Raw genomic sequence first — 565414 nt, forward strand, 5'->3', positions numbered from 1 at the left:
GTCAAGGTGGGGCATGCCTGTAGTCCCAGCTACTCAGGAGGCTGAGGCAGGAGAATCACTTGAACCTGGGAGGCAGAGGTTGCAGTGAGCTGAGATCTCGCCACTGCACTCCAGCCTGGGTAATAGAGCGAGACTCTGTCTCCAAAAAAAAAAAAAAAAAAAAGAAAAGAAAAATAGGATGGATGGATGAGAAAAGAAACAGCCAGGAGCTCTAGAGACGGGAGGGAAGCAGAGGGCTGGAACCCACAGAGACAGGAAGTCACCAGGGGGAGGGGCCTGAGGCCAGAAGCATAGCGTCCATTTGGGCGCCAGTATCCAGATGCCCTTTGTCTCCCACTAAGTCATCGGAGGTGAAATCACCACCAATCTCAAGAGCCTGGGAGGAATGCCAAGACAGGTCACATGAAGAATGTGGCAGCCCTCCAGGAAAGAGGGTCGCCTAGGGGGACCCAGTGTCTCTGGACAGTTTATTTTACATGGGATGAATCTAAGCATCTCGAGGATACACACGGAGCCAAAGAAGAAAAAACGAGATGGGATTTAACTTCCTGAAAACTCTTTATAATAATGCAGGACAACTGTATATAGCAAACGCCTTCAAAATTTAAACTCTTTAAACATTTAATTCTTCAGCGTTAATACACACAAATGCGATAACGGGTTGGAGGGGGGGCGGGGGCAGGTGGGTTACAGCCTCCACTGGGATCGGGGTTTCAACAGTGTTACTTATAAATTATATTACATCGATTTTATTTACTGATCTAGGCAGCCAGAGGGTGGAAGGATATACAATGTGGAGGACACACATTCATACCGGGGTGAGAAGTGCTGGCGGGAGACACAGCTCTTTAACATGAAAAATGTATAAAGTATTTAGCAAAAGTTACAGAAAACAGATCAAACAAGCAAGTTTATTTTGTTAGAAAATTCCACTCTCATAGGGTTTGCCGATGTGCTCGTGTCTGTGAAGGGGTTGTCTCTGGTCATCTCCTTCGTAAGGGAAGGGAAGGGATGCTAAGTTGGGGCCCCTGTCACCAAGAATGGCTGGCGTCCCTTTGAGTGTCTGTCCCTGGGTCCACACAGCTGCCTGGAACCCATGACTCCTGACAGCCCGTCTAATGCAGGTGATGCTGGAAGGGAGGTATCCCCACTTGACAGATGAGTGCACGGAAGTCCCGACAGGGGACGTGACTTAACTTCAGGTTATAGGACAAAGGAGGCAGCAGAGCAGGGCCAGTCCTGTGTCCTCCCCCTGCATAGCAGGCTTTCCCTCTAGGTCTCCAAGTCACCCCACGCTGAGAGAGCACCCACGTGCCCTGACCTCTTTACATTCCACTGCAATCTCACTAAAGTTTCCCTCAAACACCAAGGAACAGTCCCGAACACCACATGCCATCTCCAAAGGCCATCACCCCAAGCTCACGTCACCCCCGGAGACACCTCCCAGCAAAGCCTCCTGACAGCCATGTCCCAGCATTTAGAACGTGGGGAGAAGCGCACTGGTTTTTGCTGTCTGATTCTCGCTCTAACCTGCTGCAACGGGAATTGCTTCTTCACCTCCAGGAAAGCCTCAAAAGAAATACTCCTGAGAGGAAGACAAGAGTCCTCCCGAGCAAAATTCCACCCAGCAGAGTCCTGGCAGCCTCCTGGGCTCCCTACCTTGAGGCCCCGGCGGCTCAGGCTTCCTGGCCCTAATCTTCACCTGCTCTGGATCCAGAAATGTCTCTGGTTCGCATAGAGAGGTACCCAACTGGTCTCGGGGCTCACCTTTCACTGAGCAGGGAGAATGAAGAAGACATAGCTTAGAGGATTGTTTACCTCGGGGGTCACACTCAGCCCAGTCTGGCCTTAGCTGGATGTGGTCCTGTCCCTGCCACCACGTACCACCATCCAGTGGGCTGCAGGCACAGGCCAGGCTGTGTGACCACCAGCTGAGCAAGGCTCCAGCTGCGACCAAGACTCCATCTTCACACCTGTCCTGGTTCCTGGGGAGTGGACTCCAGAACATACTATCAAAGATTGGTGAAGGAGACCCAAACGGTCGTTACTTGCGCTTTCTTTGGGGGGGTCCTAGGAGAAACTACCTCAATCTTAACAGCTCATAAAACTCTTAATTTTAGCTATTGGAAAAGTGCCAAGGCAACTCTCTCTCACCAGGACTTGAGGCAATTCTATGCACGACTGTGCAGGCGAGAGCCAGAGATGGCATGAACACGTGTACAGGGTACATCATTGGAAACGAGAAGGGGGGGCGGTACATGCAGTTGCCGGTGACCTGAGACACTCATCTAGAACACATACCCTCAGCTTGCAGATGAAGCAACAGATCCAGGAAAGCATCGTGATGAGCCCCAGGGCCAGCCCCAGCCTTCTTGTCCATGCTGCTGCTGCTCGCCTTTCAAAGCCCCCAACGCCCCATACACGCCAAGGACCGTGTGACACTGAAGCCTGGGTCCCAGAAGGGAGCAGATCTACTGGCTGAGATGCAGGCTTTGGGTTGCAGCAGACGTGAGCAGCAATTGAGCACCCATCCATCCCTTCCCCTCCCATCCCATCCCTGGCTTCTTTCTGCACTACCAAAAACCTACCACGAGCCAAAAAGGCGAGTGTGAGCTCTGAGAACAGCTTGTGGGCACAGCTGGCATTTGGAGGAGGAGCCTGGGGAGCTGAAGGAAGCAGCAAGCTGGAAGTGGTCGTGCAAACAAGTTGAAGACCCTGGGCCAAGAACTTCCAGGGCAAACGGCTCAGTGTAAAAATAAAGAAGCAGAGTAGTGCATCCATGCAATGAAATACTTCCTGGCAACGAGAAGGAACAAACCACGCACACATCGTGGATGACTCAAAAGCATTAAGCTGAGGGAAAGATGCCAGACTCAAAAGGCTACATCAGTGTGACTCCATTTATATGACATTCTAGAAAAGGCAAAATTAGAGGATCAGATAATCAATCAGGGTTGCCAGGAAAAGAGGGCAGGAGGAGGGAATTTTTTGGAGTGATAAAAACCGGTTGATCTTGGTGATGGTCACAAGACAATAAATTTGCCAAAATTCACAGAACTGTATATTTCCAAAGGGTGAATTTTACTGGATGTCAATCATACCTCAGTAAACCTGGGAAAAGGTGGTGGCGATGGGCCTTGTAGGGATGGAAGGATTATGGGGATAAGACGATATCCAGGCTGTGTGGGCGGGCAGCCGATCTGTACCCCACTTAACATTAGAAGTGCTCTCTCCTACCTACACAAGGAGTACATCTCTAGCCTTCGGTTTAAACGCTCCTTGTCAGGACTACCTGCAGCTAGAAGTAAAATCACCTAAACAAGCCAAAGTCTCTCACGTCCTTCGAATTTTATGGCTTGTTTTTCCAAAAGGGACTTTGGCTCAGCCCAGATTTTTATGCATCCATCCACTCATCTAGTAATTGATTGGTTTTCACATAGGGTGAGGAAACAAAGCCCTGGTTGGTGACTTCATTGGTACACTGTTTTCGGTGTGCCTGGCTGTTTATCAATCCTGACCAGCGGAGCACTGCCTCCCACCGCAGAAATTCTCCTTGGCCGACAGGGCGCTGAGTGGAGCCAGAAAGGAGGCCCAGGATGGTCCCACTGACAGAATCTCAGGGCCACCGTCTCCACAGTCCAAGTGGCCTATGTGTTGCCACTGATGGAAAGCACTAGAAAGAATTGAGGGTAACAAGTGGCTCTTCCTGGAGGTTCTCATGGCAACCAACTTGGAACACCATTTAGCTTAAGGATTTTTTTTTTTCTTTTTAAATCAGGCTTTCACAAACAGATCTTGTGCATCAGTCTCTTGGGTGAAGGCAGGTAGAAGGGGCTGACTTGTTCTCAGAAATGGAATGGAGGTTCTCAAGAATAGCCCAGACTCACCCACTTTGAATAAACCCAGCTAAGTCCTCACCTAAGCACCAAGACATAAGCAAAAGAAAACAACAACCCAGATAGCGTGCTTGCCACTCCAAAGTGCAGTCTTTTATTTTCTCAGTTGCATCCTAATCTTGATTTCAACCAGAAAGGGGCCCCTGTTCATACGCACAGGGGTCTGGACTGTCGACTCCAGCCCTGCTCTTAATTCACTGGCCATTTCACAGCCTCACTGGGTACCCTTGGGCTTCACTTTCCTATTTGCAAAGAGTTATTTATTTTTAATTTTTTTTGAGATGGAGTCTTGCTTTGTCGCCCAAGCTGGAGTGCAGTGGCATGATCTCGGCTCACTGCAACCTCCACCTACCAGGTTCAAGCAATTCCAATTCTCCTGCCTCAGCCTCCCGAGCAGTTGGGACTACAGGTACGCACCACCACACCTGGGCAATTTTTTGTATTTTTAGCAGAGATGGGATTTCACCGTGTTAGCCAGGATGGTCTCGATCTCCTGACTTCGTGATCCGTCCACCTTAGCCTCCCAAAGTGCTGGGATTACAGGCATGAGCCACCATGCCCAGCCCTTATTTGTAAAGAGTTATTTAAAGCAAACAAAGAAATTTCTGAAATTCGAGTTGGATATGGGCCGTGAGGGTCTGGTGACCAGGTGATTAAAATCTTGTTGCTGTCTACCTTCCATCCAATAGGTAAATGCCTCACGACAGTAGTTTATATTTATAATAAAGAATCCCAGAGGGTTAAGTGTGGAGGGCGCACAATGCTCTTATTATACGCTTCCCCGTCAACATGGAGAATAGAGGAGAGTGGAGGAATGCCCATCTTACAACTACAGCGCCACTTCTCAGCACGCCTGGCTTGTCTTGAGCATTCACTGAACAAACGAATGTAGATTAATCAGCGCAACAGACTTACCTCTGAAAACTTGAATTCTGCAGAGTACCTATATATGAATGCCAAGGTTGCTGACCTGTAAGGCCCCTGAAAACGAGAGATCATGGGCTTCCCTGATGACAGGGCCATATGGTGTCCTCAGATTAGATCGTAGCCCAATGGCTTTAACTTGCTTGATGAATGAATAACAGAGGGAAGAAAGGAAGGAAGTATGTGAAGGGGGTAAAGAGAAGGAGGGGATGAGGGGGAAAGAGTGACCTCCAAAAATGGACTGGCCCAAACTGGGCCAACTTGAGCTACCCTGGAAGACGCAAGAGGGTTCACTCTATCCCAGGGATGAACAGAGGACTCTGGAATCCTCAGATGGAAATGGAAAAGTCAATGAGCCATATTGTACTCAAAATATCTTGTTAATAACAAGGCTATTGGCTTTGAATGTTTGGAAATCATCCACAAAGTAGTTTACTAAGCCACAAAGCAATTACCACTAGCACCCATTTTTCATAAAGAAACCAAGAAATAATATTCTAAAATCGGTAGCTGGTGTCATGACCCAACCCCAGATCTGGACTGAGTGGTTCTCCATCCCATGGACAGATCCTACCAGGAGGTCTTCATGTCGGTGAAGGCCTTTGCGTCGGCCTTTTTGGTTGCCATGCTTCAAGAACAAGAGAAAAGTAACAATGTTTGGTTTACTTTAGTATATTAGGCATTTTTCTAATGCGAACTATAAGAAAGCAATTCTCATTCAATGATAGAGGTGCCAAAAAATTAGAGATTAGTAAGTCATCGGTTTCTAGCACGTTAAGACTGAAAGACCAGTGAGCTGTGCTTCTTGAATTCTGCCCTCACTGCAGATGTGCAGGTCAAACCCAAAGTGGTCAATGGTAAAGAAGGAGAAAGATGGATTTCCAGGGTACGGGTTCCTGACTAGAATCTGCCCCTCGCTCACGCTTCTCCTGGCCCTTGGGGCTGAGTCTTTAGACTGACATGGTGGAGAATGTGTTTGCTGTGGTAGAGAAAGTAATGAGCTGGACCAAACAGCAGCACTGAAAGCTTCCCAAGTCACACTCAGACCAGACTTTTCCAGGGATTGGAAGACGGAGAGAGGGAAAGAAGGTGCTGTCACCAAGTGAGGGTTTGGTGCAGGGCTCTGGAACGTCCAGAAGGAGCTGGAAGCAAAGGTGGCGGGACACTGTCTGAAAGGCAACAACCCAATGTGGCCACAAGAGAGTCTGCTATGCCTGTCCAGTGCCCACCAGTGACAGAAAACCATACAAGGGACAGCAGTCCCAGCCCTGCCATACACAAGAAGACAGAGCCATCTGGGCGATGACAAAGACTTGCCCTAACCCATCTCCCATGTAGGACTGACCCGGCCTCATCAAGAGCCTGTGGTGGGCAGCCTGGGAGAGCGGGGGCCAGGGCAGCCCAAAGGTGCAGAGGGCAAAGTGGTGGACAGGCCCCAGCTTGCTGGCCTCTGAGACGAGCTGGTTTGTTTCCATCCCTGAAGCCTTTGGATGAGCTGGATGAGGTCTTGGTAACTGAGAACTTTGGAAAGCTTCCTCTAATGAGACTGGGAAGGGGTGGCAGGGTGGGGGCAGGGGCCTCCCCGAGGAAGCAGCTGGGGGAAGGATGATTGGCATTTCCAGAGGAGACTTTACAGACGGCGCCTGATCTCATAGGACACATGAGGCAGCGCTCGATTTGGGGCTAATTTGCCGAATGAGGTAGTTCCATCCTGACCTCTCCAGGCATGGTGGGTCTGGGAAGACAGGAGCCAAGCCTTCCTCCTGAAACCCCTGGTGATGAACAGTGGCTGAGAAAGCCAGATGTGGACTCCCAGAATGCAATATGAAAAAAATAAAGAAGGAGGGCTGCAAAGGATTCTGGGTGAGGCTGTGAACTGAATGGCACCTTCTACCCATGATGCTGATCCTTGACACCTGGCTTAGAGACAGAGACCTCCCTCCCCTGATCCTCCAAAGCCCTGGAGACAAGGGAGCCAGCTGGAGGAAGAGTCTTGGGGCTTCCAGGGCACAAGCATGTGACGGTGACCCCTACAAAACTCGGCAGGGACCACAAAGTTCCAGCCTCCGTTTGTTTCAGAGCGGCAAGCACAGCACGGAAATCAGGGGGTCTTTAGCCTCAGAGACAAGGGCAGGGCTGTGGGTCTGTCTTCTGGGCCTGGGAATACAGGGGAGCCCCCAGCTAGGCCGTCCGAGTCACCCTTCTGGAATCACCAGCTCTCTGCCCTCTCCTCAGTGGCCCCAGGAGAAAGGGTGGGGGGCATCCACTCAGCATGGGCCCCACGGTGGGAGCCCAGTCCCCCTCCCCAGCAGGACCCCCCGAAACTGCACAGGCCCATCTAGATCTCCATGTCCACAGGGCGTATGCTGCCCGTCTTGTGCTCTCTGACCCACAGCTCCCTGTCTTTGGCCGGGTCCACTTTTCGAAGCAGTTGATCCACGGGCTCGACTGTCTGCAAGAGACAGAGAATACGCGACATCGTCAGAGACAGCAGCCAAGCCGGGGAGAGCTCCTCTGAGACATGCTGTCCTCACCTTAGTGTCTCTCAGAGCAGCCTCTCTAGAGGGCTCCAGGGCCCCAGGGGAGGCCCATCTGAGGGACAGCACACGAAGAGGGCTGTGAACGGGGAAGCCCAAAACGCATCCGGACCCTGCTTCTCACCCTGCAGACTCCAGGCCTGGATGAGAGGCTGGGAGGGCCTCCAGGCTGTCTTTCTCCCTTTTACCCCACATTCACCACCACAGAACAGGACAAATAAAACTTGAGCTTTAGGTATTTTGAATATTTCTAGAAGTCTCTTTTTTTTTTTTTTGGTTTTGTTTTTTAAGAAATTTACTAATGTCTTCAGCTACTATAACTACTATGAGCTTCTTTCTCGGGGTAACAGCTCAGAGGTGAGTCCACTTCACATGCCAGGGTCGGATTCACACGGACGTCCAGGACAATGCTGACAGGCCTAGCCCACGAGGCCACCCCCAGGCCACAGCACCTGCCCACTGCCCGCCTTTAGGACAGATTCACTTGCAGCAGCCACTTGGCCACGGCCTAGCACCAGGCGGCTCTCCCCCAGGCCCCGTGTCGCCCAGGAGTCCTGCTGGGCTGGAAACTCACGCTTTGGTTGAACATGTCTGTTTCATGCCGCAGCTGCGTGTACTGGCACAGGTGCTGCCGGATCATCTCTACCCTCTCCACCTCCAGCCGCTCTAGCTCCTGCCGAGAAAGTAAAGGCCGGAGAACTCTGAGCACGTCCCTTCCACTTGGGGGTCCTCCCACCAAGACGACAAAGCGCAAGTCACTGGCTGTGGACATCCCGCCCCATCTGACTCTCTGGGGTCTGATGAAGAGCGTGTCCCGTTATCTCGGGTGAAGGTGAAGCTGATGACAGCAGCAGCTGCTGTTTTACTTCCTGAAAAGCCTGCTCTGCCAGGCACCGAGCTGACGGCTTTCCGTGCGTTCCTTAGCTGTCCTCGTTACAATTTTAAGAGATCGTTTCTGTTATGATCCCCATTCTCCAAGCAAGGGAACTAACACCTAGAGAGGCAACAACACGGCTCACCCAAAGCGACATGGAATGATGGGGGAGACAGGATTTAAACCAGAGTCCATCGGGCTGTTACTCATGGCACCGCACCCACGCAGGCCGAGCCCTGGTGCCCTGGTGGGGTGCAGCAAGGGGACACATGTGGGAGCTCCATGCCACACATTCCTGGGACCTTGTCCCGGGGCCTCTGCTGAGCAGCCTCCCTTCCTCTGCCCACACCTAGTGCTGCGGCCGCAGTAGAGACCAGGCCAGGGAGGCAGACGGGGCTGCACGTGGCGCAGCTTTTGTCAAAGGGGAGAGGGGAAGGGGTTTGTCCTCTGGTTTCTAGATGGTTTTGTGTCTTTGGAATCTAGGGGATCAGGCTGTTATTCTGCATCCAACTAGGTCACTGCCCAGGTGATTAACCAGAAAAGGGGGGTAAAGCAGGGGGCTTAATTAGGAGATTAACCAGGAGGAAAACTAGGCCACTGTCCCTGGTGGAGGCCTCTAATCTGCTCTGGTGGGCTGACACCTGGGGAAGGCAGCTGGTGAGTCCTGTGCTGGATCGACAGGGGTGGCTTTAGGCAGTGAGATGATCCGATGAGCACCTGGCATGATGCCTCCTGTCCCATCTGGCCCAAGCACCAGCCACACTTCGCTGTCCACTCAGGCAGGTGCTGATCGATAAGGAGATGCTGCTCCTTTACAAGAAACACTCAGGAAAGCAGCATCGGCCCTACCGCCTGTTGTTCACCCTTGGTCAGAGGCCTCCCCCCACCCCCCGTGTAGCGCCAACCTCACCCATCCATCCACTTTGCAAGGATCTCCTATCAAGGACCTGCATCTCGTGTGTGTGCGTGTGTGTGTGGGGGGGTCCTCTCTTCCTATAGCTTGGCTATTTTTCCTAAAGAGGCCATTGTCCACTTAGTTGAGGAGAATTCTCAGTTGACCCTGACCTCTCAGGGGACAGCCCAAGAAGGATGTAGCCATATCCAACCCAACCCTGCCCACGTCCACACAGCTAGGAAGCGCTGGAGCAGAGATCTGAATCCACATAAGCTGGCTCAGATTGAGGTTTTGACCCCAACACTGAAGTAGGTTTGATGACCATCTCTAGGGTCACTCCACCCCATCACCCCCGTGCCCGCTAACAACCACCAGGGGCTGCTCTGCGTCAGCCTCTACCATCATGTCCACACATCCCTGACCACTTACCAATGTGGTGGTCACCATCTCTTCAAACCACTTGGACTGGGCCTGGTTGTAGAGGTCCACACAGCGCATGAGGTCATCTCCTGGAAAAAAAGACCATAGTCACCATCACGATGCATCCTGTCCCCACCATGACTCTGTGCCCCACTGCCAAGCCTTCTCCTCCCACTAGGGTCACGGTGGCCACTGGAAAGTTGGAAAGGGATGGCAGTAGGAGTAGGAAGAAGAAAGCAGAGCCAGGGAAGGTAGGGGGCAACCCACCCCCATGAGAAACCAGCTCAGGTAGCCCCCTGAAGCCTGACCCCAGATACCAAGGATTCAGGATGGTGGTTCTCACTCGTGTGTGTGTGTGTGTGTGTGTAGGGTATTCCTAGGACCCCCGATCCTATCATGAGCCCAAGAAATGCTTCCCCCCTCTCTAAAGATGGCAGTTTTATTTTACACTGGAGAATCCAGATTGGTTAAAACATGTCACACACAATTTGGTACTAAGAAGAATTAAGGAAGATAAATTTGCAGATCACGTGTGTGTGTGTGTGTGTGCACGCGCGCGCATGAACACACTGCAAGATGTCCTTCTGACGCACTAAAGAACGCATCTGTAGTCCCAGTCTAAAACACGCACCGAAGCAGCACACACCAGCTTCAGGAGAGTGGCTACCTTGGGAAACAGAGAGAGGCCGAGTGGGCAGGAATCAGCGCCTCCCATCGCATTTTATGTCATCGCAGAAAGATCTGAGGCAAAACGTAACTATCCAATATTGATGACTACTCTATTACTTTCTGTTATCACATGTATGTCTGGAACATTTTGTAATTAGAAAGGAAACGCACTGTGGAGTAATTGCAAACATTACTAAGTGTATCAGCACCTTGGAGGCTTGCTACACAAATCACCCTCTGTGGGACAGTGGCACTTGTATCCCCTGGGGTCGGCTAGAAATTCAGAAACCCAGGACAGATCCGAGACCTACTGAATCAGAGACTGCGTGTTTATGAGAAGCTCTGGTAATGCGTGTGCACACGGCAGGCGCAGCAGCACAGCCCTCGTGCACAGCTTTGTCTCAGCGTAGCTTCCTGATCTGCTCAGGGCTCCAACAAGAGGAAGGCATCATGGTCTTCACTCAAGATGGAAAATGCTCATGATGAACCCCAGAGTGAAGTAATTTTCTCTAGTAATTCTAGAAGCAGAATGCTAGAGTGGAACTTGGGAATCTGAGTAGAGTTCAAGTTACTCCTGTAGCATCATCCTTGTGGCTCATAGTACTCTGATAGGAAAGCCAAAGAGAATAGGCAAGGTTATGTCTCCATACCCAAGGCCAAGCTGCGAACCACACCACTAGCTGTGCCGCACGCCAGGGGCAAGTGTGCCTTGAGTAACAGAGCCCACACCGAGGCATTTATTCATTTTGTTCTTGGTCCAAGGCCAGTGACTGGACCCTTGATCCCAAGGGGCACTGACCCAGAGAGAAGAAAGTGGATACCGCACCATAAAATGTATCTTTTTTTTTTTTTTTTTGAGACGGAGTCTGGCTGTGTCACCCAGGCTGGAGTGCAGTGGTGCAATCTCAGCTCACTGCAACCTCCACCTCCTGGGTTCAAGTGATTTGTCTGCCTCAGTCTCCTGAGTAGCTGGTACTATAGGCGTGCACCACCACCCCTGGCTAGTTTCTGTATTTTTAGTAGAGACGGGGTTTTACCATATCGGCTAGGCTAGTCTCGAACTCCTGACCTTGTGATCTGCCCGCCTCGGCCTCCCAAATGCAAATGCATTTCCACCAAGAGCTCCTGCCTGGCCGAGGAGGAGGGTGGCGTGCTGCTCTGTACACTGTGAAACTCCCTGAGCCCTGTGTGTCAATCCTGATTTTGAGAAAATGCTTCAAGAACTTCCACAGCATCGGGAAACAGAGTAGGTGAAGGGGGCTGTGCCTTCTCTCAATGGTAGCCCAAGAGCTTGAAAGTGGACCTTTATGAACAGCATTGGTTAAGACCATGGATTGTGGGACAAGAATGCCTTTGTTGTCACCCCAGTTCAACTACTTAGTAACTGTGTAATCGTAGACAAGTCAGTTAACCTGCCCTTGCCTCCGTGTCTTCATCTGTAAAACGGAGATAACGACTGTACCTTTACCAAGTTGTTACGAGGAATAAATATGTCAACATATGTAAAGCACTTAGAGATGGGCGTAGAGAGCCAAATATTAATATGGGCTATGGTGGTGATGAAGATGAAGATGATGATCATGATCCCTGAGGATCTGACGTCCTTCCTTCTAGAAGCCTTGGAAAAGATCAGGAGGAGGGAGGAAAGGAACAGAAGGAAAGAACAGGTGGCAGTTCCTAAGCAACAGGCTGTTCAGAAAAATGGTGACAAGCAGGGTCTCTGGAATGAGAGGAGACTGAATTTTGGCTTCACCACTCCACCACTGTGGAGCCCATGGAAGATTCTCACTTTCTCTGCCGTCAGTCTTCTCAGTTGTAAAGGGTATAAATATACCTCCCTGCAGGGGGACTGTACTGATCAAAAGAGACAATGCTCTAAAGCATGGAGGCTGGCCACAGCGATCGCTCAGAAGAGGTGGCATTTTTCAGAGTGAGGTCTAAGGACTGTCACTTTCACCACAAAATGATTCCGAACTACAGGAATGAGAGACCGTATTATCTGATGATAATGCAATAAAACTATGTAAAAAAAAAATATATATATATATAGCAAGATTAGAAAACAACAACAAAGCCCTTGCTTGTAAACATGTAAAGATTTTCTTTGAAACAATTCTTGGCTCAGAGATTAAATGAAAACCCAAAGAGCAAAACACATTGAAAACATCAGAAATAAAAACACCACAAATAAGAAACTGTGGAATATGGTTAGACCACCAGTGTAAGGAAAAAGAAATGTCTGGTGGGTTAAATATTTCACTGTTTTCTTTTGTTTTTTTTTGAGATGGAGTCTTGCTCTGTGGCCCAGGCTGGAGTGCAGTGCTGTGATCTCAGCTCACTGCAACCTCTGCCTCCTGGGTTCAAGCGATACTCCTGCCTTGGCCTCCCAAGTTGCTGGAATTACAGGCACACACCACCACACCCAGCTAAGTTTTGTATTTTTAGTAGACACAAGGTTTCACTATGATGGCCAGGCTGGTCTCAAACTCCTGACCTCGTGATCTGCCCACCTGGGACTCCTTAAGTGCTGGTATTACAGGCATGAGCCACTGCGGCCAGCCTTCACTGTTTTAAAAACAAAAACAAAAACACCTGAAACAAAAAAAAAAGTAAGAAAAACCCTTCTAGGTGATTAAAAAGAAAAGATCTAAGTCAGCTCTGAAATCTAGGCTTCTTATGGGAAATATCACTGTACAGAAAAATGGCAAGAAAAAATACACAAACAAACAACAACAACAAAAAAATTACAAAGAACAAAACTAAAAGACAAATGACAATCTAGGAAAAATATCTGCAATTAAAATGACAAACGGGCCATGTGCTGTGGCTCACGCCTGTAATCCCAGCACTTTGGGGGGCCGAGGCAGGTGGATCACGAGGTCAGGAAATCAAGACCATCTTGGCTAACACAGTGAAAACCTGTCTCTAATAAAAATACAAAACAATCAGCCGGGCATGGTGGCGGGCACCTGTAGTCCCAGCTACTCGGGAGGCTGAGGCAGGAGAATGGCGTGAACCCAGGAGGCGGAGCTTGCAGTGAGCCGAGATTGCGCCACTGGGTGAAACTCTGTCTCAAAAAAAAAAAAAAAAAAAAAAGACAAATGGTTCATCTCCCTGATAGATAAAGAATCTATGGTCAATGGGGAAAGGATATAAAGGATATAAGTTAGTCAGTTCACAGAAAGTACAAAATGATTTATATATACATTTTACATACTCAACCGGGGTTATGGAGAAAAGCAAATTAAAAACAAAATATCATTTTCCTCTCTCACTAACAATTTCAAATCTTGGTGACACACAATGTTGATAAGCATTTAGAGAACAGGCATTATTCATAGATGCCGTTGATGGGTGCTCTCTCTGGAAAGCAATTTGGAAATATCCATCAAGATGAATAATACCCTTTGACTCAGCATCTATATTCTCTCTATATGCAGATCTGGTCTTAGGCACACACAAAGATGCAGGTACAAATAACAACAGCTGCACTGGCTGGCAAGCACTCTGAAACAGTCTGAGAGTCCTAAACCTCAATTAAGGGAAGGATGAAATAAATTTGGGCACAACCATACAATTGGACACTGGCCAGCCATTAAAAAGTTTGATATGCATGAATGGAAGGGCAAAAAGATTTATAGAAATGAAAGAGAGGTATTTCCAAGAAGTTCAGAAGACAGACTGTATCATCAAATTTATATAAATTTAAATATTTAAAAATCAAAACACTAGGAAGAGATGGTGATTATTTCTGTGAATAGCATTTGATATTCTTGTCTGCTGCTTAAAATATTTTGCCATGTACCAATACTGTTTTTGCAATATCATTTTTTTTTGAGGTGGAGTCTCTCTCTGTCACCCAGGCCGGCATGCAATGGTGTGATCATAGCTCACTGCAGCCTTAACCTCCCGGGTTCAAGCCATCCTCCACCTTAGCCTCCGGAGTGGCTGAGACTACAGGCATGCACCACCATGCCTAGGTAATGGTTTCAATTTTTTTTTTTTGTACAGATGAGGTATGAGGTACTATGTTGCCCAGGCTGGTCTCGAACTCCTGGGCTCAACTGATCCTCTTGCCTCTGCTTCTCAAATTGCTGGGATTACAGGTACAGGTGTTAGTCACTGCACCTGGCCTACAATTTATCTTTTTAATAACTTAATAATTTAAACAGATCTCTTCCCCTTATGTGCCCCCCTTCTCTCCACCAATAAATATATTGTGCCTTCTATTTATGGATCCAGTAATTTACTATTGTGCACTATAAGATCTGTATAAAAAATGTTATCCTTCTATTACATTATTTTTTTATTTACCTATTTCTATCCTACCTTATGTAAGGTGAATGCTTTCTTCTATAATGAAGGATTGTAACAGGTTCACCAGAAATTGAGGTGAATAGTGTTAGACCAAACTCTAACACTATGGGACACATTCTCATTCCAGAGGTAACATGTGTGTCCTCTCGTGCAGTAAAACGTGGCTTCCTAGTTACTGAGGTTTTCACTGGTTTCTACCAGGCCTTCTCTTCCTCTGTGTATTAGCTAACTTTTACCACTAGGTGGAAGCAGAAACCAATTCATTGGGAGACTCCTTCCAGGAGACTGAAATCTGGTTATTTCTTTAAACAAATTGTCAGCCTCTGTTCCCAGGGCAGGAGCCCATCCCCATAGGTGAACCTTGAGAGCATTGCTTCCTGGGGAGGTGGGCAGCTTGGGTGGGCTGTGCGCTTCTGTGGGCTCTGAACAGGGACAGGGCCCTGAGCTGTCAGCGCGTGAAGGAGTTTGTCCACCTCCTGGTCGGAGATCTGGGGCTTGGGCAAAAAAAAAATAAATAAATAAGTAAAAAAAAATTAAAAAGCCATGATCAGGGAGAGAGTGAGAAGTCCAGCCTCTACCACGTCCCAGAACTAGCCCGGCCTGTCTCCTTCCTCTGATGCCCAAAGTCTCTTCCTTTGAGATCTCTGGGTGTGGGTCAGAGAGGAGAGAAGAGGGCATACCTCCTGGGAAACAAGGGAAGTCATTTCCCCACTGCAGTCTTGCAAAGGAGAGATGCACCCTCCCTGGTCACCCCATCTCCTAGCCCCATGCCCTCTCCTTCTGGGCGCACTGAGCAGGCCGGGAGGGTGCCCGGCACTCACCAGCCTGTGTGGACTTCCTCCGCGCCTTCTTGATGTCCTCCTCTGTCTTGTTGCTCAGCTTGATCTCCAGCTGCTGGGTCTTCATCTCCAGGTCTCTCTGCCGCTCTGTGAGGGCTTTCCGGGCCTGGGATCCAAGGACACAGAGAAGTTGCTTGTAAAGCTTGGAGCCAGTGGGCCTCCTGGGCCACGCAGCCTAGCTTCCCTTTAGAGCCCTTTTATCCCTTGTTTGTGTGGATGATGCCACAGTGGCCCAGAGAGGCCCAGCAGCCAGAGTGGCGCCACCCAGCTAGGTAGAGGCTACACCCTAGCCCTTTTCATCCTTGCCTCTTCCAGTGACATCGGGGCTTAGCCTACATCAATCTCTCAAATCATGTTTGTTTCCCCTGATGGAGCCTGTATACAGACTGGGGACCTAGGCAGTCCTAAAATCACATCCCCTGTGCCTGGAAGGGACCACAAAGGCCACCTGTGTCACCCCCCTGCAGTACTTCATAGGATGTAGCACCAGCCCTCCCGTTCCGGAGCTGGACACGCCTTGACCCTCTCATTCCCCTCACTCTACTGCCTTTCCTCCAGGCCACCACTGGCATCTCTGTGGCCCTTGGGTGGCGGCAGCTGACTGGGTCCAGGGTGTCCCAGTATTTTGAGCCCCCTTCTCCTCTCTAAGGCACCGGGGCTAGGAATCAGTCTCTGGGGCACACTGTCTTCCCTCTAAGGCTGAACAGGAGGCGAGACCACCCAGGACTCTGCATCGTCCCTGAGCAGGAAGGAGAGCAGAAAGCGGATGACTGAGTCAGGAGGACTCTGCTCAGTGAGGCTTAAACATGGGCCCCCACGTGAACCAGCACCAGCATTGCCAGTCTCGAGGTTTAATTGGTCGCCTACAGTCCCTCGACCACCCACTGCTGCTGCAGCCTCTCCTCACACCCCTGACCCTCTGGGTGGTCATTCAAGCATTCCAGCATTTGAGCACCACGGGGAGGCAGCTCCATCTGCCCTTGGATGGGTGGAGTGCTCAGGTATGGGCACGAGGCTTGGACATCCCCCTATTCCCCTACCTGGGGACAAAGACTCCGCCTTGGCATATGGCGCCACTGCTGGCTTCCCAGTCCCCCCCACCTTCCAGGCAGCCCCTGACGCGCCTGCCCCGGCCCAGCGTCCTGGGCTTCTCACCTTCTCCACCGAGGCATAGCGGCTGGCGAGCTGCTTGCGAAGGTCGGCAATGTGGTGGTCGCACTTTTTCATGTCTTTCTTGAAGTTCTCACGGAAGTTCATCAGGGGCTTCTCCACCTCGCTGTGAAGCTGTTGGGAGAGTGGAGAAGCACACTCAGGACCCAGGGTGTCAGCTGTAAGCCAGTGCAGGCAGGAGGGGTGGGAAGGGCGCCCCCATTTCCCCAGGCAGGTGAGGATGAGTCTGGGGCAGCGACCTGGCAGGAAGGTGAGAGACACGCCCTGACACGTGGCTGCCTATCAGGTCTCAGTTTATGCAGGTCACCTTAGCTCAGGAGGCCCCAGCACACGTCTATAGGATAACTGGTTAGCAACTAGCGCCTTCTGATTTCCCCGTCTGTTAACTCCTTTCTTCTGGCTTCTGCAGCTTTTACATTTTAGTTTTAGAATTTTTTACTGCCTATATTTATGGTTTATAATATGCTGTTTTGAAATATGTATACATTGTGGAATGGCTAAATCAAGTTAATAATCAATGGGCCGGGCATGGTGGCTCATGCCTGTAATCCCAGCACTTTGGGAGGTCGAGGCAGGTGGATCACCTGAGGTCAGGAGTTCGAGACCAGCCTGGCCAACATGGTAAAACCCCATCTCTACTAAATATACAAAAAATAAAGTAAAATAAAATAATTATCTGGGCATGGTGGTGGGCACCTGTAATCCCAGCTACTTGGGAGGCTGAGGCAGGAGAATCACTTGAACCTGGGAGGCTGCAGGGAGCCGAGATCGTGCTGTTGCACTCCAGCCTGGGTGACAGAGTAAGACACGGTCTCAAAATAATAATAAAATAATAATAATGACCTCACACACTTATTTTATCCCACAGCTTCCTGCACGGCTTTGTTCTTGTGTCTGTCTCCCTTATTTTCCAAACTGAGAGCCTTCTGGGGACAGAAACCACATCAGCGTCTGTGTCTCCAAGCACTTAGCACAGTGACTGGGGTATGCAGCTCCAGTAGAGAACAGTCGAATGAATGCCATTCAATTAGAGGTCTCAGGTCAGTCCTGTTTATCCAACATCTACTCCACGGCAGGTGCCGAGAATACAAAGATGAGCTAGACAGGCTCCAAACCTCGAGGAACTGATGGTGGGAACTCCTCAAGGCCCGCTGGAAACACAGTGGCAACTCTTCCACACTGCGTTCATGGAGTCATTCTCAGCTTGCTGGGCTGCCTGGGGCACAGGCACACAGGTTCCCACCAAAGGGAACCGCCCTGTATCCCAGGGCCCAGAGAAAAGGGTTTATGCTGCCAGAAGAGCTGGGTGACATCAGGGTTTTAAGCTTTTTTCTTCTCTTTTATTCCTTCCCTCTTTCCCACCCCACCCCCCTTTAAAAAAACTTCTCCTTAAAATTTGTTATTTTTGGTTGTGAGCGTAACATTTATTTCATAAGAAAACAGATCAACGGGACCTGCTGCGGTCAAAGCCAGGTGGCACCCTAGCCCTGTGCATCCCTCCCACCCCACTGCCTGGAATCAGGCAACTCTCTTCAACCTATGCCCACTCCACCACCACCAATCCACCTCCACCTGTCTCAGAGGCGTCTCTAGGGGGCGCAGCTCAACTTCCCTGGACAGATGATATCCCAACGAGGGTTCTGTGACTTCTCTCCTCCCCCTCCTTGCCAGGTTTTTGGCTGTACAATATCCTTTTCTCTGGAGACCGACAGGACGTAGGTGTCCTTATTCTAAGTAACTGACTTACACGGGGCTGGGAGCGCCAAGCGGGCAGGGGCCTCATCTAGCTTGACCACAGCTGTGCCCAGTGTCTGACCTGGGCTGGTGCAGGGTGGGCGCCCCTTCTGTATTTGTAGAGAGAATGACAAACTCTTCAGAGCCCAATCCCCTGGGTGACAAGAAGACAGCTTTGTCGCTGGATGGCCTTCAAAGACTCACAGAGAACTGGCCATCCAAACACCTCTCTCCTCCTCGTGTTAGTTGTAAATATGTCCTACTATTTTTTTGAGCCCCTGGAACCTTCCTTGCATAGGAAAACATCCCCATCTGGTGGCAGTTTGCAGGATGCTACAAACATCTTGAGAGCTTATGAGAATAAATAAACCCCCTTCCCATGTACATAGGTTTGGCATTTGCTGAGTAGGAAGAGCTGTACCACTCCGGGAATCTGGGAGAGTCAGCTCAGCCTGCTGACTCAGAAACTCTGGGGTCTCTAAGGACGTGGAAAGCAAGTGATTTTCAGACTTTAGTATGTCCAGGAATGACCAGGAAGAGTTTTCAACATTAAGGTTTCCTGGACCCCAGCCCCAGGTTCTGTGGTCTGGGGAAAAGCCCATGGACCTGCCAATATACCAAGAAGCTTTTCCCAAATTCAAATGACACTGTGGAAACGCGACGCTGCTATCACAAGTGATTTGATTCCATAGATGAGGATGCCCAGAATCTCCAACTCTCTACAGACATCAAGTTTTTTTTTTTTTTTTTTTGAGACGGAGTGTCGCCCTGTCACCCAGGCTGGAGGGCAATGGCGCAATCTCGGCTCACTGCAAGCTCCGCCTCCCAGATTCAAGCAGTTCTCCTGCCTCAGGCTCCCGAGTAGCTGGGATTACAGGCACCCGCCACCACGCCCGACTAATTTTTTTTTTTTTTTGCATTTTTAGTAGAGATGGGGTTTCGCCGTCGTAGCCAGGGTGGTCTTGCTCTCCTGACCTCGTGATCCGCCCGCCTCGGCCTCCCAAAGTGCTGGGATTACAGGCATGAGCCACTGCGCCCGGCCGATATTAAGTCCTTTTTAAAGACATAATTTTTTTTCCTTTAAAATGGTTAGGCTGGTATCTTTAGTACTCATTCTTAACTCTTAAGCATCTCTGTTGAACCAGGAGTCAGAAGTCCTTCCTGGAAGGATGTCCTTGCAGACAGGCCGGCCTGTCATGGGCCCATCAGTTTTTCTTTCCAACACTCTCGCTCTCTCTGCTTCCTTTTCATCTCACACATCAGAAGAGAATAAGAGAAATTCCAAGTTGGTAGGAATTTCAGACACTGTCTAGTCTGATATTTGTCAGACGGTGTGCGGCCGAGAGTTATGAAATCGATTTAATGGGCCGGGACCAGCTTTTTTGGTGAGAACAGACCAGACTTGAACAGAAAATACATTTTAAGTAGGAGGATAAATACTGTTTTATCAAACATTTGTTTCAGCTGCAGATGTGTGTCAATGTCTTGTGTGCAGATACCGGAGTGGATACCTACAGATGGGTTCCGAACACCCATGTAAAATGCATCATTGCTAAGACACTGTCAAATAAGTGTAAAGAGACTGATGTGGTCTGAATTCTTCATTTTGTATGTGAAGAAATAAAACCCCAGGCAAGTTAAGTGACTTGCCCAAGGTCACAGAGCCTAGTTAGTGACAGTACTGAGATACAACTTATGTCTCCTCACTCCTGTCCCCTAAATCTTCTGATGGAACGCACAGCCTCTACTGCATGAGATTTTCTACCAGCAGAAGGAATTCTGCTATTTTCCCTTCTTCAGTAGGAGCCAGGTGTAACTTCCTTTGTATACAGCACTCTGATTTCTTTAGTAACCTGTTGCTGTTAGCAATGGCTTGAGCTAGTGGACCAGAAAAACCAGAAAAATTGCTGTAACAAAATTGCATTTCTTTTTTTTTTTTTCTTTTTTGAGACGGAGTCTCTCTCTGTCGTCCAGGCTGGAGTGCAGTGGCCGGATCTCAGCTCACTGCAAGCTCCGCCTCCCGGGTTTACGCCATTCTCCTGCCTCAGCCTCCCGAGTAGCTGGGAGTACAGGCGCCCGCCACCTCGCCCGGCTAGTCTTTTGTATGTTTTAGTAGAGACGGGGTTTCACGGGGTTAGCCAGGATGGTCTCGATCTCCTGACCTCGTGATCCGCCCGTCACGGCCTCCCAAAGTGCTGGGATTACAGGCTTGAGCCAGCGCCCCCGGCCTGCATTTCTTAAAGAGCTTTTACCCCTGACACGGAGCATTCGGAGCAAAATTTCAATAAGTCTTTTGGAGCAGACGTTAAAAAGGATTTTCAGCATATGGAGCTATATTATTCATGGCAGTCTAATAAACCCTTGGAGGCACTTTCTTCTCAAGGAATCTCCGTAAAACCACTAGGCTGCTGCGATGATCGCCTGAGGCCACCAACACTGACCGACAGGCTGGAAGCAGCTGAGAGCTTCTTGTAGCAAAGTCTGTTTTGCATGACGGGTCTTCATGAGCTTCCCGTCAGCTGAACGGTGAGGTCCTCCCTGTGTCCTGAACACTAACTTAAAAATGCTCTGAGCATTTGGTTGTCCAGGGCCAGTCTGCACCAGCCCATTGGCAACCCCTGGAAGGGCAGACGTTCAGGAAGACGATGTGTTTTCAATGCCATTGGTCTGCCAAAGAGGGGGTGTTGCTGGAAGAAAAGCTCTGGGGACCAAGTCTCTCATTTGCTCAGTCCTCTCCTTTGCTTGCTCTGTGACTGAGCCCACCTGGCTGTGTGACCATGGGCTGTGATCTCACCCCACCTCTTCTCACTGTGAAATGGGGATGCCATCTCGCACGGTGGTTGACGGCAATGAGTTAAATCCCGCACACAGCCATCCACACCGCTTACGTCACCACTACCCCGTCGGAGAGGGTTTTACCACCTGTTGAGTACTCTAAACAATCAAGAATCAGGGGTCCTGCTGATGGGGAGTAAATGCCACCAAGATTCCCGGGCACCCAGCAGGTGACCTTTCCAAAGCTCACAGCTCTGGCTCCCAGCCCCACCCCATCACAATGGCAGCCCGCCCAGGCATCTTGCCAGTCAATGGAAGTTTCCACCACAGCAGAGAATGGAGCTGCTGGGGGCTCTGACAGGAGAAGGGAGGCCTTGGGGGGAAAGCTACTCATGATCTGCCGCTGAAAAATAACTTGCTGTTTTGGATGCCACGCAGGAAAAAGACCCTTTCATGGAGTTCCCTTCTCTGCCAGGACTTGAGTAGCCATTTTCTTGTGAAGCGCTTGGAGTAGTGAGGTTAGTTAGCGTGCCTTCACTAGCTGGGAATTGTCACTCACATCTGGGTATCAACTCAATCTTGGGGCACACTAAGCCATGGGGAGCTGTAGCAGCTCTGTTTCCTCTTCCCACCCAGCTCCTTAGAAAGTCCTCTCACGTGTCTCAGTCATCTGAGTCACTCATTCTGCCTTCTGCGTGCCGATTACCATCATGGGGTACGTCATATGGGATCCCAAAGCAGGGAATTGCAATTGCAGTGGGAATGGCACGAGGAAAGAGACACGACCAGTGAGTGCTGAACGTGGAAGCCCCAGGAAGCAGCAACCATCTCTGAGGGATGCTACCTTCAAATGATCAAGGATGCGTTTAAAGAAGGGAGACTCAGAGTTTAGGCAGTTTACCCTGCTGTGTCCGACTAGTGATGATGAGAGGGCAGAGGGATGAGAAAGGAGGCCAGGGTCACTGGGATGGTGCACTCTGAGAGGTCCCTTTTTTTTTTTTTTTTTTTTTTTTTTGAGACAGAGTCTCACTTTGTCACCACGCTGGAGTGCAGTGGCATGAACTTGGCTCACTGCAACTTCCGCCTCCAGGGTTCAAGAGATTCTCCTGCCTCAGCCTCCCAAGTAGCTGGGACTACAGGCGTGCGTCACAAAGCCCAGCTGACTTTTGTATTTTTTTTTTTTTAGTAGAGATGGGGTTTCACCACGTTGGCCAGGATGGTCTCAGTCTCTTGACCTTGTGATCCACCCGCCCTGGCCTCCCAAAGTGCTAGGATTACCGGCGTGAGTCACCACACCCGGCCCCTCTTTCTTTAAGAGGCAAGACTGTTAATGGGTAGCCCCACCAGTCACGCACACTTTAGAGTGGATTATTTCACTGAGAGATTTAGTTTATTTTTCATCTAAAAATTAGCTGAGAGTCAGGGAGAAAACCTGGAGACATGTGCCAGGAAGTGGGGAGCGGAGAGTCACTTGGAAACATGAAGAAATCTTGAAAGAAAGGAGACCTGAAAAGACTGGGGGTGGGGCGGAGATAGTCAGAGGGCTCCGTTCACTCATGACTCAATAAGAAAATATTTATTAAGCATCTACTATGTGCAAGGCACCATCCTGAGCCCTGAGGATAGGAATAGGACAGCAATACCCTGCGCTTGAGTCCTGGCGCTAGTATCTTCAGAACTAAATGAAAGAGGGACCCTTACAGCCAGGTGTGGTGGCTCACGCCTGTAATCCCAGCATTCTGGGAGGCCGAGGAGGGTGGATCACGCGAGGTCAGGAGTTCAAGACCAGCCTGGCTAACATGGTAAAACCCCATCTCTACTAAAAATACAAAAAATTAGCCAGGCGTGGTGGTGGGCACCTGTAGTCCTAGCTACTCGGGAGGCTGAGGCAGGAGAACCTAGGAGGCAGAGGTTGCAGTGAGCTGAGATCGTGCCATTGCACTCCAGCCTCGGTGACAGAGTGAGACTGAGGAGAGGAGAGGGGAGGGGAGGGGAGGGGAGGGGGAGAGGAAAAGAGGGAAGGCAGGGAGGGAAGGAGGGAGGGAAGGAAGGGAGGGAGGGATGAGGGAGGGATGAAAGAAGGAAGGAAAGAAGGAAGGAAAGAAGGAAGGAAAGGAGGAAGGAAAGGAGGAAGGAAAGGAGGAAGGAAGGAAGGAAGGAACGAAAGAAGGAAGGGAAAGAGGGAGGGAGGAAGGAAGGAGAGAAGGAAGGGACGGAAGGAAGGAGGGAGGAAGGGAGGAAGGGAGGGAGGAAGGGAGGGAGGAAGGGAGGAAGGAAGGAAGGAAGGGAGGAAGGAAGGGAGGAAGGAAGGGAGGAAGGAAGGAAGGAAGGAAGGAAGGAAGGAAGGAAGGAAGGACTCTTTACTTGTTCTGAAATTTTGCAACCACCACAAATTAAAAAAAAAAGAAATTCTCCCTTTGACATAACCTAGTATTTCCTGACACTAGGAAGAGACAGGACATGCTACACCATCCCTCTGAAAGCCAGGCAAAAAGAAAGCAGGGCTTCATCACTCAGCGGCTGCCCTGAGAAACTGGGGGGTGTGCTAAGGCCTGCTCCCAATGGCTCCCAAGAGCCGAATGTTAAATTTTCAGGAATTCTGTTTGCTGGTTGTTAAACACAGCCATTATCAAAAGGAAATGATATAAACTTATAACTGAATTAATTATATTAAAAACAAAGGCAATAGGCCAGGTATAGTGGCTCATGTCTGTGATTCCAGCATTTTGGGGGTTAGAGGCAGGAAGACTGCTTGAAGCCAGGAGTTCGAGACCAGCCTGGGGAAAACAGTGAGATACCATCTCTACAAAGAAATAAACAATCACCCAGGCGTGGCTGCATGCACCTGTTGTCCCAGCTACTTGGGAGGCTGAGGTGGGAGGATCGTTTTGAGCCCACGAAGCTGAGGTTGCAGTGAGCTATGATCATGTCACTGTACTCCAGCCTGGGCAACAGAGTGAGACCTTGTCTTTTTAAAAATAACAAAAAATAAAAAACCAAGGCAATAAATACCCAGCACTTACCACCTCCTAACTACACTTTACTATTTTCCATGCTCCTGGTGGATATTGATGGTCGTTTGTGCTACTGTATCCGTATAAAAGCACCACTTCATGGTGAGCCACTGGGCATCTCTTCCCAACTCCGTATTCCGTGACTTCATGTGGATACTTTGAAATTTACACCAGGGAAAATGGCAAACAGGGCCAACTGGAGAGACCGTTGTTAACTATTTTTCAGTCCCCCAGTGTGTAAGACCAAAGGAGAGCAGCTGCACGGAGGGGTTACCTTGGCAGAGAACTTGAGGTGAACTTCTGCTTCGTCCGCCAGGCTCTTCTTCACCTGGGCCCACGCCTCGCCCAAGGAACTGCAACAAAAAGACCATGAGACTCAGGTCAGAAGCCAAAGCCCTTCCTGAAGTGGGACGGTGGGGCTCCACCCCAGGTCTCGGGGAGGTATATGACAGCTGAGAATGTGGATGTGGATGAGGCAGAGGCTGGGCAGAAACCAGACACGAGCATCACGTTTCAACTCACAGGGTCGGATGAGCCACCAAGGTCCAAGTGAGCTCACCTTACCTCTGCAAGCTAAGGAAACAGACTGTGGCACATAGCCGAGTGGTGGGGGGATTCCTAGAAATCCAGAGGCTCTCAAGGACCCAGGAAGGTACAGGAAGCAGGTATGGGGACATTCCAAAGCCTCAGTTGCAGTGAGGGCCTTGACCCCTGGGCCGTCACTGTCCCCAGAGCTTTCACATCACCCCTCCCTGGTTTGCCGATGAGGGATGCAAGCATCTGCTAATCAATCAAGGAAGGAAACAGGTTCTATTCCAGGGAGAAGCTCTTTTAGTTTGTTTGTTTGTTCCTTGAGACAGAGTCTTGCCCTGTCACCTAGGTAGGAGTGCAATGGCGCGATCTTGGCTCACTGCAACCTCTGCCTCCTGGGTTCAAACGATTCTCCTGCCTCAGCCTCCCGAGTAGCTGGGATTACAGGAGTGCGCCACCATGTCTGGCTAATTTTTGTATTTTTAGTAGAGACAGGGTTTTGCCATGTTGGCCAGGCTGGTCTTGAACTCCTCAGGTGAGCCTCGGCCTCCCAAAGTGCTGGGATTACAGGCATGAGCCACCGTGCCCAGCCAGAGAAGCTCTTTTCAAACAGAAGGTACCATGCAGCCCTGCTTATGGAAAAAACCCCAGCTGCCTGGCTTCCAGAAGGGGCAAAGATGGACTGTGTGGGTCTAGTGACCTAGATGCAGCCACAGGGCAGAGAAGGCTCCCACTGCCATCCTCGGAAGCAGGGTCTCCTCTAGCACTGCTTCTCTAGCTGTGAGCCCTGATGCGGCCCACAGCTTACTAGAGAAGGGCCAAGTCCTCTTAGCGGCATCACGTCTCCACTCCAAGGAGGGGCTTCATGTAGAAGAAATCGCCTGAAGTCCCTAAGACTTGACAATGCAGGCCCCAGGCTACATTCTCTAGGATTTGGAGCTCTTTAACCCCATGACCCTTCCAAATGATACCCCTGCTTTCTTGCTCCCAGCCTCTCCAACACAGCCAGTAAATCCAGGCTGAATGTTCTGTTGACTTAATATCATCCAAAAGCCACTCCCCCCCAGAGAATTCATTAAAGTCGAGTGGCAAAAGCTGATTAAAAGACAGCATGTGGTGAGGCTTCTGGGTCTAGAGCAGAGCAGCCAGTAGCAAAGAATTGCCCAGCAGAGCACAGCAGATCCCTCTGATGACTGGCCAGGCCTGTGTGTGGGTGGTGCTGGCTCAGGCCGAGGTGGGTGTTTATGGGAAATGACTGCCTGATTTTATCTAGGAGTCCAGCAGCAAAGAAAGGTCCCCTCAGTGATCCTGGCAGGGGAAGCCACCAGAGAAGCGTTGGAGTATGAAACGGGGCAATCCAAGCTGTTGACAATTGTCTCTGCCTGAAGGGCCTGAGCTCCAGGAAGCTGTGCTGGGGTACTCCACACCCTCTGGGTGGCTTGGGTGCCCCACCTGATTCAACAGGTGGGTAGGAGGTCCAGAGGTGGCGGGAGCAGTCCTGGCAGTTACACAGATCAGCGGAGCAGAACACAGAGTTATACAGCTAGGGCCGATTGACTGCAGCAAAGAGGTTAAGGTGTTTCCATAGGGGAAAACAGATGATCTTTTTAACAAATGGTGCAGAGACAACTGTACATCCATAGGAGGAAAAGGAATCTTGGCCCTACCTCACGCCATACACACAAATTATCTCAAGATGCCTCCTAGCTCTAGGGTGAAAGCCAACACTATTCGAAGCATATGGAGGCTGTCCTGGGAGGAGTGGGAATTGGATTAAAGGGAGGTGCGAGGGGTTTGCCCCTGCAGCTGAGCCACCCACAGCAGCCAGCAGGAGGTACGAACAAGAGTCACAGAGTCAAAAAGGCCCTGGGCAGTGCCCAGGCTTTGTATGAGCACATGCGTCTTTCCACAGAGCTGTCAGTCTACTGTCAGCAGAGCACATGGCAGGTAAATGGCCCAGGGACAGCCATGGTGGCCTGAGAATGTCATCTCTGGGCAACTGGGAGGAAAGGAAGAACCATGGTTTTCCACCAACACAACGTTCTCAGCTCTACCTCCAGGCCACACCCTGCTAAGTGGGAGGACATCTCTCCAGACATTCAGATGGGCCCCTCTGAGCCAGTGCATCCTTGGTGAATGCCTCCCTGCTCTCCAATATTCCAGACTCTCTGGAGTCATGTCACCATTTATTAAAATGCTACTTACAAATTCATTCGAAAAGAGATTTTTCATCTAATAAACAGTTAATGAAAAACAAAACAAAATCTGAGATGCATCTCTGTTCCAACATATAGTTTGAGGCACGCCAAGTCAAAATGCATGTTGTTTTCATGATCGCCCACTAGGAAAACCAAAATCCCATTTCCTTTCCACACAGGAGAGAAAAACTAAAGGCAGAACAAACAGCCGAATTCCGCTTATTTACCAATGTGTACATGTCCTGTGAAATCTAATTTGGACAGAAGTTGAATTGCAAAAGCCACTCCAGCCTCCCTGAGAAGCATCTTCCTTGACTGCTCCAAATTTCTAGACTCCTGCTTTGCTTTGAAAGTCTTCAAGGAGATGGGGTTAAATGTCCAAAGCTGTGTGTAAATGTAAATCAGTGTCGTTGCATGCTGTATGTAGGGGGCTCATGTGTTCATGCTCCAGTGCCTGCTACAGGACTGTGTGCATGGGGCTATGTGGGCATGCAGGGTGAGAAGTAATGTGTACATCTATGGAGCAGTGGCCCTGATGCATGTATGTGAGCTTGTGCTGTGTTTGTCTCTGTTTGTCCGTGCATGTGTGTACAGTATGTCAGCGTGGGCCTGACTCACGGAGCTGGACTGCTCGGGTGAGGAGCATATGCTGTGCGTGTTGGCCAGGACACAGTGTCCTTGGCAGCAGCCCAGGCCGGAGAGGTGGAAGCCGGAAGACTCCAGAGCGGCACAGTGGTTGCAGGGCACGGGGATACTTAGGAAAGCCCCTTCCCAGGCAGCAAGAGCTGCTCCTCTATGTGCCGCCTTCCTGCCCCATCTCAGGCCCCGTGCATGGAGCAGGAGGAGGCCAGGAATGAACTAACCTCATTTACATCTGTGGAAGGGACGCTGGTCTTGCTGGGCTGCCCTGTGGTCTGTGGCTGGCGGGGAGGGTGAGAACCATTCCAAGGAGGCTGCCTGGCTGCACAGCCAACCCATGTGGAGGGCTTAATCAAAGCCACATTTGGGCTGGCAAAATCTCAGTCCCCTGAAGGATTTCAAGCCATGAAGGCAGATTTGGACTGGTTGAACATCACGGCTCGCTGACAACCACAGCCGTCCCACAATAGAACGTCTTCCTTCCTCGGGGGTTCACTCCCCCTTGGAGGAGGAATTCAAACACAGACCAGCACCAGAAGGAGGTTGGAAGAGAGAGGACCTCTAGGGACCTTTTCAGCTCTAACCTCCTGAGAGTCTTTGTGTTTTTACTGAGGTCAAATTCATATAACATAAAATTAACCGTTTAAAAGTGAACAATTCAGGTGCATTGAGGACAAGACCGAATCAAATGCCCATTTTGTGAGTGCAACTACCACCTCTATCTAGTTCCAAAACATTTTTGTCATGCTAGTATGGACTAAAGGTTTATGTCCTGCCAAAAGTCTTAGGTTAAAACCCTAACCCACAATGTGGCTGCATTTGGCAATGGGGCCTCTAAGGAAGTAATTAAGGTTAAATGAGGTCATAAGGGTGCAGTCCTGATCTGATAGGATTAGTGTCCTTATAAAAATAGACATTGGCCAGGCGCGGTGGCTCACACTGCAATTCCAGCACTTTGGGAGGCCGAAGCTGGTGCACTGCCTGAGGTCAGGAGTTCTAGACCAGCCTGACCAACATGGTGGAACCCCGTCTCTACTAAAGACACAAAAAATTAGCCAGGTATCGTGGCACATGCCTGTGGTCCCAGCTACTTGGGAGGTGGAGGTTGCAGTGAGCTGATATCAGGCTACTCCAGCCTGGGCAACAGAGCAAGACTCTGTCTCAAAAAAAAAAAAAAAATAGACATCACAGAGCTCTCTCTCTGAGTACATACCAAGGAAAGGCTGCATGAATACACAATAAGAAGGCTGCCATCTGCAACCCAATGGGAGAGTCCTCACCAGGCACCAACCCTGCTGGCACCTTGATCTTGGACTTCCCAGCCTCCAGAGCCATGAGAAAATAAATTCTGTAGTTTCAGCCACTCAGTCTGGGACATCTTGTTGTGGCAGCCCAACCAGATGAACACATACCCCAAAAGGAAACCCGGTAGCCCCTAAGCAGTCACAACCCATTCCCCTCCTCCTTCAGACCCTTGCAAGCAAATGACAATCCACTTTCTGTTTCCATGGGTTTGCCTGTTCTGGACATTTTACATAAATGGAATCATACACTACGAGACCTTTTGTGCCCGGCTCCTGTAACTTAGCAGAATGATTTCGAGGCTCATCCACACACTAGCATGTATTAGTGTTCCATTCCTTTTCATGGGTAAATAATATTCCATCGTCTATCCGTGGATATCCATTGTGCATACACCACCATTTGTTTATCCTCTCATCGCTGGGTGGAACGTGGGTTGTTTTCACCTTTTGGCTGTTACGAATATTGCTGCTCTGTACATGTGTATAGATGTATTAGTTTGAGTGCCTGTACTCAATTCTTTTGGGTATAAACCTAGGAATGGAATTGCTGGGTCATATGGTAATTCTATGCTTAGCTTTTTGAGGAACAATCAGATTGTTTTCCACAGTGGTTGCACCATATTCCATTTCCCCCAGGGGTGCATGAGGGCTGAGACTTTTTTACCCACTAGGAATCCTTCTGTGGCTGGGAGGGTTGGGTTAAGCTTCTCCCAGCCCAGGTCTCACTCAACGGTCACAGCATTAGTGGGAAGGGAGCCTGTGCCTCAAGCCCACAGGAGAGAGCTCCAGACAAAGGGGCCAGGTACAACACCCTCTCATACCTCTCATACCCAGCTTCCTTCCAGCCTGTCCCTAGAGAAAGGGGAGCTCGAGTGGGCATCTAGAAGCTACTGCTCAGCTAGCAGGGGTCAGACCAGAGGGGATTCTGACATACTGCAACATCTGGAACATGGCCCTTGGTCACTAAAGAGAAGACAATGCGGAAGTGTCTTTTTTTTTTTTTTTTTTTTTTGAGACAGAGCCTTGCTCTGTCGCCCAGGTTGGAATGCAGTGGCACGATCTCGGCTCACTGCAAGCTCCACCTCCCCGGTTCACGCCATTCTCCTGCCTCAGCCTCCCAAGTAGCTGGGACTACAGGCACCCGCCACCACACCCGGCTAATTCTTGTATTTTTAGTAGAGAGGGGGTTTCACCATGTGGGCCAGGCTGGTCTCGAACTCCTGACCTTGTGATCCACCCGAATTGCTGGGATAACGGGCGTGAGCCACCGCGCCTGGCCGGAAGTGCCCTTTTGAGTGTGGACACCCATACCTTGAGTCATGGGTGCCCTGCTTGGGCCACGGGCACACACCTTAAGTCATGAGCACCCACCTGAGTCACGAGTGCCCACCTTCAGCCAGGCCTATGGAGAGCTCTCCATCTAAACTGGGGCCATGCCAGTGATCAGTGATGACTGGCTGATCCCCCTTCCTCAGTGACCCCCCATCCTCCCCACTCCCACCTCTCTCCTACCCACTCACCCTTCCTCCTGAGAAGCCAAGGAGTTCTGAGAGAGCTTCGCTAAGTTCTTCGCATAGTCTTCTTCAATCTTTATCCTGCAAAGACAGAAAACCCAACCCACATCAGCTCTCCAGTGCCAGACGGTGGATCTGCCCTGCTGCTCTCACACCTCCGCCGTGGAAAGGAACTCACTAGACCACAAGCTCTGAGACTGCATGGCTCTTGTCTGTCCACCTGACATGCAGTAGGTGCTTAATAAGTACTTGTTGGATAAACGAATGAACAAAACTGTCTGGACCTCCACCTCCTCATCTGCAAAGTAGGATATTTTCTCCTGTCTCCTAGAGCTGTGAAGACGAGAGCTGGCGTTTACATAGTTCCTAGCACAGAACAGGAAACAAGACCCCTGAATGAATAAATGAAGGAAGGAAGGAATGAATGCTTGCAACTCGTGATAGACTACCAGCAATAATACCCAGGGCTGTCCCCTCTCCCTCCCAGCCCCAGAACTCCCAGGTGGCCTCGGGCCCTCAGCAGCAGAACAGAAGATCTCCCTACTGTCTCACACCCCCAGGGCCTCTGATTGTCAAGCCTGCTGGGTGCAAGTATTTCCATGGAAACCTGGCAGTGCCCAGGGCTGCAGGTAGATTCTATTTCCCTGGAGAGGAAAGTAGCGTTGCATGTAGCTTCCGGCAGGCAGGCCTTTGACACATTTGCAAGGCAACTCCCCAGGGGCTGTCCTGTATTATCTGCCACGTCGTGTGAAGCATGTTGTCAGAGGTACTGTTCGCCACCTAAGTGGTCCTCTGGGCCACAGTGGGAGACAGAGCAGCTATGCTTATGCCAACCAGAGCTGGCCAGAGCCCAGGATTCAGAGAGCCCCTGGTCCATCACACAGTGAACAGAAAAGCTCCAGAGGCGCTGGGACCACAGCATTTGCTTCCCAGCCACTCAAGCACCTGGCACCCAAAGAGTACGATGATGGAGAGAGGGCAGTGGACAAAGTCTGGCCGCAGCATTCCGAGTAATAATAATTGCATGACTTGGCATCAGGAGACTCACAATCTCGTTCCTTCTTGCACTGCTTTTCTCTCACCTCCACCTTCAACTGGTCTCTAGGTCCTCCTGAGTCTCATTCCAACTGATCTGCCTCTGTCACTTCCTCTCCATCCCCCTACCTTCAACCCCAGACTGTGGCCAAGAGAGATCTCTAGAAGGGAGATCTATCCATGCCACACTCCCGGCTCCTCAATGCCGACCACATGCACCAGACACACGACGCTCCTGTGTCTCAACTCCAGGACCAAAGCGTGCGTCACCTCCACTTCTGCCCCACTTCCCGAAACCAAGACCCCAGCAAACCAGCCAGCACCTGTCCTCGAGCCAGGGAAGCTCCCCACTCTGAGCCTCAGCTCTCACCTCTCCTGGCACTAAAAGGCCTTCCCAAGATCCCAAGGTGGCTGGTGTATGCGTTTTCTCTAGGAAGCCCAGAATGTCCTGAAATGGCAGTTTCCATTTATTTGCTAACAAGACGTTGTTATGGAAATATAAACCACAAGCGTGTTCAAGCTTTAACTTTTGCAGTCAGTTCCTATTTGCCTGTTTTATACCATTGTCTTCTCAAACCCAAGCCGTGCAACCTGTCCATTTCCCACCAGTTTAATGGGTCATAAAATAAGGATCTGATAATACAAATTGAAAATAGGCCCTCTGTCTACACCCAGACCACCCTGAACACATCCGATCTCATCTGAAAATAGGCCCTCTAAGGGAAAGGGGTGCTTCAAAACGCCAAAGCATTATGACTTGATTATTGCTGTTATAATTAAAAAGGAAAATTTTTGGTTGGGCGCAGTGGCTCACACCTGTTAATCCCAGCACTTTGGGAGGCTGAGGCGGGCGGATCACCTGAGCTCAGGAGTACCGAGACCAGCCTGGCCAACATGGTGAAACCCCGTCCCTACTAAAAAGACAAAACATTAGCTGGGCATGGTGGTGCACACCTGTAATCCCAGCTACTCCAGAGGCTGAGACAGGAGAATTGCTTGAACCTCGGAGATGGAGGTTGCAGTGAGCCAAGATTATGCCACAGTACTCCAGCCTGGGTGACAGAGCAACACTCCGTCTCATAAAGAAAAAATAAATAAATATTTGTAAAAGATATTGCAATTTGCTATAAATATTTCCAACTCCAGATGGAAAGTGTTGTGTGTGTGCACATGCGTGACAGGTGGGTATGTGCAGGTATGTGGGTATGTGAGTGTATGCTGAACAGGACCTCAGAACTTGGAGAGAGAGACAGAGAGAGAGAGAGAGAGAGAGAGAGAGAGAGAGAGAGAGAGAGATAGAGAGAGATAGAGAGAGAGAGAGAGAGAGAGAGAGAGAGAGAGAAGGAACTTCTCTTTCTCTTTGTAGATTTCTCCATTTCCATTGGGCTAAGTTTATCGTTTCTTCATCTGGGTTCCCAAGCTCTTTAGACAAAACACTGTTACAATCCTGAGGCAGGGATGGGGTAGGAGAAGGGCTCTACATCTCCTGCCCTGGAACACAGGTTTTGGCTAACGAGGAATTGAACTGTAACTTTCCCCCCATTGGTTATGGTAAAGGGCAGTGCTTCAAATGACGGCCAGGTACATAAGTAAAGGAGTGAAGAAGTCTGCGGGAGAATACAGTACGGAGTGGTGGAGACTGTGGCAAAATGGGAACACAAACACCACCTCTACAAGAGTAGCTGCTACTCAGCTCCGGCCAATTGTCGCGTGAGGGATGTGGAGGCAATCCTGCCAACGCTTCTGCTCTTTCAAGGTGTGCAAAATATCCAGATTTTAATATGAAATCTACCCATTTTTTTGTGTCGGTTCAAATATTTAAAAACATTGTATCGGCCAAAGCTACACATCTGCTGACCAGATCCGTCCCAGGGGCCATGAGTTTGCCACCTGGTGCTAACCAGCCCAATGCTGAGTGTGCAGTGCTGAGTCCTGTGCTGTCGCCCCCTGGCCACGGGGCCCCCGGGGAACACTGGTGCCAGGCCCCAGGGCTGGGAGGGGCCCAGGCTTCACCTTTCCCGGATGAATTCTGACATTTCCTTCTGCATTTGTTTGCCCTTCAGCTGTTTCTGGAGCAGTAGTTCAAACCCAGCCACAGTGCCGTTGCCTTGGGGGTCCTTCTTATCAGCCTACAAAGGAAGCAGAAGCACAAGAGTTTAGGGCAAGTCTGCGTCTGCAGCCAGGGAGAATGGCGAAAAGAGAGGACAGCTCCCAGATGTGTCTGGCAACCCCAGCCCAGCACAAGACACGGGAGCAGCCGTCTCTGCTGCCCTAACTCGGACGTCTCTCCTGGTGCCCCGTCTCCCAACAGTGCTTTCTGATGCTCAGGCTCTTACAGTTGCTGTATCCCCACATCCAAGCCCCTTAACTCTCCCAACCTGGGAACTGAGAGGAAGAAGGGCAAGTGTCCAAGAGCGCCGGCTGTGATGCCTAACGGCCTACGACTTCCAACCAGGTGGCTGCAAAGCCTGGCTTGGCCCTCGGCGAATCTTGGCATCCTGACTCCCAGCTGGACTATGTGTGAGCTCAGGAGCAGGTGCCCCCAGCCTTAAGCCATCTTGTCTTCTATCAGCTTCTTATACTGGTAGGGCAGTGACACCCTCTAAACACACATTCATAAAAGATCACAGGAGAGAAAAATCAATCATAGGGAGAAAGTGGATCGAAGGGAGGCCGGAGGAGAGCACAGGACAGGCTGCCCTGAAATACCGGCTGGGTGACCTTGGCCAAGTTCTTCACTCACTCCAGGCCTTAGTTTTTTCATCTGCAAAACTGAGGAAGTAACAGCCCTACCTTCAAAGGGTCACTTCAGGGTAAATGACATATGTATACAGCTGAGCACATTGCTGTGCACATATTATGTACCCAATACATGGTATCTGTTATTAGTTACTTTTAAATAGAAGCCCAAACTTGGGGAGGATGGGCAAGTCAACGAAATAAATACTTAGGACCCAATTAATTTTGCAAACATATATTCTTAAAATTTCAAAATTAAATGTTTTATTTTATTTTGTATTACCTGCATTTCTTCAAGCATACCTGAATGTCCCTTTCCTGCCATTCCCCTGCCTGAGATTCACCCACACATCTGCCCGCACGGCCGTGGCACCAGTTCCCAGGGCCATTCCAGGCACTAGCCATCAGCATGCCTGAAAGTGTCCTCCCCCTTACAGCTTTTCCCTATCAGCAACCCAGGGTCAAACACTTTGATAGTTAATGGAGGGTGTTCAGAACAGGTCTTTGATATCCCAGACAGAGAGGTGCATTGGTGAAAACAGTGTCCAGCCACAGGGTGTCCAATCCTAGGCAGTATCCCCACACATCACCCCCTTGAAATAGGAGTGGGTTGCATCTCTCAGATCCCATCCAGATCAGACATTTTAGGAGAGGGGAAAGAAAAGGGGTTGCTGATGCCTGCAGGGAACCCCATTTACCATCACAAGTAGGTGAAGGATGTTATGGACACCTTCCCAGTTCCCCCAGTGTGGGACCTCTCCCTCGGGTGCCATAACTCAAAGCCCTCTGGTCACACTGCTAACATCCCTGATGACAGGGAGATCACCACCCTATGGGGTCACAGTCGGGCTGGTCTTGCAGTTTAAAAGCAATGTCCACTGAAGATCGCTGCGCTTCACCCTACGAATGCTACATCTTGATGACAAAGCAGAAGGAAAATTACCCAAATACTGAGCTCCAATCTGCCTCCCTTCTAGGATGGATGTGCCGAGCTATCCATGCACGCTCGGGAAAACCAGCCAGAAGAAACAGCCTTCAACGACTGTGTCAGGAGACAGAAATTTCTATTCGTGGAAAAGGCCTTGATGGTCAGGGGGATAAGTGGATTGCAGATTAAGTATCAGAGTCCCCAGAGAGCTTGGGTTAAGAAAAGAACTCACAAGTGTCACTCTCCGGATGCTGCTGGCAGCAGGCAGCATCAGACATTCCTGCCAACTTTCCAAGGCTTGAGACCCCACACGATGACCTCCAGGCTCCCAGGATACCCATTTCCGGGGCTCAAAACACTCTCTCCTTGAACCCTCCATTTACTGCACCTCTCTTGAGAGATGATGTTTCCAAACCCAGGTACATCTCTCCCTCCTCTGCCGCCACTACCATCTTTCCTGGTCTCTTCCGGTCACCTGTCAACTTCCCACCCCTGCCTGGACAACGTCTATGAATCAAATCACATCATATTGCTGCTTAAGACCTTCTAACATCCTCCTTCCACAAGCAGAGTAAAACTCACTTATTGGGGCCTAGAAAATCTTGCACACTCTGATGCTTGCTTCCCCTGCCTCTGAGCTCACCTGCCCAGGTCTGTCTGGTGCCAAAGATAAGCCCCTTTATACTGTTTCCTCAACCTAGGCACAGATCTCTACCCTGAATGTAGCACCGCTGGAGCTACAGAAATTGTGCCTTGGTGAGAGGTGGAGGCAACAGGGATCTCTGTGTATCTTCTAAGGTACAAGTGATTTCGTAGAAAGAAAAAAGCACCCTTTTTCTAGTATTCGGTTAGCAAATCTAAAAAGTGTAGATAATCCGGCTGGGCGCAGTGGCTCACACCTGTAATCCCAACACTTTGGGAGGCCAAGGCGGGTGGACTGCCTGAGGCCAGGAGCTTGAGACCAGCATGGCCAACATGGTGAAACCCTGTCTCTACTTAAAAAAAAAAAAAACAACAACAGCTTGGTGTGGTGGCACACACCTGTACCCAGCTACTCAGGATGCTGAGACAGGAGAATCGCTTGAACCCAGGAGATGGAGGCTGCAGTGAGCCAAGATCGCACCACTGCACTCCAGCCTGGGTGAGACAGAGTGAGACTCTGTCTCAAAAAATCCATTCTGCACAGTGGTGAAAACAAGTTTTTACTTAGTTATTGTTCCTTGGGGTCTTTGGACACTTGTTTTTTTGAAGTGTACAATTTAGTGGTTTTTAATATATTCACAGGGTTGTATGACCATCCCTACTAACTGATTCCAGAAAGGGGTGATCTAATTTTGAAAGTCACGATGACTTTCACATGCAAATGGCCCAGGACCATTCCCAGAATGTTCAGAAGTGCAGGACTCTGCATTTCTAAAAATTTATTTATTGTGGAAAAAAAAAATACACCTAGCATGCAACTGACCATTTTAGCCATTTTTAAGAATACAGTTCAGTGGCAGGAAGTACATTCACACGGCTGTGCCACCATCGCCACCATCCACCCACAGAACTTTCTTGAATCTTGCAAAATCAAAACTCTGTGTTCGCTAAGTGATCTGCAAAAGTTTCAGAACTATAGGATTATCCAAGCTGGAGCTCTCTGAAGATCCTGTGCCCCCACCGCCTCACAATTCTGATGAGTACAGTGAGGCCCGAGGAGGTGAAGCCCTTGTCCAACGTCACTCACGTAAGTGACAAGCAGGTCTGGAGCCCACGTTCATTTATTGAGGCGGATTCTAGTCTCCTGCCTTCACTGAGCATTGGAGAAAATGGCCCTCCGCTTACCTACATTCTGGTTGAAGTGTCTGTAATGTGAACAGACTGAGATTCCCTGAGTCTGGGAACAGACTGGGAATTCCCTCAGCAGGATTCCCTGCTGAATCCCTGAGATTTAGAGAATGAGCTGGACTCCAAGAGGATCCCAAGTTCCTGTCTCGGGTGTAAAATTTAACCCCAGCCCTTCAGGCTCCAATGAGAAAGGCCCCTCCACTATGAGATCCAGGTCCCTCCTACCCATCCTAGGGGTCCACTCTCAGTCATCGGGTCATGCTGTGGGGGAAACTGAGGCACTGCTTACCCAGAAGTAGTCGCAGTAGCTCCACTCGGTCGGTTTCAGCAGCTGCTGTTCCGGCATCGTGTCTGGGTGAGGGAACGTCACACAGTTTATCTGTAGGGCACAGAACAAGAAAGAATGACTCTGCTGGAGACTGGAATAGTGAGGAAGGCTTTGCTCCCGGGGGACATGGCACTACAGCAGCCTCCATATTGACAGAACATGCACAGGGATCTTCCCGTGCTCCAGGGGCCAGCACTTCATATGAGGGGCAACAGGCGCTCACCACCAACCCAGACGGGCTGTGAACCAGTACCACCTCTCCAGAGGGCAGTTTACTAGGATCAAAATTGCAAACATCCAGTGCCTTTGACCCAGCAATTGCACAAGAGTCTATCCTACAGATACAGTTGCATGGGGGCGGTGATGTCCATACACGCTTTTTCACGACAGCACTATTTACGGCAGTTAAAGGCCGGAAAACAACTCCAATGTCCATCAGCAGGGGAATGGTTAAACAAAGTATGAGACAGACATCTATGGAAATCAGAAAGGACGCAGTGATAAAGTTCTTAAATTTAATTAGAAAAGTGGCCGGGCGCGGTGGCTCACGCCTGTAATCCCAGCACTTTGGGAGGCCGAGGCGGGCGGATCACCTGAGGTCGAGAGTTTGAAACCAGCCTGACCAACATGGAGAAACCCCATCTCTGCTAAAAATACAAAATTAGCTGGGCATGGTGGTGCATGCCTGTAATCCCAGCTAGTCGGGAGGCTGAGGGAGGAGAACCACTTGGACCCAGGAGGCAGAGGTTGCAGTGAGCCGAGATGGCACCAGTGCTCTCTAGCTTTGCAATGAGCTGAGATCATGCCATTGTATGAGCGAAACTCTCTCTCAAAAAAAAAAAAAATTTTAATAAGAAAAGTGTGCCAGTATATTCGGTTAGGTGAAGGTAAGAAAAAAAAGGCAAGCAAAGAGTATTACAGTTCCTTTTTAAAAAGGAAGAGATATACAGTGGACCCTTGAACAACACAGGTTTGAAGTGCAGGGGTTCACTTATACGTATATTTTCTCTCCTGCCTCTGTGACCCGAGACAAGACCAGTCCCTCCTCTTCCTACTCCTCCTTTGCCCATTGAATGTGAAGATGTTGAGGATGAAGACCTTGAGGATGATCCACTTCCATCTAAAGAACAGTAATTACCTTTTTCTTCTTTATAATTGTCTTAACATTTTATTTTCTCTAGTTTACTGTAAGGATACAGTGTATAATACACATAAATATGCAAAATATGTGTTCATGTCAGTGAGGTTTCCACTCAACAAGAGGCTATTAGGAGTTAAGTTCTGGAGGAGTCCAAAGTTATATGTCAGTTTTGGACTATGGGTGGAGAGGGGGCACCCCTAGCCCCTATGTTGTTCAAGGGTCACCTGTATAATACACATTTGGTTATTTGCGTATCGAATACTTCTGGCAACAGGTAACATCATTTGCTTCCAAGGATAGGAACTGTGTGGGTGAGGGTCAGGGGGAGAGGTTACCTTGCAAATGTTATGTCATGATATGTATCATACAAACAAATACAGCTTCAAAATTATAATCTGGGGGGCCGGGCACGGCGGCTCACACCTGTAATCCCAGCACTTTGGGAGGCCGAGGCAGGCAGATCATGAGGTCAGGAGTTCGAGACCAGCCTGACCAACATGGTGAAACCCCTTCTCTACTAAAAATACAAAAATTAGCCAGGCGTGGTGGTGGGCGCCTGTGATCACAGCTACTCAGGAGGCTGAGGCAGGAAAATTGCTTAAACCCACGAGGTGGAGGTTGCAGTGAGCTGAGACTGCGACACTGCACTCCAGCCTGGGTGACAGAGCGAGACTCTGTCTCAAAAAAAAAAAAAAAAATTATAATCTGTGCTGCCCGTGTAAGGCTGGCCCTAGCTAAGGAGAGTGAAGTACAGAAACTTCTGGGTCGTCTCAGACTTTTCTGCCCAAGCACATCCACAATGCTCCCTGGTTTTTCCCCACTGTGTGGAGGTGGCTTCAGGCCCCAGATTCCCACCTCTCCTAGGACGTGGGCTAATTTGCTTCCTCTGTGGGAGCAAGGCCTGAGCCTTATAAGTCTTTAATCCCTCCTTGCAGCCCAAGCACCTGCTGAAGTGGAAAATGTCACACATTAAAAAATGATCCCGCCCTGAGGTTTTGGGCCCAGGACACAAACTCCAAAGCTGGGCGGGGAGTGCAAGCCAGTGAGGTGCCCAAGTGTCACAGAAACTGCAGCTGGGATAGGAGGGCGGACAGCTTCTACTTTGGGCAGGGGTCGGAGGCTACAGAGATGCGTCCAAGGGGCAGATTCTGCTCAGCTTTTGCCAACTGTTGTCAAGCGTTTCTGAGGAGTGCAGTGCTGACAGATTACGTGATGACTCGAGGGAAGCTGAAAATGGGGATTTCTATGCAAAGTGTCTCCATTTCTAAGTGTTGGCAATTAATTCAAGGTTAAAAACCATAATAATCTAAACAATAAAACCATGTAAGCCCAACAAACTCTTCTGCCAGCCAAGTCGGGCCCATGGACCTCCAGTTGTAACCTCTGGTTTGGGGAGCTCCTGGGTGGTTAGAAGTAAATCTAGCCCACACCCCCTCCCCAGCTGCCAGCGCACAGATCTCAGTCGCAGTCTGGGGAGAAGTCCCCGGCAATAGAAGGAGCCTACTCCTCCCAGATCCTGACACGTGGTTAAGGCAAAGGCTGAGGTCCCCACCAACCTAGAGGGAAACACGACTCAGCAGAAGGATCAGGGGCAGGAATGACATGGAGAATCCTGGAGATGACAGGGCTGCACCAAATTCTGCCAAGGATAATCCCTTCTTCTCTTTCTCCTTTTCTTTTCTTTTATTTATTTATTTTTTTGAGACAGAGTCTAGCTCTGTCACTAGGCTGGAGTGCAGCAGCACGATCTTGGCTCACTGCAACCTCTGCTTCCCTGGCTCAAGTGATTCTCCTGCCTCAGCCTCTCTTGAGTAGCTGGGATTACAGGTGTGCGCCACCACACCTGGCCAGTTTTTGTATTTTCAGTAGAGACAGGATTTCACCACGTTGGCCAGGCTGGTCTCAAACTCCTGACCCCAAGTGATCCGCCCTTCTGGGCCTCCCAAAGTGCTGGGATTACAGGCGTGAGCCACTGTGCTGGGCCTCTTTCTTCTTTACAAAATGTCTAACTTCTAAGAATACAACATTATCCATGTAAGATTCCTGGCCAGGGCATGGTGGCTCACATCTGCAATCCCAACATTTTGGGAGGCCAAGGTGGGCAGATCGCTTGAGCTCAGGAGTTCGAGACCAGCCTGGGCAAAATAGCACGACCTTGTCTCTACAAAAAATAAAAAACAAAACTAGCCAGGCATGGTGGTGCATGCCTGTAGTCTCAGCTACTTGGGAGGCTGAAGCAGGAGGATCTCTTGAGCCTGGGAGGTTGAGGCTGCAGTAAGCTATGATTATATCACTACACTTTAAAGCCTGGGTTAAAAAAAATCCTATCAAAAATATTTAATCTGAATTTAATGATGAGTGGGGAAAATCAAGATAGTTTTTTAAAAGGTACCTTGTGGCAGGGCATGGTGGCTCACGCCTGTAATCCCAGCACTTTGGGAGGCCCAGGTGGGCAGATCACAAGGTCAGAAGTTCGAGACCAGCCTGGACAACACAGTGAAACCCTGTCTCTACTAAAAATAAAAAAATTAGCCGGGCGTGGTGGTGGGCGCATGTAATCCCAGTTACTCAAGAGGCCGAGTCAGGAGGATCATTTGAACCTGGGAGGTGGAGGTTGCAGTGAGCTGAGATCGCGCCATTGCACCCCAGCCTGGGCGACAGGGCGAGACTCTGTCTCAAAAAAAAAAAAAAAAGGCACAGCTTCTTAAACTCTAAAAAATGAGCACTGTGATGAATTAAAAAAAACAAAGGCTAGATGAAAATCGGCTGGGGCTGGAGAGTTTTCTCCCAGGTGTCAGCAGCCTGAGTGAGAGAAGGAAGGGCCAGTTCTTGAGGCCAGCATCAGAAAACTGTCTCCCCAAGCCGTGGTTTCGGGCTGAGTCCCCAAGGTGTGTCCAGAGGCAAGTCTCCTTTCTGGGCCTCCATAACCCACTGCCAAGCAGGCAATCATGAAAACAAGGGACGGATTTCAAAAGCACACAGATTCCTTATTTTGTGTTCCAGTTATTCTCATTTCAACAAATTACGGTCATCACGGTCCGCCTTTATTTTGCTTAATAATGCAGTCCATGAAAATTTCAATCAAATTTAATGATAAATTAACTATGACATTAAAGTAAATTGAGCATTAAGAATGATGGAACAGGCCGGGCGCGGTGGCTCAAGCCTGTAATCCCAGCACTTTGGGAGGCCGAGACGGGTGGATCACGAGGTCAGGAGATCGAGACCATCCTGGCTAACACGGTGAAACCCCGTCTCTACTAAGAAATACAAAAAACTAGCCGGGCGAGGTGGCGGGCGCCTGTAGTCCCAGCTACTCGGGAGGCTGAGGCAGGAGAATGACGTGAACCCGGAAGGCGGAGCTTGCAGTGAGCTGAGATCCGGCCACTGCACTCCAGCCTGGGCTACAGAGCGAGACTCCCTCTCAAAAAAAAAAAAAAAAAAGAATGATGGAACAAGCAGACTTCTGGGTACTCAGAGGCGGGTCTAAATGCCTTCTGGAGTGGCCTGCCCTGCAGGTATCTCTCCCCTTTCCCTTGCCTTCCCTCACCCAAACTGCTCTTGGCCTTGCCTTCTTGTTGGGGAAACATTTTCCTACAAAGAAAGGACTTTCCCATGTCAGGAAGAGGCTTGGCCAAACGCGGGGCAGGCAGGAGGGGAAATGGGTCTTGGCCAGTCTTGTTTCCCAGAATCTTCCTGAGTTGACTTACCCTCGGAGTGAAGATGCCACTGCCCACCCCAGGAGGCCTGTGCAGACAGACCCTGCTAGCCAGAGTGGGAGACGGTACCAAGGACAGCCTCTTCAATGATGCATCCTGGCTGGCTCCAAGCCAATCATCTAAAAGGCCATGGAAGTCCTGAGGAGGGCTGAGACCCGCCTAAGCACCACTCAGTCCCCTTCTTGTCCCAGAGTCGAGGATGAACATGCCTCAGAGTCACCTAGAGGACATAGGATGCTGGGTCCCACCTCCTAGTGGCTGATTCAGGAGCTCCGAATGGGGTCTGAGTTCTCGAGTGATGCTGAAGGTCTGGGGACCACACTTTGAGAACGAGCATTCGCGATCAATTCAGCGGGGATGGGACGGCCCCTGGGGGAGACCTTGTGTCCACCAGAATGGAAGACAAGCCACAGAGATAAACAAACCACAGAGCCCTGCTCTCAAGATCCTACATGGTAAGTGGGCAAAGGACATACACAGACACTTTTTTATTCTTTTTTTTTTTTTGAGACGAAGTTTTGCTTTTGTCGCCCAGGCTGGAGTACAACGGCACGATCTCAGCTCACTGCAAACTCCGCCTCCCGGGTTCAAGCCATTCTCCTGCCTCAGCCTCCCGAGTAGCTGGGATTACAGGTGCCCACCACCATGCCTGGCTAATTTTTGTATTTTTAGTAGAGATGGGGTTTCACCATGTTGGTCAGGCTGGTCTTGAACTCCTGACCTTCAGATGATCCACCCACCTTGGCCTCCCAAAGTGTTGGGATTACAGGCGTGAGTCACTGCGCTCGGCCCAGACACTTTTCAAAAGAAGACATATATGCAGCCAACAAGCATATGCAAAAATGCTCATCACCGCTAATCATTAAAGAAAGGCAAATCGAAACCACAATGAGATACCATGGCATGCCAATCAGAATGGCTATCATTAAAAAGTCAAAAAATAACAGGTGCTGGCGAGACTGCAGAGAAAAGGGAACACTTATACACGGTTGGAGGGAGTGTAAATGAGTTCAACCATGTGGAAAGCAAAGTGGTGATTCCTCAAAGAACTAAAAACAGAACTACCATGTGACCCAGCAATCCCATTACTGGGTATATACCCAAAGGAATAGAAATCTTTCTACATAAAGACACATGCACGCATATGTTCATTGCAGCACTATTCACAATAGCAAAAACATGGAATCATCTTAAATGCCCATCAACGATAGACTGGATAAAGGAAATGTGGTACATGAACAACATGCAATACTATGCAGCCGTAACAAAGAATAAGATCAAGTCCTTTGTAGGGACGTGGATGGAGCCGGAGGCCATAATCCTTAGCAAACTAATGCAGGAACAGAAAACAGGTTGGGGCAGAAGAGTAAAAGCAGTAGAATGTGGGAATTCGTTAAGGACCCATCACCCTGCTGCTTCTGCCACTCCTTCAGGACACCAGTCCTCAGGTAGAGCCCGGAGGTGCCTGCCACTGTCTCCGTCCTCTCTCATTTTGGGATTTCTCCCTCCCAGGAAGCCCACTGGGATTTCTCCAAATCCTCACTCCTGCAGGGGCCAGCCCTGACTCAGACACCCTCTCTCGGGCTTTGCATGTATTCTCATTTTATCTTCCTACCAACTCCACAGGGGAGGAAGAACAGCCTCATCGTATATGGGGAAACCGAGGATCACAGAAGCAAGGTATCCGAATCTAGACCCAGCTGACTGCAGAGTTCAAGCTTTGACCACGAAGCTATGTGATGGGCTATTTGCTCATCCACTTTGCATTCAAACATCCGTCGAAAGGCTGCTCAGTGCCACGCGCTACGTTAGATCTTCCCAGCAATCTGCATGCAATGTATTTGTAATGATATGTCTCGTGATGGTTTATTTCACGTTTCTCCTCCTTGCCAGACAGCCTGCTCTATGAGGGGATGGGAACCATCTTTTCCCTGCTGTTTCCCTCCTCGCTGGTACACTGTTGGGTACACAGTGGCTGCTCAGGAGATGTTCCTTGGTGCAGTGGCCGGAGGCTAGGGATGTAAGGCACCATCTCCGCTCTCAACAGTTCCATCAACAAGTCACCGTAATTCTTCGGGATAAACCTGCCAGTGGAGTAAGCCCGAGGTGCTGAGGTTACTGGAAGGACTGGGGGTCCAGGGGAGGAATCTTAGATTTAGGTAATAATAGTAGGCCCCAGCAGACAGAGGGGTGGGAAGGTGAGAAGGATACTGCAGGAAGGGAAAGGACCCAGGATGAGAGGATATGCCCCACAGGTGGGGACCGTGTTGCTCAGTTTGGCGGAGCTCAGAGTCAGGGAGTAGACAAGACTGGGGTGAGAGGTGGTCTTGCAGGGGTGCCGAGGTCTATCCTGAAAGCAGGACAGCGGGGACCACAGAAGCACCCTGCAGGAGAGTAACGATTCATCAGGCTGCTGCCTGGGGTAAGCACCCCCACTACAGCACAGAGGACAGGCTGGAGGTAGAACGCGACTGCAGTGATGGGGGACGGAGGGTCATGCAGTGACGGGGAAGTCTGCAGTGATGGGGGACGGAGGGTCATGATAGCAGCCAGGAGCAGTGTAGTCAAGCGGGGATTAGAAGCAGCCTGGGATACTCTACAAGTAGCCTTGACACCACCATGAAGTCAATTCAGTGATGCCCATCCAGGGGCAATTTTACCCCCAACCCCAGAAACATGTAGCAATGTGGAGACATTACTGGTTGTCACAGCTGGGTGGGGTCGGGGATGGATGCTATTGGCCTCTGATGGGAGGGGCCAGGGAAGCTGATAAACATCTACAATGCATGGGACAGTCCCCCAACAACAAAGAGCTATCCAACCCAAAATGGTGCTGAGGTTGAGAAACCCTGAGTTCACTGACCTGGGTGGAGAGGAAGCATGTTTCCATCCGTGGGGATGGAAGATGGGAGAACAGTCCCTTCAGAGAGAGGGAGGCAGTGGCAGCAGAGGGGCATGGTGAGAGCTGTGTGTGTGCGCATGTCCCAGAAGCTACCGGAGCCTCAGTGTTTATTTGCAACGGTCTAGTGCAAACTTATGCACAGATGAGGAAACTGAGACACAGAATGTTTACCTCTCTAGTTCACTGTAAGTGGCAGAGCAGGGTCTAGAACCAGCTTCCTAATTCCTGGGCCACCACTTTTAACCTTGCTGTGTCCTTTCTGTGACCTCTAGACCTCCAAATCAGGGTTCCTATGTTCCTGGATCAGAAGGGCTGGGAGGGCCACATAGCTCCATCCTACGGTGCTCCAAAGCCCAGGGAGGGAAGAGAAGGTGGGAGAAGACTTTCCACATATGGATTCCTGTCCTCTCCTGGGTGACATTTTCCAGATGGTTAACACCAGGGTCCAGCTACACCTCTGAAAAGACCTCCCAGGCATAGCAGGAGCCTCACTGCCATCCTAAAGATCTACTTTCTGTTTGTTCAACAAAAGCAAATAATGTGCCAGCCACAGTTCTCAGCGTTTTACGTGTATTAGCTCATTTAATCCTCACAACAGCCCTGCAAGGCAGGTGCTATTATTCTCCCCATTGTACAGATAAGGAAACTGAGGCACAGAGAGGCTAAGTCACCTATGCAGGATCACACAGTTTGTGCATGCAATGGTGGACCAGGGTCTGAACCCAGGCAAGCCGGCTTCAGTCTAGGCTCTCAGCCTCTGTCACACCACCTTTCCAACACACTGAAGTGTAAATGTGCCCGCTCCCCACCCAAGACAGGGGCTCAAAAAGGAAGGACGCTCAAGAGGGAGCCAGGGGGGGAGCACGCTTCCCCATGTGTACTGCGCAGGGCGAGTTCCGGCAGGCGGTCCCACCCTCACTTTCCCGGAGACCAGTGTCCTCAGCAAAGCTGCATCTTTGCTCTTGCACCAACTCTGTTGCTTCCAACCCTCAGGTAAATGGAGGGACACCCTCGTCCGTCCCCTGCGGCTGGGGTCCACTGTGCAGCTGGCGTTCCTTCAGGGCTTCTCCGCACAGGAGCAGCCAGAAGCACAAGGGCTGCCTCCCAGAAGCTCTCTGAGGGGTACGCAATGGGACATGCCAGCTAGAAAACCACCTGGCCGGGGTGTGAGAGCCGCTGAACAAACGTGTGACCCACCCAAGGCGTCCGACATAGGGAGGCCCCAAGGCACGCCCCTCCCCAGAGTCCTGGCCCAGCAGGAGCCTGTGGGGAGCAGAGGCCACACACAGGCTCCTTGCACGGCCTGTTTGACCACCCTGCCTGCCGCAGAGAAGGGAAAATGGTTTGACAACACAGGGCTCAAGTCCAACTGTCTCTGAATTTTCTCCCAGAGGAAAGCGGATCGGGGACGGTATGGGAGAGGAAAAAGCCAGCTCCGGAGCTCTGTGGAACAGAGAAGAGGAGAAGAGATGACCCCAGGGGTTCACCTCCAGCCCCTAGCTCCCACCCCGGGTTCTGTGGCTACGCTGGGAAGCCCTGAAGCTGAGGACCACAGGAGTCCCCACACTCCTCTTCCCAGGTGAGAGTGTGGCCGGGTGGCTCTGTTGCCCTCTTTTCTGAAACCCTCTAGATTCAGATGCGTTCATGCTCCTGCCAAGGGCTGTGAGCTGCCGCGAGCACCCGTCACTCCTAATCAAACAGCACACTCCACCTGCCAGCCCCACACTAGGGACAGTGGAAACAAGACCCAGCAAGGCTGCCAGACCCTGACTGCTGCTGTCAGGAAGCCCACGTGTCTATCCCCCGAAAACTAGCTCGAGGCTATGGGTGGGGAAGAAGGAGCGTCAGAATCCAGCTCCATTCTTGCTCTGGACCCACCACCCTTTGCTGCCCAGGCCTGGAAACTTCTGCTCTGTGGGATCAGACAGCACGGGAAGCGGCTCACCTCATCCCTACATACCACGGACAGGGAAGTTCACGTCCCAGCCTCCTGAGACCTGAACCATCCCCTCCCCGCTGAGTGTCTCCTTCTTGGGAAACCATGAACTCTGGAAGTTGAGAACCCAGAGAAAGAGGCTGAGCATGGGAGAGCAGTGCGTGTGGAAGGGAAAAGGCACCTGTGGGCCAAGGCCAAGGCCAGGTGGTACACTGGGGAGTGTCCTGGGCCGGCAGCCAGGAGACCTGGGTTCAAGCCCTGAGCTCTGCTCCCCACTTGTTTTGTAACCTGTGGTCCCTCCTTTGCTCAGTTTCCTAGGCAAAAAAATTCTCCAAGGCAAGAGTGTTTACTTAAAACCTCTGGGGCACTGGTTCAAATGCAGATTTTCCTGTCTGGCCCCAGAGAAAACAACTTGTATAGCCAGGGTGTCATCTGCATTTTAAACAAAGGTCTTGGAGGTTTCAGAGTACACTTGGCAGACTCCCTCATGAGAAGCAATGACATGGCTCAGCAGGAAGGAACAGGGAAGGCAGGCGTGGGCGAGGTGTGCTGCCCGCTCTGACCACACCTGAAGCTCTGGCTGCAAGACGAAGTCCAGCAGGTGCCCCACCCCGTGGCCCGGGCACCATCACTAAACGCCTTTAAGACAACCCTCCATGACGTAACACTCTGCTTTTCACTTTGCATTTTTGTTTTCCTTTTAGAATTCAAATACGTCTCCCACTCCCACCCCCCACTTTCTCCTCCCCCTCCTTTTTATGTATTTCAGAAGACAGTGGAGAGTTCCTGCTGTGTCCCAGCATTCTGGGGCATTTTGTGACAATTTGAAGATGGGCCACTGTACCCTCTGGAACTGTGCACCCGAGCCTGCCCACACCCCCTCCCCACCAGCTCCATCAACTCCACCAGTAACGCAAAGGCTGCTGCTACCCACGGTCCAAGCAGGCTGAGTCGTTCTGCCCCGCCCTTGGAGACAATGTCCACCAGCACAGGGCATTCCAAAGGAGCTCATGACACAAGGAACCCAAGCCAGCTCCAGAAGGGGCACTGTGGTAAGGGCATAGATTTCAAATCCTGATACTTCCCAGCTGGGTGACCGTGAGCAAGGTGCAGCTCTGTGCCTCAGTCTCCCCATCTGTCAACAGGGTGATATATTGTGTACAGAGCACTTACTATATGCAGGCTCTGTTCTAAGTGCTTTCCATGGATGGACCCATTTAGTCTCTACACCATCCCTAAGGCACAGACCACCCGCCACCCCCCCCCATTTCCCCACTTGATGGTTATTGACTGAGACGGGAAGGAGTCAAGAAACTTGCCCCAGGCTGCTGCCCAGTCATTAATATAACTGACACTCTGGCCTCAGAGTCCATGTTCATCGTCGTTACACTATATTGATTCTACAACTCACACTTCCTATAGCTAATGGACAATTAAATGAGCTGCTTGGATCCCTACTTGCGCATCATAAATGCACACAAAAGTTGCAGCAATTGCCATCGTTAATTGTTTACCTAAACTTCTTCTCCCAAAGCAGGATGTGCAGCCTGGATGAAGCAGGGAAATACACCCACTCATGGTTTTGTCTCTACGGGGGTGGTCGGAATGGCTCAGAGCTGTGTGAGTTGGAGTCTAAGAGAGCAACCCCCCGTTCCCTGCTCTCCTGCATTTGTGCCAAAATAGCAAACCTGGGACCACACTTCTCAGGTCTGTGCCTCTCAGGGGGGCAATGATGTCCAGCCCCACCTGCCCCAAGCACAGGGCTGAGGAGCAGAGGTGGGGTGTGGGGCTCCCCCTCACCTCTGCATGGGGATGGGCGGGCGGGGGGGCTCCCCCTCATATCCACATGGGGGTGGGCATCTCGAAGCGCCCTGGAAGGCAGGCTGGCCACCTAGGCAGAAGCTGCCTGCTCCCGTCAGGAACTCCTAGGAACTCTAAGGGCGCTTTCTCTTGCTTTTAACTTTGACATCTTCCAGAAGTTACCCCGCACAAAAGCAACCCTGTCGCGGCTGTAATTTACACGTCACTTGAATTGCGCTGAGCGCAGTCCACCCCCTTCAACCCACTCCCGCACGCGTACCTTCCCCTCCTGCCCTGAAAAAAATGGCTTCTGCATCATCCCAGCCACCCTCCTTCCACTTGTTCACCAGGAGAGAAGTGAAATGTGAAACTGACAGGAGAAGGGGAGGTGGGAGGGGGACGTGGATGGGGAACTTCAGCAAAATCCGAGCTTTGGAACTTCCCTGTCTCCAGGTTGGGCATCACTTCTGCTTGGCGGTCCACATCGCCATGGCAACAGCCCAGCCAAATGCCCCAGCTCGCAGCCACCCTGAGAGTCCCCTTCTGGAGCCACTTACCGTGATGGTGTTTTCCTTGCTCTGCTTTTTGCTTGGTGATGAGGATCCCAGGTTCTGGGGAGAGAGGCAAGAAATATCATCAAAGCTGTTCTCCATATTGGACATTTTTCCCCCCCATTCAGGTTCCCTGAGGGTGGAGGCGCTGGGGAAGTTCAGGGATGCTCAGTCTGCTGTCAACTCCTAAGTCACCATATTCTGGGCCAGGGCAGGCAGGGGTCTCCCTGACCCCACGCTGTTCCCACACCCAGCTCTCAGGCGAAAGGCAAATTAAGGAAGCCTCCTGCACAGGCTCTGAGAGAACTGCTCCAAACCAGGTCCCCCCTCCTCTTCTCTCAGTCTGTGATTTGGGGAGTTAACCCCTCCTCTGCCCTCTGCTGGTGAACGTTCTGCGTGCCGCTTGCCGCCTGAAGCCCCGGAATCCACTGGGGAGAAGAGAGTTAAGGCCACCACCTCCTGGCACTGAGGACTCAGCACACGACATTTTATTCTGAAACCCCCGGGTCCAAAACATCAAACCTAAACACACACAATGTGCACTGAGGCGCTGCTCGGTCACCTCCCCGACTCCCCGGTTCCCCAACCCCGTGAGCCAGGAGGGATTTCTCAGCCAAGCCGACTTCCAGCTTCCATTCAGTCTTTAGATTGCCTTTTGACGTCTTCCACTGCCAGCAAGAAAACCAGAGTCCCAAGTACCTCTGAGCCTTGAGGTCCTCAGCAGCCTGCCAAAGTCCTGGGATTGGTCTGGCAGAGAAAATTAAGGACTGCCAGTGGAAAATGCCACATGTGTCCTAACAGACTATGACTCTGAAGAGTATTTGATACTGGGTCTCTGTTGTTCTATTAGCAATTACGTTAGGGGTTCAATACCAGAGATCCCCAAGCAGGACCAGGGATGTCTCCCATCCTGAGCCACACAGCGACCTGGGAAGCAGCCTTACCCCTAAGGCACCACAGGCGGTCATCATACATGTGTCCCAGGACTTGTGCACGACCTTACTCTTTTTTTTTTTTTTTTTTAAGATGGAGTCTCACTCCGTCACTCAGGCTGGAGTGCAGTGGCATCATTGTGGCTCGCAGCAACCCATGCCTCGCAGGTTCAAGCAATTATCCTGCCTCAGCCTCCTGAGTAGCTGGGATTACAGGTGCCCGCCAGCACACCCGGCTATTTTTTGTATTTTTAGTAGACACAGGGTTTCAACATGTTGGCCTAGCTGGCCTCGAACTCTTGACCTCAGGCAATCCACCTGCCTCGGCCTCCCAAAGTGCTGGAATTACAGGCATGAGCCACTGCAGCCGGCCTGGCCTTACTCTTCCTTAGTAGAAGATAAGGAAGTGGTTGCCACTTTATAGATAAAGGCCAGAAAAAGTATGGAGGGGCTTCAACAAGAGGGAACCACTGGCTCGGGGTGGGGGGCACCCCACCCCTCGGGCCAGCACGACCCTAGACACCTGGCCGAATGACCATCTGCAGGTGAGGGCCAGCCTTTGCCTCAGAAACCCATCAGCAAATTAGGTAAACCAGGGAGCTTGACTATGCCCCTGCTAAGGTCTCATCCCCTTACTCCGTACAGTCTTACTTGGGTTGCCAATTAAAGTCATCTCAGGATAACTGATATCCTTAGGGTGTCTAGCAAAAATGAACCTTAGAGAGCATTAATTTCACACAGACAAGAAAACGATTACTAGCCTTGAGACCCCGGCCAGAAAATCTGACTTCTTTGAGCCTCAATTTCTCCATCTGTAAAATGGATGGTTATCACTGGTCCTCAAGCTTTGAGGTGCGCCAGAATTAACTGAGGAAAGTGTCCAAAATGGAGTCCCAGCTGCACTCTCAGCTGCTGGGCCTGATCCAGCAGGTCCCAGGTGGCGCCAGCATCTCTGATTTGTAGAATCTGTGGACCTCACTTGGAGACACATGGATCTGATCTACACTGTGGTTTCACTGTGTTTCTCTACTTACGGCAACTCCTCTAGCGACCCCATCAGGCTCCCAGCCAACGTTAACTTTATGGCCAACTACAGCTTCCACAGACATTTTTAGTGCATCATCTCATCCAGCTGGCCCACCCTATACCTTCCCAAGTGATCAGCTCTGCCAATTTTGGCAACTTGATAGAACTGCACAGGGAGAAAGGCAGACAGAGTCTACAGGGCAGGAGGTACCAGTCACCAAGAAGAGACAGGGATCGGAGTCTCTCTCTCCATAGATTCATTCACACACAGACACTAGTCAATCAAATACATGACAGGAAGGGGAAAGGGCAGCCTTTAGGATGGATTCTGCAGTCTACAGGAGTCTGTCTTCCTGTCATGGACACATTACCACCATCACCACCACGTTCCCACTGCAGCCTTCCAGGCAGGGCAGCCAGCATTCTAGCAGCCCTGGCAACAGCCTTCGAGTCTACCTACGGATGCTGACGATGTTGGTGGTAAGGGGGCTAAGAGGGGAGAAGCAATGCAAGAGCTACTGCCTACTGAGTGCTTGCTTATTACGGCAGGCTCCAGGTTAGCCATCTGACATATTTAATCTCATTTCATCCTTACAACCCCAGCGAGTTAAATGGCATCAACTCCATTTTACAGATCATGAAATTGGGGTTTGCAGAAGTAAAACTGTCCAGGGTCACAAGGCTACTAAATAGAGGAGTGAAAATTAGAATCCAAGCCTGCATAACTCTTTCCTCTATCTTCCACCATCTCTCCACTTTGAGACCTGAGACAATATCTTGTTTCCCATGTGTCTTTGCAGGAGGGCAAAAAAGATTTCCATCAACCACAAACATATATTTTGGGACCACTGTGTATAAGTCTCTGTAGAGTAAGGTTCGATGAAGAGGTCGCACCTCGTCCCTATAACTTGGCTAGGATAGGAATACAAGTAATGGCATCGAGGGTGGGTGTTCCACGTGTAGGTGACAGCACCTTCCCTGGTCTCTGCTCTATTAGCAGTGTTTTACTTCAACCACTGTGGGCCAAGGTAGGTCACAGGCAATCTTAGGCTCTGCCTGTGCTGCTGATAACCTGTGCCTACTGCTCCAACTTCATATACGTATCACATGCATTATATATATATGTATACACACACACACACACACACGTGACATACACACTCTCATAATGCTCCACTGAAAGGGCCCAGAAGGAATGATATCTCATCACAGTGACAACACCTACTGGCTAGAAATTGGTTTCCAAATATTATCGGAAGCTCCTTGGTACTAATTCCAAAGGCAAGGTTTTTGGAATATCTTAGTGTACAAAGATGTAAGAAAGTATTCAAAGAATAATGGAGAGATAACAAAAGAACTAAACAACTTAAAAGGGCTCCCACAGGCCAAATGTGGGACGATTTGAGCACAAATATGAATGAATGACTGCAACTCACTAACTCACTCCAAGGGGGAGGGGAGAGAACATTTATTTCAGAAGAACGCCAATAAAAAAATGTACAAGAAATTGATGACCACCATTTGCAAACCCCAGTGTCAAAGAGGATTCAGACCGCAATCCTCATGGACGCTGAAAGCAGCGGATGGAACGATTGTCAGGGCACAGGATATTCACAGGGTCTTAACTGGCACCTCACAGATGACTGACAAATTAGAAAGGGAAAAATGTACCCCTGCGAAGGAGAAATCTGGCAGCCAGCACCTTAACCGAGAGTGCAAACTGAGCCTCATGAGCAGGGTGCTAACCTGGGTGGCTGTGCCTCCAAATGCCTTAAGAACCCCACATGCCCTGTCCAGCATTCTTGCCCAGACTGCAGAACCTGAACCTAAACATAAGAGACCAGTCAGATCAAGAATGCAGGTTCTTCTACAAGACACCTGAGCTGGACTCCTCAAACATAAATTGTCAAGGTGATGAAAAACAAAAGAAAAAAAGGTGTAAGGGATCGAGTGTAGAGGCGACAGACTGAGGCGACGACTTGGATGAAACATTCTATCCATATGACAGAATATTCTTCAGCCATAAAAAAGAATGGAGTGCTGATCCATGCCACGACGTGAATGCACCTTGGAGTTCCAGGTGACAGAGGCCAGACACAAAAGACCACAGACAGTATGATACCATTATAGGAAATGTCCAGAAGAGGCAATTCCATAGAGACAGAAAGATTAGGGGCTGCCTAAGTCTTCAGAGGATTCTGTTTGGGGTGATGAAATGTTCTAAAATTGATCTGATAATGGCTGTACAACTTTGTAAATACAGTAAAAAAACACTGAATTGTACCTTGTAAATGGGTGAATTGTATGGGTAGGTGAATTATAGCTCAATAAAGCAGATTTAGGGGGGGAGAGAGAGAGAGAAACTGAAGAGACACAGCAACCAACATATCTGTGTGTGAACTTGAATGGATCCTGGACTGGGGAGAAAAGCAGCTAAAAAAGGGATTTGGGGACCAGGTGTGGTGATGCATGGCTGTAAGGTGGCACACGCCTGTAATCCTAGTGCTTTGAGAGGTTGAGGTGGGAGGATTGCTTGAGCCCAGGAGTTCTAGGATTCGCGAGTTATAATGGTGTCACTGTACTGCAGCCTGAGGGACAGAACAAGACCCACCCCCTCTCTTTTTTCTTTAAAAAAAAAAAAAAAAAAAAAAAAGCATTTTTTGAGACAATTGAGGAATCTGGAGTGTATATATTAGGTGATATTATTGAACTAATGTTTTCTTAAATATGATAATAGTATTATCATTATGTCTTCTTCCTGGAAGATACATTCTCAAATATTTGCATTTGAAACAGTAAGGCAGAAATGTGCCTTAAAATAATCTAGGGGGTGGAGGGCAAGGGGATTGGGGGAGGGGATGGGAGCACAAATAAAACGAGATTGGCCAAAGGCAGGTAATCGTTGGGCTTAATTAATAGATTTGTGGTACTTTATTATATATTCCCTCTACTTTTGTAAAGGCTTGCAAATGCCTATAATAAGAGTATTTGTTTTAAATTTCCTTTGCCTATGATTCCAGAAAACTCTTCTCCTCCATTTATTTTGTAAAGGCCTGCCCAGGGGTCACGACACCCCACCTGGGCATCTCTGCGTCACCCTGAGGCCTGGCAGGGGGTGATACTACACAGGAAGTGCTCGGTAAACTGGAGTGGGTCATTCACTAGTGATTCGGCAAGCCCCCCACTCCAAATGTCTTCTCAGCCCATTTCCTCCCCCTGCCAATAATCTGGATCCCATCCCTTCAGCAGATGGGATCTCATACAAAACCCCGCAAAGGCTTCCCAGTGCAGTTAGGATAGCCCCTGAGCTCCTCGTGGTAGGCCTGTGCAGACTACCCCAGCCTCACTTCCCACCCTCCCTGCGCCTGCTAATTTAGTAAGCCACAGCTGTACTGGGTCTCCGTGAGTTCTTTGAGAACACGGTTCCTCCTTCCTGCCTCCAGGCATCCATGATGCTATTCCCTCTCCTGGAAAAGCCATTCTTTCTCCACCTCTTTGCCAAGTGAAACCCTTGCTCATCATTCCAGTCTTAGAATAGGTATATTTTCTTAAGGTGTCCATTCCTGACATTGCCTGCACCAGGCTAGGTTCTCACAGCATCCACTTCCTCCAGCCCTTATCACTGCTGAAATTGCACCATTATTTATCTGCTCTTTTTCCCACACCAGCCATAAAACTCCATCAAGGCGGGGATATAGATATCACCTATGTCTCAGTGCCTGACAAAGACCGAAACTGCTCAATAAGAACATGTGTTACTGAATTATTGAGGTAGGTAGGAGGTGGCAGAGATTAAACATCTCACTTCTTTCTCCACTTTGAACTCCATGCTCCAAAGGATCCCTTAAGTTTCCAAGCCCTTCGTCCCATTCTCTCTCCTCTCTCCTGTGTCTAAGCGTCTTTCTGGGAAGTTCGTGAGAAGCCAGAACAACTGAAACGTGGACCACAAAAAGGCCCAGGCACTGGTGGGCAGGAAGAGAAGGGACCGGCTAAGACGTGATTCTGCAAAGGCAGTAAGCCTATTAGCCTTTGCTGTAGAACCGGAAATACCATTTGACCCAGCAATCCTATTACTGAGTATACCCAAAGGAATATAAACCATCTACCATGAAGACACATGCACACATGTTTATTGCTACGCTGTTTACAATAGCAAAGACTTGGGACCAACCCAAATGCCCATCAATGATGGATTGGATAAAGAAAATGTGGCACATATGCACGATGGAATACTATGCAGCCATAAAAAAGAATGAGCTCATGTCCTTTGCAGGGACATGGATGAAGCTGGAGGCCAACAATCTCAGCAAACACAGGAACAGAAAACCAAACACTGCATGTTCTCACTTATAAGTGGGAGCTGAACAATGAGAACACACGGATACTGGTGGGGGAACATCACACACTGGGGCCTATTGGGGCATGGAGGGTAAGGGGAGGGAGAGCATTAGGACAAATACCTACTGCGTGCGGGGCTTAAAACCTAGATGACAGGGTGACAGGTGCAGCAAACCACCATGGCGCATGTATACCTACGTAACAAACCTGCACGTTCTGCACATGTATCCCAGAACTTAAAATAAATAAATAAGACAATTGGCCTTTGATCCTTTGCCTCTGCCCCCCAATCAGGTGGGCTGCATTTATCCAGTACCTGGGCAGACTGCCCCAGGGCTGCAGAATTGAAACCCTCCACTGGGTGGCACCAGATCACCACCACCTGTGCCCATCCATCCAGGTCTCCCAGGGCTGAGTGAAGGAGCGGGGCAGGCACCCTCAGGAACTGTGAGGCACCCGCTATCAGTCCTCCCCATGACACAGCACGGTGGGGACACGCTACTGGTATCCATGGAAAGTCCCTGTCCCCACCCCTCACTCTCCAAACATTCTTTTTTGTTTTTGTTTTGTTTTGTTTTGAGACGGAGTCTCGCTCTGTCGCCCAGGCTGGAGTGCAGTGGCCGGATCTCAGCTCACTGCAAGCTCCGCCTCCCGGGTTTATGCCATTCTCCTGCCTCAGCCTCGCAAGTAGCTGGGACTACAGGCGCCCGCCACCTCGCCTGTCTATTTTGTTGTTGTTGTTGTTTCAGTAGAGACGGGGTTTCACCGTGTTAGCCAGGATGGTCTCGATCTCCTGACCTCGTGATCCGCCCGTCTCGGTCCCCCAAAGTGCTGGGATTACAGGCTTAAGCCACCGTGCCCGGCCTCCACCTCCCCAAACATTCTAATCTTCCTGATCAGCTTGCTCAAGGAGGGGCAGCTAAGAAGGGGGCGGAAAGAGATCACAAACGGGGTTTTGAGATCTGGGGCTTTCCAGTCTAGCTTTCATCATGGTAACCCTGAACATGCCACTTTACCCACCCCACACACCGCATCCCAAGTGTTCCTTTGCTCCTTTATTCATTTACTGATGTTTAAGTGTAGTTATCATGGGTGGTAACTGAGAGCAGGGATGGTGAATCTACTCGTCTGCAGGTTGGAGTGGGGTCTATACCTGAGCACCCTTTGTTGCCAAGTGCTCTCTGTAAACACTGAACCTTCTCAACGTTTTTCTATGTTTAACTCTTGGCACCTTTTTGGATAACCAGTCTGCAGGTTCACAAACCAGGACAAAAAGTAGCAGCTAGCTGGGCACGGTGGCCTGCGCCTGCAGTCCCAGCCACTCCGGAGGCTGAGGCGGGAGGATTGTCTGAGCCCAGCAGTTCCAAGCTGAGGCCACAGTGAGCTATGATTGCCTCTGTGAACAGCCAGTGCATTCCAGCACAGGCAACACAGGGAGACCCTGTTTCCTACTTTTTATTTTTATTATTATTTTAAAAAGTAGTAGCTTTTATATCCAATCGTTACCTTTTCACAGCCTAAAAGAATGACATTCTACCTCCCAATCCTGGGACTGGTGAACAATGCACATTCGCCCTCTCCATGTACTGCATGATTTATTTTTGTTACCTGGAAGATACCTCAGCAACCAAGATTACCGTCCAAAAAGAGTCTGACTCAATCTGCCTGTCTTTAGGCAGCCACTAGCTATCCGGGCCTGAGTCTCTAGAGCTCGCCTCTCCTGAATTCCCCGTACTGGTACCTACTTTGTAGCTTTTTTTTTTTTTTTTTAAATAAAAAATTGTATCTATCTTCTATAAAAGGAAAATGTGTTCATTTTAGGAAATTTGAAACATAGCGAGAAGTGTAAAGAAGATAAAATGGCCCACGATCGCAGACCAAAGTTTCTCAACTTCAGCACGATTCATGTTTCCAAGTTGAGCGATTCTTTGTTGTCGTGCGTGCATTGCGAGATACTGAGCATCATCACTGGTGTCTGCCCACTAGTTGCCAGTAGCACCCGCTCCCCAGGTGTGACAATCCAAATGTCTCCAGACATTGACAAATGTCTCCTGATAGCCACGATCTCAGATGCAGAGCCACCACACATTTTCCAGTTTATTTTTCTTCTAGTCCTTCTTCCTAAGTATAGATTTCCTTCTGCCAAATAAGACTGACTATACATGCAATGTGTGTCCTACTTTTTTTACTCTGTATTATGTTGTGAGTACTTTCCCAAATTATTGCATTTTCTTCAGAAGCATGCTTGCTAATGGTTGTGTGATATCACTGGCTAACTTCCAGCGCCATAATTCCTTTTACCCATCCCCTGTTGCGGGACAGTTAGGCTGGGTCCAGTGTTACGGTGCTGTAAATAATGCTGGAGTGAACAGCCTTGCACATAAATCAGAACCCCTCAAGATACCCCAAGAACAGACACTAGATGAGGAATCCCCGTGTCGATGGCTTATAATGCACACTGTTAAATCAGCTTCTGAGATGCCAGTTATACCATTGCCCATTCTTTAAAATGGATGAGTAACAACTTCATAGTATTTCAGAAGGGATTATGTTTTGTTAGGGAAGAAAGAATGATTTTGAGGGTGGGGAGCTCTTTCTCATATTCTTCCCGATGATGCCGAGGGTAGCATCAGATTTTCTGTCATTGTTGCTGAACCACATCCGAATTCAGGCTGACGTCTTCCGAAAGAGTCTCAAATCAGGAGACAAGTAAGTTTCACTTCAAACAAGTTAACAGAATCTGTGTTGAGAAGGCAAGCTGGGGGCTCAGCAGGAAACATACAAAGCCAGGGTTGATTCATGATGGGCGATGTGAGCAGAGGAGAGAAGGGGACTGACAGGCCAGCTGTGTGCTACTGACTGCTAGTCCCCTGCTCAGGAGTGGTGCTCAGACCTACAGTATCAGCATCACCTCGGGGCTGGCTCAGCCCCCACCCTACCCTAGATCTCCTGGATTAGAATCTGCATTTTAACAAGAGGCCCAGCTCACTCTAAGTCCATAAAAACATAAGAAGTCCTGACCTACACTGAGGTCCAAATTCTTTTCCAGAGTTCACTGAGCTGAATCGAAGCCCAACACTCAGCCTCCTAAGAGAACGACTTAATAATGTTCCCCCAGATTAACACTCTTGTCCATGTTAAAGCTGAGTGTCACATTTCAGCTGATTAGACTAACAGCCAATGGGTCTCCAGATGTTGCCAAATGTCTCATGGTCTCAGATGCAGACAGAATCATCATCAATATTCCGGTTTATTTTTCTTCCAGTCATTTTTCCTTATGTTAAGTATAGATTTCCTTCTTCCAGTGACTGGTACATAGAATCCACTGCACAAGCAGCTACTGTCATCATCAACATCATCAGTATTATCATCATGATCATCATCAATGACCATTATTGTCATCATTTTCATGATCACCCCCAGGGTTCTGGCATTTTAATTCCTGGAAAAGGTTACTGGAGTTTGGAAGCTTCATTGAGAACATCTTCCTGATAATTTATGGGGAGACTAAATAAGGCTAGTTCTCAGTTTTTTAGGCAGAGCTTAATGCAACTAGAAAAGCCATAAGCATTGACATCAAGGTCCAGTCTAACCACTGAGTAATCCTGTGAGCCTGCACAGGTCACAAAACCGGTTGGAGCCTCGGTGACCTCATGCATACCTTGAGCTGTTACTGACGCCTAACTCACGTGTTTGCATAAGCATCAAGTAGGACGGAGACTGAGAAAACAGTTTGGAAATTGTACAACATACTCCCATTTCCTTCCATCTCATAGGTGTCTCTATGCTAGTTGACCAAATGAGATGATCAAATTTTACTAAATTCCATTCTGGGTAATCTGGCCGTGGGAAGGGTAGGGTAGAGAAAATGAAAATTGTCTGGCACATCCATACTCTTAAAGTGATGAGAAACACAGGCTTCAGGTAGCAGGAATCCAGACCAGAGAATGGAACTCTCTGTCCTAATGGTTTCAACCCCATCCCCGTCAGCCCCTCCTCCAAACCACCCTCGACTTCTAGAAAACCAATAAAACACAATCACCCAACCCTCTCCCCATCAGGGAACACTGAAACCACCCAGATACAGCAACCACTTTCTACTTGGGGGCAGAACTGGGCTGCAGCCACCTGGACTCCCATGATGAACTTGTCTGTAATGAAGCCTTCCTGGGTCTGCAGAAGTGGCGAGTTCTATACCTCCCTTAACAGGACCCCTTACCTGGGAATCACCGGTGGATTTTCGGACACTCATGTGGGCAGTCTCTGGAGGGTGCGCTGGGGTCCCTGACGCGTGGTATCCATTCACTGCAGGGACAGAGACACGGCTCAGATGCTGTGTGGGCCACAGACGGGCACCCCCGCCTTTTGTCCACTGCAGCCCCTTTTCCCACCTCCTTCCCTGGCTCTGAGAGGTCTTGTGTGGAGAAGGCTATCCCTTAGGATCTCATCTTATCTGTATCTGCAGAGCTGGAAATGGGCCTATCTCTCCAATCCTCAGCACCCAAGTTACCGAATTCTTAGGGGCCTGAGTTTCTTCTTTAACCCAAGAGCAAAAGGAATGTGCCTAACAGGAGGGGAGGTCACTATGGTCCAGCTGCCATTGCTACAAATACCACATCAGTTGTAGTTACAAATGCCAATCACGGGTCCAATCTCCCTCCGTAAAGTCGGGGCGGGGGTATCTCCACCACCTTCCGACAATTTCCCTCACCTTTCTTAATAACTTCTCCACCCTCAAACTCAGAGCAGCGGAATGTGAGTGTACTGGAAAGAGGACTGGATTGATTGGCCACCGTGAAATTAGGCTCTGTCAATTAATAGTCAGGTGGTCATATGCACTTCATTCTTGAGTCACCGTTCTTCTAGAATTAAAAATACATAACCTGGCTTGGAACAGGGGCTCATGTCTGTAATCCCAGAAGTTTGTGAGGCCACGGCAGGTGGATCATCTGAGGTCAGGAGTTCGAGACCAGCCTGGCACGGTGGCTCATGCCTGAAATCCCAGAGCTTTGGGAGGCCGAGGTGGGCAGATCACCTGAGGTCAGGAGTTTGAGACCAACCTGACCAACATTGGGAAACCCCGTCTCTACTGAAAGCACAAAAAAATTAGCTAGGAGTGGTGGCACACGCCTGTAATCCCAGCTACTCAGGAGGCTGAGGCAGGAGAATCGCTTGAGCCCAGGAGGCGGAGGTTGCAGCGAGCTGAGATGGCGCCATTGTACTCCAGCCTGGGCAACAAGAGCAAAACTCCATCTCAAAACAAACAAACAAACAAAACAAAAACATTATCTGAGATTCTAAAATTCTACCCTTGTAACTTTATGTCTCTTGGGGGACACTCACTTATGCTCCCAACACTTGCACTCCAAGGGATGGGGACGCCCTGATATGTAGTATCTGCCGATTCCTGTGCCAAAGACACACCCAGCATGGATGGTTTCAAGCCCCAATGCCGCCGCACGCACGCTCCTGACATCACGAAGTCACACTGGGACCCACGTGATCTCAATTCCCAGGTGGTACCGCTTTCGTAGGAATATAACTACATAAGCTTAGATGAGCAGCTTCTCCTCTGTGACCCTCAGCTTCTGTACCTGTAAAATGGGGATAATTCTACCTAGTCTCCTGACCTACTGTGTTGATGTGAGAATCCAACAAAGGATAATTGCAAAAGTTATAAGTAGTCATAAAGCACTTCGTTTTAAAAAGGGAAGGATGAAAGGCAGGGTGCGGTAGCTCACGCCTGTAATCCCAGTACTTTGTAAGGTGGAGGCGGGAGGACTGCTTGAGTCCAGGAGTTCCAAACCAGCCTGGGCAACATAGTGAGACCCCATCTCTATTTTTAACAATAGAAAAAATATAAAAAAAAATTTAAAAGGGAGGGATGGCCAGGGGCAGTGGCTCACGCCTGTCATCCCAGCACTTTGGGGGGCAGAGGGAGGATTGCTTGAGCCCAGGAGTTTAAGATTAGCCTGGACAACACAGTGAGACCCCATCTCTACAAAATAATAATTATTTTTTTAATTAGCTGGGTGTGGTGGCTCGTGTCTATAGTTCTAGTAACTTGGGAGGCTGAGGTAGGAGAATAGCTCGAGCCTGGGAGGTGGAAGCTGCAGTGAACTGTGATTGTGCCACTACGCTCCAGCCCACACTTCAGAGTGTGACACCCTGTCTCAAGAAAGTGGGGGAGCAGAGGCATGCAGAAGGGGAAGGTCATTGCTTTCATTCCTGAATTGAGTCCCCAGGAACCACAAGCCTGCCTGACCTCTAGAGACCAGAACAATGCACCATCCCCGTGACCCAGGCTTCAAGTAATTGCCAACACGTATATACAATGCGGGTCAGACTGGAGGAAGATCTATACACTGATGTCCAACTCACGACTCTTCTAGAGAAAACTCTATAGCGTGGCAGGAAGCACAGGAGAATATGGCTGAAAGTTACCACCAACACCTACTCATCTGGAGCGACAAGGGCTGAAGGCAAGCGCCGGGCAATGGGATGACGAAGCCTGTTCCACGGAGAACCCGTCTCCTGCTCAGGAGGTGCCCCATTCTCCAGCACCTGCAGTGAAAACTCCAGGGGCCAAGCGGGGCCACCTGCAGCCGAGTGCCTGTGGGCAGCCGGGCTTCTCCCTGAGCTACAGTGTTTGCCCTCCACTCCAGAATAAGGTGGTTGCACACATCCCAAGGAAATAGAAAGCTGACCCACAGCAGGCCCCTAGTGCAGTGGAAGCTTGGGGAAGCAACAAGAAACAAGAAATCCACCCTGCAGGGCCAGCTACAAGCCTGGGCCACACCCATGCCCCTGGAGCAGCTGGCCAAGTGCAGACACCATCCACCCGCTATGAAGGCAGCTTAAGAGGAGAGGCCAGGATTCCAACAGCAATAGGGAGAATGCTGAAGGGGTGAAGGAGAATCCACTCCAACTGGCATCAAGCTATGCCAGGAAGGACATGAGCCTGATGATAAATACACCCCACAATGAGGGCATGAGAGCCGAGAAATTTTATCAAATAGCATAGAACTGAAATGGATAAAACACAGATGCCAAAAGACCTAAAGACAACCTCAGAACAGTGCTTTCAGTTTAGGACTGATTAACAGACAGAAGCAAGGAGGATAAAGAAGACCCAAATAATTTAATTTAAAGGGCTGATTGAAATAGATGTAGTAAACATCATATCCTACAAACAAAGGCAACATCTTCTGCCAGGAAGCCCTGGAACATTTAAAAACGTGGTCATATTTAAGCCACAAATAAACTGTCAATAAATGGCAAAAGGCAGAAAAAACACAGGCCACATTCTTTGACCAGGAAAGCAATAAAAGTAGATAATAATAATGAAAGAATAAATATACAAGATCCCCATCCCCCCCAACTCCTAAACACTTGGAAATGTAAGAAGCTGCCCTCTTAAATAATGCCAGATCAAAAAGGAATTTAAAACTGTAATTACACAATATTTAGAAAATAATAAAGAAGAATATATCAAAACAAATGGGATAAAGTCTGAATTATACTTGAGAGGAAAATCCACAGCCTTCATTTTTTCATTACCAAACCCAAAGCAACAAAAATAAATGGACTAAACATTCAACTTAAGATTTTAGGGAAAAAGTTTAAAGGCCAATAAAATACACCAAAAGAAAACAGGAGAAAGGAATAGAAAACTGGCAACAGAAATTACTGAGTCAGGAAACAGGAGACCATTAGCAAACCATGACTGGTTCAGTGTGTGTGTATCACAACAATAAAAACAGCAGATAAGCCAGGGTAATTTGAGAGGGAAAGAGAATACAAACGCTCAGAATTAGGGATTAGAAAGAAAACAATGACACAACAAATATAGTAGAAACTTTGTCTTTTTTTTTTGAGACAGAGTCTTGCTTCATTGCCCAGGCTGGAGTGTAATGGCGTGATCTCGGCTTACTGTGACCTCCGCCTCCCAGGTTCAAGTGATTCTCCTGCCTCAGCCTCCCGAGTAGCTGGGATTACAGACGCCTGCCACCATGCCCAGCTAATGTTTGTATTTTTAGTGGAGACGGGGTTTCATTGTGTTGACCAGGCTGGTCTCGAACTCCTGACCTCAAGTGATCCGCCAGCCTCAGCCTCCCAAAGTGCTGGGATTACAGGCGTGAGCCACTGTGCTGTACTTACAGTAGAAACTTTTTAAATGCAAGAACCTATGACTTAGAATTCTATATCTTCAACACCAAACCTCCCATGAGATTCAAATCATCAAAAGGGTTTCAAGAGATGCCAAAAAGAAGTAAAACCTTTGAAAAATGGCCTCCTCCCAAAACGCACTGGACCCAGATGGTTTGATGGGCAAATTCATTCACACACTCAAGAAAGAAATACCCAGGCATAGAAATGTGTGGCAGTCTTCTAGGTCTATTTTACAAAGCCAACATGACCTTGATCTTAAAATCAAACAATACACAAGGGAACCATGTTTAATCTGCTGTCGAAAATGAAATGCACAAGTTTTTACCTGAGTAGGTAATAAATATCTTTGATAACGCTGAGTCCCCATGAACCAAGGTTGTCCCAGCTCCTGAGGAGACCCAGACTCCCTACCTCCCTAGACCCTCCAAATGCATGCTCAGTCCTGCCTCTCCTCTGCCCCAGGGTTTCCCCACACTTGCAGCCACCAGGAACTGTATAAAGGGGAGACGTTTCGCCCCTAATCCAATCCCTTGTTCTCACTTCGGTTCTGGTCTGTCAGCTGATAGCTAATTACTGCTCATGTCAAAACAATTACTAGGAAAGAAAACATAATTTTCCATTCGACCCTTTCTCCCCACGCAGCAGCTCTCCTCCGACACCCTGTCTGGCTGCGTACCACTCTCCCGGGCACATTCAGAACACGTCTCAGTGGAGATCTAGACAGTTACAACCCACAAGATCCCGGCAACCTTCACCCACGGCATTCCTCATTGCCATTCCCTGTCCTCGGGGCTCCCGGCTCACCCAGGGTCAGCCGCAGAACAAATGAGGCCAGAAGTGGGTGCTTCTGGGGCCCCTAGCCTCTCGGGGAGGAAAAATGAAACTGGTCAAGGATCGCTCATAAAGGGAACATAATTCAGTCTGGAGATACAAGGAAAAAAAAAAAAGGCAAATGTCACATTCAGCTGTTTTTAGGATTTTTAAAAAGGGAACTAAAAGCTCTATCTAGTTAGTAACCTTAGCAGCTTCAACTACAAATAGTACACACAGGCACCCACACACTTCATGTGCCTTATGGGCAGTTAAGCAACTTGAGAGGGCTTAGGAGGTGTCTAATGAGAGGAGGGGACAGATATTTGGGTAGAAAAGAAGAGAGGGAGGTCTGGATAGGGAGAAGTAAACAAACACAGAGAAGAAAGGAGAATATGAAATGTTATCAAGAAAGACCAAGCAACAAAGAAGCGCCAGCAGCTTCGCCACCCAGGGCTCACCCCCGCCCGCAGCTCGGCTTCCGTATGTCAGTATCGATCCCTGATGGAAAAAGTCAGAGCCCTACTCTCCAGGTTCCTGTTCCCCCAGGAACCCGAAAGAACGTAAGAAAATCAGCCATGAACACTCTCTTATTAAACCTCCTGTAGGTCTGGCCTAATTTCTCCTGTCTCTGGAATAAATATAGTAATTTCATTCATCAAGGTAAGGAACCTGGTGGCCGGGCGCGGTGGCTCACACCTGTAATCCCAGCACTTTGGGAGGCTGAGGAGGGCGGCTCACTTGAGGTTAGGAGTTCGAGACCAGCCTGACCAACATGGTGAAACCCCATCTCTACTAAAATACAAAAATTAGCCAGGGGTGGTGGCGCATGCCTGTAATCCCAGCTACTTGGGAGGCTGAGGCAGGAGAATTGCTTGAATCTGGGAGGCGGAGGTTGCAGTGAGCCGAGATGGTGGCATTGCACTCCAGCCTGGGCAACAAGTGTGAAACTCTGTCTCCAAAACAAACAAAAAAAACAAAGTTAAGGAACCTGGGAGTGCTGAAGCTCTGATTGTTGAAATCCTCGCTTCCCTCTTTTTCTCTTCCCCTCTCTTCTTCCCTCCCTCCCTTCCCCTCCTCCTTCCCTTTTTCCTTCCTCCCCTCCTTCCACCAGTCCTCCTTTCCTCCTTCTTTCTCACCCCCTCCCTTTTCCTTCCTTCCACCCGTCCTCTTTCCCCATCTATCACATATTAAACATGGTGAAGCCTAATATTTCCCCAGGTGTGTTAAACAGGACAGCAATTCTGCCAGGATGTGTATTGTAAGTGTTATGCGGTGATGGTAATGGGTCAGTGTTACAGTCCAAAGAATTTAGGACAAACACCCCATTATTCCGATTGAGTTTATTTACAGTAGGCCTTTCAGAATATGCTGACATGTGCTTGAAATCTCAAACAAGGCAACAGCATGCAACATGCCTCCACGCACACAGACGCAGAACCCATTTAGGGAAATACAGCAGGGCTACCGTGAAATCCACTTTGGGACACATAGCCATGGCCATAGAATGCAAGGTTTGAAGTGGGGCAGTTCTGTGCTCATCGAGTCTGATGACACAGGGCACAATTACAGCCTCCTTCCTCCCACCACGCCCTGGAAGGCCTCGCAGTTTCCTTGGTCACCACGCTCACCTTCTCAGGAGGATCCACTGTCTGCCCCTGTCCATTTAGGGGAGAAGTTTTATATAAATACATTTCTGTCCTAGAAATTTCTCTCTGGCCACCTGGTCCTGTCTCTCCTGGTTGTCTAAAATGTCAACTGCGTTCCCAAAGACAGAACTGATAAAAGATTGTCCCACACGGTTGTGAACAGTTCTATGGCTGCTTTCCAGGACATCAGAAGTTAAACAGGCCTTTGTAATGTCCCAGGAACCTCAGCCAGCAAGGACACTGGTTCTAGGGGAACATGCACTTCTTCCAACAGAGGGCGTTGCGGCCTTTCCTGGAGTCGGTGGTGAGGTCTGAGTCAGAGCGCTGGGGAAGCTGCTTTGAACCTGAGACTGGCTAATTCTGCAAGAAGCGAGGGTCTTCCTTTGCTCCTGCAGGGGAGAGGAGAGCTGGTCCAGGCTTCCCGATCTGGAGAAGAAGGTGTGGGCGAGGGTGAGGCTCTCGGTTCCAGAGCCCCCTCCCCAGAGAGCCCCTGCTCAGAGGAAGCACAGCTGTCTCCCTAACCATACCCCTGGCCGGCTCCTCAGGCTCAAAAGAAGGTCCTCCTTGCCCTTCAGCCTCGGCAAAGGCACTTGTTCTCTCCCCTTTAATCTGGGTTCCCTGAGGCTACTGGAGGCCTAAGGATGATCTCTCAGTGGGCTGACGCCGCAAGGCTGAGCAAAGCCAGATCCTGAACCCATGTTTCCTGAAACACTCCCGCAACCGCCCGCCAGGACAACCTCAGTAAATAATAGATTTCTTTTATCCTTAAGAAAAACATGTAAGTTCAATGCCCATCCCAGGCCCAGACGCTCAGAAAGGAATTCACTTTCCACACGTGCACTGTTGACACAAAAGCCACAGGTGCCTATTTGAATGTAAACAAATCAAATTTAAATAAAATCTAAATGCAATATGATTTCCAGGACTGGATCCGAGAACAGAAAAAGGATATGAATGGGAGAACTCATGACATCTTAATAAAGTCTAACATTCAGTTACTTGTAACGCACGATGTCAATTTCACGGTTTTGACAGATGTACTGTGGTTATGTAAGATGTCAACCGGGGGAACTAAGTCAAGAAGGCAAGGGAACTTACTGTCTTTATAGCTTTATAGCTTTAAAAACTGTTCCCCAAATTTTAAAAAGTTATTAAAGTACATGAAAAATTCAGCTCCTTGCGCATACCAATCACATTTCAAGTACTCAATAGCCACACGTGGCTAGTGGCTACCATATTGGAAGGCGTAGAGAAAGAATGCTTATACTGTCACAGAGGGTTCTACTGGACAACACTGCCCTGTACCGTCTTCATTCTACCCAGTGACTCATATATGAACACTCCCAGCATCTCCCTTTTCACTCATTTTCTTTCCCTTTGCCTGTTACTGTTCCTCTCTACAAATCAGTATTTCCACACTGCACGTTAAGCCCAACCCAAAGAGGATTTTTAATATTTGCAGCAGTTACTGAATGGCGTCTTAGGTGTTCTGTTTTGGTTTAAACTTTACTTCTTACTCAGGCGGGTCTCACCCAGAGAGCCTGGCATTAAACACCTCTAGCAAAGCTACTGAATAAACACAGCTCCCATAACTCTGGTGATATTAAAGGATGGAATGCAGGCAAAGTCCCCAGCCCAGGGCTGATCCTAAGTAGCACCCAACATTCAAAGACTGGAGTCTAGTTTGTACAGAGGTTGGGGAGGGGGGCTTTGGGGGAGGACTCTGGGCATGTTTCTAGAACTTTCTTCCCAGCTGGCAACCTGGCTGCCTGTGCTTAGCAGCATCCAACAAACCTGCACGAATAAGAATGAACCAGCTCTGTCTGTGGGTGGCACTTCAAACTCTCTCTAGAAGTTTACAAAACTACAACACAAAAGTAAAGCCAGCTGGGTATGGTGGCTCATGCCTGTAACCCCAGCACTTTCGGAGGCTGAGGCTGGAGTATCACTTGAGTCTGGGAGTTTGAAACCAGCCTGGGCAATATAGTGAGACCTTGTCTCTATGAAAAATCCTTTAAAAATTAGCTGGGCAAGGTGGCACATGCCTATAGTCCCAGCTAATCGGGAAGCTGAGGTAGGATGATCACTTGAGCCCAGGAGGTCAAGGCTGCAGTGAGCCAAGATCACACCACTGCACTCCAGCCTGGGCAACAGAGCAAGACCCTACCTCAAACAAACAAAAGAATCCAAAAGCATGCATGGATGGGCGGGGCCTCATGTGATCTCCCTGCAGGCCCTCAAGTTTATGAATGGGGCAAATGAGTCCTGGCAAGGAGAAACATGCTCAAGGCCCCAGTTTAACAAATTGTAATTTCACAAATCTAGGATGCCAGTGATTGAGACTAGCAGTGTCTCATGTCTGTAATCTGGGTAATTTTGGGAGATCACTTGAGCCCAGGAGTTCAAAACCAGTCTGAGCAATATGGCAAAACACTGTCTCTATAAAAAAAATACTAAAATAAGAAAATTAGCTTGGGTGTGGTGGCACATGCCTGTAGTTCCAGCTACTTGGGAGGCTGAAACAGGAGGACTGCTTGAGCCCTGGAGGAGGAGGCTGCAGTGAGCTATGACCATGATACTGTATTCCAGCCTGAGTAACAGAGCAAGACCATGTCTCTAATAAACTAGTATATACTATTGATTGTAAGATCCATCTGACTTCCAAGATATTAATATGTCAGGGGAAAACATATGTCTTAGAATCAATGACACAGGATTCTTTGATGTAGGGAGCTACTGCTGCTTGCTTCAATGGGCCGTGGTCCGGGAACCCTTGAGCAGCGCTGAACTGATGCTCTGGGTCACTCTACAACAGAGCTTCTCCACCTCGGCACTAGTAAACATTTAGGGCTGGGTGATACGTTGCAGTGAAGACTTTGCTGTGCATCGTGGGATGTTCAGCAGCATCCCTGGCCTCTACCCACTAAACGCCTGTAGCACCTCCCCGCAGTGCTGACAGTCAAAAATATCTCCAGACATTGCCGAACGTCCCCTGGTAGGCAAAATCACCCAATAGAGGGAGGAAGGCTTAAGACATATGTGGTATGTTGCAAACAAACAAAGCACTAAAAGCACTTGAGTTAAATAGGTTTCTTCATTTCAGGCCTTCCTGCAGTCTTCAGAATGCTCATGTGCCTGTCCGTCTTTATCCTCCTTCATGGAGCACGGATAGATCTGGGATCCCAAGGATTCCACCTTAGGAGATACTACCTCAGCACCCTGGGGGTGGGGCAGAGGGGGGACGTTGTCGACACACTCGGTCTAGCCTTGGCCATGCTACCCATTCTCGTCTCTATATCTGACCTTCTCCATCCATCTCCCCACCTTTCTCAGCCCCCTTTAGGGACCCAGCACACAGTGCAGTGCTGGATGGAGAGAGGCTCTTGATACGCTTGTAGGGTAAAGAAGGGAGCCTGTTAAACCCAGGCCTCTAAGCCACGGACTGGAGGCACCTCCTGTGAGCCCCCCTTCTGCAGGACAGCCCCCATCAGCAGCAGAGAGGACAAGATGCTCCCTGTGGAGGGGTGCCAGGAGAGCGGGCTTTGGAGAAGTGATCCCATCACTCTAAAGGCAAATCTCGACCAACCCACCAACGGGGCAGGCTGTGAGTCACACCCGCCATCTCTACACGTCCAAGCCTCCCTCTGCCGGCCTCCCTGTCCCGTCCTCCTTCCCGGACCACTCTGGCTGGAAAAGACAGCTGGGTTTCCTTTTTGGTGTCTGGCTGGCCTGGAGCCAGCCAGGAAAGAGGACGCACCTTGCATCATTCACTGGCATTTTGATTGTTAAAAACACACACACACACACAAGAACAACAGTGAAAGAGGCCGGGCGCGGTGGCTCACGCCTGTAATCTCAGCACTTTGGGAGGCCGAGGCGGGCGGATCACGAGGTCAGGAGATCGAGACCATCCTGGCTAACACGGTGAAACCTCGTCTTTACTAAAAATACAAAAAAAAATTAGCCGGGCGCGGTGGCGGGCGCCTGTAGTCCCAGCTACTCAGGAGGCTGAGGCAGGAGAATGGCTCGAACCCGAGAGGCGGAGCTTGCAGTGAGCTGAGATCGCGCCACTGTACTCCAGCCTGGGCGACAGAGCGAGACTCTGTCTCAGAAAAAAAAAACACAGTGAAAGAGAAGACAGTGGGCTCAGAACTGCCTGCTGCCACACGGTAGCTACAGCACGAGCAGGCTCATTTCTGGGGACTTGGTCTGAGACGGCAGCACTCACTGTCTCCCTAGGAGACATGGGAGGGACATGGGGCAGCTATGACTGCCCCATGTCCCTCCCCCACAAGGGGGTTCCTTTCTTATTTTAAAAATTTAAGTAATAATGTAAATATAAAGAAAATGCTTTTGAAAGCCTAAAATAATTTTTGATAGAAAACACCCATGTTCATATCACCTCTCCCACACCTCGGCTGATTTTCTAGAGGTAATATTTTCCCATCATTTCCAGTTTTGAGCTCTTCTGCTGGCAGCTGTCATATGCCTAAGCAATACGCTTTGAATGTGCTCTTTCACGTCTTCAGGTCTCAATGGCAGACAATATCCAAAGACTCCCTGCTCTGAAAGGTGAGGATCTGGCCACTCGCATTGCGTCCCGCCTCCCTCTTCCGATCCAGTATTCCAGAGTCCTGTGATTACCTCTGGTCCTTCCTGTGGTTCCCTGTGCTGCTTCAGGTAAACTATTCAGACCAGGGATTACTTTTTCTTCTGAGAACTTTACGCAGGCCCTCACCTCCCTTCCACAGAAGCTGAGACTGTCACGCTCAAGGCATTAAAGATTAAATTCCCAGCCCCAACCACAACCTTGATTTTCATGCTCTGCTGCCAGATTGACTCCTGAAGTTGAAAACCAACAAGTGTGCTTCACACACCATAGGATGGTGGAGACACAGGCAAATTAGCTCAACGTGGAAGCCAGGCTCTGGGGACTGAAGATACCACAAAAGAAACAGACAAGTCCCTGCCCTCAGGGAGCTTACAGTCTAGCACGGGAGAGTGAAGATCAACGAGGAACAGGATGCTGGGGATGTTAAAACAGCAGGCGGCTGTGATCTAAAGTGACTGGGTGAGGGCTCTAAATTGAGTGGTCAGGGAAGGCTTCTTGGAGGAGGTGACATTTTCAAAAGCCACATGAAAACAGATATTGTTCTCCCTGCTGATGGGTCCCATAACCTGCCTTCCAGAATCTCAGACCTAGGTGTCTCCCAAGAGCCCCCTGGACAAACCTTCCACCTATTATAGGAATGTCCATTTTGGCTTGGCGCGGTGGCTCACACCTTTAATCCCAGCACTTTGAGAGGCCAAAACGGGTGGATCACTTGAGGCCAGGAGCTCAAGACCAAGCCTGGTCAACATGGCGAAACCCCGTCTCTACTAAAAATACACAAATTAGCCGGGCGTGACGGTGCGCACCTGTAATCCCAGCTACTCGGGAGGCTGAGAAACAAGAATCGCTTGAACGCGGGAGGGAGAGGTTGCAGTGAGCCGAGACTGCACCACTGCACTCCAGCCTGGGTGACAGAATGAGACTCTGTCTCAAAATAAAAACAAACAAACAAAAAAGAATGTCCATCTCGACTGCCTGTGCTTGATTACCTTTGCAGATGGGGAACTCACACCCTCACAAGGTCTCCCTCACACTGTTTCAGGTGTTTTTTTGAAAGCTGCCTTGTAAACGTCTGCCTCCTTTTAGCTTGTACTCTGTGATGTCCACAAGAGGCACATAGAGCAGTTCTGTCCACACTTCAGGTCTTCCTGCCCCTGATAGACAGGAAAGAACTTTGATACCTCACCTTCCCCAGCCATCTCCTCCTGCTAAGCGCCTGATGAGGAGTGTGCAGGAGGCCACCAGAGCTGCTGCTGGCACTGCCAGGGAGACTCCAACCTGCTTGGCAGCAGGCCTTATGGACCCCCCACCAGGCCCGACCCCTCCCTGGGTTTGCTACATCAGCCAGGTTTAAGACCCAGGACCCATAATCTCAGCCTCTCCACTGAAGGTGGTGTCAGGGCCCTCCCACTTGCCCCAAAGCAGATATTGGACATTACCTGCTGGAGGCAGAGGGCTCCTGTGAGAGCCAGGGCTGGCTGGAATCCCAGGAGAACTGCTGGGACGTTCCCAGGTGGTCTCTGGTGAAAGAAGAACAAAGAAAATCACTTTGAGAATGCCACAGGGCAGAACCGGAGTTTCACAGAGCAGAAGGAGATGGTCAGAGCTGGAGAAAATAGAGATAGTCAATCGCCCTCCTCCCCAACTCTGGCCAGACAGGACCCTGCTTTCTCCTCCCATATCCATCCATCTCCCTTCCTGCTCCTTGCCGCCCACCACCATCCCATGACCAGAGCTGCTTTTTGCTGGGGTTCCTTCTCGATGAGGCTGGGGCCAGAAGGAGCTGGACTTCCTGTTGAGAGGTCAAGATCCTCTGAAACATCCTCTGCCCCAACCTGCCTCTTCATTCACCCTCACTTTGTCTCGAGGCTCTAGACTCTTCTCCTGGAGCCCTGAAGTTGCCAACTAGGAATTTCTCCCTGAATGTCCACTGTTACCTGAAACTCCAAAGCACAGACAAAAGAACACTGGCTTAAGAGTCTGTAAAGAGACAGGGGCCCTCTGCCACCTGGGGTGACTTCCAAGTTTCTTCCTGATTTCGCAGTTCTACGTCTCATTTGAGCTGTAACTGCTGAATTTGCCTGGTTACCTCTCCCTCTTCCAATGCCCTGCTACAGGCTCTGATCAGAAAGAAAACTGGCGGGGCACGGAGGCTCCCAGCTGTAATCCCAGCACTGTGGGAGGCCTTAGGTGGGCAGATCACTTGAGGTCAGGAGTTCGAGATCAGCCTGGCCAACATGGTGAAATCCTGTCTCCATTAAAAATACAAAAATTAGCCAGGCGTGGTGGTGCGTGCCTGTAGTCCCAGCTACTTGGGAGGCTGAGGCAGGAGAATCTTTGAACCTGGGAGACAGAGGTTGCAGTGAGCTGAGATTGTGCCACTGCACTCCAGCCTGGGAGACAGAGTGAGATGAGAGAGAGAGAGAGAGAGAGAGAGAGAGAGAGAGAGAGAGAGAGAGAGAGAGGAAGGAGGAGGAAGGAGGAGGAGGAGGAAGGAAGAGGAAGGAAGAGGAAGAGGAAGGAGGAGGAGGAGGAGGAGGAGGAGGAGGAGGAGGAGGGAGAGAGAAAGAGAGAAAGAAAAAGAGAGAGAACTAATACTGCAACTACAGTATTGTCCCCCAAACCCCACTTTACCCATTTCACTGCCGTGCAAAGGGCTTCTTATGAAGTTATCTAGTGATTAAAAATAATACTTTCTCACTATATACATTTGATAATGCAAGAAAACACACAAAAATAAATATCACCCATCATCCCACCATTCAGAGGTCATCACCATCAACATTTTGGTATCCGTATGTTGACTGGTTTTCTAAGCATATGTTCCTCTTTAAAATAAGACAAAACCAAACTGTAGATTCTTTTCACGTATCAATTTTTGTGAATATCTTTCCAAAATCTGTCCAGGCGCAGTGGCTCACGCCCATAATCTCAATACTTTGGGAGGCTGAGGTGGGTGAATTGCTTCAGCTCAGGAGTTTGAGACCAGCCTGGGCAACATGGTGAAACCCTATCTCTACCAAAAATACACAAATCAGCCAGGTGTGGTAGCATGTGCCTGTGGTCCCAGCTACTTGGGAGGCTGAGCTGGGAGGATTACTGGAGCCCGGGAAGTCGAGGCTGCAATAAGCCATGATTGTACCATTACACTCCAGCCTGGGTGACAGAGCATGATCCTGTCTCAAAAAATAAAAATAGACTGGCTGCAGCAGCTCATGCCTGTAATCTCAGCACTTTGGAAGGCCAAGGCGGGCAGACCACTTGAGGTCAGGAGTTCGAGACCAGCCTGGCCAACACGGTGAAACCTCATCCCTACTAAAAATACAAAAATTAGCTGGGCGTGATGCACGTGCCTATAATCCCAGCTACTCAGGAGGCTGGGGCACGAGAATCGCTTGGTCCCAGGAGGTAGAGGTTGCAGGGAGCTGAGACTGCACCACCGCACTCCAGCCTGGGCGACAGAGACAGACTCCATCCCCATAATAAATAAATAAAGTAAAAATAAAAATAAATTTAAAAATCTTTCCAAAATCAGTATAACAAAGTGGTTAGGCTCTGTTTAGTGCGGTGATTCTAGAGCCAGATTGCCTGGGTTTGAATCCAGTTCTGCCTCTCACCACCACTATCCTTGGCCAAGCTACTTACTCTCCATGCCTCAGTTTCCTCCTATGTAAAATGATTTCAATAAGGTATCCACCCAAAGGAGATACTGTATTAATACCAAAGGCCCACATACATTCCTCTAGCGCTAAGTCATTTTTAAAGTTAGTCTGACATGAGGCTATAACATGAGTTAAAAATCCTATTACTGAAAATTCAATTGTTTCCAACAATAAAAACCAAACTGGGTTCTTGACTCAACTTCGCTCCTACACGACCGTGCAGCCCTAGGCAGATCACACCATCCCTCTGGTCCTCTGATGCTTCATCCAAAACAAAGAGGTTCAGCTACTTGGTCTCTTAGGCCCCAATATTCCCGCTCTCTAGCTGTGATGGGTGGTCTTAAGGCTCATGGTTTGGGTTTCGTGAACCTGGGCTCCAGGGGCAGGCGTAACAGGGGGTAATATGGTCCCTTCTTGTCTCAAGGGAGAGAAAACAGAACTGAGGGTGATCTGGAAAGCAGAGAAGGTGTGAACATAAACAAGAGAGTAGTAGGGTCTTTTATGAGGAGTGACAGGGACAGAGGCTGCCAGAGGGCTTAGGAGCTTCCCCCAGGGACGCACTGGCTGGCAAGAGCAGGAAGCCTTCGAGAACTTACTTCAAAGACCACTGCCCGCTTAGGGCCCACGTCATCAGCCATTCATAAGCTGAGTGACCTCTGGAATCACCTGAACTCTGTATTTTGTTTTCCTCAACTATCAAATGGGGATGAAAATGGTACCTAAGCAGGGTGGGAAAGAGCATTAATTGGGTTCACCTGTGCAAAGCACTTAGGCTCACATTGGGCACATGGTATGTGCTATCCCAGCATTAAATAAAACAGAGATAAGCCCGGTGGAGCTTAGATGAGCAAAAGCAGCGAAGTGGGCATCCCCAGGAGAGGCAGGCATCCCCAGGACAGGCAGGCATCCCCAGGAGAGGCGGGCATCCCCAGGAGAGGCAGGCATCCCCAGGAGAGGCAGGCATCCCCAGGAGAGGCGGGCATCCTCAGGAGGCAGAGGCACCATCCAGCCTCAGGCTCCTTCCTAGGGAGGCTTCTCTTCTCTCCTGCCCATTGCATCAGGCCTGCCTAGAGGCCGCACCATTGCCTTCACATCCACAGAGTCAAGACTGGGTTCCCCTCTCCACCCTCTCCTCCTGGGTTCCCTGGGTTCCCTGGCAGCCCCTGGACACCCAGGGACAGGGCTCACTCACCATCACCAGCTCCACCCTATGTCCCATCCCTCATATCTAATTGGTTCCCAGGGTCTGGAGATGCCCCTCCATCATGTTCCTCTCCTCCTCTCCATGTCACTCCACAGCGAGTCTGCCTGCCTCTTGAAATCCATCCACTCACAGCTAGTGGACCAGTCACCCTAGAGCCCAGCTTTCACCAGAGGTCACTCAACAGCGAAAATCCCTGGCTGGCTCCTTTCCAACACGGCATACAGAATCAATTCCGAAGTCCACTGCTCTCCTGGCAAAGTGCTCCAGGGTCCCAACCCCAACTGCATCCAGACTGACATCCCACTGGCTTCACTTCAGGCCCAGTTACCTTGCCTCGCTGATCTCTGAATACGCCTTTCCTGTATTGTTCACTCACGCTCACTGCCTCCTGCTCCCCATCCCTGGATATCACAACCTTGTTCACTCATCAAGTCTCAACCAAAATGTCTCCTCCACCATGCAGCCTACCAGGATTGCTCTTCTTCCCTGCAAAGAGTTCTTCCCCAGATTCTCTAGAGTGGGTGCTGTAGTGCACCACCCAAATCTCTCCGGCTGCAGGGGCTCATAGCTGAGTCCCTCTCAAGGCACTGCCCTTAGCCAAAGAGAGCTGCCACGCCCAAGGCTATGCCTAGGGTAGGGGTGCAGGGTGCACATCTTATGACTGGGGTGAGAGGGGATCAAAGGCCCACCAATCCCCTTGTTTCAGATCAAACAATTCTGAAAGCCCCTCCTAGCTCAGAGCTCCCCATGGAGGGGCTGAGGCCTCCTTGGTGGCCGCATTGCAATGCTGCTTCCTTCCTTCCCCAGGGGTTGCTCCTAGGAGCACACACCCTACTGAAACTCCTGCAAATAAATCCACCTCAAGTCTTTTTGAACCTGACCTAAGTCCCCCAACACACGCATTCCATCCAGCTTTTTTGTAGGCAATCAGCACTTTGTCCATCCCTCAGACAGCTCAGATCCTAACCTTAACACCTTATCTCCTTGAGGGCTGAAGCCATGGCCGGTTCGCCCTCTCAAATATGGCACCTGGTCTGAAGGATGCAAGGACAGATGGGCCAACAGAAGGATGGACGTTGTGACAGCACAAGAGAGATTCCGACCTGATGTGCTCTTCAGCTCTCCAGGAATACACAGCAGGAAAAAGGTCCCCCAAAACTTTCCCTTTGTGCCGCTGCCACCACCCCTTCGGTGGCTGACACCATTGACCTTATTTTAAAAGGAAGTCCCACCAGCTGACGCACAGACACTGCCTTTTATCTTCTGGTTGGAGCAGAGGTTCACAATTCATGCACTGACGACTCTTTCCATCCTTGCACCCATTCACCCATCACTGTTTGCCTACTACCTGCGAGCCACCACCAACCACTGTGGACCCAAACTAAGATCTGGACTATTTAGCAGAGAAGCTGCTGGTCCTTGTTCCTCTCCCCGCCCCACATCCTTGAGCCCTCCTGTGAAGGGAACTACCAGCAGCAGCGGCAGCCAGGACGGCAGCCAGGACGGCAGCCAGTAGCTCTGGGAGCTGCAGGAGGAGGCTCTGAAACCCTAGGTGGATGCTGGCCTGCAGTCTGAATGCTGCTGTCCATGTGGGGACCCAATGGGAGGCCCCTTTCCCTGCCCTCACTGGCCTGGTCACTCCCAGACCTTCCAAAAGCTGGAATCTCCGTAAGTATCCTATCCCTCCACTCTAACCTCCAAATAGGCCCCATCAGGGACGATGCAGCTGCCTGAAGGATTCAGTCCAGTCCATTTCCTTGTCTTGGTGAGCTCTGACCAATCTAAAACCCAAAGACACTGTGAGCCTGCGGCAGGGATGGAGCTGAGCCGAGCCAGGCCAGGCCACGCAGACATCTGGAGAGAGCCACTGGGGCTCTGGCTGGGTGACATCACCAGCAGCAGGACAAGTCACCCCAGATGACCATGCCACCCACAGGGAGAAAGTCGTGTCCAGGTCTTTTCCAACACAGGACTCCCTAATCTGCTTACAACATACCAGCCTCCTTGACCAAGTCACGGTAAGACTGAAGCGACAGCTCCAGGCCTCAAAAGACGCTGGATTGAGGCCCTTTTGCATTCTCTGGACGTCCAACCCTGTGGTCTTAGGTCACCCCGGATGACTGCCCGGACTCTACTAACAGAGCCATGGCCACACAGGCCCCCAAGGCTCTAGGAGGAACAGTGCGGTCAGAGTGGAAGAAGTGAGATGTACTCTGGGGAGCCTCTTCCCACCCCACCCAATTCACACAAAACACATTTTTTCCTAGTGATAACTAGAACTCCATTCAGATCTCTTCCGCTGAGACCCAGAAAGCCAAACATATACAAATGAACTGGCCATGGAAGAAACCAGTCTAAGGGAGGTACTATTTTAGCATCAATGCTAAGTGACAAATATGTTCATCTTCTCATCAGCAAATGACAATGTCTACCCCACATAGAATAAAACCTATACAGACAGCTGGGCACAGTGGCACACGCCTGTAGTCCCAGCTACTTGGGAGGCTGATGTAAGAGGATCCAGGAGTTCAAGTCCAGTCTGGACAACACAGCAAGACCCCATCTCTATAAATGAATAAATGAATGAATGAGTGAGTGAACGAATAACTTGTAAAGTTACAGTCTAGTTGAAAGGTTGAAGAGTATGTAAATCTGAGTTTCAGAGCAGAGAGGCTCCTTCTGTAAAACAGTAATAATAACATTTAAAAACAGCGAGCTAGGCAGAAGTTATTAATTTTAAATAGTCACTTCCGGGCTTCATTTCCCCTTGTCAAGGCTGTATCCTGCCTGCATGAGGAATATTGGGCTCCAGTGGCAAAGCCACAAGGAGCCCCTGGACCTAAGTCACTGGTTATGGTGATTGGCCACGGGTCCATCTGCAAGCCTCTGGCCCCCAGTGGCCTCCTGCTGGGGCTCACCCACTTTTCTTGGCTTGTGCTGACTCTCTGCTGCCCCCTGTGGTTATCAGGTAAAATAACCACAGATACCAGAGCAGAAGGAAATGGGCTTTGGGGTCTTGACTTTTGATCTGAGATTCCTGCAGTCTTTTACTCTTTGCCTCTCTTTATACTCACCTTTCTGTGCTACTTGCCGTATCTCCTCCTCCCTCCCACCACCTTTTCTTTCTTCCTTGCCCTGGTTTGGTGGTCTCCCTACCCATGGCTTATCTCCTTGCCCTGTAGTCCTCACAAGGAGGGTCTGCCTGGGCTATGGCTGGGTTTTTCTAGACATACGGCAGCCCTGCCACTCCGTTTCTCAGCCCTTGTCCCTTCCTACCCAGAAGCTGGCTTGCCCCCAGGCCATGTTGCCCTGTCCTCCAAGGGAGCCCCAGTGCCTTGGCTCAGGCAGATGTAGAATTTGCAATCAGCTCACATTCTCCTGGAGGCCCCTGCTTATCTCGCTTGGCCAATACAACAGCAGCAGTTCACAGAGACCTGGTCCCCTCCCTTGCACCAGAGTTTCCTCCATCTCTGGCTTTTCAATGCTTTCTAGTACAGTCATTGCTACAAGACATCTGAAATCCCCTCTTAAAAGTAAATGGCTGAGGCAGGAGAATTGCTTGAAGCCAGGAGACAGAGGTTGCGGTGAGCAGAGAGCGCATCATTGCACTCCAGCCTGGGCGACAGAGCAAGACTCCATCTCAAAAAGAGAGTAAATGATATTTAAATCATAGCCACAGTTTCTCTACAGGAAAGAAACGATTAATCTCTGAAGAACCATTTACGCCTAGTCACGCCAAGTCCCTCCACATCTGGCATCTCCTTCAGTGGTCACAAAACACCTATGAGATAGGTGCTGTCATTTCCTTTTTTTTTTTTTTTTTTTGAGAGGGAGTCTCGCTCTGTTGCCCAGCCTGGAATGCAGTGGCGTGATCTCAGCTCACTGCAAGCTCCGCCTCCTGGGTTCACGCCATTCTCCCGCCTCAGCCTCCCAAAGAGCTGGGACTACAGGCGCCCACCACTATGCCCGGCTAATTTTTTTGTAGTTTTTAGTAGAGATGGGGTTTCACTGTGTTAGCCAGGATGGTCTCGATCTCCTGACCTCGTGACCTGCCGGTCTTGGCCTCCCAAAGTGCTGGGATTACAGGCGTGAGCCACCGCGACCAGCCCATTTCCACTTCTAATGGAAGGAACTGAGGCCTCAGTGAGAAGTGGCATCTCTGAACTTGGTCTGACAACAAAGACCCCCATTTTCTGGCCACACTCACCATGTCTGAGCTCTAGGCTGGGACTCTGGGAGCTGCAGCAAAACAATGTATTTTAATCTATAAACCACCTTTTATTTGAGAACCATCCTCAATATGAATATTATTATTATTCATTCAATACATATTTGAGGGCCTATTCTGTGTCAGGCACTGCACCGGACACGGGGTTATATCGCAGGAAATGTAAGTGGTTAAACTCCTCCTCCTTCAGCTTAGATTCTAGTAGTCATTATGCCATTCAATCTTAAATTAATTTTAGACACATGCACATGTGTATAAAATGTGTATGTGTATAACATTTTCCGTAAGGGAAAACTTAAACATTTTCTAATGGGACTAGGGGAGGGAGTTGTGCCAGGAGACAACAATAAATAAGCAAAACGTATCAGGTTAGCTGTTAGTACACACTAAGGAGAATAAGTCAGGGAAGGGGATAGAAAGTGTTATTAGAAAGAAGCTGTAATTTAAGAATGGCCAGGGAAGGTCTCATCAAAAAAGGAACACAGAATGAAGATCTGAGAGACATGTACTATGTATCTATTGCTACATCACAAATTACCCCCAATTTAACAGCTGGAAACATCAAACGTTCATTATTTCATATTGTTTTAATGGCTTAGCTGGGCAATTCTGCCTCAGGTTCCCCCATGAGGTTGGGATCAGGACGTCAGTGGGCGCTGCCTCACTTGAAGGCTTGACTGGGGCTGGAAGAGCTACTTGTAAGAAGGCTCGCCCTAAGGATGCTGGCAGGAGCCAAAGTTCCTTGCCAGGGGGCTGTGCACAATATGGCTGCTGACTTTGCCCAGAGTGAGCGAGCCAAAGGGAAGCAAGGCAAAGGGCACAATGTCTCATATAACCTAGTCTCAAAAATGACACTCCATCATGATTGTCACAATCTATCAGTCTCATGGACCACCCAGGAGGGAGGGTGGGAAGGGATGACACAAGGGTGTATCAGGAGGTGAGTATGTTGGGGGCCATCTTGGAAGGCTCCTATCACAGAGGGAAGGAGCAAGACACACACATATTTGAGGGAAGAGAATCCCAAATGAAGGGAACATAAAATAAAAACGTTCTGAGGCGGAAGCACGTCTTTCATCACAGAGAGCAGCAAGGAGGCTAGTGTGGCTGAAGAGGAATTGGGGGTAGGGGGAAATAGAAGATAAGGTCAGAGGTAACAGGGGCCAGACTGGATCATCCAGGGCAGTAGTTCTCAAAGTATGGTCCCCAGACCAGCAGCATCAGCATTAGCTGGAACCTGTTGGGTGCCCTCTGGGTGATTCTGGTATACTCTCAGGTCTGAGAATCCCTTATTAAGAGCTCTGACGCTGGCATCTCACAGAGAGGTGTTCAAAAACCCCAGATCTATTCTTTTTAACAATGACCGTGTTATTCAGCCTCAGTTTCCCTGTTGTAAAGTGGGGGATAGCAGTACCGGGGTCCCAGCTTCCTAGTGTTGAGTACAGGACTCAGTGAGGTACATACAGCTCTCAGCACAGTTTCTGACACAGACACTGAAGAACAACAATAAGACAAAACAAAAAACCAAAACCACCTCCATTCCTTCCTTCCTCTTCTTTACTTCCCAACTTCTACCCCAGAAGCTGGCTCCCTGCCTCACCCCTCCTTTTGATGCCTACAAGGAGCACATCTCCCAAAAGAGGGGTGCTAGGAGTGAAGAGGGGCTAGAATGCCACCTTTAGCATTGCTCTGGTGTCGGGCTATCCCTTAGTTACCCAGGGAGACATCACTATGAGTGGTCCCCAACTTCCCACTCACAGCTGCTTACAAAATTCTTAGGGCAACCCTACAATCTCAGTGGGGAGCAGGGGCTCCTGTGCCCATTTCACAGATGATACAGAAACTGTGTTACTGACAGGATGAAGCTGAGGTCCCATCAGTGGGGCCCTTTGACATCTGCCAGAACCAAGCTCTGGTCTGGCTCCAGCCTGCACAGAGGGCCTGTGAAAGAGCAGGGCCAGGAATCCAGGAATCGCCAAGGAATTCGAAGGGTCACAGGGAGTAGGGGGTGCTGCCTGGAGCTGTCCAAGCCTGTCTCTCAATTCCCATTAGGGTCCCTGATCTACCAGCCTCCTTACAGAGTGTAGACCCGTGCAAACACACTGGGAATCCATGAGCATTTAAAAGAAGATCACCGGCCGGGCGCGGTGGCTCAAGCCTGTAATCCCAGCACTTTGGGAGGCCAAGACGGGCAGATCATGAGGTCAGGAGATCAAGACCATCCTGGTTAACACAGTGAAACCCCGTCTCTACTAAAAAATACAAAAAAAACTAGCTGGGCGAGGTGGCGGGCGCCTGTAGTCCCAGCTACACGGGAGGCTGAGGCAGGAGAATGGCGTAAACCCGGGAGGCAGAGCTTGCAGTGAGCTGAGATCCGGCCACTGCACTCCAGCCTGGGCGACAGAGCAAGACTCCGTCTCAAACAAAAAAATAAAAATAAATAAATAAATAAAAGAAGATCACTGACCCAAACTTGGGTTGAAGGGCAAGGAAGGTTGACTGCAATGTTGGAGAAATGTGTCTTGTCACCGAGACAACAGGTGCTGGTAACTTACCACCAGCTCATACATATGATTCCCATCTTATGGTTGAGAAACTGAGAAGAAACCTTATCGAATCCAAAGCCTGGATGTTCCAGATCCAGAACCTAAGCACAGGTGTTCGGCAAAGCTCTGGTCTCATTTCCCAATCCAGTTACTCACCAGAACTACTGGGGCCACTTGTTAGAAATACCGATGCCCAGACGTCACTCCTGGAGCTTCTGGTTGAGTAGCTTGGGAGGAATTCAAATCATCATTTTTACCAAGCGATCTCAGTGACTAACCACATGTGGGGAAAACTAACTAGTATACTCCATAGTAGGAGAGTCATGGAACCCAGCCAAGGATCAGGAGGTACCCGGACCCAGACAACAGCCCCAGGGGGTGGGTTAGACTTAGGATCAGGCAAGACACATGGTAGCAATGTAGAGTAATTTAAGGAACTCCCCAAAACCTTCTAAGAGCCGTGGCTTTGACATGGGTCTTTGCTACTTGAGTTCCCAGGGGTGCTATATGAATTAAGAGATTGTCACAAGTCCATGAGCATGACTGAGTCCTCAGTCTTTCTAGAATAGGTGAAGATGAGGAGAAAGGAGAAGGCACAAAAGCAGTGAGTGCTGCAGTGAGGGAAGCCCGGAGGGAAAAGGTTGCAGGGAAAAGGTTCCAATGCGTGGGCACAGGCAGCAGGAGTGGGGGAGGTGCCTCTAGCAGGGCCTGGCCTCCTTCCCAAAGTCTTATCTTAAGCCCCTGAGGGCCAAGTCCTGAGTTACAGGACAGGAAGGACAAGTTTTAAGCAATCCTGTTCCCAGGTGTTTGGAGCTGACAGGGACAGCAGAGCTGAGGCGGCCAGCTATTCTCACTGTGGCATGGCACCAGAAGAGTCCAGGTGACCTAACAGTGCAGTGCTATGCTCCTTGTCAATTCATTCAGACTTTCTGAGCACTGGGGAGCAGCAGGGGAGGCTCACAGCATCGTCTCTGCCCTAGGGAGCTAACAGGATGGCTGGAAGAATAATCTCGTTCTGCCTCAGCTACATCCCCTGCTTTCATACCTATCCCTCCTACCAGATGTATTCAGATGTTGTGACTGTACTGAACAAATGTGGACCTGTCTCCCGGGTACCACGGACACTCAGCAATTGTTTGATGGATGAATGAGGACACAGCTCAAAGCAACTATTAGAATTACGTTCAGTAACACGGCTAATAGCTGATTTTTCAAGATACACATGTATATGCATGTAGATTAAAAGAAAGATAGAGAGACAGAGGGACAGACCAAGAAGGCGGCCAGGGAGACAGATAAAGCCTCTATTCCCTTCACGCCATACAAACTACCGATCAGTCAGCAGCCCAGTTTAAGAAGAGCAAAGAGCACATACAGGTGATTTACAGACACCTGTATTGCAAATGATCAATAACCAAAAAAAAAAGATGCTCGTTCTCATTCAAAATTGGAGAAATACAAGCTAAGACTGTAAGACACTATGTTTCCACCCATGGGATAAAGCAGCTCCTTTGTGACTGATAACCCCTATTTAACCAGAGTCTGCAAAAACCAGGTGGGAATGCCTCTCTGTGAAAGGCAGTTTGCAGACATCCGTCAAAAGCCCAAATGCACGTGTCTTTTGACCTAACGAGAGTTTTAGGTGTGCAATAATGTAAGTATGAAGGTATTTTGTGGAGCACTTTTCATTAGAGGGAAAAGACTCTTGGGAAGTAACCTAAATGTTCGCCAACAGGGGACAATGATGTATTGACAGGGTGGCGTTCTGCAGAGCTCCTGAAGTGCATGACTGTTGGAGTGAAAGGCTCCAGAACACACTACATGTACAAAAGGTTCTCACTTTAACAGAAGGGTGCAAATAAAATGTCTGTGCTTGTGTATGCAAGGCAAATGTGCCGAAAGAATACACAAGAAGCATTTGATGCTGGTTCACTCTGAAAAATGAAACCAAAGGAAGAAGACGATATATATGTGTGTGTGTGTGTGTGTGTGTGTGTGTGTGTGTGTGTGTGTGTGTGTGTATATAATTTTTTTTTTTTTTGAGACAGAGTCTCACTCTTTCGCCCAGGCTGAAGTACAGTGGCATGATCTTGGCTCACTGCAACCTCTACCTCCCGGGTTCAAGTGATTCTCCTGCCTCAGCCTCCCAAGTAGATGGGATTACAGGCATGCACCACCACACCCGGCTCATTTTAATATTTTTATTAGAGACAGCGTTTCTGCATATTGGCCAGGCTGGTCTCCAACTCCTGATCTCAGGTGACCTGCCCACCTCGGCCTCCCAAAGTGCCGGGATTACAGGCATGAGCCACCACGCCAGGCCAGAAGGCTCTATTTTTTATAGTATATCCTACTTGAATCTATAAGAAATTTTCATGATAGATAAAACTTGGTGTAGGAATAGAGAGAAAGACCAAGGGAAAAAGACCAGAAACAGATCCGGCCAGACTAGTTTAGCATATGGATGGTAAGGAGGTGCTTCTCAAGGCAATGGTGAAAGGCTGAATCAGTCAATGCTGTTTGAACAATGGGCGAACTATTTGAAAAATACTGAGGTAGGTCCCTTTTCTCATTCATTTTCAGAAATTAAATTCCATATGGTTTAATATTTTAAAGTGGGGGGGAATAGTCCATAAGACTGCTAGAAGAAAATATTACCATCTTTTATTGGAAAATATTACCATCTTTTATTGCACCTTTTAAAGTGCAGCCTCAAATGGCAGAAATCACAAAAGGAAAAGGTTGGCGTATTTATCTATTAAGTGGAGTTTTATTTTTTTTTTATTTTTTTGAGACAGAGTCTCGCTCTGTCGCCCAGGCTGGAGTGCAGTGGCCGGATCTCAGCTCACTGCAAGCTCCGCCTCCCGGGTTTACGCCATTCTCCTGCCTCAGCCTCCTGAGTAGCTGGGACTACAGGCGCCCGCCACCTCGCCCGGCTAGTTTTTTGTATTTTTTTAGTAGAGACGGGGTTTCACCATGTTAGCCAGGATGGTCTCGATCTCCTGACCTCGTGATCCGCCCGTCTCGGCCTCCCAAAGTGCTGGGATTACAGGCTTGAGCCACTGCGCCCGGCCTATTAAGTGGAGTTTTAAAAATCACAATCAGAATAATAAAACATAACAAATTACAATCATTTGCTACATCTGATAACATAGGAAAAACTGAACTGTTTCTCCTACTCTCGACCCAACACCACTCAACACTTCTGACATCAGGTAAATGGGGGTTTCCCCCGTCATACTAGCCAGCAAGTATCCAGCAGACACCAGCACAGTATCCTATAATTTAATTTGATTCTGATCCTGTCTACCTGGAGATAGCGTCAGATCCCACGGGCTGAAGCCTCAATCCCACAAGGCTACTCCCTGCTTCAGACACCAATCACAAGCAGCAGGTTGTCACCTACACGCCTGATAGATAGGCTATAAATCAGGGATTCTACAACTCCCTCCACGGGTTCGATTCCTTTGCAAAAGCAGCTCACTGAACTCAGGGAAACACTTTACTAACCTTTACCCACTTATTACACAGGCTATGACAAAGGATACAGATGAAGAGGCAGATGGAAGAGATGCATAGGGCCAGGGATGGGGGAAGGGGCACGGGGCTTCCATGCCCTCTCCAGGTACCACTCCCCAGGCTCCATGTGCTCAGTTAACCAGAAGCTCTCAACACTCTGTTTTTCTAGGTTCTTATGGAGGCTTCAGTATATAGACATGATTGATGCCATCATTGGGAATTGACAATCAGCCTCTTTCCTCTCCCCAGAGGTGTGTAGGGTAGGGGCTGAAGTTCCAACCTTCTAATCATGCCTTGGTCTTTCCTGTGACCAACTCCCATCCTGAAGCTGCCTAGGGGCTCCCAGACACCCATCGTCTCATTAGTAAACAAGAGACAGTCTTAAGATTCTGGAGATTCCAAGGGTTTATGCCAGGGAGCTGGACAGAAGACCAAATATATATTTCACAGTATCCAGCTATACATGTTCAAGACTCTTCTCTAAGAAACTGCCCAAATCCTAGTTTGGATCCACATGCTATGGGTGTGACTACTTGGCTGTTGCTACTGGACCTGCCAAGAGTTGTATGGAACAGGACTTGGGGTGGTCCCCTTCCACCATAAGTGGCCACTTCTGCCAAATGGCTGCTGAAGAAGAAAAGGCAAGACTGCGGAGAGAAAGATGCATTCAGAGAAATAAGAGGCATCGGCCAGCACTGTGGCTCCCGCCCATGATCCTAGCACTTCGGGAGGCCAACATAGATGTCTTGAGCCCAGGAGCTCCAGACCAGCCTGGGCAATATAGTGAGACCCCGTCTCTACTTTATAAAAGAGGAAAAGACAGAAAAGAAAAAGAAAAGAAAAGGAAAAAAGAAAAAGTAGCAGCATAAGACATCACAAGGCCCCACAGTTAGGACAATCAATCTTGGCACCTAATTTTCCCATCCTTACACCTGCGTTTCTGTGAGATGCCCCCATATCCCTCTAATAAATGCCCTTTTTTCATAAGTTAGTATGAGTGGGTTTCTAGTCCTGTAACAAGACGGTCCCCACCCAAGGACATGCATCAGAGCACACTGCCCTGTAAATGGCCAACACCGGCCCAGAGGCCATTAGGCTGACATCTGGAATATTCTTCGGGACCATGTTGAACTGTGGCTTTTTAACAGGCTCCAAGCAGTGCTTCTATAATCTCTCCATGGACAATCATACCACACTACTGCTCGGAAACTTCTCCCACAAAATGGCATTTTTTCACTTATGCATCAACTTTTTGTTGTTGTTTTCTGAGAAACTCAGCCTTTATTAATTTCAATTGCTTGCACTGTAATCCACATATAGAAGACTTTCCAGTAAAAAGTGTGACTTTACGTGTATAAATTATGCTCAAGGCCAGGTACAGTGGCTCATGCCTGTGATCCCAGCACTTTGGGAGGCCGAGGCAGGTGGAACACTTGAGGTCAGGAGTTCGAGACCAGCCTGGCCAACACGGTGAAACCCCGTCTCTACTAAAAATAAAAAAATTAGCTGGGCGTGGTGGTATATGCCTGTAAACCCAGTTACTTGGGAGGCTGAGGCAGGAGAATTACCTAAACTCGGGAGGCGGAGGTTGCAGTGAGCCGAGATCACGCCACTGCACTCCACCCTGAGTGACAGGATAAGACTTTGTCTCAAAAAAAAAAAAAAATTACGCTCAAAATCACTGAGTATTGCTTTTCACAGGACTTGGGGGAAACAGAAAGAGCTAAGGCTATTTTGGGAAATAGAAATCAGCAATAATCTCTCAGGTGCAGCCATAAAACTACTTGTAAACTTGCTGGATTCCCAAGGAAGAGGATGGCCATTTAGCCCCATGGCTCCTTCAGGCACACAGAAAAAGTCCTTATCATGAACCAGCACTGTAAAACATGTATAGAAATTCTGGGCAAAAAAAAAGCTATTCTCAAACATCAAAAAGGGCATTCAGGATAGAAAAGACCACAGAAAATGAAGCAGAACTAGGCAGCATTTTATAGTTGAAGGAAATAAGGAAATAAGATTCCTTGGGAAATTGCAGGAGGTTTAAAAACCTCTCCGCAAAGAGGACCGAAAAGCTCATCTGTGGAGGGGCATGGTAAGATGCTAGGAACAGGGGCAGCCTTAAAGGAGCGCATCTCAAAAGTCAGAGCCCATCAGGATCACTTGGAGGACTGGTTAAAACAGATTGCAGCTGTTAGCCATTGATTAGGACTTGGTCTGTTTCATACTGAGATGGTCAGTTTCAAGCCAGTCCTGTGATGCTGTGTGATATGAGCATCACAGTCCCCTGGAGGGAGCATTAAAATGCAAATTTCTGGGTCTCACCCCTAGAGTTTCTGATTTAGTAGGTCTGGGGTAGGGCCTGAGAAAGTGCATATCTAACAAGTTCCCAGGTGATGCTGATGCTGCTGGTCTGGGGACTGCACTTTGAGAAGCACTGGTCTAGAAGGCGACAAAGAAGGGCAGGGTTTTCTCTGCACCAGCTGCTACCTTTATCCAGGTGTTGGAGGTAGGACCCTTTAAAAGAAAGGCACAAGAATCAAAACAACCCACCAATTACTCTTGAAAGCACCCTCTGCCTGCGCCATTTCCTCCAAACGGGTGGTAATGATGAAAACTACAGGCCGGGCACGGTGGCTCACACCTGTAATCCCAGCACTTTGGGAGGCCAAGATGGGTGGATCACAAGGTCAGGAGATCAAGACCATCCTGGCTAACACGATGAAACCCTGTCTCTGCTAAAAATACAAAAAATTAGCCAGGCGTGGTGGCGGGCACCTGTAGTCCCAGCTACTCGGGAGGTTGAGGCAGGAGAATGGCATGAACCTGGGAGGCGGAGCTTGCAGTGAGCCGAGATCACACCACTGCACTCCAGCCTGGGTGACAGAGCGAGACTCATCTCAAAAAAAAAAAAAAAAAAAAAAAAAAAAAACTACAGAAATGACATCAGGTTGGTCAGAGAGATCTAGGAAAAGAGTGAACGCAACAGGGCAGATTCACCGAGAGTCGTGAAATCAGCCAGGTCCCCAGATACTCAGGTCATCATAAAAGTTACTTGAGATTTTCATCTCTATCTCTAAATTCTGCTAGTGAAGCAAGTTCTGTGTCTGCACACCTTGTAATAAGAATCTACTCTTCATACAAAAGAGTGGAGCCAGCTGGGTGGCACTGCGGCATTCAAAAATCACCTAATCACCGTGTGCCCCTGGCCCTTTCTGTTCTTCCACTTCCCAAGGCTTTGCCTCTGCTCTGTCCTCTCCGTACCTTTCTGCAGTGGCACCCATCTCACCAATCAGCACATATCATTTGTATATACTGGGAGCAAAAAGCAAGTGAAGTCTTGGTCTGAGACAAGGAATCACCATCTCCTTGCCTTCCAGCCTGGCACACTCCTTCTCCAGTGGCAGAGAGCACAGCACATGGGCTGGGTATTATTGGGTGTTCCTTTTATCACATAAAAACAAACAAAAAAAGCCCTGGGCCTTTTCAGGCTCAGGTTCAGGTTCACACAGCCTGGCCCTGGAACAAACCCCTGATGGCCAGAACATAAGAGCACTTGTTTAGCTTAGCAACACCCCAAAAGACAGCTAGAAGATTCAAGCCGAAGAAAGGCAAGGGACATGAATGGAAACAGAAATCTGAGAAAGATCAAGAGAAACAGAGGAGCACGAGGGTTATGCTGGGGAATGGGAAGTAAAAGAAAGCCTTAGCGCTAAGCTCCAGCCCTCTCCTCTATTTCAGAGAAATTATTATTATTATTATTATTTTTTTTTTTTTTGAGAGGAGTCTCGCTCTGTCACCCAGGCTGGAGTACAGTGGCCGGATCTCGGCTCACTGCAAGCTCCGCCTCCCGGGTTTACGCCATTCTCCTGCCTCAGCCTCCCGAGTAGCTGGGACTACAAGCGCCCGCCACCACGCCCGGCTAATTTTTTTGTATTTTTAGTAGAGACGGGGTTTCACCGTGTTAGCCCGGATGGTATTGATCTCCTGACTTCGTGATCCGCCCGTCTCGGCCTCCCAAAGTGCTGGGATTACAGGCTTGAGCCACCGCGCCCGGCCACGAGAAATTATTTTTATCTTACTTATAAAAGTAATACAGGTCCAGGGAAGAAACATTGGAAAATAAATAAAAGTGAAAAGAGGACGTAAAACCCTCCCTAATGCCATGCCTTGGAAAGAAGCACCGTGAACAAGCACCTTCCCTGCAACTTGACGAGGTGGCGTCTCACTGTGGGGAGGCACCCAGCCAGCAGGAATCAGGGAAAAAAAAGGAAGTGGAGGCAGGAGCTGAGCCCTCCTCTGCAGCGGCCATCAGGGTTGTCTCCCGGGGGACATACAGAGCCTGAAAGGTTTTAAAAACTAGCCTAACTCTCTCTTTTAGAGATGGGGGAACTGCAATGTCGGGATCCTGGAAATGCAAGGAAGAGCTTAACATACCAGGAAACAGCAGAGCTGCAGGTAAGACCTTCAGTCAAGGCCTCCCTGGTATGGTTCAGAGCAGCCGGGAGAAGGATCACAAGTATTTGGAAATGAATTGCTTTTTAAGTCCCTCTTTTCTGTAGCTTGTACCCAAAAAACAAAATCACATTTTAAAAACATCCATCTTTCTTGGAACTGGTACCAAGACAGCTCTTCTAAGCAAGAGCCTGTACTCCACATTCACCGACGCCCTGGCAAGGCAATGGGAAAACAAGCCACCCTTTCTGTTGCTCGTGCCACCTGAACCTCATGCCGGGTATTGAAACGTAGGGGACGGATTGCAACATGTTTACAGCATCCTCCAGGACACGATTCCACTGCTCAGGTATCAGTGCTCAAAGATACCACAGTGCGGGGCGGGGGAAGCGTGTCAGTTTCCAGGGGGCTGTAACAAAATACCACATTACTGGGCGGCTTAAAGAACAGAAACGTCTTGTGACAGTTCTGGAGGCCAGAAGTCTGAAATCAAGATACTGGCAGGGTTGACTCCTTCTGAGAATCTGTCCCAGGCCTCTCTCCTAGCTTGTGGTGGCCTTGGGCATTCCTTGGCTTGTAGATGGCTTTCTCCCTGTGCCTTCGCAGCATCTTCCCTCTATGCGTGTCTGTCTCTGAGTCCACATTTCCCCCCTGAGATGAGGACCCCACCATATCGGATATGGGTCCACTATGCTCCAGGAAGAACACTTTGTTTGTTTTTTAATTATACTTTAAGTTCTAGGGTACATGTGCACAACGTGCAGGTTTGTTACATATGTATACATGTGCCATGATGGTGTGCTGTACCCATTAACTCGTCATTTACATTAGGTATATCTCCTAATGCTATCCCTCCCCCCTCCCCCCACCCCATGACAGGCCCCGGTGTGTGATGTTCCCCTCCCTGCGCCCAAGTGATCTCATTGTTCAATTCCCACCTATGAGTGAGAACATGCGGTGTTTGGTTTTCTGTCCTTGTGATAGTTTGCTCAGAATAATGGTTTCCAGCTTCATCCATGTCCCCATAAAAGACATGAACTCATCCTTTTTTATGGCTGCATAGTATTCCATGGTGTATATGTGCCACATTTTCTTAATCCAGTCTATCATTGATGGGCATTTGGGTTGGTTCCAAGTCTTTGCTATTGTGAACGTGCCACAATAACCATACGTGTGCACGTGTCTTTATAGCAGCATGATTTATTATCCTTTGGGTATATACACCCAGTAATGGGAAGGCCGGGTCAAATGGTATTTCTAGGTTTAGATCCTTGAAGCATCACCACACTGGAGGACCACATCTTAACTTGATCATTTCAAAGATCTTACTTCCAAATAAGATCACATTCACAGGCACTGGCGAGTTAGAACTTGGACACCTTTTGTGGGACACAACTCAACCCGTAACACGAAGCAGAAGGCTGGGGCTGGCTGGGGGTGATGGGAGACGGGGATAGAGGTCCAGCGAACACCTGGAAGTTGATCTGGGGATGAGAAAGTCTGGACAAATGAGAAACAGAGGAGCCTGGGGGTTCCATAGCAGAGACTGCAGGTGTCTGGCATGGCCCAGAGGGGCAGTAAAGAAAGCACAGGACAGCCATGCTCCAGCCGCGGCACAAGTCCACACAGGTATTCACCCAAAGCCCATGAGTATAGTAATATTGATTATGAAAACAATGACATTTTCTGTACCAGTTGGAAAACTGCTTTTGCTCCAACCTCCCCACTCCATATGTCACCAGCCACCAAGGCCCCCCACGGGGTCCCCACAATCTGGCCAAGTTTTCAGAGTGGGAGTAGGACCCTATCCCAACATATTACTCCAAGAGTCCACCCCTGTGGCAGACCACGCAATAAATGGCTTGACTTTCGACTGATCTCACAGGAGCCACTTTCTGGGGCTGAGGGTATCTTTGGACACACAGATAGGCGTTAACCACAGCCGGCGAGAGGGCAGGAGCTTCATGCCACAGAAATGTCCAGGGTGCCCGCTACCTGCACAGCACAGCTCAGGATCCGTCCAAGGATGACAAGACCCCAGTGCATCTCAGTGCCCCTTCTGCTCCGCGGGGCACAGTGCTCACAGGCAGCGGGCGGGCAGTAAACACAGCACCCTGCATGACTAACTTCTCACCCTGTTTTCCTCCTCCCACACCTCTTGGATGAGTACTGCCCACTTTGGAATCCAACTCAGAATGAAGTAACAAAAAAGCCATTGCCCCACTCCAAGGTCTTCCTCCAACAATAACAATCTCATAGATGGGACCTCATGCCAGCTTTGCTCAGGGAGGCACCGTCTCAAACAGTCGTTGGTGGTGAGCTCGTATGGGTTGCAACTCAAGGCCTCGTAGGGTGTTTGGAGGTGGAAGGACTCTCAGCACAATATTCAGGCAGGAAAGACAATGGACTCCAACCCAAAGAACGTCTCATTTTAACAATCTCATATCCACTTCAGCAAGCATTCTGTCTTTGCAAACAAGTAGCCATTCGCACTGTGTTCGCCCACACCACCCCTGCAAGAAGGCATCCAAGAGGCTAATTAGATAGAGCCTGGCACACAGAAGGCATTTAGCAAATACTTGTAACTTGATAATCAATTCACATGGTCCTTGCCCACTCACTTATTAGAATATAACCTGCAGATCATTTCCATGTAGACTAGGAGTTTCACTGACTCCCTGGGACCCAACCCTTTAAAAGCTCACTCTGGTTATGTCCATCCAGACTGATCCTCCCTGTAGCCCAAAACTTCCCGCCGCACCGCAGGCTCCCATTCCCACACCCTACCCCACAGTCTCCACTCAAGCCCCAGAATGGCAGAGCTTCCTGCGCTAATGTTGGACACACATAAACGCCCCAGAAAAAAGGCAGAGTAGGATGGGTTTTAAGATCCCTCTTGAAACTGGTGCTTCATACCTGTTAACTAATGAGTCCGCTCGCCCCAGATTTTTTACTCTCTTGCTTGGTTCCCTTTCACAACCTCTCATTTCCAAGTTTATTCATAAAATGTCTTCCTGGGCAGTGGCTCATGCCTGTAATCCTAGCACTTTGGGAGGCCGAGGTTGGACGGATCACAAGGTCAGGAGTTCAAGACCAGCCTGACCAACATGGTGAAACCCTGTCTCTACTAAAAATACAAAAATTAGCTGGGCATGGTGGCGTGTGCCTGTAATCCCAGCTACCTGGGAGGTTGAGGCAGCAGGAGAATCACTTGAACCCAGAAGGCGGTGGCTGTAGTGAGCCGAGACTGAGCCATTGCACTCCAGCCTGGGCAACAGAGCAGGACTCTACCTCAAAAAAAAAAAAAAAAAAAAAAAAAAGAGAGAGAGAGAGATATATCTTATCTACATATATAGATCTATATAGAGATAGATATCTACATATACTATATATAGATAGATATTATCTATATATACTAGATACGGTATATATAGTATACAGATAGATATTATCTCTATATATCGTATATACATTATCTATATATATAGTATATATAGATATCTAGATATATACGATATATAGACAGATATCTATATAGATATATACTATAGATAACATCTATATCTGTATATCTATAGATTATATCTATAGATATAGATAGGTAAGATCTATATATGGATAGTATCTATATAGATGATATCTATATCTATAGATAGTATCTATATAGATAGATGGATTATATCTATATCTATAGACAGATAAATTATATCTGTATCTGTAGATAGATAATATCTATATATAGTATATATAGATATATCTATATAGTATATAATATCTATATATAGATAATATCTATCTATATATAGTATATACAGAGATATTATCTATCTATATATACTATAGATATTTATAGTATATATAGTATAATATCTATCTCTCTATATATACTATATATATTACCTATCTCGATATATATACTATACTAGAGACTCGACAGAAGCTTCCATTCTGTGTACACAGTGCTTAAAAATGTTGTTAGTTTTCAACAATGAAAAATAGAGTTTTGTTCATAAACATCTGGATATCTATTTTCTTTCAGAAACTCATGAGGTGTCGTCCCACCAGCCCCACCTTCCTGCCTGTACACAGCTGGTTGGGGCTGAGAAGGTTACCACTACCTGCCATTTTTAAAAAATATTCAGTTGAGCTGCTTCATGCATGTGTTTTCCGTGTTTAGTTCTATGAGTGTCTGAGTTTGGGTCCGATGAAAAGAGGGCGCCTGGTAATTTTGCAACAAGTATTACAGGTGAGGGTGGCATCAGACACAAACTCAGGAAGAGAAATATATATAGAGAGAGAGATAGATAGATAGATATAGATAACAGATATATCTATATAGATATAGATATAATAATATCTATTATATAGATAGATATATAGAAGGTAGTGGTTTGGAAGGACAGCTCTCCTGGATTCCAGAGGTCCTGACCTTGCCTGCGTGCCACGTCCCTGCCACCCCCAAAACATCATAATGCCATTTCCCTAGGAGTCCAGTAATCACAGACCAGCTCTTTTCAAAAAGAGTTCAAATCAAGCAAAAGTCATTCCTGATGGGTACACAATTCACAGTAGACCTGTACTTCCTTTGGCCTATAATTAATGAGTGTTGGTCGATCTAATGACTGGTAGAGATCCTGCTATGGGATTACTGGCTGGACTCTGCTAAGCCACTGGGCTCTGCCATGTAATGAATGGTAAAGAGGCAAGTGACGACAGGCCAGCACACTTGTCCTAACCCAAGTAGGCAAATTAGGATGCCCCAGTCTAAAGATCTCCGTAGAAGAGAAAAATGGAAGAAGAAGAAATTTTACAGCTCCTCCAAACCTCCTAGGTTCCTCGAAGGCAGGGATGCTTTTCATCTTGTTCGGATGCCAGGGTGCTAAGCAGAATGTACAAATGAAAACAGTACAAGCCCCAAATTCTTTGACTTAGCCTCGGCTAGAAACAAAGTTGAAAGCAGAGTGCATGCATATTTCTTTTAATAGTAAAAATACTGAGATCCAAACAATGTTTGAGCTATTGACCCTAAAGCTTTGAAATTTTAAGACCTGCCATTACATCCTCTTACACAGATAGGAATAAAGGCTGGAAAATATACACAAGTCAGCCATGCTGGCGACACTTAAGAATATAACACCGGCCAGGTGAAGAGCCTTTCTTGGCAACTGTATACTCATTCTAAGTCTTGTCTCCATAAAATTGAGTTATTTGTCTTCAATAGCTCCACCATGAGATTCTACCATTGTTTATGGTTATAGGGCCTTTAACTTTGGGGCTACGATGCATGTTTACCTGTTTAAAGAAACTGTGTTTTCTCATTCAATTTCTGTAAGAGGAAATTGGATTAAAGTTTGTTCTTCAGCTTGATAATATTCGACTATGCCTCCACCATTGTATTATTATAAAGTGTCCTTGCAAGTAAAAAATAGGTGGTGACTGTTAGAAAACTTGGAAAAATATAAAGTAGACACTTTTCTCTTTCCAAATAGATTCTGAAGGTCAGTGGTAGAATCTACGTATTGTTTTGTTTTTTAAACAAACTCAATTTCTGAGGTGTTTCCGACACCCACCAAAGTTTAACAATCAGGCAGGAAGACTCCCTAACCAAGACGTCTAAAAGAATGGTTTTTAGGCCGGGCATGGTAGCTCACACCTGTAATCCCAGCACTTTGAGAGGCTGAGGCTGGTGGATCACCTGAGGTCAGGAGTTTGAAAGCAGCCTGGCCAACATGGTGAAATCCGTCCCTACTAAAAATACAAAATTAGTCGCGTGTGGTGGCTGGCACCTGTAATCCCAGCTACTCGGGAGGCTGAGACAGGAGAAATCCCTTAGAACCCAGGAGGCAGAGGTTGCAGTGAGCTGAGACGGCGCCATTGCACTCCAGCCTAAAAAGGCCGGGCGTGGTGGCTCACGCCTGTAATCCCAACACTTTGGGAGGCCGAGGCGGGCGGATCACGAGGTCAGGAGATCGAGACCATCCTGGCTAACTCGGTGAAACCCCGTCTCTACTAAAAATACAAAAAATTAGCTGGGTGTGGTGGCAGGCACCTGTAGTCTCAGGTACTCGGGACGCTGAGGCAGGAGAATGGTGTGAACACTGGAGGCGGAGCTTGCAATGAGCTGAGATCACACCACTGCACTCCAGTCTGGGTGACAGAGCAAGACTCTGTCTCAGAAAAAAAAAAAAAAAAAACACTTTCTAAAGGATGCCAAGAAAGTCATAAACACCCACCATGCCCACAGATGCCTGTTTGTAATGACACTTTTATTTCAATGTAATTCACATATCATTATATTCACCCTCTAAAAGCATATAATATAATGGTTTTTGGAATAGTCACAGAGTTGTATAACGTGCACCACTACCTAATTTTAGAACATTTTTATTGTCTCAAAAAGAAACCTTGTACCCATCAGTAGTCACTCTCCATTAACTCCAGCCCCAGGCAACCACCAGGGTGATTTTCTGTGGATTTCTCTATTCTAGGCATTTCACATAAACAGAATCATATGGCACATGGCTTTTTGTGTCTAGTTTCTTTGACTTACTGTGATGTTTTCAAGGTTCATCCACGTTGTAGCATGTATCAGCCAGTACCTTCATTCCTTTTTATGGCTGAATAATATTCCATCGTATGGATAAAACCACATTTTGTTTATCTATTCATCAGCTGATGGGCATTTGGATTGCTGCTGGTCATAATAAATAACGCTGCTCTGAACATGCACGCACAGGTTTTTGTGTGGGCATGTGTCTCCAATTTTCTTGGGTATACAGCTAGGAGTGGAATATTCTGGGTCACTGAATATTCTAGAAGATTTCTGGATCCTATTCTACACATTTATTTTTGTTCCACTTCCATATCTGAACCACGTGCTGCTCATCAGTGACTCCACCTAACAGTGAGGAACGCCCTCACACTGTTTTCCAATAAACAGTCTTGCAAAGTAACTCAGCTTCCTAGAATACAGCAAATAACAAAATCTGTCTCTTTTGTCTTTTGACTTGTGTGGGTCTTCAACTTCATACCAGCAGTGTGACTGACTCGAAGCCACTTGGCATTTGCCACAAATGAGAGATGATTGGCCTTCAACACTGGTGAAAAATGAGGGGTGTGTTACGCACGTAAGTTTTATCTAAACGTTACACATTAGAACAGATATCCTAGAAGAGAAAACAAAACCCACACAGAAGCGGATTAATAGGAAGCTTTAAGCTCTCACAGCCTTCCACTAAGAATCCATTAAAGAAAAATAATGGAGCCAAAATTAGTCTTTATATAAATTAGGCTGACTGTCTCTCTCACACACACACACACGCGCACATGCACATGCACACAACCCTAATTTAATCAACCAAATGTGCCACATGCACATCTTTTTAGTCTCACATTTGCTCAACACAGATGGACAGAAGAAAATAGACGGATGTTTTTGGGTATAGAACCTTCTCAGAGTAACTTTTATTAACATGGAATTATCAGGGCCGTTCGTTCTATTTGGGGAGTTCGAAAATGATCCGATTATTTGTAACAAAGAAAAGTTAAACGTGTTCTACTGGAAAACTTATCCAGAAACTCACATTAGTTCCTGGCATAATAAAGTTAAATGGGAATCCAATCATTTAAAGAAAAATTAAAGCAAGAAATCAAGAAAATTACTATTTGGCAAAGGAATCCAAAAGCTCAAATCCTGGTTTAGTCCTCCAAGCTTTGCTCACAAACATAATAACACATTTATAGACATAGATTCTTCATCAAAAGAGCTTAAAAGGCTGGGTGTGATGCTCATGCCTGTAATGCCAACATTTTGGGAGGCCAAGACAGGAGGATTGCTTGAGCCCAGACTTCAAGACCAACCTGGGCAATATAGCAAGACCCCTTCTCCAAAAAAAAACAAAAACAAAAACACTTTTTTTTTTCAGTAGTCTGGCATAGTGGCATATGCCCATGGTCCCAGTTACTTGGAAGGCTAATGTGGGAGGATTACTTGAGTCCGGGAGGTCGATTTTGCCATGGCACTCCAGCCTGGATGACAGAGAGACTCCATCTCAAAAAAAAAAAAGCTTAAAAACAATTTTTAACTCTCCTGGATCTGGGTTCATGCTTTAATAAGATGCATAGATTTCCCTTAAAAATTGTTATTTCCGATTATTTTTCTTTGTCTACTAATCCACAAACTCAGTTATTCTCATTTCAACTTAAGTCACTGTCACCCATGCCCATTCTTCCAAATACTGAGGCAAAAATGAAAAGATTAGAAGACTGGGCGGTCTGGTCACAGCTTGGCTTATAAATAACCAGATCACCTGTATCAAGTCCCTTTACCACGTAGGGACTTCATTTCCGTATGCGTAAAACAAACAGGTTCTATTTCTTAAACCAGATATTGTGAACTTTTTCTGGTAAGGGTCAGAGAGTAAATATTTTCACTTTGTGAGCCACGTGGTCTCTGCTGCAACTACAGATACTCCTCAACTTATGACAGGGATATATACTGAGAAACCCATTGTAACTTGCAAATACTGTATGTCAAAAATGCACGTATTACAGCTAAACTACTGAATACCACAGCTTAACTTCACCTACCTTACACGTGCTCAGAACACTTCCGTTAGCGTACAGTTGGGCAAAATCATTTAATATAAAGCCTATTTTGTAGTATTGTATGTCTCTTGTAATTGACTGAATATTGAACTGAAGTACAGTTTCTAGCGAATGAGTATCACTTTTCGCACCAAGTCAAAAAATCGTTAAGTCCAACCATTTTAAGTTGGAGACAGCCTGTACTCAGTTCTACAATCTCAGTGCAAAACCAGCCATAGACAGTATGTAAACAAAAGGGCATGGCTGTGTTGCAATAAAGAAAGCTTCATTTATAAAAACAGCTGTGAGTTGAATTTGGCCCATGGGCTACAGTGTGCCAACCCCTGCGTTAGAGGATTTAGAAGCTTCCTCCTAGGATGATTATGAAGTCAAATCACTGGCCTCTGCAACCCACTTTTAGGAAAGATCAAGTTCTGAAGGTCTGAGAGTGGAGACAGATGTTCACCGCAGCACTCAGTTCTAGGAGAGTGTCTAGGGACACAGATATTGGACTCTTCATAGTTCCATCAACAGCCACCTTCTATTTTACTTGGTACCTCGCTCATGCTCTGCTGACCACTGCCTTGGGCTTAGATGAAGCATCACTCTGGATGGTGGAATCTGGCTTTCTGAAAGGTTGGTAGGAGTCAGATGGCACAACCCAAATGTGTAGGGAAACCGCTATGCAAGGGGAGGGGCTTGGCCAGTGTAAAATAGGAGACAAGAGGGAGGTGAGCAGATAAAACATCTTTGCTTTCCTGGGGACTACTCCAGCGCATGGTTCCTCTTTGCAGCCCTTCCAGAAGTGAACATATCCACTAAGTGACCTGCTGGGACTCTGCATTTCATTGTCAAACACCAGCCAGCATCACTTGGCATGTTCTTTGGCTTTCCTTCCCTTGCACACCTACCCTCACCACTCTGTACCGATACCTCCTAAATAAGGTGTTAACGCTCAATCCTTGTATCAGGCTCTGCTTTATATTGGGGGAGAAAGGGTTAAGATACCATCTCAAATGGTACTCTTTCTTTAAACAATGAACAACGTAGATAAAACTCCTGGATGTAGAGTATACAAAGATTAATAAATAAGAAGTAAAATCTTGACTAATACATTAAACTAAACTAATCTTGGCCATCTATACTAGCTTCAACTACCCCTAAGGTCCAAATGCTAAAATGTATCCTAAACAATATCTAAAAGGCCAGCATCTCTCCAAAGAGAGGGCCTGAATACCTATACCTATGGCTATATTAAGTGAGGAAGCATGCATGCCTGGCCTTCCAATTACATATATATACACACACACACTCACACATATATATACCTATATATACACATATATACACACACGTATATATACACAACACATATATACACATACACACATATATATACATATATACATTATATACACACATGTATACATATATACACATTATATATACACACATATGTGTGTGTGTGTGTGTGTGTGTGTGTGTGTGTGTGTATATATATATATTTTAAGACGGAGTCTTGCTCTGTTCCCCAGGCTGGAGTGCAGTGGTGCAATCTTAGCTCGCTGCAAGCTCTGCCTCCCGGGTTCACGCCATTCTTCTGCCTCAGCCTCCTGAGTAGCTGGGACTACAGGCGCCCACCACCATGCCCAGCTAATTTTTTTTTGTATTTTAGTAGAGACAGGGTTTCACCGTGTTAACCAGGATGGTCTCGATCTCCTGACCTCGTGATCCACCCACCTCGGTCTCCCCAAGTGCTGGGATTACAGGCGTGAGCCACTGCACCCGGCACCAATTATATTTTTATTTTATTTATTTATTTGAGACAGGGTCTTGCTCTGTCACCCAGGCTGGAAAGCAATGGTGCGATTTCGGTTCATTGCAACCTCTGCGTCCTGGGCTCAAGTGATCCTTCCACTTCAGCCTCACAAATAGCTGGGACTACAGGTGTGCGCCATCACGCCCAGCTAATTTTTGTATTTTTAATAGAGATGGGGTTTCACCATGGTCCCCAGGCTGGTCTCGAGCTCTTGGGCTCAAGTGATCCACCCACCTCAGCCTCCCAAAGTGCTGGATTACAGGTGAGAGCCACCACACCCGGCCAACCTTTCAATTATAAATGGAACAAAAAATGTTGTGCTGTATCTCTCGAAAAAAAATTATTTGTTGTTGTATAAGTAAGAGGTCCCTGCCATGGTCTGAATGTTTGTGTCCCCTCCAAATTCACGTGTTGAAACCTAATTCCCCATGTGACAGTATGAAGAGGCAGCGCTTTTAGGAGGTGACTAAGTCGTGCAGGCTCTACCATCATGGACTTAGTGCCATTAAAAGAGAAACCCAGGACGGGCGCGGTGGCTCACGCCTGTAATCCCAGCATTTTGGGAGGCCAAGACGGGCGGATCATGAGGTCAGGAGATCGAGACCATCTTGGCTAACACGGTAAAACCCCGTCTCTACTAAAAATACAAAAAATTAGCCGGGCGTGGTGGCGGGCGCCTGTAGTCCCAGCCACTCAGGAGGCTGAGGCAGGAGAACGGCGTGAACCAGGGAGGCGGAGCTTGCAGTGAGCCGAGATCGCACCACTGCACTCCAGCCTGGGCGACAGACCAAGACTCCGTCTCAAAAAAAAAAAAAAAGAGAAACCCAGGGGAGTTTGTCTGTCCTTTCCACCACGTGAGAATGCAGCTGTCCTTATGAACCAGAAAGCAGGCCCACGCCCGACACCACATCGGCCAGCACCTTGATCCTGGACTTCCCATCCTCCTGAACTGTGATCAGTAAATTTCCATTGTTTGTAAGTCATCCAGTCTATGGTATTTTGTTACTGCAGCCTGCACAGACTAAGACAGTCTCCTTAGCACTAGCTGAGGTCCCTGGATGGGGTAGGCTATTGATAATAGCTCACTATCCATGCACTAAATACAACCCAAACCATCAGCAATGCAGTCAACTTTTGGTGGGAATGGAGAGCTTCCCTGGACAGTGCAAGACAAGCGATTTCCTGATACCAAAACCCCGGGAGTTCCTGGGGCTGAACTGAAGCCCACTGTGCATAAGGAAATTTCCAGAGAGCCACAAGAAAGACGGGCACTTCCAAAGTCCACGGAGCATGCTCTGATGGCGTTGGCGAGTTTACATGAAAGCAACAGCATTACTGCATTAACCACTGAAACTTCCTGTGAGCCATCTGGCCCAACGCCGTTTACTAGATAATCCGCGCTTTCCCCAGTGATTTAAAACATCACTCTTATCATAAACCTGAACTATATTTCAGTCTGTCTCTGACTTGCCCTGCCTGACAATCTTTTCTCCCTTGCCTTTTATGGCATTACCTTCTCCTGGATTCCTCGGATCTCTGACAATTCCTTCAAAGTCTCCTTGGCTGCTGCCTTAAACACGTGCTGCAAGGCCCTGGGTGATCTTCTACATCTTCATCACTTCACCTCTCTGCTGATGAAACGCAAATCCTGGGCCACGCTGTGTGGCTGGGCAGGTTGGTCACTGATCAACAGTGGCCGGGCCAACGGGGCAAGGAGCGGCAAACTCCATTCTACTCTCTGCATGCCAGGCCGTGTACCCACATGGGTCCCCAAGTTCCCATCTCCAGCTCAGAAGTCCTCTAAGTCACGCTGCAGCTATCTAAACGCCAGCCACCTCTCCCTGAACGCACACCAGGGAACCACACACTCAGCACGAACTCATTTTCTTTCTTCCTAACCTGTTCCTCCTTTGAATACCCTATACTCACTGTACGGTCCCATCACACAAGGCAGAAAATCCAGACAAATCTTCTCTTCCTCTTTGTCTGTCTACCTTTCTTCCAGACACTTCTAGGCAGTCCCAGTCCCTGACCTGCCATATCCTGTCTGACAGATTCCACCTCCTCCTCTCCAGCCACTGCTGTAGAATTGGTGTTTGACCTCATTATTTCTCCTCTCATTTAGTCCGTCAGCTTCCATGCTTACTGGCCTTAAAGCCTTTGCTCTGCCGCACAAGCAACCTTGCCACAATATTCTGATCATGTCACGCCATCGCCTGGAAATTTCCCATGGATTCCCGCTGCCTACAGGATAAAGACCTGACTCCTCAAAATGCCTCAAGGCCCCTGACTCTCTCTCTCACCTCTTTGTTCCTTAACCAATGCCAAACACATCCGCTGTTTCTCTCTCGCTGCCTGGTCTTTACTCATGCCGTAACCTTGGCTTGGAATGCCTGAGTCAAGGCTGCCCCCTCCCGCCCTGCAAAGACTTGGTTGACACTCAGATAAAGTTGACTACTCCCTTCCTCGAGCCCCCACATTTCCGCACAAATAATTGTAACGCTTCTAGGTTTATATGTGTCTCTGGCCCTGTTAGAACTGCAGCTTCTGAGATTAGAGACAGCATCTAATTTGATTTTGGATCCCCAGAGCTTGGCTCAGTGGTTAGCACTGTGACAACCTCATCCACAAAGTCCTAAATGGATGTGAAAATAAGCAGATTAGCCAGCCAGGCGTGGTGGCTCACGCCTGTAATCCTAACACTTTGGGAGGCTGAGGGGGGCAGATCATGAGGTCAGGAAATTGAGACCATCCTGGCCAACATGGTGAAACCCCGTCTCTACTAAAAATACGAAAATTAGCTGGGCGTGGTGGCGCGTGCCTGTAATCCCAGCTACTTGGGAGGCTGAGGCAGGAGAATCGCTTGAACCAGGGAGTTGGAGGTTGCAGTGAGCCGAGATTGCGCCACTGCACTCCAGCCTGGCGACAGAACAAGACTCTCAAAACAAGAAAAGGAGGGGGAAAAAAAGAAAGAAAGAAAGAAAACAAGCAGATTAGCCAAGGCAAGGTAATACAAATGTAAATTAGACTTTCAACCGGTTATAGGTATAAAAATGGGGACAGATCACCTATTATCCCCAGGCACCCTCTGGAAAAGAAGAGATTAGGGATTAAGAGAGAAAGATTAGAAGTGTCTGGAAGAAAGGTAGACAGACAAAGAGGAAGAGAAGAATGGCCTGCTTAGAACCAGGACCATACTTTCTGGGCCCTGGGCCGGCATGTGGATGAAATGCCACCTGGAGAGAGACAGAGCAAATATGCTTAAGCAAGGGGCCAGGCAGAGAGGCAGATGCAGCTGGCCCAGCAGTGAGGAGGCACAAGCTCAGGTGCCTCCAAGAGTCAGGAGGTAAGATAAACATGAGTGGCTATTCTCATAGATGCCTTCCTGCAGAAAGGCAGGCAGATTAAAAAATATTTAAAACATCTCTACAGCCAAATAAAACAAGTCTAAGAAATGATTCCAGAGGAGAATCAGAAAGATAGCTGCTTTCCTTCTCCCTTAGACTATCGAGCAGAATTATTAATATGATGTTCAAGGGCTGCGTGATCCCTACAAACACAGCTGACTCTTTGCCACCAGTAAGACACTCCCCATCCCCTACCCCTTCCATACCCTTCCTATCCTGCAGCTTCCTCCTCCAGGAAGCCTCCCTGATTCCCTAGGGTCTCTCTGTGACATGCTCTTAAAACACCCTGGACTCCTGCTTCACAACCCTTTCCTGATTGAATCAGATAGGTTTTCACTGAAATTCTGTAAGAAGATAAACACTTTGACGACAGACTTTGTTCTTATTAAATCCCCAGTATCCCAAGACTCACTCTGCCTGGTATATATATCTGAGGCTCAAACTATGTGTTGAACGAATGATTCAATCAAACAGATAAACAATGAGTTAAGGCCGCGTGTGGTGGCTTGCACCTATAATCCCAGCACTTTGGGAGGCTGTGGTGGGCGGATCACGAGGTCAGGAGATGGAGACCATTCTGGCTAACACGGTGAAACCCCGTCTCTACTAAAAATACAAAAAAAAAAAAAAAAAAAAAAAAAATAGCCAGGGGTGGTGGCAGGCATCTGTAGTTCCAGACACTTGGGAGGCTGAGGCAGGAGAATGGCGCGAACCCGGGAGGTGGAGCTTGCAGTGAGCCGAGATCATGCCACTGTGCTCCAGCCTGGGTGACAGAGCAAGACTGCTTCAAAAAAAGAGTTAGACAAGTAATGAATAAAAACTGGCATAATATATCTAGAATGTAAGACCAAGGTAGGTGCTGGGATTATTTTTAGCATAAAAGAGAAGGAGAGAGTCGAGCACGATAGCTCATGCCTATAATCTCAGCACTTTGGGAAGCAGAGGCAGAAGTCAGAAGTTTGGGATCAGCCTAGGCAACATACTGAAACGCTGTCTCTACTACAAAAAAAAAACAAAAACAAAACAAAACAAACTGCTTTTAGGCACAGTGGCTCATGCCTGTAATCCCAACATTTTAGAAGGTCAAGGCCAGTAGGTCAGTAGATTATTTGAGGCCAAGAATTCAAGACCAGCCTGGGCAACATGGCAAAACTTCATCTCTACAAAAAGCCAGGGGTGGTGGTACGTGCCTGTAATCCCAGCTACTCAGGAGGCTGCGGTGGGAGGGTCACTTAAGCCCAGGAAGTTGAGGCTGCAGTGAGCCACGACCGTGCCACCGCACTCCAGCCTGGGCAACAGAGTGAGATCCTGTTGCAAATAAATAAAAAACAAAAAAATCAGCCTGGCGTGATGACACATGCCTGTAATCCCAGCTACTGAGGGGGCAGAGATAGGAGGAGTGCTTGAGTCCAGGAGGTTGAGGTCGCAGTGAGCCATGATCGTGCCACTGTACTCTAGCCTGGGCAACAGAGTGCGATTCTGTCTAAATAAATAAATAAAGAGAGCAAAGGCAAATAGGGCAAGTCCTCGTCGAGCCAACAGACAGCCTGAAGCAGGGACCAGCAGCTGTGGCCCAGGGGACTATCTAGTCAAACCAACTATCATATGGCCCAGTGAACTTGCCAACGAAAATCATCTTTTACATTTTTTTTTGTTTTCTTGAGACAGAGTATTGCTCTTGTTGCCCAGGCTGGAGTGCAATGGCGTGATCTTGGCTCACTGCAACCTCTACCTCCCGGGTTCAAACAGTTCCCCTGCCTCAGCCTCTCGGGTGGCTGGGACTACAGGCGAGCACCACCACACCCAGAAAATTTTGATATTTTTAGTAGAGACGGGGTTTCACCATGTTGGCCAGACTGGTCTGGAACTCCTGACCTCAAATGATCCACCCGCCTCGGCCTCCCAAAGTGCTGGGATTACAGGCGTGAGCCACCACACCCGGCCGAAACAATGATATTTTATAACACACACAAGTTATTTGAAATTCCTATTTTGGGATCCATAGATAAAGTTTTATTGGAACACAGCTACACTCATTTGTTTACCTATCATCCAGGGCTGCTTTCACGGTGCGACAGTAGAGCTGAGTGGCTGGGACGGAGACCACATGACCCTCAAAGCCTAACTACTGGCTACGTGGCCCTTTACAGAAAAAGTTCACTGACCCCAGGCCTGGAGTCTCCATGGGATCACTATATCCCAGGACCCGTAAGAAAGCTCTCACCAGTGGCATCTGCTAAATTCTGAGTCCCAGAAAAAAAGCTGCCAGACACTGTCTATTGATATACATGTGACTTAAACATCCATTAATAGAATGCTGGTGAAATTAATAGCATACCCACGCAATGGATTACTACACCGCTGTTTAAAAGAATGAGTTAGACTGAAATGTACGAAGTATGGAAAGATGTCCACATACACTGTCAAAGTAATATAAAGGACAACATAGACAATGTTTTCCAAATTACTTTAAAAGAATAAATGTACATATGTTTAAAAGGTGAGACCAGGGATTATTTTTTATTTCAAATCCTTTTGTACTTACTGAATTTTTTACCCTGAAAAGAAACTATTCTCTAACTTAAAAAAAGATAAAGATGCTGACATTCAGAAAGCCATTTTCCCCCATGCCCCTTTGCAATAGAGTAGGTTAGTTGAGACAATAATGGATCCAAATGATTCATATCCCCTGGCAACCTGACATTCCAAAAATCTGGATCCAATGTTGTCCCAAATAACTGATGATCTCATGGTCCTACGGTCCAAATTCTGTGTTTTGTATACATAGACACACTCTTCTCTGAAACTTCAAGTCTTCGGTAACAGTGCAAAGCTGTTCATGTGTTTGTTTTGAGGAAGTGGAAGATTAGAACGGTCAGAAATAGTCCTACTTCCCTTTTCCTAGAAACTTCATTACCTCTTCCACTAGACCACGCCTCTTGAGCCTGCAGAAGGTCAGGTTGCCAGGGGATACGAATAAACCAACTGCCCTCTTTGTGTCTCTGCTAAACAGTAGCTGGTTCCCCTGTCACTAGGACCCCCCACCCATCCTGGTGCAGGCTGATAATCATCAGCTGTAGTAACGATACCCGCAGGTGGGAAGGGGTGGTCATGTAGTCAGGTGGGCACAGAGGAGTGAGAGGCCAAGGCTGAGCCAGCAGGTGGATTTGGGTAGGAGTTTCGTCTTCTGCCTCGGCACGCATGTCTATGATCCCCACTAAATCTAACTTTGTTGGTTTAAATCCTCTCAGTTCTTTCATGGTAATTTCTTTTTTTTTTTTCCCTTGAGACAGAGTCTCGCTCTGTTGCCCAGGCTGGAGTGCAGTGGTGTGATCTCGGCTCACTGTAAGCTCCGCCTCCTGGGTTCACGCCATTCTCCTGCCTCGGCCTCCAGAGTAGCGGGGACTACAGGCGCCCACCACCACGCCCGGCTAATTTTTTGTATGTTTAGTAGAGACAGGGTTTCACTGTGTGAGCCAGGATGGTCTCGATCTCCTGACCTAGTGATCCGCCCACCTCGGCCTCCCAAAGTGCTGGGATTACAGTCGTGAGCCACCGCGCCTGGCCTCTCATGGTAATTTCTTTGGGGAGTCATGGAGGTCAAGACACAGTTCTGTTTAGCTGGTTTGCCCTGTCCTGCCCTGCCCAAGACCACAGGCTGCAATAGTGCCCTCTATTCGCCTTGTTACAGAACCTGCCACGCGGTGCACTCCCTTTTACAGACCATCTACAGCCAACTTCTGGGGATCCTGGGGTCATTTGAAGTCCCGGGAGGTCTCTAATGATTGGCGGCATTGAGGTGTGGTCCTATTCAACTCAGAAAAGCACGTGGAAACTGTACTATTTGATGGAAGAAATAACCCCTAAGTACCCCCAGCATTTCCCAAACAACATCCGGAGAAACACCAGCCAGTGAGATACTTAAGGAAAAAGATGATGTTGTAGCGAAATTAGGGAAACCTCACATTTGCAATCCCCGTTTTGAAGCTTCAAGATCATTCAAAACCTTCCGAATTCCAAGAGATCATGCAGTGGCTTTGCCTCATTCATTTTATTCAAACCAGCTGTTGACCACAGAACCTTTTGACCACAGAACCTTTAGAGATACCTTTGAGAAAACACAGCCCCAGACGAAGAGGTTGGGTTTAACGCAGATACCCAGGGAGGACGTGAGGGTCCAAGGAGGACTCAAACCATGAAGGGCAGCCTTCTTTCCAAGATACTCCCAGAACTACACCCCCAGATGTGCACCCCTACCACCCAGCACAGTGGGAGGAGTAAGACCCTGCAGACCCTGAGCATAGACTTAAGAAGACAAAGCCCCCAAACAGAGAGGTGAAGAAGGGTGAAAAAACCTGCCCCTCTAGAGAGCCAGAACGCCAGGGGGTCGGTGCAGGATGCTCCCCCAAGCGGCACTCACCATTGGTGGTCGTGTTGACATAGTACCGCCGGCCCTGAGGTGACAGGTAGCTTTGCCAGCCAGGTGGAAGGATGACCGTCTGGCTTTCTTCTCCTGGCGGTGGGGGGACCATTCCAGGCTTCTGTTGGAGGAGAAAGAGAAGATCACACCCATTTGGCATTTTTGTAAGCGTTTTTAAACCAGGAAGGCAGAGGCTGATGAATTCACCCTAGAGTAGCTTGACATTGGGAAGTCTGTGGCCCACAAACCCCTGAGGTCAGAGGCAGCATACACGTGATCTCAGGGGTTGCATGAGCATGAGCGATGAGGAGCACCCGAGCTTTCAGAGACCCTGCACTGGGGACAGCTCCTCTGGGAGCAGAGAGAAAAATGCCATTCAGCTAATGGAGCTGGACTTTCTCCACGGCCCCCTAGAAAATCACTCACAGGGTGCTGGGCTTGCAAAAGGGCCCTCTCACTCCACCAGCTCCCACTGTGAAATCTGAAGTCTGAAATTCCCAGACCACAAAGCACAGCAGCAGACAAGGCCCCAGGCTTGCTTTGCAAGCCTAGCAGAAGTAATTAATGCAAGTCATCCCACAGCGAGATGCAAAACATTCTATAATAATGCTGAGAATCCATGAAGAGCTGGATGGAGCTTCTCTCGCCAAGGGTCCAGATCACTCTGGCAAAAAGAACTAGGACTCGGAGACAGAAAACACGCTGACTTCCCATTGTATGCACTTATGTGAGGTTTAATTCTTTCAACCATGTATAGAGTTACTTTTCGTTAAAAAACATATCAGAGAAAAATGTAACCGACATATAAAGAAACTAGATATCGAGTAGACACATACTAAAAAAAAACAGCCATGGCTGGGCGTAGCGGCTCACGACTGTAATTCCAGCACTTTGGGAGGCCAAGGTGGGCGGATTGTCTAAGCTCAGGAGTTCGCGACCAGCCTGGGCAACATAGTGAAACTCCATCTCTACTAAAAATACAAACAATGAGCCAGGCGTGGCGGGGTGTGCCTGTAGTTCTAGCTGTTCTGGAGGCTGAGGCAGGAGAATTGCTTGAACCTAGCAGGTGGAGGTTGCAGTGAGCAGAGATCGCACCACTGCACTCCAGCCTGGGCGACAGAGCAAGACTCCATCTCAAAACAAAGAAAAATAAAACAAACAGCCATGATCCCTGGGTGCTGGGATTACAGGCAATTATTACATTCTCTTTTCTACCTATCTGTTCCACCTAAATTTTCTCACATACACACTGAAACCAAAGTTGTTAGCTAAAGAACATTTTAAAATTAGGACAGAGTGTCCAAATTAGCTCATAAGATTGCTATGCCTTTTGAAGTTAATTGATTAAAATCAGAATTCTAGCCACATGAAGAGAGTAGCCATGAATTTCTTAGCAAAGCCAGGGGCTATTCACAAACAGTAAAGGTAATCGGTTCCCAAATGTCCTCAGTATCCCTCAGCTGCGCCCATAGTGGTGGTCCCTGGTGACCCCCGCTTAGGGAAACAAGGTAACAGAATGAAAGAGAGCGGCAGAGACACACAGCTCCCAGGCTGCTCTCATGCTTTGTGAAGGCTGCAAAACCACGTGCCGTGGCTTCCCGTGGTGCCCTGCATGTCATCGGAGGGAACGAGTAAATCTGAGCTGCTGGGTGACTTTGAGTAAACACAGCCTCCCTTCTGCGTAGCTGTGGTGTAAGTTTCATAATGAATTTTCACAACTTAATTAAAAGCTTTCCCCTATGCCCCAGACGCTCCGTCTCCTACACCTGCTAACCTGCAGCGCCCATTTGATTCCGTATGGAAGACTGTCTTCTAAGAAAGCAGGAGACAGGGAGGTGGACAGCAGCCAGGCTCAACACGGTGTGGCATCCCACCAGGGTCCCAGGTTGCTGTCTCACCAGCACGTCCAGGAAGCATAAGCCCACATCTGGGCAGGTTTACCTGGGCCTCCACACTGCTGCGGCCTCTCCAGGATTGGAGGATGGCCAAAATACATGCAAGACAAATAGGATTATTATAACAAGGTGCGTGCACGTGTGTGTGTGTGTGTGCGTGTGCACGTGTGCATGTTGAAAGAGAGAAGTATGCCATGCACAGGAGATGCACGCTCTGTCCAACAGGATTGGAAATAAAGTCGGCATGGGCGGGGGGCCAGGGGATTAAAAATGAGAGTTAGGGCCGGGTGCAATGACTCACACTCATAATCGTAGCACTTTGGGAGGCCAAGGTGGAAGAATGGCTTGAGCCCAGGAGTTTGAGACCAGCCTGGGCAACACAGGAAGACTCCATCTGCAAATAATTTTTAAAATCAGCTGGGTGTGTTAGCATATGCCAGTGGTCCCAGCTACTTAGGAGGCTGAGGTGGAAGGATCGCCTGAGCCTAGGAGGTTGTTGCAGTGAGCTGTGATCCCACCACTGCACTCCGGCCTGGGTGACAGAGTGAGACCCTGTCTCAAATCAAAGAACAAAAAAATACAACGACAGGCATGAGGGTTTGATGAAAGAGATTCTAGAACCAGAGGGGCAAGACGCCAGGTGTCCTCTCCTTGAGTGAAATATTCTAGTTTCTCCTTCAATCAAATGTGGGAAAGCCACATGGGTGCTTACCCAAATAACCTGGGAGGAAATGGGAAGGATCAAACACTGACAGGGCCAGAAAAGGGGTGCAGAGACGGGAACCCATAGGCACAGTGAAAAAAGCCCTGAGGCTCAAACAGCCTTCAGTGCCAATCCTGCCTGGACCACTTGACAGCCATGTGACCACAGGCTACTGACTCACCAGGCTATTCTCGAATCTGTGAAACGAAGGGTGATAATATGAGCCCAGTTGCGGAAGACACTGGAGAGGGTAACAATAAACAACCCGGCACCTAGGCATCCTGAGGGATGCGCAATGAATGGGGGTTTCCGCTGGAAGGGCTTCACACAGTCTCTGTCTACGGCGATACCGACCTCCACCCTCGCCTCACCATCCCTCTGTCTGAAATGTCACCATCAACAGTCACTTCTCTGAGGTTTGTGTTTCCAATACTACCCTCCTTGGAAGGCAAACACCTGCTGGGGAGGTTAACAGCTTGAGAACTAGCCAGTGCGTTCTGGTGAGAGGGATGGGCAGTAAGGAGACCACTCCTTACAGGGGCTGGAAAGCCAGTGGACCCAACCCGTGACCCTCAGTGTCCCACCCATGAAAGAGCAATAATGATGCCGTCCCTTCTCTGCAAGACACTGATGACCAAGGAGGTCTCCTCCATTCTGTAAATTCAGGACCTTACAGAGGGTGGGAGGCACCCTGATACTGAGCCATGAAGGGCCATGAGATGCTGAAAGAAGGGAGGAGGAGGGGACTGGGGCCACCAGGCCCATCTCCTAACGTGGCTGATGTGGCGAAGGTGGTCTCCACATCTCCCTCCTGCAGGGCCACACTCTGCCTCCATCTCCCGAGGCAGCCACAGTCCCATCACCTTTCTCTTCTCTTAGAAAGAAGTTCCTCCTGATGGCTGACTTTTAAAAAGTCAGGAGTCAAAAGACAGGGAGACAACCAGGTACAGACCCAAAAACCTAGAAACAAGCAGTCAAACAAAAACTGGTCCATGGATGCTCATAGCAATGTCATTCATAATGGCCAAAAAGTGGAAAAAAACTCAAATCTCCATCCACAGATGGATAGTGTAGTACAGACATACAAAAGAGTATTATTCAGAAATTTTAAAAAATGGAGCCGTGATACATGCTACAACACGGATAAACCTTGAACACATCATGCTAAGTGGAAGAAGCCAGACACAAAAGACCACGTCTTCTTTGATTTCATTCATATGAAATGCCCAGAATGGGCAGAGCCACAGGGACAGAAACAGATCCGTCCTTTCCAGGGGCCTGGGGAGCGGAGGATGGGTACAGGTTTTCCCTTTGGGGTAATGACAATGTTCCGGAACTGGATCGTGGGAAAGGTTGCACAATATCATGAATGCATAACTATCACTGATGATAAATATTTTGTCATGTGTACTGTACCACAATTAAAAAAAAATTTTTTTTTGGCTGGGCACAGTGGCTCACGCCTGTAATCCCAACACTTTGGGAGGCCAAGGCAGGTGGATCACCTGAGGTCAGGAGTTCAAGACCAGCCTGGCCAACCTGGTGAAACCCTGTCTCTACTAAAAATACAAAAATTAGCTGGGCGTGGTGACGGGTGCCTATAATCCCAGCTACTCGGGAGGCTGAGGCAGGAAAATCACTTGAACCCATGAAGCGGAGGTTGCCGTGAGCCGAGATCGTGCCACTGCACTCCAGCCTGGGTGACAGAGTGAGACTGTTTCAAAAATAAAGAAAAAATAAACAAATAAAAAAATTTTTACAAGTGTGTTGAAGGCAGAAGTTAGACCTCCCTACCTTCAAGTCCTCACTTAAGGTCCAGTGGCACCAGCATTATCTCACCCTTCATGGCCACGGAGGGGCAGAAGCAGCCGGCCCCCAGGCATCCAGAGGATACAGTGTGCGTAACCACCCAATAATTAAGGTCTCTCTCAATCTTATTCTTCTAATTAGTTTCCTTCCAAGTTAAATCCTTCCCTTCTCTTCCTTAGTCCTGTGGCTTTTTCCCTTCAATTCTGTCAGCGCTTTCCCGTGGGAACTGAACTAGAAGCAGAGGTGACATGGGCCCAGGGGGTTGGGGACGGACCCCACCTGGAAGGAACAAGATCGGAGGTAGCAGGAGTGGGGGTGGGGGAAATGAAGGAAGTTTTCTCTAACTCGGAAATTCTTTACCCAATACACAGGGTGTCTTTGTGGGAATGATAAAACGCGGCCTCTTCCTCGAGAAGGGACCGTCCCTCGGCCAGAGTGCAAGGCCAGGCTCCAGTCCTTCTCCATCCACCCTCACCCGGGCCTCCCTGTTCAGTAGGCAACCTGTTCAATGATATATATGGAAAGCACATCCTCTAAGAATCTGAGGAAGGCTATGGATCTTCTGTCCCCTAAAATGGGTGCGCACACACACATACACACGCTATTTTATAGGTAACATCAGGAGGTTTCTAGACTACTTCAGAACCCCACTGTAGAAAGTACTCGAGAAATATCTGAGCTCAGATCCATTTGTATCCATCAATAATGGCTTTTTACCAGTCACCAAGTATCTATAATGCATGCCAGACTGGACCGGGTGCTTTAGACAATCAGCTACTCGTCACAACAAGCCTGCCATAGATGGCATTTATCCCTGCTTTAAAACAATGCATCTGAGATGCAGAGGGTTTAATAACTTGCCCAGCGTGGCACAGTTAGTTAAATGGTAAAAGCAAACTGCTTAAAAATATCAGCTGGTCAGATGCACCGACTCATGCCTGTAATCCCAGCGTTTTGGGAGGCTGAGGCAGGAGGATTGCTTGAGGCCAGGAATTCAAGGGCAGCCTGGGCAATGTAGCAAGACTCCATCTCTACACAAAATTAATTAATACAAATAATAGCTTTGTTCTAGAGACTTCTATCCAGTTACCTTAAAGGTGGGCCACATCTCTCCCCAGCTATACCTACTCAGCTCTATTTCCCCACCGAGACCACCCGACACCCCAGCTCCTTCCCAAAGAGGATGACAACTCAAGCCTGATCCTCCTGCTTGTCTCCCAGTCCCCAAGTGAGCATATGATGTGCAAAAATATCACCGCCCGCGTCCAGGCCGTCACGTTCCCTAGCTGCAGGCTGACTTCCTTGTCTCTGTATTTAAAAAAACAACGCAACCCCCAACATTTTCCCCTTAATGGTGGCTACTGATTCCCCCTTTAAAAAAAAAAAAAGCAGGCAAGCAAAGTCACCCAGAGATTACAGAGCTCAAAAACAAATCCCCCTACAGCAGTGTTTCTCAAAGTATGGTCACCGCAGGGCACCCCAGCAGTCACCTGGGATGTGAGTTCAAATGCACACTCTCAGGCCTGACTCAATCTCCAAAGCGGCCTGGGAGGCTGCATTTGTAACAATGATCCTGGGTGAGTCCTGGGCTCTGAAGCCACTCCGTTGCAGCGCTAGAGGCAGCGACTGAGAAAAACATCACTTCTGAAATGAAAACTGAGATCATAGAATTTGTACAAGCATGATTTGTAAAAAGACAGTGTTGGGCTGCACAGTGACTTATTAAAGAAAAAGATTCTGTCCCATTGCCCCAAACCCTTCCAATAAACTATTTAACAGACAGTGGAGGTTGTCTCTGCAGCCTCCAGGCGGTGCAGACCCCGCTACTCCGCTCCCACCATGCTTCAAGCTCAAGTTCAACCTGGGTGCCACCTCCACCTCCGGGACTCTCTCCCCCTCCGGAGGCTTCTGAGAACACCTGACTCTTACCTTCTCCTAAAGCTGCGAGCAAACGCTACTTGCTGGCGTTAATGGGTGGTCGTCAGACACTCGCTTTAGCAGCCGGATCAGACGGTTTTAAGGTCTCCCGCTCTGCGTCTTCTCACACCCCAAACCCAGAAGCAATAGGAGCTCTAAAGAAAAGCATATCCACAGGGCCCCACACCCCCACTCCCCCCACACCCAGATCTATATATAACAGCTCTGAAGTTGTCAGCCTAACGAGCCACTTTCTGGCAGACCCGTTGCTATGGCAATGCTTGCTAATGAGCCCAGTGCCGTGATTGGCACTGCTTGAAGGCTCCTCCACAAAGGACTCTCCAGTAAGTTCTCTCTTCCCCAACCACAGAGGCAGCCGGACACCCAGAAGCAGCCAGGGCATGGCTGGGCACGCCTGGGAGGGTTGAGTCCCGGAGTCGTCCTGGACTCAGTAGCCAGGAGTGGCCTCACTGCCAGCTCTGCACTCCTCAGGGAGTCAACCAATTACTAATGGGGCTGCCAGGGCCCACCAGGATGATCAAGACCCAGCAGGGCTGGAGACTGCCAGTTCACTCCCACGTCACGCCTTCCTGGTGGACACCTGTTTAGGGTAGGCGGACTCCTACACAGAGCTGGGAACAGCTACCCAAGAACGACAATCTCCTCCGACTCTGGGTTAAGACACAAATCAAGCAACAGTGACATCACCAGCCCGAGTCTGTGTCTCTAAGAATACTGGGCGCATTTCCTGTCTCATGGGTGAAAGCATTGCGCTCCCCAACTCCAGCAGCCTTTCTGGCCATACTCAGAAATTTCAGAAACGAGTAGGGGACCCCTGGCACTGTCACTGAGGACTGCAGTCTTTGCCAGTAGTTATACAGGAGACAGGCTGGACCCCGACAGGGTCTTCGTTTTCTTTTAAAGGTCAGAGATTCAGCGACTTGGCCTGGAAGGAGGAGGTTGAAGGAGCTGCCATATCAACAAAGAAATAAACTATAAGATTCGGGAACACGGGGCCATGTCCCTATCTCTTTTTTCATAGCTTTAATCTCAGCACAGTGCCCAGAACAATGAATGAATGAATGAATGAATGAGAGAGAAAGAGAGAAAGAAAGAAAGAGAAAGAGAGAAAGAAAGAAAGAGAGAGAGAGAAAGAAAAAAAGAAAGAAAGAAAAAGGAAGGAAGGAAAGAAAGAGAAAGAAAGAAAGAAAGAAAGAAAGAAAGAAAGAAAGAAAGAGAAAGAAAGAAAGAAAGAAAGAAAGAAAGAGAAAGAAAGAAAGAAAGAAAGAAAGAAAGAAAGAAAGAAAGAAAGAAAGAAAGAAAGAAAGAAAAAGAAAGAAGGAAGGAAGGAAGCTATGATTGTGTCACTGCACTCCAGCCAACAGAGTCAGACACTGTCTCAAATAAACAAATACATTCCTGTTCCTTATACACTATCTGGTCTCAGGTATTTTGTTAAAGCTGCACAAATGGGGAGGGGGGAGACAAGATAATATGTATCGTTTCTTTTATTGCAGAAAAGATTGAGGAAGAACATCCAGAAGCCTCAAGAGAAACACAAACTTTTCATCATGATCTCATATAATATCTACAAGAAACATCTCAGAAAAGTATGCAGCAACTTCAACAAAGGGCAAGAAGATATAATAACATCTATGATATAAGAGCAAAAACTCATAAGAGAACAAAACAAGGCAAGTTGGTTTGAAAAAAAAGAAAAGCCAAAATGATATAAAAAAGGAACAGGAAATGATAAAAATTATAGGGAAGTTTGAAAGGTTGTAACAGAAGGAAAATGCACATTGGTTGCAATAAAACATAGAATTAGTACCGCAAAACAAAGTGAATTGGTTATGTACAAAACAAACAAGAATTGTTTTTTCCCCAGAATGCAAAGGAAATGGGAAAAATGCAAATGTGAGGACAGAACAGCAAACCAAGATATGGATACTGGGTTGTTCCTGAAGAGGAGACCAGCAGAAAAGCTCTAACAGAAAAGAAAGAATAAATAAAGGTTGATGGAGAGGAAAGTTCCCGAGCTGGGCTGCACGGGAGGTCTTACGCTGTTCAAGGCAAAGTGGATTTCAAAAGACCAACAAGCAGACATATCCTAACGACGTATTTACACAGCAAAGATAAGGCTAAAAGTCCTGTAATCATTTACGTGGGAAGACCAGTGCAAGAATAAAAAGAAGGCTGGTCTCAAACTTCTCTATAGCCACATCTCGAAAGATGCCTCCGGTGCATGATAAGAAAAATACGAAGACCTTTATTGGTAGCCGAGCTGTCTTTCACGAGGGAAAGCAACAGAAACACATTCTTCTAGAGACAAGGACTCATGTCCTCCTTAGTAAACGCACATAAGGGATGTGCTCCAACTGCCTGAAAGAACAAGACAAACAGAGGTGAAGAATGAAGAAATCACGGCACAAAAGGATCCAGGCTGTATGCTGAAAGCAGCTTACAGAAACGCATACGTAATTATGAATCTAGTTATACAATCATGTATACATGTTGCTATTCTCGATATATACTGTAAAAAAATGAAATTATAACCTGAGTCTCAAATACAGACACTACTAGAAAAGGGCTGGGTGCGGTGGCTCATGCCTATAATCCTAACATTTTGGGAGTCCAAGGTAGAGGAGTTCACGACCAACCTGGGCAACGCAGCAACTCCATCGCCACAAAAAACTTAAAAATTAGCCAGACGTGGTGGTGCACACCTTTTGTCCCAGCTACTAGGGAAGCTGAGGCAAGAGGATTACTTGAACCCAGGAGTTCGAGGTCACAGTGAGCCACATTTGTACCCTGTTCTCCAGCCTGAGCAGCAGAGACCCTGTCTCAAAAAACAAAACAAAACCCTCCACTTAAAAAAATATGCTAGGCCAGGTGCGGTGGCTCACGCATGTAATCCCAGCACTTTGGGAGGTCGAGGCGGGTGGATTGCTTGAGGTCCGGAGTTTGAGACCAGCCTGGCCAACATGGTGAAACCCCATCTCTACTAAAATATAAAAATTAGCTGGGCGTGGTGGCGTGCGCCTGTAATCCCAGCTACCAGGGAGGCTGGGACAGGAGAATTGCTTGAACCCAGGAGGTGGAGACTGCAGTGCGCTGAGATCATGCCACTGTACTCCAGCTCGGGTGACAGGGCGAGACTCCATCTCAAAATAATAATAATAATAATAATAATAATAATAATATATACTAGAAGAGATCAAGAGGCAGGAGGAACACTGAGATCATGAGAACACCGAGGGAGATGGAAAGAAAACGCTGCCCTTCCTCCCATCCCCATAATGAAGCATCCGTATCCTACTGCCCCTGCTGCCAAATATCAGGTATCAGGTACCTGACCTGCCTGGTTGGCATCCATCCTCTGTCCTTGTTTCTCAAGTCCACTCTTGTCTCTTCCTAGAAACTGACAGGTTCTCAACCAGACGGAACACAACAGAGGGAAGGGGCCTTGGAGACCCAAGCCCCGGTGCTGTGTCTTTCGAGTCTCACGTCTACCAGGTTGTATTGGCCCCGAGGGCAGTCAGCTTCCGTGGGGAATCCTGATTCCTGGAATCTATTCAGGTACATATGTTGGGACCAAAGCACTTTGTGGATTGAAGGAAAAATCAGTAGGAACCCTGGGCTTGCCAAAGACCTCATTTGAAACACCTGTTTGGCTTTGTAAGCCCTCAAAGGGTTCCCAAGGCCAAAACACAGAGAAGAGCATGTGGCTATTTTGGGGCCTGGGCCTGAGCATGACCGTGTCCTGTGGCACTGTGGTTGGACCCATGTGAAAAGGGGGTCAGGTGCATGAGGCACACCTGCAGTTCTTACTAGCAAGAAGCCAAAGAGCCAGGAGGGTCGCCTTCCTTTCTTCCAGTTTTCTACGTGCAAAATTTGTCAGAGGCTTTACCAGAGTCCTCTGCGTGTTGCCTCAAATCCTTCTTATTAGAAATCACCTGGTGAGCAGGGCTACCCCCTTGAATTCATAAAAGCAATTTCTCAAATGAGGCTTTAGTCATTTAGATGCAAATGTCCTCAGGCCTCTTCCAAACCTGGCACTGTCCAGGTGTCCTTGGGCCTCACTACTTGGGGTAGATCAATGAATGGGGTGACAATGGATGTGGCGGCAATCATCTATATCTCGCTGGCTTGAATCCCCCACTTGCTCACATCAGACGCCCACCCCCACCAGCCTCCTTGGACGAATCCAAAAGTGACTTGCTTGGGCTCCCCAACCAGGTTGCAACTCCAGTCCCCATGGAGTGTCCGGCATACTCTTCTTCATCTGCATTAGCTACTTCCCCCCCACCAACATCATCACTATCCTCTGTCTACGAAGTGGCAAGAAGAAGCCTCACACTGTGGTTGTCACTGGCACCCACCCTAAGAGGTGGACTTCAGGGCCGTGGGAGTTTTCTCCCAGCCGTGCCCAGCCGTGGGTCTGAAGGCTGAACCACTTGGGACGCTCCACACCTATCCAGCTCCTGGTAGGTCTGGCAAGAGTCGCAGCCATCTTGCAAGCCCCCAGCACATCCCTGAGGGCCAGTCAGTTTATGGGGTATGCTTGTCAAGACTGAGCGGAGAGAGGACACGGAACAATAGACTCTGTATTTTCTGAGCCTATAAAGAAATGGAGTGATCTGGTTAACCAAGAATTTTGATGAACATAATTACAATGCAGTCCATGCAGCAAGGATACAGGAAGTCAACCCTTCAACCCGCACAGGGAAACTTGCCAGGCTGGAAATATGGAGTCTCTGGGGGACAAGGATTGATGAAAAGATTTGCAAATGATTCTGCAAACCGCAAGGATGAGTTGGATGGCCCCTCCTGGGTCAGAAGCCATGTCACAGCCTTGAAACACCCGAGAATCAAGCGGTCAGCAGAGGGTAGAAAAGAAACGCCTTCTATGTGGGCCTTGCAGAACCCCTGTTCCTGCATGACCCTTCCTCCTCTGACTCTGGAGAATGAGATTTCTATGGCGGTTGCACCTGCTATCCCAGTGTAAGGCAGAAGGGCCAGTTAACAGGGTTCCAGAGGAGACAATGCAAGAAATGAGGAAAACTCGGAATGTGAGCACGTTTCTTGCATCTGAGATGGCTAGTCCTTTTCGTTGGTGGCATCTCCCCAGCGGCACCATACGGCATGATGGGGATCTGAGAGACGCCCACTCTGCAGCATGGTTTGGAAGAATCTCAGCATTAATGAACCAGCGTGACTGTGCCACCAAATATCAGAGTCACTCTTCTGGCCTCTGATAGAGGGGTTTGGAGCAGGTACCTAAAGGCCTTGTGACCGTGTTTTAGAACCACAGGATCTGGGGTGGAGGACCTGGGGCGTCGTCCCACAAGCACTCCTGAAATAGAGAGAACAGCTCCAGAAACAGTAAGGGAAGCAGTAACTGCTTCCCCACCTTGAAGCCTGGAGGGGTTGGGGAACCCCAGGAAAAAAAAAAAACCTGCATTTTGTTCCATTTCAAGGTCTCTGTGGTCCCGATGTTTCAGTACAATTAAAAATGTAATTATTAAATGGCAAGGTAGTCTCCTCCCAGTAGCCGGTTCCAGCTTCCGGCTTCCAAGCCAGAAAACCTGAATGACGGTGCTCACCGGCTTTTGATTCACAGAGACATTTTACTCAAACTCTCCATTTCCTGATAAACTGTTGAGGAATGTTGCTTCTTTCCCCTCCCCCTTCCCGAGCAGAATAAAAATAGTGTGGGCCATTCTGATATCCTACCCCTAACTCAGGATGACAAAAGCATTAGGAGACGCGCACACAGGCCTAGGCACACAAAGGTGCTGTGTTCCCAGACAGCGAGATGTGAGTGTGCAATTATCTCAGCCTCTCCAGGCTCCTGTTTCCTCGTCTGTAAAATAGGGGGATTGCCAGTCGCGAACACTGTGGTCCTATAACCCATGCATGGGATGGTTTTCGTAACACAGCCTAAAACCACAAGGGAAATCTCAAGGCAGTTAAATGTCCAGCTCAGCTTCCAAGAACAGCAGTCACATAAACAAGAGAGATGACAGAGGCCTGACAAGACACAAATCTTCATGAAATATTGCTTTGCTTGCTGCAAGCTTCCCTCCAAACACTTCTGGGCTCTGAAGAGAAAGAGGTCTCCAGCTCTTTTGGTCTAGATACCCTTTTATTTACTCAACCAAATCTGACTTAGAATCAGTGGGAAAGAAACGCTTGTCTGAGACACCAACAAAGCGAAGCGATGTAACAAAAATTGGAAATGAAATGCATGCCCAAATCAGGGTATGCGGCAGTGCGCATTACCTCAGGTCTGTACGGGGAGGCTGAACAGTTGGGATTCTCTTCCCCTTTGCCACAGGTCACTGTTACGGCCAGTGAATGTTGAAAAGTCCCTATTTGTCAAAGGAAGGAGTTGGGATAGACTTCAGTACTTCTCTCTTCGTCCCAAAGATTAACGATCTTGAAATACACCCTAGGTGTTCTATGCTTGTTGATATTTATAATGATATCACTTGTCCTGACCTAGAAAACGCTTTTGAAGGATATTCTGTGGATTAACTCCCTAACACACTCCTTAGGGAGTTCCTGGTACGGTGAGGGTCCCTCTACAGGACCGCTGGTCCACTTCCCTTTGCAGCGGAAAAAGCCTGGGAATAAGAGAGTTTTGCCAAACTTGGTAGGGACCCGAGACAGAGAGAGAGAGAAAGGAATACTACGTAATATCCTCCCTAGCCTTCCTTTAGTATTAAGTTGCAAAGCCCCAAAATGCCTTACATGTCATTGTTTTGGGCACTTTCTAAAGTTGTTAAGACTTCTGAGGAAAACCCCAAAACCAAATTCACCAAGCATCCTATTGCATTCAACATGGATCTAAGTTCAGAAGCAAGGGAGGGAGTCCAAAGCCGCAGCTCGATCAGTAACAGATTCTGTATCTCATGGAAAGCAGCCTGCTCACCAGAAAGAAACTTCAAACACAAGTGACACAGCTGCTGCCCGCAGATGCACCGGGGGCAAAAGCGGGCTTCCTCGGGGAATTAGTGCTGTTGTAAAGGAAGGCGGACTGGAGCTCATTATGATATAAGGGTAGGTGCTTCTGATGGCCTGCCCGCACCTGCGATCCAGCTGGCCGGGCTTTGTGGCCGCTAGTTGCTGGCTGGAGTGGCCCGTGAGCACTAAAAGAAAATGGAAGCAGTTCATTTCCCCACCACGGAGACTCATTCCATGGACTGCAGTGCCTATGGCCTGTGCTCCAAGTGATTCTAATCAAAGACTTCTAACTCCGAGAGATGGTTCCTGATGAGGTCTGAACCCTGAGCACTGGAGGAAATGAAGTCTAATAAGGGCTGGAACTGTTTCCAAGTCTCAGTAAGGGGTGCAATTCTCACCAACCTGATTGGACGAACATTTCCGGAGCTGCTGCCGCTGGCGCATATAAAGCAGGCAAACGGTGACAGCCAACGGCCTTGCTGTGGAGGTGTGAGACCTACCACTGCTCTGTGCCACCGTGCGAGGAACACAGGATGGGAATCGGGGCTGGAGTACCAGCCCCAAAGCTGCAGCAGTCTTGCTGGAAGATCTTGAGCAACCTCTTTCATCTCTGCTGGGAGGCCTCAATTTCTTCATCTTAAAACACGGAAGTTGGACCAGATGGTCTCCAAGGGCTTTCATATATATATAGTTAATAATTCTTTTCTTTTTTTTGGAGACAGTCTCGCTCTGTCACCCAGGCTGGAATGCAGTGATGTGATCTCAGCTCACTGCAACCTAAGCCTCCCCAGGTTCAAGCGATTCTCCTCTCTCAGCCTCTCAAGTAGCTGGGATTATAGGCGCCCATCACCACGCCCGGCTAATTTTTGTGTTTTTAGTAGAGACGGGGTTTCACCATGTTGACCAGGCTGGTCTCAAACTCCTGACCTCAGGCGATCCGCCCGCCTTGGCCTCCCAAAGTGCTGGGATTACAGGCATGAGCCACCGCGCCTGGTCCAATAATTTAAATGTCAGCACTAGTATATATGTTTTAAGGACATGCCCTTTTAATAGGAGAAAAAAAGTCACATTCAAGTGTAGACATGGGCATCATGTCTAGGAGGCATCTGACTGTTCCTGAAACGTGGGCTGTGCCCCAAACACCGAGGATCCCACCTTACCACACCCCGGATTCTGTGCTCCCACCTCTCACCACACTGAGTTCTGTCCTGATGCGTCCACCTCTTCCCTGTCACTCCCCCGAGCCACGTGAGTGGTCTCAGCTCTATTTGCCTAGCAACTGGAATCCTGGGCTTCTGTCTCTGCATCACCCCGGATGCACCAAAGGCAGGTTCCAGTGGAATTTTTCTGGGCCTGTTAGCAGTTAGCACTTCTGGCTGGCTGCTCACATTACACCCCAAACACACAGTCCACTTCAGCTTGGGGGGCAGCCCACCGACAGCCTCTGCACCCCACATGCCCTTTTCCCAAGAGCTTGACTTCGGCTCTTCCCAGCTCATTGCAAGCCCTTCAGTGTTCTCTGCTAATCCCTCCATCCCCATGAAGCACCCAGCCACAATCCACAAACAGGCCTGCCAAAACTCTCAGTGCTCTACCATCAGACCCAAGGCAGCCACACCTTGGTCAGAACTTGAGTGACTGGTCTGGGTTCCTCACAGGAGCAAATCTCCAAGTGTGGTCCCTGCACCAACAGCATGAAGTCCTCTGGGATCTATTAATGCAGAGCCCCAGGCCCTGCCCCAGCACCGGATCTTACATTGTAAAGATCCCCAGGTGGTTTAGATGCATGGTAACCTTTGAGAAGCGCTGCTGCGGACTGTCCTAGGTCAACTAACCCGTTAGAGGACGCTCCTGGATAACAAGCACCATCTCCCTTCCCCGGCACTGTAGGAACAGGAAGCCATGCCAGGATCAGGGATGCTGACTGGCCCAGGGAGGTGGGAGAGCGCATCCTGGAGGGAGACCACGTGCCGACACAGGCTAGCCTTTCCATGCAAACTGGACTTCTCACAGCTGTACAGAACCTCAAGAGAGTGATCACCACTCTCTTGGAGGTCCTGCTTTGCAAAGAAAGAAGATGGATGCGTAACTTGCGGGGGTGGAAAGACTTGTGAAACAAGGCTGTTGGACCGCTAAGTATTGGAAGAGTTTCCATCATCACTGTTGCAGCCTCCACCACCAAACTGGAAAGATGTTTCAGCCAAGCCTGGAAGCACAGTGCATTACTGGGCAGGTACTTCTGCTAGGGAGCCATGACCGCAGGAGCTCCCCCTTCGCTTCATAAAGCTTTATAGTCCTCCAATGGCTTTTGCCTTGTAGTGTCCCAGCTAGAACTGGGCCATGGGGTAAATGCCAGATAGGTGGGCAGAAGCCAAGTTTCTTACTTGGAAAAAGTTACATGAAGGAAGCAAGGTTTGGGCTCCACTAAAATCACGTCGCCACTCTGCTTCTCCATCCCACAGCTCCAACTACAAAACTGCTCCCCAGGTAACCAGGGGAGCCAAGGCTCCCTTTCTCTCCAAGACATCCTTCATAAATCTTTCTCCTCCTTCCATCCGCTTTTCCTGATTTCTCACACAATGACCCATGTCTTTTTTTTTTTTTTCTCCCTGCTCATTCCTTGGATCTGTGAAAGGTGCAACCTAGCACACCGGGTCCCCAGACCACCACAGCTCAGCAGTGAGACCCCACATCTCAGTTTTCAGAGCTGCCTCTTTACCATGGTGAAGTCATTTTAGGAACATGCAGAGAAAAGCAAACTGGAGCATACATCTGCAGGCAAGAAAAATCAATTCTTACCATCAGAGAACAGCTAGTCTTCTCTGGGGGCTGCTATCTCAGAGGAGAGTCTTGGGTTCAGGCTGAAGCCCTCAGACTCAGAGCCAAGACTCTGCCGGCTTCCTCTCCATGAAGCCTCTGCGGGAAATGAAGCTGAGGCAAGTCGCTAGCCCAGGGCCAGTGCTCTGGGCACCCCAGAGGAGGTTCCTGTGGCTTTGCTCATTGCTGTTCTTTCACAAAGAACCCACTACATTGCACAGTTCCTTCCAAATCCGCTCCAGTGCTTGCTGGGAAATCAACAACTCGTTCTGGACTTTCCAGATGCAATGTTTCTGGAGACCTTCTTTTTTTATTTTTTTCTTCACTCCCCCTCTTTTTCCCCTTTCTCAGCTAAAAAACGTTGGCTAAGGTCACAACAAACAATGGCCAAGCTTGTGTCACTGACCAGATGCCTCCCACCCCCAGGCCTGTGGACAAGGGTAGCTTTGTTCACTGTGTTTTAGGCGGGACTTCCTGGGCCTGCCCAAGCCCTGCTGGGGAATGTTTTGGCCAACTTCTTCCCAACCCTAAGTCACGGCTCTGGCCCTGGCCCCGGCCCCAGCTGTGTGAACCCAAGGCCAGATAAAAGCCAACATAAAAAGAACGGAGAATGTTCCTCCAAAGAACCACTGTGTGGAAAGCCGGTGCTTCCAGAGGGGCGAAATGAACGTCTCTTGCCTTCAACTCTGCTCTCGCTACCACCAAACCTGGACAGATAACGAACAAAGACAGGGTCATGCGGTGTCTCCACCGAAACGGGCCCGAGGATCACAAAGTCATTACTTACAAGTAGCGAAAGGATTGGACTCCAAGAGCAATACTGCAGCCACCAACTAAATGAGCGTGGGCAGGGGCTTGGATCCTTGGTGAATATATCGTTATCGTATCATTCCGTTTAGAAAGATTTCTGGAGCAGCTGACGATTTAGCACTCAAACTGCCGCATATTTCTGTGTTTGCTTTCAGACGCAAACCTTTGGGGTTTTAGGAAATGATTCTTTATATAGAACTAAATACGGTTTTCTAGAGAAACCAAAATCCTGAGGACTGAGGGTTCCCTATTAAGCAAATGGATAAACTTATGTATGAAGAGGTTTCAATACCAGCTCCTTGGGTGGGGGGAAGAAAATAAGTACTATCGTCTAAGGATGGAGTCAGACCAGAGCTAAGCTGTTGTTTTATTGCTTACTAGCTGCAAGACCCTGGGCAATGGCTCTGGCTTCAATTTCTCCAAGTGCAAAATGCAGATGATCACAGTATCTTTCTCAAAAGACTGTGTAAGAGATTAAAGGGGGTGGGGTGGGGCATCCATGGAAACATGTTACCTAGTGGATGATGTAAATGCTCAATGAAAGCTAGGATTTTTGCTGTTACTACCACCAGTAGCTGAAAGGGTAGGCACTGCAGTTACCCTGGGTCCAAAAAAAAAAGTCTAGACCGGACAATAAAAAGCAAACAGCTCAATTTAGAAAATGAGCAAAAGACATTCCTCCAAAGAAGATATCAAAATGACCAATAAGCACATGAAAAGACGCTCAACACCACTAATCATCAGGGAAATGCAAATCAAAACTACATTGAGATATCAGCTCACACCCATTAGGACGGCTTCTTCAAAAAACCAGACAAGACCGGGCACAATGGCTCATGCCTGCAATCCCAACACTGCGGGAGGCCAAGGCGGGTGGATCACTTGAGGTCAGGAGTTCGAGACCAACCCAGCCAACATGGTGAAACCCTGTCTCTACTAAAAATACAAAACGTAGCCAGGCGTGGTGGTGCATGCCTGTAGTCCCAGCTACTAGGGAGACTGAGGCAGGAGAATCCCAGGAGGCAGAGGTTGCAGTGAGCTGGGATCATGCCACTGCACTCCAGCCTGGGCAACAGAGCAAGGCTCTGTCTCAAAACAAACAAATAAACAAACATCAACAAAACAGAAAAGAATAAGTACTAGTAAGGATTGAGGACTGTTGGAACCCTTGTGCCCTGCTGGTGGGAATGTAAAATGGTACAGCCTGTATGGAAAATAGTGTGTTAATTCCTCAAAAAATTAACACAGAATTGCCATATGGTCCAGCAATTTCATTAATAGGTATATACCAAAAAGAACTGAAAGCAGGGTACTGAAGGGAGGGTCATGCTGCCTGTTCATGGCAACATTATTCACAAGAGCCAGAAGGTAGAAACAAACCAAGTCGTGGTAAAATAAACACAATGGAATATTATTCAGCCTTAAGAACGGCAGTTTTTTTGTTTTTCTTTTTTTTTTTTTTGAGACAAAGTCTCACTCTGTCAAGCTGGAGTGCAGTGGCGCGATCTCGGCTCACTGCAACCTCCGCCTCCTGGGTTCAAGCGATTCTCCTGCCTCAGCCTCCCAAGTAGCTGGGACTACAGGTGTGCACCACCATGCCCGGCTAATTGGAAGGAAATTTTGACACATGCAACCATGTGGATGAACCTTGAGGACATTATGCTCAGCGCAACAGCTAGACACAAAGGGGCAAATACTATTTGCTTCCACCTGTATGAGGCACCTAGAAAGTCAAATAGATAGTGACAGGTTGCAGAATGGAGGTGACCAGGTGTTGTGGGCAGGGCACGTTGGGAATTACTGTTTAATGGGTCCAGAGTGTCAGTGGTACAAGATGGAAGCGTTCTGGAGATTAATGGTGGTGATGATGGCTGCACGACCATGTGTGTATACTCAAAGTCACTGAACTATACATTTAAAAATGATGGAGATGGTGGATTTCATGTCATGTGTATTTTGCCATGATTTTAAAAAAAACAAAAAAAACAAAAAAACCTGAGACCCACAGAGATAGTTTAGCTCAAAAGACCCTGTGAACCATAAGCCACATCATGAGATATACCACCTCAGGCTCTCCACGTACACCCAGAAGAAAGCCACCCCAGCTTCTTGGCAACAATGAACAGAAAGCCCAACTAGAAGACAAGGCTGGGGCCCGGCGAGGTGGCTCATGCCTGTAATCCCAATACTTTGGGAGGCCGAGGTAGGCGGATCATTTGAGGTCAGGAGTTTGAGACCAGCCTGGCCAACATGGCGAAAACTCATCTCTACTAAAGATGCAAAAAATTAGCTGGGTGTGGTGGCACGCACCTGTAAATCTCAGCTACTCAGGAGGCTGAGGCAGGAGAATCACTTGAACCCGGGAGGCAGAGGTTGTAGTGGGCTGAGATCGTGCCACTGCACTCCTACCTGGACGACAGAGTGAGACCCTGTCTCCAAAAAAAAAAAAAAAACCATGAGGCTGGCCACCTATAGCAGGACTCACTCACCATGGTTCATCTTGTGTTCGATCTTGGGGAGACCGAGGGAACACAGCCAGCATTCTAATGTCAATTGAGGGCTTTTCCATTTAGGGGGCGTGGCACACTTGGGCTCCTGGAGGGGGTAACAAGGTGCCTCTCCCTTGGATATATCAATTCGTTTCTGCGTCTGCATCCCACCTTCCTGGTCCTTTCTCTTCTACTGACAGCAGGGTTCATCTCTTCCTTCTCAAAGTTATCAGTGTGGCTGCTTGAGGGACTCTCCCTCCCTAATTGCTGGGTTTCAATCTGCTGCAGGAGCGACTGTGAGAATCTTGTACTGAGCACTCACTCTGGACCAGGCGCTGTTCTACGCTTCACTTGTTTCCTATCACTTAATCCTTCTAACAAACCAAAAAGGAAAATTCTATGATCGTCCTCATTTAACAGAGGAAAACGGAGGCTCCTGCGAGAGACAGGGCAGGATGGGTCAGAAGAACAACCCACAGGGGCAATATTCTAGGCCATGGGGCCAGCCTGAGCCAAGGTCAGAGAGAAACCATGTGGGTAGAGGCTGTGGGGGAAAAGCAGGTGGATCCATTCATTAGAGTTTAAGAGGCATGGGAGGTGAGAAAAAACAGTAGCGAAGGATGGCGTCAGATCACGGGAGGCTATGAGGACATCAAGAACTAAGAAATTTCAATTCTAGAAAGGAGAAGAAACCACCAGTGGATTCTGAGCCAGGGAGAAGTCACAATCAGGGCTGTGGTTTGTAGAAATCCTCATGATACCAGGGTGTAAGTAGGTCAAATGTGAGGGAGAAACTAGAGGGAGGAAACTGGCTACAGAATCCCCCCCTCCACCTTCTTTCTCTCTTCCACCTCTCACCCATCATAAAAACAAGAGAAAGGCAATGCTCAAGCCTACACTTGCAAAATGATCCCCAACCAGCCATGAAAAGGAGGCGAGAGCATCACAACCAGCGGTGGGGAGTCTCCCACCGGAAGCTGAGTTATTTGCATCTTCTCTCTGCAATGTGGGAGGAGAGGCCAGGTGATGAATCCACACACTTGTTTTTGAGGTCAGGCATGCTACAGAAATAGACAGGACCGAGGTACTTTTCTGTTCTTGGAGATGGGCCCTCACCCATTAGAAGGTAAAAGCAGGCCAGGCACAGTGGCTCACAACACTTCGGGAGGCCGAGGCAGGTGGATGACCTGAGGTCAGGAGTTTGAGACCAGCATGGCCAACATGGTGAAACCCCATCTCTACTAAAAATACAAAAATTAGCCAGGCGTGGTGGTGCACGCCTGTAATCCGAGCTACTAGGGAGGCTGAGACAGAAGAATGAACTCGGGAGGCGGAGGTTGCAGTGAGCCGAGATCGTGCCGTTGCACCCCAGCCTCAGTAACAGAGAAAGACAGTCTCAAAAAAAAAAAAAACAAACAAAAAAAAAACTTCATTTGAACCTAGATGGCCAAGACCTTCACCTTCAGTCCTTTCAGGTTTGCAGAATTAAAATGGCCATGAAAGCTTTCATAGCCTGTGACTCCCCAGTTTTGTAATAGCAAAGAGGGGACAGTTTTGAGGCTGTTAAACATTAACAGCTGTCCCCGACACCACTTTGACATTGCATCACCCAGATGAACAGATACAATCACAGGCAACAATGCATCACTCCAGGAAACACACAGAAATCACTGTCATTGCAAATCCCAGTAGGGCCCCCAGCCAAGGGCAAGGGACCTTTCCGGGCCATTACAAACCAGGAGGCTGATCTGCTGTGACCTGACCTCAGCAGAACACACTAGTCCTGCAGACATTTAATTCTTTAGGATTCCCCAAAGGTAATCTCTCAGAGTATGTAAGACTCACGAATACATTCTAAGGGTTTATGGCTTGGGTCCATCCTAGCATCTCAATCCAAAAGTCACTTTGGTTTTCCTTTATTAACCACCCTTAGTGATTAGCGTTGGCTGTGAAAACCATGCTACTGTTGTCTCCTTCTGGCCTCTGCAAACAGATAGCTTGCTACCTAAGGAGCCACACGTACAAATGGCAGACAGCAGAGAATCCGTGATCCCCAAGCAAAAAGACGGACGATCACGTCCACCAAGCTGAGTTTTCCTGAGTTCAACGGCATCAGATGAAACCAACCCTCTTATTATTTTGTGTTTCAGTCAAGTTGAAAACTGTCAACCAAAATAGGCCTTATTTGCTGTAGGCCCTTGTCCTCCATAGGATGAATTGGGTTGTCTTTAAAATGATAATTAATAGGCTGGGTGCGGTGGTGGCTCATGCCTGTAATCCCAGCACGTTGGGAGGCCAAGGCGGGCGGCTCATGAGGTCAGGAGTTCAAAACCAGCTTGGCCAATATTGTGAAATCCTGTCTCTACTAAAAATACGAAAATTACCTGGGCATGGTGGCATGCACCTGTAGTCCCAGCTACTTGGGAAGCTGAGGCAGTAGAATTTCTTGAACCCGGGAGGCAGAGGTTGCAGTGAGCTGAGATTGTGCTACTGCACTCCAGCCTGGGTGACAGAGTGAGACTCCGTCAGAAAAAAAAGATAATTAATAAGAAAGCACATCTGGGTAGGGTGATGACTCACTTTTTGTAAAGGCTTCACAGTCATGAACAGAAAAATTATTCATCAGCCTAAGCAGTCTCCAGGGTCAAGGGTCTCAGGGACGCCCCCGTCTTCCATACGTGGCCCCCTGTCTGCATGATCAATCAACTAACAGTTACTAACTACCCTTTCCCGAATCCTGTGTGGGATGCAGGCAGATATTGTATGTAGGACCTGACTCCTAAAATTCGGAAGCTAAGTCACAAACATGGGCAAAAAAAAGGACTAGGTAACAAAGGAGTCTGCAATAGTGCCAAATGCTATATGATAAGCTGGCAGACAATAAGAGCTTTCAGAATCCAGAGGAGGGCGAGGTCACTTTTGGCGGGGATGGTCCAGGGAGGCTTCCCAAAAGATAAAGAACTTGCCTCACAGCAGGGATAAAAAACAAGGGCTTGACGGGAGCCCAAGGAACATGATGTACGAAGCAGAATAAGGTTTGATAAAGGACGAGACATAGGGAAATGAGAGACAGTAAAGTTGATTCAGAAGGAAATGACAGAAGTTTGAACCAGTAACCTGAAGAGATGTGGCTATGGTGAGAGCCAGTTTGGGGGTATGCAGTAGAGTCTATTGGCCATAGATCCAAGTTCAAAGTGTTCGGTGGGGAGTAGGGGTGAGTATGGCCCTGGGCACGTGGAGTTGGAGGCAGGGCATGCAGTACAGTCTGCTGGCCATAGATCCAAGTTCAAAGTGTTCGGTGGGGAGTAGGGGTGAGTATGGCCCTGGGCACGTGGAGTTGGAGGCACATGCTCAGAGATGGTGGTGAGATCCTACAGGCTGCCTAGGAGTTCAGAGAGAAAGAAAGGACCTTCCACTGAACCTTGGGGCCTGCTCTTGCCTAAGCAGTGGGAGAAGAAATTCTTCTCCAGCATGCCTCAGGCCCAATCCCTCCCTCTCCTGTGCCTTTCATTAGCGCACGCAACAGCCCCAGGGCCCCTCTCCAAGACTCTCAAAGGCAAGAACCAGGTCTTCATCTTTTTTGCCTCTAACCAGGCTAGTGCCCAACACTCGGGGACTACATGGGAAATAAACCATGTGAGTTCTGAGAATCAGGCACAGAAACCAAATGAGGAGGGGGGATACAAGAAGAACTAAGTACAGCTGACCCTTGAACAACACAGGGCTTTAGAGGTGCTCACCCCGACCTCCCCATGCAGTTGAAAATCTGTACATAACTTTTGACTCCCCCAAAAGTTAACTACTAACAGCCTACTGTTGACTGGAAGCCTCAGTGATAACTCAAACAGTTGATTAACATATATTCTGCATGTTATCCGTATTACAGACTTTATTCCTAAAGTAAGCTAGAGAAAAAAACAACATTAAGAAAATCATAAGGGGCCGGGCACAGTAGCTCACGCCTGTAATCCCAACACCTTGGGAGGCTGAGGTGGGAGGATCACTTAAGCCCAGGAGTTCGAGACCAGCCTGGGCAGTCTCGTGAGTGAGACCCCCATCTCTACAAAAATAAATACAAATTAAAAAATAAAAATAAATTAACCTGGCACGGTGCACGCCTGTAGACCCAGCTACTAGGCAGGCTGAGGCAAGAGTATCCTTGACCCCTGGAAGTTGAGGCTGCAGTGAGCCAAGATTACTCCACTGCACTCCAGCCTGGGCAACAGAGTGAGACTGTCTCTAAATCAATAAATAATAAATAAAACCATAAGAAAGGGAAAATACACCTATAGTACTGTACCGTATTTACTGATCCCGTAAGTTTACATCATCTGTTTACAAGATGAATCCTTTGAAATGGTGGCAACCGCAGCTGCAGACCTCAATCGACGGTACCTGACAAGCAACTGAACTTTTTCTTGTAATGTCAGGACTTTTCTCTGCTTCTGGGGAACGTTTCCAGCATCACTAGTGGCATACTCTATAGGTCCCATGGTGTTATTCGAGGCTTACGGCATTGCACTAACAGTGATGAAAAATACATAGAACAGTGAGGGCTCACATTTTACTGCGATACCCAATTTACTGGAGTGATGAACTGTTCATCCAGGGCTTATCAGCATCACATGACGTTTTAAGCCGATACTCTCAGCACCTGAGCTCACTGCAATAACAACTAGGAGTGGCCACAAAATTACTACAGTATACACTATGGCTAGTTTTATGCAGTTATGATTAATACTACATCTTTGCCTTTGTTTACATTTCGCTTAAATGTGAATGGTGCCATATACAGTCTGAATGTTTGTGTAGGTAAAATTTTTAAAAATTTTAACTTTCTATAGATTTGTATGTATTTTATGGTAGTAAATGATAAACTAGTATCGAATATATTTTAGGCATTCACGGCATGTCTAACATTTTCTTAATTTTTTTGATATTTCTAGACTAGGTAGTCTGTCTTCAATTTTTTTCAGATGGTCACAAATCTCCAAAAATGTTTTCCAATATAATAATTGGAAAGAATCCATGTATAAGTAGATCTGTGCAGTTCAAATCCATTGTCTGAGGGTCAGCTGTAGTTAAAAGTGTCCGGCCAGGCGCGGTGGCTCACGCCTGTAATCCCAGCACTTTGGGAGGTCGAGGTGGGTGGATCACGAGGTCAGGAGATCAAGACCAGCCTGGCTAACACGGTGAAACCCCCGTCTCTACTAAAAATACAAAAAATTAGCCGGGTGTGGTGGTGGGCACCTGTAATCCTAGCTACTTGGGAGGCTGAGACAGGAGAATCACTTGAACCTGGGAGGTTGCAGGGAGCCAAGATCGTGCCACTGCACTCCAGCCTGGGCAACAGAGTGAGACTCTGTCTCAAAAACAAAAAAGTGTCCAAGTGAGATGCCAAAGAAAATGCTCACTGAATACACAGGGTGTGTCTCATTTATCTTGGAAAGAGAAATATGGAAGAGTGATGGGTGTAGACTTGGATCACAGGCACACAAGGAGCTATAAGCATAGGACGCAAAGGGAAGCAAGATCTTTAGGTAAGAGGCCATTAAAGAAGAGAACAAGAAAGAGGACAGGCCACAGACCATGGCTGGCTCCAGACCAAGGGCTGTGCTGGGCAGAGGGCTCCCGTGAGGTGACTGCAGCCAGTTTCTTGTATACATCATGGTAGATGTAGACATCATGGTAGATGGTAGAGCCTTAGGACCCTTATAAAATTTCTATGGGTCCCACCCCATAAAAGATTCCTAGTATCAGCCAGGCGCAGTAGCTCACGCCTGTAATCCCAGCATTTTGGGAGGCCAAGGCAGGTGGATCGCCTGAAGTCAGGCGTTCAAGGCCAGCCTGGCCAATATGGTGAAACCCCGTCTCTACTAAAAATATAAAAATTAGCCGGGTGTGGTGGCATGCACCTGCAATCCCAGCTACTCGGGAGGCTGAGACAGGAGAATCGCTGGAACCCAGGAGACGGAGGTTGCAGTGAGCTGAGATCGCGCCATTGCACTCCAGCCTGGGTGACAGAGTGAGACTCCATCTCAAAAAAAAAAAAAATTCCCAGTATCAAGTGGACATATCAGAAATGGCACCCAGTTGAAAAGGCCTGCAAACAGCCCTCATTCTAAGGGATCCCATAGCTTGGTTTCCCCTTCCTGCAGCCATTCATATCCCACTGTGACACCTCGCTCCATCCATCACTGTGTACCAGCTGCACTATTATTTACTCAGTATTTTTTCCGAAGTGACTTATATCCCACTGAAATGTAGCCTGGCCCTAAGCAATAATATCTGTGAAATCACAGATTTGATTTGGTTTGGGTTTCTTTCTACTACACACTAAAATAAATATAACTTTGAAACTGCCATCTCCACATGATCTAAAATTATCTCACGGATCCTTAGTTGGAAACTCGGCACACTTTGAGAAACACTGTCTCTGGCTACACATCAAGTCACCATGCAGCATCCACAAAGTGCTTCCAGAGATTTTTTTTTTTTTTTTTTTTTTTTTTTTTTTTTTTTTCAGACGGAGTCTCGCTCTGTCGCCCAGGCTGGAGTGCAGTGGCCAGATCTCAGCTCACTGCAAGCTCCGCCTCCCGCGTTTACGCCATTCTCCTGCCTCAGCCTCCCGAGTAGCTGGGACTACAGGCGCCCGCCACCTCGCCGGCTAGGTTTTTGTATTTTTTAGTAGAGACAGGGTTTCACTGTGTTAGCCAGGATGGTCTCGATCTCCTGACCTCGTAATCCGCCCATCTCGGCCTCCCAAAGTGCTGGAATTATAGGCTTGAGCCACCGCGCCTGGCCGATTCTCTCTTTTTTTAATCCAGAAAATCAAACCTGAATTCTCTACTGACCACGTCCCCACAACGACAGAACATGGTACCTGGCGTGTGCCTGAATCTCTGGGAGATTAAGGGCATGGTAAAAGGAGAGGCAGGGGACTTCCCTGTAAGAAGCATCTGACAGCTGTCCCAGGACACTGCCTATCAAACCAGCAATAAGAGGAAAAGAAAAAGAAACAACTCATTCAATCTTAAAAACAAAATTCAAAAATGACAAACAGAGGAAAAAAAAAAAAAACCCAAGAACCATGAGGCCAATGAAGGAAATGCAGAAAATCTTGCAATCTGCTGGGCGCGGTGGCTCACGCCTGTCATCCCAGCACTTTGCGAGGCCAAGGTGGGCAGATCACGAGGGTCAGGAGTTCCAGACCAGCCTGGCCAACATAGTGAAACCTCATCTCTACTAAAAATACAAAAATTAGCCTGGCGCGGTGGCGGGCACCTGTCGTTCCAGCTACTTGGGAGGCTGAGGCAGGAGAATCGCTTGAACCTGGGAGTCGGAGGTTGCTGTGAGCCGAGATCGTGCCACTGCACTCCAGCCTGGGTGACACAGCAAGACGGTCTCAAAAAAAAAAAAAAAAAAAGAAAGAAAGAAAGAAAAGAAAAGAAAAGAAAAGAAAAGAAAGAAAGAAAGAAAGAAAGAAAGAAAGAAAGAAAGAAAGAAAGAAAGAAAGAAAAAATATTGCAAACCAAGATGAGTTGTAAAAGGGATGAAATAAGACTTCACACCTTCACCACTCTCTGCCGGTAATCTGAGCTGCACTTCACGCCTCTGCCACTCCCTGTCTCTAATTTGAGATGCAGGATTTGCACTGACCTGAACACTGAGCAGCCAGCCCTCTCCTCTCAGCACAGATGCCATCTGAGAGGACTGTCCATCATCCATTTACGTACAGCAATTCCCAGAAAACAAGAGAGCAGGAAGTACAGGGTAGAACAAGGGGCGTGGGAGGGATGCTCACAGTTCAGAGAGGTACGGATGCTACAGTCCAAGCCCAGTCAATGCTCTGGCTGCAGGGCATTGAGAAGAGATCCTGGGAACTGTGCGTTTTCATGTTCTCCATCAATTCAGAGTATCACAGAAGCAGGTAGTAACGTGAGAGTTCACCAGGCAAAGGCCAATCAGAAAACAGAAACTGGACTGGGAGATGGGTGCATCATCGAACCCACAGGCAGGTAGCTGTGAGGGGGAGTCAACCTTACCCAAAGCCGACAGTGTGCCAAGGCTGGTGACAGTTGATACTTTCTGTTGGTACATGTCACATTTATGTAGATCCTGCCATGTTCAAGAATGCATAAAGAAAGAGGGGAAATATGCAAAATCAGGGTGAGGAAACACCATCCTGAAAGCACAAAGGAAAAGCACGTCTCAGAAAATCATTCAGAAGAAAAACTGTCAGGAAACTGCCAGAATGTAAGAAACTGTGATTTCTTTGAAAGAGGAACAGCAAATAGTAACAGAAAAAAAAAAAAAAAAGCAGTTCATAAAAAGGATGACAAAGACGACAGTGGATGAGGTGAGGATTACGAAAAATTGCTCATTTAAATCCATGTTTAGTTTTAGTTGTGGATAACTGCAAATACAAACATTTAAATCAGTGACTTGAGGGGCTAACAGGAAAAGTGTCCCCAAATTGCAAAGGACAAAAAGCAAGGAAATCAAGAGTCTACATAACATACATGTTTAAGAAGTATTCCATTATTAAAGACAGAATAGCTTAAAATTAGTAACCAATTGCAATTAAAATTAATAATCTATTAATAATAAAATTAATAATCAACTGCAAAAATAAAAAATCATGCATATAGGCCGGGTGCGGTGGCTCACACCTGTAATCCCAACACTTTGGGAGGCCGAAGTGGGGAGATCACTTGGGGTCAGAAGTTCAAGGCTAGCCTGGTGAACATGTTGAAACCCTGTCTCTATTAAAAATACAAAAATTAGCCAGGCATGGTGGTGCACACCTGTAATACCAGCTACTTGAGAGGCTGAGGCAGGAGAACTGCTTGAACCTGGGAGGCAGAGGTTGCAGTGAGTGGTGATCACGCCATTGCAACCTCACACCACTGCAATTGTGCCTGGGTGACAAAGCAGAACTTCGTCTCAGAAAAAAAAAAAAAAAAATCATCCATATAAACAGGCAAAAAGAGAAAGGGTTACCCAGGAAATCAGATTTTCCTCAGACTTTTCCTCTACCCTACTAATGGCTACAGAGCTCTTTCTACTAGAAGAAAAGCTCCATACAGCAGGGATTTTGTTTTGCTCCTTGCTCTATCATGGTACACATAGGGCCTGGCATCATCCCTTGGAAAGTGCTAAAAGACAAACCCCACTGAGTTTAAAGCTTCACGGGGTACAATCATTGTTATGTCCATTGCTGTGGGTATTCAATAAATATTTGTTGAAGCTAAACTGCAAATATGAATTTATATCCAAAACTTTGTAATTCAAGACATACAAATCCATCAAGTTGTAAGAGTATTTCATATGAAAGAAATAGGAAGGTTCCCTTAGAGGCATGCGAGTGAGGACACCACCCCCTTACCCTCCAGGCTCTGAGAGAGAAAATTAGGAAGATAACACAGCCATGGGGAAGTAATAATACAAATGCAATGCATGTGTAAGCCATTTCTTGCTCAGTATAGACAAACTCCCAGGGCAAAAATCCAGTGAACTGTGTGCTGCCTGGTGGATTTTCCAGCTCACTGGGGGTGAAAATTAGTGCCTGAGTATTTCATTCGCTTCTTTTTCTGCTCCTGTCCATCCCAGAACCAGGATACAAGTTTCTCCTACAAGGCCAGTGCAGATGAAACATTGGGCCATGTGTAAGGAGCACGCATAACTGATGTTCCCTGTCTGTCCAGGCACATGCCAACAATGGGGACTATTCAAGCTTTAGGGACACTGTGCTGGGAGGATCCACAAACAAGAAGTCTTTGTTTTTCGTCTCCACCAAAACAACACTGTGCTATGTAAGACACCACAGTGGCCATTTTCTTTGCCGTGGAACTTCAGTCTTGATTTTCTGCATGTTAAAAACTCATATTGAATGGACCAAGTCTTGTTTTCTTCCTTAAATCGGGTAAGACCAATAAACCACCCAGTGGCAATGCTTTCTGTCATCAAAACCCTCTTTATGTCATCCTCCAAGAGCTGTCCCTGCTTTAGAAATCAAAGTATGCGATATGATCTCAATATGGAAAATAGCAGTCCCTCACCAAAATGAAGTACTAAAGAAAGACACAAACACATTAACAAAGCTTATGTTTGTATTGGGGGATCCTCTGGTTGCTTCAATTCTATTTCTTTCACCAATTTAAAAATTTTACTTTATTTAAAAATATTTAAAAATAATTTTTTGATTTTAAAACGTGTTTTGAAATTACTTTTTTTTTTTTTTGAGACGGAGTCTTGCTCTGTCGCCCAGGCTGGAGTACAATGGCGCGATCTCGGCTCACTGCAAGCTCTGCCTCCCGGGTTCACACCATTCTCCTGCCTCCTGCCTCAGCCTCCCGAGTAGCTGGGACTATAGGCGCCCACCACCGCGCCTGGCTAATTTTTTGTATTTTTAGTACAGACAGGGTTTCACTGTGTTAGCCAGGATGGTCTCCATCTCCTGACCTTGTGATCTGCCCACCTCGGCCTCCCAAAGCTCTGGGATTACAGGCGTGAGCCTCCGCGCCCAGACTGAAATTACTTTCACAATCAGCAAGTCATCATATACAATCCTAAACATAATATATGATCCCAATTATGGAGAAAAATATACACAGCATAAGAAAGAATGCCCCTAATTATTTTCTTATTTCTGTTTTTCTGTATTTTCCATGTTTTCTATAAGGGGCATATTAATTTTTTTTTTTTTTTTTGAGACGGAGTCTCGCTCTGTCACCCAGGCTGGAGTGCAGTGGCGCGATCTCGGCTCACTGCAAGCTCCACCTCCCAAGTTCACGCCATTCTCCTGCCTCAGCCTCCCGAGTAGCCGGGACTACAGGCGCCCGCCACCCCACCCGGCTAGTTTTTTGTATTTTTTAGTAGAGACGGGGTTTCACCGGGTTAGCCAGGATGGTCTCGATCTCCTGACCTTGTGATCCGCCCGTCTCGGCCTCCCAAGAGCATATTAATTTTAATGCCTTTTTAAAATTCTAAGCTTATTTTCTATTATCAGCTAGTACATGAATATCACCTTACTAAAAATATTTAAACAAGTCCAATAAAACCCTCCTTGACATATCCCATCACACCTGACATCCCCTAAAATGACCACTATTTATCAGGTAGGGTTTTAGGGTTTATTGTATTATCTTTCAAATGGCAAGACAGTTGGTGTGGGGGGGGGTTATCTTTAAGAAAACAAAGACAAAATGACTTTCTCAACCAATGCAAGGCTAACACAAAAATTAGAGACGGAAGGCACCTTAGTAATCATCTGATCACATCTCACCATTTTACAGATCGGCAAACGGAGGCCCGGAGACAGAGACTGGACACCGAGTCTCCCCAGTAGCCACACAGAGTCCTCTCCTTGCCCTCGGACTGCCCTAAACCTGGGTGCAGATGTCACCCCCATGACCAGAGGGCTAGCTCATGGTCAGATGGCACAGCAGAACCAATGCCCCATTCAGGACCACTCCCCAGGCCCATCTCCACACTGCTAGGAAAGGTGACCCTCTCCGTCAGGCCCAGCTCTCTTCTGCTCAAGTACAAGCTACTTCCCGTCTGTTAGCAGCCAGGCAGACCTCATGAAAGGAAGGGCCCAAGGAGGAAACATCTGTGTATACAAGAGGGGTGAAGTCATAAGCCCTCTTGACTTTCCCTTTTGGCAAATCCTCTTCTGCCTAATTTTTTTTTCCCCTACATCATTGAGATGTAAAGCTCCATTCAAACAAGGGGGCCTGGAAGACTCCAGCAGCTTCTAGAAACCAAAACTTCCATTCTGCTACAGAGATTCTCAAAAGAAGGTATGTATTGTTGCACGGGGGTGTGGGCGGGGCTAAGAACAGAAGATATATGCCCCGCAAACCACTCAGTTGACCACAGACATCCATGTGTTTTCCCCCTAAACCCAGCTTCTGCCCTTCAGCCAAGCAGAGAGGAAGCTCAAATGCAGGTTCCACAGCCTCTCAGCCACATAACCTTGGCCAAGGCACTTCACCTCTACAAACCTCATCTTTCTTCTTTTCCACATAGGAAAACGCAGATGCCACCACCTACTTCGTAGAATTTTTGCAGGGATTAAATAAGAGAGTAGAAACAATGGTAGGTATATATCAGCTTCATCCCATACTTTCCCATCCCCTTGAGAAAAGCCATCAACTGAGGTCACCAACGCTGAGTCATTCGTGTTGCTGGGACTTTCCCAGCAGCCCGGCTAAACTCTCCAGAATGACACCTTCTAACCGTTCTGACATAGACTGAGCTAATGGAAAAAACGAGAGAAAGAGCACGTGAATGACAGGACTAGACATTCAAAGAACCGTCAGAATGGGTTCTCATCAATGGCTTCGTGGGCCTAGAGCCCTCCGAGTAAATACATTTGGAAAAGATGTGGTTTCTTGGCTCGCATGGACTGTCTGCTAAAGTAACTAAAACCATTTGACAGAGAGAAAGCTGAAGGAGACCCGCCAGTAAAACTCAGAGGGCGGAGAACACATGCCAAGTCCACCAGGGCTACAACCATGGAAAGCTGCTGGGGTAAATGAAAACAAGACCAAGAAACAAACATGGTCCTTGGCCAAGAACTGCAAACAAACCAGTGCAAGACCCTGGCAAACTTCTGAAAATGGTCGCATATGCCTTCATCTGAACACTCTTGCCATGGGCAAGGACACTCCAAGAAAATATTGTACCCCAGATCGATCGCTCAAGCTCCCAGAAATGAGACAGGTTGGATAACAGGCAGGAAAAATGAGCTAAGTTCCCCTTCTTCCCCAGCATTGGATATACGCAAAATCAATTTCACTGCCTTTATCTCACCATTAGATCTTATCTTTTTGTTGTTTTTTAGTAGCTAAAGGACTACTGTGGACCAGTAACTTGATATACAGCAGTTTAGTTGACGCTTATAAAAAGCCTGGTAGGGAAGTCTTTATTTTCATTTTATAATTGGGCTAGCTTGAACCCAGTGGTCTGTCTCCAAAGCTAGTGCTAATTCCATCTCACCCCACACTGTCCCCCGATTCCTCCATCTACAATCATAGAAAGCTGATAGGCTGAATGAAAACGAGCCCTAGAAACAAACATGGTCCCTGACCAAGAACTGCAAAAGGCAGTTCCCAAAACCCTTTCCCATTGTACCTGAGGCTCCTCTGCGGTGTCTAGGAATCCAATATCCCAAGGCAAATCCTCCAGGGTGGAAGTTCCAGTCGAAGCCATGACCTGCCAAGGTCTTGATCAATTGTCAAATTGATAATCAGGGAGAAGGTAACAGCAGATTGCCTGTGGGAAGCCTCATTAACTGGTGGGAGGGTCCCAACAGGAGAAACAGGACTAAGAGGGTGGGTAGGAAACGACCAAGAGAAGCATCTCCACAGCCAAGAGCCCTGACCAGCACCCCTGAGTGAAATGATACCCTAGAAGGATGCCAACTGAGTGTCACACACTGCATAGCTGTGAGCAGTTTTTTCAGCTGGCAGGGCTGGGAGCCCCAGAAGGCAGCCCCTGTGCACTCATGCAGAACAAGTGGCACAGGCTGCCACAGGCTCCGTCCTCACCCTGACGCACTCACACTCAGTCCCCAGAAAGCCCCTCCTGTGTGAGCTGAATTCTGGAAGCCTGGGTTCAACTCTCCAACCCAGAAGGGGAACCACCTTGCTCTGTCTAGTGGGCCAAGCTCCTCATTTTGGGGCTGTCTCCTGGGCAACTGAGCCCCCGCCCATGCCCAGCTTCTCCTCCCCTGTGCATAGCCACACCTCACCCCCACAGAGGCTCTCCTTTGGGTGGCCTGCGATGAGTGGCCTTCATCCCTTACGCATGGGAGCTCCTTGAGAATAACGTCCTACTCAAATCCATCCCCAGGCACAGAAAATGTACACAATAAACACACATTGGCTAGATGGAGTTCTTCCCGGTCTCTGAGTAGGGTTTTCGGCTCACCTAGAAAGCAGCTTTCTTACTTTCCTGGGGTCACCCAGGCACCAAGGCGAGGGAAGAGAGGGAACCCAGAAGGCAGAGACAAAAGCACTGCCCATACATTTATCTATTTTATCCTAGGAGGGGTCTGGGCTACTTAAATGCTCTCAGGAGTCCCCAAACCACAAATGAATAAAACGGACCAAGGGGAAAAGATCATCCATGGCTTTGCGGGCCTAGGGCCCTCCAAGTAAATCCATTTAGAAAAGACGTGGTTTCTTGGCTCATGTGGACTGTCCACTAAAGTAACTAAAGCCATTAGAGAGAAAGCTGAAGGAGGCCAAGTGATCTTCTATGAAAACAGCAGTCTGAGTTACCAGTGCTAGCTCTGAAATGTACATACGTGGCTGCCTCTTGCCTATATGATTTTAAAGAACTGGTATATTTTCACCCAAGGACCCCCAGCGCCTGAACACTTGGTCACCCTGGAGAAGCCCTTGTTTGTAGGGTCACACGCCACCGGCTCCATGGGAAGGGAGCCCAGGAACCATCTCTCTAGAACAGTAGAAGGCACCAGGCCTCTTCATCAACGTGGCATCTGTGGAGCCCACAGATGCAAGTGCTGAATCGTCTAGAAAAAAACAGGACTGAGATTTGCTGAGATCTCAGAATCTGGAAGAACTCCTCCAGCCCTCTCCACAGGTACCGACTCTGCCTGGAGGAGCACGGCAGTGAGATCCTTCTCTTTGGCTAGGGAGCCTCACCTCTCTCCCCCATGGGTCTTAAAAGGAGAGAAGAAAGTGACCATAACAGGTGCTGGCGTCCTATCCACCCCCTGAGCATCGGAGCGATGATTCTCAAGCTTCAGCACGCATCAGAAGGGCTGTTAGGACACGGTCTGCTGGGCCCACCCTGCGAGCTTCTGGATCCGTAGGTGTGGGTGCCCACCCAACTATCTGCATTTCTCACAAGCCCCCAACTGATACAGCTGCTGCACATGTAGGCACTCCACTTTGAGAATCACTGACTTCAAGAGAAAAACAAAGACGGTCTGTTCTAAATCGACCTCTGGACCTAGAAGATTAATCTTCAGGAAACATAAATTCACTTTCGGAAAGAAAGAGACTCTTTTAACTTTTTTTTTTTCCTGAAAAGCATGGTCCTTTTACTTTTCTTCTTTTCATAGACATGGGTGCAGGGAATATTGCCTGCTTTCCCTAACCATAAGAAAAGGCATCCAAATGAAATGAATAATGGCAACTGTTCTGCTCTCAGCCTTAGCGCGGGTAACAGCAGCGATGGGTGCGGACTGCGCAAATTGGAAACCCACTACTTATCATCGGCGTATTGTTGCCAAGCAGGACGGCAGGCTCGGTGTTGCTAGAGCATCTCGTTTTTGCAAGACAAGCTGGAAATCTGGATGTTTAATGTAAAAGCTGCAGATTTTAAGATGTTGGCAACGAACTGAAACATTTTTTAAATCAAACCATGGGCAACCAAAAACAAAACAATAACGCAAGAAAACCCCCATGATTCTGCATTTGATTTTGCATACCGGCTACCAGTGTGCAACCCCTGATTGTAACTGTCGGGGACCTTTATGAGCAGTCATTTGAAGACGGGGTTCCCTGGTTCTAATGAACTGAATACCACCATCTTAGACTAAAGTACCAATCAGCACATCTGCCCCATACCATAGATCCTTTTAGCCAGGACCTCTTACACACTGGTGGGTGCAGCTGGATGCCAGCTTCTGGGGGATCTGGGAACCCCTCCCAAGGGCTTGCGCATGTGTGGCCCGCTCCCACCCACCGGCGAACTGGGCTCCCTAAGCCTGGGCCCAACCTTCTTGGGAAAGGAAGCGCAAGACAAGATTCCCGAGGCAGTAAGGACCCTGGAAATCCTGTCCTCTTCAGTCTCTGGAAAGAGGAACAGCGTATCAGCCGAGAAGGTTTGGAAGTGGAGGCGGCGCGTGAGAAAGCTGGAACAGGTTAAGGAATGAGGCAAGCACCACCAGGAAAAAGCAATCGGGGCGACATCAACACATCAAACAGGTTGACAGAAGAACAGGAATTTGGGAACGGAGGAGGAAGCCAGCCAGGCACAGTGGCCTGGGGGAGGATAGAGGCCCATCCTCAGGTCTGAACGAGAAATGACACAGACATTGTGGTGAGCAGAGAGACGCCCGTGGGTAGCAAGCCCAAGCACTGGAAGCTAGCACCTGGGAACACGGGCCATGGTGGGAAGGAAGGCTGGATCCACGCCTCGTGGGAGGTGGAAGGTATCCAAACCTGCAGAGGTAGGGAGAGTGGGAATGTGTGCTCTGGGGCCGCTGGGAAGACTGAACGGTGATGTGGCCATAGGCGTCCTCACTCTGCCCACAGGAACTGTCCCCTGGCCGACCTCAGACTCTGGCCACCTCCCTGTCCCCAGACCTCCCGCTTCCCAACTGGCTTGTTCGTCCCTGTCTGTACCGCACTGCACATCAGCTTCCCAAAACGACGCTGCATCCTGATCCCCACTGAAAACCAGTCCCTTCCCTTTCCAGGTTGGCCAGGTTTTCCCCCACAAGGAAATCGGCAGCCACCTCCTGGAGACAGTCCAGGCCCATTCAGCCACCGCTGGAGGCCAGCAGTTTTCAAACTTTATTTTCCAAGTCTGATTCACAATAAAAAACACATTTTACTTCACAACTCAATACACAAAAACAAAACAGAAGTTTCATGGAAAAATGCTTGCCCTCGCCACACGTAACGCACGCCGATATTTTTCCGCTCTGGTTTTTTGTGCGGGTTGACACTGATCACTTGCACTATGTGGCTCATGATACATGGTTTGGAAAACACTGCTTTACCTGCTCCCAATCTCCGTTTTTAGAATCTTTTTTTTTTTTTTTTTTTTTACCTCCGTCTCAATCAACAACCCCTATAAAGGATTCCTTCATGACACTTTCTTTGACCCACCAGGTAGAAGTGAATTATCCCCAATTCTGAATCTCCCAGTCCCTGCAGACTGTATATCATTCACAGGCACTTAGATGATAGTCATATAATTTTTCTCTTTTCTAGAACAGGGTCCAATGTCCGGGTGCAGTGGTTGATACCTATAATCCCAGCACTTTGAGAGGCCAGGGCAGGAGGATCACTTGAGTTAAGGAGTTTGAGACCAGTCTGGGCAACACAGCGAGACCCCATTTCTGCAAAAAAATTTAAACATTAGCCAGGCATGGTAGTGCGTGCCTGCAGTCTCAGCTACTTGAGAGGCTGAGGTGGGAAGATTGCTTGAGCCCAGGAGTTCAAAACCAGCTTGGGCAACATAGTGACAAGCCTGTTTCTACAAAAACTTTTAAAATGAGCCAGGCATGATGGTGCACACCTGCAGTCCCAGCTACTCAGGAGGCCGAGGTGGGAGGATCGCTTGAGCCCAGAAATTCAAGGCTGCAGTGAACTATGAGTATGCCACTGCACTTCAGGCTGGGGAACAGAGTGAGACTCTGACTCTGGAAAAAATAAATAAATAAATAAATAAATAATAAAGTAAATAAATAAATAAAAGAACAAGATCTCAGTCTTTGGCTCCAACACTTAAAATATCTGTCAAATGTTTGATGATATAGGGGAAGCCCGAATGACATATTCTGACAGCAATAAAATTGTACTACATTTCACACCATACTAATCAGAGGAGCTGTCTGAAGAAACCCCATCCTCAGACAACTCCTCTGACTGGGCCAGTGTTCTGATACCAGTGCCCCCCTCTCCCAGTCACAGGAGAACAGAGCTGTGGCCCGCTATGGTGGCATGCCTTCTAGTTTGCAATCCACTCTGCTCTTAGATACATCACACCCCTATCACAGTCCTCGATAGATTCACACCGGCCATAACACTGACTCATTGCAATGCCAGGGGAAGATATTTAGCACATCTTGAGGTTAGGTGGGGAAATGGAGCCTCAGAAAAGTTGACAAAATGGTCACACGGGTAGAAAGTGGCTGAATCCACCCAAATCCAAGTTTTATAGATTCAAACTTCCATGCTCTTTCCAGTGGCTGATCCAGATCGAGTTATACAATCCTGTGTTCATTACATGTCCCCGGCTTGCAAAACCAGAAAGGAACATCCGGGTGTGCGGGCCGCGTTGCACCCCCTTTCACTGTTGTGTACACCCACACACTGCCTGGTCCCATGACAGAATGTGCATAAACGTGGCATGTATGAGTAAGTCAGAAGATCGGTGTGGACCTGGTTTCCCGTCCCAATTTCCCAGAGCAGCTGTGTGACGTCTGGCAGAGCGTGTCACCTCTCTGAGCATCTCCCTCATCTAGAACCTGAGGGAGCTGTATCTGCTGGTTCCCAAGGACCTTTTCAGGCTTCTCCTGAGAATTCTACCACGCCACTTGGAGCCATGTGGCCTCTACAAAATCTAGCTCCACTGGGGAATTAAGAAAAGGCAGATTGAGGAGGAGATCCAAAATAGGAAACTGAGGTAAATCCCAGGAAATCAAGAAAAACTCACTTCCCACGGAGTTCATCTCAGATATATCCCCTGCCCAAGTGGCTTTCTCGTCTTTCCAGTTCCTTGGGTCACAGCGTGACCCAGGCTCACTGGAGGCATGAGGAGGACTGATACACGGGGAAACAGAAGAATCCCCCGAATCCCCCCAGAGCAGAGCCAAACCCAAGCCAAGCAAGAGGTCATCCAAGGAGGATTTCTCCTCCTGCAGGAGTGGCAGCTGCCTGGCGCTCAACCTGCTCCAATTAGCTTCGAGCATCTGCATCAAAGATAACTAGCAGCTCCCTGGTTCCAACTCACCTCAGCCTCGTGGTGTGTCCTTATGCAAATCTGACACGCTGGTCATTTTCTGCCACCATCCCCATATCCGCTGCTTCCCCGTGGCATCAGCTAATTCACTGTGCAAAGCAGCATTTATATATAGAAAGTTGCAGCCACGCAGGTTAGCATTAAAATAGAGATTTGACGTTGCCGTGGCAACCAAACAAATGATATTCAAAATGAAAGAGAAGTATTCTGCAATCGGAAAAGCATGTCCACAGCCTTCCAGGGCAGCTGGGCCCCTTCCCCCTGAGGGTGGGTGGGATGCCTCTGGAGAAGTGCCTGGTCCTGATGAACCTCCACCTCCCCATTAGGTCACCCCTCTGCTTTCAGCTGCAGCCATCATCCCCTGCACACGCTCCTTCCAGCCTGGAGTGGACCCGAGACCAAGACACTGAGAGAGTGTGATGATCCAACCAGGTAGAGCAATTTGCAAAAACTCTACTCCTTAGAGCGCCAAGGAGAAGCAACCCGTGGCCCTGGTGCTTTAGTAAGGCAGCTTCTGGAAACAAGGCTGGCCTTCTGCCACTGCCTGCCATAACGAAGAGTCAAGAGGCCACCAGCTAGCCAAGTGACACTGGGCAGACTTCTGTACCTCTCTGAGCTTCCAGCTTAAAATGAGCCGGGAGTGGGAGGAGGAAGCAGACGCATAGGGTCTTAACCTCATGACTCCGGGATATGCAGCTTTTCCCCGCTACCACCACCTTCTTCTTCTACATTCCTCTTGGATATTGCTGAAGCCCCAGGGCCGGACAGAAGCTACTGATTCCCAGGTCTGACACATGGAATAACCCTGTCACTTTCCTTCTATACACCTGGCCACCACCCAGAAAGCCCACAGCCCCCAAGACGAAATGTCTAGATTCCGGTCTTCAAGGAGCTCCTAACAAGGCTAGGGGCCTTGAACAAATCTGGGACCTTTCTGGGGCTCATTTCTATATGTCAAAATCAAGTGTGATCTAGAAAGACTTAAATTAAAAAGACTGCCAATACCAAGTGCCGGCAAGGATGCAGAGCAACTGGAATTCTCGTATGTTGCTCGTGGGAACACAACATGGTACAGTCCTTCTGTAGGGCAGTGTGGCAGTTTCCTGTAACATTAAACACACATTTACCATGTGGCCCAGCAATGCCACATGTAGCCTGTGTTTCTAACCAGGGAAGACTTTGTGCCCCGTGAGGACATTTGGCAAGCCTTGTACACATTTACCGGTTGTCATGATGGTGGTGGGAGAGGCTGAGTGAGTGCATTAGCTCCCTGCAGAGACACCTGTTGTTTCCAAAGAGACACCTAGAACCAAGAGTACCTCTGACCTAAGCTGAGGGCCAGAGAAGGGCCTTGGCTGTGCAAATCCACTGAAGGGTCTGTAAATGGTCTCCCTCCTGACCCAGCCCAAGCTTCTAGGCCAGGACCAAAACCAACTGTGCCAATCTGCTTCCCTCTCCTGGAGCAGTTCCCAAATCAAATGCAAACCTCATGGTTGCCCCACTGAACCCTGGAAGAACACAACTTCCTACTTACCCAGAACAACAACTTCAAAGCCACTTTGCATGGTTGCTGGCTCCGAAGCCACACAGAGATGACGGATTACAAGGAAGAAATCAGAACCATATGGATTTCATATTCAGCAAAATAAACAGAATTACAGCATCGGGGTTGGGCCCAAGAAACCAGGGGGCTGTGTGTTTGGCCCAGAGCCCGGGCTTGGTGGCCCCCAGCATGGGCTGGGCTCTCCCGGCCTCTCCTCCCCACCCATGACTCCCACAGACAGCGCCAGGGGCGTCCAGCCTGCTGTCTGCCCCTCCTTGCCAAGGCCCCAACGAGCAATCCTGCTTCGGCTGACATTTTTTGTGTTTTACGGAGGTTTTTTATATCCTCTTTTATGGCACAGTTGAAGATAGTTCAGCTTCTTTTTAGTTTCATCCAAAGATGCACACAAGCACCGACAGGAATGCTGTGTCGTTAATGACAGTGTGACGGCCCTGGAGCCTCTGGGGGGAAGCTATGGGAGGGGGCAGCTGTGGCACCCACCCCCTTTCAGGCCCCTGATTCATTTCTCCCACAGCGAACTGTGCTGGGCGTTCCCACTCCCAGCCTCCCTCTCAGCCCAGAACAGAGGAACTCTTTCCTCTCCCAGTTTCTAGGGGAACAATATGGCACTCCATGTGTAGCCCGTGTTTCTGAACCAGGTGCACTTTTGCCCCCGGGGGGGCCAATGGGGCAATATTTGATGACATTTACTAGCCAAGGATGCTGCTAAATGCTCGACAATGCACAGGACCACCGCCCACAACAAAACAATCATCCAGCCCAAAATGTCAACAGCAACATGGCCAAAAACCCTGGTATAGACACTGACCAGGCTTCAGTTGGTTCCCAGTGCCCCTGACCAAGGTGCATGTCCACGGAGGGATCAAGCTCAGGACTTTTAGAGATCACAGACAAGTTCTGATCTACATGAAGGAGGAATATTTACCATTCTGGTAATTACTTTAAAGCAAGCTCTAGGCTGGGCACAGCGGTTCATGATTGTAATCCCAGCACTTTGGGGGGCCAAGGCGGGTGGATCACTTGAGGTTAGGAGTTCAAGACCAGCCTGGCCAACATGGCAAAACCTCGTCTCTACTATAAATACACAAAACATTTGACATCCCTGAAGGAAGACAGCCTGCTGGGTGTCACTTGGCTACCTGGTGGCCTCTTGACTCTTCGTGATGGCAGGCAGTGGCGGAAGGCCAGCCTTGTTTCCAGAAATCAAGACGTCAGCTGGACACGGTGATGCACACGTGTAATCTTGGCAACTCAGGAGGCTGAGACATGAGAATCAGTTGAACCCGGGAGGTGGAGGCTGCAGTGAGCCGAGATTGCGTCACTGCACTCCAGCCTGGGAGACAGAGGGAGACTCAGTCTCAAAAATAAATAAAAAATAAAATAAAATAAATTCTACAACTGATTGGGATATCATTTGATCTTCCAATGATTCTCCATTCATATAGAGAAAAGATAAACTTTAAAAACATAAAATGCATCTTGCCTATAGAAACCGCACGAACACAGTGGGCACAGATCATTTAAATCTTTTGATGTGAGTAACTTTAAATAACACAGCTAATTCTGCTTTGCTGGTGGGTTGCTTTTTGGTCTCAGAAATCCCTGAACCAGCAAATCGGGGCTGCTCGCATGCCTATGCTCTCCCTTTCCTTTCTTCTCTCCCCCAGGAGTGCTGAGCCACCGTTGGCTGACGCTAACTCCTAATGACCCAGCAGATCTCAGTTCCCACCGCAAATGCCCTTTCACCCCCCAGGATCCTGTGGGTAGCCGAGCAGTCCTGCACAATGTGGGTGAGGCCTGCAGTACCTGGAGCAGCCCAGGGGAAGGCGGGGACGTCCAGGGAGCTCCATCTACACTGTGCAGACATCAGGGGGCACACAGTAGGATGGACCCCTCCTGGACCCCTCCCCCCAGCAAAGGCAACCCTTGCCTCGCTCTGTGCTCCCATTTACCTGCTGCCTGGGCTTCCCAGAGTGGGCCAAGAAAGGGAAGCAGAGTGGCTCTGTGGTGGTTTCATGGGGTTTCCCCTAGAGGAACAGATAGGCAGAGCTTGCTAATGCCACTTCTTTGTCATTCTTGCAAAAGGAGTCCCTGCTCCCGCCTACCTCCATCAAAATAATAGGCAACAGCATGGTGGCACCCGGCACGTGTGTGTGTGTATGTGTGTGTGTGCGCACGCACATGATACTCACAAAGATGTCCCCATGTCCTACACCACAGGAGGGCCCCTGCCATCCTGCTCTCTCTGCTGAGGAAACTTCTTAATTAACTTCTCTGTTGCAATGATCCACCATTTTCTGCCAAAGCTACCACCTCTGCTCCAAAGCAGGGAAGCAGCAGCTCCAGCAAAGCCCTGACAAATCATCTAGGGTCTACAATTATGCTCATTTCAGAGAATGAATTCAAGGTTCGAACTGTTCGGCAGTTTGCCCCAGGCAAACGGGGGCAAAGTGCATACACCTGCAGCTAGTAACAGCGGGGCCGAGATCAAGGTGTCAGGGTGAGGATCTCATCCAAGGTCACACTGCTAACAAGATATGACACCGAGAGCTAAGCCCTGCACATCTGGCTCTGGAACTCTTAACCCATCACCTCCACTCTAACCTGTTCACCACGGCAGCTTCCGGACCACCATCTAGTATGGTTCCACCGTAGGTCACCGTCCCTGGCCAAATGCTTCCTTCAAGACACTCAGGCCACGGGCTCCCCCTTGCACGGGTAGTGAGGGGGTCAGAGGAAGCGTCTTGTTTTTCATCCAGCCACAGCAGTTCCTTTGTTGCCTCAATGCCCCTAGTGAGTCACCTCCTCCAAAGGCCATTGCCAAAGAGAGCCCCATTTTAGCACGAGCGCTCGTCCCCACTTCCCTTTTCCATTTCCCAACACGGCCCTCACCACCTCGAACATGAGTCACATACATGCCAACAGAAGTTCAAAGATGCTCTGATAATGTGATTTTTAAACACGCGGTCCCAGCGGCGGTGGCTGCTGCAGCTTCTTGGACCTCTCACTCAATCCCCTCCACCTTCTGGAGCCTCCCGGATCGACGTCTTCATTTCCCGGGCTCCACAACACGCAGGGAGTGTGAGTCTGCTTTTCACACGTGGGAGTCTCGTGCCAGAGGCTGGGGCAGAGGGAAAGCGTCACAGCCTGATCTGGCATTTCCAAGCACAGCCTGGGGGTCTGTGACCTGGAAAGCACAGCAGGCTCTCGTAGCACCTGTATGCTGTGTGGACCTGTCCAGCGGCCAGACACACCCCGGCTTCCGAAAGAAGCACCTTGATTTTTCTACTGTGGAAACACCTTTCCCCTTTCTCAGCCCTCCAGGTTTCTGGGGGTAAGTGGCTCCTGCCTGGCCAGTTAGCGCGTGCCCTCTCCCCAACCGCAGTACTAGTTCACGAATGCGCACGTTACCCATCTGGGGCCGGATACCTGGAATTTGGTTTTGGAATTACTGGGGACAGATGTATTACTATTAAAGGATGCAAGCCTGAAGCTGCCGATGGTCACGATGAAACCTTGCAGGAAGTCTCACTGAGAACGGAGTCAATGGAGAAGGAAAGGGGCTGATGAGGAAGAGAAGGAATCAGAGAGAAACATCAAACTGCTGACACTGTTTAAGCCACTTGATCAAACCATGCCTGAAGCTGAACTTCCTGGCACTGTTCCTTTTTTTGTTTGAAGCCAATTTGAGTGAGATTTCTTTTCACTGATCTCGCTCTGTCCACAGGCTAAAGTACAGCAGTGCAATCATAGCTCACTGCAGCCTCGAACTCCCAGGCTCAAGCAATCCTCCTACCTCCGCCTCTCAAGTATCTGGGACTACAGGGGAGTGCCACCACACCTAGTGAATTTATTATTTGTAGAGATGGGGGTCTCACTATGTTTCTGAGGCTGGTCTCAAACTCCTGGGCTCAAGTGATTCCCTGCCTCAGCCTCCCAAAGAGCTGGGATTACAGGCATAAGCCACCACACTTGGCCTGAGTAGGATTTCTGTAACATTTAATAGAAAGAGTCCCGGCTAACAGTTCCTTGGTAAAGGGCAAAGTATACAGATAGCAATCATCAAAGCTAAAGAATATAAAGCAGGGAGAATGTAGAGATTCGGTTCCTTTCTTGAGCCTGCACTTGTGGGTAAGCTTCTCTTCCAAAGATATCTGCATTTCTAAAAACCTTCCTTTAGCCACTGTAACACGTGACCATAAACTTGGTGTCTTAAAGCAACAGAAATGTATTCTCTCACACTTCTGGATGCCAAACATTCAAAAATTAGTATCACTGAGCTGAAATCAAGGTATTGATAGGGCCATATCCCAGAGGGCCAAGGGGAGAATTCAGTCCTTGACTCTTTCAGCTCCTGGTAACCGCTGGCATTCCTCGGCTTGTGGCTGCATCACTCAAATCCCTACCTCCCCAATTATACCCTTTGTCTTCCGTCTATAGTTGAATCTCCTTCAGCTTCTCTCTTATAAAGATGCTTGTAATTGCATTTAGGGCTTACTCAGATAAGCCAGGAAAACCTTCTCAACTCAAGATCCTTCATTTCATTGTACCTGCAAAGACCTCTTTTCTAAATAAAATAACATTCCCAGGTTCTGCGGATGAGGACCTAGACATATCTTGGAGAGCCATTATCAGCTGCCCTCATCAGGCCAAGTCAGACCATGGATCAGAAACGTTGCTGTCAATACCTCTGATGCTTCCCCAGGTCCTCCTGGCTGGGACCTTGGGGCCAATTGTGCCAGTCACGTAGTACTGGAAGAAGAAATAGCCAGAATGTTGGGCTGGACTCAGAGCGGAAGATATGCAAGAGCACAGAGTGCCAGGGAGGTTGAGCAGGATTGGGAGTCCCAAAGGTGGTCTATCCAGAGCTCAGGTTAGGGGGCTGTATGCTTGGGACCAAAATGTAACTTGACCTTGAAATAAGATTAAGGGAATTACAGTATACTCCTCTCTATACTCCTCTCTATACTCCCATTTCCCCAGTGACCAGATTGCTATGGGGTAGGCTAGGAAGGCACCATCTATAGTGGAAGTGGGAGGGAGAGGAAAGGAGGGATTGAGGAAGCACAAGACACTGTGACGAGGAGCCAAGGCCAGGCTAATCTGTTGCCCAGGCTGGAGTGCAATGGCACAATCTCGGCTCACCACAACCTCTGCCTCCTGGGTTCAAGCGAGTCTCCTGCCTCAGCCTCCTCAGTAGCTGGGATTACAGGCACGTGCCATCATGCCTGGCTAATTTTGTATTTTTAGTAGAGATGGGGTTTCTCCATGTTGGTTAGGCTGGTCTTGAACTCCCGACCTCAGGTGATCTACCGGCCTCAGCCTCCCAAACAGCTGGGATTACAGGCATGAGCCACCACGCCCGGCCTGGCCAGGCAATTTTTTTTTTTTTTTTTTTTTTTGCAGAGATGGACTCTCGCTATACTGCCCAGGCCGGTCTTGAACAGCTGGCCTCAGGCCATTCCCTCACCTCAGCCTCCCAAAGCACTGGGAATGCAGGTGTGAGCCACTGTGCCTGGCCTATACTGTCAATTTTGTAAAAACAGTTAACTATTTATTTCAAGGTCTATTAATTAGGAAAAAACATATAACTAGTTCAGAAAGCCTGAGATGTGGCTGTCATTCTGCAGGGCATCATGGCAGCCTTGCTCTGCTTGGACTGGCTCTGGGGGTCACTGAATTTTGGAGTCAGGGGGAGCCTTTCTAGGTCACCAAGTCCTGACAGTGTAGTGGTGAAGAGAGTGGACTTGGGAGCCAGACTGCCTGGGTTCAGATCCATGCTTTGCCAGGACAAGTTGCTTGATCTAGCTGGACTATCTCATATCAGCAATTCCCGCAAAGACAAAAAATAATAATGATGATATAAGTATGAATAAAAATACCAGTAACAAGGATCAAATGAGTTAATCATGTACATAAAGCATTAAAAATTGGCCTCTCCTTGCTGACACTGCAGCCAAGTGATAGCTCCTTCTCCCAGCTCCATGGTTCTGCCATCCTATAAAAAAGGTTCTGATGAAATCTGGGGGAGGGATGGGGTCGGGGGAAGTGGAGTTTCCAGCCCGCCACAGCAGAGTCTCCTCTGTCTTCCATTTTATCCCAACCCCCTTCACTTCTTCATACAGACAAGAGGGTCACTTCTGAGCCTACTTCAGTCCTATTCCCCCGACCCGCTCTGGCTAGGGGGTAATCAGAAAGGAAAGCCAACAGGACCAATGCTGAATCCCTGCCTGGTGATTCACACAGAACAATCAGGCTGACCTTAAGTTAGGGATGTCTGCAAACACCTGTCCTAGTCCTCCTACACCGTGACAGTTCTTTGAAAATACAGCCCGGACACTCTCCATACATGCTACCACCCAGCCCCAGCTCAGGGTGGGCCTGATTGGAGATCATTTACCATCTCCTGCAAGTCTAAACGGAGGCTCAGACTGGGAGAAACAGATCCAGATTCATACATAACTGAATCAGGTCCTTCAGAGGCAAGTTGATATCAACATTCCTTAACCTTGACACTAACCACTGAGGTGTGGTCACTGTTACATTTTGTAAAGAATCGGGGTGCGGCATCTCTGATATTGCAGGTCCAAACCAATGGTCTCTACCTTGGTCATTCTCGAGAAAACCATCTTGGGATTGTGCTCTGTCCTTCAGAGGCTTAACACAAACCACACCTGAGACTTCACCACACATAAAAACTTCCCAATACTTCCTCCCAAACCTTTTAAGCTGCTTTGTACGAAGCACAGTGACATCACACAGCACCTCAAAGAAGGATAGGCACCCCCATATGCGCTTGATAGGCCGGCTCTTCCCAGAAACATCACCAGCTCCTTCAGGGCACTTCCCTAAGTTTGATTCTAGGAGAACTTTTGTGGAACCTTTGCTGGGAAGTCCCTGACCCATTGAGCCAGGATGACCCACTGACCCACATGAGGCCCTGGGTTTCCTTCCCTGACCTGAAGACAGAGGCAGGCTATGCTGGGAGTCCCCAAAACCACCCTCAGCTCTGACGATTCCCTAGAAGGACTCATGGAACTCAGCATATATTTTACTTGTGGTGAAGACTTACGGCCAGACACAGTAGCTCACACCTGTAATCCCAGCACTTTGGGAGGCTGAGGCAGGAGGATCGCTTGAGGCCAGGAGTTGAAGACCAGGCTAGACAACATAGCAAAATCCTGTCTCAAAAAACAAAACAAACAAACAAACAAAAACACACACACACACACACACACACACACACACACACACACACAAAATTAGCCAGGCATGGTAGCACACGCCTACAGTTCCAGCTTCTTGGGAGGCTGAGATGGGAGGATTGCTTGAGCCCAGGAGTTTGAGGCTGCAGTGAGCTAGGATCATACCACTGCACTCCAGCCTGGGTGACAGAGTGAGATCCGGTCTCTATTTTTTTTTAAAAGGGTCTTAATGCAGCAAAAGGATACAAAGCAAAATCAGTGAAGGGACACAGAAACTGGGACAAGGTCCCGAGAAAACCAGGTGCAAGTTCAGGAGTCCTCTCCCAGAGGAGTCACATAGGATGTGCCTAATTCCTCCAGCACTGAGTCCTGATAGCACGTGTAAAATACTGTCTAGCAGGTAAGCTCATTACAGACTCAGTGCCCAGGGTTTTGATTGGGAGCTGGTCATGTAGGCCCCCCCTGCCTAGCATAAACACAAACTGCAGACTCCCTGAAGACATCCAGGTATTCAGCACAAACCATATTACTTACACCAACAGTTTAGAGAAGACCCACCCTTACTATTTAGGGAATAGTGGGAGCCCTTCCTAAACGCAAATTCCCAGACACCAGCCAAGGGCCCATATTGCAAGCAGGCCTTTCTAAGGAGGGCACCCCGGCCTGCTATGTTGACTCTCTCTGCACCGTGCCCATGGAATGTTTAATTGAAGGGATCTCCCCTTCGGTCTTCGAATCCTGCCACTAAATCCTTGACAGGGGACAAGCCTCTCAAACACTAGTGTGGACAGAGCTCATTCCCTCACAAAGCCTCCTCTTCCACGTTGGCCTGTGATCCTTGCTAGCCCAGGAACACCAGCCTCTGAGTTCAGTATTTCATGCCAATAAACACTTCACATAATAACCACCACTACTCTGATGCTGGCTCAGGCCCTGCGCCAAACACATGACAAGCATGAGCTCATTTAATATTAATGTTTTATGATGGAGTCAACTATGCCTTAGAGACGCAAAGCGACTTGCCCAAGGTCACAGTGTTAATGGGTTTGAACTCTGGTCCATTTGACCCCATAGCCGGAGACCCCGAACCCCCCACACCCAGCATCTCCTGGGAGCCGATCTTTCATTGATCACCATGATGATTTTCAGCATACTCTCCTACCACTTTTTCCTCTTATTTGCTAATAATTTTTAAGGTGACTCACTTTACTCTTTTAAAAATCGCACTGAACAGAAAATTTATGTGAGTCTCTGAATGGAAAACTAGTGACATTTGCCAGAAATCTATAATAACCATAAAAATAACCACAACAAAAATCAAGCAATGTTATTCAATCTTTGCTGGATACCGCTACCTGCTGAGGCCTGCCCTCGCCCGGCACCTCCCAAAACTTTCTCCTCAATGTCATCAGAAGCAAGGAGAGAACTGCAAAAGGAATGCCCTTCTCTTGATATGGTTCACTGGTACTGAAAAAGTCTCGTCCATAGACCATCTAAACCCATCTTGGCACAGCACCTTGGGAAATGCTATACTAGACCATAGGCTCTAGATGACCTGCCCTGTTGGGCTCACTCGTCTCAGCAGGGACTCCTGGTTTTCTATGCACCCCACGCCTCCATCCCCAGTCTTGAGGTTTGTTCCACCTCCTTCCTCTCTCATTCATTCTCATTTATTCTCCAACTTTTGTGGCCACTAAGTCCTGAGAATCATCCAGCCACCAGCCCAGGTCAGCTGCCCAGCCTCCCAGCCCAGCTCTCCCTTCATTCTCTCTCTTCATTCTTTTTTTTTTTCCAATTATTTTTTGGAGAGGGAGTCTCGCTCTGTCACCCAGGCTGGAGTGCAGTGGCACGATCTCAGCTCACTGCAACCTGCGCCTCCTGGGTTCAGGCGATTCTCCTGCCTCAGCCTCCAGTGTAGCTGGGACTAAAGGCCTGCGCCACCATGCCTGGCTAATTTTTGTATTGTTAGTAGAGATGGAGTTTCACCATGTTGGCCAGGCTGGTCTTGAACTCCTGACCTCAAGTCATATGCCCGCTTCAGCTTCCCAAAGTGCTGGTATTACAGGTGTGAGTCACCATGCCCAGCCTCCCTTCGTTCTTCTTTCTGTTTTCATGGGCTCTGCTCAGCTTACCAGGCTACTGGCCTGGCCTTGCAGAGAGAAAATGCCAGCAAAGATGCTGTCCCTCCTGCCCTATTCTAAAATCTAGGGTCTAGGGAGAGAGGGGCAGAGGCAGAATGGGGACATCACAACCTAGGGGACAGAGTTTGGGATGGGGGCGAAGGAAGAGCATACAGAGAGCAGAAGTCGGAAATGTGATATTCGGTTGGTGCAAAAGTAATTGCGTTTTTTGCCATTAAAAAATGGACTAAATCACAATTACTTTTGCACCAACCTAACTATTTCTCTAGAAACCAGGGACTCCCACATCCCCATCCCTGTCTGACTCCTACGCAATCCTCTGGCCTAGCATCTGGAACACCCGCTCAGCCCAATTATGAACTCAAAGGAGCCACCTGACTGGGTCAGAGGGTCCCACACAGAAGCCCATTGGTGGGGTGTTCCCAGCCAGCAGGACCCCAAAGAACTCCAGGCAGAGAGATCCAGTGAGGCGACTTAGAGCTCAGGCTCATGAGGCAAACAGAGCTGTGCTCGAGTCCCGACTCCACCATCCCCCTTGGGCAAGTGGCTTTTCCACATCTGAGAAATAGGACCAAAAATATTACAAACCACGCAGGGTTGTTGTGGGAAGATGCGAATCACTCTGGGTCTGTGCCCAGGATACATTATTTCCCCCAGAGCTGGCTGTGGGACTGGGGCTACAAGAACAAGAACAGAAAATGGGTGAGGGCAAAGTACAAGCACAGTCACCCCCGTGTCACGGAGAACAGCCAGACATGAGGTGGTGGGTGCAATCGGAGGCAGAGTCAGACAGCCGAGGGCTCACCTGCAAAGCAGAGGCTGCTTACGGGGCCATTGGATGTGCTTTGCTTGACCTGCAGACCTTTTAAAAAAATGTTTGACTTGGCCGGGCGCGGTGGCTCAAGCCTGTACTCCCAGCACTTTGGGAGGCCGAGACGGGTGGATCACAAGGTCAGGAGATCGAGACCATCCTGGCTGACACAGTGAAACCCCGTCTCTACTAAAAAAATACAAAAAACTAGCCAGGCGAGGTGGCGGGCGACTATAGTCCCAGCTACTCGGGAGGCTGAGGCAGGAGAATGGCATAAACCCGGGAGGTGGAGCTTGCAGTGAGCTGAGATCCGGCCACTGCACTCCAGCCTGGGCGACAGAGCAAGACTCTGTCTCAACCAAAAAAAAAAAAAAAAAAAAAGTTTGACTTATCTTCAAGCATACAAAAACCAGGGAAAGGTCTTGTGAAAAAATAAAAAGGCCAGGCACAGTGGCTCACACCTATAATCCCAGCACTTTAGGAGGCCAAGGCAGGCAGATCACCTGAGGTCAGGAGTTCAAGACCAGCCTTGCCAACATGGTGAAAGCCCTTCTAATAACAATAATTAAAAAAATACAAAAATTAGCTGGGCATGGTGGCACGTGCCTGTAATCCCAGCTACCTGGGAGGCTGAAGCAGGAGAATCGCTGGAACCCAGGAGGCAGGGGCTGCAGTGAGCCAAGATCGCGCCACTGAACTCCAGCTTGGGCAACAGAGTGAGACTCCATTTCAAGGAAAAAAAAAAAGAGAAAAAAATAAAGACTTCAGTTGTCTCTTGAAAACTCAGGTGGGCCATACTGCAGGTGCTATCGACAGAATGAGGAGAAATGCTGCCATGTTTTCCACCATTCTCTATCACAGCGGTCTGCAACCCTGGCTGCCCATGAGAATCACCCGAGAGCTTAGAAATGCCCTAGGAAGCCCCTGTCCCATTAAATCAGGATGCCTAGGGCTGGAGGTGGGGGGCTGATCTGAAGTCATTGGCCCTGAAGAAGCACCTCTACCTGCCTCACTCAGTGCTATTACCTGCCCGGCCCAGACACTACCTGCCCCAATAGCCAGTTCAGGCAAGATTCAGGAATAAGGAAAGACTGGGGCCCCAGAAGACAAACCCAGCACACAGGCCCCTGCTGGCAGCCCCAGCTTTAACTTAGTCCACGCCACAATCTCTTCACTGGAGGGGATGAAGAGCTGGCTTGGCGTCCCCGTTCCCCTCCCCCAGCCTTCGCCCATGGCTGCATTACCTCTATCCACCTTGGGAAGGACAAAGTCCCTGAAGGCCAAGACTATGTATGGAGAAGAGCCAAGGCAGGCATCCCATGCCCCAGGCCTGGGGACAGCCTCGAAGGGCATTCAAGTTCCAGGTTCTCCTGCTGTCTAACAGATGCTTCTGCCTTCAAATATGCTTTCTGTAAAACCCTCGAGCCACACCATCAGCTTAGAAACCCCCGGTTCCATCCCTCTCTGATAGAAGCATCTGTCCACAAGCCTTCCCTGATCCACAGGAGTCAATATAAATGTAAGGTAAAGAACACACCAGACGGCTTGCCAGCGCCGTTTCCGAGATGTGATGGGGAGAGAGGCTGGGGAAGTGCCGGCGCCCGTGGTCTGTCTGGCCCCAGGATTGGTACATTAGTGATTTATCTGCAATTTGGGGTATTACCCACTGGTTTTGTGCCATTTCTCTAAAAACGGGGAACTAATAAAAAAAAAAAAAGAAAGAAAGAAAGTGGCATCATCGCTGCCAGCCCCATTCCATCATTCTAAGTATATGGAGTGAAGTGGTCTATGTCTAATCCAGGGCAGGCGGCACGACGGAAATAGAAAAGGTGGCCTTCCCCGGCCCAGGACCAGAGTGACAGCAAGGCAAAGGCTCACCGGAATGAGGCAAGGAAATGAGATTTTGATTGCATACATAAAGCGTGGCACTGCCAGAGAACAGTGACAAGTGACATGTGAATCGCACAGATGAGGGCTTCCCAGGACTCAACGTGTCCCAACAGGCCGCGTGGCTCAGCCTGAGAAACAAGAAAATGAGGGCAGATGTAATCACTATGCAGGTACCTCAGCAAACGAATTCTACCCCAGAGGCTCTGACACAGCTGGAGACAGGCCTGTTTCAGGATGCACAGTTTAAGGTCAAGGGGCACCCCTCCCCAGCCGGTGCAAGCTTGGATCCTTCCCACTCCCTGGTAACAATCCTGGAAGTCAGAGCACAGGACTTATTCTCCGAGCACAGGATCATTGTGCTGTCCTCAAGCACCTGGGGAGAGTAGGCGACAGTGTACACCTTGCTACTGAACACCTTGCTGTTATATAAGACATGGTCCATAGACCAGCAACACTGAGCTTGTTAGAAACACAGCATCTGCGGCACCCCCCAGACCTCCTACATCAGACTGTAGTTTAACAAGCGCCCCAGGTGAATCGTGCGCACATTAATGTTTGAGCAGCACTAATTTAAAGCTTATGAGCTATTTTACCAGTGCACAAGGGAATTTCAAGGTACTACTAGGTATTGATCAGGCGTGTGACAGCTACACGGGCGCTTGAGGAATTTCGAGACAGTTTCAGACAAGGCATCTCACCCTGACTTTTTTCTCAATTGAATTCAAGGCTGCAGCTACTTCCTCAGTTCTCTAACTCACTTATCAACCAAGGCGATCTCAGATGAAAATGTTTTCCCATAGCCATTGAGCCTGGCAGAGTAACATCTCAGGATGTATTTATCCACCTGTTTACTTATTTATCGGTGCTTCACGCTTACTCAAACATTTATTGGGCACCTACTATATGTCAGGTGCTGAGAATATGCAGATGAATGACCCCAGCCCTGTCCCAGGCAGAGCTTACGTTCTGGAAGAGAGAAAGATGGCAGGCAGCCACGCAGCAGTCTGATGGACATATGCAACGATAACAGGAGAAAGCAGGAGCTGAGAAAGCAGTGGGCGTCCAGAAAGTTCCTGAGATGGGGGTTGCTGCCCAAAGGTCATTGTAAGGACAGGCTTTCTCTCTGCCAGGCTTTTCTCTGCTTTTCTTGCTCCCTCCCATCTTACTTTCTGTTGGATTGATTGCATTTTATTTATTCCCCCTCCCTCTACACACTTTGCATTTATAGAGTCTATTTATACTACTTAGGTGGTTACACTGACATTTTTAACATGTACACTTGACTTCAAGCGGAAAGCTAATCAATAGCTCTTTTCTCCTTCTGAATAATACAAAACCCTGGAAGGGTTTCGCTTCGATCTCCTCCCTCCTACCTTCTCAGTGTTGGGTAGCATGAATCAGACAAAGATGCTATTTTTCCCCCAAGTTCTGGAACTCCCTGGTTATTTGTTCTCTCCTGCCACTGACAATTTTCCAAGAAAATAAAAGTTCCAAATTGACTCAAGAGGAAATAGAAAACCTGAATAGGTCTATAACCTTCAAATGAATTGATTCGGTGATCTAAAATCTACCTTAAAAAATTGTACCTGTCAGTGTGGTTTTACTAAGTTTTCTCAAATCGTTAAGAAAAAAACACTTAATCCAATCTCTTCCAGAAATAGAAAACATTCAGCTCCTTTTTATAACACCCTGATATCAAGTTCAAAGGAAAACAATGGGAGAAGAAAGGAAGTAAAAGCTCCTAACCTCACTTAGAGAATAGGTGTAAAAATTCTAAATAAATGTTAGCAAATCCTGGAAATGCAGAGATACTGAAACATCAGAAAACTCATTAAATTCACCATATGAAAAGAAACTACAAGAAAAAAAAATAAGATAATCTGGATGCAGAAAAAGCACCTGACAAAACTCGACACTCATTTGTGATTAGAACTCACACACAGGACTAGAAGGAATTTTAGTCAGATAAATTATAACTAATGAAAATTAAGGGCTGGGTGCGGTGGTTCTCGTCTGTAATCCCAGCACTTTGGGAGGCCGAGGCAGGCAGAGCACGAGGTAAGGAGTTCGAGACCAGCCTGACCAACATGGTGAAACCCCACCCCTACTAAAAATACAAAAATTAGCCAGGTGTGGGGGCGGGCGCCTGTAATCGTAGCTACTCAGGATGCTGAGGCAGGAGAATCACTTGAACCTGCGAGGCACAGGTGCAGTGAGTGGTGATTGTGCCACTATACTCCAGCCTGGGTGACAGAGCAAGACACTATCTCTACAAAAGGAAAGGAAAGAAAGGAAAGGAAAGGAAAGGAAAGGAAAGGAAAGGAAAGGAAAGGAAAGGAAAGGAAAGGAAAGGAAAGGGAAGGAAGGAAGGAAGGAAGGAAGGAAGGAAGGAAGGAAGGAAGGAAGGAAGGAAGGAAAGAAAGAAAAAGAAAATTTAAATAAACTTCATACTTAATGGAACACTCTGGAAGCTTTTCTGTTAAAGTCAGGAATAAAATAATGCTATTCACTATCATGGTCTCTCTTCTGCACTGAAGATTTTACAACACAGTAAGGCACCAAAAATAAATAAATATAAGGATTAGTGCCGGCTTAGCCTGTAATCCCAGCACTTTGGAAGGCCAAGGCAGGAGGTCCACTTGAGCTGAGAAGTTCAATACACAGCCTGGGCAATATAGCGAGACCCTACCTCTGCAAAAAATTAAGGAAGTAGACGGGCGTGGTGGCACACACTTGTGGTCCCAGCTACTCAGGAGGCTGAAGGAGGCAGATCACTTGGGGCCGGGAGGTTGAGGCTTCAGTGAGTTATGATTGTCCCCCTGCACTCCAGCCTGGGTGACAGAGTAAGACCTTATCTCAGTTTAAAAAAAAAAAAAAAAAAAAAGCTGGGATCCCTGTAATCCCAGCATTTTGAGAGGCTGAGGTGGGCGGATCACTTGAGGCTAGGAGTTTAAGACCCCCCTGACCAACATGGTGAAACCCTGTCTCTACTCCAAATACAAAAATTAACCAGGTGTGATGGCGCATGCCTGTGATCCCAGCTACTTGGGAGGCTAAGGCATAAGAATCACCTGAATCCGGGAGGCAGAGACTGCGGTGAACCAAGAACGCACCACTGTACTCCAGCCTGGGGAAGGGAAGGGGGAGGGGAAAGGGGAAAGAAAGGGGAGGGGAAAGAAAGGGGAGGGGAAAGGGGAAGGGGAGGGGAAAGGGGAAGGGGAGGGGAAAGGGGAAGGGGAGGGGAAGGAGAAAGGAAGAGAAAACGATGGGGAAAGGGAGAGGGAGAGGGAGAGGGGGAAGAGGAAGGGGGGAGGGGAGGGGGAAGAGGGGGAAGGAGAGGGGGTGGGGAAGGGAAGGGGAGGGGGACAGAAATGGAAGGGGGACAGACAGGAAAGGGGAGGGGAAGGGGGAAGGGAAAGAAGAAAAAAGAAAAGGAAAGAGAGAGAGGAGGGGGGGGGAGAGGGAAGGAGGGGGAGTGGGGGGAGAGAGAGGAAGAAAAAAGAAAAGGAAAAAGAATAGAGATTGCAAAGGAAGAAACTGCTGATATCCTCATACATTATAATTGCCTACCCCTCCAATGCAAGAAACTCTACAAACTATCAGAACTAATAAGACAGTTCAAGATCTAGTGATAAAAATTACCAATATTCTACAGTAACTAACTACTGAAGGGGTAAAGGATATGCCATCGCAAAATATGCCAGATTGGTATACCAATGATTTCAAGTTGAAAACATTGTAGAAACTGTAGTTTCAGAACGGACAAGCTGAACTGTCTCTTCCTGCATGAACCAAGTGATAGAGAATCCCATAGGAGAGCTGTCCTCCCAGTACCAGGGCAAGAAAATAGCGCATATCACCAGAGCCTTGGAATCGAGCCTGCAATGGACTTGAATAAACAACATGAACAGAATAGTTCTTATATTTCACCTGTTTTACCCCACCTCTAATACATCCTCTAGTGACTCCACCAGAAAATTGACTGCCTTTGCTATATTTTGTCTTGTTATTTCTGGTCAAGTTTATCACTCTATCTAAAAAGTATAAAGTTATGTTGCTTTGGCCACTTCTTCGGGCATTATTGTCTTGTGAAGATCCCATGTACATATAAAAGCAATAAAATTTATACACTTTTCTCATGTTAATCTGCTTGGTGTCAATTTGGTTTCCAGATCCAGTCAAAGCACCCATTAAGGGCTAACAAGGAGACTGGAGGTGATTTCTGGTTCCCTTACCCTACAGTAAACAACAACAATCAGAAAATGTAATACATACTTATGGTTAAAATGGCTGATTGAAAATGAGCCGTTTATATCCATGCTCTCCTAAAACCCCATCAACAAAGCCACAAAGAACAAATAAGAGTTGACAACAAATGAGACACGTCAACATAATTTTGGACAATGGAAAACAAACGGATAAATGGCAAGGACTTCGCATAGAGCAGAGAACAGAAACCTATGTCTTCACAGGGAGATAATGACAAGAAATCAGTCAGTTTATAACACAGAAGCTCAGAAAGGCCCAGGAAGGCTCTCGGCACAAAGTATCTATGAGGTAAAGACTTAAAAAGGAGGCTGGAGGAGAGCTTACAGATTCCTCCTACTCTCAGCAACTAAGTGACTGCCCTATCCCAATGGCAGAAAACAACAGGTTGACTCTCAAGGCAAACTAGTCCTGAGCTTCTGGACTCAGGGACACCTAGAGGACAGGTGACAAGCCATACTGAAAATAGGGCAATGAGGCAAATGTTTACATACTGCAGATTAAGATCAGACCTATTTCCTTTTTCAGGAAGCTACTGCAGGGTGTGATCCAACAAAACAAAGGAGAAAACCAAGAAAAGGGGAAGACATGAAATCTAAGAAATGACTAAAAAGCAGACAAGAAAGAAATAGGATGATGGTGAAGGAAGATAAAAATGACAACTGTTTATCAGACTTGAAGAGCAACAGACCAGAGCAGAGCAAATAGATGCTTCTACTGAGATGAAAAAACAGACCCCATAGATTATTTCATATGGTGACAGGTGACAGTACATGGGGAAGTTTGTTGTTTTGTGTGTGTGTGTGGGTTTTTTTGTTTTTTTTTTTTTTTTTGAGACAGGGTCTCACTCTGTCACCTAGGCTGGAGTACAGTGGTGCGATCACAGCTCACTGCAGTCTTGATCTCCCAGGCTCGAACAATCCTCCCACCTCAGGCTCCCCAGTAGCTGAAACTGCACCACCATGCCTAGCTAATTTTTGTATTTTTAGTAGAGACGGGGTTTCGCCATGTTGCCCAGGCTGGTCTCAAACTCCTGGGCTCGAGGGATCAACCTGCCTCAGCCACTGAAAGTGGTGGGATTACAGGTGTGAGCCACCTCACCTAACCTGGGGAAGTTTTTAAAGGGCTAGTGAAGAGAGAAGAACTGGTACACGGGACAGAGAAAACTAAGTAAATAAAAACAATCACTTTTGTTTTTATTTATTTGCTTTCTTGTTGTTGTTCCAACAAAGAAGCAGAAGCCAATCAGTAGCTCAGTTATAATTTACAAAGGCATAATAATGTAAACACCAGACCCTGATATCACCATAGTATCACTATTGCGGGAGTTGAGGGAAGAGGTTATGTAGAGAGGAAAGGAGAAAGTAAAGTGTTGGTGGAAAAGTCAGGTCTAATCTTCTGCAATAAGAAGTTCAACAGACAATGTGTAAAATTGGTAGGTAGGGGGATATACAACAGTATAAATATATCATTTAGAGAAAGGGCCAGGTGCAGCAGCTCATGCCTATAATCCCAGTGCTTTGGGAGGCCAAGGTGGGAGGATTGCTCGAGGCCAGGAGTTCAAGACCAGTCTGGGCCACATAGCAAAACCTCTATCTCTACAAAAAAAAATTTTTAAATTAGCCAGGTGTGATGGTGCATGCCTGTAGTCCCAGCAACTTGGGAAGCTGAGATGGGAAGATCGCTTGAGCAAAGAAAGAAGAAAAGAAAGGAAAGTAATCAGATGATGGTGAAGGAAGATCAAGATGACAGCTGTTCAGACTTGAAGAGCAACAGACCAAAGTAGAGGCTGCCGTGAGCTATGATCATACTATTGGACTCCTGGCTGGGTGACGCAACAAACCCCTGTCTCTAAAGTAACAAAAACTCCAAGTAGAGATAGAGCCCCAGTGTGTGGACTCTGAGAAGCATTTGGGGTGGAGTATGGTAGGAGAATGCTCTACTTTTAAAATTCTATTACTTTGATAAAAATACTTATAAACACTGTAAACCAAAAATAACATTCTAAGTCCTTCCAACTATCTGAATGGACATCCTCCTTGGCCATCATACTCTAAAATGTAATCTGAAAGACCGGTTCAGATCATGAAGCGAAATGGGGGCCAGACATGCTTCATTATAACCCTTCAGCATTAACTTCAACACAGACCTTGTGTCTGATAAGAAACATTTACAATCTACTCTCTCTGAAGCCTGCTACCTGGAGGCTTCATCTAAACGATAAAACTTGGGTCTCCTATTGCAACATTCCTTTCTGTTGATAACTCTTTCAATTAATTGCCAATTACAAAAATTTTAGATCTACCTATAATCTGGAAGCCCCAGCTTCAAGCTGTCCCGCCTTTCTGGACCAAACCAATGTACACCTTAAATATATCTGACTGATGTCTCGTATTTCCCTAAAATGTATAAAACCAAGCGGTGCCCCGACTACCTTGGCCACAAGTTCTCAGGATCTCCTGAGGGCTGCGACATGGCCATGGTCACTCATATTTAGCTCAGAATAAAACTCTTCAAACACTCTACAGAGTTTGACTCTTTTCACTGACGACATCAAATTTAAAGGAAAAGAAAAAAAATACACCACGCACAATGGCAACAAAACTGTAAGTGAGCTATGAGTAAATAGAACTAAAGAGTAAAAGACTTGTATGGAGACAATGTAATGTACTGACGTCAGAGGTGTTTGAACCAGAGTGACTCCATCTTGTATAGAGGCTGGGTAAAAGATAAGGCTACTGAGACCTACTGGGTTGCACTCCTAGTAGATCTGGCATTCTGAGTCACAGGATGAGATAGGAGGTGGCCACAAGATACAGGTCATAAAGACCTCCCTGATAGAACAGGCTGTGGTAAAGAAGCCGGCCAAAACCGGCCAAAACCCACCAAAGCCAAGATGGCAACCAAACTGACCTCTGCTCATCCTCACTGCTCATTAGACACTAAATTATAATGTATTAGCATGCTAAGAGACACTCCCACCAGCACCATGACAGTTGACAGATGCCATGGCAATGTCAGGAAGTTACCCTATATGGTCTAAAAAGGGAAGGAGCCCTCAGTTCCAGGAACTGTCCCCTACCCCTGCCACCTTTTCTGGAAAATTCATGAATAATCCACCGCTTATTTGGCATATAATCAAGAACTAACCATAAAAATAGGCAACCAGCAGCCCTCAGAGCTGCTCTGCCTATGAAGTAGCCATTCTTTCACTCCTTTACTTTCTTTCTTCCTTTTTTTGAGACGGAGTCTCGTTCTGTCGCCCAGGCTGGAATGCAGTGGCTTGATCTCAGCTCACTGCAACCTCTACCTCGCAGGTTCAAGCAATTCTTCTGCTTCAGCCTCCTGAGTAGCTGGGATTACAGGCACATGCCACTGAACCCAACTAATTTTTTATTTTTAGTAGAGATGGCATTTCACTATGTTGGCCAGGCTGGTCTCGAACTCCCGACCTCAGGCCATCTGCCTGCCTCAGCCTCCCAAAGTGCTGGGATTACAAGCGTGAGACACCGCGCCCAGCTACTCCTTTACTTTCTTAATAAACTTGCTTTGACTTCACTCCATGAACTGTCCCCAAGTTATTTCTTGCATGAGATCCAAGAACGCTTTCTTGGGGTCTGGTTCGGGACCCCCTTCCAGTAACACTGAGTTACAATAAAGAAGATCTAGATCAATGGGAATATACAACTTGTTTCTAGATAGGAAGCCCAGTATTACCAAGGAGATCTTTCTTCCCAAATTAATCTCAAAACATAGTGACATTTTAATGCAACAGTTGTTCATAGAACTCAAGGAGGTAATCTTAGAATTCACAGGAAATAGTCAAGGGCCAAGAACCTCCAAGACAATTTTGAAGAAGAAAGAAGACTTGTTCCATCAGATAGTAAAACTTCTTGCAAAGTTACAATTAAAATAGTGAACATATAGACAAACAGACCAATGAAACAGAAGAAAGACCCCAGGAACAGAACACACATCTATAAAAACATACGGCAAAGGTGGTCATCAAATCAGTGAGGTGAGAATAGAGGGATTTTTTAAAATAAGTAATAAAAGGATGACAGGCTCCTCAGAAAAAGAGTACAATTGGGCTCTTACCTTATAAAAAACAATAAAAGGAAATTACAAATGGATCAAAGATTTCAGTGTCAAACAAAAATCTTTAAAATTTTCAGAAAAGACCATATATGACCTCACCAGAAGAGTTTGTTTGTTTGTTTTTGTTTTGTTTTTCTTTTGAGACGGAGTCTCACTCTTGTTGCCCAGGCTGGAGTGCAATGGCGTGATCTCAGCTCACTGCAACCTTCACCTCCTGGGTTCAAGCAATTCTCCTGCCTCAGCCTCCTGAATAGCTGGGATTACAGGCACGCACCACCACGCCTGGCTAATTTTTGTATTTTTAGTAGAGACGGGGTGTCACCATGTTGGTCAGGCTGGTCTCGAACTCCTGACCTCGTGATCCACCCGCCTCGGCCTCCCAAAGTGCTGGGACTACAGGTGTGAGCCACTGTGCCCAGCCAAGAGTTCTTAAATGAGGCATAAAAAGCAAAATCCATAAAGTAATCGATTAATAAATTTGACTAGATTGCAACAAAAAAGTTTTGCATGACAAAATACATCATTAGAAAATGAAACGGTAAAGCAATGACTAAAAGACTGCGCAATAGAAAAATGAGCAGAGTATGCACAGGAAACCCACAAGAGAGGAAATTCAAATGGTAAATAAACATTTGAAAACATACACGACCTGACTAGCAATGAAGGAAATGCAAATGCAAGTTAAATCCAAGGTGTGGTATTTCACACCCTCAGATAGCAAAAATAAGAAGTCTGATGTGTTGGCAAGGCAAATGGAAATTCTGATACTCTGTGGGTGGCAGTCTACATTTGCAAAACCTCTCAGAAAAACAATTTGACACTATTTAGGAAAAGTCCAGATGTACTTTCTCAGACCCAGATATTCTCCTTCTAGGTATGCGGACCCAAGAAACACCCAGGCCACTACACGAGGGGACAGGCACAAGGATAAGCATTACACCATTGCTTAGAATGACCTTAAGTGTCCACCAGGGGAGATAAAGGTGGCCCGTGCACATGCTAGAACAGTATGCAGCAGTTAAACTGAACTAGCTCTACCTGCACCAACATGAAAAAAACTCAAACATATTGTGCGAAAAAAGTAAATTACCAAGGTATAAATACCGTATGGCACATCTCATGTAAGTTTCAAAACAAGACACTGCTAAACAGTATTTTGGATATACACACGTTAATAAAGATTTTAAACATACTCATGGGAAACACATACCAACCCCAGAATAGTGGTTACCTCCAGTTAGAAAAGGAAAGAAGGGAAAGGAATTGGAGGAACACACAGGATTTTGAATGCCAAATAATGTGTTATTTCTGACTGACATTTGGCCAACGTTAATACTTGTCAAATCCAGAGATGATAAGCACATGAAAAATGTTCAACATCATCAACCTTCAGGAAAATACAAGATAAAAGCACAATGGGAAACTACATCATACTCCCTAGAATGGCTAAAATAATTTTTTTTTTAATGCTGGCAAGGAGGTAGAACAATAGAAGCTCATACACTGCTGTGAGTGATGAGCACATTGAAGCAGTGACTTCGGAAAACAGTTTTGCCATTTCTTATAAAGTTAAATGCATGCTTACCATATGATCCAGCAATTTCACTCCTACGTACTTATGCCAGAAAAATGAAAACGTGTCCGAAAAACCTATACACAAATGTTCACAGCAGATTTATTCGTAATAGCTAAATCACGGAAGCCACCTAAATGTCCATCAATTGACAAAAGGATAAGCAAATTGCAGTAAATTCAACTAATGGATTTCTAGTTAGCTATAAAAAGGGGTTAGCCATTGGTACAACAGCGAGGATGAATGTCAGACATTATCCTGTGCAAAAGCAGCCCAGATTCAAGAGTACATACTGCATGACATGTTTCTGTGAAACTCTAGAACAAACAAAACTAACCTAGAGGATAGAAATCAGATTCAGAAGTGATCTGGAGAGATGAGTGGGTACAAAGGAGAGAAACTGACTGCAAAGGGGCAAAGGAGAGCTTTCTGGGAAGATGTCTTACATACTGACTAATTCAAGTAGTGGTTGCAAGGGTGTATACATTTGTCAACTCATTGGCCTGTACACATATAATAAATTTCATGAGAAATTGTAGCTCAGTAAAGTTGACTTAAAATATGAATGGCAGATACATTTGTCAACATCTCTGCAATTTTCTGTAGACTTAAATATTTTTTAAAAAATTAAGCAGACTTTAGGCCAGGTGCGATGGCTCTCACTTGTAATCCCAGCACTTTGGGAGGCTGAGGCGGGTGGATCACTTGAGGTCAGGAGTTCAAGACCAGCCTGTCCAACATGGTAAAACTCTGTCTCTACTAAAAAGACAAAAATTAGTTAGGTGTAGTGGTGCACGCCTATAATCCCAGCTACTCGATGATGCAGGATTTTTCTCAGTCCCTTTACCAGTCAGGGACCTCCGGGCTGGCAATGCCAGAGGCCTCGCCCAGGGCATGCTATCTGCCGCGGGAGGTGCCCTGCCCAGTTGGCCTTCCCAGGCGGAGTCTGGCTTGTGCACTGATTCCCAAGTTCTTGTCCCACGCCCAAGAAGAATGAGGATGCACTGAACGTTGAAGTGTGAGGAGGGCGGAGAAGAATTTTATTGAGTGATGAAACAGCTTTAAATAGAGAGGGGACACAGGGGTGGTTCCCCTACCTGAAGGCAGGAAAGTCCCCATGTGGCTGGGTCCAGGGCCTTTTATGGACTCAGAATGGGGAGTGCATGCTGATTGGTTTGTGAGTATGCAAAAAAGGTTAAAGCAAAGACACCATGCAAAAGTGGGCCTGGCAGTATAGAAAACCAATTAGGAAAGGGTAGGTATACGTAAAATAGGTGAAGGGTAGGGATCAATCAGAGGAAAGCGCACCAAACAGGAAGACAAGTTCTCAGTTTGGTACAAGGATTTAAATGGTAGCTTGGCTTTCGGGCTTTAAGCTGTCTTCAGCCTGGAGGTGGGGTTTCACCAGGGACCTGCCCCTACCTACCTAGGCATTGGCTGCCTCCTGCTGCTCTCATAGGGAGGCTGAGGCACGAGAATTGCTTAAACCTGGGTGGTGGAGGTTGCAGTGTGGCAAGATCATGCCACTGCACCCCAGCCTGGGCGACAGAGCGAGACTCCATCTCAAAAAAATAAAAATAAATAAAAACAGATAAAAATATGGGTTATCAATGGCCTATATTAGTGGGGGCAGGAATTTTTAGAGGGAGAATAAAAAACTAACGTGGTTTATAATGTTAATTCATTTCTTCCCAGTGGTAGAGTTGTCTACTTAATAATCATAGTGGTCCTATTAGAAGCCAAAGGGTCCGTGGAGATCAGCTGGTTCTGGCCTCTCTTTTTCAGAAAAGAGGCCCCAAGTGAGATTTGGCCGAGATCACTGCAGCAGACATCTGTTATTCAGCTGCCCAGTATCCTTTCCCTTTATCTTTTTTTTTTTTTTTTTTTTGAGATGAAGTCCCACTCTTGTCCCCCAGGTTGGAGTACGATGGCACGATCTCGGCTCACTGCAACTTCCGCTTCCCAGGTTCAAGTGATTCTCCTGCCTCAGCCTCCCGAGCAGCTGGGATTACAGGCGCCTGCCACCACGCCTGGCTAATATTTGTATTTTTAGTAGAGACGGGGTTTCACCATGTTGGCCAGACTGGTCTTGAACTCCTGACCTCAGGTGATCCACCTGCCTCGGCCTCCCAAAGTGCTGGAATGACAGGCATGAGCCACCGCACTTGGCCCCCTTCCCTATCTCTTAAGAGCAGCCTACTCTTTTTTAAGGGGATTTTCTCTGCCCTACTGGGCACTTTCTCTGTAGGGCTATTAATCCGGGTGCCAGCTCTCCACAACAAATGCCAAGGGGTCCCTAGGGGCTCCTTCACAGGGTGCAGGTGTGTGACCGATGGCCACCTCAGGACACTTTGTGCTGATACTTTAAATCATGGGTAAGAGGAGAAGAAAGGGATGCATGGAGGTTATCCATCCTGACCCACAGACCTGACCATGCTGTTTTTGCTATAAGACTGTTTTTATTGGCCGGGCGCGGTGGCTCAAGCCTGTAATCCCAGCACTTTGGGAGGCCGAGACAGGCGGATCACGAGGTCAGGAGATCGAGACCATCCTGGGTAACACAGTGAAACCCCGTCTCTACTAAAAATACAAAAACTTAGCCGGGCGAGGTGGCAGGCGCCTGCAGTCCCAGCTACTCAGGAGGCTGAGGCAGGAGAATGGCGTGAACCCGGGAGGCGGAGCTTGCAGTGAGCTGAGATCCGGCCACTGCACTCCAGCCTGGGTGACAGAGCGAGACTCCATCTCAAAAAAAAAAAAAAAAGACTGTTTTTATTATTCCTACCTCCTGGCCTCACACTGCTGAGCACCCTGGTTTCTATCTGTTTTCAGGCGCTTTCCCTGGTCTCTACCTATTCTATAACCTTTCAGTATCTTTGCAATAAACTCCACTTTGCTTACCTCAGCCAGAATCAGTTTCTAATATTTATAACCAAAGAACCCTGAGTGACACATCACCCAACCAGCCCAAGGGAGACCAAGCCGACAGCCCAGAGTTCTGGAGTGTGGACATCTGTCCCTGGGAGTGTCAGCCATGAAGCCAACTTCTCAGGATCTTGACTCCCCCACCTCCATCTCCTAGGGCTGCTGGGAGACAGAATGAAAGAGGAACCATCCCAGCCGGGCGCGGTGGCTCACGCCTGTAATCCCAGTACTTTGAGAGGCCAAGGTGGGTGGATCACGAGGTCAGGAGATCGTGACCATCCTGGCTAACACGGTGAAACCCCGTCTCTACTAAAAATACCAAAAAAAAAAAAAAAAAGTAGCCGGGCGTGGTGGCAGGTGCCGATAGTCCCAGCTACTCGGGAGGCTGAGGCAGGAGAATGGCGTGAACCTGGGAGTCAGAGGTTGCAGTGAGATGAGATTGTGCCACTGCACTCCAGCCTGGGGGATGGAGTGAGACTCTGTCTCAAAGAAAAAAAAAAGAAAGAGGAACCATCCCTTACTGAGTGATGTGACAAGCACTTTGACACACTTTAATTTAGTCCTTCCAACAGCCTGGTAACGTAGGGATTATCCCAATTTACCTATGAAGACACTGACGCTGAGCAAGAAAAATGTTTTCCCAAGGTTGCAGAGCTCCTGAGTGACAGAGCCAGAATTTGAGCCAAATCTGTCTATTTGAAAAAGCCTAGCTCTTGTCACCTCATCCTCCTGCCTTGCCTCAAGAAAATAATCAGTCACTGACATTTCAATGAAGTGTCAGAGGCATGACTGGATGTTGGCTGCACCTACAACATATCGAGGGGGGTCAACTGCGTACACTGAGCCGGGGCACCCACCCAGGCCGGGGCACCCACCCAGGCAGGCGCGACCATGAATGGGGGTGCAGAGGGTGGGGGTGAGGAACAGCCTTGGTGCCTGAGGAATAGTGTAGGAAACGTCCTTACCCTGAAGGAGGGGAAGTGAATTCTTTCGGCACTGAGATGAATACGTGTTCGTGTTCCCATGGCAACAAAGCATGCTCACTGTTGTCCATACCTGGAACTGTGTGACTCACATTTTTGGCAGTGCACGAGTCCCGTCCACAGTCATTAGCTAATCAGCCTGGAATGTGTGCATGACAGCACTGATTATATCTGGGGAGATAAGCGGGGTCTATGTGTGTGCCCCTGCAACTCTGAAGGCCACGAGTACGTCTCCTTCATTGTTACCCGGCATTCCCGATCCTTGGCATGGTCCCTGTTACCGAACCATCATAAGGAACCTGGGTTTGTTCTGGGCTTCCTCAATCGGCAGAAAGAATGGTGACAGAGTTTGAGTGAAAGCCAAAGGTAGGGAGGGGAATGAAACATGACATGAAAAGGGAAGAAACTGGAGTTGCACGAGCTGTTAAAATCAACAGGAACTGCTGGGAGGTGCGGAATTCTGATTTCAGACCAAAGCTTGTTCGTTAATACATCTTGAAGGGTGACATGTGGAAGAAATCATCCTGCCAGATCCTGCCGTGTGTCAGGTATCATCTCAGAGTGACTTGGTTCAGTCCTAAGCATTTCCAGGGAGGAGGAAGAGGAATCCTGGAAGAGACATTACTTAGCCACCAGCTCACGAGAACGCATCACAGATAATGACGCTTGAGGGAGCTGAGGTCAGAGCAGAAGAGCCGTGTCATATAAGCCAAAGCAACCCCAGTGTCCTCACAAAAAGAGGGGGCCCAGAGGCTGCAAGGAGCCTACCAGACCAACCTAGAAAGTCTTGAGTGGCTCCCCAGTTATGAAATAATGTCACAAACTTGACAAAGGACCTCTACTGGGCACCAGCAGAGACAGATCGGGTTCTGTGAAAACCCATGGTTCCCACTTAATTCCTTGGAAGGTGGTAAAGCTCTGGTGTGCATGGGGAAAACCCCAATGGGACAATCTGCCAGACCAGGAGACTGAGATCTTAGGGTGAATTCAGCCCAGGCTCGCCGGGACAGCTCCACACGCAAACTCACAATAGCACATGGGTTCAGCCACCCTGACTTCTGCTAAGCAGGTGGCCCTCCCCCTAAAGATGGGATCACTGATGGAGAAGAACTGGCCCAGCATGTTTTCTGAGGCACACTCATGTTCAACACCAACTCAGGAGCCCTCATCATCAAAGGTTTTCCTTAGGTGGGAGTAGGGCACGTGTGTCCCAGGTAGACGATGAGCTTGTAAGCTCCTGGGACAGAAAGGGCCGAGTTTCCTGGGGGTCGCTCCACCTAGCCCACAGAACGCAGCAGCCATGGCAATCAATAAAGGTTCACTGACTTCACTGATGAATGAAGAAAGGAAGGAAGGAGGCAGGAAGAGCCTTTCTGGACGGTTTCCTCAAACAGTTTGCAAGCCTTCCTCATCACAGGGGACTGAAGCAGTGAGTGTCAGGGTCCCCCCGAACACAGCCAGGTCTGTTATCATTGAATTCTGAAAAGACGACCGCAATGGGGTCCTGGGGGGAGACTGAACATTTCTGACCTCTTTATCGTAGAGAAAAGGAAGCAGTGCTGAATTCCAAGGCCCTTCTCACTTCTAAATATCCACAGGTCTCTCAGAATCCTCTATAAAGAAAGTAAGCAAAAATAAGGAAACTCTATTAAGTGGCATATTTGGAAGGAGGGGAGGGAGACCCCAAGAGCAGAGGAGTCAGCAGGGGAGCCTTTGGTGCCCCCATCCTCGCTCCAACCAGGCAAGACCCACTTCACCTCAAATGTGCACTAGGGTGCTGCACAATTTCAGTAAACAGAAGAAGGGCTTGGGCTGCTTTAAAACATATATGGATGCAGCCTGGCCAACATGGCAAAACCCCGTCTCTACTAAAGATACAAAAATTAGCCTGGCGTGGCGGTGCATGCCTGCGATCCCAGCTACTCGGGAGGCTGAGGCAGGAGAGTCAGTTGAACCCGGGAGGCGGAGGTTGCAGTGAGCTGAGATCACACCACTGCACTCCAGCCTGGGCAACAGAGTGAGACTCTATCTCAAAAAATATATATACACATATAAATATACATATAAATATACGTATAAATATATACATATACATATACGTATAAATATATACACATATACATATATGTATAAATATATACGTATAAATATATGTATACACATATACATATAAATATACATATAAATATATATAAACATACATATAAATATATATATGTATAAATATATATACATATATACATATAAATATATGTATAAATATACATATGCATATAAATATACATATATACATATAAATATATAAATATGCATATATATGAATATATGTATAATATATAAATATATGTATAAATATATTTTATATATACATATAAATATATAATATATATATGTGTATATATATGTGTGTATATATGTGTATATATATGTGTGTGTATATAGATAGATAGATATAGATAAGGAGTGAGCACAATTGTGGCTCTGTTAGGGGTACCAATGGGATGGGCCATGGATGACCTTAGGAGGGATGGAGGGGCAGGTACAAGACCCCAGGCAGCTGGCTGCCGACAACCATCATTCTTGACTCTAACACTCCAATGAGACTCTGAGCCTCCAGGCTGAGGCAATGAAGGGTTCAGGAAAATGGGACCCGAACATCCCAACAGGAAGTTCCTTGGCCACTCTGACTGTTGTTAAATCTGTGCAGCTAGGGCAGGAGGGCCAGTTCCATGCAGCACTAATCGCCGAGCATCTTTTTACAAGGCTCAGCCGCGACATCTAAATGGATTCAAGGTAAATCCTCACACGGCCTGGTGTCTTTAACAGGGAAATAAATCATCCCAATTATACAGGGCGAGTGGCCACGCTATCTCTATTCCTGGAGCGGTTGCTTCCCATGCTGGGAGGGAGGGAAAATGCAATGTAGACAAAAAACCCAGCGAAGGGATGTCAAGTTCACAGGGCCCATTTCAGAGCAAGGATAAGGCTAGGAGGAGAGGGAGGGCTCAAGCTGAACCACAGCTTCTCTGAGACAAGCAGGATTTGAAAAGAGAATTAGTCGGCCGGGCATGGTGGCTCGCGCCTGCAATCCCAGCACTTTGAGAGGTTGAGGCGGGCAGATCACCTGAGGTCAAGAGTTCGAGACCAGCCTGACCAATACGGCAAAACCCTGTCTCTACTAAAAATACAAAAAGTGAGCCAGGCATGGTGGCGGGTGCCTGTAATCCCAGCTACTCAGGAGGCTGAGGCAGGAGAATCGCTTTGAACCCGGGAGGCGGAGGCTGCAGTGAGCAGAGATCGTGTCACTGCACTCCAGCCTGTGCCACAGAGCACACTCTGTCAAACAGAAAGAGAGAGGGAAAGAAAGAGAGAAAGAGGCCGAGCGCGGTGGCTCAAGCCTGTAATCCCAGCACTTTGGGAGGCTGAGACGGGCGGATCACGAGGTCAGGAGATCGAGACCATCCTGGCTAACACGGTGAAACCCTGTCTCTACTAAAAATACAAAAAACTAGCCGGCCGAGGTGGCAGGCGCCTGTAGTCCCAGCTACTCGGGAGGCTGAGGCAGGAGAATGGCATGAACCCGGGTGGCGGAGCTTGCAGTGAGCTGAGATCCGGCCACTGCACTCCAGCCTGGGCGACAGAGCAAGACTCCGTCTCAAAAAAAAAAAAAAAAAAAAAAAAAGAAAGAGAGAAAGAAAGAAAGAGAAAAAGAGATAGAGAAAGAAAAGAAAAAAAGAATTAGTGTAAGTTCCCATGTGCTGTCTTCCCCAATCCAGCCACCCAGAGTGCAAAACTAAATGAAGATAAAGTAACAGTAGAAAAAAAAAAGATAAGGTCGGGGTGAACCGGAGACCTCTTCAATCCAATCCTCCAGCACAAGATGCAAGCCCGCAAATCTAGCATGGAGCTTTGCAGCCAGCACCAAAGGAGAAGTGTGCTTGGCTACAAGGTCTGCAGTGTCCTCAAGATAAAATAAACCACCTGCTCCAGGAGGCACAGCCATTCCTGTGCTAACACCAAAAGAAATTCCTCCTACGGGTTCAGAGAGAAAGAACACACTTTAAGAAAAAAGACAGAAAAAAAAGTATTTAAAGACCGTGAGTTTCACAGCGCTGTTTATTTTAACCCCCAGTTTGAACTAAGTCCTTCAGAAGCACTCCGTGGGTATCACGTTCTGGCTGCAGTTCCTACAACCTAGTTGTCAGTGAAGTCCCCTGATCAGAGAAGGAGTAAAAATAAGAAAACCATCACACTGGGGGAGAAAGGTAAGGAGGAGAGGCAGGGCTTAGTGTAAAGAAGTCATTCCTTGTCTGTTATAACAGGAACCTGGCAGTTTCAAAGTTAATAAATCGAGAAACAACATACAATTGTTTTATTTAAAATTCTGGAGGCAACCACCAGGAGAACTAAAACAAACCCTTAGAAGTGTGGCTGGAGGCCGGGCGCAGTGACTCACACCTCTAATCCCAGCACTTTGGAAGGCCGAGGCTGGTGGGTCACTTGAGGCCAGGAGTTCAAGACCAGCCTGGCCAATGTGGTAAAACCCCGTCTCTACTAAAACTACAAAAAATTAGCCAGGCGTGGTGGCGGGCGCCTGTAATCCAGCTACTCGGGAGGCTGAGGCAGGAGAATCGCTTGAACCCGGGAGGCCGAGGCTGCAGTGAGCCGAGATCATGCCACTGCACTACAGCCTGGGCAATAGAGAGAGACTCCGTCTCAAAAAAAAAAAAAAAAAAAAAAAAAAAAACATGGCTGGAAAGGGGAGGAATGAGGTGTGAGGTATGAGTGTGCTGTTTTGCATTCCAAGTCCTTCAGTACAATTTGATTTTGGTTTTAATGATGGGCATTTTATTCCTTTCGCTTAAAATAAAAACTAAGGCTTTTCAGTTTATAGCATGGAAAATGAAGAAAGAACACACACCAGGAGGCAATGTCAGAGTGTGTGTTACAGGAATAACCTTGAGTTTGTCCTGATTTCTACACAAAAGGAGACCTCTCACAAACTTCGGAATTAGTAAGAATAGACCTCTGCAACACACCTCACAGCCGACAGAGACACAAGCATACTACCAACAGAATGGGGAACTGCAAATCTCAGAGACTCTTTAAAATCCTGAACTCGAATCCACTTTCAAACTCCACCATGCTAGCCCTCTCCGCAGCTCACTCTTGGCTTTCAGAGCCTGATAGAGAGGGAAAAATTCAGGTTATGGTGTTGCAAAAAAAAAAAAAAAAAACCAACACCTGCTTTCCCTCAATGCCAATGCATTTCACAAATGACAGCAATTTCATGCCAGGGCATGAAGTCACTGAAGCCAGTGAACATCCTCCAGTTTTTGGATGAGGACACGGGGTGCCCAGATAGGGAGTGACTGGACCGAGGCCTCGAAACGATGGGATGGCAACCTCAGAACATGATTACTCCGAATCCAATCCAGCACTCCTTCCACCACATCAGTGTGTGTTCTGAACACTTCGACATGCTGGAGAATCACTTGAAAAGTGGGGTTCCACTGTCAAATGCGGATCAAACCAAGCCAAGCACGCTTCCTCCCCACAGGACTCTCAGAGGCAATGATAGAACACATCCTAATTCCAAACCTTTTTCTCCACCTCTCTCCTCCACCCCTACCAAGGGCCACACACAGGCCAGCACTCTCGTTCCCCTCAATGCTCTCCCTGCTTTTATTGTGGCCATGTTTTATCTCCCATTCATCCTCTACCCAGCAGCCAGAGTGATCCTTCCAAAAAGACAAATTAAAAATCTAGCACAACAGGAAAATCCACAGAGACAGAAAGCAGATGAGTGGCCGTCAGGGGCTGAGTGGCTGGGGACTGACTGCGGACTGACTGCTTAATGACTATGAGGTCCCCTTTGGGGGTGATGAAAATGTTCGGAATGAGAGAGAAGTAACAGTTGTACAACATTGTGAATGTACTAAACGCCAGTGAACTGTTTACTTTAGAGTGGTGACTTTTTTTGGTTTTGCTTTTTCGTGTGTTTGAGACGGAGTCTCGCTCTGTCCCCAGGCTGGAGCGCGGTGATGTGATCTCGGCTCATTGCAACCTCCGCCTCCCAGGTTCAAGCGATTCTCCTGCCTCAGTCTCCCAAGTAGCTGGGACTACAGCCCACCACAACTCCCGGCTAATTTTTGTATTTTTAGTAGAGATGGGGGTTCACGACGTTGGCCAGGATAGTCTCGATCTCTTGACCTCAAGATCCGCCCACCTCGGCCTCCCAAAGTGCTGGGATTACAGGTGTGAGCCACCACGCCCGGCCGGGGTTTTGTTTTTGAGACAGAGTCTCGCTTTGTCACCCAGGTTGGAGCGCAGTGACGCCATCTCAGCTCACTGCAGCCTCGACCTCCTGGGCTCAAGTGATCCTCCCACTTCAGCCTCCCAAGTAGCAGGGACTGTAGGCACACGCCACCACACCTGGCTAATTTTTGGAATTTTTTTTGTAGAGCGAGGGTTTCACTGTGTTGCCCAGGCTGGTCTCAAACTCCTGGGATCCAGCCATCCACCTTTTGTGTCATGAAATTTTGTCTCAATTAAAAAACAAAAAAAAAAAAACAAAAAAAACCCAAAAAGGCTGCAAAGCTTGCAGAGGGCTTAAAACAAGCATCAAAATCAGGAGCTCCCATGGAATGAGGAGCCAAAAGCTTCCCTCCCACCACCTGCAGTCCTACGAACACTTGTTATGAGGGGAAAAAATCAAATACCTACAACCCCGCTATGAGTATTTCATGAAATTTATTCTTAATACAGTTGACGTTAGACTCTATGTTCAACTGATCCCATTTTTTTCACTGAACACTACTACATGTTTCATCGTGTTATTGAAACCTCTCGTTTTAAATCCTTTGCTGGTTAGCCACTCCCAGTAAATCAGACACAGCTCAGCACCCTCTCAGGAGACGGCCATCAAGCTCCCTTTTTGGCATAAGAGGCAAAGATGTGGCAACTTCCTTAACCCACGGACTAAGTGATGGGCACGTCGAATCAGCTTGCAACAAGTCTTCGCCGGTTATCCCTCTTCCTCAGCACAGACCTATGACAGCTGCCATGAACCTAAGGAATACGACCAATGGTCCATGGGCTACAGATTGCTAATTGCTAACCTGAGGCAAAGACTCCAAGATCAGCAGTTTGCAGGCCCCAGGCACTCAGCAAGCCCTGGCAGGCAGCTGAGCAGCTGTGCCCTGTGTGGTACCCACTTACTTAGCAGAGAGGACACACCTGGTATCTCCCTGAACGCACAGCTGGGTCATTCCTGAAGGATATGAGCTCAGCTGCCAGCTGCCAGGGGCCTCACAATCACAGGATCAACATTAAGAGTTGAAAGAATATAGGTCATAAGGCCAGAGCCCTAGGTCCCTTCCACTGCCTACCTCTGCCCTTAGGCAAGCCATGGGAGCTCTGTGTGTGTGTGTATATATATACATGCACGCACACACACACATATATACACACACGCACACACGCATATATACGCATACATATATATACATACATATATGCACATATATACACACATATACACATACATATACACACATATATACACACACACATATACACATATATACATACACACATACATATATGCACACATACACACATGCATATATACACATATATACACATACATACATATACACACACATACACACATGCATATATACACATACATACACATACACACATATATATGCACATACACATATACACACACACACACACACACATATATATATATATATATATATGTATTTTTTTTTTTTTTTTGAGACAGAATCTTGCTCTGTAGCGCAGGCTGGAGTGCAGTGGGGCAATCTCGGCTCACTGCAACCTCCGCCTCCTGGGTTCAATCTATTCTCCTGCCTCAGACTCCCAAGCAGCTGAGACCACAAGCACATGCCACCACGCCCGACTAATTTTTCATATTTTCAGTAGAGATGGGGTTTCACCATGTTAGCCAGGATAGTCTCGATCTCCTGACCTCATGATCTGCCTGCCTCGGCCTCCCAAAGTGCTGGGATTACAGGCGTGAGCCACCGCGCCCAGCCACTCTCTGGGTCTTTAAAACAGTGATGCTAAAAACCTGCCTCACGTGAGGATTAACAGAATTTAATAAAACAGTAAGGCTTTGTAAGCACCATTCAGGCAGAGCAACAAGATATAGTTTATCATCATGTCTTTTAACAACCTTCTCGCTGCCTTACTCTCCCTTCATTTCCATTTCTGTCATCTGCAATATGATTTCCACCCCTCACCCCTCAACTAGATGGCCTCCAGATCGCCACATGCAATCTTTCCACGCGGCCCTTAACAGCAAGGGCTCTGGAACCAGATGGCCTAGGTTCAAGTCCCAGCTGTATGACTTCCTGTGCCTACGTTTCCTCACGCATTGACAATGATAATAGGACCCTCCTTATAGGGCTCTTATGGACGCTGAATGTGCCAGAAAGTAGAAATTACACCTGGCACAGAGGAAGGTATATTGATATTCCCCAAAATCTATTTTCTAAACTTTTATTAGACAGCATAATATACATTCAAAAATTGCATAAAACATAAATGTGTAGCATAATGAATAATTATAAAGTAAACTCCATGAAACCTCCTGAGTGTCCCTTCCTGATCTGACCATTCTTTTTCTCAGAAGGAACTGCTATCCCAAATTCTCCAGAAATCACTGGGCCCTCGAACTCCTGGGCTCAAGCAGTCCTGACAAAGTGCTGAGATTACAGGCATGAGTCACCACGGCTGGCCTGTGGCAGTAGAATTTATAGACAATAAAATTCATCCTTTGAAGGTCCAGTTTGATGACTCTGACAAATGTGTAAGATTCTCAGATCTTGGCCGCGCCCAGTAAAATGGATAAGTTTCTCAGATCTTGGCTGCGGTGGCTCACGTCTGTAATCCCAGCACTTTGGGAGGCTGAGGCAGGTGGATCATAAGGTCAGAAGTTCAAGATCATCCTGGCCAACATGGTGAAACCCCATCTCTTCTAAAAATACAAAGACTAGCTGGACATGGTGGTGCATGCCTGTAATCCCAGCTACTCAGGAGGCTGAGGCAGGAGAATCACTTGAACCAGGGAGTCGGAGGTTGCAGTGAGCTGAGATCGCACCACTGCACTCCAGCCTGGTGACAGAGCAAAACTCCGTCTCAAAAAAAAAAAAAAAAAAAAAAACTCAGATCTTAACACCTCTGCCCATGTGCTCCATCCCCTACACACAGCATAAACCCCATTAACCCAGTCCTTTCCCTTCCTTTGCAGAATGACGTGTTCTCTGAAGTCCATTGATCCCCCACCTTCCTGTTCCTCCTCAATCCTCAACCTGGCTCTGCCCATTGCGGGTATGTTCCTCGGGGCTCCATCCCCAGTCCTGCTTTCTCCCCCACTGCATTCTCCTGCCAGGTTCATCTGCTCCCTCAGCAGCATCTCTGTAGATCACTCCCAAGTCTGCGCCAGGGCCCCAACTTGTCTGATAAACCACACTTAGTCTGAGAATCACAGGCCACCGACATCTCACATTCAGGATGTGCAAAGCCAAATTCGGTTTGCCCCAATCAGTCTCTGCCACATATATGTATTTCCTATGTTACAGTCCGTAGAAGCCCAACCAAAATCAGATTTTTCCATCTATCAAATTCCCTAGTCAACCACTTCCCAAATCTCTACTCAACTGCCAAGATCTCTCCAAGTTTTTTCTGTGCCTCCAAATGTCTCCCCTCTTCTGTTTGCCAGGGGAGGGTCCCCTTACTCAAAATAACTTCTGATGAACCCTATACACAAAATCCAAGCACAAGTCCTTCAGGGATCTTCAACATTGTGGTGAACTAGTGGGTAACCTGTTACTTTGGCCTGCATACCCCACAGTCAACTTCTTCCAAGCATGGCCCTCCGTTTTCCTGTGGGCAGCCGCACCTCTCCGTTCTCAGGTATGGACAGCACTACCCACCCAACAGATCCAGGCCTAAGGCCATCACCCAGTCAATTCAGAACCAGCACCTGGTTCTGAAAAGCCACTCCATTCCATGGGGCTTCATCTTATAGAAAAGGAGCTGGCTTTTGCCAAAGCAGGGAGGATGCCAGTCTGGAGTTGCCAGTTTTCAACGTGCAGCTCAAGTGGGAAAGCATACATCCTGACATCTTTGGATCCTGTAGCCCTAGAACATATGGATCCAAGAGTGGCATCCAAAACACAGCCTTCTTGGCTTAAGCCATACTGGGCTGGTTTTCTAACCTCTGCAACAGAAAGAGTCCCATCCGAGGCTGCAATTTCCTTCCTTCCCTGTTCATCTCACCATCCCCTCACCCCTCAGCTATGCCCGACATGTTCTAAATCAAAATCACAACAAATACCCCAAAAAACTGTTCAAGCCATCTGCCTTATTGAATTCCCAAGCCTTCCTCTGATGCCTCCGTGCCTCTGGCCACGCCGATCTCTGGTGCTGGGCTGCCTTCCCTCTCTAGTCTCTGGGAATCCTACTCCTCTGTAAGGCCTCCTCACCTTCCTCTCCCTTCTGCGAGCCCCCAGAACATTCTGAATACATTTACTACAGTTCCCTGCATGAACTTGGCTCTTCCAACAAGACTTCAAGCTCCTATGGCAGTGGTCAGGGCCCACTCAAACCATCTCTGCATGAACCCAGGAGGTGACTCAAAAAATACTTGCTCGGCTGAATGGGAAGAAGATGGCAGAGCAGAAGACAGACTCTCCAGATGGGGTTACTCAGTCTCTCGGGGCTCTGCCAGGTGTAGATCTTACACACAGCCACATTCCCAGGGTGATGAGAGGACGCTGGGCACACAGCTCACCTCCAAAAAAGCAGGGCGAGCAGGACACACTGGCCACACAAATCGGGTGAAGCAGATGCAGCAGCTCTTGCAGGGCACATGCGCAAAGCCCTGGCCTCCATGAGCTCCCTTCCAGGCTGCTGAGTTTTTCACATTTTTACAAACTCATGACCTCAGAGGCATAATAACCCACACGGGCTCTGCGTTTCTATGGGAATCTGCAGGCAGGTACAGCAGGTTCACACTAGGCAACCTCTGCCCTTGCTCTGGGTCGGGGAGTGGGTGGTAAAAAAATGTACACTGGGGGCCAGGCACAGTGGCTCACCACTGTAATCCCAGCACTTTGGGAGGCCAAGGCGGGCGGATCATCTGAAGTCAGGAGTTCGAGACCAGCCTGGCCAACATGGCGAAACCCCGTCTCTACTAACAATACAAAAATGAGCCGTGGGTGGTGGTGGGCAACTGTAATCCCAGCTACTTGGAAGGCTGAGCCAGGAGAGTCACTGGAACCCAGGAGGCACAGGTTGCAACGAGCCAAGATCGCGCCACTGCATTCCAGCCTGGGTGACAGAGCAAGACTCCGTCTCTGGGGGGAAAAAAAAGTGTACATTGGGACTCGCCTCCTTGTGCCCAAGAGACCCTGGGGTGCCCCCATTCTTTTCTTCTCCTCAGGGGACTCTGGGGCAGCCAGAGCACATGGAATAAAGAGTGAGCAGGGGCTACAGGTTGCAAGGGGTAGGGACAGCTGTGGGGACCTCCCTCTAGGACTAGCCGGGCCAGGAAAGCAAGAGGTGGCTTCCTCAGCTGATGCCAAAAGACACCTCCAGCCACAACTCTCCACTCGCCCGGTGCTGGCAGGGCTGCCCACTGCCCTCTTCCGTGCTGTCCTGTAGTGGCTGCTTTTGCCCAGATCTCTCCATCCACCACAAAGAACGAACCTAACGTGGATGCAGGGTGATAAGGTGATGAGGTGGTCCAGGCTCCAAGCAAGAAAGAAGCCTTTGTTTGCAAGAGGTGGGTCAGGCCTTCTTGTCCCAGTGGCCGAGATGGCAGAGGAAATGTGTAGAGCGGGATTATATGCCACAATAGGTATGACTGGAGCTACAAGGATTGGCTGAGAGCCATGGGAAGTGGGCACATCCCTCGCCAGGCACTCTCCTTCAGAGTACAGATAAAACACGTGGCCAGGTGTGACCCCAGCACTTTGGGAGGCCAAGGCGAGCAGATCACGAGGTCAGGAGATTGAGACCATCTTGGCTAACACGGTGAAATCCCGTCTCTACTAAAAATACAAAAAATTAGCCGGGTGTGGTGGCGGGCGCCTGTAGTCCCAGCTACTCGGGAGATTGAGGCAGGAGAATATCACGAACCCGGGAGCTTGCAGTGAGCCGAGATTGCACCACTGCACTCCAGCCTGGAAAACAGAGCGAGACTCCATCTCAAAAAAAAAAAAAAAAAAAAAGAATACAGATAAAACAGGTTAGATGAGGGGCAGAGTTGTGGCCACGGGCATGGAGGCGAGAGATGGGTACCGAATATCACCTCTCCATTAGCTAGTAGCAGGACTTTCTCTACCCCTGTCTCCTTATGCTTGTGAAACAAGCCTGCTGGATTTAATGATCTGTCTCAGAGGCTCCTTCCAGTAATAAGCCTGTGAGTCATCAGAAAATGCATAGGGAGGTGGAGACACACCCATCCAAACCCTCCCTCTGCCCACCCCTGTTTACCAAACAGCGCCTGTTCCACCAGCCCACTGCTAAGCTTGGGGTGCATTCCCAGGGAGGTCTCCCCAAAACAGGTTCCACATGGCCCTGTGAGGCTTCTACCACAGACGCCAAAACAGGCAGATCTGCCTGCAGCAGGGTATGTAGCCACAGCAGGCAGGGACTTTGCAAACCTTTCTGGCCGGTGAAAAGTTTAAACACCGTCACGCTGTTAAGTGATCCGAGGGCAGCATCTTTCTACCACCCTGGAGTGGTTCTGGCAGGGCACCCTGCACTGGGGGTGCTGAAAGCGAAGAATGAATTAGATTGCTTCATTTCTCCTCCAATGCACTTTTCTTTGGAGGCGGGGGGGAGGGGAGACATTCAACACAATGGGAAAGATACCCATCTTGGGCAAGGCATAGCCAGATATAACACTGCAAATGTGTGTACATACATAACGCTTTGTTTTGAAAGGGGAGCTGAATCTCTGTGACTTTTGCAAGATTCGTCACCCTGGGTGCAGCACCTAAGTGTCCCAGTCCTTAGGTGCCCTCTGCCCTGGCCTTCTCCCCAAAGCTATACCCTCTCTCCAACCTAATATATTCAAAACCTAAGAGTACAATTAGTTATCTTTCTTCCCAATTCACTTAAGACTTAAGACTGTGTCAATCTCTAAAAGTATGTAACAGGACAGTGGAGGGCCAGAACATTCTTCTCTCCTAATGGGTTCAAGGAATATTCTTAGCTTCTTAGTCCAGTTCCTTAGCACCTACATAGAAGATCAGGAATGGAAAGAGATAACAAAAGAGGAGGTTGAGATCCATCTATTATCCTCCTTGTTAGGAGTTTACAGGCTCAGAAGGAGGAAATGAAAACTTTGGGTTAAAAGAAGACTCAGTGGAATTATTCGGGTTTAAAATATAATTGGAATGAACAATTTACACACAGTTCTTTACATCCTTGACTTTTTGTGGTTGATTTCATTACATTTCTAGCTCAACCTTATCTCCTATTTAGCACAGATGATCAAAAACATGTTGCCGGACACTCAAAGAAATGATCTGTATCTGTTCATCTTGATTTCCTTACCATCCTTCTCCCTTTGTGTGGATTCAAGCACATGGACGCACACAAAGCTCCACACAGAACGCCACTTTCCAGAGGCCTCCTCTCTGCCCCCGTTCCTTCAGGTCTCTGCAGCTTCTCTAACACTAACCATCCCGCTTCCATCTCTGCCTGACAACTAGACGGGATCTCTCAAATCCCATCCAGCTGAGAGCAAGGATTCCATCACTACCAAATCTCACCAGTTACCGCTGTGGGTAGACATTCGTTCGCCTCCCTCAGGTATCAGCTGACTTGGATTTCCTTTGGGCACCACCCTTGCTCGCTTCTCAGCCCAGGTGGTGAGAATGGGGCTGATCCACCTCCCAACCCCCCCATCCAGGCTCCATCTGAAAGTTGTTCGGTGACTTTCCTGGTTTTGTTCCCCTCTTCGGAATTACAAAGTTTTTAGAATCAGAAAGATTCTAAAGTCTTTAGAATCAGGAAGTTTTAGAATCAGAAAGATTCTAAAGTCTTTAGAATCAGGAAGTTTTTAGAATCAGAAAGATTCTAAAGTCTTTAGAATCAGGAAGTTTTTAGAATCAGAAAGTTTCTAATTCCAAAGCGGGGTAAAAGGGTTTTCTGAGAAGATTGCTAAGCTAGAAAACAAAGCTAAAACAGAGGGATGCAAAGCCTAGAGATGGAGATTTCTGATGACACTGCCTTTGCTTCTTTTATTAGTTATTTGTTGGGTGTAAAAAATTCGCCCAAAAATGAGTGACTTCAAACAACAGTCTTTCGGCCGCGTGCAGTGGCTCATGCCTATAATCCCAGCTACTTGGAAGGCTGAGGCAGGAGGATCTCTAGAGCCCAGGAGGTCCAGACCAGTCTGAGCAACACAGCAAGACCCCATCTCAAAAAAAACAAAAACAAAAACAAATATGGTCATTTATGGATTCAGTTTCTGGGAAGCGGGTATTCAGGCACGGTTTTCCCAGACCTGAGCCTTACCCAGGGTCTCCCCCAAGGCTACAGTCAAGATGTCAGCCAGGGCTGTAGTCACCGAAAGTCTCAATCGGAGGAGAAACTGCTCCCAAATTCATTCATGTTGAGGCTGTTGAGGCATTTGTTAGTTCCTTGCCACATGCGTCTCTCCCCAGGACAGCTCACCTCAGAGCCAACCAGCAAGCAGGCAAGAGAAAACAAGCATGGCGGAAGCCATTTCGTTACCTGCTCTGAATGACATTCCATCACGTCTATTGTTAGAAGCAAGTCACTGCGTCCCACCCACACTCACAAGAGTGACCAGGAGGGATTACACAAGAGTGCAGGGATTACACAAGAGTGACCAGGAGGCAGGGAGCACAGAAAGCCATCTTAGAGGCCACCTAACACATCTCTAGAACGGGCTGTACCTACAGCCACATGCCTGTGGTCATTCATTCATGAGGGCCAACAAATCCCTGCACCCCACACATTGTTACTGTCACTCAGCTGGTTTAACTTGGGCTGCCACCACTTAAAATCCGGGGTCCATCAGACTTTACCACAATCCTTGTTATAGTCATGGCTGACTCTTCCAGGCACTCCCTCTCATTGGTTAACGGAAGCATTAGCCCCTGACTTCTATCACTGTTCCCACCATGGGTTTTGGCAAATGGATGCCAGGACCCATCTAAGTTGGCTTCTCAGTTTTTCATGCTCTTTGTGCTTCTGCCTTTGTTCCTGGCCAGGCTACCTGGTACATGGGGCCCTGCCCTCTGACTGCCTTCTTTGAAATTTTCTAAGGGGCCTAGGACCAGCAGAGACCGGCAGAACCATCTAAGCAACTCCCTCCCCATATAGAGCCCGTGCATAAGGTAAACCAGACATCCCAAGGAGCTCTGAACGGTGTGCCTATAGGGTCACTGTTTAGCTCAGAGACTGTGGTATTATATCAATAAATTTTTTTTCAAGGAACAAAACAAACCAGATCTAAGCTGAGTTTTGAAAACTGACTGAAAGAATCTGATGAATCTAGAAGAAAGAGTGCCTGTTAAAAAAATTAAGAAAAAAGAAAATCTTCCCCATTGTTGACCACCGAAATTCAGCCTTCTAATTTAGAGGGGAGCACAAGGTGACCCCTGAATTATGCTATACCAATTCAGCTTAAATTAAGGGTAATTTGTACAAAGAGTCTGGAATTTTCAAGGAGAAGTAATTCCTACTGTCCCAGCCATGAAAATCAGAGTTCCCAGCATAGTAGTCTAATCTCTTAGTCGGGTACCTGACGTGGTATTTCTTTGGTGGGACTATGCAAGATTGAGCAGCACTCTAGGCCTCTGCATGCTGATTTTGAGTGACCCACATTGCTTATATAAACAAGGGCGCACACATTCTAGGGGCAGTCCTGCCTCCACACTACCTTGGCTGCCTACACCAATGGTCATCCCCTGACCTGGTATTTTAAATCCAGACTTCTCAAGCCTGGATGAAGAGCTGAATTACCAGAGGAGATTTTTAAAAGTAGGGTACCCAGGACACACCCTATACCAATTAATTCACAACCTCCATCAAAATCAAAATACCCAGGCCCTGTATTTTGGGTTGGTTTGGTTCCTGGGTTTTTATGTTCCCCAGATAATTCCAACATTGACAAGACCCATTTGAATGGAGAGCCACAAATCTCAAACAGGCACTCAACTCTTGCTTACTCTGCCCTAAATCTAAGTTCAATGGGCAAGGAATGAGGCATATCCTGGACACGTTTTAGGAAACTGTGTCTCTTCCTAAACTTCCTGTTGAAGAAGGGCTGTGGAATCTTGATCCTCAGAGCAGGAGGCAGGGAGGAACCAGCAGCATTCCTGTCGCCTAGAAGCTTGTTAGAAATGCAGAATCTGCATTTTAACAAATCCTGACCGGACGCAGTGGCTCACACCTACAATCCCAGCATTTTGGGAGGCTGAGGTGGGCAGATTGCTTAGAGGCCAGGAGTTCGAGACCGGCCTGGGCAGCACGGCAAACCCCCTCCTCCACAAAAAAATTCGCCAGGCCTGGTGGTGCCCACTTGTGGTCCTAGCTACTCAGGAGGCTGAGGTGGGAGAATCACCTGAGCCCGGGGAGTAGAGGCTGCAGTGAGAGCTGTGACTGTAACACTGCACTCCAGTCTGGGTGATACGGTGAGACCCTGTCTCAAACAAACCAAGCAACCCCCTGGTGGTTGGTTTGCACATTCAGATCTAAGCAGCACAGTTCATACCATCTAGCAACCCTACTCTAGTTGCCCAGTGAGATTGTTTTCCTTTTTCCAAAACAACAATTTCATTTCTCAGATGATGGAAACTGTTTTGAATCACACTTCACTTAGAAAGATGGAATCAATCCGGCCAGGCGCAATGGCTCCCACCTGTAATCCCAGCACTTTGGGAGGCCGAGGCGGGTGGATCACCTGAGGTCAGGAGTTCAAGAAGAGCCTGGCCAACATGGTGAAACTCCGTCTCCAGCAAAAATACAAAAATTAGCTGGGTGTGGTGGCAAACGCCTGTAATCCCGGCTACTAGGGAGGCTGAGGCAGAAGAATTGCTTGAACCCGGGAGGCGGAGGTTGCAGTGAGCCAAGATCGCACCACTGCACTCCAGCCTGGGTGACAGAGCAAGGCTGCATCTCAAAAAAAAAAAAAAAAAGAGCAACCCAATAATAGCTGCTCATCAACCCACAACCCAAATCCATCCTAGCCACATCAGAGCCCACGCTCGCAGCCTTCCCTCCCACAACAGTAACTCCTCCTACCAAAGGCAACCTACCTGCTTTCTACCTATCAGCACAGAACACCTATCTTTAAATTTAAAAAATTAGAGATAAATATATCCTTTGACCCCAGTTCTCCAGTCCTTTATTCATTTCCTTCTCCTAACAGCAAAAACTTTCACCAAAAATGTTGCCTGTAGTCACGGCTTTGAATCTCTTACCTCCAATTCACTCCTTCCCACTCCACTGAGCCTACTCTCCTCAATGTCACCAATGACCTCCATGTTGTCACCAAATCCAAGGGCACTGGTCTCTCTTCTAGAGTCCTTGGCCAGCCAGCAACATTCAGTGTCCCCTGTTTCCAGAAACCATGACTGCCCTGGGCTCCTGTGACATCTCCCAGCCACCTTTCTGGATCATTCTCTGTGTGTTCTTAAATGTCACAGTGCCCAGAGCTCACTCCTGCCCCCCCCCCCTTTTTTTTTTTTTTTTTTTTTTTTGAGAGGGAGTCTCGTTCTGTCGCCCAGGCTGGAGTGCAGTGGCGAGATCTCCACTCACTGCAAGCTCTGCCTCCCAGGTTCACGCCATTCTCCTGCCTCAGCCTCCCGTGTAGCTGGAACTACAGGCGCCCACCACTGAACTGGGCTAATTTTTGTATTTTTAGTAGAGACGGGGTTTCACCGTGTTAGCCAGGATGGTCTCGATCTCCTAACCTCGTGATCCGCCCGTCTCGGCCTCCCAAAGTGCTGGGATTACAGGCGTGAGCCACCGTGCCCAGCCGCCCTTCCTCTTTTCTATCTACTCACTTCCTGTAATGGCCTGACCCTGTTCCATAGCTTCAGACATTCTCTATTCCCAATGACTCTAAATGCATATCTCTAGCCCTGACCTGTCCCAGCTCTCCAGACCCATGGCCACCTGGCTTCCTACCATCCCTATGCTGATGCTCAGGAGGAATCTAAAGAATCTAACAACTCATTTTCTTCACTTCCAAAAACAAAACTAGACCTGCTCTCCACACCCCATTTTAGTAAACGGTACCACCATCCATCCATCCTGCTGCTTACTCCCCAAAATCTAGGATTCTCAAGTCCACACACCTTCCACATCTAGTTCCTCTCACCTATCAGTTCTATCTCTAAAACATCCTGATCCGTCCACATTTTCCTTCTCCACTGCTGCCACGCTGTTCCCTATATTATTACGATGATCTCCTTGTTCCACTTTTCATCCCCTCCAATTCATTCTCACGTTGCAGCCAGAGGGAACTTATAAAACATTCATCAAATTATGTCAACCTTGTAACTAAAATCATCCCAAGGCTTTGCGCTACTCCTAGAAAAAAAAAAAAAAAAAACCAAACCATTTACCCTAATTCATAAAGCAATAAAGCCTGCCTCTGACTACCTCGCCTTACACCGTTTTCTGCTCTTCCCCTCCAGCCACCCTGACCTTCTAGCTCTGTGCTGTCTAATGCAGGAGACCCTGGCCACATACAGCTAAAGTTAAAATTAAATTCATTCAAACTCAAATAGAATGCAAACGTGCCATGCGTATTCCTACCCTGATGCCGCTCGTAAGGCCTCGCCCTCTGCTTGCAGCACCTGCCCTGCTTTTAGGGGGAAGCCCCACCTTCTCTTGCTTTCCAGGTGTGGCTCAGGTGGTGACTCCTCCACAAACACGGGCCCCTCCTCTGATCACCAGCACCTGCCTGCAGCCCAGATTTGACTCTTATTCAAACTCAAATAAAATGCAGTTCCTCAGTCTCCCTAGCCATCCTGCAAGTACTCAGAGGTCCCACGTGACTAGTGGCTACCATGTTAGATGGCACAGGCCTAGAACATCCCCGTCCCTGCAGAAAGTTCTATTGGACTGTGTTGTTCTCGTGTTCCCAGGATGGGGCTGGTCTGATCTTGTGTCACACCTTTGCACTTGCTGTCACCTCTGCCTGGAATGCCGTTCTCCTTCCCCTCCCCATGGCCAGCTGCTTCTTGTCATCCAGACAACAGTGTAAGCGTCACTGCTCCAGAGAGGCCTTCACTAAGCTCCCAATCCAAAGAAGCCACCCACTTCCTCCCAATCACACGAGCCCGTGTAACTCTGCAAAGCATGTACCACTAGCTCACGCCTTTCTCGTTTGTGTCTGTCGGCTTATTCTCCGACTCTACCCCACCTCTCCACCCCAAAGTATACTCGTGAGATCAGGAACCTGGGTAATCTTACTCACCACTGCTTTCCAGTTCCTCATCCTGCACCTGCCCGAAGACTCTGCTCAAAAAGTGTTAGTGGATTGCCAGACCATGTCATGTTCGTATTTCCTCTCGAACCTCTCATAACCATCACCTTTTCATCAATGTCCCTGCCACCACCCAGGCGGGGCCTTTATCCACTCCTCCTGAGCAGTACTATAAACAGAATCCTACCTCTGCCCTCCAGCCAACCCTGCAAACATTAGCAGGTTATTCCTGCTAACATGCCTCTTGTCAGATCAACTCCCTGTTCCTCCACCTTCTGGTCCCAAATGGCCTCCACATCCCCAAATGTGCCAAGCGTATTCCTACCTCGGTGCTGCTGGCAAGGCCTCTCCATCTGCTTGGAGCACCTGCCCTGCTTGTCAGGGGAGGCCACACCTTCTCTTGCCTTCCAGGTGTGGCTCAGGTGGCAGCTCCTCCGCAGACACGGGCCCCTCCTCTGATCTCCAGCACCTGTCTGCAGCCCAGCTGTGGCTCTTACTCAAGAAGTCCCACGTCCCACGTCCCACGTGCAGGCACACAGATCATCCCTGAGACCACGTCTAAAATTCAACAGTCTCAAACTTTGCCGAGGATCAGAATCACCGGGAGGGCTAATGAAGAACACAGAGGTCCAGGCTCACGGAAGCAGGATAGAGTCTGAGTCTCTGCACTTTTCCCACCTTCTTTAGGAGATTTGAGATTTGTATCTTTAGAGCATCAGACCTTCAACATGAACAGCTCAACCTCTTTTCATCCTCCCTCCCACCCACACACCCTTCCTAGCCTCTAAAGATCAATTAACCAATTCCACCGACTCAGAACACCTGGGGAGTGACCGACTAGGCGAATAACCTCCTCTCACACAAGCCTGCTCTTCTTCAATTACTAAAAGGTACCCGCTGTGGTAGGCTTGAAAGCGCTCCGTCCCAAAGTATTAACATCTTAATCACCAGAACCTGTGATTAACATTACCTTATATGGCAAAACAGACTTTGCAGGGCATGACTGAGTTAAGGATTTTGAGGTGGAGAGTTATCCTGGAGTATCTGGGTAGGTTCTAAATGCAATCACAAGGGTCTAAGAGGAAGACAAGGTCAAAGAAGAAAGAGGCTGATATCCCCCCACTGGGCTGTAAGGTGATTCTCCTGCCCAGCCCCCCCACCCCCAACCACTGGACTGTGGTAAGGTGGTTCCTTACACCAAGGTGGAAACAAGCACCAAGGAAGGAGTTCAAGAGGATGAAAAATGGAAGGAACAGATTCTCCTTGTAAGACTTATTGCAGACTTTGGAACCTTAAAACTGAGTAAATGAATGTGTTTTAAGTCACTCCGTTTGTGGCATTCGTTACAGCAGCAATGGGAAACTAACACACTTCCTCTTACATAACACTACAAGGTGAAGTTCTACGTGTCTGTCTTGCTGGGCCTCCATTAACATTTATAGGAATGGCCCCAGGTTCAAGAGGCCAAAGATAAGACACAGAGCCAGCCAATGAGACACAGGGTTTTACTAGTGGGAAACTTACATACAGAGTGGCCCAGTGGTGGCAGGCTGGGAAGGAGAAGTAGCTGATATACAGTCCAGTGGGGGGCTGGGCAGGAGAACCACCTTACACACAGTCCAGTAGGGGGCTGGGCAGAATCACTTTACCACAGTCCAGTGGAGGGCTTGGCAGAAGAACCACACGGCCCAGTGTAGCCAGCTAGGCAGGAGAACTGCAAGCACTTGCCTAAAGCATGCAGTTTATAGAGCATTTTCACTTTGCACCCTCTCCCCAACAACCTCCACCTGGCCACCTTCATTTAGCCCAAAACAAAGGGCCTTGGTCCTCCATATGGCCTGTGTTCCACTGGATGGGCCAAGGGCTCAGATGTTCCTCATAGATAAGGAATGAATCTCTGAGTTGGCCACTCCCTGATTCTTTAGCATGGAAATCCGCACACATATTCCGCTGCATCTACCGTACAGGGTCATTCTCGGGGTATCCTTAACTTATTGCTGTCAAGTGCGTCTACCATGCAGTATGATTTTCTATTTAACGCATGCTCCAGTGAGCATTTTCTTTGAGCATCATATAGGTCCTGAAAAAGTCTCAGATTCTGGAGGATTTGTATTTGTATTTAGCTCAGATATTTAAAAACTGCACTGCAGAGTAACCAGATAGCATGATGCCCATATAAAAACAGACACGTAGACCAATGGAACAGAACAGAGAATCCAGAAATGAATCCAGAAATAAATCCATGTATTTACAGCCGAGTTTCAACAAAAGCACCAAGAATACACATTGAGGAAAGGACAGTCTCTTCAATCAATGGTATTGAGGAAACTGGATATCCATATGCAGAGGAACAAAACTGGACCCCTAGCTCTCACCACATACAAAAATCAACTCAAGATGGATTAAAGACTTAAACATAAGACTCGAAACTATAAAACTACTAGAAAGAACACTTCAGGACATTGGTCTAGGCAAAGATTTTACAGTTAAGACCTCAAAAGCACAGACAACAGAACCAAAAATAGACAAATGGGACCATATTAAACTAAAAAGCTTCTTCAAAGCAAAGGAAACAATCAACAAAGTGAAGAGATAATCTACTGAATGGGAGAGAATATTTGAAAACTATTTATCTGACGAGGGACTAATAGCCAGAATATACAAGGAACTCAACAGTTAAAAAAAAAAAAAAAAAAGCCCATTAAAAGGTAGGTAAAGGGCATAAACAGACATTCTCAAAAGAATAGACATTCTCAAAAGAAGACATACAAATGGCCAACAGGTATGTAAAAAAATATGCAACATCACTAATCACCAGGGAAAGTCAAATCAAAACCACAGTGAGCTATCATCTTACCCCAGTTAGAACGGCTATCATTAAAAAGATAAAAAATAGCCAGGTGCAGTGGCTCACGCCTGTAATCCCAGCACTTTGGGAGGCCGAGACGGGCGGATCACGAGGTCAGGAGATCGAGACCATCCTAGCTAACACAGGGAAACCCTGTCTCTACTAAAAATACAAAAAATTACCCGGGTGCAGTGGCAGGCGCCTGTAATCCCAGCTACACAGGAGGCTGAGGCAGGAGAATGGCGTGAACCCGGGAGGCGGAGCTTGCAGTGAGCCAAGATTGTGCCACTGCACTCCAGCCTGGGCGACAGAGCGAGACTCTGTCTCCAAAAAAAAAAAAAAAAGATAAAAAATAACAGATACTGCCAAGGATGAGGAAAAATGGGATCTCTTGTACACTACTGGTGGGAATGCAAACTGGTACAGCCACTGTGGAAACCAGTACAGAGATTTCTCAAAAAACTAAAATTAGTACTACCATACTGTCCAGTAATCCCACTGCTGGGTATTTATCCAAACAAAAAGAAATCAGGCTATCGAAAGACATCAGGCCAGGCGCAGTGGTTCACGTCTGTAATCCCAGCACTTTAGGAGGCCAAGGCAGATGAATCACCTGAGATCAGGAGTTCAAGACCAACCTGGCCAACATGGCAAAACTCCGTCTCTACTTAAAAATACAAAAATAGGGCCAGGTGCAGTGGCCCACGCCTGTAATCCCAGCGCTTTGGGAGGCAGAGGTGGGTGGATCATGAGGTCAGGAGTTCGAGACTAGCCTGGCCAACATGGTAAAACCCCCTCTATACTAAAAATACAAAAATCAGCTGGGCGTGGTGGCAAGCACTTGTAATCCCAGCTATTCGAGAGGATAAGGCAGGAGAATCAGTTGAACCCGGGAGGCGGAGGTTGCAGTGAGCCGAGATCGCACCATTGCACTCCAGCCTGGGCGACAGAGCAAGACGCCGTTTCGAAAAAAAAAAAGATATCAAAGAGATACCTGTACTCGCATGCTTACTGCAGCATGATCCACAATAGCAAAATTATGGAATCAATCTACGTGTCCATCAATGGACAAGGGAATAAAGAAATGTGGTATATATACACCATGGAATTCTATTCAGCATGAGAAAGAGAGAAATCATGTCATTAGCAGCAACATGAATGGCACTGGAGGTTATTATGTTAAGTGAAGTAAGCCAGGCATAGAAAGACAAAGATCCCATGCTCTCACTGAAATGTGGGAGCTAAAAAAGTTGATCTCATGGAGATGAGAGTAGATAGTTAACTAGAGGCTAGGAGGGGTATGTGGGTAAGAGGGGGGAATGAAGAGAGGTTGGTTAATGGTACAATCATACAGTTAGATAGAAGATATAAGTTCTTTTTTTTTTTTTTTAAGACGGAGTCTCGCTGCGACACCCAGGCTGGAGTGCAATGGCGCCATCTTGGCTCAAGGCAACCTCCACCTCCCGGGTTCAAGCAATTCTCCTGCCTAAGCCTCAGCCCCCCGAGCAGTTGGGACTACAGGTGTGTGTCACCACATCTGGCTGATTTCTGAATTTTTAGTAGAGATGGGGTTTCACCATATTGGCCAGGCTGGTCTTGAACTCTTGACCTCAAGTTATCCACCCGCCTCAGCCTCCCAAAGTGCTGGGATTACAAGCATAAGCCAGTGCGCCTGGCCAGAAGATATAAGTTCTAATGTTGGACAGCAGAGCAGAGGGATTATAGTTAGCAACAATACGTCATATATTTTGGAACAGCTAGAAGAGAGGACTTGAAATGTTCCCAACACACAGCAATGACAGACGCTAAGGTGATGGACATCCCAAATACCCTGACTTATCAATTATTATACATTTTATACATGTAACCAAACATCACATCTACCCCATAGATAGGTAAAACATTATGTGTCGATTAAAAAAGAAAAATAAAACAAGATGCTCTACTTAGACAGGGCTAGTTTGCTTTGGTATCCACAATTCGTACATCAGTGCCTGCTGTGTACATCTATGGATATCAAAAGTCCTTAATGGGGCTGGGAGTGGTGGCTGGCACCTGCAATCCTAGCACTTTGGGAGGCTGAGATGGCAGGATCCTTTGAGGTCAGGAGTTCGAGACCAGCCTGGTCAACATGGTGAAACCCCATCTCTACCACAAATACAGAAATGGCCAGGTACAGTGGCTCACACCTGTAATCCCAGCACTTTGGGATGCCGAGGCGGGCAGATCATGAGGACAGAAGATCGAGACCATCCTGGCCAACACAGTGAAACCCCGTCTCTACTAAAAATACAAAATATTAGCTGGGTGTGGTGGCAGGCACCCATAGTCCCAGCTACTTGGGATGCTGAGGCAGGAGAATGGCGTGAACCTGGGAGGCAGAGCTTGCAGTGAACCAAGACTGTGCCACTGCGCTCCAGCCTGGGTGACAGAGCGAGATTCCGTCTCAAAATACACACACACACACACACACACACACATAGAAATGTATTCGGGAGGCTGAGGCAAGAGAATGGCTTGAACCCAGGAGGCAGAGGTTGCAGTGAGCCGAGATCACGCCACTGCACTCCAGCCTGGCGATAGGACAAGACTCCGTCTCTAAATAAATAAATCTTTAAGGGAAGCCTATATTCCAAGTTGGAATTGTGACCCTCCTTGGTGGGTCTGGCAGCCTAACCCCAATTGTGTTTCCAATACGGGAAATTCAGGAGTTCCAAAATTAGACCAGGTCATGGAGCCTGGATACCCTGATGAAAAACTGCTGCCATGTTTTAACTTGAGGAAACCTAGGCCAGATACACTCTGCTTCTTAGACTCTTATTTTCATGCTAAAAGTGTACAGTTTAGAGCTGTGCTCTCCTGTATGGTCATCAGTGGGCACATACAGCCCCTCAATATAAATGAATCCAAATGAAAGAACCACTTCCGCAGTCACACCAGCCACATGTTAGTGGCTACTGTACTGGGCATCACAAAGGTAGAACACTGCCGTCCTCACAGAGAGTTCTACCGGGCTGTGCTGCCTGAGGGCAGCTCTCCAGGCATTCTTTGCTACAGCTTCACCTCCAGCTCCCTGACTTAGAAAAACCTGGGAGGAGAGAAATGCTGTCACCGCATCGAATTCCACCCTGGATTCATCCTTGAGCAGGTGACCGAAGACACACAGCGAGGGATGCTCTCCAGGGGTATTTGCCCATGTGGGGCTTTTCACTGAAAAGATTCTGTCTTTGGAAAAGTGAGATGCAGAAGACACAGAACACTGGAAGACAAGAGGAAGATTCAGGCAGGAGCAAGGTGGGGCAGATGAAGATGAGAGACAGGAGGGCAGGAGGAAAAGATAATAGGAGTAGCATGTGGAAAATGGAGTCTAGCCGGGTGCGGTGGCTCATGCCTGTAATCTCAGCACTTTCGGAGGCTGAGGTGGGTGGATCACCTGAGGTCAGGAGTTCGAGACCTGCCTGACCAACATGGAGAAACCCCATCTCTACTAAAAATACAAAATGAGCTGGGCATGGTGACACATGCCTGTAATCCCAGCTACTCAGGAAGCTGAAGCAGGAGAATCACTTGAACCTGGGAGACAGAGGTTGTGGTGAGCTGAGATTGTGCCGGTGCACTGGAGTCTGGGCCGCAAGAGTGAAACTATGTCTCAAACACAAAACAAAAACAAGAACAAACAAACAAAAAAAAAAAAAAGAAAGAAAGAAAAGAGAGAGAGAAGGAAGAAAGAAGGGAAGGAAGGAAAGAGAGAGAAAGAGAAAAGAAATGAAACAAAATGAAAAGAAAAGAAAAAAGAAAAGAAAAGAAAAGGGAGTCCAGTAGTGTCATCACAAGTAGAAAATTCAAGTGTTACAAAGGATTCTTTCCTTAAGACCTGTGTGTAAAATAACCTACTGGCCTGTAGAGAGGCTAGACCAAGTCCACTGAATGATCTGCAAGACAGAGGATCCCCTGAGGGTCCACTCCCTATGGCCCAGGGAAGCAGGGAAGGACCCCATCCACTCGCCGCCTGCAGGGGGGCTGCAATTGAGTGGGGGGAGCCATGGGAGAGAAATTCAACAGAAAGCAAAGACCAACTTTTCCATGCAGAAATTTAAAAAATCTGAAAGTGCACGATGCTGGTAAGGCTAAGGGAAAGCAGGCACTCCTACTAGTTACTAGCAGAAATGTAAGCTAGAACAGTCTTGTTAGAGGCAATCTGGGCCTTTCTATCAAAACTACAAACACATATATTCTTTGCTCCAACCTTTCAACCTCAGAAACTTGCCCTTCAGAGACACTCACCCACGTGCGGAATGATGGATATACCAGGCTATCCACAGCAGCAACGGGTAAAGGTAACAGGGAAAGATTAGAAGCAACCTATATGCCCATTGGAGAAATGAGTGGGGCAGGCATTAAACAGGAGGAGGAAGTTCTTTCTATTGACTAAACTCCAACGTATGATTTAACAAAAGCATCAGTAGCAGCAGCAAGGTGCAGAAGTACAGAGGGGACACCTGTGTTCAGAAAAATAACAACTGGGTTAAGGAAAATAAATGGAAACATATTTGGAAATTCCTGGACTACTTCTGGAGGTACCCACAAGAAACTGATCACTTGTTTGCCTCTGCGGAAGGGGACTGAGAGGTTGAGGACAGGAATGGGAGGGAGAGTAACTTTTCACTCTACATTTTTTGTACCTTTCAGATATCAGACCTGAGTATATGTTACCTATTCGATAAGTATAAAATTAACAAAGATATACTTTTGGGTATACATATTGAACAAAAATTTTACACTACACCCCCAAACACACTTCTGTCTCTTTTGTTTCTCAAGATAGGGTCTTGCTATGTTGTCCAGGGCTGGAGTGCAGTGGTGTAATCACAGTTCACTGCAGCCTCAACCTCCCGGGCTCAAGTGATCCTCCCGCCTCAGCCTTCCGAGTAGCCAGGGCTACAGGCACACACCACCATGCCTGGCTAATCTTTTTTTTTTTTTTTCACTATTTTTTGTAGAGTTGGAGGTCTCCCTATGTTGCCCAGGCTGATCTCAAACTCCTGGGCTCAAGAAATCCTCCTGCCTCAACCTCCTAAAGTGCTGAGATTACAGGCATGAGCCACCACGCACTTCTTCATCAATGCTACAGTCTCACAGGGAAGGAAGTCAGTGCCTACCAGGTGAGTGGGCCCAGGTTACCAGGGCACGCAGCCCTGTGCTCCCAAGAGGCAACAGGCCCCTCGTTGCGTGCTGCCCTGCGATCTGGTTCCTCAGAAGAGGAGTTTCCAAATACCTGGTCCTCTGCAAATGTGAGCTGTAAACAAGCCTTGGAAAGGTACTCCCCTTACCTAAATCCCAGCCTCAGGGTCCCGTTTCTGACTGGGGTGCCACCACCAAAGGCAGGGTATACGCAGCCACCACTGAGCGATCCTCTGCCTGCTTCTCACTCCAGGGAAGAAAATCAAAGCAGGTCCCATGGCTGCGTCTGATAATCACTATGGACACCACACACAAGCCAGCATCAGGGCTGCGTCCAATTAGCCACCCCCATAACAACGCCATAGCAACAAAGGTAATATTATTGTTCTAAAGAGAAGAGAAAAACCACACACACACACACACACACACACACACACGCACACACACATTGTGTTGTGTGATAGCTTTGAAAGCCACAGAGATCGCATTTTTCCACACCCTACAACTTGTGCCTCTCACTTCCCGACACACAGCTTCCTCAATGAGAAGTTCACAGGCTTGGGGCAATCTCCTCTTCACACCATTCCAAGATGCGTGCCCTTCACAGGAAACTGGCATGAGAACGATTCTCCGGCAAGCCAGGAGTCAGGGCTGCCTCCTTACTCTGCCTCTGCGTCCGGGGCAGGGAGGCTGGCAGGGCTGGGCCAGCTGCAGACGGACAGGCTGAGGGTCATGCTCGAAGCTGTCCTCTGTCTATCTGTCTGTCCGGCTGCCTCTCTGTGCCAGACCCAAGCTGGCACTGGGGTTTTGGTGGTTGCAGCAATGAGCCACACGCTAATCTCCAGACCTAAATGTGGAAAGCATTAACCCAAATGAAAAGACATAAATCAGGACGGGGGCTTATGGGATGGAGGAAAACAGCTCTTCTCTGAGCGAGAGCCTGGGCTGTTGCACAAGAGCTGAGTGAGTCACCAGCCAGCAGAGGGAAGGACCGGGGACGGAAGGAGGGAGGGGAGCCCCCAGTGGGACTGGCGGGTGCACAGGCGGGGGGAGCGCTGCAAAAACACAGCTGTAGGTTCATAACTAAGCACACTTCATTAGCAGTCTGAAGGAGGGTGGGGGGCAAAGTATCACCTCCTCCCCAACTCAGGAAGTGTTGCAAAACGTGTCCTCCCCAGAGGAGACGGCAGAAAGAAGTGTTCCTAACTGTTCACCCTTTACAGGCTGCAGCTGTGCCCCAGGGAAGCACACCTCAGCACAGAGAAGGCCTCTCTCATCCTTCCTTGCCCCTCCTTGGCAGTGTCCATAGTCTTTGGGGGTTCCCTAGCATGAGGTGCCCATTGTGGGCACACAACTCTTGCCCATACTCATTACCATTTCTTGTCTTTTCTTCCTTTCCTTTTTCCAAACTTCCCATTCTCCATACTACTGTTGTTAACAACAAGACATATCCCTTGGTCTCCTCGACCTCTAGTCCCTGGGGAGAATCTCATACCTTCCCTTAAAACGGTGCCCCACTCACTAACCTCCCCAGCCATGACAGATTCCAAGGCTCCAATATCCACGCAAATTCTAAGTACCTTCTACGAGTGAGGCACGCTGTCCCTGGGGATGGCAGTGGAAAGAAGGAGCTCTCCCAAACAGATCATCCAACCAGGACTTCTGAGACCTGGAAGCTCTAGAAATTCGCTCCGCGCCTTGGTGGGAACCCTCACCTCTCCACGTCATCATCAAAATGAGGTTGGGTTGGCCGGCCATGGTGGCTCATGAGTGTAATCCCAGCACTTTGGGAAGACAAGGGAAGTGAATCATTTGAGGTCAGGAGTTCAAGACCAGCCTGGCCAACATGGCCAAACCCCATCTCTACTAAAAATATAAAAATTAGCTGAGTGCGGTGGCGTGTGCCTGTGGTCCCAGCTACTCAGGAGACTGAGGCAGGAGGACTGCTTGAACCCGGGAGGCGGAGGTTGCAGTGAGCTGAGATTGTGCCACTGCACTCCAGTCTAGGGGACAGAGTGAAACTCTATCTCCAAAAAAAAAAAAAAAGTTGGGTTTAGAAATCAACTGGGTCCCTTAGACTCTGACAATACTCATCTGTAAGAAATGCACGGAACAAAAGGAATGCTCCCCAGAACACCTGGCTGTTGCAGGACTTACCCCAGAGGATGCAAGCTGAAGGAGAGTGCCCTGGGCAGAGTGGGTCTCTGCAACTGGCCGGGCTGCTCACAGCCACCGGGTGTGCAGGAAAGGTGACCAGCAGATAGCACCACCCGCATCCTGCCAGGGAAGTCACTTACAGGAGAGCTCTTGGGGGTAGGGAGTGGGTCTGAAGTGGACTTAGAGGACAGCTGGCAGAAAGGATGGGAAGAGAAGGCATTCCAGACCAAGGAATCATTCATTCATATTCATTCATTCGTTTATTCGACACATGTTTCTTGAACACCTCTTATACACCAGACACAGGTTTCGATACTGGAATACATCAGTTAACAGGACAAAGATCCGTGCCTAAGGGAGCTTACATTCTAGCAGGGGAGATACAAAACCCACAGCAAGCCAGACAGACAGGCCAATGATCCAGTTTTGCTGGAAGGTGATAAATGATGGGGAGGGAAAGAAAAAATAGAGCACAGTAAAGGGGTGGGTCTGCCAGAGTGAGTGAGAGACATAAAGGAGATAAAGGGGTCTATTCATATCCTGAGGCTGCTGTAACAAATTCCCATAAACTAAGGGACTTCAAACAACAAAAATTTATTCTCTTACAGTTCTGGAGGTCAAAAGTCTGAAATGGGTTTCACCGGGCTAACGTCAAGATATCTGCAGGGCTGGCTGGTTCCTCCTGGAGGCTCTAGGAAAGAATCCATTTCTTTGCCTTTCTCAGCTTCTGGAGCCCACCCACATTCCTTGGCTTTCAGCCCCTTCCTCCCATTACTCAGCCTCTTGCTTCCAACATCACATCTCCTAACACTGACTCTGGCCCTCCTGCCTCCCTCTCGTAAGGACCCTTGGCTTACACCGGGCCCACGTGGATAATCCAGGATTATCTCCCCATCTCCGGTCCTCAACTTAATCACACCTGCAAAGTCCCATCTGCCACAGAAGGTAACATATTCACTGGCTCCAGAGATTAGAAGGTAGACATCTTCAGGGGACCATTACTCAGCTCCCACAGAGAGTTGGGCTGCAAAGGCCCTGATGAGGAAGCATGCCTCGAATATTTAAAGAAACACCATGGAGGGTGGAGGACAGATGCAGGAGTGACACAGGAGTGAGACGAGCAGGGAGGAGCAGGTGCTGAGGTCAGGACGGTAATAGAGACCCAATTACGTAGCACATCAGCCGCTGTAGGGCTTCCGCAGCTTCACTCTGCCGACATGGGGCACCGCTGGACTGTGGTAAGCAGAAACATGATACGATCAGACCCTTCCTGTGAAAACAGCAGACTAGAGGCCAGCAGAGCAGCCAGGAGGCACCTGCAACAGCCCAGCAGCATTGTAGTGGCAGCTGTGGCTCAGTCCAAAACTACAGTGGTGGGGTGGTGAGAAGTGATCCTGTGTTTAAAGATCTGTTTTGCAGGAAGGGCCAACCTGCATTGTCAACATGCTGAATGTGGAATGTGAGAAAGGGGAGTCAAGGTTTTTGCCTCCAGCGGCTGGAAGGACAAACGAGCCATTTGCTGAGCTATGAGAAGCCACAGTAGCCCAGACCTGGGCTAGGCAACTGCGTCCTGCACAGCATGAGTGAAGATGTCAAGGACGCAGCTGGATCTGCTTGGGTCTGCACTTTTCCCTGAGGGTAACAGGCAGCACCAGGACCCTGTTGCTCTCCAGGGCGTGGAGACAGCCAAGACCACCCGGGATTACATTTCTAAGTCAGGCACTCGTTGGAAGACAAGATGATAGAGATGGAATAAACAGGGATTTCGCCTGAGCCCTGTTTCTCAGCCAGGCATTTTTTCCACTTCTCACAGCCTGTAAGGTGGGAAGGAAGTCATGGGAGCACAGCTAGATTCTGGAATGCAGCCCAACCGCAGGCTCGAAATCCTCATCTGTGAACAGCTCCACTCACTACCTGGTCAGCCTCTCCGGCCTGTCCTGGGGGCCCTCACTGCCCTGCCAGTCAATTCCAAAAAGCCCTCGTGGGCCGGGCGCAGTGGCTCATGCCTGTGATTCCAACACTTTGGGAGGCCGAGGCTGGCGGATCCCTGGAGGTCCGGAGTTTGAGGCCAGCCTGGCCAACATGGCGAAACCCCTCTACTAAAAATACAAAAAATTAGCTGGGCGTGATGGTGGGCACCTGTAATCCCAACTACCCAGGAGGCTGAGGCAGGTGAATTACTTGAACCCGGGAGGCAGAGGTTACAGTGAGCCGAGATTGCACCATTCCACTCCAGCCTGGGCGACAGAGTGAGACTCTGTCTCCAAAAAAAAAAAAAAAAAAAAAAATCCCTTGTGTATCTCTGAGCTGTCTTAACTTAACAGGGAGGTGGTCCTACCTCAGGGGCCCTGTTAACCATGAGGACCAAGCAGGGCCAGGGCAGGTGACCAGCCTGTGTGGCATCTCCCAGAGGAGGCAAGTGTTCTCCTCCCACTGGACACCAGCACAACGTACACGTGCTCACATGGTGACACGCACTACAAGAGGATTCCCAGGGACAGATGGCACTGCTGAGTGCTTCCCGGGCGCTTTCAGCCATTCATTCATTTGACAAATACTTATGGAGCATATACCACGTGCCAGGCTCTGTTTCTAGGTATTTGGGGCGGGGGGCACATCAGTGAAAAAAGCAGAAGGGAAATACACTTTTGCTTTCCTGGAGTGATGGCTTCAGCATGAGGTAGGAACGGGTTATGGGGAGCAGACGCTAAACACAATAAAAAAGTGAATTCTAAAGAATATCAGAAGGTGATGGGGGGAAGAGAACATGGTAAGGGGAATCAGGAGTTCAGGGTAGACTGGAGCGTGGGTGGCAATTTTACAGAGTTCAAGATGTTACCCTTGCTAAAGATCTTTCTAGCTCTTCTGCTCACTGTATTGATTTATTCCTTCATTAAGTAGTTACTTAGTGCTCACCAAGGGCCTGCCCCAGGCCCTCAGTGCTCTCATGAAGCTGACATTTTATTTAAGGAGACAGAGGTTAAGACAACTAATTATAGAAAGATTATGAAACAGCAGGAGCTCCCCGTCTCAGGGGATTCCCACGACCAAGGCAATCACGACAAAACACGCTTAACAAGCTGGGGGATCCTCCCAAGAGTGTCCTTGATTCTTGTTCAAGGTCCAAGGCCCACTTCTCACCTCCTTCCTCTCCCAACACACCACACCCTGAGTTAGTTAGAACTGCTGTCTTCTCAGCTACGGGAAACCACAGCTCAATGGTTTTTCTAGAAGCTGCCCATTGTCCTCAGACCTTGCCTGGTGCCGCCCCAAAGCACCTGCTGGTGTTAGGCTTCCTCAGCTAACTTGACATTCCATGCTTCAGACCCAGCATATCTTCTCTAGAAGCACCAAGCCCAACAAGTGGGTCCTTCAGGCTGTCTTCTCCTCGTAGTGCTGATCCAAGCACCTGCTGGGCGAGTTTGGTTCCTTTTGCCTGACTATGCTCCCGCCCAGAGCCAGGCAGCCTGGGGACAGAGGAAGAGCAGAAGAGGATGTCACACCCAGGCACACCAGGAGGCCAAACCTGTTTGGCAGCTCAAACCTCTGACCACAAGCTGGCACTCGCTTTCGGAAGTGCTAACCACAGGCAGGACTGCTAATGAGCAGAGCACCAAGGCTCTTCCTGCAGGGAAGAAATGCAAGGCTGGCCTTCATGCATGTCCCCCATGACAATCCCCGGGCTCTGGACCCACCCATCTCTTCCCACTCCACATCCAGCTGGAAGTGCTGGTCCAGGCCCCAGTAGAAGACATAGCTACCAACAGAAGGTGCAGCCCCCAGGCGCCGGGCCAGCCACCGGCCACCTCCCTCCATTCTTGCAGAAACGGTTCCGCTCTCATCTTCCTCCAAAGTTGGGAGGATTTGAGAGCAGCCAGAGTGTTAGCTGTGGAGGATGGGGGGGCCACTGCCTTTCCTCCTGGTTCCTCTACTGAGTCTCCTACAAATGGTTCCACGAGACCAGGACTCAATCCTAAGAGTATGAGTAGAAGATCTGTTCTCAAAAGCACAGTGAAGCAAGGCCAAGGCAGGTGGATCACCTGAGGTCAGGAGATCGAGATCAGCCTGGCCAACATGGTGAAACCCCATCTCTACTAAAAATACCAAAACTAGTCAGGCATGGTGGCAGGTGCCTGTAATCCCAGCTACTCAGGGGGCTGAGGCAGGAGAATCGCTTGAACCCGGGAGGCGGAGGTTGCAGTGAGCCAAGATTGTGCCATCACACTCCAGCCTGGGGGACAAGAGCGAGACTTTGTCTCAAAAAAAAAAAAAAAGCACAGTAAAGATTCTCAGGAGAGCTGCTCAGGAGCCTCCACACTCCAACAGCTTCCCACATGGGCAGCTGGGGGAAAGGAAGGGCACCCACCGAAAGGGCAGGCAGCTAGGGAGAAGGAGGGTAGAGAATAGCAGCTACGGCACCTGTCCCCACCCCTTCTCTCATTCTTTGTCACCATTTCCTTCCTTTACAAGTGCCACATGAAAGCAAAAGGCCCACTGGAACCCCCAACTGGGCATGCAGATGAGTCTCGGATGGGAGTAGTGGCAGAGCTGCAGGAGCTGCAGTCCTCCATCTCGTCTCTACTGGCTGGGGTGCAAATGATTGGAATATATACAGCGGACAGTGGTTAAGAACTTGGGCTGTAGGCCAGGCACAGTGGCTCGTGCCTGTAATCCCAACACTTTGAGAGGCTGAGGCGGGTGGATCACCTGAGGTCGGGAGTGTGAGACCAGCCTGGCCAACATGGTGAAACCCTGTCTCTACTAAAAATACAAAAATTAGCCCGGCGTGGTGGCATGCACCTGTAGTCCCAGTGACTTGGGAGGCTGAGGCATGAGAATCACTTGAAGCCGGGAGGTGGAGATTGCAGTGAGCCGAGATCACGCCATTGCACTCCAGCCTAGGCAATAGAGCAAGACGGTGCCTCGAAAAAAAAAAAAAAAAAAAAGAACTTGGGCTCTGGAGAGAGATGGCCGGGTTCTGCTACTCACTGGCTGGGTGACGCTGGGGAAATTATTAAACTTCTCCGTGCCTCAGTTTCCCCATGTGTAAAACAGACATAAGAATACTACTTACAGGTCTATTGTGAGGACTAAATGAGGAAATGAAGGTCCAGTGCTTAGGCCAGTGTCTGGAAAATCATATTATGTAAATGCTGTCTATTATTATTAAATGCTCCTGAATCAACAGATCTGTTTTTAAATATTCTCTCTACCCATAAAACGATATGCTCACCTGTGGGTTGAGGAAATAAGTAAAAGCATGGAGTATTGAAGATGTAACCTCAGACCACCCAGCACGCTTCCCTGTTCCCCATCAACCTCTCCCTTGGGCTTCCCCAGCCCCATGCCTCCCAACCAAGTCTCAGAAACTCACAAGATTCCTGGGTGCCACCAGCACCCCAGCATCCCACAGTCATCTCAGAAACCACTGAGACCAGTTCTCATTGGGGACTTTGGAAGGCAGTGGGCCTAGGCGACCTGGAGCCTCCAAAAACACGTGCCTGGCCTCCAACAAGGGCACTGAGGCACAATCCAAAGGCCAGCCCTACAACTTCCACACTCAAACAGCACACACCAAGGCCCAGAATGGCATCAGCACCATCACCAAGGAGGTGTAAACAGAGGGAGGACACAACTCAGTCCTCCTCATACAGTGTGACCTGCGTCTCCTGAAAGCACACTTTCATCTGTGCACACCAGTGGTACCCATGCAGGAGATGATGCTTCTAAGGCCCCCATACCGGCCAGCCCCTGTGTTTTCATTCATCCTTCCCTCCCACTGAGGGGCTGCAAACAGAGCTTTGTCTTTAGCCAGTGGCCATGCCAGGATCTTCTAGAAACCCTCATCCTTCCTCTCCCCTCCCAGACACGTGCACGCTGAGATCGAGACCCAGGGAGCCTCCATTCCAGGCTCTCTCCCAAACAGTCAGTTTATATGATGGCCGTATCCAAACACTCAAAAGCACACCCATTTTCTCAGAACAAAGTGAGAACGGCCACCCGGGACCCAACTCAACAACTCCCGAGCAGAATGAGCCTCGCCCTCCCTGGCCCCGTGGCTGACTGCTGATTCGACTGACAACCATACAGAAGGGGGTTGAAACCCTCACCCCCACTTGTGCTGAAAAGCCCCAGCTTTCAATCACAGCTCCTCCATATAGCAAGTCATTTACCTCCACGGAGCCTTGGTTTGTTTACCCATAAACCCAAAACACTACCTCAGACAGTTGTAGAATTAACTGAAATACCTAGAAAAGTACAAGCTGAAGATCTTTTTTTAAGGCTGGCTGGGAGACCCCATGTGTAAACATAAAACAAATAAAATAAAGCTTTTATATATTTTATTTATTTATTTCGAGACAGCATCTCAAAAGCCTCACTTTGTCACCCAGGTTGGAGTGCAGCGGCATGATCATGACTCACTGTAGCCTCAACCTCCTGGGTTCTAAGCAATCCTCCCACCTCAGCCTCCTAAGTAGCTGGGACTACAGGTGCACACCACCACGCCTGGCTAATTTTTTTAGTTTTTTGAGGTGACGCGGTCTCGCCATGTTGCCCAGGCTGGTCTCAAACTCCTGCGTTCAAGCCATCGGCCTGCCTTGGCCGACCCAAAGTGCTGGGATTCCAGGCATGAGCCACTGCATCCGGTCTTCAGGTAAGGCATATGTTCTCCAGGTTGTGGTGGTCCTCATGACTCACTGGAGTCACCCGTCAGACTCTGGAAAGCATTGTTTTTTATCCTATTTAGAGCTGTGGTCCAGAGCATGTTAAAACACAGGTAGCTGGGCTCCAATGCCAGGCTCTGAGACAGCAGGTCTGGGGCAGGACCTGGGAATATACAGCTCCATCCAGCGAGTTCCCAGGAGATGCTGCTTCTGTTGCCGCTGGTCCAGGGACCACACTTCCAGAGCCTCACCCTAGAATGTGAAGGCTGGAAAGTGCATTAGAGGTCACCTAGAATGATTCCAAGAAGAGCCAGAATGCACCTATGCCTCTTGCCTGGTCCAGTCCTGCTGTTGATCTGACTCTCAGCTGTTCCATCTTGAGCCTCAGACACAGGCAGGGCTAAGGGTGAATGCCTCAAAACTCTGATCATCACTCAAACAATCTGTGGCCCCTACTGGTCCTGTTTATTATCTCTCGGTGCCTTTGGGGTCCCCAGGCTGCTGCCTTCAACATCCAGCCACCAGCCCTTACCTAGAGCTTGCTCCCCACACAAGCGTGGGCTCCATTCTGTCCGTCCAGGAACAGACAGCAGTGGCTGGAGGAATCAAGGCAGGGAGGTTGGAGTCTGAGGCCCACAGGTAAGAGGAGGGGCGCAGCAGAGCCCTGAAACAGCTGATTTGAGGACAAGCCTCTCCATCCTGAGCAGAGCCTGGAGACAGTGGGTTTCCTGGAGGGCGCCCCAGACAGACACACACTGTAGCCAGTGTCCAGACCGCACAATGCACAAAAGGCCAGTGGGGCAGGCAGCCAGGGCCCACTCATGCCAGTACCATCTGGGAGCCCTTGCCAGGCCTCGTAGGGCTGGCTGAAGAAGCTGGACTCTGTCCTGGGGCACAGTCGTGCTCTATTCTTATCTCAAGGGGGAATGTGTGACTCTCCTTCCCGTGAATGGGGGCCCCTGAGGAGGTGGAGTGGGAAACAGAGCCGCCACTGTGCCAGGGCAGGCTCCCCGCGCGGCTCCCAGCTCCAACCAGCCCCTCGTGGCGGGGCCTTGCACAAGCCCTCAACAAGAAAAGGCCAGGCTGAAAAGGTGGACATGGAAATGACCGTCTAGAGCCCAGTGCAAACTGCCCCTCCCTCACTCTGCAAGACTTGAGCCTGTGAGGCCTGACCAGAAACTCACACACTCATTCCCGGGAGGGACCCCATGGGACAGGCTCCTACAGGAAAGTGCAGCCTCCACAACACAGTTCCTCACCGCATCCCAAAGGAAGGAGCCCAGACATCCTAGGCACTCCACATGTGCACACACATCCCCACTGGCAGATCGGGGCTCTGGCCTGCCGAGCTCCCACAGCACACCATTTGCAGGTGGCAACAGATCTCATGATTTGCTGGCTCTCTTTTGGCCTGCAAATGCCAGGCTTAGCCAGCGAATGGGGCACTGGGTATTCTCAAGGACTTTAAACTGGTACAACCTTTCTAAAGAGCAGCGTGGGGCAGGGCACGGTGGCTCATGCCTGTAATCACAGCAGTTTGTGGGGGCTGAGGCGGGTGGATCACCTAAGGTCAGGAGTTCAAGACCAGCCTGGCCAACAAGGTGAAACCCTGTCTCTGCTAAAAATACAAAAATTAGCTGGGCGTGGTGGTGCACACCTGTAATCCCAGCTACTCAGGAGGCTGAGGCAGGAGAATCGCTTGAACCCGGGAGGCGGAGGTTGCCGTGAGCCAAGATGGCGCCATTGCACTCCAGCCTAGGTGACAAGAGCAAAACTCCATCGTAAAAAAAAAACAAAAAAAAAACAAAAGAAAACAACAAAAAACACAGATCAAACAATTGTGTGTATAATATGATCACAAAAGGATAAAATGGAGATTGTTCTTTCTTTCCCAGTTGGATGAAAGAGGGGAGTAAAGGGTGATGGGGAGATGAGGAGGGAGGAGGGTGGGGTGGTGTAGGGAATGAGGCCCAGGTATGACGGGGTCAGTTGTGGGTGGGAGCCACTGGCCACTGGGGGAATTAGACTAAGTCTTGTTTAGCCTTCCTCTGGAAGGACCTTAAAGGATGATTAAAACATCCGGAAAATATTTAGCTAGTAAATCTTTTAGAAGCCCCTCCACCCTGTGTTATTTATATAAACACTTCCCTTCCACTCTTCTCTACCCTCACATACAGCCACCCCGATTCATGTAACAGACTTGGAATCAGCAGAGCCAGTGAGACCTGGACAAGGCTGGCTCCACGTGTGTTCTGACCACCACGGGTGCTGCCCATCTGTGCAATACGAAGCCTGGCCCCCCATCGCAGAGCAGCCCTCTGACCTGCCAGGGACCCACAGCAGGGGTCGGGGGTGGTGGCCACACTATTGGGGTTCCCTGGCCACCAAATCTCCACCAGTGATTGTCCCAGGGACTCAAGGAAGGGGAAGGATTAAACGGGGGAATTGCTTCTCAGACAGGAGAAAGTATTTGCTCTCACCCTGTCTGTTCTGCTGGAACTCCCTGGGGTTCTCAGGGGAGAAACCCTTAATGAATGGTGTGAGGGGAAGAGACGTCACATGCACATGAATGTGCGCATGGCAAACGCACACACATTCACACACACACTCTCACACACACACACACTCACACACACACACTCACTCTCACACACTCGCACACACATGCACACACACGCACACATGCTCACTCACACACACACTCTCAGTCACACTCTCACGCAGTCACCCACCACACACACACTCTCATACTCACTCTCACACTCACCCACACACTCACACACACGTGTACATCTCACACTCTCACACCCACACACACTCTCACACGTTTACTCACACACATGCACTCTCACACTCACACGCTCACACACACACTCTCACACGCATGCGCACATACTCTCACACACCCACACACAAACACTCTCTCAAAATCTGCCTCCTGTTCCTGAGAAGTCCCCAGAATTCAGCGAAGCCACTCACTTGTTAACAGCCCTCTTTCGAGGGTTAGGAGTCAATCCCAGCGTGCAGCACGGGGAAGAGCCTATGCTCCGGAACCAAGCCGACTCTGACTCTAGTTCCAATGACAGCACAGCAGACAGCTTTGGCTTCAAACCCCAGCTCTGCCGCTTAAGCTGTGTGACCTTTCTTAACCTCTCTGGGTCTCTGTTTCTTCCCCTAGAGAGTCCTGGTATCCTTGAAGGGAGATTGCACCAGAGGCTGGGAGTGTAGAAACCTGGGTGTGAGTGCAGGCTGTTTACTGGCCGGAAGGTTGGATCCAGCACGCTGGTCGGTGCTGGCCAGCACCTTACATTGTTTGTTGTTGTTGTTAGTTTAAATCAATTGGCAACATTACACAACTGGGAGAGTGTGGATTTCCAGCTGGCCATGTGTTCCCAATGACCGGCTGATGCTCCCTGCATCTTGAGGCCTAAATCAAGATAGTTTAACCTTCCGTGGCTCTGGACACTGGGTTAACAGGAAGCCCTGGGAAGAAGAAAGCAGTGCTTCCATGAGCCCCTCCTCAAGACGCCCGGTTTCCAGGGGCCCCATGTTGCCCTCTCACTTTTGCACAACCTGCTGTGTAAAGATGAACCAAACATGGCCCAGGAGGTGAGTCTGCCAGCTGGGGACGAGCAGGTCCGGCGGCCGGGACTATTGCACACTGGCTCCAGAGCCTGGAGGAGACCTGGGCTCGAGTTCCTGTGGGGAACGCTCCATTTTTCTTTGCCCCAGCACCTCATCAAACAGTCCCACCCAGCACCCCTGAACGTAGTTCAGCTGTGCACTCACAGAGGGACAGACTCAGGGCTGCAGGACACAATTCTCATGCAAGAATTTTAATTTTAAAGATGCTAATCTCAACCAGGAAAACACCAGACCTTGCACAGAAAATCCCCCAATTCCAGGGCTCTGATGGAAAGCAGGGGCAGAAGGCCCCCTCCAAGGTTATGAACCGACCCCAGTATCTGTCCCCCTAAACCCCTGAGACTGGGCAAGCTCCAACCAGCCTAAGTGGACTAGGAGAGGAATCTCTGAGTAAATCGAGTAAATCCTGGAATCCTAAGCATCTCCTTAGAAATGCTGATTAAACACCAGAACCCGTGCAAAGATCTGAGCAAATTCCAGGACCACCACTCGGGCCACATAAGCTCTCAACGGAGCGCACACACACACACTGAGTCAGACCCCTAAACATCTGGGGCTTAGCTAATCCTCCGCTCTCAGACGTTCAGCTTGGGTGGACTCCGAGGAGAGGCAGAGCCGGCGAGGGATTCAGTCCAGTTTCCAGGGAGCCCGGCCAGGCCTGGGAGCCAGCGCTCGGCCCTGCCCCGGCTGGGGCCCCCAAGTCACACACGGAGGCCATGCGTGCATCCTCCCCAGCCCACACCAGCAGTTCCGGGGCGGCTCCAGTGCCCAACCCACACATGCGAGGTGGAGGCCACAGCGCTCCAGGATTCCACTCTGTGGTGGAGACTTCGAGAGGAAACAATTTCCTAATCCCCTTCCTAAATCAAGGCCAAGAAACAACTTGTGGAGAGTCCACAGACGACTGTTCCCTCTGCCTAGCTGTGCCTGCGCTGACCTCCGGCTGCTCCCGGGAGCCATTAGAGGGAGTGGACGGGAGGGATGGATGGGAGACCCACAAACCCACAGCCCGGGCTCCCATACTTGATACAATCAGTTCTGAGTATCAATCCACAGATCACTGAATTCCAAAGCTAGCTGAGGCCAAATGCCTCCCCCTCTTACCCCTTTAACTAGGCCAGAACATAAAACCCTGCATTTCATTATTTATATTTATGCAACAACATGTATTGCCTGTTTTCATTTTCAGTGAAAACTTTAAGTGATTGTTTTTCTTTTTCTTTTTTTTTTTTTTTTTTTTTTTTGATACGGAGTCTCACTCTGTCACCCAGGCTGGAGTGCAGTGGCACGATCTCGGCTCACTGCAAGCTCCACCTCCCAGGTTCACGCCATTCTCCTGCCTCAGCCTCCCAAGTAGCTGGGACTACAGGTGCCCGCTGCCACACCCCGCTAATTTTTTGTATTTTTAGTAGAGACGGGGTTTTACTGTGTTAGCCAGGATGGTCTCGATCTCCTGATCTCGTGATCCGCCCGCCTCGGCCTCCCAAAGTGCTGGGATTACAGGCATGAGCCACTGCACCCGGCCTGCTTTTTCTTTGTTCAAATTCCAAACCAAATGATCTTTTAACCTAAACGATCCTGATTGATTTGGTATCTCCCTATGGGTCAGCAGACAGACATGAGAAGACACTCTCTCACCCTTTGACTTAAATAAATAACACAGGTAAGAGAAGCCTGGAAGATAAAAATGCCAAGAACATTCACTGCAGGAGAGGACCATCTATTCAACGAACTGCTGCGACGAGAGATAAGAACATGCAAAAGAATGAAGCGGGACTCCTTGCTCACACAGTACACAATTAACTCAAAATGGATCAAAACCCTAAATGTAAGAGCTAAAACTAGAAAACTCTTGGCCAGGCACCGTGGCTTATGCCTGTAATCCCAGCAACGATGGGAGGCTGAGGTAGGTGGATCACTTGATCTCAGGAGTTTGAGACCAGCCTGGGCAACACAGGAAGACACTATCTCTACGAAAAGTTTAAAAATTAGCCAGGCATGGTGGCACATGCCTGTGGTCCCAGCTACTTGGGAGGCTGAGGTGGGAGGATTGTTTGAGACCAGGAGGTCAAGGCTGCAGTGAGCTGTGATCACACCACTGCATTACAGCCTGAGTGACAGTGAGACCCCATCTCAAAAACAAAACAAAAAAACTCTTCAAAAAAAATAGGTGTAAATCTTCATGACCTTCTTAGACGAGGTAATGGCTTCATAGATATGACACCAAAAGCACAAGGAATCAAAGGAAGAAATTGGTAAACTGGTCTTCATTGAAATTACTAACTTTTGTGTTTCAAAGGACATCATTAAGAAAGTGAAAAGACAAACCACAGAATGAGAGAAAATTTTTGCAAACCAGGTATCTGATAAGGGACTTTTATCTAGAATATATAAAGAACACGTACAGCCCAATAATTAAAAGACACTTATAATGTAACTCAATTACAAAATGGGCAAAGGCTCTAAGTAGACCTTTCTCTAAAGAAGATACATGAGGCCGGGCGCGGTGGCTCATGCCTGTAATCCCAGCACTTTGGGAGGCCGAGGCAGGTGGATCACGAGGTCAGGAGTTCGAGATCAGCCTGGCCAATATGGTGAAACCCCGTCTCTACTAAAAATACAAAAATTAGCCAGGCGTGGTGGCACACACCTATAATCCCAGCTACTTGGGAGGTTGAGGCAGGAGAATCTCTTGAACCCAGGAGGCAGAGGTTGCAGTGAGCCAAGATTGTGCCGCTGCACTCTAGCCTGGATGACAGAGCGAGATTCAGCCTCAAAAAAAAAAGCCATGAATAGTCAATAAGGCACAAGAAAAGATGGGCAGCCAACACCAGTAGTCTTCAGGGAAATGCAAATTAAAACCACAGTGAGATACCACTTCACACCCACTAGAACAGCTATGATTTAAAAAAAAAAAAAAATAGATAATAACAAATGTTGTCAAGGACATGGAGGAATTGGAGCCCTCATACGATCCTGCTGGTGCAGCAGCTTTGGCAAACAGCCTGGCCGTTCTTCAAAAGGTTAAACATAGTTACCAGGTGACCCAGCAATTCCACTCCTGGATATATATCCAAGAAAATTAAAAACACACGTCCACCCAAAAACATGTACACAAATGTTCATACCAGGATTCCTCCTAAAGAGCCAAAGAGTAGAAACCACCCAAATGATGCCCACCAACTGATGAGCAAACAAAACGTGATCTATCCATACCAATGAACTATTATTCAGAAATAAAAAGAAATGAAGTCCTAATACATGCTACAATGAACTATTATTTAGAAATAAAAAGAAATGAAGTCCTAATACATGCTACAAGGAGAAAGAGCCTCAAAAACATTCTGCTAAGTGAAACAAGCCAGACACAAAAGGCCGCATATTGTATCGTTCTATTTATAAGCGATCCCCAGAATAGGCAAATCTATACAGATGGAAATAGATAAGTGGCTGCCTAAGGAAGGCGTGGTTTGCGGGGAACGGAAAGTGACTGCTAATGGGCATGGCGTTTCTTTTCGAGGTGCTGGAAATGTTCTAAAATTGACGATGGTAATGGTTGCACAACTCCATGAATGCACTAAAACCCACTGATTTATACACTTTACAGGGGTGAATTGAATGGTATGCAAATTATAACTCCATAAAGCTGTTATCAAAGAATAAAAGGTATCTTGCGGAGTTTGCTATTACTTCCACACCCAAGCCAAGGCCACAAGTACATTCTGAAACTCCTCCCTGACCCCTCCAGGTTACCCAGAACTTTTCTTCCTCCCCAGCGTGCCTCTTGCCACAGCTATATCTAGGCCTCGAAGAGCAGCGCTTACTTGGTCTCTGTTTACCTGTGATTACTGAGTTTTACTTTCCCACCTAAACTTTATGTTTCTGAACACAGGGAGGCCTGATAATTACAGTCAACATTGTTTGGGTTAGCAATCAGAACATCAAAGTCGCATGTATTCCTGGGCAGGGTGTGGCGGCTCCTGCCTGTAATCCCAGCACTTAGGGAGGCCAAGGCAGGCGGATCACTTGAGGTCAGGAGTTTGAGACCAGCCTGGCCAACATGGCAAAACCCTGTCTCTACCAAAAATACAAAAATTAGGCGTGTGGCACATGCCTGTAATCCCAGCTACTCGGGAGGTTGAGGCACAAGAATCGCTTGATCTGGGAGGCGGAGGTTGAACTGAGCCAAGATCACACCATTGCACTCCAGCCTGGATGACAGAGCGAGACTCTGTCTCAAAAAAACAAAACAAAACAAAACAAAACAAAGTCTCATGTATTCCTATATTCCTGCATGTATGAATACATGTACTCATGAATATATAACATGCACTCAGTGAATACATGTATTCATGATCTATGAAAACATGTACTCATGAATGTATGAAAACATGTACTCAGTGAATGCATATACTCATGAATGTATGAATACATGTACTCAGTGAATGCATATACTCATGAATGTATGAACACACGCACTCAGTGAATGCATATACTCATGAATGTATGAATACACGCACTCAGTGAATGCATATACTCATGAATGTATGAAAACACGTACTCAGTGAATGCATATACTCATGAATGTATGAAAACACGTACTCAGTGAATGCATATACTCATGAATGTATGAAAACATGTACTCAGTGAATGCATATACTCATGAATGTATGAATACATGTACTCAGTGAATGCATTTACTCATGAATGTATGAATACATGTACTCAGTGAATGCATTTACTCATGAATGTATGAATACATGTACTCAGTGAATGCATATACTCACAAATGTATGAATACATGTACTCAGTGAATGCATATACTCACGAATGTATGAATACATGTACTCAGTGAATGCATATACTCACGAATGTACAAAAACACGTACTCAGTGAATGCATATACTCACGAATGTATGAATACATGTACTCAGTGAATGCATTTACTCATGAATGTATGAATACATGTACTCAGTGAATGCATATACTCATGAATGTATGAAAACACGTACTCAGTGAATGCATATACTCATGAATGTACGAATACACGTACTCAGTGAATGCATTTACTCATGAATGTATGAATACATGTACTCAGTGAATGCATTTACTCATGAATGTATGAATACATGTACTCAGTGAATGCATATACTCACGAATGTATGAATACATGTACTCAGTGAATGCATATATTCATGAATGTATGAAAACATGTACTCATGAATACATGACTAGACGGGCTCAAGAATGAATACATGTGCTTATGAGTGTACTAAAACATGAAATTGCTGTATAAAAACATGCTCATGAATGCATGAAAACATGTACTCATAAATGTATAAAAATGTACTCAATGATTGCATGAAAATGTACTCATGAATGTATGAATACATGTGCTCATGAGTATTAAAACATGAATGTATAAAAATATGTTAATTAATGCATGAAAACATGTACTCATGAACATATGAATACATGTACTGATGAACGTATAAAAACATGTACACAATGAATACATGTACTCATGAAGGTATGAAAATGTACTCAATGATTGCATAAGTACTGCATGAAAATATACTCATGAATGTATGAATACATGTACTCATGAATGTATTCACGAGTATGTATGGATACATGCTCACGTATGCACAATTCTTTCACTTACCCCTTTTGTTTCCTAAACATCTGGTGCCCATAACTAAATACTTCTTATTCAGATTTACCTGATCTTTGCTCAGGGTAATGATAGCTGGTACCTTCTCCCCCTGAAGAATGCCTCTTCCTTTTAAACCTGGTCTAACTTCCTGGTCTTCAACCTCATCCCACCACCCTATGTGCACACCCATCATCTCATTCTTTGTCTACTCGAGCATGACTCCGTCTCCACATGGTATCACATTCAAAGAAACATCAATCAGGCATTCAAAAATTATTTTTGGCCGGGCACGGTGGCTCACGTCCATAATCCCAGAACTTAGGGAGGTCAACGCGGGTGGATCACTTGAGGCCAGGAGATTCAGACCGGCCTGGCCAACATAGTGAAACCCTATCTCTACTAAAAATACAAATTATCCAGGTATGGTGGTGCATGCCTGTAGTCCTAGCTGCCTGGGAGGCTGAGGCACAAGGCCTCAGGAAGTGGAGGGCGCAGTGAGCCAAGATTGTTACCAGTCTGGGCGACAGAGTGAGATCCTGTCTCAATAAAAAATATATATATTTTTAAAGCAATTTAATCTTTAAAGTCTCTTTTATAAAAAGGCTGGGGGAGGGGCTTCATTCATAACATGTAGCAACATTTAAAATTTTATCCCCTTCTTTCAAACTGACTCACAGGCTTAGCAGCTGCACCTCCAACCTCCACTCCAACAGCCCATTCCTTCAGTTCACCAAAAGACTTTAAATTCCTCCCAAGCCCCTCTGACTTGGCCTTTCTCCCCAGCAAGGCATCCTTCTCTGAAAGACACACAGACCAACAGACGGACCAACTCTCTCACATATACCCCTCCCTTCAAAATCAGTCCTGTCTCCTTTTTTCAAATTTTATAATTAGATTATATATTTTTATATATATATATTTTTATTATATATATATTTTTTTCTTTTTTGAGACAGAGTCTCGCTCTGTCGCCCAGGATGGAGTGCAGTGGCACGATCTCAGCTCACTGCAACCTCCACCTCCCGGTTTCAAGTGATTCTCTTATCTCAGCCCCCCAAGTAGCCAGGATTGTAGGCACGTGCCACTACACCCAGCTAGTTTTTGTATTTTTGGTAGAGACAGGGTTTCACCATGTTGGCCAGGCTGGTCTTGAACTCCTGGCCTCAAGTGATCTGCCTGCCTCGGCCTCCCAAAGTGCTGGGATTACAGGTGTGAGTCACTGCGCCTGGCCAGATTTTATTTTAATTAACAAATTAAAATTGTATATATGTATGGTGTACATACACTGTGGAGTGGCTCAACTGAGCTTATTAACCTATGCATTACTCCACATACTTATTTGTGGTGAGAACAGTTAAAATCCACTCTTTCAGCAATTTGTAAAATATAAGACGCTATTATTAACTGCAGTCACCATTTCCTGAACTTAATCCTCCTAAGTAAATTTTGTATTCTTTGCCCAGCATCTTCCCCACCCTCTACCCCTAACCCCACCCCACCCAGCCCCTGGTAATCACCATTCTACTCTCTGCTTCTAAGAGTTCAACTTTTTTAGATACCACATATAAGTGAGATCACACGGTATTTATCTTTCTGTGGCCTGGCTTATTTCACTTTGCATAATGTCCTCCAGGTTGATCCATGTTGTCACAAATGACAGGATTTTCTCTTTCTTTAAGGCAGAATAGTTTGCCATCGTGTATACATACAGGTTGGGCATTCCAAATCCAAAAATCCAAAACCAAAATGCTCCAATGACCATTTCCTTTGAGCACCATGTCGGCACTGATTTGGGATGCTTGACCTGTGCCACATTTTCTCTATCCATTCATTCACTGGTGGATTCCCTCTCCGGGCTATTGTCAACGGGACTCAATGAATACAGGAGCACAGGTGCTTCTTCCATACAGATTTCACTTCCTTTGCATATATACCCAGTAGTGGGATCTCTGGATAGTACGGTAACTCTATTTTTAATTTTTTGTGGAACCTCCATCCTGTTTTCCATAATGGCTGAAATGATTTATACTCCCACCAACACTGTGCAAGGATCCTTTTTGCTCTACAAGGATTGGCCCTTTCTCTTATCCTGAAATTGATCCAGGACAGGTGAGCCCCAAAGTGAGGCCTACCCCATAAGGGTTCTTGGCTTCCCCCAGGAAAGAATTCAAGGGCAATCTATGTGGTAGGATGGAAGAAAACAGCTGTATTGAAACCACAGGGTTATAGCCCTGTGACTGCCCCTGCAGAGCAGGGCTACCCCTGGGCAGACAGTAGTAGCTCAGGGCAGTTTTGCACTCATATTTACATCCTTTTTTTTAAGACAGAGTCTCACTCTGTTGTCAGGTTGGAGTGCAGTGGTGCAATCTCGGCTCACTGCCACCTCCGCCTCCCGGGTTCAAGCGATTCTCCTGCCTCAGCCTCCCAAGTAGCTGGGACTACAGACGCGTGCCACCACACCCGCCTAATTCTTGCTTTTTTTTAGTAGAGACGGGTTTCACCATGTTGGCCAGGATGGTCTCGATCTCTTGACCTCGTGATCTGCCTGTCTCGGCCTCCCAAAGTGCTGGGATTACAGGCGTGAGCCACCGCAGCCTGTACATCTTTTAAAGGGCAGTTTACACAGAAATGTCTAGGAAAAAGGTGGTAACTTTGGGGTCCTCAGTCAGTGCCACGGAGAAAGGCAGTCATCCCCAGGTGTTGCCATGGCAATGGTAAAATGACCTGGCACCGTGGTGGGTGTGTGTTTGGAAAGCTGCTTCTACCCTGCCCCTGTGTTCGCTAGTCCTCAATTTGGCTGGGTGTCCAAGGCCCACCTCCAGAGTCAAGTCCCACCTTTTACTTCAAAACTAGCTTTCCAGCCCCCTGCCATGCTGTCCCCGCTGCCCCATTACTCAGACCGGCTCTCCACCAGAAAGTCCAGGGACTGAGCCAGCCCGAGAGATTGCTCTTCGATTAAGGGGGTGAACAGCTATAAATGTCCCCATCACGCTCTGCTGATTTACATCTGTTTAAGTTCCCAATCTCGTCTTTTAACGTTGTTTTTCATGTGTGGTTTCCTGTCTCCACGTGGTGGGAATAAGCCAGCAGAGACGGCACAATGCCTTTTTCTTTCCTATCCACCCACAGCTCTGCTAACACCTCTGAGCTCCATGTCCCATAAGCTTACGAGACCCACTGCAGACAGCCACAGACCTCCCAACTGGGGGAAGGGGGGTGCCCACCAGCAAAAGGGTGTTTTCAATGCTCAGGCCTGAATGCCTATGCTCTGAGAAGGAAATACATTGTCAGCAGAAGATCAAAAGAGAATTCAACTTAGCAGAAAACAGTAGGGGAAGACTTGAGGCTGTCATATTAGGGAGCGATGAAGACGAGACTTTTCGGAGTTCAGATTTGGGGAGAGAGTTTAAAGAACAAGGACGTGACTTAGCGAGTTGGCCCCACTGAGCAGGGGGGTGGGTTGAGCTCAGAACAGCAGCACCAAGGCCCATCTGAAGGGACCAGATACCCCGAATAAAAACAAATGCCTCCCAAATGTTGTCTCCGTCTTTTACTAATCACAATGTCCCCATGGCGAAGTGTCCTATGACTAATGCAAACTGTAACCGTGTGGCGAGAGGCCAACTTGCTCATCGTCCTTTCCGAACAAGCCTCCCCAGATCCACGGGGAGGCTGGGCAAGTGGGGAGCAGCTTCCTCCAGGTATCAGATCAAACCATGAAATCTGTTTCTAGGTTGGGCCTCGGAACAGAATTTCCCCCTGGGACATCCAAACTCTTTAGTTATTTTTGACATTTAGTCCAGCCAGAGGTTTGGAGAGTTGCTGGGAGTGAGCTTGGGGTTCCTCCCAACTCTGCACAACGGTGCTGTGGAAAAGGCAAGCCAGATTTCCCAGACTGCGGAAGGCAGCATGGCTGATGCGTTTTCTTCTCAGAGGAAAAGCCAAGTAGCTGTCCCGAAGATGAGACCTTCAATGCACTGCAAATCCAGACAGCGCCTCCTGCAAAAAGGGACTCAAATCCTCCACATGACACCATCTCCACTATTACCATCCCACTGAGTGACCCCTCGGGTCTGTCCATCTGCCTCAATTTAAAACCAGCTTCAACCTATTCTGCATGGGGCAGCCAGAGTGATCCTGCAAGACACAAAGACTGACCCTGTCGCCCACAGCTCACGAGCCTCCAACGGCTTCCCTTCATGCTTAGGAAAAAACAGTGGGAGAGGCACAAACTCCTCCATGATCTGATCCTCTTCGACCTCTTAGACCTCAAATCTGGCCAGGCATCGTGACTCGCGCCTGTAAAAATCCCAGCTCTCTGGGAGGCCGAGGCAGGAGGATCACTTGAGTCTAGAAGTTCGAGACCAGCCTGGGAAAGATGGCAAAACCCCATCTCTACAAAAATTTAGTCGGGCATGGTGGCGCACACCTGTAGTCCCAGCTACCCAGGAGGCTGAAGTGGGAGAATCACTTGATTCTGGGAGGTAGAGGTTGCACTGAGCTGAGATCGCACCACTGCACTCCAGCCTGGGCAATAGAGCAAGACCCAGCTTAAAAAAAAAAAAAAAAAAAAAGGCCGGGCGCGGTGGCTCAAGCCTGTAATCCCAGCACTTTGGGAGGCCGAGACGGGCGGATCACGAGGTCAGGAGATCGAGACCATCCTGGCTAACACGGTGAAACCCCGTCTCTATTAAAAAATACAAAAAAAAAAAAACTAGCCGGGCGAGGTGGCGGCGCCTGTAGTCCCAGCTACTCGGGAGGCTGAGGCAGGAGAATGGTGGGAACCCGGGAGGCGGAGCTTGCAGTGAGCTGAGATCCAGCCACTGCACTCCAGCCCGGGCGGCAGAGCGAGACTCCGTCTCAAAAAAAAAAAAAAAAAAAAAAAAAAAAAAAAAAAAAGAGAGAGAGACTGCAAATCCTTTCCCTCTCCTACCTGCTCACCCAACTCGAGCTTCGTGGGCATCACTGCCATTCCTTCAGGTCTTTGCACTTGCTGTTCCCTCTGCCTGGAATCTTCTTCCCCAGTTTTCCATATGGTTATTCCCTCTCTCCATTAAGTTCTCTGCTCCAACGTCACCTCAGAAAGGTCTTTCCTGACTGCCCCATTTAAATCTCTACAACCTACCTCCCTCTCTATGCCCCTCACCCTCACGGCCCCCCGCCCACTTTATCTTCATAGTATGTATCGCTTAGATGACATGTATATGCGCGTTTGTTTCTTGGAATGTAAGCTGCACTATGCAGGGAATTTGTCTACTTCGTAACTGCTGTACTCCCTGTGTCTGGAACAATTCCTGGCACAGAAGTTTCCTTTTTTTTTTTTTTTTCCTGAGACAGAGTTTCACTCTTGTTGCCTAGGCTGGAGTACAATGGTAGGATCTTGGCTCACTGCAGCTTCCGCCTCTTGGGTTCAAGCAATTCGCCTGTCTCAGCCTCCTAAGTAGCTGGGATTACAGGTATGTGCCACCACACCCAGCTAATTTTTTTGTATTTTTAGTAGAGATGGGTTTTGCCATGTTGGCCAGGCTGGTCTCGAACTCCTGGCCTCAGGTCATCTGCCCAATTTGGCCTCCCAAAGTGCTGGGATTACAGGCGTGAGCCCCGCGCCCAACCACATTGAAGTTTCTTAATAAATATTCGTTGGAAGAAAGGAGGGAGGAAAAGAGTTTTTGGTTGACCAAGGTACAGTAAATAAGATCAGGTCCCTTCATTTTATACTTTTTTCAAGTTTGTCTGTTTGTTTGTTTGTTTGTTTGTTTGTTTGTTTGAGACAGAGTCTCACTTCTGTCGCCCAGGCTGGAGTGCAGTGGCGCGATTTCAGCTCAAGCTCCACCTCTCGGGTTCACGCCATTCTCCTGCCTCAGCCTCCCGAGTAGCTGGGACTACAGGCGTGCGCCACACCGCCTGGCTAATTTTTTTCTGGTATTTTTAGTACAGATGGGGTTTCACCGTGTTAGCCAGGATGGTCTCGATCTCCTGACCTCGTGATCCGCCCGCCTCGGCCTCCCAAAGTGCTGGGATTACTGGCGTGAGCCACCGCGTACGGCCAAGGTTCTTTTACAGATGTGATGATGGTGCTTAAATAAATGTAAAGGAAGGACTTATTAATTCATGATTATCCTTCCGACTCCCTAGTAAGGAAGGGAGGACATGCATAACTATCGCCGTTTTACAGAAAAGGAAATATGAATGTGGGCTATTTGTTAAAGGGAATAATAAAACATACTGGCTTATCCGGTCAAATTTGAAATTAAAAAACTAGAGGCTGGACGCAGTGGCTCACGCCTGTAATCTCAGCACCTTGGGAGGCCGAGGCAAGTGGATCACGAGGTCAGGAGTTTGAGAACAGCCTGACCAACATTGTGAAACCCCGTCTATACTAAAAAGTACAAAAAAAATTAGCCGGGCATGGTGGCATGCGCCTGTAATCCCAGCTACTCAGGAGGCTGAGGCAGGAGAATCACTTGAACCCAGGAGGTGGAGATTGCAGTGAGCCGAGATCGTGCCACTGCACTCCAGTGTGGGCAACACAGAGAGACTCTGTCTCAAAAAAAAAAAAACCAAACCTAGAACTAGAATCGAGGTTTCCAGGCACTCTACTCTATCCTATGCTCTTTCCATCTAGTGACCATGGATTTCAATATTCTCTCCTGCTAGAAAGTCTATTCATATTGTTAATCATATTAATATTTCAAAAATGAAAAAAAATATGATCATCTTGAGAGATGCTGACAAGACATCATTTGATAAAATCCCACATCCATTTGTGCCTTTAAAAATACCTCTTCTTGGCCGGGCGTGGTGGCTCGCACCTGTAATCCTAGCACTTTGGGAGGCCGAGGCGGGCGGATCACCAGAGTTCGGGAGTTCGAGTCCAGCCTGACCAACATGGAGAAACCCTATCTTTACTAAAAATACAAAATTGGCCGTGTGTGGTGGCGCATGCCTATAATCCCAGCTACTAGGGAGGCTGAGGCAGGAGAATCGCTTGAACCTCAGAGGCGGAGGTTGCGGTGAGCCAAGATCGTGCCATTGCACTCCAGCCCGGGCAACAAGAGTGAAACTCCGTCTCAAAAAAAAAAAAAACACCTCTTTCTGGTATTAGCGCCAGCCTAGTTTTATATTCTCCAGGAAGACACTGAAAAACAGACATAAAAAGGACATTAAAATGCTAAATAGAAAATATAAATGCTATCTAAAACCAACAGCCAGTATCGGAGTTACGAGGAAACTCCAGAGGAATTTCCACTAAACACAGGAACACAGCTATTTATTAGCAACATTCTGGAACGATGTATCATCTATAACCAATTTTAAAACATAACTAAATTTCCTTCACAATAACAAGAAGAAATTATCAACATCCTAAGAATGAACCTAACACAAGGAATATACAAGCCCTATGTGATGAAACCATTTGTCCAGGGGACAGAGTCAAACTTAATTATGTAGAGATATTATGTTCCTGGTTAGTATCAAGAACTGTGAAAGGTCTGAGATTTCTTACCCCAGGAGCAAAGTGAGATACTCAACATTCTTAATTCCATTTAATCTAATTAATAAATCTGCAAAGAGGGCATTTATATTATCATTCCCCACTAATGAAGAGGCACAGATCAGATAATTTCCCACAGCAAAGAAGTCAGGATTACAATTTAAATAGTTCTGACGCCCAAGCCTGCTGTCTTCCTACCAGCTCACTCAATCTTCCAGCAATGTGATGGCTTTCTACTGTGTCAGCATGGCTAGGCTGAACTTCAGTTCCCAGAATTCCTTTCCTTACACATTCTGCTTAGGGTAGACCACAGGAAGATTTCTGGGAGATGTGGTGGGGGAAAGGGAAGAAGCAGAGACTATGTAACTCACACCCACTGTTGCTGATCTGCTGACTTGCCTCACTGGCATGAAGCAGTGGCTAGGCCCACAACTGCTCCACCCTCTCCTGGAGCTTTTGTCAAATTACCCAACTCCTGAGCCAGGATACATTGGTTAGCTCCATGACAAAGGGCCCCAGATTCTGCAGGATACCCACACTATCAAAATCAAAGACAATTTTATTCCATCCTTGTGGGGTTCCAGCTCATGCCCACAGGTTCTAGCCTGCTCATGATCTTCTCAACTTCACCTTTCCTGTAGATTTCAAGCTCCAGCATCAGACATGGAAAACGACAGCCCAACAGAAACTACTTAGCCAGCCCCACAACGGCATAAGACTAACATTCTGTAAAAACTCTCTCTTAAAATGCAGGGGCTGGACATGGTGGCTCACACCTGCAATCTCAGCACTTTAGGAGGCCAAGGCAGGAGGACTGTGTGTGCCTAGGAGTACAAGAGCAGCTTGTGCAACATAGGGAAACCCTGTCTCTATAAATAGTTTAAAAATTCGCCAGGCATGGTGGTGCATGCCTGTGGATTCAGCTACCTGGGAGGCTGTGGTGGGAAGATCATTTGAGTCCAGGAGGTCGAGGCTGCAGTGAGCCATGATTGCCACTGCACTCCAGCCTGGGTGACAGGGCGAGACCCTGTCTCAAAAATAAGTCAATATATAAAAATGTGTATCTCTGCATTTGTGTGTGTGTACCTGTGTGTCTACGTCTATGTCTTTATGTGTATACATGTGTGTCTGCGGCTATGTGTGCATATGTCTACATCGCTAGTGTTATGTGTCTACGTCTGCACGTGTGTCTGTGTACATGAATATGCCTACATCTATGTCTATGTGTGTTTCTCCTACTCATTCTGCTTCTCCATGAGAACCCTGACACAGCTAATTGCTCTTCACCGTGAGTCCACAGGACACATGGTCATGGAGTGGCAGTGTCCCTAGAGAAGCTGGAGATGGAATGCTAAAGGCTGGGGTAGTGGAAACAGCGGAGACTCAGTCTGCTACTCTGTCCCTCTATGCTAACAGATTAAAACAAAAAGAGTCACTTCTACGTGCATAACATTGCAGACACAAATATTAAAGAGGAAGGGTCCTGCACTGGCCACTGTGCCTCAATGGCTCCCCGAAAGCAGAGAGTGGAGACACAGAGGGGTCTCTGCCAATACTGCCAGCTGCTAGGCTGGCCCCACCCTGGTCTGCACCCAGCTCTGCCCCTCTGACAGCCACAGAAAGGTTGCTTCTAGGGACCCAGGGAAGTGGCTCCAGGACCCTGCCCCTGACTCACTTCTGGAATTTCCTGCCTCAGGGAGCTGCTCACAGACCACATCAAGGGGACATTAAAGTCACTGCTTGGGGGCCGGGCGCGGTGACTCACACCTGTAATCCCAGCACTTTGGGAGGCCGAGGCGGGCAGATGACGAGGTCAGGAGATCGAGACCATCCTGGCTAACACGGTAAAACCCGTCTCTATTAAAAATACAAAAAAATTAGCCGGGTGTGGTGACGGGCACCTGTAGTCCCAGCTACTTGGGAGGCTGAGGCAGGAGAATGGCGTGAACCCGGGAGATGGAGCTTGCAGTGAGCCAAGACCGCGTCACTGCACTCCAGCCTGCGCGACAGAGCGAGACTCTGTCAAAAAAAAAAAAAAAAAAAAAAAAAAAAAAAAGCCACTGCTTGAATGAGTGCCTGGGCACCCCTGAATAGACACCCAGATTCCCAGGGTAGACAGATCCAAGCCCCACTAAGATCAGGAGCTCTGAGTTACTCCCTCCATAGAGCCCAGCTCCAAAGAGGGAGGAGAGGCCGTTACCTAAAACGTGCAAGCCCAACAAGGCAGCATCAAGGCCAAAGCCCTGGAATCACAGACTCCAGGTCACATTCCAGCTCTGCTAGACACTAACATAAACGGCCTCAGGCAAGTTCTGGTACCTCTCTATGCCTTGAATTCCCCACCTTTAAAATGTGTATGATAGATACCGTGTAACACAACACTGTAGAGAGGGTTAAACTTTTATATTTCCTTTTAAAATAAAGTATAATAAATGTTATTTTTGTTAAGATTAACACTTTTCAGAATAACTGTCAACCTCATGCTGATGAGTCAGCAGGTCCCGCCTAAAAAGCTGAGGATGGCGTATATTAAAAAGTTACATAGTAGGCCGGGTGCAATGGCTCACGCCTGTAATCCCAGCACTTTGGGAGGCCAAGGCGGGCAGATCATGAGCTCAGGAGTTCGAGACCAGCCTGGCCAACATGGTGAAACCTGTCTCCACTAAAAAATACAAAAAGTAGCCAGGTGTAGTGGTGGTGGCTGTAATCCCAGCTACTGGGGAGGCTGAGGCAGAAGAATCGCTTGAACCCAGGAGGCGGAGGTTGCAGTGAGCCAAGATCACGCCACTGCACTCCAGTCTGGGGGACAGAGCAAGATTCCCTGTGGGCAGTGGCAGTGGGACGGGAGTAGGGGGCTGGGCGGGGGTGATGGGGGGCCACAGTGGGAGTGGGGCAGGGAAGTCACAAGGTAGTTACAAAGATTACCAGAACTAAAACATTCCAGCCTGGGTGACAAAGCAACACTCCCTCTGAGAAGGAATTAAAAAAAAAAAAAGTTTCATAGTAGTTACAAAGATGACTACCAGAACTAAAAGCAGATTGTAACTCTTTCAAATTATTGGAAGAAATGCAACACACAAAGTCAATGAAACTGATCATATGGTAAATAACATATAATTAAAGGTTTTGTTTGTTTGCTTTTGAGACAGAGTCTCGCTCTGTTGACCAGGCTGGAGTGCAGTGGCAAGATCTTGGCTCACCGCAACCTCTGCCTCCCAGGTTCAAGCAATTCTCTGGCCTCAGCCTCCCAAGTAGCTGGGCTACAGGAGCGCACCACCACTACCAGCTCATTTTCGTATTTTTAGTGGAGATGGGGTTTCACCATGTTGGCCAGGACCTCAGGTGATCCGACTGCCTTGGCCTCCCAAAGTCCTGGGATTACAGGCATGAGCCACCATGCCTGGCCTATTTAAGGTTTAAAAACAGAAAACATAATGTAAAATGACAGAACTAAAACCAATCATAATTCTTATAGAAAAAGATTCTGAGGTATCCCCAATGTATTTCATATTTAGATAATTTTTTAATTGGTTGCAACCTTGATCCACCCAAACAGTTCTATATGAAGGTGCAGGCTGAACTCACAGGGGTTCAGACATCAATAACAGGGAGTGTTTAATGAACTTGAACTGTGTCCCCCCAATCAAAAAAAAAAAAATCTGGCCTGTAATCCCAGCACTTTGAGAGGCCAAAGTGGCTGGATAACCTGAGGTCAGGAGTTCGAGACCAGCCTGACCAACATGGCAAAACCCTGTCTCTACTAAAAATACAAAAAAAAAAAAAAAATTAGCCAGGCATGATAGTGGGTGCCTGTAATCCCAGCTACCTAGGAAGCTGAGGCGGGAGAATCGCTTGAACCCAGGAGGCGGAGGTTTCAGTAAGCTGAGATTGCGCCACTGCATTCCAGCCTGGGCAACAGAGACAGACTCTGTCTCAGGAAAGAAAAAAAAAAAATCTGTAAGTTGAAGTCTTAACCCCTAGTAACTCTGGATGTGACTATAATTGGAGATAGGTGGCCGGGTGTGGTGGTTCACACCTGTAATCCCAGCACTTTGGGAGGCAGAGGCAGGTGGATCATCTGAGGTCAGGAGTTCAAGACCAGCCTGGCCAACATGGTGAAACCCCATCTCTACTAAAAATACAAAAATTTAGCTGGGTATGGTGGCGTGCCCCCTGTAATCCCAGCTACTCGGGAGGCTGAGGCAGGAGAATCGGCTGAACCCGGGAGGCAGAGGTTGCAGTGAGCCGCGATCATGCCATTGTACTCCAGCCTGGGCAACAAGAGCAAAATTCTGTCTCAAAAAAAAAAAAAAATTGGATATAAACGTTAAAATGGGGTCATGAGAGTGGACCTAATCCAGCATGCCTGGTGTCCTTGTAAGAAGAGGAAATTAGGATACAGGCTACACACAGGTACAGAGGGAGGACCACGTGAGGACACATGGAGGAAAAAAGCCAAGGAGAGCGACCTCAGAGGAAACCATCCTGTTTACACTTATGATCTTGGACTTGTGGTCTCTAGAATTGCAAGAAAATAGATTTCTGTTGTTTAAGCCCCACAATCCATGGTACTTTGTTAAGGTGGCCCTAGCAAACTCACACATGTCTGTTGGGTTGCATGGGCAAGGAGGGTGTCACAGTTAGTGCCAAGCAGGTGAGCATGCTGCAAAATGGATTTAAGGTAGACCCGTCCCCACCCCCTCCCCACCTAGCCCAGAACCTCAGAGCTATTGGCAGGAAGAGCTGAGAACAGTCAGAGCTCTGCCAGGCAGTGGGCTCCACGCTCCAGCAGCTTGGAATAGGGGACAGGGGACTCAGAGTGGCAGGAAAGCAAGGCCTGCTGGCAAGATGTGACTGCAGGAGACTCCAGTAGCTCAAGGACTGCAGGATACAGAGGAGGCTGGTAACTGGTTCCCCCTTGGGGTTCTGTTCAAAGCTGGGGACTTTGCAGCTATGCCCACCTGCAGGCTTCACTTTCCCTAAAACAGAGCCAGGTGTATGTTCTGACCCTGGCTGCCAAAAGATGCCCAGGAGGACAGGTGAGTCTCTGCTTCTCATGGGCAGTGTCGGGCCAGTGATATTATCCCAAAGTGAGGCATTTTTGGGGCCTTTGAATTCTACCAAAGTTGTAAGATCAACCCAAAATGAGTGGCCAATCTCAGCAGATCCCCAATATCAGGTAAGAAAGGATCTGGTAAATTACTATGCAAATCCTTTTCTGTGGATGTTATATTTATTTATTTATTTTATTTTTTCTTTTGAGACAGAGATGCTCTGTCGTCCAGGCTGGAGTACAGTGGTGCAATCACGGCTCGCTGCAGCCTTGACCTCCAGGGCTCAAGCAATGCTCCCACCTCAGCCCCCTAAGTAGCTGGGACCACAAGCATCCACCAGCATGCCCAGATAATTTTGTAAAACATTTTATCCAGAGATAGGGTCTTGCTGTGTTGCCCAGGCTGGTCTTGAACTCCTGGGCTCAAGCAATCCTCCCGTCTCGGCCTCCCACAGCACTGGGATTACAGGCATGAGCCACTGCGCCTGGCCAGTTGTTACATTTCTAAGAAAATGTCTATTATGTCTTTAAGCTAGATAAGAACTGCATGGCAGGTACAACAGGCCAGATCAATAGTTCCTGCCCGTCTCTGACTAGAACCTTCTAGAAACCAAACCATAATCCGAGACAGGCAACTGGATGAGGAAGGAGGGACCAATACATGACAGAAGGAGTCAGTAGGTTCCAAACGGTGGCTGGGCCATGGTGCAGGGAAGGCTGCCGCCCCCCAGGCAGAGAGGAGACACTGGCAGACAGGCTGGCTCAGCTCAGGGCTGCAGACGCCCTGGTGTCTGGGGCTGACAGCCAGCAGCACCGGGGCAGGTACTGCTAAGGGAAAGAACCACAGAGACGCTTGCATTCAATGCTCAAGTGCACATCAAAAGGAAAGAAAACGCTCTCTGTATATCAGAGAAGCACCGGGGAAAGTACACAGCAAGAACAATGGAACTTCGGGATTCCTCTGGAGCCAAGTCATGCCTGGGTGAATCAAAAGAAAAGGTGACTGGGGGAAGCTCAGGCAGTGTGTAAGACCAGAAGAGCTCCCCAGGCTCACTGTCAGAAAAGTCAGCTCGAGGAAGGAGGCGGTACAGGCTTGGATGAAACCTTACGAGGCCATAGAACCAGGCCCTGGTGGCCTGTCCTGGGCGTCACTGAGGATAAACAGCATTCAGGGCCCCCAGGACCAAGTTCTGAGTTCCTGCAGTGGCAGCAGCCCAATCCGTGCTCCAATCCTGGCATGGGTTCGGGGGGCATTGGCAGTTCTGCTATTTCTGCCAGGGATACAACCACACCTGTTGCTGAATGGACAGTATAGCTGGGCCAGGAAGGGGAGGTGGGTTTTAGTGGTCAGGACGGATGGCCCAGGAGTCAACGGAGGGAGGGGGTCTCTGGGAAGGGGGAAACAGCAATATATTCTAAGAGACCCCCGCCAGAAATAAGGGACACCTCCCAGCTCTCAAAGGGCAGTCGCCCTAGAGTTCAATGAAGTGGAATGGCTCATTATTTTGTTTTTGTAGGAGCAAGAACAACCATCTCAACAATGAGAACTTGCCCCTGTCGTCCCAAAGCCAAGATTTTCCGGGGAGTTGTTCCAGAGGGCGAGGCCCAGGCCCTCTGAACCAGCAGACCCTTGTCGTGGATCAGGTCCTGCTCTGATGGACCTTGGGAGAACGGGGGCTACAGAGGACAGATCCAGAAACGGCATCCACACACATGCAAGGAAGGCAGAGGAGGCATCTGGTACCCCCCAAACTCAGGGGTAAAACTGCCCACATCGAGCACCAAGGTACCCTGAACTTCCACAGAACCAAGTTAGATCATCCCAGAACTTTGAGGCATCTGGGCCCAAAACTAGTATTAAATGAAAGGCATGGATAAGAAATGGAATGTTTTCACCTTTTATAGTCCAGTGTGCCCAAACAGCCCATCAAACCCACCTGCTTCCAGGGACAACCCTAGAGAAGATGTCTCAGAGACAGCCCTGGAGAGCAAGTCCTGGCCAAGTTTTCCCAATTATGACTGCATTTCACATCCTTCTTTACAAAGCAAAGCTCCCTGAAGAGTCAGGGAGTGAATCCTCTGGAGCCTCGCCACTCACTGTGAACCACAGACCAGCGGCACCAGAATCACCTGGGAACTTGCCAGAAGTACGGCTGCTCAAGCCTCACTCCAAACCTACTGAACCAGCAGCTCTGGGAGGAGGCCCAGCAATCGGGGTTTAAACACCCTCTCCAGGAGACTGGTGCTCACTCAGCTTGGATGCTTACAAAACTGACCACCTCAGTATGAAACGGGCTAAACCATGCTCAAGGGTCAACAGCTTAAAGATCTCTGTCTTCCTATAGTTACACAATAAAAATTCCTTCATTGAGGACCTACTCTCTCTGAATCTGTGCTCCTGTGGGCATTCGAAGTTGAGATTTAACTATTAAGTCAAGAAGTACAGTAAGCAAGAAAGAAGCCAAAAGCTATCTTCAAATGCTTAGTCACCTGGTTTGCTGTTTTTTTAAAATACGTTAATTACAAAATACTGATCCATACCTACTCAGTTAGCTTTTAAGCACCGTAAAGTACTTTGTTCATCATACTTGCACATATTCCACTGTGTGTCTGGTTTGTGGCTTTTGAATAAACAAATAGGTGTTTTCACACGTCCAGGCAAAGCCGGCAGTGGGGCTTGCATAGGGGCAGAGGGTGGCATGTATGTGTCTGTGTGTTTAATCACAGCAAAATATAATACACAATTGCCTCTCTGAAATTTACAAAAACTCTCAGACAACCTCAATTAAGCTGATTTCTAAAACACGCAGACAAAAGGAAAACATCCCCAAAGTTTCTGTGAATGGTTTTCGAGCCCACAGCTGAGCCTCTCCACCAGTCTGGAATTTACTAGCTACTTAAAATAACAGGAATATCCTAATATTGCCTCTTACAGCTCAAAAGTAAGGCTTTTAGATCAGCCAAGGGGGCTAAGAAACCTCACATGCATGAACACAGAAAATACACTTGTAAAAATATACTGGGCAAGAGGGCTTGTACACACGTGTTGGGATCAGGGGTACATACAGCATTCCTCTCTCTTATGCCAAAGATCCAACTACGAGGTTTATCAAAGCTTCCCAAAGCCAAGTTCAAACTCTATTAATGTGACTCTCGGGGGGAAAAAATCAGAGTACCTTTATCTAGATTTTAAAACTGTGTGAACACTGCCAGGAACTCATAATAAAAAGAGTATAGAACACCAAGTCAAAAGGTCTGAATGCCAAGTCTGTCTTTTACTAACTGCCACTTGCTAACCTGGCTGCAAATCACAAATTCTGAGCCTCCCATGTCCCCAGCTGAAAAATCGAGACGATGGAAATAGTAACTGCTCGTTGGAGCTCATGGAGCTGCTGTGAGAGCTGATCCTATATCTCATGTGAGAGCACCTGAAAAATCATAAAGCACACATAAACATTAATTATTGGCCAGCACAGGCATTTTTGATTTAGGAGCTTGAGAAAGAGGGAGTCAAAAAAAAAAAAAAACACAACACAGTTTTTTTGCATTTTTAAGTTTCTTGGTTGTGTTCTGGTGTTGGAGGTTATTTTCGTGGGGTGAAAAGCTGCCTCATTGGTTTGGGTTAACCTAGACCCTTCTCTGCCTGCATCCCTTGGATAACCGTTTACTGCTGGTTAAAAATCCTCTCTCAGTTGAGAGCCAGACGCGGTGGCTCAAGCCTGCAATCCCAGCACTTTCGGAGGCTGAGGCAGGTGGATCATGAGGTCAGGAGATTGAGACTAGCGTGGCCAATACGGTGAAACCCCATCTCTACTAAAATTACAAAAAAAAAAAAAAAATTAGCCAGGTGTGGTGGTGTGTGCCTGTAGTCCCAACTACTCTGGAGGCTGAGACAGGAGAATTACTCGAACGTGGGAGGCAGAGGTTGCAGTGAGCCAAGATTGCACCACTGCACTCCAGCCTGGGCAACAGAGCGAGACTCAAAAAAAAAAAAAGGGCTGGGCTTGGTGGCTCATGCCTGTAATCCCAGAGTTCTGGGAGGCCAAGGCGGGCAGATCATGAGGTCAGGAGATTGAGACCATCCTGGCTAATACGGTGAAACCCCCATCTCTACTAAAAATACAAAACTTAGCCAGGCGTAGGCCCAGCTACTCGGGAGGCTGAAGCAGGAGAACAGTACGAACCCGGGAGGCAGAGCTTGCAGTGAGCCGAGATCGCACCACTGCACTCCAGCCTGGGTGACAGAGCGAGACTCTGTCTCAAAAAAAAATAAAAAATAAAAAAAAATGAATCCTCTCTTGAAGAGAACAGTATCAGGTCATCTGGATGGTGAATAAATGATGGAGAACCCTGGCCCATATGATCCAATAAACCATCTGCCTGTTCCAGAAGGTTGCTGCAAGGCATGTCAGCCTAAACAGAAGAGGATCCATTTTTGTTCATATTTACTTATTTATTTTATTTTATTTTATTTTATTTTTGAAACAGAGTCTTACTCTGTCACCAGGCTGGAGTGCAGTGGTGTGATCTCAGCTCACTTTAACCTTCGTCTCCTGGGTTCAAGCGATTCTGCTGCCTGAGCCTCCCAAGTAGCTGAAATTACAGGTGCCCACCACCATGCCCAACTAATTTTTGTATTTTTAGTAGAGACAGGGTTTTGCCACATTGGCCAGGCTGGTATCAAACTCCTGACCTCAGCTGATCCGCCCGCCTCGGCCTCCCAAAGTGCTGGGATTACAGATGTGAGCCTCCGCACCGGCCCCATTTTGAAATACGTAACATATCTCACCTTATAGAATTTTAGGATACTGCAGCCGAAGAACACAAAAACCAACTTATATTTTTGCGACTTTCCATCAGTTCCGTTTGAGGAATAGAGGTGGAAGAGAGGTAGAAACAGTTTGGCAGTTCCTAAAAAAGTTAAGCACAGAGTCCCCATATGATCCAGTAATTCTACTCCTAGGTAGAGATCCAAGAGAACTGAAAACATGTCCCACAAAAAAAATGTCCCACAAAAAAAAACATGTCCCACAAAAAAAAAAAACTTGTACATCAATGTTTGTCACAGCATTATTCACAATAACTAGAAAGTATAACCAATTCACATGTCCATCCACTGATGGACAGATAAAATGTGGCATGTCTGGATAATGGAATATTATACAGCCATGAAAAGGAATGAAGTGCTGATGCATGTTAATACAGATAAACCTCGAAAATATTACACTAAGTGAAATAAGCCAGACACAAAAGGCCAGATATTGTGTAATATTATTCTATTTCTATGAAATGCCTAGAATAGGCAAATCCACAGAGACAGAAATCGATTAGCGGTTGTTCGGGGTAAGGGGAGGGGTGAATGGGGAGTGACAGCTAACAGGGAAGGGGTTTCTTTCTAAGGTGATGGAAGGTGTTCTGCAGTTAGTGAATATACTAGAATACTACACAGTGAATATACAATAAACCACTGACCTGTATACTGCAGAGGGCTGAGTTTTATGTTATGTGAATAGTATCTCAATAAAGAAAAATATATTAACTATTTTTTAAAGACCTAGAAATAGTGGTTAACCAACTAATCAGGAATTAAAAGGGCAGCATACTAGGCAATGACTAATTCACCAGCTCCCAAGAGGAAGTGTGGTTGTGACATTTACGTTGATTTCATCTGACCTCCAACCTCAAACCCCAGGCACTCTCTTGCACACTTCAACTTTCCGTTTTCCTTTCTCCCTTCCACCCATTCCCCTTTGACTCTTTCCTTTTCTTCCTCTCCTTTTCTTCTCTTTCTTTCTTTCTCTCTCTTAACTGGTTAAGTACACACACACACAAGTGTAAATGGATACAGTGAAGGTAGTGGGCCTTTGAAATGTAACTTTTCTCCTTGCCTACAGTAGTTGTTGAATGAACACCTATAAGAGGCAGCAAACTGGAGTCATCTGGACTCGGTAATGAGGCTGTTACATTTCTTTTTTTTTTTTTTTTTTTTTTGAGACAGGGTCTCAGTCTTTTGCCCAAACTGGAGTGCAGTGGCACGATCTCGGCTCACTGCAACCTCTGCTTCCCAGGCTCAAGCAATTCTCCTGCCTCAGACTCCCGAGTAGCTGGGATTACAGGCACACATCACTACCACCCAGCTAATTTTTGTGTTTTTAGTAGAGACGGGGTTTCACCATGTTGGCCAGGCTGGTCTCAAACTCCTGACCTTAAATGATCCACCCAACCTCGGCCTCCCAAACTGCTGGAATTACAGGCATAAGCCATCATGCCTGACCAAGGTTGTTAAATTTCATTCAATCCAGGTATCATCATGGTGTGACCATGAGTGAGCAAGTCATTTTACTTCTGTGCCTCAGTTTCCCCACCTGTAAAATGGGGACAACAGTAGAACCTAACGCATGAAGTTGTTGTTAGGATTAAAAAGAATAGAACAATGCTTGACACCCAGCGAGGGCTCTATAAAAAAGCAGAAGCTTGTGAACTGAGGCTGGTTCTGAGGTTCCCTGGACCTGACTTAAAAGCATATTTCCAGATGTGAGACTTCTTCTTTTTTTAAGTTTGGTATTTTTTTTTTTTTAGAGATGGGGTCTTACTATGTTGCCCAAGCTGATGTCAAACTCCTGGGCTCAAGTGGTTCTCCTGCCTCAGCCCTGCTAGTAGCTGGGGCTATAGGCACAGGTCAACGTACCAAGTTGAAGAGTTTTTGTTTGTTTGCTTTTTTGCTTTTTTTTTTTTAAATACTTGTCACTGATGAAGCTCAGATGAAGGCTCTTTTAAGTATTGTTTTCTAACAAAACTGTCACATGTTCATTTTTCTTGGTGATATTTTATCTTGTTATTAACTATTATTCTACATCATTTAATGGCAGCATTTAATGTGATTATAAGAAGAATCTATCATCTATCTACCCACCTACCTACCATCTATTTATTTACAGATAGGGTCTCACTCTGTCATCCAGGCTGGAGTGCAAGGGCATGATCATGACTCACTGCAGCCTTGACATCCTTGGCTCAGGTGAGTCTCCCACCGAAGCCTCCTAAATAGGTAGGACTACAGGTATACACCACCATGCCCAGCTACTTTTTTAAAATTTTTTACAGAGAAAGCATTTCCCTAATGTCGCCCAAGCTGGTCTCGAACTCCTGGCTTCAAGCACTCCTCCTGCCTCGGCCTCCCAAAGTGCTAGGATTACAAGCACGAGCTACCATAACCCAACCTAAATAAAGTTTTCCAGTTTTGACTTTTACTTCTGACACCCTTTCTCTTTCCCTTTGTTAATGGAAGAAGAGAATCACTGCTGCGTTCCAAAATGGAAGGAAAAGAGAGCCAGGACTTTCAGTTGCCAGTGGCAGAAATCCAATCCACAAGTTTAAACCAATAGAAAGGAGGATTTATCAGCATGTATCACTGGAGTTCAGTGATGCCCGGTTCCAGGGACTCACACAATGTCAACAGGACATCTTCTCTCATGCCCGTAGGTGAACTCTGCCCCAACTAGGGAGCCACTGGTAACTTCCTCCCAGCTTAGCAACCTATCTTGGTTGACAAGCCCCACCAAAGTCACATGGCAGGGTGACAGTAGGGGAAGTTCCCCAAAAAGATGGGAGATAGAACATTATGATAGGCAGATCAAAACAGAAGCTGTAGCAATCCACTTTAGACAGCAATCGACCCGCCAAGAGAATCTTACTGAGAAACGATTATGTGCTGAGCACCACCGAAGGCATGCAGGTGGAACACAGAAGGATTAATCACAATACTTGGACTTTGTAAAGCACCACTTCCCAGTGGAGAATGGACGGCACATGCATTAGCTCTTAACCCTTACAGTTCCCAGTACTGAGCTTAATTTCACATATGACAAAAGGAGACCCACCTAGACTCAGTGACCCATTTAAGGTCACACAGCCAAGATGTGACTCCAAATAGACATTCCCCCAGTCCAGTGCCTCGTGCATTGCTGCAGTGTGCAAGTGGCCATATTAAACACGACAGTGGAGAGCAAGATGGCAGACGAGGAGACCCGGCCTTCACAGCCTCTCTGTCTTAACATAAATGCTCCAATCTGTCAATTCAGGTGGCATGGGCAGGTGCCACTTAGGTGCCTCCTCCCAAGGAAGACAAGGCCCTGAGAGCTGAAGTTCAGCAAGAGTTTCCAGAGGAGGACTTTGCAGGATGCAGGGAGATGGTGAGGAGGGCCAGACAGGTCACGCCAGGGTAGGTGCGTGGCCATTTCTTACACTTCTTCAGAAATCAGTGAGAAACCTGGCCCGGCATGATGGCTCACACCTGTAATCCAAGCCCTTTGGAGGCCAAGACATGTGGATCACCTGAGGTCAGGAGTTCGAGACAAGCCTGACCAACATGGTAAAACCCCATCCCTGCTAAAAATACAAAAAAAAAAAAAAAAATTAGCTGGGCGTAGTGGCTGGCACCTGTAATCCCAGCTACTCAGGATGCTGAGGCAGAAGAATTGCTTGAACCCAGGAGGAGGCGTTTGCAGTGAGCCAACATCATGCCATTACACTCCAGCCTGGGCAACAGAGCAAAATTCCATCTAAAAAAAAAAAAAAAAAACACTGGGCATGGTGGCTCACACCTATAATCCCAGCACTTTGGGAGGCCGAGGCGGGCGGATCACAAAGTCAGGAATTCGAGACTAGCCTGGCCAATATAGTGAAACCATGTCTCTACTAAAAATACAAAAATTAGCCGGGTGTGGTGGCGGGTGCCTGTAATCCCTGCTTGGGAGGCTGAGGCAGGAGACCTGCTTGTACCCAGGAGGCAGAGGTTGCAGTGAGCCGAGATCGTGCCATTGCACTCCAGCCTGGGTGACAGAGTGAGACTCTGACTCAAAAAATAAAAGGAAATCAATGAGAAACCTGAATCCTCACTGGCTGGAACAGAAGGAACCCAAAAGAAATGAGTAGAAGAACAAAATAATAATGTTTTTTAAATTATCATCATTCTTTTAAATTATTTACATGTACTAAATCATTCATTTACTTTTCCTGTTTTATGAACTAAGTCCCACTATCATGCCCATTTTACAGATGAGGAAACTGATGCACCAAAAGGTTTGAGCAGGTCAGAGTGACTGAGCAGGCCAGGCGAATAGGTGGTTCATGCCTATAACCCCAGTATTTTGGGAGGCCAAGATGGGAGGATCACTTGAGGCCTGGAGTCCAAGACCAGCCTGGGCAACACAGAGAGACCCATTTCTACAAAAACAGCAATTTTAAAATGTAATTTAGCTGGGTGTGGTGGTACGCACCTGTAGTCTCACCTACTTGGAAGGCCAAGGCAGGAGGACTGCTTGAGCTCAGGAGTTTGAGGTTATAAACACAATAATAATGTAATCTAGGTCTATAATTCCACATAATTTCATCATGGGACATGGTAGAGAAAAGATAAAAAGGAAAATAAAAATATGCTGAGACTCTTGCCTTTTTGGCAAATAGAATATAAATGCTGGTTAACTGTAGTCTTTGGTTAAAATATATATTAAAATATACATATTAAAAATTCACACAGGCCAGGCTGGGTCTGATGGCTCATGCTTGTAATCCAGACAGTTTGGGAGGCTGAGGCAGGAGAATCGCATGAGCTCAGGAGTTTAAGACCAGCCTGGGCAGCAAAGAGAGTCCCTGTCTCTACAAAAAATAAAATTTAAAAATTAGCCAGGCATAGTAGCACACATCTGAGGTCTCAGCTACTCAGGAGGCCGAGGTGGGACGATCACTTCAACCCAAGAGGTCGAGACTGCAGTTCGCAGTGATCACACCACTGCACTCCAGCTTCGACGACAGGGCAAGGCCCTGACTCAAGGAAAAAAAAAAAAATTCACAGGCCAGGTATAGTGGCCGATGCTTGCAATCCCATCACTTTGGGAGGCTGAGGCCAGAGCATCACTTGAGGCCAGGAGTTCGAGACCAGCCTGGGCAGTATAATGAGCCCGCCGCCCACCCCATCTCTATTTTTCAAAAAGAAAGAAAGAAAAACAGAGTGACTGAGCAGAGATTCAAAACTCAGTCCAAATCTACGGGTTTCCTTGTGCTCTTAACTACTGTATCATGCTGTCTATGGGTGATGCTCCCCAGCCAGCTAGAAACACCTTCATTATAGATGAAAAGTGGTGCTCATTGCACTGTGTTCAGGAAAAGTGTGCCCTGGAGAAACGCTTCATAAAGGTAGAGCCACCATCACCCCAATCCCCAACCCAGGCTACACACACACACACACACACACACACAGAGAGAACCCATGTCCACCATCTGCATGGGAACCTCCGCCCCTAAGTCCTACTAAACCAATAACTCTTTAAGACAAGAAATATTAAAGTAAAAATGATCCCTCTCCCTCCACCTCCCTTCTCCCAAGACTCTTCCTTCTGATAGCCATGTTTTCAGGCTCTCCCCCAGCTCTGCCCTGTTCAGAAACCAAAGGTCCTAATAAACGTATTTGTAATAATGTGTGAATGACTGGTGAGCTTCAAATAACTGTCTCTGCGGCAAAGGGCCAGCCTCCAAATGGAAGCTAGTTCAAGCCAGTTTCCTTGGCTCATTTCCCACTGCTATGTCAGGGATCAATGTAGACCACGGCCTCCCTCCCATTTTCCCTTCCCTGGTGGTACCATTCTTCTGGTCCTCCCACTCCCATCCCAAAACTGGTCCACTCGTAGTCCTCTCCTGTTCAGAGGCAGCCTTCATGACAGTGTCAGAGACCCTAAGGGTTAAATATACAGTAATGGTTTAAAGTTGTACCTGTATTTACTCATTTGATCCTTGAAATAACCCTAAGGGACACGTATTATAATGGTCCCATTTCCAGATGAGAAATCTGAGATACAGAGAGGTTATGTCATCTGTCCAGGGACTCACAGCTAGTAAATAGCACAGCTGGAATTGACACGCCACACCCTCTGAACCGCTATGCCACGCAGGCACGGATGAGCAACGCATCACCAACAGTCAAGTTCGAAGGGAATACATTCTCCTCCAACCACGCAACTGACTTCCTTACCTGTTCCATGCCCCAGCCTAGAGACGAGGTTCTTTAACTCCGACCTAGCTTCTGTCCTGACTCTGAGTTGACTTTTCCTTCTTGCTCCACGCATCCCTAGCTCCGCCATGATGTCCCTCTCTTTCCATTACTTTCTTGGTCCTTGCTAATATTTCCTTAGTAAGCAGATTTCTCCAAACCTCCACCCTGGGGAGCCCATTCTGGCGTTCCACCTCCTAAACTCAACATTCCTGCGAAGTGTGTATGTTGTCCTAGCCCTCCATGCCACAGCCATGGGTGCCCCTCGCCTGTTTCTTGACTCAAGCCAAGCAGGAGGAGGATCTTTTTGACCAAGGTCCCCCACCCCATGTCTGCATTTGATTTCAGATCAGTTCCTAGGCCAAAGTTCTCTTCCAAACTCGTCAAGAGAATTTTTAAATATATTCTCCCAGAGCAAATGAGTTTGTGTTTTAACCTGGGACAAAGGTCTAGAAACATCTCTGGGCTGCTTACTCTCCACTTGCCTGTCGGGATCTAGCTTTGGCCCTTCTCCTGCGGCTCCTGCACCACAAGGCTGACCCACAGGGACTCCGAGGACCCTCGCACCCTCTGGCTACAGTGAAGACAATTTGGCCAGTGAAAGTCATAGGCAGGAGATGAAGATTCAAGACGAAAGCGAGGTTGGGGTATTGTCACCAGCTCCCTCCCAGTAGGCTGCAGGTTGCGGCTGGGAGTAGCAGTGGCTTCTTTAGAGCAGTGGGCCCCTCCTGCTGCAGGCCTCCCTCCCTTTTCCCCTCTCTGGGCATGCTTCCCCATCCCCTACCCCGCCCAAGCCTCTGTAAACAGTCCCTCCTTCAAATTTCCTACTGCCTTCCCAATCAAGATCCCCCTCCAGGCACCCTCGATAGTGGAATTCAGACACAGCCACTGAGGACAAGCTCTCTGCAAGTCCTGGACATCAAAGTATTTTGGTGACCACTTCCTCCTAACCAGGCCTTGGTCAGTGGCTCCTTCACAAAATGACATGTGAGAAGAAACAGAAAGCCAAATGAGGATGTGGGTGGCCCTGCTCCTCCCCTGACACAGACCCATGCATCACGACAAGGCCACACATACCCAGTCACAGGATTCGACAGACGGGACCCCTGGGAGAAGGCAGAAACCCCCACGACTTACAAACCCGCGGCAAACCCAGAGTCCCCAGCCTGGGAAGGGGCTGGGGACAGGGCCTGACACCCTGAAGTGCAAGGCCTGCCAACCTTGGAGCTGACAAGGGGAATAATTTTTTTAAAGATCCATTACTGTCAACTGCCCCCGGGAACATCCTTCTTTGCACCAACTCCTCTGCCTTTCAATATGAAGGCAAGTCTGACGCCTACGTGGGGAACTCAAAGTCACACTTCCTCTGGCAGCCGTTGGTCAAACTGCTTTATAAATCTGCTAATGATTTTGTGTTATCCCGCTAGACTGACACTCGTCGGAAAAAAAAAAAAAAGTTACATAACTGGAAATGATTAGAAGATAAGGCGTCAAGCAGCCTGCTTGGAAATTTCACTACTCTGCCCAATTTTGGGATGAGTTTTAACAAATCAGCATTTCCTGGCTCCTGACACTGGGAAACCTTGTAGATGTGAGAATCTGCTTTCAGTTAATAGTAGACACCTTGGAACCAGATTTGTCACAGGAATATACCCTCGATCCTCCCGTCAGTCAACTGGACTCTTCACCCTCCCCGCAAAAAATTCAAAAGCCACCCTTAGACATATCACAGGAGAGGAAACCCAAAGCATATCGAAAGTACTTGTAGGCTGGGCATAGTGGTGTGCACCTCTAGTCCCAGCTACTCTAGGAGGCTGGGATAGGAGGATTGCTTGAGCTCAGGAGATTGAGGCTCCAGTGAGCTATGATCGTACCACTGCACTCCAGCCTGGGCAACAGAACAAAATCCTATTTTTGTCGTTGTTGTTGTTTTAAAAAAAAAAACAAAAAAAAAACAAGACCAGGTGCAGGGGCTCACATCTGGAATCCCAACACTTTGGGAGGCCAAGGTAGGAGAGTCACTTGAGGCCAGGATTTCAAGACCAGCCTGGATAACACAGCAAGACCCCACCTCTATAAAAATAAAAAATTTTTAAAAAGTACACCACACTGTATGTAAATTATACCTCAAAAATAATATGATAGTTAATGCTCTGTATACTGAAGTCCTTAGAATGAAGTATACTGCTCTTCTCAACTTACTTTGAAATGTTTCCAAAAAAAATACAATTGATGGAAGGATAGAAGGTTAGATATGCAATAAAGCAAGTAAAATAAAATGTTAATGGCGGAATCTGATGATGGGTATATACGTGTGCACTGTAATTCTTGCAGCTCTTCAAATTTTTCATAATAAAATGCTGAAAAATGGCTAATTAAAAAGGTAAAGAGGCCAAGCACAGTGGGGCACACCTGTAATCTCAGCACTTTGGGAGGCCAAGGTGGGAGGATCACTGGAGCTGAGGAGTTCAGGATCAGCCTGGGCAACACTGTGAAACCTTATCTCTTCTAAAAAATACAAAAAAAAAAAAAACTCAGTTGGGCATGGCAGCATGTACCTGTAGTCCCAGCTACTCGGGAGGCTGAGGTGAGAGGATTATCATCTGAGCCCAGGAAGTGGAGGCTGCAGTGAGCCGAAATCACAGCAGTGCACTCCAGCCTGGACAACAGAGTGAGACATTGTCTCAAAAAAAGAAAAAAAAAAAAAAAAGAGTAAAGATAACACACACGCACAATGTGAGACCCCTACACGTTCACCCAGATGACTAAAATCTTTAAAACCAACAATGGCACATACAGACAAGGATGTAGAAACATGAGAAGTCACAGACAGTGCCAGTAGGAGTGGAAAACTATTTGGTAGTATTTCCCAAGAGTAAACATAGGATATACGTATTCTAGGACCCAGCAATCTTACCCCTAGGTGAATACCCAACAGAAACGAGAGCTTTTGTCCACCAAAAATATGTACGAGAATGTTCAAGGTAGCACTGTTCGTAATGGTATGAAACAACCCAAAGGTCCAAGAGTAGGACAAATAATTGATGGTACCTTTATTCATAGGGTGACACACTACGCAGCAATGAGAATGAACTACTGCCACCCACATTACAGGTGAATCTCACAAACAAGGCGCTAAGTGAAAGAAGCCAGATGCGCCACCCCCAACTTCCATCACCAAAAAAGAATAACTTCTCTATGCTCAGTTTATGTACCAAGCAAAAAACCAAGCAAAATTATTACACGGTCTAGAAGTCAAGATTGTGGTCACGTTTGGAAGAGAGTACTGACCTGGAGAGATTCCTTAGGTCCTGGGTAAGGTTCTGCGTTCTGATGTTCATTACATGAGTGCTCCCAGTTTAAGAAAACGCATCCAACTGTACATGTGAAGAGTGACCATTTTTTTCTTTTCTTTTCTTTTCTTTTTTTGAGACAGGATCTTACTCTGTCGCCCAGACTGAAGTGCAGTGGCACGATCTTGGCTACTGAAACCTCTGCCTCCCGGGCTCAAGTGATCCTCCCACCTCAGTCTCCCGAGTAGCTGGGACTACAGGTGCATGCCACCACACCTAGCTAATTTTCTTGTAGAGACGGGGTTTCCCCATATTGCCCAGACTGGTCTTGAACTCCTGAGCTCAAGCAATCCAACCACCTCAGCCTCCTGAGAAGCTGGTACTACAGGTGCGTGCCACCACACCTAGCTAATTTTTTGTAGAGACAGGGTTTCCCTCTATTGCCCAGGCTGGTTTAGAACTCCTGAGCTCAAGCAATCCACCCACCTCGGCCTCCCAAGGTGTTGGGATTATAGGCATGAGCCACCCTGCCTGGCCAGGTATGACCGTTTTTCTGTATGTGGGTTATACTTCAACTTAAAAAATTTACATTAAAAATTGTTATTTAAAAAAAAGGCGGATCTTCAAGCAATTTGTAGAGATCTAGGGGGTATTTTTAATTGTTTATCTTTGATTTTATCCCTATTTCTACTGTCCATTTAAAACACAGATATTAAGTAAAACAGTTACAGAATCATATAGAGCTAAAAGCGACTTCGATCACCTAGTTTAATTCCTCTGTTTTACAGACGTTGAGAGCTGGGACTGTGAAAGTTTAAGAGACTTGCCCGGGTTACCTAGCCAGGGAGAATAAAGGCACCTAGAGCCAGTGAATCCCAGCTCTCTGTCTAGCGGTCTCTCCACAGCCTACCAAACCTCTACAATCTCACCATGACTGCCTGGGCTCACCCTCGCCACCTGGCAGATCACATCACAGGTGCACAACATGACATTTTCCTCTAACTATAATATAGAAAGTTCAGGAAGTATGTGCTTCGCTTGTCGTTTGTTTAATTTTAGGGATGAGTCTCACCAGGTTGCCTAGGCTGAATAGTAATGGCTTCACACAGGCACAGTCTTCACACACTAAAACCTCAAACTCCTGGCCTCAAGCAATCCTCCTACCTCAGCCTCCCAAGTAGCAGGAACTGCCGGCGTGAGCCACCACACCTGGTCATCATATGGCTGTTTTTGACAGGATACAGTAGGTTGGAAGCCATAGAAATGGAAACCATACACACACACACACACACACACACACACACACACGATGAAGGCATGGTAGTATTTATTGGCTCATATAACTTGGAAGTTCAAGAGTGTTTGGTCTTCAGTTGCAGACGGATCCGAGCGCTTGAACAAGGGTTGCGGCTCTGTTTGGTTTGTTTGGGTTTTTTGTTTGTTTTTTGCTAGCTTCATTCTCAGGTGTTTCCCAAGTATTACCAAAGACAGTATGGCAGCTCCGAGTTTGTAATGTTCCCAGCTTTAACAACCCCAGGGGAAGAAAGCATTTCTTTCCCAAACTATACAGTAAAAGGTCCTAGGGAGGGAGGAATCTCATGAACCCAGCTTGGGTGACATGTCCATTCGTGGTTCACTGTAGTGAGGGGGATTTAGGAGAGGCCTGGTTCTAACCAAACTCAAACCAGCTCCAACCAACAGTTCATTCATTTTCCGTGAACCCACTGCATCTATGGTTCCCCAAAGAAAAAAACGAAGTGTTGTTACTAGAAGAAGGAGAATCAGAGAAAACAGACCACAAATATCGACTAGAGTAGGTGCCATCTTGTCCTCTGACTCGAGCAGTTATAACAGGATTTTACCATGTCAACGGGAAAGGAAGGTCGCAGACTTTGAACCTGAGCTTCCTGCAGACTCACATTCCCACACATTTCAGCTGACTGCTCAACAGTTAATCTTGACAGATCTCAGTTGTTCCACTCAGTCATTAACTATGACGTTTAAATCAAATATGCCCTCCAGCCCAAGCCAAAAACACACAATGACGGATGATGAAGCCAAATGCAAATGTCCATTTGCCAATCTGCCTTACAAAAATGCCTTCCAAGCATGCTGGCTGAACCCTTCCGAAGGCTCCCACTCCGAAGGTGTTAATATCTCCGAGGCACATGCTGCGTCCCTCTGAGATAAACTGAAAGCAGTGACTTGGCTTGGGATCGTCCCTGCTCTGACAGCCCGGCCTGAAGAAGCAGGCGCTGCCCAGTTGAAGAGTCACACAGTCTGTGCTGAGAGGTTGGGCGGGCTTATTTCGGGGGGGAAAACATCACACTGAATCCCCTCTCTCTCTAGGAGGGAGCTGTATATTTTATGAATGGTGCGAACCACTCCTGGCTGCTACTTCCTGAATTTATTTAAAGAACTTAACGTATGCTTCGAGTTTCCTGGGGTCGCCCTCCTATTCATTTCTGACAGGCGCTCTGGGGAAGCTTGTATCTTTTGATTATTTTAAAGAATGAAAAAAAAAGTATCAAGGGATTGCCGAGGTCCCAGTTTGCTCCAGGAGTCACTTTTTAAAAGTTTGATCTTTTCATGTCACTGACTATTTAACATGTTAAGCTTCCAGAGATGTATTAAGTGAGAAAAAACAGCCACATCTGATCAGTCCATATTTTTCTATGAATCAATACCTTGTAAAAGAACAGCAGAAATTATTTGCCTATTAAAAATGTTCAAATGCTACGCTAAATAAGCCCATCACACAAGGGCAAATATATGATTCCAATTATATGAGGTTCCTAGTGTAGTCAAATTCACAGAGACGAAAGGCGAATGGAGTTACCAGGGGCTGGAGGGGAGAGGGAATGGGGAGTGACTGTTTACTGGGTTCAGAGTTGCAGTTTTGCAAAATGAAAAAGGTTCTGGGGACTAAATCATGGTGAAGGCTGCATAAGAAGTGAGGTACTTAATACTGAACTATAGACTTCCAATGGTTAAGATGGTAAATTTTGTTATATGTGATTTATCATAGTTTAAATGTAAAAAGGACAACAACAACAAAATATTTTAGAAACAGGCCAGACACGATGGTTCACGCCTATAATCTCAGCACTTCGAGGGGCCGAAGCAGGAAGATCACTTGAGGCCTGGAGTAAGAGACCAGCAAGGACAACATCGTGAAATCCCGTCTCCACAAAGAAAAATAATTTTTTTTCTTTGTAGAGATGCAGTCTTACTCTGTCACCCAGGCTGGAGTGCAGTGGCATGATCTCGGCTCACTGCAACCTCCGCCTGCCGGGTTCAAGCGATTCACCTGCTTCAGCCTCCCGAGTAGCCAGGATTACAGGCATGCGCCAACATGCCAATTTTTGTATTTTTCAGTAGAGAAGGGGTGGTGGGGGGGGCCGTTTCACCATATTGGCCAGGCTGGTTTTGGAACTCCTGACCTCGAGGATCCGCTTGCCTTGGCCTCCCAAAGTGTTGGGATTATAGGCATGAGCCACCAGGCTGGGCCAAAAAAATTTTAATTAATCACGAGGTCAGGAGATCGAGAGACGATCCCGGCTAACACGGTGAAACCCCGTCTCTACTAAAAAATACAAAAAAATAGCCGGGCGAGGTGGCGGGCGCCTGTAGTCCCAGCTACTCGGGAGGCTGAGGCAGGAGAATGGCGTGAACCCGGGAGGCGGAGCTTGCAGTGAGCTGAGATCCGGCCACTGCACTCCAGCCTGGGCGACAGAGCGAGACTCCGTCTCAAAAAAAAAAAAAAAAAAAAAAAAAAAAAAAAAAAGAAGAAGAAAAGAAAAGGAAACATAGATTAGAATAAGATTTAAAGAAATCAAAATATCTAGCTACAAAATGCTTTAGAGAGAAATACACAGATTAAAGTTGAAAGAAATAAAAAGGTATCTAACATATTTTTAATTAGTACCTCCTGAATATCGTCTGTCCTTTATCATGCCTGCATCTTACCTCAGTTCTTCCACCTGGGTTGGGGGATAGGGTCATACTTTGAGTGCTGACAAGCCCTTGGTTCCAATCCATCCTTGGCATTCCCATTCTCCAGGCAAGCCCCTGAGACTCTCCCCATGAGGCAGCGGCTGTACCCTAAGGGTTAGAGCTCATATTGAGTTACAGAGACCTGGGACACCTCTTTCTAGCTGGGTGCCCTTAGGTAGGGTACTCTAGTCCTCACCTGTCAAACGAACAAATTCAAAGCACTTTGCTCGTGGAGTGAGGATTACATTAGAGAATGCAGATAACGTGCTCACTTAGCACACTGTCTGGTGCAACGAAACCACTTGGGACATGACAGGCGTCATTAACAATCCCCCAGCCTCCTACGAGGCTCCAGCTCAGATTTCTCAGTTTCTCACCTTTGACTGCCCCTTGCAGTCACCTGGGGAGCTTCACCTGATCTGACGCCATCAGTCTGGGTGTGGCCTGGGCATCCCTGCCCAGTTAATTTTGCACTGTGCAGCCAGGATTAGAAATATGGCCATGGGCCAGGTGCGGTGGCTCACGCCTGTAATCCCAGCACTTTGGGAGGCCGAGGTGGGCAGATCACGAGGTCAAGAGATCGAGACCATCCTGGCCAACATGGTGAAACCCTGTTTCTACTAAAAATACAAAAATTAGCCAGGCATGCTGGCACGCATCTGTAGTCCCTGCCTCAGGAGGCTGAGGCAGGAGAATCACTTGAACCCGGAAGGCAGAGGCTGCAGTGAGCCGAGATCGCGCCATTGTACACCAGCCTGGTGACAGAGTGAGACTCTGTCTCCAAAAAAAAAAGAAAAAGAAATACGGCCATGACTGGACTTTCTCTTCAGAGAAAATTGTCCTAGAAAAGGTTTAACTGGCCAGGTGTGGTGGTATGAACCTGTAGTCCAAGCTACTAGGGAGGCTGAGGCAGGAGGACTGCTTGAGCCTAGGTGTTCAAGGTGGCAGTGAGCCACGATCATACTTGTGAATAGCCACTGCACTCCAGTTTGGGCAACATAGCAAAATCTTGTCTCTCTTTAAAAATGAAAGAAAAAAAAAATGAAAAGAAAAGAAAAAGAGGCCAGACTTAATGGCTCACACCTATAATCTCAGCACTTTGGGAGACTGAGGCAGGAGGATTGCTTGAATCCAGGAGTTCGAGACAAGCCTGAGCAACATAGTGAGATCCTGTCTCTAAAAATAATAATAAAAAAAGAAAAAAGAAGAAAGAAAGGCAGGGCGCAGTGGCTCACACCTGTAATCCCAACACTGTGGGAGGCCAAGGCAGGTGGATCACCTGAGGTCAGGAGTTCGAGACCAGCCTGGCTAACATGTGAAACCTCGTCTCTACTAAAAATACAAAAAATTAGCCGGGTGTGGTGGTGGGCACCTGTAATCCCAGCTACTTGGGAGGCTGAAAGAGGACAACTGCTTGAACCCAGGAGGCCGAGGTTGCAGTGAGCCGAGATCGCACCACTGCACTCCAGTTTGGGCAACAAAAGCGAAACTCTGTCTCAAAAAAACAAAAAATAAAAAATAAAAGGCCCGGCGCAGTGACTCACGCCCCAGCACTTTGGGAGGCCGAAGCAGGTGGATCACGAGGTCAAGAGATCGAGACCATCGTGGCTAACATGGTGAAACTCCGTCTCTACTAAAAAACACACAAAATTTTTTTTTTTTTTGAGACGGAGTCTCGCTCTGTCGCCCAGGCTGGAGTGCAGTGGCATGATCTCCGCTCGCTGCAAGCTCCGCCTCCCAGGTTCATGCCATTCTCCTGCCTCAGCCCCCCGAGTAGCTGGGACTACAGGTGCCTGCCACTGCGCCTGGCTAATTTTTTGTTTTTTTAGTAGAGATGGCGTTTCACCATGGTCTCGATCTCCTGACCTGGCGATCCTCCCGCCTCGGCCTCCCAAAGCACTGGGATTACAGGTGTGAGCCACCACACCTGGCCAAAAGTTTAACTCTTCATGCCCTAGAGATGTACCATGATTTCATCTTGCTGCTTCTCAAACAGAAAAGGAGCCCAGCACACGTGCTACCATGGGAGCTTTTGTTTCGACTTAACTAAAGAGTTCTTGTGGCACTAGGTTGGTGCCCTCATCGATCTCCACCTCCTCTTCTTTCACTTAGCAATGCCTTTTAGGCGTCCATTTCTACAGACTGCTCATTAGGCAGGCAAGCTTCGTCCAGTGGTTGAAAAACACTGGCTTTTGCCAAGACTGGCTTTAAAACCTGAAGCCTTTCTTTTCCCTCTGGACATTTTAAAATAAAACTGCACCCCCAAAGTAAATGTAAGCAGAGGATCCACTGCTTGCATTTTTACACCATACTTACTCCTCCTATCTAGAGGCTCCCCTACTCCAGTCTCCCATCCTGCAGCTGCCACAGGGCATGAGACTTGAGGCTCCCCTGGAGGAAAGCCAGTGGCTCTCAGGATCTGGAAATGGGACACTTGAATGCACTGATTCAGACATCCTGTCACCTTGCCCCATCCAAAGGTAACACCCAGAGGGTCCTACCCAGGCCTCAGGATGCCTCCCTATTACACAGGAAGGTCATTCTGCCCTTGGCCGGCCTTGCAGAGGTCTCACAGCAAAAGGCACCAGGAACCCAGGACTCCTGGCTTTCTTTTTTTTTTTTCTTTTGTTAGAGACAGGGTCTCACTCTATCACCCAGGCTGAAGGGCATTGGGGCAATCCTAGCTCACTGCAGCCTCAAGCTCCTGAGCTTCAAGAGATCCTCCTGCCTCAGCCTCCCAAGTAGCTGGGACTACAGGCACACATAACCATGCCCAGCTAATTTTTAAAATTTTAATAGAGACGGGGGTCTCACTATGTTGCCCAAGCTGGTCTTGAACTCCTGGACTAAGCAATCCTACCACTTCAGCCTCCCAAAGTGCTGAGATTGCAGGTGTGAGTCACCACACCAGGGCCTTCACCAGCTCCTTTACGGGGGTGGGGGTCCAACGGATCTCCTTCAACTCACTTCCAAGGAGAACTCCAATTTGACAAACAGGCATCAGAGTTTGCACATACCAAGTTAGGAAAACATCCTTCACTTTCTCCAGTTTTCTTACTTTTGCTTTTTAGTGAAATATGTATTGATGCCTCCCTTTCATAATGTATTACATTCCTCTGACCACAGAAAGCCCAAACAAGAAACTAAACAATCATTAACCTCCCAATGAATCTTCCTCCAGACTTTCTTTTATATGCACACACACATTTTGTCGTTGTTGGTTTTACAGATTTGGAATTTTGTCGCACATGGTATTTTGTAGCCTTTACTTAATATATTAGGAACTAATTTTTTAAGTAAAGATTTTGTCTATTCTGCTTAGTCAGTGAAAATACAAGATGATAAAAACAATTTCAAGCACTCTCGTGTTTGCAAAATAAGGAACTCATAACTGAATAAAAAAGACCAGCATGTTGATAAAGCCAGGACCCAGGTTTCTATGAGCTAGGCCTTGGGACAGCCCCCGCAGGCACATTCGATCAAAGACTTCAGAGACCCCAACAGTCTCTCATTTGTCCTCTCACGAGCTGATGGGTGGAGACCCTGCTCCAGGACTTCACTTTGCCACTACCTGCTGTGTGGCCTTCTAGTTATTTCTAACTTGACTAAACCAATCTACTATTTCCACTTGTCTATTTCTTTTTTTTTTTTTTTTTTTTTTTTGAGACAGTTTCACTCTTGTTGCCCAGGCTGGAGTGCAATGGTGCGATCTTAGCTCACTGCAACCTCCACCTCCTGGGTTCAAGCAATCCTCCTGCCTCAGCCTCCCGAGTAGCTGGCATTACAGGCGTGTGCCGCCATGCCCAGTTAATTTTGTATTTTTAGTAGAGACAGGGTTTCTCCATGTTGGTCAGGCTGTTCTCAAACTCCTGACCTCAGGCGATCCGTCCACCTCCCAGAGTGCTGGAATTACGGGTGTGAGCCACTGCGCCCAGCCTCTGCTTGTCTATTTCTAACTTGTTTAAAGTTATATCTGTAAACTTCAGTTTTCTCATAGCTAGAGTAGGGCATGAAAAAAAATATAAACCTCATGTGGGTGTCAAAAAGATTAAGGAGACAATGGGCTAGGCTGTGAGGGTCGGTTACTGAGCCTGGGGTGAGGTGGTGGCTCGGCTCATATCCCCTTCCTAAGATTTCAACCTGTTTAGAGGGCATTGGCCCTATAACCAAGCATATCATCTTCTTCTGACACCTTCGAGAAGAGTCCTCAAACACAGGTACTTGTGCAAAAATTGCAAAGGTCTTTTTTTTTTTTTTTTCTGTGTCTTTTTTTAGAGATGGGGTCTCAATATGTTTTGTTTTGAGACAAGGTCTTGCTCTGTCACCCAGGCTGGAGTGCAGTGGCACAATGACAGCCCCCAGGAGCCTACACCTTCTGGGCTCAGGTGATCCTCCCACCTTGGCCTCCCGAATAGCTGGGACTATAGGTATGCACCACCACACCTGGCTGACATCTGTATGTTTTGCAGAGATGGGATTTTGCCATGTTGCCCAGGCTGGTCTTGAACTCCTGGGCTGGAGTCACCTGCCCACCTCAGCCTCCCAGACTGCTGGGATTACAGGTGTGAGTCTCTGCACCTGGCCTCTCACTATGTCATGTTGCCCAGGTTAATGGACTCTAACTCCTGTGCTCAAGGTACTCCCACCTCTCAGCTTCCAACCAGCTGGGATTACAGGCTCAATTCTTTGCCATGGTACTTTTAATAGCAAAGAGAAAAAAATAGAAGCACTTTAAATATCCATCAACTAAGGAACAGAAAATAAAGTATGCTACATCCATACTATAGAATACCACACAGTTTTTATAAATAACCACTGATATATACATGCTAACAACAAAGAAAAAAATCTTCAAGATATATTATCAAACGAGAAAAAAAGAAGTTAAGAAATAATAGCTTGGTTTTCATTATTTAAAAGAACTAGGCCGGGCGCAGTGGCTCACACCTGTAATCCCAGCACTTCGGGAGGCCCAGGCGGGCAGATCACAAGGTCAGGAGATCGAGACCATCCTGGCTAACACGGTGAAACCCCGTCTCTACTAAAAATACAAAAAATTAGCCGGGCGCGGTGGCGGGCACCTGTAGTCCCAGCTACTCGGGAGGCTGAGGCAGGAGAATGGCGTGAACCCAGGAGGTGAAGCTTGCAGTGAGCGGAGAATGCGTCACTGCACTCCAGCCTAGGTGACAGAGCGAGACTCCGTCTCAAAATAAAAATAAAAATAAAAATAAATAAAAGAACTAAAACCACAAATCATCCGAGTACCTTTCCACAGGGGCCTAGGGAAGCAGTTCAAGGGGGCTTTAGAAAAATTCTGGGTTTTTCAACCTTTTTTTCATTATCGCCCTCTCTAAGGAGCCTTTTAAGATATTTCCTTCCTAATCACTCCCCTACTACCATGAAATTTTAATACCACAGTCAGGCTGTATGTCTGTTTACATACTGTGGACCATTGGAGAGCCACAAACCACTGTAGGCCCTAGGATGTTGTTACCACCTCAGAACTCATTTCTTCCTCCTTTGGGGTGATATCGCCCCTACTGAGGGTGTATGGTGTAATTTATATATTAATTGTGTGGTTAAAAAATTAATAATTAGGCCGGATGTGGTGGCTCATGCCTGTAATCCCAGCACATTGGGAGGCCGAGGCAGGCGGATCACAAGGTCAGGAGTTTGAGACCAGCCTGGCCAACATGGTGAAACCGCATCTCTACTAAAAATACAAAATTAGCCCGGCGTGGTGGCGTGCACCTGTAATCCCAGCTACTCAGGAGGCTGAGGCAGGAGAATCACTTGAACCCAGCAGGCAGAGCTTGCAGTGAACCAAGATCGCACCACTGCACTCCAGCCTGGGCAACAGAGCAAGACTCCGTCTCAAAAATAATAATAATAATAATAATAATAATAATAATAATTAGGCCAGGTGCGGTGGCTCACACCTGTAATCTCAGCACTTTGGGAGGCAGATCACGAGGTCAGGAGTTTGAGACCAGCCTGGCCAACATGGTGAAACCCTGTCTCTACTAAAAATACAAAATTAGCCAGGCATGGTGGCATGCACCTGTAATCCCAGCTACTCTGAGGCAGGAGAATTGCTTGAACCTAAGAGGCGGAAGTTGCAGTGAGCCAAGATCGTGTCATTGCACTCCAGCCCGGGCAACAAGAGCAAGACTCCAACTCAAAAAAAAAAAAAAAATTAATAATTAATAATTTTAAAAATTCACATTTACACTCAGCACAATGTAAAACCTTGTAGACGGTACCTCCTGCCTTAAAACTTCTTGTGGGCTAAGCCTGCTACTGAAGTCTGGGTGGGGTTACGGACACGCAAACACAGCCATGCTACAGTTTATGCTGTTCGTAATGAAACAGATGCTAACAACACCAGGAAGTGTGCGTCATCCCTGAGGCTGCGACCATATCTCAGATATCATTTAGGGTGTGCTGACGGTCCCTGAGGGTTTTCCATTCCTTGAGAGCTGCAGATAAGGTCAATGTCCCAGTGACTCCATGGCTGCCTTCACTGAACCCAGGGAGGAACTGTCTGGTTTCGTGGCTTTCTGCCCATCCTTTGGTTGCTCCTTCTCCTCTACAGTTGGCTTTCTCTGCCCAGTCCTCTTACTTTGGGGTGCCTCCAGGCCCCATCCACAGACCTCTTCTCTATCCACCCCACTCCTTAGGTGATCTCATCCAGTACGACTATCTACGCCGTAACGACTTCAAATTCATACCTACCTTGAACTAAACAGTCCTCTTTCCAAATGCCTACTCACTATCATTACTTGAACATATACAGGAATCTCAAACTTAACTCTTGATTTCCTCCCCAAACCTGCTGCTTCCGGTCCTCACCTTCGCATTTCAAACCAGCTCCTTCCTCCCACTTGCTTATGCCAAAAGCCTTGAAACTCGCTTTGAGCTCTCTCCCAAACCTTATACACGCAACCCATCACCAAATCCCATTGGTCTCCTTTTCAAAATACGTTCAAAATCCAACGGTGACAGCCATGTCACAGCCAGCGTCAGTTCTTGCTTGTATTACTGCAATAACCACCTTACTCGTCTCCCTCCTTCTACCTTCTGCTCCCCCCACCATCCCCCTCATGATTCATTCCTAACAAAGCAGCAAAGTGATCCTTGTAAATATCCAGCCAGCTCAAGTCACTCCTCTGCTCAACAGCTCCCCTGGCATTCAGGGTAAATGTCAGGTCCTCGTGAGGATCTTAAAAGCCCTCATGCCCTGGCCCCACCTACCCCCCAGTCTGGTCACCTCTCTGTCCCCATCTCCAACACTCCCCACACCACATACGCTCACTCTGCCCCAGCCACACTGACTTCCTTGCTGTTCCCTGACCACTCCAGGAATGCTCTGGCCTCAGGACCTTTGCACATGCCGTTCTGTTTTCTGGCTGGAATGCTCTTCTCCCAGCAATCCGTGTGCTTACTCCATCGTGTCTTCCAGGGCTTTGCACAGATGTCCTCTCCTAATGAGACCTTCTCTGCCCATCGCATTTAAAATGATACATTTTCTAGATCACCATGCAGTCTGCTTAGTTTTGCTTGCTGTCTGTCACCCCTAACTAAAATGTAAACTCTATAAAGTCAGGATGTCTGTGGGTTTACTACTACTACATCTCCTACTTTCCAGGTTGTGCCCTGCACACGGCTGGCACTGAATAAGCGTTTGTTCAGTGAATGAGACCCTTATCTTGTCAATCTGCTCAAAGGTTCCAATGAGGAAGAAAGTGACCTTTTAAACTTACATCTTTTGCCCAGCAGCTCTGTCACCTCGGAGGAGGTCTCTGAGCTTAGAAGTATCCCTCTGCCACACACAAATACCACCACAGATCCCCGAACAACTCAAAGGCCAGCTGGCACTTTCTGTGGCTGAGCCAGCAAACTACTGGGATCAATTGTTTTCTAAGCTCAGCAATTTGCCTAAGGCCCAGCCAAGGGCAAAAGTCCTCCTAACTCCCAGGCGCCATTTCTCTCTCTGAGCCACAAAGAACCCAGGATCTTCCCGGCCGGGCGCGGTGGCTCAAGCCTGTAATCCCAGCACTTTGGGAGGCCGAGACGGGCGGATCACGAGGTCAGGAGATCGAGACCATCCTGGCTAACACGGTGAAACCCTGTCTCTACTAAAAAATACAAAAAACTAGCCGGGCGAGGTGGCGGGCGCCTGTAGTCCCAGCTACTCGGGAGGCTGAGGCAGGAGAATGGCGTAAACCCGGGAGGCGGAGCTTGCAGTGAGCTGAGATCCGGCCACTGCACTCCAGCCCAGGCGACAGAGCAAGACTCCGTCTCAAAAAAAAAAAAAAAAAAAAAAAAAAAAAAAGAATCCAGGATCCATCAAGCTCTGAGTTCCATTCACGGAAAATCCTAAAACTTCCTTCATCCCTTAAGTCAGAATCTTTTTCCTCTTTTGGTTTGGAAGAAACCCAGAGGTGTTAAAACTGAACATCTTGACCGAATTTCCTCCGGGCAAGCTTTCCCCAGGCTCGCTTACTCCAACACACCAGGCCCTCCTGCCAGACCCAGTCCGAGCCAGACTTCTCAGTAACTTGGTCCAAGCAGGGCTCTGACAGCGAACCCACAACCCCATTCACAGCTGGCTCCCTGCCTGTCACCAAGAATAGCTCCTTAAATCAGGTCTGCTGGTAACAAATGAGGAACACATCAATTTAGCAGGAAATCGGCTTTCCTTGAAGCGCCTCTGAAGTTTGTTGAGACAAAAGGAATCTACAGCGCTTGAGTAACAGGAAAGGCCACCTGCAACTTTTACAGAACTTCTTTTGCACTTGAAAATTCTAAGACGCTAGGGGGAAAAAAATCTCAAAAATGAACAAGATCCAATTGCGTAAGGATTCATTTCCCATCTCTCTAAATAATCACAGCCACGTGCTTCTTATCTGCCATAAAAACCAGGCAGTCCTTGTAAGGGACAGGTGAAGTAGCCAAGAGTGTTGGTCCTAAGCAGCGCTGAAACCTCTGGTTGGTTGCGTGTCCTGAACAAGTTCCTTGACCCCTCTGAGCCTTACCTTTATCTGAGAAATGGAATCCACCTCGCCAGGTTGTTGATAAGATTAAATGAGAAATCCTACATGAAAGCCCTCTGTAACCACTACAGGACTAAACAAGTGAAGTTTCAACACATATAGCCAATGCCACTTATGCTCGGAACTCTCTGAGGGGCACCAGGAGCAAGCACAAAAGTAAAAGACGTCATCACTTTTATCTTCAAGAAGCTTCAGATTCAGCTGGGAAAACAGCACACACAGGACAGCGGATGATTTAGCATTCGCAAAAGCAACATACTAAGAAAAGCGTACACCTCCATCTGCTGCTTTCCCCTAAATGTCCCTTGGGTCTGCTTGTTTGGATTCTAATATCTGCGTAACTACCCATCAACCGGGCTACTTCCTGGACTGCAAAAGGCCTCAAAGCTGTCTGTAAACGAAGTCTCTAGATCTAAGCCAGACAGGATGGCCCGCCACAGTAGCCCTCATTTCACTCCTCCGGTCCAGTCCTGGCTGACTTCAACCCATCACCCAGCAGCCAGTGCAGCTAACCTCCTTCCTCTGCCCCATGTCCTGCCCTGCCCAAGGATTCCCCAGGGGGCAGCCAATCATCCTGTTCACCTCCAGCACAGCACTGTGCCTAACACTCTGTGTTGCTCTCAACTTTGCCCCCAGGCCAGCTGAAAGCAGAGGAAAGAAGAAAGGAAAATGGAATTCAAATGCCACAATTAGCAAAAGGAGAAATGAGGAAGCAGAGTAAGAGAGAGAGAGAAAAAAAAGAAACAGAAAGGGAGACAAAGAAAAAATGAGGAACATACAGAACTATCACTTGACATCTGACTTTATAGCTTAGGAAGGGCTTAACCTCACATTCTACGACTTGGGCCTCTTACAACATTCTGCAGGGCTGAGTAAGCAAGGCAGGAAATTTTACACCCGTTTAGGAAACGAGCAAACTAAGGCTTGACAGACTTTAACGAAGCACTTTGTAGCCAGAGCCAGTCACTGTCTACCTTTTTATTTCTCAAGTGCCTTTTCCATTACCAGTAACCCATGTGGTCTCAACAAAAGACTAAAGATTCAGCATCTGGAGGCAGAACTGAAGACCAGAAAAAGAAGTGGATGGTGTTATTCACAATAGTCAAAACATGGGAAAGACCCAAGTGTCCATCAACTGATGGATGGATAAACAAACATGGTATATCCATACAATGGAGTATTATTCAGTCATGAAAAGGAATGAAGTACTGATACACGTTACTATACGAATGAACCTTGAAGACATCATGTCAACGGAAAGAAACCAAACACGAACTCCACCCATTCTGATTCCATTTCTATGAAACACTTAGAATAGGCAGATGAACAGAGCGAGAAAACAGATTAGTGGTTGCCTGATGCTGGAGGTGGGTGGAAGGAGAATGGGGAGTGGTTGCTTAATGAGTATGGGTTACTTTCGGGGATGATGAAACTCTTCTGGAACTGGATAATAGTGGTGGTTGTATAACACTGTGAGTGTACTAAACGCCACTGAACGTTAAAATGGTGAATTTTATGTTATGTGAATTTTAACACAACTTTTTTAAAAAATAGAAGGTGAAGCAGGAAGGAGGGAGTGAAAAAAATGAAGAGAAGGAAGAATGATTCCTAGGTAAGTCAGGAGTTTCCCGAAATCAGGGACCCAAGGAGCTCTGAGATATAAAAACATACCCTCTCTCAGCCGGGCGCTGTGGCTCACGCCTGTAATCCCAGCACTCTGGGAGGCCGAGACGGGCGGATCACGAGGTCAGAAGATCGAGACCATCCTGGCTAACATGGTAAAATCCCATCTCAACTAAAAATACAAAAAATTAGCTGGGCGTGGTGGCAGGCACCTGTAGTCCCAGCTACTCGTGAGGCTGAGGCAGGAGAATGGCGTGAATCCAGGAGGCGGAGCTTGCAGTGAGCCGAGATCACGCCACTGCACTCCAGCCTGGGCGACAGAGCGAGACTCCGTCTCAAAAAAAAAAAAGACCCTCTCTCGTCCTACGCTGAGGAGGTAACAAGATGCTGGGTTTGCCCTTCATGGGGGTGAGGGTGGCTGCAGACCCAAAGAAAGAACCAGCAGCAGCAGCCTGGAAAGGGAACAGAGCCATGAGCACAGGGAGACGGTGGAGGGATGAAGGTGGCGTCTTCACAGGAAAACCAGCTGATCGCTCCCTGGAAAATCCTCGGTGTGTACTTATCTGTCCTTTACACTGGCTGAACTGTTCATTCCCAGATATGAATAAGTGAATAACATGAGTAAGTGCCCAACCCTGGGCCAGGCACTGTCATAGGCGTTCGGGACACTGTAATGATGGAATCCTGGCCTCATTAAGTGAACCCTCTGGAGGGTCACAACGTTCAAACTCATAGGCTGCTAGGACTTAGTTTAATATCGTCTGTGGCTCAATCCACCCAGTGTAAACAAAAGCTAATAAAGGAACCTTTCTTCTCTGATTTTTAACACATGTTAATCACATTTGGGGACTGAGTAGAGATTAGAGGGTTATAGGGGATGCAGTCTGTAGAACCAATAGTAAGTCACCTTGCAGGGTGAGCACTAAACAGACCCGGATGCAGAAAACAAGCTATTTTCATTAAAAATTCTGGCCAGGCATGGTGGCTCACACCTGTAATCCCAGTACTTTTGGAGGCTGAGGCAGGCAGATCATAAGGTCAGGAGATCGAGACCATCCTGGCTAACACGGTGAAACCCCGTCTCTACTAAAAATACAAAAAATTAGTTGGGCTTGATGGCGGGAGCCTGTAGTCCCAGCTACTCGGGAGGCTGAGGCAGGAGAATGGCATGAACCTGGGAGGTGGCGCTTGCAGTGAGCCGAGATTGAGCCACTGCACTCCAGCCTGGACGACAGAGCGAGACTCAATCTCAAAAAAACAAAATTCTGGATTGAGGCCCAGAGTGAGGAATTTGACTTCAGGCCCTTGGTTCAGACAGAATTCTTCCAAAAGACACGTGCCAGTGCCTCCACGGGCTTTGACCTGATACAGCTCTGCCCTCATGCAGCTCACATGCCTTTCTCTGAGACAGGGTCTCACTCTGGCACTCACCCAGGCTGGAGTCCAGTGGCATAATCACAGCTCACTGCAGCCTCGGCCTCCCGGACTCAAGCGATCCTCCCACATTTAAAGACTCCCAAGTAGCTGGGACCACAGGTGCATGCCACCACGCCTGGCTAATTTTTTATTTTTTGTAGAGATGAGGGTCTCACTATGTTGCCCAGGCTGGTTCGAAATCCTGGGCTCAAGTGATGCTCCTGCCTTGGCCTCTCAAAGCATTGGGATTATGGGCATGAGCCACCATGCCTGGCCTGGCATTCACGTTCTAATGAAGGAGACATGTAATAAGGTAAAGAAGTGAACTATATGGTCCTTTAGCTAGGAATACATGTTAGGAAGAAAAATGGGACGTGCAAACTGTCCCTAGAGGTCCCTATGTTTTTTCAAGGTTTTGATCCCATGCAGAACTATGTAAATAAGTTGCCTACCCAAACCCAGGTTAAGGGGCCTGTGTGAGTTTGCTGGGGCTGCCACAAAAGAGAATCATAGACTGGGTGGTTTAAACCACTGAAATGTATTTCCTCACAGTTCTAGAAGCTGGGAATCCAAGCTCAAGGGTTGCTTGGAAGGCTTCTCCCCACTGGCTTACAAACAGTCATCTTCTCCCTATGTCTTCACACGGTTTTCCCTCCGTATGTATCTGTATGTATCTGGTTTTCCCTCTGTATGTATCTGTATGTATCTGCGTCCTCATTTCCCTTTCTTACAAGGACACCAGTCATACAAGATGAGGGCCCACCCTAATGACCGCATTTTAGTTCGTTCGTTCGTTAGTTATTTTCCTTGACCTACAACAGCATGGTCAAAAATTCTTTTATTCCTTTTCTTTGTACTTGGTAGAGCCAAGGTCTCACGATGTTGCCCAGGCTTGTCTTGAATCCTGGCCTTAAGTGATCCTCCTGTCTTGGCCTCCCAAAGGGTTAGGATTACAGGCATGAGCTACTACAGCTGGCCATGCATTTTAACTTACCTCTTTAAAGACCCCTTCTCCATATGCAGTCACATTCTGAGGTACTAGGGGTTGGGACTTCAAATACGAATAGGGAGTGGGTCCCAACTCAGCCTATGGTATCCCTGAGCACTCCCATAGCCCCAACTGCCCCCTGCGGGCCCTCACTGTGCTGGGCACATCCCCGTGATCACTCAGTCTGGTTTCCCACGGACAATGAGCCCTCTCCTCCTAGGGACCCCTGAGTCCTGTCCACTCTATCTCATTCTCGGCTATATCCCAGGGTCGAGAACATACCTGGAGTCTTAGAGGGGCTCAACTGAAGGCAGGGAAGGATGAAGGAGGCAACAGAGCTCTTACTGCAAACGATTAAAGCTTGTCTGGGTCGAGAATTCCAAAAGCTTTCCTAATCGGATAGCAGAGGACAGAGGAGAAGGTCTTAGGAGGAGGCCTCAGAAGCAACTTCAAAGAGGCCAGAGGAGGCTGGGCGCAGTGGCTCACGTCTGGAATCCCAGCACTTTGGGAGGCCAAGGCGGGTGGATCATGAGATCAGGTGATCAAGACCATTCTGGCTAACACAGTGAAACCCCGTCTCTACTGAAAAATACAAAAACATTAGCCGGGCGTGGTGGTGGGCACCTGTAGTCCCAGTTACTCGGGAGGCCAAGGCAGGAGAATGGCGTGAACCCAGGAGGCGGAGCTTGCAGTGAGCCGAGATCGCGCCACCGCACCCCAGCCTGGGCGACAGAGCGAGACTCCATCTCAAAAAAAAACAAAAAAAAGGGGCCAGAGGAGAAAGGACGACCACAGCAGAGAGGTGAGGGGTTAGACCAAGCCACCTAGTTGAGTCTGGACAGCTGGGTACAAGGGCTGGGGAGAGACTCCCCCACTCTTCTCCCTGCACAGTGTCCCTTAGCAGCGCTTGCATTCATCATCAGCTCGCCGGTAAACTTCAAATCCCTTACACAGCCACCACCACCTACAAAATCCTTCCAGTCACCCGGAATGGGTAGCACAAAGTTCATGTAAGATGAACTTACACGAGTAAGGTGGTGACACCTCTTTGGACAGATGAAGAAACTGAAGGTCAGAGATCTTACATGAACTTTGCAAGGCCAAAGAGCCAATAACTCTGTGGAAGAGGTGTTGGAAGGTCCTGTAGTTAAAACCCAGGACCCAGGTACACCCAGCTGTCCCTGCCGCAGCACTACTGAGAAGGAGATGAGGAGAGAGGACCACTCCAAGCATCCCAGCCACCTTTCACTTTCCAATCCTGGGAGTCCTGACCTGGGGCTCAATGGCCTTGTTCTCCAGGACCCAGTGACCTTCCCTTAATGCTTAGCATTCCCAGATGACCTGGCTATACTACTTCCAACCTTGGCCATCTGTGACTCCAAGCTGGTTAAGCCGTGAACCAAAATCAGACAAGATGTCCCCAGTTCTTAAGGCAAGTTCTCCCTTTATCCTCTTTGATTCACCCATCCAGTTATCAAATACTTACTGAGCCAGACTTCAGAGACGCCAAGCACCATGCCAGACCAGAGCAGTCACAAAGGTTTAGGAAGTGGCTTTCCTGGCCCTGCACAGCTCAGAGTGTAACGGGGGAAACAATCAAATAAAGAAGGCATCGCAGTCCCACGTGGTTGGTGCCATCCCAGCAGGAGGTCTCCGTGTAAGCCAGCAGAAGAAAGGACTCTGCCTGGAGGACAGCAAAGGCCACACAGAGGAAGGGGTCCGTGGGCTGGATCTTGATGAAGGTCATCATTCCCTAGACACGGATGAGAAGGGCCTCCAGACAGAAGCTGCAGCCAAGCAAAGGCACAGAGGTGTCACGGTGCTTCCCGCTCCCCAGGACAGGGAAAGTAAAGAGGCTAGAGAGGGAGGGAGGCCAGGTGCAGTTTGTATAGGGTCCATAATTGTGCAAGGCCCAGATGAGGAATGTCCTGACACTTCAAGCAATGGGGAGCCAGTGGAGATTAGATGTGGAGAGGATGCTGTTTCCCCGGCTCAGTGGAAACACAAGAGATATTTACTAAGGACCAGGTTAATGGAGACTGTGTCTGCTGCTATGGAGGTGTTACCTTCTCACTGCTGCCCTCCAGCCTTCTCAGATGGAGTATAGCCTCTAAGCATGACTGCTGCTCTTCTCCCCAGACCACAAGCCATAGAAAGCCAAGTACAGGTGACTGCATGATTATCAATCATGTAGCTGCCTGTCTGTACCGTAACCCTTTCCAACTTGGCTGCATCTCACATCAGTCCTCATTTGCAAGAGACTTACAGCTGTAGCTGAATATATATATAGTCTTGATGATTTGCAGTGAAGCATAATTTACACCTTCTACTTCTTCTCAGAGAAATCATTTCCCCAAGACTAATAATAAAGCAGACCAGCCACCCACAGTAACAAAGCACCCCGACCACCCCAGCACGCCATTCAGAAACAAACCAGAACACCGGCCGCATTAGGTCAGCCCTGGCGCCATTAGGCACCTCCGAGAGTGAAACTGACAGGCAGGGAAGGAATGTCGGCATTTAGCATCACTTAACACTGGGTTTTCAAACTGGGTCTCACAGAACCAGAGGGATTCCTAGAGGGAGTGATCCAGAGCCTGAGTCACAGTCCCCTGGGAGTGTATGTAGCAGAATGAGCAGCTGCTTTATCCAGGCCCCTGAAGCAAGCACCAGGGCTGGGAGATGGGGGATTCCAGGCAAGCCTAGCTCCCCTGCCTCCCAGTCAGCGATGCCAAGAAGTATCGCTGGCTTCTCGGACCAGGACGAAGAGCTTAGGCCACAGATGGTTCTGTGGTGCCCGTGGAGTGCTTGGCAATGCCTTAGCAGGTCCATTACCAACATCTCCCAGACTGGCCGCCCCCACCCCCACACTCTCTGAATGACTCCACACAGAGGACTCTGCATACATGAGGAAGGAGCCTGGCTTCATGTCCACTCTGGCTATTTTCTCCCAGGTGAGGCAAAACAAGCCCATCTGAAATTCTAAACCCTATCAGGATCTGACAGCCACGCCCACCACAGGGCTCCGGAAAACCATACACGGAGCCTGTCTCATGCCTCTCCTGTGAACACCACTAAACCCCAGCTCACCGTCTCTCCTAGCACACATTCTAATCAGCATGCATTAGTAGTCTGGCTAGAGGGACAGGCAAATCTTTGAAAGAGCTTCACCACCAACTCCCCTCCCTCCCCCACCACCTTTTTTTTTTCTTTTTTTTTTTTTTTTTGCTGACAAGCAAACATTGCCTCCTCTTTTCAAAGCAAGGAGTCGTCAGAAACAGGAAGATCTCTGCCCTCTTCCCTGTGTAGGCTGTCATGGCAGGACAGCGGAGGGCTTTTCTTTGTTCGCTGTTTAAAAGAGGGAATTAGAGAAAAAAGGTGAGCAGAGAGAGTGCCCTGCAACCACTACCTTGGAGGATCCAATTATACAACCAGGACAGACAGGTGCTGGGGCACAGACAGAGCTCAAAAACTGTAGTTGGCTGGCTGAAAGAGGGAACCGACGTCCCCTCTGTCATGTCACAAGAAACATCAACTTGAAAACATCTAGCCAGGCGCGGTGGCTCATGCCTGTAATCCCAGCACTTTGGGAGGCCGAGGCGGGAGGATCACCTGAGGTTAGGAGTTCAAGACCAGCCTGACCAACATGGAGAAACTCGGTCTCTACTAAAAATACAAAATTAGCCGGGCGTAGTGGTGCATGCCTGCAATCCCAACTACTCGGGAGGCTGAGGCTGGAGAGTCGCTTGAACCCGGGAGGCGAATGTTGCAGTGAGCCGAGATCGCGCCATTGCACTCCAGCCTGGGCAGCACGAGCGAAACTCCGTCTCAAAAAAAAAAAAAAAAAAAATTCATAGGTCCTATGACACCAAATGAAAGGAGAGTATTTTTCCCTTACGCCAAGCAGGGAGATATTTCAGGAGATCCCGGATGCAATCTGTTGCAGAAAACTCTGTGTTTCCATACTGGTTTATCTGTCACCTTATCTAAGATAAGATTCCCTTCCCCTTGGGTCCCCTTAACCTCTTAAGATTCTTGGTCACATTTTCTCACAGGCAGGGAGGATCTGGATAGGAGGAGACTGAGACCACGAAAAGGAATTTTTGGTTTTAAGTTTGTGATCCACATACACTATAACAAACTCAAAGATCCACAGAAGGGCTGTGACTTCCTTGGGCAAAGATGTCTTCAATGACGGTGCTAAAACCAGACAAACAGGGACTTGGAAGAACCAACATTGAAACTGACTTAAGGTGACAGTGGCCAGGGGTCAGAAAGACAAGGTCCCCACCCAAAATAGTGACCAAGAGGTTCGGAAGGACACTCCAAGACAGCAGGATTCTTTTATTAATAAAGAAGGCAGGCCGGGCGCGGTGGCTCAAGCCTGTGATCCCAGCACTTTGGGAGGCCGAGACGGGTGGATCACGAGGTCAGAAGATCGAGACCATCCTGGCTAACACAGTGAAGCCCCGTCTCTACTAAAAAAATACAAAAAAACTAGCCGGGCGAGGTGGCGGGCGCCTGTAGTCCCAGCTACTCGGGAGGCTGAGGCAGGAGAATGGCGTAAACCCGGGAGGCGGAACTTGCAGTGAGCCGAGATCGCGCCACTGCACTCCAGCCTGGGCGACAGAGCCAGACTCCATCTCGAAAAAAATAAATAAATAAAGGCAAATAGTAATGACCAGCATTCTGAGCAATGGATGCAAAATATGTAACATGGCAGTGGCCATCAGCAAATACTGAGCACTGATGTCAAGCTCTCAGTGGAGCATTGACGTTAAGGAAAACAATTGTAACTTTCACAACAATCCTCTGATGTAGGCCTTATTATTCCCACTTAAAGATACGGAAACTAACGGCTGGGCGTGGGGGCTCATGGCTGTAATCCCAGCACTCTGGCAGGCCAAGGTGGGCGGATCACCTGAGGTCAGGAGTTCGAGACCAGCCTGGCCAACATGAGGAAACCCCGTCTCTATTAAAAATACAAAAATTAGCCGGGCATGGTAGTGGGTGCCTGTAATCCCAGCTACTTGAGAGGCTGAGGCAGGAGAATCACTTGAACCTGGGAGGCGGAGGTTGCAGTGAGCTGAGACCACACCAGCCTCGGGGGACAGAGCAAAACTCCATCTCAGAAAAAAAAAAAAAAAAAAGCTATGGAAATTGAGGTAGAAGTTAAGGTAAATAGTATACCCAAAGTCTCATACAGCCAGCATGCAAACCCAGGTCTGACCAGCTCCAAACACCACGCTCATCACTATTGCACCAAACTGCCTGCCAAGATGCCCAGAAATCGAGAACACCCCCGTCCTAGGAGTTGCCCAGTAATCAGATAAATCCCAAAGGAGGCCGTCAACGCCTGTTTTTGTCTCCAGCAGGAAATAATAATGGTCTGCTGCTCTATAGATACAACGACTTCATGGAATCTGAATTATTTGCCCTGCAGCAGGGATGTTCTATTTGAGTCACACACAGTCTGTTCCCCAATCAATCTTGTTACCTACTGTATCCATGTGTAAGATGCCTGGAGGTGATTTTTATTGCTTTGTTTGTATGTATGTATGTATTTATTTATTTATTTTTTTTTTTTGGAGACGGAGTCTCGCTCTGTCGCCCAGGCTGCAGTGCAGTGGCCGGATCTCAGCTCACTGCAAGCTCCGCCTCCTGGGTTTATGCCATTCTCCTGCCTCAGCCTCCCGAGTAGCTGGGACTACAGGCGCCCGCCACCACGCCCGGCTAATTTTTTGTATTTTTAGTAGAGACGAGGTTTCACCGTGTTAGCCAGGATGGTCTCGATCTCCTGACCTCGTGATCCGCCCGTCTCGGCCTCCCAAAGTGCTGGGATCACAGGCTTGAGCCACTGCGCCTGGCTGTTTTGTATTTATTTTATTGTAACTCCTTATTGTTACTTTATTCCCCATGTGAAGCCAAGTAACCACCACGGGCAGCAAACTCAGAATCTTGTATTCATCGGTGCCAAAGTCAAAATGAGTGAACTACAACCCTTTGTTTTCTTATCAAGTGACTATGCCTGGTTGTACCACGAAGCTAAAGGCTTAAAGATCAGAGACCCAATCCTTGACCTCAAGGAATCCACAATATAGTGAGGGGCAACAAAAATTCCAACCTAGTAGTGTTAAGGGGTCTAGAATAAGAATGGGGGTGGCGGGGCGGGGAGTGGCAGGGCACAGTGGCTCACATCTGTAATCCCAGCACTTTGGGAGGCTGAGATGGGCGGATCACGAGGTCAGGAGTTCAAGACCATCCTGGCTAACACAGTGAAACCCCCGTCTCTACTAAAATACAAAAAATTAGCCAGGCGTGATGGCGCGTGCCTGTAATCCCAGCTACTGGAGAGGCTGAGGCTGGGGAATCGCTTGAACCCAGGAGGCGGAGATTGCAGTGAGCCAAGATCGCGCCACTGCAGTCCAGTCTGGGTGACACAGGAGACTCCAACTCAAAAAAAAAAAAAAAAAAGAAGAAGAATAGAACAGAATAGAATAGAATAGAATAGAATAGAATAGAATAGAATAGAAGGGGGATATATCTCAGTAGAGCTGTCAAACAGAAAGAAAAGGGAGTAAGGGTAAAAAAGAGGATGGCGGAGGAGGGTGACTTTGAGGAACAGGAACAGCATGCACAGGGCACAGAAGCACAGGAAAGCATAGCTGCACCCAAGAATCAGGTAGTTCCATGTGGTTCTGATAACATTATGCACGTGAATAAACAGCTAAAATGCAGCTCGGGAGGTAGGCAGGGGTTGGGTCACGAAGGGCTTGTAAACAAGGCTAAGGCATGTTATACTGTAAAGGCAACGAAGAACCCATGAAAAATTTTAAACAGCAGGGTTCCGTGATCAAACTGGCTACAAAAATCACTGCACCATCACTTTGGAGGATATGAGATAGGAATTTGGCAGGACTTGTTTTACAAGACACAGGTCACAAAGACCCCACTGATCAAATAGGATCCAGTAAAGGAGCCGGCCAAAATCCACCAAAGATGGCAGCCAGAGCTACCGCTGGTCGTCCTCATTACAGGGTAATTATAACACACTGGCATGCTAAATGACACTCCCACCAGCGCCAGGACAGCTTACAAATGCCACGGCAATGTCCGGAAGTTACCCTATATGGTCTGAAAGGGTAAGCAACCCTCAGTTCCCAGAACTCCCTATCCCTTTCCCAGAAATCTTATGAATACTCTCCTTCTCGTTTAGCATATAATCAAGAAATAACAATAAAAATAGTCAGTCAAGCAGCCCATGCTTTACCTATGTGGTAGCCATCCTTTTATTCCCTTACTTTTGGTGTGTGTGATGGAGTTTCACTTTTGTCACCCAGGCTTGAGTGCAATGGCACGATCTTGACTCACTGCAACCTCCACCTCCCAGGTTCAAGCGATTCTCCTGCCTCAGCCTCCCGAGTAGCTGGGATTACAGGCGCCTGCCACCACGCCCGGCTAATTTTTGTGTATTTAGTAGAGATGGGGTTTCACCATGTTGGCCAGGCTGATCTCGAACTCCTGACCTCAGGTGATCCGCCTGCCTTGGCCTCCCAAACTGCTGGGATTACAGGCGTGAGCCACCACACCCAGCCTTATTTCCTTACTTTTTAATAAACTTGCTTTTACTTTACTCTGTCCGCTAACTCTTCAATTATTTCCTGTGTGAAGCCAAGAACCCACGTGGCCTCCCAGGCTCAGCCCCAATTTTGGGGTTCACCCTGTGACAGACGGACATCACTAGGGGATAAAACGGACAGCCACTCCTGTTAGGGCGCACAGCAGAAATCCAGACTAACTCTCTGACAGCAAGGACCTGAGACTTCCACCTAGGCGCTGCAGGAGGCACCGGCTTTGTGGCACCACCACCATCTGCAGTGTAGAGCCCGACAACACCGGCCCAGGATTAGATTCTGAGCTCCACAGCAACAGTTTAAAAAGAGATTTTCCATCCAGCCCCTTGAAACAAACCTCTCCTTTGCCCCAGGAACAGGAAAAAAGACAGAAACGAATACTTGAGTCCTTCAGTTGCCTCTTGAGTTTCACCTCTCCCAATAAATAGCCTTTTCCTCATTACAAAAAGAGTCTCTTCCGGGAGTGCCCAGGCAGCCAGAGGCCCATCAAACCCAGGTAAGAAGCAATTAAGACTAATTAGCCCAGCCTGAGCAGCAGCAACCATTATCTAGCAGTTTCAAATAAACTAGCAATGGCCAGACGCCGCAGCTTCCCTTGCTTTTTCACTTGTAGGACCTGTGCCCTGAAAACCCCCGGGGAAAATGCTACACCATCTTGTATGCAGCTCACCAAGTGTTAGCCCAATACCAGCCACATCCCATGGGAACTTGTTGGAGATGCAGAATCTGAGGTCCCCCAGACCTACTGAATCCAGATCTGCATTTCGTAAGACTCACAAGTGATCTGTGCCTCAACCACAATGCTGCACCAGTCTTGCAGTATGACCTCAGAGGGGCCTTTGGAAAACGATCGTCCTACGTCCCCAACACCATCCGTTCTGTGTGCCCCCGGTGAAACTCCAGTTAACAGGCCGCTGTCGGCATCCAACTCTGATCACCAGAGCATACAGGGAGGTAACCTCCACTTACAGAGGGTATGTGTACGAGGTGCCAAAGCTCTTCTACCAGGTTCTCCTGATACTCAGAGGAGCCCTGGAAGACTCAGAAAGATTCCGCAAGTTGCCTGGGCTCTCACACGGGTAGCAGGGACTGAGCTGGGATTTGTACCCAGACCTGCCACCCTCTTGCCAAGCACTCTGCTGCCCCCGCCTCCCAGGGGTTTCTGCCCGACCCTTGAACGTTGTTGTCTAAGCTGTCCATACCGGAAGTCGCTGCAGGGCTCACATTCCAGTTCACAAACCAAACCACACAAAACAACCAGTGATCCCCTTGGAACTGATAAACTGTCTCAAGATGTGGAGACCATGTCCCCATGGCATATGTTTTTCCTAACACTGTTGGCATCTGGCAGGACCATCCCAGGCTGCCTCTCTGTTGTCCTGGTTCATACTGCAGTCCAGACCCTGCCCCCTCGCCTTTCCACCGGCTGAATCCTGCACTTCCTCCTTAGCCAGGCTTCTGGCACTGGCCCCAGGAAAGCCTCCCTGAGGCCCACCTCCACCTCGTGATGAAGGAAACCCCTCTGGTCAAATAGGAACACCAGCCACCGTATCTCTGTCCTCCGATTAAATATACTCACAGAGGTCTAATTCCGAAACCTTTCTTTCCATGACCCTGCGTAGCCTCATATAATCCACTTTAAAAAAGAAAGAATGAAAGTAAACTAAATCCAATCTAATTCCAGGATTTAACATGTCTTGCAGACAAACGCAGGAACCCCTAAGGGCATTCAAACGCCTTGCTACTCAAATTGTGGCCGGCACATTGGAGGCAGTGGCATCACCTGGGAGCTGGCGGGAAATGCAGAATGCCAGTGTGGTGTAATATGAAATAGATTTGGTCCTTGTCCTCAGGTCCTGCCACATGGCTCCTCAAACCCTTGGAATTTCCTGATACGAATGTCTTTTGCTATTCAAAATGAGCCCATCTGATCACACTTCAGTTGACGCTAATACGGTGACTTAGGGTAGGGGCCCTCAGATAGCCCAGGTTGGGGCTGGTCACCAGGAACCACAAGTTATTAGAGGATTAGAGGGTTGGGATTTCTGAGCCCCACCTGCTGACCTCCAGGAAAAGGGGGGCCCTGGGAGGCTGGAGATCAAGCTCTATAAAAACTCTTTTTTTTTTTTTTTGAGATGGAGTCTCGCTATATCTCACCCAGGCTGGAGTGCAGTGGTGTGATCTCTGCTCACTGCAACCTCCAAGCGATTCTCCTGTCTCAGCCTCCCGAGTAGCTGAAAGTACAGGCGCATGCCACCACACCTGGCTCATTTTTGTATGTTTAGTAGAGACGGGGTTTTACCACGTTGGCCAGGCTGGTCTCGAACTCCTGACCTCAGGTAATCTACCTGCCTCGGCCTCCCAAAGTACTGGGATTACAGGCGTGAGCCACCGTGCCCAGCCTATAAAAACAAGATCTGATGAGCTTCTGGGATGCTGAACACATGGAGGTGCTAGGAGAGTCCAGAGAGGGCATGGAAGCTACACACACCTACCCCCATATGCCCTGGCATTAAACAGGCAGCCCCCAGCATTCAACTATGATCACCGAGCATGCAGAAATATGAACTCCACTTACGGAACGTGTACAAGGTGCCAAGCTCTTCTCCCAGGTTCTCCTGACCCTCAGAGCAGTCCTGGGAAACTGAGAAAAATTCTTCAACTTGCAGAAGGTACCCCCTTCCTCTGGCTGTTCATCTGTGTCCTTTATAATAAACCAGTAAACGTGTTTCCCCAAGTTCTGTGAGCCATCCTAGGAAACCGATCAAACCCAAGCAGGGGGCAGTGGGAACCCCAATTTATAGCCCGTCAATCAGAAATATAAGTGACACTACTTGACATATGAAGTGGGGGCAGTCTTGTGGGACTGCACTCTTAGCCTGTAGGATTTGACTCCAACGCCAGGCAGACAATGTTACAACCCAATAGAAATATAAGAGGCCCAGCTGGTGTCCACTGAAGAACTGCCTGGTGTGTGGGAAAACACTCGCCACCCCCAATCTAGTCACAGAAGTGTCTGGTGCTGTGTGAGTGTGGAGTATGAGCAGAGTTTGGTCTTTAATTCCAGATTCAGGTTTCCACCTCAGACCTACTAAATCAGAGTCTGCGTTTTAACAAGAGCCTCGAGTGATATGCACACCCATCCGTGTTAGAGAAGCACAGATCTCACACCATGCATAGTGATATTCTACAGCTAGGCTCTGATGTCCCTACACCAGAAGCCAGGCCCCATGTATTCAAAGCCTTTATTTATTTATTTATTTATTTATTTATTTATTTATTTATTTATTGAGTCTCACTCTGTTGCCTAGGCTGGAGTGCAGAGGTGTGATCTCAGCAGCTCACTGCAACCTCTGCCTCCCGAGTTCAAGGAATTCTTCTCCCTCAGCCTCCTGAGTAGCTGGGATTACAGGCACATGCGACCAAGCCAGGCTAATTTTTTTTTGTATTTTTAGTAGGGACAGGGTTTCACCACATTGGCCAGGCTGGTCTCGAACTCTTGACCTCAGGTAATCCACCCACCTTAGCCTCCCAAACTGCTGGGATTATAGGCATGAGCCACCGTGCCCGGCCCAAGGCCTTCTTTATAATATGAAAGTATTAGACTAGGCTGGCCACAGTGGCTTATGTCTATAATCCCAACACTTTGAGAGGCCAAGGTAGGAGGACAGCTTGAGCCCAGGAGTTTGAGGCCAGCCTGGGCAACATAGCAAGACTCTGTCTCTCCAAAAAAAAATAACTGAGCTAGGCATGGTGGTGTGCCTCTGTGGTCCCAGCTACTCAGGAGGCTGAGGTAGAAGGATGGCTTGAGCCTGGGGGGGTGGAGATGATCCCACTGCACTCCAGCCTGGGGGAAGAGAGCAAGACACTATCTCAAACAAAACGAAAAACAAAGAATATATTAGACCAAACTCCAGATAAGATTTTGTTTCGTGCACGTCCTTGATTACCAGCTCCCACTTAACACGGCTGTATTGTCACTCCACGCACAACGAATGTTTGTAGCTATTTATCAATAAAACACTTGCTAAATGAGAGCAGCAGACTTAAACTAAATAACTCAAAGTTAAGCTTTCTTATTTCTATTCCTGATTATATAAAAAATTGTAAAAAATGGCTCAGTGACACTCTTCCATGATCCACTGTTAAAATAAGGGTCTTCTCTTATGATTGAATTAGGACGAGGACTCATTTCTGTGGAATTTTTCAAATAGCATCTCTAAAGAATTTTTACAACTTAATTAGTTTTTTGTTGACTAACCCTAGAGTCCTCTGTGCATTTGACAAGCAAATGAGGAGGGAGGAGGAATTGAGGCATCTGAGAAAAAATGAAGAATCTTAAATGTCTGGATGGTTTCAATAGAAAACGTTAGTGTGAACCTGAAGTCTCCTTAAAGAGGTCACCTGCCCAAGTCACCTTGGAGGGGACAGCACATTCCCAAGGGCTCCCTGTTGAAGAACCACCAATCTCAGCTCCAGGCTTTAACTGCATCTGCTGAGCCCTGAAGAAAGCACGCTTGGCCGGGCATGGTGGCTCACATCTATAATCCCAGCACTTTGGGAGGCCGAGGCAGGTGGATCACAAGGTCAGGAGATCAAGGCCATCCTGGCTAACACGGTGAAACCCCGTCTCTACTAAAAATACAAAAAATTAGCCAAGCGTGGTGGCACACACCTGTAGTCCCAGCTACTCGGAAGGCTGAGGCAGGAGAATGGCATGAACCCGGGAGGCGGGGCTTGCAGTGAACCGAGATGGCGCCACTGCACTCCAGCCTGGGCGACAGAGCCAGATTCTGTCTCAAAAAGAAAAAAAAAGAAGCACACTTACAGTAATTCCTCAAATAGAAAAATGTATTTCTGTTGAACCCAAGGTTGTGACAGATGTACTAACCACACACAAACACACACAAAACACAGGGAATCTGGGATTCGAAAGTGACCACATTTTGCCAAGCATAGTGGCTCATGCCTGTCATCCCAGCACTTTGGGAGGCCAAGGCGGGTGGATCACAAGGTCAAGAGATCGAGACCACCTTGACCAACATGGTGAAACCCTGTCTCTACTAAAAATACAAAAATTAGCCGGTCGTGGTGGCATGTGCCTGTAGTCCCAGCTACTCAGGAGGCTGAGGCAGGAGAATCGCTTGAACCCGGGAGGCAGATGTTGCAGTGAGCTCAGGTTGTGCCACTGCACTCCAGCCTGGCAACAGAGCGAGACTCCATCTAAAAAAAGAAAGAAGGAAGGAAGGGAGGGATTGAGGGAGGGAGGCAGGCAGGGAAGAAAGAGAGAGAGGAAGGAAGGAAGGAAGGAAGGGAGGGAGGGAGGGAGGGAGGGAGGGAGAGAGGGAAGGAAGGAATAAATGACCACATTTGTTCAAAAAATATAGACCAAGTATCTACTAGTGTGCCCAGCAGTGTACAAGATGCTAGGATAACTTGTGGGAGGGAGGAGGCCAATTTGAAAGAGTAGCCATGGCTCTCAGGAGCTAAGAGCAACTGCTGAAGTGTGCACTGTGGACTCTTCGCAGAATCTCTTAGAAGCTTGTCAGACATGCAGGACCGCAGGCCCCATCCCAGGCCTCCTGAGTCGGAATTTGTATCCAACAAGATCCAGGGAATTCGTTTTAAGAAACCACTTTGGGCCAGGCACGGTGGCTCATGCCTATAATCTCAGCACTTTGGGAGGCCAAGGCAGGTGGATCACTTGAGGTCAGGGGTTCGAGACCAGCCCGGCCAACATGGTGAAACCCCATCTCTACTAAAAATACAAAATTAGCTGGGTGTGGTGGCGTTCCTGTAATCCCAGCTACTCAGGAGGCTGAGGCAGAAGAATCACTTGAACCCAGGGGGCAGAGATTACAGTGAGCCAGGACTGTGCCACTGCACTCCAGCCTGAGTGACAGAGCAGGATCCCCCCTCCCCCGCCCCCAAAAAAGCAAAAAAACAGAAACCACTTTGCTCTAGCAGCACTGAATTCAGTTTGAGAGGCACTGCTCTAAGTGTGATGATAAAATGCTCAAACTGAAACAGACAGGAACTGGGGTGTCCCCATGAGTGGTCACCCATGTGGAGGTCAACAGGGCCATCTACATAGATTCAGCTTGCTCCTTTTCTCCTTCCAAGCACATGGCAGGATTGTATTTTCTCACTGTCTTAAAGTTAGGTGTGGCTGTGCTTTAGACAATAAAATACCAGCAGAAGTGTCATGTGTCATTCCCAGGCAAAAGCTTTAAGAACCATGCGCTGTTTAACACAGTCCCCGAGGATTTCAGATACTGGTTGCTCCATCATCCTGGGTCCTAGAGGTCTTGCGGCTTCAAACCAACTCACAATAGACTTACAACATGAGCCCAAAAAACCCCATATTGCTTTACCACTGAGATTGTTATGGTGGCATATCGCAACCCATCCTGACCCACACAGCGCACAAACCCACAATGCTACCTTTTTCAGAATATTTCTGTTACTCCTCATCCACTGTTCAAATTCATCATTACTTTAAGATAAGACCTCTTGGGCCAGGCGCGGTGGCTCAAGCCTGTAATCCCAGCACTTTGGGAGGCCGAGACGGGCGGATCACAGATCCCGATCTCGATCAGGAGATCGAGACCATCCTGGCTAACACGGTGAAACCCCGTCTCTATTAAGACATACAAAAAACTAGCCGGGCGAGGTGGCGGGCGCCTGTAGTCCCAGCTACTCGGGAGGCTGAGGCCGGAGAATGGCGTAAACCCAGGAGGCGGAGCTTGCAGTGAGCTGAGATCCGGCCACTGCACTCCAGCCTGGGTGACAGAGCGAGACTCCGTCTCAAAAAAAAAAAAAAAAAAAAAGATAAGACCTCTTTTTTAGCCCTGAACAGCATTACTTAACTCAGTTACTCTCTTTGCTCATCAAACTTCACTCCAGAGTCATCTGATGTTTTCCTTTCCACAGATTTCCTCATGTGTTTACGCTTTTATCTTTTTGTACTGTACGCTTTTTGGTAAGCTGTCTTAAATCCTATTTGCCACAAGGTGACAGACAGACAGTCACATGAACAGACACACCAGACTTGGCTTTGAATGAATTTTGGCTGTTTCCAAAAAAAAATCAAATCCACACCTCAAAAGACAAAGATTTGCTGTTACTGAGGATATTTATAAGAATGTGGCCCCGGGCCAGCATGTACTCCTTCTACCTGCTCTTCCCACAAAAGGATACTTACAAAATGTTCGGGACACACCGTTCCTACTTCTGAAAAGCAATTCATTTCTGGACACACCATCTCTTTTTGCCTCACTGTGAGGAGAAATGTGAACTATGCTAGCTCCACAAAGACCTTGAGCATCGTTAACCAACATTTTTATTTTTAAAATTCAGTTTCATCTCAGCACTTTGGGAGGCCGAGGCAGGTGGATCAGGAGTTTGAGACCTGCCTGGCCAACATGGTGAAACCCCGTCTCCACTAAAAATACAAAAATTATCTGGGCATGGTGGTGGGCACCTGTAATCCCAGCTGTTCGGGAGGCTGAGACAGGGGAATCACTTGAACCCAGGAGGCGGAGGCTGCAGTGAGCCAAGATCGCACCACTGCACTCCAGAATGGGCGACAGAGCGAGACTCTGTCTCAAAAAAAATAATAAAATAAAATAAATCATTTCAATATAGTTATTGAACCCCTCCCGCACGTTCTGACCTTGTGCTAAGCACAGGTAAACCTGATTTTAACTAGTTCCTTCTGGTGTACATTGAGGTTGTCGTTCATCTTGTGCTATCAGAGGCTGTGATACAATACAGGCTGATGTTTACAGATTGCCTGATATATCAGATGCTCCCTGAGTCGAAATTTCTAGAAGTGGAATTGCTGGGACAGAGAACATGTACTCATTAACGTTTTGGAGGTATAGTGCCAAATGCCCCTTCAGGAAGCTCACGACCATTTCCTTAAACCCTGCCAATACCTTTTTTTTTTTTTTTTTACATGTTTCTGTCTTTAAGCTATTTTTTAATTAAATTTGCAATTATTTGATCACTGGCGAGACTAAATAGTTGAGGACTTTTTATATGGCTTTTTGTGTGTGTGCATTCGTTTGTTTTAAGAGACGGGGTCTCGCTCCTTGGCTCAGGCTAGAATGCAGTGGTGCAATCTCAGCTCACTGCAGCTTTGACCTCCTGGGCTTAAGCGATCCTCCCACCTCAGCCTCCTAAGTAGCTGGAACTACAGGCATGCATCACCACACCCAGCTAATTTTTTTGTATTTGTAGAGATAAAATTTGGGTTTCTCCATGTTGCTGGTCTTGAACTCCTGGGCTCAAGCAATTCGCCCGCCTTAACCTCCCAAAGTGCTGGGATTACAGGCATGAGCCACCATGCCCAGCCTGTATATGTTTTATTATGAAGTGTCTATCCAAGTTCTTTGCCCATTCTTATACTGATATATTCCTCTTTGTTTTGGGTTTGTTTTTTTTTTATTTATAAAAGCACTTTCTACATTAAGGAACTTTTTCCAAATTTGTCTTCGCCTTTTACCTCCTTTTTTTCGGGAAGAGATCTCTAGCGGCGAATAAAGGATGGACAGATGGGGAAAATACAAAAGGGAAAAAGTGCATCACAAGTGACCTGCACGAAGTGAGACCCCCTAAGGCTCCCCTACTCCCTCCAATCAACACACCAGGAAGACCTGCTGACATTACCTGCAAAATACATTCCAAATCCACCCACCTCTCACCATCTCCACTTCCAGCACCCGGCTCTGAGCTTCCCAACTGGTCTCCTTGCTTCCCCTCCCTGCTCACTTCAAATCCATTCTCCACCCTACAATCTAGAAGAGCTTTCCAGAACGCATCTGAACGTGCCACCCACTTTAATCAAACCAAAGGCTTTTCCACTGCATTTAGAAAATGACCCAACTTCCCAGGTTCTATCTCCTTCCCTGGCACACCCCCCACGCCCTCTCCCCCTACTTGCCACTCTCTAGCCATTCTGGAATATTCTGGCTCTCCCAGGTATAGCAAACATACTCCTCTCCTCAGGGTTATGTGCATCTGCAGTCCCCCTCAACCTCAAATTATTTTCCCCCAAATAGTCACAAGGTTGGCTGGGCACAGTGGCTCACGCCTATAATCCCAGCACTTTGGGAGGCCAAGGTGGGTGGATCACTTGAGGTCAGGAGTTGGAGACAAGCCTGGCCAACATGGCGAAACCCTATCTCTACTAAAAATACAAAAATTAGCCGGCTGTGGTGGCGTGGGCCTATAGTCTCAACTACTTGGGAGGATGAGGCATGAAAATCATTTGATCGCAGGAGGTGGAGGCTGCAGTGAGCCCAAACCACACCACTGCACTCCTGCCTGGGCAACAGAGCAAGACTCTGTCTTCCCCCACTCAAAAAAAAAAAAAAAGTTGAAAACAAACCAAAAGAAGAATGATACTTCACAGCCCATGAAAATTATAACAAATTCAAATTTCAGTCCATAAATAAAGTTTTATTGCAACACAGGCATGCCCACTGGCTTTCAGATTATCTCTGGCTGCTTTTGCACTACAGCAGCAGAGCGGATTAGCTGTGACAGAGACCATATGGGGTGCTCTCACCGCTTCTCACTGCCTCTGGCGCACTACAGATCACACCGAGGCAGCCGTAACTCAATTTTGCCTCATGGTCCATGAAGCCTAAAATGTTTCCTGGCCTTTTACGGAAAAGATTTGCCAATGCAAGTTAAGAAGGAGAAGGCTTTAAGAAATGTTTCTAAGGGAGAAGGGACAAGGCTTGCTAACCTATTGAAAAGGAGAGGAAAGGTAAGGGGAGGGGTATCAGGGGACTTGGTGGACAGATGGTGGTGACATTCACTAAAGTTTAAAGCAGGGGTGTCCAATCTTTTGGCTTCCCAGGGCCACACTGGAAGAAGAAAAATTGTATTGGACTTCACATAAAATACACCAACGCTAACTATAGCTAATGAGCTAAAAAATATGTATCTCTCACACACACACAAAAAAAACCTCATGTTTTAAGAAAGTTTACAAACTTAAGTCCAGACATGGTGGCTCACGCCTGTAATCTCAGCACTTTGGGAGGCTGAGGCAGGTGGATCACCTGAGGTGGGGAGTTCAAGACCAGCCTGACCAACATGGAGAAATCTCATCTCTACTAAAAATACAAAATTAGCCGGGGCGTGGTGGTGCATGCCTGTAATCCCAGCTACCCAGGAGGCTGAGGTAGGAGGATTGCTTGAACCCCGGAGGCAGAGGTTGCAGTGAGCCGAGATCATGCCATTGTACTCCAGCCTGGGCAACGAGAGCGAAACTCTGCCTCAAAAACAAAATAGAAAGTTTACAAATTTGTGTTGGGCTGCATTCAAAGGCCATCTTGGGCCACATGTTCCACAAGCTTGGTTTAGAGGTTGGGAATAGAAGGCAGTGAAGAGGCTGGGCAGGGTGGCTTGTGCCTGTAATCTTAGCACTTTGGGAGGCCAAGGCGGGAGGATCACTTGAGCCCAAGAGTTTGAGACCAGTCTGAGAAACACGGTGAAACCCTGTCTCTACAAAAAATACAAAAATCAGCCAGGCGTGGTGGCAGGTGCCTATAGTCCAAGCTACTTGGAGGATCGTTTGAGTCCAGAAGGTCATGGCAGCAGTGAGCCATGATCACACCGCTGTACTTCAGCCTGGGCAACGGCGCAAGACCCTGTCTCAAAAAAAAAAAGAAGAAGAAGGCAGTAAAGAGAGAATAGAGGGCCGGACACAGTGGCTCACACCTGTAATCCCAGCACTTTGGGAGGCTGAGGCAGGCAAATGAGGAAGTTAGGAGTTCAAGACCAGCCTGACCAACCTGGTGTAACCCTGTCTCTACTAAAAATACAAAAATTAGCCAGGCATGGTGGTGTAAACCTGTAATCCCAGCTTCTTGGGAGGCTGAGGCAGGAAAATCACTTGAACCCAGGAGGCAGAGGTTGCAGTGAGCCAAGATCACGCCATTACACTCCAGCCTGGGCAACAGAGCAAGACTCCATCTCAAAAAAAAGAAAGAAAGAAAGAAAGAAGAGAAAGGAGAGAGATGATGAGTTTAATTTTGACATGTGAAATTTGAGTACCTAGCGGTTGAATCTGAATACCAGCTCCGAGCTCAAGAAGAGGAGTGGGCGGAGAACTAGGAAGTTAAACTAAAAACAAATTCTTAGAGATGGTGGAGAAGACAGTAAACGTGAAGAAAGGAGGTAGGTGGGTCCTCTTAAGAGTCCTCAAAAACTTCTCACAGTTCACCTACTTACTGCAACTAAACTTTCACAATGTCACAACGTGTTCTGGTCAGCGAAGGAAAAGTCAGACAGATCTGCCAGCCACCACTTCTTCTTCTCGCCATAGGCATAAACACCACCCCAGAAGCCTCGCCATTGCAGGGAGAGAGACAAATATACTAATTTGGCATTTAAGTACAGAGGAATTCATCCTGACATTTTGTTAGAAAGTCTATCATGTGTCACCTTGCTGCTGTGAGTAGTAAGACAGCACACCACAAAAACAATGTCCCCTGGACTGGCCTGATAATAGTCAAAATACCTTACGTGAACACAAGGCTTCCTGGTTTACAAAAAACATTTTCTTTCACTAGCAAAGTGGGGATCCATATCCATGTTCACAGATGAGGTCTACCACACCATCAGAAAAAAGCTGGGCTTAGGCAGGCAGAGAAGAGTACATGAAGGTCAGCCCCTCATTCATGTTTCTAGGTGGTAATAGACATCAGGGATCCACAGAGTGGTGAACAGATGTCAGAGATTCCTGCCGACTTGTTGCTAAGGGAACTTTTGTGAAAATGCCCTGAATCCACTCAATCCATAAGCCTTGTTCATTGCTTTAAAGTCCGGTGGGGTAGACACTGACCAGTCCAGCACACAAGTGTGACAAAGGGGGTGGCTCCTTCTGAGCTGAGGCTCACAGAGTGGTGGGCCAAAGGTCATTTTCTAACACCAGGAGCTACAAATACTGGCCACAGGCCCCATACCAAGGAGAATGATTTAGTGAAGATGTCAGAAAGCACGTTGGTCTTTTCAGTCACAATTACCCACTCCCCCGAGTCACAAGCCCTAATTACACCTTTTGTGAACAGAGTTGATGACTGTCTGAAAAATACTAGCATGAGGGACAAGGTCACACTCATTTTGGGTGATTTTCATGTTGCAGACAGAAAGGAAAAGGCTCTGTATTAAAATCAATTTGTGTAATATAGCAAACATCTATTAGATGTCAGGGAGCTCAGATCCACTACGTCTATGAATCACCAGCACTGAACAGCCTTGGCCTAAAAAAAGCTGGACTGGTATGTCAATGGCTTAGTGGACAGGCCCAGAGCCAAGCAAATCTGATTTCAAATTCCAGCTGCATCATTTATTGTGTGGCCTTTATAAAGAAACCTCTAGAGTCAAAAGAAAAAAAAAAAAAAACCCTCCAAGGATTGCGATAGAGGTAGAACTGCCAAGTGGCTGCATTTTACCTCCCTCTTGGGGTTCTCTCTCTCATCAATCTGGCCTGGCACCACCTCCCCACTAATGGATCATCTGTCCCATGTGTGTTCTACCTAGCCTTCTGAGGGAGCTAGTCTGCAATACGGCCCTTGATGAACCACGCCTCCCTCGTAACCACACCCCTGTACCCGCCTCCCTTCCAAATTGACTCTGGACGGATCCTGTGACTGCTTTCACAATAAAATGTGGCTGAAACAATATGCCAGTTCTGGGCCTAGGCCTTAAGAGGGCCTGGTAATGTATGCCTTTGCATCCTTAGAAGCCACCTACCACATAACAACCACCACCCTGCTGAAGAGAAAGGCCGTGTGGAAAGGCCATGGCGAATGAAACACCACGTGGAGAGACGCGCCACATGGAAGAACATCAAGGCACCAGACAGATGAGTGAAGATGACATTTTGGAGGCTGCAGCCTAGTTGAGCCTCCAGGACTCTGTCCCAGCCACTATCTGATTGCAGCTGCATGAGGGACACTGAGACAGACCAGCAGAAGAACCACCCAGCTGATCCCCGTCAATCTACAAAACCGTGACAGTTAATAATAAATCGTTGCTTGGAAACACTAAATCTTGGAGTGGCTTGCTACATGGCAACAGATAAAACATCATTCCTTAATTATCCATAGCACAGCGCACTCTCTCCCACAGACACTCCTTATTAACTCCTGCAGTGCAATGGCATGAACCCAAAATGGTAGAGTGAAGGAAATCAAGTTTAAGGGTGACCCTCAGCAGTCATTCCAGTTTTGCTAGCAAACAGTGTCATATTCTGTTAGTACCCCAGAGGTCCAGATTATCCAGCCAGATCCTGTATTCTAAGAATACCACCTAGTTCAAAGAAAGCTCTATTTTGTTTGTATTCCAATCCCATTGTCCCCCAGAATTATTTCCCAAAAGCTCTGGGAAGTTTTGTAGATGCCTTACAGCATCCTCCAGGTCCCTAATTTCTTCTCTCCATTCACACAAGAATTCCTGGACCCTGTTAGACCCTCCAACCACTGACCTGTCCAGCCACTGGGCTTGTCGTGGTACCATGTCTTTCTCTCCAAATCTTCCCCAGGATGGAGATCTAGGCTTCTCTATCCACCTTCCCCAGGAGCTATTTCTCAGCCTCGATGTACCCCAGAAAGCTGGTGGAAATATTCCCACATGTGGGGTTCCCAAGTCTATGGAGGCAATCTCATGCCTAGCTTGGAGCTGGCAGAACATGCTCCCACAGCTCCTATCTCTGGTCTCAGGTCTCTTCCTCTACCACATCTCTCAAATGATGTTAAAAAGACTTCTCGGTTGGGCGCGGTAGTTCATGCCTGTAATCCCAGCACTTTGGGAGGCCGAGGCAGGCAGATCACAAGGTCAGGAGATCGAGACCATCCTGGCTAATACAGTGAAACCTCGTCTCCACTCAAAATACAAAAAAATTAGCTGGGTGTGGTGGTGGGCGCCTATAGTCCTAGCTATTCGGGAGGCTGAGGCAGGAGAATGGCATGAACCTGGGAGGCAGAGCTTGCAGTGAGCCGAGATCATGCCACTGCACTCCAGCCTGGGCAACAGTGCAAGACTCCGTCTCAAAAAAAAAAAAAAAAAAAAAAAGACTTCTCAATTCCTCTTCCTCATCATAGCAGAGGAAACCCTCATGAAAGATTTTTCGAGTTGATTTTATCTAATAATTAGTTGTGGGCCTTGGCTGTAAGGCCTATTCCTTTTCTGAAGGTAGGTGTTTCCCTCTGCCCATCCTTTGAAGAGCTGCACCACCCCCTGAATAGGAAGGACCCTTGTGACCAGACTCCTTGGGCCTACCAGAGACTTCTACACTTCCCTGTCTGTGCTGAGGTTTTCCTGGAAGCTGCTCTCTAGAAGCCAAGTATGTGCTATACCATTTCCTTGGAGTCTTGACCAAAGAGATTGCCCCTAAAACCAAGACCTCCTCCAAGCTGGCCTCTTCCCATGGACTAGCTGGCCGCCGGGTCAGATCTGGTGACCCTCTTAGAGTTAGTTCCCAACTGCCCTTCCCCGTGTATGCTTCCTGCAAAGGCTGGGTCTCTCAGTTCCCCTTGCTTCATCTGAACAAGGAAGATCTCCTTGGGAAGTATCCAGTGTGCACACAGTTTTCAGTGCCTCACTCCCCTCTGCCAAGATGGGGTTTCCTGGTATCACTCTTTCCATCAGGGTGAAAGTTCCACTGTAGTAGGGAGCACATTAGAGATACCATGCTCAGCTGTGTACCCACAATCTCATCCCTCGCCCAGGAGGCTAGTACAGTCCATCTGTCTGTACTTGTTTCTCCAACAGCTGCCCTGGCCTTCTGAACTGCATGCTCCCAAGCAAGCTCAGTGACAGCACCACATTGGCTGACATCTCATGAGGTTCGCCACCTCTAGTATCTATGGGCCCCCTGTCTAGTCTCATGAGTCCAGATGCTGGCCAGTCTACCCACCAGCCCGGGCAACTCTGCATTCTCTGAGTCTGCCCTTGAGGACTCACCCCATCCCAATGGACTCTGCTTGCATATCCTCTATCTCTACCTAGCCTTCAGCCTTGAGGTCCAGCCACTGGGCTTGTCCTGGTACCATGTCTTTCTGCTCCTGTAGGAGGTTCCCAGATGCCACAATCCCCGCTATTGAAACTGCATCTGCTTTGGCCCTGAGAAGAGTCCTATCCAGTACTTAGTCCACAAGACTCAGGCCCACTGTGGGAAGACCCGCAGCTGGCTCTGAGTAAAGTCACACTTTGGGGTTAGCAGGGAAGATCCTCCAAGTTGCTCCTGGTTGCAGCTGTCCTCATTTTAGCCCTAGAGGTTCAGCCTCCCCTTCACGGTGCTGTCACCAACATGCTGACCTCAAGGGCTGTGCTTGTCCCTCTTTCCCACGGATCCAGACCCTTCTCTCACATGCTGTTTAGCATAGTCAAGCCCAGGCTATCACATTTAAAAAAAGGCACAGGCGCAGGGGGTTATACTCAGCCATCTGAGCTGCTAACAAAACATGTGAGCATTATTCATTGGGGAGCTGACTTCACCTCTCTCATATTCAGCTTGCTTGTCTATAAAATGGGGGAAGTACCTCACCCCACCCTTCACAGAGTTGTCAGGGAACTGGTGATAATGTGCACGTAGCGTGCTGAGCAGGTGCGCTGAAGTATTGCTCACGCAGATGGATGCTTTTGTTGCAAGTTACCAGTCCGGAATGGTCTGAGAGGCCCTGCGGCACCGGAGATCTCCTACCTTTGTATATGGCAGAGGATGGGACAGATACACCCAAGACTGTCCCGGCTGTTAATTCTGCCAGTCCCCTGGGCCTGGTCCATTGTCCTTTTCCCGGAAGAAAAAGCAGCACTGTGCTCTTACTAACACCTACCTAGCCTCACCCCTACACAAAACACAGCTGGCTCAGTCCAGCCAGGGATGCTCCTCACTGGACAGACATCCATCAGTCAAATTTCCACATCAGAATTTCCTGGAAAAGGGGGGCCACCCAAAGAACTCCCAAAATATGCATCTCTCCCAGGGCTTCAAGCTAGACACAAGGAGGCCCCTTGCTTCTCATGTAAGAAGCAGTATGTTTGCTTTCTTTTATATCTGAATCTCAGGAAAGGGACTGGAAAAGCCAGAACAGGGCACACCTGAGCCTCTCCTACAAGCAGGTGATCTCTGGATTCTCCAGATACAGAACCAAGAGGGTTCCTGCAACATAGTCTGCTGACAGCCCATGAAAGCTCATTCTAGCAGCCCCTAAACTTTGCTCAAATGCTACTGATCCCTTTAGAAGAGATTTTGTTGTTCTCCTCTGGACCTGAAAGCAACCTACTGTACTTTTATAAGGCCAGGCTCTTGCTGACAATGTTGCCACAGGGTTCATCCTCAGGCGGACTCACCCTGTAACCATTTCACTTCTTTCTTTCTTTTTCCCCCGATGAATTGCACTGAGCATTTTCAGTCAAAATTTGCTACTTTGTTCTCTGTGAAGTAGGTCAAGAGTTAAATTATAAATAAATTCAGCCTCCATGATTTATTCGGGCAGTGTTTTACCAGAATGTTTAGGAATACTGACACAATTAAGGGTAACTGTTAATTTAGTCTTTACAAGAATCCTGGCGGGGGGGCAGGCGGACTTCTAGTAAAAGGGATGTCCTGGAAGGTCACCCCACACACACACAAAGGACTTTAGAAACTTCGGGTCTCGCTCAGGCTGTGACTGTGAGCTCAGTGATTAGAGGACAGCCTGTCACATAGACAATAAACAGCCAGCCTAAACAGCCAGCGCCTTGCCTCAGCAGGTCCTGTGGAGCCCTGGGGCCAGGCCAGAACCCCAGGAGCAAGCCTGAGTTCCTGAGCCTTACCCTGGGGAAGCAGGACCAGGGGAGCGGGCAGTGGCGGGGGACTACAGCACCCCGGGATCAAGCCTGCTGAGGGGGCTCGGGCTGGTGGCCAGCAGGCTCGGCTGACCAGCAAGTGGGTGGCCCCGAGGCGTCCAGGCAGCCTGACCCAAGGCAGCACGACCGTCCACGGGTCGCCAGGCTCTAGACTCCGGGGTGGGGACGCGGGGCTGAGGGACCGAGTCGGTGCCACTTTCTCGGACCCCTGATCCTCCATGCATCTTCTCAAGACCGCCAGACCTTCACTGGCCCCTGCCACTGCCGGGAACGCGCCCGCCTGCTCCTGAACTCACACAGGCAACAAGTTCTCGCTTCCTCAGAGCCGCCACGGTGTGCTCCAGAGGCCCGGCGCAAGAGGGAAGCTCCCCGCGAGCCCGCGTTGCCCACGCCCCGAGGGGCGCCCGCTGCCATCGCTGCCTCCCCGGAGCGTGGAGCTACAGGTCGCTCCGGCAAGGGATGCCCCCGGGGGCGCCCCTCCGACCGGGACGCTGCGGCACCCCCGGAACCGGCAACAGGTACGCGAGCGCACCGAGGACCGCAGCCCGGCTCATCCAGACCCGGCCCTCGCCCCTTACCTCCAGCAACTGCACGTAGCTCGCCGGGAACCAGCCACGGAGCCCGTCCTCCTTCTCGCCTTCCCACCAGCCGCCGTCCGGGACCTGCAGCAGCGTGATCAGCTCGCCCGCGGCGAAGCGCAGCCCCTGGCCGTGCCGCTCCCCAGAGAAGGGGTACAGGGTCCGGCAGCGAGCGCCGGACATGGCCTTGGCGCCCGGGTTCACAGAGCAGCCTGCATCCCCGCCGAGCCCCACGGGCTGGGCAGCGGCTCCGCGGGGTCCCAGGCGCCCGGCGCTCCGGGCTCCCGCGCTCTGGGCGCGCGCCGTCTCTGGGGTGCGCGGGGGTCCCCGGGCAGGCGGGGGACGCGCGCTCCGCGCAGGGAAGCGGAGACTCGTTGGCTTCGCAGAGCGAGCGGCGACGCCCCCGGGCCGGGCAGCTCGCGGATCCCAGCTCTGGGCTGGGGGGCGGGGCTCAGGGGGAGGAGACCCAGGCTCCGCGGGCTCCGGAGACAACTTCCCGGGAACGCGGAACGCGGGCTGCAGCCGCCAGGGCCGGCCAGGGCCGGAGCCGCCCCGGCGCGCGGAAATGCGCAGCTCCCCTGGGAGGTGGGACCCGGAGCATCCCCCGCGGCAGGACTCCGCGGCGCGGGAGGGAGCGGCTGGCGGCCGTGGAGAGGGGCTGGCGGCCGGGTGGCCTTGCGGGGTCTAGCTGGCGGGCGAGGGGGCGGGCCGGGGCGGGACCAGGGCGGCCACGCCCGCGGAGGGCTGCGCGCTCCCTCGCAGAGGGGCCTGTCACTGGGGAGAGGGGTTCCCACTCGCGCCCCCACCGCCGGGGACCGCGGGAATGGAAACGCCCCAGTTCTGTGCCTGCTTTGTAGGCCTGGCGGCCGGTGACGTACGGGCGGCTTCTTCGAGGTGTCTGCGAGGGATCGTTTGTGGTTGTCATTGTAGTGGTTGAACCTGGGGTTGAACTTGACTCACAGGAAACTGAACAATGGGTGAAAGACAGGTTTGAAGCCTGGCGCCTGAGCCCAGCAGGCTGGTGGCAGCGTGGCACGCTGGAGGGACGGAATGGGGAGGAGACGGGGTCGGAGTTGATAGAATTGGAAACAGTCAATGGGGATAAATGGAGGAAAGGCGAACGGTGAGAGGAACAGCACCAGTGCTTTTACTTACAGAGGGAAGGCCGGCCCAGGGTACCAGCCCTCCCGAAATCGAGATGGGCCGGCTAAACAGTCTACACTCATGTAGTCAGTCAACAAACATTAGCAAGAGGCTGCCATGTTCCATGCGATGTGCCAGGTACTACAAAGATCATTTGGGCCAGTCCCTGCTCTCCAGGGACCAGGGAACCTGAGGGCTGCAGAATGTTGACCTTGAACTGACCGTACAGAAGTAAGTAAAAGAAAGCTCGGTTTCTTTGATAGTCTACTCCATTAAAAAAATATACATTTTTTAGCCTGTAAATAGCTGGACTCGGCCGGGCGCGGTGGCTCACGCCTGTAATCCCAGCAGTTTGGGAGGCTGAGGCGAATGGCTCACTTGAGGTCAGGAGTTCGAGACCAGCCTGGCCAACGTGGTGAAACCCCATCTCCACTAAAAATACAAAAATTAGCTGGGCGTGGTAGTGGGCGCCTGTATTGCCAGCTACTCAGGAGGCTGAGGCAGGAAAATGGTTTGAACCCGGGAAGCAGAAGTTGCAGCGGGCAGAGATCGTGCTACTGCACTCCAGCCTGGGCAACAAGAGCGAAACTGTCTCAAAAAAAAAAAAAAGCTCGACCCTTTAATATGCCTGTATACCTCTGTCTACTCCTTACCCTCTCCCCCAGTCACCTTCTGTGGCTCCCTATTGCCTTTTAAATTTAGTACAAACTTCTCCACCTGTACATTTCAGGCCCTCCACAACACCTCCTCTAGCCTCACCTCTTACTATGCCTGCCTAGATATCCATTACAAAACCAGTCAGGCCGGGCTCCAAGAGCCTGAAGATCTTGCACACCTGTCTATGCTTTGAATCAGACCCTGGCACAGAGCCTTTCACCTAGTTCAGTGGTTCTCAATCCTGGCTGCACATTAAAGTCATTATGCAACTTTTTAACAATACTCATGCCCAGGCTTTAAGAGTCACTATTGAGCCCTAGTCTGCAGCTAAGCCACCTCACCTGAGCAGCCTCCATCTGGTCTTTGGCCATAGGCAAAGTGACACATGTAGAATATTTGTAATAATCCATCAGTTGCAAAGTCATGAACATTTGCTTGGCCAGAAATATAAAGAGACAAACTCTTGACCACAGTCACCACTAAGAATCCCTTAAAGCAGAGCTGTATAACTTCATATCAAAAACGGTCATTAAAAATGGCTGGCCCAATGAAGTTTTAAAAGAGATACAATTCCTTGTATCAGGAAAATATGTGACTTCCAGCAGGCTGTTCTCAGGCTACATTCCTGATAATGGGACCTGAATCAAGGTAGGACAACTGATTTCCAGCCAACTTGCAACCCCAGTTCTCTGCGTGCCTGTGAGAAACTGTGATCCAGTTTGGACTTGAGAAATCTCAGCCTACACAGCATGCCATATACTTGAGTTCTATGTGACCCACCTCAGACATTCCTACAGCAACCAAAAATGATAATAGCTGTTAATTTCTCCACTTAGTTCATTTCATTCCTATAATCCTACAAGCTGATGAAGAAACTGGGCTCAAAAACCTGCTCACCATCATACAGCTGGTCAACAGCAGAACCAGCTTTGAACTCAATTCTAGCTTATTGTACAGAGTGTTGCTTTCTGTAGTCCACCCTGCCACTCAGAAAACAGGTATCCTAATGACTCACCCACAAATAGCATCTTAAGAAAAAGTTCTCTAGGCTGGGCACGGCCTATGAGAGCTTATGCCTGTAATCCCAACACTTTGGGAGGCCGAGGCGGGCGGATCACAAGGTCAGGAGATTGAGACCAGCCTGGCCAACATGGTGAAACCCCATCTCTACTAAAAATACAAAAATTAGATGGGCGTGGTGCCACATGCCTGTAGTCCCAGCTACTCGGGAGACTGAGGCAGGAGAGTCGCTTGAACCTGGGAGGTGGAGGTTGCAGTGAGCCGAGATCACACCACTGTACTCCAGCCTGGCAACAGAGCAAGACTCCATCTCGAAAAGAAAAGAAAAGAAGAGAAAAGGCTCTCTGGTGATACCCAATGTCAGTCTTCATAGAAATAAGACTAGAATAGCAGTTAGTGGAACTCCTGTTCCTGATCTCTTATCAAGCAAGTAACCTCCAAATCCTCAAGTCTTCCGATACCTTTGGGTTTATTTCCCCATCTGAAATTAGAGATCGAATCCAATAACTGGAATATGGGAATTTAAATGGTTAAATGTAGTGGTTAAATATGTTGGCTCTGGACTGCCTTTATTCAAACCCCATTTCTGCCACTTTCTAGCTGTGTGCCATTGGGTGATTTACTTACATCTCTGAGCCTCATTTTCCTCATCACTAAAAGAAGACAACAGTACTATTAATATCATAGAGTTATTAAGAAGATTAAGTGAGGAAACATGTAAACTGTTTAGAGCACTGCCTGGCACATGAAATACCCGTATGTTAGCAATTGTTTTTATCTATCCAGTTCGAGGGTCCTGGTGACTTATTACATAACACTTCTTTTTTAACTAAGATTTCTAGAGCAACAATAGAGGTAGGAACTCTTACATCTTTGGGATGCCACAAATTTTGTAGAAACACACCTGGGCTTTCTGTTTTCTCCCAGGAGCTTGAAGGAAAGATAAATTCCTCCCTTATCAATTTTCCCTCCTGCCTTCTCCCTCTCTGATCTTCTATTACTACCTTGAAATTGTATTTAAATCTTTAATTATTTTTGCTTTTTTTTTTTTTTTAATTGAGACAAGATCTGGCTGTGTTGCCCAGGCTGGAGTGCAATGGTGTGATCTTGGCTCACTGCATTCTCCGCCTCCCATCACGCCATCCTCCCACCTCAGGCTCCGGAGAAGCTAGCTGGGACTACAGGTACATACCACCATGCCTGGCTAATTTATTTTTGCTTTTTTTTTTTTATTTTTATTTTTTTTGAGATGGAGTCTCCCTCTGTAGCCCAGGCTGGAGTGCAGTGGTGCGATCTCGGCTCACTGCAAGTTCTGCCTCCCGGGTTCATGCCATTCTCCTGCCTCAGCCTCCCAAGTAGCTGGGACTGCAGGCGCCCACCACCATGCCCAGCTAATTTTTTGTATTTTTAGTAGAGATGGGGATTCACTGTGTTAGCCAAGTTGGTCTCAATCTCCTGACCTTGTGATCCGCCCGCCTCAGCCTCCCAAAGTGCTGGGATTACAGGTATGAGCCACCACTTCTGGCCTATTTTTGCTTTTTAAAAAATAATAATAATAATTAAGTCTTATTTTACTGGTTAGACTGTTAGTAACTCAGGGGAGGGATAGCATCTTTGTTTTAAATTTCCATCTATCTTTTTTTTTTTAAGACGGAGTTTCACTCTTGTCACCCAGGCTGGAGTGCAAGGGTGCTCACTGCAGCCTCCATCTCCCAGGTTCAAGTGATTCTCCTGCCTCATCCTCCCAAGTAGCTGGGATTACAGGCATGTGTCACCACGCCTGGCTAATTTTGTATGATTAGTAGAGATGGGGTTTCACCACGTTGGCCAGGCTGGTCTCGAACTCCTAACCTCAGGTGATCTGTCCACCTCTGCCTACCAAAGTGCTGGGATTACAGGCATGAGCCACCGTGCCTAGCCTGTCTATCCTTCTTAAAGCCTAACATTGACTCATACAAAAAGCAGGCATTCAGAACCTCTTGATCTCCTTTTGCATAGATTGTTTGTACCCTGTTCATATTTAGATTTTCCACTTGCTAAGTTGTATAAACCTATGTCAGAGCTTTCTCTAGACACTGTGCATTTGATAGTTACGTGGTGGCTGATGTTTCATTTCTACCCAAGACCTTATACACCTTTCCATCAGCCTATGGATGGCAGAGAAATGGAAAGGTTTCCATTTCTTTACGACGTTAAACATAGCCAGGCGTGATGGCTCACACCTGTAATCCCAATGCTTGGAGAGGCTGAGGCTGTGGGACCCCTTGAGGCCAAGAGTTCAAAATCAGCCCAGACAACATAGTAAGACCCCTGTCTCTACAAAAAAATAAAATAAAATAAAAAATAATTTAGCCACAGGACGTGGTGACACGTCCCTGTGGTCCCAGCTACTCAGGAGGCTGAGGTGGGAGGATCACTTGAGCCTAGGAGATCAAGGCTGCAGTGAACCGTGACCACACAACTGCACTCCAGCCTGGGCAGCAGTGCAAGCCCATGTCTAAAAAAAAGAAAAAGGAAGAAAAACCAAGTTAGACATAAATTTACCAAATCACCCAGCAATTTCTTCCAAGGCCTCTAGAGAATGAAAACGTATGTCCACACAAAACTTGTAGTGAATGTTCACAGCAGTATTATTCACAGATGTCAAACAGTGGAAATAATCTAAATGTCCATCAGCTGATGAATAGATAGACAAGATGTAGTATGCCAATACAGTGGAATATTTACTCAGCCTTGAGAAGGAGGTACTGATTCACGCTACTAGTGAGACCCCTGGCATAAAAAATTTGCCAGGCATGGGGGCATGTGCTTGTAGTCCTAGCTACTCGGGAGGCTGAGAAAAAAAGATCATTTGAGCATAGGAAAGCTATGATTGTGCCACTGCACTCCAACCTGAGTGTCACAGCAAGACCCTATCTCTAAAAAAAAAAAAAAAAAAAAAAAAAGTTTTTAAAATAAAACAATTCCTATAGATCAATAAAGAAAACATAGACAACCCAATAGAAAAATGGGCAAACAACTTGAACAGGCATTTCACAAAAGACGATATCCAAATGACCAATAACATATTAAAAGATGCACAACATCATTAATCATCAAGAAAAGCATGATTTGCTTTTCTTTGATTTTGGTTAAATCATAAGAAGGTATCAATATACGCTCAGCAAGCAATGAAGATAAACACAGAACAGAAAATACTATGTATTGGAGAGGCTGTGGTACACCTAGAGCTGTCATACACCACTGGTGAATACCTGTTGGAAAATTGGCAGCATTTAGTATAGTTGAATTGAGCATTCTCTATAATTCATCTCATCCCCTTCTAGGAATATAACCAACTAAGATATGTTGATATGTCCAACAGAAGATGTACAACAATGTTCATGGCAGCACTATTTATAACGGCCCCAAACTGGAAACAACCCAATATCCATCAAACTAGAATTGATAAATTGTGACATACTTATACAATGGAAAACTCTACACTTAGAATAAACAGGCGTGGTGCAATGGCCCACCTCTGTAATCCCAGAACACTGGGAGACTGAGGTTTGCAGGGGGGGAATCTCTTGATGCCAGGAGCTTGAGACCAGCCTGGTCAACACATCTTTACTAAAAATAAAATAAAATAATTCAGCCAGACATGATGGCATGTACCTGTAGTTCCAGCTACTCAGGAGGCTGAGCTGGGAGGATTGCTTGAGCCCAGGAGTTTGAGACCAGCCTGGCTGACATATAGTGAAACCCTGTCTCTACTAAAAAAATATGGAAATTACCTGGGCATGGTGGCAGGCACTTGTAATCCCAGCTACTTGGGAAGCTGAGGCAGGAGAATCACTTGAACCTGGGAGGTAGAGGTTGCAGTGAGCTGAGATCATGCCACTGCACTCCAGTCTGGGTGACAGAGCAAGACTTCATCTCTCTCTCATAAATAAATAAATAAATAAATAAATAAATAAATAAATAAATAATGGTATTGTAATCTCAAAGAATTTGTAGTCTAAATTCTACAGAGATGCTTTCCAAACTTTTTTGACTGTGCACCCCAATCAGTAAAACTCCCGGAGATACCTACTTCTATTATCTATGAATTAAATAGATGAACCACTAAACTAATAAGCATGTTATAATAAAATTAAAATTTAAAAAGGTAATATTGAAGTAGATGTAATATTCAAATAACAGTTCTAATATTGTCTTCCTGCACCATAATGGAAGTTTTGTGTACTTCTCAGTGATCTTGAGAATCAGCTTCAAGAAGATACTGGGAAGGGAAAGAAAGTTAATGTACTGAAAATAAGCGTTTTGGAATCATGACTTCGGAGAAATAAGTGGGTCCAGTTCTCCCCTTGGAGTCCGGAAGAAACCTGGCGTTGGGCCTCCATGGAAGAGGAAGTGTGAAGAGTTCTATCCATCCCTTCCTTGATTTTCTCATCCAGAATCTCAGCCAGAGTTCCAGCCAAAGATTCTGAAACTTCAATGTGTATAAGGATCACTGGAGAAACATGTGAGAAAGGATGCCTATTTTTAGGCCACCCTCCCAGATATTCTGACTTAGTGGGTCTGGAATGGGACCCAGGAATCCGTGTTTTCAACAAAAACCCCAGAGTACTGTGGGTTTTCAGACCATATTTCAAAGGTTGTTGGGCCAAGTGCAGTGGCTCACACCTGTAATCCCAGCACTTTGGGAGGCCAAGGCCGGCAGATCACTTGAACCCTGGAGTGTGAGCCCAGCCTAGGAAACACGGTGAACCTTATCTCTACAAAAATACAAAAATTAGGAGCTGCAGTTATAGCAGAGGACTCCAGCCTGGATGACAAAGCAAGATCCTATCTCAAAGGAAAAGGAGGGGGTGTTATTTTCAGATATTATTCATACCCTAAGAGTGTATTTGTTTATTTATCTATTGAGATGGAGTCTCGCTGTGTCACCAGGCTGGAGTGCAGTGGCGCGATCTCGGCTCACTGCAACCTCCACCTCCCTGGGTTCAAGCAATTCTCCTGCCTCAGCCTCCCAAGTAGCTGGGACTACAGGCACCCGCCACCATGCCCAGCTAATTTTTGTATTTTTAGTAGGGATGGGGATTCACCATGTTGCCCAGGATGGTCTTGATCTCTTGACCTCTTGATCCACCCACCTCAGCCTCCCAAAGTGCTGGGATTACAGGCGTGAGCCACCACTCCTGGCCTAGACTGTCTTCATTTATAAGAAGGGTTTACATTGGCATCTTGTTTGGCCAAGCCCACCAATGTTTAAAAATGGGGGAAGGAGGCTGGGTGTGGTGGCTCAAAGCAGTAATCCCAGCACTTTGGGAGGCTGAGGCAGATGGATCACTTGAGGCCAGGAGTTCAAGCCCAGCCTGGCTAACATGGCAAAAACCCTTCTCTACTAAAAAGCACAAACAGTAGCCAGCTGTGGTGCCACACGCCTGTAATTCTAGCTACTTGGGTGGCTGAGATACGAGAATCGCTTGAACCTGGGAAGCAGAGCTTGCAATGGGCTGAGACTGCACCACTACACTCCAGCCTGGGTGACAGAGACTCTGTCACAAAAAAAAAAAAGTAAACAAAAGGAAGAGAAGGGAAGAGGAAGTAAAGATAGAGGCAGACAGAAAACAGTAATAGATCAAAGAGGAAAGAAAAAATTGTGGGGAACAGGAGACAGAGAATACAGAATAAGAAAAGAAGAGCAGGATAGAAAAGAGAGGGGAAAGGGGCGAAAGAGGGGAAGGGGGTGGGAGAGTGGAGAGGAGAGAGAAACCAAAGCCCAACCTTCTCCCAGGTCTTTCAAGATCTCCACCCACTCCCTCACAAACACAGCTTCCCTGGTGTAAGCTAAAGGTTTCATTTGCAGAAGCAGCATGAAGCAAGAGAAAAGGAGAAGGGAAGAAATAAGTTGTGTGACCAGAAATAACACAAACTGAAGTCGGCTTTTTCTCTGCTATTGCTTGGTGGGTGTGGAAAGGAGTTCCAGCCCCATCCCCGCTCTTCCCTAACAGCAGCCCAGAAATATGGAAATGAGATTGCCCTTTGGGAGTAAATAGCAGTAACACATCCACCGAGGAGCCGCCTGAGCAGAGATATGCAAAGCCACATAAAGAGACAGAAAGGCAGAAAGTCTCCAGGGCCAGGACCCAACTCCGATGTGACGCCGCTATTAACATATCTGAAGCTTGGAAAAATCCACCCAAAGAAGGCTGGGCTGTCTAAGAGAAGCTTAGAAAAGAAGTTTATGAAAATTGCTCTCCCTCCCTGGCTCTCTGTTATCCCTCCTTGTGGCTCCTTTGCCCAGGGCCACACGGTCCCTTCATTCTTGAAACACACACACACACACACACACACACACGCAGGCACGCACTCACGCAGAACTACCCTTGATTACACACTCAGCCTGCTTCTCTTGCCCCGAAGACAAGCCAGATCCTAATTTCCCCAGCGTTGTGGCAGAAACTGGGGTCTTCATTTGTAGGTGGTGTCCCTCTATTGTGTAAAAATGGTTCTCCAGTGTTCATTAAAAGTCGCTGAGGTTGCTGGGCATGGTAACTCACGCCTGTAATCCCAGCACTTTGGGAGGCCGAGGCGGGCGGATCACTAGGTCAGGAGATCGAGACCATCCTGGCTAACACAGTGAAACCCCGTTTGTACTAAAAATACAAAAAAATTAGCCAGGAGTGATGGCAGGCGCCTGTAGTCCCAGCTACTCGGGAGGCTGAGGCAGGTGAATGGCGTGAACCCGGGAGGCGGAGCTTGCAGTGAGCAGAGATCGCGTCACTGCACTCCCGCTTGGGTGACAGAGCAAGACTCCGTCAAAAAAAAAACAAAACAAAAAAAAACACCTGGCTTAGGTTGACATAAATCCCTGGAGAATCTTGAGCTTCAGGAAAAAAAAAAAAACGCACAGGAATGACCTGGCCACGGGTTCTTAGCTTTTTTGTGGACAAAGGGGCTGGTCAAGAAAGACTGTTAGGAACAGCGCAATTCTTTCTCAGAACAAATCCCCAGCACGAGTCTTCATTCTTTTGAAGACTAAAAATAAATTCGGAATTAATCACAACAGAAAAGGAACAGTCTCTTCAATGACTATAATTAGTTCTCCGTTTATTAATGAAGACTCCAATGATGAGGCTCATCCGAGTCCCAACTGTTTTGCTTGGTAATTACACACCTAAGACAAGGGGTTTCACCTCTGTAAACCTCAATTTCCTCATCTGCAGGACAGGGATGGTGGGACCTGTTTCATTAGGCCGTGGAAAAGATTGCAGAAAGCCGTCTGGGGGATGTGGTTGGCCGAGAGTCCGGCTGTGGGAAATGTACAGCGTGCCTTCTGCAGAGAACTGGCTTCAGACCAGAAGAAACTTCGCTTGATATATTGAGAAGCCAGCGTGCTCTGTGGAAACTTCCAGGCCTGGTATCACAGGGAGTAGAGAGGTAGAGGGAATGCTTATTTACACTGTAGACTAATAAAAATTCCTTCCAGAGCCTTTGGGTACAACCTGGGTGAGGTAATAGAATGCACGTTTACATACCTGTGGACTTCCCCAGCAGGATCTCCCTGTCGGACAAAGGAGGATTTCCCAAGCCCTTCCCACGGTCACCTGAAGGTCAGAGGCTGAGAAGCAGGAACGAGTTCATGGGGGATCTGTGGGGCAGCCTGGACACTGGGCAGAAAGGGCTTCCTGAGAACCATCTTGGAAATGAAAGGGCACATGGCTGGAGCCTCTCTGGGCACTCAGAGTTAAAATAGTAACACAGAGAAGCCCGGAATTCCCAGAGGCCAATATCCGGATGCTTTAAGAATCTGGAATTCGGCTAGGTGTGGTGGCTCACACCTGTCATCCCAGGACTTTGGGAGGCTGACGCAGGCGGATCGCCTGAGGTCAGGAGTTCAAGACCAGCCTGGCTGACATGGTGAAATCCCGTTTCTACTAAAAATACAAAAATTAGCCAGGCGTGATGGCATGCGCTTATAATCTCAGCTACTCAGGAGGTTGAGGCAGGAGAATCACTTGAACCCAGGAGGTGGAGGCTGCAGTGAGCCAAGATCACACCATTGCATTCTAGCCTGGGCAACAGAGGGAGACTCCGTCCAGAAAAAAAAAAATCCTGAATTCAGTGACGACTGAGCAAAAGGAATTTTGAACAAGGTGAAAAGTATGTACCATGTTGTTCATTGTTGAAGGGAGCAGTAGGGAAATGGGGGTTCATGAGACTATCTTCTCTACTTGTTTATAGATTTGAAATTTTTCATAATAAAAAAAGGAAGGCCAAGTGTGATGGCTCATGCCTATAATCCCAGCACTTTGGGAGGCTGAGGCAGGAGGATTGCTTGAGTTCAGCAGTTCAAGACCAGCTTAGGCAACCTAGTGAGACCACATCTCTCTATAAAAAATTAAAAATTACCCGGGCATGAGAGTCTGTGTCTGTAGTGCCAGCTACTCAGGAGGCTCAGGCAGGAGGACAGCTTGAGCTCAGGGGTTTGAGGTTGCAGTGAGCCAAGATTTTGCTACTGCACTCCAGCCTGGGTGATAGAGAAAAAAAAAAAAAAAGGAAATTTATGCACCTTAGCTTACCCCATATACCTACTCCTCTGAAAGACCATCAGAATCTCATTTAGAACTATTCACTCACAGTTTTCAAACAATTCTAACAAACAGATTTTTTTAATCTAGTGTTTTTCAGATAATAATGTTACCAGAAAGGGGTCTCAATCCAGACCCCAAGAGAAGGTTCTTGGACCTCATGCAAGAAAGAATTCATGATTAGCCCATAGAGTAAAGTGAAAGTAAATTTATTTAAAAAGGAATAAAGAAGGCCGGGCGCGGTGGCTCAAGCCTGTAATCCCAGCACTTTGGGAGGCCGAGACAGGCGGATCACGAGGTCAGGAGATCGAGACCATCCTGGCTAACACAGTGAAACCCCATCTCTACTAAAAAATACAAAAAAAAAAAAAATAGCCGGGCGAGGTGGCGGGCGCCTGTAGTCCCAGCTACTGGGGAGGCTGAGCCAGGAGAATGGCGTAAACCCTGGAGGCCGAGCTTGCAGTGAGCGGAGATCCGGCCACTGCACTCCAGCCTGGGCGACAGAGCGAGACTCCGTCTCGAAAAAATAAAATAAAATAAAAAAATAAAAAGGAATAAAGAATGACTACTCCATAGGCAGAGGAGCGGCTTGGGCTGCTTGACTAAGGATACTTAGAGTTATTACCGGATTATATGCTAAACAAAGGGTGGATTATTCATGAGTTTTCTGGGAAAGGGGTGGGCAATTGCCATCACTGAGGGTTCCTCCCCTTTTTAGACCATATAGAGTAACTTCCTGATGTTGCCATGGCATTTGTAAACTATCATGGCACTGGTGGGAGTTTCCCGTAGCATGCTAATGCGTTATAATTAGTGTATAATGAGCAGGGAGGACCACCAGAGGTCACTTTCATGGCTACCTTGGTTTTGGTGGGTTTGGGCCAGCTCCTTTACCACAGCCTATTTTATCGGCAAGGTCTTTATGACCTGTATCTTGTGGCGACCTCCCATCTCATCCCATGACTTAGAGTGCCTAACGTCCTTGGCGGGGTGCGGTGGCTCACACCTGTAATCCCAGCACTTTGGGAGGCTGAGACGGGTGGATCACCAGGTCAGGATATCGAGACCATCCCGGCTAACGCAGTGAAACCCCATCTCTACGAGAAACACAAAAAATTAGCTGGGCGTGGTGGCGGGCACCTGTAGTCCCAGCTACTCAGGAGGCTGAGGCAGGAGAATGGCATGAACCCGGGAGGCAGAGGTTGCAGTGAGCCGAGATCACGCCGCTACACTCCAGCCTGGGCAACAGAGCAAGACTCCGTCTCAAAAAAAAAAAAAAAAAGAATGCCTAACGTCCTTCGAATGCAACCCAGTAGGTCTTAGCCTTAGTCTTATTTTACGCAGCCCCTATTCAAGATGGAGTTGCTCTGGTTCAAATGCCTCTGACAATAATGTATGGAAGAAGATATCTTGACAGCAAGAAGGAGCACCAGCTAACAGACTGACACTGGCAATGAGGGGTGGGGATAGGGATCAGAGAGAATCATTTTAAAAGACTCAAGAAAACAAAACTATCTTAGCCATAACTATTTAGCAACCATCAAGAGCCACTTAAGATGTTGGTAATCAATATTCATTAAAAGATGGAGGCCGGGCACGGTGGCTCACGCCTGTAATCCCAGCACTTTGGGAGGCCGAGATGGGCGGATCACGAGGTCAGGAGATCGAGACAATCCTGGCTAACACTGTGAAACCCCATCTCTACTAAAATACAAAAAAAAAAAAAAAATTAGCCAGGAGTGGTGGTGGGCGCCTGTAGTCCCAGCTACTCAGGAGGGTGAGGCAGGAGAATGGCGTGAGCTTGCAGTGAGCCGAGATCGCGCCACTGCACTCCAGCCTGGGCGACAGAGCGAGACTCCCTCTCAAAACAAAAACAAAAACAAAACAAAAAGAGCACTACTCCTCAAATATAAACATTATTCAAATATAAAGTACTATAAGAATGACAATGACCCTGTATCATTCCATTTTAAAAGTCAAGGCAGTGGGTAATACTTTCTTGAATAATCTTCATCCATAGGGGTTAAAGGATTTCAAGTTATTTCAACTGTTTGTGAGTGTCAAAAGACACAACCACAACAAATGTAGCTTAAAGATCTTAATTGATTTTTATTTGTGATTTAGAATTAAGCATCACTTCCTTCTATAAAACAGAATGAGTGTTCCCATGAGCTGAGCAGAGGAGGTTGGTTTTATATTCAGAAAAGAGCTAGGGAAAACAGAAACAAAATGTGGACTGCTATTTCAAAGTTAAAAGGCTGGGCATGGTGGCTCACCACCTGTAATCCCAGCACTTTGGGAGGCCGAGGAATGTGGATCACTTGAGGCCAGGAATTCCAGACCAGCCTGGCCAACATAGTGAAATCCCATCTCTATGAAAAAATACAAAAATTAGCTGGACATGGTGGCACATGCCTATAATCCTAGCTACTCAGGAAGCTGAGGCAGGAGACTCACTTGAACCTGGGAGGTGGAGGTTGCAGTGAGCTGAGATCTTGCCACTTCACTCTAGCCTGGGCAACAAAGGAAGACTCCATCTAAAAAATAAATAAATAATAAAGTTAAAGGTTAGGCCAGATGCAGTGGCTCATACCTGTAACCCCTAGCACTTTAGAAGGCCTAGACTGGAGGATCACTTGAAGCGTGGAGTTCCAGACCAGCATGGGCAACATAGTGAGACCCCATCTCTACAAATTTTGTTTTTTTTAATTAGCTGGGTGTCGTGGTTCACGCCTGTGGTCCCAGCTGCTTAGGAGACTAAGGCAGGAGGATTGCTTGAGCCCAGGAGTGCGAGGTTGCAGTGAGCCCTGAAGGTACCACTGCATTGCAACCTGGGCAACAGAGTGAGGCCCTGCCTCCAAAATAAATAAATAAATAAATAAATAAATAAATAAATAAATAAAGGTTAAAGCCGAGGGCTCTTGCTTATCATGACAGCTAAAACTGGCCTGTTTGGGGATTATCGCTCTCTCTCCTGTTTTCTCAAAAGGTCAGATAAACAACTTAGCTTCTGTTTGGTGGCGTGGAAGTTTAACATGAGTGACTCCATTTTGATTTGGCCTGTCCGGCCTGGTACAGGAGCCAGTGCCAACCAATGGCTTCCTATAAATGTGTACATATCAGGTGCTTCCTACTGGCCTCCTCACTGCAGCCACCCCAGAAATCTCAGCAAATATTCTTTAAGGCACTCACTAAAAGAATAACCCTGGCCAGGCATGGTGGCTCAGGCCTGTAATCCCAGCACTTTGAGAGGCCAAGGCGGGTGGATCACCTGAGGTCGAGAATTCAAGACCACCCTAACCAACATGGAGAAACCCCATCTCTACTAAAAATACAGAATTAGCCAGGCGTGGCGGCGCACACCTGTGATCCCAGCTACCTGGGACAGGCGGAAGCAGGAGAATCACTTGTACCCAGGAGGTGGAGGTTGCAGTGAGTCAAGATCGCACCATTGCACTCCAACCTGGGCAACAAGAGTGAAACTCCGTCTCAAAAAAAAAAAAAAAAAAGAATAACCCTGACTTGTGAGCAACCATTTGCCCTGGACAGAACTTCAGGAATTAGGGGTAAACTGGGGACAGAAATAATTCTGAAGAAAAGCTGCTACTGGAGAAATTATTGCTAGTGATGGCTGGTCATGTATTACAAACATAAGTAAAAGGAACAGTTTTGATTCTTGGGCAAATTCATTTGTGTAGAACAACTCATTTCCTAACTAAAATGAAATGAGATGGCTGTTAATACTGGTCACCTGGGGGAAGAGGCTGAGCGTGGAGGGGGCGGGTGAGAGGAGAATTAACTTTTCCTTCTAAATCCTGGCGTTGTTTCATTAGCTACAATGAGCTCATATTAGTTTTGCAATCTAAAAAAGATTAAAAGGGAAATGAAGTATTCATAATACGTAAAGAAATAATGAACATAGGTTTTTGTACCTGTGGCCCTTCACCAGGTTAGTTAGGAGATCAAGACACTTTAGCCGATGGTGAGTTCCAACATCCACCTCCACTCTCTTTGTGGGATCTGAACCTACTGACCTCCTGGTATTCCTGTGGGGTGACTTGTAACCTTAAACTCTGACCCTTGGCTTTAGTGAAAATATTACAGAAGCGACTGTCCTACAGGAACAACTGTGTCCTAGTGAGTTGGTATTAGATTTAACCATGCAAAAATATCAATGCTAGATCATTTTTGGTCTATATGCATAGTTTAATTAATAGTTCCCTCCCTCCCTCCCTCCCTCCCTTCCTCCCTTCCTTCCTTCCTTCCTTGACAGAGTCTTGCTCTTTCCCCCAGGCTGGATTGAAGTGGCGTGATCTCAGCTCACTGCAACCTCCAACCCCCGGGTTCCAGCGATTCATCTGCTTCAGCCTCCCAAGTAGCTGGAATTACGGGTACCCACCACCATGCCTGGCTATTTTTTGTATTTTTAGTAGAGACGGGGTTTCGCCACATTGGACAGGCTGGTCTGGAACTCCTGACCTCAGGTGATCCACCCGCCTTGGCCTCCCAAAGTGCTAGGATTATAGGCATTAGCCACCGTGCCCGGCCTAACTTAATAGTTTCAATGCAACATCCTCATCCACAGTGAACCCCAATGGATAAAGTGAGGCCTCTGGAAGCCTCCAATTCACCCAGTCCCCGCCACATTCCTTACTGACACCCACTCTACAAAGCTTTGCCTTATGTTATGCTGGATGAGTGACATGCACTGCCAGCAGCTCCCCAGAATTACCGAAAGCTTGTGAAAAGGTAGATACCTGGGACCAACTCAGGAGATTTTGAAATGAGGTCTGGGTGTCTGCCATCTTAAGTTTCCCAGGTGATTTTTATGCACGGGTTCGGCCCAGAACCTTAGCATAATGCAATGATTCCCACACTTTGCTGCATGTTAGAATCACCTGGCGATTTCAGAATGGCTGGGAGTGAGAGCCAGGCATTCATATTTTTATTTTTTAATTTTTATTTTTTTGAGACAGAGTCTCACTCTGTTGTCCAGGCTGAAGTGCAGTTACACGATCTCGGCTCGCTGCAGCCTTAGCCTCCCTGCTTCAATCAGTTCTCGTGCCTCAGCTTCCCAGGTAGCTGAGACCACAGGCGCCCACCATCACACCAGGCTAATTTTGGTGTTTTTAGTAGAGATGGGTTTTTGCCATGTTGGCCAGGCTGGTCTGGAATTCCTGACTTCAAGTGACCCACCCGCCTCGGCCTCCCAAAGTGCTGGGATTACAGGTGTGAGTCACCGTGCCGGCTGCACCCACATTTTTAAAAGATCCCCCAATTATGTCAGTGTGCGGCCAAGTTTGGGAACCACCGTCATGGTGCATGAGAGTTTGTCGACCTTCATTTCCAGAGGCAGGGTCACCTGAAGCCCAGAACTGAGCACGTCATCAGGGAGTAGGAATAGCACAGGAGAGCAAAGATCTGCCCACGTGGATGACTCTGGTTAGGCCCTGGGACAAGCTGACCCTGTTCTCTAGGGCTGGACTTGCTGGCTTGGCCCACCTGGCTGCCTGCCTCCAGGGATGGAACACCTGCTGGGTCTCGCTGCCCCAGCCCCCACTGTGTCCTGGGTAGCCCCGCCTTCTGGTCCCCACTGCGTGAGGGATACGGGCTTGGGAGCTGCTTCCCCTGCCTGGGAGTGCAGCCCAGGACCCACCAGGGAGCATGTTGCCATGACAATGGTGGCAGCCTGCTCCCCAGCCCCCTTCTGCCACCGTAAAAGCCCCGTGGAAAATCGGAACTCACAGGGCTCTTCTGACTGCCTAGACTTCTCCACAGCAAAGGCATATGGGAGTTTTCTCCCCTCTGCGCCATTTGCAAAGCTGGAGCAAACCAGGGAACAACAGCCTCAAAACAAAAACACAATTTTCCCACTTTATTGAGATACCTAAAGAAATCTATTTTCTTTTCTTTTTCCTGTTTGTTTTTGAGATGGAGTCTCACCCTGTCACTCAGGCTGGAGTGCAGTGGTGCAATCTCGGCCCACTGCAACCTCCGTAGCCCCTCTCCTCCCCCTCCCCCAGGTTCAAGCAATTCTCCTGCCTCAGCCTCCTAAGTAGCTGGGATTACCAGAGTGTGCCACCATGCCTGGCTAATTTTTTATATTTTTAGTAGAGATAATGTTGGCCAGGCTGATCTCAAACTCCTGATCTTAGGCCATCCGCCCGCCTTGGCCTTCCAAAGTGCTGGGATTACAGGCGTGAGCCACCGCTCTCACTGCCTATTTTCTTATCGCAAGGATTATCCACTGCAATTGTTGTCATGATGTTTGTCAAGAGAAAAATGGGGAATGTATGAAGGAGAAAGAGCTGTTTCTCTTCAGGTGGAGAAGAGGCAGGAGCAGGGATAAAGGAGAGGAAGCACAGCAGAGGCATCAAAGGGCGATTTCTAGAAAAGTGCCATTGAGTAAAGAGGATGAGACTGAGGGCTGCCTGGAGCAGGGCTGGGTAGACTAATAAAGAAATCAAGGAGGACCCCTGGCAGAGAATTTGGCCAGGAGGAGGAAATAGGTCTGGGAAAGAGAAGACTGATATAGAATACTCTAGTTGTCTATTGCAGATTATTTCAAAATATGGTGGCTTAAAACAACAATAAATAGTGCTTTATTTAAGAACATTGATCCTACTCTTGTTTATATTGATTTTAATTAGTTAATTACATTTTAGAGGTAGGGTCTCACTATGTTGCCCAGGCTGGTCTCGAACTCCTGAACTCAAATGATCTTCCCACCTCAGCTTCCCCAGTAGCTGGGACTATAGGCACACACCACTAGGCCTGGCTACGTTTCTTATCTTATGCATTCTGTGGTTCTGTTGAGTCAGCAGCAGCTGAGCTGGGTACTCCTGCCCTTAAGGTCTCTTGTGAGGTTCCAGTCAACAGCCAGTCAGGGCAGCAATCATCTGAAGGCTTGACAGGGGCTGTTTCCAAGATGGCACACACACAGCTGGTGAACTAACTAGTCATGGCTGTTGGCAGGCGGTCTCAGTTCCTCAGCATGTATAGCATTCCACAGAGCTACTTGGGTGTCCTTATGACATGGCAGCTGGCTTCCCTCAGACAGAGTGATCCCAGAGCCAGAAAGACAGAGCTGCAATATATTTTATGACTCACTCTCAGAAGTTACACATCTTCTTTCTTTCTTTTTTTGAGACAAAGTTTTGCTCTTGTTGCCCAGGCTAGAGTGCAATGGCGAGATCTTGGCTCACTACAACTTCCACCTCCTGGGTTCAGGTGATCCTCCTGCCTCAGCCTCCTAAGCAGCTGGGACTACAGGCACGTGCCACCACACCTGGCTATTTTTTTTTGTATTTTTAGTAGAGACGGGGTTTCACTATGTTAACCAGGATGGTCTCGATCTCCTGACCTCATGGTCGTCTCACCTCGGCCTCCCAAAGTGCTGGGATTACAGGCGTGAGCCCCCACGCCCAACCTACACATCCTATTTCTACAACATCTTATTGGATCCACATGCCAGCTCTACATAGGGCTGGGAGGGAATACATAAGGGTATGAATACCAGAAAGTGAGTATCATGAGGGCCATTTTGGAGGCTGGCTACTTAAAGGAGAAAATTGTTTCTCGGTCACTGCCAAGTATAGTTATGCAGGTTATTCCCTGTACAAGGAAACCCAGCAGATGGAGCAAGAAGGGGACTTCAATCCAGGCTGAACTTGATGTCTGGCCATGCCCCAGCCAAAGCAGGTAGATACATGCTTTTTTTTTTTTTTTTTTTTTTTTTTGAGACGGAGTGCAGTGGCGCGATCTCTGCTCACTGCAACCTCTGCCTCCCGGGTTCAAGCGATTCTCCTGCCTCAGCCTCCCGAGTAGCTGGTACCACAGGCGTGTGCCATCACGCCCAACTAATTTTTGTATTTTTAGTAGAGGCGGGGTTTCACCACGTTGGCCAGGCTGGTCTCGATCTCTTGACCTTGTGATTAGCCCGCCTCGGCCTCCCAAAGTGCTGGGATTACAGGCGTGAGCCACCTTTTCATAATGTGCCTCTCTAGAAGAGGTACATGCCCTGTTCTTACAAAGATGCAGTTTGTGCCTCAGCCCCACTTTTTCAGGATATTTTCAAATGCATGTAACAGAAAACCCAACTTTATAAAAAGAAAATATAATAATGTATTGATTCATTTAATTGAGGGGTGCAGGGGGATAGTGCTTCAGGTATGGCTGAATCTACAGTCTCAAACAGTGTTGTGACCTCTCTTTATCTCACCTCTGGTTTCCTCTGATTTGCTGTAACTACGTGTCAACTTCACTCTCCTAAAGTTCTCTTATTACCAGGGCACCCAGCTGCTGTAGTCCTACTGAGTCTCAGGTTCAGCCCAGATATGAAAATTCTTCCTTGAGGCATTTGGAATAAAAAGTTCTCAGCTCGAGATTCTCTTTGACTCCTCCCTTGCCCATTCACTGTGGCCAAGGACGTGAAATATGCTGATTGGTTTAGTCTATGATGGACAGACACCCCTAGAAAATAGGGCTGGCTCAATTCTAACCCAACAATTTTGAAGATTTCTTCTAAAGGAATGTGTTGGATACTAGTGATCAAAAAGAAAGAAAGGAAGAAAGAGAGGTAGGAAGGAAGGAAGGAAGGAAGGAAGGAATGAAGGAAGGAAGGAAGGAAGGAAGGGAGGAAGGAGAGAAAGAAAGAAAGAGAAAGAAAGGAAGGAAGGAGAGAAAGAAAGAAAGGAAGGAAGGAAGGAGAGAAAGAAAGAAAGAAAAGAAAGACAAAGAAAGAAAGAAAGAAAAGAAAGGAAGAAAAAGGAAGGAAGAAAAAAGAAAGAACAGAAAAGAAAGAAGGAAGGAAGGAAAGAAGGAAGGAAAGAAGGAAGGAAGGAAGGAAGGAAGGAAGGGAGGAAGGAGAGAAAGAAAGAAAGAGAAAGAAAGGAAGGAAGGAGAGAAAGAAAGAAAGGAAGGAAGGAGAGAAAGAAAGAAAGAAAAGAAAGACAAAGAAAGAAAGAGAAAGAAAGAAAAGAAAGGAAGAAAAAGGAAGGAAGGAAGAAAAAAGAAAGAACAGAAAAGAAAGAAGGAAGGAAGGAAAGAAGGAAGGAAAGAAGGAAGGAAGGAAGGAAGGAAGGGAAAGAAACAAAGAGCAATGATCCTGGAAGGGCAAAAATCTCAGTGGTTCACCACAGCCCCAAATCAGCATTCAACTGACACTGCAGGGAGAAGGTTCCTCCTTGCTGTGCTTTGACTGTCCCCTCCAAAACACATGTAGACATTTAATTGCCAGTGTAATGGTATTGGGAGGTTGGACCTTTAATAGGTGATTAGGGCAGAGCCCTCATGAATGAATTAATCCTATCAGGCCAGTGGGTTGGGAGTGGGTTCCTAACAAAAGGATGAAGTTTGGCTTCCTTTTCTCTGTGTGTCTTGCGCATGCTTGCATGCCCTTCCGTCATGTTATGATGCAGCATGAAGGCACTCACCAGGTGCCAGTGCCATGCTCTTGGACTTACCAGCCTCCAGAATCATGAGCCAAATAAACTTCTATTGTTTATAAATTGTAGAGTCTGCGGCATTTTCTTACGGCAGCAGGAAACAAACTAAGACAGTGCTAGAATCTTCGGGTGGATGCTGACCATCAGAAGATGGGCCAGAGCAGTGCCTAAGTACAGAGGGAAAGAAGAACATTTGTGACTATTGCCTTAGGTGTAATAAGAGGCCTCAGCTTGCCCCAGGCTTGGTGGGTGAAGCCCCATATCATAGGCTTGTGATCCAAGCTGTCAACCTTTTAGAATTAAAAAGTAGAATTTTGTTTTCAAATTACTTTTCACAACAGTAGAAGTAATATATAAATTAAAGGAGAGGATCGAATCATTTATCATTCATTCATTTTTTTTTAAAGAGACAGAGTCTCACTCTTTCATCCAGACTGGAGTACAGTGGTACAATCATAGCTCACTGCAACCTCAAACTCCTGGCTCAAGTGATCCTCCTGCCTCAGTTTCCCAAGTAGCTAGGACTAAGGCAGGCACCACCACACCTGGCTAATTGTTTTATTTTATTCTTTTAGATACAAGGTATATGTTGCCCAGGCTGGTCTTGAACTCCTGGGCTCAGACGATCCTCCTGCCTTGGCCTCCCAAAGTGCTGGGATTACAGGTGTGGGCCACCAGAACTGGGCATCATTTATCAGTTTTCAGATATGTCTGGAGCACTTCCCACATCCCACAATGTCTCACGATGAAACAATGTTTTTTTAAAAAATTGGGAAATGGCCAGGTCATGGTGGCTCATGCCTGTAATCTAGGACTTTAGGAGGCTGAGGCAGGCGGATCACCTGAGGTTGGGAGTTTGAGACCAGCCTGGCCAACATGGCGAAACTCCGTCTCCACTAAACATTCAAAAATTAGCCAGACATGGTGGCAGGTGCCTGTAATCCCAGATACTCAGGAGGCTGAGGCAGGAGAATTGCGTGAACCTGGGAGATGGAGGTTTCGGTGAGCCAAGATCATGACACTGCCCTCTAGCCTGGGTGACAGAGCAAGACTCCATCTCAATAAATAAATAAATGAATAAATAAATAAATAAAATGGGGAAATGTAAGTGCAAATCCAGGACTGGCTCCTTTTAGATTTAACTCTCACTAACCATTGCTTATCAATATCTACTCCCAGTTTTAAGCAGTACTAGTCTGACTCTTTTTCGAGTCAAAGATCTCCCTGGTTGTGCCTATTTTGGCAGTTCCAATTCTTGGGATGAAAGCTGCTTTGCCCATTCCTCTGCTTGAGTCATGGGAAAGTATTTTACAATCAGCATATTTTTCTCCAGTTGAGGGGCAAGGGGCCTTTCAATTCTACTACCTCACCATTCTTCAGCATTAAAAATCTTTGCACCGCCCAGGCACGATGGCTGGCGCCTGTAATCCCTGAACTTTGGGAGGCTGGGGCAGGTGGATCACCTGAGGTTGGCAGTTTGAGACCAGCCTGACCAACATGGAGAAACCCCCATCTCTACTAAAAATACAAAATTAGCCGGGCGTGGTGGCACATGCCTGTAATCCCAGCTACTCGGGAGGCTGAGGCAGGATAATCGCTTGAACCCGGGAGGCGGAGGTTGCAGTGAGCCGAGACTGCGCCATTGCACTCCAGCCTGGGTAACAAGAATGAAACTGTCTCAAAAACAAACAGACAAACAAACAGAAAACTAATTAAAAATCTTTGCCTCCCCCTTCCACAGTAATTCCTGCTTTGCCTATGTAGTTTTGTGTCCTGAGGCGGAAAAGAGAGAGAAAAACACTGGGCACCCACAATTCCAGTTCAGACCGGGAAGAGAAGACTCCTATGAGCTAGCGTCTGCCACCAGACCCAGCTCCCTGCTAGCACATTCAATGGCTCCCTTCTTCCCCTTGAAGGGTCCTTATCTGTATGGTATTGATGCAAAAGTAATCGCGGTTTTTGCCATTTCAAAGTAATAGTAACTCTATCAAGAAGAATTTAAGATTCTGCTCATTTCTGCATTTTAAAATCTGGCTCTGTGAAATTTTGCAGGAGAAATGGGTTCTATTTTTAAAGGGGCTGATTCTTTCTTTCTTCTGATCATTTTCAAGTGAAATTGGAATGAAATAGAGCAGTTTTGAAAGCTCAGCTGCATGACAGATTCTTCCTGAGCGGTGTGGAGCTGGGTTAATGTTTCACAGAAAGTTGATCACTTCTATTGGTGGTCTGATGGTTCACTCAATAATTGTAGAGAACACAGAGATGTGTATTTAACATGAGTTACATTGAGCCAGGCAAGGTGGCTCATGCCTGTAATCCCAGCACTTTGGGAGGCCAAGGCAGGTGGATCACCTGAGGCCTGAAGTTCAAGACCAGCCTGACCACCATGGAGAAACCCCGTCACTACTGAAAATACAAAATTAGCTGGGCATCGTGGCGCATGCCTGTAATCCCAGCTACTCCGGAGGCCGAGGCAGGAGAATCGCTTGAACCCAGGAGGTAGAAGTTGCAGTGAGCCGAGATCGTGTCATTGCACTCCAGCCTGGAGAACAAGAGAGAAATTCCGTTTCAAAATAATAAAATAAAAATACATAAATAAAAGAGTTACACTGAATATTTATTTTATGTATATCAAACTTGTATGGTTCATGAATGTTATTGCTAGGACAAAGTGAAAATAGATAGCTATGTTAGCTCAGACTTGATTGAAAGAAACATGTCAGTAAACAAAAATGCTATTGGTATACAGATACGGCAGAAATCATGAAGATGGCTTTGTTTGTTTCCTGTGGTTCTGTAATAAATTACTACAAACTTGGTGACTTAAAATAACACATATTTATTTTCTTACAGTTCTGGAGGCCAGAACTTTAAAATCGGTTTCACTGGGCTGGAATTAAGGTGCTAACAGATCTATGTTCCTTCTGAAGGCTCTAGGGGAGGACCCCCTCCCTTGCCTCTTCCGGCTTCTCTGGAGGCTGCCCACATTCTGTGGCTTGTGGCCCCATCACTCGAATCTTGCCCTCCATGGTCACATCACCTCCCCTCCTTCTGTGTGTATACAAATGTCTCTCTGCTTCCCTGTTTTTTTGTGCTTCTTTTGTGTGTGTGTGTGTGTGTGTGTGTGTGTGTGTGTGTTTCTGAGACAGAGTCTTACTCTGTCACCCAAGCTGGAGTGCAATGGCACAATCTTGGCTCACTGCAACCTTCCCCTCCTGGCTTCAAGCGATTCTTGTGCCTCAGCCACTTGAGTAGCTGAGATTACTACGTGTAGTTTTAGTAGAGACAGGGTTTCGCCATGTTGGCTAGGCTGGTCTCGAACTCTTGACCTCAAGTGATCTGCCTGCCTCAGCCTCCCAAAGTGCTGAGATTACAGGTGTGAGCTGCCAAAACCAGCCTGCTTCCCTGTTATAAGGATACCTGTGATGGCATTTAGGACCACCTGCATAATCTGGGATAATCCCCCATCTCAAGATACTTAATGCAATCACATCTCCTAAGTCTCTTTTTCTTGTTTATTCTTTTGCCAAACGAGGTAACACATTCTCAGGCTCCAGGCATTGGGACATGGGCATCTTTTAGGAGGGCACCATTCAGCCTACCACAGTGGCAGAGGAAGTTTGGAAAGCACAGAGCAGGTGAAGAAATAAGACTGTGTTGCCAGAATGCATATCCCAAAGGTCTCTAGCAATCGTCAGAGAAAAGAATCTGCTCTCTGCTTCTGCCTCCAGCTCACTGAAGACATGGGAGGAGTGGGGTGTGCAGAGAAAAGTTCCATGCAGGCCGGGGTACAGTGGCTTACACCTGTAATTCCAGCACTTTGGGAGGCCAAGGCAGGCGGATCATGAAGTCAAGAGATTGAGAGCAGCCTGGCCAACATGGTGAAACCTCGTCTCTACTAAAAATACAAAAATTAGCTGGGCGTGGTAGCGCATGCCTGTAGTCCCAGCTACTTGGGAGGCTGAGGCCAGAGGAATCGCTTGAACCCAGGAGGTGGAGGTTGCAGTGAGCTGAGATCGCACCACTGCACTGCAGCCTGGGTGACCGAGCAAGAGTTCGTCTCAAAAAAAGAAAAAGAAAGAAAAGGATCTTGCACTCCAGACAGGCTCCTGTTGTCCAGGAATAATAAACACGAAAACATTTGCAGGAGTGACCTTGGATGCATTCACCGTAACCTTCGATTCTTGGACATCTTTTGATTCACTGGTGCATACACTGGTGATACACAGCCACCTTCGAAAACACGAATTTTAAATTGCCCCAGGTTCAAAGGAACATTGTTTTACTCCATACGGATCACTACCTCAAGGCCCCATTTCAGAGTCACACTGTATTTATTGAAATTGCTTTTGAAATGTTAATCACCGAATGTTAATAAACAAAGTAATTATTCTTGATTTTCTTTAAGGCCTCCATTTATTAAAGGGAACTGACGCTATTCATGATTTCATGAGGAAACATGAGATCTGTAAGTAGGTTAATGTGCTTTTCTCATGAAATTAACGAAGGCATTTTCTTATTGCATAATCAGTAAATTAGAAACGGGATTATCGCATTTCAGGGAAAGGTGCTATAATAACTTCTCACTGGATCTGATTAGTGCATTCACAGCGAGTGCTTTCTCTTAGAAGACTTTCTGCAGGGAGGGGCTTATCAACTGAACTCATGTAATTCAGCGAGTTGCGTTAAAGTGTGCAAATGAAGTGAGTGGGAGAGAGGAACTAAATCTCATATCGCCATCAGCTTTGATGAGACCCGGGCTTGCTCCCCACCCCCTCATGTACCAGCCACCCTCTGCACATCTGCACAGGCCTGTTGTTGCTCTGACTTCATGGCACCAGTAAGTGATGTCTCTTTTGGCCAAGCAGACAAGAGGAGACCAAAGGAACCAGAGAACTCCGGGAGACAGGGACGCCAGGCTGCAGCTGGTGAGGAGAGGAAGCCGGGGGGGCAGCTCGCTCTTTCTCAGAGCAATGTCTGGAGAACCTTCGCAGGGAAGCTGGTTCAAAGTGTCCCAAAGGTGTGGCCTGACAACCTTTCTTTAACATGCTCCTCCTGGGCCTGCTCTGATCCACCACAAAGGAGCCCATCATTTTTGCTCCTGGCTTCTGCTTCTACTGATCTTTGATTCATATCCCAGCATAGGGTCTTTTTGCTAAAGGGGGTCCTTTTAAATAAAAGATGCATTGTTAGAGAAGCTAGGAGGGTTTCATTTCTGTAATGGGGTCTTTAGTCAAACACAGAGCAGACCTTCTCAAGGAGAGGGGACAAAGATATTAGTGGTCAGGCCCCACAGGCTGGAGAAAGACAGAGAGAGACAAAGATTCTAATCCAAGTGGATGAGAGCCAGGAGAGGAAGGAAACCTTGCTGGTTTTATTCACAAGAGTTTTCACTAGTGACCAATAGTTAGAAGCAATAAAGAAGGTGTCAAGTCCGAAGGGACATCAAATTCAGTGACTTCAAAGTTCTCTTCTAGTACCACAGGTGACCCTGTGCTTTTATGGCTCATTAGGCATTCTTTCCTGGGCTGAGTTGTGGAGTAGACAGAACACAGGTTCCTGCATCACACAGCCCTGGGTTCAAATGAAATCCCATCACTCACAGCTGTGTGGCCTTGGGTTTGTCATTTCTCCAAGTCTGTTGTCCTTGCCTACAAAAACAGAGATACCACCTCCCTCCTGAGAGCATTAGTAACTATGAAAGAGATTCTTTTTGTTTGTTTGTTTGAGAAGGAGTCTCGCTCTGTTGCCTAGGCTGGAGTGCAGTGGCATGATCTCAGCCCATTGCAACCTCTGCCTCCTAGGTTCCAGCAATTCTCCTGCCTCAGCCTCTCGGGTAGCTGGGACTACAGGCACGCACCACCACGCCTGGCTAATTTTTGTCTTTTCAGTAAAGATGGGGTTTCAACATGTTGGCCAGGTTGACCTCAGGGGATCTGCCCACTTCTGCCTCCCAAAGTAGTAGGATTACAGGCATGAGCCAGGGTGCCCACCCCCAAGACCCTCTATTCTTGATAAGCTGCCTGTCCTCCAATGTTGGTTCAGGAAATAGATATTCAGTCCTCCCCAGTGCGTGCACTGAAGCTTCTGGTCATAACCACAGCTTGGGCCTTCCTGCTCCCTTCCTCCCCTCCCGGCCTGTTCCTGCTAGGCTATTGCAGGTAGACGATGCTCAAGTGCATCTGGATACCAAGGGTCTGAGAGGCAGGAATCCAACTAGAGGAGCCAGAACAATTCCAATACAGGGAGCACCCAAGAGAAATCCCAAGGGAATTCCAAAGAGACGTTGCCACGTGGGCCTGAGAGTCTTGGGCCACTTTGCTCGTGCGCCTCGCCTTGGCCCTGCAGAGGGGCTGAGTTCCCGGATCTTGGCTCCTGGAGGATGGAGAGTTGCCCAGGTATGATCAGAGGGGGAGGAAGCCTTGAGCTCCCCCTAGTGGCCGTGGCCGAGCATGTAAACCAGAGGCCCAGGAGGTCAGCCACGGACCCCACCTCCCCGCACCACTCCACGCAAGGCTCTCAGGGCTTCATCAGAATTGGAGTCCACTTTCCAAATCTGGCACCACTCCTTTCCACAAAAGCAGAGGCCACAAATTAGAGATTTCTTGCCTCTAATTCATTTGGCCAGCTCCATGTTAAAGAAAAACTTTACTTGCCAATACGTAAGCGTCAGATTTGACATAAAAATCCAGACATGTGATTTCTCTTGCAAAATCAGAAGCTCTGGCAGATGAAGCCTCGCTGGCTTGCCCACTGCTCACCTCTTGCTGCGCGGCCAGCCCGGTTCCTAACAAGCCATGGACTGCTATGGGTCTGGGGCCCAGGGTTGAGGACCCCTGCAGTAGAGGGCAGGGGCAGAGGTGGGGAAGCCATTAAGAGGCTGCTGTTCTGATGCAAGTGAGAGATTAGGGTGCGCTGGACCAGGGTGGTGTTAGTAGTCATGATTAGAAGTGGTTGGTACTGGCCGGGCACAGTGGCTCATGCCTGTAATCCCAGCACTTTGGGAGGCCGAAGCGGGTGGATCACCTGAGGTTGGGAGTTCGAGACCAGCCTGACCAACATGGAGGAACCCCATCTCTACTAAAAATACAAAATTAGCCGGGCGTGGTGGCGCATGCCTGTAATCCCAGCTACTTGGGAGGCTGACGCAGGAGAATCGCTTGAACCCGGGAGGCAGAGGTTGTGGTGAGCCAAGATCATGCCTTCGCACTCCAGCCTAGGTAATAAGAACAAAACTCCATCTAAAAAATGATTAGTACCACAGAATTGAACCCCCTCTCGTATATAAAAAGCATCTTCTCGCTCCCATTTTTCCTCATTTCTGCTCTAACTGAGGGTCCCTGGTTGCAGCCCCATCAGGCTGTAGCCTGAGCCGTTTTTTCTGGAACTGATGGGTGTCCTTCAACTTTACCTTGCTCCACCCAGTTCTTCATGGTTAGCGTGTGGTTCTGTAATTTCATGGTGTCACTCACCAGCACCCGGAAGAATTCCAGTCTGTATCCAAAACATTTAGAAGACACAAGCAAATGCTAGAAGAACTCATCATCTTGTTAAAAGGACTTCTCTCATTCAATCCTGCTAGTGAGCCAGGCGCTTGAAGGTCTCTAGGATTTTCTACGTGCTATTATCTTTTCTTGGAATACTTCTTCCCTCCACCTGGGTAACTCTGGTCTTAGCTTAGACATGGCTCTCTCCATAGATCCTTTCTTGACCCAGAAGTTTTTGCTGAGGGCTGCCACCCCTAGTCAGGAGGCAGTTCCAAATTCATCTTCACGCAGGTCTGGGACTAGGGTGCAAGCCTTCAGGAGCCAGTTACTCTCAGGGCTGTGCAAGCGTGGGGGCCACCTGGGAGTGTCTCCTTACACTCTACACCCTAGGAGCCTCCTGCACTTTACCCTAGTCCTGGCCCTGGCTATGATCCAAGACAGGCAGGAACATCAAGCTCAGGGGTTTTGTGCCCCCAGATGCTCTGCCACTGTGGTGCTGAGTTAGATTGTACCTTGAGAGGCACTGGCGTGCCATTTGGAAGAGAGAAGAGCAGAAGAAGCCATCATTATCCAGCAACACTGAACTTGCTTGGCAGCAACATTCATCATTCCCAAGTCACTTTCTTGAGCTCACCCACTTCACTGGTGTCACCAGCTGCTGAGAATGTCATGAGACCCTTTCTCGGGAGGCCCATACTCTGTCATTTCTTGAAGCAGCCCTCCTGACTGCCATTTCCCCAGCCTCTATTTCCCTCTAATAAACTTTTTGGTTCCCTAAGTACTTGGAGTGGCACTTGCTTTCCAGGCTGAGCCGTGACAGACACATTTCCCCAGTTCCCCATGAGAAAGAGTAGCCTTCCCTTGAGTCACGATTTCAGCATCTTCACCAGTGTAGGACATCTGCCTGGCAGCTAGCCCTGTGCACTCTGGCTGCTGATGCCCAGGCCTTCCTGGCCTTCCTTTGGTGCCCCTGCCTGGCATATAACTCATAACTCTGAATCTCCATCCTTAAGTGGGTTCCTCAGGAACGCTGTCTCTGGCTCTGCCCAGCCCTCTCTGTGACCAGCTCCACGCCCTTCTAGGCACTTAACTTAGAACTTCATTATTTATTGATTGATTTTTTTGAGATGGAATTTCCATCTCTTTTGAGATGAAGTCTTGCTCTGTCGCCAGGCTGGATTGCAGTGGCATGATCTCGGCTCATTGCAACCTCCTCCTCCCAGGTTCAAGCCATTCTCCTTCCTCAGCCTCCCAAGTAGCTGGGATTACAGGAGTGCGCCACCACAACTGGCTATTTTTTTTTTTTTTTTGAAACAGAGTCTCGCTCTGTTGCCCAGGTTGGAGCATAGTGGCGCTATCTCGGCTCACTGCAAGCTCTGCCTCCCGGGTTCACGCCGTTCTCCTGCTTCAGCCTCCTGAGTAGCTGGGACTACAGGTGCCCACCACCACACCCAGCTAATTTTTTATATTTTTTAGTAGAGACAGGGTTTTACTGTGTTAGCCAGGATGGTCTCGATCTCCTGACCTTGTGATCCGCCTACCTCGGCCTCCCCAAGTGCTGGGATTACAGGCGTGGGCCACTGTGCCCGGCCAGAACCTCATGGTTTTCTTCCTTCCTATAGTTTACTCCTGATATGGTTTGGCTGTCTCTCCACCCAAATCTCACCTTGAATTGCAGTAATCCCCAAGTGCCAAGGGAGGGCCAGGTGGAGATCACTGAATCATGGGGCAGTTTCCCCCACACTTTTCTCGTGGTAGTGAATAAGTCTCATGAGATCTGATTTTTTTTTTTTTTTTTGAGACGGAGTCTCACTCTGTTGCCCAGGCTGGAGTGCAGTGGCATGATCTCGGCTCATTGCAAGCTCCGCCTCCCGGGTTCACACCATTCTCCCACCTCACCCTCCCAAGTAGCTGGGACTACAGGCGCCCATCAGCATGCCTGGCTAATTTTTTGTATTTTTAGTAGAGACAGGGTTTCACCATGTTAGCCAGGATGGTCTCGATCTCCTGACCTCGTGATCTGCCCTCCTCGGCCTCCCAAGATCTGATGGTTTTATAAATGGGAGCTCCCCTGCACTTGTTCTCTTTTGCCTGCTGCTTTGTAAGACCTGCCTTTGCTCCTCCTTTGCCTTCTGCCATGATTGAGGTCTCCTCAGCCATGTGGAACTGTGAGTCCGTTAAACCTCTTTCCTTTATAAAGTACCCAGTTTCGGGCATGTCTTTATTAGCAGCATAACAACAGACTAATACAGTCCCAATGTATAATATTTCTTTGATTATTCAATAATCAGTGGCACATCTCTTTCAGTAGGTGATAGCATCCATGAAGACAGGCAGAATTGTCCACTGTAGTGTCCCCTGTATCTGATTCAGTACCTGGCACTAGTGTGTGCTCAATAAGCAATTTGTAAAATGAATCAATAAATAGTTTGTTGCATTGAATTGCATCAGGTTGTCAGCACTCATGGAGCGCTTCTGGTAATGGTAGCTCAACGATAGGCATATGGGAAAGGTATAAAAAAAAAAGAATATCAATAAACAGATAGGAAAGGTTAAGCCTTGTGAAGGCACATATTCCAATATGGCCACCAAGGGCTCTCCCTTCCCAGGAGCACTTGTTACAATGTAACCTTGACATTCCTCCCATCAGGAAGTGAAGTCTATGTCCCTTTTCTTTGAAATTAAGTGAGCTTTTGCTCCTGTTTTGACGAATCAAGTATAGCAGAAAGGTCATAGCAGACAATGCCACTGTCCCCTTACTTTGGAATACTTCCTTCTGAAGTTTCAGCCATGGAGGCACTCTGGCTGCCTCTGGGTCCGCCATGCTGTGAGGAAGCTCAAACTCCCCTACATAGAGAAGCCCTGAACCTACTTGAAGAAAGATACCCTGCCAGCCTTCAGCTGCTTCAACCACTGTCTGGTTGCAATTACATGAGACCACTGACCAGAACTGTCCAGATGAGACTGTTCCAAATTCCTGACCCACAAAAACAATGACAGATAGTAAAATGACTTTTGTTGCACTAAGTCACTGAATTTGGGGGTGATTTGTTACACAGCAAGAAATAACTAGAATTGATTTGAATTCAAAGAATGTATAATCTAGTTGGAGGCCGGGCATGATGGCTCATGCCTGTAATCCCAGTGCTTTGAGAGGTCAAGGTGGGAGGATCACTTAAGTCCAGAGTTCAAGACCATCCTGGTCAATATAGAGAGACCCTGTGTCTATTTTTGGGAAAAAAAAAATTAAGTTGGAAAGTCAAGAAGTGAGTGAATTTAACCAAGTTTATTGGATGGTGCCAGCAGTCTCTGGATGGCAAGGGTCCAAATTGTACGGTCCTATCTATGCAAATACCATAAATACACTCACCCATCCATCCCCATCTTCCCTCTCCCATTCATCTCTCTCCGTGCTCCCTTACCTCTGCCCCTAATCTTGCCTTGGTCCTTCAAATTCTTGGTTCCCATCATATGTCTGCAATTCATTGCAGGGCTGACACTTTCTCAAGCTCTCAACCTGATGGAGCCTTAAATTAACAAGCTACCTGGTCTTCCCAGCTTCACTTTGGATATACTGCAGAGTGGAGTCAAGGATGTTTAGATCACAAATCCCTGGTTCTGGCTCCTGGATCTTGGCAACAGTCATCACATAAATTTTCTAACAAGAGACACATCCGCATAATTAAACCAAAGATATCACAGACGCAGACACATGCAAAGAGGGCAGGGCTGGGAGAAGGGAACCATTCATCAAAACCTCATCATAAATTCAAGTTGAAGGATTGAAAAGAAACAAAGCATGGATACTTCCCAAACCCAGCAGCTGGACCTCTCACTGAAATCCTGAAATCACTGCAGCCCAACTCAACATCTGGGAGAGAATAAAAAATAATAAAGACTTAAAAAGAACAGACGCAGGGCAATTACCAGTTGAAGTGCGGATGGGGAATATAAATTCTCTGAGCGCCTAAAGACAGAAATATACATTGGCACATGGGTCTTAGGGCTGTGAATTTCATCCAGCTGTAGCCACCATTCTTTCTCACTATGACTAATATTTCGTTAGCAAATGCACTTTCTAAGCAATGAACATAATTATGTTCAGGTTGACATGACCTAAATTAGAGTGGCTGAATTTTTATTTATTTGACATCAGCAGTGAAGTAAAATGTCCAAAAGGATTTTTGATGCTGAATCAAAGTACCAAAGAATGTTGGGAAGAACATTTTATTTACAATCAGAAGATCTGGGTAGAAGTCCTATCTAGTCCATGTATACATTGTGTGAGACTGGGCAATATTGAATCTCCTAAACGTGAACAGAAATTTGAAATGGAGATAAAACCTACCTCACAGAGTTTTAATGAGGATTAAATTAGGTAATATATCTTCAAAACTCCTGCCACATTGCTTTCGGCTTCTTCACCTGTGAAATTGGAACAACACTTGCAATAAGAGGGTTAGGTTGTAAGGATTCCTTAGCTGATGATACTAATTAAGATACTCTTGGTCGTAACAGACAGTGGGATTTATAGTTGCTTTAAAATGTAATATATTGGCTGAGCACTGTGGCTCATACCTGTAATACCAGCACTTTGGAAGGCCAAGGTGGGCGGATCACGCAAGGTCAGGGGTTGGAGACCAGTCTGGCCAACATGGTGAAACCCAGTCCCTAACACACACACACACACACACACGCACACAAATTAGCTGGGGCACAGTGTCACATGCCTGTAGTCTCAGTTACTCGGGAGGCTGAGCAAGAGAATCTCTTGAACCCAGGAGGCGGAGGTTGCAGTGAGCTGAAACGGCACCAGCGCACTCCAGCCTGGGCAACAGAGCAAGACTGTCTCAAAATAATAATAAAATAAAATAAAATAAAATATATTGAGTTGTTCTAGCTAATGAGAAAGCAGAAGGTAAGTGACTCCAGAGTAGCATCAATGATATCAGTGATGAGTAATATCAAGGCATTGAGTCTAAGTCTCTGCAACCCATGTGACTCCTCCCTCATGGTGACAAGATGGCTGCATCAGCTCCAAGCATCAGGTCGTCACACCAGAGTACCCAAAGCATGAAAGGAGAAGGTTTTTTTTTCCCCATATATCTCTCTTATCAAGGAGGAGACATTGCTCAGACACCCCCCACACATTTTCTGTTACATCTCATTGGCCAGAACTGAACCATGGCTATCTTTTCCTGGGAAGGAACCTGGGGAAATAAACACCCAATGTTTCCAAAAGCTAGCATGGAGTGCCACCTCTAGCAGCAGGGGAAAAGGGGGAGAAAAATGACACTGGGGTGGGAAACACACTGGGTCTGCCCCTGTAATGGATGTGGAGTGTCTACCATGATGGGCCCCACAGTCAATGGAGTAACATTCATTGAGTACTCGCTGTGTGCCAGCCATGGTTTCTAGTCCTTTAGAGGGATCACCTCATTTCATCCTCTCAACAATCCTTGAGAAAGTACTATAATTAGCCTTGTTTTGTTTTGTTTTGTTTTGTTTTTGAGACTGAGTTTCGCTCTTGTTGCGCAGGCTGGAGTGCAGTGGTGTGATCTCGGCTCACTGCAAACTCCATCTCCCAGATTCAAGTGATTCTCCTGCCTCAGCCTCCCGAGTAGCTGGGATTGCAGGCATGCGCCACCATGCCCGGCTAATTTTGTATTTTCAGTAGAGACGGGGTTTCTCCTTCTTGCTCAGGCTGGTCTCAAACTTCCGAACTCAGGTGATCTGCCTGCCTCGGCCTCCCAAAGTATTAGGATTACAGGTGTGAGCCACCGCACCTGGCCAGCCTTGTTTTATAGAAAAGGAAATTGAGGCACAGGCAATTTAATCTACTTTAGCTCAAGGCTATGCAACTAGTGAGTTGGCACAGAGATATTCACATCTGAGTCAGAGCAGGTTGAGTCTTCAAACTAGGTCAAAGGTGGATGCCTATCTCACTTCTCGGGTCTTGTTTGTTCTGATTCTCACCTCGAATTCAGGTGGATTTGAGTTTCTACCTGTGTATCTTAGTGATGAGTATGTTTGTGAAACATTTCCATAAAGTCATGGGATCTCCTAAACTGTTCCAGAATTTATTTACACGTTCAAATTGTGGTGGTGGTTGTGGAGTGGAGGTACCAGGCTCAGGCTTACCTGGACCACCAGGTCAGTGACCTGGGCCCCTATCAGGACTGATTTGTGCCCGTCACTTTCCATGGGGTCTGAGAGATTTTCTCCAGAGAGGCGGGTGGTAAGCTGTGGTCACAACCAGGGTTTATCTATGCCTTGTTAACTGGGCAGGGAGGCTACTGGAAGGAAGTCCCCCCAGTATGAACCACAGGGCCCTTGGGAGAGAATACGAGCCTTGCACAAGGAGCTGGGCTCAGCTACAGGGCCTGAAGGTTTTGGGTGTAGCTTGTTGGCTCTTACTTGGCCCTGTCCCTGAGGAACAGAAGCACTTTGACTGTGACCTCAGGGCCAAGGGAGTAAAGCAGTGAGGAGAGAAGGACCTTTCTAAACCTCTCTGGAGAACAAAAGCAACCCCAGCATTTCGGGGCAGAGCAGAGCAAACCTGGGGCGATGCCTGGACCAGAGCAGCTGCTGGTGCCCATTGGAGTCTCCCAGAGCTTGGGGAGAAATAGTGCAAGGTGCACAATCAGGTGTGGACAGAGGTCTGTTCTTGACCTCCTACTGTGTGCCAGGCACTGGCTGGCATGGTCCGTGTCCTCAACAGATTTCCTGACAAGGGAAAGGAGCTTAGAAACAGCGTGTTGAGCTCTGTCATGGGGGAAGTGCAGGGTACGAAGAGTGCCTCCAGGAGGGCCAGGCACCTAATTGGGCTTGGGGAAGATTCTGGAAGTGTCTTATTAGTGCATGCCTAATCTTTCATACGAGTTTTCTACAATGCTTCTGCTGTCTCATTTTTCCCTGCTGCGTGCCAACCTCCACGGGGCAGCCAGATTTGTCATCCTGAAGCACAGTTTTCTCAACCTGATTTTTTCCATGATTACTCCCCGCACAATACACATCAGTGAATTTTTTTTTTTGGCTGGAGTTTCGCTTTGTGGCCCAGGCTGGAGTACAGTGGCACAATCTCAGCTCACTGCAATCTCTGCCTCCTACGTTCAAGCGATTTTCCTGTCTCAGCCTCCTGAGTAGCTGGGACTACAGGCGCCCGCCACCATGCCCAGCTAATTTTTTTTTTTTTTTTTTTTTTGTATTTTTAGTAGAGATGGGGTTTCACCATGTTGGTCAGGCTGGTCTCGAACTCCTGACCTCAAGCGATCCATCTGCCTCAGCCTCCCAAAGTGCTGGGATTACAGGCTTGAGCCACCGCACTTGGCCACATCAGTGAAATTTTAATACCACAGAGATACCGTATGCCTGTTTGCTTATTGTACATACATCTGTGCTTGATACACAAAAAGTACAATTTTTTACTCCCCAAGAACAAATTTCTGCCCCTTCGGTGGCACTATTTCCCCCCACTGAGACTGTAGTTTTCTAAAAGAATAAGCCCAGTTTTCCCAAACTGGCAATTTAATTGCTCTTAGCTGTTGTCTTAGTCCATTCCTGCTGCTATAACATAATACCTCAGATTGGGTTAATTTATAAAATAATATAAATTTGTTTCTCAGAGTTCTGGAGGCTGGGAAGTCTAGGGTCAAGGTGCCAGCAGGCGTTGCTTTGGGCCAGGCATGGTGGCTCACTCCTGTAATCCCAGTACTTTGGGAGGCTGAGGCAGGCGGATTGCCTGAGGTCGGGAGTTCAAGACCCGCCTGGCCAACATAGTGAAACCCCGTCCTTACTAAAAACACAAAAATTAGCTGAGTGTGGTGGCACATGCTTGTAATCCCAGCTATCAGGAGGCTGAGGCAAGAGAATCGCTTGAGTCTGGAGGCAGAGGTTGCAGTGAGCTGAGATCGTGCCATTCCACTCCAGCCTGGGTGACAAGAGAAAAACTCCATCTCAAAAAAAAAAAAAAAAAAAGGTATCAGCCAATTTGGTGTCTGGTGAAGGCTTGCTCTTTGCTTCCAAAACTGTGCCTTGCTGTATCTTACTTAGCAGGAGGGCAAAAGGGGGACAATTAGGATCCCTCAAGCCCTTTTACAATAACACTAAATCACTTCCCATAGGCCTCTTAGTACCAGCACCTTGTGGGTTAAGTTCCAACATATGAAGTTTAGAGAGACACAAATATTCGAACTATAGTAGCTATGGTCTTTGTGTAAAGCCATTCAATCATTTCTGAGGCATGTTTAGTTGATCCATTTAATCTGGTGGCTCCGGTAGTGTGACAGTGACATGGCTAGCTGGAAAGTTACGGCATGGATGAAGGGTACCCCTAATGGAAGCCCTGTAAGTCAATGGTTGGATCAGTTCTCTATCATTTCATAACAATTACCCTGAAGCTTGGTAGCACACACACATCATCTCTTTTCTGTGGGTGAAGAACCTTCGTGTGGTTTAGTTGGGTGCTTATGCTCAGGGTGTCTCACAGGTTGCAATTGAGGTGTCCGTCAGTTCAACTGGGGAGGGTCTGCTTTCAAAGTCACCCTGTGGTGGTTGGCAGAGCTCAGTTCCTCATAGGTGAGTGGACTAAGGACCTCAGTTCATTGCTGACTGTTGTCTTAAGGCTGTCCTTGGTCCCTCCTTCACATATGAGCCTTCCCATGGGGCAGCTGGCAACATGGCGACTTGCGTCATCAGTGTGAGTGAGAGCGGGGAGAGGGGAGAATGGAGAGAAAGAGAGATAGGGATGGCGAGAGTAGCAGAGAGGGAGAAGGAGAGAGGGAATTTGACCAAGACAGAAGTCACAGTCTTTAGAAGCAAGGCACTCCGGAGAGGGGATTGTACAAGGTGTGAATAGCAAGAGGCAGGATCATCACTGAGAGCCTTTCAGAAGTTGCCTACCATGGTGGTCAAGCCAAAGTCAGGAAACACACAAGTCACATGGTGGTCAAGCCAAAGTCAGGAAACACACAAGTCACATGGTGGTCAAGCCAAAGTCAGGAAACACACAAGTCACAAAAGCCATTGGTGGTCTAGATTGGGTGGATGATCAATAATTGGGCAAGCAGCCAGGACCTGCCCTTAAGGCAAATCCATGCGGCAGGCAGGTGGAATGGAATCAGGGGTCAGCAGGAGTCCGAATTCCAAGCAAGGCATTGAGTCAAGTCAAGAAGGACACCAAGGACTCTGGGAGCCATCACTGGTCAAGCAGCCCAGGCAACAGCGATGAGTTAGAGTGGTAGGAAGATTCTTCTTTTTTTTTGAGATGGAGTCTCACTCTGTCGTCCAGGCTGGAGTGCAGTGGCGCGATCTCGGCTCACTGCAAGCTCCACCTCCCAGGTTCATGCCATTCTCCTGCCTCAGCCTCCCGAGTCATTGGGACTACAGGCGCCTGCCACCATGCCTGGCTAATTTTTTTTTTTTTTTTTTGTATTTTTAGTAGAGACAGGGTTTCGCCGTGTTAGCCAGGATGGTCTGGATCTCCTGACCTCATGATCCGTCCGCCTCGGCCTCCCAAAGTGCTAGGATTACAGGCATGAGCCACCGCGCCCAGCGGAAGATTCTAAAGCTAGGTAATGGCTTTGTCAGCCAGGAAGCCTCTTACACACCAATTCCATTATAAAAACTGCCCCCAGTCCCTGGTAGGTCTAGGGCCTGGAGGTAGGAGCAGTGATCTTCTTCAGGAAGCTGTGAGAATTGAGCATCCTAGAGACAGAGCTCAGAGCAAATGGGGAAGCAGCACAAGGAAGATTCTAGAAACAGACAGGTGGGCTTTGAATGCCAGACCAGCTACTTGCTACTTGTGTGGTGTTAGGTGAGTAAATTGACCTCAAACATGAGTTTTCTTTTCTCTAAATAATCCTCAATTCATAGTAAGGCTGACAAAGATGAAATAGGATACTAAAATCTTAGTATAGTGTCTGCTACAGAGCAAGCATTCAATAAATGTTTATTATTGCCATAATTCTTATTATATAAAGGTAATATATTTAGGGGAAAAACAATGCATTCTTTAAAATCAAAATAACACCACCAACAAGAGCCTAATATTCTTTGATTGAGAGGATGCCAATTCAAAATTTAACCCAATTTCATATTTACTAATAAAGGGTGGCAGGCAGTATGGGAATTACAATTGTTAAAGGGCTATTTCATGTCAGGCATTGCTCTAGTTGCCTTGCAAAGCTAACTTCATGCCATTCTTTCAACCAACATGCAAAAGTGGAGTTGGTATTCCCATGTTATAGATGAAGCAACAGAGACTCACAAAAGTTGAATGAGTTGCTGAAGATCACGCAGTTAATAGGAGATAGAACCGGACATTTGACACAGGCTAGTTGGATTCCAAAGCCCAAGGCCATCAATCCTATTTTATGTTAACATGGTTGGGTGGAGATGTTAACCAGAACCTACACAGCTTGCTCATGACATAGGGAGGAGCTGAAGAGTGAGTCCAGGTTGCAGAGAATGTGACAAGAGGAGCCAAGGAATCAGTCAACTCCCAAGGGCAAAAGAATGATGTTTTCATTCATTACCATTCAGGAAAGAAAGCATATTTCTCCTTAGGAAATCAGAGTCAGCATCCAAGATAGTAGAGAACCAGCACAATAATAGTTTGACCTTATTAACAGGAATCAGTTCTTTAATATTTGAGTTTCCCCTGGGAAGAAATAATCTCTCCTCCAGGGCGTTCTCACCCATGAACAGATCTAATTTTACATCTAGTATACAGAAGGCTTCTAGGCTTCTAAAGAGGTTTTCACCATGGACAGACAATTCTCTAACACTATTTTTGAGATACCACAGCTGAATCAAAACACTGTGGATGTACGTATACTAAAGATCACTGCCAATTGTAGCTATACCAGTCAAGTTTCGTAGTTGCAGAAAAGTTTGAGCAGAAAGGGATTTACAGCCGGGTGCGGTGGTTCACACCTGTAATTCCAGCCCTTTGGGAGGCTGAAGCGGGTGGATCACCTGAGGTCAGGAGTTCAAGACCAGCCTGGCCAACATGGTGAAACACCGTCTCTACTAAAAATACAGAAATTAACTGGGCTTGGTGGTGCACACCTGTAATCCCAGCTATTCCAGAGGCTAAAGCAGGAGAATCACTTGAACATGGGATGCAGAGGTTGCAGTGAACTGAGATTGTGCCACTGCACTCCAGCCTAGGTGACAGAGTGAGACTCCAACTCAAAAAAAAAGGGGGGGGGGATTTACTACCAGGTATTGTATTATTTTCCATATTTCTAGGAAGACTGGAGAACCAAACTTGCATCCAAGCCAGCTAACCATGTTGCAGCACTTTTCTGATTTTAAATTCTGTATTAGAAGAGGTTTGGGACTGGGTGCAGTGGCTCACTCCTATAATCCCAGCAATTTGGGAGGCCAAGAAGGGTGAATTACTTAAGCTCAGGAGTTCGAGACCAGCTGACGCAACGTGATGAAACCTCGTCTCTATAAAAAATAGAAACATTAGCTGGGCATGGTGATGTACGGCTTTAGTCCCAGGTACTTGGGAGGCGAGGTGGGAGGATCGCTTGATTCCAGGAGGTAGAAGTTGCAGTGAGCCAAGATCATGCATGGGTGACAGAGTAAGACCTTGTCAAAAAAAAAAAAAAAAAAAAAGTGCCTGGAATTTGCTTCGAATATGGAAATGGAGAGTAGGGGTACAGACGAAAATAAATGGACACAAGTGAATAATTACTGAAGCTAAAACAGGTACATGAGGTTTCATTTCGCTAGTCTTTTGTTAAAATAAATTTATTGAGATATAACTTAAGGAGTGTGGCATACATTTAGTGATACACTGAAAGCCCAGACTTTGCCACTATGCAGTATATCCGTGTAACAAAATTGCTCCTGTATTTCTTAAAATTTTACAAATAAGATTTTAAAAGGGGAAAAAGAAAAAAAAAAGATTTATCGAGATATGATGCATATGCTATAAAATTTACTCATTTTAAACTGTACAATTCAATGGTTTTTAGTATATTTACAGAATTGAGTAACCATCACCACAATCTAAATTTGGAACATTTTTATCACCCCCCCAAAAGAAACCCCACGCCCATTAGCAGTCATTCCCAATTCCTTCTCTTCCCAGCCAAGGGAAACCTGTAATCTACTTTCTATCCCTATAAATTTGCTTATTTGGGATATTTCACACAAATGGAAACATACAATATGTGGTCTTTCATGACTGGCTTCTCTCACTTAACACGTTTTCTAGGTCCATCCATGTTGTAGCATATATTAGTAGGTTATTCTTTTTGACTGTTGTATGATACATACATTCAGTTGTATGTATGTCACATTTTGTTTAGCCACTAATTAGCTGGCAGGCATTTGGATTGTTTCCACTTTTTGGCTATTGTGAATAATGGTGCTAGGAACATTCATGTGCAAATGTTTGTATGGACACTTGTGTTTATTTTTCTTGAGTATTCCTAGGAGTGGAATTGCTGGGTCATATGGTAACTTTATGTTTTGCATTTGCAGGAACTACCGGGTTGGTTTCCAAAATGGCTGCACCATTTTGTACATTTCTACCAGTAACGTATGAAGGTTCCAGTTTCCCCACATTGTTACCAACAACTGTTATACTGTTATTAAATTTTTATTTTTTATGTGGTAAAAGATGTACTACTTTAACATGTACTACTTTAGCCTTTTTTTTTTTTTTTAAGACAGAGTCTTACTCTGTCACCCAGGCTGGAGTGCAGTGGTGCAATCTCAGCTCACTGCAACCGTCACCTCCGGGGTTCAAGCAATTCTCCTGCCTCAGCCTCCCGAGTAGCTGGGATTACAGGTGCACACCACCATGCCCAGCTAATTTTTGTATTTTTAGTAGAGACGGGGTTTCACCATGTTGGCCAGGCTGGTCTTGAGCTCCTAACCTCAAGTGACCTGCCCACCTCAGCTTCCTGCACCCTGTCTATTTTAGCCATTTTAAGTGTGCAACTCAGTGGCATTAAGTACATTCACAATATTGGTTGTACAACAATCACTACTCTCCATTTCTAGTACGTTTTCATTGATCCAAAAAGAAACGCTGTACCCTTTACATAATAACTCCTCATTCTCCTTTCTCCCCAGTCCCTCTCCTTTCTGTCTCTATGAATTTGCCTACTCTAGGTACCGCAGATATGTGTAATCATATAATCTGTGTCCTCTTGTGTCTAGCTTCTTTCACTTAGCGTAATGTTTTCAAGGTTCACCCATATCGCAGCATGTATCAAGATTTCATTCTTTTTCATGATTGAATAATATTCCACGTTACCTATATAACACATTTTACTCATTCATCTGCTGATATACACAAGTTGTTTTCCCCTTTTGGTTATTGTGAATACCGGTGCAAAATATCTGTTTGAGTTCCTGCTTTCAATTCTTTTGGGTATATACCCAGAAGTGGGATTGCTGGATCATATGGTAGTTCTATGTTTAACTTTCTGAGGAGACGTCAAACTGTTTTCCACAGCAGCTGCACCGTTTTACATTCCCATGAGCAATGCACAGGAGTTTCAATTTCTCCACATCCTTGCCAATACTTGTTATTTTTGATTCTAGCCATCCTAGTGGGTGTGAAGTGGTGTCTTATTGTGGTTTTGAGTTGCATTTCCCTGATGGCTAATGATGCTGAGTATCTTTTCACGTGCTTATTAGCCATTTGTGTACCTTCTTCAGAAGAATGTCTATTCAAATCCTTTGCACATTTGAAAGTGATTTTTAAAAAATCTTCTAATTTGAGTTGTAATACTTCTTTGTCGATTCTGAATGCAAGTCTCATGTCAGGTATATAATTTGCATATGTTGTCTTTTCACTTTCTTGATGGTATTGTTTGAAGCACAAACGTTTTTAATCTTGATGAAGGCCAGTTTATTTTATCCTGTATTGCTTATGCTTTTGGTGTCTTATCTAAGAAATCATTGCTTACACTGATGTTGTGAAAATATACTATTATGTTTTCTTAAGAATTTTATGGTTTTAGCATGTACAAAAAGGTCTATGATCTATTTTCAGTTAATTGTTGTGTATAATGCAAAGGTCCCAACTAATTCTTTTCCAAGTAGATATTAATCCCTCTACATTTGTGTATGGTGAGGCTTTCCCATAATAAAACCTTAACTTAAGAAAAGGCAGGTCGGGCATGGTGGTTCACACCTATAATCCCAGCACTTTGGGAGGCCAAGGCAGGCAGATCACCTGAGGTCAGGAGTTCGAGACCAGCTTGGCCAACATGGTGAAAAACTCTGCCTCTATTAAAAATACAAAAATTAGCTGGGTGTGGTGGTAGGTACCTGTAGTCCCAGCTACTCGGGAGGCTGAGTCAGGAGAATCGCTTGAACCTGGGGAGGCGGAGGTTGCAGTGAGCAGAGATGGCACCACTGTACTCCAGCCTGGGTGACAGAGCAAGATTCCGTCTCAAAAAAAACAAAAACAAAAACAAAAAGAAAGAAAGAAAAGAAAAGCGATGACAAAAAGGTTATATACTCGGTAGGAACGGCTTTTCATTGTTAATGACTTCTACCTACAAAAAGAGTGTCTTTAGCACTCTTATGTTTGGTTTTTAAACTTATTTACTTTAAGTAAAAGAAGTTCAGAGGTAGGCAGAGCTGATAGGGCCATTCTATTCTATCTATGATTGTTGTTGACCCAGGACCCTACTATTTGTTTGTTTCAAAATTGCTACACGTGGCATCTATCCTCAAGGTTACCATGGTCACGATGTAGCTGCTGGAGCACCAGCAACACCTTTGCAGTCTAAGCAGGAAGAAGAAAAGTTAAAAAAAAAAAAGGCCGGGCGCGGTGGCTCAAGCCTGTAATCCCAGCACTTTGGGAGGCCGAGACGGGCGGATCACGAGGTCAGGAGATCGAGACCATCCTGGCTAACACGGTGAAACCCCGTCTCTACTAAAAAAAATACAAAAAACTAGCCGGGCGAGGTGGCGGGCGCCTGTAGTCCCAGCTACTCGGGAGGCTGAGGCAGGAGAATGGCGTAAACCCAGGAGGCGGAGCTTGCAGTGAGCTGAGATCCGGCCACTGCACTCCAGCCTGGGAGACAGAGCGAGACTCCGTCTCAAAAAAAAAAAAAAAAAAAGCCAGGGGCTGGGGAGCGGGGAGAGGGAGAGTTATCCTTTGAACAATTTTTCCCCAAATTTAATGTAAAGACTTGAGTTTATAACCCATTGGCTATTCCCATAGTAGGGAGGCCGGATACATTAACATATTCATCAGCACAAGGGTCCTAACATTAAATTAAATGAGGATGTGTGGTGGATATCAAGTAGCCAAGGCAGCTGGCTGTGGTGTGGGGTGCCACCTGGCCACCCACGACCGATTTTTAGTCCTCTTAGTGGCAAATAGGATTGTGGGATTAGATGAGCCAAGTATTGCTAGAGCTTCCAAGTTTTAGAGGCTTGAATTCTACATTTAATATAAACTCTCCGGATTTTTCAATGCTGGTAACCAATCCAAAAAAACAAAAGTTTAACCTTATCTGGGCCAAACACAGTACATCTGTGGGCCGTGTTCCACCTCTGTGCTGCCTGCTGGCATCCTCGGTTTCCGGGTGAACATTAGAGCTCTTGAGACATCTGAAGGGCCCAGGAGTGGTACTATGATTCCCCTGTGTGGCTCCGAGCCAGTGGGTAGAAGTCACGAGGAAGTAGATTTTGGCTCAACTTTAGGAAGAACTCCATTCGCAGAGCTGTCAAAAACAGAAGGAGCTGCCTGGGGAGGTAGGAAGCTCTCTGTCACTGGAGGTGTTTGAGCGGATGCCAGAGAAGCACTTGGCAATGATTTCTGAGGTCTTCCCAACCCCAAGAGTCTCTGAGGCTATAAGAAAATTACTGTGATGACTACTGCTGCTTCGATGACTCACTGAAAGGAGGACCCTGTAGGAGGCAAGAGGAGGATGAGACGCCACACATCTGGATTGCTAAGGAGCTAGCAACCCACCAGCTGCAGTGTCCTACCCTGCAAAGGGCAAGGAAGGGGGAAATGGGAAATGCCTTCACCGTGGGGATGACCTCTATTCGATGTAGCCTGTAGGGTAGCAAAGGTTCCTTCCCAAATATTTACAAGCACGATTTGATTCATCTCCATGCATTGCATAGGGATACACAACAGATATGTGGCTTTTCTTATGCAGGATGATTCAGGTTACTAAGCTCCACTCCTTTATTTACTCCTACTTGCAGGTCTGGCTTCCTGGTATGCGACTTGTGCAGGTGTAGAGGGCCCTGCACTCAGAAGGACCTGATGCTTGGTTTAATGCTCTGCTGTTACCATCTTAACATTCTTGTTTTTGAACAAGAGGTCTAAAATTTTCATTTTTCCCTGGCCCCTGCAACTATGCAGTGGGTACTCCACACTCTTACTCAAAATGTACTCAACGTAGAAAATGCTAAGCATTGGGGGCCGGGCCCACTCTGTCACCTGAGCTGGAGTGCAGTGGTGTGATCTCAGCTCACTGCAATCTCTGTCTCCCAGGCTTAAGCAATCCTCCCACCTCAGCCTCCTGAGTAGCTGGGACCACGGTGGCATGCCGGCACACCCAGCTAATTTTTATCTGTTTTGTAGACATGGGGTTTCACTATGTTGTCTAGGCTACTCTTGAACTCCAAGGCTCAAGCCATCCGCCTGCCTCAGCCTCCCAAAGTGCTGGGATTACAGGCGTGAGAAAATTTATATCTTTCAAACCACTGCATTATGGAATCTTTCTGTTAGCCTACTTGACCAAATACCATAAGTAAATAGGAATTAATTATGTGAAAAAAAGGGAGAGAAGATAGACTCCAAAGTGCTCAGTCCAGGGAGAATGTGGCATATTCAGGGAACTGGGAATGGTTCAAGACGCTTGACACTCTGGTTGTGGGAGGGAGAGTGGTGACTTAGTCAGCTCAGGCTGCCATAACAAAACACATAGACTGGGGGACTTAAACAACAGACATTTATTTCTATCTCTCTCTCTCTCTTTTTTTTTTTTTTTTTGAGACAGAGTCTTGCTCTGTTGCCCAGGCTGGAGTGCAATGGTGTGATCTAGGCTCACTGCAACCTCCGCCTCCCAGGTTCAAGTGATACTCCTGCCTCAGCCTCCCAAGTAGCTGGGACCACAGGCACCTGCCACCACACCCAGTCAATCTTTGTATTTTTAGTAGAGACAGGGTTTCACCATGTTGGCCAGGCTGGTCTCAAACTCCTGACCTCAGGTGATCCACCCACCTCGGCCTCCCAAAGTGCTGGGATTAGAGGTGTGAGCCACCGTGCCCAGCCCAGACATTTATTTGTCACAGTTCTGGAAGTCCAAGATCAAGGTGCAGACAGATTTTGTTCCCGATGAGAGCCTTCTTCCTGGCTTGCAGATGGCTGCCTTCCTGCTGTGTTCTCACATGATGGAGAGAGGGATGGAGGGGGAAGGGTGGGAGAGGAGGGGAGGGAGGGGTCTGCTGTCTCTTCTTCTTTTTATGAGCGCACTAATCTCATCTTAAGGATCCCCACCCCCACCCCAAATACCATTACATTATGATTCAGGACTTCGAACACATGAATTTTGGGAGGACACAGACATTCAGTCCATAGCATGTGGGCCATGTCACCAAGAACCTTGCATGTCAGGCGTGGGGCCTGGATATCATCCACTGGACTGTGGGAAGTCAAGTCGGGCACTGACATTCTTTTTGTTTTGCCAGCTTGGGTTGCAACCTGTGCTAAGGTTTGCTATGGTTTATATATTTGTCTCCTCCAAACCTCATGTTGAAATTTGATCCCTATGTTGGAGATGGGGCCTAATGGGAAGCCCCATTGGATCATGCAGGTTTGGTGCCATTCTTGAGGTAATGAGGTCTCGGTCTCATGAGACTGGACTTGGGGAGGGGGGTATGTTATGAAGCCAGGATGCCCTTCAGGTTTACTTTCTCTTCTGACGTGTCTGCTTCCGCTTTGACCTTCTCTGCCACGTTTGACTCAGCACAGAAGCCCTCACCAGATGCCGACACCATGTTCCTTGTACAACCTGCAGAAGTAGAAGCTAAATAAACCTACTTCTTTAGAGATTATTCAGCTTTGGGTATTCCCTACACAAAATGGACTAAGACAAGCTGCAGATTTTAAAATGTATGAAATGTTTCATAAGACTGGCTAATAATACAATGAGCGCTCACGCACCCACCACCCAGCTTGAAAAACACGTTGCAGATAAAGTCTCCAGCGTTTTCTTCCTGATCCCATCTTCAGCTGAGTTTGTTTTTTTTTTTTTTTTTTTGAGACAAAGTCTCATTCTGTCACTAGGCCAGAGTACAGTGGCGCGAGCTCAGCTCACTGCAACTTCTGCCTCTCGGGTTCAAGCGATTCTCCTGCTTCAGCCTCCCAAGTAGCTGGGACTACAGGTGCCTGCCACCACGCCCAGCTAATTTTTGCATTTTTAATAGAGATGGGGGTTTCACCATGTTGGCCAGGATGATTTCGATCTCCTGACCTCGTGATCCGCCCACCTCGGCCTCTCAAAGTGCTGGGATTAGGGGCGTGAGTCACTGCGCCCGGTCACTTCAGCTGAGTTTTTAACTTTATTTTGTTGTGTTCTGTTCTGTTCTGTTTGTTTGTTTGTTTGTTTGTTTGTTTTGAGATGGAGCGTCGCTCTGTTGCTCTGTCACCCAGGCTGGAGTGCAGTGACGCAATCTTGGCTCACTGCAACCTCTGACTCCTGGGTTCAAATGATTCTCCTGCCTCAGCCTCCCAAGTAGCTGGGACTACAGGTGCCCGCCACCATGCCCAGCTAATTTTTTGTATTTTTAGTAGAGACAGGGTTTTGCCAAGTTGGCCAGGCTGGTCTCGAATTCCTGACCTCAGGTGATCCACCTGCCTTGGTCTCTCAAAGTGCTGGGGTTACTGGCGTGAGCCACCACGCCCAGCGTGTTTGTTTGTTTCTTAAGGGCACTTGGAAAGGGCAAAGTGGAAACAGGACATACATCATTGAACCTCTCGTATGTCCTCAGCATTTTGCCAGGTACTGTGATGTATACATATGGAAGAAACAGCCACAACCGGGTAGAAAACAACAATAACAACAACAACAACAACAACAAAAACCCAACCTTTGTGCTTTCCCAGAATGCATTGACTCCTTCCTGTGACCAGCTGGGGTGTGCTCAGAGGGGCACCATATTTCTAGATGTGAGGTAATAGAATATTTGCCCTGAGTCTCTAGCCATTACCCACTTCTGCTGACTCACGTGCGGATAAATGGCACAGTCCAAAGAAAGCTGAAATATGTGTCTGGAAGTTTTAAAGTTCTGAGAAGGACACTGAAGGATTTGGGGTTGTTCCATCTTTTCATCTGGCTGATGGCTGGGACTTTGGAGAGAAGAGAAAAGATGTTGGGAGTGAGCAGCTGGTGAGCAAAAGATGTTGATGGTGTTGGTGAGGATTTCATTTCCTGGGCCAGAGCCCAAGAGACTAGAGTACAAGGCTACTGGCAAAACACAGAGAGTGCCACAAAGTCAGGGAAGAATGTGCTGGGCAGATTACCCAATGACATCAAAGGACACTTAAAAGATTTCTATGGGCTACATAATAGACAGCTGTTGTTTTTGTCTGCTCAGCATTCCTTTGCCATCTTCTTTTAATAACCTCTTTATTTCCGAAGGGAACCCAGGCATTTTCGTAGTCTATGCAGCCGAAGAGGGCCAACTCATCCTTTGTCTCCATGGGTGGATATGCAGCTCAGCAAGAGTCTATCAAAATCTCAATGATTGGTTCAGAGGTGGACACATGACTCAGCCTGGACCAATGAGAGTTTTCTCTGGCACTTTGCTCACGCGATTAGGAATGAGATATGCTTTCTTAGAGTTGTTATGATCATATTTAGTGTGAGACTGAGCTTGAATGAGACTGAGAATGAAGTGAATACAGCAGAAAGTTGAGTCTAATGATGGAGAGAGAAAAATTCCTGAAAACATTAGGGCACTTGGATTTAGCCATGTCTGAAGCTAACCCTACCTCTTGGACTTTTTAGTTACGTGAATCTATATCCTTTAATCCTCTCTCCCCCATCAACCTGGTATAATGTAATTTCTGTTTGGTTACTGTCATGTACACTGATAGTTGAGAAAATGTAAAAGTCTTTGTGATTAGAAAGAAACAGGATGAGCCAGGCGTGGTGGCTTACGCCTGTAATCTCAGCACTTTGAGAGGCTGAGGTGGATGGATCACTTGAGGTCAGGAGTTTGAGACTAGCCTGGCCAACATGGTGAAACCCTGTCTCTACTAAAAATACAAAAAATTAGCTGGGTGTGGTGGTGAGCACCTTTAGGTCCCAGCTAGTTAGGAGGCTGAGGCAGGAGAATTGCTTGAACCGGGGAGGCAAAGGTTGCAGGGAGTTGAGGTCATGCCACTGCACTCCAGCCTGGGCAACAAGAGCAAAACTCTGTGAAGGAAAGAAAGAAAAAGGAAGGAAGGGAGGAAGGGAGGGAGGGAGGGAGGGAGGGAGGGAGGGAGGGAGGAAGGAAGGAAGGAAGGAAGGAAGGAAGGAAGGAAGGGAGGGAGGGAGGGAGGAAGAAGAAAGGGGATTATAGAGACAGTGCCCAGTTATTCTTGGGCAAAAATAGTGGCAACAGGAACAGAATTTTATTTATGGTTTTACATGTCCATCTCCCAGTGCAAAGGGTGTGGGGGAAATGGATAAGATAAGATGTTCATATTACTGAAAGAAGAAGAAAACTATAATGTCACTAGCATCACTGCTACTTAGGAGGGGAATCATAACTGGAAAGTGACAATGTAAGGATACATTTTATTTGAAAGATACAAGTCTAATAGAAAGGGAATATTGTATAGCATTATCCGTGAGGAAGGTACTAAGTGGTCTGCCTGTCAGTATGGAGAACTTTGGGGTCAGGAATAGCAAGGACAACCACAGAAACAAGACTTCCCCCAACACGGGGCCAGAGGAAGCCTGGAGAAGATGCTTTCCTAACACACATCCCCAAGCCACGCAAGAGTTTCATTAGGAATTCCAGTTATGCAGACATAAGCTGGAATTCTTGTTTTGCTAAAGTTTAGGACATCTGATAAATTATTATCTTACTTTGCTAACAGTTTCTCAGAACACGGAAGTAGCAATAGAGTAAGCTGTTCTGTTTTCCTTTCTTTTAAAAATCATATTTTTCCCTTGAATATAAAAGAAAGACATTCTTCTGGTGGAAAATTGAATAATGTAGTGGTGACACTCATACATCTATTCCTCAAAGATAAGCGATTTGATTTGTACTGTGTGCCAGATGTTGGCTAAGTATTTAATAAATAGGCTCATTTAATCTCCACAGCATTAAGACGTGCATTCTTGTATGATCCTTAGTTTGTGGATAAGAAGACTGAGGTTTAGTAAAGCTAAAAAAAAATTCTCCGAGATCATAGAGCCAAGTCGGTGTTAGAGCCAGGATTTGAACTAAGCCATCTGGGCTCTTAACCACTATACTACATTCTGTATTTGTGCTTCCACTTATATAAATTCCTCGTTATAGTGTATATTTATAATTTTGTAGCCTGTTTTTCCCTTTTACTTGATTTTATAATGTAGGCATTTTCCCATTTTGTCAAAGACTCTTAAATTTTAAAAATTAAAATATTTATACCTATGTAAAGTAGACTACTCTAAGGGATGCCCATGGACCTGTCACACAGCTTCAATTACCAAGCAGTCTTATTTCCTCTATCCACTCCCCCTTCTTTTATCTAAGGCAAATTGCAGACGTTGTATCATTTTATCTGTACACATTTCAATATGAAATTGTAGTTATTCCTTAATATTCCCAGATATCCAATCTGTGCTAGAATTTTCCAGATGTAAACATTATTGTACACGTTATTCTAAATTTGGTTCTGAAGATACTTACGGAAGAATTGGGGGGTGATGTGGAAGGGTTAGAAGCTTTGAGCCAAAGTGACCCTGTCACTTTGGAGTTTGCAATAGCAAAGAAACAGAAAACGATGCCCTGCACAATGAGGAAACCAGATTTCCAAAAGTTCAGTAGAAAGAAAGATAAACAATTCCGCCTAGTACTGCATTGTTCAATGTGGTGACACTAGTCATATGTGGCTATTTACATCACAACTAATGAAAATTAAATAAAATCTAAAATTCAGTCCCTAAATAGCCACATGTGGCTAGTGGCTATCATGTTAGATAGTGGAGATGTAAGATACTTTATTTTATTTCATTCTGTCTTTTTTTGTGTTATGGAGACAGTCTCATTCTGTTGTCCAGGCTGGAGTGCAGTGGCGTGATCATGGTTCAATGCAGCCTCGACCTCCTGGGGCTCAAGCAATCCTCCCACCTCAGCCTCCTGAGTATATGGGACTATAGGCATGCACCACCACGCCAGGCTAATTTTGTTTATTTTTTATAGAGATGAGATCTCACTATGTTGCCCAGGCTGGCCCCAAACTCCTAGACTCAAGCAATTCTCCTGCTTCTTCCTCCCAAAGTGCTAGGATTACAGGCATGAGCCGCCATGCCTGGCTGATATAAGACATTTTCATCATCACAGAAAGTTCCATTGAACGTAGCTGGTCTAGACTTTAAGAAGGAATAGTATTTGCGGGAGGTAGGAGATTCTTAATTGAAAAATGTCTGCATTTGTGATTGTCAAAGGGCTGGAGGACTGCAGCTGCGTGCACACAGGCCTCTGATCAGCTTAGCATTCAAGAGGAGGTAGAGCACACAGCTCAAGTCTCATTGCTTATTTATTTATTTAACTGCTTTAATTGAACAGGCCCCACTTAGCCATGTGCCAACAAGAAGTTGGCTTTATTTTTGTAACTCACTTCCCTTTTGCTAAAAAATCCCTTTTCACACTCAGCAGCGGAAAAACTGAAGTTAGCCCAGTCTTATAAATATCAGCCCCGTGCAGTCATTTCCAGTTTAAAATAGTTTCATTTCGAGTAAACATTTCACACCGTTCAGGTATTTTTATCCTCCATCACGGTCTGGTTCAGAACCCCACTCCAAGCTTGGGCATCGGAGGACAGCTTTGCCCTTTGCTGTCTCTTCTCTTCCTCCTTACAGCCCCTCAATAGCTGCTTCAAGAGTCCCCCAGTGGGAAGTGGGGAAGGGAGAACTCTCGTTTCTCGGCCAGGCCGTGTTTCTCTATCTGACTGGGTCCTCGGTGTTATTTGGTTGCTTGGTTGGCTCTACCTAGGTGATGTCCCAAGTGGGATTCTGCCGTGATGTCATGCTCAGTGTAAGTGGTGGCCCAGGTGATGTGTCTCTGTCCAACGTCCTAAGCCCAGTGGACCTTCAAAGGCTAGTGGCCACGTTTTCAGAGCCGCGGCCACTCTTAACTCCCACCAAGCGATTCCCTTCCTTGCTCAACTGAGGTAACTATCCTGAGCTACCCAACTTTACCTAGTTCCTGGTGGGAACTTCATAGGCCCCCTTCTATGATGTTCCAGAGGATGGGGTATGATACTCATTGTGCCCAGATGTGCCACCTCACAACTGCTCACACAAGCTTCATGCTGGGCTCCGTTGTGAGGTGCCAACTATTAATATGCAATTAAAGAAAATGAGGGAGTATGTGCTCCGCGTTTCAGACTCTCTTCTACCTCGTAGGCACTTCCCTTGGAGTTCCCCAGTTTTTGGGGGGTTTTTTTGTTTTGTTTTTTGAGACGGAGTCTCCCTGTCCCCCAGGCTGAAGTGCAGTGGCGGGATCTCGGCTCACTGCAAGTTCCGCCTCCCAGGTTCAAGCCATTCTCCTCTCTCAGCCTCCCCAGTAGCTGGGACTACAGGCGCCTGCCACCGCGCCGGGCTACTTTTGTTGTATTTTTAGTTGAGACGGGGTTTCACCATGGTCTCTATCTCCTGACCTCGTGATCCGCCCGCCTCGGGCTCCCAAAGTGCTGGGATTACAGGCGTGAGCCACAGCGCCCAGCCTGGAGTTCCCCAATTTTGAGTGACAGGTCAAGGGTCCCCATAGCACATGACTGAAGATATAATTACTTCAGAAGGAATTTTGTTCCCTCTCAAAGATGAGCCCTCGTCCCTTCTTGTCCTCTCTTCTTTATCCTTATCTCTCCCTGGTGCTAAAAGCAACTAACCCAGTTTAGATGTGTATTTTGGTATCTATTTTTGACAGGCCAAATTACTCCAAGACTTAGCCACTTGGAACAACTTTTATTATCTCTCACCGATTCTGAGGATCTGGAATCTGGGTGTGGCCAACCTGAGTGGTTCTGGCTCAGGTCTCTTATGTGGTCACAGCCAGGATCTCAGCCGGGACTGCATTATCTGAAGGCTTGACTGAGGCTGGAGAATTCACTTCCAAGATGGCTCATTCACATGGCAGTTGGTGGGAGGCTCCCTTCCTTGCCACATGGACCTCTCCCTAGGGCTGCCTACAACAGGGTAGCTGGCTTCCCCTAGAGTGACTGATCTCAGAGGGAGAAGATGATAAAAGTGGAAGGCAGAGTGGGTTTAGAGTGGGGTTGACTGTATTTTTTAACCTAATTCTGGAGAGAAGCTTCTACTTTTTACAGCTTTTTGGTTTGGGCTTCCTTCTAACATTTCCTTTTAGTCTTGAATTTTCACCAAATAATTTCCTCCTGATTTAATTTTTTTTTTCTCTTCTGGGAATTTGAAATCTCAGTACTTACTATTATATCAATTTTTCCAAAGAGTTGAAATCACTTTAATGCCAGAACATGGTAAATTTGCAGCCATTTCAAGCGGCTGGTGGTCTTTTTTATAACATCATTAATGGGTACTATTAAATATTCTGAAAGGTGAATGTAAAATATAAAAGGTATAGGGTTTTTAAAAAAAAAAACAACAACAATAAACTTTCAAAGAGAAAACAAAACAAACAAACAAACAAAACACAAAAAATCCTAGTCTCATAAGTGACATGCCATCACTTCTGCCATGCTGTGCTGGTCTCACCGACCATCTGGATGCAACATGGAAGGGTTTGCACAGGGGGATGGATAACAGGAGCTGGGGATCCTTGAGGGCCAGTGGAGGCTGGTTACCACAAGGAGGTTCATAGATTGTGGCAATCTAACCTGGGAGTAGAGATCCCTTTTAGCTTCGTTGTTTAGAATTTAGCCAAGCTGTTTTCAGTGAGCATGAGATTTTCCAGGGAAGACCCAGAAAGGGTCTCAGCCTTTGCTCTTGCATTTATAGAATTACATTTTCTTTTTGCTATCACACAAGTCGTATGTATGAATTGTAGAAAAGGAAAACAATAGAGAAAAGTAAAAAAGCAAAAGGAAGTAATCTTCTGTTTGGTCCACCATTCAAAAGTAAGCTCTGACAACATTTTGGTGTATATTTTTACCGAATTCTCTAAGTTCATTCATGCATTTAGCACTTATTTATTTTTATTTTTATAGAAATGGAGTCTTGTTATGTTGCCCAGGCTGGACTCAAACTCTCGGGCTCAAGTGATCCTCCCAACTCAGCCTCCTGAGTTGCTGGGACTATAAGCATGTTCCACCACACCCGGCATTAACAACTATTTATTGAGCATCTATTATGTGTCAGTAATGCTACTTCCAATAACTCACTTAAGGAAATATTCAAGGCCATGGGCAAACATCTATAACCACTTTATCCCAATGCATTGACTCAATAACCTTGGTGTCGTTTTACCTTTGTTTGTAGTTCAGCCTGAAAACTATTTTTCCTTACGGTTCCTAGCTCACAAAATTCTCATCTACATCTAAGATTATATAAATTAATTTTAAGAAGTAGGAATTTAAAATGTTTTTTTCTTTGCATTACAATCAGAAAATGTATAATTTTGGCTGTTCTATAGCTACACTTTTCTTTCATCATGTTTTTTTCCATTTGTTCCTTTTCTTTGAATATTAGAAGAATTTTTCAAATAGGTAGCTAATGCATGAATCTTTATCTTAGTTTTTATTTATTTATTTTTTGAGACAAAGTCTTGCTCTGTCACCTAGGCTGGAGTGCAGTGGTGCAATCTTGGCTCACTGAAGCTTCTGCCTCCTGGGTTCCAGTGATTCTCCCGCCTCAGCCCCCTGGGTAGCTGGGATTACAGGAGCACGCCACCACGCCCGGCTAATTTTTGTATGTTTTAGTAGAGTCGGGGTTTCACCGTGTTGGCCAGGCTGGTCTCGAACTCTTGACCTCAGGTGATCCGCTTGCCTCGGCCTCCCAAAGTGTTGGGATCACAGGCGTGAGCCACCGTGCCCAGCTGAATTTTTATCTTTAAAAAACTTTGCCAGGTGCAGTAGCTCATGTCTGTAGTCTCAGCACTTTGAAAGGCCAAGGTGGGCAGATTGCTTGAGCTCAGGAGTTCAAGACCCGCCTGGGCAACATGGTGAAATCTTGTCTACACACACACAACACACACACACAACACACACACACACACACACACACACACACACACACACACACACACTAGCTGAGTATGGTGTTCCATGCCTGTAGTCCCAGCTATTAGGGAGGCTGAGGTGGGAGGATCTCTTGAGCCCAGGGAGTTGAGGCTACAGTGAGCCATGATAGTGCCACTGCACTCCAGCCTGGGTAACAGAGTGCGAACCTGTCTCAAAAAAAATTTTTTTTAAATCCTTTCCTCAAGGTTTAATTAAATAATTAAACAAAATAATATTTATAACATATGTATAAGGAATAAGCTACCATTATCAGCTTAAAAAATCAAACAGTTCTAGCATCTTAGAAGCCTTCTCTTCCTTTCTGGTGATTACTATCCTGAGTTTTGTGCTCATCATCCCCTTGCATTTCTTGATATATATGAACAAACATATGACCTGTGTATCCTTATACAATACCTTGTTTGTTTGTTTGTTTGATTATTGAGATGGAGTCTTTCTGTGCACCCAGGCTGGAGTGCAGTGATGCGGTCTCAGATCACTACAACCTCCACCTACCGGGTTCAGGTGATTCTCCTGCCTCAGCTCCCAAGTAGCTGGGATTACAGATGCCCGCCACCACGCCCAGCTAATTTTTGTATTTTTAGTAGAGACAGATTTTCACCGTGTTGGCCAGGCTGGTCCCAAACTCCTGACCTCAGGTGATTCACCCACCTCGGCCTCCCAAAGTGCTGGGATTACAGGTGTGAGCCACCGCGCCTGGCCTTCTCTTTTGGATATATGCACAGCAGTGGGATTGCTGGATCATACGGTAGTTCCATTTTTAGCTTTTTGAGAAACCTCCATACTGTTTTCCATAATAGCTGTACTAATTTACATTCCCACCAAAAGTGCATAAACATTCCCTTTTCTCTATCTCCTCATCGGCATTTGTTATTTTTTGTCTTTTTGATAATAGCCATCCTAACTGGAGCGATATGGGATCTTATTGTGGTTTTTTGACTTGCATTTCCCTGATGATTAGTGATGTTTAGTTATGCAAAGTTTCCCCTTCTGTAAATAACATCAACTTGTATATGCTGTCCCGTGAACTGCCCCCCACCCCAGTTATGTTTGTGAGAGTCATCCTTATTGATATGCGTGGGTACAGTTAATTCCTTTTTTTTTTTTTTTTTTCCAGCCTGGACAACAGGCTGGACTCAGATTACAGGCGTGCACCACCACGCCCAGCTAATTTTTAGTAGAGATGGGGTTTCTCCACATTGGTCAGGCTGGTCTTGAACTTCCGACCTCAGGTGATCCACCCGCCTCGGCCTGTAATCCCAGCTACTCAGGAGGCTGAGGCAGAAGAATTGCTTGAACCTGGGAGGTGGAGGTTTCAGTGAGCCGAGATCGCGCCGTTGTACTCCAGCCTGGGCAACAAGAGCGAAACTCTGTCTCAAAAAAACCAAAAACCAAAACAAACAAAAACCATCAAACACTGGGTGAAGGATATGAACAGACATTTCTCAAAAGAAGACATTTATGCGGCCAAGAAACATATGCAACAAAGCTCATCATCACTGATCATTAGAGAAATACAAATCAAAACCACAATGAGATGCCATCTCACGTCAGTTAGAATGGTGTTCATTAAAAAGTCAGGAAACAACAGATGCTGGAGAGGATGTGGAGAAATAGGAACACTTTTACACTGTTGGTGGGAGTGTAAATTAGTTCAACCATTGTGGAAGACAGTGAGGTAATTCCTCAAGGATCTAGAACCAGAAATACCATTTGACCCAGCAATCCCATTACTGGGCATATACACAAAGGATTACAAATCATTCTACTATAAAGAAACATGCACACATATATACACATGCACACGTACTATAAAGACACATGCACACATATGTTTACTGCAGTACTGTTCGCAATAGCAAAGACTTGGAACCAACCTGAATGCCCATCAATGATAGACTGGATAAAGAAAATGTGGCACATATACACCATGGAATACTATGCAGCCATAAAAAAGGATGAGCTCATGTCCTTTTCAGGGACATGGATGAAGCTGGAAACCATCATTCTCAGCGAACTAATACAAGAACAGAAAACTAACCACTGTGTGTTCTCACTCATAAGTGAGAGTTGAACAATGGGAACATATGGACACAGGGAGGGGAGCATCACACACCGGGGCCTATTGAAGGATGGGGAGCTAGGGAGGGATAGCATTAGGAGAAATACCTAATGTAGATGATGGCTTGATGGGTGCAGCAAACCACCATAGCGCTTGTATACCTATGTAACAAACCTGCATGCTCTGCACGTGTATTCCAGAACTTAAAGTATAATAATAAAAAAAAAAAGAAGAAGAAGAAAGCTAGGGAATCTGGCTGTGTGCAGTGGCTCATGCCTGTAACCCCAGCACTTTGGGAGGCCGAGGCGAGACGGGCAGATCACCTGGGGTCAGGAGTTCAAAACCAGTCTGGTCAACAGGGTGAAACCCTGTCTCTACAAAAATACAAAAATTAGCCAGGCACGATGGCTGGTTCCTGTAATCTCAGCTACTCGGGAGGCTGAGGTAGGAGAATCGCTTGAACTCGGGAGGCGGAGGTTGCAGTGAACTGAGATCATGCCATTGCACTCCAGCCTGGGAGACAGAGTAAGACTGTCTCAGGGGAAATAACAAAAACAAAAACAAAACAAAACAAAACAAACAAAAAGCAATCAGCATGGGATGCTCACATTCAACAATATTTGGACCCACTGCCCTAGGGTGTCTGCCTGGGAGTGGAATTGCATGGTCATAGGATATGTGCATTTTCAGTTGTAGTGGATATTGTCAAATTGTTTCCCATAACAAATGTGCAAGAGTTCCACCCTCCCAGCTAACACAGTGAAACCCCGTCTCTACTAAAAATACAAAAAAATTAGCCAGGCATGGTGACGGGCACCTGTAGTCCCAGCTACTCAGGAGGCTGAGGCAGGCGTGAACCCAGGAGGTGGAGCTTGCAGTGAGCTGAGATCGTGCCACTGCACTCCAGCCTGGGCGACAGCTCCATCTCAAAAAAAGAAGAAAAGTTCCAGCTGTCTCAGGTCCTCACCAATATAAGGTATTGTCTGATTGTATTTTTTTTTTTTTTTTTTTGGCAGCATCAACTCTACCCTTTATGAGGGAATTACGAATTTTAATCTGCTTTTGTTTTTAGTTTCCTTATAATCCTTCTTTATTACCCTTTTAATGCCACTTTCATTTATCTAAGCCTGCTGCCTTTTCATCTGAGTTTGTTTTCTCCTAATGATTTTTTGTTTCAGAAAGGCCATGTCTTTCTGTGCCCTAGGCAGAAAAGTTTCCTAACATGTTCCCATTGATCTGACAATGGATGGTTTCCAGTGGTTTGTTCTTCCTCTGTGTCCCAATCATGTATTTTTTTCTTTCTGTATTTTTTTTATAGATCTCTTGATGGTTTTGTTCTCTTAATTCACTCATGCGCAAAATACGATCTGATGTTTGTCAACAGGTAGAAGGCGAATTGCCTGTGAATAGTCCCGTGCCTTCTTAGTCCACAGCTGAAGTGAAGTTTGACAAGCACGGATCGAGGTCTACTTCCTTCATTAAAACAGGCTCTCCTTTCCTTTTCGATCCACCCTCTGCGGTGGACCCGCCACCAAAATGCAGATTTTCGTGATAACCCTTACAGGGAAGACCATCACCCTCGAGGGTGAACCCTCGGACACAATAGAAAATGTATAGGCCAAGATCCAGGTTAAGGAAGGAATTCCTCCTGGTCGGCAGAGACCGATCTTTGCTGGCAAGCAACTGGAAGATGGACGTACTTTGACTACAATATTCAAAAAGAGTCTACTCTTCATTTTGTATTGAGACTTCGTGGTGCTGCTAAGAAAAGGAAGAAGTCTTACCCCACTCCTAAGAAGAATAAGCACAACAGAAAGAAGGTTAAGCTGGCTGTCCTGAAATATTAAAAGGTGGATGAGAACAGAAAAATTAGTCGCCTTGGCCGGGCGCTGTGGCTGAAGCCTATAATCCCAGCACTTTGGGAGGCCGAGACGGGCGGATCACGAGGTCAGGAGATCAAGACCATCCTGGCTAACACGGTGAAACCCCGTCTCTACTAAAAAATACAAAAAACTAGCCGGGCGAGGTGGTGGGCGCCTGTAGTCCCAGCTACTCCGGAGGCTGAGGCAGGAGAATGGCGTGAACCCGGGAGGCGGAGCTTGCAGTGAGCTGAGATCCGGCCACTGCACTCCAGCCTGGGCGACACAGCGAGACTCCGTCTCAAAAAAAAAAAAAAATTAGTCGCCTTTGTCGAGGGTGCCCTTCTGATGAATGTGGTGTTGGAGCGTTTACGGCAAGCCACTTTGACAGACATTATTGTGGCAAATGTTGTCTGACTTACTGCTTCAACAAACCAGAGGACAAGTCACTGTATGAGTTAATAAAAGACATGAACTGAAAAAACAAAACACAGGCTCACCTGGGATTCTATCGCTCCATGATGCAGCATCTTCTTGCAGCCACAGGTTAAGATCAGAGGTTTTTGGGGGAAAGGTCAGATTCAACTGATTCAGCACCAGGTCTGCCTGCGTTAATAGTGGGGGTGGGAGCAAGTTAAAGAACCAGTGGTCTTTTCTGAAAAATAGAGATGATAATAGGGCCCCAGGATTAACTGCACAGAAAGGGCTTAGCGTAACATCTGGCAGATGGCAAACATTTAATAAGTGGTAGCTGTCACCATTATTATTTTATTATTAGTATATTATTAACATATCGTATGTTTGTATGTATATTATTGGCACATAGTATTATGACCGTTCACCCCACTGCATTGTAAGCTACAATGAAAGTAGGGGTTTTTCTCTATTTTGTTCATTTCTTTATCCTCAGCAATTAGAACAGTGCATGACACATGGTAGACATTCAAGAAATATTTGTTGAATGAAGAAAGTTTTGAGAATTTGGAGAGGTTATAGTAGGAATTGCTAACCAATTCAAAATGTGCCATTTTTGAATCAGAAGTTGGCAGTGTTATTTACAATAGTGACCCATTTGAATCAACCCACATGTCAAATGTCAGAGATTAGCTGAATAAATTACAGTACTTCATAAGCCGGAAGCTATGTCCCCATTGCAAACCATCTTGTGGAATACATTTTGACAGAGGAAAATATTTACTTACATAGTTGGAATTTTAAAAAGGAGGAGTCATAAAACAATATGTATAGTATCATCTCAAATATATAAAAAATGTATGTATATGTATTAAAAAACATGAAAGTAGTATAACTCTTCATAACAATTGTCTCTGGTGGTGGGATTAAAAGCGATTTTAAATTTGCTTCTTTGAGTTTTCTTTTCTTTTCCGAATATGTTTGCAGTAAGCATATATTATTCTTGAAATAAGAAAAAATAACATATATATTTTAACAGACATGTACCAAAGATGAATTAAGTGGCATAAATCCCAGGGATGCAAAACAACCATGCAAATCTAGAAAAGTCGGGAAGACTCAAGGATGGTTTAGGTTTCGAGGGAAGTTTTAAAAGACAGCAAACTGGATCCTGATTCAGCCAGCATTCTTAGTTGCAGGCAACAGAAATGAACCGGCTGATTTCAGCAGCAAGGGAATCTATTTAGAGACTACAGGGGTAGCTCACAGAATTGCCAGGAGGGCTGGAGGACCCGTGTCAGCAGCTACCCAGCCAGAAACAATGCCCCAAATCCCACCACACGGGGGCGGAGCAAGATGGCCGAATAGGAACAGCTCCAGTCTCCAACTCCCAGCGCGAGCGACACAGAAGATCAGTGATTTCTGCATTTTCAACTGAGGTACTGGGTCCAAATCCCACCACACAACTGACCCAGCTTCCACCACTGACTCTGGGTACAGCAGCAACTCTGCTGTCCTGGGAGCCTGGTCTTGCCGCTGCCACAATCGTCACCAAAGATCTTACTCTACTCTAAGGGTATTCCTCCACTCAACAGCCTCAGCATCACGTGGAAGCGTCTTAGACATGCGCATTCTCACGCCCCTTCCCTGACCTGCTGAATCAGACTCTGGGGTGGAACCCAGGAACCTGCACTGCAACAAGACTTAAAGACGACTGCAATGGGCACCCACGCTGGAAAAGCACGGCTCCATAATCGCTCATGATTCTTTGCATCATCAGTTATCACTTTGCATCATTCACAGCCCAAGAGGACGCTGGATACGGTGGCTCAAGCCTGTAATCCCAGCACTTTGGGAAGCCAAGGACGGGGGTGGATCACTTGAGGTCAGGAGTTCAAGACCAGCCTGCCCAACATGGTGAAACCCTGTCTCTACTAAAAATACAAAAATTAGCCAGGCTTTATGGTGGGCGCCTGTAATCCCACTAGTAATCCTCCCTAGGGAGGCTGTAATCCTACTAGTAATCCTTCTAGGGAGGCTGAGGCAGAAGAATTGCTTGAACCCAGGAGTTGGAGATTGCAGTGAGCCGAGATCACGCCCCTGCACTCCAGCCTGGGTGACAGAGCGAGATTCCATCTCAAAAAACAAGCAAACCAAAAAAGACAACAACAATAACAAACAAACAAACAACGCAGTCCAAGAGGAATGTGTCTTGATTGACAGATCCTAAGTCATGTGTCTTACCGTCTTGCTGCAAGAGAGACTGGGAAAGAGTATCAGCAATGAAAAGCTTCCAGAGTGAGAGGCAGACGCTGCTTTGTACTGAGACTATGGGGATGAGGGATTCTCAAGACGTAGAGATCGAGCTGAGATGCTGATCTACGAAAAGGAATGACTAGTGGGTCGTAGGAATGACAATTCCAGGGTGTGGAGCAATTAAAGAGACAAGGGTTTTGGCCAAATCAATTCAACAACTGTTTCCAGGCTGATTAAAGAATGTAAACTACAAAGATAACTTTTAAAACTTTTAAGGGAAAACATAGAAGACTACCTTTTTTGTTTTGAGACGGAGTTTCGCTCCTATTGCCCAGGCTGGAGTGCGATGGCGCAATCTCGGCTCACTGCAACCTCTGCCTCCCAGGTTCAAGCGATTCTCCTGCAATCAGGCTCCCAAGTAGCTGGGATTATAGACACCTGCTACCACGGCCAGCTTTTTTTTTTTTTTTTTTTTTTTTTTTTGTATTTTTAGTAGAGACGGGGTTTCACCATGTTGGGCAGGCTGGTCTTGAACTCCTGACCTCAGGTGAGCCGCTCACCTCAGCCTCCCAAAGTGCTGGGATTACAGGTATGAGCCACCACGCCTGGCCTAGAAGACTATCTTTTTTACACTAAGGTAGTGAAGGATTTCAGAAATCAGCTTCAAAGAGCATAAACTATAAAGGAAAAAAGCTGCTAATTTTGATTATATTAAATATTAAATCTTTATTATGTTAAAAAACACCATAAATAAAGTAAAAAGACAAGCCAAAGTTTAGAGAATATACTTGTGTCCCTTATAGCTAACAAAAGATTAGTGTCTAGAATATTTTTTAAAATTCTATAAATTAATAATAATAACAACCCAATACAAAAAGTCTGAAGATGTTGTTTTAGTTTTTTGTTGCTGCATAAAAAATTACTCCAAAACTTAAGTGTCTCTTTTTTTTTTTTTTGGAGACAGGGTCTTGTTCCGTTGCCCAGGCTGGAGTGAAGTGGCACGATCAAGGCTCACTGCAGCCTTGACCTCCTGGGCTCAAGCCATCCTCCTACCACAGACTTCCGAGCAGCTGGGACCACAGGTGCATGCCACCACGCCTGGTCAATTTAAAAAGAATGTTTATTTTTTAGAGATGGGATCTCACTATTTTGGCCAGGCTAGTCTTAAACTCCTGGGCTCAAGTGATCCATCCGCCTTGGCCTCCCAAAGTGCTGCGATTATAGGCATGAACCACCGTGCCCAGCCAAAGCACAACATCTTTAAACAACTATTTGTTATTTCACAGTGGGTTAGGAATTTGGCAGTACCTTATCTGGGGAGCTCTATGGTCTCTCAAGAGGTTGTTACCCAAGATGTCACTGGGGCTGTGAGTCACCTGTGTTTGCATTATTCACTGTATTACATTTATTTTAAAATCAATTATTGCTATAGCATAAGGGCAGCTGGGTTGGCAAGATCTCATGTGAAAATTCTAGGAGTCTTAGCCTTTTATAACCTGTTGATGGGAGTTTAAATCGGTTTCTGGAGGGTAATTTGGTATAAATATAATCACAAGCTTCATAAGAAAACACATCTTTTGACCTAGCAAGCCCATCTCTCAGTTATTAAGAAGTCATCAGACAAGTATATGTAGAAATATGTATAGAATGTTTATCCAAGCATTGTTTATAGTAGCAAAAATGACATAAAGTATGCAAAACCCATAAATAACCCAAATGTCTACCCAGGGGGTGCGAAATATAAAACATGCATTGGAATATTATAATTCCAGTAGAAAAGACGGAATTATTAAGCATAGAATATATATATATAGAATACAGAATATTGTGTAGCATATATATGCAATATAATAAGCATAGAAAATAGTCTGGAAGATTTCAAAATAATATGTTCATAGTAAATATCATTGGAGGTTGGAGGTTGGTAAGAGTTTTCTATTTGTCTTTTGTTTATTTAGATTTTCTAATTTTCTTTTCTTTTCTTTTCTTTATTTTTTGAGACGGAGTCTCACTCTGTCGCCCAGGCTGGAGTGCACTGGCACAATCTTGGCTCACTGCAACCTCCGCCTCCTGGGTTCAAGAGATTCTCTTGCCTCAGCCTCCTGAGTAGCTGGGATTACAGGTGTGCACCACCATACCTGGCTAATTTTTGTATTTTTAGTAGAGACGGGGTTTCACAATGTTGGTCAGGCTGGCCTTGAACTCCTGATCTCAGGTGATCCACCTGCCTCAGCCTCCCAAAGTGCTGGGATTATGGGTGTGAGCCACTGCGCTGGTCCCTAGATTTTCTAATTTTCTGCAAAGATTATGTGTTGCTTATATGATGAAGCAGCAATGGGTTTTAAAAAATGAGTTTTAGTTGATAATACATTTAATCTAATCCAGCAATGTATAATGTTGATGCTAAAAAGTGATCATTTATGACGTTAGGAGACTGCAAGAAGTAATGATCCCATTACACTCTTCATATGCTCCTAATGGGAATCACATTTTAAGGGTCCAGAGGAGGGACCCCAGAATGTTGTTGGATTTGAAAACTATGTTCTACAAGTAACTGTTGAGAAATCATGATTATTTATGTTTTTAAAAAGAGATAATTAAGGAAAAGTACTTTGTCTTCAAACGTCCAAATGTTTGTCTTATGAAGACTATTGACAAAGCACTGCTCTAGCAGACGGTCCCAGAATAAACTGCTGAAAATCTCATGGAGGAAGAATTCGTTTTGATATAAGGAAGAACTTTCTAACAACCAGGCACTGTTACGATTGCCATTATGAGTTAAATCTGTTAGGGTTCTTTGGTTGCAAACAATAGAAATAGACTCCAGTTAACATATTCAGGAAAAAAATTGTTCAAGGATAATTTGAATTATCCTATAATTTGGGGCAGCTCATAGAGGGGACTTGGGTTTGGAAAATGACGGAAGCAAAAGACGTCTAGGATTCCAGATAGAAGGAACAAGTAAATGGGATTTTGCTGTTGGCAAAAATTAGCCCTGCTTCTCCTCAAAAGGTTTTGACATAACGGCACGCAACATCCAAAGTTAACGGAGGAAGAGCCTGATGAATGAACCTGGCTTGGCTGAGGGAAGGCAGCACTACTTCACTGACAGTCCCTTTAAGATTTTTTTTTTTTTTGGAGACGGAGTCTTGCTCTGTTGCCCAGGCTGGAGTGCAGTGGTGCGATCTCTGCTCACCACAACCTCCGCCTCCCAGATTCAAGCTATTCTCCCACCTCAGCCTCCTGAGTAGCTGGGATTACAGGCACCTGCCACCATGCCTGGCTAATTTTTTGTATTTTTAGTAGAGACAGGGTTTCACCATAGTGGCCAGGCTGGTCTCAAACTCCTGACCTCAGGTGATTCACCCACTTCGGCCTCCCAGAGTGCTGGGATTACAGGTGTGAGCTACTGCGCCTGGCTCTTTTTTGTTTTCTTTTTTGAAACGGAGTCTCCCTCTGTGGCCCAGGCTGGAGTGCAGTGGTGTGATCTCAGCTCACCGCAACCTCCGCCTCCCAGGTTCAAGCTATTCTCCCGCCTCAGCCTGCCGAGCAGCTGGGATTACAGGCACCTGCCACCATGCCTGGCTAATTTTTTGTATTTTTAGTAGGGACGGGGTTTCACCATGGTGGCCAGGCTGGTCTGGAACTCCTGACCTCGTGATCCGCCTGCCTCGGCCTCCCAAAGTGCTGGGATTACAGGCTTGAGCCATCGTGCCCAGCCCTTTTTTATTTTTTTGAAACAGAGTCTCGCTCTGTCGCCCAGGCTGGAGTGCAGTGGTGCCATTTCAGCTCACTGCAACCTCCACCTCCCAGGTTCAAGCAATTCTCCCGCCTCAGCCTCCCGAGTAGCTGGAATTCCAGGCGCGTGCCACCATGCCTGGCTAATTTTTTATATTTTTAGTAGAGACGGGGTTTCACTCTGTTAGCCAGGATGGTCTAGATCTCCTGACCTCGTGATCCACCCACCTCAGCCTCCCAAAGTGCTGGGATTACAGGCGTGAGCCCCCGCGCCCGGCCCCTTTAAGATCTTACGTAGTGGGGAAGAGATCATTTCAGAGAGAGAGCAAAAGTGAATGAGAGAGCTGCTTCTGTAACAGTGGAGAATGAATTCTGGAGCCAGAAACAACACGTGCAAACATATCACCACTTCATTCTGCCGGGGGGACCGTTTGCTTCATCACTGAGGGACGTCAGCAGGGGCTGAATGGTCAAGGACTGATAACTCCTTGCCTAGGCTGCTGTGGCAAGATCCCCATGTTGGATTGGTGGGGATTGCGGGGAAGGAGGTGTGGACTAAATGAGTTCTGTGGTTCCTCACTAACAGTCAGCCCAATATTCCATCTCTGAGTCATACTTAGTGTGTTTTGTGAAAACCAGTGGCAGTTTTCACCCAAGATTAAAGGTGCGTCCCCTGGAACTCCCCAGCGTCATCTTTGACACCTAATATGGTTCCAGTACCCATGAATTACACAAACCTGTCATGAACTCATCTGTATTTTTATACTCTACCTCTTCTGGGTAATTAGGTCCATCAGTTTGTAAATCCTAGAGACCATCATCATGCAAATGAGTCATTCTATTTCTTAGTCTCCCCTCCTCCCCCCAGTTCTGCTTCTTAACCATTCACAGATGTCCGCTGGTTGTTGTTGCTTTGGGACTTCGTGATCAAGTTTATGTTTGCCCTCGAAACTTTAAATATTTTAAAACATCATCTTGCTGCTCACTCTCTCCAGCTCAGGTTTATTAGGCTGTGGAATGATCTTTCATGGGAAACAGTGAACAAATGATTATGGAATGGAGTGTTTTCTTCGCAAAGGAGAGGTTTCCTTTCCCCTGATTATTGCACCACGTAGTCAGAACAAAACTTGGGTGCAAGGAAACAACCACAGAATAAGGAGCCAAGAGGGAAAAAGAACGAACATTAATATCCCACCATGTTCTAGGCATTATGCTGGGCACTGGTGTCGTCAGGACTCCTAGTCATAAACACAGAAAATGACTGAAGCTGATTAAAGCAGAAAAAATCCTCACCCGTTTGAAGGCTATTGGGGTAGTTCATAGATTTCTCAGAAAGATTTGATAACCAGCTGGACAAACCAACAAAATGGTTCTCTACAGTCAGAGAACAGCAAAAATCACTCCACAGAACTGGTTCAGTAAAAGAAAAAAAGATAGCACTAGAAGTCAAACCGTGCACTCAGTCCAGACCCCTCAGGCCTGGACACTGGATATTGAGGCTGGCACCACTGCCACTCTGGCAGTGAAATTCCACATTACTGTCACTGCTGACACCACCCCGTTCCTCTTTCCTTGCTCCATTTCCCCTGTCTATGCTCATTCAAGGCCGAGGAGCATGTACATATGATTGACTGAGTCTAGGTGACCTGGCCATGCCTCAGCTTCAAGGGAGGCTGGGAGAGGAATAGCCAGGATTTTCCACTCCTCTGGGAGAGGGCTCTGTCTCCCTCACTTGGACAGCCAAAAAAACCACCAAAATTCCATGTTAGCACTTGCCACATTTCCCTAATTCAGCAACCCCATGAGTAGGTATTTCCCCCATTTGACAGATGAGTAAATTAAGGTTTGGTGGGCTGAGTAGTTGGATTAGATCATACAGTGAGTAAGTGACTGAACGATGGCTAAAACTGGTCTCCTTCCTTATTGTTTCATGATGTCTTGTCTATGCCAGGTTCTATGTTCACATCTTAACATAAGAACCTATGAGCTAAGCATTATTATACTCATTTCACAAATGGGGAAATGAGAATTTACCCCAGGTTCTCAGCTCATAAGGCATGGAAAACAGGTGGCATGACATGAGTCAGCCCTTTAACCACTGCACTATATTGTCTCTTCGGGAAAGAGGGATGTTGGGAGAATCTTCTTTAGCAGTCTTTGTCTGAAAGGCCTTGGGGGGCAGGCCAAGTATTTTAGTATGTTCTCACGCTGCTAATGAAGACATACTTAAGACTGGGTAATTTATAAAGGAAAGAGGTTTGATTAACTCACAATTCCACATGGCTGGGGAGGCCTCATAATCATGGCGGAAGGCAAGGAGGAGCAAAGTCACATCTTACACGGTGGCAGGCAAGAGAGAGCTTGTGCAGGGGAACTCCCACTTATAAAACCATCAGATCTTGTGAGACGTATTCACTACCATGAGAACAGTATGGGGGAAACTGACCCCATGATTCAATTATCCCCTGCTGGGTCCCTCCCACAACACATGGGAATTATGGGAGCTAAAATTCCAGATGAGAAGTGGGTAGGGACACAGCCAAACCATCTCATCAAGTGACCACCCAGACACCTACCTCAGGCAACAGAACACTAATCACTTTGACACCCAAGGTTGGAAGCTTTGAGCATTCTCAACTCCTGGCTTTTCCGCATCACATAAGTTGCAAGCTGTTTTTCCCTCTTTGTGCCCACAGCTACATCTCCGGTCTGGGTTTTATTACTTTATGCCAGTGATCTGCACTATCTTCTCAGTTGATCTCCCTGTCTCCTGTCTTCTCCTTGAGCATAGCCTTGGCAAATGCCTTTGTCTTGTCCCAGGGCTGTGTGACCTAATGAGACATGGTGGCGATGGGAGAGTGGTATCTGCTGGGGGGATGCATCAGAATTTAGTGGTGCCTGGATGTGTTACTGGAATGACTATTTTACAACCATCCAAGAATAAAGCCAATAGTAAGTGTTATGAAAGGAACATGGGTATTAGAGGGGTTGATTATGCTGTGCCTGCAGCCTGCCTACCCATCAACTTCCAGTTAGGTGAGACAATACGCGTTCTTATGGTTTGTAACTGAGTTTCTACTGTTTGCAGCAGAGAGCATTGCCACTGGTAGTCATTTAGCTGAAATACAAATCCAATCATTTTCCTCCTCTGTGGTTTTGTATTGTCTTTGGAATCAAGCTCACATTCCTTAATGTGGTTCACAAAACTCCCGATGGGCTCATGGTTTACTGGTCAGGCCTGGTTCTCAGTCTCTGCTGTCTACCCTTTTCCCCAACAAACTTTAGGTCATCATCAGACAATCTGGCTTCCTTTTCCCCATACACACCTGCATATCGATGTTCTTTCTTTCCTAGAACATTCTTTTCCTCCTTCTCCATCTACTATACTTCTATTTGTCTTTCAAGTTTAGCTCAACTGACAATCCTTCCACACATTTTTTCCTAATCCCTCCAGGCAGAATTAAGGAATCTCTTAAGCGTTTCTGAGCCCTTTGTGTCTGTGTTATGGTGGGTGTCTGTGTTATGGTGCTTTCTGCAGCCTCATATACAATCACAGGCCACTTACGTTTCTGCCTCTTGGCTAAAACATGAGCCCCTTAAAGACAATGACTATGTTCCATCCACCTTCTAGCTCTAGTGCCTGTGCCTTGTACAGGACAAAATGATCCTGTAAGTACTAATGAAATGTTCATGAATTCATTCAGATTGTAGGTTACTTAGCATGTGGTTGTTAACTGTTATTTATTTTTATTACAAATAAACAGTATTACTGTCAGTAATAATGTCTTTAGGATTTTGCAGTTCATGAGTTTTTTAATATACGCTATCTCAATTAACACAATGCTTATTTTAAAATATTAATTAATTAATTTACTTTGAGACAGGGTCCTGCTCTGTTGCCCATTCTGGAGTGCAGTGGCACCATCACGGCTCACTGCAACCTCTGCCTCCCAGGCTCAAGTGATCCTCCCACCTCAGCCTCCCAAGTAGTTGGGACTACAAGTGCGTGCCACCAAGCCTGGCTAATTTTTTAATTTTTGTACAGATGAGGTCTTACTATATTGCCCAGGCTGGTCTCGAAGTCCTAGGCTCAAGCCATTTGCCCACTTTGGCCTCCTAAAGTACTGGAATTACATGCATGAGCCGTTGTACCCAGCCCCACAATATTTCTATAACACCAACATTGTCCCCACTTCTCAGATGAGGAAACTATGCACCCAGTTAATGTATATATATTTGTTGGATGCCTATAATTTGCATAATACTGGGCAAGAAGCCAGCTGTGAAGGAAGGTTGCAAAGAAGTAAAAACCAGAGTCTCCCTTCTCGCAGTGTTTACAATTTACTTGCGGAGATAAGAAATAATGCAGAATATTTCCATTAAAAGAGACAAGAGCATTGCAATATAACAGTGAAGAGATGTTGAAGACAGCAATTTACTACATAATAAAAGAACACAGGCTGGGTAGGGTGGCTCACGCCTGTAACTCCAGCACTTTGGGAGGCTGAGGCGGGCGGATCACGAGGTCAGGAGATCTAGACTATCCTGGCTAACACAGTGAAACCCTGTCTCTACTAAAAATACAAAAAATTAGCCGGGCGTGGTGGCGGGTGCCTGTAGTCCCAGCTACTCAGAAGGCTGAGGCAGGAGAATGGCATGAACCTGGGAGGCGGAGCTCGCAGTGAGCCGAGATCTCGCCACTGCACTCCAGCCTGGGCAACAGAGTGAGACTCCGTCTCAATAAATAAATAAATAAGTAAAAATAAAAATAAAAGAACACAAAACATAAGTACCACAAGAATTAAGATGGAACACAATGGTCTCACAGTGGAGGTCCAAGAAGGGTCTTCCAAAAGAGAGCTCAACTTGGATTTTAAGGATTAGTGGGATTTCACAAAATGTGGGCAAGGCATTCCATGTGAAAAGTGAAGCCTTAACAGGGTGCAACTGCTTCTCTGCTAAGCAAGGAAGAAGATAGGATAGTGAACGCCCCAAGGAAATGAATGGATTTATTTGTGGCATGGATTGATGGATAGATAGATGGATAAATGGACGGATAAGTAGATGGATGGATAGATGGGTGGAAAGATAGGTGGATAGGAGGATGAGTAGATGGGTGGATGGATGAACAGAGGAGTAAATTCACAGCATGCAGGGAATGGAGCTCATTTTCCCAAAATTGTCTCCAAACACAGCAGCATGATGATGAATTGTATTCTCTTTACGGAACAACTTGGTTTAACTTGTCCAGATGAAAGAAAGTCATTGTAGAAATTCATAAACACTTGTCGAATTAAGACCTTTGAATGTGGTCAGAGCTACAGAGAGAGGCCAGGGCTTAGGATGCAATCAGGTCAGTGTGGCCTTTCGACATTATGTGTGGGTGTGTTTTCTCACAAACACATGTGAAGAGACACACACAAAACTTCGTTTGAGGTTTTCATTTTCCTTTTTACTGTGTGATGCCAAACTTCTGTTTTGACTGGTTTGTCACTTTCCAACTTTTCATGTGTGGGAGCTCAAAGCCCCATGAGTTGGCATGAATGAGACACTTTGACTCATAATGATGGTGGAGGCAAGTGTTTATGTGACTGGGATAAAAGATGTTATTCAGCTGGTCAGGGAAAAGATCACACTTGATGGGAAAGTGAATTTTATTCCTCAGTCCCATTCTTATATCTCATGAAATTGTATCCTGAGTCAACGGTCTTATGTGATCAAGACGAGATGTGAGATGTGAGTTGGTCTTCCTCTAGCTCTTTTTTTTTTTTTTTTTTGAGATGGAATCTTGCTCTGTTGCCCTGCTGGAGTGTAGTGGCACAATCTCAGCTCACTACAACCTCCACCTCCCAGGTTCAAACAATTCTCCCGCCTCAGCCTCCCTAGTAGCTAGGATTATAGGTGCCCACCACCACACCCAGCTAATTTTTTTTTTTTTTTTTTGAGACAGAGTTTCGCTCTGTCGCCCAGGTTAGAGTGCAGTGGCACGATCTCGGCTCACTGCAAGCTCCGCCTCCCAGGTTCACGTCATTCTCCTGCCTCAGCCTCCCGAGTAGCTGGGACTACAGGCGCCCACTACCACGCCCGGCTAATTTTTTGTATTTTTAGTAGAGACGGGGTTTCGCCGTGTTAGCCAGGACGGTCTCAATCTCCTGACCTCGTGATTCGCCTGCCTCGGCCTCCCGAAGTGCTGGGATTACAGGCATGAGCCACCGCGCCCGGCTTCTCGCTTTTAATTTTTAGCAACTAATGAGCCAAATTAGCATAATACCTCTGCCTTACTCCGCAATATAACCCATCATCCGTGTTCTCTGACTTTCTGGCTGTGTTGCAGAGCCTGCAGCCATGCATCTGAACATAGAAGCTTTTCCTACAGTTGGGAGTTTCCAGCCTAGACTTTTTCCCAAGACTGGCCTAGTTCTGGTCCAACTCACAATGTTTGGACTCAGGCTAAAATGTGCCAATTTTTAAAAGCTTTTTAAAAATTTCCCAGCCTAAGATGGCTTGCGCAATCTTCAGCCTGATGTCTTGTGGTTCTCTGTGAGGGCTTTTCTGGCAGACACTGTCGGTTGCCTACATGACCCATTTCTGACCCCCTTCTTTCTCTTGCTACCTCTACTTGTGGAAGGACGAAATTCAAGTACAGAATTTCCCAATCTCCCTTGGGCTAGATGTGATCATGTGACTTGACTCAGGCCAATGGAAGAGGAGGAAGTCTACTTGGGGCTTCTGGGAACATGTTTTTTCCTTACATAGGAGATAAGTTGAGATGTTACCTTTTCCTCCTTTTTCCCATGCAGAGGTGATGTCTAGAGGTATAGCAGTCACCCTGTGGCCATGATGCTGCAAGCATGTGGAAGAAAAACCAAAACACTAAGAATGAAAGAGTAGAAAGGTTAAAAGATGCAAGCTGGGCCAGGCATGACGGCTGATACCTGTAATCCCAGTACTTTGGGAGACTGAGGCAGAGGATTGCTTGAGTTCAGGAGTCGAGGTGAGACTGGATGACATGGTGAGCCCCTGTCTCTACAACAAAATTAAAAAAAAAAATTAGCCAGGTATGGTGGCATGTGCCTTTAGTCTGACCTACTCAGGAGGCTGAGGCAGGAGGATTGCCTGAGCCCAGGGGCTCAAGGCTATAGTGAACTACTCCAGCCTGGGCAACACAGCAGGACCCTGTCTGAAAGAAAGGAAGGAAGGAAGGAAGGAAGGAAGGAAGGAAGGAAGGAAGGAAGGAAGGAAGAAAGAAAGAAAAAAAAAAAAAAAAGAGGCCGGACGCAGTGGCTCACTCCTGTAATCCCAGCACTTTGGGAGGCCGAGGCAGGCAGATCACCTGAGGTCAGGAGTTCGAGACAAGCCTGACCAACATGGAGAAACCCCGTCTCTACTAAAAATACAAAATTACCTGGGCATGGTGGCACATGCCTATAATCCCAATTACTTGGGAGGCTGAGGCAGGAGAATCACTTGAACCCGGGAGGCAGAGGTTGCTGTGAGCTGAGATGGCACCATTGCACTCCAGCCTGGGCAACGAGAGTGAAACTGTCTCAAGAAGAAAAAAAAAAAAAAGCCAAGATGACATAGTTGGGCTGCTCAGGCAAACAGAGACCACTTTCAACAAATGTCCACATCATTTAAACCTTTGTTGTTGAGTTCTCTGATACTTGCAACTGAACACATCCTAACTGGTGTGGTCTGCCAGTGTTTGGCTGAAGGATGCCGTGGGGAACAAGGTAAGAATGTGGATCTGACTTTGGATAGAACCAAGTATGGGAAACCAGAAATGGGGGAATGGGTTGATGAAAGGATTCATTTTGCCATATTCCTACTTGAGTTTTCCTTTTTATTTTTTTGAGACAGGCTTTCACTCCTGTCGCCCATGCTGGAGTGCAGTGGCGCAATCTCGGCTCACTGCAACCTCTGCCTCCTGGGCTCAAGCAATTCTTCTGTCTCAGCCTCTCCCAAGTGGCTGGGATTACAGGCACATGCCACTGTGCCCAACTAATTTTTGTATTTTTTGTAGAAGTGGGGTTTCGCCGTGTTGCTCAGGTTTGTCTCGAACTCCTGGGCTCAAGTGATCTGCTCACCTTGGCCTTCCAAAGTGCTGGGATTACAGGTGGGAGCCACCACGCCTGACCAAGTTTTCTTAATTTCTTCTACCTTCCATATGACTCTTGGTTTAAGTTTTTGTTTGTTTATTTGTTTGTTTTTGGAGACGAGGTTTGGCTTTGTTGCCCAGGCTGGAGTAGAGTGGCATGATCACAGCTCACTGCAGCCTTGAACTCCTGGGTTCAAGGGATCCTCCCTCCTCAGCCTCTTGGATAGCTGGGACTATATAGGTGTGCACCACCACACATGGCTAATGTTTTTTTTTTTTTTTTTTTTGTAGAGACAGGGTCTCTCTATATTGCCCACGCTGGTCTTGAACTCCTGACCTCAAGTAATCCTCCTGCCTCCACCTCCCAAAGTGCTAGGATTACAGATGTGAGCCACCCCACCCGGCCTTGGCTTAAGTTTTAATGCATTAACTCTCTTTATAGGAAATTCAAGATATTATTGTGGCAAAGATCCCACATATGCCTTTATTAGTAGCGAGTTAAAAATGATTCACCCTGGCTGGGCGCAGTGACTCACGCCTGTAATCCCAGCGCTTTGGGAGGCCGAGGCAGGTGGATCACGAGGTCAGGAGATCGAGACCATCCTGGCTAACACAGTGAAACCCCGTCTCTAGTAAAAATACAAAAAATTAGCCGGGCGTGGTGGTGGGCGCCTGTAGTCCCAGCTACTCCGGAGGCTGAGGCAGGAGAATGGCGTGAACCCAGGAGGTGGAGTTTGCAGTGAGCCGAGATCGCGCCACTACACTCCAGCCTGGGCGACAGAGCAAGACTCCGTCTCAAAAAAAAAAAAAAAAAAAAAAGGTTCACCCCTAGAATCAAGCTCCATAAAGGCATGGATTTTATGCTGTTTTGTTCAGTTATTTAGCCCCAAATTCCAGAATAGTGCCTAGCACATAGACGTTCATTAAATATTTGTTGAATAAGTGAATTATTGAGACTTTGTCTCAAGAGTCTCTTACTTTGAAAGGCAGAAAGTTTGGCAAATGAAAATCTATGAAGCTTATAATCTGGTCATATTGCTTTGATTGTGGACTGTACTCCACTCTGCCTAAAATCCTTTTTAATAATAGTCTTAAGTTATGTCATATCAATACATACCTTAAAAATAGTTGAGAAATCACCAGTTTCAGAGAGCAGGTTTAGAAAAAATGACTGTTCCCTTGTGAAATTCCAGCCATGCTTCTGAAAAGAGGAAGTTCTATTGGGCCTTGAGATTAGTCCGGGAAAGGGAGAGTCTAATTTCGGGATATTTTGAGGACAGAGTCCTGAATAGCCCATGTGGATGGCTTCCTCTGTTTTATTTTAATCATACACTCAGTGTAATGTGCTTAGTCTTCACCAGTCTGGTCTGAAAGTACCTTTCCAGCCTTCCTCAACCTCCCTCTCTGCACTTCAGTGACGTGCCCGAAACTCCCTTTCCCACTTCTCATCTGACCATCTCCGAGTCCGCCCTCAATCCCCAGCTTGGCCTTTCCCAGCTCCTGCAGGTGGGGATCATTGCTCTAATCCTAGAGCACCTACAGTCTCTCATTCCTGCCTCTCTGTAGCAGCTTGTTGGGCTGCCTCACCTGCTGAAATTACATCTTTCCCATCTCTCCCCTCTAGTACACACTGGATTTGCGGTGAATAATGGCGACCATAGATCACATGTAGAGAAAACTCACTTCATGCCAGACACAGTTCCAGGTGCTTTATATGTATTAATTCATTTACTCTTCCCAAGAACCCCGAGGTAGATACTACTGAGAACCCCATTTTACAGAAGAAGATTTAACACATTCTGCAAATATTTATCGAGTCGCTACTGTATGCTTGGCACTGTCTCAGATACTAGGGATGTAATTTTTTGTCGTCTTTTTTTGTTTGTTTGTTTGTTTTGTGAGATAGAGTCCCGTCTGTCGCCCAGGTTGGAGTGCAGTGGCACAATCTCCACCTCTGGGGTTCAAGTGATTCTTGTGCCTCAGCCTCCCGAGTGGCTGGGATTACAGGTGCCCACCACCATGCCTGGCTAATTTTTAGTAGAGACGGGGTTTCGCCATGTTGGTCAGGCTAGTCTTGAACTCCTGACCTCAGGTGATGCTGGGATTACAGCTGTGAGCCATCGCGCCCGGCCTAGGGATGTAATGTTGAACAAGACTAGAAGGAGGGTAAAGTCAACGAAGTAAACAGATTGATGAATCGATGTTTATAGAAATTGGGCAGATCTGATGCATCAGAAAGGAACTTTTTAGGTGTGAGGAGTGAGAATGGACCCTCCCACAGGGTGCTACTATTAAAATAACCACAGATAAGGGAGGTTGAAGATGAAAGATTCATACCAGGAAACTTCACAAAACCCACTGGGCAGAGATCAATGTTAACCATGAAAGGAAGGACAAAAGCAGGAAGAGTCGAACTGAAAGAGCGACAGGGGTTGGAGAAGCACAAGTCCAAGGTGCAGGGAGAGAAAAGGGAGCTTCAAGAAAAGCCTTACAACACGGCCATGGCAGAAAGAGGAGCTGATGGTAATGAAAGGGATTCTTACAAGTGCCTGGAAACAGGCTGGCGCTGATCCTACAGGCTGAGGCTTAAAAAGGCTTTGTTCTTCTGTCGGATAAGGAAAGCCATTGTGGTCCCCAGGAAATAAGGAGTTTTGGGGTGCGTGCATATGTGTGAGACTGAGTGGGGAGGGGGGATTCCTTGCCCGAAATGCAGAATGATTGTCAGTGTCCACTCTGTTCCTTGCACCTGCCTGAGTGGAGGAGCTGGAACTTCTCCCACAGGGACCTGCGTGAGAAAGCCAGGCCTGGGGGTGGGGATCACAGGAGATGGGCTTGGCCCTGCCTCACGGTACATGACCACCTGTGAGCCAGCCTAACACGGGATCTGCAGCTGGGCACGGAGCCCCTGCTTTGGGGCCCCAGAGCCAGCCTGGTGCAGGTGTGGATGTGACAGGGAGGAAGAAAGGGGACTGACTGCAGCACCCAAAACCTGCCCCAAGAGTCTCTGAGTAGGAGAACCAGTGGCCTCTGGACCACAGCTGCCCCGATGGCTCCTAAGGCCGTGTGGATCCTAAGGTCTGACCCAGGTAGCCTCTGGAGAGGGACCAGGGACCCTTTGGGAGGGCTGCTTAGAACACCAGCCCGGGTTTTTCTGCCTTCCTTGCCATCCCTGCTACTAGCGAGGCAGTACAGTGAGGTGCTCCGGAACCCCATCCCCAGGGGGAGAGTCTGGCTCTTCCCTTTCCACAGTGTGGCTTTGGATAAATTTTGACCCCCGTTTCTGCATCTACAAAATGGGCACAATAGTATCTCCCTTACAGGATTGGAGGGGAGTGAAAAGCTTAGGAAGGTGTGGAGAGCACAGTAAGCACTCAATAAACATAAATAGTGGTAGTTATTAGTATTATTTGTGCCTCTGGGGATTGTTTGGTACGGGAAGGGCACACGCTCTTTGGAATATACGGTTTCCCCTTATCCCTTAGTTTCAGGGACGACCACAAGTTTTTGGTACAGGAAGTCCAGGAGCAAACCTTGAAGTCTCAGGCCTCTTAGTTGCCACTTCCTTCCTCTTTTGTCCTTGGTGGCGGTAAATAACCCTGGGAGGAGGGTTATTTAATAATAACTGCCAGGAGTCATGCCTGGAAACAGACAAGCCCACTTTGACAGGGCTCTGCAGAAATTAGAAGAGCTGAATGACATTAGTTTGGGTGATCTGGGCGTCTGCTGCCCACCTCCTCCCAGTTTGCACTTTATTACGGGCAGCCATGGCAGTAGTTAGCTGAACCCCTGACCCCATGACACTCTCGCTGCCTTCTAGATTCTGCTCTGCCAGGGCGGCCTCCCCACTCCTCACTTATTGTCTGCTCATTGCTCCGTTGGGCTCTCCAGGGAGGCAGGGGTGGGGAGATGATTTGCATAACATCTGAAAATAGAATTTTGGCAGCTTTTGTCAGATGCCAGGAGTCTTGGGAAGGGCACGGCTGCTAAAGAGGAAAAAACAAAAGGAAGTATTTTGGGAATTCCCAGTTTGTTCTTGGCACCAGACAGGAATTCTAGTTCACTAAGAAGATTTTGCTCTGCATCCCCAACCCCTTCAGCCCATCCTTCACCTTTCTCTGAACACATTCCTGAACTTTGTGAATGCCTGGGGCTATTTTGAGTCTGAAGCAAGCCCTTATGGGTCCTGGTGGTTCCTTTGGGTTGACCTCAGGAGAGAGAGAACGTTTATAGAGTAGGTGAACTTAGAGTGTGTCTACATCCTCCATGGAGTATGGTGACAGCGGCCAAAGCCCTCTAGGGACCAGGGCATGAGGGATTCCACTGAACCTTGGCCTGGACATTGTTTCTCACCTGTATTTTTTGGCCTTGACCTTTTTTTTTTTTTTTTTGAAACAGGATCTCACTCTGTCACCCAGGCTGGAGTGCAGTGGCAGGATCACAGCTCACAACAGCTTTGACTTCCCAAGTTCAAGTCAGCCTCTTGAGTAGTTGGGACTACAGGTGCGCACCACCATGCCTGGATAATGTTTTATTTTTTGTAGAGATGGGGGTCTCGCTGTGTTGCGCAGGCTGGTCTCAAACTCCTGGATGCTAGTGATCCTCCTGCCTCAGTCTCCCAAAGTACTTGGATTACGGCACCTAGCTGGCCTTGACTTCTGCTACCTAAGGTTATGCTGGGGGAGCCTGAGGGAATGCTGTTTCTGTGGCTTTGTAGACTTCTTCATTTATACATTTGTTCATTCATTCATTCACTCATTTATTTATTTTACCATAAAACAATCACATGAAAAACGTTTTGTGTGTGTGTGTTTGTTTGTGTGCACAATTGCTTATGGGGAAGGTGTTTACAGCTTTCATCGGGTTGACAAAGGTTTCTCTGATCCCAAAGAGTAAAACAAGACAAAACAAAAACAAACAAACCAAACAAACCCCGTCTGTATGGAAGGGTAAGAAGATTGAATTAGCATTTGTTGAGGCCGTTCTGTGCCAGGTGCTATACTAAATTTTTTGTGTGTGTTTTTTTGTTTGTTTGGGTGTTTGTTTTGGAGGGAGTGTAACTTTTTAAAATGAAATAATAAAAAAAAAATCACTGTAGGAAATTTGGAAAAATAATGAGAATAATATAGAAAAAATTAAAAATTAATCTGTAGTCCAGCCACACAAAGAGCTCTTTAGCCATTGTGAATCTGTTATCTTCAAACCATCTTCCTATAAAACTGGACACTTCACACTTCTACAACTCCCTGACACGGTTCTTTTTTTTTTTTTTTTTTTTTTTTTTTTGAGACGGAGTCTCCCTCCGTCGCCCAGGCTGGAGTGCAGTGGAGCAATCTCGGCTCACTGCAAGCTCCGCCTCCCGGGTTCACGCCATTCTTCCGCCTCAGCCTCCCGAGTAGCTGGGACTACAGGCGCCCACAACCGCGCCCGGCTAATTTTTTGTATTTTTAGTAGAGACGGGGTTTCACCGTGTTAGCCAGGATGGTCTCGATCTCCTGACCTCGTGATCCGCCCGCCTCAGCCTCCCAAAGTGCTGGGATTACAGGCAAGAGCCACCGCGCCAGGCCCCTGACATGGTTCTTATTCCTAAACCGTAGAAGACTGAGGCTGAAGCCACGTCCCTCGTACCCGGAGGCGTGCAGCCTTAGCTTTCAAGGATAGCTTTTAGGGGGTGAGGAATACACTTAGCTACCAGAGTAAGACAAGTTCAAGGATTGAGGAATACAGGACTGAGGTTCACAAAGGAGCAGGAGGGAGTCTTGAAGGGACCCCTGCAGAAAGGTAATAATTCGGCAGGTCTTGAAGAACCTGCCCAAGTTGTTTAACGGTTACAGAGTTTCAGTTTTACACGATGAAAAGAGTTCTGGAGCTGGATGGTGGGTTATTTCAAATAATGAAAGTTCTGGAAATGGAGTTGGTAGATGGGAAAGAGGGAATTACTGAGATACGGCTTGGGTACGGGGGGCACCGATGGGGCAGGAACAGGCACTGCATCTCATAGAAGCTTGATCCCACCTCAAAACTGACACGATTCTGCCACCGTGGAATAGCTGTTAATGCATTTTGGAATTTTTCTCACCACTGTAATTCCCATCATATATTTATTGCTGCCGCTTCTGGAGATATCTACTTTACATGGTATAAAATTGACTTTGGAATTTGCTCAGGAAGAAATTTGGCTTGTACTTGCTGTGTGTGTGTGTTTTTTTTTTTTTTTAAGTTATGTGGTTGTTTTTAGCCCCACTTACAGCTATCTTTACCACTCTAAATAATACAGTTACCCTCTGCTGCCTATGTTTTCCAACTTTAGATGGCATCAATGAACTTTCCCTTATGGAGGATGAGAAGATCAATGCTGTAACTCATCCTTCACCTCTCTTCCGCCCCCTCCACCCTAACTCCTGACATCTGTCCACGGGATGCTCAGTTTTAGCCTGTCAGAGTTTATAATATTTATATTCTGTTCTGTAACTGAAACCGGGATTTTTTAAAAATTGCGATAAAAAATACATAACATAAAATGTGCTGAATTTGCTGTCTTAACCTTTTTTTTTTTTTTTTAGATGGGGTCTTGTTCTGTTGCCCAGGCTGGAGTGCAATGGTGGGATCTCGGCTCACTGCAACCTCCACCTCCCAGGTTCAAGTGATTCTCCTGCCTCAACCTCCTAAGTAGCTGGGATTTCAAGCACCTGCTACCATGCCCAGCTAATTTTTGTAGTTTTAGTTGAGGCAGGGTTTCACCATGTTGGCCAGGCTGGTCTCGAACTCCTGACCTCAAGTGACCACCCGCTTCGGCCTCCTAAAGTTCTGGGATAACAGGCATGAGCCACCATGCCCGTCCATCTTAACGTTTTTTTAAATGTACAGTTCAGTGTTAAGTTTTCACATTGTTGTACAGTCATCACCACAATCCAGCTCTAGAACTCTTGTAAAACAGAAATCCTGTAACCATTAAACAATTCAGGCCAGGTTCAATGACTCATGCCTGTAATCCAAGCACTTTGGGAGGCTGAGATGGGAGAATGGAGTGCAATAGTGGGATCATAGCTTACTGTAATCTCGACCTCCCGAGCTCAAATGATCCTCCCATCTCCGCCTCCTGAGTAGCTTGGACCACAGGCATGCACCTCCATGCCTGGCTAACTTCTGAGCCCAGAAGTTCAAGACCAGCCTGGGCGACATTGGAAGACCCCCCCCTCCCGCCCCATCTCAAAAAAATTAGCCAGGTATAGTGGTGCATGCCTGTAGTCCCTGCTACTCAGGAGGCTAAGGTAGGAGGATCACTTGACCCGAGAGGTCGAAACTGTAGTGAGCTATGATTGCATCACTGTACTCCAGCGTGGATGACAAAGCAAGACCATGTTTCAAGAAAACAAACAAAAAATACAAACCCCCCCACAACACTCCATTTCACTCTCCAAGTTCCTGGCAACCACTATTCTTTTTGTCAGTATGATTTTGATTACTCTAAGTACCTTATATAAGTGGAATCATACAGTTTTGCATCTCTGTGTGACAGGTTTATTTCACTTAGCATAATGCCCTCAAGGTTCATCCATGTTGTAGCATATTGCTGAATTTCGTTTCTTTTTAGGCTGAAGAATATTTTGTTGTATAGATATACCATATTTTGCTTATGCATTTATTCCTCAATAGACATTGAATTGCTTTCACCTCTTGGCTATTGTGGAAAATGCTGCTATGAGTGTGATTGTACATCTATCTCTTTGAGACTCTGCATTCAATCCTTTTGTGCATATACCCAGAAGCAGAATTGCTGGATCATGGCAATTCTATTTTTAAGTTTTTGAGGAATCGTTATACTGCTTTCCGTAGAAACTACATTGTTTTACGTTCTCACCAACAGTGCACAAAGGTTCCAGTTTTCCCACATCCTTGCCAACTCTTGTTAGTTTCTGATTTTTTTTTTTAATAGTTGCCATCTGATGAGTGTAAGCTGATATCTCGTTGTAGTTTTGATTTGCGTTTTCCTAATGATGAGGGATGTTGGCATCTTTTCATTATTAGGGAATTGCAAATCAAAACTACTGTGCTTGTTGGCCATTTGTATATCTTCTTTGGTGAAATGTCTACTCAAGTCCTTTGCCCATTTAAAAATCAGGTTATTTGTTTTATTGTTAATGAGTTGTAGGAGTTCTTTATATATTCTGGATGTTAACCCCTTACCAATGAAGTGTTTTGCAAACATTTTCTCCCATTATGTAGGTTGCCTTTTCACTCTGTTGATTGTGTTGTGAGATGTACAAAAGTTTTTTATTTTTATGTAGTCCAGTTTATCTATTTTTACTTTTATTGGCTGGGTTTTTGGTACCATATCCAAGAAATTACTGCCAAATTCAATATCATAAATCTTGTTCCCTATGTGTTCTAAGAGTTTTATTATTTGGGGCCTTTGATCTATTGAGTTAATTTTGTATATGGTGTATGGCAAAGATGCAATTTCATTCTTTTGCATGTGAATATCCAGTTTTCTCAACACTATTTGTTGAAAAAACCACCCTTTCCCTATTAAATGATCTGGTGCTGTATTAGTCCATTTTCACACTGCTATAAAGAATACCTGAGATCAGAGAGTTTATAAAGAAAAGAAGTTTAATCAACTCACAGTTACACATGGCTGGGGAGGCCTCAAAAAATTTTCAATCATGGTGGAAGGGGAGGCACATCTTACATGGTGGCAGGCAAGAGACAGTGTGTATGTGAAGGAGGAACTGCCAAACACTTACAAAACTCGCTCATTACTCACTACCACGAGAACAGCATGGGGGAAACCACCCCCATGATCCAGTTACCTCCCACCAGATCCCTCCGTTGACATGTGGGGATTATGGGGATTACAATTCGAGATGAGATTTGAATGGGGACACAGAACCAAACCATATCAGTACCCTTATTGAAAATTATTGACGTTTCTGTGAGGCTTTATTTCTGGGCTCTCTATTCTAGTCCATTAGTCCATATGTCTGTCTTTATACTAATACCATACTATTTCGATTACTGTAGCTTTGTAGTAAGTTTTGAAATCAGGAAGTATGAGACTTCCAACTCTGTTCTTTTCAAAATTGTTTCAGCTATTTGATGTCCCTCAAGATTCCATATGAATGAAATTAAGTTTTCTGTCCCTGTCTATAGATTGACTCTAAAAAGTGAAAACCAACAAATGACATTAACTATTTTTCATTGTTGAGCCCAGCAGTGTAATCAGACCTGTAGAGAGGTATACTTGTTTGTTAGGATGGTCCTAATGAAGTACCACAAACTGAGTGGCTTAATCAAGAGAAATAAATTATTTCACAGTTCTGCAGGCCAGAAGCCCAAGATCAAGATGCTGACAGGGTCATCCCTCTCTAGGGCAGGGACTAGGGGAGGATCAGTTCCAGACCTCTCTCCTAGCTTCTGGCTTTTGGCAGCATAAATCCAATCTTCACATGGCATTCTCCCTATGAGCATATCTGTGTCCAAATTTCCCCTTTTTATTAGGACACTAGTCCTATTGGATTAGGGCCCACCCAAAGACCCTAATTAACTTAATGTTAACTTAATTACCTTTGTGAAGAACCTCTCTCTAAATAAGGTCATGTTTTGAGGTCCTGGGGATGAGGACTCCAATGTATCCTTTTTGGGGGACACAATTCAACCCATAACAAAAGGAAATGTAATCCTATCTCACTAACTCTGTTCCATTTGATGGAAAATTCCCAAGTGTCAAAGTCAAATGGATACCCTTTCTTTACACTCCATCAAAATCATGTCATATTTTAGTTTGCTTCATACTTGAATAGAAATGTTCTGGTTCAGATTTTAGTTTCTAATTACATTTCTTTTTCTTTTACATAAATAAATAAATAAAAAAACTATTAAGTCTCACCTTACCAATAAGTTCATCTGTGTTCTAAATTATATCAGTATGACTAAATGCAGGACCCTGACAATCTAGGTTCAAATTCCAGGTCTGTCAATAGCTCTTTGGGCATGTCACTTAAACTCTATACTTCAGTTTTCCCATATTGTTAGTGGAGTAAGAATGGTATCTAACTCTTCGGAATGTTGTGAGGAATGGAATGAGCATAGAAGAAGATTTAGAGCAGTACCTGGCACGGAGCAAGCACTCTCAACAAATATTCACTATTTACTGTGGCATACTATTTGTTGAAATAAAGCTGCTTTCTCTTAAAAGAGATGTTCTTCTCAGTGCCCCATGAGTCTTTTTGTAGAGCCAACATTTCTGCCTGCCTTGTTCTTCTTTAAGAGTGTCTTAGCTGTTTTTTGTTTGTTTGTTTGTTTGTTTTGTTTTGTTTTGAGATAGAGTTTCACTCTGTTGTCCAGGTTGGAGTGCAGTGGTGCGATCTTGGCTCACTGCAACCTCAGCCTCCCTGGTTAAAGCAGTTCTCCTGCCTCGGCAAGTAGCTGGGATTACAGGCATCCACCACCGTGCCCGGCTAATTTTTTGTATTTTTAGTAGAGATGGGGTTTCGCCATGTTGCCCAGGGTGGTCTTGAACTCCTGGGCTCAAGCATTACACTGGCCTCAGCCTCCTAAATTGCTGGGATTACAGGCATGAGCCACTGCACCTAGCCAATAGTGCCTTAGCTATTCTTGATCTTTTACTTTTCCTTATAAAATCTGGAATTATCTTTTAAGCTCTGTCAATGAAAAAGAAAGACAGAGACAGACAGAGAAAGGAAGAGATAGAGAGAGACAGAGTGAGAGATGCAAACAGAGAGGAAGAGGGAAAGGAAGGAAGAAAGAAAACTCTGTAGAGACTTGACTTTTTATTTAGATTGCACTGAATCAATAAATCAATTTGAGGGGAATTGATACCTTTCTCATAGAGGTCTTATACATGCTTTGTTTGACTTACTGCTAAGAACCTGATTCTTTTTATTTAATTAGAAACAGCGTAGTTTTAAAAAATAATTTTCAACCTTTGAAATGATTTCATGCTTGTATATACAAGTACATAGTGAGAGCTCTCTTTTTTTTCGGTTCCAAGAGCCATTTCAGTATACCTCATTGCATTTAGTGTATTTTGATTTTTGAAAACAGCTACCTTGCTAAACCCTCTTATTAATTCTAATATTTTATATATTGATTCTTTGGAAATTTCTTTGTATACAATCAACAAATAATAATTTTGTTTTTTCCTTGAGTCTTCTAATCGATGAATGTGGTATACCTTTAGGTCTTTGAATCAAATAGTTCCGTGTAGGAAAAAAACCTCTTGCATGGCGAAAGGCATCTTAAAGATAAACTCCAATGATGACCAATGTTTAATTCCTGCATACCAAGGTGGTCTGCAGCCAGGTCTTAAAACAATACCTGTAGCACAGATAACCCATCATAAAGATGGTCACCTAACCTCTCCAGTGGTCATGAGTTGCAGTAAGAAAGTCTGAGATGTGACTAGTTGCACCTGTTTTACCATAAAAGTTTGCTATAGAAAAGATATTTTCTGAAGGGTGGGTATGGGTATCCACTATGTCCTGGCCACCAGAGACGTCACTTCTGTTCATAAATCCCCATTAAATATTTCTTCCTGAGAAACTGGATTTGCCAGCCTCTTTCTTTGGCTTCTCAGCTCCCTTGGCCTTTGGGTGTAGGTTTGTATAGACCTGCTCGCCTCAGAACACTCTTTTTTTTTTTTTGAGACGGAGTCTCGCTCTGTCGCCCAGGCTAGAGTGCAGTGGCCGGATCTCAGCTCACTGCAAGCTCCGCCTCCCGGGTTCACGCCATTCTCCTGCCTCAGCCTCCCGAGTAGCTGGGACTACAGGTGCCCACCACCTCGCACGGCTAGCTTTTGGTATTTTTTAGTAGAGATGGGGTTTCACTATGTTAGCCAGGATGGTCTCGATCTCCTGACCTTGTGATTCGCCCGTCTCGGCCTCCCAAAGTGCTGGGATTACAGGCTTGAGCCACTGCACCTGGCCAGAACACTCTTAAGGAGAGTGTTTTATGATTTTTCTCATAGAGGTCTTATACATGCTTTGTCTGACTTACTGCTAAGAACCTGATTCTTTTTATTTAATTAGAAACAGCATAGTTTTAAAAAATAATTTTCAACCTTTGAAATGGTTTGATGCTTGTATATACAAGTACAATTTGCTTCTGTATTTTAAGTCAAAAAAATTTTATAGCCAGGCGTGGTAGCTCATATCTGTAATCTCAGCACTTTGGGAGGCCAAGGTAGGAGGATCATCTGAGGCCAGGAGTTTGAGATCAGCCTGGGCAACATAGTGAGAGCCCTGTCTCTACAAAAAAGAAAAAGAAAAAAGAAAACAAAACTAACTAGCCAGGCTTGGTGGTGTGTGCCTGTAGTCCCACCTACTTTGGTGGCTGAGGTGGGAGGATTGCTTGAGCCGGGGAGGTCGAAGCAGCTGTGGGCTGTGGTCGTGCCACTGCACTCCAGCCTGGGTGACAGAGCAAGATCCTGTCTCCAAAAAAAGAAAATTTTAAACCAACAAAAATTATGAACAAACATTTTACTTGGGAATAATTTTAGATTTTTGGAAAAGTTGCAAAGATGGTACAGGGAGTTCCTGTATACCCTGAACACAGCCTTCCCTAATGCTAACATCTTATGTAATCATGGTACGTTTGTCAAATGTTTGCACGGTACGTACGTTGCACGGTACATTTGCAAAGAGATCAACATTAGTACATTACTAACAGGTAAACTCCAGGCTGTATTTGGATTTCACCAGCTTTTCCACTAGTCTTTTTTTTTCTGTTCCAAGAGCCAATTCAGTATACCTCATTGCATTTAGTGTATTTTGATTTTTGAAAACAGCTACCTTGCTAAACCCTCTTATTAATTCTAATATTTTATATATTGATTCTTTGGAAATTTCTTTGTATACAATCAACAAATAATAATTTTGTTTTTTCCTTCCCAATCCTTGTATTTTAAATTTCTTTTTATGGCTCTATTATATTAGGTAGGACTTCTAGTACCTTGATGAATAGAAATAATGATAGTTGGCATTCATATCTTATTCTTGATCTCAAAGGAAACGCTTTCAACATTTCCTTAATCTGATGTTTTTGTAAAACTTTTGTAGAGACTCTTTATCACATCATGGAAGTCCCCTTTAATTCCCAGTTTAAGAGGAAGCATTTCAAAAAATCATCAATGGCTATGAATTTTATCAAATATATGTTTTCTGCATCTATTGAAATGATCATATGAATTTTCTGCTTTTATCTGCTTATGTACTGTATTAAATAGATTCTGTAATTTTAAATTAAATTTAAAAGACTGGAATAAATCCAACTTTATATCAGGTTATATTATCTTTCTTATATATTGCTGAATTCAGTTTGCTAATATGTTTTTTAGGATTTGTTGCATCAATGTTCATATGTGAAATTGACCTATAATTTTTGTTTTGAAATCAAGATAATACTGGCCTCATAAAATAAGCTGGGGCAATTACTTTCTTGTCCCCATTCCTCCTCTGGAAAAGTTTGAGTAAAACCAGAATTATTTATTCCTTAACCAGAATTATTTCTTCCTTAAACGTTTCACTCGTATCAGTGTTTACAGACAAGAAATATAGCAATCCTGGCCAGGCGTTGTGGCTCACGCCTGTAATCCCAGCATTTTGGGAGGCCGAGGAGGGCAGATCACCTGAGGTTGGGAGTTCGAGATCAGCCTGACCAACGTGGAGAAACCCCGTCTCTACTAAAAATACAAAATTAGCCAGATGTGGCGGTGCATGCCTGTAATCCCAGCTACTCAGCAGGCTGAGGCAGGAGAATTGCTTGAACCTGGGAGGCGGAGGTTTTGGTGAACTGAGATCGTGCCATTGCACTCCAGCCTGGGCAACAAGAGTAAAACTCTGTCTCAAAAATAAATTAATTAATTAATTCAATTAAATCTAAAAAAGGAAATATAGCAATCCTGACATGAGTGTTTCACAACCATCCTCACTGCACTGTTTTCTTCCAGAGCCTCAAAGCATCTCCTCATGTATTACACTAGTCATTTACAGTAATAAGTAAAACACAGATACAGCTTCCCTGCTCTGGGCTCTGTAATCCTGGAAGCAATGGGAATACCACAGATCATTTACACCAGTCTTCCCTTAAGCCTGGTGGATAACTAGTTTTTGTAAGTTTGCAGGATATGCGATGGGGGGATGACCCCATGTGCTTGCTTTTTCCGGGGAGGGAGAAGACAGGGGATTATAGAAAGTGAAGGTATAGGGTCCCTAGAACCAGTGCAGCAGCTAAATTCACGTTCCCTCCAAAGCTGTTAGTGGACGTATTGGCTGGGAGCAGAATCAGCATAGGAGTGTGGGTGTGATAACGGGTTCTCCTTGTTCTCCAGTTCTAGGAGTCTCCCTCCATCCCTCTCTTCTCCCTACTGGCTCAGACATGCTCAACCCATTCAGTGATGGGGAGAACAGGATGTGACACTTCCCCTGGCATTCTAGGGGAGCTGTCCAGGGCACATTCCAGGAAAGGAAGTGGGAGGTTTCCTTTTCCCTTTTCCTCCACTGAACCCTGGGCATGTTTGCTTCACCGGGGGCGGGTTGAGGCTGTGCCAAGAGAGGAGTAGAAGGAGATAACTCCTGGCTACAATAGACTTCTTCAAGGTTTAGCTAAAAGGTTCCCCAAAGTTTGGTCTCTGGACCCCTTTACACTCTTAAAAATTATTGAAGACCCAAAGAATTTTCGTTTATTTGGGTCCTCTCTGTTGAAATTTACCACGCTAGACACTAAAACTGAGAAATTACAAACAATACTAACTCATTAAGATAGCAATACTTAATGCATTACCTTAATATAATCTATTTTTATGAAAATGACTATTTCCCCCCCAAAAATAGTGAGTTGAAAGTAGTACTGTCTTACATTTTTGCAAATCTTTAAAATTTCTGGCTTACTAGAAGTTAGCTGATTCTCAAGTCTGCTTCTATATTGAATCTTTAAGCCTTTTTTATGGCTGAGTAGTATTCCATAGTATATCTGTACCACATTTTCTTTATCCAGTCCACCATAGATGGGCACATAGGTTGATTCCATGTCTTTGCTATTGTGAACAGGGCTGCAATGTACATACAAATGCACGTGTCTTTTTGGTAGAACGATTTATTTTCCTTTGGGTGTATACCTAGCAATGAGATTGCTGGGCTGAATGGTAGTTCTAAGTTCTTTGATAAATCTCCAAACTGCTCTGTATTTTTAGTGAGACAAGGTTTTGCCATGTTGGCCAGGCTTGTTTCGAACTCCTGACCTTTTTAAATTGCTGACTCAAGTAAACCTCCCACCTCAGCCTCTAGGTGTGAGCCACCGTGCCCTGCCTTGCTGGAGTCTTTAGGGTTTTCTAGGTATAGTATCATATTGTCAGCTAAGGGAGATAATTCGACTCTTCCTTTTCCTATGTAGATGCCTTTTATTTTTTTCTCTTGCCTGATTGCTCTGGCTAGGACTTCTAACCATATTGAATAGGAGTAGTGAGACTGGGCATCCTTGCCTTATCCTTGTTCTTAAGGAAAATGCTTCCAGCTTTTGCCCGTTGAGTATGACGTGGGTTTGTCATAGAAAGCTCTTATTATTTTGAGGTATGTTCCTTTGGTGCCTAGTTTTTTGAGAGTTCTTATTATAAAGGGATGTTGGATTTTATCAAAATCTTTTCCTGCATCTGTTGAGATAATCATATGATTTTCATTTTTAACTCCATTTATATGATGAATCACATTCATTGATTTGTGTATGTTGGACCAATCTTGCATCTCAGGAATAAAGCCTACTTGATTGTGGTGAATTAACTTTTTGATGTGCTGCTGGATTCAGTCTGCTAATACTTTGTTGAGAATTTTCGTATCTATGTTCATCAGGGATATTGGCCTGTAAGAGTCTTTTCTCGTTGTGTCTTTGCCAGATTTTGATATCAGGGTGATGCTGGCTTCATAGATGAGTTAGGTAGGAGTCCCTCCTCCTCAAATTTTTGGAATAGTTTCAGTAGAATTAGTACCAGCTCTTCTTTGTAAGTATGGTAGAATTCAGCTGTGAATCCATCTGGTCCAGGGCTTTTTTTATTGGTAGGTTTTTAAATTGCTGATTCAATTTCAGAACTTGATATTAGTCTGTTCAGAGTTTCAATTTCTTCCTAATTCAATCTTGGGAGGTTGTATGTTTCTAGGAATTTATCCATTTCCTCTAGATTTTCTGGTTTATAGCATAGAGGTGTTCGTTACAGTCTCAGGATTTTATTTTTTTATTTCAATAGTTCTTGGGGGAAAAACAGGATATTTTTTATTTCAATAGTTTTTGGGGAACAGATTTTTTTTGTTACATGGATAAGTTCTTTACTGGTAATTTCTGAGATTTTGGTGCACCTGTCACCTGAGCAGTGCATACTGTACCCAATGTATAGTCTTTAATCTGTCACCACCCTCCCCCTTTCCCCCTAAGTCCCCAAAGTTCATTTTATCATTCTTATGCCTTTGTATCCTCTGAGGATCTTTTGTATTTCTGTGGGATCGGTTGTAATGTCATTTTTGTCATTTCTGATTGTGCTTATTTGGATCTTCTCTCTTTTTTCTTTTTTAATCTACCTAGTTGTCTATCACTCTTGTTTATCCTTTCAAAAAACAAAGTTTTGGTTTCGTTGACCCTTTGTATGGATTTTGGGGTCTCAATTCCTTTAGTTCTGCTCTGATTTTAGTTATTTCTTTGCTTCTGCTAGCTTTGGGGTTAGTTTAATACTGTTAGAATATTCTTCATGTTAAGCTAGAGTTTGGGGCCTATAACTCTTATCCACTGCTCTGGACCTGTCTTTTAATCTAGATCAGTAGTTCTCCCTGTGTGGTTATAGTACCAGCAGCATCAGCACCTCCTGGGAGCTTGTTAGCAATCCAGATTCTCAGGCCCCACCCCAGAGCTAGTGAATCAGAAACTTTGGGGATGGGGTCGGCAGTCTGCATTTTAATAAGCCCTCTTGGTGATTCCCAGACTTGCTGAAGTTTGGGAACCACTGTTCTGTACACAGTTTCTCGAACCCTCTGTGGTAAAGGATCCTCCCACCTCCATCCTTGCTGGCCATGAACTCGGATGTCACCACAGCATTAAATTGCTTTAAAAGTGTCCAAATGGCCAGACGCAGTGCCTCATGCTGTAATCCCAGCACTTTGGAAAGCCTAGGCGAGTGGATCACCTGAGGTCAGGAGTTCGAGACCAGCCTGACCAACATGGTGAAACCCCGGCTCGACTAAAAATACAAAAAATTAGGCAGGTGTGGTGGCACATGCCTGTGATCCCGGATATTCTGGAGGCTGAGGCAGGAGAATGGCCTGAACCTGGAAGGAGGAGGTTGCAGTAAGCTGAGATCGCATCATTGCACTCCAGCCTGGGTAACAATAGTAAAACTCCATCTCAAAAAGAAAAAAAAAAAAAAAAAAGCATCAAAATTCTCTCAATTTCTTATCCCATGGAAGATCATTAACAAACAGTTTGGGAGATGAGCACTTGTCCCTGGACCACAACTTGAGTGGCAGTGCTCCAGATCTGCACTTCTCAAACTTAATGTGGCCATAAGTCACCTGGTGATCTTGTAAAGGATGCTGTAAGGGATTCACTACATCTGGGAGGGACCTGAAATTTTGTATTTCTAAGTGCCCAGGGGATATTGATGCTGCTAGTCCATGGACCACACTTAGAATAGCAAGCTCTAGACTAGAGCAGTGCAGAATACATCTGATATCTTTTCTCATGAGTGTCTATGTAATATTTGAAGTTAATCATCATCCTCCCATTCGCCAAGCTTCTTCTCTAGGCTAAATATGACCAGTTCTCTCAACTCTTCCGTGTCCACGATATTTCCAGATCTGCTCCCCGCACCTTACAGGCTGGCCCTACAGATGCTATCTGTTCTCTGCCCCTAAGCCAATGCCTCTTCTTCTCTTTTCTTATTCTTCCTCCCCACCCTCTCAGCATTTGTAGCTGTTTTGTTCAGTGTTTCCTGGGCTTGCTCCAGCCCTTGGGGGATTTTCAGATGGCTCAGGCTTCTGGGAAGCTCTTGCAGCTGGAGGAAGGAAATTACCCCAGAGCTGGACAGTGGAATGTGCATCTGCCTAACCTGGACTCTTGCCCTGGTGTGCCTCCTGCTCTCACTGATCTCTCAGAGGACCCCTGCCTGCCCCATCCAGAGTCATCTCAATTTGACTCAAGTAACCTGGGCTTTCCTTCCTCCACTCACTCCTTAAAGCATCCTGGGGAACTTAAGGGGAAAGGAGGATAGCATAGAGAGGTGAGAGGATAGCATAGAGAGGTTCTTTGTTTGCTCTGGAGAGGGGCTTCTGATGAGGTCAAGACCCTTCTCAAGGATGCCCCATCTCCACTAACCCAATGTTTCCTCTTTCATCTCTCAGGACTGCTCAAAGCCAAGCTCAGTCCCTGAAAGTCAGTCTCGAGCCAAGGCTCTGTTTTCAGAAGTTCTTATAAAATGTCTTTTCTCCCAATGCAATCCCTCCCTCTCCCCCCTCCCCATGATAGGCCCCGGTGTGTGATGTTCCCCTTCCCGAGTCCAAGTGATCTCATTGTTCAGTTCCCACCTATGAGTGAGAACATGCGGTGTTTGGTTTTCTGTTCTTGCGATAGTTTGCTGACAATGATGGTTTCCAGCTGCATCCATGTCCCTACAAAAGACACAAACTCATCCTTTTTTATGGCTGCATAGTATTCCATGGTGTATATGTGCCACATTTACTTAATCCAGTCTGTCACTGATGGACATTTGGGTTGATTCCAAGTCTTTGCTATTGTGAATAGTGCCGCAATAAACATACGTGTGCATGTGTCTTTATAGCAGCATGATTTATAATCCTTTGGGTATATACCCAGTAATGGGATGGCTGGGTCATATGGTACTTCTAGTTCTAGATCCTTGAGGAATCGCCATACTGTTTTCCATAATGGTTGAACTAGTTTACAATCCCACCAACAGTGTAAAAGTCTTCCTGTTTCTCCACATCCTCTCCAGCACCTGTTGTTTCCTGACTTTTTAATGATTGCCATTCTAACTGGTGTGAGATGGTATCTCATTGTGGTTGTGATTTGCATTTCTCTGATGGCCAGTGATGTAAATGATGAGTTGATGGGTGATGACGAGTTGATGGGTGCTGACGAGTTGATGGGTGCAGCACACCAACATGGCACAAGTATACATATGTAACAAACCTGCACGTTATGCACATGTACCCTAGAACTTAAAGTATAATAATAATAATAAATAAATAAATAAACATTCCAAATTGAAAAAATAAAAAATAAAAAAATAAAATGTCTTTTCTGGGAAGGCGTGAAGGGATTGAGACTTCCCAGAAAGGACCGAGTCTCACTCCTTAACATCTCAGCAAGGATTCATCTGTCAAATTAGTGAATAATTTGCCTACCCCAGAGGGCATAAAACTCATAGGTAGATAACTTAAAAAAAAGCATACACGGTTTTACAGAGAAATGAAGACTTAAATAGATTAGAAGTTCCATTTCATTCCCCTGAATGTTGGCTTTTCTGACATTTCCATACATTTTCACATGGTGATGATTAGTATGAATATATTAATGTACACTTCTTTCATTTAACTTCTTTTAGTATGCATTAATATATACATCTCAAGGCAGTCAAATGTGGTGTGCGCTTTTGCCCTTTAGCAGGTACATAACCCTCCAAGTAATCCTAGAGTAGCATGGTGGTTGTAAACTCAGGCCTCATCACTTACTAGCTGTGTCATGCTGGGCAAATTTTTAACCCCTCTGAGCCAAACGTGTAAAAGGAGGATAAAATAAGAATGCGCAGCATAAAGGTTTTGTGAGAATTAAATAAGCTGAGGCATGCGAAAACTCCTAAAACAGCACCTAGCACCCAATAAGCACCCAATTAACTTTAGCTGCTATGATTATAATTATTACCATAGCATATTCAGGCAGTCATCTGTTTCTAAGCATTTTAGGTTATTTGCAGTTATTTTGTTATTCTAAAAAAGTTGTTGTGAACCTTCGTTCTTTCTGGCAGCCATGTAAGGATTGCCTTGTCTACTAGAAGATATTAAGATGATAATGAGAATGCCAAGATAATATGAGAAGAGAATGATTACAATAACCAAAGGGCTCGGAAAGGAAGCATTTGCTAGGGAAGGAAGAGAGCAAGTGAGGCAGGTCAGAATCGAACCAGTCGGGGGCACAGTTGATGCACAAGATGAATTTGGGATATCTTTGAAAGGAAGGCACTTCAAATTCTTGTCATTTATTTCACTACGGTGCTCTCTATGCTTGGAACAGCTTGATATGGTTTGGCTCTGCGTCCCCACCCAAATCTCATCTTGAATTGTAGCTCCCATAATTCCCACGTGTTGTGGGAGGGACCCGGTGGGAGATAATTGGATCATGGGAACAGGTTTCCCCAGTACTGTTCTCGCGGTGGTGAATAAGTCTCACGAGATCTGATGGTTTTATCGGAGTTTCCGATTTGCGTCTTCATTCTCTCTTTGCCTGCTGCCATCCACGTAAGACTGGACTTGCTCCTCTTTGCCTTCCACCATAATTGTGAGGCTTCCTCAGCCACGTGGAACTGTAAGTTCAATTAAGCCTCTTTCTTTTGTAAATTGCCCATTCTCGGGTATGTCTTTATCAGCAGCATGTAAACAGACTAATACACAGCTCTTGGCACATCATAGGTCCTCTGTCAGCTTCTGGTTGAATGGATGAGTTGTCTGCTAGCTTCAGCAGGAGCCGCCAACCTGCTGTGGGTGGCCCTGGGTCCGGATCCCAGCCGTGTCCAGATTTTTTGAGTCCAGATGTTTTGTCTGGCGCCACCCGAATCTCTCCTTCCTGAGTCATGGGACGAGAAACTCCTGGCTGGGGGCAGTGGCTGTGAGCAATGGTCTCTTTCTCCTCCTGTCAGCAGTGAGAGGCCTCACATGGAATTTGGGTCATGGGGGTGGGGGTGGGGAATGATATTCATTAAGAGAAGTTGGACTCTTAGCGGGAACTGAAGGACGAGAGGTGTCTGCTGGGTCTGAGTGCCCGCTGGTTTAACAGCAAGGGAAGAAAGAGATATAGCCTGCATCTTAGAATCTTAGCAGCACTGTCTCTTTCATGGGAAAAGGACAAGTGAGGATAAGTATAGAAGAGGGGGAAGTGCCTACTGGCATTCCTAGATAGCTTACTTTGGGGGTGGGGGCCTTTGCAGCCATCGTGTGATTTTGTCTACAGAATGATCCAATGGGAAGGCATGACTAGCTGAAATTTAGAAGTGAGAAATAGACTCAGTGCAGTCTAGTGAGCCCTCATCATGGTATTCCTTGTCTCTTTCCACACTGTTTCTTCTGGGAATAGGAACTTGACCTAGTAGTGGGAGGGGTAAGAAACAACCCTCTTGACTCTCAATTCACGCAGTCTGGGTGGAGCTGCTTCCACCCAAAGCTTCAGAGGTGGGCTCATGAATCAGACCTGATTCATCAAAGTACCACATCCTCCTACCACCTCCTGACCAGGGGCACGTGATCATGCTAGGCAATTAGAGCCTATGAGAATCAGCCCTAGGGTTTTTGCTGGAACTATCTTCAGGCTCCTAAGATTTTAAGATATAGCTTAGAGGCCTGGCTATTTTGTCATCCTAAAGGGGTCACCTTCTTGGGAACAAAGTTAATTTAGAGGAAAGTAGAACTGAGAGAAAGAAAGAGAGAAGGAATTAAGAAATCGTCTTAAAACCCAGATCTAACCATGAATCCATGGATCGAGTCAGCCTGAAGATTGACTACCCTTGGAATTCTCATTTAGGTGAACCAATATATTTTCCTTCATTTCTTTTTTTTCCTGAAAGACTTGTAGTTGACTTTCTGTTACAGTTGAAAGAATTCTTATCATAGAGTATAGCAGTGAAGTTGAGACTTGGTCAGCATAGTTTACACTTGTCTTTCTGCCTTCCCTCCCTTCCCTGCACTGTGCAGTATGTAAATCCCTAGTCCTGAGAAGATTTCTCAATTTGCTACCTTGTATAAGTTTACCTAGTTGGAATTGTGGGTGATTAGGAAGGGTGGGTAACCCTACATATTCCAATATCTTTTTTAAAAAATTTATTTATTTATTTATTTAGAGACAGAGTCTTGCTCTATCACACAGGCTGGAGTCCAAGGGTACAATCTCTGCTCACTGCAACCTCTGCCTCCCAGGTTCAAGTGACTTTCCTGCCTCAGCCTCCCGAGTAGCTGGGACTACAGGCATGTGCCACCACACCCAGCTAATTTTTGTACTCTTTAGGAGAGACACGGTTTCGCCATGTTGGCCAGGCTGGTCTCGAACTCCTGACCTCAGGTGATCCACCTGCCTTGGCCTACCAAAGTGCTGGGATTACAGGTGTGAGCCACTGTGCCCAGCCTCCATGATTTTTATATACAGAGCTGCAGTTGTGTTTTTACTTGGATTTCACTAGGTCCACTCAGTAACGTACTGGTAAATGTTTAACAAAGAAAGGAAAAAACCCTCTTCTATAGTGTTTGCCAATTTCTGTGGTGCAAATATTCCAGCCATGGCTAATCCCAAGCTAACAACATAACAACACTGAATGCAGAGATGGAAAGAGGTACAAAGAGCACATGATTAGATGGTATTTTCACCACACAGATTTAATAGTTATCGGTAACCTCAAGAGATTGTAGATACAATGTAGTAAAAAATTAAGAAGTTGTAAGTTTTGACTATTTAGTACCTTTCTTATTAATATAATTTATTTAATTGTAAGTTACGTAATTTAATTTTGACTGTTTAACAACTGGCTCACAAAATTCCTGAAAATTTTGTAATTGGCTCTTCTGAGTTGGAATGAGCTAGTTCTAGGCCACCACTAATCTCACTTAGTGCCAGGTAGAAATGATTGCTTCTTCAAGAGTTAGGAGTGTAAGCTCTGGCTTGAATTAAAAAAGAGACCTGAGGCTGGGCACAGTGGCTCATGCCTGTAATCCCAGCACTTTGGGAGGCCGAGACGGGTGGATCACTAGGTCAGGAGATCAAGACTGTCCTGGCTAACACGATGAAACCCTGTCTCTACTAAAAATATAAAAAATTAGCCGGGTATGGTGGTGGGTGCCTGTAGTCCCAGCTACTTGGGAGGCTGAGGCAGGAGAATGGCGTGAACCCAGAAGGCAGAGCTTGCAGTGAGCTGAGATCGCGCCACTGCACTCCAGCCTGGGCAACAGAGCAAGACTCCATCTCAAAAAAAAAAAAAAAAAAAAAAAAAAAAAAAAAAAAAGAGACCTGAAAGCAATCTTAAAAGCTTGATTTTGGTGAAGGTCAGTGCCAGGTTGAAGTGTGCAATGAAACTGAATACATTACTGTCTACTGAATGGAATTTATGACCTGAAGATATTCACAAATAGCTGTGAGGTAGCACTCTTACCTTGCATGGTCAGCTGGTCCTGCTCTGTAGAAGGGGCTATAAAGCAGTAAAATAGACGGGTAGGGCAGGAGTCCTGTATCAGGCAAGTTGAACCTGCGGAAAACAGATAGCACAGTTGTATTAGTCTGTTCCCCCACTGTTACAAAGAACTACCTGAGACAAGGTAATTTATAAAGAGGTTTAGTTAGTTCATGTTTCTGCGGGCTGTACAGGTTCTGGGGAAGCCTCAGGAAACTTACAATCATGGCAGAAGGCAAGGGGAAGCAGGCAATGTCTTACGTGACTGGAGCAGGAGGAAAAGAGAGGAGTGGGAGGTGCTACACATTTTTAAACAACCAGATCTCTTGAGAATTCACTATCACAAGAACAGCAAGGGGGGAAAATCCACCTCCATGATCCAATCACCTCCCATTAGGCCTCTCCTCCAACACTGGCGATTACAATTTGACATGAGATTTGGGCGGGGACACAAATCCAAACCATGTCAACATCCAAATTAGCATAATATGAGGACTGTTTGAGGAACAGACTCTCTACAAAGGTGTGGGCAGGTATAGAAAAACCACAGAGATAGAGTAGAATTCCAGGTCTATTAACAGGGCTTCATTACCTTCCCTAGGCCTGCAAGGAGGTACAAGCTGGGGGTAAGAGGGACTTGGTTACCAGAACCTGGAGACAGAAGGGTTGGGGGGCTGGGATACCTGACATGGAATGGGATTTTGGACTACAGGGAGAGACGGGGAATAAATACTGCTCTCAATGTCCTTCGCTCTGCTCTTCTATCCCAGCTCCTCTTTGGTAGGCCCACCCAAAGGCCAGGGCAAGGGATCCCACTGATGTCAACCTCTTGGGGGCCTTGAACACGTTGGAGAAAGGTGGAAAGGGTTTCAAGGGTCAAATGGCATCTTGAGTATCCTGTTGTGGAGTGCACGTCCTGTCCTGTGAAAAAGGGCCAGGGAACCTTGCTTTTGGAATTGCTATGGGCCACCTTCATCCCAGAAACATTTAGGGTCTGGTCACCTGTTCCTGTGAAGGGCAGGAGGCTATTTGTGTAGGTGTACTGCTTCTCTCCTGGGTACAACACTTCTCTTCCAGCCTGGCAGAGTCTTCTAGGATGAGGAGCATGAGGTTTGGGGAGAGACCCCTTGGCCATGTCATACTCTTTACTGCCAAGGCCATCACTAGGGACCACTCTTTGCCTGTCCAGTGAGTCTTAGCCCTCCATCTCAAGATTCTGTAAGGTCCTTTTCTGTGGATACTCAGTTGGGGAAGTCCTGGTCTGGGAGCCAAAAGACCTGGGATATATGATTCTGATGCTATATCTTGAGGGGTTACCAGATCCTATTACTAACCTGGATTTCTGTCATTTGCAAAACCAGTGGGCTGTTCCAGATGAACATGATTCCCAGTGACACCTCTGACTCTGAATAGCTAATCCAAGATGTTAAGAGTTTCATCTCTAGGTCATTTGTATAATGAAAAGCATACCTTTCCACGGCCAGGAGGTGGCAGCAAAGCTCTGTTTTGAAGGGGGCATTGGGCCAGGGTAGGCACTGCTCTTCAACTCCCTAGAGCTGAAAGTTCAGGTTTGGAGGCTGGGTTTTACTCCTGAATAACAACAATAACAGCATTATTATTTTCATTATTGTTAGTAAAACAGAAGCAACAATGCCATCTTCAATTTGGGCAATGCTGCATAGTTGAGGAAACGTTTTTGTGCATTGCATGGGAACCTTTTAACAACTGCATCCTGTAGGTTGGTAATGCCAGGACTTTTAGCCCCATGTTGAGGCTCGGGAACATTTCTTGACTTGCCCAAGGCCCTCTGGAAAGTATTGATAGGAGCCCAAGCTTTCTTGCTTTTGTTCTAGTTCTGTGCACTCCCTGTCTTATGGTGTGGAAGACCCAAGGCGAGGTCCCCTCTACCTCCTTTTCAATTTTGCAAGAGAGTAGGAGGGTCCAGAGGTACCCAGCTCAGCCTGAGGGCTTAAGACTGGTTTCCCGCTGCCAGATGAAATTTGACATATACATGCTGGGAAAGAAAACTCAGCACACAAACCTCAGCTTCACTCTCTTCTCTTTCGTCTAGTCCCCAGAAAAGAAAAAAGATGTGTATCTTTAGTTACTTACCATCAGGGAGTAACTGGTGTCTCTCTTATTCATTCACTAATTCATTCCTTCAATAATCAGAGTTCTGATTAAGTATAAGACACTGTTATGTACTGTGAAGGATATAGGAATATTCTTTCTCTTCTGACTCACAAATTTGGGGGTCAGGAGCTGGGATATGGGAGCCAGGTAAGTGCACAGCTCCTTGGAGGTATCTTAATCCTATAGAGCCCCCACTGAACTGGGAGTTCTTGAGAAGATGGAATTCAGATTTTGTTTTGTTGGCGTGTCAGGGAGAAGTGAATCCACAGGATTTAAAAAATGACCCCCAACTCCGTATGTTAACTTCTCAAACCAGAGAAAACCCCTTAGAGACGTGGCCAAAACCTCAGACTGTTGTCCAACTGAATCCCTGTCTTGTACTCCACCTACCTCCTGGGGCCAGGTCTCAACCCTCTGCATCAGGATCACGGGTTATCAGAGTGCTTACTCTGTGCCCCACTCTAGACCACCTGTGCTTCTTGCATATTCTTATTTACTTCCTAAAACAACCCTATAAACTGTTACACTCTATTTTACATCTGGGGAAACAGAGGCTTAAAGTCATGAAGTAACTTGCCCAGGTTCTCAAAGCTAGTGAGTGGTACCAGAATTGGGACCCTGACAGGTTGGGACTCAGGATCCTGGCCACCTGTCTTTGCAGAGGGAAAACCCACCAATGTGAGACTGAAGAGCTGCAATCTCGTCTCCTCCTCAAACACTGGGCAAGTCATAACTTGTCTGCATCACCTCCAGAAAATGAGGGTATTATACCTGCTTGGTCTTCTAATAGGCTTGTTGGGAGGATGGAATGGAAAAGAGAAAAATGGGCGTGTGACCACTTAGCATCATACAGTGTTGTTCTGTGTGTTTGAAATAATATTATTCTCCCTCCTGACCTTGGATTTTTTTGACTGTGAAGATGAGGCAATTGAAAGGATCATTTCAATGGATTCTTTCAGCAATGATGATGGTGATGGTGATCTTGAGAAGGTGGTGGTGGTGATGATGACGGTGATCTTGAGGTGGTAGTGGTGGTGATGATGATGGTGATGATGGTGCTCTTGAGAGGATAGTGATGGTGATGATGACGATGGTGATGGTGGTGATGGTGATCTTGAGAAGATGGTGATGGTGATGATGATGATGGTGATGGTAGTGATGATGATGATGGTATGATCTTGAGAAGGTGATGGTGGTGGTGATGATGATGGTGATGATGGTAGTGGCGATGATGATGATGGTGATGGTGGTGATGGTGATCTTGAGAAGATGGTGATGGTGATGATGATGGTGGTGATGATGGTGGTGATGGTGATTGTATGATCTTGAGAAGGTGGTGGTGGTGATGATGATGATGGTGATGGTGGCGATCTTCAGATGAGGGTGGTGATGATGATGGTGGTGGTGGTGGTGATGGTGATGGTATGATCTTGAGAAGGTGGTGGTGGTGGTGGTGGTGATGATGGTGATGACGGTGATCTTGAGAAGTTGGTGATGATGATGGTGATGGTGGTGATGGTGATGGTGGTGGTGATTTTAATAGTGATGAAGGTGATGATGGTGATAGTGATGATGATGGTGATGATGATGGTGATGATGATAGCCATAATAATGGTAGTGGTTAAGTTAGAGGAAGGTGACCTCAGAATCATTTTCTGCTACCACCACTGCTGCCAATCTTCCTCAATTTCCAACCCCATTGTGTCAAAGGCATTTGGGGTGGGCTGGTGATGAGATGAAAAGGAGAATCTAGAAGGCCAGAGAGAAGGAATAATCTAAGATGTTAGAGAAAAGTGTACTTATCTCAGTGCCTGGTACATAGTAAGCCAGTACTTACTATCAGGTAATAGAAGCTATGAATTTTTGAAACAGTTTTATTAAGATATAATCATACACCATACAATTTATCAGTTTAAAGTGTAAAATTCAATGGCTTTTAATATATTCACAGTTATACTGCCACCACCACAATCAATTTTAGAACATCCATTATCCCTAAAGCAGCCCTGGCTATGCCTCCTGCTGTCACCCCAACCCCCTCATCACTCCTGGCAAAGCTATGATTTTTATTGTTATCTACGCCTTACAGAATAAGGAAATTGAGACTAAGCAAGGAGAATAACTTGTCCATGGCCACACAGTTAGTGTGTGACAGCATTGGGATTCCATCTAGGTTTGCCAGAACCTAAAGCCTGTGCTTCTGTCCACACAGGTCAGTTTGACCAATGAGGAAATTCAGGTTCAGAGAATATATGTGATCAACATAAAGCCACACAGCTACAGCTATTAAGTGCTCAGGATGAGGCTCACATTTAGTCTTGGCTCCTAATCCACCCATAAGGGTCCTGGTTCCATTTTACTGTGCCCCTTCAGGGTAAGCAAACCAACATAATCAGAATGGATGAGATCCTTAAGATCCAAGAGAGAGATGTGAAACTAGCAGTAGTTTTCTTTCCCATTGAGGAGGGAGAATGGTGCCTGGGTCCAGTCTCGTCTTGGACTTGGAAAGTTAACATCTCTTTGGACCCAGCTGCTCCCTTTTCCTTTTGGCCCTGAACACTCTGAGGAGGCTCCATGCAGGTGGGGAGGAGTTACCCTAGCTGGAAGGAGGAGCAAGGTGGTACCTGAGCTCCTATCCAACCTTTTCTAAAGCATCTGTCTTCCTAGGAGTAATGAGTTTGACAGTACCTACTACCTTCTCAGATGTTAAGGGGAACTATGGGTGGGCATGAGAGAATTATATGACAAAGCCTCTAAAAAGGATGGGATGGAAAAGCAGAGTTGCTTGGCAGCCTGCAAGTCTAGGATCTCCAGGGTGTAATTTTCACTCTGCCCTAGACAACTATAGTCAGAGTGCTTAATCCATCTGGGCCCCAGTGTCCCTATCTGTAAATTCAGACAGAAAATGGAGAAGTGAATTTGCAAGAATTATGAGCTCCTAGGAGGAAACTGTGCTACGGTTATCTGAAAGGATCTTTATTTTCTTTCCTTCTTTCCCTTCCTTCCTCCCTCCATCCTCTCCTTCCTTCCTTCCTTCCTTCGGGATGTTTTCAGCTTTATTGAGGTATAATTGACAAAAGGAATTGTATATATTTCAGATGCACAAATTGATGTTTTAATACATGCATACATTATTAACTATAGATAGGCCCGGTGCTGTAGATCTCCAGAATGTATTCATCTTGTGTAACAGAAAATGTCTACCCTTTGACAAACATCTTCCCATTTCCTCCAACTCCCAGGCCCTGGCAACCATTATTCTACTCTTTGCCTCTATGAATTTGACTATCTTAGATTCCACATTGAAGTGAGGTCATGCAGTGCTTGTCTTTCTGTACCTGGCTTATTTCACTTAGCATAATGTCCCCCAAGTTCACCTATGTTGTCACAAATTGCAGGATTTCCTTCTTTTTTATGGCCCAATAGTATTCGCAATAGTATATGAATATATATTCAAATTTGGATATATATGCACATTTGCATGTATATGCACATTGTGAAGATATATACATATATATGAGATATCTACATATATATACACACATATATACACATTTTCTTTATCCATTTATCCATTGATGGACATTTTGGTTCCACATTGTGGCTATTGTGAACAGGGATGCAATAAACATGGAAGTGATTAATTTCCTTTTTTATATACCCAGCAGTGGGATGGCTGGATCATATATGGTAGTTCCATTTTTAAGTTTTTGGAAAACTACCATTAGGTTGTACCAATCTGCATTCCCACCAACTGTACACAAGAGTTCCCTTTTCTCCACGTCCTCACCAACACTTATCTTTCGTTTTCTGATAACAGCTATTCTGAGAGATGTAGAGTGACATAGGGTCTTTATTTTTAAATATTTGTGGAAGCTAGTTATTTACCTGGCCATGGTTTGAATTTCCATGTGTTCTACTTGGAGCAAAGATCCTCCACTTTCACATCCCTTATTTAATATTTACAATAGAGCAGCAAGAATCTAAATACAGCTTCATGGAAGAGGAATGGACCATGATAATAAACACAGCAGAGCCGGGAATCCAAGTATTTAGGAGAATTTATTTCTCACACATTTTCCCTCCACTCTCTCTGAGGTGTCCCATGGCAACGAGCATCAGGTGAGCCTCATTCTTCCATCTTCTGTGGGAGAAAAAACAATTGTACATAGGAAATGAGTCAACTAAACGGGAGACTGAACATCACGTTGAAGTGGAGCAGCTGGAAAATCTGGAACTTCAGAGAAACATTAAGGAATGGCATTGTTTCCCTTTGCACATTGTAAAAGCAAACCAATCTAGCTACTAGCGACAGGACAAATACCCTGCAAATTAGGGGCTTCATAGGCAGCATCTGTAGCAACAGGGAGAGACAGGGATGCCCGTGTCCTGCCTCACTGCTCATTCTCCCAAGAGCCTGGAACCACAGGAGTCTTTGCTAAAACAGTAGCATTTGGGAGTGCGTGACCAGCAGCAGGAAAGAGAGGATCAACAGTCATCCTCCAGGTTCTCCCTGGGTGGTCCATGGGACTCCCCTGGGGCTTGGGACTTCTTGGGAAGAAGCCATACTCAGGTACTCACTCCTACGTGGCCCCCTACATCTCGGGTACCTGCTCTTACCTGGTCCCCACATCTCAGGTACCTGCCTTTATCTGGCCTCCCACACTCAGGCTTTCGCCTCTTACCTGGCCCCCATATTCAGTGTCTGTTCTTAGCTGGCCCCTACATCTCAGGTACCTGCTCTTACCTGGCCGCCCACATCTCGGCTCTTGGCCCTCAGCTTGTTGACCTGGGACTCGGCGATGTCCGCCCTCTCCGCGGCCTCCTCTAGTTCATGCTGGACTCTCCGGCATCTGGACAGCTGCGTGTTGGCCTGCTCCTCCTACACAGGAGACAGAGGGGTTATGAGGCTATGGAGCCCCTCAGTCTGATTATGAGGTGCCCTGTCCCTGAAGGCCTCTGAGGAGTTAAGCAACCAGGGCCTTGGATTCCCCAATGGCAAAGAGGGCAGGTAGGCTTTCTCCAGAGTGTGAGGACAAGGCTCCGAGCTCACAACCATGTGTACTGCCTCGAATCACCTTGCAGGTGCTACTGTCCCTCCTAGGATCTCCAAAAATGTTCCCTCGCACCTCTTCTATATGGTATCTGTTCCACAGAGATCTTTGGGGGAGACCTAAGTCCAGCGCTCTCCCAAGGCATCTGAAGGTATAGAGACCAATGGCCCAAGTCTCCCTCATCTTGTGCCTCTGCCCAGCATCATTTGTCTAGGGCCAGGCCACTGTACTGGTCTATTTGGGGGAATGTCAAGGATTCCTGACTAAGGTGTCCTCCTGGGCACCCTCTAGCCTGCCAAACCTGCCGGGACTGTACTCATCCCATGTGCACGAATTGCTCTCAATATTGAGCCAGTTCAAATCTGCTTCCCTGAGGTTAGGATTGAACCAACCAGGCTCTAGGGAAGGGAGGAAAAAGAGCAATGGGAGAAACTCAGTCATTTGTCCAGGGCAGGCTCCCCTAAATTTTGGTCCTTAGAACAGTAGCCCTGTGGGATGCTCTGCATACAATAAGAAGGTTCCAAAGTCAATGAAGTGTGAGAAATGGTATATTCTGGAACCCCGCTTCCACTTTGTAGGGTTGATGACATATGAAACTCTACAACATCTACACAATCTGAGAAATCCTTGAAGTAAAGCAACCAGTGTAACTTTGTTTAACTGAGATTTTCCCAAACTATTTCTTTTCTGTAAAATAATAAGCTCCTCCTCATGGCAGCCCAACTTCCTGCTATTAACATCCCTCAGAACCAGTGTCCTCAGAAGACACTTTGGGAAACACAGATTTCAGCCCATTCCATTTATTTCCTGTTGATTTCACCTATTTGATCAAAGGGCGGATCACAAAGGATGGAATGGAGTGGAGGGAGCTGGGAGGGCTGAGGAAGGCTGGAGATGCCTAGGAGGGTGGGCTGTGGTGGGATGGTGGGAATTAGGATGAGGTACCTCAGGTCAGGTCATGGGAGCAGGAAGGGTTGGGAGGGTAGGCTGGGGTGGTTTGAGAGAGTCAGGGTGATCCAGTGCCAGCCAGGGTAGGCTAACATGCGCTGGGGTGGGTCAAGTAAGTCACGGTGGGCAGGATGAAGGGGATGAAGGGGGTCGGTCAAGTAGGCTGAGGCAAGAGGACACAGAGGTGGAGAAGGTGGGGAAGACTTAACATGGACCAAGAGAGGAAGAGGACAGGTGCCTCTGTGTTTATAGCCTGCAAATGCAAACTCAGGCCTGAGGCTCAGAGGACTTTACCAACCAGGAACCTGCTCCCACTCGGGGATGGCGGGGACACCCAGGCTGCCCCAGGGACTGTCTGTCTGTGGGCACTCCCGGGGACCTCCTGTGCTTACCGCCTCCTCAGCCTGCCTCTTGTAAGACTTCACTTTGGCCTGCAGCTTGTCCACCAGGTCCTGGAGCCTGAGGATATTCTTGCGGTCCTCGTCAGCCTGCAAACAGGGTACACGTGGCAGGGGCCCGCAAACCTATGGCCACTTCTGATGGGGCTTGGTCCATACAGCATTCGCTGAGGAGGTTTTTGGGACCTCTACCTGGTAAGTCATCTCCTTCACTTTGCGTTCGTACTTGTGGGCTCCCTTCAGGGCTTCAGCTCCCCTCTTCTGTTCCACATCAAGCTCATTTTCCAGCTCCCGCACCTGGGTAGGATGAAAAGAACACAGAATTCAAGTCTCCTCTCCCAGGCTTCTCTCATGGACTCATGGGCCAATCATTCTAGCGTGAACTCAAGATCCCCTAATGGTCATTAAAAAGTCAGGAAAACAACAGATGCTGGTGAGGATGTGGAGAAATAGGAACACTTTTACACTGTTGGTGGGAGTGTAAATTAGTTCAACCACTGTGGATGACAGTGTAGTGATTCCTCAAGGATGTAGAACTAGAAATACCATTTGACCCAGCGATCCCATTATTGGATACATTCCCAAAGGATTATAAATCATTCTATAAAGACACATGAACACATGTGTTTATTGCAGCACTATTCACAATAGCAAAGTCTTGAAACCAACCCAAATGCCCATCAATGATAGACTGGATAAAGAAAATTTGGCACATATACATCATGGAATACTATGCAGCCATAAAAAAGGACGAGTTCATGTCCTTTGCAGGGACATGGATGAAGCTGGAAACCATGATTCTCAGCAAACTAACACAGGAACAGGAAACCAAACACCGCATGTTCTCACTCATAAGTGGGAGTTGAACAATGAGAACACGTGGTCACAGTAAGGGGAACATCACACACTGGGACCTGTCGGGGGGCGGGGGGCTAGGGGAGGGATAGCGTTAGAAGTAATACCTAATGTAAATGATGGGTTGATGGGTGCAGTAAACCCACATGGCACGTCTATACCTAGGTAACAAACCTGCACGTTCTGCACATGTATCCCAGAAATTAAAGTTTAAAAAAAAAAAAAATCCCCTAATGGGATTTTTGCCAAGATGTCTCCTCCTAGGGCTCAGGAGCCGTATTTTACTGACAAGGTCACCACAAGTCCATGCAGGTGCTTTGAGCAAGTGAGAAGAAGATGCCCTCCTTGGGCAGAGGCAGCCTCAGGTACACAGAGCATAGCTGGTGGGTCAGGCTTTGCACAGATGCACCCTTTTGTGGAGCCAGGTAGTTGGCAAAGGCAGCAAAAGCTAACCTGACCTGTCCTTGCAGGTGAAACCTGCCCAGCTGTTCATGGTTGCCCTGATTACAGATCAAGTAAGGCAGCAGGGATCCCGAAGAGAACCTGGGCTAGGAGTAATCAAAGCATTCTCCAGGCCCACTTGATAGATCAAAGCAAGTCAGTTGCCACCACTGAGCATGAGTTTCCGTGTATTTGGGATGGAGATAATATTTCCTGCCTAGCCTACCTCAAATGTGGAGATTGAATTAAAGTATGTGAAAGTATGGTTAGAAGGACAAAGCACTACACAGGTGTTGTTAATTTCATAGTTGCTTCTGCCTTTCCCGAAGTCTTGAGGGGAAAGGGTAGCCACTGAGGACACAAGTCACCAACTGTGGTCCCAACTCCACAATCCAGAGATTGAAGCCGAGGAGGGGCAGCAGCCAGCTGCATTCTCCACTCCACCAGGAATCACAGTGGCTGCAGAGCAGGGACGACTCTGGCTTGGAGACTCACTAGATCAATCCTGAAAACTATCAGTGGGACAGGCTTACTCTGGGCACTGTTCCCCAAACCTCCCCACCCTCCACCTCCTGGACCCAGGAAAGTCTTCCATCAGGTTCTACAAAACGTTTGTTTTCCTAGGAATTCTTTCTAGGCTTCTGTGAGGTTTATGGAAGTCACATAACTGGCAGGGGATGGGAGGACAGTCAAGGCACCATGGGAGGGGGAGAGTGGCCAAGGGCTCCCTGCCAATCCAGGAATCATAGTATGGCAGAAGGTGTCATGAGACCTAATCCTTTTCACATAGGAGGGATCCATGAGAAGAACAGGCCTAAACTCATTGTGATGGAATAGGACTGGGGACCATTGAAAATAAACATTCAAGAACTTGGGGGGAAGTTCTAACTTCCCTGGTGTTTACTTTTGTTATTCAAAAAGTCTACCTTGTTTTTAGCACCCCCATAAAAAAATCCTTTCACATTTAATGGGACCATGTGCCTGGGGAGGAAATCCTCGGTGGTTTGCAGGTTTGCATAAAGAATGACAGTATTTGGGGGCCTTCCTGCTGGGAAAAGTTGTCTCCTTCTCTTTCCCTCCTCCTCCTCCTTTCCTCCCACTCTTTCATTTCCTGTCTCCCTGGGACAAGAGACACTGGAACAGCCTCCTCCGCAGAGCCCTCCTCCAAAATGTCAACCGCTAGTACAGCCCATTTTAAAAATGATTGAAATAAACCACATGGGTCTAAAAGGAAAAGCAAGGGGGACAGGAAACAAAGGGAACAGTCAGCAAAGAAACGGAACAATAACTGCAGGATACGCTCCCAGATAAAGAAAGAGCAGGATGTCCTGGTGTCGGGCGTTGAACTTTTCTGGTGCATCAACCTAAAGGAAGAAGCCCTGATCGCCCTCTTTGGGGGCTGGAGCAAGAGACATACCTGTGCCAGAACTGCAGCCTGCACTGAAAGATGAGAAGAGCTGGGGAGGGAAGGAAACCTGAGATTGGGAGAAAACGGAAACTGCAGATTTTATGTAGGATGGGCCGTGTTTATCAAAGTGAAACTTGGTCCAAAATGTAAATGCATCAAAATGTGTAATTTTAAAGTATATGTTCATAGCTTTCTCCACGTATGTGTGTGCATCTGAATCTACACAGCAAACGGAATGTGAACATTAACACACATCATGATATTACATTTACCGAGGTGTGAGCATGCCAAAATAGATGTGTGTGTGTGTGTGTGTGTGTTGGGGCACAGGAACAGATGAAACAGAAAGAGGTGAGAAATGAGGCTCACAAGGAATTTTGCAAGCAGTCCTGAAACTGAATTTGCAATCTATTCAATCAATGGCCTTTTCCCACCATCTCAATTTCTGGACTGTGATTCTGTCTGAGGCTGTCACTTTCAGAGTAAGAGTCCTCTCAAAAACTCTACCCGGTTCTCCAATTTCTGGATCTGCTTCTTCCCACCCTTCAGTGCCAGCTGCTCAGCCTCGTCTAGACGGTGCTGCAGGTCCTTCACCGTCTGTTCCAGGTTCTTCTTCATCCGCTCCAGGTGGGCGCTGGTGTCCTGTTCCTTCTTCAGCTCCTCAGCCATCATGGCGGCCTGGTTAAGTTCACAGGACACATCAGAGGCCCCGTCCGCCCATCCCTACCTGGAGCTTGCAGAAGAGGAGAATGTTGGGATCGTGGTGCTGAGCCTCCCCTGTCTGACTCCAGCCAGTCTTTGCTGATTCCTCAGCCTCCCCTCCCACTTTGCCGCTGCTGAGACTGTACCTCATTCCATCTGTCTGGGAAGCCACCACTAACCGATTGTGGTCATAAGAGATGAAACATACTTGCCACGCCCTGGCTCAGAGGCCCCCCTTTCTCAGTTCCAAACCCCATCTCTGAAAAGGAAGAACAGAGCTCACATCCGTGATGGCCTTCTTGGCCTTCTCCTCTGCGTTCCTGGACTCCTGGATTGAGTTCTCCACCTCTGCCTGGCACTGAGCTATGTCAGCCTCCAGTTTTTTCTTGGTATTTATCAGGCTCATGTTCTACAAGAAGAATTAGATATCAGGGGTGTGGGTTCTATCTGGGCACTTAAAAAAATTGGAAGGGGGAGGGTTGGGCGGGGAAGGAAGTAAATCGTGATCCTGTTCCATTTCTTATTTTTCACATGGGTGACCTGCTGGGTACAGTACTGTACATTATTCTTTCTTTCTTTATTCTTTTTTTTTTTTTTTTTTTTTTTTGAGACAGAGTCTCGTTCTGCCACCTAGGCTGGAGTGCAGTGGCGTGATCTCGGCTTATTGCAAGCTCCGCCTCCCAGGTTCACGCCATTCTCCTGCCTCAGCCTCCCGAGTAGCTGGGACCACAGGTGCCCGCCACCACGCCCAGCTAATTTTTTGTATTTTTAGTAGAGACGGGGTTTCACTGTGTTGGCCAGGATGGTCTCAATCTCCTGACCTCGTGATCCGCCCGCCTTGGCCTCCCAAATACTGGGATCTTTCTTTATTCTTAACTGAACAGAAAGTCCTGTTTCTGTTCAGTTAACAGACCCAAGAATTGTACATCAAATAATTGAGTAAATGATAAAAGTAGAATTTCAAATCTCTGAGGATGGATAGATTATTCAGTAAAAGGTGTTTTGGAGCAAGGAAATGATTGATAGACATACTATATAAAATGAAAAATAATTCAAATAATCAAAATATGCCATAAATAGAATTGTAAGGGTGATGACAAACTGAAAAACATTTGCAATGTATATTACAGAAGAAAATATTCCCTTTCTTAACATATAAATAAGGCAAATCAATTAACAAAAAGGGCAAAAAGTACAAATGGGTAAAACATATTAGGAGAAGTACAAACGGCCAAGAAATGTGATACAATGTTCCACTTCATTAGCAATAAAAACATACTAAAAACTCAGTGAGGTATGCTTCGGCAATAAAATTGGTGAAGATTTTTAAAATAAGAGCTAGAATATTCGAGAATTTATAGAAGAGAACTCTCACACATTTTCCCAGAGGAAATAAAAATTGGGACAGCCTTATTAAAGAACAATTTATAATATATTACAAATATCTTTGCTGTTTGGAACCTGAAATTTCATTTTTAGAAATTTATTTACTTCTAGACATATTAAGTGATAGTAATCATGGAAGCATATGAAAATTTAGTTATGAGGAAGTTCATCAAAACAGCCTTTCTAAAAGTAAAATTTTTATTGAGAACAATATAAAATAACCACAGAAGACTGATTAAATGAAAGTGCAATAATATACAGGTAGAATAGCCTACTTTTCTGTCATTAAAAATCATATTACAGAACACTATTTAAAGATGTCGAGGCTGGGCACAGTGGCTCACGCCTGTAATCCCAGCACTTTGGGAGGCTGAGGCTGGCGGATCACCTGAAGTCAGGAGATTGAGACAATCCTGGCCAACATGGTGAAACCCCGTATCTACAAAAATTAGTTGGGTGTGCTGACGTGCACCTGTAATCCTCAGGAGGCTGAGGCAGGAGAATTGCTTTAACCAGGAGGTGGAGATTGCAGTGAACTGAGATTGCACCACTGCATTCCAGCCTGGTGACAGAACGAGACTCTGTCTCAAAAAAAAAAAAAAAAAAAAAGGTCAAAATATGTTCATGATTGTTAAATGAAGAAAAGAGATTGCTAAAGATTGCTCATATTTTTACTCTATATATATGCATTTATTTTTAATTAAAATTCTTTTTTTTTTTTTTTTTTTTTTGGTAGAGACAGGGTTTTGCCATGTTGCCCACGCTGGTCTCAAACTCCTGAGATCAAACAATCCCAAAGTCCTGGGATTAGAGGCAAAAACATAATATTTATATAATTCACAAGGGGCCTAAGAATGAGAGACCCCAGAATGTTAATAATATGCTTGACTTTTTTCTTCCATGTATTTGCTTGTTTTTTCTATTTTTTTAAACAAAGGAGTTTTAAAAACGTTTATAAAAATAATTATTTTGTGTTTTGTGTGTGTGTGTGTGTGTGTGTGTGTGTGTGTGTTGTTGTTGTTGTTGTTTGTTTCGGCAGGGTCTCCCTCTGTTGCCCAGGCTGGATGGAGTGCAGCGGTGAGATCATAGTTCATTGCAGCCTCAACTCCTGGGCTAAAGCGAACCTCCCACCTTGGCCTCCCAATGTGCTGGGATTATAGGTGTGGCACTGAGGCGGGTCAAAAATAATTATTTTGAAAAAAATCTTAATATTCTAAGGTTTCCTCTTAAATAGTACTTCCAGGCGCCTTATGCAATAATTAATCCTTCACTGCTCTGATTTCCCTACAACGTGCAAGATGTTTAATGTTTGGATCAGAAAAAGCTCAGAAATCTGTCAATCAAGAGTCAGTTATTCCAAGAAGCAAGCTTAAAGAAAATTGGTCTTGACCACTAGTCTGGGAGAAACCGGGTGCTCCTTCCCACAGCGTGGGCCCTGAGCCGAGGGATAGCGGAAGCAGCTAGGGGTGCAGGAGGCGCTACCTGGCCCAGGGTGGATTTTCAGCGGAGGAGTGAGGGCTGACGCACCTGGGAGTGCAGGAGCTGCACGCGGTCGCTGGCGTCCAGCAGCTCCTGCTCCGACAGCCTGCGGGTCCGCTCCGTTTGCTCCAGGGCCACCTTCATTTCCTCCAGCTCCTCCAACAGGAGGCCATTCCTGCGCTCCACGATGGCCAGCTGCTCCTTGAGGTCCTCATTGCTCCTCAGGGCATCGTCCAGGTGCAGCTGGGAGTCCTGCAGGGGAGACCCGGGGTGAGGCCAGAGCTGCCCGGCAGGCTGGAGCCCGTCCAGGTACGCAGAGGCAGCCACCGTGCTCACCTTGAGCTGGCCCTGGACCGTGCGCAGGTGCTTCTGGGTCTCTGCCACCTGGCGGTTGGAGTGGCCCAGCTGAATCTCCATCTCATTGAGATCTCCCTCCATCTTCTTCTTCACTCTCAGGGCGTCGTTCCGGCTGCGGATTTCAGCATCCAGCACGCTCTGCATGGCCTCCGTTGCCCGCTGGCTGTTTCTTTTTAGCTGCTCGATTTCTTCATCCTTCTCAATGACCTTGCGGTCTAGCTCGGATTTTACCTGGCTCAGCTCTAGCTGGACGCGCAAGATCTTGCTCTCCTCGTGTTCCAAGGAACCCTGAGGAAAGCAAAGGAGTGACTGGGAGTACTGTGGACAGCCACCTTCATGAATGGGTATTTTCATCCCCATATAATCAAATGGGTATTTTTTTAAAAAAAAAAATTAAATTAAAAAAAATTTTTTTTGGTAGAGACAGAGTCTGGCTATGTTGCCCAGGCTGGTCCTGAACTCCTGGGCTCAAGTGATCCTCCCTCTTTGGCCTCCTAAAGTGTTGGGATTACAGGTGGTGTGAGCCATGGTGCCCAGCCCAAATAGGTTTTTTGTTTGTTTGTTTGTTTGTTTGTTTTTTTGACAGAGTCTCTGTTGCCCAGGCTGGAGTGCAGTGGCTCAGTCTCAGCTTACTGCGACCTCCACCCCCTGGGTTCAAGCGATTCTCCTGCCTCAGCCTCCGGAGTAGTTGGGATTACAGGTGCCCGCCACTGTGCCTGGCTAATTTTTGTATTTTTAAAGACAGGATTTCACCATGTTGCCTAGGCTGGTCTCGAACTCCTGACCTTCCAGGTGATCAGCCTGCCTTGTCCTCCCAAAGTACTAGGATTACAGTTGTGAGTCACCACGCCCGGCTGCAAGTAGGTATTCTTATACCGATTTATAGATGAAGAGAACAATACTCAGAGAGGTCCGAGTATTTGACTTGCTCCCAAATATCCCTAATAGTGATGAAACTGGGACTAAAACTTTGCATCCCTCGTGAACAAATTTCTTATGACTTGAGATAGAGTGTCCTTCTTAATTAGTGAAAATCTTACTGAGGGTGTCTATTTTAATAATAACCATAAATCGAGAGTCATCCTATTCTCCAAAATCACAGGGCAATTGCTCTCCTGTTATCCTGTGTTGGTTCGTATTTCCCTAGAAACCACCAGTCATCCTGGCCACCGCCGATGACTGCATCAGGAGACTCTGGGTGTGTTTTGATTGTACAGGATTCTTGCTGGCCAAAGATGATTGTCTGTGCCTCTGTGTTAAACGTAACTGAGAGATTCTGCACTGCTCTCAGGATGTTAGGTGATTGATTTTCTGCTTCCTGAGAGGAAGACATTGAAGACATAATGAACACATTAATTTATTTTCAAAAGGGGAACTGTGCCAGAGGACACCCAGGAGATAAAGTAGCAGCCCGTGGATGTTTCAGCCCCTGGGATGGCTGAACGTTTCTCCCACTGGAAACTCAGGGCCTCCTGGCAGGAAGGGCCCCATGGGGTGGTGACGGGCAGCCTCTTTCAGTTCCTGGTCCTCCTGAATTTCCGAATGTCATAGCCCAGACACTTACCTCCACTTCTTCTAAGGCGACCTGCAGATCTGACTTTTCCTGCTCCACTAGCTTCTTGGTCTTTTCCACTTCCTGAAGATTCTTACCAGTTTCTGCAATCTGCTCAGTTAAGTCGGAAATCTCTTCTGCAAAGGACAGGCTCGATTTAGGCTGTTTCAACAGGCTCCAGTTTATAGCATAGGCATTTGCCAGGCAATTCAGGGATGGGCGATTCATTCGCGACGTTTATATAGGAGAGAATACAGGGTAGCTGTTCGGATGAGGTGTTGGCAAGACGGATGTGTTACCTCACCTGCACTAGGCAGACAGGAACCACAAGTGAAGAATAGAAACTTAAAACTTCAAAAGTACTGTATACAAAACGGTCATAGAGCAGACCAGAGAAAACAATTGTGGGGAAAAGGCGTAGAATCATAGTCTGCAGAACCAGAAGGGGCTTTGGAAAGTGCTGGGTGTGGTCTTCAGACTTTGTAGATTGGAAGTGTGAGGTCCTAAGGGATTCAGTGGCATACCCAAGAATACAGAGCCACTTAGAGGCAGAATCACTGAAGGGTCTTCTCTAACAGAGCAGGGGGCTCAGCAACCCATTGTGCCTTCGGTTCTCGAAAATGAGACTTAGCTCCTGCTGTGCCTTACATTAAAAAGGTTTGGACCTTGGGGCAAACTGAGTAATGTGAAGCATGATGGCTGAGGATTGTGTGGGGCAGTGGGAAGAAGGCATCTGCAGATGGCTGTGACCAAATGGGGAAGGGGTTGGCAGGAGGAGACGGGGACGTAGCACACACCGGTGGTGGAGAGAGCTCACCTTGCAGATTTTTGTTCTCCCGCCTCAGTGTCTCTAACTGGTCCACCACCTCCTCGTAGGCGTTCCTCATCTTGAAGAGTTCGGTGCTGAGTGACCTGGACTCCTTCTGAGCAGCTTCCAACTCAGCCTGGCTTTCGTCCAGCTTTTGCTTCCACTCTGCGAGGACCTGGGAGATGACAAAGGGACATAGGATAAGCAAAAAGCAGGGGTGACTCGGAAGAGTTCCTGCAAACAAGGGCTGTCAGTAATGCCAACGTTTTGCTCTTCCATCCTTAGGGACTGAAGAAAGAGGAGGAGCACTGTTCTAGATCCGGGACCCCAAACTGTGATATTCCTGCAGGCCCTCTGCTGCGTTCTCACAGACATTACGATCTCAATGGAACTGAATTAGCTTTAACTGGAAACAAAATTGCCTTTGGAGGGACTGTCACAGTAGTCAAGAGACACCTCAAGTCCTCCAAACTGGGAAATGATGCTCCAACTGGGGGCCTTGTAGGATGTGCAGGTATCTCACACATCTAAGTGTGAAACTGTTGTTTTCACCACTGCCACTGTAAAACATTTGACCCTTTTCCAAATTCAGGTATATTCATGTAAATAGCATTTCCCCAACTTGAATCATCCCCATGCCTTCTTCACAGAGAAAGTGGCTGGGGAAGGACCTTGTCAAAGTTCCTCTGCTTCTTGTCCAGGGTGGCACAGGCAGTGTGGGAGCGCTCCAGATCCAGCATCAGATCATCCACCTCTCCCTGCAGCCTCTGCTTGGTTTTCTCCAAGGATGCGCACTTGGAGTTCGCCGTCTCCGTGTTCTCCTCTGCTTCCTGGAGCCTCTGGGCCAGTTTTTTCCTATGAAAACCAGATTTTTTCCCCCCTTGGCAAAAGTGGAATATTTCAGAAGGTAACTGTCAGATGGGAAGAGAAATACAAAAAACAGATTTTTCCCCCCTTGGCAAAGGTGGAATATTTCAGAAGGTAACTGTCAGATGGGAAGGGAAATGAATAGCATGGAAGGGACTGATGTTTGATGAGAGCAAGACCTAGGATTTGGTGAGTGGAGAGGATCCAAGTGTCACTGGGAGAGTCTCAAAATGCTTGGTGGCAAAGCAGGTCCCTAAGGAGCCCCCCAGGGAGCTAGGGGGAATGGACATTCCCAAGAAGAAGGACAGGGAGACCCGCAGAGGGTGGGGGGCACAATCTGAATGTTTCAGAAACCACAAAGGCATGGGCAGGAAAGAGACAATCTCTCAAGATACGAAGACTCCTGGTCTCTTGGCTTGTGCCCTCAGGCTCCCCCTGCTATTGCCACCCTGGAGTCCCTACTTGGCCTCCTCCAGCTCCTCTGTGCGCTGGATGGCGTCCGTCTCGTATTTGGTCCTCCACTGAGCAACCTCACTGTTGGCCTTGGACAGCACCCTCTGCAGCTCGGCCTTAGCTTCCTGTTCCTCCTCATACTGTTCCCGCAGCAGGTCACAGTCGTGGCGGGAGGACTGCAGGGCGTGTGCCAGGGCGTTCTTGGCCTGGGAATGACAGTGGTGACAAATTGCAAAAACATTTGACCCTTTTCCAAGTTCAGGTATTTTTATTTAAATAGCTTTTCCCCAGCTTGAATTATCCCTATGCTGTTTTCACCAAATTTGCCATATCAGCATATCGCCTGGTTTATTTAATTTTTTCAAGTGGGCTCCTTAATTATATTTAAATATATTTAACAAAAGAGTGAACTGTTACAGGACAGTAAGTGGAAAACCACTGACATTTGCCATAAACAGAAGGTAACCGTAAGTGCAATGGAAATAAAGCAATGTTATCACGTCTCGCTAGGTACTGTTGCCTGCTGGGACTCCATGCCTGGGGTCTACGCTCTATTTCTTAATAGGGTAAATAAGCAAATACTAAGGAAGTATGGTTCATGCTGAGGCCTTTTCCTTGATATAATCAGAAGGTTTGGAACAATTAAAAAGGGAAGAATTTTCTCGCTACTTGATGCAATGGTACGGAATGCTGTGACCAGGAGAAGCCTGAAAGCATCTTTTGATCTCACCAGTGGGCTGTGTCCCCACACTGGGGACTGCTGATGTGAGCTTTGCTGTTTCCACGGCCCGACTTCCTCCTTCTAGGCAGAGAAGACATGCCTAGAGGCATCCGTCCCTCACTCCCTCCCATGTGGAGGGACGGAAGGGCAACAGTTTAGCTCCGACTATAATGGCCACAAGACGCCCTCTGGTGCCACCATCAAAGAGAGAGTTCTGTCAGCTCACTTTAGTAATTTGTACATTTTCAACTTTTTAAAAACGTAATAGGCCAGGCGTGGTGGCTCATGCCTGTAATCCCAGCACTTTGGAAGGCCGAGACGGGTGGATCACCTGAGGTCGAGAGTTTGAGACCAGCCTGACCAACATGGAGAAACCCTGTCACTACCAAAAACACAAAATTAGCCGGGCGTCGTGGCCCATGCCTGTAATCCCAGCTACTTGGGAGGCTGAGGCAGGAGAATCACTTGAACCCAGGAGGCAGAGGTTGCGGTGAGCCAAGATCGCGCCATTGCACTCCAGCCTGGGCAACAAGAGTGAAACTCCGTCTCAAAAAAAAAAGGCAATAAATGGGAAACTTTGCCTAAGAAGGAAAACAGCTGTTGCTGTATCGTGGCCAAAGGACAGCCGGCTCCTCCTGCAGTGGCCCTCCTCAGTACTTGTTCAGGCTTGGGTTCTCATCACTTCCCCCTGCCCCCCCTCATCTACTGAAGATCTTCACCACAGAACAGAAAGATGGGAGACAAATATGGCACTTGTCCTTTTTCAGAAGAAAAAGGTGGAGCTTGGGAAAATTCCAGAAGATTGCCCTATAAGTCTTAGCCAGTGTACAGCAACCTCGGAGTTCCATTCATGCAGTTTTGTGGACTCTTGGTTCCCTATTCTGATACTTGAACACGAATTGGCAGCACCAAGCACCTACTGTGTGCACTGTTCTTCTGGGCAAAGTAGGTAGAGTGAGGACAAACTATTCTTGCCCTCCATGAGTTTACAGATCTGTGGGAGACACATATTATAAACATAGTATCTGGATCTTGAAATCAAGAAGGCCATGATGTTCATGTTTATGCAACTGTCTCCAGGGTGCTCCCAAAACCACGGAGTCTTTTTGGAGGAAGGTAGCTTAAAATCAGGTGGTATAGGAGGTGACACACCAGGAATAATGAAGAAGAAAGAGGAAGGGATTTCAAGTGGCCGGAATGAATTGCTGGGCAGAATGCTCAAGTGTGTACAGTGATCGGGAGGAGGTGCCCTGGCTGGAGAGGGGAGTTTCTCAGACTACCCTATGGGGGACAGAGGGCATGGACCACCATGGGTATGGTTTTCTATCCCTGAAGAAGGAGATCTAATGCCAAGGTCCTCTAACTTTAAAGGACAGGTTCGCACCATGCTGCAAGGCAGACAGGAGAAGCAACAGGTTTCTTCTTTTCTTTCTTTTTTTTTTTTTAGCGGAGTCTTGCTCTGTCTTCTAGGCTAGAGTGCAGTGGCGTGATCTTGGCTCACTGCACCCTCCGCCTCCCGGGTTCAAGGAATTCTCTGCCTCAGCCTCCTGAGTAGCTGGGATTACAGGCACCTGCCACTACGCCCAGCTAATTTTTTTTTGTATTTTTAGTAGAGATGGGGTTTCACCATCTTGGCCAGGCTGGCCTTGAACTCCTGACCTCGTGATCCACCCGCCTCAGCCTCCCAAAGTGCTGGGATTACAGGCGTGAGCCACTCACTGTGCCCGGCCGCAGCAGGTTTCTTGATGTAGCACTGCTCCGACCAGCTTCACAGGTGAAGTGGTCATACAGCCTGGTTTCTCAGGTTCAATCTGACTCTATATCTTTACCTTCGTTTCTTCTTCCATTTGCCTCTTAAGCTCCTCCAGCTGCTGGGTGAGGGCCTGCTTGCTTTTGGTCAGCTGTGAAATCAGAGATTCCTTCTCTTCCACTTGGTGGCTCAGCTCCCCTACCAAACAGATGTGGCCCCCACGTCAGTGTTACCGACCACCCTCTCCCATGGCCCGGCTGGACCTCAGAGCCCTGCCCATTCTCACCATTCTGGGTCTGTAGTCTTGCTTTCTGCATGTTCAGATCATGGATCAACTGTGTCTGTTGCTCATCCTTGGCTTTGATTTCACTAAATTGGTCTTCTACCGTCCGGCACGTTCTTTCTATGTTACTCTTTAACAAACAGAAAGTCACCATGAATGGGAAAAAATGGATTCCTAGTGCCCAGCATTGAACTGAACCGTGTGATCGTTTAGCTTCTTGTCAGGTAAAATAAAACTACAAATATAGAACAAAAAAAGAGTCAGTTTAAAATCATAATTGACTGGGCGCAGTGACTCACGCCTGTATCCCAGCACTTTAGGAGACCGAGGCGGGTGGATCCCTGAGGTCAGGAGTTTAACACCAGCCTGACCGACATGGTGAAATCCCATCTGTACTAAAAATACAAAAATTAGCCGGGCATAGTGGCAGGCACCTGTAATCCCAGCTACTCGGGAGACTGAGGCAGGAGAATCGCTTGAACCCAGGAGGCGGAGGTTGCAGTGAGCAGAGATCATGCCATTGCACTCCAGCCTGGGCAGCAAGAGTGAAACTCCGTCTCAAAAAAAAAAAACAAAAAAAAACATAATCATTTCAGATTTGTGAATGCAGCTCAATCTCCAATCGCTTGGAACATCAGTTTTTGGTAGGTAAGTATTTAATGATTTGTAAACAACCCTTTGAGAAGATGCCACTTTTAAGTGGATCCTTGGGATCCTCTTGTAATATAAGTAATTTGTGAATAATTGCAAGCAATACAAGCCTGTGAATATTTTCAAGCAATATATTCAGATGACAGTGTTAAGCATTTCATTCAATAACACAAAAGGTTCCCGATGGTGGAGGTGGTATGAAGGGATTCACCTCCCCAGCCTCCAGTTGGCCTGTATTTTTGTGAAGTTTATTCAAAACCCTTATGTGTGTTGACCTTTCTCTCCTCCTGCTGCTCCATAAAATAGAAAACAAAATGTATGGAGCATATGTTTTTCCTTAGAATGCGAAGTATGAGCTGGCAGTGGAGGAAGCAGGGATACTGATTCCAGGGGAGTCCTGGAGGAGCTTAGGATCTCTGTGAGAAGATGACACACAAGCATGAAGGAATCAAAGCAGGGAAGGTTGAAAAGCGATGGCGACTTGCAAGAAGAGACGTGAAAGGGGCCAACTGAGAAAGTGTAAAGAAGCATGAAGTGCTGCTTCCCCTGGATGTTAAAATTGAGAACAGAGAGCAGCACACGGCAATTCTGGAGAGAGGGAGGCTGGGGTGGGGGCTGTTTATAGGCACAGTGCGTGGGGGATGCTGGAGGCTCTTCCTACCCACCTTCCCCTGCAGGCTGGCCTGGCTCGCGGAGAGAGAGGTGTGGGAGGGGAACATGTACAGACCCAAGTTCTTAGAGGAAGAAAGAAAACCAAGAAAGGGAAAAAGGGCAAACAAATGGGAAAGCAGAAAAAAAGGAGAAAAGGAGTCATCACTCGGAGCCAGAGGCTGCAGTCGGGGAGTGAAGAAGCAATCAAGGGAAAACAAGACAGTGTGGACGCAGACCCTAAACACTGGCAGCAGGGGGCGCTGGAGAGACCACTCTAGTTCTCTGATCCACATCTCCCTTCCTTTTCTGGACAGATGCCCTGACCTTCCAGGAAACCCTTGGTGAGAGGCCCACAACCCTACTTCTAGGGTCACCACTGCTTCTTCCAGCCCAGCCAAACAGCTCCTATTACAGCTCAGAGCACCCTGCAAGGAGGGCAGGTGTTAAATCGAGGAGCACACGTGCTCCACAAGGAATGCTTTGCTTTGAGGTCATGCACAGAGGTAGGTTCACTATGAAGCTTGTGAAATAAGCTTCAGGGCCCGCAATTTGTATGGACCCCAGAGAGTCTGGGAGCTGCAGAAGGTTTGAGGGAAGAGGAGTCATCCCAAGCAGAATATATTCTAGAAGGCATTTCTGGCAAATGGCCCAAAGAGGCTTCAGGAGAAAAGAACTTGAGTCTTCAAGGTAACCTGCAACACTTTTGTGTCATTATAAGTATTAACTTTCATGCCTAAGTTTCATAAGTTTGTACACTTTTTTCTTAAAGAACCCTAGTCGGCCAGGCACAGTGGCTGATGCCCGTAATCCCAGCACTGTGGGAGGCCGAGGTGGGTGGATCACCTGAGGCCAGGAGTTCAAGACCAGCCTGGTCAACGTGGTGAAACCCCATCTCTATCAAAAATACAAAAATTGGCCAGACGTGGTGGCGTGTGCCTGTAATCCCAGCTACTTGGGAGGCTGAGGCAGGAGAATTGCTTGAACCTGGGAGGTAGAGGTTGCAGTGGGCTGAGATGGTGCCACTGCAATCCAGCCTGGGGAACAAGAGCGAAACAGTGGCACCAGATCATCCAACTGTGCTTGAATCAAGTGGTCTTGATGCTTTGGTCTTAAAGTTTGTGTCTCCCCAAAATTCATAATTTCTAGTCCAGTGGTGTTGGGGGGTGGGGCTTTTGGGAGGTGATAAGGTCACGGGGGTGGAGCCCTTATGAATGGGATTAGTGTTCTTATAATAGAGGCCTGAGAAAACTTGTTCACCCCTTCTACCACATGAGGATGCAATGAGAAGGCGCCATCTGTGAGGAACAGACCTTCAACAGACACTGAATTTGCTGGCACTTTGATCTTGGACTTCCCGGCCTCCAAAATTGTGAGCAATACATTTCTGTTGTTTATAAATTACCTACTCTAAAATATTTTGTTACAGCAGCCCAAATAGATAAGACAAAGGATGTGAGTGAATTTGAGGAACTGGAAACAGGCAGAAATAGGGAAGAGGGTTTCGGTGTAGAACATGCAGTGGTTTGGAGGCATCAAATTACATGTGCCCAGGGGCAGGTGGCCACCGGCTGCCTTGCATTCTGCAAGAGCAGAAAGGTCAGTCAGGTACCTTTGACTTGGAGATGGCTTCGATGTTGCTGGCCATGTCATCGATCTCCATCTTCAGCTCACTCTTCTCCTTCTCCAGCTTCTGCTTCACCCGCTGCAGGTTGTCAATCTGCTCCCCAAGCTCGGCCACACTGTCTGCGTGCTTCTTCCTCAGGGTGGCCGCCGTGGCTTCGTGCTGCAGGGTGGCCTCCTCCAGGTCCCTGCGCATTTTCTGGAACTCAGCCTCCCGCTTCTTGTTCATCTCAATCTGGGCTGAAGTGGCCCCACTGGCTTCTTCCAGCCTCTCGCTGATCTCCTCCAGTTCCCGGGCCAGATCTGAGCGCTGCTTCTCAATCTTGGCTCTGAGTGTGTGTTCTGCTTCAATTTCCTCCTCCAGCTCTTCTATGCGAGCCTGAAAGGATCACTGTATCAGGACTCTTATTGTGGAGGAGGGGGCAGCCTCCTTTGAGAGGGGCTGGGTGTTGAGGAATTGCAGGTAGGCAGCATGAGGTGGGTGGATCATTTGAGGTCAGGAGTTTGAAACCAGCCTGGGCAACATGGTGAAACTCCGCCTCTACTAAAAATACAAAAATTAGCCGGGTGTGGTGGAGGCCACCTGTAGTCCCGGGTACTTGGGAGGCTGAGGCAGGAGAACAGCTTGAACCTGGGAGGTGGGGGTTGCAGTGAGCTGAGATCACGCCGCTGTGCTCCAGCCTGGGTGACAGAGACTCGGACTCAGAAAACAAACAAACAAAAAAAGAATTCATTATAACATTACATTGGTGAAAAAACTTGGAAACAACCTAAATGTCCATGAATAAGGGAATGCACAAATCGATGGTGATGGAGACTTGTTCTAGAAGTCTATGGAGCAGGTAGACACCAATCCACGTCTATCATGGATGGCTCTGCAGATCACGTTGCCAAAAGAAAGGAGCAAGTTGCAGAGTGATACTCTCAGTGTGATATTTATGCTAAGAATATAAAGAAACAAGAACCTTTTCTGCATGTGTACTATATATTTTTGGGGGGTCTTAAATGTGTACAAAAACACATAGCAAAAGAGGCAGAAGGATGCATATCCCACTGAAACTGGTCATTACTTCTGAGAAGATGGTGAGGGCACTGGGCTTAGGGGTGGTGGTCAAAGCACCCTTATCAATAATATTTAGCTTTACTGGGCCTATTTTGAGCCTTTGCAAGGAAGTATGTTTATGGGTTACTCAGAACATTAAAATATTATTTTCAAAAACTAAAAGAAAGGACAGGACATCTTCTCTAGCTTTAGCAGGAGGAAGGAAAGCAGCAGCTAAAGAAACAATGGGGAAGGAGTGAGGAGGGGCACTCTTGCAAAGGGATTGTCATGATTGGGAAGGTTTTGATGTTTTACCTGCAGTTCTTTCATCTTCTTTTGAAACTGCCAACTGTGGACTTGTTCGTCATCTATTTTGGCTTGTAACTGACTGATTTCAAACTCCTTCCTGCAAATAGATTTTAAAAAAAGAACATGAGATACAAGCCTCTTGGAGGGGATGAAAGTTGGCTTTTAGGCTGAGACACAGAGGTGGTAAAAGAAATATCTACTTTTTTAATTTCTCTTCTATTTGCTGCTTGTCATTTTCTAGATCCATAATGGATTCCTGGGACATTTTCAGATCTCCTTCCAGCTTCCTCTTCGCCCTTTCCAGGTCCGCCCGCAGTTTCTTTTCCTGCTCTAAGGAACCCTCAAGCTGAGAAGACACACAGGTAGAAAAGTAAGCCCCTGCTGGGGAAGCATTTGCTCCTTTTATTCAGCGCAGCCATACACGTGACCTGGGGCTTCCTGGGGCTCCTGTAGGGTGCTGGCTGCAAGCTTCTGGCCTCAGGAGGAAGCAAGTCTTGTCCCCTACCTCCCCTCTCTTCTGTCTTCCAGAAAAGGCTACCCAGGGTGGGGCTGGATCCTTCATGGGCCTCCTGGTGCCTCTCTCAACTGATTCCCACTCGGCCTGGCCCAGACCATGTTCCATGGAGGGGTATGGTACTCACGGGTGCACACCCTTGCACAGACAATACAAATGGGGGCTTCTATGGACAGCACTGTGAAGGTCTGTGCTCTACACCATCACTCATTCCCTGCTAACATTACACAACCATGGGAGGCAAGGAATTCATGTGTGTGTATGTGTGTGTGCGTGTATGCACACACACACACATGCACACATGGGAACAGGAAACAGGGGCGTAGAGGAGGAGCACACCTACCCTGGGCTCAGAAACATTAAAGTTATCTAGAAAATCTCTAGTCACAATAATGATTAAAACCTGAAAACTTCAAAAGTGGCTCTTACATCAACAATAATGTCATGTGATGGGGGTGGAAATAGTAATTTTCGTGGCCACAAATGGAACTCATCTTTAATAATGTTACAACAGGATTGGAGGTTTTGGAACCCAAAGGACCTACAGGTGGATGCTAATAATACTGATGATGGTGATGGTAGCAATAATAGCAGCTATGTTTTGCTGAACACTTTGTGTGTGCTGAGCTTTCTGTGAAAACCCTCTGAGATGATGCTATTTCCATCGCCATTTCACAAGGCACAAACGGAGGCTTTGCAAGGGTAAGCAGCTTGCTTAGTATCCCAGACTCCTTCAGGGTCAGGATGGGGCTGAGATCTGAACTTAGGGATGCTGATTCCGGAGTCTGACCTCTCAAGCCCTGCGTCCTAGTTAGACCGTCTCTTGTCTGTGCCTCCACAAGTGATAAATGCTAAAGCATAGTAGTAAAATATCCTTACATCATCTGTTTGCTGTTCAAGCTTGGCATTTATTTTGATTAGACCATTGACTTTATCTTCTTCAACCTGAAGGTCATCCAGTGTTTGCTGATGGGCCTCCTGTAGAGACTTCTTTTCTTTGGTCAATTTGGAAATGTTTTCTTCAAGTGCTGTCATTTCTTCGGAGAGATTCTTTACCTGGGACAATATCGACACTGATTTAATATGGAAAACGATTAAGCCAGAAGCTTCCATCAACAAAAGCTATTGCTTCTTTGCTCATTTTTCCTCTTTCCCTTTTCTTTTTGGCTACTACTTTTTTACCTCCTGGAATTGACAGACTCTCAGTTCTTTATCTTCCTTAACGGTCTATCACGGCGCCTCAAATTCTCCCATTAGGATTATTCATTTAAGGAGGGCATTATATTCTATAAGGAAGGGCACTGTTAAAATGCAAATGTGCTACCTCTGAAGGGTAACACATCAATCTATATTTGCTCATAACACGTCTGTGGAAATGTGTTTATTAGGTTGGCTGGCTGAATAGGGTTTAGAATGAGGCAGGAAGGGGAGGAGAGGCGTGAGGTGCTATGCAAGAAAATTCACGCCGGGTGCAGTGGCTCACGCCTGTAATCTCTGCACTTTGGGAGGCTGAGGTGGGCAGATCATGAGGTCAGGAGATCAAGACCATCCTGGCTAACACTATGAAACCCCATCTTTACTAAAAATACAAAAAAATTAGCCGGGCGTGGTGGCGGGCACCTGTAGTCCCAGCTACTCAGGAGGCTGAGGCAGGAGAATGGCGTGAACCTGGGAGACGGAGCTTGCAGTGAGCAGAGATCACACTAGTGCATTCCAGCCTGGGAGACAGAGTGAGACTCCGTCTTGAAAGTAAAAAAGAAATAAAGAAAGAAGGAAGGAAGGAAGGAAAGAAAGAGGAAGGAAGGAAGGAAGGAAGGAGAGAGGAAGGAGGGAGGGAGGAAGGAAGGAAGGAAAGAAAGAAAAAGAAAAAGAAAGGAAGGAAGGAAGGAAGAAAGAAAAAAGAAAATTCAGAACAGGAGTGCTGTGTTATCAGGAAGCAGGAGGAGGGCACCCAACATGGAACTTGAAGGAAGTAAGTGAAACGTTTTCCACATCCAACAGGCCTCCAGATCAGAAGTTGCTAACTCCTAATCTATGGGCTGAATCTGGCCATATTTTCTTTAGTCCACATAGTAGTTTACAGTGTTCTTATTTACAATGTCACAGTAGTTTTTGTTTATTTGTTTGTTTGTTCTTCTTTTGTTTTGTTTTTGAGACAGAGTCTCGCTCTGTCACCCAGGCTGGAGTGCAGTGGTGCAATCTCCGCTTACTGCAAGCTCCGCCTCCCGGGTTCATGCCATTCTCCTGCCTCAGCCTCCTGAGTAGCTGGGACTACAGGCGCCGCCACCACGCCCGGCTAATTTTTGTATTTTTAGTAGAGATGGGGTTTCACCACGTTAGCCAGGATGGTCTCGATCTCCTGACCTTGTGATCTACCTGCCTTGGCTTCCCAAAGTGTTGGGATTACAGGCGTGAGCCACCGCGCCTGGTCTGTAGTTTTTAAAATGTTATCAACATTGAAAAAAATGAGACTTCACGTAAAACTTGGATTTCTGGCTTCTCATGGAAAACCAGAAGTTCTGAAAATGCTGGATTCCCATTCCCTGCTGACAACAGTTGGCTGGGGCTGAGTCACCACTGCCTTCTGTGGACAGGGCAAGAGCTCTTCAGTTTGCCACAGTCCCCAGCCCTTCCGAGTGTCTTTTTCCATTACTCCCAGCGTCTATCCAACACTGACTCTGAGTGTCAACTGTCATTGTCTCTTAAACTCAGCAGTTCACATCCCTTAGCCCACCTCATGGGCAACCCATTATGATGTGAATCATGTAAGTGGTTTTACATATTATTGTTGAAATGTATGTCGTTGTGTTGTGTGCATGTGATTTTTGTCCACGTAAATGCTATTATGCTGTATACTTCATTTTCTTTTTCTTTTCTTTTTTTTTTTTTTTTTTTTTTGAGATGAGTCTTGCTCTGTCACCCAGGCTGGAGTGCAGTGGTGCGATCTCGGCTCACTGCAATCTCTGCCTCCTAGGTTTGAGTGATTCTCCTGCCTCAGCCTCCCAAGTAGCTGGGAATACAGGCACCCGCTACAACGCCCAGATAATTTTTGTATTTTTCGTAGAGACGGGGTTTCACAGTGTTAGCCAGGATGGTCTCGATCTCCTGACTTCATGATCCGCCCCCCTTGGCCTTCCAAAGTGCTGGGATTACAGGCGTGAGCCACCGCGCCCGGCCCTATATTTCATTTTCTTACATTTTCCCACCATTTAGCAGTGTTTAACATTTGCTGTGCACAACCCATTGTTCCTAATGGCTACGTGGTTCTCCCTGGTGTGTACCTACTACATGCTATCTCTCTGTTTTCCCCGTGGTGGACCCTGGCACTGCCTCCAGCTGTCTCCCACAAGCAATGCCACTACAAACACCCTAGGACATATCGCTTTGTAGAAAGGTGGAAGAATTCCTCGATCTATATACCCAGGAGCAGAATTGCTGAGTCATAGGGTATCTGGATTCTTAATTCGACTAAGTCATTCCAAATGACTTTCCCAAACGCTGCATCAGTCTCTGTTCTGCCAGTACTCGCTCCTCTCAGTCAATCCTTGGTGTTACCCAGTCTTCTGCCTCCTTCACTATCTGGCTGGCCCCTGTAGGCCTTCTTGTTTGCAATCCCTGCGCTTGGTGCTATGGGAAATGAAGAAGAATATGAAACAGTCCTTCCTCTCAATGAAATGCTAGAAGTTTGTGATACAGCCAGGGAGGTTTGAGAAGAGCCTATGGGGTCGGGCGCAGTGGCTCACACCTGTAATCCCAGCACTTTGAGAGGCTGAGGCGGGTGGATCACCTGAGGTCAGGAGTTCGAGACCAGCTTGGCCCACATGGTGAAACCCCATCTCTACTAAAAATACAAAAAATTAGCTGAGCATGGTGGTGTGCGCCTGTAATCCCAGCTACTCGGGAGGCTGAGGCAGGAGAATTGCTTGAACTCGGGAGGCGGAGGTTGCATTGAGCTGAGATCGCACCACTGTAACGAGATCTGCCTGGGTGACAGAGCAAGACTCTGTCTCACACACAAAAAAAGAAAGAAGATGACGAAGGAGGAGGAGGAGGAGGAGGAGGAGAACCTATGGGACAGAAAAGACGGCAGGGGACAGAACTTGTTGGAACTTAACTACCCTTCTCCTTGACTCCAGCCTCTCATTTCCGGGCAATGTTGTATTGAGCGGACTCCTACGCCACCCTTTCTCCTCCTTACAAAGAGAGAGAGAGAAACCTGGTTAAGACACTGTGGGAATCCCTTGGGTTTGCGCACCTTGTTCTCTGTGGCATGCTTCTCCTTTTCAACTTTCGTCAGGGTCAGCTCCAGGTCATCAATGTCTCTCTTGAGAGAGCAGCATTTGTCTTCCAGATTCCTCTTCTTGGCAACCAGTTCAGAATTCGTGTCCTCTTCCTCTTCCAGTCTGTCAGTCAGCTCCTTAACTTTTGCTTCCAATAGGATCTTGCTTTTGATGAGTCCTTCACACCGTTCCTCAGCGTCCATCAGATTTTCCGTTTCCTGAAAGAACCAGGTCATTTTATGTTTTGATTGGCCTCTTTGAAAATGCTACAAAGAAAGGGTGTCACCCTCTTAAAGCCCATTATCTAGGCCTAAGCCAAGAAATGGGTCATGCACACACATGCACGCACATGTGCACACACTGCACACATACATGTACATAAACTTAGATATCACCCATAAACACATTTTTTTTTCTTTTTAGATGGAGTTTTGCTGTGTGGCCCAGGCTGGAGTGTGGTGGCGTGATCTTGGCTCGCTGCAACCTCTGCCTCCCAGGTTCCAGCGATTGTAGTCCTGAGTTGCTGGGATTACAGGCATGTTCTACCACACCTGGCTAATCTTTGTAATTTTTGTAGAGATGGGATTTCACCATGTTGGCCAGGCTGGTCTCAAACTCCTGACCTCAGGTGATCTGCCCACCTCGGTCTCCCAAAGTGCTGGGATTACAGGCGTGAGTCACTGTACCTGGCCAGTATACATGCTGTTTTTTTGTTTGTTTTTAACTACCAAGGACATTGCTTATAGAAATTCGCATTTAATAATTTGTCCATTTATTTCTTTAGAGACAAGGTCTTGCTCTGTTGCCAAAGCTGCAGTGCAGTGGTGTGAGACAGCCCACTGCAGCCTCACACTTCTGTCTCAAGTGATCCTCCCACCTCAGCCTCCCAAGTAGCTGGAACTACAAGGTATGTGCCACCATGACTGGCTTCATTTTGTGTGTGTGTACAGATGGGGTCTCAATGTGTTGCCCAGGCTTGTCTCAAATTTTAGCCTCAAGTGATCCTCCTGCCTCAGCCTCCCAAAGTGCTGGGACTACAAGTGTGCGCCCCCATGCCTGGCCTCACTTATAATAATTTCAAACAGAGGAGTTCGTGAAGTTACAAGTTCATTTTAAAGAATGAAGCCTCTAGAAATTTGCCACATTTGGGCCGGGCGCGGTGGCTCAAGCCTGTAATCCCAGCACTTTGGGAGGCCGAGATGGGCGGATCACGAGGTCAGGAGATCGAGACCATCCTGGCTAACACAGTGAAACCCCGTCTCTACTAAAAAATACAAAAAACTAGCCGGGCGAGGTGGCGGGCGCCTGTAGTCCCAGCTACTCAGGAGGCTGAGGCAGGAGAATGGCATAAACCCGGGAGGCAGAGCTTGCAGTGAGCTGAGATCCGGCCACAGCACTCCAGCCTAGGTGACAGAGCGAGACTCCGTCTCAAAAAAAAAAAGAAAAAAAAGAAATTTGCCACATTTGAACAGCTGTTCATCTCACTCTTCCTGCTACCACCAGTTGGAAAATGACTCATCTACTCTATGTTCTCTGAAGCTGACAAAATCGTTTCAAAACATTACTATCTTTTAACTTCCATTAAATTTGTTTTTAAATGTATGTATTTATTTATGTTCTAGAGATAAGGTCCCACTATGTTGCCCAGGCTGGTCTCGAGCTTCCGAACTCGAGTGATCCTCCTGCCTTGGCTTCTGAAAGTGTTGGGATCGCAGGCAGGAGCCACCAGGCCTGGTCCTTTCAATGGAAAAGTTCTTCCTGTGTCTCCTTAGCTGTGTCTCCTTGAACCACAGAACAGAAAATTAAAAACACCCAAGAATTCGTGATTGAATACATATGTCCTAGAAGATGCTGCAGTGAGTCTCTTGGACAGACCAACATCAGCTACTTCTGTTCTAAATCGGGCTATATCTTCCCACATAAGAGTATTTATTTATTTATTTTTTGAGACAGATTCTCGCTGTGTCTCCCAGGTTGGAGTGCAGTGGCGCAATCTCGGCTCACTGCAAGCTCCGCCTCCTGGGTTCAAGTGATTCTCCTGCCTCAGCCTCCTGAGTAGCTGGGACTACAGGTGCGCACCACCACGCCTGGCTAATTTCTGTATTTTTAGAAGAGACGGGGTTTCACCGTGTTGGCCAGGATAGTCTCGATCTCTTGACCTCATGATCCACCCGCCTCAGCCTCCCAAAGTGCTGGGATTACAGGCGTGAGCCACCGCGCCCGGCCTATATAAGAGTATTTTAAGACACATATTGCAGGGTAATGCGTGGGAGGAGACTGGCACGTGTGCTAATGTTTATTGAACATCTATAAACATGAGCTGTGTGCTAGGCATTTTACAGGCATTAACTGTTCATTCTTCAACAGCTGGATGAGGTGAGTACTGTGACTATGCCCATTTTACAGACGAGACAACGGAAGCACAAAGAGGATATGTAGCTCGCCCAAGGTCACGCGGCTATCAGGTGGAACATCTGGGATAGAAACCCAGTTATCTGGTTCCAAGAACTGTTCTCTTGCCTGCTGTGCCTGGGAAAGTGCTCCTGTTAACTCACTATAGGGGTTGGGAAATCACATGAAAAGGGGAGCGGAAAATGCTCTGCATAAAAAACAAAAGGTAAAAGTATTTGGAGGTTTATTAAAAAGGGAAAATTATAAATGCCTTCACTCTGTGAAAGAGACAATTATACTGCCCCATTTCTTTTCTTTTCTTTTTTCTTTCTTTTTTTTTTTTTTTTTTTTTTTTTTTTTTGAGACGGAGTCTTGCTCTGTCGCCAGGCTGGAGTGCAGTGGAGCGATCTTGGCTCACTGTAATCTCCACCTCCTGGGTTCAAGTGATTCTCCTGCTCAGCCTCCTGAGTAGCTGGGACTACTGGTGTGTGCCACCACACCTGGCTAATTTTTTTTTTTTTTTGTATTTTTAGTAGAGACGGAGTTTCACCATGTTAGCCAGGATGGTCTTGATCTCCTGACCTTGTGATCCACCCACCTCGGTCTCCCAGGGTGCTGGGATTACAGGCATGAGCCACCATGTCCAGCCTATATCCTCCCATTTCTTTGATAAAACTATGTATATTTAAAGTACTTTTTTTTTTTTTTTGAGATTGGGGTCTCACTATGTTGCCCAGGCTGGAGTGCAGTGGCATGTTCTCAGCTCACTGCAGCCTCAACCGCCTGGGCTCAGGTGATCCTCCCACCTCAGCCTTCTGAGTATCTTGGACCAGAGACATGCACCACCACACCTGGCTAGTTTTTTTATTTTTATTTTTTATAGAGATGGGGTTTTGCCATGACACCCAGGCTGGTCTTGAACTCCTGGGCTCAAGCGATCCTCCCACCTCGGCCTCCCAAAGTGTTGGGCTTACAGGCCTGAGCCACCGCGCCTGGCCTAAAGCACTTTTTACATATTACTGTAAATCATATATGGACAATTACTCTTGCACGTTGAATTGGGTTAATTTTGATTATTTATTTTTATTTGTATTGTTTTTTAAAAGGTGTGGTGCATATACGTATGACACATATATATCCTTCATGCCCACAGCAAAATATATCTAACTCTGTGATGTCGGGGACAAATCAGAGCACAGATTCTCTTTGCAGACATAATTTCTGGCACTCACTGCTTTGGCGAAGCCCGGGACCAGGCATCCTTTTACCAGCAGGGTGGTGCTGCAATACTCCATACAACCACTGGGTGACACCACTGTCTCTTGAATAGACGCCTGATGGTGCCCTCAACCTTCCTCCCCCTTTTCTGTCCTCCAGCCTCTGTGTTTTGCATTCTTAAGTGGGAGGTACTTACAGACTGGACCTGCAATTGGAGGTCGTTCTTTTCCTGCAGCAGGGAGACCATTTTCTCCTCCAGCTCCTTCCGGCGAGCCTCGGATCGGGCCAGTTCTTCCTTGGTCCTCTCGAAGTCTTCCTTCATGGTGGCCATCTCCTTCTCAGCCTCTGCACTCTTCAGTAGGGGCTTGATTTTGAAGAACAGGTTCATCCAGGGCCAGTGCTTGACATTCATAAAAGAGCGGATGTTGTACTGGATGCAGAAGATGGAGTCCCTGTACACCCATTAGGACTCGAATTAATAAACCCAGCAAGGTCTGGTCTCTGCACCCCCCACCTGTCCCCCACGGGCCCATCCTCCATCCTTCCTGGTTAGGTGGGGAGGTGCAGCCAAGCTTGGCAGATCCTCTGGATCCAGAGTAGGTCTGCAAATGAGGGGCAGAGGAGACAGAGGCACGTGCACAGGTTGGAAGGTAGGAGAGGGCGCGGGGCCTCCTGCAGGCACCTGGTCACCTGGCTGCCCCTTCCACCACCCTACTGAGTGCCCTGCCTGAGGGCGTCAGTGACTTCCTAATGCTCAATGCAAGGAATAGCTTTCATTCCTATTTGATTGGGTCTTTCTGCCACATTTGATGTGTTAATCAGTTCGCAACTTTTGAAACTTTCTCTGCCTTAGATTCCATCAACATGTTTCCTGTTTCATTGTATTTTGCCATATGAGGTCCCTCTTTCTTGCTGAAGAAACCAAGGACTTGTCCTTGGTCATTGGTCATCTCCCAGTCTCTTGCCCTGGTAGAGTTGATCTGTCTTCCCAATTTCTTTCTTTTCTATATATTTTTTTGAGACTTTTTTTTTTTTTTTTTTTGGAGACGGAGTCTTGCTCTGTTGCCCAAGCTAAAGTGTGATGGTGCAATCTCAGCTAACTGCAACCTCCACCTCCTGGGTTCAAGCAATTCTTCTGCCTCAGCCTCCTGAGTAGCTGGGATTACAGGTGTGCACCACCATGCCTGGCTTTTTTTTTTTTTTTTTTTTTTTGAGACAGAGTCTTGCTCTGTCGCCCAGGCTGGAGTACAGAGGTGCGATCTCGGCTTACTGAAAACTCCGCCTCCCGGGTTCACAGCATTCTGCCTCAGCCTCCCGAGTAGCTGGGATTACAGGTGTCCGCCACCATGCCCAGCTAATTTTTTGTATTTTTAGTAAAGACAAGGTTTCACCATGTTAGTTAGGATGGTCTCGATCTCCTGACCTCGTGATCCGCCCATCTCGGCCTCCCAAAGTGCTGGGATTACAGGCGTGAGCCACCACGCCCGGCCCATGCCTGGCTAATTTTTGTATTTTTAGTAGAAACGGGGTTTTGCCATGTTGGCCAGGCTGGTCTTGAATTCCTGACTGCAGGTGATCTGCCTGCCTCGGCCTCCCAAATTGCTGGGGTTACAAGCGTGAGCCACCGCAACCAGCCTGTATTCCTAATTTCTACTGCTGTTTTCATACCAGCGTCACCCACGTGATCTCCTCCCCTTCACCCTCCACAGCTTTGTATTTACATAGCTTATGGATTCCTGAACACTGGCTTCTCTTTGCCTTCTTGAGATTCTTTTCATCTCCGTGCTGGCTTCCATCTGCTTCACCAAGCTAGATGCCTGGGAGTCATTCCTGACGCATACGTAATGGCGGTCCATTATGGCTCTGACAGTCAGAGTCACACAGGGGACCAGGGAACCAGGGAGAACAGGCTCTCTCCCACACTCTCCCTGCAATCCCTGCAGTCATCAGTGCTGCTATTCCTTCTCTTGAATTATCAAAGGAATCAGACTTAAACATTCCTTTAATCCGTGCCCTGCTCTCTAACCCACCAACCATGTCCTACTTCAGGTCCTTGTCATCCCTTGTTTGGACTTCTACCACACTGTGGTCTTGCCCCTCCCTAGCCCTTGTGTTCACCCTCCTCCTAACTGCCAGAGTGACGCAATCCTACACCTCGTCTCCCCACACACCTTCTACAGCTCTCCATCAATGACAGGGTGCAGCCTGGGTTTCCGAATGTGACACACAGGGACCTCCACTGCCTGCCTCTTGCTCTAGATTCTAATGACAGCCATTTGCTTGTCGGGCTTCCTCCCAGACCACCCACTCTCAGGTTATGTAGACCTTGCTTCAGGAAGTGCTTTCTTCAGCCAGGCATGCTGGCGCATACCTGTAATCCCAGCACTTTGGGAGGCTGAGGCGGGCGGATCACCTGAGGTCAGGAGTTCAAGACCAGCCTGGCCAACATGGTGAAACCCCATCTCTACTTAAAAAAAAAAAAAAAAATATATATATATATATATATATATATATATATATATATAAATTAGCCAGGCATGGTGGTACATGCCTATGATCCCAGCTACTAGGGAGGCTGAGGCAGGAAGGTCACTTGAACCTGGAAGGTGGAGGTTGCAGTGAGCTGAGATTGTGCCACTGTACTCCAGCCTGGATGACAGGGCAAGACTCTGTCTCAAAAAAAAAAAAAAAAAAAAAAGTGCTTCCTTCTTGCTGGCATCTTCATGCCAACTCCAACCCCCCAACTAGGCTAGTGGCTTATTCTTGCCAGTTCCCTATCCCCCGACTATAACACGAACATTGCGCTTGTCATAGGCATTAAAACCAGCCATGCACGTGTCTGCTTCCCACTCCTTTGTGACCCTGTGAGGCAGGGTTCATTTCTGTCTCCCCAGTGCCATGCAGAGCTCCCAGCCCAGGATTGCCGCTCAGTAGATGTGGGTTACACAAATGAAGGAAAGAAAGAGCAAGCACATGGATATCCCAAGACGAAAAGCAGGGAGCGACAATCAGCTGCTAAGCAGAGAAGGCAGGATAAGGTGGAGGTGAGGGTCTGTGTCACCTCCTCTCCATCATCTTCTTGAACTCCACCCGCATCAGGTATCCCCTGCACACGGCCTGCGTGCGCGTCATTAGCGTCACCAGCTTCTCGTCTCTCATCTCCTCCAGAAGCCCCAGGAGCCCAGCTTTGAAAAACACCTGCATTAAAAGACAGAGGAGCCTTGATCTTTTTCCCCAGCAGCTGTTCAGCCGGGCCCTTGAGGGAGCCTGTTTCTGCCCAACTCTGAGCCTCAACCTCAGAGCATGGCAGGGGCAGCAATTCCGTTTCCAGGACTTGCTTCTCGGTGACTCTGGTCTCCTCAGTGGCCCCTCCTGGGCAGTGAGGCAGCCTGTTCCAGAGTCTGTTCCAGGCCAGGTGCGGTGGCTCATGCCTGTAATCCCAACTCTTTGGGAGGCCGAGGCAGGCAGATCATTTGAGGTCAGGAGTTCGAGACCAGCCTGGCCATCATGGTGAAACCCTGTCTCTGCTAAAAACACAAAAATTATCCGGGCGTGGTGGTATCTGGGCACCTGTAATCCCAGATACTCAGGAGGCTGAGGCAGCAGCATCACTCGAGCCTGGGAGGTAGAGGTTGCAGTGAGCAGAGATTGTGCCATTGCACTCCAGCCTGGGTGACAGAGCAAGACTCTGTCTCAAAACAAAACAAACAAAACAACAACAACAAAAACCCAAAACAACAACAAAAAAACAATCTGTTCCAGGCCCCACCAACCCACAGAGACCAGTTCTGACAGAGCTCACGTACAGGAAACAAAGATGAGTCCAGAAAGAAACCATGGGATGCGATCGTGCCCAGATCAGAGAGACTCACAGATGCGCTGGCTTCACTCTCTTTCTCTGTCCATCCGGGAACGTTGGTCCTACCCTCAGGCCCACTTCACCCACTCCCTCCGTAACAGTCCAGGGAAACCAAGCACCCTCTGGGGCCAGCAGGCTCTTCCTTGGTGGGGACCCCCAGCCTGCCCCTTTCTGAGATGTGAATCTTCGGAGGCAGGCCAGGATTTGAAGCCGACCTTTGCCACTTACTATCTATCCATGTGTGACCTTGAGTCAGTTTCTCAACCTCCCAAGAACCTGAAGAGTCAGTGCCACCCTTGTCACCATCACTCCCACCTCGCTGGATAGTGAAGAGTCAGTGAAGTACGTGCGGGAGGCTTCTCACGGGGCTGATACTCACGTGCTCAATAAATGGTAGCTAGTTTGTCTTTGTCTTTGTTTTTTGAGACAGGGCTTCACTCTGTTGCCCAGGCTGGAGTGCAGTAGGATGGTCAAGCGCACTGCAGCCTCCATCTCCTGGCCGCAAGCAATCCTACTTCAGCCTCCCAGAAGCACTGGGATTATCGGCATGAGCCACTGCGCCCCGCCTGGTAGCTGGTTTTATTGGTTATAGTCATTCTTCTCAAGGCCTCGGGTCCGTGGAGTCCTCTCTACGTTCTCCTCTCTTTTCGGCTCTTTCTTACCTCTGGGACACTAGAGTTCCCCATTGGCTTTTCCCATCCTTGCTGCATGGTGGGGCTCAGGATTCCAGTGTAAGCTTCCAGCCATGTACAAACCAACAGGGAGACAAGCTCTCTCTACCTAGACACAGAGCTCCCTTTACCTGGGCGACTGGGCAAGGACGGTCAGGTGCACCAAAAGGGGAGAGGGATCAGCTAACAAGCAGCCCAGGGCTGTGGGGTTACTAGGGGGGTCCCAGCCTCGCCCGTACTCACCTTGGTGTTGCCGAACCTGAACTGCTCCCGGTCCACATCGATGGAGTTCAGGAGCTTCTCTGAGGCGTTTTTGCTATCAATGAACTGCCCTTCAGGGATAGCACTGGCATTGAGGATCCGGTACCTAAGGAGAGAGGACATTTCCCGGATGGATTCCAATCCCCGGAAAGGCTTCATAGCTGAGACCAGGCCTTCTAGAATCCTCTCCTGTTCCAGCCTTAGGAGGAAGTGGAATATTGTACAGCTGGTCTGGGAGATGGGAATAGCTAGGGGCTGATTCTAGCAAGGGGGCCACAGTGGGTGGGAGAGAAGCGTGAAAAGAAGGAAGCCCAGCTGAGTGCATGGTGGGAAGTTTGCTTTCAGAGGAAATGATTCTTCTCTGGCTTAAAAGAGCCTTGAAATCAACCGTGACCCGCAGACCTTGGTTCTCCTACTTCTGGAAGGTCCTTTCCTGTCCTCCATCCTGGATGAGGCCTGGACTTGCGCACCCCAATGGCGGCTCAGAGAACAGAGTTAGTCTAGAGCTGCGGGCCTCAGCTGGGGGTGATTTGGCAATGTCTGGAGAGTTTTGATTGTCACAGCTTAGCCGGGAGGGGTGTGGTTGGCTACCACATCTCTGAGTAGAGGGCAGGGTTACTGCTAAAATCCTCCCACACCCAGCACAGCCTCCACAATAAAGGACTGAATGTCTAGCCTGAATGTCCATAGTTCGGAAGTTGAGACATCCTGGCCTAGAGTCACAATCAGGCTAGAGGGTCTGAGCTCTGAATTTGGAACCACTTGGGCTGGCCCAGCACCCACTGTGGGCATAGTGTCAGTTTCTCCAGCAAGAGATGAAGTCCGTGGAAACTCTGGGAGGCTTGGGAGCTCAGCAAATACCCAGGCCGAAGAGTGTCTTTGGGGAATGCAGAAGTTGCCCTCGGAAAGAGAGAGATGCACAGGAGAGAGGGAACCTACCGCTGCTTGAAGTCAGCATAGAGGATCCGGCTAGGGAATCCCTTTCTGCAAATCCGGATGCCCTCGAGGACCCCGTTACAGCGCAGCTGGTGCATGACCAAGTAGTGATCCATCACACCTGGAGAGAGAACGTCCCAGAGGTGTGCCTGTGACCCCTTCATTTGTTGTTGGTGGTCTGAGGCACCATGAAACCCTCCAGCACATCCACACTTGAGTGGCAGAGTCAGTGCCAGCTCCAAGAGTCAGGGCTGGGGGTGGCCGGAGCCTGCCTGCAGGTCCCACAGTAGAAATAATCCCAACCTCTTGGGGAGATGCTAGCACCCCATAACCATGGCAGTAAGAGCCAAAGCATTGTGCTTTCTGTCCTCAGCCCTGACTCTGTAGCAAGGCTGCAAAAGGGGGCAGAGTGAATGCGGGGTGCACTTGGGCTTCCTGTGGGATAACCTGAGATGTCTTCTTGCATCTACACAAGGATGGGGATGGAAAAATCTGCAGTCTGCGGCTGCAGAAGAGTAACCCAGCAAAGAAGAGGAGGCCGGCTGGGCGCGGTGGCTCATGCCTATAATCCCAGCACTTTGGGAGGCCAAGGTGGGCGTATCGCCTGAGGTCAGGAGTTCGAGACCAGCCTGGCCAACATGGTGAAACCCAGTTTCTACTAAAAATACAAAAATTAGCCAGGCGTGGTGGCACACACTTATAATCCCAGCTACTTGGGAGGCTGAGGCAGGAGAATTGCTTGAACACAGGGGGCGGAGGTTGCAGTGAGCTGAGACTGAGCCCTTGCACTCCAGCCTCAGCAACAAGAGTGAAGCTCTGTCTCAAAATAATAAATAATAATAATAATAAAGAAATAAAAAGAGAAGAGGAGACCATGGGAGGGGACCCACAGGTGGGTTGAAGGCAGGGCGGCGGTCATCTGCTGACCACTCAGCCCCTGCTCTAGGAATTGGGGGAGAAATGGAGCTTGGCTGGAAGGAGAGGAGCCAGAGGGGCGTGCCCCCCTGGGGAGGTAACATGGATGCTCGTGGTAACCAGCCTGGGTCAGGCACAGATCAAACTAGGATGGAGAAAATTCTGTCTCAGGTCTGTGTGAGGGGTTAGAGGAGAGGGGCTACGGCAACCTGATGGCTTCTCTTTGTGGGCTCCCTAAGTTGCTGGGAGGGGGGTGGGGCCAAAGCTGGCTTTGACTTAACCTTAGGGAAGCTTCTAGAATGCCCACATGCTTCCCTGGTAGCTGTGAGGAGACATCACTATACAATTAGATGATTTTTCAAGGCTTTGGTAGAGCTGCACTGTCAGATACAGTAGTGACCAGCCACATGTGGCTATTTACATTTAAATTCATTAACATTAAAAATTAATTAACATTTTAAAACTTTTCATGTAAATGTAAACATTTCCTGTAACGGTGGCCACCCTATTAAATAGTGCAGACATGGGGCATTTAATCATTTCTGAAAGTCCTATCAGGCGGTGATTCTCTAGAGAAAACATGGTTAAGAGCAAGGAGAAAATGTCTCAGACATTCAGAGAACCAGCCAGGTGCAGCGGCTCAACACCTGTAATCCCAGCACTTGGAAGGCCAAGGTGGGCAGATCACCTGAGGTCAGGAGTTCGAGACCAGCCTGGCCAACATGGTGAAACCCCATCTCTACTAAAAATACAAAAATTAGCTGGGCGTGGTGGCAGGCACCTGTAGTCTCAGCTACTCGGGAGGCTGAGTCAGGAGAATTGCTTGAACCCGGGAGGCGGAGGTTGCAGTGAGCCGAGATCGTGCCACTGCACTCCAGGAGGGTGACAGAGCAAGACTCAGTCTTAAATAAATAAATAAATAAATAAATAAAATAATTAAAAAAAGAAATTCATAGAACCGCCGATGTGGAGACAACCTTAGAAACGGTCTAATTCGACTCCCATGAGCTCTTAGATGATGATTCTGAGCGGTTAAGATCCCAGCTGTGCTGTTTACTAGCTTTGTGGACTTGGGCTGTCTCTGCCTCAATTTCTCTATTTGTAAAATAAGGATAATAATGTAGATGGAACATCCCCAGTCAGAAAATTCAAAGCCTGAAAACTTTGAGCTCCAACCTGATGCCACAGCGGAGAATTCCACAACTGAGCTCATGAGGCAGATTGCAGCCAAAACTGTTTCACGTATAAAATTAATATTCTATACAATTACCTTAGGGCTATGTGTATAAGACCCATATGAAACAGATGAATTTTGTGTTTAGACTTAGTCCCATCCCAAGATATCTCATTAGGCTCATAAGATATTCCAATAGCCACAGAAATTTAAAGTGTAAAACACTCCTGGTCCCAAGCATTTCAGATAAAGGGATATGCAACCTGTAGTATCTACTTCGTCAGGCGGTTGAGGATTAACTGAGTTAAGATGAGTACAGGCCGGGCGCGGTGGCTCACGCCTGTAATCCCAGCGCTTTGGGAGGCCGAGGTGGGCGGATTGCCTGAGGTCAGGAGTTCGAGACCACCCTGGCCAACATGGTGAAACCCTGTTTCTACTAAAAATACAAAAAATTAGCTGGGGGGGGTGTGGTGTGTCCCTGTAATACCAGCTACTCGGGAGGCTGAGGCAGGAGGATTGCTTAAACCTAGGACGCAGAGGTTGCAGTGAGCTGAGATTGCACCATTGCACTCCAGCCTGAACGACAGAGTGAGACCCTGTCTTGGAAAAAAAAAAAGAGAGAGAGAAAAGATCAGTATAGCGGTTAAAATGGTGAAAGCAGGCATGATTAACACTTGCGTTAACCATGTGGCTGAGGCCTCCTTCTTCTTAAGCGCCGGGAGCAGAGAGAAAAAGGCATAATTACAAGATAACTGAAGCTTCTAGAGCCAGAAGAAAGCCGAAAGGACCATCATTTTATGGTGGGGAGGCCAGAGCTGCCACCATGCTTGCCAGGCTGTCCATCCTGTTAAGGGCCGTGTCCCACTTGGACTGGGAGATCTTTTCTAATTCCTGCAGAGGCATCCTATGGGGTGGCAGGGCCCTGGGGGAGACTGAGGCCCAGAGAGGTGAAGGGCTTTGCAAGGCCGTAGCAGAGCTGATACGGGACTCTCCTCTCTCACAGGGCCCCTCTGGTTTGTGCAGACTCGGAATCCTGAGCTGAGTTCTCTTAGGGCTTGCTCTGTTTTTCCTCAAAACTGGCCTGAGTTGTTTTCTATCAGGTCCATGTAAAGGGCCTCCTTTGGTTTTTGTACCAACGTGCAAAACTTCTAAAAATTTCCCTGAGCTATTCTCTCCTTCTTCTGCTTCAATTGCTGAAGGGTTTTTCCTCTTTACTTCTCCAAGTGTATCACTTCCATCCCACTCCTTTCTCCAGCCATCTTTGCCTCCATGGGCAGTGGTGTTCGCCACACTTTTGAAATATGCTGTATCTTATGATGCTCTGGCATCTTGGGGCCTTGCCGGCCCAGGAGAGACTGCCCTTCCTGGGGGCTAGCTAATTCCAGGAGATAGCAAACAAATTCCTGCAAGCACATCTTTCACATGCAAACCAACTATCCAAAGCCGTTAATCCCCAACCCCTACCTTTGTCAGGCTCTCACAGGACTCTTACACTCTGGGTCAATATTTCCCTGCCCTGGTCACCTCAGGGCCCCGGGTACCGGCCAACTTGAGAAAGTCCCTACATTTTGACGTCTGCTGAAACCATTCAAACTTGCCAGTGCTGAACCTGCTTGGCCTGTTCATGCTTCCTCACCGACTCCATCCCATGGGAACGACCCTCAAGGCTCTGGCCTGTGATTTCTCCTTACTCCCCCACCCCCAAACCTAGCTCTGGTGCTTCCCCTCATGGCGCTCTGTGGCAGGCCCCCTCCTCTCGAACACTGCATCTTTTTTTTTTTTTTTTTTTTTTTTGAGATGGAGTCTCCCTCTGTCACTGAGGCTGGAGTGCAGTGGCGCAATCTCGGCTCACTGCAACCTCCGCCTCCCGGATACAAGCAATTCTGCCTCAGCCTCCCAAGTAGCTGGGATTACAGGCATGCGCCACTACGCCAGGCTAATGTTTGTATTTTTAGTAGAGACAGGGTTTCACCATGTTAGGCTGGTCTCAAACTCCTGACCTCGGGTGATCCACCCGCCTCAGCCTCCCAAAGTGTTGGGATTACAGGCGTGAGCCACCATGCCCAGCCATGGCTGTCTTTTTAATGGTAACCATCTTCTGGTCTGTTGGCCTCTCCATCCCTTAACAATAATAAAACCTACATTTAAAAACAGCAGCGAGCCAGCCTTTGGTGAGCCAGCAGCACAGACTTAGCAGGCCCCAGGTTTGCTGCACGAGGAGAACGAGAGGAGTAGAGGTTGGAGCCCGCGCCTGAGGGTTCCCCGTTCAGCAGACGAGCACACGACCTGTGCCTGTGAAGCCCCGGAGGATTCGGGAGAACAACTAGCAAACCCCGTTATGTGCCTGTGGGTGGGGAGGAACTTGAGATTTGATCGTGGATTGTGACTCCCAGCCCCTGCTCTAGGTGCCCTGGGGTGAGGCATGGAAATCTCCGTAGTCTCTAGTCTTCTAGAAAATACAGAGGGCACACTAGGTGCTTTCTAAGGTGTCACCAGGCTTCTGTATCAGTGTTGGGCCATTCCCAGAAATGGACATGAAAACAGAGAGGCAGGTGCCGGAGCTAAGGAGAAGCAAACGCAACAGAAAAGGACGGACATTTCGGCAACCTTTACCTTCCCAAAGAAAAGGTAGGGCTGGGCGCGGTGGCTCACGCCTGTAATCCCAGCACTTTGGGAGGCTGAGGCGGGCAGATCACGAGGTCGGGAGATCGAGACCATCCTGGCCAACATGGTGAAACCCCATCTTTACTAAAAATACAAAAAATTAGCTGGGCGTGGTGGCGGGCGCCTGTAGTCCCAGCTACTCGGGAGGCTGAGGCAGGAGAGTACCTTGAACCAGGGAGTCGGAGGTTGCAGTGAGCCGAGATCGCGCCACTGCACTCCAGGCTGGCGACAGAGCAAGGCTCTGTCTCCAAAGAAAAAAGAAAATAATGTAAGCCAGTGGATTACCAAAAGCCTTCCTCCCAGAGGTACAGTTTAAAGCCATCTCCTGCCACCTTGCAGGCCATCTGCTGAGAGAGGAGTCAGGCCACAAGCATGCTTGATTTATGCAAGCATGTACTCAACGCCGACAGTAACGGAAATGGATTTTTTCCAAGACCTACATAAAAGCCAATGATTTTGTGTGATGCTTAACCAAAGAAACCACTCTTCCCAACACTGGAGAAGCTGGGTCACTGGTCAGGAGGCTGCAGGATGCCCCAAATAATGCATATCACAGTGATGTAGCTGGTTATTACCTTTGACTTAGACTTTAGAACCTAACTTTCATGGAAGATGCAATTTCACTAACTATAACACACCTGGCTATTGGGGAGTTACAGTTTCTAGTTCTGAGTGATGATGATGATAATAATAGTAATAATGATAAACATCCAACGTTTGCTGGGTGTTCACAATGTGCTCAGCCCTGTTGTAAATGCTTGATTTGCACTTACTCATTGAACCCTCACGACAACCCTCTAAGGTGGGTTAAATGAGCTGATACTTGCGAAGTGAGTAACCACTTTATGACTGCTTATTGAAGAAGGAAATAATAGATAAAAATGCCACTTGTATCCTTGTTTTATAGACAAGAAAGCTGAGGCAGAAAATGCTCAGATGCTCTGCTTAGGGTCACGTGGTAACAGGTGAACTATATATTTTTTTTTCCCCGACAATCTATACCTCCGTTTACTTGTAATGTTGCAGAGGCAGGATGTTTAATCCTGAACTGGGAGGCCCGTGTTGGGCATAGAACAGCTCAGCTGGTGAGCGCGTTACCCCATAGGCACAGCTCCACGTGGCAGTTGGTTTTCCTTTTTGTGACAAATAACACTGAAAAAGCTAGACTCCAAGAATGTTTGCAAATCGGGATGAAGTGACAGTGAACGGAGCCCTCTATTGCACGGGGTTCTATATTTATACATAGTCTCTGATTCTCAGTTTTCTCATTTATAAACTGGAGATCAATACGTGTATCTTGCAGAGAGCTGTTGCAAGGATTCGGGATAATATAACAAAGTGATTGACATGAAGTACGGCCTCAAACAGTTGTTACTGATGCTAGTTTGATTATGGGATACCTAAGATGATTATTTACCTAATGTAGTGGTATTTAACTTTGGGGTAAAGGAGGCCAACAGAGCCTTCATCTTATGAAAGCTGTGGATCTGATGTGCCTATACACATACAATATTTTGAATATGATTTCATAGTAGGGGTGCCAGATAAGATACAGATGTGCCATTCAATGTGAATTTCAGATAAACGATGAATACTTTTTTGGAGGAAGTATATTCCAAATAGTGCATGGGTCACATTTATATTAAGACATTTTTCATTGTTTATCTGAAATTGAAATTTAATAACATTTAATACGGCATTTGGTTTTTAACATTTTTGTGGTCACATAATAGTTGAACATATTTGTGGGGTACACATGGTATTTTGATACAAGCGTGAAATGTGCAAAGATCATATCTGCATAACTGGGATATCCATCACCTCAAACATTGATCATTTCTGTGTTGGGTACATCCGGTATTTTTACCTGCTAAATCTGGCAACCCTATTTCAGAGACCGCTTTCAGAAGTGATACAGACCATCCCTCTTTCCAAGAGCACACCCACAGAATTCTGCATTTATCTCGGGGCAGCCTGTTCTGTTCAAATACTTGCCAAGATCTGCTGGTACTTACCAGGAGTCTTGGTCTCATTGGGAATCAGGCATCGTACAAAGTGAGGGTGGGTGCTCCTTAAGTTAGTCATCAATTTGTTTAGATTTTCCTGGGACATAAACCAAAACAAGCACATTTAGCAAATTTCACTGGGCAGAAAAACAATCGGATGTGGAAGCTGCCAAAACACTAACCCTGAACACGGCCGACACAGTCTGGAAAGAGGAGCCCTTCTTCTTCCCGCCCTTCTTGCTTCCCCCGGAGTCGCCTAGAGACAGACACAGAAGGGCATGTCAGATGTATCCCAGAGGACCCAGGAGTGGGCTTCCTGAACCACCCCTTCCCAGTCCCGGGTTCTGGTTTCCTTTTGACATGAGAGACCTGAGGTTTTGTTTCTTTGTTTGTTTTAGACAGAGTCTCGCTCTGTCCTCCAGGCTAGAGTACAATGGCACAGTCTCGGCTCACTGCAACCTCCACCTCCCAGGTTTAAGCCATTCTCCTGCCTCAGCCTCCCAAGTAGCTGAGACTACAGGTGCGCACCACCACGCCTGGCTAATTCTTGTATTTTTAGGAGAGACAAGGTTTCACCACGTTGGCCAGGCTGGTCTTGAACTCCTGACCTCAGCCTCCCAAAGTGTTGGGATTACAGGTGTGAGCCACCGTGCCTGGCCTGTTAGTTTGTTTTTAAAATGCCTCCAAACTATCCAGGATTGAGAACCCTCAGCTTTATCATTGTGGGAACGAGGTGGGAGTGGGGTGTGGGTAGTATTTAACTGAGAGTATAACTTAAACTCTCAGTATAAAAGGGGAGTGCTTTCCTTTAGAAATCAGACCTGAAAGCAAACTGAATAATTTGCAAGATTGAGATGTCCCTCTTAATGTTTGTAGTTTCTTTCTTTCTTTTCTTCTTTTTTTTTTCTTTTTTTGTTGTTTGTTTGTTTTGAGACAGAGTCTCACTGCGGTGCCCAGGTTCCCTGCAACCTCTGCTTCCCGGGTTTGAGCAATTCTCCTGCCTCAGCCTCCCAAGTATCTGGGACTACAGGCGAGCATCACCATGTCCGGCTAATTTTTGTATTTTTAGTAGAAATGGGTTTCACCATATTGGCCAGGCTGGTCTTGAACTCCTGACTTCAAGTGATCTGCCCACTTGGCCTCCCGAAGTGCTGGGATTATGGGTGTGAGCCACCATGCCTGGCAATGTTTGTAGTTTCTTTCACGAATTTACCTCCTTTTCTTCTTTAATCCCTGTTTATCTCTAAATGAGTAAGTAACTGAAAGTAGTAACACGGAATTTTCTCAAGAATATTTTATAAGTTGATTTTTTTTTCTTTCCTAAAAGAAACAACGCAACTTACCATCTTAATTTGGAGTCTACTTTTTCCGAATGACTCAATTTTCTCTGATACTTAATCAAGATGCAGCCTTGGGGGAAAATGCCATGTCCCGGTCTCCCCCATCTTCCTTTCCCTTCACCCCACTTTGTCCCTGGTGTCTAGCATGAATGTCTGTTTGGATCGGGGAAGGGAAGGCAGGAAAGCCGCTTCCCCAAATCCACATCCACACAGAGTCTTATGTTAGAGTTGATGTTATGTCTAGGTGAGTTTATGCAATGTAGTTACAGAGAGATTGTGATCAGATTCAAAGAAAATGGTTTTCATCATTGAGGTTTATGTATGTGCCCATTTCCCATTTATTACATTCACTTGCCCAGAGGATATTAGGCTTTCATTTTTAAAAAATGATCTTATTGTCTAATGAATAATTATATTTCATATATTGTATGAATTTATTAAATGTATGCATTTAAAATGGCATATAATGTTAAAACTCTATGTTGGTAACTATTTAAAAGTATATTTACTGGTAATCTTAAAAAGTGATACTGGCTTGTGTTACTTGATTATTTATTTGAGATAGGGTCTCACTCTGTCATCCAGGCTGGAGTGCAGTGGCACCATCATGGCTCACTGTAATCTCAGTCACCCAACCTCATGTGATCCTCCCAGCCTAGGTTCCCAAGTAGCTGGACTACAGGTATGCACCACCACTTCTGGCTAATTATTTTATTTTATTTTATTTTATTTTATTTTGTTTTGTTTTGTTTTAGAGACAGGATCTCTATGTTGCCCACACTGGTCTTGAACCCCTGGCCTCAAATGATCCTTCCGCCTCAGCATCCCAAACTGTTGAGATTACAGGTGTGAGCCACCACAACTGGCCCCTGTGTAGCCACTTTGGAAAGGAGTTCAGAAGTTACTCAAAACTTTGAACACAGTTGTCATATGACCCAGCAACTCTACTCCTAGGTACTGTATATACCCAAAAGAATTGCCAATATATGTTCACATATAAACTTATATACAAATGTTCATAGCAACATCATGCTCAGTAGCCAAAAAGTTCATCGGCTGATGAATGTGCAGACACAATGTGATCTATTCATACAATGAACTATTATTTGTCCATTGGAAAGAACAAAGTCCTGATACATCTACAACAGGAACAGACCTTGAGAACAGTAGCCTGAGCAAAAGAAGCCAGACAAAAAAGAGCATCCAGTATATAATTCAGTTTACATGAAATGCCCAGATAGGCAAATCTACAGAGATAGAAAGTTGATGAGTGGTTGCCAGAGGCTAGGAATAGAAATCTGCTCATGGGGACGGACGTGGTGGCTCATGCTTCTAATCCCAGCACTTTGGGAGGCCGAGGCGGGTGGATCATGAGGTCAGGAGATCAACACCATCCTGGCCAATATGGTGAAAGCCTGTCTCTACTAAAATACAAAAAATTAGCCAGGTGTGGTGGTGCATGCCTGTAGTCCCTGCTACTTGGGAGGCTGAGGCAGGAGAATCTCTAGAACCTGGAAGACGGAGGTTGCAGTTTCACCTTGTTGGCCAGGCTGGTTTCAAACTCCTGACCTCAAGTGATCGGCCCCCGCCTTGGCCTCCCAAAGAGCTGGGATTACTGGCGTGAGCCACCGTGCCCGGCCAAAACCACTACATGGTTTTAAGGGGGAATTTTATTATACGTGAATTATACCTCAATAGAAAACTATTAAACAATGTGATGTTGACTATCGTGGCCACCGAGAAGTCCTGTTTACCTCCATAGAGCTCTATCTCTGACAGAAGAGGAAGAATAAGAGCAGGAGGAAGAAAAATGGAGCTGAAAGACAGAAACATCATACTCAGCTGAAGCTCAGGTCTGAAGTTCAGCTGAAGCTTGAACCTGAGAGGCAGAGGTTGCAGTGAGCCAAGACCGCACCACTGCACTCCAGCCTAGGTGACAGAGCGAGACTCCATCTCACAAAAAAAAAAAAAAAAAAGTTAATGTCCACTCCTGTTTTCATAGTAACATCCCTCCAAGATTCTTCACGAGCAGCTCTGGGTTAGAAGTAATTACATAGAACGTCCCACAGAGGGAAAGAAATGATAGAATTTTACCTGTGTCTGCACCAGCATAGTTGGAAAAAAGGAAGGAGAGAAGCTTCAGCGAAGACTTCTGGTACAGCCCCACCACAGTCTCGTTCAGGGGGTCCTTGTTCTTGTCGAGCCAGCCGGCAATGTTGTAGTCCACGGTGCCGGCGTAGTGCACCAGCGAGAAGTGAGCCTCAGGCTTGCCTTTGGCAGGCTTGGGCTTCTGGAAGTTGTTGGATTTTCCAAGATGCTGGTCATACAGCTTGTTCTTGAAGGAGGTGTCTGTTGCCTTGGGGAACATGCACTCCTCTTCCAGGATGGAGAAGATGCCCATAGGCTGGAAAGAGGATAACAGAGTCTATACCTCCACATATACTAGTGCATACCCATGCTCCATGGTCTGGAGAAGCCAAAAGAACTTCTTTGGTGCTTTCACTCTGGTACTAGGAACGCTGGCATGTACGCTCTGGGGGAGCAAGTCTCTTGGTCTGTTTGGGGGATGACTAGAAAGTGCTAGGCATAAAATGTGTGCTTAATTAATAGCTGCTGAACAAAAGAATATAGGATGAAATTATGTGTGTATAAATGTAGCACACTTTTTTCAATAGGTTTACAAAAAAAGTAAAGTTTCATATATAGCCATAAAGTAATGTGAGTAGTATTTTGAACAATAATGTCTCAATTTCTCAGTAGCCACCTTAGGAAGATATACTCATTCCAACATGAGCAGTGCTCAAATGTTATGAGAATTCCTTTTTAAAAAGTTAATGTCAGCCGGGCATGGTAGCTCACGTCTGTAATCCCAGTACTTTGGGAGGCTGAGGCAGGCGGATCACAAGGTCAGGAGTTCGAGACCAGTCTGGCCAACATGGTGAAACCCCGTCTTTACTAAAAATAAAAAAAAATAAAAATAAAAAAATTATCCGGGCGTGGTGGTGGGCACCTGTAGTCCCAGCTATTCAGGAGGCTGAGGCAGGAGGATCGCTTGAACCTGGGAGGCAGAGGTTGCAGTGAACCAAGACCGCGCCACTGCACTCCAGCCTAGGTGACAGAGCGAGACTCCATCTCAAAAAAAAAAAAAAAAAAAAGTTAATGTCCACTCCTGTTTTCATAGTAACATCCCTCCAAGAGCCATACTGCTGCACGGTTCCGCCTGCTTTGGTCTTTGGGTAAGTCAAATAGATAAGAAATGCCACAGTCCTTACTGGGGCTTTATCACATTCTTGCAGATAACTGAGCCCTTGGATTTAATGACCCAATAAGCCTTTTAAAGTGTCAAAACAGATTTGGGACATTCATTCTCTCTGCACAAAGACATTCAGTGATCTTTCTGAAGTCTTGCAGCCTGGGGGCTGGGGGCACCAATCTGTGAGCAGAAAAGAATCAGAGCAAGAAGGGGAGGGTCCCCACCAAGGAGGAGCTGACCTGGGGAGCAGTATTTCTCTACCTTCTCGATGAGCTCGATGCAGGCAGCCAGATCCATCCCGAAGTCAATGAACTCCCACTCGATGCCTTCCTTCTTGTACTCCTCCTGCTCCAGCACGAACATGTGGTGGTTGAAAAACTGTTGCAGTTTCTCGTTGGTGAAGTTGATGCACAGCTGCTCCAGGCTGTTGAACTGGGTGATTCAAATACCAAAGAATTTGAGTGACCTTGGAAAATACATTGGAGATTCAGCAAAGCAGACAAGAAAGTAGAAGGCCACAGCTCACATCAAAGATCTCGAAGCCAGCAATGTCCAAGACCCCGATGAAGTACTGCCTGGGCTGCTTGGTGTCCAGCTGCTGGTTGATGCGGGTGACCATCCATAGGAACATCTTCTCGTAGACGGCTTTGGCCAGAGCACCCACCGAGTTGGTCACCTTGAAAAAGGATCACCCACTCAACCCTTGAGTTAGTGTTTCTATGGCTGCATTAAGTTGAAACATATGAAATTGACTTGAAAATCAAAAACTGTTGACTGGACGTGGTGGCTCATGCCTGTAATCCCAACCCTCTGGGAGGCCGAGGCGGGCGGATCACGAGGTCAGGAGATCGAGACCATCGTGGCCAACATGGTGAAACCCCGTCTCTACTAAAAATACAAAAATTAACTAGGTGTGGTGGCATGTGCCTGTAGTTCCAGCTATTCAGGAGGCTGAGGCAGGAGAATCACTTGAACTTGGGAGGCGGAGGTTGCAGTGAGCCAAGATTGTACCACTGCACTCCAGCCTGCAACATAGCGAGACTCTGTCTCAAAAAAAAGAAAAAAAAATAAGAGAGAGAAAAGAAAAAAAGAAAATCAAAAGCAGTTGAATATTGGCAATTTCAGATCATTCAACATAATATTAAATATTTTGTGAGGTGTTTGCCCAGCCCACGCTGTTCCCCTTTCTTTGAGAACTATCCGATTTACAAAGATATTTTTCCAACAACGTGGTTATAGCACATGACTCCAGCCCCTGGCCACACTTAATTAGACCAGAGGTGAACACTTGATCCAGGTTGGATTAATTGAGTATCTCTCCTAAGAATTTGGAATTGGGATCAAAAGACACTGGTTTCAGTCTCAGGGTGAGGCTGGAAACACAGAGATATAAACTTGGGAGCTATGGGGTGGCCACAGGCAAGAGAGGTCCAGGAAACTTATCTGCTTAGCAAGGACACAACAGAGGAGACAGTCAACAGCCCATGAACCCCAGAGGAGCTGGAGGGAGGCTGCCTGGTTCCAGAGGGCTCTTCACTTTCTAATTCCAGGTCCTCATGGCGTCCAATGGGCACTCAATGATTTGCATTCCTTCGGTTGCCTCTGAAGCCTAAAAATGATTTTTCTCTTAATGTGAAAGCTGGTTTCATGTGCATTTTCTGACACCTGCAACTGAAAGAACTTTAAAACAATGGCTCAAATAACAAAAGATCTCAATCAACCAGATCAGAGCATCTCCATTACCTGCTGGACATTTTGCCCTTTAGTGACATATTCATTCCCAACCTTCACCCTTGGACAGCACAGGCCCTTCAGCATTTCTGCAGAATTCAGTCCCATCAGGTATCCGGCTTTGTCAGCCACTGAAGGAAGAGAAAAAAATGGCATCATGCAAAAACAGTAGCTGCTAAAGTGTCCAGTCAGCCCCTGGCTTCTGGGGAGAAAGAAGTGTTTTCTGGAAGAAAAGTGTTTTCTGTCATTCTCTTAGATGTTTTCATGTTGTCGTATCTGTACCAGGTCTGAACTTGTTCACTGAAACTTCAGTCCCATGGTCCAGGGCCCCAGGTTCTCAAGAACTTCCAATTTGCCTCCTAGATGCAACTTTTTTTTTTTTTTTTTTTTTTTTTTTGAGACGGAGTCTCGCTCTGTCGACCAGGCTGGAGTGCAGTGGCTGGATCTCAGCTCACTGCAAGCTCCGCCTCCCGGGTTTACGCCATTCTCCTGCCTCAGCCTCCCGAGTAGCTGGGACTGCAGGTGCCCGCCACGTCGCCCAGCTAGTTTTTTGTATTTTTTAGTAGAGACAGGGTTTCACTGTCTTGGCCAGGATGGTCTCGATCTCCTGACCTCGTGATCCGCCCATCTCGGCCTCCCAAAGTGCTGGGATTACAGGCTTGAGCCACCGCGCCCAGCCCTAGATGCAACTTTTAACAATAAGAAGCTTCTTGGCCAATCCTGACCTACTGATATTTTGATTTCATTAAAAAAATGTTAATTACAGGCCGGGCACGGTGGTTCATGCCTATAATCCCAGCACTTTGGGAGGCTGAGGCAGGTGGATCACCTGAGGTCAGGAGTTCGAGACCAGCCTGGCCAACATGGTCCTGTCTGTACTAAAAATACAAAAATTAGCCTGGCATGGTGGCGAGCGCCTGTAATCCCAGCTGCTCAGGAGGCTGAGGAAGAAGAATCGCTTGAACCCGGGAGGTAGAGGTTGCAGTGAACCGAGATCACGCCATTGCACTCCAGCCTGGGTGACAAGAGCAAGACTCCGACTCAAAAAAGTAAAAATTAGTTACATAGTTATGTTGGAGTCTGACAATGCATTAAAATGTTATATGAGTAAAGGAGCCACCACTTGGACAGTTGACAATAGACATGAGGCACCTTCCTAATTTAAGCAAAGTACCACGGTCATAGTTGAAAGAGAAGTACGAAACCTGACCCTGCCTTCAAATGTTTGGAGATGGTCAAAAGCAGTTGACTTTTGGCTGTTTCCTACAGATCATGGGTTACATGTCTGCATATATTTCAGCAGATGTTCATTGACTTTGAGAAGGACCTGGTGGCCTGTATTGAGCTCATCAAAAAGGCAGAGAAATGCTGCTCCCCAGGGACTATTTCTTTTTTTTTTTTTGGAGTTTTGCAGTGTTGCCCAGGATGGAGTGCAGTGGTGTGATCTCAGCTCACTGCAAGTTCTGCCTCCCGGGTTCACGCCATTCTCCTGCCTCGGTCTCCCAAGTAGCTGGGATTACAGGTGCCCGCCACCACCCCGGCTAATTTTTTGTATTTTAGTAGAGAGGGGGTTTCACCGTGTTAGCCAGGATAGTCTTGACCTCTGACCTCAGATGACCCACCCACCTTGGCCTCCCAAAGTGCTGGGATTACAGGCATGAGCTGCCGTGCCCGGCCTGCTCATGACATTTCTTCTGCTTGAACTGATCTCTCCTCCAATTTTTCAGAATCCTACTCATCCCTCAAAGTCCAAGTCAGTGCCCCTTCTATCAGGAAGCCTTCCCTGATTGCCCCAGTCAGAAGTGTTTCCTGTGTGAAGACTTGGAGCCCCCTCCACTGTGATGGGCAGGATTCTAGGATGGCACCCAAGGTGTGCCCCCTGGTGTACATGCCTTGTATAATCTCCTTTACTTGAGTGCAGTAGAACCTGTACAACTCCCATGATGAGGTGACCAATCAGGTGACTCTGAGTTAATACAAAGGGAGAATCATCCCAGGCAGGCCTAGGATAGGAGGCTGCTGAGCCTTTATGGGACACTGATAAGGTTTTGTAGATTTTTCCACCCTTTAATTTATGGCTGCACTTCCTTTTTATTACTCGAGAGTTTAAAGCGTACTGCTTCACACACCGTGGGGCTGTGATCAAAAGGCAGAATTATCAGGAACCATCCATGTTGCCAGGCTTTAATTCAAGGAATTTGTAAGATGCATCATGAGCGCTAAGAAGTCTAATGAGCAGGATACATCGGGGGGGAGTCAGTCACCGCTCAGCCCTTCCTGCTGCCCTCTGCTCTAGTTCCAGGCCTCTTAGGGATAAGGCAGAGGGTGGCGGTAGGATCAGCCAGGTGAGAGTTATGGGGAGGAAGAACTGTTCACCATTCTTGGTTCAGGGCCAATTTCAACAGATGCTGGGGTGCAGGTGATGGGAGGAAGAAAACTTGGCTTCCACTTTACCATATCATTTTAGGCCTGAGTGATGAAGACTGCATTCTGGTGGAGAGAAAGAGAAGTTCACCTAACAATATTGTCTCATGAGAGTCCACCTTAAAAAAACACAACCACGGCCGGGCGCGGTGGCTCAAGCCTGTAATCCCAGCACTTTGGGAGGCCGAGACGGGCGGATCACGAGGTCAGAAGATCGAGACCATCCTGGCTAACAAGGTGAAACCCCATCTCAATTAAAAAATACAAAAAATAACTAGCCGGGCGAGGTGGCGGGCGCCTGTAGTCCCAGCTACTCGGGAGGCTGAGGCAGGAGAATGGCGTAAACCCGGGAGGCGGAGCTTGCAGTGAGCTGAGATCCGGCCACTGCATCCCAGCCTGGGCGACAGAGCGAGACTCCCTCTCAAAAAAAAAAAAAAAACAAAAAAACAAACAAAAAAAACACAACCACATCACGCCTGTAATCCCAGCACTTTGGGAGGCCGAGGCAGGCAGATCACGAGGTCAGGAGATCGAGACCATCCTGACTAACACAGTGAAACCCTGTCTCTACTAAAAAATACAAAAAAATTAGTCAGGCATGGCGGCGGGCGCCTGTAGTCCCAGCTACTCGGGAGGCTGAGGCAGGAGAATGGCGTGAACCTGGGAGGTGGAGCTTGCAGTGAGCCGAGATCTCGCCACTGCTCTCCAGCCTGGGCGACAGAGCGAGACTCCGTCTCAAAAAAAAAAAAAAAAAAAAAAAAATCCTTGTTTTTCAAGGATTCACCACTCTAAGAGCCCTTGACTGAGTGAGCAGACTCCTAGTGCATGCTACAATGAGCTTCAGGAAACCTAGATTTGATTTATGCCGTTTTGGAAGAACAGCTCTTGAAATGAATGCAGTTTATCTCACGTGGCCTCGCCCACACGCGAACACAGTGGGACCCAATCGCATCCCTTTTCCCGGATGCGGTTACCTTCGGTGCCGTCCGGCTCCGCCTGCTCCTCACGCTGCTTCTGCTTGAACTTCATGTTCCCATAATGCATCACGGCTCCCGTCAGTTTGTAGATCCCAACTTTCTCCTCTGAGCTGAAGCCCAGGATGTCAATGGCATTCTGGAAAGAAAAAAAGGACAACTGTCATAGTAGGACTCAGGGATCCATATGCAGCCTCTTCTTGGCAAAGACCTTACCTCTTTTTTGCATAGCATGTGAGACAGTATTTGCCCAAATAAGTGGATGACAGGCGGGGTGAGGTAAAGTAGAAACCATTTGTTTCACATGTTTGTGTGGGTGGATGGAGACTATGGGAAAAAGGTGTGAATTGTCTGTTTCCTTCCATCAAGTAAGAACCGATTACGGCCGGGTGTGGTGGCTCACGCCAGTAATCCCAGCACTTTGGGAGGCCGAGGCAGGCAGATCACGAGGTCAGGAGATCCAGACCATCCTGGCCAACGTGGTGAAACACCCATCTTTACTAAAACTAGCTGGGCATGGTGGCCGGTGCCTGTAGTCCCAGCTACTCAGGAGGCTGAGGCAGGAGAATCACTTGAACCCGAGAGGCAAAGGTTGGAGTGAGCCAAGATTGCACCATTGCACTCCAGCCTGGGAGACAGAGTGAGACCCCATCTCAAAAAAAACAAAAAACAAAAACAAAACAAAACAAAAAGGCAGGGCGTGGTGGCTCAAGCCTGTAATCCTAGCACTTTGGGAGGCCGAGGAGATGGAGACCATCCTGGCTAACACAGTGAAACCCCGTCTCTACTAAAAATACAAAAAAATAGCCAGGCGTGGTGGCGGGCGCTTGTAGTCCCAGCTACTTGGGAGGCTGAGGCAGGAGAATGGGGTCAACCCGGGAGGCTGAGGTTGCAGTGAGCCGAGATTGCGCCACTGCACTCCAGCCTGGGTGATAGAGCAAGACTCCGTCTCAAAAAAAAAAAAAAAAAGAAAAGAAAAAACAAGAAAAGGAAGAGAACTGATTATGATCTTTTCACACTGTACATAGATTTAGGGGGCAGTTTTCTGGATGAGGCTACTGGGAACCATTGAATGATACTGAGAGCTGGGAATGTCATGGAGAATGACTGGGAAATAATGTTCAACGGCTTAAGAGTTCGGCATTGTAATCCAGAAATCCCAGCATTGTTCGGACTCAAGACAATCAATATGCATTATAGAATATTAGATCTGGAAGGGAAGATCATCCAAGATGGTATCGTCATTTCCCAAATGAGAAAGGGGCAAGCTTTTGCAGAGCCCTTTCTGTGTGCTAGACATTGGGTAGGCATCATCTCTATGTTATCTTATTAAATCCCCATGAAGCCCCTTTAGCTGTGCAGGTTTTTCCAAATTTCTGGATGAAGAATTGAGGGTCTAGTTGGTAAGCAGCCTGTCAAAAGTCATACAGGGAGGGTGTGATAAGACTGGGACTGGAGTTAGGTCTTGGTCCCTTCAAAACCTATGGTCATTGCTGGTTTGGTTTTATAACCACGTTGCCTGTCTTCCACCACAAAGGTTTCAACTCGGGTGCGGTGGCTCACGCCTGTAATCCCAGCACTTTGGGAGGCCGAGGCGGGCGGATCACAAGGTCAGGAGATTGAGACCACGGTGAAACCCCGTCTCTACTAAAAAAAAATATACAAAAAATTAGCCGGGCGCGGTGGCGGGCGCCTGTAGTCCCAGCTACTCAGGAGGCTGAGGCAGGAGAATGGCATAAACCCAGGAGGCAGAGCTTGCAGTGAGCCGAGATTGCGCCACTGCACTCCAGCCTGGGCGACAGAGCGAGACTCCGTCTCAAAAAACAAAAAACAAAACAAAACAAAAAAGAAATCTTTCTCTGGGGTTCACATATTGATTATGCAGTAGGGTTTGCAGTCTGAGCCTGTAGAGTGTCCGTTGGTAGGACTGAAACATGTCTGGACATGTTTGGTGAGCAGGTAGGATAGACCCAGTAGGCCAACACCAGCAGGATGGTATTGAAGAGTCAGGCATTCTTGGAGTGGCACCCCCTTTTAGTGGAGAATGAGCCTATGCCAGGAGCTGGGATATATGGGGAGGAAAGATTCCGAGGCCATGATGGCCATCCCTTGAATCCATATCCCATTTCAGGGATGCATATCTCTGTCCTAGGGAGGGATCATTGTAGGTTAAAAGAGAAAGAACTCTTTCAAAACACTGAAAGGAGAGGGTGAAAGCGTTACTGCCTGGGGACCCTTTTGGAGAATGTCATCTCCAAAGGGGTGCAGGTGGAACCTGGGTATATGATGGGCTGTCACTCCCATTATGAGGTTACCAATCAGTTGACTTTGAGTTCATAAAAAGGGAGACTCTACCAGGCAGGCTAGAAAAGCTCTGTGAGGCCAGGCGCAGTAGCTCACATCTGTAATCCCAGCACTTTGGGAGGCCAAGGTGGGTGGATCACAAGGTCAGGAGTTCAAGATCAGCCTGGCCAACATGGTGAAACCCCATCTCTACTAAAAATACAAAAATTAGCCGAGGGTGGTGGCAAAAGCCTGTAATCCCAGCTACTTGGGAGGCTGAGGCAGAGAATTGCTTGAACCTGGGAGGCAGAAGTTGCAGTGAGCCAAGATCGCGCCACTGCACTCCATCCTGGGGACAGAGTGAGGCTCCATCTCAAAAAAAAAAAAAAAAAAAAAAAAGAAAGCAAAAAAAGCTCTGTGAGAGGAAGGAGCAACAGCCACATCTGGTCACAGGTATCTAGGTGAGGACATGACTTAGGCATGGTGACTTTTAGAATTCCTTAGGTGGGCCTTTCTCAGGGGATGGCGGCCTTGCAGTCATTAGCCTAGCCCTTTCTGTGCTTACAAGTTAGTGAAGACTGGGGAAACCTCACTAAAAGTATGTAACAACTTAAATTCAATTAAATTTGGTCTAAAACTGCCTCCATACATAGCAAACTATAACCTAAATTAGTACGTAAACAAACTGCAACCTAAGAGTATATTCTTGTGACAAATAGCTGAGTCTCAGCCAATCACAGTAGCTGAGCTTCAGCCAATCACAGGCTGCCAAACTGATGAGACATTGTCCATATAACACAAATGCTTCCTCACACCACCTCCAGATAAGGCAAAGGCTGGCCTATAACCAGTCAAGCTGTTTCTGTATGTCACTTCCTTTTTTCTGTCTATAAATACTGACTGCTATGTTGCTAGGTGGAGCTCTCTGAGCCTCTCCTGGTGCTGAGTGCAGTCCAACTCATGAATCGTTCTTTGCTCAAGTAAACTCTGCTAAATTTAATTTGTCTAAAATTTTTCTTTTAATACTATTAGACCTAAGATAACAAGTTTATTTTATCATGAAAGTTTTTCTATTTGTCTTAGAACAATTAGTATCAGCTGGAAATGTCACCAAATGAAGGCTAAGAAGCTGGTCATGGGGCAGCGTCTCTAGGAAGATGGGCAAGACCCCTTTTCACAAGCTCTTGCAGCTTTTGTATGGGTGGAGCCAACAAGGGTGGAGATGAATTGCTCGCAGATAGTATACTTTAATTAAAAATGTAAGTTCTGTAGTTAGGCAGACCTGTGTTTAAATACTCTGTCATTGGGCCTGGTGCAGTGGCTCATGCTTGTAAGCCCAGCACTTTGGGAGGCCGAGCTGGGTGGAGCACCAGAGGTCAGGAGTTTGAGACCAGCCTGGCCAACATGGTGAAACTCCAATTCTACTAAAAATATACACACACAAAAATTAGCCAGGCATGTTGTTGCATGCCTGCAGTTCCAGCTACTTGGGAGGCTGAGGCAAGAGAATCGCTTGAACCCAGGAGGCGGAGGTTGCAGTGAGCTGAGATCACGCCATGGCACTCCAGCCTGGGCGACAGAGTGAGACTCTGTCTGAAAAAAGAAAGAAGAGAAGAAAGAAGGAAAGAAGGAAAGAAAGAAAGAAAAGAAAAGAAAAGGAAAGGAAAGGAAAGAAAAGAAGGAGGGAGGGAGGGAGGGAGGGAGGGAAAGACTCTGTCACTGACGAACTATGTCTTCCAGAAAATTATATATATTTTAAGAGTCAGCTTCCACATTTATAAAATGGAGACAATAATGACACCTACGCCAGAGTTGCTTTTGAGACTATAATGAGATAATGCAGGTAAAGCCGCTTAGCTCAGTGTCTGGCACATGTAAGTGCTCAATATATTTAGTTATTACTGTTATTATGATTATTGATCCTGCAGGTACTTCCCCCAAATAAACACCACAGGCCAGACAGGTGTATTGAGGAGCTGGGTGTCTAAGGTGAGCCTAAAGTGAAAGGCAGAAAGAAAAATGGAGAGGCTGTTACAGAGTGGGGTTGGTTTTCTGCTTTATACTTTTTTATATTTTCTAAATTTTCTTGAAGAACCATGTAGACGGTTTTGCAACATGAAAACTTTCAACAAATGTTATGTTGAAGATCTTATAAACGCAAAAATGCATTCTAGTTAAAATGTTAGAGAACAGAAGTGAAGGCCTGCTTTGGTGAACCTTCTGGATTCTCATTTTGGAATGCTGTGAGGTGGAGCTGAGTAGGGAGGGGCCAATCTGTGCTAATTCTCTGAGCTCTTGATCTCCGAGATCTTGAGTCTAATCACTTAGTATCCCTGGATTTCAGCTTTCCCATTAGCTCACTAACGTGTCTCTCAGTTCATAAACTCAATAATTCTGTGCATAAACAGACAAATAAATGGCATGCTTACATCGGTCGCCAGCAGTTCTTCACTGTCATCGATACTGGCCACTGTGACTTCTCCTTGGCTCACGAAGGGGAAGTCGAAGGGGTTGGTGGAGATCAGAAGCAAGTCTGTGGAACACAGAGATCCCTTTAATGGCTTGTGCATAACTTACTCTGGGTTTTTTTTTTCCTCCAATGTCACTGATTTGGAAGATAAGAAAAGTATTCCAAGAGCTTACCAATTAGTTCTGGCTTCTTGTTTGACAAAATTTGGTAGAAAATATGATAGCTTCTCTCACTGGATAATTGAAATGTCACTCTGGATTTTTCTAACAGATCTAAGGTAATAAAAATAACGTGATTTCAGGTTCTCAAGTGGTGCTTTTGTGGCCAAAACACCAACGGTTTTACAGTGTCTGGACTCACAGGTTTCGATGTCTGCCGATGCCAGCTTTCCTGTGGCTCCAAAATGAATCCGAATGAACTTCCCCTGTCCAATAACAGGTGGACAAACGTTACAGTTATTTGATTTATACGGTTTTTGTGGCTGGCCTTGGATAGGTGCTGCCACAGATAAATTATAAATGCAAAAATGCTAGAGAACAGAACTGAAGGCCTGCTTCGGTGAACCTTCTGGATTCCCATTTTGGAATGCTGTGAGGAGGAGCTGAGTAGGGAGGGCCCAGTCTGTACTAATTCTCTGAGCCCTTGATCTCTGAGATCTTGAGTCTAATCACTTAGTATCCCTGGATTTCAGTTTTCCCATTAGCTCACTAACGTGTCTCTCAGTTCATAAACTCAATAATTCTGTCCACAAACAAACAAATAAATGGCATGCTTACATCTGTCGCCAACAGTCCTTCACTGTCATTGATACTGGCCACCGTGACCTCTCTTTGGCTCGGGAGGAAGGGATGCCAGAACATGGGCACCTCTCCACCTGGTGCCCAGAGCTCCCAAGCTGGGTCAGCCAGGACTCAGGTAGTTCTACCCAAGCACCTGGTCCTGTTCCTACAACTCAGGGGATGCCCATAGGCTCCTTCTTCAGCTCTCTTCTTGGGACTACTCCATTCTTGACTACCTGCCTGGTTTTTATCCTGTTCTCTTATACCTGGATTCTTGAATCTTCATAACGCCTTTGAATTCTAACTGGTCGGATTGTTCTGTCTGACTTTTTTTTTTTGCTTGTATTTTAGTAGATGCTACTTCTGAGATTTCTTGCCTAAGTTTCACGTATGGCTGACTACAGACAAATCTAGCTCACAGGCCCGGGCTCAGGCTCAGGCCTGGCTCTCTGGCTGCCAAAAGAACAACTCAGGGTCTAGACGGCCCACTTTCTGGGGAGTGGGAGGTAAAATTTCATATGCGTGTTTGTGTGTATGCACCTGCTTCATACATTATCTGCTTAATTGGTCCTCAGCGACACTGCGAGCAAATTTGAGGACAAAAATGTTTTCTTCCTTGTTCCCCTACAGCAATGGGTGAACTGAAATGTGGATGATACTTAGTAATGCCTCAATATTTTCTGAATGAACCCTAGGAAAAGTTAGTGAAGGATCAGTAAAGGCATGCGTGCATTGTAAGTGCTGGGTGTTAAGTATTTTTAGCTGCTTAATGGAAGACAATGGAAGTCATCCCTAGCCTGCAAATATTTGGAGGGTGGAAAGAGGACAAAATAATTAGAATGATTGTGACTTCTGGGTCAGGGCTAAGAGTAGAGGCCCATACACTCAGTAAATGGGAATGAGAACAGGGAGTGCCTGAAGGTATCGGCTTTCACGTTAAGCTGGTATCAGGCCAGTGCAATAACTAACTTGGTCCAGGCATGGGTAACATACCTCTGCCATGTAACATGTGCCCAGACCTTCCACAAGGAAGAGGAGTTTATTTGGGCACCGGGGAGGATACACATGCAGATTGGCAGAGCAAAGCACATATCCAAGGAAACAAAAGTCAAGGCTCAGAGCCATGGTACTTGATAAATGTATCTACTTCCTCATCGATAACCATTTTATCTTTGAGGGGGGACAAAATACAAGTTTGAGACTATCCAACTACTGAGATGTGTGAAGTTTTAATGTACTTTTGCAACCATAGGCACAAATGATGGCTTCGCCTCTGAGTACTTGCTCCACTGGCCAGTGAAATGAAATAGAGGGTTGGATGTGTGTTTATTTCCAATGGGAAGTAAATGTCTTTTTGATTAAGCCAATCCTAAGTAAAAAGTTGAAGGATGGCACACATCCTTCAGTGTCTTCAGTATGAATCTATTCCATCTCTTTTTTTTTTTTTTGAGACAGAGTTGCCTTCTGTTGCCCGGGCTGGAGTGCAGTGTTGCAATCTCAGCTCACTGCAACCTCCGCCTCCTGGGTTCAAGCAATTCTCCTGCCTCAGCCTCCCAAGTAGCTGGGATTACAGGCAGGCACCACCATGCCCAGCTAATTTTTTGTATTTTTAGTAGAGATGGGGTTTCGCCATGTTGGCCAGGCTGGTCTCGAACTCCTGGCCTCAAGTGATCCACCCACCTCAGCCTCCTAAAGTGCTGGGATTACAAGCGTGAGTCACCGTGTCCAGCCTATTTAAAATTTTTGAGCTCTTTTGCCTTCACTAGGTTTTCCATGCTCCCAATCCCTGCTGAGTTGGAAGAGGTCAAATCTGCTAACTTAATTCACACTAAGGTTTCCGTGGCTAGGTCAATAGATATAGCTTAATGGATGTTTACATTTTAAAATGTTTCCACACAGAGAGACCCATTTTAGCATAAAGTTGATCTCTAATTGTGGGATGTGAATCATGTGAGTGACTTCAGGATGCTGTGAGGTGACATTGCCTAGTTAGGGTAGGATGGCAAATCCTCCCTCTGCCGGAGCCAAACCAACACCTTCCTCAAAGTGTATCAAAATATTCCCGGTGGGTAGACGGATCTCAATCACTTGGCGGTAGAAAAAGTCCCCCGTATATTCTAGTTTATGGGGCAGTTTTTCATATTCAGCATTTCAGGAGAGGGTATGGTTTTGGGAAGATACTTGAAAATTGGGCTGGGTCTTACAAATCTTGAGGAGTTGTCATTCCTCACAGTCTTGGCATTTCCAAAGGCCTCTAGCAGCGGGTTGGCTTGGATGATCTGATCCTCCAGGGTTCCCTAATCATAAACAAGAAGAGGAAAAAGAGGATTTTGGATGGTTTTCTAAAGCAGCTCCTTGGTGAATACAATTATGGGTGCTCTGGGCAGGTTCAGGGAGAGGTGTCGACCAGCTCCACCTGGTGGTCAGTGCAGTACCTACACCCCCACCCCCACCAGACCTAAGGCGTCTTCAAGGTGCCATCCTAGACAGGCTTTTATTAGCATAGCATCGAAGTGACTTCCGGTCATGCCAGGTTCTAGGCAGGAATATTACTCCCTCCATCAGAACATCCAGACTGTCTTTCTGATAACATTTCATTATAAATCATAGATTTTAATAACACGTACCTCTGTTATTGCATGTAATATGACCCACCTAGTATCACAGATATTTGTGTTCAAAAGGAGATATAGAATGTGAGTAAAGCAAGTGATCCAAGAGATAATACAATAAAAACAGTGGTTCTCAAAAAGGTTTTTTATGTACCAAAAAATATGAGAATGATTATTCAGAAATCCACTCTAGAAAGCAGAGTTTTCACCTTCACCCTTCTGGGCCCGGAGCAACTTAAAAAATATTGTCAAACCTAACGGTTCTCAAAGTGTGGTCCCTGGACCAGCAGCATGAACACTACCTGGGAATATGGGAGAAATGCCAGGTATGGTAGCTCACGCTTGTAATTAGCACTTTGGGAGGCTGAGGCAGGAGGATTACTTGAGGCCAACAGTCTGATACCAGCCTGGGCAACATAGTGAGATTCCATCTCTACAAAAAATTAAAAAATGAGCCAAGCATGGTGGTTCCTGTAGTACTAACTACACAGGAGGCTGAAGCAGGACGATCACTTGAGCCCAGGAGTTTGAGGTTACAGTGAGCTATGATGGTGTGCCATTGTACTCCAGCTTGGGTGACAGAGTGAGACCCTGTCTGTACAAAATAAAAAGGAAGAAAAATGCAAACTATGAGGTCCCACCCTAGATCTACACAATCAGGAATTCTGGGCCTGGGCTCTGCCGCCCTTTGTTAAGAATCCCTCCTGTTGATTCTGATGTGTACTCCAATTTGAAAACCACTGGTGTAAACATTCTTTCTCCAGAGGAGGATGTGGAGTTGGTCAAAGTCCCTCAGCTGTAGCTGATGGAGCTGGTGCCAGAACTCAAGTCCATTCTGGTGGAACCACTTCCTGCTTTGCTCCATGTGATACTGTGATATAATAGGAATGGTATATTTTGGTCTTTTTCTAGTTTCCTGGTACAAAGCTCCTAAAACCCTTGGAATATCTGAAGGGATAAATGTCTTTTTGTGAGCTAATGAGATGATTGGTGGCTTCGGAGTCCTGGAAAGCTTAGGATGGGGGCTGGTTGCCAGGGAACCAACCACGTGATTAGAGGGTTGGAACTTTCAGTCCTATCCCTGACCCCTGGGAAGGAAAAAAGGGCTGGAGGTTGAGTCAGTCATCTATGGCCAGTGATTTAATGAATCATGCTCGTGTAATGGAGCCTCTGTAAAAACCCTACACAGAAGGCTTCAGAGAGGTTCCAGGTTGATGAACACCTGCGGGTGCTGGGAGGATGTCACCTGCAGAGACTATGCCCCTCCCCCATACCTTGCCCTAGACATCTTTTCCACTTGGCTTTTCAACTGCATCCTTTGTAACATCCTTTATAACAAACTGGCAAGTGTAAGCAGTGTTTCTCCTAGTTCTGTGAACCGTTCTAGGTAATTAGCAAACCTGAGAAGGGGGTTGTGAGATTCCCCTGATGAATAGCTGCTTGGTTAGAAGTTCAGGAGGCCCGGACTAGTCCCTGGTATCTAAAGTGGGGGCAGTTTTGCAGGACAGAGTCCTTAACTTGTGGGATGTGATACTTTCTCTAGGTAGTGAGTATCAGAATTGAATTGAATTGTAGGACACCCAGTTGGTGTCTGCAGAGAATTGGAGAATTGTTCGACATAGGAAAACCTCATACATTTGATGTCAGATGTGTTCTGTGTGAGGAAACAGAGAGGAAAGAAAGAGTTTTTCCTATTTGTCATCTCTGCTGAGCACATACCCTGCATACACTTGGTGCTCATCCAGGCTTTAAATGACACTTATTCCAATAAGCCTCCAGATGCAGGTGACTGCTCACCTGCATTTTGCCTGGCTGTGTCTCCTTCTTCTTGTCCCCAGTAACTGCAATTGTTGCAAAATACTGGATGACACGCTTGGTGTTCACAGTCTTCCCAGCCCCGGATTCTCCGCTGCCAATTTAAAAGTAAATGGGATAAAGGAGAGTGGCATGGAGGGCACTGGTTTCCAAGACATGATGGTGCAAACAGGGGTTACTCACGTGATGAGGATAGACTGGTTGTCTCGATCTAGAAATGCAGAGGGGAGCAAAACAAAACAAATAAACAACAAACAGAACATTAAAATAAAGTTAACACTGGGGGAGGCTGGAGAACATGGGCTCTAGTTAATGTCTTTGCCATTAACCAGTGGTGTGATTTGGGCATGTCTAATCTTCTTTGGGACAATTTAGGCAGATTTCTCAAATGTGGAATGTGCAACATGACCAGCCTGGGAGGTGAGTGATTCTCCACTCACTGTGGTGAATCCCACAGTGTAGAAGTTACTCATGTTCGTAGATCTTTGACTCCCTGCTAGCACTTTTCCATCATCCTTTTCCATAAAGAAAGCAAGTGTCAGGTTCAGAGCTTGTGGGGCCTCAGCTTTTCATTAACATTTATAGATGCTGATTGGTTTTATTGCATTTTTCTTTTCCATAAAGAAAGCAAGTGTCAGGTTCAGAGCTTGTGGGGCCTCAGCTTTTCATTAACATTTATAGATGCTGATTGGTTTTATTGCATTTTTCTTTTACCTTTACCTTCTACTTGTGAAAAGTGATACTGGTTTTTCACTTACAATAGAGCGTGGTTTGAACTGTGTCCCCCTAAAATTCATATATTGAATTTCTAACCCCTAGTACCTCAGAATGTGACCTTATTTGGACATAAGACGTAAGGTATTTAGTCAAGATGAGGTCATGCTGGAGTAGGGCAAGCCCCTGATCTAATGTGACTGGTATCCTTATAAACAGAAGAAATTTGGAGACACACAAGCACACAGGGAGAATGTCATACGAAGATTAAGGCAGGAATCAGGGTGATGTTTCTATAAATCAAAAACAACAAAGATTTCTGCTAGCAAACCATAGAAGCTAGGAGAGAGGCATGGGCCAGATTCTCTCTCAGCGTCCTCACACGAACCAATCCTGCTGACCCATTGACCTCAGACTTCTATCGTCTAGAACTGTGAGACAGTACATTTCTATTGTGTAAGCCCCCCAGTCTGTGACACTCAGTTACAGCAGCTGTAGCAAACTAATAGAAATTATGGCATTAGTCTTCCCTTTAAAATTAATGTAACATTAATTGATTTCAAGAAAAATATTAAGTTTGCAGACATGGCAAGGAATGTGATTGTGAGAAAGAAATGACAGAAGTTTGGGCACCATTGCATTAGATGATTTTTAAGCATCTATAGGTCTCAGATGTGTGCTTCTTTTTTTTTTTTTTTTTTTTTGAGATGGAGTTTCACTCTTGTTGCCCAGGCTGAAGTGCAGTGGCGAGATCTCAGTTCACCACAACCTCCTCTTCCCAGGTGCAAGCAATTCTCCTGCCTCAGCCTCCTGAGTAGCTGGGATTACAGGTGCCCACTACCACGCCTGGCTCATTTTTTATATTTTTACTAGAGACAGGGTTTCATCATGTTGGCCAGGCTGGCCCCGAACTCCTGACCTCAGGTGATCCACCTGCCTCGGCCTCCCAAAGTGCTAGGATTACAGGCGTGAGCCACTGCGCCCAGCCTTGCTTCTACTTCTAGTATCTGTTCCAAGTCAAGTCAGGTGAAGGCTGAACAGACAGACTTGATATTAGGCATCATGGCATGACGGTGTTACCATGTCTCTACTCCCCAGGTCGTTCTGGAAATTTAAGGAGTTGATAGGGAGACCGAGTTTGGGGAAGAAGGCAGGAAAACTGCTTTACCCATTTCTCTGAGTGGTTACCGATATAGTTTATCTTCAAAGTACACCTGGATTGAGAGTTCCCTGGGGACAAAGGTAGGGCATCTCGTTGCGTTCCACCTTCTCCCAAATAAGCATGAGCTCAGTGTAGCTTCAGCCATAACCACAGGCCTTGTCATGCACTGTGACTGGCAATGGAAGATGTACCCCTTGCTTTTCATCCCCAAATCATTGGACTCTCCGAAGATCACTTTGATTATTGCACCATTCAGATGACCAATGCCCCCCCAAAAGCTTGAAAAATTAACTAAGGATGGCTTCAAAAAATGTGAATCAAAGAAATTACTCACCAGTCAGCATAAACTGATAGGCATTGTCAGAGATGGAGAAGATATGGGGTGGAGCCTCCTGGCGCTTTTTGCCTCTGTAGGCAGCCACCACCTCGGGGTTGTACACCGGCAGCCACTTGTAGGGGTTGACGGTGACACAGAAGAGGCCTGAGTAGGTCTGGGAAAATGAGAACATTTATCATTTGGATCTCGTTTTTACTCAGAGAGAGACATGAAATAAAAAGGTGTTTACAGACACTCACGTATATCATCCAGGCTGCGTAGCGCTCTTTGAGGTTGTACAGCACGGCAGGTTCATGCAGGTGAGTCATCATGGCCATATCCTCGATCTTGTCAAATTTGGGAGGGTTCATGGGGAAGACCTGGTCATTGTTCAGAGTGAGCGTCTGGGTATTGAGAGGAAAAGCAGGTAATAAATGGGTGAGCCAAGTACCTGCATTGCACTTTACTGGTGTGGTGGAAGTGGTGAGATATCGTGGAGCAATTACCCCATTGTGATGGATAATTTTGTGGATCCTTTCCATGACCAGACATGATCCATAAATAACAGTTCTTGAAGAATCTGTTTCTGGTCAAACTATGTGACCAATTCTGGTCTGATGCCCCCCGTCTTCCTGTTATCATGTGTACCAGGAGTGGGTTACAGGTGTGCAGAGCTTTGGAGCCCTTGGGCCCCAAGGCCAGGTTGCCTCTGTTTACCTTATTTATTGTGAGTGCTGTGGTGAGCACAACAAAGGTTGGAAGGTTACAAAGAACTGCTCCCAAGTGTTCTGTGCTTTTCCACCTCAATATCTCTGCTCATGAGGGTTCCTTCAGCTCGAATGTCTTCATGAAAATTTAGTTTAGAAACTTTCAAAGCTCATCTCTAGCATCACCGCTTCCATGACCCATCTCCTCTCTCCCCTATTGCTTCAAGGCTCCCATAATTATTTGTACCTCTGCTCTAATAGTTCAAACATTTGGGGGTGCATCATGGTTCTTTGCTGAATATTTTCAGAAAATTATTTATTTATTTTTCCCTTCTGTGTGTTTTTCCCAACTTTCTCCCCCATTCAAGCTGGCTCTGTACTCCATGGCTCAGGAAAGATAGAAAATAGGTCAAGAAAAGGAAAAGAGCTTTAATACTTCCTGGATTTTGATTTCCAAAAGCCTAAGTCCTTAGGAAAACTTTGAAAGTTTCACAGAAAAGGTAAAAAGAAGGAGTTTCGCTGGTATAGACCAAATTTTTTGAGGAAGGGAGGCATTTCCACTTCACCACCCCAGACTAGAAAAAGAAAGACAGACACCCCAGGTAGCCAAAGGGCAGGCGGCAAAGTCTATGTATCCTGAACCTCTAAGAACTGGGGTTTATTTCTTTTCTTTTCTTTTCTTTTTGAGAAGGAGTCTCGCACTGTTGTCCAGGCTGGAGTGCAGTGGCATGATCTTGGCTCACTGCAAGCTCTGCCTCCCAGGTTCATGCCATTCTCCTGCCTCAGCCTCCTGAGTAGCTGGGACTACAGGTGCCCACCACCACGCCTGGCTAATTTTTTGTATTTTTAGTAGAGATGGGGTTTCACCGTGTTAGCCAGGATGGTCTCAATCTCCTGACCTCGTGATCTGCCCGCCTCAGTCTCCCAAAGTGTGGGGATTACAGGCGTGAGCCACCGCGCCTGGCCAGATTGGGGCTTATTTCTTAATAGATCCTCCAGGGAGGCTGTGAATCCCCATTGTGGTGCTGTGTAAGGTTCTGAAAACGTGACACATCCCTGAGGTGGTTGGTGGTGGAGTGACCCCAAGAGTGACTGAAAAAAATTTGTCCCAGCCCACTGAAAAGGGGCCGGAATCAGAGGCTAAGTTTAATAAAAATAAAAGCAAGGTCTGTCTCATATGCCTGAGTTTGTGAAATGAGATTCATACCTGCCATATACATCTTTGGGAAACTCTGGGAAAGCAGGTGCAGAGGTATGCTTATATCTGCAAAGCAATCAATGCTAGGACCTAGACCTGATGGATGCCCAGTAAGTACTGAATGGTACATGATAATTCTCCACATTGAACGCATCAATAGCTCCAGAGCTTCCTCTGTAGGAGCCACTCTACAGCCCAGAGAGGTGTAATTGGTCGGCCCATCCAGTATCAGCCTCTTCCTTACGTAGCCCAACCTTTTCTGCCCTCACCTGCTGTCTTCCTCTAAAGCAAACACAACGAAACCCCTCAAAGCCCAAGTCCTTGGAGAAGGAAAAAGGCAAGAGGGAAGATGCATGCAATAGCAGCTTTCACCTGCTAGTTCACCGCAGAGCAGATAAACTAAGTTTTGTTCTATCTTCAGATTCCAAAGGACCAGCATGCAATTTCTAATATTCTACTCCAAAGAAAAATGAGCATGTCCGTATTATCGAAGACATCTGCCATCAACACTCACCCGGTCATCGAGGGTCTTGACTGTGACTTTGTCATTTTCCCTACTCTGGATCATGCCTTTCACATACATTTCCTTATCATCTGCTACAAAGCAGGCTTTCTTGGAATCGAATGGACGATTCTGAGCCTCGATTCTCTCCTTCTCTGGTTTCCGGAGGTAGGGAGCTGCTTCTCCAAAAATGGCCATTTCTGCATCAGAGCTCATGGCTGCAGAGGGCTGGGGAGACCAGAGGGACTGCTGAGTCTTGTGCTTGGGTGACTACTGAAGCTGCAGGGCCCCAACCCTTATTCCATTCAAACAGGTGGCCAGATTCAAAGGCTCCTAGATTGAACATAGGTCCTGAGGGATCTATGGCCAGGTCTAGGAGCTTCAAGTGTGCAAGCGGGAATAAGCTAAAGGGGATATTTTATTCTAACAAAAAAGTATGAAGGTTGTTTTTTTATCCTCTGAGTGTTGATTTTGGGAGTATTTTAGTTCAGTCCCATGTGTGCATGTCTGAATCAATTAGAGCCAAGGTGAACCCAATAAAAGAGGCTTCAGGAAGTACTTTCTTTCCTTTTTTTTTTTTTTTTTTTTGAGACAGAGTTTTGCTCTTGTTGCCCGGGCTGGAGTACAATGGCTCCAGGTTGCAATCTTGGCTCTGCCATCTCCGCCTCCCAGGTTCAGGTGATTCTCCTGCCTCAGCCTCCCGAGTAGCTGCGAATACAGGTGCCTGCCACCACACCCAACTAATTTTTTTATATTTTTAGTAGAGAGGGGATTTCACCATGTTGGCCAGGCTGGTCTTGAACTCCTGACCTCAGGCGATCTGCCCGCCTCGACCGCCCAAAGTGCTGGGATTACAGGCATGAGCCACTGCGTCCGGCCTAGGAAGCACTTTCTAAATCGCTCATCGTGTTTGAGCCTGTGATCTCTGTGTCGTTCTAAAATCTTAAGAATATTTGAAAATCGTCATTGGAATGCTGATAATTCTTTTTTTTTTTTTTCTGAGGCGGAGTCTTGCTCTGTCACCCAGCCTGGAGTGCAGTGGCCGGATCTCAGCTCACTGCAAGCTCCGCCTCCCTGGTTTACACCATTCTCCTGCCTCAGCCTCCCGAGTAGCTGGGACTACAGGCGCCCACCACCTCGCCCGGCTAGTTTTTTGTATTTTTTTTTAGTAGAGACGGGGTTTCACCGGGTTAGCCAGGATGGTCTTGATCTCCTGACCTCATGATCCGCCCGTCTCGGCCTCCCAAAGTGCTGGGATTACAGGCTTGAGCCACCGCGCCCGGCCAGATAATTCTTATTAGACTTTTCGGTTAGCCCCGTGAAAAGTGAATGACTTGAACATGAAGATTTGTCACATTTATTTAAATAACAAGATGATGGGAGGCAAAATGGCCCAGGGCGATGATCCTAAACTTTAATATGCCAGAATCCCCTCGAGGGGTTGTTAAAGCACAGATTACGGGCCCCATCCCAATAGTTTCTGATTCAGCAAGTCTGAAGTGAAGCCTAAAAATGGGCATTTCTAGCAAGTTCCCAGGTGATGCAGATACTGCTGATCCAGGGACCACACTGAGGGTGGCTGGCATAGTGCCTTCCTGTTCTCAGAGTGGTGCTTGAAATGTAGCAGCTTCAGGCAGGACTTCATTAAGAAATTCAGAATCTCAGACCTACCCAAGACCCACACACCTGACCTCAGGTGATCTGCCCACCTCGGCCTCCCAAAGTGCTGGGATTACAAGCGTGAGCCACTGTGCCTGGCCAACATAAATATTTTAATAAAAATTACCATATTTTCCAAAACAAAAAAAAAATTAGTGAGAAGGATAATGTTGTTTTTCATTTTTTTTGCGAATCTCTTTACTGTCTCCTTAATGAAAGACTGTTGGATTCTCATATCTGCTTCTGTATTCATGCCATTGCTGTATGTTTGGTGAGAGTAAATGTAAAATATTTAGCTATGTAATTCAGAAAAGGCAAGAGTATTTTAGTCACCTTTTCACATAATTGTGAATTTTCTTCTTACTCTACCAAAGCTTGACAAGTGGTAGTTTCTTAAAGGCTAGTTGCAATGTGGAATCTGAAGCCATATCAATAAACATTTCATACTCCATTACATTATAATCCACTAGTCTGTCTTGCATTTTGAGTGGATCTTCTTTTCCCATATGTGGGCTTCTTTTCCCATATGTGGACTTCCCATATGTGGTTGTTTGGAAAATACTGGTTCACTGAATTATATAGTATTTCCAAATGTGGACACATTTTCTTATGCAATATAAAAAAATTACAATCATTAATATCACCACCATGATATCATTTGAAAATTCTTTCAGTACTAGGAAGCTGTCAAGCTAATGGTGGCAAATACATGTTTTCCTGTACACATTCTCGTTTATATTTGAAGGCTCAACATTGTGATTTATTTATTTTATTTTATTTATTTTTTTTTTTGAGACGGAGTCTCACTCTGCCGCCCAGGCTGGAGTACAGTGGCCGGATCTCAGCTCACTGCAAGCTCCGCCTTCCCGGGTTCACACCATTCTCCTGCCTCAGCCTCCCGAGTAGCTGGGACTACAGGCACCTGCTACCTCGCCCGGCTAGTTTTTTGTATTTTTAGTAGAGACGGGGTTTCACCGTGTTAGCCAGGATGGTCTCGATCTCCTGACCTCGTGATCCGCCCGTCTCGGCCTCCCAAAGTGCTGGGATTACAGGCTTGAGCCACCGCGCGCGGCCAACAACATTGTGATTTATAACAAATGCTGTCAGTTTTTCAAGATGACAACCACATTGTTCCTTTTGGAGAACATGTTTGCCAAATACCCAAGTCTGAATAACCACAGCTTGTCTGCTAGTTGGTCTTTTAAATAAAAATGGTGCTTTGTGAATGAAGTGGCTAGTTCAGCTTGCAACTCACACAAATGCACGTGTGCTTTTCCAGGAGACAACCATCAAACTTTGGTGGACTTCCCATTTCATCACATAAAATTATTAATGAAACTTTTTAGTGCAAGTGTATGGTAGTGAAGAATACAGTAATTACTAATGCAGTTTGGTGTCGTGCCTTGATTTGTAATAAGGTACTAGCCATTTATTCATCCTTGCTTTTGCATCACTCATGCAGTGAAAATGGCAAATAACAGCTGGGTATGATTGTGAAATTGTTTTAGCCTCACATACCTCCTAAAAAGTTCTTGGGATTCTACAAGGACTCACAGACCACACTTTGAGAATGGCTGCCCTATTGCATAAGGGAATCCTGACTGGTTACAGGTTTACAACCTTATAATATGTAGCTTGACTTAGCGTTAAGCATGATACCCAAAAGTGTTGGAAGATGATTTACATCAAAACTGTCTGTAACATACTCTCTTGTGACTGGGACCAGGGAAACTAATTTTTTGATAAGGGCCTCAGAGAGATGTTTGGGAACCACTGGTTTAAAGCATTACTTTTATGAAACTACTCTGCTTTTCCAAAGCCAAAACCACGGCACAGTCTCATTGCTTGTACACAAAATAATTTTAGGCAAATATTTCTTAATTTAATATTTGTATGCTTATTTTAAAGCCTATTACCTTATTTTATCAAAACATGATAAGTTCCACAAATAAAGAAAAAAATGCAGCTAATTTAAACTGCAGTGCTCCTTTCTGTAGATTGTGATATGCATCCTCATTTCAGAGAGAAACTTGTAAAAAATGTACAAAAATCAGAATTGATAGAAATAGGGTAATATTTGCTTAACGTTTAGGAAGTGTGCTACATCCACGTATTCTATGATATAAATCAGTGTTTCTCAAACATAAATGGGCATATGAATCCTGCTGTGAATATTCACTAGGTCTGGGGTTGGGTTTGAGCTTTTAAATAAATATCTTACAAATTTCTCAGCTAATGCTGATATAGCAAGAACATAGGTAACTTTAAAAACAAATAAGAAAAAACGAATCAATGTAAATAAAAATATTAAGCAAATTGACAGTATTGGTGTTAACATGGCTATTGCAAAACTTGCGATGGCAATAGAAGAATAAAGTCTGAAGTCAGGGAAAGGCTGCCATAACTGATAATTGAGCCATATTTTTAGTCCTCCTAGAAAAACAAGGTTTTTCCATCTGGGCCTCACTGCCAGTTTTCAAGTAGAGATTTTTCTCCCTTCATTTACTCTAACCGTGACTCAGAACCCAGTATCTCCTAGTAGTATTACCTAGCTGATGCTTGAGTTTTCCCTTCATATTCCTGCAATGGTGCATCTAACCTAGTTGAATACTTTTAGGCACAACTCTTTTGTTTTTGGAGCAGGTTTGATAGGCCAAAAATTCTTCTTGCTTTAAATTAAAAGCTCGCTCTCCGTAATTTCAGGACAATAGTTTCTCATTCCACCCCTTGGTAACAGCAGAATGAGTTCAAACCTTCCTCCGTGACAACTCTTCACCCTTTCGATGGCTGCTCTGTGTCCTGCTTAGCTTTATCTTCTCCATGCTAAATACCCTCAGCTTCCTTTGCTGCTTCTATGATGTGCTTCGGAATCCCTTACCATCTCGGTCACTCTTCCCTGAACCCACTCCTGTTAATCTCTTACAGTGTGATATCCAAACCACATGTTACCCTCCGCTGGAGTGTGCCCTCACCTCTCTTGACCTAGGTGTCATGCCTGAGGTGGTGATTGCCTGTTGGCAGCCACGTCTCACACTGCTGACGCGCCACTCCCTTTCAAGCAAAGCCCCTCAATCCTCTCCGTGCACGCAGTTGCTAAGTCAGATCTTCTTCCTATATTTATGCAACTGGGAGTTGGGACCCAAGGGAAGACCATTCATTTTTGACTGATAAACTTCACCTTGCTAGATCTGATCCAAGTCTCTAGGCATGACTCATGCTGCCCACTGAGCACCACCCTCAAGAGTTTCCTTAATTAGCCTCTTCTCTGTTCCAAGAGCAGGACCTGCTTCCAGCGTTGCATAGCTGTGCCCATTCAACCACCTCTGTTCCTGTCTTTAAGCACCTTCTAACTGAGATGACCACCCCCGCCTGCCTAATCTCCATCACCCACTTCTGAGGGTTCCTCTCTCTCTGTTTACCCTCTGTGTACCATGACACCACTCTCAACTTTCATCCCTCTCCTGGGAATTTCACCGCTACTGTGTCTTGTCAGCAATGATGTGGTCATGAGTCAATGACACCTTGCCTTTTTTGGTCCCCATTCATCTAGAATTACCTCTAATAAGCACACATTTTAAGGGGATAGGGTTTTTATTACCACACCGGGCATAGGATTGAACGGATCCCTCCCCATTCCTTCAGTATTACGCATGAGGGAAGGTGCAGCTGTGCGGATTCAGGGGTGCAGCGTCTGGTCAAGGAGTAGTAAAGTTAGCCTGTGTGTGAAAACTGCATCTGGATCCTATGAACATCATGTTCTGGGCCAACTAAGTACTGTATATTGACTTGGAGCTTGTATGTCAAAATTCTGCATCGTATTTTGTACATTTTGGTGTAATGAGCAAATACGAGAAGCCATTCTTCCTTTGGTAAAACCTGTATATATTTTAAAATCTATGGTTAAGAATAGTTAAGTTATTGGTTTCAAATTCATCAATTTCATCTTCTTATGCGTGTAGCAAGAATGAGAACATGTAAAACAATGTTGGCTAATTTCAATGATTGCATTCATGATCAAGCTGAAAATAACCCTTACCTGCCTGGTTCCCAAGTGATGGTCAGTGTCCTTCAGGAATAAAGCGTCTTCCTGGGGATAATTTGAGAAACAAAAACCAAACCAAAAAAAAAAAAAAAAAAAAAAAACCCGAATGAGCTACAAAGAGTTTAAATAAATATAGAAACTATATTTGTTCCAGTGTATCTACCTTAAATAGAAACACAGTAGACGGTGTGGAATGAAATAAACTTGCTGTTTTGAATTTTTACTTTTGATTAAAATCATTACTCTTTAAGTAGTTGGTTAATTACAATATTTAATTAATACTCTCTTGAGAAACTTCTGTGTGTACCATGCACTGTGTCAGCTCCTTAAGGGAGTATGAAGAAGAAAGTATAGTATCTTCCCTATAGGAATGCAAAAGTTAGTAAGGGATAGGAGAATGCTCAAATAAGTCTTTGAACAGGATTAAGACAAATTTTTAAGGAGTCTAAACAAACTACTATAGGAACTTAGAGAAACTGCTTGTGACTGGGGGTATGTGAGGGGTCAGGGAAGAAAGAAAGTAGAGAGAGGAATGCTCCAGATTGCAGCTCGGATGCTTAGGGGCAGTCACCTTTTTTTGGCAATAAGAGAAAAGTTATAAATTGTGGACAAAGACTTCTTTATTCTCTTCAATGCTCTAAATTCCCCTTGCAGATGATGAAGGTAGAGCAGCTGAAAAGTCACCTGGGACTAAGGGAGCTGAGTTCTAGGAGTTTATAAACTATGTGGCTATCTCAAGGAGGAATGAGTGTCTGAAAAATTTTCAATATCAAATGTAATTTAAGCAAACGTCCTATGTACCATTCAGTGCTTTTATGGAGCCAGGGGAACATTTCATGAAGCCCCCATTTAGGCAGGAACAGACACTTAGGATTTGGTTTACTATCCTTGTTGCCTCCTTCCTTCTCCGTCTTTAATGCATCTTAAACAATCTCCAACTGTATCCTAAAATTCTCACAAATTTCTTAAAAAATTAAAGTATTACATACTGTATTCTGAATCTCAGTTTAAAAAAATATGGAGGCAGAGCTACAGAAATTCTAATATCAGTTCTGTTAAGTAGCTGGTATGCTTTCTTTGGGCTTCTGTTTCCTTCTGTAAAATGAATCAGATGCACCAGAAAATCTCCAAGGTTCCTTTCAGCCCTATGAGTCTATCACAGAAAGTACCCCAGTAGAGATGGTGGCCTGAATTCAAAGCATCAGAAGTCTCTGAGGGATGCTATTGCACTGTCAGACTCAATCCAGTCCCAAGTCTATAAAATATGCCATGTGAGAACAGTCTGCCAACCAGTCAATTCAAATCAGACTATGACACATTGTAAGATGGGTAAGATGCTGGAGATCATTTCTTCCCACAACCATTTTTCAGAAATCCTGACATGGGAAACAAATTAAATAACCACAAACATGTCAAATAATAGCTTAAGCAACCACAGAAGAGATACCACAAGTTACCATGGTAATTTGCTAACTGAACAGTATAACACTGACCTGAATAATCAGAGGAGGAATCATGCATTATATTCAGTTTTGTTCTGCAGGTGAATAGTTTTTGTCTTATAACTGCTTATATTCTTGTCTTTTCACCCCTTGTAAAAGTTTCTTTCTTTCTTTCTTTTTTTTTTTTTGAGACGGAGTTTTGCTCTTGTTGCCCAGGCTGGAGTGCAATGGCACGATCTCGGCTCACCACAACCTCCACCTCCCAGGTTCAAGCGAATCTCCTGCCTCAGCCTCCCTAGTAGCTGGGATTACAGGCATGTGCCACCACGCCTGGCTAATTTTGTATTTTTAGTAGAGACAGGGTTTCTCCATGTTGGTCAGGCTGGTCTCAAACTCCCGACCTCAGGTGATCCACCCGCCTCGGCCTCCCAAAGTGCTGGGATTACAGGCATGAGCCACCATGCCCAGCGTGTAAAAGTTTCTTGAAAGGCAGTTGTCTTGTCTTTCCATTTTGTCTCCAACCTTGTCCTCAACACAAGACCTTGCACTTAGTAGGCCCTCCGTAAAGGCTGCTTTGTTGTCTACCCGCCTTGACTGGTAACCTGATCAGGTGCAACTATAGCTACATGGAGCAAAAAAGTGGGCACTGGTGAGCACTTACCTAGAGATGCTGCGGTCACAGCAATTTCGGGAGTGTGACCCCCCAGCTCTCTTTATACTCCCAAATCTGCCAGCCCAGCACTCTAACTTGGCTATATTTGGGGGATCACCATTTACTTGTTAGATGTAAATGCGTCGTAGCCCTGATCTCTCACTCTTGTTAAGTTACTTGGATAAATGACCAGCGGAGGCTGTATAATGCCAAGTCAGCTGTGTAGGGATTTTGACGTTGGACACAGATCTTTGAGACTTAGAGAGTCCTAGGGGCTGAGTGGAACTGGAGCAGAGTGTGCTAAGAAGGTCACTGAAGGGCAGAACCACAGGATGCTCTGTCAAGCAATGGGTGATCAAGAGTGTGGACAGTGACTACACCTCATTTACCCCGTATTGGTATGGGATGGTGTGCTCCTCGTCTCAGAAATCTCTGGAAATTTAAGGTTGACCTTTTAACACGTCCAATCTTATTTACGTATTTGTTCGTTTAAAAATCTACTGGAAGAAAAGTTTTCCAGAATGTATTTTACATTATCTTGCTCTGTGTAACCTACTATCTTGAATAGAATTTAAGCTTTTCTTGATCACTCCGGGGTTCTGGGAGATGATATAATAAAGTCATCAAGGATCTGGTTCTTAGTGGGCCATGCCTGCCCTAATTGTTCCTGCTGTGAATTTTTGTGTCTACTTTCATTTATTTATTATTATTATTATTGAGACAGAGTCTTGCTCTGTCTTCTAGGCTGGAGTGCACTGGCGTGATCTCAGCTCACTGCAACCTCCGTTTCCCGGGTTCAAGCAATTCTCTTGTCTCAGCCTCCCGAGTAGGTGGGATTATAAGCATGTGCCACCACCCCTGGCTAATTTTTATATTTTCAATAGAGACGGGGTTTCACCATGTTGGTCAGGCTGGTCTCGAATTCCTGACCTCAAGTGATCTTCCCGCCTTGGCCTCCCAAAGTGCTGGGATTACAAGTGTGAGCCACTGCACTTGGCTTACTTTTTGGATTTTCTATCTTTGCCTTCATGGCCAGCCTCTCAGGTATAATTTCTTTCTGTGGTAAGTTTGTCTTTACTAGCCTGATTTTGTATTATCAATTGGAAAAGAGATGACAAAATTAAGATCAGGCTAAAGTAAGAGTAAATAAGTTCTGAATGCAGCTTTGGTGAGTTCTAATGAAAATACGTGGTCTTTGTGACAATTCTTACGGTTCCTTAGGATACTTTTTTTTGCTAAGATATAAGTGATGTTTGACTATTTAGGAACAACTGTAGAAGTTAGAGCCATTTACTGCAATCCAGTGCGATCTGTTTAAATTGTATCTAATCAGTGTTTGCTGAATCAAAGGTTCCTTAATCAGTCTTCAGTGGGTAGAATTTCATGTAGATGGGACATTTCCAAAAGACAGTTTGCATTAATCAAAGTGAATTTTTGACCAGAGGAGGAGTAGGTAGAGATAGGACCTCCACAAAGTATTTTCTTTCCTTTTCTTTCTCTCTTTTCTTTTCTTTTTCTTTCTTTCTTTTTTTTTTTTTTTTTTTTTTTTTTTTTTTTTTTTTGAGAGTTTTGCTCTTGTTGCCGAGGCTGGAGTGCAATGGCACGACCTGGGCTCACCACAACCTCCACCTCCTGGGTTCAAGCAATTCTCCTGCCTCAGCCTCCCAAGTAGCTGGGATTACAGGCATGCTCCACCACACCCAGATAATTTTGTATTTTTAGTAGAGATGGGATTTCACCATGTTGGCCAGGCTGGTCTCGAACTCCCGACCTCAGGTGATCCGCCTGCCTCAGCCTCCCAAAGTGCTGGGATTACAGGCATGAGCCACCGCGCCTGGCCTCCAAATAGTATTTTCTACAGTAGATTTGAAAGAATGCAGATTGGGAGGGTCACTGTGAAATAAATGGTCCTGTGGTTAAATGAATTTAAGAAATGTGTTAAGCTCTATTCCCTCCTGTTAGAGATTCATCATAAATATGAGCATATTAAGGGATGTGAGAAGCTTTTCAGTAAAGAAATATAAATACCTTTTTTTTTTAGACCCAGAACTTCCCTAGGTGATTTGATGTTGGAACACCAACTTATTTATTTTCTGTTCCAGAAAACAAGAGAGGAAGGCTGAAGGACATAATCCATAGCAAAGTTCTGGCCCAGAAGAAAGCAATAGAGAATGATCAGGCATAAGCACAGTTGCTTTTATTTGAAGTGCTGCCTTTTGCATGTAGCAGATGCTCAGCAAATGTTCATTCTGGTGAATAAATGAATCAAGATGACTCGTAGGGGAGTCATCCTGACTCATGTGTTGAAAGGCCTGAAGTCATAAGAAAAGAATGGAATCAGACTCTGAGTTTCATTTAATGGTAATAATTAAGACTTAAGAACTAGGCTGGGTGCAGTGGCTCATACCTGTATTCCCAGCACTTTGGGAGGCCAAGCCAGGTGGATCACTTGAAGTCAGTAGTTCGACATCAGCCCGGCCAACATGGTGAAACCCCAACTCTACTAAAAATACCAATAAAATTAGCCAGGCGTGGGGGTGCACACCTGTAATCCTGGCTACTTGGGAGGCTGAGCATGAGAATTGCATGAACACAGGAGGTGGAGGTTGCAGTGAGCCGAGATGGTGCCATTGCACTCCAGTCTGGGTGACAGAGAAGGACTCCATCTCAAATTAAAAAAAAAAAAAAAAAAGAAAGAAAAGAAAAAAGACTTAAGAACTTACCACATGCCAGGCTTTATCCATATTGATTCACTGAAGCTTTATAATAGTCCTGTGAGGTAGGTGCTAATATCATTCCTATTATACAACCACTGAGAGTTTAAGCAACCTGCCCAAGGCCATACAACTAGTCAGAAGCTGAAATGAGTTTCAAATGCTCTCTGGCTCCAGAGCCTATGCCTGTAACCTCTCATTTTTGGAAGTACATCATATTTGAGTGCCTACTCGGTACAAGACTCTGTGCTGGGAATGGGGAACAGGGGTATGAGCGAAGATCACTGCCCTGCAGGAGGTGACAATGCAGATGGGAAGAGAGGTGCATAAACATGAAAAGGATAAATCATTTTCCCAAGATGAAGCTATCCTAACTGATTGGATTGTGGACAGTGGATTCGATTATGTACAAGATATTTGAAAACCACAAAGTGTGTTGTATATATAAAATATTAGCAGAATTGTTATAATAGTTATTGATAACAACATTTTATTTATTTTGGAGGAGGGAAGAGATCTGGATGGGAGTAGTGACTGTAGATAACAATAATCTTTTAGTACTTTTCAGTTTACATGACTATTTTATATATTTTATTATATTTATTTTTCTCTACCAGGCTGAAGGGCTTATACGATTCATATTATTATTATTCCCACTGTCTAAATGGGGAAACTGAGGTCTAAAAGGGTAAGGGATTGGATAAAAGGCCCTACAGCTAGTATGCAATTGAACCAGAACTGAAATCCAGGATTTCTGATTCCAAAGCCATGCCTTTTCCTCCCTCCTCTCCTGTCTCTTAAAGGAGGCAGACTTTTATCCGGGTGAGGGGAACAGGAAGGAGGTTCTAGGCTTAGGGAACTGAGGGATCATGGCTTGGAAACAAGTCTTCCCAGGATATTTCAGGAAGGTCAATAGGGAAAGCCAGGCCACGGCACAGGACTGGGGTGAGGTCGGGGGTAATACGGAGGTGAAGGCAGAAGTGGGCCGTGCTTGTTTGTGATGGATTTTCAGTGCCCAGGGAAGGAGTCAGGCATTATTCTGAGATCACTGGGAAGCCTTTTGAGGTTTGTGAGCAGGAAAGTGAGCAGATTACACACACATACGTGCACACGCACACATGCACACTCATGCACACACATACATATGTATTTGAAGATGAGTCAAGAACTGGTGATATGATGTAGTGGTGGCAAGAGAACCTGGCAGCCTAGAAGCACTTTGTGGCTATTGAAAAAACCTTAGTTTAAAATTTCCTTTTAATGGGAAGGTTCTGATGGCTCATGGGGGCAGACAGGCTGTTTGATGCTTAGACTTCACCCCTCAATGCCCCTGTACTTTCAGATCTGTGTTAAAATTCGCCACAGCACCACAGGGTGGCTTTTGCAGTGGTTGTGAGTCCTGGTGGCTGGTGGTTCTGAGTCCAGCCCTGGTGGCTCTGAGTCCATCATGCAGAATCAGGGAGAAGAACATTGCATGGGCTTGTAATGTTTTAACAATGCCTAAATGCTGTCCCATTTACGCAAAGCAGAAACAGTGAATTTTCAAACCCCAGGTGGTAAAAGAAGTGTGTATTAGGGACCAAGTATGGTGGTTCACGCCTGTAATCCCAGCACTTTGGGAGGCTAAGGTACGCGTATCACTTGAGGTCGGGAGTTCGATACCAGCCTGGCCAACATGGTGAAACCCCATCTCTACTAAAAATACAAAAATTAGCTGAGCATGGTGGCAGGCAGCTGTAATCCCAGCTACTTGGGAGGCTGAGGCAGGAGAATCTCTTGAACCCGGGAGACGGAGGTTGCAGTGAGCAGAGTTCGTAACACTGCACTCCAGCCTGGGTGACAGAGCAAGACTCCATCTCAAAAAAATAAAAAAAGAAGTGTATATTAGGGCCTATTTAAGATCTTTGTGAGTTCTAGGCTTATTTTTTGAGGACCTACCCCATATTATATCAACTTGTTAAAATCTACCCAATGTATATTAACATCCACTTACACTGAATATAAAAAATAATCAGCCGGGCGCAGTGGCTCATGCCTATAATCCCAGCACTTTGGGAGGCTGAGGTGGTGGATCATGAGGTCAGGAGATTGAGACCATATTGGCTAACACAGTGAAACCCCGTCTCTACTAAAAATACAAAAAAAAAAAAAAAGAAATTAGCCAGGTGTGGTGGTGAGCGCCTGCAGTTCCAGCTACTCAGGAGGCTGTGGCAGGAGAATGGCGTGAACCCGGTAGGCAGAGTTTGCAGTGAGTGGAGATCACACCACTGCACTCCAGCCTAGGTGACAGAGTGAGACTCTGTCTCAAAAAAAGAAATTTTTTTAAAAAATTGGTGTAAAATGAAGAGGGCCTCAATTATAGAGAGTAAAAATGAAGTTCAAAAGGAGAGAGAGACCAGGAGGCAGAGCTTGCAGTGAGCCCAGATAGCGCCACTGCACTCCAGTCTGGGCAACAGGGTGAGACTCCGTCAAAAAAAAAAAAAAAAAAAAGGAAAGAGAGAAAACTCAAGAGGTCCCCTAAAGGCAGGACCCAAAGGGCTTTGATGACTGCTGAGTTTGAGGGGCGAGGAGTTGTCAAAGGATCCTGCCTGTCATCCAGCCCTCATTACAGCCTGGAATTTAGGGCCGTGACACCAGCCCAGAGGAGACACTAAATTGGAGAAAGATGTGTTGATTTTGGACATATCGAGTGTGAGATGATGTGGCACAGATAAGGGTTCAAAGTTTAAAGGAAATGTCAAAGCTAGAGATGTCGTTCTCTGTGTTGGGGGATATCATTTGTCTAGAGGTGATAATTGAAACTATTGTGAAAGTTGAGCGCTCACAGGATGGCTAGGTGTTGCGGACATGGGGAGAGGAAATGAAAGCAGAAAAAGAGGAAAAAAAGTAAATAAAAATAAAGAAGGTTCATTCTGCAAGTAAGCAAATACCAAGTGAGAAGCAGTAAGATCTTGCTGGAGTCAGAAGACCTGAGAGAGTCCCCAGCTTACTTCTGCCATTTACTGACTGGGTTGAGCTCCCTCCCTTCTCTTAGCAACTCTGGAGTTCTTTCCCCTTCAGCTGCAAAATCAGAAAAAATTTTTCTGTTTCTGCCCAAGTCACGAGGATGATGCGGGGACCTAATGAAATCCTGTCTTTGCCATCTAGATGTGGTTATCTCTGTGTGTAGTCTGCTTCTAGCCCAGGCCAAACTGTATATTTTCGTGTCCACCCACCCTGACCTGGTCTCAGCATATAATCCACCATCCCCAAAAATCTAACTGAGCAATGCAGAATTTACAGAAGATTTTGCAAGGGAGACAGAGAAGAGGATTATATTATATACCTCAGAATAAATTCTCTCTTTCCATCAGAAATGTCTGTTCTACAAAGTCCATTTTTCTTTACACTGATGCTGGATGTCTTTTCCTTTGTTCCTTTCAGGAATTTCTCTGCACCCATAGGGTACTCAGTTGTTCCTCTGTTATGTGGAATCATTTAGCTCTGCCATAGACATGCATTTCTACTCATCTGGTTACTCAGCAACATAAAAGTCATCAAGCAAAGAAGACCACTTTCATCTTTAGAAACAAGTTTGGTCACCACCTAGTTTTACTCACATAGGCCCTTTTTCGGGGGAAAGGGGCTTATCTTTCTCTTTCTTTTTTTACAGTTGTATTGAAGCATAATTGATATACAAAAAGCTGTACGCACTTAAGCACACAATTTGATGAGTCTCGACATATGCATATACCATAATCAAGGTAATAGTCATATCCATCAACTCTGAGAGATTCCTTGTTTTGGGGTCTCATCATCTCTATTTCATCACTATTCCCCCCAAGTCCACAGCTCCCACCCCACACTATCAGCCCACCTCTCTCAAACCTGAGAGGAGTTCTATGACTGGCAATTTTCTTCAGTCTTATTACAAAATCATTTTGTCTACTCTAAAGTGAAGGTAACTTTATTATTAGTGTCAAAATAAGTCAAAGGAGGTGATATTTTCAAGAGAGAGGCTATCATGAAGAGCGCTACAGAGAAACTGGAGAAAGACAGGACCAGGAACAGGGCATTGGATTGGCCAGGGAGATGATCCTGACAGCAATGTCAGCAGGATGGTGGGGGTGGCAGCAAGGGATTAAAGAATGAGCAGGTGTTAAGGAGGAGGAAAAAGTTTTACTGATTTTCCTTGGGACAAATCTCTTCACAAATCACTATTTAAGATGCATTCAGAGGAAATGTCAATGTGGATAGCGCAGTGGGAAGAAGGAGGCAGTAGCAAGGCCGAATAAGACTAGGAAAAAAAAGTGTGACTGAGGTCACTCCTCAGAGGGCTACTTGAGAAGAAAGGGCAATTAATTGTGCTAATAGTGGGATCATACTTCATCCCTCACAACTCAGGCTATCTCAGGGCTTATGTAACAGATGAAATTTCAAAAAGCAGCAGGAAGTTTTCCAGCCAGGAATATAAATTTCTGGGTGAAAGTCACAGGGCAGGCACATTGGTGAATGGCCCCCATTCATATTTGAATTGCCTAACTAAAGATTTGAATGACAATATAGATTCTGGAACTAAAGGAGGCTTTGAATATTGTCCAAAGTAACTCCTACCTTACAGAATCAGAAATTGAGGTTCTAGACAGGTTATCTAATTCACGCTAAGCATAAAATTAGACCCCTTTCCATCTTACTCTCAAACTCAACAGAGCAAGTTTAGAACTCTTTCAAATAGAATATATAAACTTCTTCACTTCTGGTATTTATATACTGAAAATGTGCAAATCAAAAAGTTCATAGGGGTTATCAAAAGCATGATTTAAATTGATTATTAAATGTCAATGAGAAGAGAGACTTATCACAGTTTCGTAGGTGGGAAAACTGAGGCTTGGTGAGGATAAGTGCCTAATCATACGGCTAATAAGTGGCAGAGTGAGAGCTAAAACAAACATCTTTTGACTCCAAGTCCAGTTTGTATTTTCACTTGAAGACAGCTGCTTCTGGCTTTACAAGATCCTGTAAGACACTAATGCTCTCAGAATTATACATGCTTCTCAGAATTACACATAAACTAGGCATCCTTCACTGAAAATAACATGAAGAGATCGTGTGGATGACCTGAGAACATTGTGTTCAGAGAACAAATCCTACCAGCTAGGTCTGTTCGGTAAATTGGAGACTTTCCAGCCTGGCTTCTTAGCTTTGACTCATGTCTGTGAAAGTTAGGGTCTCCTGCTGTTTGCTTCCTACCTCCCCTTTTTGGGGTCTGTTTAGTGTGTTTTGGCTACTTCAGCTGCTTAAAACCTCATTAGAGCTATGGAAAGCATGACTGATTACTTTTAACTACTACCATTTAGGTCTTAAACAATGTGTCCTAAAAAAGCTTGTTGGACACAGTAAAAAGTATGTACTTACATCATTAAAATCCACACGATAATCCAGTAACTAAGGATGGACCTTGACAATCAGAATGCTAGGTCTCAAATTCTGACTTCACCATTTAAGCTACTTGAATTTGGGCAAGTTACTTAACCTTTCTCAGCCTCATTTTTCTCACCTGTAGAATGGGAACGGTAACAATAAGTAACTCAGGAGGTTCTTGTGGCAATTAAGTGAATTAATGAATGCATGGCAGGGTACTATTTGGATACCACATGATAGTTTAGGAAAGGGGAGAGTGATTGAGGCTATGTCAACAGAGACCCTGTGATTTTGAAAAACATGAGCTTTCTCTGGCAAACGCACCAACCACTGCCAGTGGCAGAGGGCTTTGGGAGCCAAGTCAATGTCCTCAATGTTGTTCGTGTCTTTGATGTTGCTGTCTGGTGAGGCCCACCAGCTACCAAAGCCTGCCCACTGTCTTTTTAGTCCTGTCATTCTACCCACTCTATGTAGCCAATTTTCTGTGTAGATTTATTCCTCCCCACATAGCAGTAAAACAAAACAGGGAAGGTAGGAGCCTGGATACCTGAAAGTAGGTGACCAACCATGCCAGTTTGTTTGGGGCTAAGGGAGTTCTTGAGACTTTCCGTTTTAAAACCAGGACTGTCTTGGGCAAGGGGTGGTAAATCCATCACTATACCTGATAGGTTGTTTGGGGGTATCACGGCAAAGTCCTCAGAATCTCTACCTAAATTTTGGTTTAAATCCTTTCACATTTTCTGTGTTTTATGTATTCTTTTTTGTTTGTTTGAGACAGAATCTCACTCTGTCGCTAGGCTGGAGTGCAATGGCGTGATCTCGGCTTACTGCAACCTCCTGACAAGACAAGCCTGACCAAGACAAGGATAGATGGAATCAGTTTGACATCTCCTAGAATGATCCAAGCTAGAATGATGATGAAATTCCCACCTGGAACTGTTAATTGCAAAGCTGTAATACATACACAGGGCTTTGCAGAGAGCAAGCAACATGGTGAACATGCATTCATTCATTAAATATTCACTGAAAGCTTACTATATGCTGGGAGGAATTTAATTACTGAAGAACAAAATAAACAAAGTCACAAACAGATATATCACTTAATGATAAACGCTCTGAAAGAAAGAAAAGCAGGATAAGGAAACAGTGGCTGTGTGAGGTCTAAACAGATTGAACAGGGAAAGTTTCTCTGAAGAGGCGATATTTGAGCAGACACCTAGTGAAGTGAATGAATAAGCCGTGAAAATATCAAAGGGCGACAGTATTTCAGGCAGAGGAAACAAATGCATACGCTCTGGGAGATGGTGGGCCAGTGGGGCAGAGTGAACCAGCAGTAGGGAATGTAGTGGCAGAGGTAGGCAAGAGCAGATGGTTTAGAGTCTTGGAAATTAAGGTAAGGACTTCGGGTTTCAAATGTCAGCTGTTGTTACAAACGCAGTTTTGTTCCTCCTTTTTCTGTGCTGAGCGTTGGATCTTACCTGCTCTTTTTCTACTCAATACTGGTTCATTCTGTCCAACGAAATTTATTGAATGTCTGCTCTTCATTCAACAAAGGCTAATGAATAAATTTTTCCAGGAACTGAAGAGAAAGTTTGTTTTCTCGGCAACTGTGATCTAGTTGTGGGGAGGGAGGGAGTGGGTCAAAGCGCTGATAACGCGTCAAAAGACCGCAGCAGTGGGCCGGGCGCGGGGGCTCACGCCTGTAATCCAGCACTTTGGGAGGCTGAGGCGGGCGGATCACCTGAGGCAGGGAGATCGAGACCAGCCGACCAACATGGAGAAACGCCGCCTCTACTAAAAATACAAAAATTAGCCGGCCGTGGTAGCGCATGCCTGTAATCCCAGCTTAAATCGGAAGGCGGAGGTTGCGGTGAGTCGAGATCGCACCATTGCACTCCAGCCTGGGCAACAAGAGCGAAACTGTCTCAAAAAAAAAAAAAAAAAATAGAAGAAGCAAAAGGAGGCAGCAGCAGCGTGCTTTGAAGGAGACACCCCAGTACTACACGAGAGAAACGATGTTTTCAATCGTCCAGAGAGGAGGAGAGTCACTTCCGGTGCGTCCCGGGGCATCATGGGAGGGGTCAGTCTGCGGGAAGGAAAGGCCAGAGGTGACTCTCGCCAAGGCTGGGGCAGCCCTGGAGGCCACACTAGGACCTGGCCAGTAAGTGTGCATTTGAGAGTTTGCGAGTGAGCAGGACCTTGTTCTTCCCGGCGATTTATTTGCGCTGTGCAATTCCAGACAGTAGATCCGTGAAGGGCTGTGTGGTGGGGAGGGTATGAAATTGAGTGTGGAGAGGGCATTTGAGGGTAAGTCCCATGGCTGACTGGGCCAGACAGAAAATTTAAAATTCTTGTCACCAAAGCCCATTTGAAATTTTTCAGTGCATGCATAGCCATATTATTATGTTGTACACATACATATTCTTTTTTTTTTTTTTTTTTTGAGACGGAGTAGCACTCTTGTCACCAGGCTGGCATGCTGTGGCACCATCTCGTTCACTGCAACCTCCACCTCCCGGGTTCAAGTGATTCTGCTGCCTCAGCCTCCTGAGTAGCTGAGGTCACAGGCACCCGCCACCACACCCGGCTAATTTTTGTACTTTTAGTAGAGACGGGATTTCGCCATGTTAGCCAGGCTGGTCTCAAACTCCTGACCTCAGGTGATCCGCCCGCCTCATCTTCCCAAAGTGCTGGGATTACAGGCGTGAGCCACCGCGCCCGGCCACACATATATTCTTATATAAAGTCAAGTTCAGATACTCAAATCTGTGGGTACCAATTGAATTATTTTTCCAAATCGTGGAAAAAGTGATGATTTTGTTGCTCAGAAAGTACTACCTTTCCCATCTATGTTTTAAACATAATTTCTCATCATTTGAGCCTTCACGTTGCTCTGTACCTCAGTTTCCCCAAGCAAGCCACAAGCCATAGTTTCTGTGAGGAGCTGAGAAAATAGTCTGCCCTCTTGTGAAGGTCAGGCTATTGAAATCGAAGAGAAGCTCTGTTTTGGGTGCGTTCCCCAGGGGAAATGTTTTCCTCCTTCACCATGGAGAGGCTTTCTTTTTCCTTGCGGCCTCCGGAAGCAGCATCTTAGTGACCCTTGAAACCAGGAGGGAGGAATCAGGCTGGCAAATTCCATCCTTAAGCAAGGTTCTTTCCATCTGCCCACGGCTGATTCTTCAGCTTCTCGCTTTGGAAAATGTGACCGTTGGAGTCTGCGGTGAAGGTTCCTGGGGACACTGATATGTGGAACATGTGCCCAAACCTCTGCCGCAGCCAGGAGGCAGAATTTAAGTTTGCTTACTGACAGCTGCTCTGTGTCAGTCCTGGAATGTTAATCCTTACAGAGAGCTTGGATGACAGGCAACAGCTTTTAGCAGCTGTGCTAATAGTCTCATCCATCAGATGACCCTCTCTTCACCTTACTGTTGTCAGTTGTATCCATGTCTTTGATGAGAAGTGGATATGAAATCTTAAGGGGCAGGTTACTTTTATTTAGTTTAAAAACATGAGCCTTTAAAAGAATTCCAAAAATAGTACACACATTGAAAAATATAATCAAACATACTGAAGGAAAATTTTAAGTCGTGCCTAAAATTTTAGCATGGAAGTCATCTCTATGTAAATTTTTCAATGTCACATTTTTTCCATGTTTTTAGGTATTCTTGTTTGAGACGGAGTCTCACTCTGTCGCTAGGCTGGAGTGCAATGGCGTGATCCTGGCTCACTGCAACCTCTGCCTTCTGGGTTCAAGTGTTTCTTCTGCCTCAGCCTCCCCTGTAGCTGGGACTACAGGCGCGCACCACCACACCACCACCAGCTAACTTTTGTATTTTTTAGTAGAAATGGGGTTTCACCATGTTGGCCAGGATGGTATCAATCTCTTGACCTCATGATCCGCCCACCTCGGCCTCCCAAGGTGCTGGGATTACAGGTGTGTGCTACCGCACCTGGCCAATTTTTATGTATTCTTAAATACATACACAATTGAGATATCAGTCTGCAAGCACTGTTTTGTATTCTGCTTTTGGAACATATTTGACAATTTTTCTCATGATATTAACTATTCTTTTGGATTATGATTTTTAATAGTTACATAGTATACCATGCTTTGAAGATAACATAATTCATATGACAAATTTTCTATTATTGGGCATTTAGGATGCTCTAAATTTCTGTTCTTTTAAAACATTCTGGTAAATATGTGTGTACATAAATGCTTATGCATATCTTTAATTATTAAATTTATAGAATAGAATTTCTGGGCAAAGCCTAAAGATGGTTTTCAGTTTGCAATAGTGGAGTCCCTGTTATTGGAGCCTTTGCAGTAATGATACTGCATAGGAAAACAAAATGTATTCACTAATGATCTTATTGATCATTAGATGTTGTAAATATGCAACAATCAATTTAAGTTGAATGCAAAGTAAAATGAGAAATCTTGCAACAACATTTGCAGAATTTAGTGAAGTTAATGAAAGTAGTAAAAGAAATTGGCTTGAATTTTGCAAAGCCATTGACCAGTGTGGATTCAACAGTGTTGAACTAGTTAACAACTGAAGAACTGAAAATGGACAAAAATGATGACCCAATAGATGTTTCACGAGAATGAATTCAGGATCAAAGGATTAGGAAGGGTCTTAAAAATATTGAAGAAGTCCTGCATTTTTGTGAAAAAGGATGTGCTTTATTATTGCATTGCAAAACTTAAAGGATGTCATATTATGTTATCACATATGACTGTGAGAAATCTGTCCCTTTCATCCCAACTGCAACATTTATTTGTTCTTTGTTCTAAGAATAGCAGAGGTGCAATTGTGACCTAATCTTAAGAAACACAACAGAAGGCCGGGTATGGTGGCTCATGTCTGTAATCCCAGCACTTTGGGAGGCTGAGGCAGGCGGATCATGAGCTCAAGAGATCGAGACCATCCTGGCTAACATGGTGAAACCCCATCTCTACTAAAAATACAAAAAATAGCTGGGCATGGTGGTGCATGCCTGTAGTCCCAGCTACTCAGGAGGCTGAGGCAGGAGAATCACTTGAACCCAGGAGGTGGAGGTTGCAGTGAGCTGAGGTTGTGCCACTGCACTCCAGCCTGGCAACAGAGCGAGACTGCATAAAAAAAAAAAAAAAAGAAAAAGAAATACAACAGAAAATAAATATATTTCAATATTTTTGGTTTTATTTTGAAAATCAAACCCTAGTTCACAATTTACTCTGAAATTTTGGACCTCATTTTAATTTAGATTTGCTTTAAATCATTGCTTTTCCAGATGGCATGATTTTCTATGTGGAAAATCTCAAGGAATCTACAAAAAACTTCAGAACTAATAAGAGAGTTCAGTAAGATTTGAAGATACAGGATAAACATAGGAAAAAATCAATTGTTTTTCTGTATGCTAGCAGTGAACATGTAGACAGCAAAATTAGAAATATACCATTTATAGTCACTTAAAAAAAAGAAAAAAATTAGACATACATCGAACAAAATGTGTATAGGGCTTGTATGCTGAAAACTACCAAACACTGATGAAAGAAATTAGAGAAGATCTAAATAAATGAAACAGACTGTAGTCAAGAATTGGAAGACTCAACATGGTAAATATGTCAACAAACTGATAAACAGGCTTAATGCAATTTCTGTGAAAAGGTATAACTCTGGCTTTAAAGTTTGACATAGAGTATTCTAATTACTAGTTATTTTCCCAGAGTACTGTAATTGTGGTATTTCCCCTAATGCAGAATTTTAAATTTATGGAGGTATAATTGACATTTAAAACCGCACATACTTAAAGTGCACAATTTGATAGGTTTTGACATGTTTAGATGCCTGTGAAACCATCATCTCAATCAAGATAATGAACATGTTCATTGACCCTCCAAATTTCCTCCTGCTCCCTTGTAATCCCCGCCACTCTTTCTTTGTGCCCCCTACAAACCCTCCCTCTGCATCACTAGCCAACTGCTGGTCCACTTTCTATCACTATAGTTTTCATTTTCTAGAATTTTATATAAATAGAATCATATAGTATGTACTTTTTGGAGAGCTCCTGCTTTCAGTCAACATAATTATCTTGAGATTCATTCTTTTTTGTGTTAATAGTTTCTTTTTATTGCTGAGTAGTATTTTGTTGTATGGATATACCATAATTTGTTTACCCATTCGTTGATGGATATTTTGGTTCTTCTTTTTGGTTTTTGCTCCTATTACAAATAAATGTGCCATAAACATTTGTGTACAAGTTTTCATTTGGACATATGCTTTAATTTCTCTTTGGTAAATACCTGGGAAGAGAATGACTAGATCATATAGATAATTTGTTAACTTTTTAAGAAGTTGCCAAACTGTTTTCCTAAGTCATTGTAACATTTTACATTATGACTCTTGGCCAACACTTTGGTCTTTTAGTCATTGTAGTAAATGTGTTGCAGTAACTTACTGTTTTTTATTGATATTTTTCTCATGACTCTGATGTTGAATGTTTTTTCAGATGCCTTTTTATCATCTGTATGTTTAGTGAAATGTTTGTCCAAACCTTTTGCCTTTTGAAGTATTAGGTTGTTTTCTTTTCACTGGATTTTTAGATTGTTTATATATTCTTAATATAAATCTTTTGTCAGGGATATAAGTTGTAAATACTTTCAGTCTGTGACTTGTCTTTTCATTCTCTTTATAACAGTGTTTTTCAAAGAGCAGAAGCTTTAAATTTTAATGATGTACAATTGATCAATTTTTTCTTTTGTGGCCTGTATGTTTGGTGTCATATCTAAGACATCTTTGCCTAAGCCGAGGTCACAAAGATTTCTTCTTTTGTTTCTTTCTAGATGTTCTTATGATTATAGTTTTGATTTCCTCTTTGATCCAAAATTTTGTTTTTGGAGATTATTTAAAATTTTTTTCCTTTTTTGTTTTAAACTTTTGTTATTAGACACACTTGAGATTGTGGTCTACACAATTTATACTGTAAAAGATTGAGGCCGATAGGGGTTTAGAGGTTGGGGGAGAGTAAATGTTAGAAGGTAGAAGGAGTGCATAAAGTACAGTCTTTGTCCAGATTGCATTTTTGCTCTGCTGCTTCCTCTTTCTGGAGGCCAAACACGTCCGTTCTACTCCATCAAGCCTTTTTATTTTTTTGTTTTATTTTCTGTCCCTGTTTCATAAGTTCATTCTTTCACTCTGTCCCTCATCCAATCTATCTGACAATACTATGTACGCTAGCTACCTTCAATAAATCTGGAATCCATCCACTTCTCTTTGTCTCCCGATGTTATTTTTCTGCCCTAAGCCACTGTCAAGGTTTTTATTGTTGTTGTTAGTTTTTTTTTGTTTGTTTGTTTTTTGTTTTTGTTTTGAGACGGGGTCTCACTCTGTCTCCCAGGCTGGAGTGCAGTGTTGCGATCTTGGTTTATTGCAGCCTTGACTTCCCGGGCTCAGGTGATTCTCCTGCCTCAGCCTCCCCAGTAGCTGGGACTACAGGCATATGCCACTATGCCCTGCTAATTTTTTTCTATTTTTAGTAGAGATGGGGTTTTGCCATGTTGCTCAGGCTGGTCTCGAACTCTTGAGCTCGAGTGATCTGCCCACTTCGACCTCCGAAAGTGTTAGGATTCCAGGCGTGAACCACCGCACCCAATTGCCACTGTCATCTTTTATCCTTTATTTTTCAGTAGGCTCCTAACTAGTTTCCCAGTGTCTATCTTTGCTCCCTTAGTTTATTCTCAACACAGCAGCCAGAGTGATTCTTTTAAAATGTATGTTAATATCACCCCGCTCAAAATCCTCCAAAGCTTTCCCACTTCACCCTGAATAAAGGCAAAAGTCCTTCGAGTGGCCAAGGGGTCCTACATGATCTGGCCTCTTAGTTCCTCTCTTATGCCTTAACTGTCTCATCTTGCTCATTCTCTTCCTGCCCTGCTTGGCCTCCTCCCTGCCCCTCTAACATTCCCTACCTTCCCTTGCCTTAAGGCCTTTGCATTTTCTGTTGTTCTCTGCCTGGATGTGCTGTGCACCCACATACTCACTTGGTTTACTCTCTTACCTCCTTTGGGTCACTGTTCAAATGTCTTCTTACCAGAGACGCCTTCCTTGACTACTCTCTATGAAATAGTAAATACGTCTCTCTTACTTTTTAATTTCCCATTAGTGCTCGTCATCTGGCTCATTACATAGTTATGAATTTATTTATTGCTTTTCTTTCCTTGTGGAATATAAGCTCCTAGCGAGCAGGAACTATATTTTGTTCACTGCCGTACCCACAGAACTGAAACAGTGCCTGGCACTATTTATTGATTTATCGTATTGATGCACATAGTAGATGCTCAATATCTGTTTGTGGAGTAAATGAATGGCCCCATACGGAGGGCAGCCTCAGGGAGTGTTTTTCTTAGTAATTTGTAGCAATCTAGAGAGATATAATAACGACGAGCTCAGCAAAAGGTATTTGTGTGTGTGTTGGGGGGGTGAAGAGGTGGGAAAGGGACTGTCGGGTGGTGCTGAAGGCATAAAATATTGAATACTCTGCAAAGCCATATATAATATTAAGATATTAATAGCTAGGTGAGAACTGTGAGCATAAATAGCTTTGCAAGTGAAAAAATGAAAGTCCGGTTTAATGTATACATTTACTGTAGTTTTTATTTATTCAGCTTTAAGAGGAAAATAAACATCATAAAGCAAGTGACCAAAAATAGCACATTTTGTGCCTTTCTTCAGCCACTTGATAGCATCAGGCAGGTGTGTTTACTCTGCACTGATTTTTGTGTGAACCTCTCGGCTCTTCACTCGCAATTTGTTGACCTGGGACTCAGCAATGTCAGCCCGTTCCTCGGCCTCCTCCAACTCGTGCTGGAGTTTGCGGATTTTAGATAGATTAGCATTGGATTGTTCCTCCTAAGAACAGAGATAAAATTGTGAGAATTAGACTGTGTGGTTCTCATTGCACTTATCACCAGACAGGATGAGTTCCTCAAATCAGGTATTTCCTTCTTATGGTCTATTTAGCATATCCGACTTCACATCTAGACAGAGTTTATTACTTTCAACTGTAATTTTTACTTTAAAGAATGAAAGGAGAGTTTTGAAGTGCAGGAGACAGCCTAATATAAAGCCCATACCTACTTTTATGATGTATGGTCTGTGGAAAGGAGGAAGAGATCTATGTACCCTTATAGACATCAGTAAGTAAATGCAAGGCCAAACTATAACTTGAGGAAATATCACTTACTATGTATTTTTGCCATATGTTTTCATTCTACTATATAAAGAAAGGGAAAAGGTAGGATTAGGAAGAAAGTCTTCTCTGTTATTTGACTCATTACCATTTATGCCTCTCCCTTTTTTCTTTCCTTTTCTTCCTTCCTATTTACTTCCTACCTATCACATGTGTCTGGAAGAGTGGAGGGATAACCAGGAAGAGTATGGGTAAAGAATCTTCTAACATATTCTTATAGTAGCTACAGCAAATGTGGGGACAAGAGCCCCCACTGATGACACTAGCAGGGAGTGAAGAAGTCAGGTGGGGTAAAAGATTGATGTTTGGCTTTTGAGAACTTGATTTTTTCTATGTCTAGAGGGAGAGGAATATTTATGATGGTATTAATTAGAATTCCTACTGTATATCATTTGCAGCTATCAAGTAAGTGAGCCGTTTGGAACTTGCCCCCCTCAATGCTTACAAATTGCTTAATAATATAAATATCTTGGCTGGGTGTGGTGGTTCATGCCTGTAATCCCAGCACTTTGGGAGGCCGAGGTGGGCGGATCACTTGAGGCCAGGAGTTCGAGACCAGCCTGGCCAACATGGTCAAGCCCCATCTCTACTGAAAATACAAAAACCAGGTAGGTGTGGTGGCGCACGCCTGTCGTCCCAGCTACTGGAGAGGCTGAGGCATAAGAATCGCTTGAGGTTGGGAGGCAGAGGTTGCAGTGAGCCAAGATCATGCCACTGCACTCCAACCCGGGTGACACAGAGAGTCTCTGTCTCAAAAAAAAAAAAAAAAAAAAAAAAAATCTCCTTTTGAAATCTTGTTCTGTAATTTGGATTGGGGGGGACAAATTCATATTTAAAAATCTTCCCTCTTAAAATATGAGTGGCAGATTTTCACTTTCATTGCATCTTCTTTCTTATTGATGGATTCTTTTAAAACATTTTCTACGGCAAAAGAAATTTCCTTCTTTCCTCAAGGGCTTAAAGATACTTACAGCCTCCTCAGCTAGTCTCTTGTATGATTTCACCTTCGCCTGTAATTTATCTACCAAGTCCTGCAGCCTGAGAACATTCTTGCGATCTTCTTCAGTCTGAAAGTTTGAAAAAAATCATCTGCATTCATTCCAAAGAAATTAGGCTACTCTGGGTACTAAAATAAAATCATTTGGCATGATAGCAGGTGGGCCTAGGGTAAACCTGATCAACTCTGCGATTTTCTTCATAAAATTAACAGTAGCACTCTTGTTAAATGTTTCCAGTGTGCAGGCCCTGTATTAGAGAATTGCACACATCTTCTCTAATCCTTACCTCCCTATCCTGGAAAATAGATGCTGTTATCCCTATTTTACAGGTGAAGAAACTGAGGTTTAGAGTATTAAGTTCAACAAGCAAGAGAGGCCAGACTAGGACTAATACCCAGTTTATCTGTCTTTAAAATCTGTGTTCTTTACTCTCATGCTATTTTCTAAACTTTAGAAATCTGAAGGCCTCCCTAAGTTTTAGTATAGGTCTGTGATAAGCAACTGTCTTTACGCCTTATATGTACCAAGTTAATGCATATTTGTTTGTGAGTGGCATATAAATAAATAGTCATAAGGTTTTCAATTTCCTTCTGGGCAGGAAGACCGGATATTCTGGAAGGCTATTCCCTTCACCTGGTAGGTGAGTTCTTTTACTCGTCGCTCATGTTTCCGTAGACATTTAACAGCCTCTGCATTACGTTTCTGTTCATTTTCAACCTCTCCTTCAAGCTCACGTACCTGTAGCCAAGAAAAATACTTACGCAGTCAGTCTTGGGGGATATTAATTAGCCCAAGACCTACTGAAGGCATGGGGTGGGTGTTCCCAGCTCCAGGACAGGATGGGAGTCTTGTGTAGGAAGAGAGAAGGGTAGAGAACATGCCCTTTTTCCCTTCCCAGATTTAGAGAGATTGAGACACCCACCCTGGCCTCCAGTTTCTGGATCTGCTTCTTCCCACCCTTCAGTGCCAGCTGCTCGGCCTCATCCAGACGGTGCTGCAGGTCCTTCACCGTCTGCTCCAGGTTCTTCTTCATCCGCTCCAGGTGGGCGCTGGTGTCCTGTTCCTTCTTCAGCTCCTCAGCCATCATGGCAGCCTATTTAGAAAATAATAAAGTAATGAAACTTGATGATAGCAGGTAGCATACGTGTGTCAGTAAGACAAATGTGCATCTTACATCAGTGATGGCCTTCTTGGCTTTCTCTTCTGCATTGCGTGATTCTTGGATTACTTCCTCCACTTCACTTTGGAGTTGAGAAACGTCATTTTCTAATTTCTTCTTGGTGTTGATGAGGCTGGTATTCTGTTAAAAGTAGTCAGTGGAAATTTACAAAATTTGTCATTTGCCCTCTTGGGATTTTACAGGTGTCTTACTTGTTGGTTCATGCAGGGGATCTGTTGGCAACATTTCACTAAACTTTAATTATTTGTTCAGTGGCAAATGTTAATTATTTGCAAGGTAGGAACTCCTTTCCCCCAACTTCCCCAGTGTCCATCTGATTTATGCATAAGGACCTCTGAGGTTTGAGAATGCCTTTATTGGCATACATTAGTTAATTGTTCTTTTTTTTTTTTTTTTTTTTTTGAGACGGAGTCTCGCTCTGTCGCCCAGGCTGGAGTGCAGTGGCCGGATCTCAGCTCACTGCAGCTCTGCCTCCCGGGTTCACGCCGTTCTCCTGCCTCAGCCTCCCGAGTAGCTGGGACTACAGGCGCCCACCACCTCGCCCGGCTAGCTTTTTGCATTTTTTTTAGTAGAGACGGGGTTTCACCGTGTTAGCCAGGATGGTCTCGATCTCCTGACCTCGTAATCCGCCCGTCTCGGCCTCCCAAAGTGCTGGGATTACAGGCTTGAGCCACCGCGCCCGGCCCCCTAGTTCTTTTAATTATATTTCAGTCAGACATCACTACTTACTCTCTCTCTGGAAGGTTGGAAATAGAAAAGGATACATTCGTTTTGTGAGTGGCAGGCACTGAGAATTTCTTGCTTAGTAGAATCTATTCTCTCTGAATTTTCATGATTTGTTCCCTTGGAGAGCACTGAATTTTGTCTTCTGAAAACATATTCTTAAGATTTCAACTCAGTGTTTCTCAGAGAGAAGCAATATTGTCTCAATGGGTATTTGAAAATGTTTAGGGGCAGATATTTTTGGTTGTCAAAATGACTAGGGGGTGCTACTGCATTTAATGCCTGGGCAAGTCAGGAATGCTAAATGTGCTGTAAGGCATGGGGACAGTGAACACAGCAGTGCTAAATGCTTAAGTGCTACCGATGAGAAACACTGCATGGAACATTTTCAGATTTTGGAGGTAGCAGGTATCTTTACCCAGTATTATTCTACCTCATGGTTTCCAAAATAATCTAAATAGCCAAACCTTATTTTTAAATAAAAAAGTAATAGCTTTTTTGGGGAGGGGGCATAGAAACCCCAAGAAGGAAACAGGAACACACACCAAAAAACAAAAAAAATCACCCATAATCTAATTACCCTAAGATAATGGCAATGAGTATTTTTGAGCATATCCCCCATCCTTGTTTACATACACATATTTATACAAATGGAGTACTTTCATGCTATAATTCTAATGCATCCCCCTGCCAGTACACCAGCATTTGTTTGATGTGAGGGTCTCACCTGGGTGTGGAGGAGCTGGTACACATATTTATACAAATGGAGTACTTTCATGCTATAATTCTAATGCATCCCCCTGCCAGTACACCAGCATTTGTTTGATGTGAGGGTCTCACCTGGGTGTGGAGGAGCTGGTACACATATTTATACAAATGGAGTACTTTCATGCTATAATTCTAATGCATCCCCCTGCCAGTACACCAGCATTTGTTTGATGTGAGGGTCTCACCTGGGTGTGCAGGAGCTGGACACGCTCACTGGCATCCAGGAGCTCCTGTTCGGCGATTTTCCTGCTCCTCTCTGTCTGCTCCAGAGTGGCCCGCAGCTCCTCGATCTCAGCCTGCAGCAGGTTGGCCCTGCGCTCTATGATTGCCAGCTGTTCCTTCAGGTCTTCTTGGCCCCGGAGAGCATCATCTAGGTGGAGCTGGGTTTCCTGTTAAGTGAAAAACAGAAAAAGGCTTTAGGTGTTCTGAAGGGGATTTGAAGATCCCAGGAGATGAACTGGGAGATTGTACTGGCGCCAGGAACAGAAGATGACCTCTGCCTGTCATTTGACTGCATCTGAGTATGGTTAGGTCATTTGTTTAGGGTGAGAGAGAATTATCAGGAGACACAGATTGTTGTTCTGTTTCTGCCATTAACTGGTTACTGTGTCATGTGTGAGTCACTAATGTCTGTCATTTGTGGAGCAGTTTCCAGATGCTCTCTCCAGGACTTGGCATCTGTTATTTCATTTGATCTTCACAGTAACTCGGTGAGGTGGGGAGTTTCATTCTTATTTTGAAGAAGGAAAAGAGGTTCTGAGAGGTTAAATAACTTGCTTAAAATCAGGCAGCTAGTAAATGACAAAACTAAGACTCAACCTCAGGCCTGTCTGGTGCCCAAGTCTGTTCACTTGCTTTCATATCATATTGTAATGCCTAGGCATCTGTTTGATCTTCTACATAACATTTTCTTAAAAATAATATGTTCTATGTGTATTTAGTTCAGTTATCTTTGTGCTGTCAGCTGTATAATTTGTTAAGAGAAAAAAAGGATGGTTTAGCAAGGTGTTTGGGAAATGGAAGACAGGTACTTTCCCTGCTTCATCTGGGAGGCAAATGTGGACCCATTTACCTTCAGGATTCCTTGGGTGTTCCTGTAGTTCCTTAAACTCTCCGCAGCTAAGCGATTGGCATGATTCAGCTGGATTTCCATTTCATTCAGATCTCCTTCCATTTTCTTCTTGACTCTCAGAGCATCATTTCTGCTTCTAATCTCTGCATCCAGCGTGCTCTGCATGGTCTCCACGACTCTAGTGTGGTTTCTCTTCAGCTGGTCAATTTCCTCATCTTTTTCTGCAATTTTTCTATCAACTTCAGACTTGACTTGGTTTAACTCAAGCTGGATACGCAGAATCTTTCCTTCTTCATGTTCAAGAGATGCCTTAACAAAATGGTTGTCAATTAATAATGGAGAAGAGCCTGAGTATTTGGAGTATATTCCCTTGTGAGCCAAACTCTTGTCAATATCAGTTTGTCTAATTTTACAAAGTATAATACAGTAGTTCTGGCAATCTTCTAGGTAAATCATTATTTTGTTTATTCAGTGACAGATTATTTAGAGCAGCTCTGCAATAAAGGCGCTTTGTGCTATACAAATATTATTCATATTAGTACTAATAAAATTATATAATTCATGTATAGTAAATATAAACTCTCAATCTGTTTTAGAAATGAAAATGTTCTTGTGGAACATACTAACCCCGAGTCTAGAAATTATCAGTTTTAAAATATGTTAATTTTTTTCTGATTACATAATAAATGTGCATTGTATAATGTGAGGGCAATACATAAAAACAAAGGAAAAACTAACTGTTGTTTCCCCAGCAAGAGATAAAGATTTTAATGTGGTATATTTTTTTCTAGTCTTTTTTCCTACTTCTATATATTTTTACATAATCAAAATTATATTGTATATGCAAATTTGTGTCTTTAAAATACTGTCTCCATAAAATATTTTTCCAAAACAGTCATATTTAGTGGCTATATAAAATTTCATCATATGGCTGTTCTGTAATTTGCTTACTTTTGTTCTTAGATTGGACATCTTTGTCTTAAAGTTTTACTCCAGTTGACATTTTTTGGGTGATAAAATCTTAGAAATAGAATTGACAGGTCAGAGTATTTACATTTTTAAGGATTTTTCATAACTATTGCCAAGTTGCCCTTCATAAAGATCCTGCAAGTTTCAATTATCGCTAGCCCCACTCTGTTTTTTTTTTAACTGATGTTTGTCTTTGTTTTTCCATAACATAATACAAGGTAATATGTACCTCTGCTTCCTCTAAAGCAGCCTGAATTTCACATTTCTCTTGTTCTACTTGCTTCTTTATTTTCTCCAATTCGTGAATTTGCTTTCCTCCCTCTGCAATCTGCTCAGTGAGGTCAGAAATCTCCTCTGTGGTTGAACAGACAGGAGAGAAATGGTCAGAAAGATGGCAACATGGCAAGGTCCTCCCAGGGATATATGGGGTAGGGAGGACTGTGAGGACTGGGAAGACTGTGAGGACTCACGTTGCAAGTTCTTATTTTCTCTTCTTAGCGTTTCGAGTTGATCCAGGGATTCCTCGTAGGCATTCTTCACCTTGAACAGCTCGGTGCTAAGAGAACAGGCCTCCTTCTGGGAGGCCTCAAGTTCAGCCTGAGTTTCCTCATACTTCTGTTTCCATTCTGATAGGACCTGAAAAGCAGTAAATCATGAGTTGATCCAAGGAGAAAGGAAGACCAAGTAAAACGCTCCTAAAGTTTAAGCAGTCTGGGCCACCTTGTCAAAGTTCCTTTGCTTCTTATCAAGAGCTGCACAGGCTGCATTAGACCTTTCCACATCAAGCATGAGGTCTTCAACTTCATTCTGGAGCCGCTGCTTTGTCTTTTCAAGGGAAGCACATTTGGCGTTCACAGCTTCTACATGTTCCTCCGCTTCTTGCAGGCGCTGGGCCAATTTCTTCCTGAAAAGTTAGCCAGGCACTCAGGAGAATGGCCGAGACCAGAAGCAAAAGAAGCAAAGTGATAACCTCCTTGGTCCCTTTTCACAGTCCTGTTTCTTTTCTTTTGTTTCTTTTTTAAGAGACGGAGTCTCGCTCTGTCGCCAGGCTGGAGTGCAGTGGCGCCATCTCGGCTCACTGCAACCTCCCGGGTTCAAGCGATTCTCCTGCTTCAGCTTCCCAAATAGCTGGGATTTCAGGCATGCACCACCATGCCCAGCTAATTTTTGTATTATTATTATTTTTTTAATAGAGACAGGGTTTCACTATATGTTGGCCAAGCTGGTCTTGAACTCCTGACCTTAGGTGATCCGCCCGCCTTGGCTTCCCAAAGTGCTGGGATTACAGGTGTGAGCCACTGCGCCTGGCCACAGTCCTGTTTCTATACTGGCAAAGAGCATATGATTTTCAAAATGGTGGCAGCCAGAACTGCTTTCTAGATTGGTAAACTGTTTGGAAAGGTCCAAAGTGGTGAAGAGTTGGAAACAAGTCCTTGGAATATTATAGAATTCTTAGAGGCTGCTGTTGGTGCTGCCGTTGTATGTGCCTTACTACCTAAGTAACTCAGGATTTTTAAGACTTCTGATTGAGTGTGACTGTGGAAAATTATTAGCCAGGACAATCTTGTTGTTTGACTTATATATTCATTCTGACTCCAATATGGATTTGAGGTTAACTAGATATTTTACTGGCCAGAAATATACTGAGCATATTCATTTGCTTTCTCAGACTTTCCATTCCATTTTATGTATTCTTTTCCCTAGAGAACAGCCAGTTTCTTCTAATCATTGTATTTGGACAGTCTCTCCAGGGAAAGAAATTCATAGATAAATCAGGACAATTCATGCAGCTTAAACAAAGGCAGGTTTTTTTTTTTTTTCCCCTCCTGAATTCTCTACATTCTCAGTTCATTTTCAGTTGTGTGCCAAGTACACATCCTTATGGTAGAGAAAAACCTTTGACTTGATGCCCAAGGAGATCTACTTGAAGGTCTCCGTTTGTCTATATGCAGACTAAGGCTTTACTTTATTTAGGCCAAACCCTAAACATTATGTATGATTTGGTGGCCTCCAATGTGAGTTTTAAGAGGTATGTCGTCTACTCAATGCTTAAGAAGGTGGGCTGTGGAATCAGAATGACAGGCTCCAAACCCAGCTGTATCATTTATTAAGCAGATACCTTTGGGTTAGTTGGTTAACATCGTATAGCCTCAACTTCCTCATCTGTAAAATGGGGATTAGAATAATGATACCAATGTAATATTGTTATGAAGATAAATAAGCTGATATGCATATATATATATAAAATACTTGACACAGTATGCGCTCAATAAATGTTAGTTTTTGCTATTGTTATGTTATCATCATCATAACTATCACAGCTGCTTCTGCGAGTTCCTTTTCTAGAGTTCACAACACATACTTGGCCTCCTCCAGCTCCTCTGTGCGCTGAATGGCGTCCGTCTCGTATTTGGTCCTCCACTGAGCAACCTCACTGTTGGCCTTGGACAGCGCCCTCTGCAGTTCAGCTTTGCCTTCCTGCTCCTCCTCATACTGTTCCCGCAGCAGGTCACAGTCATGGCGGGAGGACTGCAGGGCGTGCGCCAGGGCGTTCTTGGCCTGTAGAAGTAGCAGTTCAGTGACATAAATTCATGTATTCAGTGATATTCAACGTACACATCCCAAGTAGAGCCTAACTGGACAGGTTTAGATTTGGTTAGTCAAAAAAATCTTTGGCAAAACTCACTTTAGTTTCTTCCTCTAGTTGACGTTTCAGCTCTTCAATCTGCTGAGTAGACGCTTGCTTGCTCCTTGAAAGTTGAGAGACTAAAGCATCTTTCTCATCTAATTGTCGAGAATATTCACCTAGGAATAATAGACGTAAGGGAATTTTTTACTGGCATAAAAATAAGTCTAAACCTTTTATATTTATATGTATGCATATATATATGTATATGTATGTGTGTGTGTGTGTATATATATATATACACACAAGCTGTATATTCTTTACCTGAAATGCTTGGGACCAGAAGTGTTTCAGATTTCAGATTTTTGTTTGATTTTAGAATATTAGCATTACACTTACCAGTTCAGCATCTCTAATCCGAAAATCTAAAATCTGAAATGCTGCAGTGAGCATTTCATTTGGACATCATGCCAGCCCTCAGTTTTGACTTTTGGAGCATTTCAGATTTTTGATTTTCAGATTAGGGATACTCAACCTGTGTGTGTGTGTCTGTGTGTCTGTATGTGTGTGTGTCTGTTTGTGTGTGATGTGTTTAATCTACACATCATCTGCTTCTAAGTATTTTTATAGAACTGGTTAGAACCGGAGATTTAAAAGCAACATTGCCATGAAAGTGTTGTAAGTAAACTTGTCTGCTCAGTCTTGCTTTCTTTCCTTTTTGATCTTCTCAGCAAACTCTGATCATTTGTTTATCTTTCTCTAAAGTGGGAATGTTGCTGTTTATTAGAACCCCTAGAATCCTTTTTATTTGGTCCATGGTTTTGGGACCCAGAGAGGATGTCTTTACCTGCTTCTGTCTGCAGACGCGCTCTCTGCGCTGTGAGGTCATTGATCAGCCGCTGCTGCTCCTCTTCCTTGGTCTTGAGCTCACTCACTTGGTCTTCTAGAGCACGGCACATCTTTTCCAGGTTCCCCTACAGGATATGTAGCAATGAAAGATGAGACATTGAATGCAATAAAAAAAGTTAAAACTTGATTCTTAAAATACTTGTAGAGTAAATAAATTCATGTCAAGTGTGAGTAGAAAGTTAGGACATTAACTCTGTGGAATGTACAAGAATTTAGGCATGGTGAGTGCATAATGTGCCTAAACTGGTTATTGTGGGAGACCATTTATTCCAATGATATTGACACTTGCTTAAAGTGGATTTTGAAATCATCTTAATAGATCATAACCAGCATTAAAAAAATACCATAGAATGGGATATATTAGGTTAGAAAATATTTAAGTAGTCCTGAAAAATGCCTGCAAACAATGTTTAGTGATAGAGAACAGTGGGTGTTCTTATAGATGATTACCTTCATTTAGAGACAGTATTGGATACCTTGGCTTTGGAAATGGCCTCTGCGTTACTGCTAAGGTCATCAATCTCCATCTTCAGCTCACTCTTCTCCTTCTCCAGCTTCTGTTTGACCCGCTGCAGGTTGTCAATCTGCTCCCCAAGCTCAGCCACACTGTCTGCGTGCTTTTTCCGAAGTGCAGCCGCCATAGCTTCATGCTGCAGAGTGGCCTCCTCCAGGTCCCTGCGCAGTTTCTGGAACTCAGCCTCCCGCTTCTTGTTCATCTCAATCTGGGCGGAAGTGGCCCCACCGGCTTCTTCCAGCCTCTCGCTGATCTCCTCCAGTTCCCGGGAGAGGTCAGAGCGCTGCTTCTCTGCCTTGGCTCGGGAGGCCCGCTCTGCCTCGATTTCTTCCTCCAGCTCCTCGATGCGGGCCTGGGAATGAAAGAAGCACATAAACATAAACTCATCTCAACTTCAGTGTTTTTTTGGTGTGCAGAAAAACTGGAGGTGAGATGACTCACCTGCAACTCTTTGATTTTCTTCTGTAGTTGAATTTCTACAGCTTGCTCGTCTTCAATTTTGCTTATCAAATTGCTAATTTCAAATTCTTTCCTTTAGACAGAAGAACAAGACGTATTAATACTCATATGAATTAAAAGATGATATCACATAGAAGTTTTTTTCTAAAAAGCTCCTACTTTTTAAGCTTTTCATCAAGTTGCTGTTTGTCATTTTCTATATCCATTGTGGATTCTTGGGCCAATTTGAGGTCACCCTCCAGTTTCCTCTTTGCTCTTTCTAGATCCATTCGAAGCTTCTTTTCTTGTTCCAGAGACCCTTCAAGCTAATAAGAAAGTAAATATGGTAAAAATTGAAAGTATATTAAAAAAAATCTTTCAAAAGGATATTTAAAATGTGCTTACATCATCCACTTGCTGTTCTAGCTTGGTTTTAGCTTTGGCCAGGGTGTTGACTTTGTCCTCCTCTGCCTGCAGGTCATCCAGGGTCTGCTGGTGGGCCTCCTGGAGAGCCTTCTTCTCCTTGGACAGTTTTGCAATGGTTTCATCCAGGCCCGCCATCTCTTCTGTAAGATTTTTCACCTACAAAGGTTAAGAAAGAGATTATTTCTCCTATAAAGCAATTTAGTTGGTGGCAGAACCTCTATACAGTATTGTAGAATATGATTGATACCTTGTTCTCTGTGGCATGTTTCTCCTTCTCAACCTTGGCCAGTGTCAGCTCAAGGTCATCAATGTCTTTCTTGAGTTCTGAACATTCATCCTCCAGTTTCCTCTTCTTGGCTGTCAGCTCAGCATTGATCTCTTCCTCCTCCTCAGCTCTCTCAGTCACCTCTTTGATTTTGGCCTCAAGTTGGATTTTGTTTTTAATCAGTTGCTCACACCTTTCCTCTGCATCCGCCAAGCTATCTGCTTCCTATGGAGAGATTCATTCAGATACTTAGAGTGTTACTTATTTTGAAACTTGTTTTTTTTTTGCACAAAAATAATAGTGTTTTATTGAAGTCTGTTGAATGTTTCAGTATGAATATAAATTTAATTGAATCGAACATTATTACATAGTCTGGAGAGATGCAGCTTATTGGAAGTGAGACTGTAGTTTTAGAAGCAAACTAGTTTGCAAAGTTACTGGATTGGAGCTATTGTCTATTTAAAAAATAATTTGTAGAAGAGTGGAAAGACCTCTAAATCAGGCAAAAGGAAGCCTGGGTTCTTGTCCCAATATTACTTCCATATGTATGACTTTGGGCAAATTGCTTTATTCCTTTTATTCATATATGTATATATTTATATATATTCATATATGTATATATTTTTATATATTCACATATGTATATTTCGAATAAATGATTGCCAAGAGCTTTTCAGCTGTAATATTTAAAGATTTTGATTTAGTTAAATTGGTTAGTTTTGGTTTTGATCATTCCCTGTCCCCCTCAAACCACTAATTGCTAGGCTGTATTGAAAAAAGAAAAAGAAGAAAAATAACTTAAATACATTTCCATGTAGTATTTTTTAATATACTAAAACCTTCCTGATAGTTCATACAGTGCTATAATTGTTGAAAATTTACATTTCCATTTAAAGAATTACCCATTAGTCTTAAGATGAATTTTATTTTTTGGAACTTTTACCCTAACTTTTATTTTGAAAACTGTTAAACTTACAGAATAGCCGTATGAATAATACAATAAATTGCCATATACCGTTTACCTAAATCCTCACATTTTTAGCATTTTACTGTTTTTTTCTCTCTCTAAACACACACATAGACCCATATATGCACATGCGCACACACACATATACACTCTCCTAAATCATTTGAAAGTAAATGGCAGATATGATATTTTAGCATGTCGCTCCTAAGGACATGAACATTCTCCTATATAACTACAATGCTGTTATTACAAATGAAAATAGTATCACTGATACAATAATATTATCTAATATACAGTCTATATTCAGATTTCCCCAGTGTAACAGAAATGTTCTTTAAACTGCAACATAATTTTCAGAGAATTGTACCATTGACTAGGCTAGAGGTTCTTCTGCCCAGGACAGTTTTAGTTCAGGAAAGATCGATGAACTCTTCTTAGCCCTTTCTACTTTTGTGTTTTTGTTTGGTTTTGTTTTCCTGTTCCCTTCTAAATCTGGTTAATGTGGAAAGTCTGTGCTGAGCCCCTGAAATTTTGAAAATTTTCAAACTCATACGTCCAGTTAGGAAAAAAAAAAATAGAATGAACAGTGATATGTTATGAACCTGGATTCACCAGTTGCTAAGTTACGCCACATTTGCTTTGTCCATCCCATTTGTGGCCCTCTCTCCTCCTCCTATAATTATCAAAATGAATTTTAGAATATATGAGAAAGTGTAATTCTCAGAAACTATATAATATAGCTCAATAAAGTTTTTATAAGTGACTAATGAAAGTATTTAAATAAAGATCAGTCCAGTCCCTAATTTATTAGGTTATTTGGCCTGGGGAATATTTTTTAATTTCCCAGTGTTCGTTTTGTTCTTGAGTTTTAAAAAACATTTAAATGGAATATAATGGGGACTTATTGTGCTAAATCTTGGGGGTTGGGGAAAGGAGATACAGAGAGAAATAAGTCTGAATTTAAATACATCTCATAGACTTGCGTTTAGAAAATAGGGCTGTACTTTTAATGCTGGGCTAAAGTAGCCCAGGTAAAAGGGTAAAATATTTGTCTGAGACTTGTGGGGGTTGGCTTTAAGCTACTTCCTTCATGGCTGTTAAATGTTGTGATATTATTTAAACAAATTCTTCAATCTTTCCTTTTCCTGTTGTAACTTGGAAATAATTGTGGCTTTTCTTCCTTATAGAATATTGAAAGATAAATGAGGTATTAAAAACAGCAACTTGAGATTTTTTTTTCAAGTAGAGGTCATTTATAAATCCAAAGTATATGTGTATTTCAAACAAGCTTCAGTAACATGACGCATTCAGAATATGGAATACTCACAGACTGAACCTGGAGTTGCAGGTCATTTTTCTCTTTTAAGAGAGTGACCATTTTTTCCTCTAGCTCCTTCCTTTTTGCCTCTGACTTGGCAAGTTCATCTTTCGTTTTCTGGAATTCTTCCTTCATGGTGGCCATCTCTTTCTCTGTCTCTGCACTCTTGAGGAGAGGCTTAATCTTGAAGAATAGTTTCATCCAGGGCCAGTGCTTGACGTTCATGAAGGCACGGACATTATACTGGATGCAGAAAAGTGCTTCTCTGCGATGACGTGAAAATATCAGTGTAGACTGATCCATTAGAGGCAATGTTATTGTTACTTATCACACACAGATTTCCCTTTTAATGAATGCCCCTCACAAATAAATATGTCACATTCTCTATATATTATATTCTGGCTTTACATACACACACACACACACGTGTACACACATTCTCACGCTCACACTCATGGTCAGTAGCCCTCAGTATAACCACTTTGCTAATTGAGTGCTGTTCATATTGAGCAGATCTTCTGTGTTCTCAGTCCCTATCAAAGTAGCAAAGAAAGTGCCTTTAGGGGTGAATATTTTGAATGTAAGATCAGCACATGCCATTTGACACATGGCAGTATTAGTGATTTGAGGTGGGCGTGACGATTGCATGTTGATTGTGCTGCCTGTCTGTGGACATACGGATGAGAACTGTGAAATGGCATAGGTTGTTTTCTGAATTGCCCACCTAAACTGAGCGTATGGTTTGTCGTCTCTTCCTTGAAGTTGCTCCTCTTATTTTGAACAACACTGAATTGTCCACTCTATAAACTTTTTTTGCTAGCTTCTTCAGATAATACACTGGCTTATCTCAAATTCTTTCAAGTGCCTCAGTCTTAACTGATTAATTGGATTGTTAATATTTGCGAGGCATTCAGCCTCTGTTGAGCTCTAAAATTTATTTTATTGAAATAAAGTGAAAAATAGTAATAAAAGGTACCCCTACTGCAAACTATAGCCATCGACTGGCTAGGTTTGACTACCTTGTAGCAATGTGTCTGTTTCTTCAAGCTTGTTAAAATGGAAATTCCATCTCTATAGGTCCATTTTTTTTGGGGGGGTGGGGGGATGGAGTCTTGCTCTATTGCCCAGGCTGGAGTGCAGTGGCGCGATCTTGGCTCACTGCAAGCTCTGCCTCCTGGGTTCACGCCATTCTCTTGCCTCAGCCTAGCTGGCAGTCCTCAGAGTAGCTGGGACTACAGGTGCCCGCCACCTTGCCCAGCTAATATTTTGTGTATTTAGTAGAGACAGGGTTTCACCGTGTTAGCTAGGATGGTCTCGATCTCCTGACCTTGTGATCCACCCGTCTCGGCCTCCCAAAGTGCTGGGATTACAGGCGTGAGCCACCGCACCCGGCCTATAGGTCCAATTTTTAAGACTTGTAACTCTGTGAAAACAGATACCCTGACACAGACCATAACGTTCACACATGGGAACGACTCAGGAACACTTCCAGTGCAGGCCCGAATTAGTACAGATGAGAAAAATGAATGCACAGTGTGTGTGTAAGTAGAGGGAATGCAGTAGTGTTGGGTAGACAAACTGGGTGAGGTTAGTTACAGAAAGGGGAAATTAAAGTTTTAAATTGGTAAATAGATAAATTAGGATGAGGGGAGAGATGAGATAAGGAGATAAGCAAATGAGAGAATCGTAGATAAACAAATTGTTTAGCCTGGCTGGAAAAGGCTATGTGGTTGGAAATGATAGATGAGGTGGGGAATAGAGAGGGCCTTGGCAGGCAAGCAAGCAACTGGCTTGACGAAAATACTGCTTACTACAAACTATTCTTGTGACTGTATGTGAGATGGCTGGAGGTAGGAGAGAAGTTTTGAAGGGAATCCAATTGTGAGAGCTGAAGCAAAGGCTGCTGTGTTGTAGCAGTGAGTTCTGAATTGGGTGAGAGGAACTATTAGCCACAAAACGAAATAATTAATGAATGAAGAAGACTGATTGATAGTCCTTAAGGGACCTTATAACTCTGATATTCTGTATGATTGTTACCTCCTTTGCAACATCTTCTGATATTCTACCCTCATTAGGAATCCCCTACAGACAGCTTGTGTTCTTGTTATAATCTGGGCCAATTTTTCATCTCTCATTTCTTCCAGAAGACCCAGGAGGCCAGCTTTGAAGAAAACCTGGAGAAAGAGACAGTCACAAATCATCCCCGTACTGCAGGAGACGCAGAAATGGCAGAAGGTACTTGGATTGGGTGTAAATAAATAACAATGTACCTTGGTATGTCCAAATTTATATTGAGTATGATCAATGTCAATAGAAGCAAGAAGTTTCTCAGAAGCCTTCTTGCTGTCAATGAACTGTCCCTCTGGAATAGCACTTGCATTTAAAACCTTGTATCTGCTCAGTTAAACAAAGAAGGAATGGTTAGGAAAATGTGACCACATGCCAACAAAAATGACACCAAAAAGAAATATCAACAAAAATCTGAGAGTAGAAATAAAAGTAGAAAATCCAACTGTCCTTTGAGGACAGATAGTAAAACAATATGATTTTCTGTTGCATGCTGGCTTCCTGTTATCCTTCTAACCTGTTGTATTATCCTACTACCACAAGACTATATTATTCGACCTCTTAATTTTTTAATATATACTGAGGATATATGAAACAAAATGAACAGAGGACACAATTAAGATGGTAAAATATTCGCAGTATTAATGAAATACAACAAAGAAGACTGACCTTTGTTTAAAATCACCGTATAAGATTCTGCTTGGGAATCCTTTCCTACAGATGCGGATGCCTTCCAGCACACCGTTACACCTCAGCTGGTGCAGGACAAGTTCATGTTCCATTGCCCCTAAAAATATAGAACAGTACTTATTCCTGGGCATTTGATGTTCAACCCTGTGCCTGTTTGGTTATTTCACTCTCTGTGTCTTACCAGGAGTTTTGGTTTCATTGGGAATGATACACCGTACGAAGTGAGGGTGTGTGCTCCTCAGATTCGTCATCAATTTATTTAGATTTTCCTAGAAAACCAGACAGAAAGGACTTGATGAAAAAGTTCTATTTCAGGTCGTTTTTTTGTAATTATGTGGAATGAACCTAGACAGTCCTTTACTAGGCATGCATCTGTGAGGCTTCAGTTGCTCTGTATTTTGAGGGTCTCAAGAGTTCTAGCCTGCCAAATAACAAGAAGGCCAAAGTGCTTGGAAGGAATGCACATCTCCAAGGTATTCCTTTGTAACACCAGGAATCTGTCTCATAAACAAATTGCAATTCAGTAACCTTGTGATTCACAAGGAAAGGTTCTCAACGGAGAATCACGAGACAAAAAGTGATGGCCTTGCTATGCCACTAATGAGCTACCTGACTCTATAAAATCCCTTTTGTTTCTCTGGACATTATCTGAGAATAGGTGAGATTGTTTGTGGGGTCTCCTTCGTCTCTCTCAGTGCTAATAATTTTCACAGTAGCAGTTTACAGTGGTAACCTAAGTTAGCAATTGTCCTAACTTTTGCCTTTCCTTCCTTGAGTGTATTATTCCCTGGGACCTCTTAACCTCTGGTTTTGTTTTGGTTTTTGCAGAGTCTAAAACTGTGAAACTGGCTGGGCATGGTGGCTCACGCCTGTAATCCCAGCACTTTGGGAGGCCGAGGTGGGTGGATCACGAGGTCAGGAGTTTGAGACCAACCTGGCCAACATGGTGAAACCCCGTTTCTACTAAAAATACAAAAATTAGCCGGGTGTGGTGGTGGGCACCTGTAATCTCAACTACTCGGGAGGCTGAGGCAGGAGCATTGCTTGAACCTGGGAGGCAGAGGTTGCAGTGAACCGAGATCGCTCCACTGCACTACAGCCTGGGTGACAAAGCAAGACTCCATCTCGAAAATAAAACAAAATAAAATAAAATTGTGAAACTATATAACCTTGGGTGGGTGGGTGTTGGGTACCTGAGACTATTTACTGTCTGAAGCATATGGGGGGAGTTATTCCAGAAATACAGTGATCAGTTGTGACAGAAGATGATGTTTTAATCAGCCATAAAAAACTCATACAAATATTTCTCAATATTCTTAGGTATACTCTTAAGAAGGCAGATTTTTTTTTTTTTTTGACAGAATCTCACTTGGTTGCCCAGGCTGGAGTAAGTGGTGCAATGTCAGTCCACTGCAAACTCTGCCTCCCGGGTTCAAGTGATTCTTCTGCCTCAGCCTCCTGAGTAGCTGGGACTACAGGCATGCACCACTACGCCCAGCTAATTTTTATATTTTTAGTAAAGACGGGGTTTCACCATATTGGCCAGGCTGGTCTCGATCTCTTGACCTCGTGATCCGCCCGCCTCGGCCTCCCAAAGTGCTGGGATTACAGGTGTGAGCCACTGCGCCCGGCCAAGAAGGCAGAATTTTTTTTTTTTTTCCCACATCTCAGTTAACCATTAGGAAATGAAGAAAATAAGTAATATGAGTTCCTAATTTTGAAAACATGTGTGAAAACAAGTTGATAAAACAGAAGTCTTATTTGGTAAGATAATGCAAATTGGTTGTGAGAAAGAAAAAGAACAAGAGTAGTTTTCTTGTTTAGATCATAGGTCGTATGTCATGTCTGTATTTTAGTTTTATAAAGAATGAGACTTAGCCATATACATTTTGATTAAAAAGCCATTATTAGTCCACATATAAGAACCAGTTTTTAAGCTACATAGGAAAATCACATTATCTTGTAGTGAAACTATTATTCTTTAATCTCAAGAGATATTTTGTATCTTAATGATCCATTTAAATCACTGGGCTTGGCTTTAGATGATTTTCAGCTGTAAGGAAAAATTAAATTCACCTCACAGGACAAAGATATGTTTCGGTGAAAGATGTCATAAAGAGTGTATCTGAAGCTCATTCTCAAAGAGGAACTCAGGAACATTTTCAAAGGGCAACATTAGTAGAATAAGAATATGGCCTTCTACAGGGACAGCTCTGAAGTTTAACTATACTTCTTTAGAAATCAGCTTGATTATATAATAAGAAAGTTTCTAAGGACATTTTGGCCATCCTGAATACATTAGATAACCATAATAAGGAATAATGGGTAAAGCATCCGTTCCTACAGGAGTAGTATTTCTTTGGCTATACTCTAACGAGAGCGGATATTTGAAGTGGTTCCTGTTAACATTTTATTCCCTCATAATGTATTCTAAATCCCTAATTATGATAATTCATAGAAACTGAGTAGATATTTCAAAATAAATTTGTACTTTACCCTGAAAAGGGCAGACACAGTCTGGAAAGAAGAGCCCTTTTTCTTAGCACCTTTCTTTGCGCCGCTATCTGAGGTAAAAAGAAAACCCATCAATAAGAATAGAATACCAGAGGCTTATATGAACATGTATTATAACATTCTGTGAGAATGGGTTCAATTTAGATTAAGGACACAGAAAGTACCTGCTTCAGCGCTCGCATACGTGGAGAAGAGACTGGCTAGAGTCTTCATTGCAGACTTCTGGTACAACCCCACCACAGTGTCATTCAGGGGGTCCTTGTTCTTGTCCAGCCAGCCAGTAATGTTGTAGTCCACAGTGCCAGCATAGTGAATCAGAGAGAAGTGGGCCTCGGCCTTGCCTTTGACCACCTTGGGCTTCTGGAAGTTGGCAGACTTGCCCAGGTGCTGGTCATACAGCTTGTTCTTGAAGGAGGTGTCTGTTGCCTTAGGGAACATGCACTCCTCTTCCAGGATGGAGAAGATGCCCAGTGGCTGAATTCAGAAAAGTAACATTGGTGTCAGCCTAACTTCTCTCAAAAGATAAGAGACATGGTGGCTGTCATTTGACTGAATTATGAGCACCCCCGATTAAATATATGTCTGAAATAAACCAGGGTCGCAACTCAAAGAAGTCCCTTGTTACCACTAGAGTGACTTTTCCACTATTCTTCTCACATTCAATCTGTAGCATTACTTTCAATTAAAAGAATAGCTGGATACAAACTCCCTCAACACAGCATGTTAAAATGTTATGTATTATCACACTTTTTTCCTATTCAGTGAATAAATCTATTGTCAGAGTTTTTCTTTGCTATGAAAATAACTTACTGACTTACGATGTTGACTCTGCAGTAATTAAACAGTATAAACAACCAAACTTTCTTTAAGATATTTTGGGTATTTAATTTCTTTAAAATAGATTATGGGCTGAGTACAGTGGCCCACGCCTATAATCCCAACAATTTGGGAGGACAAGACAGGAGGATTGCTTGAACTCAGGAGTTCGAGACCAGCTAGGGCAACGTGATAAAACACTGTCTCTACAAAAAATTCAAAAATTAGCCAAGCACATGCCTGTGGTCCCAGCTACTTGGGAGGCTGAGGTGATACGATTGCTTGAGCCTCGAGGTTGAGGCTGCAGTGAGCTGTGATCACACCACTGCACTTCAGCCTGGGCAACAGAGTGAGACCCTGTCTAAATAAATAAATAAATAAAATAGATTATGAAGTAGCATATGCAGTTTGACTTCTTGACTTTGAACAGATTAGCTTTCATGAAAGCACTAACTATCATGTGTGCATTAATTTTTATATAGAAAAATATTTTTATTGTGGACATCATGGATCATAATGGAGATAGATCAAGAACTAATGAGGATAGTAGTTGCAGTGAAGCAGAACATCTCAAATAGAGTTTTCAGTGCTGCATTAAAGTTGGATTTGATCCAGTATCAGAATAAGAATGGTTAGAACAAAACAAAGTAAACACTGTCAGATCTTTCTTATGTAAAAGTTAAAAAGAGGAAGTCATTTCTAAGTAGTAATTTTCCAATTTGTTCAGATCACAAACCATTTGAGATTACAGTAATACTTTCTAGAATTGCTTAAGATTTCTGGGAAAGTAATCCTCGCAGTCTGCCCTTCTTTGGAAACCAAACTGACCTTCTCAATGAGCTCGATGCAGGCAGCCAGGTCCATCCCGAAGTCAATGAATGTCCACTCGATACCTTCCTTCTTGTACTCCTCCTGCTCCAGCACGAACATGTGGTGGTTGAAAAACTGTTGCAGTTTCTCGTTGGTGAAGTTGATGCACAGCTGCTCCAGGCTGTTGAACTATACAAAATAGTAGAGATTTCCAACATCAAATGAGTTTTTATAGTAGTAAAATTCATTACTGAAAAAATTCTTTTATTGAAAAAATGTGGAATGTAGTAATGAGATGCAATTCAAACTGTTATTCCTTCAAAAAATGATCATTGGCCAGGCGCGGTGTCTCACAACTGTAATTCCAGCACTTCGGGAGGCTGGGTGGGTGGATCATGAGGTCAAGAGATCAAGACCATCCTGGCCAACATGGTGAAACCCTGTCTCTACTAAAAATACGAAAAAATTAGCTGGGCATGGTGGCGGGCGTCTGTAATCCCAGCTACTTGGGAGGCTGAGGCAGGAAAATCACTTGAACCTGGGAGGCGGAGGTTGCAGTGAGCCGAGATCGCACCACTGCACTCCAGACTGCGCAGCAGAGTGAGACTCTGAAAAAAAAGATCATTATTCACATGAGCCTTTCTCATGAATTCCAGGCATTGTTTAGGGTCCCAGATGTCAATGTTAGAACACAAGTTCTGGTAGAATTTACCTTTTCTCCTCTAAGATTCCATGGACAAGGATATACATTAAAAGTTCAACCATGGTCCTGTGTTACGGTTTAGATTCAAAGGTAAAGGGGAAAGGAGTTTACTGGTAAGCCTCACTTCTTTTACCACTCCCACTCTCCAATTCAAAATAAAGTTCACATTTTCACCTTTGGCTGATACATTATTAAGGAAAGCTGATCTTAAGACCTTTAATATAAAGGTCTTGATGTATGACGTGAAATCGTTAGGGTAATTTCTCTTCTATTTATATCAGGCATTTAGCAAATCCTCCTTGTCAGGTGTGTAAAACCAGGGACCTGATATAGTATAGCAGGTGAAGACCCAAAAGAGTCTTTGTAATAATTTACTCCCTTGTTTTATAGATGGTGAACTGATGCCCTGGAGGTAAAATAGTTTGTGTAAGATGAATCTGGAAGAGGAGAGACAGACTCTCATCTGTCTCTAGGCTTCTACCTTTGGGCCTTTTCTCCTCTATGAAGAAGGCTTGTGTATGGACCAACTGCTGTAGATCTAGGTTGCTGTCCTGGATTTGTCTTATGCACCTGTGGGATCTTTAGCCAGTGTTTTGATTTCCCTGCATCTCAGTTTCTTCTATATAAGTTGGGGGAATATTAGCTACTCCTTGGGTCGTTTTGAAGATTAAATAAGGTAACATTTTGAAGTCCCTAGTGTACACTGCTGGCCCAGTGAGTGTTCGCTATTATTAGTAGTACATTATGTTACCTCCTATTTTGCAGATAACTCTTGTTCTAGGTGCAGTGTTGGAGGCAAGTAATATGGACACTATAAATGCGAATGAATAATGATAATACTTAATACATCAAAGCCCACAATTGCCTCCTTCTTACTTCTTATTAATATGACGATAACTCACATCAAAGATCTCGAAGCCAGCAATGTCCAAGACCCCGATGAAGTACTGCCTGGGCTGCTTGGTGTCCAGCTGCTGGTTGATGCGGGCGACCATCCATAGGAACATCTTCTCGTAGACGGCTTTGGCCAGAGCACCCACCGCGTTGTACACCTTCACAGATAGTGTTTGTTGGTGTTGTTAAAGGCATGCCATGAAGGCCTGGGATGTGTGTGATTCATTGAGGTCATGCACTTACCTGCTGCACAGTCTGACCTTTGGTGACATACTCATTGCCAACCTTGACCCTGGGGTAGCAGAGGGCTTTGAGGAGGTCTGCAGAGTTCAGACTCTGAAGATAGGCTGCCTTGTCAGCAACTGCAGAGACACAGTTCAGGACATGTTTCGTGAAGGATATCCTCTTTTACCTACTCTTTCCGTGTTTTCTCCAATTCAACCTATTATTTAAATAAAAAGCTCAAATAACTCTATAAAAGGCCAAATGAGGTTCTCTAACCTTAGAGCATGTGGTTGCCAGTAAATGGTTGGTTGATTATACTGACCTTTAGTGATTTATTACAAGTAGTTTTAAAGAAATTTTTCATCAACTATAAACATATGTAATGTTTATTGCAGTCTTGCAATTTTTTATAAGTAAAAGCCATAGTCCCTGTTTTTAAGACACATTAGGTGTAGTTGGAAGGATAATATAAATATTCACTGTTAGAGAGGGTAAATGTCAGAATATTTTAATTCTTATCTTAGTTTTTCACCTCCCTATTAAACCTTGCTGGATTAGTTTCTTTATCTAAAAATGTGGAGATTAAATTTTACTGGGTGATCCCTACAGAGTCCCTTTCTAAAATTCTGTCAGTGACTATAATGGAAATAAATGTCACATGTCAGGTACACCAGTAACTGGTGAAACATTTAGAGGAAGAAGAAAGAATGTCAATTCGAGGTGGTCAGGGATGGCTTTAAGGAGCGATAACTATCTTTCTGTGGTAGGTCCTGTATATTGTGTGTTCTTTCCATACGTAGAGTATATAATCTTTTTTCTCAATTCCTTTTTTTAAATCTTACTTGCTGCCTATATTGTCTATAGATTTATATACAGACAATACACACATTCATAGAGATGACTCTGGGGGTATCTTTCTCCCCAGCCCTGAATTTGGGCAGATTCTCTGTTGTCCGTTCCTAGGGTCTTCCTATTTAGTGCTGAAATAGAGCAGCCTACAGTTATCTCATATACCCACCTTCATTGCCAACGCCAACGAGGAGCACTATTATACCTCATTCTGTCTCATAGTTTGTGCTTATAAGTGGCTTTTGGGGTTTGTTGTGACTTATTTGGGCTGGATGGAAATGATGGAGACATGGAGATGTAAGGAAGGGAGGGGGTGAGGAAAGCATGCAGTGTGTGTAAATGTGTATATGCCCTTCACAAGTCACAAGTCCAGCCACAAAGGAGATGTGAGTGTAAAATAGGATTTTTTTTTTTTTTTGCTACATTCTCTCATTAAACCCAGATAAAGTTTCTTTTGGTACCTTCTGTGCCATCTGGCTCAGCTTGCTCCTCACGCTGCTTTTGCTTGAATTTCATGTTCCCATAATGCATCACAGCCCCTGTGAGTTTATAGATGGACACTTTCTCTTCAGGAGTGAAGCCCAGGATGTCAATGGCACTCTACCAGGAAAAATGATAGGACAGAGGTTAGGGCTGAAGAGCTTAACTTATAAGATAATTTATACATATCCTAAGGTAACCACACCTACAGTAAGTTGCTATTATCATTCCCATATGTAATGGATTTTTAAAATTAGTGTGTTTGACTTACATCAGTGGCCATCAACTCTTCTTGGTCATCAATACTGGGAACTGTGATCTCCCCCTGACTAACGAAGGCATAGTCATATGGGTTGGTGGTGATCAGGAGCATTTCTGGGTCACGGAATTCAGGGCATACATTTTACATTAGACATTGTTAATAAAATATTAACTTCCATCTATGACTTTAAGTTCTTTCTTACCAATTAGATCTGGCTTCTTATTGGAAGTGATCTGATAAAAAATATGGTAGCTTCTTTCTGCCTTTAGCTGGAAAGTAACTCTGGACTTTTCTAAAAGATCTGGAGAGGGAAATAGGTATCGAGTTAGAAAAAAGTATCAATGCTTCTGAGATGGTAAATGAAACTCACGTCTTTGGTCAAATTTGGGGCATTACATTTGGCTCCAGTGAGATTTAAACTTGATGACCAACTGCAGATGGATTGTGATTCTCACTGTCTAAGAGCAGCAACTGAAGCATACCTGCTCTAGGACAAATATATTTTTCACATGAAGGATCCATGACCTCTGTATTTTAGTTGATCCCTAATATCCCCTCCTTCTTTGGATCACCTAGGATTCACTCTGTGGTGAGGGGTTACCTTGGAAACATCTACCAAAACTCAGATCCGGAGCAAACCACAGAGATGTATTGGAAACCCATAGGTAGCCCTAGCTTTTGTCCTGGGAAAAAAATCATAGTTGCTTCTGAGGCAGGAATTTCTCTAGGATGTGTTACAGAACCATCAAGTCTGAGATTGAGACAAAGGGAGCACTTAGTGGATTATGGGTAAGCCTGGCATTAGCTTACGGGCAGTACTGGCAGCAGACTACCCTTTTAACAGGCTTCATGCGCAGCAAAGTTTGCAAAATATCCCTGCAAATGAAATCAGTTGTCTCTCTGTTTTGATTTTCAATGGTCCTGTTACTCACATGTTTCTATATCAGCAGATGCCAGCTTCCCCGTAGTTCCAAAGTGGATTCTAATGAATTTACCCTTGAAAAGAATATTTAATATTAGAAAACTGAAACACACAGAGAGATGCAACTGAAACAGTAATTCAATAATAATTCAGATGTGGCTACTCTGGAAGTTAGGGATAGAGTAGACCCCTCTGTGACCAAGAGACTCACAAAGCGAGAGGAGTTGTCATTCCTCACAGTTTTGGCATTGCCAAAGGCCTCCAGTAGGGGATTGGCGCTGATGATTTGATCTTCCAGAGTACCCTGCAAAGGAAGGAGCAGTTCTCACATCTGGAACTCCAGATATCTGAGAGCCTTGACAGAGTCTTTGACTCTGGCTACCAGACCTACCTGCATTTTGCCAGATTCATCCTTCTTCTTCTCTCCAGTAACTGCAATTGTTGCAAAGTATTGGATGACACGCTTGGTGTTCACAGTCTTTCCGGCACCAGATTCTCCGCTGTCAAATGGAAATCAGAGAAGAAATCAGAGAACTATGGCCTGCATTGTCAACATCTAAGACAATCCTTGCAAATCAGAGAAGAAAAAAAATCACATACGTGATCAGGATGGACTGGTTCTCTCGATCTGTGAATGAATTCAAAATCATCAGTTAAAAAATGCATATTTAATATGAAGATTATTGAATCAGTTCAGATCAAACACAGCTTGTTCTTTGTAACTTTTTGAAGGTGTCAACTTTGGTTTCGGTTTTGTGTTTATCCTCCAAAATAGCCATTTGCTTCTCACTGTAAAATTTGTGAAAATGAGAGCAAAGAATCATCTATTCCTTCTTGTATTTGTTAATTTTTAATTGTGGTAAGATACACATAACGTAAAACTTACCATTAACCATTTTTAAGTGTAGAGATCACTGGCAGTAAGTACATTCGTAAAGTTGTACAATCATCACCACCTTTCATCTCCATAACTCTTTTCATCTTGTCAAAATGAAACTCTGTGTCCCTTAAACTCTTAACTCCCCATCTCCTACTCCTCCCATTCCCTGGCACCCACCATTCTACTTTCTGCCTCTGTGAATTTGACTACTCTAGGTACCTCATATAAGAGGAATCATAGAGTATTTGTCTTTTTTGTGACTGGCTTCTTTCACTCAGCATGATGCCCTCAAGGTTCGTTCATATTTTAGCATATGTCCAAATTGCCTTCCTTTTAGAGGCAGGATATCTTCTTGCGTGTATATACCACATTTTGTTTATCCGTTCATCTGTGAATGGATACTTGGGTTGCTTCCATGTTTTTGCTATTGTAAATAATGCTACTATTAACATAGTTGTACAAATGTCTCTTCCAGACCCTGCTTCCAGTTCTTTTGGGTATATACTCAGAAGTGGAATTGCTAGATCATACTGTAATTCTATTTCTAATTTGTTGAGGAACTACCATACTGTTTCCACAGTGGCTGAATCATTTTACATGATCACGAACAGTGCACAAGAGTTCTAATTTCTCCAGTTCTTGTCAAAACTTGTTAGTTTCTGATTTTTTGATAGTAAACATCCTAATGAGTGTAAGGTACATATTTAATTTTTAAAACATTTATTACAGAAAATTCAGATATATACAGAAGTAGAGACAATAATATAATGAATCCCCATGTGCCCATCATACAGATACAATGGTTATTAACATTTGGCCAATTTTATATCATCTATACGCCATCCCAATCTCACTGAATTATTTTAAAGAAAATCCCAGACATCTTATAATTTTATTTATAAATACTTCAATTAGAATTACAGAATTTTGAAGTCAGAAAAGCTCTTAGAAATTGCTTAGGCCAACCCTTACATTTGAGGGATAAAGAACTGAGACCGATAAAGGAGGAAGTGACTTTTCTAATATTAGGTACATAGCTAGTTAAGGTCAAAGATATCCTCCTGGCCCCTTCCCAGCTTTTGGTGTCACTCATTTGACTTCTGGCAATACTAAATAAGGAAGGGGTCTGGAACTGTGAATATCTGTGTTCATCTGCTTTTATTTTCCTTTTAATCTTATGTGCATTTCTAAATAATATAAACAAATGTCACTGATTATGTGACTGATACGTTGTATTCATATCAATTTGCTGATTTGTTAAATCTCTAATTCTATAGTGTTAGATGATAGATTTTAGAGAATTCTAAAGCCTAAAAATCTATTCAGGGAAAACAGATACAAATCTGGACGTTATTTAGATGTAGATACAGACACAGATTTCAGAAAACTTTAGCCTTCTCTTCAGGGAAGCCGATGCAGATTTTGCATCCTAGTCAGATAGATCTGTTTTCTAGTATAAGCAAAACCGTGGAAGATTATATCACGTCTAGTGGGAGCACAGATAAGAAAACAATGTTCGGGTCTCTTGGCAATGCTAAAATAACATTCACCAGCTCAAATGCTAGAGCGCTGCACCATTTTGTACTAAAATCATGTTTGGGAGCCGTAAGTAACCTTCAATTTGGAGCAGCCCCAAACCAAACCATTTGGAGCAGAGAGCTGGCTGGGCGGGAGGGCAGGGGCGGTGTACATAGCTGTGTAAATGCAGCTGCTGAGCATTAAAACCTCTGAAACGAGCCAGCGTTTGGATAATTTCTGGGAGGTAGTTAGCTTCTGTTGACAACCAAAGAACAGTTTACTGGCATAGAATCCTTGTAGAATCTGATGGCCAATTTGTAATGGGAGATGCCTATTTTATCCCTTCCTCTTTTTTCTCCCCCTTGAAAAAACAATTTAAAAACAAGTGCAAAGAAACAAACCAAAAAGAAAGAAAAAACACCTTAGTTTCCAAAATTCCATGGAACAACAGAAAACTCAGGAACATAAACTATTTCCAAAGGCAGTGCATTTGGTGTATGAAGATAAAAGGTTTTAATGCTGTATTTGGGCCTATAATACATATCAAAGCTGGTTGTTTATACCTTGATAAGGCAGGAATAACAGGCTTTGATACAATTTAAAAGTTTTTCTCAGAAAAGATTTTTTCCTTTCATTTTAATAGGAAAGTTCTTCACATCTTTGAGAGGAAAATCATAGCTTTCTTTACTCATGTTCTACCCTTAAAGGCTGGCAATATTAGCTGCGTCATTCAAAAATAAATGTAAGAATTCACAAAGTTTTCCAGCTGTGGCTGATTAACTCTTTTCGTTGATTGCTGTGAACCTGGGTATTTTTAAAAAGTCTATTTGAACATTTTTTTCTATCCAAATTGGAAAGTAAAAAAATATGGAAAACAATAAATATGTTTACAGTGGTCTAGTAATTGTTTCAGCTAGCCTTCCACTTAACTATCTGTGTTAGCTTGGGAAGGACAGTGAATTCAGTGAGCTTCACTTTACTCATCTGTAAAATGGAGGTAGCTGCTGGGAAGAGCGTAAGATGTCAAGGCTGCGAAAGTTTTTTGAAAACAGTGAAACCGCCTGTGGCTAGAATGTATTATTATAATATAATGAGGCCCGGAAGAGGTCTGTCTGTTCCGCAAAGATTCTGTTTACACATTTCTGTAAATAGATGAACTCTCACTCACCAGTCAGCATGAACTGATAGGCATTGTCAGAGATGGAGAAGATGTGGGGCGGGGCCTCCTGGCGCTTTTTGCCTCTGTAGGCAGCCACCACCTCGGGGTTGTACACCGGCAGCCACTTGTAGGGGTTGACGGTGACACAGAAGAGGCCTGAGTAGGTCTGCGAAGATCAGAACATTTATCATTTGGATCTTGTTTTTACTCAGAGAGAGACATGAAATAAAAAGGTGTTTACAGACACTCACGTAGATCATCCAGGCTGCGTAGCGCTCTTTGAGGTTGTACAGCACTCCAGGCTCGTGTAGGTGAGTCATCATGGCCATGTCCTCAATTTTGTCATATTTCGGAGGGTTCATAGGGAAGACTTGGTCTTCCCTGACGGTTAGAGTCTGGTGAGTAAGCAAGAAACCAGTTCGTTTTTGTTTGTTTGAGATAGAGTTTTGCTCTTGTTGCCCAGGCTGGAGTGCAGTGGTGCAATCTCAGCTCACTGCAACCTCCGCCTTCCTGGTTCAAGCGATTCTCCTGCCTCAGCCTCCCGAGTAGCTGGGATTGCAAGCGCCCACCACCATGCCCAGCTAATTTTAGTATTTTTAGTAGAGACGGGGTTTCGCCATTTTGGCCAGGCTGGTCTCGAACTCCTGATCTCAGGCGATCCACCCGCCTCAGCCTCCCAAAGTGCTGGGATTACAGGCATGAGCCACTGCCCCTGGCTGAGACCAACTTGTTTTGATGGTTGGAGGTAGGGTTTATGTTTGCCTGTATATTTTGGTGTAAAACTATAATCGCACATACTTCTCATTATATTATTTAATGTCCTTTTTAAAAAGGCATGAAATATATTCATTTCAGAGCTTAAGTGTTAAGACAACCTGTTTCCTATGATGAGCTAGGACACTATCTTTTTAAAATATTTTTTCCTCCCACATTCTCTTATCCCAGATTTATCACTTCGTATCCTTTTGTTCTTATTTTAATAGGCTAAATTTTTATTGTTTTCTTTCATTAAGAAACTTCGTTTTTTGGAAGTAATGGGGATATTAATACATTATTTAACTAAGTAAATATTTAACTTCTGATAGAAGGAGCTTGTTTTCATTTCTCTCACATTTGGAGATTCAGACTAGGAAGTGCGGAATTGAAGGGAGATTGTGAAGGCCATACATAGTGGGGTGAGGTCCTGTGCGAAGTTGGGAAGGGAAGACATGAAGTTATTGCTGTGAATTCCTTTTGCCTTCCGCATCTGATGTCTCTACACTGACTAGAAGGGTGTTTGCATTGGCAACAGGCTTGGAGATTCCCAGAAAGTTAGGCTTCAACTTTTGAACCAAGAAATAAAATGGGGAGTATTTTCTCCCTGTTTTCACTTACTGCTCCACCTTCAGTCTTTACAGTTACTCTCCCTCCTTCTTTGCTCTGTATAGCACTCTTCACATAGGATTCCTTGGGTTCCGCCACAAAGACAGATGTTTTAGCATCAAACGGCTTGTTTTGGGCCTCAATCCGCTCCTTTTCCGATTTTCGAAGATAGGGAGCAGCTTCGCCAAAAACAGCCATCTCAGCATCCGAGCTCGCACTCATGGCTGCAATTTATTCAGCAAAGGATTCTGCCTAGGGAGGAAAGAAACGGGAGAGAGAGAAATAAAAAGCAGAAATCACAAATGTGAGTTAGGCTTTGAAATGAAAGGCCTGTTGAACATAGCCTGTGCTGTAACTGTTCCTCCAAACTGGCACTCCCCAGTGTTCTAACACAGTCTAAAGGACAAGTTTGGAGTCAGACTGTAATTTGAGATTTCATTTTTAGGACTGTGAGTTTCCTTTCCAGATCACATATCTTGATCCTCAGGGATAGGGTACCTACAACTGAATTAGAATGAAACCTCTGCAGCTAAAACTATTGATGGATTGTTTTATAGCAACTGTCATTAGTTAATTCCCTCTCCTCTTTCTGCATAGTGTTTGTCTATGCCATATGCCAGGACAATCACACAATGAGAAAAGAAAGTTTGTCTTGTTCAAATGAAGGTTGATATTTTCAAAGCTATCAAAACACCTTTGCCTTTTAAGATGATCATTTTCTCTCATAAAGCAAATAATTATTTTTCACATCTTTATGTTGATATTTGGTGTTGTATCTCTCAGTGGATTGTTAGAAGAACGTAATACATTCTAGTACTCTGGATTTTTTGTCATTTGGCTTGTTCCCAACAGACTTAGCATTGCCTTGATTCCAAAATCTTTTTTGACATGAGAGATTTCAGCTGTCAGTTAACAGATCTAACCACAGAGGAATGAGAGCTTCAGCACAAAGGCCCTTCTTCTCACATAAATTCCATGGGGTTCTTTTCTTTCTCTCCAGAAAACAGAGAAAAAAATTTAAGAGTACATCACATGCATGTAAGCCATTGTCTTCTGATTAATAGATAGGCCTTTGCAATGTGGACATGTTAGATTGGTTGAGTTTTTCCTTTATTTTCAACTAGTAAGTTACTAGGGAAGGGCAGGATCCCTCTTAAATTAGTCATGGAATTTAGTCATGGTATTACACCCCGTGGATGTAACACTGGAGACCTTTTCCGTAAATAATAATAAATCTTTCTAACAACAAATAATGAATCATCAAAGGGAGCTAAAATATAATGGTTTTAACAACGGTGTTTGTGTTTCCATTTTTAGGTAAGAATATTTCTGGGGTCTTCAAAAGTGTCTATAAAATGTCTTAAGTGTTCAATGCTTAGCCATAGAAGAAGACTGGCATGGACTAGTCTATTGCCACTGGACAGTTCTAAGCACAGCTGAGAACTCACTGTCAAAGCTAATTCTGTTCTAAACGGTCTTTTAATCTTAGAACTCAAATGAGGATAATCTCTGAGAACAAGACATTATGAAAAAGTTATTTTCTAGCATTTATAAACACTCATTCAGAAATACTCTTTCCTGATATAACTGCAAAAACATGGAAATGGTGTATAGTTAAGGATTGTTCACAGCTTCATTAGACTATATCCCCTCTGTCGTCAATAAATTAATAAAGCCAAGTCTTACCTCTGGAGTTCCAGATGAAAATGCAGGTTCAGAAGTGTTCCACACTGTAAAACAACAAGCTTCTTGTTAGTGATGCTCCGAAATTCCAGTCCTATAGTTACAGAATTGAAGTTTCCCTACCCTAAAGCTTGGTTCTATGAAGACAAAAGTTAAGATGGAGAGAGCAGTTTAATGCTCACAAAAAGCTACGAGGTCAGCCCTTTTGCCCCACCTGGGGTTTTTGGAGTTCCAAGGCCCTCATCACTTACCTCTGGTGGAGATAAGGCACAAGGGTCAGTCCTGCTTATATAGGAACTAATGTGCTGATGCTGCAACTACCTCCTCTTTGTTAGGGCAAGACATTTGGCAACATGAACCCTCAGCATAGTTTGTAGTGACATTTGTCATGTTTGGATATAATTAGAAGTATTCATATCATTTTGAGTATGCAAACCAATCTCCTATAAATAATTTGACAGAGACCAATCTGCCGGTAGAGAATGCTTTCTAGTGTGCTGGGAAGGGAATCTTTGACAGTGCCTGATGGGGCCTCAGAGTAAGTTCTTAAGAGCTATATTCAATTTGGCAAAGTCTTTCATGCACGCCTGTGGTAGCCAAATGATCAGATACCCGGGACACACGGCTGTCAGGGCCTTAAGCACGTTTCCTTAAGGAACCCTCCACTGCATTCCCTTGGGCCACTGCAGACACTCACTCTTGAAGTCCAGGCTTAGACAGCAGAGATTCCACACTGAGTCTCCACCATTGGGCCAGTGCCCACTCATCTAACCTTGAAAAATATTATTAGTAGAAAATAATATGTGTTTATCACAGAAAAAAATACAGGTAAGTAAAAAAGGTCTCTGTAATCTCTAATGCAGAAATAAGATAGAGGCATATAAGTGGGATCATATTATACATGCGTATATAGTACATGTATGCCTTGTAATCTGCTTTAACAATTAACATATCATACCACTAATGTAATTTATACCCTATTCTTTAAATAAATTATAATTTTTAAAAAATTAAACTCTTTCCTATTTTTTAAGGTCAGATATATTGAGGTATAATTTACATAGAGTCAAATTCACCCTTTTAAAGTGACAGTTTTATGAGGTTTTTTTGCTTGTATTTTTAAAAATTTTTAAACTTTATAACAAAATTTACTTCTTTTGTTGTATGATTCTATGAGTTTTTATACGTGTATTGATCCATGTAGCCACCACCACAGATAGGATGCAGAACAATTCCAGGCCTATGAGTTTGATAAATATATGCGGTTGCATAAACTCTTACACTGTAATTACATAAAAATTAAAGCCTTAGAGATTACGCTAAATTTACCCTTTGATGAACATTCACAATGCTGGTACCTCCCTTTTCTCCCAAGGTAACTATGGATACTCGTTTGGTTTGTAATATTGTAGACCTTTTCTGGACATTTACATATGTATTTTCTGGGAAAATATAAATTAGTAAAACTGGTCTAAGGAAATTAGTCCATAGAAAATTTATAATACCTAATATTGATGTTTAAAATATAGATAGTATTATAGTTTGTTTATTTACAGACTTGCTTTTTTCATTCTACACTCTTGGATCATTTGCCATGTTGGTACATAAATAATAATATGAAAAAATTTCAAACATGTACAAAACTAGAGAGGGTAGCATAATAAACCTAGTATCATCCAGCACTGATAATTATCAGTTCATGGTCAATCTTGTTTCATATATATTCTCACCATTCCCTCTATCCCTGGATTATTTTGATATTACTCATTTTTAAATTTCTGTGTAAAATTCCATAGGTTTAAGATTGTAATAATTTCTTTTTTTTATACAAGTTGTAAAAAGTTTCTCCTGATTTAATAATAATCTTTACTGTGGGATCTCAGTCTTCTAGAGGTTTTACATCTTTAGGTAGTCAAAGTTATAAAAATTTTCTTTTATATTTTTGGTTTTTTGTGTGTATTGTATAAGAAAAGCTTTCTCTAACACAAGAACTCACAGTCATACATATATTCTTCTGTATTTTCAATCTAATGCTTAAAAAATAGTGAGAGTTGTAATCCTGTATTTTCAATCTATTGCTTAAAAAAATCGTGAGATTTGTAATCCAGCTGTGTGTGTTTGTGTGTATGTAATCTGTTTCTGGATTCCATATTTTGTACTGTATTTCTATGCCAATAGCATAGGTTTGGATGATCAGTAGGGCCAATTTTCCCTAATTATTCAAAGTTGTGCTGTTAATTTTTACCTTCTACTATATGAGTTTTAGAATCATGTTTTTCAGGTTATGTGGAGAATTCTATTGGGATTTTGATTTCGATTCAATTGATATAATAGATTAATTTGATAAGAATTGATACCTTTACAAAAGTGAGTCTTTCAATTTATAAGTATGATATATTTTCCTGTTTATTCCAAGTCCTTTTAAAAAATGTTTTTTAGTCATTTTTAAAAGTTTTTTCCATAAAGATCTTATATTCCTTGTTAGGTTTATTCCTACAAATTTTATAGTTTTTTGTTGATATGTTGAGTGGGATTATTTTTTCTATTACACTTTCTACTTGGTTACTACTGGCATGTGGCAGACAAGTTTGCATAATCAGAGCTGCACTTTTGTTTGTGGCAGTAGTATGCCAAACTATATATTATTCAGACTCCCAGCATAGAGTAACCATATGACAGTGTTTTGGTTAATGAAATGCAAGCTGAAGCTGCTGGGTGGAGCTTCCAGAAAAGCTCTTTTCTAAAAGAGGGTAGACTTTGCTCATACTACCTTTTTCTTTCCTCTCTCTATCTTTCCCCTACATAGAACACAGATGTAATGGCTAGAACTATATAGCCTTAAAAGAAAGATCAAGAGATTTTTGGAGACCTTAGCCTTGACACCTGTGAGCTGAATTTCATTGTGTGAAGAAAAAAGTAAAGCACTAATTTTTTGAGGCATTGTTGACTTGGGTTTTTTTGTTACGTACAAACACATTCCCTAACAGATACATGGTGTTTCAGAAAGTTACTGACTTTTCTGTGTTAACTTTTATCTGGCTCTCTTGCTGAACTCTCTTATCTCTTCTAATAATTTATTTGATGCTCTTGGATTTTCAATGTGTCATAAGCAAATAATCACAATTTTGCGTCTTCTTTCTCTTGTCACTTATATGTTATTTTGTTTCCCTTCTCTCTCTCTCTCTTTTTTTTTTTTTTTTTTTGAGATGGAGCCTCGCTCTGTCACCCAGGCTGGAGTGCAGTGGTGCGATCTTGGCTCACTGCAAGCTCTGCCTCCTGGGTTCACGCCATTCTCCTGCCTCAACCTCCCTAGTAGCTGGGACTACAGGCACCCGCCACCACGCCTGGCTAATTTTTTGTATGTTTAGTAGAAACGGGGTTTCACCGTGTTAGCCAGGATGGTCTCCATCTCCTGACCTCATGATTCCACTTGCCTCGGCCTCCCAAAGTGCTGGGATTACAAGTATGAGCCACTGCGCCCAGCCTTTTTCCCTTCTCTTATTGCGTTGTCTATGACATTTAGGACAGTGTTGAATAGTATTAATATAGTATTAATACTGAGATACTTGTGTACACATCCTGTGCAAGATAAGGGCATCCTTATCTTTTTCTTGACTTTTATTGGATTGCATCTGATGTTTCATCAACCGTATTTACTGTATACTTTGTATCTAGTTTGCTAATCATTTTGATCATAAAAATGAGTTAAATAATTCTATTTCTAGGTATATGCCTGAGAGAATTGAAAACATGTTTATATAAAAACTTGTACGTAAAGTTCATTGTAACATTATCTATACTAGCCAAAAAGTGAGAACAATCAGATGTCCATCAGGCAACAGGTAGGTAAGGAAATCCTGTTTGTCCTACAATGGAATTTATTACTACAATGAAATATTATTCAGCCATAAGAAGGAATGAAGTTAGATGCTACCATGTGGGTGAACCTCAAAAATATTATGCTAAGTGAAAGAAGCCTGACACAAAGGGCCTGTATTTGATGATTCTGTAGATCTAAAATGCCCAGAATAGGCAAATCTATAGAGAAAGAAAATGGATTAGTGATTGCCAGAGGATGTGGAGAGAAGAGAGGTTGGGGAGTGACTGAAAATGGACATGGAGTTTCTTTTTGGGGTGATGAAAACATTCTGGAATTAATGGTGATGGTTGCATAACTTTGTGAATCTAATAGAAACCACTGAATTATACACTTTAAATTGTGAATTTTGTGATATGTGAATTATGTCTACAAATAATAGATTGGATTTTACCAATTTTTAAATATTTGTTGAGATTACTGTTTTTCTCCCCTAACCTATCAGTGGAGTGAATTATATGGTAGCTTTTTCTCACCTTACCACCCTAGAATTCATGAAATAAAGGCTATTGATATAATATTGTTTAATTCCCTGCTGCTTTATGCTTTCTAATTTTTTATTGGAATTTTTGTATCTGAGTTCATATATGACGAGGTCAAAGTTTTCTTGTGCTATCATTTTCTCGTTTTGATATTAGGATCATATTAGTCTTGTAAAATAAACTGAGTAGCTTCCCATTTGTTTGTGTTTTCTATAACATTGCGTTTGAGATGTGAATTATCTGTTCCATGATGGTTTGATAGAGTTCTGCCATGGAATTCTTTTGACCTCTAGCCTTTGTGGAATATAATTTTTTTACTCTTATTGAGTCTTTTTATGATTATTGATTAATCTTTGTAGAGTTTCTACTTGTCTTTTGGCCCATTTGGATAATTTCTGTTTTCCTAGAAAATTACTTATTTTGTGTGAGTTTTTATATTTTTGGATCTTTTCCATGCATATCTCTTTATATAATAAAAAAATCTCAGTTTAGTCATCTATTTCATTTTATTATTTATATTAATTTTGTCCTTATTTTAAATCATATTTGCCAAAGTTTTATCTTTTTCACTTAGTTTTACTGAATAGCTTTTATTGTCTAATTTATTATTTTCTGCTTTTAGTTTTATCAATGCTTTATTTCCTTATATTCGTTTTGGTTCTCATTTCAACTCCCAAATTATTTAAAGCATTTTGTTTTTTAAACTTCCAGGTGTATAAATTTGGGTGTTGGGCAGACGGATTTCATCTAGCTATTAATTATTTTTGTCTTTTGTGAGTGTGTGTGGTTGTGGTGTGTTCACATCCTAGTACGCCCAATGGGAATGAGGGTTGTGGTTCCTGTGATTGTGTTTGTGTGTGTGGATGTAAGTAATAAAACAATTCAAATAGTATCCAATACCCCACAAAACTCACATGATCTTCTGTATTATAACTCATATTTTCCTTCCTTCAAAGGTTACTATGAATTTATTTTTATGATAATTATCCACATTTTTTAATGTTTTAAAATTTGTATATGCATCCCTAGTTTGGTTTGGCTGGTTTTGAACTTCATGTGAATACAGCTGAATTTATTCTTTAGTATCTATCTTACTTCTTTTGCCCAAAATTATTGTTGTGAGATTTTTCCATGAAGTTGCATGTAACTGTGTTTTTTATTCATTGTGTACAGTATTACATTGTATGATAATATGATAATTTATTTATTCATTCTACTGCAGACAGATTTTTGGGTTGTTCCCAGTTTTTGGCTATAGTTTACTGATCGATTGATTGATTGCATGATGAATAGTGACTGTCACCTGTCTGATATCTCATTGTAGAGTTAGTTGACATTACTTTTGTGTCTTTGTTCATAGATCAGGGTTTTGTTTTTTTTTAAACATCTTTATTTAGGTAGAATTTTACATACCTTAAATGTCATCCATTTTAAGTATACAGTTCAATGAATTTTAGTAAACTTATATAGTTGTGCAGTTATCACCACAATCTAGTTTTAGAATACTTTCATCAATCCAAAAAGTTTCCTTTTGCCCATTTGATGTTAATTCCCATTCAACTCCAAATCCTGGGGAACCACTGATCTGCTTTTTGTCTCTATAATTTTGCCTTTTTTTAGAAATTGTATAGAAATGAAATCCTATAATAGGCAATTTTTTGTGTCTGGCTTCTTTCCCTTAGCATTTTCATTTCAACTCCCAAACTGTTTTGTTTTTTAAACTTCCAGGTATAGAAAGTTGGGTGTTGGGGTGGCAGATTTTATCTTTTTATCTTTTGTGAGTGTGTTTGGTTGTTGTGTGTTCATATCCTAGTAAGAAATTCAATTTTTTGAATTTCATCTATGTTATGTGTCAGTAATTCATTTCTTTTTATGAATGTATATGTGGTAGTCCATTGTATAGAAGTACCACATTTTGTTTATCCATTCACCAGTTGATGGACATTTGAATCCTTCCTAGTTTTTGGCTTTTATGAATAATGCTGTTATTCCACATAAGTTGTTGTTTAGTTGGTTTGTTTTTATTGGTTTGTTTTCCAGGAATGGATGTTGGATATTATAAGAAATGGCCAGACTGGGAAGTAGCAGACAAAAGATACTGCGTCCATTCTGGATGGAGAATTGTAGTAGTGGAGTTCTAAGCAAAAGAAAGCAAGTTTCCAGGAATAAAAAGCTTTTACCCCACAATGAATTAACAAGCCATCCTACCTGACATCAAAACACGTTTTTAAAATTTGGGATTAAAACAATATATAATTAATGTAGATAACTATAACAGTAGAACATAATATAGTCTAGAAATGGTCTCTTGTATATATAGCAAGTTAGTAAAAGGATACTAACTTTACTAACTTAGTTAGTATAGGATAAAGGTGCATTTCTGATTCACTAGAGGAAAGGAAGAACAATTCAGTGAGTTAAAATGGAGACTTACTATTTGGAAAAAAATTAAATTACTTCCTTGGCAGACACCATTTATAAAAATAAGTTCTAGATGAATTAACATCTTAGGCATAAAAACAAAGAAGTATTGAAGAAATTGTAGGAGAATATATGGATACTGTCAGAGTAGGGGGAGATCTTTAATGAGGCAAAAAGATCAGACATTTGACGACATCAAAATTTAAAACTTCTCAATGATTAAAAAAATCTACACAAACAAATTGAAAGACAAGTGGCAGGCTTGGATAAACTATTAGCAACTTAACAAAGAAGTTATATTCGGCAGACACACACAGACACACACACACACACACACGCACACACACATCTCCTTCAAATCGAAAAGAAAGGGAGATACAAGCAAGTAGAAAAAAAAATAGCCAAAAAATAGAAATAGACAATTTATGGAAGATGTAGTACATATGGCTAATAAACATGAAAACATGCTCAATCTCAAGAGGTACAAAATAAAATAACAAAGAGCTAGTGTATTTTACCCATCAAGTTGACAAAAAAAAAAAAAAAAAACGATGGTATCAAATGGTGGTGTGGAGAGGTGAATGTTCTCATACGTTGTGAGTAAAGGTGTAAATTTCCAGGGCGATTTGTTGTACCTTTTGAAATTTAAAATTGCAGTGATTTCGCTTCTCACTTTCTTTCCTACAGAAGCACACTGAAATAGGACAGATGCTCAAGACTGCAGTTAACATTTCTTCTAATAGCAAAATTTTGGAAACAACTGTCAATTCAGTTTCTTTGTAATTTAATTAAGTGGCCACCTGTTAAGTGGTGTTGCTCTGATGATGTGGTCAGTGGTTGAAACTTGAAACTCGCCTTAATCTGAGATTTGGATCAGCATAATGCATTTTCCACTGGTTCTCTTTGAGGTATACTGAAAATTGAAAACCTTATTTAAAATAGCAATAAACAATGAAGTAAAGAGTTTTTATAGGTAACATATATAAGAACACTAAACTGTGAGATACATTTTGCTAAAGCCTAATTATTGGTATATTTCATCCCTTCTATAATGTACAGATATCTCTTCCACCATTCTTGTGTGACAACTCATTTATTTTAACTTAGAGTAAAGGCTCTTCCAAGGTCTGGCTTGTATCCCTTGTCCTTGCTCTTCTGCTAGTATCCACTTACAGTTAAGCCGAGGGTGAACATTAAGTTACTGTATCTAATGACCCTTCTGCTCTAAGAGTCCTTGCCAGAAATTAGCTTACAGTTCCTAAGATTCCCTCTGCGCTAAGAGTTCCTCTATTTTCTCTCTCCAGTGAGTAAAAGCAGATGAATTACAGCCCCTTTAAGACATCTCTACCTTTTCTAAAACTCTGTAATTATATTCTCTTCAACCCAACGAAACAACTGACCTTTCATATGACTCATGCCAAAGAGGAATGTTACTTAGATTAATCCACATGCTTGCATGTATCAGTAGTTCATTTCTTTTTATTGGTGAGTAGTATTCCATTGTGAGGATATACCATATTTTATTCATCTGTTCTCTTGCTGGTATATATTTCTTATCTTTTTATAGACATATCTTTCATTTCTTTCAGTTAAATAGCAAGGAGTGAAATTGTTGGATCAAGAGGTGGGTGTCTAGTAACTCTACTGTTTTAGATCCTGGCTAGTCATATATAAGCAATGTGGTTGCTCAGCATCGTTAGTCTTTATAAATTTAGCCATTCTTGTTGGTTTGTAGTGGAATCTCTTTGTGGTTTTAACATCTGTGTCCCTAGGCCAATGATATTGAGCAACTTTTAGTTTTATTACTAGGCTTTCATGTATTCTGTTTATGAAATATCTGTCTTTTGCCCATTTTTGTTGGATTATTTTTTTAAAATACTGTTTTGTTTGTGTTCTTTATAAGTTATTTGTGCAGTATATGTATTGCATCTGTTTTTTCTAGTTGGTGGCTTGCCTTTTGTGTTCTTAACACAAAATTGATGAGCAGTAGCTTTTTTTTTTTTTTTTTGAGACGGAGTCTCACGCTGTCACCCAGGCTGGAATGCAGTGGCCGGATCTCAGCTCACGAGCAGTAGCTTTAACTTTGAAGAAGACCAGTTTATCATTTTTTCTTTTATATTTAGTGCTTGCTGTGTTCTGTTTAAAGAATTTTGCATGAGATTACAAAGGTGTTCTCCTATATTTTCTTCTAGGAGATGTATAAATTTAGGATTTACATTTAAATCTGTTATTTACCTTGAATTAATTATTATATATGAGTTATTATTTTTTCCATACAGATGTCTAATTGATCCATCATCATTTGTTGCAGAGACTTTTCTTTCCACATTGAATTGCATTAGCAACTTAGTAAAAAGTCCACTACATACATACTGGATCTATTTCCAGACTCTCCATTCTTCTCTATTCTGTTCCATTCATGTATTTTTCTACCCTTACACTAATACCACACTATCTTAATTACTGTAACTTTGTAATAAATTTTAACATCTGTTGGGTAAGTTCTCCAATTTTGTACTACTTATTTTTCAAGACTGCTTTGGCTACTGTAGGTACTTTATATTCTTATATGCATTTTAATATCAAATTGCCAACTTCTACTGAAAAATAAAGCTTGATAGGATTTTGATTAGGGTTACATTAAAACTGTAGATCAATTTGTGGAAAACTGACAGATTTACAATATTGAGTCTTCCAGTCCAAGAACATGGTGTCTCTCTCTCTCCTCTCTCTTTTAGTTCATTTTTTAACAGAAAGTGTTTACTGTTTTATTATTAAGCAAGGTATCTTAGCTGTGCTTTATTTGTGGGTGCCTCTTACTAGATTGAGAAAGTTTTCTTTTATTGCTTGTTTGCTGAGAGGTTTTTTTTTCATGGATGGGTATTGGATATTGTCAAATGCTTTACTGCATCTGTTGAGATAGCTATATGATTTTCTTTTTTATTCTGTGAGTGATTTTTGAATATTAAACCTACCTTGCATTCTTGTGATAAATTCCATTTGCTCATGATTTATTATTATTATTATTGTTGTTAATATTGTTTTCATATATAGTCTTGCACTGCGTAATGACATTTTGGTTGACAAGGGACTGCATATATGATGGTGGTCCCATAAGATTGTAATACTGTATTTTTACTGTACCTTTTCTATAGTTAGACATGTTTAGATACACAAATACCTACCATTCCGCTACAGTTACCTACAGAATTCTGCACAGTAACACACTGTCCAGGTTTGTAGCCTAGGAGCAACAGGCTAGGTGTGTAGTTGGCCATACTGTCTGGGTTTGTGTAAGTACACTCTGTGATATTTGTACAATGAGGAAATTGTCTAATGATGCATATTTCAGAACATATCCCCATTGGTAAGCAACACATGACTGTATTGTTAGACATTGTTGGATTTGATTTGCCAAATTTTTGTTAAGGATTTTTGCATCTATTAGGGATATTGGACTATAATTTTCTATGTTGTTTTTCTATTCTCGATTTCATTAATTTCTCCTCTAGTCTGTATTATGTCCTTTCTTCTGCTTACCTTAGATTTCATTTGTTTTTCCCACCCGCTGTGCCTTAGGTAGAAAATTAGGTTATTATTTGAACTCTTTCTTTTCTCTTTATATAGGCATTTACAGCTATAAAGTTCTCTGTAAGCACTGCTTTAGCTGCATCCCATATGTTTTTGTATATTGTATCTTCATATTCATTAATCTCGAAGTACTTTCTGGTTTCCCTTTTGGTTTTTTCTTTGACACATGATTATTTAGGAGTGTGTTGTTTAATTTCCACAAATCTGTGATTATCTCAAATTTTTTCCTAGTATTGATTTCTAACTTCATTCCATTGTGGTCAGAGAACATACTTTGTATCATGTCTATCCTTCTAAGTTTATTGAAGTTTGTTTTATAGCCTAGCATGTGGTCTGTCCTGGAGAATGTTACATTTGAACTTGAGAAGGATGTATATTCTGTTGTTACTGGGTGGCGTGTTCTATGGATATCTGTTAGGTCTATTTGGCTTATAGTGTTTTCCAAGTCTTCCATTTTTTCTTATTGATCTTCATTAATTGTTACATCCATTATTGAAAGTGGGGTATTGACATCTTCAATCATTATTATGGAATTGTCAGTTTCTCCCTTTATTTCTGTCAGTTTTTGCTTCATGTGTTTTGGTGCCTCTGCTATTAGGTGCAAATATATGTGTAAGTGTTATGTCTTCCTGATGAGCTTATCCTTTTATTATTTTTTCATTATAAAATGTCTCTCTTTATCTCTTGTAACTTTTTTTTTAAGTCTGTTTTGTCTCCTATCAGTATAGCCATTCCATTTTATTATGGTTCCTGTTTGCAAGATAATGTATTTTTCCATCTTTTTACTTATATTTGTGGCTTCCGTAGACAGCACATAGTTTGACTATATATTTTTATACATTATGACAATCTCCGACTTTTGATTGGACTGCTTAATTCACATTCATATTGATTCACATTTAGTGCTTTATTGGTATAGTTGTAATTATTTCCTATATGTCCCATGCCTTTTTTTGTTTCTCTTTTCTGTCTTCTTGCTTCATTTTGCATTGAATATTTTCTAATGCAGCATTTTAACTTTTTAGTAATTCTCTCACTATATTTTTATTTTATTTTTAAATTTTTCTATAGAGATGGGTTCTCACTTTATTTCCTATGCTGGTCTTGAACTCCCGACTTTCAGCAACCCTCCCACTTTGGCCTTCTAACATGCTGGGATTACAGGCACGAGCCACCATGCCCACTCCTTTCACTGTATTTTTAATAGATACCCTAGAGTTTACCGTATACTGTAAACCTTAACAGAATGAGTTTCAGATTTATACTAGTTTTATTCTAGTGACATATAGAAAAGTTACTCCTCTATAACTCTATTCCATTTTTCCCCATTTTTGGCCTATTACTGTTCCCTATAGCTTTTAATGTTACAAACCCAACAGTACATTGTTAAAGTTATTATTTTACTATTTATAGTTATTTCCTTAGCCCAGTACAGCTTTGTTCCCACAAAACTCCTTTATGCTGTGTTGGCATGTTACACATATATTACATTTCTTTATGTTACAGGCCCAACCATACAATGTATCTGTATTATTTTATACAACTGCTTTTTTAAGTCAGTTAAGAGAAGAAAGGAGAAAAAAATGTGAATTTCTACTGTTTTATAATTGCATACTTAGATTTTCTGCTACTCCTTTTTTTGTGTGGATATGAATTGCTGTCTGGAGTTACTTGCTGTCAGCTTGAAGAATTTTCTTTAGTATTTCTTATCAAGCAGGTTTGCTATGAGCAAATACTCTCAGTTTTTATCTGGGAAAGTGTTTATTTCACCTTCGCTTTTGAAAGATAGGTTTGCTGGATATAAGATTTTTTGGTTGATGGTATTTATTTATTTATTTATTTATTTATTTATCTATCTTTGACCACTTTGAATATGTTATTTCTCCTGGCCTCTATTATTTCGGCTGAGAAGTCAGCTGTTAATCATACTGTTCTCTTGTAAGTAATGAGTCATTTTTCTCTCACTGCTTTCAAGATTTTCTCCTTGTCTTTAATTTTCAGCATTTTTACTATGATGTATCTATAGAACTATTTGCATGTATCCTACTTGGTGTTCATTGAGTTACCTGGATGTATAGATAATTGATAAATTCAGGGAGTTTTCATCCATTATACATTTGAATATTAAATGTATAGATAATAAATTCAGGGAGTTTTCATCCATTATACATTTGAATGTTTTTTCTGCTCCTTTCTCTTTGTCCTCTCCTTCTGATATTCTCACTGTGTATATATCAGTGTACTTAATTGTGTTCTACATTCCTTTGAGGCTCTTTTCATTTTTTATTATTCTTTTTTCCCTCTCTGTTCTTTGGCTTTCATAAGCTTTATCAATCTGTCTTCAAGTTCACTTATTCTTTCTTCTTCCAGTTTAAATTTCCTGTTGGGCTCCTCTAGTGAATTTTTAAATTTCACGTATTATATTTTCAACTCCACAATTCTGTTTTGTTAAAATAATTTCTACGTTTTTATTGATAGTCATTATTTGATGTGACATTGTCATTATGCCTTCCTTTACGTCTTTCATCATGTTCTCTTTATTTCTGTGAAAATGTTTATGATAACTACTTTGATGTATTTTTCTGTTAAATTCAACATTGATTGCTGTCACAAGCAGTTTCTGTTGTCTGATTTTTTCAGTGTATGGATCATACTTTCTTATTTCTTTGCATGTATCATAATTTTTTGTTGGAAACTGGACATTTCAGATAATGTATTGTAGCAACCTTGGGTAGTGTTGTCCTCTCCAGGGATTGTCAGTTTTATTTTCTTACTTATTTGTTATTAAACAATTTCTTTATTTTTAAAAATTTTAATTATTTTAAAAATTAGTACATAATATTTGTACATATTTTTGGGGTACACGTGATATTTTGATACATGAATACACTGTGTGATGATCAAGTCAAGGTATTTAGGACATCCATCACCTCAAATATTTATCATTTCTTTGCATTGGGAACATTTCCATTTTTTTTATTCTAGCTATTTTGAAATATACAATATATTGTTGTTAATTAGAGTCACGCTCCTGTGTTACCAAACAATGGAACTTATTCTTGTGCTTATTTGTTTTTAACTGGCTGGTTTATTTCAGTGAAATTTGTTTCCCACCCACAGTTTAAAGCTTCTGAAATTGCTCCTCAGGGAGGTGCAGCTTTGGTATGCCCACAGCCACCCTGTGTTGACAGTGGTTTTGGGAGGGTCTCTTCCTCTCTTTCTCTGACCACACCCAGATGTCAAACTCCACTACTAGGTGGCTGATAGCTTTATTGATTTTAATAATTCCTTTGGGCATAAATTGCTCTGTGAATGAATCCAATCAAATTCTATCTCCTTTGAAAACATAATTTCTGAGGTCAGTGTTTGATATTTGTTTTGATCCCAGGGAGACTTCTCCCAGACATCTTATTACGTGGTTCTCTCCTAAACACTAGCTGGCATGCAGTTTAGCCTATATATTTAATTTCATGGCAATTTGTTTTTAGCACAATGTGCCCTGTTCTTGAAAGTGAACTTGGGTTTTAATTTCTCTGTCTTCTGTTGCAAATGAAATCAGTTCCTTTGGGCAAAGATTAGGAGCTCTGTTTTATGACCGACTTCTCCCCTAAGGCAAAATCTGAGCCAGGGCTTTCGAGCTGGTGGTGGGGACAATTTTAATCTTCCATCTGATTGACACCTCCATTCTGGGAACTGAGCACTTGGTGGGGATGAGCAGCAGCCTAAGGTCCTCTTGGCTTGTCTCTCCTTGTGTAGAACCTCCACCTCATAAGTCAGGTCAAGGGTGATCAGGGCCCTAATGTTCTCAGCATCTAGGGTAGAGCCTCTGTTCCTTGAGTGGTAGCTGGGCAGAAAAGAGAGCCTAAACCTTTCAATCACACTTGCTCAGGTCTTAGTCTCAGAGACAGGTAGCTGGAGGCTGAAGGAAAAAGACCAATGTTTTGCGCTTTCTAGAAAGAAAGCCCTCTGACTGGGAGCTTGAGGAAGAGGAAATCCTGCAGTTGGCTGTAGCAATCTGGAGTGGAGTCCCACCTCTCTGTGCTGGGATGGTAAGAGGCAAGAAGTGATTTTGGTTCAGTACCACAGAACTTTACCCTTCTTACTGAATTTGCATAGATTTTCTTGATAGATGTTTTTTCCTTTTCTGTTTTTTCCTTTTCTGTTTCTTTAGGACCATTTATTTTCAAAGACTTTAAATGTTGTTTTGCTTAAAATAATTTTCACCTATTTCAGTGGGAAGAGGATCAGTGGAGCTCCTCACACTGTCATGCTGGAAGTAAATCCTCCCTATAGCACACGTGTGTGTATGTGTGTGTGTGTTTCTTTGTATGTCATTTTTAGTAGTTTGCTTTAGGTATTACATTATGTGTGTCTCATCACTGTCTTCTGTTGTCATGTTATCAGTTCAAGTGAAACATATAAATTTTACCTCCCTGTAAGTCCTTTTATCCTCCCAGTTTGTAACCGTCTTAATCATTTCCTCTGTATATTTTTAGAACCACACCAGAAGGTGATACAATTTTTGTTTCAATCATCAAACATAATTTATGAAACTCAAGAACAGAAAATCTTTTCTACCTACTTTTATTTTTGCTTATCATATTTTTTCCTCTTTGATGTTCTAAGGTTTCTTTATTCACTTTTTTCCTTTCTGCTTAGAGACTTTCCTTTAGCCATTATTTTAGGCTATGACAATTTTCATAGTCTTGATCTAAGACTTAGGTCTAAGACTTAAAATAGTCCTAATCTAAGAATGTCTTGATCTCCCTTTCATTCCTGGAGCTTATTTTTGCTGGACATAAGATTCTGAATTGACATTTTTTTTCAACTACTGAAAAATATTGTACTATTTATTTCTGTCCTTCATGATTTCTGATGAGAAATCCCCTGTCATCTAAACTGTTTTTCTCCTATAGGTAAGATGTCATTTTTCTCTGGCTGCTTCCAAGATTTTGCTTTATTTTTAGTGTTTAGAAGTTAATGATATGCCTTGGTGTCGATTTCTTTGAGTTTATCCTGTATAGATAAACAGTTTCTTGAATCTGTAGGTTTATGTTTCCTAACAAATTTGTAAGTTTTCAGCCATTATTTTTTAAGTACTTTTCAGCCCCACCCTCTTTTTCCAGCACTCTGATAACATGAATGTTAGGTCTTTTGTTTTAAGGCTCTGTCTACTATTTTTTCATCTACTGCTTTCAGTTGTTCAGGTTGGATTACTTCAATTATTCTTATTCCTACTCACTGATTTCTCTGTCCTCTCCATTTTCCTGTTGAGCCCATCCACTGAGCTTTTTAATTCAGTTATTGTATTTTTCTCTTGTAAAATTTCTACTTTTTTAACGTCTTCTTTTTATTTCCTGAGGCTTTCTCTTTCTTCATTTGTTTCAAGCATGTTCATAGTTGCTCTTTGAAGCACTTTTATTATGTCTGTTCTAAAATCTTTGTCAGGTAATTTAACATCTCTATCATCTTGGTTTTGGCTTTTTAAACTCATTTATCTTCTTTTCATTCAGTGTGAGAGTTTCTTGGTATAATGAGTGATTTTCAGTTGAAACTTGGGCGTTTTTGTATTATGTTCTTGGAATCTGGATCTTATTTAAACCCTTGAATTGGCTTTCTGTTACACTTCTCTAATAAGGGAAGGGATGTGGTTTGGCTGTGTCCCCATTGAAATCCCACTATGAATTGTAATAATCCCCACATGTCAAGGGCAGGGCCACGTGGAGATAATTGAATCATGGGGTCGGTTTCCCCTATACTGTTCTCGTGGTAGTGAGTAAATCTCACAAGATCTGGTGGTTTTATAAATGGGAGTCCCCCTGCACAAGCTCTCTTGCCTGCTGCCATGTAGGACATGACTTTGCTCCTCATTTGCCTTCTGCCATGATTGTGAGGCCTCCCCAGCCAGTGGAACTGTGAGTCAATTAAACCTCTTTCCTTTATAAATTAACCAGTCTTGGGTATGTCTTTATTAGCAGTGTGAGAACAGACTAATACAGGAAGTAAGTGAAGGGGGGCTGGTGATGCCACCTTACCGTTCCCAGATAGAGTTGAAAGTCCAGTTTCCCTTCTGTTAGCACTTGAATGGGGAGTATTTTTTCACTACTGTTGCATGGGGGTAAGCTCATTACCATTGAGCAACAGTGAAAGTGCTGACTTTCCTCTAGGCCTCCTTTAATGGTGGGAAGGACAAGGGGTGCCTTGTTACTCCCCGTGTGTAGGAGTCAAAGATCCCAGTGTTGTCACTACTGATATGCGGTAGGAGGGCATTACTGACCAGCAGGGATGAAAATTCCATTTTCCTGCTTGGTTGGCATCATCACCCTCTAGTGCAAGTGCTGGGCATCTAATCATAGCCTCATAAAGGCAGAAGTATAGGCTTTCCACTCGTCTTTTGCTGGGGGTGGGGAGGGGTCACAGTCTTATTCTCTCTTGTTTGATTCCACTGGAGAAGCTATTGTCTAAAAAGCTATTGTCTAAGTTTTCTGTCTTGCTAGGCTGCCTGTTTCTTTTTCCTCTGGCTAGAGAGAAAGGCCTTTGTTGGGGCTTTTAAAATCTTCATCCACTTGTGTTTTTGTATTGTCTGCTTCTTCAGTTCCAAGTCTGGGGCATATAAGTCAAAAAGAAAACTCAGGGAATTTATGTCATTTCTTGGGTCCTGAGGTCCTGTATTACTTCATCCTCATGCTGCTGATAAAGACATATCCAAGACTGGGTAATTTATAAAGGAAAGAGGTTTAATTAACTCACATTTCTGCAGGGCTAGGGCTTGCACCCTCTGAAGCAACATCCTGAGCTGTCCTTTGGCACCTTTTAGCTATGGCTGGAGTGACTGGGACGCTGGGCACCAAGTTCCAACCCTGCACACAGCAGGGGGCCCCTGGACCCAGTCCAGGAAACCATTTTTCCCTCAAGAAACTTGTGGCAGAAGGGGAAGCAAACACGTCCTTCTTCACATGGTGACAGCAGGGATAAGTGCTAAGCAAAAGGAGGAAAACCCCCTTATAAAACCATCAGATCTCATGAGAACCCACAGTATCACGAGAACAGCAGCATGGGAGTAACCACCCCCATGATTCAATTACCTCCCTCCCATGGCACATGGGGATTATGGGAACTACAATTCAATATGAGATTTGGGTGGGGACACAGCGAAACCCTATCAGGTCCCCGGCTTTTCCGTCTTTTCTCCATCTTTCAGAACCTCTTATGTAAGTTTTATGTATAATGCCCAGAGTTTTTTGTTGTACGTAATGAGAGGAATAGGGAAAAGTACAAATACTCTATGTTCCTGGAAGTGGAAGACTCTTTATAGATTTTTTTTTGTAGTTCTATCAATTACTGAGGAAAAGATGTTAAAATATACACCGCTTTAGGATGTACTTATGGATAATATGTGTAAGATGCCTAGCACTGTGCTTGGTACACATTAAGTTCTTATTATTCATTCATCCCACAGATATTTCTTGAGCACCCATTACATGTCAGGCAATGTTCATCAGATATTCAACAGTGAGCATAACAAAGTCCCTGCCCTTATGGAACTTACATTTTAGCAGAAGGAGACAGATGTTAAACAAGTAAATTAATATTTAAGTGGTGCCATGGACAGATATGAAGCAAATCAAGGAGATAAGAAGCATAAGTGGCAGGGTAGAGAGAAATGGTTGTTTTTTTTATACTGGGTGGCCAGGGAAGGTTTCTCTAATAAGGTGTAATTTGACCAGAATCCTGAAGACATTAAGGAGCAAGCCACATGGATATCTGGGTGAAGAGCCTCTGCTCTGGTGAAATAACAGATGACTGACCTTATTTGTAAGAGAAGAATGTCAATCAGAATCTTTTGCTTGTCAGGGTATGGTGGAACTCAGAACAGTGTATTACTTCCAGAAGGAAGAGTTAGATGATCATGCCCCAGGTCTGGCTTTCCCATCTATTAGTCATACAACTTTTGACAAAGCACAATCTTCTGTGTACCTCAGTTTCCAAAAGGATTCTGTTTATCTCACATGGTTGTGAGAACCCAGTGACTGGCAAATTACACATAAAAAAGCATTTTACAAATGAAGCAAAGGGTTCTATAGATGTAAGATATTATAATTATATCGTTATTACTTCCAGTGCTATCTAACTTGGAATAAAAAACATTTAGGTTATATTTTAGAGATTAGTTTTAGCTCAGCCTCCTAATGTCATGGATGAAAAAACAAGCCCAGGCCAGGCGTGGTGGCTCACGGCTATAATCCCAGCACTGTGGGAGGCCGAGGCAGGTGGATCACAAGGTCAGGAGATCGAGACCATCCTGGCTAACATGGTGAAACCCCGTCTCTACTAAAAATACAAAAAAAAAAAAAAAAAAATTAGCCGGGCATGGTGTTGGGCACCTATAGTCCCAACTACTTGGGAGGCTGAGGCAGGAGAATGGCGTGAACCCAGGAGGCAGAGCTTGCAGTGAGCCCAGATCACGCCACTGCACTCTGGCCTGGTCGACAGAGCTTGACTCCATCTCAAAAAAAAGAGAAAAAAAAGAGATTAAATAAAATGACCATCCTTTAGGGTCCCAAGAATTCAGACTCTAATAGGAGATTGGGATATAAGATAGATAGAAGAGGTAATGCTCTGGAGTAGAAGGATCCTGAGATTTCTTCTATTCTTAATACCTGTTTGGTTATTTGAACACTTGTGAATGGAGTGGAAAGAAGAAGATTTATGATATTTCCAGTGTTAGTCACAGAATTTGTTTCTGGTAACCATGGTTTTTAAGTTCTCAGAACAGAGAGAAAAAAAGGGATTGGCCTTGTTACAGATTCTTAGGGGGTTTTATTAGCGTCATGATGCTTGACGTACCAAAAACACTAGGGTATGGTCATCTTTGCCTAGTTCTCTGTGTGTGCTTTAAATAGTTTTATCTGTAAGTTAGAGAAGAAGTCCCTTGCTTTTTTTTTTTTTTTTTTAACGTTTCAGTCTTTTTCCAGTCTCCATTTCTTTCTGTCAGACTAAGTGTTAGTGTTACAATCAGGTAGGAATTGAACTTAAACTACCTGTCTTGGTCCTAATTCAGACTTGTGTGTTCTTGGAGACAGCCTCTGCCTTCTCCTTGCATGCATCCTGTTTGGGTTCTCAGATCCAGCAGCACTAGGTTAGAAACAGTCACCAAGTCTCAGTAATACCTCGTATCAATTAAAGGAAAGACGAAGAGTGCTATAAGCTGTCCTAGATTATTATGTGTGGCTTTATTGTAGTAGATAAGGAAGTAAGTCTCTAAATCAGCTGGTCTGAGGAAAATGAGGAAAAATATTAACCAGAATAACTGTGACTCTATGTGCTTGCTCCTTTAATCAGGAAACCCATAATAATTGACCCATATGTAATAGAATACACTCTCGACTCTCTACATAAGCAATTATTTAAGTTGGGAGTCAGAATAATAAAGCAATTGCTCAGTGCTTTTGAGGTCAGTAGATTAACTCTCCAGAGCTTAATTAAAAAGCGATAATAAATGCCTGCTGTAGGGAGGATGTTTCATTAGTCTTCATCATGGCCTAGGTGAAGTATTCCTAATAATTATTTTCTACCCCTTTAAAATTCTCCTCTTATGAAGCAAGCTTCTCACTGCTAGTTAGGATTCCCACACTGGGGAAGGAAAGTTCCCAAAGCAGCCCCTCCATTAGAAAAGCCTAACTTTGAAAAGACAGCACCACTATAAAAGAATAGATCGGTATTCTCTTATTTTTGGAAGAAGCAAAATATTAAATTTTAAGAAAATATCAAAGAGAAGAACACTATGGCAATGGTTATGATAAAATTTGGGTCATATTCTTTCTGAAATTAAGAATTAAATTTCCTTTATGGTTCCTCCTTAAAATATACAAGATACTGAGAAAAGTCAGACTCCTTTTCTGGAGCAAAAATGGACAGAACTTTTTGGATAAGTATTTCTGTTGACCTTCTAATTCTACATACAGTAAGCAGAACTTCATCTTCATCATGGCGTAGGTGACATATTCCGAATAAGTAAGCAAAACTGTATGTAGAATTAGAAGGTCAACAAAAAGATTTATCTAAAAAGTTCTGTCTGTTTTTCTCGGGGAAGGAGAAAGTTCAGAGAAAAATAATTTATTCCAAAGGGAAATGAAATCTGTAACCAAAAGTAACTGGGAGGTTTGAATGCTGTGAAACTGTTTAACTTCTTCCGTTCTTTCAAGCCCTTTCTTTATACTGTTAGAACTGTGCGTTCATTCTGCATTCTTGTTCATTTCCATCACTATCATCTCTAATTCTGACCATTTAATAGCCTCCTAAATAGTCTTTGCAGGCTTTGATCTTTCCCACCTTACTCATTCCTCCATACAGCTGCCATAATTGTGTCAACTCTACTCTTCAAGAAATTGGACCAGTTCGATGTGTGTCCTTATTCCTTAGCACTACATATGAGGCCATACCCTTCACAGCCAGGCCTTAACTTCTGTATCTGGCCTCATCTGCTCCCCTTTGCTCATGAAGCCTATGCTAAAACTATGCTGAAATCTCATGCTTGTTTTCTTTTCTTTGAATGATCACATATTTTTTTTCTCTTTCACCTAATAACTGTCTGGTCATCTTTTAGGAACTAGCTCATAGTCTCCTTCGAGAAGCCTCTCTGGATTTCCAGAGTTAGCAGCTCACTCTATGTTATTGCCACACTTGTTTTTAACACTTACGTCAGAGTATGTATGTTGGACATACATACAGCGTATATCTGTTTGAATTGCCATTTTCCACTCTGGAATGAACTCCTCAAAGGAGGATAACTGTCATATCTTTGATGTCCATTTCTGTACCAGACATATAGTTGATACTCAGTAAACTTGGTTGAATGGAATTGAGAGCGCATTTGTCACCTTCATGTCTCCTCAGAATAGTTTATTTCATTTACCTTCTATTAAAGTTGAGTTCACTGCCCACATTCATTTTTGTTGTCATCTCTGATTGCACATAGTAGGAGCTCCACAAATGTTGAATAAAGGCATTAGTTCTAATAGCACAAAGAGCTTATAATTAAGGGACAAATGTATTTTTAGATGCAAAATTATCTAAAGATTTTATTTCCTTGATATACAGGACAGTGACAAAGAACTTCACATTTTGTGCATTTCTTTGGCCACATTTTCTTCCATTAGAATGAATTACTCTTCACTTATGACTTTTGTGTGAACCTCCCGACTCTTCATTCTCAGCTTGTTGACTTGGGACTCAGCAATGTCAGCCCGTTCCTCGGCCTCCTCCAGCTCGTGCTGGAGCTTGCGGAACTTGGCAAGGTTGACATTGGATTGTTCCTCCTGAGAACAGAGATACATTTGAGATAACAAGAAAATTGGACATTTTCTGATTGTTATTGCTTTTGTTACTTCAGTATTTGCCTCATGAATGAGAAAGAAAAAGGGTCTGTTGTCCAGGCGTGGTGGCTCACACCCGTAATCCCAGCACTCTGGGAGACCGAGGCCAGTGGATCACCTCAGGTCAGGAGTTTGAGACCAACCTGGCCAACATGGTGAAACCCTGTCTTTACTAAAATTAGCCCGGCGTAGTGGTGCATGCCTGTAATTCCAGCTACTCAGGAGGCTGAGGAAGGAGAATCTCTTGGACCCAGGAGGCAGAGATTGCAGTGAGCTGAGATTGCACCATTGCACTCCAGCCTGGGCAACAAGAGCGAAACTCTGTCTCAAGAAAAAAAGAAAGAAAAAGAAAAAGAAAAAAGCCTTATTCTTTAGTAACATAGTTATTTGAGAGCAATGCATCCCACAAACTTGCCTATGTAAATGAATGTGCTTATGACCCTCCTCAAGTCTCTTTCTCACTTGACTCTCTTTCTGGAAAACTGAAGAGGCTGCAATGATAACCAGAAGAACAAAGTAGCAGGGATCTGAATTCAATCTTGTTTCTAAAAAACAAACTTTAAAAAATAGGTGCGGTAGTGGCATTTGGTGCCAAGAACCCTAAGGAAGGTTTCAGAATTAACAGAATGAAAAAGATAACTGCAGCCAAATTGAAAAACAAAAGTTCCAAGATGGATTTATCATGAAGTTAAATGAGGCTTAGAATTCATACCCTCATTTGCACAAATCCATATGAGTTGGGGGCTGTAGAATGTTCTAGATAGGGAGGGAAGTGGATTGTAACCAAGAAACATTTCTATGTTAACCTGTCTGGAAAATTGCTTAAACAGGTCTCGGAAGAAATAAGCTCAAATCGCTAAGGCTCCAGTAATTTATGGTTCATTTTTCTCATTCTAAATATTCATGTTTATACCTAATTATGCATTCCCAATTTAAAGAAAGACCCCTAAATTCTATAAACTTTCGGCCCCACAAAACCTGGATCTGCATCTGAACCTTTCATTTCCACTGTGGAGATACTCACAGCCTCTTCAGCTTGTCTCTTGTAAGCTTTGACTTTGATTTGCAATTTGTCCACCAAGTCCTGCAGCCTAAGAACATTCTTGCGGTCCTCCTCAGTCTGAAAGAGGGGGCAAATAGATAGTGCCATTATTTTAAAACAACTCATTATTTTCTTGAAAGCTGTAGGCCTGGAAGATGTGAAAACAGTGGTCACCTGGTAAGTGAGTTCCTTCACTCTTCTCTCATGTTTGCGAAGACCCTTGACAGCCTCAACATTGCGCTTCTGTTCACTTTCCACCTCACTTTCAAGCTCTCTCACCTGGAAGGGAACAAAGACAGTCACCAGTTTGGCTATAACTGGCCACATGAGTAGGCTAGGAATTGAGTGAAGTTGTGGAGACCCACCCTGGCCTCCAGTTTCTGGATCTGCTTCTTCCCGCCCTTCAGGGCCAGCTGCTCAGCCTCGTCTAGACGGTGCTGCAGGTCCTTCACCGTCTGCTCCATGTTCTTCTTCATCCGCTCCAGGTGGGCGCTGGTGTCCTGCTCCTTCTTCAGCTCCTCAGCCATCATGGCGGCCTAGTTAGCAAATAAATCATGAAAATAATGAATTCTGGTGATAGCAGGCAGCAGGCATATGTCAGTAAGACAAATGCTCATCTTGCTTACATCAGTGATGGCCTTCTTGGCCTTCTCCTCTGCATTGCGGGCTTCCTGGATGATATCCTCCATCTCTCCCTGGATTTGGGAAATGTCTGTTTCCAGCTTCTTCTTGGTGTTGATCAGGCTGGTGTTCTGTTTCAAATTAATGAAAGAGAAGAGAAGCACATTAAATTATAGCAATTCACATTGTCATTTTACCTAGTGTATACAGGCATAAATTATTGATCATAAGAAATGTTTAGAATAAAAACCAAGTTAGAAGATAGTTCTAAGTTTATGCCTTTTCTCCTTTCTATATATATCTCTATTATTAATCACACTTCTAAATTATTCTAGGTAAAATCTAATTTCTGATATCAAACATATTCAACTATTACCAATTGCCATCTGTAAACATGAAACACAACCCACAAAACTCAAAGTGCTGTGCCATGCAGCACCACACCACAGCTCATTTAAAATGAATCCATAATTCTTAGCTGTTAACTCATGTTGGTTGGCTCCATATTACAAATGCATAAATAGTAGTCTTGTTGGGATAAAAATGAACCAAGAATCCCTTCTGTTTTTGGCAAGTTGACAGTATTTGGAATAGTCAACTTCAGATGCTGTTAATAAGAAAAAGGTTGCATATTAATTTGATTTTAAAGTTATATAAAGCATGTGATTTTAACACTTCTATAATAGTTATGTCTATATAGTGCAACTTTCTGAAGTATACAGTAATATTTATTGTAAAAGATAGTAGAACATACAAATTAGCAGACAAGAGACAAAAAATAATCACTGTGCTCTCACCAGAGATAAAGGATAAACTTTTATTTATCTTTCTGGATGTTTCCTGTATGTTTATATGGGAAAAAAGATCACACATCCTATATTATTTTTAAGTTGCTTTTTTAGCTTACTATACCGTAAACATCTTCCCATGGCAATAAATGCATACTAGAGTGGTTACATATTAGCCATTGTGAGGATATACCACCATTTATTTAACACATTCACTATATACAGCAAATCCTAACTAGTATTAATAATGGCCTCCATGAATCTGAACTGAAGAGCTTCTCTTTGTATCCCATGAGGTTAGCATTCTGTGCATATGTGATACATAAATATCATTTGGTGGCTTTTTGTTTTTCTCCTCTATTTGATTTGCCTATCTTTTTGTGGCTTAGAGTTGCATAAGACAAGACAGCTACAAATATTGTGTGTATGTTTATTTGTAGGTGGTCTTCTGTGCTTTTTTAATAAAAGTTTCTAGAATTCCAGATTATTTCAAATCAACATGATTATGCCAGCCCATAAATATACTCGTGAACCAGCTAGGTCCCAGTAAATCCTTACAGCACCCTCTACATTTTCTAGAGCTCCAGGAAGGGGCACCTGCCAAGATTATGTTTTGCTTTATAAACAAGCTTACCTTCTCAAATTGTCTTCAGCTTCAGGGAGTACATTTGCTAAACCATAGTCTTGAACCTCACCTGAGTGTGCAGAAGTTGCACACGCTCACTGGCATCCAGAAGCTCTTGTTCTGCCATTTTCCTGCTCCTCTCAGTCTGTTCCAGGGATGCCCTGAGCTCTTCAACTTCAGCCTGCATCAGGTTAGCTCTGCGCTCAACCATTGCCAGTTGTTCCTTAAGGTCATCTTGGCCTCTGATGGCATCATCCAAATGTAGCTGAGTGTCCTACCCAGAAAGAAAAAAGAGAAAAAAGCCTCTTACTTATGCTCCACTTAAAGCAAGTGCAAACTTATGGTCATGTACACTCTTTGATCTTAATGACTTAGAGTACGATTAGATAGGAACAATCTGCAAGTACCTTTAATAATAAATTCTTTGTAGCTGAGGGTTGCAGTTCTACTCAAAAGAGCATGATGTTTTATTATTTTAGACCCTGAATCATTAAAAAATACCATGGCTAGCTCTATGAAATTTTGGATCAGGAAAGTATCCTTAGACTTCAGTTAGTCCAATGGTGTTATTTTACATATTAAGCAATTGAAGTCCAGATTAATGAAGTGATTTAAGCAGTGGCATGTAGCCAAACTCTTTCATCACTTCCTCTGTCTCCCTACCCCTCACCACAGTGCTTTCTGCAGATAACAAAGCAAAATCTATCCTGGGCCTTTCAGAATTAAGCTCTTTTTCAGTTTTGTGCGTATAATTTTGAACTGATTACCATGATGCTTAGGTGATTTATGACACATAGTCCTCATAAAACTTGAAAATTTGAGTTACACAATGCCACTGAGACTGTACAACACTATGTGTATTTTCCCCAGCATACATACCTTCAGTATTGCTTGTGTGTTTCTAAGATTCCTTAGTGCCTCAGCAGCCTGGCGGTTGGCATGGTTCAGCTGGATTTCCATTTCATTAAGATCTCCCTCCATCTTCTTCTTGATCCTCAGAGCATCATTTCTGCTCCTGATCTCAGCATCCAGTGTACTCTGCATTGACTCCACAACTCTGAGGTGGTTCCTCTTTAGCTGATCGAGTTCTTCATCTTTTTCAGCAATTCTTCGGTCAATCTCAGATTTCACCTGATTTAGCTCAAGTTGAATGCGAAGAATTTTGCCTTCTTCATGCTCAAGAGATGCCTTAATAAAAGCAACATTTATTTAGGTTACCTAAAGAGCTTTTTATTTCTTTCACATTATGATAATTTCTCCAAGAAGGCATTACAAAACCCACAAACTATCATACGTCTTAATGTATCCTATTAGCTCTGCATTCTCAAGGTACAATTCAGTATTTTTCACTGAATTACATGTGTTATCCCCTAAAGATTTGCAACATGATAGAGATCTCAGTTGCTATTAATTTTCAATTTATTTATAATGCAGAGCTAAGCAAATGAAAAATATACCTCTGCTTCCTCTAGGGAAGCCTGTAGTTCACTCTTCTCATGATCAAGTTGTTTCTTTACTTTCTCCAGTTCATGGATATGCTTTCCACCCTCTGCAATGTGCTCTGTCAGGTCAGAAATCTCCTCTATAATAATAAAGTACCAAATTTCAGTTCAGTAGAAAGAAAAATTGAAAAGATATCTCCCTACCATTTTTGAAATAGAACGATTGCAATGACTCACGTTGTAAATTCTTATTCTCTCGCTTTAGAGTTTCAAGATGATCCAGGGATTCCTCATAGGCATTCTTCACCTTGAATAGCTCAGTGCTGAGAGAACGGGACTCCTTCTGGGAGGCCTCAAGTTCAGCTTGAGTTTCCTCATACTTCTGTTTCCATTCTGCCAGAATCTGGAAGTATATAGAAAATAAGCCTTTGAAACCAAGAATGATGTCAGTTTCCCCCCGGGGAGCTGGTACTGTGGACCACCTTGTCAAAGTTTCTTTGCTTCTTATCGAGAGCTATGCAGGCAGCATTAGATCGTTCCACATCAATCATGAGGTCCTCTACTTCGTTCTGTAGCCTCTGCTTTGTCTTTTCAAGAGAAGCACATTTGGAATTCACAGCTTCTACATGTTCTTCAGCATCCTGCAGACGCTGGGCCAGCTTCTTCCTGAAAATTGGGTCAGTATGAGTGACCAAGAGCAGATTCAGAGTCACCACAGTGCCCTTTATAAAGCTGCTGACTAGGAAAGCATATTTCCCCAAGAGTTGTCTACAAGTTGTTGAATTTTTCTAAATATTTTCACTCTCTTAGAATTCTGGTTTCCTGTTGAGTTCTTATTGTTATCCATCTCAGGTACTGCCAAACATGTTTACAAAGCACGTGTGTGTGTGTGTGTGTGTGTGTGTGTGTGTGTGTGTGTGTGAGAGAGAGAGAGAGAGAGAAAGAAAGAGAGAGAGAGAGAATATAAGTTAGCACTAGAGCTGAGTGGACAATGTGAAAATTTGCTCCTCTTTCTTTGTTTTTATTTCACTAAGCTGGTCCTCCAAGGTGTGGCACATTTTCTTGAAGTTTGCCTGGGGTGAGAAGTAGAAAACAGGAAGAGACAATACATTTCTCTTTTGAAGCCTGGGATTTAGAGATCTGTAACTACTTGTGGAAAAGGGCTGAGTTTTATTTACTTTGAGGAAGAAATGGCAATCATGAACAGGAGGCATATCACCAAGGAATGGTTAGCATTGAATAGTATCTTTAAGCATTTTCTAGTATGGGTCTCTTTCTTTTGCAAATGAGGAAACAGCAGCCCAGAGTGATATGTTCAAGGTCATACAATGAATCAGTAACTTTCTGGGTTTGGTGGCCTCCGATAATAAGTATTACTGCATTACTGCATTTCCCAAATTTCCTCCAAAATCTTATCTACTACTCTTTTCACTAACCTACGCAATTCATGACCTTTCCCAGCCCACACTCTTATCTAGAACTCCCTCTGGAAATGCTTGCTAAACTCTTTCATTCTGTTTAATTCTAACAACTACTGAGATAAATTAAATTTAGAAAGGCTTCCTTCACTAGGAATATAATGCTTTTTTTCTTTCTATGTGTAAATGTGTAAATCTCATGACCTGTAGTCCACAAACAGTATGTGTAATTAGTGAATACATTCATCGATATAGGTTGTTAATTGAAATAATGACAGCATATGACAACCTTAATCTAAACATCCAATACTCCAGGTAAGGAAAAACTGATTATTGTTCATTGTAATACTCATAATAATTTACCAGATAGTCTCAATGTCTCAATTTTTCCTTCTATTGAAAGATACTAATTCTATTTAATTCATAAAGAATATTCTGATAATTAATAATCCATCTTTGTGGAAAGAAATTTAAGATGCTCTGGACCAGAATGGGTAGAAGGATCTGGTCTCATTCCATTCTCCAGTGGATATACAGTGGACTTTAAGAAGAAGAATATGGTGGAATCCACCACCGTATAATAAAATATGCTGAAGTCTTTCATCTCTCCTCCCCATGCCTGGAATATTCTCTTTCTTCTATTTTTCCTTCACTGCCTTCACTTTTATTTCTTCCTGCTCCCCAGCCCGTTGCCCCGCACTAAAAGCCTATACTTGGCCTCTTCCAGCTCCTCTGTGCGCTGGATGGCGTCCGTCTCGTATTTGGTCCTCCACTGGGCAACCTCACTGTTGGCCTTGGACATTCCCCTCTGCAGCTCAGCCTTGGCTTCCTGCTCCTCCTCATACTGTTCCCGCAGCAGGTCACAGTCATGGCGGGCTGACTGCAAGGCATGGGCCAGAGCGCTCTTGGCCTAGACCAACCAAAAAGTATGTGATATAAGTTTATCTTCTGATCATTGAAATTTTCTGTGCAAAGTTCAATAGTGTGTTATGTTGCACAATTCAAGTGATTGAAAGTATCAGCTGGAGAATTCTCACCTTCATCTCCTCTTCTAGCTGCCTCTTTAGTTCTTCAATCTGTTGTGTAAATGCTTGTTTGCCTCGGGATAGCTGAGAAACCATAGCATCTTTTTCATCTAGCTGTCGCGAAAACTCACCTGTGGAAGACAAAACATCAATGATTTAGTTCTGTTGTCTAGGTAAACAATAATTTAAAGAATGGAATAACATTGTAACCCTCTTATTTCATATGATGAAAAAAACCCTCATGATTTTCAGTGCTGGTGAGAAGGTTATTTCTTGCTTTTTAAAAAATGTGTGAGTTTTCTTTGATATTTTAGAATTCGAGACTTTTTGAGTAATGCTGAGGCAACAAAAATCTCCTGAGCCCAGGGAGCTTAATTTTTTCCCTCAATTGTAGCTTAGAATCATTGCATTTTACTGTCTCATAACAAAAAGATGGAGGAATATGTAAGACGTGATAAATGAACGTACAGAGCTTGAGAAAGTACTTGTATTTGATAGGTAAAGGCTTGCCTTTCATTCCTCACCTCTCTGAAGGCTGATGTTATTTATTTACTGACCTGATTCTGTGTGTAAACGTGCCTTCTGGGCTGACAACTCATTTATTAAGCGTTGTTGCTCCTCTTCCTTTGTTTTTATTTCACTAAGCTGGTCCTCTAGGGTGCGGCACATTTTCTCGAAGTTTCCCTGGGGTGAGAGTAGAAAACAGGAAGAGACAATACATTTTTATTCCAGAGGCTGGGATTTAGAGATCTGTAACTACCTGTGGAAAGAGGTTGATTTTTATTTACTTTTCTATCAATCTTGCATGGTGGCTCTACAGTAGTAAAGGCATTTAATTTGGCTAAATAATGAACACATGATTGTCAAAATTATATTCTCTTTGAAAGTGTGAACATCATTTAAATTCTGCATCATGTAGAATATGGTTTTTAGATAAACCTTTTTTAAATTATATATTTTTTTCATGGTAATAGTATCAAAGGTTAAAGTGTTTCTACAAAGAAGTTAAGAGAACTTAAGTGATTCAATACAATAATGTGTACTAGGAGTAAGTTTAAGCTTTAGATGACATCTAATGTTTATGTAATGTGGCTAAAAATAGTCATATATAAACTTGGTCATTTTGAATTATTGCAAATAAAGATGAAAAGGGCACAAGTTAATGAAGACCTTGGCTTTGGAGACGGTCTCCATGTTACTAGCAAGGTCATCGATCTCCATCTTCAGCTCACTCTTTTCCTTCTCCAGCTTCTGCTTGACGCGCTGAAGGTTGTCAATCTGCTCCCCAAGCTCAGCCACACTGTCTGCATGCTTCTTCCGTAGAGCAGCTGCCGTGGCTTCATGCTGCAGGGTGGACTCTTCCAGGTCCCTGCGCATTTTCTGGAACTCAGCCTCCCGCTTCTTGTTCATCTCAATCTGGGCGGAAGTGGCCCCACCGGCTTCTTCCAGCCTCTCGCTGATCTCCTCCAGTTCCCGGGAGAGGTCAGAGCGCTGCTTCTCTGCTTTGGCTCGGGAGGCCCGCTCTGCCTCGATTTCTTCCTCCAGCTCCTCGATGCGGGCCTGGTTGTGATATGTCCACATTAATGTGAATTTATGTCAATTCTGTTTCCTGTAATGCTCAGAAAAGGTGGAGGTTATAACTTACCTGTAACTCTTTGATCTTCTTTTGTAGCTGCATTGCAAGGGCTTGTTCATCTTCAATCTTGCCTTGCAGATTGCTCATTTCAAACTCTTTCCTATTAGAAGAGCAGTACATTAGCTTATAATCAGTTCTCTTACCAATCTTCTTTTCTATGTATAATCTAAGTTTTTTTTTATACTACTGGTGTTGAAGGAGTGAGTAGTACAATATTTGACAGGTTAATAATGTATTAGTTTAATTAAATAAAAAGGTCAAAGATGTCATTATTTTTTTCCATATGTCATGATGTAATGTTTTGGAGATCTTTTTAGCGTATGTTTCATTTGCATTGACATACAACAAGCAGGTTATAGCTGAATTATACCATACTTACTTTTTGAGTTTCTCATCAAGTTGCTGTTTATCATTTTCTATATCCATTGTGGATTCTTGGGCCAATTTTAGGTCACCCTCCAGTTTTCTTTTGGCTCTTTCTAAGTCCATGCGAAGTTTCTTTTCTTGTTCCAGAGACCCTTCAAGCTAAATTTATAATACATTTTATTTATTTCAGCTCTTAAGCACTGAACCCTATGCTAGTAGCCTTCAAAGATACATAAGAAAAAAGTTTAAAGATACAACAAATAGCACAAGAACTTTATTCACAGACCAAGCGTTAAAGGCTTACGAGCATCAGTGCTGGTTTTGTGTCACAGTTGTTTAGTTCATCGCAAGGGGAAACATTTTCTTTTTCACACTTACATCATCCACTTGCTGTTCTAGCTTGGTTTTAGCTTTGGTCAGAGTGTTGACTTTGTCCTCCTCCACCTGCAGGTCATCCAGGGTCTGCTGATGGGCCTCCTGGAGAGCCTTCTTCTCCTTGGTCAGCTTTGCAATGTTTTCATCCAGGCCTGCCATCTCTTCTGTGAGGTTTTTCACCTTTAGATTTGAACAGATGACTGGAATGTCAATGACAACCTATTATCTTGATGAAAAACATGATACTGTAGTATCTTAGGATAATGTCAGCCTGAGATGGAAAATGAGAACCAGAAGGTAACACAGGCCTATAATGGCTGAAAAAATATGAGGCAAAGGTCAAGTAAGTAGATTGAGGTGGTGAAGACTAAAGAGATGACATAGTTATGACAGTGGTATTTTTCATATTCAATCATCTTCAGATTAAATTTTTAATTAAAATACTTCAGTATCAAGGTACTTATAAATATTCTAAAATGGATCATGATTTGTACCTTGTTCTCTGTGGCATGTTTCTCCTTCTCAACCTTGGCCAGTGTCAGCTCAAGGTCATCAATGTCTTTCTTGAGTTCTGAACATTCATCCTCCAGTTTCCTCTTCTTGGCTGTCAGCTCAGCATTGATCTCTTCCTCATCCTCAGCTCTTTCAGTCACCTCTTTGATTTTGGCCTCAAGTTGGATTTTGGTTTTAATCAACTGATCACATCTTTCCTCTGCATCAGACAAGGCATCTGCTTCCTACAGGGAGAAATTAAGCATTTTCATTTGTCTGAGCTATATCTACAAGCACACAATAATTTATTAAAAGGTGGAAACTTCAGTGACTGCCAGTTTGGTCAACATGTATACAAATTCCTAACTTTTAAAATGAAACGGACAAAATGTTAATATTGTCATCTACTGATCAAGTATAATAACAAATTTCCTTCAGATATTCATGTGTGGAAGTCCAAATCAGGGAAATTTGACAAAAATCTGCCTCTATACTAACCTTTGCAACTTTGGAAAAGTCACTCATTCATTGTAGGACTCAGTTTTCTCACATTTAAGAGGGGATTAATTTAGCCATTTCTCTGCCCTGGTAAAAACAACGTAACTTCTCTTTTATGCACAAAAATATACTAAAGAAAGAATAATCTGATCTGAGAGAAGGTTCCATAAAGAAAGGAAAATGTCTATTGATATTTTTATGATCTTGCTCACTGATGAGCAAACCATGCATGAATGCACATATGAACATGTGCAGCATAATATGTGACTTTGCATCTATTGCTTCTTTATGCCCGAGTCTTGGTGTTTTTGAACAGCAAACAATCAGAACAAATGTTTCAGTAGAAACCATTCATTTTAAAACATTAAAAACAATAAGATGTGGCTGAACTGTGCAATGTATAATACTTACAGCTTGAACTTGGAGTTGTAAGTCATTTTTCTCTTGCATTAGTGTCACCATCTTTTCTTCTAGTTCTTTCCTTTTTGCCTCTGACTTAGTCAGCTCTTCTTTGGTCTTCTCAAATTCTTCCTTCATGTTGGCCATCTCCTTCTCTGTCTCTGCACTCTTGAGGAGGGGCTTGATCTTGAAATACAGCTTCATCCAGGGCCAGTGCTTCACATTCATGAAAGCACGGATGTTGTACTGAATGCAGAAGATGGACTCTCTGTAGGAAAAGAAAAAAAGATGCAAATGGAGAATAACGTGGAAAGTGATCATCCTTCAACAAAAGTAATGACTGCAGTGGATTCATTTATGAAAGTGTGGAGAAGGAAGACTTGTGTGTGGGCTCTCACCTCCTCTCCATCATCTTTCTGAACTCCACTCTCATCAGGAACCCTCTGCAAATGGCTTGAGTGCGCGTGATGAGTTGAGCTAGCTTTTCATCTCGCATTTCCTCTAGAGTTCCCAACAGGCCAGCTTTAAAGAAAACCTTATGAAAGAACAAGTTAAATATGTTATTTCCACTTAGGAGAAAGTCTAAAAGTGATAGAATTATGACAGATAGAAATTTGGACTGGTGATACCTTGGTGTGACCGAATTTGTACTGGGTGTGGTCAATGTCAATAGACCCTAGAAGTTTCTCAGAAGCCTTCTTGCTGTCAATGAACTGACCCTCTGGGATAGCACTCGCATTTAGAACCTTGTATCTGTCAGAATAAAAAGAATATAAAAATGTGGTTTTTCTTCACCGAAAAAAAACCAGTGGAACATTTGGTAGCTATCACTGAAAAGATGATAGATTTTTTGTGAACAAAATGCCATTTAAAAAGTCAGACAGTGCTTTATGTAAAACTTGGAAAGATATTATGACAAACTTACGATAATATAAACCTAGGATTCTTTCTTTTATGATCAATTTTAAAATAATTGCATGTCACTTTTCAAAGAAAAGTTTTAAAATGTTTGAATTATACAGTGATTTTGATGTAGACTAAGACATTGAAAGGGAAAAATAATGAGACACAAACCTCTGTTTGAAGTCTGCATAAAGGATTCTGCTTGGGAATCCTTTCCTACAGATGCGGATGCCTTCCAGCACCCCGTTACACCTCAGCTGGTGCAGGACAAGCTCATGCTCCATGGCACCTAAAAGAATGAATCCACATGCCATACTTCCTGGTCTATTGCACACACGCTGGAGCTTGTCTGGATATCAGAAATGTCTTACCAGGAGTTTTAGTTTCATTGGGGATGATGCACCGCACAAAGTGGGGGTGAGTGCTCCTCAAGTTGGTCATCAGCTTATTCAAATTCTCCTGTGGAACCACATGAAAAGTTTTATACTCATTTCTAGTTGCATCTACATGACAGTCCCTATCAATGTTTGTCTTTCATTTCACATTTTAATGAGCTGTCTCAAGGAAAAACAAATTTTCATAACAGAGAGGAATCACATATATGGAGCATAGGTAGGAAATTACGGATTACACAAAATCAGTTCATTTCAGTTTGTTATTCTCAAGCACCACCAGTCAGAGGAACTTTGTATTGAGATTTTTGTCACATGAAGGAGATGTAATTGAATACAGTGGTTATTTTTAAAAGAAGGTTTGATTTCATGTGAAATTTGTGCAATACCAGATCTCTTGGATGTAGGACTCAGGGGCAGTGGTTCACGTATCATAAAGATTGATGTGAAGAGATACATAGTTTGTTTTTTTTTGTTGTTAATTTTTTCCCTAAGGCATTTAAAAAGTTTACAAAACCTTTAGTAGTCTACTAAAAAATATACTGTACTACTTTATTCACTTTCACCACAGATATCTTTAAAAAAATTTTCTGTTTTGATACTTTAGTTTTTTAATGAAAGTATTTATCTGTAATTCAAGAATATACTGTACCCTGAAAAGAGCTGACACTGTCTGGAAAGAAGAACCCTTCTTCTTGCCACCTTTCTTTCCACCACCACCCTCTAAAAAACAAAGTGGAAAAATTAAAGTTATTTGCCACAGCCTTTCAAGTACTATCCATAGACATCAGGACTGCCAAAATCCCCTTCAGAATTTAAATTTGCTCTCATTCACTCGCATCATTCCTATTCTTTCCATATCTCTCCTCCCTCAATTGTGGATTAAGAGAATCATAGATTTGTCTCACGTGATAGGCATTCAGGAAAAAACCAACGACAAAAGAATTGCGAGTGTAAAGGGTAGATGTGGGTAGGGGATGGGACTCTCCTACTCCAAGTCAGCAATGTCTGTTCTCTGAAGGAAGGGCCAAGGAGACAGAGTAGTAATGCCTCGTGTGTGCAGGTATCCCTCAGAGAACAGGCAGAGTTGCACACTTGGTCCCAGGTAGGTGAGCCTCTGCTCGCCTGCAGGGAAATCCTGGCTCCCATTTGCCTGTGTTTCCATGGTGTTACTTGCACATCTGGTGTTAGGGCACTTAAGAGAACAGAACTTCAGTTCCGCAAGCACTAGGGCCCTGACAAAGGATTTCCTTATCTCCAGCCTAGCTGGAGAACCTTGAAAGAACCAATACTATTAAAATGATACACATTAGTTTTATGATCCTGAGCAAATCACTTAACCTGTCTGAGATTCGTGTTTTCTCATCAATGAAATCAGGCTGTGGGCTAAATGATCCAGTGTCACTTAGCTCTGAAAGTCTATGACTGTAAAACTGTACCGCGGTTATTAAATACACTTTCTTTCATTAGGCGCCTATTGGCCAGTGTTTTCGTGTTAGGTTTTGCTGTAACCACATATGTCTCTGTTGAACAGTGTTTATCTATTTTGTACTCTTGTAACATATTAATGCTATTAAACATGACCTGATTCGGCAGTTTGTGCCCCAGAGAAGAGGAAAGCCAGAGTCTTCATTGCAGACTTCTGGTACAGCCCCACCACAGTCTCGTTCAGGGGGTCCTTGTTCTTGTCAAGCCAGCCGACAATGTTGTAGTCCACGGTGCCGGCGTAGTGCACCAGCGAGAAGTGAGCCTCAGGCTTGCCTTTGGCAGGCTTGGGCTTCTGGAAGTTGTTGGATTTTCCAAGATGCTGGTCATACAGCTTGTTCTTGAAGGAGGTATCTGTTGCCTTGGGGAACATGCACTCCTCTTCCAGGATGGAGAAGATGCCCATAGGCTAAGAACAGGAAAAAAGGGATGATATATCATGAGCCCCTCAGAACGTTATGCTCCATGTGGTTGATGGAAAACTGAAAATACAGTGTTTCAAAAGAAGACTTTGAATGATAAATTAAACAGGCATGACATGTAAAGTAATCATTATGTACCCAGAACATATGGGAAATATGCTTGCTAGAAAGACTCAGTTAAAAAAAAAAAAAAAAATCTGAACCATTTGGCACACTTTATGTTCAGTGTATAAAACCAGATTCTGAAAACATCACTTCAAAATTGAATTCTTTATTCCATAAATGTATATATCTGACTACTTTCTTTCCTACTGACAATATAACTTCCTTTACCTCGAATCTAGAGGTGACAGAAGTATGAAGGGAAGAGAGATTATGTGTAAGGACTAAAAATGATCCATTCCTAGGGGAAAAGTGCATCTTATGTTGTATCATTAAAATTCTGTACTTTAGCCTATGTTCTCCACCACTGTGGAGTTAAATGATAGTAATTTGGTTTTGCTTTCTAAGAGTTTGGCTTTTTTCTTAATGTATTTGATAGGAAAGAGTGAAAGAAAATTCAACATTGATGATTTAACAAATTCACAAATTGTATCCCTAAGAGTATTTCGGTGATACAGAAACTGAAATACTAGAGAATAAAATAAATGCCTTTTCTGAGGACCATAAAGTTTTCATGAATAGTAGAGATATTATATCACCAAATTAACATATCTTTTCCCCAAATTACGCAGACCTAGTCTTCTGTTAAGCTCTTACCTTTCATATTTTTGTGAATTTTAACCTGAGTATTTTAAGTTTTCCTGGGTGGCGATTGCATTTACTCTTCCCTTCCCACTGCTTAGGGTAGGGTTCACACATACACTTTATTGATATCAACAAGTACATGACAAGCTCCCAAGATACTTTTGGAAGTGTTTAACGATTGCTTGATGAGTGTTAACATATCTAGATCTGATGTAACTATTGCTCCACCCCCTTAATAATGGAGAATTCAGGGCCCATTTTCTAGGTAAGTGATACAGAGGTTTGGTGTTTACTCAGTAGTTATCATGAATGGAGAAAGACTTAATGACTGCAAGAGTTGAAGGACTAACCTTCCGATCTTTAAGACATGTTGACAGAGCCTGCCTTGTTACACATGAGGGATGATGATACCTGCACAATACACTGTCATGGGTGCACCAGGGTTAATTACACAACCCAGAGGAATAGCTGTAATTTCATCCCTTTCTCCCATATGCATGAAATCATGTAAGAATAAAAGAGAGAATTAAGTTTTTAGAGGGATAAATGCGAATCCATGTGTGTGTGAGTGAGAATCATTTTTCTACAAACTGCTCTACTTATTAATAACAGATCGCTTGGGACATACCTCATATCCAATCAGAATATACGAGTGTGTCAGGAAACAGCACTGCTTGTTCTTTGAGAACAGGGAGTGTGATTAAGCACAGAAAGGCAAGCAATTTGGTTTTCATGTTTTGAAAGCTAGAAAAGTCATATGAACCTTCTCAATGAGCTCGATGCAGGCAGCCAGGTCCATCCCGAAGTCAATGAACTCCCACTCGATACCTTCCTTCTTGTACTCCTCCTGCTCCAGCACGAACATGTGGTGGTTGAAAAACTGTTGCAGTTTCTCGTTGGTGAAGTTGATGCACAGCTGCTCCAGGCTGTTGAACTACAGGACAAGATAAATATAGGAAATTACTCATAACTTAAGTATTCTATCTACAGAGTATCTATTAGTGTTTTCTTATGAATTTAAAGCATTTTGGTTTATTAAATTATAAACCTTCAGATTGTTTTCCTAGTACAGAATTCTAAACAAAGTAGAATTGATTCTTTGAATACTTGTTTTCCAAGTAACTGCATGAGATCATGCATACTAGGCAAAATACTGTTAAATGAGGATTCTAAAATATTCCCTTAGAGTAATTTTAAAAAGGTGTTTTTATGCTCATCTGCTTGGATCCAGGATAGATTTTGACTATTTTAACCTCTCAGGAATCAACTTTTGAGACTTCTAGACTGAAAAGAATAGAATTTTCTCTTTTCCTATTTATACCTATTTACTTTTCATATCTTTTCAAAGACTCTTTTCAGTAGGAATTACATTTGAACATTTTGTAAGGTACATTTTGTAAAAGTGATCTTGTATGCTCTAACAAGATTGATAAAATGACTGAGGATTTGCACTTACTAATCTTCTGTCAGTTCACAACTCACATCAAAGATCTCGAAGCCAGCAATGTCCAAGACCCCGATGAAGTACTGCCTGGGCTGCTTGGTGTCCAGCTGCTGGTTGATGCGGGTGACCATCCATAGGAACATCTTCTCGTAGATGGCTTTGGCCAGAGCACCCACCGCATTGTACACCTTCAATAGGAGTGATAGTTTAGTTTTTTAAATTGAAAACAGTGATGAACTCCTGAGTCACTTGCGGTTCAAATAAATCAGAGAGTTTAAGTCATGTTTACCTGCTGCACAGTCTGGCCTTTGGTGACGAACTCATTGCCGACCTTGACTCTGGGATAGCAGAGGGATTTGAGCAGGTCAGCAGAGTTCAGACTTGTCAGATAAGCAGCTTTGTCAGCAACTGTGTGAACAAGGTGAGAATGGTGAAACTGACCATGGCTTACACAATTTAAAATTTAAATGATGATGACAAAGAAAAAAGGTTTTACTCAAAAAGTAATATGTGCAAATGTCATTGAAACCTATTCATTTGTTCATATTGCCTCAAAAGCATTGCCACCACTTTCACTAATTTTAGTCATTTCTTGTGATGATAAATTGGAGGTTGGGGAATCGATACTCTCTGTGATATTTAACGTTGCAAAAGTAGACCACAGATAAAAATAATTTGAGAAACCCTAACCTAGAGGAGTAGCGACAGAAATATTCAGATCTCTGTTTCTTCCAGTGCATGTGGGCACACAGATTATTCACTGAAATAAAAAATGTATTAGTCAAATAGCAAATATGAGCTTACGAAAAGCCAATGAAGAATGGAATGAGCAGAAATCACAAATCTGCTCAATAATGTAAAACGTCAGGCAGTGTGTAATTTCCTTCTCATAATACTTTTGCCCTTCACGAACTAGGTCAGAGAAAGTAAAAACACGGTCTCTGCCTCTGAAAAGCTCACTGTGTCAGTTCTGTCAAGTGGAAGATAGCAACGGGGGGTGGTACCTTCTGTGCCGTCTGGCTCTGCCTGCTCTTCCCTTTGCTTTTGCTTGAATTTCATGTTCCCGTAATGCATCACGGCTCCAGTGAGCTTGTAAATGGCCACCTTTTCATCAGCAGTGAAACCCAGGATGTCCACAGCACTCTGTCAAAAGAGTTGAATTTACTCATCCCCAATTGGCACCATGGAACACTCCCTCAGAACACCGGGGCTGTCTCCCACTTTTTTCTCATCTTGCCTTGCCTTATGTTTGACTAGCACTTTGCCATCTTCAAAAGGTAGTCATATGCTTCACCTTTTGATCCACATGGCAACACCAAGAGGTATGCATCCGTCTTTCCATTTGAGTCAGGAGTCCATTTGGTCACAGAATATGATGTGACTTGTCCACACTCACTGAACCAGGACTCAGAGCCATGACTTTGGATGCCAAGACTAGTACTTTGCCCCTTTTCTCCACCCCAGCCCCCCTTTGCTTCTCAGGCCCATGCTCCTCATGGTCTCTTGGCTATTTTTGTTTCTTTTCTCCAGTCTCGCAAGTCTCTCTGTTGCTCCTTCTTCTCCTATTTGTCTTATCCTAATACATAATCCCAGTCTACCTTCCCACTCTAATGAGTGTGAGCGGTAAAGTTGGAAAGAGGGTATGAGGAGAACAGCAATGGCTGTGAGTCTTTCTCCACATGCGTCTCTGATAGCAAGCCACAGCTCAGCTGACCATGAGATGCCTGGGGTAGCAAACTTTACCTAGTCATTTATTTCTCATGCAGAGAAGAGACATTTGTGAAAAGAAGGAACTTTGCCGTTTAGTGTAATATTTCTGTGTCTTTTTTCTCTATAGAATTTTGATTACCTTTTTAGTTGCCCACATAGGCTTTGAAAAGGCTTTTAAATGGGGGCAGGATTCAGAGCAGGCAGAGGAAAATGCGTTTATTTACCATTCTTACCAAGACTCTTTCCCCAGATTATTGCCTTCCTCTTCCGGCTCACTAACCCTACCTATTTACAGAAACTAGACATTATTACGGAAGACTTAGAGCAAGACTGCTACATTTTTTTAACCTCGCAGACTAGGGTGTGTTTCTTTTTTTTTTTTTTTTTGAGACAGAGTCTCGCTCTGTCGCCCGGGCTGGAGTGCAGTGGCCAGATCTCAGCTCACTGCAAGCTCCACCTCCCGGGTTCACGCCATTCTCCTGCCTCAGCCTCCCGAGTAGCTGGGACTACAGGCGCCCACCACCGCGCCCGGCTAATTTTTTGTATTTTTTAGTAGAGACGGGGTTTCACCGTGTTAACCAGGATGGTCTCGATCTCCTGACCTCGTGATCCGCCCGTCTCGGCCTCCCAAAGTGCTGGGATTACAGGCTTGAGCCACCGCGCCCGGCCTAGGGTGTGTTTCTTAACTCCCTATCACTTTTGGACAGACAAAGATAATAGTAAGTTATAGAGAGTACAAGCTGATATTTATAAGATGAAGCCACACAAATGAATTATTGACTTCTCGAGAATAATATTTTAATAGAAAAAGCATTTTTGCAAAAGCGCTGTCAACCCTAACTTGGGAGTTTTGGGATAGTCCCATTGATATTAAAGTTAAAAATAAAGAAGATTATTCAGAAATCAAAAGAAAACATGAAATATATATAAAGTTTACATATAAAGAAAGTAAGCCAAAAAGTAATATTCCTTAAAAAAGAGGTGGTAGTGGGGAAAGAGTGTGTAGTTTCAAAAATAAATATAAAGGCTTATGGAGTCCCCAAAGTGAATGTTTCTGAAGTAGACAACCCACTTCTTCTAATGTTGCTTAGAGAGTAGAGAGGGATATATTATTAACCCACAGAGGTTTATTCAAAATGAGGCTTATGTTTACATGTGACTGCAGAAGAACAGTGGGAGTTCCATGTTTAGTTGTAATAATATTGCAGTTCCTTCCCAGGATCTTGGGTGTGGGGTCTGGCATAAAATAGCAGAGAAACATCAATATTGGACCATAAATATCAACCAAAAATGACTAATAAGATAGAATAAAAGGAGCCTACTAGCTAAGGAATACTAAAGACCCAACATTTATTACAGGCTTTTTAACACATGTAAGGGGAGGATTTTGAAATATCCTATAATTTGTTTCCAAGAGTAAGAAAGTCCAAAGGGTTGTATTACCTGTTTATAGTCTTTCTGCCACTACTTTCCACCCTAATAGAGGAGAGTGTTGTACACTGGAAAATGAATTTACTGGTTACTACTTTGTACCTATTACTTACATCTGTGGCCATCAGCTCTTCCTGGTCATCAATGCTGGGCACAGTAATTTCCCCTTGGCTGACAAACGCAAAGTCATATGGGTTGGTGGTGATCAGAAGCATTTCTGAACACATGGAAAAGAACAATATATAGACAGCGTTACTTGGTCATCAGAAACATTTCAGAGGGGCTTCTTAGAAGGGCTGTTATTCTTCTTTGGTAGAAATAAATCAAAGATGTTTCTTACCAATGAGCTCTGGTTTCTTATTGGACATGATTTGATAAAATATGTGGTAGCTTCTTTCAGCCTTTAGCTGGAAAGTAACTCGGGACTTCTCTAGCAGATCTGGAAAGTCAGATTAAGCTCATTTGAGAGCAGATACCACAGTGAAAAATTTAGTGTTTGAAAATTTCACACAACAGAAATAAGTACAGGATTTTCCAACATGTACCCACAAAGAAAAAGATTCTCAATCACTAATATTTATTAACTTACATGTTTCAATATCTGCAGAAGCAAGTTTGCCTGTGGCACCAAAATGGATCCTGATGAATTTACCCTTAAAAAGGAAAAGGAGGGATTGTTGTACACATTAAAAGTCAGAAGCTATTTTTTTTAGCTGTGGACCAAGCAGATGGAAAAAATGTTGACACCGCATGCACAGAAGAGCCAGTGAAATGATCCTCACGTGAAAATGAAGATCAAGAGACTTACAAAGCGAGAAGAGTTGTCATTCCTCACGGTCTTGGCATTGCCGAAGGCTTCCAGTAGGGGGTTAGCACTGATGATTTGATCTTCAAGGGTCCCCTTAAGAGAAATGAATAAGACAGATAAAGAAAAAAGTTGCAGTAAATAATTTGCCATTGACCTCTTTCCGTTCCCCATTGCCCCGAACAGTATTCTGTAGCTTTGAGAAAGGCTTTCTAAAATGAGTTAAAAGGAAGGTAAATTGGGAAGGGGAGTGGGACACTCCAGTGACCTGGTCTTGACTTCTGCATCCCCCAGGCCCAGAAAAGCACCTAAAAAATGATTGTGAGAATTTTTCCTATTATACTTGCCAATACGTTGCCCTATTCATCTCATTCTCACAAGCCCTTCCAAGAGTTATTTTCCAAATTCTGGCATCACTTGGCAATGGGCTGCTATGATTTTGAAGCACCATGGTCAATTTAAAAAAATTAACCTTTATTTTGGATTCAGGGGATACATGTGCAAGTTTGTTACATGGGTGTATTTCATGACACTGAGATTTGAGGTATGGATGATCCTGTCATCCAGGTAATGAGCATAGATAGTATCCAATAGGTAGTTTTTTGGCTTTTGCCTCCCTCCTACCCTTCCCTATCTAGTAGTCTCCAGTGTCTGTTCTTCCCATCTTTATGCCCATGCATGCTCAATGTCTAGCTCCCGCTTATAAGAGAACATGCTGTATTTGGTGTTCTGTTCCTGCATTAATTCGCTTAGGACAATGGCCTCCAACTGCATTCATGTTGCTGCAAAAAATATGATTTTGTTCTTTTTTAAGGCTGCGTAGTATTCCATGGTATATACATACTACATTTTCTTTATACAGTCTACTGTTGATGGGCAAGTGGTTAGATTTTAAAATCTGTTATTCTGTCCTTAGATGAATATCATGCCCACCTGCATTTTGCCAGAGGCAGGTTCCTCTTTTTTCTTCTCTCCAGTAACTGCAATTGTTGCAAAGTACTGGATGACACGCTTTGTGTTCACAGTCTTCCCTGCACCAGATTCTCCACTATCAAGTTCAAACAGAAGAAAAGTTCAGAATCTAAGGTAGTAGTAGCCACTACAATGATCAAAACAGAAAGAAAGTAGTGAAATCTACATACGTAATCAGGATTGACTGGTTTTCACGATCTGTGAAAGAGAAACCAAAGATAATATTTAGAAAAACACCCTTAACACACAGCAACACAGTACTTACAAACTCAAAATTGTCTTTTAAAACTCCCCATTTGCAAAAATAACTATATGAATTTGTGCTTTGCTTCTCGTAAGGTTTTTCTAAAAATAAGTATCAAAGATGTACTAATTAATAATCCCATTACATTTCTGATGTATAGACTATGTAATGCATCATTTTACCATTTTATCCATGAGAATAATCTATCAATATCAGATTAATAACAATTTTGTGTCCCATCCTGTCACCTGGTTCATAGTTCAAAATTATGTCAGGTTGTTAATGTCCAATTTAAAGTTTTATACTGTGCTTGTGATAACTTGTCACTGTGAGACTTCAAAACTTACTTTTTAGGAGAGATTATGTATTATCTATAATTCAAATGCAGAGTTGATGCCTAAATTTAATTAATTTTGAGGTAGAACTAGCATTAGTTAATTTGGATTTTAGCACAGAAATCTAAGCAAAATTTCCCCTATTTTTGGAACTAGTGCTTAGCATAGAAATCTAAACAAAATTTCTTCTCTGTTTGGAACTAGTGCATTTTATTCTAAATATATTTCCCTAATTTTATTATTTCTATTATCATGTTTGTGCTGAACATTTATTCTCAGAATACTAGCCCCATGTTTTTTCTGATATCAGTATACAACTCTTTTACAAATGACTATGGAAACTGTAATTCTCACTCACCAGTAAGCATGAACTGATAAGCATTGTCAGAGATGGAGAAGATGTGGGGCGGGGCCTCCTGGCGCTTTTTGCCTCTGTAGGCTGTCACCACCTCAGGGTTGTACACCGGCAGCCACTTGTAGGGGTTAACGGTGACACAGAAGAGGCCCGAGTAGGTCTGTGGGAAAGGACAGGGTTGCTCAATCAGCAATCACCTTATTTATCTACCTTGGAAATACTGCTTTAAGGGCAAGCAGAGGGGGACCTAAGTACTGTGTTAGTTCTCATAAAGTTTCATTCATTTGTTGCCTCCCTCCATCATTACTGCTGCACAGAATACTTCAGTTTTTCAACTAATTCAGTTAAGTAAATGGCTTTCCACATGTACATTTTAAAACATATCAGAGTTTACAACATTAACCAAATGATTGGTCATAAAAGAACACTGCAATAACCAAATTTATTTAAAGCCCTTAATTTATTTTGGCTAATGTGTAGTATGTGGAGTGAGTGACAAATAATGTTGAAAGGGTACTCACGTAGATCATCCAGGCTGCATAGCGCTCTTTGAGGTTGTACAGCACAGCAGGTTCATGCAGGTGAGTCATCATGGCCATGTCCTCAATCTTGTCATATTTGGGAGGGTTCATGGAGAAGACTTGGTCTTCTTTCACCGTTACAGTCTGTTAAGAAAAGAAGGAGCCAGTGCACATCAAATAAGTAGTAGAAAAGGCCAGGTCAAAAAATAAGTATCGGCCGGGCGCGGTGGCTCACGCCTGTAATCCCAGCGCTTTGGGAGGCCGAGGCGGGCGGATCACAAGGTCAGGAGATCGAGACCACGGTGAAACCCCGTCTCTACTAAAAATACAAAAAAAATTAGCCGGGCGCGGTTGTGGGCGCCTGTAGTCCCAGCTACTCGGGAGGCTGAGGCAGGAGAATGGCGTGAACCCGGGAGGCGGAGCTTGCAGTGAGCCGAGATCGCGCCACTGCACTCCAGCCTGGGTGACAGAGCGAGACTCCGTCTCAAAAAACAAAAAAAAAAAAAAATAAAAAAAAATAAGTATCACCTAAATTAACCCCAAATGAGGCAGAGTCTAATCAGCTCCAGATGTTTTTACTCACAGCTCCAGCTTCGGTCTTGGCTGTCACCTTCCCCCCTTCCCTGCTCTGCACTGTTGCTTTCACGTAGGACTCCTTAGGGTCCACCACGAAGACTGATGTCTTGGCATCAAAAGGCTTGTTCTGCGCTTCAATTCGCTCCTTTTCAGACTTTCGGAGGAAAGGAGCAGCCTCCCCAAAAACGGCCATCTCAGAGTCGGAACTCATGGCTGCAGGTTACTGATGGCAGCTCTGGACTAGGTGTATCTAGAGGAAGAAACAGAGCCAAATGATGATTCAGGGCTGGGGTGGAGAATTGTTCTGTTGATTTCATATTAATGTGCTTAATTTTCCATGCTTGTTTCCCCACCCCTGCCTTTAGGGACCACTCCTATGTACTATGTCAAGGAGCTGAGAGATCAGCTCATTGATTTGAAAGCACTATGTTGATAGCTTAATTTTTGTGATACTTTAAGCCTAAGTTCATTCCTCTATGTTGTAAACCTTAGTTGAGAAATGTGGAGGAATCAACATTCAATCAGCAACATTTGTGATGCTCCAAGCATGTTCAGAATTTTTTCTTTTTCTTGCTGCTTTTCTTTTCTTTCTTATTTCCAACCTCCCCCTCTTAACATTGTGATGATATGAAGAAATGGACAATAACTGTTTCCAGTGGCTTTACAATATAAGTGAACCTGTCTTAAAAACTCAAATACAGATCTTTGGGCAAATATTCCTCTCATACCCAATTACTAAAATTGGATGTCAGACTTACTAAAATCGAACGTGGACAGGTACACCTGTTCTTTCAGGACATAAGTCCAGATCTAATAATTACAAATAAACATCTAGTTAACTGACAGGTAAGTAAAGGGAAAAAATAACTATAATGAAAGCTGAATATCCAATGTATAATTTTGCCCTAAGTAAAAATTAAAGTCTCTTTTATTAGTTTTTAAATTGTTTGAAAGTCAGAAGTATTATCTAAACCAAAAACAACTTTAAAAGATTCTTGGAGAAAAAGAACTTCTTGATTTTTAATAAAATTTTATAGTGATTGTGTATGTTTAGTCTGTATTTCTCTTTGTTTTTAGTTGGATTTCAATATAATAGATTTTAAAAATCTGATTCTTACTGTCTTAGGTTTATAATCTCTTTCTTCTCCTCTTTGTAAAAATACCAACTAATCTTCTAAATACTTTTTCTGATATGGATAGCCAGTATAAAGTTTCAAGCCAAAATGAACTTTAAAAATTTTCCCCACTGGCAAATTAATTATGAGAAAATAAAATAAGTCCTGCTGTCTTGATGGCAAGGACAGGGTGAGCGGCCAGAATAAAAGAAGGTGACCTCGGGGGAGCAGAAGTGTGTTGGTTGCCAGCGACAATGACAGCGATGATGGCAACAACAGCAATAGCCACCATCTTCTGCAGGCCTTCCAGAGTCTTGATCTTTTGTTATCCGCCTTAAACTTTCCCTCAACTTAAAATGTTAAGTATGGAATTTCCACATACTCTATTTTCAAAATCAGTCTTACCTGTAAAAGCGTCCTGATGACACTGTGAAACTTAGACATATTTTCAGGGGACATATATTGGATCATTTAATGTTAGATTTTTTTTCTTTGAAGAAGAAATGTTATTATATTACATTATATTTTGTTTCTGTGTTTGTTTTTACACCAGGCAACTTTGAATTAACAACACACGGCCACGTGGAGATTACTATAATGCAGTGAATTCAGGAAACACAGAAAGATGATTGCTACCCTTCCCATGTCCTGTCTTATTATAGATTAATTGTTTCCCAACTTGTGGATCAAGCCCCCACAGAGCCTCAGGTTGTTGCAAGGGGTCCTTGAATCCACCCACACAGTGATCTTTGCCTCAAGTTTGAGGAAGCAGCATTTCCACATGAACAGTGTTTTCTGTTCTTTTATAAATAAATATAGCTGCCATGTTAAATATAAATTCATTTAAAATAATTCTTAAGTGTAGAATAGGTTTTCGTGATTATATATACCCTTAACATAATACTAAAAGTACATGTCTGCACATGCACAATTAGCAGGATTCCATTACATGTTTTGATTCTCCATTAGCAGAGTTCCATTAAATGTTTTGATTCTGTGGAGGTGTCCTTGAAAACCACTGACTTCAGTCACAGTTGGCAAGAGCTGGAAGGACCTTAGCAGTCAATAGAATCCAGCTTCCTTGTTTACTGATGAGGAAACTAAGGCCTAGAAAGGTTAAGGGTCATTCCATGTCACAGAGGTGGATGATAAGTGGCAGTGCTGGGACATGAGTCCTGTTCAGCTAACTGCAGGTTTGTTAATTCCACTGCAACACACTGTATTTCGAGATACATAAAGGCTAACTGGCTTGACCCAGGCAAATAGAATCAGTGAAAAGCCTGGATGGGCACCTAGAAATATCAACTTCCAGATAAACACATCTTGATTTTATCATTTGGTCTCTCTGATATATCCTTACAGGTTATGTTGGAGTAGTAGTTCATATTAAATATTACATATGATGGCTGCATTCTTTCTGAAGTTCTAACAACATGTGAAAGAGAAGTTTCATGAAGTTTTGTTTGATTAAGTGTCCTGAAAAGTCAAAATTTTATGAGAAGTCATTTTTAAGGAACAGCTGCCCTGATATCCTATTCCCAATACTAAACTAGAAAATAAAATGGTAGCTCATTAAGATGTAGCAATATAGAGATTCCTTTGTTCTTTAGAGCGTAATAATAAATTATTCTTACCTCTCGTATTATCAGATGAAGAAGGTGGCAGGCTCAAAGCAGACAACTACTGTTGAAAGAAAAAATAAAAAGAATGCGGGATTCTTTTTTTCCCCATTTAGTCACAAAATACTGGTAACTACATTGTGTACAACGTCATCCTTAAGAATGTTGGAAAGAATACTTAAAATTTGGGAAGCAGTAGATATCCCTTAAATGAAAAATCATTATCATCAGGAATGTAAAAGTAAGTGTTCTTCCACATATACATACCTTCAAGAATTTTGAGGAAGGACGGGACCGAGGCATCTCAGCTTCACTTTTATAGAGACAATTCTGCAAACACAGCAGCCACCTCAGCTGTCCTAGCTGGGAACCTACTTGGCAAAACCATTTTTGGCAATCTCTTTGCACAATATTCACTGACTGTGGCTGTGAATGGATATAATTAGAAATATTTCTTGACACCTATAAATAATTTGACAGAGGATGATCTAGGGTTCTTTATAGGCATTTGATAGGGGATGGGGATTCAGGGCTTCTAACGCTGTTTCTCCAGTTTGACTGTTGCATCATTCATCACAGAATTCAAAACCAGATTCCCATTTACTCCTCTGCCTATAAAACTGGTCCAACAGAATGAGTCTGACATGAGGAGTTTAGGATTAATTAATTTGTTGGTTCTTAGAGCCTTTAAGGAGTCTGGAATGAATTTTAGATCTGACGCTATGATTGGAAGCAATGAGTGATGGATATTAAGACAAGATTCCTAGCCACAGTCTGGATTTTAGAAAGACTGGTGATAGATTCTTTTAAAGTCTGAAAGTCTAAATATGAAGGTGAAAGTGAATTCTCAGATTAGGCAGTGGTGATGGACCACTGGGGGAGGCATAAGGGATTTAGAATAGATATAAACACTTCTGTTCTTTTTCTGGAGGACTTTCCATGGATATCTCCAGCTTGTAAGTTTTCACTGAAGGAACAACAGGATGCTGTGTGATGTTCCATGCATGTTTCCACTGCCTAATGGAAGGAGACACAAACATGCATTCCTAGTTCATGGGCAGACTCTCATGACTAGCTATAGCTCTAATGAGGTGGGTACCGCATATTTTTATTTAAGGTGGGAGGAAAGTCATGGTATCCACAATATTCTCCCTGTGGATTGAAAAGATGGATGGGCCATCACATATGCCCATAATACTCATAAACTGGCTTTTGATGGTTTTGCTACATACACAGCTGTTACTGAATATGACAGGAAATATACCTACTCTAAGTGTGACCCTAACTGAGATCTGGTGAGATATTTTCAACTATCATCTGCTGGCTTACATTACTGATTAATGAGATCACTGTTTTTATAATTCTGTTGACTTAGAATTTATCTCTGACACATTGATAGATTGAATCTTTTATACTTTTAAAATTTATTTTGATAAAATTCTGTGAAATAGGTGATCAACCTTTAATAACAAAATCTCCATGAAAATAACTCACAGAAGTCTAGCGACTTACCCAAGGTGCTAGGCTCTAAGCCAGAAGGAAACTTGTTCTATTTTTTCTCTCAGATTTTCACAACTCATTTTTTTTTTTACTTCTTTTGGAACTTAGCATCTGACTTGCAGACATAATAAGTATGTATTATATTTACTGTATTTGAAGTTGAAAGATGAAAGAAGAAAATATGAATGAGACCAAGATACATAGGATGAGTTATAGGACCACAGATAATGAGGACTCTTTACATAACAGTTAGAACTCTGATCAATTACAGATAGACTGATCACTCAGATCTTGAAAGCTCTGAAACAAGACCATGATATTCTAGTGGGACCCCTATTATGGGCCACCAGGAGTAGATCAGAGGACCTTGCAGAGCTTGGACAAGGAGAGAAGAGAAGCAGCCCTGAGTGAGGGAGTACACATTTCCCTTAGACTTACTTGTTAAAGGATTGTCTACATAGAAAACACAGGAGATTAACACGAAGGCTTTTGTATTTGTATGGTTCTTTGTGATTAGATATGAGTGGGAAGAATGGCTCCAATCCAAATAAGGAGAGTTATTTTGGAAGCTGTGTTTAAGCAGTCTGTGTAAAAGCTGCTCGCTCCCTATTTTCCTCAGATTAGGAAATATTATAGGTTTCTATAACCTTGCATTTCCTTATCTATTAAAAACATAAATCTGGTGAAAACCAAATACTGCCTTCACCTTACAGGGTTAATTCATATATATACCTATATATATATAGGTATCAGAAATTATTATATTATTATATCACATATGGGAGATTATATCTACTTTATTATATGTCATCTTATTTAATTCATACATGCACGTATGTAAAGTACTTAGCATAGTGTCACCGGGGCAGCTGAGGCAAACATTTCTTCACTACAGATGAAGGTCACAATGCCTTGCTGGTTCTTCTCCCAAATATACCCAGGGAGTTAAAGTGGTAGTAAAGAGCTGAAGATAGATGGTAGATAGGAAAAGTCTAATGAACAAGATTTTTTTTTCTTTTATAAATTTTGTTTAAACATACAGTTGGGACCTAGGTTGGAGATGTTTGTGTCTTAGCTTCTATAGTGGTCCAGTGTGGCAGCATGACATTAATTTAAAAAACCCTTAAGATTCATCAAGTCAGACTGGTGTTTGTCTTCTTTTAAATTGCTCTGAGACTCCAAAGGGCCATCACTACTGAAAAGAGGTTGTATAGTCACTTTCAAGTCAACTGCTTATTACATTCTACGTAGTTATATTTCATCACGTGGGTAGGTCATTGACTCACTTGTTTACTCAATACATACTTACTGAGTGTCCACTATGTGTCAGCTGTTGTTCTAGCACAGGGGATAATGCAAAAAACTGGCAAAGCCCTGCGCTTATGGCAATTTCAGTCAGCAGGGATGAATATACATAAATAAACAAGTAAATATGTAGTATGTCAGATGGTATTAACTGCTATAAAAGGAACAATAAAGCAGAGTAAGGAGTAGAGGGAATACTGCACCAAGGGGAGTGACCTGGATGGCCTTCTGTATTAAGGTGACATTTGAGTAGAAGTTTGAGAGAAGTGAAGGAGCAGGCCATATGAATATCTGGAAAGAGAATTTTCAGACAGAGGGAGCACAAAGTACAAAGTCTCTAAAGTAGGAGTACAACTAAAGTGTCAGATTTGTGATAACATGTATGAACCTGGAGAATACTATATTAGTGAAATAAGCCAGGCACAGAAAGACACATACAACATGATTTCACTTACAAGTAGAATCTAAAGTTGAATTCACAGAAGCAGAGTAGAATAGTGATTACCAGGGATTGAGGCTTGGGAGAGGGAATTAGATGTTGATTAAAGGAAATACAATTTCAGTTAGGAGGAATAAGTTCAAGAGATCTACTGTACAGCATCATAACTATAATTAATAACAATGTATTATATACTTGAAAATTGGTAAGAAAGTCGATTTTAAGTGTTATCGCCACAACAAATAAGTATGTGAGGTAATGCATATGTTAATTAGTTGAATTTAGCTGTTCTAGAATGTATACCTATTTTAAAACATCATATTGTACACCATGATATGTATAAATATATATAATTTATTTGTCAATTTTAAAAAGCAGCAAGAAAACGTGTAACAGGAGCAAAATGGGCAAAGACAAGAGTGGCAGGAAATGAGTTAGGAAGGGTCAGATAATGTGGGTCCTTATGGAACTATAGGGACTTTGGCTTTTAATCGAGTGATATGGGAAGCCAGTGAGAATTTTAGGAAGAGAAGCAGTAAAATCTGACAGAATTTAGAAATCACTCTGGTTTCCATGTTGAGTGTAGACTGCAGGCATCAAGGGTAGGGCAACAGTGGGTAGCAGGGCCAAGGATAGATAGGCATTGCCACAATGCAGATGGAATAGAGTCTATGCCACAATGGAATAGAGTGATGGCTTGGACTGTGTCCTAGTGACTATAGCTGCATAACAAATTGCCCCAAATACAGTGGGTTAAAACAGCCATTTTAGGAGGCACGTGCATTCAGTGGGTCAATAATTTGGAAAGGACACAGTGGTCTCTTTGTTCTCCAATATCTGGGGCCCCTAAGGTCCCAAATCCTGGAGGTGATTCAACACCTAGGGACGAGTACTTTGTCTCATAATAATGGTTAGAGAAAAAAAGGATTGTTGAGAAGGATAGCGAATAAATGAAGTGGTATCTGGAGGCAGACCTGAGGTCAAGATAGGAGAAACTAAGCATCATGTTAAAAGATGGGCAAGATTAAGTATATTTGTGTTGGGGAGAAAAATTCTGTGGAGTTAAACAAATTGATAATGCAAAAGAGGGAGGGGCTAGAATCCAGAGGCCACATGGAAGGGTTGGACTCTGATGGGAGCAGGAACACTTTGTGTGTTAGGAAAGTTGACTGAGAGCGAAGGCAAGTTTTAGCTTAGTTAGTAGATTTGATGGTGAAAAGATGAGGGACTTGGTACTTGCTTGCTTCTGTTTTCTCAGTGAAGTATGCAGCAAGGTCACTGACTGAGTGGAAGGCAGGGGAGGAGATGTAGTGGGTATATAGAGAGAAGCTGTGAAGTGTTCATTTTGGAGAGTGAGAGCTATACTACACGTCCCCAGAGTATTGAATGATAATCATGAAGTTAAAGTGAGACCTGTTTAGCAAAGTTATATGCTTTTTTTCCCACAACTTTGGTTGCTTGGATGTGTCCACAGAAAAGATGAATATTTGGGTTTAACCAAGGTGAGAGTTTATCAGGTAAGTGCAATATAGGGAGAGATGGGCAAGGGAGCTAAGAATCTTTTCAAGTGTGTAATTATAATAATGTGCCATAAAATTTAAGCTTGAATAAGGAAGGAAGTGAGAATATGAGGGGACACATCAGAACAATGAAAAAGTGGAGGGGCATCAATGGATAGAAGGTCTTGATGATATCAAATAAATTGTAGGGATGAAAATCTGGAGTAGGTGAGCTGGAAGAAGAGAAGGTATTGGATAGAGATTGATTGTAATAAATCCCAGTTGGTTGTGATGTGTAACTCTTTTTATACACTGTTGGATTTGATTTGCTAGTATTTTATTGAGGATTTTTGTGTCTATGTTTATGAGAGATATTGGTATGTAGTTTTTCTTTCTTATAATATCTTTATTTGGTTTGGGTATGGGTCATGCTGGCCTCAAAGAATGAGTCAGAAAA

The 565414-nt window shown here is 45.6% G+C and overlaps 4 protein-coding genes, 1 long non-coding RNA gene and 1 pseudogene across 23 annotated transcripts; 2 read left to right on the top strand and 4 right to left on the bottom strand.

Annotated features, from left to right (window-relative positions):
- Positions 1-539: 539 nt before the first annotated feature.
- On the bottom strand, positions 540-289265 carry GAS7 (growth arrest specific 7). Of its 17 annotated transcripts, XM_065532778.1 has the most exons (15): positions 201839-201958; positions 175669-175751; positions 108542-108662; positions 72138-72218; positions 59675-59760; positions 49166-49219; positions 37072-37161; positions 33299-33414; positions 30257-30331; positions 24339-24417; positions 16527-16655; positions 15354-15477; positions 9556-9635; positions 7932-8030; positions 540-7272 (listed from the first exon to the last, which is right to left on the bottom strand). In XM_065532778.1, exons 3-15 carry the CDS (start codon positions 108651-108653, stop codon positions 7159-7161), a joined length of 1239 nt encoding a protein of 412 aa, XP_065388850.1. In that variant the 5' UTR covers positions 108654-108662; positions 175669-175751; positions 201839-201958; the 3' UTR covers positions 540-7158. The 17 variants fall into 17 exon arrangements, with proteins under 17 accessions (XP_065388850.1, XP_005582946.1, XP_015293126.1 ...); XM_005582889.3 differs by lacking the exons at positions 175669-175751; positions 201839-201958 and adding an exon at positions 288861-289265; XM_015437640.3 differs by lacking the exon at positions 175669-175751.
- A 57950-nt stretch (positions 289266-347215) lies between these two features.
- Positions 347216-348330, top strand: LOC107127694 (ubiquitin-ribosomal protein eS31 fusion protein-like; annotated as a pseudogene).
- Positions 348331-391654: 43324 nt separating this feature from the next.
- Positions 391655-456731, bottom strand: MYH13 (myosin heavy chain 13). Its single transcript, XM_074018595.1, has 40 exons — positions 456528-456731; positions 454369-454512; positions 454127-454283; positions 452100-452127; positions 451899-452010; positions 449694-449786; positions 447071-447134; positions 446884-446982; positions 446670-446773; positions 441958-442096; positions 438572-438690; positions 437355-437504; positions 437090-437260; positions 435670-435979; positions 432942-432947; positions 432418-432491; positions 432245-432332; positions 425480-425597; positions 424523-424646; positions 422811-422947; positions 419946-420201; positions 416116-416358; positions 412740-412916; positions 411547-411692; positions 411353-411443; positions 409985-410374; positions 407077-407203; positions 406870-406988; positions 404329-404525; positions 403671-403854; positions 403009-403174; positions 402204-402328; positions 400619-400927; positions 400331-400534; positions 397701-397826; positions 397223-397393; positions 394204-394308; positions 394006-394101; positions 392359-392493; positions 391655-391755 (listed from the first exon to the last, which is right to left on the bottom strand). The coding sequence occupies exons 1-40, from the start codon at positions 456729-456731 to the stop codon at positions 391741-391743; spliced, it is 5823 nt and encodes a 1940-aa protein (XP_073874696.1). The 3' UTR covers positions 391655-391740.
- LOC107127727 (uncharacterized) lies at positions 408172-412462 on the top strand. The gene is made up of 3 exons (XR_001485844.3): positions 408172-408878; positions 409650-409744; positions 411588-412462. It is a non-coding gene; the product is annotated as an uncharacterized lncRNA (long non-coding RNA).
- A 24305-nt stretch (positions 456732-481036) lies between the features above and the next one.
- On the bottom strand, positions 481037-513008 carry MYH8 (myosin heavy chain 8). 2 transcript variants are annotated; one of them, XM_045376303.2, is made up of 40 exons: positions 512917-513008; positions 512669-512712; positions 510995-511230; positions 509872-510015; positions 509630-509786; positions 506664-506691; positions 506455-506563; positions 506275-506367; positions 506074-506137; positions 505344-505442; positions 505151-505254; positions 504861-504999; positions 503569-503687; positions 503334-503483; positions 501747-501917; positions 500267-500576; positions 500085-500152; positions 497770-497857; positions 497568-497685; positions 497102-497225; positions 496869-497005; positions 494841-495096; positions 492529-492771; positions 492261-492437; positions 492036-492181; positions 491859-491949; positions 491380-491769; positions 490842-490968; positions 490055-490173; positions 489731-489927; positions 488089-488272; positions 487839-488004; positions 487598-487722; positions 486400-486708; positions 485513-485716; positions 483831-483956; positions 483579-483749; positions 483290-483394; positions 482630-482725; positions 481037-481318 (listed from the first exon to the last, which is right to left on the bottom strand). In XM_045376303.2, exons 3-40 carry the CDS (start codon positions 511202-511204, stop codon positions 481169-481171), a joined length of 5814 nt encoding a protein of 1937 aa, XP_045232238.2. In that variant the 5' UTR covers positions 511205-511230; positions 512669-512712; positions 512917-513008; the 3' UTR covers positions 481037-481168. The 2 variants fall into 2 exon arrangements, with proteins under 2 accessions (XP_045232238.2, XP_005582958.3); XM_005582901.4 differs by having other exon boundaries at positions 510995-511234.
- A 21081-nt stretch (positions 513009-534089) lies between these two features.
- On the bottom strand, positions 534090-560510 carry MYH4 (myosin-4). Of its 2 annotated transcripts, XM_045376302.2 has the most exons (41): positions 560482-560510; positions 560230-560278; positions 557488-557730; positions 556905-557048; positions 556387-556543; positions 555620-555647; positions 555411-555525; positions 554481-554573; positions 554262-554325; positions 554013-554111; positions 553786-553889; positions 551536-551674; positions 550821-550939; positions 550570-550719; positions 549851-550021; positions 548018-548327; positions 547086-547156; positions 546413-546500; positions 546213-546330; positions 545768-545891; positions 545537-545673; positions 545151-545406; positions 544244-544486; positions 543753-543929; positions 543388-543533; positions 543018-543108; positions 542543-542932; positions 541930-542056; positions 541385-541503; positions 541061-541257; positions 539412-539595; positions 539167-539332; positions 538945-539069; positions 538367-538675; positions 537558-537761; positions 536080-536205; positions 535819-535989; positions 535628-535732; positions 535436-535531; positions 534827-534902; positions 534219-534354 (listed from the first exon to the last, which is right to left on the bottom strand). In XM_045376302.2, the coding sequence occupies exons 3-40, from the start codon at positions 557689-557691 to the stop codon at positions 534870-534872; spliced, it is 5700 nt and encodes a 1899-aa protein (XP_045232237.2). In that variant the 5' UTR covers positions 557692-557730; positions 560230-560278; positions 560482-560510; the 3' UTR covers positions 534219-534354; positions 534827-534869. The 2 variants fall into 2 exon arrangements, with proteins under 2 accessions (XP_005582956.3, XP_045232237.2); XM_005582899.3 differs by lacking the exon at positions 534827-534902 and having other exon boundaries at positions 534090-534354.
- Positions 560511-565414: the final 4904 nt, after the last annotated feature.

Source organism: Macaca fascicularis, chromosome 16 (assembly GCF_037993035.2).
Source record: "Macaca fascicularis isolate 582-1 chromosome 16, T2T-MFA8v1.1".
In the NCBI taxonomy this organism is placed as follows: Eukaryota; Metazoa; Chordata; class Mammalia; order Primates; family Cercopithecidae; genus Macaca; species Macaca fascicularis.

Bases quoted from the DNA above. Each gene is read 5' to 3' on its own strand.
- GAS7 (XM_005582889.3), bottom strand. From the start codon at position 289,043: ATGTCCGGCGCTCGCTGCCGGACCCTGTACCCCTTCTCTGGGGAGCGG. The intron at 33,415-37,071 runs GTAAGCAGTGCC...CTTCCTTTGTAG, and splicing joins GCTACTGCGACTACTTCTGG to GCTGATAAGAAGGACCCCCA. The intron at 8,031-9,555 runs GTAAGTGGTCAG...CTTTCTCGGCAG, and splicing joins AGATGGTGACCACCACATTG to GAGCTAGAGCGGCTGGAGGT.
- MYH13 (XM_074018595.1), bottom strand. From the start codon at position 456,731: ATGAGCTCTGATGCAGAAATGGCCATTTTTGGAGAAGCAGCTCCCTAC. The intron at 452,011-452,099 runs GTGAGTAACCCC...TTAAATTGGCAG, and splicing joins AACCAGTCTATCCTCATCAC to CGGAGAATCCGGGGCTGGGA. The intron at 425,598-432,244 runs GTAAGTACCAGC...TTCTCTCTCCAG, and splicing joins CAATGAGACCAAGACTCCTG to GTGTGATGGATCACTACTTG.
- MYH8 (XM_045376303.2), bottom strand. From the start codon at position 511,204: ATGAGTGCGAGCTCGGATGCTGAGATGGCTGTTTTTGGCGAAGCTGCT. The intron at 491,950-492,035 runs GTAGGAGCTTTT...TTCTGTCTAAAG, and splicing joins CTTGATGAAAAGCTTAAAAA to GAAAGAATTTGAAATTAGCA. The intron at 491,770-491,858 runs GTGAGTCATCTC...TTTCATTCCCAG, and splicing joins AGAAAATCAAAGAGTTGCAG to GCCCGCATCGAGGAGCTGGA.
- MYH4 (XM_005582899.3), bottom strand. From the start codon at position 557,691: ATGAGTTCCGACTCTGAGATGGCCGTTTTTGGGGAGGCTGCTCCTTTC. The intron at 555,526-555,619 runs GTATGTAGATTT...TGAACTTGATAG, and splicing joins AACCAGTCAATCCTGATTAC to TGGAGAATCTGGTGCAGGGA. The intron at 544,487-545,150 runs GTAAGTATTATA...TTCTCCCTGTAG, and splicing joins TACAACTCCAAGTTCAAGCT to GAAGCAGATGCCTTGTCTGA.